Raw genomic sequence first — 545,598 nt, 5'->3', positions numbered from 1 at the left:
CAACATTTAGCAAAAACCCTAGCAAGAATTAAATTTCACAAAGACTTTGAGCTATATTTACAGATAGCTGAAACATGCGACGACTGCGTAAGCGCAATAAAACAGCTAAAAAAGTGCAAAAACTGAAAAATAAAAATTTTTTTTAAATCAAGGCAGCCGCAGCCGATGAGCATTTCCGAAAACTAATCCCAGAGAGTACACTCACCTGGCTGCTACTATACTCACATAAAGAAAGTCCCACACATGACGTCAATGACCGCAGCTGATCATTCTTACTAACGCATATACGTATATACATTACAAATGCAGCAAAAAAACATATATCCCTCATTTTTTTCCTCACTACGCTCTCGGTAAGTGTATTAAAAATGCGGAAGTGAAGAAGTCGAATAAACGCAAAAGAAGTATAGTGCAGTCGAGACTAAAATAAAGGAACTCGTTTTCGGGCTGCGAAGGGTTCTCTGGAATTTCCTGCTGCAGGCAAGAAGACGAATAAGAAAAAGAAGAGAAGAATAAGAGGATAGACCCTATTGGCATCGGAATAAGGCAAAACCTCTCCTATACGAATGAGACAGCTGATGAGCAATAAGGCAATGGGTGTAATGCGTATGTCCGCGGACGTGTGTGCAGCTGCTTCTTCTATGGAGGTGAATCTCCCCGAGAGACGTTATACCGAGGTTCACGGGCCGGTAAATCTTCTCCGGGATCGATGTTCTCTGTCTCTTTTTTTTTCCAGAAATTCACGAAAGCAGGACTTTCGCTCCGATTTATGTCCCGGCGAAGGCTGAATCATATTTAGCTAGTCACATGAGCGCGGATTTCTTTTTTGTGTGTCTTCGCTATATGACGCAGAATAATTCTGTGGTTGATTTTTTTTTGTGCTGCGATGCAGTTTACGAAAACGTGCTTTGATCGATTAAGTGTTGTGACGGATTCTGTAGAGTCGAGGAGACAGGTATTTTTTAAAATTGATTTGCATGTAAATCGCTCGAGTGTAATGAGTATCCTCTTAGAAGTTTTTTTTCTTCGGCGAATTAAATGTGTCAGCGAAGGAACTAGATTCAAGTAGTGATCATTAGGAATTATTTATAACGCGAAATGTCTCTTTAGTTTGAATTATTATAGATTTATCTCCCCTTTTTTATTTGGAAAAACATCGAGAGAAATTTAGTGCGTCAGGAGCAATGCAATTATTAATCGATGATCATTTTCTCACTAGACACAAACAAGCACAACAAAAAATTATACTTTACTGCGTTTTTTCACAGATGTAAACAATAAAAAAAACGTACAATAGACAAAACTAAGATTGTCAAAGTCGCTACTACTACACTATATATAACTGCCTTTTGCGAGTCCAAGACGAAATGACGCTAATCACAGGTGCTTTGTTTTAAAAGCCGTAAGCTGGGCTGGGTAGTGTAATAATTCGTGAGTAGCATCGGACCACCCTGTTCGTATGCAAACTAAACGTGCTTATATATACTGATCGACTGCTATTTCTTTTGCTTGCGAGTTTGATCTACTATTGTATGTTTCACTGTAGTATTTAATTTTTTATTTGGAGTATCTGCAAGTTTTGATTCTTGAAAGAATGTCAAGTGAATCTTGATGAATATTGCAACATTTATTTTGCAATTGATCATTGACAATCAAATTAGGCCTGAAACTTGCCAGGAGAAGCCACCTAGTGTTCTATAAGTCAACTATGCTTATTGGACTCGTAGCCGGTAGCCACTAGCCAGACAATCAGGTAAAAGTTGTCAAAAGAAAATTGTTGCGTGTTGATCCTGCAATTTTTCAAAATTTTAGTAATGCATCGATTAGGTAACCGCAGTTATTAATCGATTATGATTTTGACACCAGATAGAAGTGAAAATGACACAAACATGCATTTAAAATCCATTTGAAATAACATAGAAGAGTTTTTTTTTCGTAAAAAGTCAATTAGTTTAAAATATGTTAAACGAACTAAAGATTCAACCGAACACAAAATTTAATCGTTTTTTTGTACAAACGAAGGGTTCTCTGGAATTTCCTGCTGCAGGCAAGAAGACAAAAAATTAATCGTTTTTTGTACAAACATTGACTAAACAAATACACATACATTTTTGTTTAAATTGAAACAATAGCTATCAGAGCAATTTTTGTAAAATAAGCAAGTACGAATAATCTGTATGAATTTTGAAATGTTTAAAAAATATTTTATTCAATACAATCATTATTACTTGGAAAGTCGTTGCAGATCTCAAATAATTTTGGCATATAATTTTGATTAAACTAATCTATATATTTTATTTTCAATAAGACATTAATCTAATTACATTTGAGCATATATTAATCAAAGAAACTGTCTTTTACACTTCATAAAATAATTATCAGACGCATTTGTATCAAACAAATTAAATTATACATTCCATATAGAAAATACTTCAAGTCAAGATAATTATACATATGAAGTAATTAAAAATATATTCCGAATTGATTATGGTCGTTAAGATATATTTCATACGAAACCATTATGCATTAGTAGTAGAACATAGATAAAACATCAAAACCTTTGAATACATTATTATATAGAAAAAGTGAAGAATAAAGTGTTGAAAAATGAATTTAAAAAATAAATATACACTATTAAGATATTGCAGATTTTATAAAGTTGTAATAAATACAAAACTAAAAATAAAAGCCTGGAGTTAAAAAAAAAAAATATTTACCAAGCTTGTTTATCTCTTCACATTAATAAGTAATAAAAAATTGTGAATACGCCCCCGCGTGTTCGTAAAATCTCATATTGACAAAGCATCTCATATACTTTGACTATGCACATATACATCAATAATTTTTTTTATTTCATTAAGGATCTTTCACTTTTATTTCTCATGAATAATACCATGGTGAAATTTCTAACTATAGATTATATTTCAACAAGTTCATTCATTTGACAATATTACTTACTTTAATTATTCAATTAATTAATTATTTATTTATTTCATTACTTACACACGCCCGTTCGCATGTACACATACAGTCACTCGCATTTAATCCCAGGCATACTTATACGTACACGTAGAATCGCGTGCTGTACTCGGCAATCGCTCTCGCGGTCGAAACGGATGACCGGCTTTTTTTTTATTTAGAATATCCGTCGAACAACGTCTCTCCCTTTGGGTCATCAGAAAATATAAAACGAATCGTTTATTTTTTGTTTTGCTTCTTCTTCTTTATTTTTCCCGTCGCACGATCATCACTACTTTTTGTCACCGAACGTCTCGCGTATGCAGGTACAGAGTTCATACATAACTTGTAATATAATTATTTTTGCAAGCAGTATAGCTTTACAAATAATTTGATTTTTCATGAGTTTCAGAACTTATTTTGAGTTCTCCTTGCAAGGGACATGGAAAGAAGATGCTAACGCTTAATGATTACTGCTCCGTACACTGACTTAGCAACTGCTATTTACATGCAAATTCGCAATTAAAGTTTTTTTTTTATACAATTCAATAGCAAAAGTAACTAGAAGAATGTAAAATGCGTTGCCATCTTTGCTTAAGAACAAAATGTGTAATAAATATACTCAAAGCGTTTCGGCAACAAAAACTAAATTTCAATAATTTTTACTTTTACCAACTCACAGAACGTCAAAAATTTCGTATTCGAAATATTCCAATTCAGTAGAGCTTAAAATCACAGACAGCAAACAAAATATTAAGTACATCAGTACTTAGCTGCGCGAATCACAAATTCAAAATTATATTCATGTAATTTATTTAGATTCATCAAGATATGCAAGTAAGTCTATTACTCTCGAATTCATTTTTCATCTCATTGTTGAATTATAATGCAAAAGCATCAACTGTGCAATGATCAAATTTGTTTTTACACCAATCATTAATTAATAACTTAATTTTTACAGCTATTTCTTAAAGAATTGAATCATTCATCACTAATCATTTGATTTAATTATTTTACAACATAAGCTACCCGAATCTGCTAACGTAAGCATAACATAAACTACGTGTAAATGATTAATAAAGAAAAAAAAAGAATAACAATATTGCGTCCTCGTGAAACATCAAGTTTCGCATGAGAGACACGACAATGTGTACAAATTGCTTTATTTCACTTCTCTGTACGTGCATAGGCGCACACGAGTGCCATAAATAAGTCGAGATTGAAAATCACCAGACATTCGGGAAAGAATTTTGTACTTTTCTAGGATCATCCGCTCGTTACCGTGATAGAACGCGAAAGAGACTCTGCCGAAAATCGATGGTAAGATCTACTTTGAGAGAGAAAAAAGTTAGACGGCGCGCCTCGGCGAGAGGCACACAAGTGAGAATAAGTGAGAGGTAGCGAGTTGTGAGTGTGTGAGAACGCAAAGCCCATCCCGATGAACGCAGAATAATAAAGTAAATCCAGAGTTCTCAATACGCTAACGGCATAACACTTTTCTTGTATCGCACTCGCTCCCGATGTGTTAAAGAAAAATTCAAGTATGAGCATCGTGTTGGTATGTTGGTGATAAAGGATGGATAAAGACAGACAGGAGACAGTGTGTGGAAAAGAGATAGTGATGAGAAAAGGACAGAGATACCACAGGATAGGAAAGGACAAAGACGGAGACGGAGACAGAGACAAAGACAGAAAGTGGGGTACGTAGCGCTTTTATATCTTCGATCGCTTAGCTTGACGAGATTTGAGGGCGCGACGAGGCTTTTTTACGGAATCTTCTTCCAGGCAGGACGAACTCGACTTTCTTTTCGAGGAGATCAAAGGCAATGTGATTGGCGCCGCCGATAGTGGCGGTGCCATCGGCTCTACCGGCGGCGAACAACTACTGCTAGTGCAGCTAATACTGGATTGCGCTGGGTGTTTATGTGGCTGCTGTGCTGGTGGTGGTGATTGTGTGCCCAGCATTGCGTCAACTTCTCGTTCCGTAGGACTATGCACTACCATGTCAGCTATGGGAATGAAATCGAGTCCTTCGTTGACGCTCGCTTCGACGTTAGACAGTACACCCTGATTCGCCAAGGCTTGCAGATCTTCCGCCGGAACCGGTATCGATTGACCACAGCCAAAACATACCGGTATCGCTGGTGATTTTGATCGCCAATATTGCAGCTCCGTTTTGCATTTGTTTAATTCCTGTGAAAAATAAATCAAACGTGTTGATTAACTTTTTGAAAAATAAAAATATACTAGAATATTACCAAGTTTAAATATTTAACGGAAAATGCGATCCAGAACAATGCTCGAGCTCCAGCAAAGCGATACGATATTATGCCATACGAGGTCTTTGTATAAAGAGCAAATAATCACGTTTGGCAAAAATTAAATGTAATCACAACTTGTAAATATTAAATAAAGACCTCATAAACAATCCGATTTGTCTATAGTGTACCTTTGTAAATACCTGTAGAAGAGTGCTAAACTTTCTGGAGGTCTCGTCGTTCTTCTTGTCGTTGTCGTCGAGCCTCGTCGCGTACTCGAGCATCTGTTTCTGTTGCTCGGCAATCTTGGCCTTGGTATTCCTGAGCTCTCGGCGCATGAGACTGAGCTGACTATTGTAGCGCTTCATGCCCTGTTTGATCTTCCGAATGCGTTTGCGCAGCACCATGTTGGACTGGGGTGGCGTTGCCACGTTTGATTCCAGGGCCAACCCGCTACAGCTGCCACCAGGTTCGTCGTTACCAGAACGCGAAGGTGATCCCTCGCCACCACTGCCACTACCGCCACCGCGACTGCCACCGCGAGCCTTGCCTTCGGATACGCTCAGTGGTGCTGCAGCCAGGTACAGAAAATATTTATTTAAAGGCGGTGATGCTGGAATGGCCAAGTTATCTTATTATTTGTACCTAGGCTAAATTTTGACTATTGCGAACCATTTTAGAAATGTCAAGATTGATCGTAAGAAATTTCCGCAAGTGTGGCTAGTACACTTCCCATTTTGGTCCTTAAGAACTAAGTATAAAATTATACCCTCAAACTTAGATGGTAAAAATTTAGTAAACTTACACGAAAGCATAGTTCCAGCTAGGTCGAGAAATTCAGCTCCGAAATAAGGTATTTCAGGAAGTGTCGGTTCAATGGAATCTTTGAAGAACTCCATGGCCATTGTGCTTAGATCAAAGAGCTCATCTGTTACTTTGTACGGCCGTCCAAGCTTAGGCGTCACCTTGATGTAATGCAAAATACGGTATACCTCGTCCAAAATCTGAAATTTGTATAGAATTGTTAATAACGGATGAATTAAAGTATTTGATTATTTATCATAATTGTTCGTTCAAATTATAGTTTTACCCCGCCTGGAAAGAAGCAACAGTGTTTTCTCTCGATATGTTTCCCAAAGCTCATTTGTAGCAAAGTAAGTCGCATGTGCAAGGTTTCAATAATATCTGATTCACAGGCTAATGGATGATTGCGCCTCGCAGATTCTCTTCTGGGCATTTGTGCTTTTATAGCCTGAAAACGACTGAGCATCTGTGTTTGCAAACGTTGAAATGTTGAACTCAAGATTGAACCACAAACTTTGTCCATTTGGTGACATACCTACACAAACATGAAGTAGGTTATAATATCTGTATGAATTAGTAGTTAAAAAAAAACTATTATTTTGTTGTTAAATACTTACTGGACGTAAATTGGCTATTGTGTTGTAATCCATATAACCCAAAATTTTCTGTAAAATTTCCACTGGTAGATCCAGTAAATTTATGTATAAATTGCTTTCCCCTGTGGATACTGTAACACTTGCTGACAGGCCAGCTTGGTGATGACTTCTTCGTGATGAGCCCGATGGACCTGGTCCAAGCTCCACAAAGGTAGATCCATCAACATGCGTACTGCTGTTGCTCGATTGGCGTGTGGACACCATCTTGTTTTGTGCTCAGATTGTTTGATCACCTGAAATAATATTAAATACATACAATTAATAATTGCAATTAAAACCAACTAAAAGATGTCAATTCATCTTTTTTAATTATTCAAACAGTGTTGATAGAGAAAGTACAGTAGAGTGCATTGAGATCTTTTTAAAAAAGACCATAATACATATCATTTACCATTTACAATTTGCTTTGTTACTGTGTATTTTTAAATATTTGATTCCTAGGTATTGAGCATTTCAAGTTAGTGAAATTTTTTTCAAAAGTTTCAAGGATAGATTCTTATATTATAGGATGACATCTCTTAACCAACAACTCTTTTGTTTAACCTTGATTTAGTTAGATGTACATAGAATCAACTGATGTCAGGAACAACTTTGATTCTAGACTTATCAGATTCTTTGCCTTGAAATGATTTTAGCCATTTTGATCAACAAAGAGAAGATTCAGGTTTAACGACTGGTTACCCCGAACAAATAAAACCAGTAAATCTTGTGCAAAAAAGTTATTGGAGACAAGAGAAGCTTGCAAAGTAAACAATAGAGGAATTGAAACACAACAGGACACACAAAATATAGCCAATATCTGCCCTTTCGTGCAGAGAATCACTTCTCGCGACTTCGCGTACTTTCGTCGCTTTAAAAAAAAACGATAACAGGCAAAAGAGCGCCGATACCGTAGAACAGTCCAAGAGAGTAGTTCCAGGGTGAGGGGGCAGGCAGTGGGGCTACTTGGTGTACCACCGTGTAGTCGAGAGAGAAAGAGACAGAGACAACCAAAGAGCTATATACAGATATAGACAGAGCAAGTCGACAGACAGACTCAGAGGGGGGTATAAACAGGGCCGAAGTAAAAAAAAGAGAGTTCGTTAGCCGGACCGGGCCGAGAGAAGTGCAGCAGCCTGTCAGTCGATCAGGAAGCCAGCTCCGGCTGCAGGAGGCACGAGTATATACAAGCGAAACGGACGCTGCTACTGGCTCTCGATCTGGTGCTGTACTGTTGCTGCCACGGAGAGTGAGACACACACATACACACAGCGCGCACTTGCACACATATACATGCACACGTAGCTCCGTTTCTTTCGCGCAGAATTGCAGATATATATACCTACGCACGTAGAGCACGAGTTTCAGCCGAAGATGGAAAGCAAGCGAGAGAGCTGCCCTTTAAAACCCAGAGCGTAACGAGAGAATAGTTCTACGACAGGGAAGAAGCAGGGAACTCCTGGACCGATGTAAGAGAGTCAAGCGCGTCGAAGGTGCCGTATGCATCCGGGCGCTTAGAGTATAGGAGCAAGACAGAGCGAGAGTAGTGGCCATACTCAACCGACTGCGAAGCAACGAACTATCCCCCCCGGCGGCACGCACACCGACTTGCACCGAGAGAGCGCACTCGTTTTACACCTACATCACGGCCACAAGAGCCTGCTGCAACATTGCTATAACGAATCTGACGGAGACGGAGGATATACTTATTGCTGTTTGAAGCGCGAGAGAGAGAGAGAGAGGTGTACGCGTTTACAGCTAGCAACAACGGGATAAAGAGAAGAGAAGTGTATATAATTACCAAATTGCAGAGACACACACGGGCAGTTGTTGACTTCCTCCCCCGCAGCAGCAGCCTCCTCGTTTTCTCGCAGCTCACTCTCGGCGGCTATTTACTCCTCCTCGGGTTAGATCGACGTGACATGTTTGTCGGCGAAACGCAGTCTTCTCTCTCCACCTTTGCTCAACTGCCTCTAACGCTCGTTCTCTCTCTCTCTCCTCCCCTCTCTCTCTCTCTCTCTCTCTCTCTCTCTGTCTTTGTCTCGTACGCGAAAGAGACAGAGACTGTACGGCTGCAACACACACTCATACACACGCTCGTCCGTCCTTTTCCTTTCCGTATACAGCCGCTAGCTTCGAGTGCTGCACTACACCGATAGAATGCACACACCGACGTCGTAAGTATAATAGAGAGTTCGACTCGGGCTTTCGACTTCGACTGCACTGCAGCGAGGGTTGAATATTTTCTAACTGACGAAGAGATGATCTGCGCGCGCGCACGCAGTCAACAACGGACAGCTACTGCTATTACTTATATATGAGGGGCGACGTTTATAGTTACCAGCTCTCGGATTCCGGAGATTCGACTGCAGATGGCTGCACGAGAGCCGTGTTGTTGTATCTGCGGGGAAATTTGAAAATTTCCCGGTGACAGGTCGAGACTTGTGCATATCTCCAGCCGCATATACCCGCGACCTGCAGTTGCCGGCAGCGTTGGGGCAAGTTTTAAATATACTAAACTATGGCTTTTTTAATTATGTTTTTAATCTGCCAGAACAGTTGATTTTTAAATAACAAACTACGTTCAAGTTAAGATGGTAAGAAAAATTAAGATGGTCAAAGTTGCCTATACTACTCGCACAATTGTATATAGGTATACTGCGATCGATTGTTATTTGTTTCACTTTGCGAGTTTGATCTATATTTTACTAAAAACTCGTTACTTATAATTTTTATTCGGTAAATTAATCGGTTCGAAAAGATATCGAGTAAATCTTAATCAATATGTTAAAAGATTTATTTTGCAATTACAATTACTTCATTAACGATCTATTGTAATTTTTAATTAGTCTGAAATCTAAGTAAAAACCTATTTTAGAAGTATATAAGTATAATTATCGGTTGATCGCTATTCACAACTTGAATGTATATGTGCGTGATTTACCGCAAATTAACGAATAGCTTTGTCCAATTCCAATATTACTCGATCCGTCACTCGATCCCGATCATAAATTAAAATAATTGAAATAATTGAATTTTTTAGGTATAAAGAAGTTACCTTAAAGCCCGCCAAGTACACCGCGTCGCTGCAGTAGCAAAACAATAATACAGATAGTCTTATATCGCTTTGGGAATGTCTCGAAATACTTGGATCGTATCAATCTGCCTAACAGCAGTAAACACAGTCGAACAGATGGTAGCGCGATAACCAAAGTTCAGTACAGAGTTTAGATGATTTGCGCGTAGAATCGGATCATTGATGTGTAAAATAGTGGAGGGAGAGATCCATCCTCAGTGGAAGAGAGATAGAGGTAAGGATCTATCGTATATAAACGGCTCTATACGTCACATGGCGCGATCTACTCGCTCTCTCTCTCTCTCTCTCTCTCTCACTCTTTCGCGTAACTTTTATAAGTACTCATAGGCCGTGTTTATTTTTGTTCGATACACAGCTGCTGGAGAGAGACAGAACTCGAAGAGTCTAATTGTGCGCAAATGACGGAATAAAGAAATCGGATGCTATCAAACCGTTATCAACCTGTGCGCGCACTCGCTCAGCGCGCCTTTATCGTTTGAGAGGTTAACTACGACGCATGTATGCTGCTACACTCAACACTAGAACTTCTAAACTTCAAAATGGGAGATAATTCGCAGTCTGAAGCTTTTGAGGCTCGTAAGTGTAACTTGATTTCTCGTGTATTGATCAAGTCTCGTGTATAGTTTATTAATCGATCACTGTTGCTTTGGTTGCAGGGATACGAGTCAGCGGTGGAGGCAACAACGGTAGCACAGGTTCCGATGGTGATAGCAAACTAGAACCCTCTAGTCCTGTAGATAGACACACTTTTTCAAGATGCAGCAGTACTGGCTCTGTAAATACTCCGTCTTCTTCTGCTCATAATACCGGTAAGATTGTTGAACATGTGCAAAAAGAAATAAATCATTCCCAGTACACTAGTTGGTTGCAATTTTCTCATGCTGATTGATTCATTTGAGAATGCAGCTTCTAGCGTCATGTTAACTTACCAATCTCTCACATTAATTGCTATCTTATCTTAATTACCAGAGGATGAAGACAGTGACAATAAAAGTTCTACGATAAGTTATAAGGAGCGCCGCAGAGAAGCCCATACTCAAGCAGAGCAGAAGCGTAGAGATGCCATAAAGAGAGGATATGACACGCTTCAAGATCTCGTACCTTCGTGCCAACAAACCGATGCTTCCGGTTACAAATTGTCAAAGGCCACTGTTTTGCAAAAATCAATTGACTACATTCAGTTCTTGCTGCAGCAAAAGAAAAAACAGGAAGAAGAAAGAAATGCGCTTAGAAAAGAAGTCGTTGCTTTGCGCATCATGAAAACCAACTATGAGCAAATAGTTAAAGCTCATCAGACGCAGCCCGGTCACTCGGAAACTCGCGTTTCGGACGAAACTAAATTCCAAGTGGTAAGAATCCATAAATTATTTATTAACGATGAAATGACTTGTATAAATTTCTAGATGACTAATTGATTATTGTGTGCTCAGTTTCAGGCAATTATGGATCGCTTGTTCCAAACCTTTGACAGTGTGTCTGTTACAAATTTTGCTGAATTGTCAGCTTGTGTGTTTAGCTGGCTGGAAGAACACTGTAAACCACAGGTTGGTAATATTACGTGGATTAAAGTGATCAGCAATAAAAAGTTTTGCATCAATAATAATTAAATCCTTTTTTTTGTTACAGACGCTGCGCGAAGTGGTTCTCTCCGTTTTACAACAACTCAGCAATCAAATCAGCTAGTATACAATACGTTTTTTAAGTTTATAAGAATTTATTTTTTACTTCAAAGTCAGATTTCTTTTGGGAATCAGTTATAAGAGTACAAATTTAATGGGAGTTGCGTTATTAATTTTTGTTGTTTCTAGTTTATGTATAATTTGACCAGGCAACTTAGCAGATAATAGCGCGAGTTACGGTTGCAGGAATATTCCAAGCAGATTCGATACAATCAATTTATCTTTTATATTTTATAGTTGACGAATAAAATTGTGTATAATATTTTTGCATGATGCCATGAATGTAAACTATTACTTTATAATTATGCTACGTTGATTTACATCCATTTTAGGTATGTAGATATGGAAACTATAAATGTTTACAAATATTTACAAAACTTTAATAAAGTTGAAGAAAATTCCATATAACAGTGATAATTAGTTCTTCGATATTAGCTGTATACAAAATCGCGTTCTTCTGCTCTTCCCCTTTAATAATTTTTCAAATTCGTTCAAATATCAATGCATCTACTCCAACAAATACTACTTTATAAACCTCAACTCAAATGAAATCCAAGAATATGAGTGTCCAACATTTAAATCGTGCAAAAACCGCCAAACCCGTAACTCTACGAAAACGCCACCTTTCCTCCAGCATAACCGGCCGTATATAATAATCCAGTGCGCTATCATCTCACATAAGTATCGCGCACAGCATTACATACACTTTATCGCCAGCAACAGAGCGATCGAAGCGCACCATCGCCAGCGCCAATTCATATTACATCGTCATCATCATGACGCCGGGTCTTTTAGCTGGAAAACTCGCTATCGTAACGGGTAAGCATCGTAAATTCAAAATATATACAATTGCAGCTGCTTTACATCAAGTAGTAAAAAAGACGCGCGGCGCACCTGCCAGTACTACTCAAGTGGAGGTGTGTAGGGCGTAAATATACACAGAAATAGAATAATAAAGATCTTCGTTTTCGCAGGCGCGGGCAGTGGCATCGGCAGGGCAGTCTGCAGACTGTTCGCGCGCGAAGGTGCCAAGGTCATAGCCGCTGATCAAAATGTCAAGGCCGCCGAGGAAACAGCCGACACACTCGAAGGTAAGGAAGCTGTACTTTTTTACTTACTCTGTGCGATGCCCAGGCCTTTCTCGTTGGTGCTCATGTCTAAGCGAATATGTGCTAGATAAACGTATTTCGAACGTCGCTACTGCGATGCTGATGCACCTAACCTTAGACGGTTCGATAAACTACTGGGGAATAATGGGGATGAAGCTTTTTATGTGTGAGGATTTTAAGTGTCGCGTGTGATTATGTTATGTAAGATTTATCTATTTGGAACGGCGCTTCTGATGAATCTTGAGCGGATGGACGAGTGTATAGTGTGTCCGACTAAACTCGCCTGCATCTACTGAGCGCCGAAAGTCTTTTTTATAACGAGCATGAGTGAATGTATGTATATTAAGTTATCTTGAAATAATTACAACCGATGTTTCTACTGACGTATAAACAAAATTCTTATCGAATTTTAGGATCGGAACACGTGCCGGTGGAAATCGACGTGAAGAGCCCGGAGAGCATCGAGAATGCCTTCACCCACGCGAAAAAGCACTTCTTGGTACCGCCGACCATCGTCGTCAACTCGGCTGGTATCACCAGAGACAACTTTTTGCTGAAGCTCAGCGAGGAGGACTTCGATGCTGTACTCAATGTCAATCTCAAAGGGACGTTCCTCATAACGCAGTATGCTGCCAAGGTAATGATAAACTCCGGAATATCGGAGGGCGGCTCGGTGATCAACGTAGCTTCGATCATTGGAAAAACTGGAAACATCGGCCAGAGTAACTATGCGGCGTCCAAGGCTGGTGTCGAGGCTTTCACGAAAACTGCGGCGATGGAGTTTGGACAGTAGGTTTTTCATGTTTATGTATGAATAAAAGTGTAAGAAAAAAATTTGAGTACAATGAGTGATGATTTTAGGTTTGGCATTCGAGTGAACGCTGTGCTACCTGGCTTCATAGAAACACCAATGACTGACATGGTTCCTGACAAAGTGAAGCAAATGTTTGTTGAGAGGATCCCATTGAGACGTATGGGAAAACCAATCGAAGTGGCAGAATTGATTCTGTTTTTGGCCTCGGTAAAGAGCTCCTACATCAATGGGGCTTCCATCGATGTCACTGGTGGTTTGCACTAAGCGAATACTTTTTTCATTTTTGTACTTACGAACTTTTAATAAACAAATTTCTTACGTTACTTAATTATTTGTACAGTTGCTAAATAATTATATTCACTTTATAATTAGAGCACTTCTTTTGCAACTCTGTATACACATATTGTTAGCACTTCCCATCGATATTCTTCTTTTACTTTTGAAAGTATTATGACTTTATGTTGTTATATTCTTGTATCAGAAGTGCTGAGGACCTAATGATCTCAATCTTAACTTCCTCTGTTAATTCTTATTGACTTGACTTTTTTCTTTGTTCTCTTTTCTTAATTTTTTGTCTTTTAAGTAAATCATAACCCGATGGAACTTGGTTTTTATCCTATATCAAGTTTGAATTGTGACGTCCGATAAATCATCAGTATTATTAGGATCAGCTTTTGATTTCTTCGTTTTGCATGCCTAATCTTGTCATCGTCGCTGCGAATTTTATTGCCTAAGACGGACGGCACTTACCAAAATCAGTTACCCTCTTGTCCAAAGAACCGATGAAAATCCTGTTGGCTATAGCTAATAAAAGAGGTGTGCCGTGGTCGCTATTCCCAGCACGAACTTCGACACCAAGGATAATCAGTTGACTGAAAAGTTGATAAAATTAAAGGTATAATGGTCTTGTTATGAACTGGAATGGTCTAGCGAACCCTAATCATGGAGGTGAAATTCGAAACACTTTTGGAATTAGAATAACGATATATTATGTCGTCGTATATGTACGTATATTCGTTTTGGAGTCGAGGCGAAAGCGAGTCAATACCGAAAAGTAGGGATAATCTCAACGGTCCGCGTTGCGTAGGGGTCCGCAATTTCCCACTTTGGAATAACAAATGATACAAGTACATACATCGCGAGTATAGACAGTCGTCTCGAAACGTTCGTCACGACTATAGACTTTATAAAGAAGTATAGTTATTCTTCAATCCAAAAGAGTTTTATTTCACTTCCCTGAATAAGGTAGACCATTCCAGGTCGATAACAAGCCCATTTATTTATAATTTTGTTAACTTTTCCATTGATACCGGTGTATTCTTATTACAGAATATGGACCAGCGCGAAGATGACATCGCTGATGAGAACGGCAACACAGCCCTGCACTGTGCCATCAGTTGCCAGGAATTCGAAATAGCGACTCAACTGATTAGATTTGGCGTCGAGGTTTGTGCTAGGAATAACAAGCACGTCACACCTCTACTATTAGCTATAGCCAACAGGATTCCCATCGGTTGTTTGGACAAGAGGATAACTGATTTTGGTAAATGCGCTCGCTTCTCGTCATGCATTAAATCTTACAAATTTGCCATCGATGCCAGAGACGAGAAAAGACTCGTCAAGGTGTTCGCCCTAGGCAATGAGATTCTCAGCGGCGATGACAATCGTAAGCTCGTGAAGATGCTGCTGAATGCCGGGGCCGACGTCAACGCCAAGAGTCGGTACAACTGCTCGCCGATCCATTGTGCCGTCTATACAGATGATCTCGAACTCGTGAAAATTCTCTTTGATGCCGGCGCCAACATCAACACCCAGAACAAGGTAGGTGCTACGGCATTGCACGCCGCCGTCTTGTGCCGTAACGAGTCAATGGTTCGGCTACTGTTGAACATCGGCGCCAGTGTCCACGCGCCTTACAATGGACCTTGCCAGACGCCCCTGTTCTGGGCCTCGATGCTCAACTGGGACAATAGCCTCGAGGTTATTATAAGAGAACTCCTGGAGGCGGGAAGTGATTTGAGCGAGGTGTTCTTAAGCAATTTGGACCGCGATTCGAATGTGTTCCACTTGTCCGGTGATATTTGGCGAACTTCCTTCGATTTTATTTTGATGTATGGCAACATCAACTTAGTCAAACTCTGCATCGAGAAGTACAATGCGGACCTGAAGTTGAGAGGAGTGGGCATAATGGATGAAAGCGATGCTTTGAAATTCGCAGCCTACAACGAGGATATCAGCGTGATGAACCTGATGCTGGAGAAAGGAATAACCAAGTGCACTTATGGTCTGACCGCGCTGCATCTCGCAAGTCTGTGGTTTAGACCACAACACGTTCGACAGTTAATCGCCAATGGTGCCGACGTCAACGTATTGGTGCACGATGATTACGAATCGTATGCGAATTACTCGCCGTTAGCGCTTATCGTAAATAATAATACGTTAAGTAGTGACTCTACGCCAGTACATCACGAAGCGTTGGAATGCAAATTGGATCGACCTAATGCCGCGGAAGATAGGAAGAAGACGATAAAACTGCTGCTCGACTGTGGCGCCAACCGGAATCAGAAGATGAATGAGCGAACAGAAACAGATCTCGATAGAGCCATCTCGAACAGATCCATCGATGACGAGATCGACGATGCAGAATGCTTGATCATCGAGCACGCGGTCCTGGTCGAGGCGAGGACGAACGAGAAAGTGTTCGACGAGTACAACCTGAAGTCGATAAACGAAAACCCTAGGTCGAAGGAGTACTACGAGATGTGCCAAGCCGAGCTGACCGCCATGAAGAATAGCAAGATCGGGGGTACGCTCATCACGTACTTTTCCGTTCTGACGAAGCCGCTGGAAGTGGTGGCTCGTTACTTTAGAAACGATAAATTCGTCCAGGAGTTTGAGGCCAATTATCGATCAGCTTACCCTGCTTATGCTTGGCGGTTGAAGGGAAAATTCGAAGTGGCTCGCGCTAGACAGCTGAAGTTCGAGCGAGCCCTTTTTGCTTTGAATGGATTGCTGAAATTCACTGATCCGACCTTCTTTACTTTTGAGACTGTTTTAAAATATTTAACCGAAGAAGACTTCGACTCGCTTATTGATCTTATACCATACGACATTGATTAAAAAACGTGTTATTTTCATTTGTATTATATTGTAAGCGCCTTTACTTGTTTTGCTGTTTTACTGTGCCGTTTTAATTAATAAATATGCTACTGCGTTATTGATTTATAAATGAATAATAATAAAATGAGAGACTAAAATCTAAATATTTGAAGTGTTTTCAGCGATTTTTCCTCTCAAAATTATCATCTTCGGTAAGAACAGGATTATTCGCACTACCATTTTCTGTACTACCATCCGGATGGTAGAACCTATATATAGGCAACCATTTTATCAATTTTGAAGTATAAGTATTTAGAAGTACAACCTGTTGAAAATAATGACGTCATCTAATGATGTCATTTAACGTCATAAAATGACGTAATTATTTTCAACAGGACTACTAAAAATTTCTTTACAGAAAATAACGTCAGTATTTTCGATAAGGATAAGCCCACCTGCGGGAATAAACTGCGACTTTAGTCCCTTGATGCATAATTTACTATTATTCACGACATAAAGGTGTAGCCACTTCGTTCCCTTGAAAAGTGGGACTTATGTCAATACAAATAAAAATTGAATTTTTTTTAATTTTCTCAAAATTCCCGCGATTGAGAGAATAAAGTTACTCTATTCCCGCAAATGTAGGACAAAAAATATACGAGGGAATAAAAAGCTACTTTAGTCCTAGGAATAAAGTGGTTATTATAGTTAAGCCGCGAATAAACATCATTATTTCCGTTGCATATTCAATATAGATTCGCAGTGCATTTCCTTCTTAAAGTAGCCTCAATAATAATGTGTTTGAAAGTTAGCGATTCCTTATAAATTATTTATAATATTATCAGTTAAACGATAATAATCTGCTGATCGACTGAGTATTGGTAAACGTGAACGAATCATCGAGCGTCGATTCATATTTCATCACTAGTAGTTCAAACGAATCGTAGTACTCCCAATAAGACCGATAGATGGCGCACGATGTGAATAACGAAACGAATACAAAAATACGTATAGCGTGTATAAGATAGCTTCATAAATTTATTAAGAAAAAATATTAATTTACACAAGAGTCCGTAGAAAAATATTAAAAAAAAAAAAATTGAAAATAGCAATGGATAAATGCGTAATTACCATCCGCTAATACTTATACTGACAGTTAAAGATTTTCCGATTCAGTCGGCATACTAATATCTGCTGGTTGGGTTAAATCATAGAGTGTCACGATATCGGCGCTTCCTGGTTTTTGTTGATTGGCACAATCGCCTGATTTACATAAGAGACAAAAGATGCTTAAAAATTTTTTTTAAAGACAATTTTAATACTTTATCGCACAATTGCATACCTTTCTTTTTTCTGCGTTTTTTCGTTCTCGCTCTCCGCCTAAGGTTCTTTGTCGATTTGAACGGCTGAGATCGGCAGCACAAATCGCGGAATATGCAAATATAACAAGCCAATAAAGTCGTCATCATGGAGATACCACCGACCGCTAAGATGACGACTAAAAATATCGACGTGTCCTCGATAGCCATTGACCTACATACAAATCAGCTTGAATTAAACGTATACATTTATTTAAATAAAAATGAAGCCACTTTGCGCATTATTAAACACATCTCACCTTCCAATTGAACTTTTTCGAACAGTATTTCACACCAAATAACAATTCCTCTCGTCGTTGAATTTATCCATTAATTCATTGTCGAACGAACCACCTCACCAGTCAGACAGCATCATTCAAACTGACATGTTCCCACCCGCTTGTACCTAATTTTATACGCGTTCACTCCTACACCCGTTCGCTTACGATTTGCTCCGCACATTTGCGCTTTGTGTACGTTCAGGGTAACGATCAAATCCTGGCGATTACGCGAGAAGCGCGTACGCGGTATAATCTAAAAGTAGCCCCATCGCTCTTATTTTAGGATATCGCGAATAACGCACAATCTCATTTCGCATATTCTACACAAAATAGCTTATACGTTTATTACACGATTATATTAAATAAACAGCCATAACATTGCCATAAATTGTATATTGTTAATCATCGATGCGCGCGTGCGCGGTTTAGAAATTTAAGCTAGTTACTATATATACACACACCGTGGCGGCGAGTATAACGACGATGACGAATATAAATTTGTGGACCGAAAAGGGTAAGGCATATAAAATATAGGCAACAAAAGCTCTCCCTCCCCATAAAAGTCGGGGCGTTAAAACAGCGGTTTTACGGCCCGGCGCGAGGCATAAGCGCGATGTAACCGATCGTATATCGGTGAAGGAGTGCTTGTTAATGATGGTCTCACTCGCGCTCTTCTGGGCAAATTTTCAATTACCACGTCGGCGCGCCGCTCGGCCAGAAAATCGTTCAAAATGGCGCGCCAGCCTACGGTGTAGGAGGTTTGCTTTTCGTTATTAATGCCCTTGTTATATTACGTCCGATCGTTCGAAGCGTTATTTTATTTTTATTTTTAAATCGTTCGAAAATAATGGCGCGAATTTTAATTTATCGCCGAGTTCGCCGGGCAAATATAGCGGAAAAAAGAGGTATACACGCAGGTGCGGGGCTACTATATGAGAGAAGCGATTAGACGGACAAGACACCGGGCGCGAGAAGAGGATACGAGAGGATCGAGAGGAAATAAAAGAATCGGGATACTGCGATGCTGCTAACGGATATCTCGATAAGCTTCTCTCTCTCTGGCAGCTCTTATCCGAGAACTATTAGTATTTTGACCGGACTAATGTATACCTTTTTCTTCGCGCGACTGATGGGCTTTTTATCTTCGGGCCTTTAACTAGGAAGAATGTCTACAAGGTAAATCGTTTACACGTATACGTGGATGGAAGCCGCAACCGGACGGATTATCTAAATTGATACCGATGCTTGGGAGAAAAGTTCTCGACAGCCGTGAACCTGCTTCGACGCTAGTTTAATATCGGGAGAAAGTTCAGTGAGGAGAGAAAATTATTAAATTTTTTTTAACGCTTATTGATAGGACGCTGCTGCTGGTCGGTAAATCGGTAATGCAGAACTGCAGGACGCCGCAGTGGTCAGCGGTCAATTTAGCTTACGGATCTCGACCGTAAGATGGCGAGGTGCTTCCGTTCGATAAACGCGTTTGAAAATTCCGTTACTTATATTGACTGATAAAAACTAAAATTAAAAGTTATACGAAAGGATAAGGAACAGACAGACAGACAGAATAATTCATGTGTAATTGATTTAATTGTTGCTAATATATATATACATAATTTATAAAATCTCTTGCTCTACATACAAATAATACTATCTATTAAGAAATAATTAATGTCATACGTCTATAAGTACCAATTGGCTGTGTGTTTGTGTATGCGTGTGTGTCAGCTGCCCTATCTTATAGTGGTGTTCCATACGAGATGGCGCGATCGTTCTTTAAATGATAACTCAAGAGCGAAGAAAGTCACGGGTTTTAAAGTGTCTCATTCGCGCACAATGAGACGCCTCTTCGGTTTAGACTTGGGCCAAAAAAAAAAAAAAAATAGATCCGACCAAAAGGAATTTCGATTTTTCTCCTCGTTTACGACGACGCGCAAACGGAGAAAATCCGGACGAGAGTTAATTTACAATTACATTGTTGATGGCCCTAATCGTTCAAAGCTCGATGACTTTCCTGCAACGCGATTGCCATTTTTAACTGGGATGGAGAAGATAAATATGTAAAGATAGAAAGAGATAGAGAGAAGAGAGTTACATGTATATAAAATAATAACGATCACCGGCAATCATACATATAACAATGAACATTTTTTTCATTAACTTTTTCGTCTCCGGCTCATCATCAAAGTCGACTGTTTATATAAATATCAAATACATATATAAAATATATATATATTTCACTTTTTTAGACTAACCCTCGTGTGCTCGCGATACGCTTTCTACTATATATAATTCATATTTACAAAAATCCGAGCGCAGTGGGTCGATTCGATCGACCACTCTTATACGTTGCCCCCCCCCCCCCATTCGCACTTATATAATAACGTAGCGAAAAAAATCGCGCGACTATCTTTTTTTTTTCACCCCCCTACGCGCTCTTACAAAATAACAGTGAAGAGTTATAATACATGAAACCTTTGCTCGACGAGCCTCGCGTCCTTAATCCTAAACGCATGATTACGAGCTATAAATTCCAGTGTCATTTTTGTTCCGAGTATAAAATATAATAGGCGATATAATAAATAATTTTCAACTCCGACGAGAATGTATCTAATGAGGCTCGTCGAGCAATGGTTATCGAGAAATCGGTTTGGAAGGAACCACCTGCGTCCGCTCTATAATCGATTGCCACGTGCACAGATTCTTACAAAGTATTTACGTATGTTTGCCTATAAGTATAGGGGATAGTATATGTATAGCTTTAAATAATACAGTAAATTTTTCGTGTATAATTACAAAGTACGCTATATAAATCTAGGCTAAAGATAGTCAGACTCAAAATCAAGTACATAAGCAGTGGTTCGTTCCATCCGATATACGTGTGTATATGACTTGCCCTACAAATCTACAATAAATATCGTACAATTAAATCGGCGTCCTTACAATGTACACCTAACGTTAAAGAAGATACATCAGAATACGTGAGAGAAGAGAGCACTGGCCTGAAGAGTTCGATAGAAGTGCACAGTGTGCAGATATATAACGTAAAAAAAAAAGAAAAATATAGAGCTGATACTAGAAAGTGTTACAATAATCGCCATATCATATCGTCGTGCGCGTCTATGCAGTCAGTCGTAGATCATGCTCTTGGGCAGTACGTAGTCCGAGAGGCTGTAGAGGAACGAGGCGTAGGTCATGACGCCTTCGCTCGGTTCCGAGTTAACGTCCCTCAGAACCGTCGTCGTGGTCGTGGTCGTTCGACTCGAGCTGGATCCAAGGCTCCTGAGCATCTCGGCGAACCTGCCGAGGCTCGACTCTATCGACCTGAAGAGCCTGTATGGCAGGAACGACAAGTGGGCGACCCACTGGCTGTCCACAAGGGCGTAACAGCTGGCCACCACGTCGTTGACGAGCAGCGTACCCTGAGCCGTTAGGGGCGCGTAGACGCCTTCCTCGAGCACGAGCTTCGCCTCGAGCACCTCGTCATAGCGCAGCGTCTCGTTGTTGGCCTCCAGCTCCAGGCTGGACGTCACGACGTGCCTGACGAGCAACCGATCGCCCGGTTGGACTCGCGCCGCGAAGACCGCCGATTTTCCCTCGATCGGCACCAAGTGCTGGGGCGTCAGGGTGAGCACTTGTCCGGACTTTGTGCTCAGACGTATGAACTGCCGACGCTCCTCCGGCTGACGGTCGATGAACGCCAGGACCTCGCTGTAGACGATCTCGCCCGTCGAATGGTCCATCGCTGCTACCCGATCTCCTAACCTCAACTCGTCCAGTCGCCTCGTGAGACCGTCCGAGGTTCGCACCAGACTCGCTCCGGGGAAGCAACCGCCGGATTTGCCCGCCGACGATGATTCTGAAAGGTGCCGAATTTCGAGGTTAGAATTTTCGAACAACAGCTGTCGCTACCGATTTCTAGGTTAGGAAAAACGTCGCCTCGCTTACCTGACTTGACGGAACAGTGTATGTGCGACCTGGACTCGTAGTAGACCCAGTCGAATCCTGCCTCGACGGCGAGTCTCGCGAGCATGCCGTACTTGGCCCTGTCGCGGTCACTAGTCGTCACGTCGACGGCTCGGCCCTCGTAGTGCAGCGAGTCCGTCGCGTGTTTTCCCTCCTCGTCCCATCCTTCCGTCACCCTCAGTTTGACGCCCGGCCACTGGTTCATCACCGATATCGCCAGCGTGTTCAGCTTCTCCTTGCACCTCTGTGGACATAGAAAAAGTTCGTTTTTCCGTTAGTCAGCAGCTCGTATACAACATTGTCTACATGACGGATAGGATGTTCGATCGATTCATTCGTATTCAAATGAAACGCGGAAACGCTGGACATTCCAGCTGGGCGCGCGGTGCCCGCGGGGAATTCCCCGCCTATGGCTTTTTCTCTCTTTACAGGTAAAATCGAGGCGGAGCCGCGATCGCGGTGTGTGTGTGTGTGTGTGTTTATACCGATTTTCCTCGTAAACGCCGTGTTTATTATACTTGTAAATGGGGTGTGGGAAACCGAGTGACTTTTATTTCACGATTTGTCCCTCTCGACTCTTCTTCTTCTTCGTTTCTGAAGAGACAGGGAAAAGAAAAGGTCGGCTTTTGTGCGCTAGCTGCGCGGAGGTGTGCCCTGCAGTGTACGTACCAGCTACGGGGCACAGTTTAGCATATTCATTACGGGAAAATTAAGCGAAAGGCAATTTTCACGAAAATTCCAATAGCTATATATATATAAAGTAAAAAGCCGCTCTCGATTTTTCCGTGCGCGCATATATCCCATTATAAAGGGAGGCACAAGTCACTGCCACACGCAGTCATTGTGTATACACCCTTGGCTCGCTTCTTCTTCTTCTTCGAAAGTCAAAACATCGTATAGCCACAAAGAGGGCCCCGACAGCCGGTATATAGAATAAAGAGACCGCCAGCCATACACTGCCGGAACAAGGCCAATGACACGAATGACACCCCCTGAAAAAAAGCTGCTGCGGCGATACACATAACACTACAGAAAGGATTTTTCAGGAGGGCCGCGCGCGCTGCCCGCATGACGAAGCAAACGCCGGGCATTTGCGTGCCACGTTATACCTGAGCTCTCTTTCGAAAAAGCCGTTTTAAAAAGATCCACGCCGGAAAAGCCCTTGACTCGGCAGGCGTGTGTCGGCTTTCCTCAAAAGGATCTCTCTCTCTCTCTCTCGGGGGGGAAGAGGAAAACTGCATCGTCGCAGTCGTGCAGAAAAAGCGAGCTTTAACTAGATTGCCCCCGGGGATAATCGGGCTTAAGTTCGACACAACGTTTATACACACAGTCCGGGGATTCCCCTGTTTACGCGTTTGCGTATAACCGCATTGTCGCGCGCGTACACTCCGTCGAGCGTGACTCGGGGCTTCTCGCTCTTTCTTTATTATTTTTTTTTTTTTATACAGCGTTATACGAATGAATGGGAGGAAAATTTGTCTCCTCCGGCTTGGCCGTAAGTAATTGACGTCCGATCGGCCGGAAGATTTTCGGGCGTAGCTTTTTCATTGTGTCCGACTTTCTTTCAGAGGGATGTGCGTGGCTTTATAGTATAGGCGCGTAAATCCTTGTCGCGGTTGGCTTTTTAACTGCACGACTGTGGATTATTATTCGGAAAAATCGCGAGAGCGAGCGAGCCACTTACGTCGGAATAAAGAAGCCGAAAGAGAGTGAAAAGCGAGCCGGAGAAAGGCGAGAGAGCTCGAGAGAATAATGCTACGTGAGATGGCTGCAACAGCAGCAGCAGCTACCCGATGGGGAACCTCGTCTCCACCAGCGGGAGCCGAGCTCAGCGGGGACCTCTATTTACTAATATTTTGGCAGCGCACCATACGAAGGCCGAGAGAGGACGTGACAAATGGCTGTAGTAGCTGCCCGCAGCGGCTGCTCCTTCTCTTCTTTCTCTCAATGGAATGAACGTACCTCGCACGGCCTGTACAGCTCAGAAATTTTCCCGATGATACGTATATAGAGGAAAATTCACGAGAGAGAGAGAGAGAGAGAGGGGGTTACGTTGCGTACAGTATCATACACGCGGTAGAAAAGAGAGAACCGCGGAGATAGTGGGAGAGAGCAGCATCCCGATCCGGGCTCCGCCTCCTCCCCAAGTCCCTCCTCCGGTCGCTTCCCACTCTTTCTCTGATCTCGCTCCACATATACGCACCTCCGATTGCTTCATCCTCCGATACAGCGACTTTTCACCAAATTCCCTCGCGTGTATAACCGATTAGGAATGCGGTACACACACACGCGTATGCGGCTTTCCCTCTATACACACGCATACGCAGGAGAGACGAGCTGCATTAGCATATAGAGGCGCTTCGGGGAAAAAAAGGGCTGCACTGCGCAGGTGAAATCCGAGTTAATGGTCAGTGAGAGAGATGACGGGGCAGAAGAAATAACGTCGTCGCGAGTCTGTGTTTGCGGAGCTCTCAGCTCGCGCGCATAGCATAGCTTCCTCTCGAGAGCCGCATCACACGTCTTTGTGCTCTGCAGCGCGAAAAAAGCCTAGCTTCAGGTATATACATATGTGTGTGTATATATATATATATATATATAGTCGGAGAGAGACGGGCCGATACGTCCGGCGACGGCTCGGGTTACATCCTTATTATACATAGCCGCTGCATCCGTGATCCGAAAGTCTCTTCACAGATTTATTTATTATAACGATTATAACGCGATCACGAACCTCGGGATAATCGGCGCTGATCGGAGTCGACGGCCCGCGAACGACACACACGCGCGTATTGTGGGAATAATCTGGGATTATAATATACGACGATCGCGTGTCGATATTCCGAGGGAAGAATGTATCGGGTCGCGACATTCCGCGATATAACATTACAGCGAGCGCCGGATATTGTGTGTCAATTTTTGCTTCTTCTTCGTCGCTGCTGCTGCTGCTGCTGCTGCTGCTCGGTCGGTTGGAAAAAAAAAAATCGCCCCGCAGTGTGTATACACTGACGGATGCGGTTATGCTAATCCGGCGAGGAGACTTTTTGCGAAACTTTTCTCGCGATTAATTTAACGAGATCTCGGCTCTTTATCTTTATCGCTTGATTTATGCTCAATTTCTCATCTACGAAAAGAATGTACACTCGAGAGGCTTTTCCGTCTCTGGATAATCGACGTTAATAACAGCCGCTGCTGCACCGGCATAGCGTTTTTCCATTATACGCATACACTATATAGACAGCGTCTGGAAGGAGATCCGATCGGAGCAAGTGCAGCAGGAGAGAGAGAGAGAGAGAGAGAGAGAGAGAGAGATGGAACGGCCGGATAAGAAAAGGATAGCCGCCGCTCGCGCTCAGTGGGGTATCGTCTTCCAAATCGCGCCGAGGAGATCAAGGATCGGGTTATTAGGATCGAAATGAATGTAAATCCCCTTAACACGAGCCCCGCCGGCCAAAACACGGCTACTCGCTCCAACCTCTGTAATATTTTTTATTCTACAATTCAAATATTCGAATTTTCCCGCCACGTTCAAAAGCACTCCTAACAAATTACACGAGGATCGGCTATCGCGTAATTGCCGCGGGTTTAATTAATCGCGAGCGAATTATTTCCAAAGTATATGTACCTACACGCGTGTAACTATTAGTCACGAGCTGTTTGCTATTCATCGATCCGTGTACGCGTATATATAGATATATACGCGAAGCGTCATTAAGTTGTACGTATATATGCAGACGCGACGACGAGCTGCATGTTAATTAGCCTCGTTATAAGCGAGAGCGATTTTCGATGTTTGTTTATTAAATCGGCTGATTGCTCGATTTACGACTTAATTGCAGAGCTTGCGCGCAAAGTGTTGTGCCTTTCGCTCACGTATATACGAGCGACGCTAAAAATACATTCGCGAGTCATGAGTACAATACGCGTAAAGGGTTTTCCGAACGAGCTGCCGAGAAAGTCCGCTTCGAGAACCGAGTGAAAAAGCTACCAGTCATCCAGCTCGAGAAACCCAATATCCAAATATTTGACAGGGCCGGAAAAGCCTGTTAACTATTTTACGAGCCGGCGTTATTACATTTTTTTTTTTTTTCGGAAAAGCGCGCAGCTCCGCTTGTAAATCAATCGACTGAATAGCTGCAAAGTCGGAGTTTGAAAATATTTGTGCGCAACTCGATTAGACGCGCTCTCTACGGCTGCGCAGCTATTATGTCGACTTTCGGAGGACAAGCCGCATTAGCTCCCGGCGGGGGAAACTCACTGTCTGAAATATACTGCCGGGGCAGCTACTACCCGTCGTGGGCCTTTTGTCTTTTCTGTCGGCTCTAGCTCCGAGTGTTTTCCCGAAGAAGAAAAAAAAAAACGTGCAAAGGCTCTGATTTACGGCTTTGGACCCTTCTACACGGACACGCGTGTGTGTGTGTGGAATTTTTCGTCGATCGTCGTATGTATCGGTACAGTTTGCGCTCACGGCACTGAATTATGCAGCTCTCGTCAAATAAAGGGTTCGTCGGCTGTAGTTTGAAAAAAAATCGTTGCGCAAACACTGCGCTCTCGGTAGGGAGTCCGGGGGCACAAACAGAGCCGCTTTGCGACGGAAGCGGCCCGACTTCTCGACCTTCCGTAGATCGACCGCAGCGCGCGACTACTGCGAAAATGGGAAAGTGTCCGGAGGCTTCTTTAAAAGCGACGACAGCTGCCACAGGGTGGTCCCTACTGTTCTCCCTTGGCTGTTTGCAGCGAGGAATGCTTTGAGCTACGCCGCGTGACAAGGACTACTCTCGAGGCGCCTCATCCGGCTACAGTTTGCGATCGACGTCCCACTGATCGTGTGTATGAAACATCGCTACATTGTCTCATCTTATACTCCGAGCGGTAGCTCTCGCATCTTTTGTGCGTATAAACGGACAACGCGGGCGTGAAAAAATTCAAAGCCTTTCTCGGACGTTTGCGCGTCTCGTTAACGCCTAAAGCGGCTCTTCTATGGATCCGCTGTGTACTCCCCGGGGGCCTGTATTTACCCCGGGAGAAAGGCAGACTTGTGTATGTGTGTGTGTGTGTGTGTGTGTAGACTTACACACGAGGCTTTAGTCTCTGCCGCCGTGAAAATTCGAAAAACTTGATTAATCTCGCGCGTAACGAGTTTACGATATTTATCATTCGATTTATCCCAGGCGCGCTTACTCATCAATCACGGCCGAATAATACCTATCAAACGTTCACGTATATGCGCGCGAGCTCGCGCATAAAAGAAAACAAAGCGCCCCGAGAGAGGCAAAATAAGCTCGAGCGTGCAAAAGCGAAAAAAAAGAAATGGAGCGAGAAACGAAACAGCAAAAGTCACTTAACGGCGGCCGGATTGACTGTAATCGAGATTATCGCCGCCGCGTAGCGCACAAAAATCTCGCGCGTGTGTGTACGTCATTTTTACTCTCGATGTTTTGAAAGGAGAAAAAAGAACTGCAGAAGCGCTTTTATACCGATTCGCGGAAGCGTAATTGCTCGCGGTTCGCTCGATTCCGCGGAAAAAGGGGGCTCCTTGTATATACCGATCTCTCTTCGAGGTATCGGTCGCGAGCGCAAAAAGTTAAATTAATTAGTCGGAATAGCTCGTGTCGCTCTGCGAATAGAGCCATTCGGTATTGCACACACGCGTCTCGCGCTGTGTACTTTTCGAATTACGCGCGCTCGTGTTTTTCACCTCGCGGAATTCTCGTTAAAACGATCTCTCTCGCGCGCGCTGGTCGAGCGACTTTTTTTGCTTATAATTCCCGGAGCGAGAGAGACAATGCCGCGATTATCCTCGGATATTCAATAAACTTTTAACGCGCTCGCGGCTAATAGGCCTTATACTCCGAAGAGAGATCGGTATCGGATCCGGAGATCGGCCGCACGTCAAAACACACGGCGTGAGCGATCGGTTCCCCGAACGAATAGCAGCGGGCTAATACCCGTGTAGATCCACACCGAAAGAGAGAAGCTTAGGAGCTGCGGCGCGATCAGGTGTTACCGCCTCGCAGATGCTCGGGAGATCGGTATTGGCTAACGCCGCCCTGTTAATTAGCCGCACCTGCGCCCGTAGGGATACGAAAAAAGTGTGGATCGAGAGAAAGAGAGTCTGTTACTCGACACTTTACGTCCAAAGAGAGAGAGAGAGAGAGAGGAAATTAACGAGATCGGTATAAGGCAGGCTTTCACCTCGCACGGATTTTTCGATTATTCACGACGAGAGCTGTTTATACACTAATATCCCGCTAAGTACGATGCTTGAAGAATGCGCCGCGTGAATCACACAATAAAAATCCGGCACACACTGAGAGAAACAACTTTTCACACGAGCCGCTGCTGCTATTTTTCGGGCCATAAATTTCCCTAAAGACCCTGTTCCTCAACCGCCGCCGCTTGGGACCGACGACGACGCGTGTTCGTACCGAGAGGACCGAGAGAGAAAACAGACCCAGCGGGGGATATACACGATGCGTTTTGGGCCTCCTGCGTTTTAACGCTCTCTCCTGTACCGCGCGCGAATTTCAAACGCGTGTATAATACGCGGATTACGCTAACGGGATATAGATACGCGCGCTAATGGACGTCGAGGATGAGCGATTGATTTAAGCGATCCCGGAAGCCAAAACCGCCGGGGAATGTATAATTCGTGTATACGCTTAATTTATGCTATCGTACAAAGTAAAGACGATTTCCATACCGATACACACGCCCAGCGCGTCAACCCTTCCAATAACATCGAGCGCAATACACACACGCCCAGAAGTGAGAAGCTCCGCGCGCTGGCGCTAATTAGATCGAAAAAAATCGGCCGAATAGAAGACGATCGCCGCGCTATCAGCCGTCCATCTGAGTCCTGCGCCGGCGGCGGCTGAGAAAGGGAGTGTACCATCGCCGGGGCAAAAAAGAGAACACATGGCGACGGCGTCGACGAAGAGGCACAGGATTAAAAAAAGAAAAAGAAGAAGAAGAAGAAGAAAAGGACGAGCGAAGCATAGAGGAATCTCCGCTCGCGGAATACGATACAGGGCCCCGAAGCGATGTGTGCGAGTGTACCTGGGCACACACTGGTATCATCGCGCGATCCTTTCCCACGTCGCGCGCGCGCGCGTACCGGTCATCGGATCCTCGGAGCGACGTCGCGCGGAAGGAAGTGGTCTCCACGAGAGATCGCTTTACCCGGGACGGATCCGTGTCGCTCACGGGCTTCCAGATATGGATGTGTATTAATAATCGAATTTTCCATACGTTATGATACAGCACTGCTGGAGGGGGAAGAGAAAGCCTCGTCTGACCCCGGGCTGACCCCGCGCGTACGCTGCATCATGGCGGATCGGCCGACTGCTTCGTTATTACAAGCTTTTTCTCACGGAACGATAACTCCGCGAGTCGAGTTGCCCGGCGCTGTTTTGCCAGTTCTCTCCACGCAAGACTCAACAAAGCCCCGTGTCCGATGACTTTATTGAAAATTCCCCGGAGTCGCAAGCGCTACTCGATCGAATTTACGATCGAGAGAAAGACGAGTCCATTCAATCATTTTATAGACTCTCTCTCTCTCTCTCTCTCTGTGTGTATACAGTCGTAAATCCGCGGCAGTAAAACTTTGATTACGCGCTATCTATAACTCTTCGGCCTGTACAGACTCGTACAGGAGCAATTCGCACCTGATGCACGTGTTACGCAGCAGCTCCGTTTCAGCACACTGATAACGAGCAATTACGCCGATTCAGTAGCTATATCGCACTGCTGTATAAATATATCGATTACTCGAGATAGCCGCGTTAAAAATATCGCAGCAGACGCTTCGCTCAGCTTTCTCCTTAATCTATGCATTAGCACACTATCGTGTTTCCGCACCTGTTGCAGCTCGATATACGTTTCGCGACGTTTCTCGAGATCGACGGGATCAGCAGCTATAGGCGTCGTTATAACCGTATATTCGCCGTAATTGGATGAGAGCTTTAACGCGGAGAGCAAACAGCGGTTATGGCCGCCGTAAACCTAGCCACAATAAGTTAGCTTTTTTTCGTCGCTTTTTCTCCGCGCAGCGAGCGGAAACTGCGAGAAACAAGAGCCGCGAGAGCGAGCTTTTGTTCGAGTAGAAAAGTCGCTTGTCTATGTTTGCTCCGCGCGCGGCTCGGATAAGCTATCTCGCTGTGTACGCCGATTCTCGGGAGATATACTCGCGCCGAAGCTTCGATGTGTGTTTTGGTTTGTATTTTCCGCTACCGATCTCTACCGAAAAATCGGCCCCGCGGCTTATCTCGCCGACGGGCCGGCGCTACACAGCCGATAAAAGTCTAAGAGATAAGATAGAAAATGACAGAGGCACAAACCTGAGTCATGAGCCGATCGGCGCCGGTTCCCTCCTCGTCCTTGAAGATTATGTCAACGTTGTAGTTGGGCACGAGATCTCGGAACCTCTTGTCGTTCCTCGATACCCTACCCTCGCCCAGTCCACTAGCAGGCAGTGTGTTCTCGCTGACGTTCGGCACGTGCTGCTTGAACACGAGGGGCGTGAGCTTGCGGAGAATCGGCCGACGGCCGCCACCGCGACCTGGTCCGCAGGCGAGTACCGAGCTCGCGAACGCGCCGAGTAAAAGCAGCGCCCCGAGCATCGGCTGGACTATCAGCATGATTCCCTTGAGGCACTGCTCTCCGGCGTCCACCCCTCCGCACCGATTGACACGACGAGCAACAACAACAACAATAACTTGACACTTTTATCACCAAACGCTTTGGGCACAAAAACCTGGGCTACACCGGCCGAGCATGACCGACACTGCTGCAGCATAGCACTGCTAGTACTACTTCCTTATGCTTCGCTGCCTCTCGTGTACCACCTCGACTTACAGTCCGCAGCGCTCTGTAGATTAACTCTCGCGCGCACTCTCGCGCTCTTATACGGTATATCGATGCGCCGGCGACGAAGCTAAGACTGAGACAAGGTCGTCGGCCACGCGAGTGCTCCCTCGACCCCCAGACTCTCTCTCTCTCTCTCTCTCTCTCTCTCTCACTGAGCTTTGGGGGAGGGGGAGGTGCGCGAAAGCTTTTCCGGAGGTGGGAAAATGCAAAGATGGGCTTTCGCGCGGGTTGCCTCTATCCCCACCGCGAGTCTCCAACCTCGACGGGGGTGGACGAGTCGGGATTGGTCGCTGGGCGGAGCCAGGAGAAGCACAGGTGCAGCTCCGAGAGGAGGGGACCGAAGCTTCTCTTTTCTCCCCCTCTACCGCGGCAGCCGATTTTACACGTTTCTCTCGCGCTCGTCTCGCGCAGCACCAGGTGTCTTACCTATACGCATACACGCACGAGCGCGCGCGCGCGGCCGAGATCCGTTCGCCAGGGACAGCCGGACAGCACTGGTTCCTCGCCATCGCGAGCGAGCCCTGTTAAAGCCTCCCCCTCTCGATTTTTCCTGCCGCCGGCTGATAAGCTTGCACCGATAGCGCCAATTATAAGCGGGGAAGAGTCGAATTGTTCTACGAGGAGAATCCCGATCCTGTATAACGTCAAATATCCGGCCTTGAGTAGGTAGTTTTCGAAAAACGGCCGGTCAATTCGTTCCGGTGCGGAAAAATCGAAATGTAAAGCGCCGCCTTAGGCGCATTGTTACGGTGAAAGCGACTGCTCCGCTCTGCCCGATCGTGAATGGACGTGTATTCCTGTTTACACCCGCTCGTTCGGAGAGATAAAAGTGCAGCTAGCGCTTATATATAGTGTCTGTTTGCGCATACGGATCCCTGACGCAACCAGTGGGACAACTGTTGAATGCACACACGCATATATAGGGCCTGTATTCATAGGCGGCACATATGTCGAATGAATCGGTTGTATGTATGTATATATATATAAAAATCCCTGCAGTGGGTTATTCCCCTAGAGACAAGAATCTCCACCACGTCACCTTGATACACATATTCTTTTTCAATATAGGCTATATGTAACAAGGAGGGCTCGACAGAGATAAGGAGGCGCGTGCGCTCATGAGGAAGCAGTTTTCAGGCTGCAGTACACGCGCGCGGCGTCGATGAGTCTCGACACCTACGTCTCTCGCTCTCTGACGTATTATACTCGCTCTTTTCTCTCTTTTTGCGCGCCGGCTTCTCTCTCTCTCTCTCTCTCTCCCGGCGATGAATCAACGTCGCGCGATTATACATTATACGCAGCGCGCGCACGAGGGCTTTCTCCTCGTTTCCGCGAGTTTTATTATATATATATATATATATATATATATGCGCGAGGTGTGGGTGCAGTCGGGAAAAATCACTTTGAATTACTCAGCGGGGTTGAAAAATGCCCCCTTGAGAGGCGAGTAATGTAACGTTTATAATATCGCGAGAGCCGCTCGAGGTATGTAATTCGCAATGAGCATCTGAATATATGTAAGCCGGAGTTAAGAGGGCGTAATGTATCTGCGTGTCCTTATACGCGGCTGAAATTATTGGGTGGTTTATTACGCGCCGAGGGATAAGATCGCGCGATTATCGATTGTTTATTGTACGTGTTATTTTCGAAAAGGTTTTATCTTGTACAAGCGACGGATATTATGAATTTTGAGACGTATATGAGAGATTGTAATTTAATTAATAATCGATTCGATATTGCAGTGAGTCAATAAGGTTTATGTAATTAGTCGGTGGGATTAAGCTCGTTTCGGATAAACATTATCTATTGTTTTTTATTTGAAGCTTCGCTAAGAGATTGAGATCGAGAAAAATAGAATTTTGCAGAAATTTAGAAGGCAAAAGTGTACAAGAAAAATTAGCTCTGCGCATAGAAGTAGTTTTCAGAAATCTTTCTACGCACGGAGTGATGAAGCTTCCGTGAAATTCAAGATATGCGAGAATTGCGTTTGAAAATAATTTTCCTGTTCTTACAAGAATTTGGTCTTATTGCAAAAATACGTAAAAATTTGTAATATATCTCCGAATAAATAATAACAGCTAAAAGATCGCTTACATCTGCAAAAGGGGACTTTTCATCGATTTCGCAGTAGAGGATCGCTTTTACGGGAACAGTATATGACGACGACGATGACCACCGCAAAGTGCGGAAGGCTTATCTCTATACAGCGATAATCGGAGAGCGAGAATCAGCACGTCATTATCAATCAAGCACGACTGTACGTGATGCAATTTTTATGATACGTGCTTTCGAGAGATTATTTGTAATTTGTTTCCGGTATATACCTGCAGGTATATGAAATTTATGATCTGACATCGCGATGATTCCTAACTAATTAAATAGAGTATTTCGTCTGAATATATTATCGTTTCTTGAATCTTTTTTAATTTACGAGACGTTGCTTAGACGATTATATTTGAAAAGATATGCTGATGCATTAGGCTTTTTTAAATTAACTTTTATTGCGTAATTACTGCAGGGAGTATAAATGCATTTGCACTTCCCTAACGAGAAATTAATCTCGAGATATAAATCGTTCAATCTCGAATCGTCCACTCGAATTTTTCGGGAAACCCAGAACCGATAAGTGGAGTAACTAGCAGTAGATCCCAGTTCTTATCGTGCGTGGCATTCAGGAATTTTAACACCGATTTTTTTTTTGCGGAAGCAAAATGTGCATCGGCTCGGATATCTCGATTGGAGATTCCAGGCATCTTTTCTTGACTATAATGTAAATTTATCATCGAACGAATCATCGCGTGAATTTTTATTGCAGAATAAAATTCGTGCTAAACAAAAAATACTTACGTGTCTTTAGTTGCCTCGATATTCCAAGATAAAATCGCTCAAAGTTTACAAAACGATTAGATACAGTCAATAGATAGTTGGATTTTTCGCATTAGATTTCCTTAGTTCATTGACATAACTTGGCTTCTGCATGAGTCACACAACAGTGCAATAACAAAGCTCGTTTGTTTTTTTAATTTTCTCCTACATCTGAGAACTGATCGCGAAGATACGGTCTGCTGACGTTCAGCAATCGATACTTGACGGACGAGGACATTTAACAATGGAATATACGGATACACGATCTAATCGATGTTACATGTCTTTGAGTCATACCTGGCAAGAATTTTTCTCGTGTTCGACAGATGTTCAATTGAAGGATGCGAACATTTTCTTTCTATTTCGCTTGTCGAACATGCCTGCGAAATCCACACGTATTAATTATACTGCTAATTTTACATTATTTTTTAAAATTTTTTCCTCATACACAGATCAAGACAGTATCAAGGTCTCAAGTTATTATTAAACAACGTAACAGCTCGATCTCAAATTGCAATTAATCTTATCGCCGTATTTTCGAATTACGCGCTTCATTTCTAACAAATTGATTCTCGTATCTGATACTCGTGTACATATACACGGCTTAGCAGCGATTGATCGGAACATATCCCAATAAACGCATAAAAAAATTGTCATCAAAATAACACGTCCTGTCGCGCGACACCGAATTGAAATACGCCGATAATCAAAATTGATTGATTTATACGCACCTATATATAACGATAATTTCGATCGCCTGACTGTGCAGTAAATAAATAACGATCCGAGATCCGCCCGCGCAGATAATGCAACAAACAATTATATTCGTCGCGGTTATACAGCATCCCTTTTATATACGTATACCTGAACCAACAGCGATTATTATAACAAATAGCCCAACAATAAAAAAGAAAATTTTTTACCATCAAGATCTAGAGCCCTCTGCGGTCTCGGCTATAAAATAATAAAAAGAAACACGCCGCCGCGGTATACACAGAGGTATACATATATACGAGGAGAAGAGATGAGCCCAAACAGATATTATTGGACAAAAGCCCGTACAATAGGTGTCAAATACCGCAAGCAGGTATATACACTATGGAGGCTCGAAAAGTTATAAAACCTCGGCGTCCTGGCCGGAAACATCGTGGGGCGCTGATGCTGCTGCTGCCGCTGGCCGTCGAGGGAAAAATGGCCTTTAGGTACACGTAATGGTCGGGGTCAATATTTATCATTGGCCGCGTAATTTAAACGCCGAAGAGAGAGAGAGAGAGAGAGAGAAAGAGAGGAGAGAAGAGAAGACAAACAAGAGCACACACGTACGCGCCGCGTCCGCACAGTCCAGGTGAAAAAGTGAGAAAAGGACAGGACACAGCACGCTGTAAAAGCTGTGTATACCTATATATAGCTCCAAGGCCAATAGGGGGGTGATACACACACGCAGCCATATGCGATCAGCGATTATTCTCGCGATGAAATATCATATTGTTATAGAAAAATTTCGAGTTTCGTAGTGCACACAGTCGGTAAATATCAGAGAGAGAGAGAGAGAGAGAGAGAGAGAGAGAGAGAGTGCAGCAACGGCAGCAGCGGCACAAGTGGCAACAGGTTCGAGCCTAAACGTCCTTTTCACACGGCTAACAGCCACTAATGAAGCATACACGATCAATCGTATATCCGGGCCCGTAAAAAGAATGCTGAACACTCATCCTCTCAGACTCGCACACAGGGGGCCGCGCGCGCGCGCGCGCGCTCAGCTCTCGGACAATATTAATCGCGCGCTGAGGAGTATCTCTCAAAGCAGCGGGACATGGGAAAAAGTGTGTATATGTGTACGAGAGAGGTGATGGCCCAGGTAAGGCTCCGCGGCGAAATTTATGTATATGCTCTCGCGACGACCAAGAGCCGCGCGCGCGCGCGCGCTCGCGTGCGTGTGTGTATATATTATATATGTATGTATATAATGTTGAGAGAGTCTGATGCAGAGAGAGGCACACGCGGGGTGAAGGCGTCGACGCGGCCGAGGAATGCGGAGGTTCGTCCGGACGAGAGGAGAGAGAAAGAGAGAGAGAGAGAGAGAGAGAGAGAGGATGGCTGGACCAGAATTTTTCCAGTCTCTTAAATGACATCGCAAGCGAGTAGCAGCAGCGGCAGCAACGGCAGCTCTCTCGCGATGCTAAGGAGCCAAGAACAGCAGCAGCAGCAGGAGAAGGAGAGAGAGAGAGAGAGAAGCCTATGCGCGCGTGAGAGAAGGCCGACAGAGAGAGAGAGAGAGAGAAAGAGAGGAACGCGGCGGCGGCGGCGGCGGAGAGAGAAGACCATCCATCACGTAAGGCTCAAAGGCCGACTATACGGCTCGTCGATGTAAAAGCGTTGCGGCGGCGGCCGGGACACGCCAAACTCACCGGCCAAATATTGTGAAAGGTCTAGAAAAGGTAGAGAAATATAAAATAAATTTGCCTGCGCTCGCGCGCTCCTCTTCTCGAGCTAACCTGCGCGCAGAGGAAGAACGAAGAAGAAGAAGAAGAAGACGAAGAAAGAGCCTCGTATATACGTTTTACGGCGGTCCGCTCTTTGACTTCTTCTCTCTCTCAGAGAGAGAGAGAGAGAGAGAGAGAGAGAGAGAGAGAGAGAGAGAGAGAGGCGTTATATAGCGCCGAAAGTTGCGTGTACGTGGCCCTCTTTAACCACGACACGCGGGCGGCTCTTTGAACCCTCCTCTCTCCTGCTGCTTCTGCTCTTTCTTCTGTTACCGCCAACTAGCCTTTTTTAAAACGCCGCCACTGAGACGAGTCGCAAACTGCAATAGAGAAACACACTCCTAATAGCCGTATGGGTTATATTGCTGCAGCGCACACGAGCCGAATTATTGCGTCTGCGAATTTCACGCTTCGCGCGGAGAGACCGGCCAAATCAAACTATACGGAGAGAGAGAGAGAGAGAGAAGGCTCTCGAGAGAGCAAAAAGAGAAAACAATAAAGATTCTTGTTAAGCCGACGAGAGAGAGAGAGAGAGAGAGAGTCGCCGCGGCCGGCTGCCGCTGAGAAGAATCGAGAAGCGAGCGAGATATGAATATAAAAGCTACGAGAAGAGCCCGCGAGCGAGAGAGAGAGATGGAGCGATAAAGCCGGGGGAGATAAATAAAGGGGATAGTATTAGAGCATAAAAGTGTGTGCATTGTAATGTATTGTGATATTATATCGAACACGAAAGTCGTGCTGTATGTGTGTATAACAGGGGATGAAAAACTCTCTGGAGAGAGAAAGAGAGGGAACAAGTGGGAGAGAGGATCGTAAGTTAGCACTGCGAGCACGTGCGAAAGGATCGAGCGAGTGCAAAAAGCGCCGCCTCGACTGCTGTTGCTGCGGCCGCCGCTGCAGTGAGAGGAGAGACGAAAATACACCAAAGGGAGAGAGGCGGATAATGTGAAAACGACGTTGCGATGTGAACAAGAACGTAAGGCTGCCGCGCGGCGCGCGAACGCGACTAAAACGAGTATCGCCAGTGTGTGTCTGAGTATACCTGCGCCTGTGATGCGAAAGTTCAATGTGGCGAACCGTGGTGGTGGTAGCGGCTGCAGTTCCCTTTTAAGAGGATTCGAAAACCACAGTGCGCTGGGAGGTAGTTGCCGTTGTGGCGCGAGCGCCCGCTGTTTTACCGAGCGAGTCTGTCGATCCAAAGTGGAGTTCGGAGCCAAGTCGAAGATCGGGTCACCCTGTCCAAGTTGGCGAAAAATCGTCCAGTACTCTCAATAACAAAGTCTCGCCTTTCGACAGATTCGCTCGGTCGGTAAAAGCGGGGCATCTAGGACCCCTAGAAAGTGAAAAAAAAAAAGATTCTACATAACCCATTGCGATAAGCAGCTTTGATAAGAATTTAAACGAGCGCTGCGAAATAAAAAGGGCGCCAAAAGTGTAAGAAAATGAGAAGGCTAAAGCTCGAGGATGATAAAAAAAGTGTCGAAGAAGAGAGAACAAAAAAAAAAAAAACGAGCGGTAGCCAAGCAGTAAGCAGGAAAAGAGAGGAAGAAGCAAGTGGCGAAAGTATATCAGTCAAGCCGAGGTGCGGACGACTGCTGGGGCCGCGAAGAGTGGAGAAAGAGAGAGAAAAAGGGACGTGTATTACGTGCTATATGGATGTGGACCACACGTATCACGGCACGCGCGCGCTCTACCGGGGTGGCCCAGCGGCGCGCGCTTCGGCAGCGCTCGGGAGCACTCGGCACGCTCCGGAGCCTCGAGGCCACACAGCGAGCGCGCACGCGCACCGGCTTGGGTGGCATTCCCTGCCAGGACCGTCCCGTGCCGGGAGAGAGCCACTGCTTGCCGCTGCTACCACGCTCCTTCTTCTCTTCCTCCTCCTCCTCTTCTTCTTCCACCTTCTCTCACTCTTCGCGGCGCGAGAGTTTCTCACATCGAGGCTGCGAACCGGTCGCGCATCAGCCGCCGCCGCCGCCGCCGCCGCCGCCGTTGGCCAGTACGGACTCGCCTCTAATAAGCTTCCAATTTGTCAATTAGGGGGAGGCGCGAGAAAGAGCGAGACGACGAGAGACTTCCGCTCGTGTTGTATATATTTTCGCGCTAGGATTATACGATATATATTATGGCACGGCGGCGTATATTTTTTCCCGCGCGCGGCTCGTTATAATCCCTCAAATTGCGCGCCGCTCCTTTTGAGAGATATATTTCGAATTAGCAATAAACCCCAGAGCCATCACACAGGCGTCTTCCTCTCTTCGCTCTCTTCTCTCTCCGTCGATTCTTTGAGGGGGGGGGGGGCGCGAGTAGCTTCGGAGGATGCGTTCTCTCTCGCTCGCGTCTCGTCCTTTTTTGTTTACTCACCCGCCAACTGGTTTTGTATTAGTATACCGCTCTCTCTCTCTCTCTCTCTCTCTCTCTCTCTCTCTCTCTCTCTCTCTCTCTCTCTCTGGCCCTCTTCTTTCGAGGCTCTTCGCCGCTGATGCTAGTCGTCGGGAGAGACTCCTTCGGTGTTTCTGTCGTCGCACCGGCGCGCGCCCTCTCTCTCTCACTGGCAAACAAGCGTCCATTGTCTTATCCGCATCTACTCTCTCTCTCTTTCTCTTTTGGGCCAGTCTGCGCACGCGTGTGTGTGTGTGTACACACACACACGAGGCTCCTGCTCCCGCAGCGGCCGTGAGAGACTGAAAGAGAGAAGGTGCAAGAAAAAAAATGCCTCGAGTTAGCGAGCGTATACGAGCATCCGACGTTTTTCTCACGTTGCCGGCCGGCCCTCTCTCTCTCTCGAGAGAGAGAGAGCTGCACAACTCCGCTGCCGTATAATACACTCTCTCTCTCTCTCTCTCTCTCTCTCGATCTCCTCGTATTATTACTCAACACTTGCGCGCGGCTGATAAATTATTAATGCTTTTGGGCAAAAGCCCGGCGCGCTTTTTCCGAGAACGTCAAATATTGGAACAAGTTCGCGCGTCTGTGTCTTTTGAATATACCGCGCGCGGGCCGCCGACTTTCATCCGCGAACATTTGTTCGGCGGCGCAGACGAGAAATCGGGATGAAGAACGAAGAAGAAAAAAAAAAGCAGAGAGGGAACACGGCTGCCGCTGCCACTGACCTGTTAAATTATATTCATTCCGAGTCGTATATCACTAGATCACGTGATAAAAAGCGGCCAATCAACGAATCGATCAGTGATTTATAAGCCGCGCGCGGCACACGTTCGATCGCCGCGTACGATTATTCCGATTATACCAGTCGAGACCATGTAATTTTGTAATAGCTTTCGAGAGGCGCTATACAACACAGGGGATATTGTTGTATACTCCCTCGCTTGATAATTTTTTCTTAAGAATCCTCGCATTTCGCTCCGCGCGCGCTCGTAATCGTGAGAGATTTTATCTTGCGCCGAGAGCGCAGCGCCTGTTCCGGCTAATTTCCAGCCGAGTGACATCAGATTTTTTCGAAAAAAGCCTCTGTGGAATCCCTACTCTCGGCGCTTCGATGCGCCGCCGCCAAGATCCTTATCTCTCTCGGCTAAACACCCGAACTTCATCGGCTTTCAAAAGCCGCGCGACAGCTCTAGCGCGCTCGCGCGTATGAACCTTTTCTCTTTCTCACATCACGCAGCGACTCATCTCTCTCTCTCTCTCTCTCTCTCTCTCTCTCTCTCTGGGGGCCCTTCGAAAATGTGCCGTTATCGAAAAACAGTGTCGAGAGGAATCGAAAGCCTATTACTCTTTTGTTTTATTACGCTCGAAAATTGAGTGTCTTAAAGCGTCGTTAAAGGTGGGACGCCCGGGTGATGTACTTTTAGTTTTCTGAAACACTAAAATTTCGCGCCACGGCGCTGTCGAAGCGAAGCGTATGATTAGCCGCGATCTTCCCTCCGCGCAAGTTTGTTTTTATTCCGCGCGATGCTTTTCTTCTGGCCTTTAGCTCTCCTTTTGATGGTCCATAAGCGCGCGAGTTTACATCGCGATAATCGCCAGGCGCCGAGGAGAGAATCGTTATAGAGCGGATAAATAGTGTACAACAATATATTGCATTATAAATACATTGCACATTATGCGCGACTATACGGCTTCGCGCGCGCAGAGACAAAGGAATAAGGAATTCCTCCCGCGTTCAGATGCATCGCGGCTTCCTCTCTCCCTCGTGGGCAGCAGCATATCTCGGATATACGTACAGCGTGTTCGCCTCCTCTCCTGCGCAAGGGCACCGACGAACGTGTGTGTGTGCGCATCTCTCTCTCTCTCTCTCTCTCTCTCTCTCTCTCGCAGGGCAAAGTTAAGGCGAACTTGAGGCACAGAGCGGCGCGAAGGTTTATAGAAGAAGAAGAAGAAGAAGAAGAAGAGTGGGAGAAGCTCCGAAGGAACGAGAAGGTGGAAAGCAAAGGAGGTATGCGGAAAGAAAGAAGAATAAGAAAAGCGAACGAGAGAGGGAGCAAGAGAGAGAGAGAGAGAGAAAGATAGAGTGGCTGCAGAGGAGGAATAGGCCATTCCACTTATACGCTGCTCGGATTCAATTAACTCTCCACCTTCTTCTTCTTCTTCTTCTTCTTCTTCTTCTCATCTTGCGACGGAGCTGAGAGAGAGAGAGGCTCGTATATACATCTCGCGGCTCGTTTGTGCGGAGGCTGCTGCAGTAGGAGCGATCTGTCGCGCCGCGATAAAACCAGTCGTACTACTTGTGTACGGCCGACGCCGAAGTGGTAGCCGCTGCGCTCTCTCGACCTACAAAATATCGACGAGGGTGTGAGGACTTTTCGGAAAATGGCATCACAGCCTGATATTGAACTTACACACAGTCACACGTATATACATACGCAAGAGTACCTCGGTCAGGCCACCCTCTCAAAGTTTCCCACGAGAGCCGCCACCGCCGCCTTCTGGAATGTCGCTCCCTCCTCCTTGTACAACCTCCTCCTCCTCCTCCTCCTCCTCCTCCTCTTTTTCTTCTCCACCACCACCACTATACCACCTCTTCCTCCTCCTGCTGCTGCTGCTGCTGCCTCTTCGGCCTCCGAAAAGTCACCCCTCTCCTCTCTCGGCGTCGTTCATGCTCCTCTTGTTGCTCTCTCGCGTATATGTCTCGCGTGTGCGCGAAAGTAGGAGGAGGAGGAGCGATCGTCATTCGTCGCGTGAGAGACGCAGGCCGAAAAATTACAGATCGCGCAAGCGCCGAATAAGAACGGGCCCAGACGCGCATAGGGTGCGAGAGAAAGGAACAGCCTGGAAAATAGCTCGGAATTCGCGGGATTTTAATGCCGCCGCCGGCGTCTCTCTCTCTCTCTCTCTCTCTCTCTCTTTCTCGCTGCGCAGCTTCTTTTACCTTCGGGGATATACTTATGTTGCGCTTTTTACCAGGCGTCTCTATATACCCCGGGAGATGCTATGCCAGACATTCGGCCCACGATGCTCGCTCCTCTTCCCCTGTCTCTTTGTATACTATGCGGAAAGAAATTGGCAAATTCTGAGCGATGTCGTTTTTCGACTCTGGAATTCGCATTATGCTCATTGGCTCCCGCCGCTTTTTCGCTATCTCTCGCTGATCGGCTTCTTCTCCCTTTTCACTTTCGCATTTTTCATTTCGGCTGATGCTCGTTTCTTCTGCGGCTTCTGCTCAGAGACGAAAGCTCCTCCCCGGCGTGGATATGCCAGAGGAATCTTAGATATTCCGCTCGTTAATTTGCTGAAAAGCCGGCCCTTGTGCAGCGCGCTTGGAGGACGTTGCTTTTTTCCTTTTGGTCGTTTGATATTTGTGAAAGGTGTGCGCAGTGCGATGACGAAACGCTCGACGTGCTGCAGCTTGGCTGGAATTAAATTAATCTTTTATGTAAGGCTCGCGTGAATATAAACGCTTTGAAAGTGCAATTGTGCGTTGCGAGAAGCTTCGGGTGAAAAAATTGTTTGAGAAGTGCAAACAGCTTGCCTAGATCGTCGTTAAATTAATCGTTCGACTTACTTGCACAGTGACGCTTTTCTATATTGGAAATATTGAAATATCGTGTCAGCGACGGTACCTACGGAACTGAAACAGATCGCGACGTTATCGACCGAGAGTAGTACCTTCGGAGGATTCGATCATCTACAGTGGCTAAATTCGGTACCGATCGAGTGCTTGCATTGGCTGTCGATAATGTAGGTATTCACCAATGATGGCCAAGACACGTGTTTAGCATGGTACAAAAAAGATTCTAGAACAACACTCTTATGTTAAAAAACGAATAAAACACTGCTGATTTTTGTATAAAAAAACGTGTAATACTACATAAAAAATAAAGTTATCAAACTATTTTCTACAAATACAGACTAATAATTTAGACGTACGAAACTTGTTATACGAGTGCGTTAAATAGCATTTACGCGATACTCTTCACGTTAGCACTTACAAAATTTAAAAAAAATAAATGTTCGATTATAAAAAAAATTTTGATTTTCAACGAAGAACTCATTACGCTTTCTTCTTTTTCGCGCTCTTCGACGACGTGGCCTTTTTCGACTTCTCAGCTTGCTTCGCGTACTTGTCGATAAGCGAGTCGAAGAAATTATCTGCTTGAGATGCCCTAGACTTATTTTTATTGAGGATAGCGAGGGCCAGGTCGCCGTTCTTCTCGGCGTCTTCTTTCTCGATGGCTCGCATTTTTTCCAATCTTTCCGCTTCTTTGGCTTCCTTTGCCCACTGAAAATAAACAAGTTTCCAAGTGTAAATAATCGTCATCGCCAATTTGTGTATAATGCCGTATTTTTAATCTCTTGAAAAATACGCATTCTTTCGAGAATATAAAAAATTTTTTTTTTGCAAACAAATCAACAAATCGCCCACAATCCTAATTTATAACCCTTTGACAGCTAAATACAACATATTCAACCGATGGCCTATGATTTAGCGTCGCTTTGTGCATTGTTATTTTTAAACGAAAAAAGAAACGCGTAAAAGCATTATTGAATGGATGCTTTATTGTCCTATAGTAAGAATAACTTTCAGTAGCTCTTGAGTCTTCAGCGAATGCGGCTCCGTCTATATCTATCATCGAGAGTCGAACGCCCGCACGTCAAGAACTGCATCAGTGTCTTAAGCCCGTACAAGCTTCTTGAAAGCTACTGATGCGACGTATCGTCGGCACATGTGATGGGCAAGAAAAAGGGTCGTATATGAGATAAAATAGGCTCAGTTTTAATGCGTCTTTCGATTATGTTTTTATACAGCGAAATTACTCTTGAATCATGAGCCTATGATTCAAGTTGAAATAAAGTGTGTTTTTAGAATCGACAATTTTAATAATTTTTTATTTTTAAATACGCGTTCGCTATCATTTTCGCGCGAGTTATTAATAGAAGCTGAGTGAATGGCGCTTATGCAAATGGAACAAACTAAACATTAAAAAACGATATACTTGAAAAACTAAAAATAACTAAAATTAACCTAAAAAGTAATCGTTTGAAAAGAAAATCCTTGCATACAACTTTCTAAAACGGTTAATAATATCATAATCATAACACTACAGATGTCACATCATCGCAAAAATAATGAGCCAGTTAAGCAAATTATCGGTCCTGCATCTCGTTCCCCGAAGTCTCAAACAAACGCATATAAGAACCGTTTCTCCGAACCCATAAATTCAGATCTAATACGACGCAAGAGCTCCTCTAAAAAAAAACCAAAGCTTTCACACTCCTCCATCACAAAATCCTCTCGTTAAAAAGTCCATTGTTAAGTCGAGCTCAAACGGCCGAAAGCCCGCGAAATATTTCGAGACTCGTATTTGTATTATAGGTCATAGGCATATCTTTCCGAAGTCTATTTTCGCGGCGTTTGGCGAGTTCATGCGAGTGCATGTTTTCACTCGCGCAGCGGATTATTGAAGCATTAAGCATCCGCACGTCTGTTTTGCAGCGCGTCATCATCATCTCGCGGAAAGAGAAAGCTGTGCAATAAAAGAGACAAACGCGCGAGTGTAGTAAAAGTTACGAAATGGTTTTCCGAATGAAGGAGCTGGTTAAGATTTATAATTAACGAGCGGCGTTGAACAATATTTTCGTTAAAGTTAATATCGTTGCTGCTGCTGCTGCTGCTGCGGTTGCAGGTTCTTTATTTATAAATAAATCTCGTACGCAGGAATGCAAAGAGGAGAAGATTCTTGAAGCTAGTCCGTTCTTAAGTTAGCGATGATGTCTATTTTACGCGATCGAAATAGAATTTTAAAGAGAAAAAAAAACAGAATCGAAGCGAAGAAGCTCGCTAATTTCTGCTCTCGATCGGCTTTTACGACAGTGTTGAGCTATCAGGAATCTTGATCGATGTAAACACCTATATCAATTAGATCGACGAGTTTGGCGAAGATTCTGACTAAAACAGCCGGAAAATAGGAAGCTCCACTTATCGGCCTTATGCGAGTGCTAAAGCAGCGATAAAAAGAGGCCTTTTCGAGGCTAATTCCTAGAACGAGGGAAAATAGTCCAGTGGGCGCGCGCGCGCAAGAGAGAGAGAGAAGCTCGACCTCGAAAGCCCTGAAATCTCGCGTGGCGAAAATACGTGGAAGTGAAAGTAGGTGGTGGTGCTTGAGCAGCTATGCTATTTTAGCTACACCCTGACCTTGAAAATAAACAGTACAATGCGTAAACAGAAGAATTTTTCTACATGGCAGTGCTGAATCGCGCAGGCCGTGTAGGATAAAGAGCGAGGAATTCAGAGGGGAGGAAGCGATGAGAAGAAATTGATATCGACGAATCCATTTGAAACGTTTGTTTTTTCGTCGGCCTAAAACCATACGTGCCGCGATGATGATGGGAGAGGCCGGAAGGTTTCATCGTGGTTATAACAAAGAGGTGAGGGGGGGGGGGGAAGAAGGGCGCGGACAGCAGCGGCCCCCGTTAAAACAAACGGAAACGTCAAGGGAGGCAAATCGGGAGCTTGCAAGCTCTTATATACGAGCTTTCGTGCCGCTGCTCACTCCCCGGCCCCTATCTCTATTAGACGCATCGGCGCGAAACGCGAGGAGGAGCGGCCCGCGCACGTCAAGTGCAAATTCTACAGTGAGATGGCCTGGTATTTATAAATTTTTGGCAAACTCTCGGCCGAGACACTGAGTTACACAACCTATAGCTGCGCAACGTCAGTATAGGTGCCCGCCCTCTCGAGCTTTTATACGGATCACAGTAGTAGTCAATGGGGGAAAAATTCGCGCGGGGAATCATCGCAGCGTCTGCTTTTGCTCGATCTCTCGTGAGCGAATAACATACACGACTGCTGCCACGCGGTTGCATGTACTGCAACTCATTAGGAACGCTCTATTTTATGCGCGCGCGTCTAGAGTAATTTGATACAGTTGGCTTTAATTGGATTATTTTCGTTGATTCTGGAAGTTTTTTTATTTATACCTTGTTTTAAGAAACAGATACGCTCTTGTTTGCGTGATGGATACACCTACGAAACGAAGCCAAAACAGATTTCGATTACGCAGCGGTTACGGTTTTCCTGTCTACTTCTGGACTGCGGGAGCTTTGTTTGAAAATTCAAGAGCGTCAATTTGATCGTAAAAGTGAAGGTGACGTTATTTAATTTTTTTCTTTTTTTCACGTTGGAGGAAAAAAAGCATTTTTCACGTTGTACTGTTTCTAGAAATAAAAAAAAAATGTTTATCCTAGCAACATGCAAACATGGATTCGTTGAGTGGGTGACGCTTTGAAGTCCACGGTTTTGTCGCCGGTTATACAATATCGTGGCGATGCGTTTGTAATCAATCGCAAAGAAAATCATCGCGATTCGCAAAAATCGTGTGCTAAAAATAAACGTTACAAATTTTTTCTTACAAAATATCGAAAATAAAATATTGCAACTAGCCGGAAAAAACGTACTTCGCGAAAATTTTTATCAACGAAATAATTGCGCATATCGGTCACGAAACACCGTTGCACAACTGCAAGGTGAACAGCTCTAGATACAATTCAGTTTTTTTTTTTCGTTTCCAACGTCCAAGCAAACAATAAACGTACAGGAAGAAAATTTTTTTCGAATAATATTCCAGTCGTATACGGAACATTCGAAAGAGAGAAGATAAAAACTAGAAGCAGTAAAAATGGAATGTCTGGGCCTTGCCACCAGATGTTCTGCAGAGCAGTATTCTTTCAACCGAAGAAGGGACTCTTGTATTGTTCGACGTCGTAAAAGATCTAGGCTTGTATAGAGGCAAGTTGGAAACTTTCGGAGAAACGCTGTGCGTGTAGCGTTGAATCATACATTCTGAGCTTGCTTGTAACCCGACGCATTATTTACAAAATATTGTGACTTTTGAGAATGATAATTTTTTAATCATATTATAAATCAAAATTTTAATTTCAAAAGATGCGATTAATTAAATCTCGCAGAGGCGACCTTTAATCGCTTGAAAACATCGAAGTTGATTAATCGAAGCTTGTGTATGATGGACAATTAGACGCATTGCAATCACTGACTGGCTATGTGATTATCTATCCACGTTTCAATTTCGCATCGGTAGATTGAAAATGTAATCGACGTCCTTATACGTCTATTCATCACGAGAGATTTTGTGTTTCAAGAATAGAAAATATCACTACAGCCTAATTTGAATTTTCAAGCATCATTTTTAACGGTTACTATACTAGATGAAACTCATGTCTGACGCGCATATTAAACCGTGCACAGGTAAGCCCCCAAAATATCCCCAGACACACACACACGCACACACACAAGACAAAGCTCCTGCGTTACACGCTATTATCCAATAGGCTTGTATCATCTCTGTAAATACCAGCCTCACCGGAAAACTCGAGATTCCGGAAAAGCCTCATCACGTGAAAGCCGAAAGAAGTCGTAAAACACTTTCTCCCAGCGTATAACGTAAGCCTATAGTATTGCGCAAACGAGAAATGCGTCTCTTCGACCCTGAAAAAAGGGTCGACAGAGCTGACGTAGATCCAGATAGATAGCTGAACCTCAGCAGCGCAGAGCGAAAGTGACACCGCGGCTACACACACACACACATACGCGCGTAGTGTGCTGCAGGGAATGCCAATCGCAGAATCGAGGCGCGAGACTTGCGGTTCATCGTTCGAGAGTAGAGGGTGAGGCGCCGTCACTTGCATACATATCGAGAGAGCCGAGAAAGAGTAGAGGCCGAGAACGCCGCCAATCAATTGATTATGCAACAATCCGCTCGCGCGCGAATATATATATATATATATATATATATATATATATATATATATATATATATATATATATATATATATATATATATATATATATACTGCCTTAGCTGCTGCTGCTGATGCAGGAGAGGCGCGTCATCGTCGAAGAATCCGCGCGTAGCAAATTGCCTTGATTGCAGCGCACGCATACACGTTATGCGTATGCGTGCCTTGCCTTCGTCTCAGGGCATGTGTGCAGCGCGCACAACGATCTCCTTCAGCGCCGCGCGGCGTTAATGCACATTGCACCCTCGCGTGTGCAGATCTACTCGGAATATAGCGGCTCGCTTGATCGTGTATTATGCAGCTATGCGCGCGCATCTCAATCGCGAACTTGAAACTCACGCGCTTATGCATCTCGCGAGCGTATCCCATTACCCAAGCGTAAGAGCTGTTTTTTGGATTCGCGTGCTACAATGTTTTCCTGCTGACGAGACGATGTTGCGTGTGTTATAGGGAATAGGATAGCTACGGGAACTGACTTTCACATTTGGCTTCCGAAATTTTAACTCCAAATTCTAAGGGTGTGGCTGTGATTTACACCCTGGGAAGACTCTATTCGATATTTCTTGGATGTACACTGCATGCGATGTAAGACGGAGAGGGGCAGGTGGGCCAATAACTAACTATAATGGAATCGGGAAGACTTTACACTGGCACTTGTTCAAAAACGATCTACGCCTATCTTCGACTCTTCAAGTATATACCGTTATTGTGCATTTAGTTAGTGGCTATTATTACGGTACCGACGATTTATAGTCGGCTCTATGTGACGAGCTTCTTAATATGATTAACAATAGAAACCGGTTGACGAAACTCACTTGTGCTGCAGTGTCGAAGATTGAGATCATAGTCTCATTAGCATAAACTTACGTATAAGCAGCCGTGAGTTCGATACCTTTTCTCCATAGTACGTGGAATCAAAAAAAGGTCGTCATGGCAACGACCGACGTCTATTATGGTATCGACTACATTACGTGAAGCTGCACTGGGAATACCTTAGACGTGCAATTATTAAAAGCATCGATTATTGACCTCTGAACTTTGAAGCTGGCATCTACGGTTCTATCGTTATCAAAACGATGGATTTTTCCCAGTGCACATTGTGAAGTCTGAATGTTTACATAATGGTTTGTTGCAATGTAAGCTCTGTTAAAAGTGAAGATTCAAAATCAATAACAAATTTCTTAGAGAGCTAAATGAAACTGATGAATTCCGAAAACTAGCTTATACTACTAGAATCAGAATCACGTGTGTAAAGAGCAGTAAAATCGCGAAACCACGAAGTCCCGTATGTTTGTAATCCATCAATACAAGAGTAACGCACGTAAAGCTCGTTAATCTGAGTCTTAATAGTGTTTTTCTCTGCAACATTGTTCCCTACCAATAAATTCAAGTTTACACTGTTTTGCTCAGCAGTGAAATTAACGGCGTAGCGAACTTTATTGCCTTTAATATCGATCTCGCACACATTTAACCGTTTCCTGACTCACAAATCGCATTGTTTAGGCGAACGTCTCGTGCCGCAAAGGAAAAGAATGTGCCTATAATTAACTGGTGTATATACACCAATGTTTATTTAATACTTATATACAGTTATAGAGCGTTGGCTGAAATGAAACAGCAATCACGCTTTACTAGAGCTGTTTTTATCAATTCTGAACGTCGATTCATTTGCAATATCAAGATTCTAGAAAAAACAAAAGTGAACCCGAAAAAATTATATACAAATGTGGACTGGCATAGTTATAGCATAAGTGGACCAAACAGGCCCAAGAAGGCGACTACGTTCAGACATAGTGCGCTGTACAAAGCTCAAAAGAGAAAAAGATCAAGTTTCCAGAAGATGATGAACTCTATGATAGTCGTACTGTTTTACCATATCCAGGTAAAGTGTTTAAACAAGTTAACTTGTGTCAGGCGGTTTAGTGTTTTATAGGTGACACACCGCCTTATATCCATTTGTAGTACAAATTTGTAATGTGAGTAACAGGAAATTATCTATATGCCACTTATCGTCGCATGCCAGAAACTAGATAGCCGGAAAGTTCAAACAGTAGGAAAGGGCCAGTCCACAATTGTTTTGATTCGCGGCTACTATACGGCTTGAGGTTACTACGATTGATTCCGGAAGCTCTGGATATTTTTTCTCCGTGAAAACTGAATGGTAGCTATAAAAAAAGTAGCTATAGGAAGTGGGCTGTTTATACCAACTTGATCTGAAGTGGTCAGGATGTTTGTTTTTACTTCAATATACAATCGTAAATAATCTACTGCGAAATCAATTGTCAGTCAGGTAATTATAGCAATAAAAATAATTACGTGCGTTAATTATGATTGTTTATTTTTCCGCGTTTGCATAACTACAACAGCTTTAATTAATAAAGCTATGAACACCGAGTTTATGTAGGCCACGATCTGATCTTACTTGAAAATATGCTAACGTTTGATAGACGACCCATTCATAGAGTTTTGCGAAATTGTAACATTACTCATCAGCTCAATTCATAATATCACTATATGTATAAACGCATGAAATAATAAAGTTAACAGAACTCCATATGAATCCAAGAACTATTAGAATGTCATTATTAAACACTGTCAAGGTTTCGATTCTATGATTGAACAATAATCGTATGCAGCCGACTCCTATCGTTTCGTTCGTACACCATTTTAATTTGTTAATGCCGTGTCATTAACTTGCGTAAGATCACATGCATCAGCCTAAGTAATCAGAGCAGAAAGTGATTAAACTTCATTTCAATGTTGTATGCGATATTAATCGGTAAAAGCTAGGTATGGCTCTTTTTGCGTTTATCTATTAAAATGCGTGCGTCGTGTATACATAATTAGAATTTTGCTTTTTTTATTTCGATTATTTTTAAACGATGAGATATGAACAAAACGGGAGTTTATTCAATACGTTTTGTAGTTTTTGAGTTCAAATGCCAGTTCGAATCAATTTTTGAAATAATTTCAATGCATTGTTCATACATGTTTGAATATTTCTAATAGATGACAAAAAACAAAGCTTTTTATAGAAAACGTGAGAAAATAATCGAATTTTATTGCAATTTTATTCGCTTTTTGAGGAAAACTTGCTATCGTATAATGTCAAAATTCAAAATTTTGTCTTTCATCGGCTTTTTGGGTCTAAATACAAAATCTGATAGTTTTAGAGATAAAATAATAAGTGTGATTCCAACTGATTCAGCAGCCTCTGGCATTTCCAAAATGGTATATGTCAACTACTTTATCACTATTAGTTCAAAAGTTATTGGAAAAATTCAAATCTGAACAATGAATGATGACGATATGATGTTTAACACACTACTGAATTTTTCCAATAAATTTTGAACTAATAGTGATAAACTAGTTGATATATACCTTTTTGGAAATGCCAGAGGCTGCTGAATCAGTTGGAATCCCACTCATTATTTTATCTCTAGAACTATCAGATCTGTTATTTAGACCCAAAAGGCTGACGAAAGACAAAATTTTGAATTTTGACATTATATCACTGTAAAGTTACTCAGCATTAATAAAATTCATACAAGTGTGTTTTCTAATAATTTTTATCTGATTACTTCATAAAGTCTATGAAAAATCGTAAAGGGCAGCCATATGTTAACTATTAACATACAGCTATTTGACATATAACATAGCTACGTTAACTATTAACATATACGTGTTATTGGCTCAAATCAAACATGCCTATGTTAACAGTTAACAAATCTGTTTGCTGGAATGTTTCTTTTCTCTCAGTGTAATTGTAATTTACGAAAATGTTTTTCCGTTACTTTATATTCGTTACTATTGCCCTTTGTGCCAGCATTGTAGCTGTTCACTGTCGCAAGAATTCAGCTGTAAGTAAATCTTACTATTTCCATTAATTTTATTATAATTTAATAAAAAAAAACGATTTTTTTTAAATTACAAGGCATACGCTGGCTGCGAAGCTGTTCTGCTAACATTAGATTATACTTCAAAAAGTCCATCTTTTGAATCGGTTAGAGATTCATGCATTTCGCAATGTATACACGACAACTTTAGAGACAACGTGAATGTAGATCCTGCTGAAACTATTGAATGCGTGGTATGCATGCAGAACTTATATTTTTCATGAAGACGTTACTTATTTTATTTTTAATCGCACACAGAGGAAGTTAATACCAGCATAAACCCAGTAATGCTTCTGACGTCTCACTGGTTGCATCGAAAAATTGAAATTTAAGATTAAATTGCTTTAAAACACGTTAAATATTCACTTTTCATAAGTACAATTGTATGATATAGGATTAGTAACGCTAAAAACAAATAAACGTCTCTAACACAGAATGTTGAAGAAAATGCATTACTATACTGGCATCAAAAATTCATATAATAGTCACTAATCGACTAATTATCTTGCGCATGTCGTTACATTTTTCCTAGCGAAAGAATGCAAGTTAAAAAAAAACAATTGTAAAAACCTACAGCAATGGAAAATATTCCAAATGCTATCTCTACACGCACGGCATATACATCAAACTCATTTTTATTCATTACTTTTTTTGTCCGCTCACATGCAATTAGCTTCTGGCCTATCAAGGCGACATTCCGTGCAAATGTCAACCTGCTAGAAATTCAAATGAAAATCCCGTCAACAACAAAAATGTCTTAATCACCACAGCTCGTCCACTATAGAAAAATAATCGTCGCAATTTTCCCGACAACAAAGTATCGCATCATGAAATTCGTTCCGTCTTCGAGGAAAAAAAAAATTCGCCTTCGTATACGCATAGCTTCAGCGTATTATCTCTCTCGCATGCATATTCTCTCGGTTACATGGCAATGAAAGAAAAGAGCCGCGACGTAGTCTGGAGAACGCTAGCAATAAAGGACAATTAAAAAAAAAGCCGCCGTTGATTCATTACCATCTCCGTGACCGATCTCATGGTGTCTTACTACAGCCGCAGCCCTATGGAACACAAGCGAAGAACGAGTGCCTTACGGCCTTATTCCAAGAGTCGTGCATTTGTCACGAGCAGTGTTCTGTACTCCGAATTCCAGGGCGACACGACTTTTCCTACAGCAGCCACAGCATCGAGCTTGTACACACCGGACAAATGAGTCTCTCCTTCGCTCGCAATTTATCGACGCGATTTCGCAATATACCAGTAGCATAATACACACAGCTATGTATACCACAGCGCTTACGGACTTTCGAATCGCGTGGGTGTGTTTACCTGTACCAGAAGCTGCGGTAACTTTCGGCCGTTATAACTTACGTACACAGGCACACACAGACACGTGGGTGTGAACACGTTGGCTTATGAAAGCTAAATGATGGGAGAAAAATTCGTATCATCAGACAGATGCGATGCTTGGAAAACCCAGAGCGGAGAGAGTTTGTTTTATATTTAAACTTTCCTTCTCGGTTTGTGCTAGCGTCGTTGCCGCGCGAGAGGTTGACGCGCTAATAGCGATGAAAAATCTGTTTTTAACGCCTGCGTCTATTAGTTCAACGCTCACGAGACACGTTCACTGCCGACGACGACGATATAATTCTATATTAAAACGGCCGGACGAATAAACGTAAAAAAATTATTGCCCCGGCGCGGGCCACTTGTCTTTATACGAGCGACACCGATGCGTGTGTACTATTTACGTAGTCGTTCGCGGTAATTGTGCGCATAAAGGTAACTCGCTTACTTAGCTGTAAAAAGGAAAGACATGAAAATTCACTTTGACGCGTGACACACACACACACACACACACACACACACACACACACGTCGGAGTAGGAATAGTCTACGGATGACTAGGAGATAGATGCGACGATGATAATTCAATGATATACACTGTGTCCCTCCTCCTCCTTATTCCTCTCCCTAACTGTATTGCATTATTCCGTCGCGTAATATTCATTCTTTCCCGCAGCTCTGAGTCAGCGTGATCACGAGGTTTTAATGCAACGAGTGGTTTCTAAACAAATGCCCATTAGCAATGCTAACAAAATCGAGATTTTCAAGACGTTCGTTTTTTTCTTTAAAAAAAAAAAAGAGTTCAATCGTCACCTTGAGACAATAGAGATTTTCCTCACGTTACAATGGACTCTCTCGGCAGCCGATCGAGTTACAAAGTGGGCGATTATGCAGACCGGGTGTGTAAAAATCAATTACTTCTTTTCGCGTAACCTCATTGCCGATGCTTCGAACGGACTGCACTCGTTGTAATTCATCGTTCGTTCGAGCGATGCACGCATACCCAAAGAAGAGAGAGAGAGAGAACCGTTGCAGTCTCGAGATGACAATTTAAACTTATTAAGATGGGATTTAATGACTCATTTCACAAGAATCCGGCAATTACCGCGAGTTTAAGAAAAAAAAAAACCGTCACAGCGATTTTTCTCAATTCAAGCGCTGGCCCGAAGAGCATAAAACCGCGATACCCCCGAAGAAAAATCGAACACTCGAGAAGAACCTTAAATTTCAAGCCCAAGATAAACGCCCTTCCAAGCTCTCCCGCCTAGTAAACTAATCGACGCTGAGAAAAAAAAAAGAAACACATCACATTCCAGCACTTCTCGCCCGCAGCGTCGAGGGTCTATTAAGCTCGCGGCTCAATTAATCCGCACGCGCTAGCCGTATTATAATACACAGCGCGGGCATCGCATTCCAAAGCGCCGAAAAAGTTCGTACACCATCAAGGTCCGAACGGAAGCAATACACAGTGTGTATTATATTCGCGTTGGCATCAAAGAGATGAGACTCTCTTGGCGGCGAGAAGGTCGTTACGTAACGCGGGTGTATAGCGCCGTGTCGTAATGGGAGCACCGGATTATTACGCATAGGCTATATATTTCGCGCCCATCTCTCAGACTCGATCGCGTGTTCGGCTTTTATATAGGTGACTTGTGTGTTATGGGCTATATAGGAGTTTCTTTTGCTTCTGCATTGCGGCCGATTTACACTGCTGTATATATAGAGCTTTCAGAGCGGCAGGTGATTATTGAGCACTTTGGAGTATAGTGCGATGTGTATAAGCCCGGAAAATTCGAGGTCGGTTTCTAATTAGAGCCTACTAATTTGAAGCGTATAACCTTTTGACTTTATTTATTATTCGCTTTACAATGTTTCGCTGTACGAATGTGTTATATACGCGTGTGTGTAAGGCTTGCGCTGTTCGAGGGGCATGTAGAAAGTTATGTAGTTACTGACGATAATCAACAACTATCACAATAAAAAATAAACTTAACCATTTCATAAGAAATGTAATGTAGTGTAAAATAAATTAGAAATATGAGCTTTATTTTTTTAGTACAATCTCAAAAAAAAAAAAAAAACATTATATACAATACTAGATTTAGATTAAGTTTTATATTTACCATACCTATGAACAGGGAACTCGTTTGCCTCTATAGGAAGCCTTATAAAGGTATATGCATATGACTTTTAATAAATAAAATATAATAAAAATAATTTAAAAAGCAAACACGGCGCACTCGATGCCTTTCCGACGAATCACGACACCGCAGACGTGAGCTCAGGTAAGGAGCGCTAAGTGATGAAAATTTAATTAGCCGATTTATTGCGCGACTCGAGTAGAAACGATCGCGTTTTGGTCAGCCCCGCGATATGCCACACGGTGTAACTCTTTCAAGGCGTACAGACAATGAGCTATTACAAAATTAATAGGCAAATCTTCCATAGATCCTTAAGAAACCTTGTGTGTACGCGCGAACTTGAATTTCCGCGATAATCGCTCAATGAAAAACACTCATGCATTATGCGAACGGTAGATAACGTCGAGGCGCGAAATAAGCCATCGCGACGTATTATGCACCTCTACACAGCGACTTAGCACTGAGCTCTATCGATCAGAATTTGTTCTACCTACACCTCGCGTTACACCTTCCTTCCGGCCTCTACATCATTAGTATTTTAGTTTACCGCGCGTTGTCAAGGTTTCGTTATTTCCGATGAAAGCTCTGATCCGAGAAACGATTTATCACGGAGTTTCCTAATAATTGCTCTGATGCGCATTGCGATATCGAAAGTTTATACATTTGGACTTTTTCATCTTATAGTCGATCGTCTATGTGATTAAATTCAAGATCAATTTTCTCGAAATCGATGTTTTATGCCTTGAGCAATCCTCTAAGTGGTACCTTTTCTATACGGGATACTGTTACGTATGTACGCACCGCCTACGCCTTGTTTTTTTCACGGAACAGTTTCCAAACAACTTCCTGTTATTGAGGATATCAATTATTTAACGCTGAAGGAAGTGTTTTATGGCGAGAAGTTCGAGTTTTATATAGTAAACAACGCTCGTAGCACAGAGGATGGGTATAGAGTTCAAAAGCACTCGGTCACTTTTCAAGTTTAGGTTTTATTGTAAATATTTTTTTTTCGCTTTAAACAAATGATAATTTAGTTTTTTTAACATATTATCCTTAACATTTTTTTTCTCGATAAGTATTAATGCATTATTAAAAGTGAGCACAGTATGTAATGCTTGTTTTTTAAAAAAAAGTGGAGACGATAATTACTCAACTGTAGTCGTGCTCGAACGAAAACTGCATTAATACGAATTCGATATTAGTCGACGTATGAGAAGTACAGCTATGTATTACAATAATTATGACATGCATTCCACATAATCAAGAAGACATTCGCAATCGGAATCGCTCTTCCATGAATTTAAACGCAAATAACTTAATTGCCTATCGTAATGTTAGTTTTTAACGTTTGGTAGTTAATAACGAATCCGCGGGTTGTAATAAAAAAAAAACGAAGAAGATGCGAGAAGACGCAAGTAAGAATATGATCCGAGACGCGCGTCGTCTCATTTACATCGTTTGCTCCAACTAATCCGTCCCATATTTGCATGTCCGAGAAGCTCTTATATCCCATCCTTAACTACCAAACATCAAACAAATAGCAAACGTATGTATAAAGCAATAATCGTGTGCGAAGCCGAGGATGACGGAGTACATAAGTGTGTGTTTGTGTACGTGTGTACAAGAGGCATAATATCCGCGTCGATTAAATCGCAGCTTTTCGCAGCCGTCATCAATCGGTTCGCGCCCGAGTCCCCTCTTGACTCGCTTTTATACGTATCCCTCTGGTTAACGCGAATCGTCGAGGCGGTAATTACACTGTACTTTTCTTTATTGAAAAAAAGAGCACGACCGTATAAACTCGATACACTCGACGCCGTGGCTCTGTTATAAATGCCTCGCGTTTCTCGCTGCACAACGTGTACAAAAATATATATATATAGACATATACGGTGATGAGTTTTATCGTTTTACGCGCATCTTAATATTTACACTCTGCGTTTGTACACAATGTTTTTTAACAAACTAATACATTGTATGTCATATACTCGCGAAGACTTTATGCAATAGTCAGCAGAACAAGGCCACTGCTAAGATTCTGTCGAAAGATAACTTTTTTCTCGGCTGATTATTCAAAGTCTTCACAAGTATAAACACTTGCTTCTTTCGATAAAACATAATCTTTAAGTTAACGAGTGTACACTGCACTTCGAAGAGAACAAGCGTAAGGCTCCTTCGTATAACTACTCGATATTTATTAGTAAAACGTGGATAATAGTAGAGAAATTTAACACCGAATCGCTAGACACTATTTATCTTACAATGAAACGACACATAAAGCTGATGCACATACATGTTACAGTATACAAAGAGGAGATAACTTTATATATATAAGAATTCGAACGTTCGTATATTCGAGTCGCACTGGGAGCACCTTCGTATATATAGTCACAGATACACACTTCAAAGAAGAGCCAGTTTACGAGCGACGAACATCGTCATCAGTAGCAATAGCGTCGAGTCCCCGAAGATGCTCGACGCGGCGTTGGGGCACTCGGTCGTGGTGGTTACCGGTCCGGGTTGTCCGGCCAGTAGAACCTTCGCCGTCGTCGTGTTGGTCGTCATGTTGGCAACGGTACTGCTGACAGTGGTGCTGACGTTCTGCTGGACCATAGTGCTCTGGTAGTTGTTGATCTGTTGCTGGGTCACCTGGGGTGGGTAATACGGCGGCTGCATGGAGAAGCTCGAGTCCGGCGAGGACGGCTGGATGGTCTCGGGAACGTAAGGTCGTCTGGGTGGCTGCGTCGGTGGTAAAGTGGTCGGCGGTTCCGTGGGTGGACTCGTCGGTGGTACCTCGGTCCAGCGAGGTCTGGTGTAAGCCGGTGGTGTGCTGCTGGGGTAGTACTGCGGTGGTACCGGTGGTGTGTTCGCACCGAAACCGATGGCTTGCACTCGGTCTTGAACCACCGAGCTCCACTCGGGGTCGGACGGAGACTCCAGGTGACGCTCGATCAGGAACCTCTTCAAGGCGTTGGGGCAGCCGAAGTTGGGGTTTTCGTTGACGTATAGCCTCATCAGACCTTGCAGTCGGCTGATGCTCTCGATATCGAGACACTCCAGACGGTTGCCGGAGAACCTCAGGTCGGCTAGGTTTGGCGCGTTGCGGAAGACCTCGGAGTCGATGCGCTCGATGCCGTTGTTGTTCAGGTCGAGGTATGACAGGTCGCCGAGTCCTTCGAACCAAACTGCGCGAACATCCTTAATTCGGTTGTTGTCAAGCCTGAGGTGCTGGAGGTTGCTGAGTCGCCGGAAAGCTCGGTCGTCGATGTCGCTGATGGAGCAGTTGGTGCAGACTAGGACGAGCAGGTTGCGTCCAAACCTGGCGAAGGTCGACTCGGTGATGCGACCTATGGGCATGTTGCTGATCTGCAGCTCCTCGACGGTGTTTGGCACAGCGTCGAGATCGGCGATCGATCCTCCCTCGCAGACAAACTTCGGGTCGGTGCTCTGACTCTCCACCTTGACACACACGGCTCCTACTTGCGATGCGCCCAGCTGCACGAGCAGCAGCAGGGCCGCGACACACGCGTGTAGCCTCATTCTTTTTCTCTCTCTCTCTCTCTCTCTTTTACACGACGACGATGCGAGAGACGAGGACGCGCGCGTGTCGAGCGATCGGAGTCGAAGCTTGCACTGAGCTCGCGTCGGACGTTAGCTGGTTATTTATTTACTTGCTCGCCCCCACTCCACTCTAGACGCGGCTGCCGCTCGCTCTACTAGCTGCTCCCCGCGACTGGTGTGTATGCCTTCCGCGTATGCACGATCTCCTCCTACATGCTCTACACTCGATGCGGCGTTAATCGGACGATAAAAAATTGCGGCGGACCTTGTCGATTAGCGCGCGCGAAATCGCTCTCAGGGATATGGCGAGAGAGTTAACGAAAATTCGCTAATTGAATTTGGCGGCTGAAGGATGTGGATACGTCGAACGGTTGAATCTAGCCAGGCGTGCGTTTCGATCGTCTTGAAGTTTGTGTTATAGGGATGAGGAAAAATCAATGTCGGAGATGTAATGATTGAGAGGTGTTCTGGGTGTCAATGTTGCATCAGTCGCTCGTCTCGACTGATGAATATGAATGTCTTAGTCGGTAATTTGTACTCGTATAAGCGGATTCTAAATCCCGTGTTAGAGACTATAACACGAGGAGGCTTGTTTAATTTCGATTTTCCACTTAGAAAATAATCTCTCGTAATGTTTTTTTAAAACGGAAAAAATGAGAAACCTCGCGTTTATGCCGACTGCAAGGATTTTTAACGCAAATAAAAACTGAGAAATACGCTTCAGCTTTTAAATATTGTATTTTTCTGGTAAATATGAAAAATTAGTATATATTGCCAGTGCATTATTCATACTTAGAAACGCTGCTGTTAGTGATAAATTTGAATATTGTTTTGTGGGACGAGAATGTTTGAAAAGAAGGCATTCATACTTTTTCAAGATTTTTACGATCAAGATCAAATTTTAAAAGCTTACCTTGCGTTTCCTCCTCATTCTTTTCCTCTCGTCCTCCTTGGTGAAGCTTTCAAACTCTGGGACCTCACCCTTTTCGATGAGGTCGTTGATGATTTTGTGCAATCGTGGCTCCTCTTCGCAGCTTGTAAAAGGAACCGACTCTAGGATGTAATCCATGTCACCTTTACCTTGAAGCAACAAATCAGAATGGATTAGTAAATTGGCTTAGAATTTTACTTATTCACTTATTAACTTTAAAAGGGCTAGCTTACTATCCATATAAGCTCTCTTCAGATCCTTGATTTCAATCTCTGAGCCTTTGTAGTTCTTTTCGTAATTATTAATATCTTGCACCGTGATCTCCTTGAACAGTGTGCGCCAGTAGTCGGACCAGTTGCGCATGACAACTTCCTCGCTGTCCTCGTCAAACTGACCAGTCTCATCGTAAATTTTTCGCTTATCATTATCACTGAGAATAGAGTGGATCCTGCCAAGAACCTTGAATTTCTCTGTTGCTTCCTCCTTTACTGCTTCCTCCACTCGGTCGGGATGAACGAGCAGAGACAGCTTGTGGTACGCCTTTTTCACTAGAAGGAAATGAAACAAGATTATGCAATTTCATCCTCGAACAGAATTAAAAATCTTACATCCATGATTTTCAAATAATAATCGACTTTGAATTCTAGCTTTCTATGATAAACGCTAAGTCGTTTATAAACATCTATGTCTTCTAAAGCACAACGGACTTGTTGAAACAGGCACCGACTTGACAACGGAAATTTTAAATCTCGCTCCTCCCCAGGAAGACAATCAAAAAAAGGACAATCTTTTAATCGTCAATCGAAAAAATCTCAAACCACCGGAATTCCGATCCTCACGAACTGACACAACGCAGTTTCATCCAAACAACAACTTTTCTCGCGAGAGAAAAACATCCTCGCAAAAATCCAGATAGGTTATGTTCCTACGCTCACCTTGTTTCTCGTTAGCAGTCTTGTCGATATTCAGCACATCGTAGAAGTCTCTCGCGCCGAAATACTGCTCGCACAGATCCAACAGTCCCACGGCCATCGTTCAGCGAAAACTAGCGATTCTTCCGGTAAAAAAGTACCTCAAAAGGATCACTTATCTCCGAATCCAGTGCAGTAAGTACTGCACACACAGCGAAGTGTCCCGCGCGCGAAAAAAAAGTAAGCAACAAATATAAATATATCGCGGAAAGAGCGCTCGTCGCGCCTCGATATTGTTTCGGCAAGAACTGCGCGATTCGCGCCAAATTTCTCCGAGCAAAGTGTCTTGCATATATAGGTATAAGTACACAGAGGAATATAACGATGATTATCGTTCACCAATAAATCCGCGCGATTCCTATTCGCTTTTTCCGCGCGCGCACCTATATAAGTACAAACGACTCTTTCCCTTTTCCCGCCGTTGGGAATCGATACTAGTTACCGCCTTTACCGACAAGGCGGTACTGTCGCTCTCTCTTCTCGATCGCCGCATTCTCCGTCTCTCTCGCACTAGTTTAACCGCAGCGATGCCACACAGTGGATGATCTCAGTTTCGACGCTTTTCCCGAGGAATTTCAATCGAGAGCGGATAATTATTAGCCGATAAATTTCGTCGAATTAAGTACGAGCCGCGAGTGTACAGAGGAAAACAGCAAAAATCTGAGGAAGCCTGGCATCGGAGCAGCCGGTGGAGGAGGAAACTGCCACTAATACAGTAAGCTGTAAAGTCGGCCATATTGCGCGCGGCTGCGAGAGAGTAGAGCTCGCCGAAGATTCCTGCAGCGCAGCAGCTTACGCCATATTTGCCGCAGTAGCAGTTCGGAGTTGGCTCTGCAATAACCTGGAGGTAGATCCCGTTGTGAGTGACCGAGTACCGCCGCACCGAGAGTTGGTAGCGAGACGAGAGCCGCGCGGCTTTTCTCTCTCTCTCTCCAGGAGACAAGCGCCGATCAACAACAATAACAATCAGCGTCGAATTACTTTTTCTACGTAATACACGCTTGTAACAGCTCCGTTTTGAGGCGAACAAGCTAGGTATGGACTCCAAAGGGGGAATGAAGACGTACGTGCGTAGGAGAAAGGGCGACAGCCCGAGCAACGTTATCATACACCTGAACGAGCTCTGTCGGCTCTGTCTGGCCAAAGAGGAGGAGATGGTGCCGATCTACGACGAGGACGCGGTACCGCTACCGCTCAGGATCATGGCTTGCGTTAACCTCGAGGTTAGGAAATTATATCCTCTCTCCCCCTCTTTTCTCTGTTAGGTACATTCTAGAACGCGTAGAAGAGTCGCGTGTGCACACACCGCGTGTGAGCGTCGAGTCCACGGGCTCGAAAACTATAGGAACCTAGTTTATCTCATTGATTCCCTGCCGTATCGCTGTCTCTTTCTATTTACTGACGCCGCGTATCGATTACGTTCTCTGCGCTCCGATTCATGAGAGACGGACGCAGAGCCTACTGCGCAAAGCAACTACCATCCTTACCGAGTTATCGACTTTCTGCTGAACGATATGCTATACGGCGCGCGGCAGCTCCATCGAACGCTGACCCTTTGCGCGACGTTCCTCCCTATCTCTCTATGCGCCTCGATGTTGCCCGACACCAGCGGTGTATATACAGGGACCTGCAATGCTTTAAATATATGGAACATCGCAATTTTACCTTGAATCGGTCCCGCTTTTAGCTCTGTTTCAATTACAACTGGCTGCAAGCTATATATGTCTATGGAATCGTTTTATGACGATTTGAAAAACAAAACTTTAAAACCGTATTGTTGAAAGAAAAAATACTGGGGTTATTCAGCAATGTTTATTTAGAAATTTGTCATCGGCGTATACAAATTTTACTTGTACAAGCTTTCTAGTTTCAAATTTATCTGACTTACCCCTTTTTAAAAATAAAAATGTCTTGGTCATACATTCAATTGTAATTTCATTGATGTTTCATCAACAGGTATACGAAGAAGATGGACTTCCAAACATGATATGCCACCCTTGCAAGTACCAGTTGGAAAAATCCTACCAATTTAAGAAGAAATGCGAAGCAGCTGATGCAAAATTGAGAAAACACGTCAAACTTATTCAACAACTCAGCGGCCAAGAGGATGACGATACCAGAAGCCAAGATTCCCGTTCAGAAAGTGAACACACACAATCTAGTGGAAAGTCTAGAAGAGTGAAACAGTTGTTGGCTGACTTGGTATCATCAAAACCAGATGCATCTAATAGCCAAGAAGAGGGTGATCCCATTGAAGTAACGGAAGAAGAACTTGTAGGCGGTTACATATTGGGAATGGGTGCTGAAAATGCTGACTTAGAAGACAATCTTTCGGAAGATCCAGAGAATATAACTTTAGTACCAGCTGAAGAAAGGTCGGCGAAAGCCCGCTGCACAATTAGAGGAACAAGAATCAAACAAGAGCAGGAATCGGATGAAGAAGCTGATGAAATTCAGAGAACTATTGTTAATTCGGATGGTCAGAAAATGTATGTGATGGAAATTCAAAGCCCACAACAGAGCCAGCCACAAATGCAGCAAACTGTACATCCACCTATTGGTAAGAAAATTTTAAATATTCTAATTCAAAGATGTATTAGTTTGATTTTGTAATTAACAAAATTTATCTTTGATTTCAGTTGAAAGTGGAGAAGAGCTCAAGGTATTCCAGTGTGACAAATGTCCTAAGGCCTTCACACGAAGAATCATGCTCAAGAGTCATCAGTCGGTGCACAGTACTCAAAGAGGTTTCACTTGCCAAGCTTGTGAAAAATGGTTCCCAACGCGATCTGCTTTAGTAAGACACGAACGTACTCACACTGGAGAGAAGCCGTTTGGTTGCAATATTTGCCATCGCGCCTTTGCTCAAAAAGAAATTCTCCTTCGTCATTTAATGACTCACTCTGGTCAAAAGCCCTTCCAATGTCAGCATTGCGAAAAAAGTTTCACTCAGCGCGAAGCGCTCAAGGTTCACATGCGCCGCCATCAAAAACTTAATCCAAATGACATTCAACTGCATCATTGTCAGTTGTGTCCAAAAGCTTTCTGCCACGCATCAGGTCTTAGTAGGCATTTAGTCACCCATACTGGCAGAACCTACAAGTGTGTTGAATGTGATAAATCGTTTACTGATAAGAGTTCCCTTTTGAGACATAGTCGTATTCATGCGCCCAAACCAATGATGACAAATCAAATTTAATTTTATTCATGGTTTTTTTACAAATATTTATCACACTGAACTGATTATCTTATGTACAGTAGTTTAGGTCTATGAACAATCAGTTTTTCAAATCATGTACATGCATAAATTTTCAAAATCCAAACAAAATGATTGTTTCAAAGCATACGTGTTTTGGTTATTTAACATTTGAAACGATGTTACATGGAATCCATATGCTTTTAAGATATATTTTTATAACATTGATAATTGTACCATTAGAGCCAATGTATAAATTAGTTTGAGCTTTTATTTGCTTAGTACTATATATAGATCCTATTGCTATAACTTTCAGTATGAGTGATTATAATATCCTATGACGTATTGTAATGCGATTCATTTAAGAAGGATTTTTTCGTTCTGAATACAAGATTGTGTGAATTCAACTTCTTAATACACGGAAAAACTTTTGGCACTCTGGGTAGTCCGAAACTCTTGGAGTCTAAGAGATTCCACTTTTGGACCTCTGGGGCCCTCATTCTGGCATGCCAGGCCGAGACGGGCCGAGATGCAGGCTTCCCCACCACCGTTTTCTTCGCGTGCGTAAACACGCTCGCGTGTTGGGGAAATGGCTCACATTCGGGAATTGGGCGCCCCCAGGGTTACAAGTTGGAGTCTCTGTACATCCGAGAATCTCGGATGTACAGAGCTTGCAAAATAATATAGCGTAGAGTCGCAACCGCGACGTGAGGACTCCAAATAAATTATGTGTATAATTTTTAGAGCTCCCAGGGTACCTAAAGTTTTTCCGTGTAGTTGTCAACAAAGTGAATTATTGCAATGATATAACGCACAAAGCCCGCATTGTACTTTGAGTCATTAATTTTCAATTTTAACAAGATTTTATTTCAGTAGATGTTTTTTGTACTCATTTTAATATTATATATTGATAATATTAACTTTAATTTTAATTTTTTAATTCATTATTAACAATATTGATGTTTTTACTTAATTATATTAGTACTAGACAGTGTATCAAAAGTTTCAAGCCTTTGTTCTTTTGCTAACAAAAGATATCTACTTGTCTTAAAAATTAGTGACTCAAGAGTATGACACTGATTATTACTTAATACTTGTAGGTCATCTGTGGAATTTAAAGTTAAAGTCAAATAAAAGCTCAAATCTAATAGCTAATTATAAATATTTACAAAGATTTTATGAACTTTTTTGTGTGAAAATCAAATTCTTTTATTGCAATCAGTTACAATCAAACTGATAAATAGCAGTGGCATCTTTCATAATTTTGTATATTAGCGCTCTATGTAACATTATAGATACTAGAAATTAGTGTTTTGCTTAGTGGTATAGTTTTTAAGTAAAAACAAAGCTTTGTCAAATAGAGCTTATTGATTAATTTGATAGAAAATATGTGTTGGCTAGTAAAATTTGCTTTGCTAACAGTTATTTTCAATAAAAGAAATAATGATTTTCATTAAAGGCCGAGTAACGATAAAAATTCGTTATTATATTCGATGGAAATGTATTTCAGACGCTAAATGATTAATGATATTATTTCATCTTATATTCTTACATGTAGTTATATCCATTTTGTATATGTATATATATAATTATAAATATATGAACTTTACATCAAACTGGAAAATACTATATGTAGAATTTGATATAATAATAATAATAATAATAATAAGTCGACATCTTTTGAAGGTCTGAGCTATTGGAACTTTTTTCAAAACAAGCTGGAAATATAATATAGAAATATTTATGAAAGTTTTGTGTACGAATAAAAACTATTCTAAGTAAATAAATTTTGCGAACAATAGTTCTTTTTATTAAAAAATCTTGCTTTTTATTAGAGTTTTTCTTGCGTATACGATATTTGTTGCCGATCATTGTGCAGCTTTGTGCACGCTAAGCCGCAACACATAGCGAGGGCAATGTTTACCATGCCGTCGAGTCGCGTGTACCAATTTTACATTTATTTTCAAATTGATTTAAATAAGATGATACATTCGTTTATTTTTCGAATACAACGATTGAGCTGACGCGCGATAAATGCCGATAAAATACGTATATCATGCTTGTCATTTTTCAGTTTGTCTATTAAAATTGTATAGTCACTTTTGTGTATGTCGATGCTCCCTCTTACTAAGATAAAAAATAAATCGCATCAAGTATCGCGCGCAGCATAATTCTAAAAACCTACATGTGAGAAACAGAGTTACTGCTGATTACTTCGGTGTAATGGTGTTTGTTTTTCCACATACTTGTATTTTTTTTCGCTTTGGTAGGCTGGGCAGGAGGGGGCGAGGTGGAACGAGAAATGCGCAAATGCGTTGTTTTTGTTTGATTATCTTAAATCTAATAATTAAATGTCACGTTTACATAGTAACTACTAAACTGCTACCACATAACTACGGGCCGTCGCGTCCCTCGTGCCGTACCTCCTTCCACTTTCATACGCGCTAACACTTCTACATCTACTGCATGATGACAACGCGGCTCGCGTGTTTTCTTGCCAACATATATATATTATATACACACAGACTTAATTCGATTACGCAACTGAACGTTATGTACTCTTCTGTTAGGGTTTTACACATGTTTTTGCTTATTTCCATGTCAATGTTTGGAGAGGAGAATAGGAGGAATCGACGGACGATACGCGACAAAGCACCATACTTCGACTCTCGCTTCCATGCTCTTCTTTTCACTCTTTTTAGCGTGGCAGCGCGCTCAGACCGTAGTTATTTCTTGACTGGCCGCACGCATGGAGCCATTGAAATTTGTACTAAATCTTGTCTACATTTCTGTTACTAGAGACGCGACCACGTGGAAAAATACAGTGCGCCACTCTCGCGCCGAGCGAACATCGACGGGGATTTAATTCTTCTGCTGCTCGTATAACGCGTCTAAAGTGGCAGGGAGTTTTTTTCTTTTCAAGTAGGAAATTCTCGAACGACACACGAGTTTTACGCACCTGAAGAAAGATCCGAGAAAAGAAGAGAGGTGAAAGGAAAGTTCAAAGAAAACGGAATTAAACAGACGGAGAAGAGGCCTCTTAAGTTAAAAACTTTAAACGATTTAGGGCCGAGTCTCTCATCAATCAAGGTTTAGGGGCTTTGGCTGTTCCCAACTAAAGCAGTCCCTGCCAAAGTGTCCATATGTGCTGGTCTGTTGGTAAATTGGGTTCCGAAGATTAAGTTCCCTGAAAACAAAGTAACACTCGTTGTACAACCAATTTTCATAACTTCAGTGATTGAATGCAATGAGCCAAATGAAATACTCACTTTACGATCTTTCCGGGGCGAAGATCGAAGTTTTTGTTTACTACTTCCAGAAGTTGCTTCTGTGACAGTTTAGATGTACCATAATCAAATACGGTGATGGACAACGGTTCTGCTACACCAATAGCGTATGATACCTGAAAAAATTACGTTATTTTTTATATCAAGTTATTGCAAGAGAGTGAGTTTCTAAATCTCGTAGCCAAACGCGATGTTTACCTGCACCAAGCAGCGCCTGCAGAGACCAGCTTTCACTAGAGACTTGGCAACCCATCTAGCGGCATATGCTGCAGATCTGTCGACTTTGGTGAAATCCTTGCCAGAGAAGGCTCCACCTCCGTGAGCACCCCATCCTCCGTATGTGTCAACAATGATTTTACGACCAGTGAGTCCTGCGTCACTCTGAAAGATAAATAATTTTGATGAGTTTAATTGTAAATTCTTAATTTTTTAAACGTAGAAAATTTGAAAGTTGTCATTTTCAGAGATGTGTTTCACATCATGGCGATCAAGAGTAGCAAATACATACACTAGGCATCATTAAATGACAAGTTGCACGAAAATCAAACTTTTTTTTTTAATCAATAAGGGTTTACCTGTGGACCACCAATGATGAAAAGGCCGCAAGGGTTGACGTGGAAAACTGTTTTTTCATCCAAGTATCGCGCCGGAATAACTTCTTTGATGACCTTTTCCATAACTGCCTTACGCAATTCGTCAAGTGTAACTTTCTCGCTGTGTTGTAGAGACACAACAACTGTGTGTACCCTGATGGGCACACAGGCTCCATGATCCATTATGTACTCGCAAGTAACCTGCAAACAAATTTGATATTATCAGTGATGTATTTTTTATTTATTAAGTAATTAAGTATATCATTGTGACATGATTTTGTTTTGTCAAGTGTCATTCTCAGAAATGTGTTTCACATCATGGCAATCAAGAGTAGCAAATACTTACACAGAGCATCATGAAATGACACAATTTTTGTTGAAGTAATAATATAAGAGTATATACTAGTCAGTAACTTGCCTGTGTTTTGGAGTCCGGTCGGGCCCACCATAGTTCTCCGCTTCGTCTAAGTTCAGCAATTTTCTGATTTAATCTGTGAGCAAGCACCACTGTAAGTGGCATGCATTCATCCGTTTCATCAGTGGCGTAACCAAACATTAGACCCTGTTATATTGAAAAAAAATTCCATCAGTATTTCTGATAGCGTCGGTGTTTACTAAATAATTTTGCAGAGGGCAAGAGATAATTGAGAAAGAGTTAAAAAAAAGTGAAATTATCACTTTTCTGCGGGTCACATCAAGTAAAAACAAAAATATTAGAGACAAATAAGTATTGGCCCAATTCTTTGACTTTTATTTGAGTTAATTTTAGCAAGCAAAGTATCATTCTCAGAAATATAATTCTTATCACGGCTCTCAGAAGTAGCAAATAAATAATTGCATCATTGAATGAAAAGCTTTGCTTGAAAATATTGTTTTACTAAACAGACATTGACTGAGTATTTATACGAGAACAAGCATAAATTAGTCAAAGAAAAGGTTGTATTAGATTAAAAGAAGCAGAAATTAGTGCCTTACAGAGCATAGAAAATATTAGAACAAATATTGAAAGATGAAAGAATGATGAAAATAATATTGAAAAAATGACCATTGTGCGACTGTTCTACTGAATTATAGGTTCTACATTGTTTTGAAGCCTATACATATATACAGCTACATGCATTATTAGGTTTGACCACAACTACTTTCAAACATATTATACATGGTTAACTACTGATCACCATTGGTTTTGTTTTCTGTAGGTTTGGTAAAAGAAGGAGCAGATTTATATACAAGAAAACTATAAGAAAAATAATTTAGAAAATAGGTGCAAATTAGAAAATTAAGGTGCTGACAAAAATATTAAACACAAAAGAGAAACAAAAATTCTAAGAAACAAAAGTCTTTTGTGACGCCAAATAACCTGATCGCCAGCACCAACTTCTTCATCTCTACGATTCTCGTGAACTCCTGCAGCAATATTTGGTGATTGAGCATCGAGTGCCAGTAAAATGCTGCACAACTTGTAGTCAAAACCTGCAGAAATCGAGTTACATCAGCTTCAGATATTCACTTTCTGAGTCTGGCTATTTCTTCTAAATTAAGGCTGCTCAGTATTACACGTTTATAATGGTTCTGGTGATTCAATTGACAGGTACGGGTACTTATTTAGAATAATAAGAGGCATTTCCCTAAAAAACTATCCTTTCTAAAAATGGATCTTCCTGCTTTATGAACCTAGTATAAGCGCACTTTTATCCCATTTGGTGGTCATTTAAATGTTTGCATGATTAAATGTTTTATATGATATATAATTGTTTCTTATAACTCTGCTGCTCTGTGGCACAGGCTGTGAATGGGTTAAGTACCTGATCACCCGCGCCCACGTCTTGTTCATCCCTGTTGACATGTACACCATCCGCAATATTTGGAGATTGTTGCTCGATTGCCACCAAAAGGTTCAAAGTACGCCAATCAAATCCTGCTACCACGATTACAGTTTTACGTTACATGTTCTAATGACAGAATGTTTTACTTTGCCAGATTCTCATTTATTTTACACACTGGTTTTAAAGATACAGATTGCTATTAAAAATGTCCAGTTATAAATTTTGTTGATAATTGCTTTTAAGTATGTATTGAATCATTTTACAAAATTTACTTTTCATTGAAAAAAAGGGCAAATATGTTGTTACTGAGAAAAGTCTTGTTTTAATTCAAATTCAAACTTGGTCTGCATTTCTGAGGTTCATTAGTAGGATTTTTTAGTAAGAGAACCGAGAACTGTGCCTTCAAACAGAGTTTCAGTGCCGTTTATAAACATCACCTTCTATTAGACTGTGTGTGAGAACTGGAATGAAATTGTGAAACTTACCTTTGGATGAGTCATCATAGCCAATGTGGTTGACGGTGTCTCGAACAATTTTTTGATAGTCCACAACAGCTTTGGAGGTAATTTCACCGCACAGCAGTACCATGCCAGTCTTTGTCACTGTTTCTGTAAGTACATAAAAAAGACTGGGTGAAGAAGAGCTGTAAACCCATCATTGGTACGTCACAGACACAGAGCTTAAACTTACCACAGGCCACCTTTGCATCAGGGTCCTGTCTGAGATGAGCGTCCAAGATAGCATCGCTGATCTGGTCGCACATTTTGTCTGCAAAGCAAAGGGAAAAGTACACGTAAATTCATAATTGCCTAGATTCAAATCAACCTGAAATAAATCCAGGGATCGATTCAGAGCTTTGGCCGCAATCTTATCAGCCGACTAATCTGAAAATCAAGAAACTTGTGCCGAAAAGTCTTACAGCATGTTTCGCAACCGTTGATTTGAGAAGGCCAGTGTGAAATATTCCTCGGCCAAGATAAAGATCGAGCAAGCCATTCATATCAGCGCAGTGATGTATACGGCGGAGAAAGGGAACGATTCATTGGAAAAGCCCGAGAGTGTAAGTAAAAAAAATGAGCGAAATCGCCAGCGGCCAATCTATCAGAGGCGAGCGAGCACATGGCAACGCTCCCTCGCACGGCTCTCTTTCTCTCTTCCGGAGGTCACGCGATCCCGAGGCTGTTGTACTGGCCGAAAAGCGAGAAAGATAGAGAGAGAGAGAGAGAGAGAGAGAGAGAGACGAGGCTGCATCTATTTCGCGGAGTGCGCTTCTGCTACGGCTAAGTAATCCGAGCTCTGCTCTACTCGCACACAGAGCAGCAGAAAGCGTGTGCGAGATAAGTGAGTATATAAGTATATGTACATCGAAAGAGAGAGAGAGAGAAAGACACGCGCGTGCGAAGAGGAAATATGCCCTCATGGCGGCACATAAGCGGCAGCGGCGTGCGCGCGCGTGCCTTCTTTTTCTAGCGTGTGTGTGCTACACGCCGCGCGCGCGCAAGGTATTCCTTCCGTTTTCCCTTTTCTACGCTACTTCGGAGACACGACGAGGCAGCTGCTTAGGAGCAGCGTTAACTCTGGCTTCTAGAAAGTTCGCGGCCCGGTTGTCTCTTTCAGAAATAGGGGATGAAAACGATACTCTCGCAAATTCTATCGAGTCGACGACAGGGGAGTGTGTGTGTGTGTGAGAGAGAGAGAGAGAGATAGATAGATCAACTCGCGTACCTGGGTGTCCCTCGCCGACGGACTCGGAGGTGAAGAGGAAGCTCGTGTCCTGCTGTAGCTCGGGCGGCGTGTGCCCGTTGGCGTAGCCGTTCATGTGGTGCGCGTTCTCCGGCATCCTGACGTCGTCCTCTCTGTTACTCAACCGCTGCTGCTGCTGCTGCTCCAAGTTGTCCGCCTCGTTGTTCTCTACTCCTCGTCGACGCCTCTTCTTAGGTCGAGCCTCAGCTACTGCTATCTCAGCCGCCGACACCGACTCCGTTTTTTCTTCTTTATATTATATTCGGCCCGGCCGCGGTAGCACAGCAGTCCTGCCTACTGTGTATATACCTCTATCTGCAGTCACCCTCTTCGATGACTGCGCTCACTGACGAGCACTCGGTAATGTAATATAATTACTTAGCGCGCGCACACTTGCGTCCGGGGACTCGTCGAACTCTGCGATGCTCTGCAGCGGAGAGAGGACGTTCAGGATATAATATAGGCTGCGAGTTACAGAGAAAGAGAGAGAGAGAAAGAGAGAGAGAGAGAGAAAAAGAGAGAGACTCGGAACTGCTAGCTCTGGCAGGGCCAAGCGTACGGTAGCAAAGTGCGCCGCTCTCTGATGGCTCTCTCGCTTTACTTGCCTCTCCCCTCCTCTCGCGCTCCCACTGCCGCGACTACGATGCTCTCTATATAGCTATAACGTGTGCAGCACTATATGTATGCGCTCGCTCTGGCGACTCGACGGACTAGGCTCGCTCGCGCGGGATGAAAAAGAGACTCCCCGCGCGCCGGCCCCCGTTATTTATAACCTCGGTCGGTACAGCCAAACGCCTCGGACGTCTTCGCTCATCCTCGGCCGGCTTCGTACGGTCACGTGACCACTACCGCCCCTACTAGCGTTGTACGTTAGATATCATGGTCCACATGGCGGCTGCTGCTAAGCTAAAGAGAGAGAATTCTTAGCTTTATACGCGACAGACCCATGCGTTAGTGTGCGGGAGAGAGAGAGACGGACAGCGGCTTTTTTTCTCCAATGTGCGCGCCTCGTGGCGAACGCGTGCGCGTCTCTTCTTTCTCCATTTGTCGTGTGTCTCGTTCTCGGGTTTGCTGAGTCGTTAGCGAAAATTGATGAAAATGCAGAATGTTCGTATATAGGCTTCTATTTCACCGCGACTCGAAGTTTATGTTCTTTTTTTTTCAAACTCAGCTGTGGGGAGGCTCACGCGCGCGCTGATATCCGAGAGGTTAGGAACGTCCAGACGACCGAGGGAGAGTCTCTGTTTATGAATTTCATGGAATTATTACGTCAGTCCACGTACATTCGATACCTACTTCTCGTTTCGCCTGACGTCATGCCTACACACACACACACACACACACACACACACACACACGCGCGCGTATTTTACGAGACGAAAATTTCCTAAGAGAGAATAATAATTCGAAAAGGGAGTCGTCGCGCATACAGAATCGATTTTTAAAAATCCGACCGTTATCGGTCCGTTCCACGAATGTGAATCGGCAATTATACACACGAGATACGAGTGCTGCGAAGAGTTTTATAAGTATCATGGTTGTGATGCGTTTTATTATAGCTAAGTGACCGATTGCAATACACTTTATTCGATATAGCTCTATCGGATGAGATGACGAAAATGCATGTGGCATTTGAAAAAGAAAATCGATGACTCGGTCGGTTGCGCGTGTTTTCGACATTGTGTATAGCATTACGAGAGTTTTTTCCCCAGTTTCTGTGCAGCTCTCTTTTTGTATCGTGAAATTCGAGGAATATCATGGCCTTTATTGTCATGCTAACGTATATAGGCAACGTTTTGTCCTTATGGAAACGATCCTTACGTTTCTTTCACGATTGTCAAACTTTATTATAATGCGGCTCTCGCGATTGTGCTGTACTTAGTAATTCAGAAGGTTTGTTTATTTTTATCGGTCGCGCCTTTGTCGTTCTTGAATATACTGAGCGTATAATTTCAGAGATGTTATTTCCTCAATTTTTGCGGCGAAATTATAATTTGTTTGTCGTGAGATAAGAACCCGTGACATTGTTGCGATTATATCGGCAGAAAATTTCAGCATTGTGTCATCGATGATCCCTTTTAATTGTATACTGGGGGGGGATTACCTTTTTATTATATTTAAAAATAATTTCTGATACGAAGCATTTTGTTAATGAGAAAACAAAGTGTTTTAATTAAGAAGTACCGGTACACGGCTTCTTTTACAAATGCAAGTATATTTATGTAGTTTCGAACAAATTTTCCGTTTGAATTAAATTATTCAAAAACAGTGGGACCGAGAATCCATTCGGCCTTGAGGTAATCCATAAAATTAACGAGCGGCGTGACTGTCTTGAGTCACGAGAAATGCTTAAAACTTAACAAAATTTCGCAGCTCTGATGGGTAACTCCAAAAAGTGTCATTTCATCACAACTACACTTTAGCATAATCAGGCGAAAATCGTAACGACATAAGAATAAGCAATTGAAATAATAGTGCTGATGATAAAAGCTCGTTGTTTTTTTTTTGCAGAAATCCGAGTTATCATGTTATGGATTCTTAGCAATTCATGAGATTTTTGCAACATACATTTATCGCAATATTGCTCGGATACTCTGCAATTGGCATGACTTCGTGGTGTTTCTACTTATAGATCTTCTATGCTTATCGTGTGTATCCATGATTCGTGAAATTTCATCATCGACTCGCACTACTCTTTTCGGGCTTTTACATCAAATTATCGCAAAAATCATTGATCAAATTGTTTTCGTTGCAAACATTATACCTGCACATACTTAAAAAAATATCGCAATAAATCACATTTTACCTCAAAAAACGATTTTTCCAAAAAAATGCGAGTCGCGTACGCTGCAAGTTCATTCATTCATGCAAGAAAATTGCATTATCCTATATAATTAAACAATTACCATAAATAAAGATGGATTATCTGTACATGTTTAATAGTTGGAGATTCGAGTAGGAAATTGTTAGAACTTAAGTATAAATATCACTGTTTCAATCGCAATTGAATTTGAAACTTAATTAATCGCTAAATCGACTAATTCACATCCACACATTAAAAAAAAAAAAAAAAGTGCATTACCGTATTCATCAAAGCTTTTTATCCTCTACTCGTTTAATCTTTTTCCGAGCTTCTTAACAATCCTCTGCGCAAACACACGCGTCGGCGATTAAAATAGTCCATAGGCAACAATTGTCGAAAACAATAAGTCTCGGAGGAAATATTATGAGTTGCCGAGTGCGTATGACAAGTATACCAAATATGTATAATGCATGCATATACGTATAACACGCACGATTAATATAATCAAAACGCGATTATAACGTCTCCACGCACGCGCATTTTTGCAAGCAAAAACGACTAAAATAAGATGTTCTCTCTGCAGCGTTATGTTATATCGTTATCGGTACAAGGATAATGATTCGTATAATTATTTTCATTAAAACAAGCATATATTGTATATAGCGCATCAGAATCAATCCGCAGCAGCAGCAGCAGTCGACTCGGTGTTTAGCGATCGTACGACTATAGCATCATCATCTTGGCCTGCCCCACAGAGTGAGAACGACGATCCTCCAGAAGACTGCGCATGTGGGGCCTGCGCGAATCTGGGGCGAAGCGTCAAATCGCGTGTTCTCTCCTTATCAACGCCGAGTGCGAGCCCATTTATTGTTTCCACTTTCTCCTTCAGTATTTAATACACACACACACACACACATACATACATACACACGTAGCGTAGAAATGCGCTCCGGTCCACTCGAGGCTTATCGATACCCTGGTCCGATTGTCAGAGGATGAACCTCGTTGTCAGCTTATCTGCATGAGGGAACCACGTGTGTGTTCTATAAGCTAATTTCTCGGAAAAAAAAAGTTACGTATATTCTTCGGTGAGATTTCGAGTGTTTATGCGTGGAGAGAGTGAATGTTGTCGCGAGACAATATCGTTTCCTAAATCAGTCACCACATATACATAGCTTATCGAAGGTTTGGAGAAATTCGAGAGATACATATAGGGAGAAAGATCGCCAGTCATGCTTGCTAATTGGTAAGCGATACTGAACGATAACAAAGTAATAATTCAATTTCGTTCAAATATACCGAGCGAATCGGTCGAAACATTACGAAAAAAAAAAGAGACGATCGAAGCGATTACACAAAGTCATATCGAGCTTGTCTAGTACTTCCGTTTCTTTCAGCAGTACTCCAAACTCGTCGAGATATCGGTGTAGCTCGACGTGTGTTATATATAGTACAAAGAATGCGATGTAGCATGAAGATTAGACGGGGCGACACAGATTCGAAAAAACAAATTTTTACAGCTCTCGAGCAACAAAATATGATCCGATATTTTCTCGGCCCAATCGCGCACTGAATTCTTCGTGCCGATTTATCTGAGGCCGCGTATAGCTTTCGAAAGAGCTGCGCTCGCTCGCATTATTGTCAGTGAGAATGGCGTATAATACGCAAGGGAAAGGCGAGAAAGTGATAAGAGATAAGAAAATTATATACGAGAGGCTAAACCCAGCGGAGAAGAATATACATAACGTCATGCGATATTATCGAGTAGCCGGTCTTTCGATGAAAAATAAAAATCGGTATTGTGTGTATGCGCGCGAACCTGTTGATGGATCCTCCTCCTCGAGATTATTTTGAGTCTGCGCTTTGACTTAATCCGGTCACCTCGTGGCTGGATGTTTATGTGTCGAAATTAATTAATTTAAAGCACTTTGCTATATACTGTTCCTATAATTTGTTTGTTTGGATATGGAAATCGTTGGCCTGATATATTTTTTCGAATTTCATCATCATTCAGAGGTGTGATCTGTAATCACGATTAATATAAGAGCGGAAACATGTCAGAGATTATTGTTCAAGATTTTTTTTTTTTTTTTGCCAAACTTCTGCAGTCTGGGACTGCTATTTTTCTTCACCTGATATGTCACTTGCGTCATTGTCACGTGGAACAGCTGTATTTTGCTTATCATTATACATGGACACACGTGTATAACATGCATACAGTAATATAACTGAAAATAAATTAACAAGTCAGCTCCGAATATTGAGTTATATTAAAAGATTCTGCGAAGGCATTTAAATAATATACACGTGCGATATCAAGCTCGGGATTTAAAACAGAATTGTTTGTTGGCATGTGCAGAACTTTCCATACATGTGTCGTTTTGGTCTTATTTAAACAATCGCATTTTTATTGTGCTTGTATATTTAAAATTTAATCATGCAATCGATTGTTCACTATATATATATATACTGTATTTAAAATATAATATCATTGACATTTCATAAGGTCTATTACGTAGCATATATTGTATTTTAATAAAATTTGGTACACTTTTGATGTCAAGTGTGGTGAGTTATCTTTTTATAATAATAATCTGAGGAGAAGAGCCTTTTTCGACAGCCTAGAATCAGTGTGATACGAAAAAACATTGCAATATATGCTTATTGAGCGCGGTCGAATCATAACTGTTATATACTTATATGTGATAACGTGTAGCAGTATCAAATCGCTCGGCAAACTATAGTAGTCCATACAACGACAGATCAAGATAATGCACGAATCAACAAACTTAATAAAAATTCCCTCTTTTTATGTGCCAACATATCTTATTTGGTCGACTATCGTGTGGGTCATAAATTTTGAATTCATCAGCGTTTTGTTGATATCGCATCTGGGCCAGTGTCTTTGGTATATGTACATAGATCCTGATGCTTTACGATATTCTACTTTAAGTAAAGATTTACTCTTCTTTATTGATCAATATAGCATCTAATTTCTCTGTCAACCTCGCCGATATACGTGCGAAATGCTGATATCGTTATGTGTATGAATTTGTTCAATATAATATATTCATTTGTACTAAAGAGGTAGAAGAGTAATTTTCAGATTTGGAATAATTATTATATCTGCATTGACGTAAGAAAAGTTTCAAGTATTTCGATATTTTTAATGGAAAGCTTTTTTAGTGCCTTATATTCATATTGATGTCATCAATCACGTTATGCAGATCGATCAAATCCGACCGATATGATATAAATATATGTATATACAATCAGTGTAATTACTTAAGAACATAAATTATATACTTGACATCATAGAGCATACTTTTATAATATTTGTTATGCATGGAAAAAACAAACGTTTAATTTACAATTAATTAATCATTAAATTTCAGACTACTACTGTGTATGTTATACAGTACGCGAAACTCTTTTCTCTCAAACTTTCTTTTTTAATCAAAGTCATGAGCTTTTTTCTTAACAGACGTCCGTATATTGTCGTATGAATTTAGATGCCCTATAGTGATAACCCTGAAAACACTTGGCAGAATTTAGCTTTGCGTGTAGAGTTTAGGTGATAACATTAACTTTTGTTTGATGAAAGTTGAATCTTGCTTAAGCTGCAAGTATGTACATATATTATGTTCCGAAATTTGCCAACTTTGCAGTGTAATATCCGACACAATTTTTGTGTAACGGCCGTAATAAAAAAAAATATATAAAATCTTATCGCAATTGTTCGGGCTGCAGACGACGGCAATGATAGAACGTAAGCGAAGATATACCTTTTTTTCTCGTAATAATAAGGTGTAATACAACGTATAACATCGCAACTATTGTCACTATTGATCATAGTGTTCAATTGATGCAATACCTTCTAAAGCTAACGTTATTGACATAATATTATAAATTTTCTTCAGTGTACAAATAATTATTTTCTACGGGCAAAATAAAACTATTATACTGTTTTGTATAAAACGAAATTTATGAAAAATATGCAATTTTGAATTTAGAAAAACTAAGTTTACATATTTTTAACTAAGGTTTTTAATGAAAATTCACAGTGGGAACAATTGTGTAAACAGAGCCATTGTTTGACAAAAATTCTTCAAAGACAAAGATATGCCGTAGAATAACTAAATTTGACGAGATAAAATTGGGCATTAAGCAGTAGATTAATTTCTAAACTTCGCGTCGAAATTCGCAATAAAATATAGAAAACAAAAACATAAGTTTGAGCTAAAAGAAAAAAAGAACTATATATTATATCTAAACAAAGTTGATGTAATAAACATAAACCTCATTAATCAGTTATCTCATATTACTTACTCTCCGCCAGGCACTTTTACTGATTATCACGCAATACGATCGATGACGTGAGGTCGTTGAAAATTTTGCTTCCCTCTTGTGCTTTAAGAGATTACTCTTAGTTTCAGTCGAGAAAGAGATCTCTAAGAAAATAAAGAAAAAAAAATGTGACGCGTCGTGCAATTTTTTGGCTTGGAAAGCATGTAAACTTTAGCAATGGTATGCAATGCATTCAGAACAAGTTTCTCAAAAGTTTGCAGTTTTTAAGATTACTAAAGATTTTTTGTCATGCAAACTGAATAGGTATCTAAAATACACCTTTGTGATAGTGTTTTCTTCTCTATTGCTTCATTTTCAAAGTGCTTTTTCAAATTCAAATTCCATTTCCAAACAAAAGATACCGGTCCTCTCTTTAAAAAATGATGGCCTTTGTTGTGAAGTATTTAATACGTGATTCTGATTGGTTGCTGGTTGGTTGCCTAGGCAACGAGATCAGAACCGCGCTTTAAATTCATAACCCTCAAAACAGTCATAACTCATAACCCTGGTAGAAATGTTTGAGGTGTTTAAAATGAAATGTGGAAACCTTGATAACAGATAAAATATATGTAATATAACTAGCAAGAAATTTTAGTAAAAATTAATCATTACCAAGAGTGTGTAGTATTACAACATGTGTATTGAAAAGTGGCACCTAACCCTATTTAACGTAGTAATAAAGTGTGTGAATATTATTTAGTTTTTTTTTTTTGAAATGTCGGTGAGAAGTTCAATTAAAAGAATAAAGAGTTTGAAGATATACTGTGTCTTTGTGCCCAAAGTCGCCCTCGGTGAGATTTGAGAGATGAACTTAGAGAAAAGTTCAGTATCCGAGTCAGTAAGTCTATCATTATACAATGCTCTTTGAATTGTAAAAAGGCTACTAGACAACTAAAATATGACACTGCCACTTCCTATGTTACCTAGAGATATGTAACCTAGATGATTCTGATTTAACTGTTTTCTTCATATTTTCACATCCAGGCTCATGCGAATTTTTTAATCGAGCAGGTCAAATTTTACTTATAGCCAGTTACGCAGAAACTACTATCTCTAGCACATTGTATTTCTGGTTTCTAGCATATTTTTACATGGAGAAAGTGATAAATGTTTTCGCTTTTTTGTCAAGGTTTTAGGTAATTAGAATTTTGACTTTTAACAGTTGTTAGAGATTTTGAGACCGATACCTGTTTCTCCATTTTTGCATTTTTTTCTCATTCGAAAACTAACAGGTCTAGAGAGCTCATATTTTGAATATAGATTTCTTTTGTGATTGTGGAAAGATATCTGAAGTCGAATCGACCTTAACTGAAAAACTTCTGATTTCGACTCCGACACTGATGTGAATGCAAACTCATGCTATACGACTAAATAATTATCATGGGTGTTGTAGTCGAACACAAAAGTATTTCAGCATTATTAATATATTTATTAAAAAATAGTTTTGAGGGATTTAGTAACATGTTTATAAAATATTAGCAGACGTTAATGTGCCGCCCAACACTTATGGTAGATTTTCTACCAGTGTTGTTAGACAGAGATAGAATCAAGAGGGCGCGAAGCGCACCTTCATTCCTATCATATAAAATTTCCATGAAGCTGAAATAACTATAATAGCTGAAAAATCAACACGGAATTCGAAATGTTTCATCGCTGTTTAGCCTGCCTGTAACTGGCAGGGTTATCCGTGTCAAGCATAGGAACTTTTTTAAAGCGTTAGGGTCAGTCAAAAATGTACTTTTAATACATGATGAATTCAAGACAAAAACCAATTCTCCTTAAGTCAATAACTAACCCTCGCTCACTGAGCTTGAAATCAGCAAATACATAATACAAAACGGTTTTGTGGGGACTGCGAAGGAAATAAAAAATGAAGTACAATTGATCGATTTATTTGCTAATAAAACTTCGAGTATAAAAAAATAGAAAAAGTTCGCCGACCTGTACGAGCTACGCCTTAAATAAATACGCGAAAGAGTATATCGTACGAGGCAGATTTCACCGCGCAGATGTCGTTTCAAAGCGACCTTGACCCCAACGACACCCTCTTAAGAACTGAACCTCCCCTCGCAAAGTCTTATATTTGCGTACCACCGACAACAGTTTCTTCTGCGTCACATGTGCCTTTCAGCTTCTGTGCCTATGGTTCATTTTCTTTTTTAATGCTAAGTATAAGAAGAGTACGTTTTTTTGGATCTTAATAAATAATGCATTGATCGTGGAATCTGAAAAAAAGTGTAAATAGTTCGCGAGGGCTAGCAAGGTATTCAAATTTATTTCGAAAATTTCCTTAGCGATAAGACTTTTATTTTAATTTTATAAAATATATTTTGTTCCGATTTCGAAAATGTAATTATACAACATAATTTATATAAATTGATTTGGGATCGATGAATATAGGCTAATTATAGTATTGAATTTATTAAACGAATTTATTAAGATCAATATTTGCAATTTCAAGTCAGATACAATGACCTGAGTAAAAAAGTTTCAGTACTTATTTTATTTGGGCTTGGTCTTCGTCGGGCTATAAATAACTGTATATATAGGTCAGTACTTTACTTCTACAGTAAGTTGAGCCTACTACCGGATGCAATCAATCATTGATTATCAACTTATTATCAATTCTGATCATTTAATACAACCTGCTTATCGATGTGTAATACGTTCATTTAAATTTTGAAAAAGTCTATTTAAATTGAATCTCAAAATTCTAAATGGTAAAAGTCAATGTTTCTAGAAAATTTTCAATACTTTTTTTATAAAAATTAAATATATCACAAAAGTATAAATTGCATTACACAGGTCTACACACTTTTATTGTGCATCTATTATTTTAGGCTTTATTTTACCAAGTTACCGACACTATCGACCGCACCTTTCCTAATTCGTAGCTGTAAATATTTTTTATTGCAAAAAGCTTTATGCATTTCATGAAATTGATATGGATTTTCCATTGTCAGCTCCATTATTGGATGAAAAACAAAGTAACCGATTTAACAGATAAAATATTAATCCAACAATGTAGCTGTCCCAGTTATTTCGGAAAGGCGCAGTTGAGTATCAGGCTTGTACTAAACATAATATCCAAAAGATGCCATATTACAAAGCAAAATTATTTTTTCTCGAATATATATATATATATATATATATATATATATATATATAAAGTATAAGAATTATTAGTGTCGTGTCCTGCTAAAAAAGGTAAAGAGTAAATTTAATGATAAATTAATTAAACATTAATCGTTACAAATACATTTTAATGATGAATATTAATGAAAAAATAAATACCCATCAAGCTCTTAATTTATAAAAACGAATTAGGCAGCGAATCAATAAATTTTTGTCTACAAGTTAGCTTGTTCGATAGCAAACAAACTTCATCGCTCGTTCAATGATCAAATATATAAAAATGTCATTTCACCTAATTGGTATTGACTGGATCGATTTTGATGTAAGTTTATTTTAGTTGTCAGTGGTGCGTTGCAAAAGTTTGATTTTATAAACTAGTGTACACAAATGAAAAATCATGCCGACAACTAATATTCTAAACATTTCCGTCTATCTTTTGGTATTTAATATTTTTTTGGCCAGAACTTCAAAAATCACGCCAATTAATAGAATTAAAGAAATGCGTAACGAAAAAGAAATTGCGGGAATCGTGGTGAGTAGTGTTTTGAAAGATTGTTGCATAATCTATTTATCATTCGATATTTTGTTTTTTCCTTGTTAATAACTAATTTATCTTCTTTTCTAACGAATATCATCAACCAAGATGGCAATTATCAATCATTGCTTTAGTATACAATCGAGAAATATTATTTTGTACGAGAAGAAAACTCTTACCCTTTTTCCAATGCTCAATCAAACGTCATCATTGCTGATGTCGATACAAAACGACAAACGTTCCCAAAACTTACGTTCCGTCAATTCTACCATTGTGAACAATATTTACAATTACGATGACGTCGTAGTAAATAATAAAAATAGTCCAGTGAAAAGTTTTGTGATAATTGTGTCAACCAGATCCATGTTATCGCTGGCTTTGAAAAAACTGAAAGATTCAATTTGGTGGAATCACGATGTGACTCTCTTACTTGTAAACACTGAATTAAGCCTTCATGGCTGCAGCGATGCGTATGAGTTTTTACATTTGGTATGGATTTTCAATATTTTATCCGTACTTTTCGTATGCTCAAGTAACCAATACGGGGTACAACTTTACACTTTTGACCCGTTTAGTAATGTTGCTCCGTCACCATGGGATTCTGTGAAGAGTAAAAACGTTGATGAATACAATTCTTGGACGTTGTTCAGATATTCCTCGATTAAAATACCTTGTACGTATAAAGATACCATTGATTCATTGAATATTTTTACTAAATCGACAAAATTGTGTTCGCAGATATAGATTCATCGCTCTGTCAAAATCTTTACTTCGATAAAACACGAGACTTACACGGCCATGTCGTGAATTTAGGTGTATTCGTTCAATCGTCGACGCTTCCGTTCGACGATATGAAAGTTGGATTGGATCGATTTGGAGGCGTCAATGGTGAAATAGCCAAAGAAATATGGACGAAATTAAACGCCAATGCTAGCGTTAAATTTTACAAGACGATGGGCACTTTTGACGCCAAAGGCAATCCTGTAGGATTCTACGAAGATCTTCGATTACATAGAATAGACTACGCAATGAACATGATTTTCTTTCGTTACTTCTGGAAGCTTCAGACCTATCCTCACGAAAGCTCTGCGATATGCATAATATCTTACAAGGATAGATCCACTATAGGATCTCTGAGAGAACTGCTATCAACCATCACTTCAACATTTTGGATAATCGTCATCATTGGCTCTGTTATATTAAACATAGCTTTGAAATTCCTACTAAACGAGAACATAAGTTCGAGCTGTTTGGAACTGCTGAGAATGATAATCAGTGTATCCAGTTTAAAGGAACCTCAACAATACACTAGAAGATTCTTCTTCGCTTACATCATTGTCCTGACGATGATGACCAACTTTTACTTCCAGAGCAGCTTGAGCTCGATCAGCATCGCACCATCGTCCAAACCAGTCATCGACTCGGAAGAAAGTTTGCTAAAATCCGATTTGATCATTTACGGAAGGGCTAGCATGAGATCCTTCCTCAATCTATCGGATCCAAAACACAAGGAACGATACGTCAACGAGGAGTTCCCCAAATGCGCCAAACGTCTGTTACAGGGACAACGAGTGGCCTGTATTTCTGGATGCATATCATCGAGGTATAACATTTACGAGGGCGGTAGAGTTCACATATCCGAGGAGAAAAGACACACGTTCATGTCCTTCGCGGTGAGGGACAACTGGCCGCTGTACTTCAGAGTCAATCAGATTCTTCGGAGGATGAGCGAAGGGGGATTGATCGTTTTGTTTCGTCGGCGGGAAATGCGGCTGTTCAAACGACCGCCTAGATTTAGAAAATCTATAAAGAGGATTACCATGAGAGATGCGAATTTCGCGTTTTATGTTTGGAACGTAGGAGTAGTTGTATCGAGCTGTGTATTCATGTGTGAAATCTTTTTAGCTAAGATCAAAACCAAGATCTCTGTTGCTTTTTGATACTTCCGGAGCATCACTTTTGAAAAATGTTTGCTAAAATATGTACCCGCGAGATCTCCGTTGATGTAATATTTTATAAGTGATTTGAATAAAATTTTGAAGCCAACAGCTGGCGGCATCTGTGTAGACATGCTCGAAGTAATATAGAGATAACTACGTTATCGACGTTTTGTCTGCTCAACAGCTAATTTTATTATCGAGTGATGGAAGTGGAAAAAAAGGTTGTGTCTATGCGCTGGTTTTCATCATTTTTGAATAATGATTGATTTTCTTTAATTTCATGAAAAAAATCGAAAAACCGAAAAAATGGACCAAATCTATTATGTTCTTGTTATTTCAATGTCTTGAATGTGGTAAGTTGTTTTTATTGATTTTTAAGGTACACTCGCAAATTGAATATTTATTTGGCGAATTTCTCATATGGCGGTATCCAAGGCCATTTAATTCACAGAAGTGGCGCGCTATTCAAAAGAGAAGATCTATACTTAATATAAAACCAGAAAATAAACTTGTTTTCGCACAGCCTGCTGTATGTGGATTTTTTATTAATGCCCGTGTAGATGCAATTTAGTAGTAAGCTGCAAGCGAATAATTTTAAGGTTTACAACTATAATTTGTAAGTATATAGAGATCTAAAAAAAAATTAACTTTTAAAAAAGTAAAAAGTTAGGCAAGTTTGATATATTTCGCAACAAAATTACAGATTGAAAAGTACTAAGATCAATCAAACAAAGTTAAGTTTATTATATTTAATCGTGATGAAGCAAGGAACAACTCTCAAGATAATTACTACGTAACTTGCCATGCCCGTTTAATTTTGTTTATTGGTGAACAACTAAAATTTCCTTTTATGTATTAGAACGTCATACAAACACCATAAGTACAATGAAACGGGCATGGCAAGTTACGTAGTAATTATCTTGATAGTTGTTCCTTGCTTCATCACGATTAAATATAATAAACTTGACTTTGTTTGATTGATCTTAGTACTTTTCAATCTGTAATTTTGTTGCGAAATATATCAAACTTGCCTAACTTTTTACTTTTTTAAAAGTTAATTTTTTTTTAGAGATTTCAATACTTTTTAGTAAATTTTTTTGAGTATTTCATATTTGACGTCGTAGAAATAAAATATAAGCATATTTAGCACCTTTAGATCAAAGTTTTTTTGTAACATTTTTATCACTAACATGAGATCACTGATTGTTCTGATATACACCACCCTCGAATTATTTCTACGCCTAGACACCAAAGAACCACGGCGCGAACTACCCAGAACTCGTTATCGGCCACCCTGTACACCTAGACGCCGTCCTCGTATGATTTATTTACCTAAACACCAAAAACCACGGAGCGCACCACCTAGACGTCGTCATCAGCCACCCTATTTATCTAGACACCTTCGATTAAAATCTATTTAATCTGATTATAACTTTTAGTCGGTTTTAATCGGATTCAATCAGTTGTATTTTTCAACAAATATAACATTTTATTTAAAAACACAACTGTTTAAATCCGATTAAGACCGACTAAAACTTATAATCAGATTAAATAGATTTTAATCGATTAAATAGGCTTTAATTCGATAATTTCCGATTAAGAAATCCAATTAAACCCTATTATCTTTCGAATCGGATTTAATAAGTTATTTTTTAACAGGGTAGATGCCGTCCTCGTATGATTTATTTACCTAAACACCAAAAACCACGGAGCGCACCACCTAGACGTCGTCATCAGCCACCCTATTTATCTAGACACCTTCCTTGAAAGATTTTTACACCAAAACACCGAATACTACGGAGCACACATTTATAATTCAAGCAGAGTAGCAGACAATGTAGGCTCAATAGCTTGTGCGGCCAACTTCACAGTCTAACCACTCGGTCAAACTGCACGCAGCTAACTTAACGGTCTTACCACTTTTTGGGCTGAAGAAAAATTAAGCAAGTGATTTCAGCATTTTTGTTCACCTGCATACTTGTTTATTATGTTAAAGCTGGTTTATTGCTGATATTTTGGTTTAAAATCATAGTTTGGCATACCAGTATAAACATTTATCAAAATTAGCTGGGTACATGAATGATAAATAATTTATTTCCTTAATTGAAAATTCGAGATACCAATATAGAAGTAAATAGTGTCACGGGCGCCGCGGCGTCGTCTGCTTCTCAAACTCGCCTTCGTGGCGCTCCCGCGCCACTTGATTTCATTCAACTTAAATTGCATTTCCACGAATTTCATTCTCCAGTATAATTTTCTGAGAACGATCAGAGCAAGAAGCACCGCGCGCGTTAAACGCCGCCTGCGCGTATGCAGCCTTCCCAACACTCGCGTTCAACGATGAAAAGTGCAATGGGGGCTGCATCAGGCTACTTTAACGGAAATACACCTTTCGCTTTTATCTTATTTCGCAGAGATTAGAAACGTCCAACAATCAGGCACTGGACCTGAAAAAAGCTCCAGCCGTCGATCAAACTAAACGACGAAAGGATCATCGAGCGACATCGGGAGTTGCAGGACTATTATCGAAAATGCATCGATGAGATGGATATGATGAAATCGATTTCCCATCTGTGCCGAAGAAGTAGCCCGAGCTGTCGAGCGCGCGAAAAATCACTATCAACGAGGTGCTGGAACGGGAAACCCTGAACAACGATTTATTGAGTGTTAGACTTTTGCGAGACTGAAAAATGAGAAATGTTCGTTGCACCTATAGAAGAGAGATAAACTTAAACTCTGTCCTTATTTTGCGCTCTGTTGCATGATGGAGTATCTATATTTTTTCACTCAAGTTATAATTAAAATTGAATTTTTGGACAAAAACAAAAAGTGGCTTTTTGATAAAAAATCCGTTGCGTGTTCGTAGGCTTCGTTCTCAAAAATTGAAAAACGAGACGAACTTAAATAATTATTTTAGATCAGTCACCACAGAGCTTTCACGGAAGCTTACGAGCTTGCAAGCCAATCGAATAACAAAATCTCACCTTCAGTAGATCATTCGCGTACACACGTTGATTCCAGAATCCGAACATCGAACTAGCTACGCGTCGATCGCATAAACACAATAAAAGTAAAATCCTTGAAAGCTGAAATCGAATGCAACGGATCCGCACATAAAGCCCGTTCGACTTCGTCATCGCCGAGACAATAAAGGCAATTTATCCAGAAGATCGTCGTCCGGCACACTACACAACCCGCAGGACCGTGTGACTGAGTCACGATTAAGCTGTTACGGCCAACCAAAGGTACATACACGCTGTACAGTGCTGCTCGAGCCCATAGAGGAATAAGGAATTCACGTCAGTATCGAGATGCTGCGCGCATGTTAATAATGCAACCGCTCGCGTATGCGGCGGAACCCTCTCTTCGCTATATCACATGGCGTTCTACGAAAATAAAAATAAAAATGCCGCTAGATACGAGCGAGGAATAGGATTTAGAATTGTACGGAGAATGTGTATGTGTGTGAGTGTTTATGCGCGTAAGAAATTTCTTTTGTACCTCGTCGAGGACGAAGATTAAAACGTTCTATTTAAATTTTATTAATTTTCGATTTATAGTCTAGGACGTTTTATCGATTCGACGCCTAAATTTTCAAGAATCGAAAACCTTCGAGATTTCGTTGCGTTGCTTTTAAATTGCTGCAAGCATTTGAACGAGTATCGGCCGGACTACCGGAAGAAAAAAGGTTCACGAAACAGCTATTAGACACAAGGTGTCACTAATGGTGACATTTTCGGTAACGGCGTTCGTGCCTTAGCGGCTAAATTTTAGTTGAGAAGGGCCTTCGACTAGTTTTTCTTCAAGGATATGTTTTTGTTTTTAGTTTTCACTAGCATATTTCTACAAAAACCAATGTATAATGTAGACCAAAAACTATATACTTCTAGAACATTACGCGCACTGACCGTCTGATAAGACTCGCGAGTGTCCAACTTTTTTCAAATTATTATACGGAAGCACAATTTTCCCACGGATGATTCAACGGCTTTAATATTGCCGGATCATACTAAGATATCTAACGCAAAAAGCTCGGAACGTCGTCTGAATTCGCGAATTCGCTCGCGTTTCCTCGTCTTTTGTCATCTTGAACTACGTACGCTCCACCAAGTTCCTTTTTATTTTAACGTTTCTGCTTTCGCGGGTCGTACGTCGACCCCCAAGGCTGTGCGCATCGTATCTATACATCTCTGCTGCCGGTTACGTCCAAGGATTTTCTGCTCCTTCTATAACCGAGTGTACACGCACGCACACACGGCTACCGTATGTGCTTCCTCCACCTTCCTCGTTTTCATCTCTTCCCTCTTCTTCCTTTGCTCTATACGTTGTCACCGGTATTTACAAGCAATGTCCGCGCTATCTCGCGACTCAGATTGATTTTTGCCGTCGACGGTGAAACAACGAGACCAGCGAGTGTATTATTTTTTCAAATTTGTCAAGTTCATGCGGTATTACGGTTGGGGTATTTGAAATGAGAGTTGCTGGGTTTTGTGGTTGGATATGGCTGGTGATTTTAATTTTCGGTTCCTGTGTGATGATGGTCGAGAGCCAGAGGACTTTCTTGGATTCGCTGGCGAATGTCGAGCTTTTGAGAGCTTTCAGGAAGTGGACGGGAGAAGTTATCGGTGCGTCTGTTTGTGTGTATTTGTTGTGCGAGCTTTTTTTGTATAATTGTTCGTTTTTGCTTTTACAGGCAGGACAGGCAGAGAACCTAGATTATTGAGAACGGCGATGAATCAGGATCGAACGCAAAGCTACTATGGGGGACCGTTTCCTTGCAATACGTCCGGTATGCAGTATTTTTTTTTTTTGGTTTTCATTCGAATACTAGTTAAAGCAAATAATTATCAAAGAAACTGACACTTATGACAATGAAAGCAAAGGCTAAAAACACAGTCGAGGTAGTTTTTTTTCGCGGTTGCGAAACACAGTCGTTGTCCAAAGCAGATAATTGAAAAATAAGTTTGACATTCGAAGATTACTTTTGTGTGTATACTGTACATTGTATAACATATTTGAACTGTTTCAATTTTGCCAAAAACTTTTCGTCAGTCGTTTTAATTAATTATTATGCTAAAAATATTATCAGTCATACTTTATAAATTTCTTGCTGGGTGCAAGCACAAGCATAAAAATGGTTGCATGAAAATTGAAAATTATCATAATAACTTTTCTGTATCGTACGATCATGCGCGTACGAACGGAATTCACAATTAGCCGCATCGCGCACGTCATAAAAACTGATTTTGACAATTCATACGGTTTTTTTTTACATAGATCTACAAGCAAATCGTTAGCAAAAAGTAAAGGTTTTTTTAATTTTTTGCAAGTGTTTTGATTAGGACGATAAGAAGCTGTCGTTGTACATTTTTCAATTAAAAATTTCTCGGACAGGCCGTTTAAAAGTCATTGCCACCGATTAAATTTAATCGTCGTAAAGAAAATTTAATCATCATCTAACGTGAAGAAACTTATAACACAGGTATTTTTCAATTACTCGATACTTCAACTATTTTTATTACATTATAGAGACGTTCTTGAACACTAAATCCATGTTAGAATACCTTGCATCAGGAACTTTTTTTTCATAACAATCATGAAGGTGTACAGCAATGAAAATAAATTTCACGTATAATTGCTTTTTCGAAGGTAAGTGAGAAGTGACGATGAAAATATTTGTAATTGCTACTCGCTATTTTTCACGCTGAATTTAGAAAATACGCGGCCTTTGTTCGAATGATCGCAAAACGTAATACATCGATGTGGAGCAAGGATATGGCTACGCATATTAGAAAATCATGATGCAAAAACCCGTCGATTCTCATTCTCGTACAAGTTTCCAATACGACAAAAAAAAAAACGCTGACAGTCGATAACTGAATATCCCATTAACGATTGCATCTCCCACAAGGAATCAGTTGTTTTGAATAATTAATCAGCCTCCGGCGCGCCGACGAGAATAAAGAGAAAAGCCGGTATGCTTATGTGTGTAATGGAGTGTCGGCAATGCAGATTCGCTTTTCTCTGCGCAGCGAGAGAAAGTCTCGGATCGTCCGGAACTTTTGTACACCGCTACGGCAGCTCTAATGAATGGATCACGTTTTAGTCGGCGGCAGGTCAGCCGAGGTGCCCAAGTCGGTTCATCAGCTCAGGCCCGGAGACATCGACGTGATCGGCGCGATGGGCGACTCGCTGACGGCTGGACTCGGTATCTTCGCCACTAGTCTGCTGCACTTGGTCATCGAGAACAGAGGAGTCGTCGCCAGTGGCGGAGGACAAGGTACCTGGAGGGAATTTCTCACGTTGCCGAATATACTCAAGGTGAGGAGCTGTGATCTTTTTTGTAGTTTTTGGCGAATGCGAAGGTTGCAGCGTTGATTTTTTTGTTGGTCGAACAAAATTTCCATTGACTTTACATCTGATTTTGCTGACTACGTCATTTTGATCGCTGATGCATCGATTCCCAATCGAAATGCGAAAATCGGTTGGGATGGGGAATGCTGATGAGCTCGAACGGCTACAAAAGGATTTACAGTTTGTACAATAATTTAATTCTGTTCAGGTATACACTGCTGTTAAAGTTATTTTTATTTTTATTTATGCTCATACTTTGGCATAAACAAAAGTAAGATACACGCTCAAATTTAAAAAAATCGTTATAAAAATAATAAAAAAACATTAATTCATAATCAACCAAAAAAACAATTGAATTATATGTGTAAATAAAATAACGGTATAGAGGGAACGTCCATAACGTTACTGTTGTGGCGATCGCGAGAATCACGTGATCATAAAAGACACTGTGTATTGCATTAAATGCTACTTCTGGTGAAACAAGCCTCACCGTGAATGTAAATGCACATTTGAGGAAGCGTAGCATTTCCACACTTTTTTCTACAAAACAAAAGACCGGTGTTACATTTTTTTTTCAATTTATTTTTGAAGTTACATAAACAATCATGTTTCAGGAATTCAACCCAAATCTGATCGGATATGCTCTCACGGACTCGTTTACCTTTGAAAAAGCATCTCAGTTCAACGTGGCGGAAAGCGGCGCCATATCCAGGGACATGCCCTACATGGCTCAAGCTATTATCAACAGGATGAAAAGTGACCCTCGTGTCAACGTGAAAAAACATTGGAAGGTATAGTATTTTACTAATAGCTAGAAACTATGTATTAGTAAAATTATAATGAAATGTGTACTTTTTCAGATGATCACGCTGATGATCGGAGCTAACGATTTTTGCACCGAAATGTGTTATCTACCCGAGGCTTCGATGACGCTGTCGAATCACAAGAACGATTTGCTGCAAGTATTGCGATTACTCAGGGACGAGCTGCCAAGAACGTTCGTATCGATAGTTCCTCCGCCACATCTTCAGCAACTCGTCGAAATCACCGGCAGATCTAGTCTTTGCGAATTAACCGTGAATTTCGAGTGCTCTTGTTTATTTGGACTAGTTTATCGAAGCCAAAGACAAAAATATTACGATATCATGACGAGGTAAGCTGTTTTATATTCTAATCCAAATGTAGCCTCGTTTCAATACTTACATTAATTTTTCTTTCATTGCTCTTCAGTTGGCAACGTTTGGACGAAGAAATAGCCCAGTACCCCGAATTCCAACGAGACGACTTCACCGTGGTTGTGCAACCGTTGACGACTAATTTGACCTTCCCAGTGGCATCTAATGGCCTGTCCGATCTGACCTATCTCTCGACCGATTGTTTCCACGTCAGCCAGAAGGGAAACGCGAGAAGTAAGTCATACGCCGACGAAAACGTTTCACGCGAGTTACGTCCACAAAAAAGAACAAACCGGTTGAGCCTCGCGGACGCTTTTGACATGTTACGTTTGAAATTGCTTCTTTTTACGCGAAAGATTCTCGTAGAGATAAGTCGACACTCCAATGACACTGCTATATTGTATATTGTTTCAGCTGCCAATGCCTTGTGGAATAACCTGATGCAGCCGGTGGGACAGAAGTCCCGAAACTGGCCGGAAATTTTTGGGGAATTCGTTTGTCCTACCGAGCGAAGGCCGTACATTGCGACCCCCAAGAACTCGAGGAATTAATGCCGACGATTTAGATTGTAGTTGTATACGTGTAAGATAAGACTGATGTTTGGTATTATTAAGCTGAACTGCGAGCGTACGAGAGCTCGTTGCGGCATGTTCTGATTTCTAATGCTTTTATTTAAGTGTACTTAGATCTCTGTATTGTAATTTTTGTAGAAATATCTCATTACCATATACATTCGATGAATGTTTTTGATGTGTGTATTGTGTGGAACGATGTTGTATGATATAATCGAAGAACGATTGTTAGTGACAATATCTTTTTGGTATGCAATAGAAAATGATTATGAGAATGCATTAGGATTTCATAAAAGAGTTGGTAAAATTTGAGACAGGAAAGATGCTCTTGCCCAATAAACAAGAATGAAATATAAGTTCATCTCTCTTTTGCAGGTGGATACGTTAATCGTTTTAAAATTTCAACAAACAATTCTTATTTCTCAGTCTCGAAAAAGTTCAACACCTAATAAACCATCTTCTTCGCAAGCTTATCGAGCAGAATATTATAGACAGCCTCGTTCATCGAGTCGATAGTAGTTCTGCTCACGCTTGAAAACTTGGGCTATTCCTTCGGCATAGATAGTAAGTTTGGATTACGCATGAGCTTGGCAGTCTGATGCTGGCTTTTTGCGACGAATCTATACAGTTTTAGCATGGGGTGCAGGCCCACCACTGTATCCAGACTCGGCGCGCATATTGTCACGAGGGAAATGTAAAAATGAGCATGCGCCATCTATTTTCACCTGCCAGAGACACGGCCTTGGTAGAAATCGATATAAGTTTAAAGCTACAACATACCACGTATTACTAGAGATGGGCGAAAAATAGGTCCATTTTTCGACCAGCGATGAAACGCTTTTTCGGACATTTTTTACGCATTTATTGGAGTAAGAATAGAGTCATACCGTATTACAAGGATTTTTCAAGCTTGTAAAAATAGATTTCATTGTCTAAAGCAAAGCACAGGTGATAGCTAGTTGATGGCTACGAAAGTACTACGCAAAATAAGTCGGGTCAAAAAAGTGAAAAAATAAGAAAATCACGAATATCTTCGTATGTCGTGCTTGTATAACTCTAATTGACTGTTAATTGTGTAAACCGTTTGTAAATCGATTAAAATCCGTAAGCCTCTTTGAAATTAGTGTACGACACAAGGAATAATATCAATACCAAAGATTTAAGGTTATGTTCATTCCAACAAATGCTCAAGAAATGGAAGAAAAAGGGTTTCATCACAAGCTATGACTAGGCTATTTCTCATAGCCATTTCATAGTTTACAGCCCATTTTAAATTTTCGAATTTCTACCAGGGGGAGAGTTTAGGCAATAACGAGTAAGTCCAAAACTGCTTTGTTTTTGTATTTATATCGGTCTAAACGTACGCACAGGTTATGTTGTGCATTAATGCCTGATGATAAAATCTACATACCAGTACCCTGGTAGAAAATTAACGGTTGAAATTCGTTAAAAAGTTTAATTGTCCAGTTTTATCAAATTTTAATGTAAAAAAATTAATTAAAATATTGCTAATATTTTAGTGATGCGTATCTATAATACCACATCAGTATTATTATTAAGTTAAAAATTGTTTTTCCCTTTTTTTGGCATTAAAACGTATATATGTCTTATTACGAATATTTGGATTTTTTACGATTGGAACGTATTTTTCTGCAATTTTTGGATTGTAACAGTCATTTGACAAATTTCAAGCAAAAGTTTCGTTTTATCATGAGTTAATGCGTCATATTTATGCATTTATAACGGTTAAACGCTTATTTAGTTAACCACAACTTAGCTAAGTGTCTTGAAACTTAGCTTATTAATCGTTAACATTTCTACCAGGGTAACTGTTTGAATATTATAAGATACAATTTTAAATACAAAATACAAATTAAACTCGAACCGCAAACGCGCCATTTTTTACTGACTATAATCAGATATCAAATAAAACTTTTTCAAGATGGAACGATCGAAATTTTTAGGTTGGATCCTGCTACTCCCGATGCTGATCGATGATTCTTTCGTCCTTTAATTCGATCGACGGTTGCAGAGCTTTGTTATAAGCCAGTGCCTTGTGATCATTAGCCGAATTCCTGGATGTTCCCTATCTTCACTGGCGATCAATCGAAAATATTTTTAAGAACCGCTTATTTTACGAAAAATCGTACGTCATTACATTAAATTAAATATTTATTCTCTACGTTATTATAAGACCAGAACTTTTAATGAATAAAAATACTTTGTACCTTCAAGTATTGTTCATATAGTATTAATAAATACTTTTGTGTTACTTACCCAGTTAAGAAAAAAAAAACTGACCAAAAGGTAAAACGTTTTCGTAACATAAGAAAAGCCGAATGTGAATATAATTTCGACAATCTAATTTCGTGCTTTGATTTTGCAACGCAAAACCGTAAATTGTTTCGCTTGCAGCATCGCACCAAATGAAAGTTGCATCTGCATGGACACTGCTTCAAAAAAATTATCCACATACACAGTGTGGGATGCATGTGAGAATAGACTTGAAGTATAAAGTTTCTTCTCTCGGACTCTCAGTATCATCAAGGTACTGTAATGACTCGCAATCTAGAGATCAGCAAAAAATACTTTGTAGCTCTGGAAATCTTATACGCAAAGTACATCTTAAAAATACATTTTTTAATTTGTTTTTTTAATTTTATTTTAAAAATGTTATATCAATGGATCATTTAGCTCAAAAATAAAGGGAAAAAATACCGGACCTATTTATAGTAACCAAACTCTCACTTTAAAACTGTAACCGAATGCAGAGTTTACATAACGCATAATTGGCCAGTAGCTATGCAAATTTCCCAAGCCCCTCCGCTTCATCTTCGACACCTTTTGCCGCCGATAAGCCACTAAATACGCCACGACAATTAATAGCAGGCCTGTCTCAAAATAAATTCGAAAGCTGACACATTCGACGCGTTACAACAGCCGCTTCCAAAAAAATCCTTCATTTTCGCGCTGAAAAACGTTGCCAAGTATCTACAATATCGATCAGAGCGCTACAGGTCAGTCGCTGAAAAAAAAACCATCCGGAATTTCCCCTTTCGATTACACACACACGCATACACTCCCGATCATAAGTACACATACGTAACCGATACACATGTGCCGTTCGATTTTCGCCGGCGCTGCGTGTACTCTTACTCACGTATGGCTCGCAAGCTCCGCATACGAAAAATCGACGCCTGAGCGCGCGCGTCGTTCAAAAGGAAGGGATAGAGAGAGAGAGAGAGAGAGAGAGAGAGAGAGAGAGAGAGAGAGAGAGAGAGAGAGAGACGTTTTCGCGGCTGGAAGAGTCCTCCGCGTGCGCGTCCTCGTCATTCGAAAAGCGCGAGTCTCCCCGTCGCCAGCTCGGCTTACGACACACCGACTGTGTGTATATACTCGACGACGAAGCCCTTTACGCGGCTGCGGTAAAGCAAGTGTGTATCGAGGCAGTTTTTCTCACGTATACGAGATGAAGTGACGAGTGCTAGTCTACGCAGTGGATAAGGAGGCTATTATGCCCTTTTGCCCGGCGTTATTCCGGCCGGAAGGAGGCTTTGATTTTCGAAAGTCGTCCCGGCAAAGACGAGCGTTTGGAAAGTGCACTCGGGTAAGAGAGTTTTTTCATCGAGCGTGTGATTTGCATGTTAAACAATGTCACTTTTGCAACTACTCGAGGTTATTTTCACCGTATGTATACTCGAACACTTCAAAGCGATCGCAACGCGGTACATTTCCACTGGGGACCCCCGTGCTCGTGTGAGAAAAAAAAAAATTTTCACTGAGAGCTTGAGGAATTTCAATAATTCGAAGATCCTCTCAGCCGACTAACCGATAATCGCCCTTAATCATCGGTTAGTCTACTTTCGAATACTAATACACGTCGGGCGCGCTCGTCGTGTGTATTTCGCAAGAGACGTCTCCTTTTCGTCATTAATGACACGATAAGTTATTCACGGCCGTCGAAACCAAATCGAGGCACTTTCCTTTTTCTATAACTGTCATCGAACACACAGCTATATTTTCCATTATATCGCGCGTGTCACATAATAATGCAGTCGTCCACCTTCAAAACCTTGCATAAATTGTGTAACGACTCCGCGCGCAAGTTCATTACGATTCCGGTTAAAAAGAAAAAAAGAGCGCTTACAGTGGTTGCTCAAAAGAATGCCCAGCTTGCATAATGCGCGCCTCGTTTTCGACTAAGGCGATAAATCTGCGGCGAGGCTCATTTTAGCATAAACTTTCTTTTTCGCCTCTTTGAGCAGAAAAGCGTCGAGGCTCTACTTATCGACAGGGTTATGTAAAAAAGCTCGGTCAAAGCTCCGCGCGTAAATTTGAAAGGTAAGCGTAATGAAAGTGAAAGTTGAAGAAGAAGCCTCGAAGGGTTTTTCTTAAAAAAAAAAAAAAAAATTAACGCGACACACCTACCCGTTGGAGAAACGTCTGATGCAAGTATATCGCGGAAATGCCTATTGAAGAGAACATCTCTCGAAATTCGGCCGTTAATACATTACACACAGCTTCGTCTCGGAACCGGAATAAGGCGCGCGCTCGTGCTTATCACTTCGCACGCGCGTGTATGTGTAATGACTCACGTGACGGCGATGTACATATACACGAGAAGGTGTCATAATGGCCACATACGCTCACACTTTCTTCAGGCGTCAGGTGTTTTACGAGCCGATCGCTTCCTCCTTTTCCAGTGTCGGCTCTCGTCTATGTAAACAATACACGCAGACGCACATCCGAGAAGCTGCCGGCAGAGAGAAGAATATGCGCTGCTGCATCTTCGGGGAGAGATTCTGAAGTGAGAGAGACAGTCGATGCCTCAGGTCATAAGATGAGAGCTTCCTTCTTTTGCCTGGCGGTAATCAGCCTGTCGCTATGGGCCGGACCGGCAGGGGCTGCTTCCTTCACCGACATGATACGCTCGCTCTTTCAATCCGGCAAGGTAAGCAATTATTATTAACACGGCTTTGAAAGACGAAAAACTAACGATCCTTAATAGGTTAATTCGATGGGCTAATACTCGAGAGAAAAGAAAGCTCCGAATTATCGAGCGTATTCGGTTACGCTTTTTTTTCTCGTCTCAGCGACGAAACGAGTGATTAACTAGAAAAGAAAAGAAGAAGATGCTGAGGTCTACTTTTTCGACGTTGTATAAAGGATACACGACAAATTTCTGTATATTACGAGAGAGCCGCGCGAGTGCAGTGTATACACCGAAAAGAATTTTTTTTTTTGGTGTCTCTTTTTCCGAAGTAGCCGACCAACGGGTGTATTAACGTGAGAGAATATATCCAAGAGCTCTATTATGTAAATGACCCTGAGGAGAAAGTAATTTACAATAATCGAAGAGACCCACACACACACACACACACACACACATAGCTTTTGCTGGCAAGTGTTTCTCTAAAAAGATAATTTATTCAATTCGCTTGTCAGCCTTCAATACACGCGGCTTAATTTATCGCTCGTATTTATGATTAAATTCCTTCTTTCTTAATACCCAAACGTGTGTGTGTGTGTGTGTGTGTTCCATTACAATAGTGTTATAGTATAGACACGCAGTCTGCCCCTTTCCCACCTATACTATATAGCGTATAATAACATACCGGTTTTTCGATAAACGCCTCGCAACTCCTAAAAGGTTCCCGCGAGCGCATCTCTCCGCTGGAAGTGTCAATTACGTAAAGGTACATCTCGGGCTCTAATTGGTTTATATAATCGATCGATCGATCCCACCGCTCGGATGAATGAAAATACCACCGCCGGCGGTGAGTATAGAGGATTCGATAAACGCGCGCGGCTAATCGATCGGAATTTCGGCTCCGAGCCACCTGTTAGGCAGGTATATTATACACGTGTGCGCGTGTGTGTGTGTGTAGATAGAAGTGCGAATCCGCTGCTGTTATAAGTGTGTGTGTGTGAGAGAGTATGTGGCGGCGACAGTGAAAGCGTCGTTTTCGTGACCCCGGCCGCTGTAACAAGTGAACTCTCTCGATTCATCGCGGAAATAATAGATGCTGGAAGCTGCAGACTACTACTCGGTTATCCGCGCGTTTCCTTGCTTCGCGGCGTTACCTCACCGAGCTTCGATGCGATATACTCGTATGACACTTGAGATCGGCAAAATACTCGCGTTAAAAATATTACACGCGTCAATTGCCTCCGTGTGCACTTATAACGCTCGAAACGAGCCGGCAATCTCTATATCATCTTGCGCGAGGAGAGCTTGATGTGTGACGCAAGGATTTTCGCTTTGCGCGCGCGAGCGCGCGCGGCTAATTCAAGTGAGCGTCAAACGGGCTTTTAGTCCGTGTTCCGACGAGTTATGCTCGTTTCCTTACTGGGATACAAACAATTTTGCGAAAAAGTGTCCGCCGATGTTGACACGCTACGACGACTTTGATGGTTTTTCACTGAAGTGTCGAACTTTCGCTTTTAAAAAATGGCGCGAAATTCAAAAATCGACAATTTTTTAAATTCCATATGCTTACACAACACGTTGTTTATTTCAGGACGACCTGGAGGCAGAAGGCGTGTTCTACCCGAAAGTCGAGTACGCGGTGAGGAAGCAGCGGACAGTCGCGCCGCGGGTCCCCTTTCCCTGCGATCTTCGAAGCGGCAGGTGAGGTCAATGCGCATTTCACGTGAATCTTTTTTTTCTGCTCCCTTCCCTTTATAAATCGAGAGCATCGAGCGAAAATTAGCTCACGTTACTGCACTGCGGTGGGGAGACGAGGAAGGAGCCGATTTCCGAAAGCGAATCGAAAGTAGCTTCATATACTGTATGCGCCGAAAGAAATGTCTCGTCGCTCGTTCTCTTATATATATATATATACTTTTCTGCAAACATCATCTCGCGTATGTGTGTAGTTAGCTAAGCCTAATCAAGCACCGATTCGTTGCGGTAATGGCTCGAGAGTGTGTGTATCGGTAAAAAAGAAAAAGGCAGATCGATTTGCTTACGCAACCGATCGCGGAAATAAGCGCCTGATGCGTTGATGTAAATTATTCGCTCTGTTAAAAATTATATTATACGCGTTGTGTAACAATTGTAGATCGCTGATTTATGCAAAGCGATATGGACTAAATTCAATTTAGAATCTCGCAAAGACACGAAAGTGAGACATTTACAAACCGGTTTTGGCACACTTGAATATAGGGACACGCCAGGATCGAATTTTTAATTATTTCTGCACAAAAATACATAAACATATTGCATTGTTTGTCAATGGATTCATTAAAAAAATACCAACCGATATAATTGTTCGCCGAAATATTCTCTCTCACTTTCTCGCGTAAATAAATGACGCAACACACACACACACACACTCGCGACGAAAGCCATTTACGATCGCGATTTTATCGGCATCGTTAAGGATAATCAGTTTTCTCTCAATCGGCACAAAATCGCGCGCGCCAGTACAGCTATAATCGGAATAAAATACAGCCTAAACTCGACGTGGGTTCTTACGTCAGGTCAGCCGTTCCGCCGACAAGTGTGAATCAATTGAGGCCAGGTGACATCGACGTCATCGCGGGTTTGGGCGATTCTTTGGTGGCGGGTAGCGGTGCCTTGGAAGAGTTCGCCATCGGAACATTCATCGAGGCGCGAGGCGTCAGCTGGTGCATCGGAGGACAGGAGGATTGGAGGAAGTACCTCACTGTTCCAAATCTCCTCAAGGTAATTTATGATTGAGCGATTTTCAATGTGTGTCTACACTATAGTATATTGTAATAATGTTTGTGATTTTTTTAAAGGAGTACAATCCAAGACTGACAGGTTACTCTACGGGTACTGGTGAGTTCATATCGCGAAAGGCTCGCTTGAACATTGCTTACCCGGTGGCAGCGACGGAAGACGCGCTGCACCAGGCTAAGATCCTCGTGCAGAGGATGAGGAGTGATCCTGATATCGATATCGATAATCATTGGAAGGTATGATTTGTAGCAGATATAGCGAGAAGTAGCAATTTTTAATAACGATTTCTTCGTCGTTCCAGATGATAACGATACTGTTTGGTGCCAACGACATTTGCTCAGCGCAGTGCTATAGTCCAAAGGAATTTTCGCCGATTCGTTACGCTTTACATTTACGAAGAGCTCTGGACTTCCTGAGGGCGTCTTTACCTCGTACAATAGTTAATTTAATTCCAGCCATAGGTATGAATACACATGACATTTTCTAATATCACCAACGTGATGTAACTGCTAAGGTTCGTGGTCCCGCCGATTTTCAATTTGTTTTATCTTACTTTGAAATCGAGCTTATTCAAATGCGGATTTCTACTCGTTAGTCGAAACTCTGCATAGGTATAGACAGCCGCTTGCAGTTGTTGCGACGTTACCTCGTTACATTCAATCTTCTTTAAAGTTTTTACAAACGGTTCTTACATTTTAAATGCCTACGAACTTTTTCCGGCTTTTTTTCTCACTGGCACACTTTTTGTGTTCATTAGGGTGACGGTAACGAGCTACATTGTTGTGAGCGAAAAAAGACGTTGTATAATGTGAATAGCCTTATGTTGTTTGATAATTGTATTTTACAGATGTTACAGTATCTCTAAGAGTGCCAGTACGTAGTCTAATGTGCAGCATCCTGCATCCACTTTATTGCGCGTGTATGCATCGAGGAAGTCAGCCCGATATCGCAGCGTCCAAAATGTCCCACATGTACCAACAGGCTGCCGAGGCTTTGGTTGCCTCCGGAAGGTAATTTACCATCCGTCGATAAAAACGATTCCTTCATTAATAATTATGGCAAATGATACAATTAATGATAAAACTTTTCCAGATACGACACTACGGATGATTTCACGGTGGTGCTACAGCCGTTCACAAAATTGTTTAATGCGCCCAATGCAAACCCCAGAAATGCTCCGCCGATAGACGCGAGTCTGGTCACACACGACTGTTTCCACTTCAGTCAAAAAGGCCACGCACTCGGTAAGTTAGATTTCCAAGTTAACGGTGGCTGGTGAGTCAAAGTTCTGCAGAGATATTTGCGCTGCGTTGATCTGTTTGTTTGAATAACAACGGCAACAAAGTGTGCTTGCGATCGAGTTTTATCGGTTCTGGAGGGATAATAACTCTTTTTATAGACGGTCTATAGTTGCAGCAACAATTTTATATGTATATGCGTATAACGCGATAAGCGAAAATAGCTATATTTTTATCGAGTAATTATTGAGCGATAAGAAAATCTCCTTCGTGTAACTGAACGTTGCTTATATGGGTTGCTAAAGAAAATATGAGTTCTACTCTTATTAATCTAGGAAGAAAAAGGATCCATCAGCCTGGCTTGTGAAATGAGTCAAGCCATAGTAAACCTTTTTGGACTGGCTTCAGGTCTAGCATCTAGTCTCCAGCTTGCACAGATAGGTGGCGCAAAGGCACTTTCTCGTTTCTCCATTAGTATCTGCGCACGGAATGCATATATAGGGATGTTCCACCTATGCCGAAACTGCCTTGTTGGGCCTGCTGCTTGAGCCGCTCATGCTATATCACTATTTTCATTTGAGTTTTCTCTAATTCTATGAAGTCGCGTTAGGGCATGGCTTCCTTGTTTTATTAATTTGTTTCTACCTCACGTGATTTGTTACATGAATATTTTTAGTAACAGCTCTATTAACCTCTCAGTACAGATGTTTCAAACGGCTCCGCTGATAATCCGTGTTTAACAGCGAGCTTTTCTCTCAAAAAACAAATGTAAATGGATAATAGTGCGAAGATAGATTTGAGCCTAATCAGTGGATTGAGAAATCTCTTAAGAACACGACGATAACAGAGAAAACAAAGTTTAGACTGAATCTGGGTCTCTTATAGCCGGTGATAAAATTCCCCAAATCGAGGTCAAAATTCGCAAGATAAGGCGAGCTCCACGTTATGGGTCAATTCAATTTTCCTATACGATACACGTTCACCGCTGTTCCCATTTCCCTCAGAATATAAAGAAAATTCTCCCAATTCCCCTCTCAAAACAACACAAAAAAAAAAAAAATAAATTGATACAGATTCGCGTCTGTATCAAGGCACACACCAGGAAACTGATTACCATAAATAACCTGTTTTTTTTAAACCTCGACAGGTGCCAATCTCCTCTGGAACAACATGCTCGAGCCGGTAGGCAACAAGACGGAAAGGGGACTACCGCGGATTTTCGAGAGGTTCCTGTGTCCGAGCGAGAGAAGCCCCTACATATTCACCAATCGCAACACCAGGCATTTCCTTCGCACTGGGAGCCAAGAGGCGTCGCCACCGAGATAACGAATAAATAAGAGAGAGAGAATGAGGGCTCGTAAACTTTGCCGAGAGATTATCGGAACCTCGAGGTCGGCCATCGTCTGCCTGTACTGGATCTGCGACTATTGCCTCGAGTCTTATTGACGTTGCTACGCTTTTGATTTATTTCCGCTTGTTCTGATCGGCGGAGCGATCTGTAATTTCTTTTTTTATTTTGTTATATACTTGAGTATTTTTTGATAAAGATGCAGAGCTCGTGTGCTCGAAAGCCAATTGATCGGTTGTATAGTTACAAGGCCAGTTTTATGTACAGTTTTTTATGTGGGAAAGAATCGATTTTGTAGTGGTCAATGGATGAAGAAGAATTCGTGTGCATGGGACACTTGTTTCATATGCAAGTTTTAATATTTATTATATGTGTTATTACGGTATTTGTTAACTGAATAATAAAATGTAATTTGATTGAAACCTCACGAGTTCGTAATTGAAAACAGAGTGAAAATGCATCGAAAGCTTGTTAGATCCGTCGTTCAGCTGGAAGGATAAAAATCTTTGACGATGATAGGTGTATGTAAAGTAGTTTTTTTTTCGAACGCAGAGAAAATAAAAAGAGGCTGAGGTCAAGTTATCCGCGGTATGAAGAAATGTGGAATGCGCATTTTACGAACTAATCTACACGTAACGTATGACTTTGTGCGGGACGAAAAAACTTTGAGATGCGGAGAACGAATGTACACCGACGACTTACGGAGTCACGTGAATTGATAGAAATTGAAATTTCAAATCAACACAGACACGGCTGATTCCGTCAATGCATAATATGAAGTAACGCAAAACATCGTCTCGTCTCGTAATTTTTATCTCCTCTTAAAATGATGTCAAACTCGCTTCTTGCCTCGACGAACGCGAAACGTAAATTATGAATCGTGGTTTGTAAACTTAAATTTTCATGCAAAAAATAAAACAATACTTTGGTAGCAAAAGATTTGCTAAGCAGTTTTGGACTAGCCTGTCCCTCGTATAGCTTCGACTTTTGTGCTCTACATAGATGTAGTCTCTGGATAGCGAAGATAGGTGTCGCATAGGTCATTTTCATTTTTCTCATAATCAAAATCTGTGCTCAGAAGATATAAATAGCAAAACTGACTATACTTCTTATGTATGGGCTTGCTGCTCGGGCAGCTCATGCTATAACTGCTTGAGACCTTTGAATTTCCGTAATATATAATTTTCATGAATGTTTACAAAACTTATCGTGTAATCACTACAAGATTCCTCCAAGAGGAATGTTTAGGGATGCGATAATCGATCATTATCGAGATATCGCGTATATTTATAGAAATACACTCGAAGCTCTTCAACACGTAGTGTTGTATTACGCGATAAAGCAGATGTGAGATAAGATTTTCTTTCGCCTGTTTGGTTCTCAAATTCATGCACGCGACTCTGGTTATTCGATTAGGTATACACGAGATTCGATTTTATGTCATAATACAAAAAGAAGAAGCAGAAAGTCCGAATCGAAAAGCAGCTTTGGATTCGCAAAAAACTGCCATTCTGCTAATCCACAATTCGTAGACATCACACAAATCATTCGATTCGTGTGTTAGCACAGTAAATTACTTTTTATAAATTGCACTAAAAGAAAATCGGTTTTAATGCCCGTATAACTCATGAGTCGCAAACGGTTAATAAGAAATAATTTTCAGGGCCAGGAACTGAAGTCTCAATGAGTATTACACGTGAAACAATAATTTATTTCATAACGAAACGAGCTTTCTTTCGCCTCGACAACAACAACCGAGGCTTTTAAAAAAGATGATTCGCGAATCCTTGGTGTGATGGATTCTCCCTTTTCCTCGACTCTCTGATCTCTCTTCGTCGAACGATAAGATCTCGACGCTTCTGCTAATTGATAAATGTCGATTATGCATCGTCGAAATCGTCACGTATACAGAATTATCCCTCACCTTGGCGAAATCCATCTTCGAGTGTCATTGACTGCGCGAAAGGCCAAGAGTGCAAGGCGATTGATCTGTGTAATCACGGCCACGGTCGTGCAGCTTGTTCCTCTTTTTCTCGACGGCTGATGTCAGTGAAGCCGCTCGTTTGCATGCTTCCGGAGAAGCTGTCTGTTGCACAATCGGTATGCGTGTGCTAAGAGTTAGTATATAGTGTATGCACGCGTGATTATACGGCTTTTATTTTAGCTCTTTGGAATGAGTATTTACACAATTTTAATTATTGATTATGAACGATGTTGTTGAGGAGTACTTTTTATTGGAATAGGTTAATTAATTTTAATGACGTTATTTTGTTGTGAATTACAATATTGTGTCGTTGGAGTGAATTGCGATGAAAAAGGTATCTGTCGATGTCTTTAAAAGATTTGTAGAATAGTACATTGTGCAACAAGGAGAGAAAATAAATAGAAATAGCTTTTTTCCCATGTCCCATATCGTAGTTTTTTCAACGAGCGCATAAACGGTCCTTTTTTTGCTGAAAGCAGGAAAGGAATTGTACATTTTGAGTAGTGTATAACATTAATAGCAATACATTAATAATATTACATAATAAAACTCGAAAAAAAATTTTAGAGGTGATCAATTTTTTCTCCCAATTCCAGGCGTGAAAAATGACCTATTTCATGCGCGTCTTGGGAAAAATAAAAATAAAAAAAGCTCAAAATTTTGATGACAGAGGAAGATTCCTCCTATTTTCAGTCATTGATTTTTCAGAGCTTTCTCGGTGGAAAAAGAGAAAGCTAAAAATTAAGTCTAAGGTGCTGTTTTATCAAGTCATGTCTTGCACCCTAACGAGCGACGTGTCTAACTTTCAGCTGACCAAATGTCATCGTATATTCTTTCCAATTGCAATGATTTTCATATTCAAAATAGGTACTTCAAGTGTGATGCAATATTCATATGCAACAAGAAAAGTCTAGCAAATTGTATATGCATTCAGTTAAAATATCTGATGCATTTGCACTTTGTTTCATGTCGGTTATTATCACAAATAATCATTAAATCATTAAATATAATTTATACTCTGCTTAGGTAAGAATTAATTGTATATTTAGTTTAATAATTGGTTTGAGAAATACAAAGTTTATCAAGCATTACTAATTCACCGTTAGGTCTTTCTGTTCTCACAATTAAAAGAAAAACGCAGATGGCACTTTGATACTGGTAATTAAATTCAGGAAATTCACACATCTCACCTAAAAGTTGGAAATTTGGTCCGCGAATCTTAATAAAATCGATGACGCATCGAGGTATGATTCTAGAATTCTGGAATGTCCAAAGTTAAATAGAATCATAGTCATGGTACGGGAACACGTTTTGTTCGGCGAATTTACCCGTTCATTTTTTTAGCGATCATCTATCCACGTCTACATCAAACGAGTTTATTCAGCCAATAAAGGAGAAATCATACATTAAAATCTCCACTACTGGCGTGTCGATGAACTTCATCATCGGCCTTATTTAACGGACGATTTGTCTTTCTACTTTTGGCTATCAGAGATTATAAAAGAAATGGCTTCTGTGACGCTCGAAATGAAAGATTGATTAAACAGGAAATTTTTGCTATCTTAACTTTTTTTGATTAATGGAAAGCACGAACTGCTGAATTCTTATTTCTCTCTGTTTTTGAATATTCGATCACCGCAAAGATGCATCTGTATTCGGGTGTGACGTCATGTACCTAAATGTACTTTTACAGTATTATTCAATGCATATCCTAAATAAGCTAATTTTACCGTTATTTAAATTAGCCGAAACTCATAATTCTTCATAGCTTTCGTCTTGCGTTAATATTTGGACTAAACATCATACACGTTGACAACAAAACGAAAAAAATACAAGCCGAGCTATTTTCGTAACATAAACATATCAGTTATGCCGGGGTACGACTTGTTTTTTAACTCATACGATGCTAGCCTGTTTGTCATATGTTGTGCAGATGCGCTCGTGATCAGAATTCTACTCTCCCGATTAGCACCATATACTCGTAGGCTTGTTAATTCCGGTTAAACTGTTATTGAACGACGTCGAACGCTAGCTTCATATTAAGCGACTAACTGCTATAATTAGACTGTAGTCTTATTGAAAATAAAAAATAAAAACAACGCGAAAAACTACGTCATTTTACGCCATAATACGTCGAAACAGGCCCACAACAAAATATACAGGAAACCGCACACTCGCCAACGTCATCAAAAAAAGAAAAAAAAGACTGTTCCCGACCCGCGACTAATATTCTCTCACGTGTGAAATTTCTTCCAACCCATCGGCCCACCGCGACATAATTCATAAGCCTTTTTTCTCTCCAGTGGAAAGATCAATCTCCGGAGTAGTCAGCGGCAACATTAAACGATCGCGACGTGCCGATAAAAACGCTGATTTTAACATAGAATTTTAAATGACCTACAATGCCGCTTCTGCCAGTCTAGAAGAAAAAAAGACGTCCCGGCGGCACATATGCCCACAACTCTCGACCGCATCGATCGCGGAATCCTCCTACGGCCCTCTCTCTCTCTCTCTCTCTCTTTCTTTCTTTCACTGCACACACACACAGAGCAGCAAAGTTCGACGACTTTTTCCTCGATGACAACCTCACTCTTACTTATTTTCTCTTTCTTTTTTCACCGGGTAGGTATAAGCGTCTGTATAAAACGGCTGCGGCCGTCCACCTTGGCGAATTTCAGTGGAAGTTCGTCCAAGGCCAGTTGAAAGGTTTTCGGCTCTGTTGTTCGGCTTACCGTTAAAAGAAAAGAAGTCTCTCGAAGGGTCTTGAAAAATTTCGACTCCATTCATTCTTTTATTCGCGCTTGGAAAATTTCGCGGCTTTTTTCTTACCGGTTATTTCGGTACACTCACACAATAGGTGCTTATCGTTCTATATGCTTCTTTTTCTTTCGAAATCGCACAAGAGAAACGGTTTTCGCGCTTTTCACGCGGAACATATCGTTACGTAACGAGCTGATTTGAAATCGAGATGTCACATACGGAAACTTATTCTCTTATCGGCTATATTCGCGTGACCTACATCGGTTACACAGCAGAAATCGGTACGAGACGCGCGATTTTCGAGCTTTTGTACAATTTAGAGAAATAAGTTACGTGCTGCGCAGTTTTCAAAGATTTGCGTACACTCGATGCTTTACGTACACGTCGCTATTTTAAACAAACATTATGATTATATACGCTCCGATGTAAGAATTCAAAATATTTATTGGAAAATACATCGACCCATTTACAAATCGAAGCTCACTGACGACACAGTATAATTTTTCAAAAAATGCCCACGTCACGCACGTCTGGCATTACATCCAATAAACAGACAACAGATCGACAGCATCACCGCGTGTGTAATTCAGCATAAACTACAAATCGATGCGCCTATACACTTCTCGGTAACGGCGCGAACGACACTTGGAGCAAAAAAAGTCTTCGAGGAAAATTCAAATGACCAGCGTAATTCGTGACGATACCTCCGAGCCAATATATGACGCTAACGTCTCGCTCCCTCTACAGCCAAAGTTTTTTCTCGCGCATTTCACGTCAACGTCGGCCATTAATACCGTCTCAATAATAATGCAAAACATCGGCGACGACGCGTTAAGTCGAAAAGCTCGTGAACTGCTACGACGGCCGTTACGTAAGGCTGATGCGCGCATTGTGTGCCCCGATACGCATACCCACTGGTATCGCGAGCAATAGGAGCATTTATGCGCTGGCGCGACGACGCAACGCTATTGGTCGAACCGGTAAACGCTCGCGACGAGCCTGCCAACGGTGATACTTTTCCGCCCGTGTGTTGCATGTGCTTCACTTTTTTTTTCGAGGATATTGTACTTTGATGAATTTACTGGCTGATTGTATGCGTGAGCTGAATGTAGATCGGTAAGCTTGTCGCTGGAGATCGGTTTGATTAGAGACTAATTAAAGAGTCTGTCGATTATTTCGGAGCCTCGTGGCACACGATGTTTCAGAGAGTCATTGCTCGTTTTACTGGAAAACTTTGCATTTCAAATCGCTAAATTCGCGACTTTCAATTCTCCTCACACTGCAAGCGTGAATTATCGCTAACTCTCAGTGGGAAGAATTTCGAAAATCTCCTGACGTCGCATCGACTGCATCCAAACACGACTCGAGCCGTCAGCGATGATTTCAGCTTTGTTTAAATAGAGATAAACTGCACTTCGAGCAGCTATACACACTCCATACGATAACGAGTCGTCTCAGCCTATACCAAGTAGGCCGTCGACCTTAAAAATAGCGTCAGCGTGTAACGACAAAAGAAGTACCGAAAATCAAGCTCGAAAATAGAACGCGTTGCATAAACAACGAGCGAAGAAACTACGGCTGTGTTTAAAAGTCGATTCCCGCATCGGTCAGCCGAACGGTCTTATCGCGCGCATGACAATATTTCGCCTCGCGGTGGTGGCCGTTCTAATAATAGAATAAATCCTCGTGTACGCTTGTGGAATTCCTTATCAGCTGTGAGGCTACTCGGCCACTTTCTCGGATGCCAAAACAAGTCGAGTAATTATATTTGTCGCCGTATACTGGGCAGCGGCCCTGGCTTTGAACTTCATGCTGTATTATCGATCTCTTAACGATTCGTTATTGTTCAAACGATTCTCGGAAGCCGTAAAGGCGATTTAACGAGAGATTTATTAATTGGAGCAAAGTCAGTGTGACGAGGCTTTTCTGCTGCAATTGGCCGTGTCGGCAAATATTATTACAATGTCAGAAAGTTTATTAAACATATCTCGTTACGAAAGATATCGGACGATCGAAACGTTGCACCATACGCGTTATCCTTTAATAGCGAAAAATTAGACTGATTCAGTCGCGAGAAAGAGATGTAGCCTTGAATTTTAATTCAATCGAGAAGCGACTGACGCAATATATCGACATCGGCGGTCGCGCTAAGTATGTGCTCGAAAGAAAGGAATTCGTGGATTCGGAGAGTGAGGTTCGAGGTGAATAACGGAAGAATAACTGGTTCTGATTTTTGGTTAAAAAAACGTATATTGTGCATGTTCTCATTTTTGACAAAAATCGCAGGCTTATACAGCTGATACATTTCTGTGTGTAGTAACAATATACGCAGTCTGGTACTCAATAAATAAATAACGATGTGTATAGAATGGCAACTATTATACAATGGCGAAGAGTGTGTGTGTGCGACACAGTTGTAATACTGAAGATATCTGACTAGTCGATTCGGATACGTGTATACTAAACTAGAAAATGTCGCACTGTGTAATGCGTGTAACTAGCCATCGCACACGATGATCTACGATGAGAGAAGCTCTGCACTTCCTCCACATCCGCGTCGATAGTTCGAATAAGCCGTTGATGTTGAAATCGGCGAACGTCTCCGCAGAAGATTCCTCCCCTTTCTCGACGAGCTTTTCCGAAGAATAAGCCTCGACGCGTCATTATCGTCGTCGTCGACGTCGATCTGCTACAGACTCCCGACCAAGGAGAGTATAAACGATAAACAGTAGACTGAACTCTATTCCTCCACTGTCGGTGACATCGCTTCACTTCCTTCCCCATTGAAGAATACCTCGGCTGCTACCACCGAGTGATCCGGTGCTTCCTTTCGAGCTGTTACTGCCCGAACTGGATACCGATTCCGATCGGCGAATCGGCTTCTTGCTCGGATCCAAAATACGATCCAGCACCTGGCGGATCGTGCTGTGCTTGCGGTTGAACGGGTTGGTGTACATCTTCAGCTTTGTACGACACGAGCACAGACAAAAAAAAAACTTGAAGCTTTACTTTGCGTTATAGAACTCGAGGAGTCACTGACTTGCTTGCTCTGTGGCTTCTCACTCGAGAATGTCAGGCTCAGCCAAGCTCCGGCCGCTTATATCCAAGAGCGAGTCACGTGACCCACCGGTTGGATCGGTGGGAGATAAGTAAGTCGGCGGCGCGTACGAGAGAGAGAGAGAGAGAGAGAGAAGAGGGACGGTGATATGTGAATACCCCACGTGCTGCGTACACGTGTGTGGGTATATATGCGATCCCAAGAAGAAGCGCATCGACGCACGAGGAGAGAAAAAAGGAGGGCTTTTTTTGTAGTTTTATAGCCCGGATTAATTTTCGAGCATTTTTGCTCGCGGGTTTACAGGTCGGCCAGGGCGATGATTTGCAAATTCTACGCCTTTTTCTCCTGACGCAAGCGGGGATTTTTCGATAGAGCGAAAAGCCGGCAATTTTCGCGCTATCTTTGGATCTGTACGCGAGGCTGGAAAATATTTTCTCGCGATGCATCCTTTTTTTTTTTGCACAATGCTATCCGGAGTAATACGGTTGTACGATTGCGGCGCAATCGTGTAATTAGCTGGTTTTCGCGTGCTTAGGAGAGGAGAAACAGGGGTTTTCTGCGATTGTAACGCGAGCGAGGGGAAAACCTATTTCCACGAGTATTACTTGCAGAGTTGCGCAGTGGACGCGACAACCGTGTAATTTCTATGTATAGGCTTTGCACGAGCTGATGGTCGCGAGGTTTCCAGTGAATTCTGGGGGAGAATTAAACGTGCGATTTCGTCGTTTTACGCGAATGTCGAAAACGAGTCAAAAACTGGTCCTATCTGTAAAATTCATTTTTTCTCCCAGCCAAAATCGATATTGCAGCGCATAATGCCGTAATCGTCGATTAAAAAAAGCTCCATGTTTTTTTTCCCAGCATCGATACTGTCTCTCGTGCCGCATCAGAAAGATTCAACGAGGTGTGCTCGCTCACAACAAATCTTGACAAATGATGGACTATTTTTTCACGCAAACACAGACGCGCGTGAATGATGACGGTCCAGACGTCTGGTTTTCCCCGAGAGCGAACGCGATCAAGGCTGTGTCGTTGTATTCGGCGTCAGTAATCTCGCGCGGAGAAAATTTCCTCCGGATATTGTGCGAAGACGCAGGTAGAAGTTTCTTACTTGGAAAAATCGCTAATATACGCACGGCCTTGTCGCGCTTCGACTGATTAGACGTGTACTTGTATCGTGGACGTCAGTGTACACGCCTCTTTGCTATTAGACGCGTATAAGCGATAGGCGAACTTTTTTTTGTACGAGCTATTGTTTATGTTTTTGAAACTGTGTATACGTGCAATTTGTCGCAGTTCGAGGGAAAAGGAAACCGGTTTTCACTTTTCCGCATAGCCGAGAGAAAGTTTTTTGCGTAGAGACGCCTCGACCTCGCATAAAACTATCCAGAGATGCACTTCCTATAGCAGTGTCCTTTGAAATCCGCGTAAACACCATCAGCTGATGTGCTGTTTCATGAATGAAACCGTCAACAGATTTTCATCCAAATATAGATCGCTCTCTGCAATGATTTTACAAAGTCGTCGTCTGCATGACTCGCAGCGTGTATTGTTGACATCTTCCTTTGTTTCCGACGTGTGTGTGTGTGTGTCTGGAGATAAATTTGTAAACACAATATCTCGCGTGCGTAGTAACGAGTGTTTGGATAGATCCGGCTTCATTGATGGACCTACGCATGAATCAAAAGGCTCTTTTAGAAAGGTCAAGAAACTACGAAAGATTGATTTTCTACACGTTGTACACTTAACCTTAGCTGTCAGTGGAGCCGTTTCTTAATCGACGAAAGGAAAATCCTTTAATACACCAATGGAAAAATATCCACACATGTATATGCGAATCCATATAATAGCGAATCGATATCGGGTATAAACACGTGTAGAGAGAAATCGCGGGGACGGCTTTGAACTTGACTTTCAAGCCGTGGCATATCAGAAAGTTGAGGCTCATTGCGCAAGTTGTTTGCAAAAATAATAGTCGCTCGAGACATCCCTGCTCTCGAGGAGGTGTGACTAACAGTCCGAGTATTTTTAAGAGTAAGCTGTGCGTTACGGTTTCGTTAAATTTATCGAGAACAATGCGGCGCATACCGGCTCTGTAATCTTTGTTATAACACCGAATAGTTTGAAATTAGATAACGAGAGAGAGAGAGTCATTTGTGTGACTTTATAGGGCAATTAGAGGAGCAAGGCTGAGTTTCTCAATGAAATTCCGAGGAACGCAAATTACTGTCCACTAGGTGCATCCCAGGCGCTAACGCACAGCAATAAATAAATAAAAAAAACGAGACTCACACGATGGCGCGTCAAAAGAGCAGCGTCATCGAAAAAAGTGCGAAACGATCCTCTCTCTCTCTCTCTCTCTCTCTCTCGCGCTCACGTGCTTTTTCGTTGACGTCGAGAGGTTCGGCCGATTTATTAAGCCACGGCACTCTCAGCGAATTCCTCGCTTCGTGCGCGGACTGTGTGAATAACACACACGCGATGCTGAAGAAAGAAAGAGAGACATGATCATCGGAAAGAGAAAGGAACACTCGCGGGGAATCCCCCTGGTGTGTGGGTATAGGATCGGCAGGAGGAAAGGTTGTCCCAATGCCGTGGAATACCGACCGTTATAGGTGTGTACCTGTAAAGGCTGTTAGAGGCGAGGAGCCTTGAACGTGAACTCGAAGGAGAACGCGTTATCGGGTTTGGAATTGCTGAATTTTGAGAATTACTTCTGGATTATCTCTAATAGTTGTCGACGCGAACTAAATTTATAGGACAGAGAACAGGTTCTATCTTTACGGGAAATCGAATGACTTGCACTCCTCCGTTTTCCCAATTAAAAATTCATTAAATGCTAAAAATAAAATGTGTATCGTCAGCTATATTTATCGTTTCCTTCGATACAGGCGTGTCGAAATACAGTATAAACTTCGTGTCTATGCGAAATTATAACAGAATGACACTGTACCGTTAAAAAATTTCCACTCCACAGAAAGAGCGCTCGGAAACAATAGTATTATTTTCCCTATATGCATAAATAACGAGTTTCTCCGTTGAATATTCAGCAGTAAGCAGTATATACAGAAAGGAAGGCTTACATATATCCCCTTCCGAAATTTTAATCTAGTAACGTGCGTCAAACGAACCCATTACAAACGATCTCGTGCATGCAGCGCAAAGTCTCTTCTCGTTTCGCGCGCGGGTACTTTTCCCAAAACCCGTTTTCCCTCGTCGTGTCCGCGTCGTTATCTTCGTAAACACACAGAGCGATGTACCGTCAGCGGCGTGACGTGTTTTGCAATGGACGTATATCCGAAAAAAGAAACGAGCGAAGTGAGGAATACACTTCCGGCGAGTATGCGCTGGGACGAAAATAGAATCGTCGTCTTTCGGGTTATCGTATGTACATGGTACACAATAATAAAGTGCTCTCACTCGCTGCTGGGTCGGCTGACTTATTTTGCAAATGAAGAAATTTCATTAGCATATTCACGTGCGCGCACATTGTGGGTCTAACTGGAAGCTAAGGCTGGAACTTGATATGCACTCTGTAAGAGGATTCCGCGAACTTGATAACTGCTTGATAGGCGCAATTGCACGTGTAGTGTAAGTGATGAGTCTGGTGAAAAGGTGAGGATCGAGTTTTGTGAAAATTAGGCCGCGATCGGATTCGAATGAGAAACGACGATGATGCATCTGGGTGACCGTTAAGTTGCATCCACGCGATGTATGCAAATTTCGAACGAGCTACAAAATGTATTCGTATATATAGCGCGAGAGAATAATTCACGGGGATGCGTACGTAATACTGGAAGTTTTTGGGTGTTCTTCACTACTGACCTTGTTCACGTTAAACTCTGAAGCAGTGTGTGTGTGTGTGTGTGTGAGCATGAGTTTGAGGGGATGACAGTAAAGGATGTTATTCGATTTTACATAGTGTCTCTTTAACTGTATATTAAAATGCGGACGTTTTTCCTCGTTCCGTTACTAAAATTTTGAATATAATTCTGCTTACTTTCATGTGTGACAAGTGAGCGATGTTGTTTGTCTTGAGTTAAATAGCGATGACTTTATCTGGTCTAATTTTAGGATTGTGCAGGACGCTTAGCTACAGATTTAACTTTCTAATTTTTCCTTGTATTAAATTTTGACTGATTTTCAGCTTGATAATACGAATACTACTTTATTTTATAACATGTAATTCAGCGCAAGCTTAGTGATTCGAAGTTGAGATACTAACATTAGTTGATTAGAACTGATATTTGGGACTGACCGTCTAAAAGTATCATAGTAGGCCAAGCACATCTACTATTATATTCATACCTAAATAAGCAGATTACGTTTTCGTTACACTTTCTTTTACGCTGGCTGAAATTTAAATTTATGGGATTCACCTTATAAATTTTAATACGTCATTTAAAGGGGCATTTAAATGCTCACTAAACAGTAATCTGATGCTTCTAGAAGTTCTTTACACTTTTAACTAAAAAATTAGAAGCAATAAAAATTCGAACCTAACATTCATAAATAAGAAGATCGATAGTAATGGAAAGCCGTTTTGAGGCTTGCAAACGAAAGTGCCGCGCATAAATTTGCCTATACACACATCCTAAAATCGTATAGGGAAAAAGAGACTCGAAAGAAACAGAAGAGAAAGAGCAGCGAAATCGCGCGATTTCGAAAAGAAATTTCCTTTAACCCGTTCGATTTTGTATGCAAAACGAGCGACGTCTATCAACGATAGCTGTTCTTTCTTGAGATGACGTATGCCATATGCTAAATTATAAGGTAGGAAATGCCTGCGTATATAAAAACAGGTGTAGAATACACAGATCAAGATAAAAACGGCGCCATCTTTGCAAATAGCCTGCGGAAACTTCCACATTTATACTCATTACTCTTAGTTGTTTTTAATTTTAAATCCACCTTTTTTTATGTCAGCGATAATAATAAGATATCTGATTCAAACAAATTTTAGTGTCAAACAATGATATATAGAGTTTAATGAAAAATGTGGTGTCAAAATGTGTAAATTGATGACTATCCGTTTTTATAAAAGAGTGTGACGAGTTAAAAATATTGACAATTTTCAAAATTAAAAGAAAAATTCAAACTGTGGTATAAAATATTCATGTTTAATTTTTTTACGCTTTAAAACAGTAATGCTACTGCCTTTAATTAAAAACAAATGGCAAAATAAGGCAAACTTCCGAAGTTTGTTTAGTCGCAAGTGTAAAGTAGCAATAAGTTTATTTCTACAATCGCTGCCCTCTTTCTGCAACATTGTTCTCTACGTTGAAAAAATTATCTCATATGAAAAGTAGTTATTTTTGTTTATATTTTTTTAATGGCGCCATAAAAGTGTCATTCCTTTGAACATAAAATTTCAATTTGTTAAAACTTTGCTTGCATCGAGGCTTATTAATTTACACTACTTTAAAAGCGAACTTTTTGGTCTAAAAATAAATATACTATCGTTTCCAATGTATTTATCTTTTTAATTTTTGTAATCGTACATTATGATTATCGGTAAACGGCGCTTGATAGCGGCTACAGTAAATTAAAGATAAAAATTACGTTATACCCGCTGCTACCAGTTTTGTAGACTCCAATGTTACTGTAATTTTGCAATGGACTATATTACAACGTATATTACCATCATACTTCCTTTAGCACCTATAATTCCAAGTATTTTAATCCATGGTTTAAAATTATAAAATTATATTGAACTCGAGACTTTTGGTTTGATAATAATTTATCGGGGTGACAATCTAAATGCATCAAGTGCTCATAAGTATGACAAATTATTACACCAGATTTTCATCAGATAACTCATTCAATAAATCAATTTTTTCACATCAGACTGCCTTAATCGAGTGGCGCCCACTTTTAATCTTCTACAAATTCATATAATCATCAGTTAAATTGAGTAACTCTTGCTCCACGCAAGTTTATCTGAGTGTCAACTTAAGTTATACCATACTCCCTCGAATACCCACACGTGCGCACACAAAAAAAAAAAAAACTTATCGTCTGTAGTCGATATAGACATATTTAAACAATTTGAGACTACTCGTCTTTATCAAGACACGTGACACGAGAACGTTTCGAATGCTCTTCACTCTTTCTAACCGACAACTGATCGGAAAACCTTGGCCTCGCCACGCTTAGCTTCGTCGTCTTCTTTTTTTTTCGAGCGATAACCATTTTTATTAACGCTAGACTAAACTTAAATGAACCTTACTTCAGAGTACCAGCACGATAATCGCGAGTCTTGACCAAAGTTTGAGTTGTTAGATCAAAGCTGTTCTGGTACCTGTACCTGTATCTATGGTTAATAACAGTGGGCGTACTCCGAAACTCTGAGGGAAACAGAAAACACGGGTACCCGAGTTTCGGAACACACTGAGTAGACTCGAGCAGTTTTAGCATGACCGGCCCAAGAAGGCAGTTTTGCCATAGTTGATGGCACACCTCTGTATATACATTTCGAAGCACAGATCTCGATGAGGGAAATAGAAAAAGTGCCTATGCGCCACCTATCGTCGCTAGCAAGAGACGAATAGGAAATGGCCAGTCCGAAACTGTTCTTCTTTTTCTTTACTTCTAATTTATGTATTTATTTATTAAACCAAGAAAACAGCTTGCATAGTTTACATAAAAAAATATACGCATACTTGTAAACCTTGTAGAGGTAAACTCAGTTACCTGTATACAAGCTTGGTATTACAGAAAACGCAGAAATACTTAATACTAAGACTACATAATTTTACATCTTATTCACTAAAAATATAACAAATTTAACACGTTTAAACTATATGCAAAACGTAAGTTTTGGTTTTAATCCAATTCTTAATCCTACTTTTGGTTGCGGCTTTGTAAAGCTCATTTGGTAGTGAGTTACAAGTCATACATAGCATTATTATAACCCGTTTCTCCAAAACAAAGAACCAGAACAAACAAAGTATATCAACCAAAAAATTTTCTCTCACACACTTCCATCGTCGAAGACAGCTGTACACAGCATTACAAGCTCCAGACAAAATTGTGGCGCGATCCATCAATCGCGTCGCATTGTCAGTCGGAGCGACCCTCGTAAAGCGTTCATTGCTTTAATAGACCAGAGCTTGTGCGCCCGATAAAACTCGCGGACGTAGTAACAGTCCACGCGCGTGCAGTTTCATCTTTCTCGTCTCTATTATCGTCCTCGCTTCCCTCAACGCATAAGCGAGAGTAGATAATCATGCACGCGAGCGAGCAGCCGTTCGATTTGAATTGCATGACGACAGGTCGTCGGAAGATCGGCATACGCGATCGTCTGTACTGAGGCGATAAAAAAGTCCTTAATGTGCTTGCTGTGCAAAAAGCTTCGGAGACGACGTAGTGTGTGTGTGTGCGTGTGTGTGTGTGTATGTGTGTGTGTGTGTGTGAAATTGGAAAAAAATTCTTTTATCGAGGCCACAGAGTGTCTGAATCGAGAGAGAGAGAGAGAGAGAGAGAGAGAGAGAGAGAGAGAGAGAGAGATTTTAGATTTAATTGTTTTTTTATTGTTCTACATTGTGTTGTACATATACAATTATAGTATATTATAAAAAGAATAAAAATTTTGTGTAAGGGTGCTAGTGCGTGTGAAGAGTGTGAAATGGAAGAGAGAGAGAGAGAGAGAGAGAGAGAGAGGGGGAAGAAAAAAGTGTTAAAGATGTAGTTTATTGGCTATTTTTCTTTTTTTAGGAGAGACGTGTAGCTTCTGTGCGTTTGATTTAAGGTTGGGTGTAAGGGTTTTATGTATTGAGCTTTTACTGATTTATCGAGGAGACGAGCGTAACGCTTACTTATTGTTATGAAATTGAATCGGATGCAGCTTGTCTTGGTGTATAAAGCAAAGAAGAAGAGGAGCTTATAAATAACTCAAAGGTTATCATCTGATCTGTGACAAGGAATACTTTTGATCTATAGGCAAGAAATTTATTGATGAATGCTGGTAACGTATGCTGAATGTTTTAAGATTTGTAATAGATTTTATGGTCAAAGATTTATTGACTTTTTAGAAAGTTATTGTAAAAAAATTAACTGAGTGAGCTTATACACTCATACGACTGGGTATTGAGATGAGAGTCTTTTTTCGACTTGTGTCACTGACCGCTATTTATTCAAGTTCACGGTCAATTTTTAGGCCATTTACCCTCGCGAATCGCGCTCGGCCCAATCAGTTGAACCACTGATGTGACGTGCGCCGAATCAAAATTTCCCCTTGTACTCGTCGAACGAAAACGAAATTGTGATATCATTATACCACTGAATATTTGTAAAAATTTCAAGAGTACTTCTTCTTCGCCCGTTGAAATTTGTCCGTAGATCGATTAACAATAAAAAGTGGACAACAAAACTCTATTACCCACATCCGCCTTCTAAGCCAAAGTAAAAATCCTCTAAAAGAAGAACGAAAGTCCACAGGACGACTCATGAATGAAAGCGAAATTCTAAATTATATCGGAAAGAGAGAGAGAGAGAGAGAGAGAGAGAGAGAGAGAGAGAGAGAGAGAGAGAAAACGTATAGCCTTTCTCGTTACGCAAACAAAATAAAATATATATCCTCGCGCGCACGTGCAGATGGTGCGCGTTGACCTCTGCGAGAAAGCGGGCGAGTCGATTAGATCCGGAATTCGTGAATGAGCCGAGTAATTTGCGACGTCTCGTTGGGATTTCAAGGCGAAGGACGTCGCACGAGAGCCAGCTGTGTACGTATTATGTACGGGACTGCGCCACACGCGGGTCTTTAAACCAGAGAAGAGTCAGAAAAACAGATTGTTGTGCAGCATCGCAATTGGCTGTCAAAAGAGCTGTTTGATTTTTTGGAAATCCAAGTTCTATTTCCGTGAGTAAAAATTTATGTTTATCGTCTGCATTCCTAGTGCATATTTGCCCTGTGATAACCTCCAGAAAGAAAAAATATGTAACCGGCAGAGCATCTTGGAGTATCCGAGACAAGTAAAAAATCGATCGACGCTTTTAGATGCATATTAAGCGACGATTTTCTCTTCGACTTGCGGACGTGACCGAACGAAGCTAATAAAACGTACAGTATTACGATCGACTAATAAAACCTCATAACTACAGCTTCGACGGCTAATTCGAGAACAAAGAAATCGGATGGACTCTCGATAGCTAAATCTAGTCATAATGGATAATAAATTAGTTACAAATCGGTTCACGAGACCGTACACAAAACATGTAAATAATGCTGGAATCCTCAATAACAGGCTATGAAAAACTCTGATAATTATTGCTTCAAGGTTGATTCCGAGCGATTTATAGCGACATCGTGTACCAGACTTGCAACAAAATACAATCATCCTGTACCAACTCAAACAGTTCTACGAAAATGTCTAACGACTCGCTCGTCATAACCGGCCCAGCAGATCGACAACAAAACACTTTGGCTGCACACTCGAGTGTAATTAAATATACACGTAACGAATGCGCTCACGTGCATGTAAACATCATTGTCGTTATAGACTTTCCTCCGCGAGCGTCGATCGAGTGCAAAAGAGCGCGTAATTGGTTGAAGGAAAGAAATCGGCATTGAGCCTTCGAGTCATACAGCATCCATTCGAAGGCTGCAAGCGCTATTTTAGAGCACTCGATTTTCGCACTATAGAGACCGTCTACGTTGTACAGAAGCCCTACAAAGTCACGCGAACGGAAAATATCTCGGCCTCTGGCTGAGGCCAAAGTTCTGTAATGTGGCGAGAGAACCGATCCGATCTAACATCGATCTTCTGACTGTACGAGAAAAGCCTTGTGTCGTGCGCTCGTTTGTTCCGTTTCGTGTCGCACTTTTTCTCGGTCTTCAAAGCGCAGACGAGGACGAATTCCGTATAAGATCTTCTAATAAGTCCGTCTGTGGATTGGCTCGATGTTCTGAATAGAGTTTTTTTTCGGTTGTAAAGTGGAAAATTTAAAGCGTTATTTACTGTTTGAATCGTGAGAGGTTCGCGTGCTCGTGAAGTAGGCATACGAGCTGAGGAAGTAGGAAGAGCATGACTTGTGTCGATTCATGTTTTGCTCATAAAAATCATACGTTTAGAAAAAGGTCAGCTAAATGCAGAACGTCGATGCTTGTAAGATATATGGGAGGATGTATTTTTAGCGTAAACACAGGAAATGAAGCGTTTCATTATGCGGAATCATAAGCTATTGGATGTATACCTGCTTAAATAATGCTACGTTTGTTTGCTTCAGACGTACAGTGTAAAAATGTAAAGTTCGATCCTCGATGACGTACACCTATACTGTACCTACGTTATTAGCGAACAAAACATGACGATTCTTTTTTTCTTCAACATTTCCATCCGCACGTCTTAATAGCAGCGTCACTATAGCCAGTGTGTTTTCTGTTATTGTACAGATGTCAAGAAAAGCGTCAAACCCAGCATTAAGGTAATAATCTAGTCCATATGACGCACGAGGATAGTTAAGCTCGTTCGTCTCTGTTACTTCCCGTTACATCTTCGTGAGCAAGGATTTGCGTTCATTCAAAGAGCATCAGAGAGAGAGAGAGAAAGAAAAACGAAATCTAAACAAGCATTTAAGTCTATAACGCTATACTACGCGTATGTATAGATCGTCGCAACGACGTTAGAGTCTGTTTAGAGATGACGTTGCGACTTAGATGTCAATTGTCTTCGAAGCCCTGACGTATTACCTCGGCTATATACTCTGTGTAAGATATTTTTTAATAAGTCGATTGACTACTGAGTTGCAGGGTACTTGGGAAAAACAATTTTTTGCTTTAGAGCTTACAGCATTTTGGAGTCGTTTGTGTAATTGATGATGAATTTGTGTATTGTAGAACTTTTCGATAACTTATTAGTTGTAACTTGTTTATTATCAGAGTCGACTTGGTTCGCGAGATACTGAAGCTTGGGGTTGATGTCAACGGAATGGATACCCTCGACCATTCACCGGTGTATCATACGCTGTAATGCCGTACTAAGTCATCGTAGTGGGCCACAATAGTCTTGTTACCATCCTGATGCGTGAAATTTTTCACGGCGTCTTATAGGTTATGTTACTCCGTGCGACGAATTTGTATAACGAGCACATTTTCAAACTTTGGGCGCTTTAATAAAATCAAACCAAGTTAAGGGACATCGACACAGTCACGGAGATACTGAGCTAGTACGATGTCTTTCTAATAGACTTGTTGTTCACGTTGCAGGTTCCTGGTGATGATTATCAACACGAGGAATACGGAGCTGAGCAAGACCGACCAAATGCTGGACGGCTTGTATTACTTGCATATATAGGTGTGAAACATCGAATGCTCGCAGTTATAGCATGAGCGACTGAAGAAGCAGACCGACAAGGCAGTGTTTTTGTTAAGATGAGTGTGGCACGCCGCTATATCTAGACTCGGTGCGCATCTATTGATGAGGGAAATGAAAAAGTGCTCATGCGCCACCTATTGGCGTCTGCCACAGGCTCAGAGAGTTTAGGCGGTGATGAGAGGGTCCCTATATAAAAAAAGTCATGACCGGATGAAGTGAAACCAAGAATGCGTCAATATGATTGGCTCATGTAGTGCGCATGCGTCAAAAGTATCGTTAGAATTTTTTGATTTGTTTTTGATTTCTAAAATTGATTCTGATATTAAGAGTGTAATATGATACTATAATACATATCAAATTATAATTTGTGTATTTATAATACTCTGTATTGTAAATATTATTATTGTTACAAAAACCGCGCAATTTTGAAATTTATATAAGCGCGAAATGAATCATGTGTAAAGTTTGATATATTTCCGTGATAGAAAACAAATATTAAGAATATCAATGAAGCATTTATATTTCATTTAATAAGTTAATGAATTAATAATCGCAGCGCACTGCGCCAAGTCTAGTGCTTTTAAAATACAAATGTTTAGAACTTACACAAGTGAATTTCGAAAATTTGAGATTAGGTACCGCGATAATATGACGAAATACATCCCTTCTTATCACATTTCGAGTAGGACTAAGATCGAGTAACGAAGAATTGAAAAGTTTGATCGATCTAAATATGGATGAAGCAGTAGACAACAGTTGAAATTCACGACTGCATGCGAATGAAATTATTATAGCTCTTCGTGTGTTTATGCATATTAGTTACTTTTTTGTGCACGAATCATCAAACACCCCACTTTTCCTTGTTATATCATCAATATAGATGACATCCATATTATATTACACGAGGCTCATAGTGACCCAGCGAAGAAAAAACGCAATATACTTAATTAATTTGTTACTCACGTTCATCTGGTGATGGTAATGCATTGCTCTTCAAGTCTAATTCCCGTACGATGGTACTTAAAACTTCTACTATTCCCGCTGACGATAAGAGGTTATAACACCGCGCACTTGTTGTCTCGGCTCCAATGGATATTATATTCGACTGTACCTATATGCATATAGGTATGTAAACGGTGTATACATATCCTACACTTATATCTGTATGCATAACAAACATATAGATATAACATGTTCAATAAAGCCAAGCTTAGTTTCAAATCTTCTTTGTAGACGCGACGATCCGCGAGAGGGGACGTCAGGTCAGGTTAGGAGTTATGCGCCGCACTGTCATCGCGCGTTATTAAACTTGAGATTTAAAATATAAGTAACCTCGTACGCGCAGCTATGTTTTATTAGCTTGCCGCCTAGTCCATTCACCATGAAGGAATGTTGGCCCCCACGAGCAGCGAGATGTAGTCGATTGAGGCGAAAATGGTAAATATAATAATCATCAGTTTTGAAAAATCTTGTAAATTTAAAAGCTGTATTTTTTCTCCATTCGATAAATAAGTAGAGACTATTTTGCTGCACACGTACAGTAGTGTAGTCTAAAAAGGTTGGAATAAAAGTCAACAGGTCATAAAATGCCTGAATCTCAAAATATCTTCGGTATATTAATAGAGTCACCTGCTTCTGCATTCGAGTAGACTATCATCTAGCTATAAATATAATGCCTTTGCCGTAGAAAAATTGGAATATATTTGGACCCGGGCAAAGCGGCAGCTGCTTCAACGATATGGTGCTAAAATACACTGCGGCTGGTACCTTTGGCTCGCGAATGCCAGTGAGATGGATTCGTGACCGGTCTTCCTGAGCACCAGCAAAATGTGATACTAGATTTTATAGTGAAAAATTTGAAGAAAAAAAAAATCAAAGCTCTAGACATGGAGATAATGTTGAAAAAAGTGCTCGGTACAATGTTGGCCACTTGCGGCTCAAACATCTTTGGCTTTTTGGCACCATTAGTCATTCCACCGCTACACATTGCATTCATCTATTATTTTTGGCAAGATTTTGCAAGGGATGTTGATAAGCAGTATTGCTCTTGTTCCTGTTGGGATACTGTTTTCAAAGGTATGTTTGTTCATGTATCTCAAAATAATGGAAGTATTTGTAAACATTGTTTAAGCGTGCATTGCTAGAAAAATATTATTTTTTGTTGTTTTAGGCTCTTATGAATCAGGGGTCGCTTCATACAAACATATGTACTTCAATGCCACGAGTAATACTTTAAAAATCTGGGTTACCATTGTTCTTGGAGTGATAGTCTTTTATGAGACAGTGAAGCATTTGGCTTGGCTGGGATTTCAAAAACACCTGCGATGGAGAATGTTCATACTATTCATGACTGCTGTGTTCTCCCATTACTACTCATGGTGGGTGTATATCAATTATTGGAACGACGACTTCTACTCTCAGTGGTACCACCAATTCTTCTTCTCTGCAACTGAACTGATATCCACAATTCTCGTGGTTCACCTTGCCGATGATAGAAATCCGATAACTCGCAGAAAAGCTTTTGGAATTGTTAGTATTGCTCTTTTACATATCCTTGCTGGCGGATGGGATCAGTTTGTTACTAACGTTGTCAGAGGAGAGGGCTACGCTCATCAGGTAGGAAAATTAAGTTTTAAAATAAATTATTTTGAGTTGGTACAGAACTAATAGACGCATGTATCTCTTACAGGTAGTTCGTGATTTAGGTTTTATGATCCCAGATGTTCTCCATGTAATCATACCTTTGTGTTCTTTGGAGACGAAAGGTGCATACTCGTTGCCCGGAGCAGGCCTTCGTGATCCAGATCTTAGAACAGACTTAATGTATATGTTTGGTACAGTCTTTCTCGGCCTATGCTTATGCTCTATTTTATAAAAGTAGTTTCATTTACTAGTATACGCGAAAGCAAGACTGCAATTACTACAGTAAAGTAAAAAGCTTCTTCAAGAAGCAGATTAGGGGTGATAATTTCTTTTAACGAGGAAATTTGTTTCTATAATTTAGATGAGCTTTTATTAAAAAAACGGCTGCTAGGTGAGTATTAAAACCAAGGTATTTTATTAGAATTTTGAATATATTATATAAAATTTTAATGATTTTATATAAATATAATAACGTTGTTCATTAGAAAGAACGTCTTTGTAACAAGGCGCAGACTTCCTAGTAAAATCAAAAAGTTTAGATACTACAATTAGAAGTAGATGAAAGACTGAATGTTATAAGTAACTTATTGACTTGATATAATTGTAAATATTTAAAGCGAACGAAACTAGTTGAAAGTATATAATCAAAACGTCATAGTGTTGATGATTATATTCAAAGTAACTTTTGAGCTGACATGCTGTAATAAAGTTTGTAATACATATGTATAATTGTACACGGTCTAAAGTGCCTAGAGGATGCAATAAAATGCATAAGTACTTGATTGTTATTACAATGAATGTTTGTCAATGATTCGTAATGGCGATAACATCTTTTGTAAACTATTATACAACGTATGTTAAAAAAACATAAATAAATATACATGTGTATTATGTATCCAAAGTTTTTAGAGGCGTTAATCTCTCTACGCGTAGCTTTACTATATACCCTTTGCTTCACACCTGTGATGTCATTAGATTTATACAAAATTAGGTATGACATTTTTTAATCTCTTTAAGTATAGCTTACTCTTACTGGTTTAAAAAGTGAATTTGGAAATGTAAATATTTTTCGTTTCTTAGAACAAACATTTCACATAGTTGCATTTTAGAAAATTATGTTTGGAATTAAAATAGGCGCATTTATAAAGCACAAAAAACATCTTAAAAAGAAATTAACTAGAGCAATAAATACTCTTGCGATTGGCCTACTTCCAGACTTCTTAATACAGTCGCCATGCAGGAAAAAATTAATTAGAGCGTCATTTCACGATCCTCAAACTCGAGTACGTTTTCGACCTCGAAATATAATGATTGCCGCGAGTATACACTTCAATTAGAAGATAATAAATAGTTCTTGTATATAATCTACATTTTACTATATAACTATATAGTGCACCTTTTAGGAGATAATAGAAAATCTTTTATTTCGTTTTCAATTGTAAGAATTTAATTTTAAACTTTTTATTGTTCCATATTCAAAATTAACATTTTTTGGTATATTGTGATTAAATTTTTTATCTAATTTATAATCGATTACAGCATCCATCTAATTAAAACATAAGGATAGCAAAGAAGCGCATCTTTAATTTTCTCCACAGCTGATACGTAAACCTGTAAATCTCATCATCAGTGCATACAGACAGTTATTCCTTCCTCTTCTTGAAAAATTAAAAATGTCGAACCCCGCACAATCCCCTTAAAAAAAAAAGAAAATCATATCACCCATCAAATCGCGCGCAGTCGCGCATATCGCAAGCCCGCACAACAACGAAAAGATGCGCACATCAGCTCTCTCTGGTCATGGGCGTCAAGGCGCAGGCCCAAAATCGATCAGCTCGCGCGTCGCTGCATCCAACGCGGTTCGTTCTCTATACTCATCCTCGCCGCGCGAACAAAAGCCACCGAAAGCTCTGTGTGCGTGCAGTCCATTTCGGCGAAGAACAAAGAGCTTGCAAGCGTCCGCGAAAGCTCGTATCGTATCGGAATATTCAAAAGTGAGCCGCGGACATGGCCCTGGACTTCGCGGCTACCTACAAGGTTCTCGTCCTCGGCGACTCCAACGTCGGCAAAACTTGCATTGTGCATCGCTACTGCGACGAGAGATACTACGACACCTATATATCTACCATTGGTGAGCGACTTTTGTATTTTTTTTTTTCAATTTGGGCGAAGAAGATAGAGGCTGTTCAAGACGTTTTTGGAAAATTATGCACTTGACACTTTGTATCTGACATGGGGGTATCATATTTGCATATTTGAGAAAGAGAGAGATGGTATAGGGGTATACACAGTATAACGCGAGCAGCTGAGCTATGTTTGTTGACCGGAGGCTTCTTCCTTTGCGTTTTCTCGCAGGTATCGACTTCAAGCAGAAGATCATCAACCTCGACGGTACACCAATTAAGCTGCAAATCTGGTGAGACATTTTTTTTCTTCTTTTTTTTTTTTTTTTGTTCAGTGGGTATAATATGTTGTAGAGAAAACGTCGATCGGAACAGATGGAGACATGAAAAGTCAATATTGCTTCTCGCGCTCTGCGCAATGCAATTTTGCAGTTGAACGAACGATTGTTCCTGCAGTGTGTAGAGTATGTACTGTAGTAAAGATATTCTGCTGATGATTGAAATTCGTTTTTGTTTATGGTTCGCGTTTTAATATTTTGTGAAATCTGATCAAGTTGATGGATGTAGCTTTTTTCAATTTTCTATCTGCAAAACGACGTTGCCCTATTTTCGGTCAAATAAGTTATAAATTATAAGGTTCGCTGAGGCATTGCTCTAAAATTATTCCGAGTGAAATGTTGAAATAATAATGGCAACACTTGAATATTTAATCGCTTCTCTGGAATAATAAAACGATAACTATTGCAATAGCAATCGTTAAAATATTAAATTTGTAGCGGAATTTCGGTCCACTTCAATTTTAGAAAACAGCAAAACTAAAATAGCAGTATTTGTATTTTCATTTTATCCTTCAAGGGACACCGCTGGCCAAGAGAGATTCAGAACGTTGACCACAGCTTATTACCGCGGCGCCATGGGTATACTTCTTATGTACGATGTTACAAGTCTTGAAAGCTTCAATCATCTGTCCTATTGGCTACGAAATATACAAGAGGTACTTTTCAAATTAATTATCATTCAACGTTACAAACTCAGTATTCGATAAATTTAGTCAATTTTGGTAACTGGGTTTCTATAATCTATAACTTGATGCGTTTCATCTTGAAATCGACTGATTCTATTACAAGTTAATAAGATGAGTCACGAAGCGAACGATGTCAGGTTTATATAAGGAGCAAAAGCGTATTTTCCACTGACCAACAGGATATACCGACATGTGTAACGCGTTGCTAAAAATATGCATTTTTTAAAACCTATTTTAAAAATTTTAATGTAAGACCTCGATTATAATTGAATAATTATAATTGATACCGATTGAAGCTATGGTTGCGATAATTTTCACTAGAGTTATACTCAATTTTATAATCGTCTACTTTCGCCTTATACAACTTTTAATAAAATTCATGAAACTTTCAGAATGCATCCCCCGACGTGGTCAAAGTCCTCGCAGCCAACAAATGCGACGCCAGCACACAGCGAGCAGTTGACGCCGAAAGAGGACAGAAAATAGCCGAAAACTTCGATATGCCGTTTTTCGAAGTCTCCTGCAAAGAGAACATCAATATCGAAGAAGCTTTTCTAGCTCTCGCTCGAAGAATAAGAGAACAGCGAGGACGACGCGTAAGTTGTTATTATAAAGTAATTATGTAAATTAATGAAATATTCATCATAATTTTTTTTTTTTTCAGGCAAGTCTATTCGAAGCTTCGGAGAAAGAGGGCGAAAACAGCATCATCAAAGCTCTGTCGCCTTCCCAACAGGGCGACGCATGGAAATGCTCGTGTTAGTCGATCATTATCTTTCGTAACGCGCAAATTGATTAATACATTAGGAACTGATAATCGATGAAGTCTGAATCAATTTAAATGTAAGCGATAATTCTAACGTATATAGGCATTCGTTTATCGATTTCATAGAATGAACAGAGAAGCGAAGGAAACAATATATTATGATATGAAGAGAACGTGTGCAGAACTGGTCGGGAGCACCGTAACTTATATATACTCTCGTTTTATCAATGATTAAACGCACCTTTTACACTATCGCACAACGGGATGAAAAATAGGAATAAATTATAAAAGCATAAAATAAAGTGCAATAATCATGCGCACGACTCGCTTTGTATGAGCTTTATGATATGCAGTGGGCGGAGAGAGTAATGTTCTTTTACGAAACATCGTCGAACAATTGCGAAAACGTTTTTGCTTCCGCTATAGTTTTGATGAAAAGATTTTCATAGCTTGATCCAGTGCGAAAAAAAAACAAACGATTCGTCGAACGAAAATGTCAATAAGAAGCTTTGTGCTGAATGGGAAAGACTGATTTCTTGCAAAAAGATAAATTCTAAACTTCAAAGATGCTTAAAAAATTGCAGTGGCAACAACGAGCGAAGCAATTGTTATAACGAAGAAAGATAAGGGAACAGAGACAAATCCGATGAGAATCTAAATGCTGCCTGTATGTAAGATGTTTGCCAAAGGCCTAGAAACTGCGTAATTTATTTACGTGTTATTGTAATAGACGCGTATAATTGGATGTGTATATCGTAATATATGATCGCTAAAATAACTAATTGTTAAGCATCAAGCGTATTGTGATTACCGTCTGAAACGCGACATCTCGTAATCGAGGACCATTGTCCCCTTTCTTGTAAGTGTGAATAATTACGTGCGAATGTATGAGCGTTTATGATGAGTGTGTTTAACGCGTGTTTCGTTTTTGTCAACTGATATGCAACAAGAACAACAAATTTAGCCTTTATCGTGCCTACGAACACAGGAGTAAAGGGAAAGAAGAAAACAAGCATTACTTGAAAAAAATCTCTTAACTCGGCTTTACATTGGAATAATATTATAACTACGTTCATTTTTAAATAGCGATCATTATGTGTATCAGTCAATAATTTCGAGAAATCAATGCCACTTTAGAGCCTTATTTGTCTTTTCGATTGCAACAAATGAGAAACCGTGAAACAAAAAATGTGCAACGATCTTCGCAGCTTTAGGAATATATGTATCTACTACGTAATTCATTTTTTAACACATGTCGCGCCGGAACGTCGACATTGTTGCAAGCGGTTATAGGACACTGCTGAGAAAAACAACGGACTTTTCAATTCCAAAGCTGGCCTTTGGACGAATTTATTACTAAACTTTTATACAATTTCATCATTCATGCTACGATGTATGCCGTGAACTTGTACAAGATTGTACGACGTGTCGCATCCCACCATATAAGATACTCTGCATAATTCATACCCTCTGGAAGTATCTGTATAGTAAACTTAATATGTATAATAATCGAATCACGTCATTTTCGAAATAACTGTATATTACTTGAAACACGTACCCCCGGTATACCGATTAGTTTAATATTTTGTAGGGCCATTGTACAACTTTATGTATTAAAACAATAAAGATGCACACTTTTTACCCATTTTCACTGGATTGTCAATGATTTCACACTTTCACAGATATGCAAATTTACTGTTTTTTCTTTTGCTGCTTTGAGCTGTTTTTTGAGATTTTGGAGCAACCGCGCACCTCAGATCATCACTGGAGAACAGTCTTTTAGGGGCTTGATTGTTACTAGCTGTTTGCTCGGATGATACTTCATCATTACATGATTCTGTATTAACAGCTGTAACTTCTTGCTTCGTGTCCTCTTTCCTCAAACTCTTTACGGAGTCATAAAAGTTTAACGTGTCTAAAAATAAGTTCAACTTATCACCGGATCTTCTATTTCTCAATTTATTCTGGAACACATTTTCTCTGAAAGGTTCAGTGATTACGCTTTCTGTAAGGAAGTATCACAGATTATATATGCGAAAATTGAAATTAAATTATAGACGATTAAAGATTGCTATTGATATAAAACTCACTTCGCAGTAGCTCTACACCTTCTGCTTTGTATTCTGCAATTTCTTGATCCTTCTTCTTGATAATATCTAACAAACAGTTGTACCTGTGTTGCAGTTCAGAGAAAGCAAAGTAAAAATTGTCCATAAAATTGTCCATGAAGTATTCAGGACTACACCTTTTTAAATCTAGTTCAAACCTAAACCACCCATCGTCTATTTTGTTTTTCAATTGAATTTTCTCAATAGTCAAAGATACAGTATATTTTGGAATATTAGCCAAAAAGTCATCTATAATGTCTTCCACGTCTTCGAATTTAGGGTCGATTAACACAGGATTCAGTTCCTGAAGAAAAAAGGGCTTCGTATCAAGGCACTTAAGAAAAAGGAAATAATAATAAAATGAATAATTACTTCGCATCTCTTCAGGATATCATCTTTGGATAGATTGTCTTCATAAAACTCTGATGTATTTGTTAAAAGTACTCGGCGTACATCATCCTTTTTACAAACTCCTACGAGAAACTTCTTTTCAGAAATCAGCAGTTCTTTGTACTTAAAATCTTTATCGAGCACATCAGTACTCATATCTTCACTCATGTTCATTGAGCAATTTAAATCCCCCCTCCCCTTGATATTTTAAAAATAAATAAATAACCTCAAAGGCTGGATATATCGCACATATCAAACTTTTAGACTGCGATAAATCACATTTTCTATCATGAATAACACTATACGCTTTACGCACTTTTCTCGTTTTTTAATATATGTAATAACTTTTTACAAGGGAAACGGTATGCTTATAGATTGTTTTCACTGTGTCTACAGTCAGTCAGCTGCGCAAGTTGCGAACCTGTCAACATAACGACGATCTTGGAGAACTTGTATACCTATATATATAGGTCAACAACTTATAGGCTCTACGTGCTGGTCTGTATATACAGCGCGCTCAAAGTTTATTATTTGAAACACAGTACCGTTATTCGTTTAACCCTAACTAATATATACTTATATTTGCACAGATTAAGACTCTCCCCACATATCTCGGTTTCTAGAAGCTCATAAACTATAATGGTCTACATACCTGTAATCACAGCGTTCGCGAGGAGACAGTCGTCTTCAAGTCCTCAGCTCGACCACTTGGACTTCAAAAAGAATACGTGTTCACACATTGCCTCCTTCGACAGAATTAAACAAGGTTAGATATAGACCTCGCTGGCTCATTCATTTACAATTTTTCCAACTTTTCCATTGACATACCAGTATTTATTAATTACAGAGAGTTATGGCCGACGGGTACGGCAACACGACTCTTCACTATGCCATCAGTTATCAGAACTTCGAAATGGTCAAACAACTTCTCAGCCTCGGCGTCGACGTTTGTGCTGGAAATAAGGACCACGTCACACCACTGCAATTGGCTATAGCCAACAAGATCCCCATCGACTGTCTGGGCCCGAGGATATATGTTCTTCGCCAACACGACCGTTTCAGGAATTGCCTAGATTCTTACGACTGCGCCATCAAAGCCAGAGACGACAAAGTGCTCGATTACATGCAGGACTTTCGCATCAGCGACGACGACAACCGTAAGCTCGTGAAGATGCTGCTGAATGCCGGGGCTGACGTCAACTCGAAGGATCGCTACGAATGCTCGCCAATCCATTGCGCCGTCTTCACGGGAGATCTCGAACTCGTGAAGATTCTCATCGAGGCCGGCGCCGACCTCGACAGCCAGAACGATGTGGGGGCAACGGCCTTGCACGCTGCCGTCTTGTGCCGTGACGAGCCAATGGTTGAGTTGCTGTTGAACAGCGGAGCAAATGTCAGTTTTCCTCTGAATTGCCAGAATGAGACGGTCCTGTACTGGGCCTCGATGCTCAACTGGGGCAACAGTTTTGAGGTTATCATCAGAAAACTCCTGGAGGCGGGAGGTGATGTAAGCCAGTCGTTCGAGTTCAAAGACCCGGACAATTCGGAAGACTTGGAGCCAGATTCCAACATCAGCGGTTTTGAACGAACTCCCTTCGATTTCATTCTGATGTACGGCGACATCAACTTGATCAATCTCTGTATGGAGAAGTACAACGCCTACCTGGACGGGCCTGGAGGAAACATGGATGTGAGCGATGCTTTGAAATTCGCAGCCTACAACGAAGATCCGAGGGTGATGAACCTGGTACTGGATAGTGGAATCACGAATTGCAATTTCGGATTTAGCGCGCTGCATCACGCGAGTGCGTGGTTTAGGCCACAGCTCGTTAGGATGTTAATCCGTGATGGCGCCGAAGTCGACATAATGGTGGAAGATGAGGTTGAAGTGTACAAGCAGTATACCCCATTAGCGTATTGCATAGAAGCCAAAGATGAACAACAGTGGGAAAGCGAAATAGAGCGACCTAATGCCGCGGAGGATAGAAGGAAGACGATAAAACTGCTGCTCGACTGTGGCGCCAACCTGAATCAGAAGATTAACGAGAAGACAGCCCTGGAGATAGCCATCACGAGCAACGATCAGTTGATAGAAGATGCAGAACGCTTGATCATCGAGCACGCGGTCCTGGTCGAGGCGAGGACGAACAAGAAAGTGTTAGACGAGTACAACCTGAAGTTGATCGACGAAAACCCTAGGTTGAAGATGTACTACGAGAAGTGCCAATCCGAGCTGACCGCCATGAAGAAAAGCATGATCAAGGGGACGTTCATCACGTACTTTTCCGTTTTAACGAAGCCCCTGCAAGCGGTGGCTCCTTACGTTAAAAACAAGGAATCCGTCAAGAACTTCAAGGCCAATTATCGAGTGGCTTATCCTGCCTATGCATGGCGGTTGAAGGAGAAATTCGAAGCGGCCGTTGCTAGACAGCAGAAGATCCAACTAGCCCTTCCTATACTCAGCAGCATGAAGGAATTTGCCGATCGAGATTCTTTCGACAATATTTTATCGTACTTGTCCGAGGAAGACCTCGACATGCTTATTAACTGTGGTAAAACGTCAGATTGAATGGGAACCGTTCTTTCCGTTTCAATTGTTTCGCGCGCGCGTACTTTGTTTGATTTTATTCATATGTATGTGTCAGTTATATATGCGTAGCTTTTCCCGTATACCGTTTTAATGTGTGTAACGTCGACAATTTCCGTGACAGTAACTTTGTATACAGTATTTGTATATTTCACATAACAATACCCTATTGAAAAATCTCACGCCACAATCTCATCTAACCAATTTTTTGTTTTTCACGCATTTCAAACCATTTTTAAGTCAATTAGTGGTTTTTTTAAAAAATTTGAACTTTTATCACAATTTTTGACTTAGAGTCAAGTCCAATTTTTGAAAAATTAAAAATTTTTTTAAAAAAGTCACCAATTTACTGAAAATGGTTTAAAACGCGTAAAAATAAAAAAAAAAAATTGGCTCGATGAAATTTTGGCGTGAGGCCTATTTTTCGATAGAGTAGAGATGAATTTGGACGCGCGTTGCTTTTTTTGCCCGTCCATACCTGAATGTACACCTTTACACAATAGTTTTATAATGAATTTGGACGCGCGTTGCTTTTTTTGCACGTCCATACCTGAATGTACACCTTTACACAGTAGTTTTATAATGAAAGAACACAATTAAATTTTGTTTGATTCCGAACTGCTGTTTTTCAGTCAACCTATACCTCCTCGCATGTAACCCACATGCCAAAATATTATAAATAAGAGATTAAAATCAAAAGCCTTGAATAGAAAAATATTAAATTAGGTTTTAAGCTGTTAATCTAACCAAAAGGATTATGGTTGTAGTGTTAAAATGAAGGCATATGATTTACGTATAAAAACTTGTCTTTAATTCAATTGGGATTAAGAATATAAATCTTATAATAAAATTAGACTTTCGAGCTGACGGTACCGCTTTTACACCATCAAATTTAAAATATAAGGACGCCTATCTCATTGTTGTCAATTTCCAGCAGTCCGTCCTTATTATTTCCAAAATCAGTTTCATCGTTAACAAATATTTGTTTACTTCTACAACGAATACACATAAATATAGGTTTATTATTGACTTGGAATACTTAGAAGCGTGCTCTCATTTATACAAATAGCGGTGCAAGGAACCAAATCTTGCGATGGGCGATGTATAGCACGCAATTTACTGGTGAACGCTGGAAAGTTGCTATATACAAGTAGTATAAGCCCTCTTGAATTTCAAAGTCGAGAATTGCGGACCCCGGCGCAAGGCAGACCGTTGATATATTACCCCTACTTCTCGGTATCTATACAGACGCTCAGAGACCGGTACTTATAACATAAATAATACACCGTGAGGTGACAGTCGTCTTCAAGCGCTCGCCTTAACTACAGACTCCAAAAAAGAATATACACAAGTGTTTCGAATTTCGCCTCCACGATGAAGGTTTGATAGACCATTCCAGCCCTTAACAAGCCCTGCATTTATTTAGAATTTTGCCAACTTTTTGACTAATACCAGTGTATTGTTATTACAGAGAATGAGCCAGTGCAAAGATGACATCGCTGACGAGAACGGCAACACAGCCCTGCACTATGCCATCAGTTACCAGGAATTCGAAATGGCCAAAAAACTCATCAGTCTCGGCGTCGACGTTTGCGCTGCAAATAGCGACCAAGTCACACCTCTGCAATTGGCTATAGCCAACAGGATTCCCATCGGTTGTTTGGACAAGAGGACAGCCGATCTTGGTAAACGTGTTCCGCTCTTCTCGATATGCCTGGATTCTTACGACTGTGCCGTTAATGCCCGGAACGACAAAGTGCTCAAGGCCCTAGGTTGCAATAGGATCCGCAGCGACGACGACAACCGTAAGCTCGTGAAGATGCTGTTGGATGCCGGGGCCGACGTCAACGTCAAGGATCTGTTCGAATGCTCGCCGATCCATTGCGCCGTCTATACAGGAGATCTCGAACTCGTGAACATTCTTATCGATGCCGGCGCCGACGTCAACGGACATAACGATCTGGGAGTTACGGCGTTGCACTACGCTGTCTTGTGCCGCAACGTGTCAATGGTTCAGCTACTGTTGAACCGCGGCGCCCTAGCCAACGCGTCTTACAATAACGTGTGCGAGCCGCCCCTATTCTGGGCCTCGATGCTCAATTGGGACAACGGTCTCGACGTTATCATCAGAACACTTCTGGAGGCGGGAGGTGATTTGAACCAGTTCCACTCGAGCGATTTGAACTATTCGGATTCTTCCATATTTTCGGACTCCGATTTCTTGCAAACTCCCTTCCATTATATTCTGATGTACGGGGACATCGACTTGGTCAAGCTCTGCATCGAGAAGTACAATGCGGACCTGAAGTTGACGGGAGAGAACATGGACGAGAACGACGCTTTGAAATTCGCAGTCTACAACGAGGATATCAGCGTGATGAACCTGATGCTGAAGAAAGGAATAACCAAGTGCACTTATGGTCTGACCGCGCTGCATCTCGCAAGTCTGTGGTTTAGACCACAGCACGTTCAGCAGTTGATCGCCGATGGTGATGACGTCAACAGGTTGGTACGTGGTGATTACGACTTGTATAGTGATTTCACGCCATTAGCGCTGGTCGTAGATAACAACACGTTTAGTAATGGTGCAACGCAAGAACTTTACGAAGCGTTGGAATGCGAAATGGATCGACCTAATGCCGCGGAGGACAGGAGGAGGACGATAAAAGTGCTGCTCGACTGTGGCGCCAACCTGAATCAGAAGATTCACGAGAGGACAGCCCTGGAGATAGCAATCTCGAACAGACCCGCCAACAGTGAAGAGCCCGACGATGCAGAACGCTTGATCATCGAGCACACGGCCGAGGTCGAGGCTAGGACGAACGAGAAAGTGTTCGACGAGTACAACCTGAAGTTGATTAACGCAAACCCTAGGTCGAAGGCGTACTACGAGAAGTGCCAGGCCGAGCTGACGGCCATGAGGAACAGCAAGATCGAGGGTACGTCCATCACGTACTTTTCCGTTCTAACGAAACCACTGGAAGTGGTGGCTCGTAACTTTAGAAACGAGAAATTCGTTCAGGAGTTCGAGGTCAATTATCGAGAAGCTTATCCTGTCTATGCATGGCGGTTGAAGGAGAAATTCGAAGTGGCTCGCGCTAGACAGCAGAAGAACGAGCGAGCCCTTTTTGCTTTGAGTAGGATGCTAAAATTCGCCGACCCGAGCTTCTTGGCTTTTGAAACTGTTTTAAAATATTTAACCGAAGAAGACTTCGACTCACTTATTAATTCTTGCACAGTATGACATTGATTAAGAATGGCGTTATTTCTATTTGTATTATATTGTAAACGTCTAACTTAATTTTATTTTACTCTTGCGTCTACATATCTATGTTTTGCTTCACCGTCCCTTAATTTATTTAAGGTCAACCATTTTTGTATATACTCAACGTGTATATAATTCACGTAAGAATGTAAATAAATTTCACTTTTTTATTAATTCCATGATCGTCGCTTATTGGCACATCCTTACTCTATATACATTAAACAAATATTAGTTTTGCCTTGCGAATCAGGCTTTTTCATTCACTGCTGGAATTAAATAAAATTGTAAATTTTTCTGTTAATATCGATCGCGGAGTTCGATAGATCGGTCTTTTTCTAGCTTATGTATTTTATTTTTTTAATTTTATTTCATCAACAAGCTTATCAACCGTAACTTATATAATTATTGGCGCTAAAACTTATTTATCGAATGTCGGTATAAGGTAGTATACACAACAAAAGTAAAATTTTTCTGATCTCTGTACCTATACATACAGTTTAAATTTTACAAGAGTAAAGAATAATCTATTATTAAATACAGCCTTAATTTCATGTAAATTAGATTCTATTTATTTTTAATAATTAACAAATGCTTCATCAAAATATTCGAAATGCTTCTTACTCATGCACCATAATCAAAATTTAACAAAGGTTAACAATGTTTCATTCAAATGTAACAAAAAAAATCAACATTAATTCATTTCAACTACTTTTAACAAAATCTAATTTTCCACCTCAGAAGATGATACGGAAGCCGAGCACGAGCACGAAGATCGCGTACACGTGCATGACGAGCTTGAGCTAGAAGTAGTTGTGCTCATTGTGTTATTAACGATTTCTAACTGTTCCTCCAGATCCTCTTCTGATAAGCGGTCGAAATCCTTCGAATTCTCCTCACCGCGTATCTTCTTTATCAAAGAAGCTTCAGCAGCATCTGACTCGCTTGACAAATTGACCGCGTACGCGAGCAAGAAATCGTTATCGACGCTCCGTTTTCTTTTGTTATTTCGAAAACGATTTTTCAAAATCGACGGGTGACGCTTTTCCTCGACCAATTCGATCTCTTCGTCACAACTGCTGTCGCTCAATCTCGACGTTTTGAAGCAGTCGGGTATTTTCACTTTTGGAGGACTTTCGTTGTAATTGATAGTTCGAATACCATACATGTCAACAATAATCGGTTCTCTGCTCTTTTTTCCACTACCACCTGCGGATTCTTCTTTCTTGACGTCAACCACTGCGGTGCGTTTCTTCCTCGAGGTAGTTTTTTTCTCGAAAATAAGTTCCTCCTTCGTGATTTGTTTCAGACGCGGAAGGTCGTATGTACAGTTAGGCGTCGGATCGACGCGTGACTCAGAATTGCGTGAGTTGTGCCAATGGATCGAAGATTCGGATGGCCAGTCTTGAGTATCGATATCGTCGTGGATATTTTTGTTCGATTCGCGAAGTTGAATGTCCAGAACGTCATCGAAAGTATTTGAATTGCTAAGATTGTTATCATGAAATTCACTCTTTTCACTTTCTGATTTTATTAAAATTTCATCAGACTTTGTATCCAGCTGTTCTGCCGTAATACTCGAGTCGGTGCTCTCGTTTTCTTTTTCACAATCACTAGATTCAGATTCCGTTTTGATACACTTATTTTGCGAATTATTATATTCACTGCACGTAAAACTTTTATTCTGCGACGATGAGTGAGCTAGTCGGATTTTCATGTCTTCGACGGTTTCTCCAATATTCCGGTAGAGTTTCCACAAAGTTTCCATTCGACTTTTGTTATTCGTGTAATAATTCTGAACATCGAATGCTGTCTCACAATCGTCTGCTTCATCTTGCGTTTCTGACTCGAGATCCGAAACTTCAATCATTGAACCGATATCTTCTTCGGAATCTGTCTTGGATTCTAAAGCCTTCGATAATAATAAAACAAATATTAATTATATGTCAACTGTTTATGAAATTTTGCTTATTTTTTAAATTTTACTTACCCAAGATGTGAAGCAAGGATAAATGCCACTTGACAATACGTGTTCCCTCCAGGACTTGATTTCATTTCGAAGATTATCAAAGTGTGCTCCATTTGGGTGTCGTAAGGATTTATCCTCGAACCAAATGCTATCGTGATCGGGTGAGCCGAATCTGTAAAACATAAACTTTGCGTCAGTTAACGAATTTAAACAAAAATTTTATTTTTTTGTGTTTTTTTTTCAAACAAAAGATTCTCACTTACTTGGACATGGTAAAAATATTCAATCTCTAAAATTGCGGGTTGATTCAATGCATACTAAAACCGCACATGTAAGCTTCTTTCCTTTAACCTGGCGTTGAAACTAGCTCACGACGAACTGACGACTTTTGCTATACGGTACACCCCATTTATATATAAAGTAAATATACGCGCTTACCTTGTTAGCGGTTCATCGTTCGCTTATGTCTATATAGCTTCGTTTCATTGTATATCCTTGACATTGCCTTGGCGCACGTGTTTTCTTTCTTTTTCATCTTCTTCTTTCGCACATCACAACATAGTGATGTTTGAGCGATGCAAAATAATGACTTTGTATCTGATACAAATGAACGTTAAATTTTTTATTGTAACAAAATTATAGTTTAATTGAAATTTAATCCGAAATTTTTGCATACTTGTTTGGGAATATTTTTGCGAACGGCGAAGAGTTTACGGATCCAATTGAGATGCAAATTTGTAAAAATCCTCATAATAATAAATTCATGCAAATGGAAGCTGCCTTTTTCAAGTGTATTTCTAGATCTGACCGGAATGCAAATCGAATTCGTAAATATAAGACTCTATTAGGTGCACATTCTGGTTTACGGATTTTAATAATATTTACAAAAAAATATGAAAATTCAAATTTTTATTCGTCATAAATTCTTTGAAAGCAACCAATTAACTTTCTTATAATCGGCGATTTCAAAAAAATTCCAAAAACCAACGTCTCGGCCACAAAACTGCGATTAAACTAAAACAAAACATTCAAAGCCCGATCAAATATTAGATTTACGGTCAATAATAGAGACGTTCACCTCTCGGCCGTGCAAAAGTGCCTACACCTCTGCAACGCGAAAGTGAGCGCGTTCTCCATCACGGTATACCACATACACACCACTGCACCCAACCTATCCCTTCACGAGCCAGTCTCTCTCTCTCTCCAGGTATTGCACACACATACATACACACACACACACATACACCTTCCCGGCAGCGGCCTAGCTCCTATAACCGCGAAAGCCGACAGCAGCGCAGCTCTTTCTCCACGGGTATAACACACAGAGCGAGTATACCTATATATATATATATATATACCCAGAGCCGTCAGGCCCCTCCACGAGCATCGCGGCGAGAGAGATGGTGCCCACGGCAAAAGGAGCAGGCCGACCGAGAAAGGTAGTTGCTATCGGACCGCCGTTGCTGTCGCCCGTGTACGGCTTTCTCGTGTGTGTTACAATCGACAAAAGAGACCGCCTACGATTTTCCCGAAAAAACCTACCCTCTACCGATTTTCCTCGCGCATAACGATCGCATCGACCGGCTTTGGAGGACGAGCTGCTCGCGAGGAAGTGGATAACGCGGCCAAAATCTTGAGTGGGGTAAAAGAGCGAGTCGAGAAGAGAAAATCATGCTGCCGAGCGCGGAAGAGTCGCTGCGAGCCGAGACGAAAAATCGGATCACTCGGTGAGCTCGACGCCGAGGATATTGTACTCGCACCTGACTCTCGCGGACTTTGACCTCGACTCGTGTGTAAAAAGAAAAACCGCGCGCGCGCGCGCGCGTGTGTATGCGTGTGTGTGTGATTTCGTGGTGCAGAAATAATGCTTCGACTGGCGACTCACACAAGACGAGTGACGCTTTAAAATAGAAAGGTCCGGAACATTTCGAAGAAAGTGCGGTGCAGTGTGTGTGTGCGTGTGTGTGCGTGTGTGTGCAGTCGTCGATTTTCGTCCATCCGAAAGAGAAAACGCTTCTGCGCGCAAGACACGTCGTTTTATGGAGGAGCCGAGTTTTAGAAGGAGCCTCGTCAGATGCGAGGGACGATCATCGCCGTAGAATCGGCAAAGTGTGCCGCCGCCGTCGAATTTGTTGATGTCGCGGCGCTCGGCGATGACTCTCTCGACGATCGTCGCTCTTGCGGCGGCTACTTTCCTTCTGGGAGCCGTAGGTAGGTCTCTCTTTCTCTTTGCTGTTGCGCCAAGACACGCCGCGAGAGATTCTAATTACACTTGCACACAGCCGCAAGAGGATTGTGTACAATCGGCTGGATTCTTTTCTCGCTCTGATGCTCTTTTTTTCGGTTTTCGAGTTGTCGGGGAGATCGGCGAGCTAACCGATTTTACGATCGGCCGTTTGAGGCGGTATGGGAGAGATCGGCTGGGTAATGAGATTGCCTGGAATATATTTTCGCTTTAATAGAAATAACTAAAGTGTGTGGGTATAGAGCGAATGCAACTGTATTAACATTCTTCGACTGTTTAAATGAAATCGGTTACCGTTCGAATGCGGGATCGCGTGCGGCTATGGTATTATGTTATGTTCTCTTAACGGAATTTCGAAAACAGCTGAACAATTTTTTAGTTATTGTAAGATTCTGGAGTTTGTTTGAATTATTTCTGATAATACAATGAGAGAAATAAACTGTTGATGTACTGATAAAAGAAATTAATCTGTTGGGGACAGAAATTCGAAATACGCAAATCGAGACAATAAGGTTCCTACCGAAAAAAGTGATCGAGAATAAAATATCAACCGGTTAAGTATGGGTGGTTTTATTTTAATTTTTTTTTTTTGCACGTTTACTGAATTGATTTTATTGATTCTATGAGTAGTCGAAAACATAAAAAACTAAGATGTATAAGGACGACAAAATTTACAAAATATGGCCCGAATTTGGTTCGCATTCCTTCCTTTCTTTCTTCTAAAAATCTTAAAACGCGCATTTAATTAACTTGATTTAAAAAAATTGATTTCTCGCGAACTATGTAGGTTTAAAAACAAAAATTCTAAATGCAAATACGCATGGGTAAATCGAGTTTTCAATCATAAATAATTGAGAAATTCCAAGGTCACTAAAAGGTGTGATTCATTTTTTATGTAAATGCAATTCATAAGAATAGACAAGTAATCAAACTATTAGTACAAATATATTCATTTACTGAGCCTAATAAAAAAATTGTCTTAGAAAATAAAGTTTTACATCGTATTTTGGCGACAGAGGAAAACGAAATTGCGATATTTCGTTTGAAACTCAGCCTAAAGATGACTGGCGTATATGCAAATGCTTAAATTCGGTTTCGATCTTACCTCCATAAAAACCATGAGTCACGTTGTTCTATACACTTTGGTCCAACTCTCGGTATTTTACCATCCGATCACATGCCTCGTCTTGAGACGTTCGGCTGTTACTGCTGCATCAGTTGACGCTTACTTTTTTCAATTTTCATTTCCACAAAAATTTCAATAGAAGCAAAAGAGTTGCATCATAATTACAGTATACACTTCGTAAGAAGCCTCTGCACATTCCAAGCTGTAGTCCGTCTAAAACAAACAACTTCCCGTTCACACAAACGGCCATACATTTCCAGCGATTTCCTTCACAGTCGCGACAGCAACAAAAAATTCGAATCAAATGCCGTTTATGGAACCGCGAGTCTATATTGTTTCTCGCGAAACGTATAATTGCCTCAAGGAAGAAGAAGCGAACGCAGAGCCGTCGACTCCAACACACATAGCCGAGAAACGAAGCCTAGACCAGAGTGTGCCGAGTCTATAGCTATAGCTTTGGAAAATCGGGTCAGCAGACAGCGCGCAAGAAAAGTCGTGCAGTGCGAGCGCCGAGAGAGTCCGCAACCTTCACCACGAGATAGCCTTTTTCCGCGACGTATGTGTGTGTGTGCAGTGTATGTGCACATACGTATACCATGACGTCTTGTCTCCCTCCGTGTCTTGTCGACGTGTCAGGCATTTCTCTTCGGCTTATATTCCTTTGACGAGACAGCTCTGTGTGTGTGTGTGTGTGTGTGTAGCGCTGGCCGCGCAAAGAAAAGTGGATAAATAAATAAACAAAAGGAGGCTATGGCACTCGGCGACTCGACCTCCTCGTGGCTAACGGAAAAATGCTGCACCTGTTCCGTAGGGAAGCTTCGAATTGAATTATACGTGAAGATCGGATGTGCGGCTGGGCTTTTTGCGATGTGTCGCGTTTCTGAGCTAGACGTCTCGTGACCCTCTTGGGGTTTATAAGGCTTGTTGGACTGAAGAGAAGAAAGATTGAGGAAAAGGGGGTAATTATGGGATGCGGGGACGATCGTGACACCGGCGTGTTGCGGTACTTTTGATTTGATTATTGTTGGCGCTTTAGCAAGCCCTGCAGGATTCTCCATCGTTTTATATTGAACTGTACAGTTTGATTATAATTGAATTGAGTTGCAGTGTTTTGGCGTGGAAATTGTAGACTTGGTATTTTTTGCTGTGGCTGTGTCTTCGATACCAGTGTCGCAGGCTTTATGGAATTTCGGTTGAAGCTAGTTGTTTTGACTTCTGAATTTATGCGGTGTGGCTGGCATTTAAAATTACTTGAGAGATTTTAAAAGCAAAATTATTTTAATTGTACATACCTTTGATCATATTTTATGCTAGGAAGAAGTGACAGCCTTTATTTATCGATGTACGATTGGTTAATTAGTATACGTTTGGCAAAGTAAGATTATGCGTCACAAAACACACGAGTAAATATTGTTCTAATTAGAAAAAAATATATTACATTGTCAACTGCTGCCATCTCAGTTTCGTTGCCTGATTTAAATCGAACGTTACAGTGATAGATCGATACAATAACAAGTTTTATTAAACTTGAAATGTGATATTTTTTATTATTTCATATAAATATTAGAAGATTTTCAAAATAAAAATACACATACTACATTCCAAATGCATTCATAATAACGAGCTAAACTGAAATACCGAGCACAATTAAGATAAAACTAATCATTTAATGAGTTTAACACTCATCATCATAATGGCCTTAACGATTATTTCAAAAGTTTCATAAACGTAAAAGTAATCTCTTACACATCGTTGATTACGATACCTACATTATAATCAGATAACTGAATATTCTGCGCAAAAATACCTCGCGTAAAATGCAGGACGACTACTAAAATCGTATCACGCGTACATCTATTGCACAAATTTTTTGAAAACGACAGTTATAATGCAGGCGTAAGCCGAGTCGTAGCAAGTCCGGTTGGACCACTAAAAATTCCCCTCGACAACTGCGCGTATCTTTAACAATCTCAAACACCAACTTCAACCAAATCATCCAAACTACAAATATATATTTTATAACACGTACCATTCGATTACATAAACCCTTACCTTTTGTCCCACACAAAAAACAGCTTCAGTGTCAGCACATAACGGCAAATAATTAGAAACCCTCGCTCGCGCTGTCGTCGAGATCTCACTTTCTCCCGAGAGCCAGAACAATCATTAGGCGCTCTCGATCCGGACGTTATAAAAAAAAAACTCGGATTTCATATTATAACGCCTACTCCGTCGCGGACCGTCGAGGAGGAGAAAGACGTCACGGAGTTCAAGAAAAGGGAAAGAAACTCTTATACACATTCCTCCTATACACAGGCGAGTTATGACAGTTTACGTAAAGCTTTTACGTACATCCTGCCGGGAATTTTCGAGCGAGAGTCGAAAGATAAAAGAACACATCGTCGTGCAGCGTTTAAAAAGAAGGAAAAAAAAAGGGTTCGCCCGCCTGTGCGCGCATGAAAGTGAAGAGAGTCTCGACGTCGTCGTCGTCGTCGTCGTCGAGTTTCGAGGAATATTTAAGAGGTCCGTGTACGGCGCACACATGCAGATACACACCTACAAAGGTGTATATGTAACTGCGACTGCGGCCTCAGTAAAGTGAAAGTTCTCTCTTACTGGCGATCGCCACAGCGGCGGCAGCTCCTCGCTCCCGCGAGCCCAGAAAAAAAAACGAGATAACCATAACTCTCTTTCTCTTTCTCGAGCCGGAGAATATACGCGCGTGTATTTTTTTTTTTATAATATATAACGTCTATTCCTCTCCGCGACGACGACGACGAGTATCTTTAAATCGACGGTCTCACTTTCTTGGTCCTCTTCCCGGAAAGTTACTTGGACGATGATGTGGGCATCTTCTCGGGTATGAGGCGAGTGACGTCACGGCCTTGAGATGGTCAACGGTGATCGAGTGTGGAATCCGTGGCTTGTGATGTATTGTTGTGTTTGCCGGTTGGATCCTTTGAGAGGAGGACTTTCTTGGGAATAAGCGTACATTGGGTAATATGGTCGACTGCCGGATGCACTTGTATACTTGAGTTAGGGAGGATTTTTATTATATAAAGATAACATTATAAAAGTCACTACACTCATAAAAATGTCCTCTTAGGCCAAGAGGAATTATCTTAATTTAAGACCCAAAAGGAAAATCATTTTGAATACAAATTCGAATATATGCGAAGGTTTGTTAAGGAAAATAAACTCTTTTGGAGATTCTTATTATTAAATCAATTATGCATACAGTAATTGAAATTGAAAAATGAACGTTTATTAAACCATATTAAAGTACGATTATGGGCCAGTTTAGCGTTTCCTCTATTCACGGCTCATTAATATTGTATTTAGAATTTTTCCGGGGGACAAAACACGACGGTCGTTTGGCGCGAACAGTTTGGAAACGCGTTGAGTAATCTTCCCGATGGAATATCCGTAAAACCTCCGCAGCTATAGTTCGAAGAATTCTCTGTTTTAAACGAGACGAAAGCGATTGCTAAACAGCGTCGTCTATTCTACTCTACGTCTATAGACTGTGTATTTGCACGTTATTCAAAGTACCAGATAAAATACCTTACGACGAAGTATTTAGCGAAATTATGCAAATTTTAATTTAACATTGTTATAGGATTCGACGAACAGCTTATGAAAAAACCGCAACGTTGTTCCGCACATAAAACTGATTTACTTTTACATCAGAGAGTGGGCAGATCGTTATCCTTCCGAGAAAATACTTAATCTGTTGGAAACACTTTCACTTAAAATCTAGCATAGGTAAATAAAAATCCGGTTCCTGCTGGCTAGCCGCACACCCGCTGTTTTTGTTTATCTTTTTTTCTCATTTTTGTACAGTTCACTGAAATCTAGCCTCGAGATTCGAATTTGCCTTGCAAACAACGAGACGATAACGATCGAATGAACGAATTACGCTGTATAAAATGTGAAACTCGTTTCATTGTGTGCACTTGCTGTTGAGAGATGTAGATTTTCAAAAATATACCGTGTACGAACACGACTAACCGCAGCCTGCAATATGCACTTGGGAATCCCAAAGGTCGACTACTTTCTCTTTGATTGCCTGTGCACCGGCTCGATGAGTGAGACCAGCTAATCGCCTACGATCACGACTCGAAAATATGATCGAATATTTTTAAAGGCGTTAGTTGATGTTTCTAAATTAAAAAACATTTCGTTTAATTAATTTTCTCGTCGCGATCACGATATCGTTTTAAATAAATGGTTATTCACTTAAAAAATATCACGCGAAGATTGTAGAGTCGAAGAATCATTGCGAGTTGGATACGAAAACGTATAATAGTCTTACACGATCGTCGAAATATAACTGTAGAAAGCTGTACACGTGCGTAACTGTAACTCACGTACATCTCCTTATAAATCATCAGTCATGCCAATTGAAACGATAATCCGTTGAGAAACAAACTTTGTGATGCATGGAAAACACACTCCGGCATTAGATTTAATTTGATATTTATCTGCAGATTTTTTAACTCGATTATAAACCGACGCGCACTTGGCACAAGTTATTTTTTTCTCCGATATATATATATATATATATATGTATATATATATATATATATATGTATATATATATATATATATATATATAAGTTGCGGCTAACGGTGAAGCGTAATCTATGCTAATTTAATAATTTTAACGACCGCTTTTATATTATTGCATTCCGCAAATTGAAATCGCTTATCTACATAGTTAGATACAATATTAAATCAGTGTTCGATTTGAAATAGCAGAAAATTCAAAGACGTAGAGAGGGCGACGAAAAGAAGGAAAAAAGAACGACTACGTCCGAGCGGATGTTCATATACTGTTCGATGTCCGTTTGGTCGCACTTTCATTGTCCCACTTTCTCCGCGCGATGCCTCCGCGCCTTTAGTGCAATACAATTTTTCTCGCGGATGTAGCACTAGAGCCGCTCGCGCACATCGGCTTTTCCTACTTTTCATTTTCACCCATCACAGCATTTTCTCAAAAATTTACTTCAGAAAAAAAAACTTCATTCTAACGAATAATTACAAGGAATATAGCCAACTCAGCGCGTTTTCTCGACTCTCGCGCTGCGCTGCGCGCGGTCACAGTCTAGTTGCCTGAGCAGCTGAGCTCGAAGAGCAGGAAGAGCGGAGATATGCGTATCAAGGCCGATTCACGTGTTTATGCTCACGTATACTCGAAGGAGCTTTCAGCGAGCTGGAAAAAAAAATCCAGCGAGAAAATTTTTGAAACGCGTTTCGTCAGTTTCGCATGACAATATACAAAGAGAGCGAGCTTTGAATAAATAAATTCCAGCTGTGCTCAAGAGAGAGAGAAAGAGCTATGTTATTCAGAGTAATGAAGTAGCCTAACAGGTTTTACCGTTTATTTACACCCGAGCTGTTCTCCCTCACTTAAATGCAAAAGCTGCAGCAGCCTTGCAACGACACATAACAATAATACCAACCGAACACACCTCATTCTTCCAGACTGTCAATTGAGCGATAACACACCGCCCACCGTCTACTTGAATCGCAACTGGGTATTGAAGGAAACCGACCCGGTGGGCTACGTGGTGGAACGTGTCCGAGCCGAGGATAACGACCAGGGCGAGCTGATCTACGGCCTTGAGCCGAGTACTCTGAATTACAATGGCAACGCGGAACCTCAGAGACCGCTACCCTTTGCCATCAACAGTACCACCGGGGTCATCTACCTGAACGAGACTCTCAAAGGACGGGTAAGAAAGTCCTGCTGTTCACGCTTTCTCCGCTTCCGATCGGAGCTTTCTTTTTTTTTTACGTCTCTCTCGATACATAATTACGACTTTCGGCTGAGGAAATTTTCGGGCTGAGTATACCGGTCACGTAATCCACGAGACTCGTGTGGCCAAAGATTGTATAGTTGTTCGATTGTTGGAAGTATAATAATGTCGGAGTTTTATTAGCCTTGAAAATCGATTCGCGCGAATACAGTGTGTGTCGCGATTGAGTAACTTTCTGATCATAAATTCCCGAAGGCTTTGGTATTTGAAAGTCGATGTTATATTTTTTGCGAAAAGAAAAGCTTCGTGTGTTAGATTTATTCGGCTGCTGAGATATGCAGGTTTTATCGTGCGTTAATTAAAACTATTACTTACAATTAAAATAAGGGAAAATCGAGCATTAGTTTATTGTCATTTTAACTCAAAGCTTACGACGAACTGACGATAATCTAGTTGTAGTAAAAGTCGGCAGGTTAATTATTCCGAACTTATCCTTTGATCTTCTTGCAGGGAGGACAGCACATGTCGCTGTACGTCACAGTTTCTAATGGTATTGTACCAGCCAAAGCGGAAGTCTACGTGAATATTCAGAGAGCCGCAGGTTCTAAAACGGGACCGACGAGGTATATAATAAGGATTTATATATTCGTATAGTTAACTACGATTTTACCAATTAATTTATCTGTTGTTAAATTTTTTGCATGATTTACATTAAATTTATTTTTTTGAAAATTGTTGAGTTGCATAACTGTTTCCAAACTTACATCACGCTAAAAAGTTTATAATTATAACGGTGTAATTTATCGCTCTATTCTACTCTTAGTATAGCATTAAGTTTCCTCAAAACTGAGAGTCTTTAGAGCGAGTTGCGCAAGCTTCCAGCAAAACAATGTAAAAGAATCCAGTCAAGCGCTTTCTCGCAAAATCAATCCATCCCAGCGCAAACGACGCCATAAAATCGACCTAGTCAAGCAGCAAACGACTAACAATCCAAACTTTCCAGGTCGCCGTTCTCGAACCAACCAGGCAACGGAGGTCTGATCCGACCACCGATTCTGCGTCTCCCATCTCTGACGATACCACCATCCTCCAGTCAGTCCCAGCCACAGCAGCCGCCGAGTCGAACTCGACTCAAACCCGAGTTCGCTAGTTCGAGTCCAGGTACCAGCACGAGCTTGGATGACCGGCGCGACGATGCCGCTAACGATCTCGAGGCTCCGGCCCTCAGCTCGAAAGTCGAGCCGAGCGAGGCACCACCAAGTCAGGACATCACCATGACCCTCGTGCCCATAGCCGCGGTTTGCGCTCTTGTGTTCGGTCTTGGAATGGGTGTCTGGTCGCTGAGGAAACGCATCTGCGCCAGCAGGAAGTCCAAAGAGCAGAACGTGTGTATTCCAACACTTGTGTGTCCAGCAAGGTTTGCATTATTTTGATCGATCAACGACGGCTTTTTTCCAGAAGGAACATGCTTCTGTGAGCGTCTCGACCATATCGAACGACCCGTCGCTGGACCTGAAACGCTGGAGGAGTCCTAAGGTCGCGAACAATCGTTACGAGGTCTGGGACAAGGAAGCCAAACCTGGTGCGCGTATCAAGCGGGACGACAAGTGGGAGTTCCCTAGACACAGGCTAAAGGTAGAAGACATCAATATCATTCAGCTAAATTAAATACTGACCGGATCGACTTGTCAAATCACAGGTGTTCAACATACTCGGCGAGGGCTGCTTCGGCCAGGTCTGGAAGTGCGAAGCCCTCGAAATAAACGCGACTCCAGGCACGACGATCGTCGCTGTAAAGACCCTGAAGGAGAACGCCACGGAGCGCGAGAGGCTCGACTTGGCCCAGGAGCTCAAAGTGATGAAGAGCCTCGAGCCACACCCTAATGTAGTGCGACTACTCGGCTGCTGCACCGAGCGCGAGCCCATGTTCGTCATCCTCGAGTACGTCAGCGGTGGTAAGTTGCAGAGCTTCCTCAGGGCGTCCAGGGAGGAGCGAAATCAAGGAGGACCCGGACTCACTTCTCGCGACCTTACTAGCTTCGTTTATCAGGTTGGTTATTCATCCACTACCTTCGCTGTAAGCATTGTGCATGACCTCTGGTCAGAATTTTATTTTATAAAATTTGGATAATAGATCGTCAAAGTTTCGCAAAGTTAACACATGAACTATTGTTCTTACATTCATTTTTAATTTTGCCACTTTAGGTCGCGAAGGGAATGGAGTATCTCGCTTCCAAAGGGGTGATTCACAGAGACCTCGCAGCGCGAAACGTCCTGATCGACGACAACCGCGTTTGCAAAGTCGCCGATTTCGGCTTCGCTCGAGACGTGGCGGCCAATCAAATTTACGAGAGAAAATCGGAAGGACGACTGCCCATACGGTGGATGGCCCCGGAGAGCTTGTACGACAATATATTCTCGGTGAAGTCCGACATTTGGAGCTTCGGAGTTCTGATATGGGAAATCGTGACTCTCGGATCGACGCCCTATCCTGGACTTGCCGCCGCTGAGGTATAACGCGTGAATTATTTAGCTTAGTTGAGTGAAGGATTTAGTTCTCAAACGACTTTTCGAATTTTCAGGTGATGAGACGGATCAAAGAAGGCTACAGACTAGACAGGCCGGAGCACTGCAAAAGGGAACTCTACAACATAATGTACTACTGCTGGGACAAAGATCCCGCTTGCAGGCCATCCTTCACCGAACTCGTCAACCTGGCCGAGGGACTGCTGCTCGACGAAACCGACTACATCGAGCTCGATCGCTTCCCCGATCACTCTTATTATAATGTGCTTAATCTAAGCGGCGAAAAACTGTAAATACGTAAAATGACTAAATCTTTGTGAAAGGTTTTATATAGTATAGAGAACGCAAAGTCATCCGTGTAGTTATACTTATGAGGTAATTGATAAATTGATTAAGTCAAAATAATTCCAAATGTAAAATTTATGCGGCGTCGACGATTACGAATTTTATAGATAAAATTACAATATGTATTTTTGTTAGAGATAAAATATTCAAGTTGTAAATATGTACAATAGAAATATGAACGTCAATAGCTCAACGTTATTTATATTTCGTTACAATAATTTTATACTCGGAAGCTTATATGATAAATTATTATAACGGTATGCAATATTTTATAAAAATTATGTATTAAATTTGTAGCCTTTTACATACTTGTAAAATATATCTGTATTCCGAATACTGTTTTTATTTCATTTAAACACGGATGCAAAAATAGATAAGTATGATTCAGTTACTATAAAAAAATAGTGAAATCATAATTTATGCTTGGATGAGTCTGAAACTTTTGTCTTTGCAGCCCTAATGCATCACTACATCTTGTGCACTATTCGATATAGAACACACTATCTCAATAGCAAAAGTAAAAACGAAAAAATATAACTTTTGGTTTAAACTATATAATTTTACATGATTAGGGGTCCGAAACCTAACTTTTACTGTTCAACTGAACAAGTGCACGACAGAAAGCAAAATTCTCATAGCATACGCACGCTGCAAAAATCCGAAAAAAGTGAAAATTCTGGCTTTTCAGGCATTTTTTCCCATTTTTACCCTTTTTAAATTGCCCGCAACTTTTGATAGGGACGATCATTTTCAAGGATTTTTTTTTTTTGTCAAATTCAAGATCTCGAGCTCAAATTAGCTCGGGGCGCAATAAAGGCTGTATTTGGTATGCTATAATTTTCATAATATAGACAAAACTTTGTAACGAATAATATTGAAAACTGAATATTTTATTTTTATTAAAATATTCATAAGTTATAGAAAGTTTTATGTTTTGATAATATAAATGCTACACCAATTATTGGTCAGACTTCTTGATGATGCAACGTTCCTTGTTTTCTTCGAAGTAAGCCTAGTGGAAAACAAATGATATAAATTGTAATAAATAGTAATAAAACGTAAAAGAAAGTAAGAAAATGTAAGAAACTGTACCTTTTTGTTGGATTTCGGACCTTATTTCTCATACGTTTTTGTACACTTTCTTACATTTTCAGATTTGTTAACTTTTTTTTACATTTTATTACATTTTATTACATATGTTATTCTACCGCCTAATATAGTCAATATACTTTTTTAATTATTAATTTTATAATAACATGTAACAATGCATAAGAAATTGTAAGAAAAAGTTAAAGGATGTAAGCAGAAGTACGAAAATAAAAAAGTCGCCATTTTCTTATATAATATTACGCTTACAGACAATTTTTTACATTTTGTTATACTTTTTTACGTATGTTACATTTGTTGTTTCAAAGAAGAGACCCCCATGAAATCCTGGATCAATGGATTTGTAATAAATTGTAATAAAACGTAACAAAATGTAATAAAATGTAGCAAACGGTTGCAAAATTAGTTACTGGTCAGAATTCTTGATGATGCAACGTTCCTTGTTTTCTTCAAAATATGCAGCCTGAAAATAAAAAGTTATATAATTCTCAAAGCTATAGAGAATTTTATAATGCCATTAAAAAAATTGCAGTTTGAATAGAAATTTCAACCCACACTTGTAGAGACGGTTCGGGTGCAGAACATTGAATCCACATTTGTCAACGGCATCGACAAGGCACTGCTTATTAAAGTGCCTTTTTTAACAAGTTCAACGCTAGTTCCAGCCTCTGTAAAGAATTCTATGAAAACGTTTAGCAATAGTTCAATGAATTTATGTGATATTATTCCTAAATTTGAATTAAGTTCCAAATTAAATATTCAAGATTTTATAACAAGTGTTAAATTTACTATTAGTTGAAAAAAAAGAACGCTTTATAATAATTTGATAAAGCTTTTGTTCTTACTCCTCTTGGGATCTCAACTTCGAACTCGTCAAACTCAGGTTCCTCGACACTTTGGGCAGATGCAATAGCAACGAACAAGGCGATAATGCACAGAGCCAAGAAGAAGCGGGAGGCCATTTTAGAAATTGCTACTGAATTCTTTGATGAAGTCAGAAACTGTGCGCTGTTTGGAAATTTCACGTATTTATACCGAAAAATTACAACAATTTATGTTTAATTATTCGATATCGTTCAAATATTCTATAAGACGTTTTGAACTAACAGTAGTTGTAATCTATTTTTCAATGGATATGCATACATATACGTATACAAAAGCATAAATTGAAAATCTAGAATGATACGCATGGTTAATTCAATCAAGTTTGCTATAGATGCGCGCAGGTGCATTCGTCAGGTCACAAGGTGTCGCAGGTGTGCCTCTGCTTAGCTTTCGCAGGTCGTCTTCCGCTAGAGCAAGTCATTTCTTCCTGAACATTCGCGCAAAGAGGATGGCACCTCGAAACATCAAAGCTAAGTTAGATGAAAAGAAGTGTGCATTTTTTAATTCTAACAATGGAGTGCATAATGGACGCAAATTATTTCGATTCTTATCAGAAATCACCCGACAACAGATGTGGATAAAATATTCAGGTACGTTCTCGATATTGCTATTTAAAAAAAAAAGAAACTGCGCGAGTCAAGAAACTATTTTCACAGCCTATATAGGTATTATCAAGTAAATAGATTTACGTATCAAGAAATATAGATTAAGACTTTTTTAAAGCTTATCTCAATACAATTTAAAATTTAACGCTCTTTTATTTTGAGGAAACACCGATTTACCACCTTTATCCCCGAGCTATGTGCGTAAGGCAGGTTTATGCGGAGACTATTTTTCAACCGACGCCTTTACAAATTCACAAAAACAAAGATTATGCATTGGTGTCAATCCCATACTGTGGAACATCAAGGAACAATATCAAAATATAATGGAAATGCACAGATCAACTCGGAATTTTCTCAAAATCTAGGTTAATTAATATCATAAGCAAGTAAGCAAGCGTAATTCAAAACTTCAGAAACATGTTTATCAATTAAATTATGGCTTAAAAAATAGCATTCATACATAGAAAGAAATCTTACAATTACGTAAAAAAATTAAAATCCTAGAGAGTACGATAAAAAAACTGAAAGATAATTTACAAATATAAAGATAAGAACGATGTTTTAGCTGCAAAATTAGATGTCAATAATTATTTAGATTATGAAAAATGCACAAGTCCACTTTCTCGCATAATGGTACAATTACAGCTACTCAGAAAAAATGCTCCTTATTCAGACGATGAAAAAAAATTAGCAAAATTAATATTTTTTCATTCAGCGTCATGTTATTCACGTTTAAGAAAAACTGGAGTTAACTTGCCTTGCGAATCTACGGTCAGATGTTGGATATCTAAAATTTCAATAGAGCCGGGATTTTCAAACGATTTGCTTTAGTTAATTAATAAGGCGTTATCTGATTTGCCAGAAGAAGACAGGTTGTGTGTACTTAAATGGGATGAAATGTCTATTAAAGCATAGCAAAAATATAATAAAAAACTAGATTTGATTGATGGCTTAGTCGACCTGGGGGAATTCGGTAGAAGACTTGATTCCTCAAAACAAATTTTGTTGCTTTGTTTAGACAGCGTAAATGTAAAAAATCCGTGGAGGCAGATATTTGCATACTTTTTTACAGGAAGTGGTGCTTCCGCCAAGAGTTGAAAAAGTAATAATTAAAAAATGATGTTTTATTAGGAAATCTGAAAAATATACAAAAACATATTTTAATATGTTGATACGTAATAGTATTGCAAAATTAGTTACTGGTCAGAATTCTTGATGATGCAACGTTCCTTGTTTTCTTCAAAATATGCAGCCTGAAAATAAAAAGTTACATAATTCTCAAAGCTATAGAGAATTTTATAATTCCATTAAAAAAATTGCAGTTTGAATAGAAATTTCAATCCACACTTGTAGAGACGGTTCGGGTGCAGAACATTGAATCCACATTTGTCAACGGCATCAACAAGGCACTGCTTATTAAAGTGCCTTTTTTACACGCTCTTGAGTGCCTTTTTCAACAAGTTCGCTAGTTCCAGCCTCTGTAAAGAATTCCATGAAAACGTTTAGCAATAGTTCAATGAATTTATTTGAAATTATTCCTAAATTTGAATTAAGTTCCAAATTAAATATTCAAGATTTTATAACAAGTGTTGAATTTACTATTTAATTGAAAAAAAATGCTTTTATAATAATTTGATAAAGCTTTTGTTCTTACTCCTCTTGGGATCTCATCTTCGAACTCGTCAAACTCAGGTTCTTCGACACTTTGGGCAGATGTAATGGCAGCAAATAAAGCGATAACGCACAGGGCGAAGAAGAATTGGGAGGCCATTTTAGAAATTGCTACTGAATTCTTCGATGAAATCAGAAACTGTGATGTTGCTTGAAAATTTTACGTTATTTATTTATACCCGAAAATGACAATAAGCCAAATTTCATTCTTTGAAGACGTTTCAGTATTATATTCTTATGGAAGGATTATGTAAATTATTCTTCGAGATGATTTTATTCAACTACAGTTGTAATCTAGTATCTGTTGAGCAGTATACATATGTACATATGCCTAAGCTATGAATGGCTATAATGCCATATATCGATATTCTTAGGAACATTTTTAGATTTTGCTTTGAAAGATATAAAATATCATTATTCCATATGCATTGTAGTTTATACTTAACTCATCATCTATACATATCTCATTTAATCGCAATGAAACAATAATAGCCTCGTAATACGATAGCGCAACATATGGTTTACTATCTATAGGACTTTTTACATTCGAACGTAAAACTTGTTTATTTAGTTTTGTTCCTTTAGGTAATAGTCTATATTGCAAATGATGGAAACTAGAACAGATTTTTTAAAACGAAAGCTAACTGTGAAGTTAAATCAACTGTTTCTACGACAAACAGCATTGCGGAAAATGAATCAAATTAATGATTCGTTATAGATTTTGAAATAATGCTTTTGCATATGTATTTACTTAGCGAAATATAGACTGATTAAAATGTTCAGTTAAAAACGCTTCACAGAATAATCGACATAATACTTCCATAAGGATGAATATTTAAATGAGTTAAAATTTGGCTTATTGTAATTTTTAGGCACGACCGCGACACGGAAGTGCCTTATAGTTTCGTGTGCGAAAAATGTGTGAGATGCGATATCTCACGCAATTTTCGACCGATCGGGCTGAAATTTTAGGAGAAGTCTCCTTTTGCAAAAGCTAAAAAACTTTTTTTTTTTATCTTTATCCTCTACGTCGTTTTGAAATGCGGCACAATTTGTTCGATTTTTAAGCGTTTTTTTAATACAAATTTTCCTGTGATGCGATTATCTCTGAGAGACTTTAGTCAATCGGGCGCAAAATTTTTTTGGGAACTCGTCTCATAATAGTATGCTGACCGTCCTATTTTGGGCCTTATTCCTAACATATATACAAAATGCGGTCACCTTCAAAAATCGCTAAAAACGGTTTTTGGGCTGCAACTTTAAATCTAAGCATTCTACAAAAAAAAGTTAAATGGAAAAGTTGTAGATCTTTGAAAAATACAACTTTTTTCTACTGACATCAAATCATGAAAATGCTTATAACTCGAGTTTACAGCCCAAAATCGATTTTTTACAGCTAAAAACCAATTATTTGCCATAAAACATTACGGATTTACGTTTTACATGAAAATGTTAAATATAAAAGTTGTAAACATTTTCAAAATACAACCTTTTACCGTGGAAAACATTTTTTTAAACACTTTTTGACATACACAACCCTAAAAGCGATTTTTTGATACATAAATTCAATAATAACTTCGGTACAACATGCCCTATCCAACCCAATTATTTTCAGCAATTTTCCTATATTATTAAAAGCTGAAAGTTATATTTTGGCCTTTATCTCATACAAATATAGAAAATTAAACCACTTTTTTAATTAAATTATAAAAAATGCATAATTTAGGAAATACGTAATCGCCGAATACAATCCGTGTAACTTGGCATCATATAACGACGTACGCTATATTAATTAAATCCTTTAAACTGAATCAGTACAATTCACTTTCAAAATTCAAGTATATATACTGAACTAGAAAACTCAATAGAGAAAATTGCTTAGATTGAAGAAAAGCTCTAAGTAGCTTACTACATCCCTCTAAACTATGCTAAATACCTAAACAATCAATTTTCTAATATTTTAATTGAAATCCTACAAACGAAATATCATCCTTTTGTTTACTTCCTCTTGAAAACTGCGATACAAAAGTGTTGTATTATTTATCTGAAATTACAATAGAATAAAATGAAAATAAGATATATTTTAAGAATATCTACAAACAAAAATATATAATTGATACAAATATAAATAAGTTACTAATTTTGCAGTAGTTTTGATGATAGTGTTGATGACCGCCAGAAGAATACCAATCAAAACTTTGACAACAATATTGAAAAAAAAAAAAACAGGATAATACTGTATAAGCACCGACAGGCATTAAGAACGCGAAGCGCGAGCGTTTTGCGTGTCTTGCATCGCGAACCGATGCAAGGCGGCAAGCCAACGAGGCCGCAGGGCCGCGCGTGACGCGCTAGTTAGATATAAATAACGCGAAATTTTCGAGTAACATCACAGTTTCTGATTGCACCGAAAAAATCAGTAGAAATTTTTAAAATGGCTTCCCGCTTCTTCTTCACTCTTTGCGTTATCGCTTTGTTCGTTGCTATTGCATCGGCTCGAAGTGTCGAGGAATCCTAATATGATGATTCCGAGGATGACATCCCAAGAGGGGTAAGAATAAAAACGTTTTTAGAAATATCAAAATTCTATACAAAGTGTACGACAAAAATACTAACTTTCTTACGAGAAAAAGTGTTTCCATGTCTACCATTAGTTACTTTAGAAACTCTCTACATTTAATTTTAGATCTAATTGAAAAATACATCGACACACATGAAGCAAATTTTAAGCATTTTCATCGAATTTCTCACAGTCATCGAAATTTTTCGAAGCCGAAGGCCAACTCCCGCTTTTGGCAATCTCTCAACTCATCTCTGCTGGAAGCGATTTTTCTCAAAGAATGCCGTCGCGCCGTTTCCTTTCAGAAATTAAAGTGCCTGGCGTTTGTTTGTCAGCCGCTTGAGCCTGACCATCTGTCCGTGTGCCGGCACTGTTTTTCCAGCGGCAGCGGCAGCAGCAGCAGAGAAGGGAGCAAGAGAGAGAGCTCTGGAAAAAGAGAAACCTTTGACTTTGGCAAAGGGAAAACAGCGTCGAGAGAACACGCCGACTTGGGAAAATACTCGCTTGTGATGCATATATATATATATTAAAATTAGGTTTTGCTTAGCTTCGAAAAATTGCCACTCTATGGATATTAGCAGGGCTTTTTGCCGCTACGGTATCGTTGAATTGCCAATTGTCACTGCCGGCAATAAAAGCTACCGAAATGACCGCTCTCCCCGAAATTATTAGCCGCGCAAGTGCAGCAGAACGATCAAGGCCTTGCGCGCGAAGGAAGTTGCTCGTGGAGAATCCATTTTCGGAGCGTTTGGCTATTATCGAACGCGTGCGCGACGCGCGGAGGGAGAGTCGATGCGACGTATTTTCGTTGAAAATTTTCCCAATCCACGTGGTAATTTCTGTGATGTTTTTAGCCTTGTCTTCACCTTGTATGGTGACGTATCACAGTTGGTTCAAAGCTATCGTCTATATCGACTGTATCGAAAATGTGAGAATGTAATTCTGATAGTTATGCGCATGTATGTACGTGTACGTAAATATATATCTACGAAGATGAACGCCATACTTTGCGTCGGGACGCGGCGTGGATGAAACCAAAGCGTCGGCGGAAGCTTCTGGCTAGAAGCGAATGTAACAAGGGATGTGATTGGTCCGAGAGACAGCATAACCAGGATGATACTCAGGCCCACGCTGTAGTCTAAGCTAAATTGAGCAGAAAAAGAGAGGGAGAGGGGGAGAGCCAAGAGACGGATGCGACCCCCGCAAGAAGCAACAGTCAGTCTACTGAGAGTGCTGGTAGCGTGAAGACGCAGTCTGTCCCAGTGCATGCGCTGAGACGCTACCTCCCCCCGGCAGGGGAGAGTAAGGAGAGGGATCCCTGCACGGAAAGTGAAGCCACGCGTAGACGACCAAGCGACGCTGGCTTCTCGCATCGGAGCAGAGGAAGATCGCAAAGATGCCGGATCAGCTGAATTTTAAAACTAACAAGGAGACGATAAACCTGCAAAAGCCGGAGACAGCGTCAGCTAAGGTAAAATACTCAAATAACGTTTAAAATCGTAGATTATGCATCTAGGGAATAAAAGAGAAGCCCAAGCCGTATAACACGTGTTAATTGCCACACGTGCTTTGGGGCGGCTCTCGTTTCTTAAATGGCGCATATGCTATTTTTCTCTACTAGTCTAGGCGCTAAGCACTTTTCTTCTTCTATATATTTTTGCCTCTTCAACACGAATTTCGAAGGTGAAACGCCCAAAAGTGATCAGGTAATTTGTTATTGACAAATTAATTGTTAATATTCAACAAAATTATGTTATTTCAACCCAGAAAACATTTTTTTAGATTCTTTACATGATTCTAAATCGAAAATGTTCCTATACGATTTTCTGAAAAAGGCTTTGTTTTTGCGTAAAAAATTGATTAAGTTTTTAAAATTGAGAGAAAAATTACGATTTTGACCGGATTTTAGTACTCTTTTACTCGAAAAAAAAGCCTTTTTCAGAAAATCTTATAGGAACATTTTCGATTTAGAATCATGTAAAGAATCTAAAAAAATGTTTTCTGGGTTGAAAAAACATAATTTTGTTGAATATTAACAATTAATTTGTTAATAACGAATTACCTGGCTATTTTTGGGCATTTTACCCTTGAAATTCGTGTTCAGGAGGCAAAAATACATAGAAAAAACCTTGGTGATCTACAGGCCATTCAAGTCCGACGAAAAGTGCTCAGCGCCTAGACTATACGCCAGGTCGCTGCTAAAGTGCGCGCTTTACGAGTGCTGTGGAGAAAACTTCTCTTGTAAAATTTATTATTTAGACTAATCAGTATTGTCCGTTTAATTTTATAGACGCATCTCCGGCATCGATACCGGCGGCGGGAATTTTCCCACCTGGAACAGTAGCAGTAGCAGACTCCTCACAGACACCAGGGGCGACAACACTGACGCTAAGATCAACAGGGCAGAAGAACGTCTCAATCGATTCTCAAGAATAACGTCGTCGCGATCGCTTTTATTATTGCATACCCTATAAACTTGCCGCGAGAAAAAAATATTTAACTATTCAAAGCAAAAAGCTAGTCATAGTCGCTACTACAGTAGAGGATTATGCGTCGACATATTCCTATGCGGATTGTAGCAACCGCTGCGTTAGTTGTTGTGCAACTACTCAGCTTGGTCGGGCATCATTGAAACCATGAAATTCAATCACAATTAATATCACTATTTCATGGGATCACATATCAATGATAGAGGGGGCCCTTCCAAGTGAACCGAGCACAACTTCCGCAGTCAGCGTGTTGCTATCAATCTTCCTGAGAAGCGTCGGACTAGCCTGGCAGTTAAAATTTTGGAATTTTATATATATATACGAATCAAGTGTTTCTCACTTCACTCGCGAGTAAGGTTTACCAAACGCCACCTGTTGACAACAGTTTTGCGCCTCTCATGTAGATCTAGACGGCACTGCCCGAGAGAGAGGGAACTGTAGTTGACGGCTATGGATCCGCTAGGTGCGAGGAGATATAAACGAGCATCAAGTTATCACCAATTATTCCGAGAAACATTGTTCTACCGACGGCTCTAATTTTTGAATCTTTATATAAATCACCCAAGTGCGAATCTTTATCATTTCACCTTTGTATTTACATAAATGTTGGTCTACGTAACAAAATAAATCAATAAATAAATAAAAACCATTTTATATTTTTTTCATGTAATTTTGATCACCTTTATCACCTTGATTTTTTTTTATTTTCACACTTTAGTTAACGAGTCATGGTAGTTTTAAACAAAAGTACAATTCAAGTATATCCTATAATCTAATGGGTGTAATTATAGCCCAAATACTGGTGATGCGCGAGGGTCAAAGTTTTACTGTAAATTCTTCTATCTTTCAAGATGGGTTTGCGTGCCGATGCTTTGGTCCAAAAATAAGAACTGCAGTTTCGCATGTCTCATTACACACAGCGAAGAGTCGCCTCGCAATGAATCCGTTGACAATCCTCTCATCGATTTCGAGCATCGATCAATGCCAGTTTACGTTTATTCAAAGGGAGCAAATCCTCGCGCCAAAGTTATACACACCAGGATTTGCGAATAAATTCGTGAGCGTCCTGTTTGCTCGTGCATTTACGTACACTAGGCGGAGAGAGAGAGAGAGAGAGAGAGAGAGAGAGAGAGAGAGAGAGAGAGAGAGAGAAAATTTTAATAATGATCGTAACATATTCCCACTAATACAAAAAGATAATTTTAATGCGACAATGTGAATGCTAGCATTATAATCATTTATAATATTTGATGTCCTTTGACCATCCTCTTGTTCTACTAAAGTTTTCTTTAATCAGAATATTAATCTATTGAAAAGCCAGTGTAAGATAACGTTTTTCAAGTAATATGAATTTACATAAACATATTTTGCATAAAAATTACTTTAATATATAAAAAGCTTTTCTATAGTATTACAACAAAAGTTATATATCAGGTCTTATCGACATTTTTTTCAAAAAAAAAACTGTTGTGGTTGAATTATCGGTTTCTAAGACTAATGGTTTCGAGGAAATTGAAATGAATTAATGATTCATTATAGATTTTCAATTAATGCTTATGTATTTACATATAAAATAGACTGGTTGAAAACGTTTGGTTAAAAACGCCTTATAGAATAATAGACATAATACTTCCATAAGGATGAATATTTGAATGAGTTAAAATTTGGCTTATTGTCATTTTCTGATATAAATAACGTGGAATTTTCGAGTAACATCACAGTTTCTGATTGCATCGAAGAATTCAGTAGCAATTTTTAAAATGGCCTCCCGCCAATCTTCTTCTCTCTTTGCGTTATCGGCTTGTTCGTTGCTATTGCATCGGCTCGAAGTGTCGAGGAACCCTAATATGATGATTCCGAGGATGACATCCCAAGAGGGGTAAGAATAAAAACGTTTTTAGAAATATCAAAATTCTATACAAAGTACACGACAAAAATAGTATGTTTCTTACGACAAAAAGTGTTTCCATGTCTACCATTAGTTACTTTAGAAACTCTCTACATTTAATTTTAGATCTAATTGAAAAATACATCGACACACATGAAGCAAATTTTAAGCATTTTCATCGAATTTCTCACAGTCATCGAAATTTTTCGAAGCCGAAGGCCAACTCCCGCTGTTGGCAATCTCTCAACTCATCTCTGCTGGAAGCGATTTTTCTCAAAGAATGCCGTCGCGCCGTTTCCTTTCAGAAATTAAAGTGCCTGGCGTTTGTTTGTCAGCCGCTTGAGCCTGACCATCTGTCCGTGTGCCGGCACTGTTTTTCCAGCGGCAGCGGCAGCAGCAGAGAAGGGAGCAAGAGAGAGAGCTCTGGAAAAAGAGAAACCTTTGACTTTGGCAAAGGGAAAACAGCGTCGAGAGAACACGCCGACTTGGGAAAATACTCGCTTGTGATGCATATATATATATATATATATATATATTAAAATTAGGTGTTGCTTAGCTTCGAAAAATTGCCACTCTATGGAAATTAGCAGGGCTTTTTGCCGCTACGGTATCGTTGAATTGCCAATTGTCACTGCCGGCAATAAAAGCTACCGAAATGACCGCTCTCCCCGAAATTATTAGCCGCGCAAGTGCAGCAGAACGATCAAGGCCTTGCGCGCGAAGGAAGTTGCTCGTGGAGAATCCATTTTCGGAGCGTTTGGCTATTATCGAACGCGTGCGCGACGCGCGGAGGGAGAGTCGATGCGACGTATTTTCGTTGAAAATTTTCCCAATCCACGTGGTAATTTCTGTGATGTTTTTAGCCTTGTCTTCACCTTGTATAACATATGTTGACGTATCACAGTTGGTTCAAAGCTATCGTCTATATCGACTGTATCGAAAATGTGAGAATGTAATTCTGATAGTTATGCGCATGTATGTACGTGTACGTAAATATATATCTACGAAGATGAACGCCATACTTTGCGTCGGGACGCGGCGTGGATGAAACCAAAGCGTCGGCGGAAGCTTCTGGCTAGAAGCGAATGTAACAAGGGATGTGATTGGTCCGAGAGACAGCATAACCAGGATGATACTCAGGCCCACGCTGTAGTCTAAGCTAAATTGAGCAGAAAAAGAGAGGGAGAGGGGGAGAGCCAAGAGACGGATGCGACCCCCGCAAGAAGCAACAGTCAGTCTACTGAGAGTGCTGGTAGCGTGAAGACGCAGTCTGTCCCAGTGCATGCGCTGAGACGCTACCTCCCCCCGGCAGGGGAGAGTAAGGAGAGGGATCCCTGCACGGAAAGTGAAGCCACGCGTAGATGACCAAGCGACGCTGGCTTCTCGCATCGGAGCAGAGGAAGATCGCAAAGATGCCGGATCAGCTGAATTTTAAAACTAACAAGGAGACGATAAACCTGCAGAAGCCGGAGACAGCGTCAGCTAAGGTAAAATACTCAAATAACGTTTAAAATCGTAGATTATGCATCTAGGGAATAAAAGAGAAGCCCAAGCCGTATAACACGTGTTAATTGCCACACGTGCTTTGGGGCGGCTCTCGTTTCTTAAATGGCGCATATGCTATTTTTCTCTACTAGTCTAGGCGCTAAGCACTTTTCTTCTTCTATATATTTTTGCCTCTTCAACACGAATTTCGAAGGTGAAACGCCCAAAAGTGATCAGGTAATTTGTTATTGACAAATTAATTGTTAATATTCAACAAAATTATGTTATTTCAACCCAGAAAACATTTTTTTAGATTCTTTACATGATTCTAAATCGAAAATGTTCCTATACGATTTTCTGAAAAAGGCTTTGTTTTTGCGTAAAAAATTGATTAAGTTTTTAAAATTGAGAGAAAAATTACGATTTTGACCGGATTTTAGTACTCTTTTACTCGAAAAAAAAGCCTTTTTCAGAAAATCTTATAGGAACATTTTCGATTTAGAATCATGTAAAGAATCTAAAAAAATGTTTTCTGGGTTGAAATAACATAATTTTGTTGAATATTAACAATTAATTTGTTAATAACGAATTACCTGGCTATTTTTGGGCATTTTACCCTTGAAATTCGTGTTCAGGAGGCAAAAATACATAGAAAAAACCTTGGTGATCTACAGGCCATTCAAGTCCGACGAAAAGTGCTCAGCGCCTAGACTATACGCCAGGTCGCTGCTAAAGTGCGCGCTTTACGAGTGCTGTGGAGAAAACTTCTCTTGTAAAATGTATTATTTAGACTAATCAGTATTGTTCGTTTAATTTTATAGACGCATCTCCGGCATCGATACCGGCGGCGGGAATTTTCCCACCTGGAACAGTAGCAGTAGCAGACTCCTCACAGACACCAGGGGCGACAACACTGACGCTAAGATCAACAGGGCAGAAGAACGTCTCAATCGATTCTCAAGAATAACGTCGTCGCGATCGCTTTTATTATTGCATACCCTATAAACTTGCCGCGAGAAAAAAATATTTAACTATTCAAAGCAAAAAGCTAGTCATAGTCGCTACTACAGTAGAGGATTATGCGTCAACATATTCCTATGCGGATTGTAGCAACCGCTGCGTTAGTTGTTGTGCAACTACTCAGCTTGGTCGGGCATCATTGAAACCATGAAATTCAATCACAATTAATATCACTATTTCATGGGATCACATATCAATGATAGGCGGGGCCCTTCCAAGTGAACCGAGCACAACTTCCGCAGTCAGCGTGTTGCTATCAATCTTCCTGAGAAGCGTCGGACTAGCCTGGCAGTTAAAATTTTGGAATTTTATATATATATACGAATCAAGTGGTTCTCACTTCACTCGCGAGTAAGGTTTACCAAACGCCACCTGTTGACAACAGTTTTGCGCCTCTCATGTAGATCTAGACGGCACTGCCCGAGAGAGAGGGAACTGTAGTTGACGGCTATGGATCCGCTAGGTGCGAGGAGATATAAACGAGCATCAAGTTATCACCAATTATTCCGAGAAACATTGTACTACCGACGGCTGTAATTTTTGAATCTTTATATAAATCACCCAAGTGCGAATCTTTATCATTTCACCTTTGTATTTACATAAATGTTGGTCTACGTAACAAAATAAATCAATAAATAAATAAAAACCATTTTATATTTTTTTCGTGTAATTTTGATCACCTTCACCACCTTGATTTTTTTTATTTTCACACTTTAGTTAACGAGTCATGGTAGTTTTAAACAAAAGTACAATTCAAGTATATCCTAAAATCTAATGGGTGTAATTATAGCCCAAATACTGGTGATGCGCGAGGGTCAAAGTTTTACTGTAAATTCTTCTATCTTTCAAGATGGGTTTGCGTGCCGATGCTTTGGTCCAAAAATAAGAACTGCAGTTTTGCATGTCTCATTACACACAGCGAAGAGTCGCCTCGCAATGAATCCGTTGACAATCCTCTCATCGATTTCGAGCATCGATCAATGCCAGTTTACGTTTATTCAAAGGGAGCAAATCCTCGCGCCAAAGTTATACACACCAGGATTTGCGAATAAATTCGTGAGCGTCCTGTTTGCTCGTGCATTTACGTACACTCGGCGGAGAGAGAGTGAGAGAGAGAGAGAGAGAGAGAGAGAGAGAGAGAGAGAGAGAGAGAGAGAGAGAGAGAGAGAGAGAAAATTTTAATAATGATCGTAACATATTCCCACTAATACAAAAAGATAATTTTAATGCGACAATGTGAATGCTAGCATTATAATCATTTATAATATTTGATGTCCTTTGACCATCCTCTTGTTCTACTAAAGTTTTCTTTAATCAGAATATTAATCTATTGAAAAGCCAGTGTAAGATAACGTTTTTCAAGTAATATGAATTTACATAAACATATTTTGCATAAAAATTACTTTAATATATAAAAAGCTTTTCTATAGTATTACAACAAAAGTTATATATCAGGTCTTATCGACATTTTTTTCAAAAAAAAACTGTTGTGGTTGAATTATCGGTTTCTAAGACTAATGGTTTCGAGGAAATTGAAATGAATTAATGATTCATTATAGATTTTCAATTAATGCTTATGTATTTACATATAAAACAGACTGGTTGAAAACGTTTGGTTAAAAACGCCTTATAGAATAATAGACATAATACTTCCATAAGGATGAATATTTGAATGAGTTAAAATTTGGCTTATTGTCATTTTCTGATATAAATAACGTGGAATTTTCGAGTAACATCACAGTTTCTGATTGCATCGAAGAATTCAGTAGCAATTTTTAAAATGGCCTCCCGCCAATCTTCTTCTCTCTTTGCGTTATCGCCTTGTTCGTTGCTATTGCATCGGCTCGAAGTGTCGAGGAACCCTAATATGATGATTCCGAGGATGACATCCCAAGAGGGGTAAGAATAAAAACGTTTTTAGAAATATCAAAATTCTATACAAAGTACACGACAAAAATAGTAACTTTCTAACGAGAAAAAGTGTTTCCATGTCTACCATTAGTTACTTTAGAAACTCTCTACATTTAATTTTAGATCTAATTGAAAAATACATCGACACACATGAAGCAAATTTTAAGCGTTTTCATCGAATTTCTTACAGTCATCGAAATTGGCAATCAGCTTGCTGGAGAAGGTAATGAAGAGTGTGTTTAAGCATATTAATAAGGATCGTCTCGTCGATGCCGTAAGCGAATGTGGGTTCAATATTTTCCACCTAAAGCGTCTTTACAAGTGTGGGGTCAGATTTTCTATTCAAACTACAATTTTTTAATAAGCATATCGTGAGAAACTTCTGTAAATGGAAACAATTTTATTATTTGATTCCAGGCTGGTTAATTTAAAGACAACAAGGAACGTTGCATTATCAAGAAGTCTGACCATTAAGAAACCGTTAAAAAACCGCAGTTAAAACTTTTCTATTTATCAATATAATGAAGAAGAAAAATTGTGCATGATTTATCTTCACTGTTACAATAAAACTTTCAAGCTATTATAAAAATATAGGTCCATCGTTCATACAACTTTATTATTATACATCTTTATTCGTATGATATTCGTTTCCATAAATATAAACATTATTCAAAACACTGATTACAACTCGATCTAGATTTAAGTCTTGAAAAAATATCTTCGCAATGCATACACGATTTCCGCGTTTTTATATAGACCTAAAAAGCGGCGCTCAAGCGACCTTTTTTGACCGGTCTGAAAAAAGCGCTTTCTAAAAAGTTTATAAAAATGATTAAAACATGTGCTATTAACGCAAATATAAATACAGGTATATGCATTATATACGGAACTAATACTTGGAGGTACCGTGTCAAAAAAAATTCCTAATCTAACAATCATTTTATCTAATAAGAAATTTTGAAATGGAAACGGAAAAACAATTTTTAATTTTAGTTATTAAATCAATTTATTATTTGAAAATTCCCGCACCTTTAGAATCGCTATATGCTCGCGCGGCACTGGCTGATAGACACTGGGTGTATTCCGAGTCGTAGCTCGTAGCTATAGTTATAATCCGTCTGCGCGAGGCTCCGCTCAATGCGCAGAGTTATCCAGGCGTATATGTACGCGCATCATGAATTAACGTCAATATGGAACACACCCAGCAGACGACATTCTGCAAACGCAGCCACTAATCCGATTCTTCTTGGCTAATGTCGAGTGTGCGCCGGAACGAACTGTGATATACTTATCAACGGCTTTTGTAAACAATGTATTTGTAATTAAGACCAAATTGCCGAGATATTCTGCTGTGCTGTGTCAAATTTTTGTGATAATCAACAATATTACGGAAAGATCGTATCGAATACTGCCGTAAATATAGTCATGGATTCCGAAAAAAACGGAGTGCCTTATTCGCAAAGTGGCGACAAAGAGCAGGATGAGGTTAGGATTTTATTTTGTGCATTATTCGACTTTAAATTTTTAGATTTAGTTTATAATTTCGCCGAATTAATCGAATAATTATTTTGGATGTATTCTATTACAACGAAGATATAGATAAGTCAACAATAATTAAAGAATTTTGAATATCACAGATAAACAGATTTTTCTTTATTTTATTGGTTTCACGAAAATAGTTTTTCGCAAAAATTTTATGAATTTATGGAGAAGAAGTAATTGCAAAACTGAAAATTAAAAAAAAAATACTGATGCAAAACAATCCATACTTACATTTCCGCGAAAATATTTGATTGATTAGTCACTTATAGTTTTTGTGTTATCGCGAGAATATATACATATAGATATGCATGTGATGCATACATAAACACTTACGCATCAAGCAAAAATGTTTAGAATTACAATTAAAAAAAAAAAAATTATTAAACTATTAAAATAAATTTAAATTAAAACAAATATTCATAACAATCGAATGACGATAATTAAAATTTTCAGAAACTTTTGCAACCATTCACATACATTCTTCAAGTGCCTGGAAAACAAATTAGAGGAAAACTAGCCCATGCCTTCAATTACTGGTTAAAAATTCCAGTAGAAAAGCTACAGGCAGTTGGAGACATTACACAAATGCTGCATAATTCCAGTTTACTGTAAGTTTTACTCATATATAATATTAATTATATAAGACTTTTCAATAGATAATCTAAACACATGTGAAATTTTATATTACAGCATAGACGACATTCAAGACAACTCCATACTTCGTAGAGGCATTCCAGTTGCACATTCAATTTATGGAGTTGCAAGTACAATAAATGCTGCCAATTACGTACTGTTTATTGCACTAGAACGAGTAATATCTCTCAATCATCCAGAGGTTTGTTTGTCCTAATCTCATACGCGATCGCGCCGAAATTTCGGAGAAAATAATCTCAAGGCTATTTTAATATGCAGGCCACTCAAGTGTACACGGAACAACTTCTAGAGCTTCACCGAGGCCAAGGAATGGAAATATATTGGAGAGATAACTTCATTTGTCCTTCAGAAGCTGAATATAGGACTATGACTATTCGCAGTAAGTAGCGCGCGTGTATGCGGGCGTAAAACTTGATTTCGTGCACAGCGATTCTCGCACTTTTAAAATCGTGGATATAGAGTGTTTTTTTTCGGGCCGAATATAAACGAAACAAATCGAATTTCGCGCACTCGTATTTAAATGCATAAAATACGCAACTAATGCGTCAATTCTGATCACAATTTTATTTTTAGAAACGGGAGGACTATTCAACTTGGCCGTTCGTCTGATGCAACTTTTCTCAGATTGTAAAGAGGACTTCACACCATTAGCTGGGATATTAGGTTTATACTTCCAAATAAGGGACGATTATTGTAATTTATGTTTGCAAGAGGTAACATTCAGTTTTATCATATTTTGTTATACAAATATTGGAGACTGTTATAATGACAATATTATTCGCTTCAGTATACGGAAAACAAGAGTTATTGTGAAGATCTTTCCGAGGGAAAATTCAGTTTTCCGATCATTCACGCTATACAAAGCAACGCAGATGATGGCCAAGTTTTGAGTATCCTTTGCAATACAAAACATACCCAAAGAATAAACTACTCAATATTATTATAATTTTGTATTCATCAACTTTTCTTTAACAAAATAAATAGATATTTTACGACAGAGAACAAAAAACGTCGAGGTGAAAAGATACTGCGTCAATTTATTGGATAAATTTGGATCCTTTGCTTACACAAGACAAATATTGAGCGATCTTGATAAGCAAGCAAGAGAAGAAGTCGAAAGATTAGGAGGCAATCCTTACTTAATAGCTGTTCTTGACGAATTGCTTGCTTGGAAAAAAGGCCAAAATTCCTCAAGTGAAATTTAATCATGAACTGTTGAATAACAAACATACGCTGAACTCATGTTCCTAATGAAGCGTTATGTTTTTTAAAGCTAAATATTTTACGGCTTAATTGTCATGCGTTCATCAAAGTATGCAGACAAACGCTTCTTTCAGAAAGAAATAAAATTTGAAAAACTGTTGTTCATGTATCAACAATATATAAATTGAGAAAGAAAACACTTTTAATATAATTCAACAGTTATAATAATAACATTTCATAGTATTAATCTTTAAAATCGATATACGCTCTCAGCTATCACGTGTTAAACATGCACTTGTGTTTATATGACAATATTAAAGTGATTTCGCTTAACATACAAAAGACAATACGTATTTAATACAAAAAACATTTCTAATCTTATATAACATTTCTACTTAATGAATATATTAATGTTTTTTTTTAAAATACTATACTAACGTAAAACTAATAATTATTGTAGTTCTCATATAGAAATTGCTTAAACTGTTAATGATTAAGTCTCAGTATACATACATATTTGTGAATAGTTTTAATAATGGTATCAACGCTACTTAAATCACGCACGAAGTATGAATTATTTACATCATTTTATACGATTATTTAATTTACACGACCAATTAATTAATATAATCAAAATTATTGTTTTAAAGAATATTGATAATTTTATCGTGATAGATATCCTATAGGTATAATAATAATTGGCAACTATGAATGCATGATTGAAAATATAATTTTTTTAGAACCATTAAGGGCATGCCACAGTCCTGTTTTATCGACCCTAACTTAGATTCCACTTTTTGTAATGCATAAGCGTTTAAAGAAACTTTTTGCAATAAATACTTAAAATGTCCGTACATTCATATCAACATGCTTGTATATACTTGTAATTACTTTCCTTTATTATATTTTAATTCGTTTTTAATACACGCTCTTTTAAAATTAAACGCGAAAAATTTTTTCTTATATATAAAAACCTACAAGATTTTAAAATGATTCTCTCCACTATTTTTAAAATACGAATAATTTTTATTCCAACATTCGTTTTGAACGAATTCTGAACCAGATTGAAACTCCGTCTTGTATAATTTACCTTATCATATTCAATTCCCACACAAGATTCATTTCAACAAAAATCTCATAAAAATAGCCTCACTGTCCATGAGCTCTTGACGAAGGACATCCCCGTCAAATAGACTCATGTTCAGCATTTCTTGTTACAATGTACATGGTCTTTCTGACTAGAATATTCTTTGCTCGGTTTGTCTCCTTTTTGTAAGCATCCACGGTGCGTCACTGACCAGAAAATCCAAGGTGATGCCCAATCTATTACAGTTGCAATAAATTCGCTACTTTTTCTGATTTTCGACGTGCGACTCTCAAATCACTTCAGGAATATTAAAGATAAACAAATTAATGTTGTCACAGATATCAATTTATTTACAAAATTACATTATGAACAACTTCTCTTCATTGATATACACTATAATATAATATTGGAAATAGTATATATGTATAGCTATGTATTATACATATTTTTCTTACATATAACTTTCTTTTCATCGTAAAAATGTTTTCATCTCTATTTTAAATTTTATATTGCAAACAACACTATTATTCTATATTAGCATCCTCTCTCATATAAAAATCTTTATTACGCGAACAATAGTATTTTATCTGTCAAAAAAATTAACGTAATGCGTTTTTAAATCTATTTTCATAATATAAAATTTGAAATGTATTTAATAAAAGTTATCGAACACATAAATCTATAGCTGTAGTCTCCATTCGTACTATTTTATGGCCTATCCAAAAACAAATTATAAGTTTTGCATGTGATCATCTAGTTAAAATATGTTTAAGACGTTTCAAAGGGTTAAGTACCATATGGAAATTTATAATTGAAGTTGTAGAATTTACAATCCCTTGTTGTAATTAAAATTTATGATTGGCGAATAAGTAACACTAAAACTTGGCACGTATTTGATCAGCAACACCAATGATAGGCACAAAACCCAATGTCGAAGTTGGTGTAATTATTGATCCTCTCTGAAAAAAAGGATTCATTATGAAAAATATGTTTCTTCGAAGGATAATCGAATCAAAAACAAAGTTGACTAGTTTTAGTAATTAAGACGTTAGGACCCCTTTGCGCGGTTTTCAGAGGACTACCCGTCCTAGAAAGTTGTGATATTTTAGGCAATATACGAAAAAATAGCCTCATACGAGCTTTTTAGCTGATAAAATTAATTTTTTAAAACTAAGGCATGAACGATCTAACTTTCACGAAGAGAAACAAGTGACACAACCTTTTAGGAAACCGTTGATATTTGACAAGTCTGCTGCGGCTCCGGTTCGCTATCTTCGTCAGTTTCACTAGCCCAAGAGGGCTGTCGCTCTCGTCATAATTCCCCGTCACTTCCGCCGAAACCTGGTCGACTCGAGACACAGTCGTCCAACACTTCCGTCACCTGCGGCAGGGCATTCAATTATTATCATCACAATCAAAGCATAAGAAGGTTATCTATTTCTTCGATTTAAACAATAGTGAAATCAACATTTTTGCAAAATTAAAAAAAAGTTTAAAATAACTATGATATAATTATTCGTAAATACCAGGACTTCTTCAAAGTGATTGTAGCAGTCTGGATTTGTGTGTAAAAGACTTTCTCCCATTGAATGCGAGGCCTGTTGACATTCACAGGTCGAACGATAATCTAGAGCACTTATCGCTGCGTGTATCGCCGATAAAATTACCAATAGTCCAGCTGGAATCAAACAAAAATATTAAAATTTCTGTCTCTTTTTTTCTATTAGAATTCTATACAATAAGCTACTTTTCAATAAAAATTCCAATCAACTATTCGAAGCCAGAAACGACTTTAAAATAATTTATGCAACGATGTAAACTTCCTATCACAGTCAGACGTTGATCAACTGTCAACATCGAACTTCCAGTACGATGTGAAGTACTCTCTGCCTTGATGATTGTAATCGACTGCTTCATAACCAACAAACCAAAGCAAAGCTGTATAGTGAAGTAAATTCTACATCAAAGGATGAAGAAGTACACGGAGTATCTACCATCCAGCCGCTCCAATAAAAAATCGCGCCAAGCCCCAAAACATTCTGGCAACGACGTAACCGTCTCTTATCTCATCAACTGTCTAAACCTGAACAGGGGCTGACCCAAACTCGCTTACGACGAGTAACCTGACGCCTCTTCACATAGCCGTGAGCAACAAATCCCCAAAAATGGTCGAGTTACTGCTCGATCACGGGGCTGACGTTAACCCGAGATCATCCGGAAGAAGGCAAAAGACTCCTCTGTTTTTGGCCGTCGAGAAAGACTGTCTGGAGATATCCCTGTTGCTTTTGAGGAAAGGAGCTTTGGTAAGAAAGGCGAACACTCCGTTGATCAGAGCTTACGATTTGGCCAGAAAAAATCACAACGAACCACTGCGCTCGCTGTAGGCGCAGCATTTGGTGACGCAAATCCTTGGAACAACGACTCAGAGGAAGAAAAAATACGAAGGATCGCAGTTTTGAAACACAATTCTATGATTATAGCGAAGAAGTATGGACTGGGGAAAAACACTCGGATCCGGGCTTTTTAAGCTTTGAATGTAACGATGTGTACATTTAGATGTGAAGCAATTGATGTGTTAATTTGCGTATGTTATGTATGTTGTTCACTATTCTATAGAATATTGATAATAAATTGTAAAAAAAGAGAAAACTGAGAAAATTTAAAACTTTCTGAAGCACCCAATGTTGGATAAGGGCCAAATAGAACTTTATAATTATACTAATAACAATTACTCTTAATTCGCGTAATGACCAATAAAAACAGTCGTAATACTTTACACGGCACACAGCCATGCCCTGAATATATTTTATAAAGTGACTCATGCATAAATTATCAAGCCAATGTTCAATTTAGCCTTATAATTTCGCTCACGTGTAATAATTTGAATTTCAATTAGTGTTTGCATACACAATTATTTCATACGCGTAGTTTAACTTTTGGTATAGTTCCCTTGTATACTGCGAACAATCAATAATAGCCAATTATTAGTTTCGAGTTAATTACTTTGCCACTATGATTGCATGTACATAGTAAGCTATACACGTCATAAATATAGTAGGCTAATATAGCCCTCATTATGATCAGAGTGTCCCATCTATACACAAGATTAATGAGATAATCCAATTTTATTTTAAACTTTATCCACGAGCAACACTCGCCTCGTCAATCCTACACTTTCAACAGTCCTGTAAAGATATCCCTTGATAGAAAATTGGTTCTATTTCTGGGCAAAATTTCTGCTCAAATTACTGGAAATACTCTGAAACGAATTTCGGATAGTACTTTATTTTAAAAAATTTCGACCAGAAATAGGGTCAATTTCCTACCAGATATCCGGATGAAATAAAAAAGGGAAAATAGGTCGAACATTCAAAAAGCAAAACTTATATTTTCAAAAAAAAAAACAACAACATAAATACAGGGGGGAAAAAGTGCAGGCGTTATCTCCTCGCCGCTATAAAGAATATCGTGTACCGTCAAAAAAGGCGAGCCAGAGTTGGTGCGGTTTCCAGGCCAGGAGACAGGCGACCGGCAGATAAAACAAGCCTCTGCGCCAGCCACTCGTCGCAGCAAGTGTCACCGACCAGCAGCGGACTCCGAAGCTCTCCTCGTTCCTGCCAAAGACACGAGAACATTTTTACGCTCGTTGAAGCTCTCTCACACTATCCTATTGGAAAATGTATCTCTCACAACATAACACAACTGCAAAATACATTTCGATCATTCCTCATCATGGCACATCACCTTCAAGACTTTAAAGTCAGCTATACGCTAACGGTTTCTCAGAAAGGAAAGCAATGCCGCGACTGTCCTGCCGATGCAATGCCTGGGACATAATGATGAAAGGAAGCGTGATCGAGGTGTTAACTAGATTTTCTCGAGCGGCGAGAGAGTAGCTTCCGATGTAATTGTGAATTCGCGTTAATCGATTTCAGCACTTCAGCATTCGCTTCACGCCTACTACTCTATCGCGTTTCTGCGTTATAATCGAGAAAACGGGAGTTTTGGGGTGTGGATATATATTGTTGTGGGAGGGTATAGATAAGATACTTTTGAAGATTGGCGGGGAAGGTGCCCCCGAGGCTTAGGGAAAATCGGACCCGTGATTTTATTTTGATTATGCTGATAAGAATTTCGTGTACGATAACTCACCGGATGCAAACTTGGACGAACTTATCGATGACCCACTCGATTTCCAGGAATAGGGTGATGGCCGATAATACTCTGAAAAGAAAGGATTTGTGGTGAGAAATTTTAGTTGTCTGTGAATTTACGTGAAAATTCGATGAGTATTATAATTACAGAACAAATTGTTTTCTTACAAAACGTAATAGCCGAGAACGTGGCCGTGAAACGCCATGTCTACGCCAACTCCGCAGGTCACTGGAACAAGAATTGGTTACTATTTTATTATTTCAGTTTGTAACATACATTTTGCTTTTATGTCTGATATCTGATATGGTGAGGTGGCTTTGCGTCTATCTTTACACTCATTAGCCCTTCATTCGTCCTGTGTTATTCTACTCTTTTATGTTTATGCTTTACTGGAATATGGACTTATATATATATATATATATATATATATATATATATATATATATATATATATATATATATATATATATATACTTTATGGTAAGGTTTTACATTTTTTTATATAACAAAATGTATCAAATGATTTAAACTTGTTAATAAATCTCGGAACAGTATTGAAACATCAGTATAAATAAAAAATTGTATGTTGACATCAATCAATTAATATGTTAAATTCAATTCGGTTCATTTGCCACACAATTTCTCGTTTGCGGCAGCCATACACGGAAAATTGAAGGTCATTTCAATAAGTGATCGACGCTTCGAGGCAAATCGTTCGCTATATAATCAACCTGCGGAAGTCCATCGAAAAATAATTCACGAGCATCCTTATTTCCCCCCAGATTTCACTTCGTATTATACACTTTTGCAAGCTTCAGCAATATTTTCGATTAAAAAATTTTTTTGATTAAAAAAGCGCCGCGATTTCGGATGCACAACTCGGCACATAATATCAATATATTAAAAAAAAAACAAGTGACTTTTATGAAGCAATAAAAATGTATGTAATACACAGGGGAAAAAAGCGAATATCTTCTATACGACATCGCCGAAGAGAAATATCTGTCCTTTCAAGGCTTCGCATCAGCCGAGAGTGGAAATGAAGTTTTCCGAGTTTTCCCGGCGACAATTAGATTTGTCGCTCGTCGTCGCCGCGACAACGAGAGCCACACTATGTACCAAAAGATTCCAGCTCGTGAAGCTTTATGCAAATTCTGGAAAACCATCAGGACGTGTAATCGCAGTAGTAATTCCTACTACCAGCGATATTTTCTCCCGTAAGTCGAGTTTCATCTGAGTATGCCATTAGACAATTGAAATATTCATACATACGCACGTATGCACGTCGAGCTACGAAAAGGCATCTGACTATTCAGCTGCTCTTACTACTTACACGCATTCTTTCGTCGAAGCTGTGTGTACGTATTCGTACATGCCTATACATAATGAATTGTAGTCTCCTGCAATACACACACAGCTGAAAAAGTACACGTCGGATGTTCATCTCTCTGAGAGATATGCTTCAAGGGTGTACGTGTGTATATATTTTTAAAAACAGACAAAAGCAGCCGAGAGAAAGACGACGACGTCTAGTCTGGCAGAGGTGTAATGTTGCGCGCACGTGTGTGTGTGTGTATATATAGGGGGTAGATGTATTACTGTTTCATGAAGCGCACGAACTGCACTGCACTGCTGTGTCTCTCTATCTATGCGCCAATTCGCCTGGACGTAACGTATCTACGAGGCTCTAAGTTGGCGCGCGTTGCGCGGATAAAACACGCTGCCGAATGCTTCTCGCGCATGAACGCACGGCTTGAATCTTTTAGGCGAGTATAGAGGAGCCTCGAGGTTTTTCGAATGTTGAATTTTTTAAAAAAAGCTTCGAAAAATAGGATGAATGAAACTTCGTTTGGAGATTTTACGATGATAAAAATGCTGCGAGCAATAAATTGAAACGCATAAAACATTTATTTATGATAAATATACATAAACGATAATTCATTCCAATCGAAATAAATGATTGATCGTCCTACAAACGCGTTCAATTTTATTTCCTTCCCCATCACAGCAGCGTTATAAAGCCACATCTATATATCTCGCTTATTTATTTCCGATGATCGTTATATGCGCACCCACAAAGTCGAACGCGAGAAAATATAATGAGCGAGCTCTGCTGCTCGAGAAAAGTCGACTTCCTCGCGCGCAAAGAAAAGTCAATAAGCCGAAAAGCAGCGGGACACAAGTTTGCAGAGAGAGAGAGAGGGAGAGAGAGAACGAAGAAAAAAGCAAAAGTAAAAAAAGAGCCGCCGCGTCGAAAAGTGAGGTAATCTCTTGAGACTTGCGTCTTTTTAATCCCCCCCCCCCCCTACACACACACACACACACACATATAGATCGGCAGTAGTGGGCTCTCTTTTATTTGCAGTGCACTCGAGGGGCTTGACGCCGGGCCCAATAAAGCCTCGGCCGAGCATTATTATCATCATCCCCCGCGTCATCATTATTATCATTATTATTATTATCATAGACATAGCAGTTTCTTTGGCCGCAGCTTATTCCTCCTGCGGCTATGCGCTGCATGAAAGCTCCTCGTCCCTCGCCGATCTCTCGACTCTCTGTGCTCTGTTGTAATATCGACCGTGTATTCAACGGTCCGCAGCTCTTTTCGCGCTTTTTCTCGCTGCTTATCCGCCCGGCTGTCGCGAGTCCCTTTGTTTTCAGCCGTGAGACTGTCGAGCAGCTCGTGATTGTTATGTCCTCGTTGCTCGCTTGTATGGAAGTTAATGTCATGTCTGAATTCGTATATGCGCCGAATGTTTGTTTTTAAAATTTTTATACGCTCGAGTGTTCTTCGCGAAGTTTAAAGGGCCGCGGTGATGAAGAACATTATATGGGAATCGATGCGCTATAAAGTCGCGCTGATATTATATACGAGAGACCATCTTTGCTCTAGCCGTAAAGTGTTTAAGCCTTAATTAATGCCTTAGTGGGAGTAAAGCGCGTAATGACTTTTGCGCATTATATGCGCTATAGGTTTATTTTAACGTATATTATACAATTCAGTATTCGAGTTTCGTATAGAAACTAGCGCATAATTGAAAATAAACTTTCGTAATTTCATTTTCATTTTCCGAGCAAAAAAAAAAGAAATTCTTCATAATTTTCCAATCACAAGTGAAAATATCTACGACGATGGAAACCGGGACCTGTGTATTATCCAATTCGTCGCGTCGAATCGAGTCTTGTGAGAGCAAGTATATATAGGTATATATATGTACGACTATGAGAAATATCTCTGCAGCGCGAAGGAGAGAGGAAATGCGATTTAAGCCCTGACTTTTTCGACTGCGTCGTATAAATTCACCGAATTTCCCGGCGAGCCGCGGAAACGCGTGTGCCGACAAACTATCTTTCTGGATCAGTGAAGCTCCGTCGCGGGTCATTTTTCAGCGTGAAATTTTCATTTTCTTTATTCTTTTTATTCTAAAAATCGAACAAACCCAAATCGTATTGGCTTTGAAACATATATACCGGGAATATTTTCTTCGTAAATAAGTTTCAAGGCTGTACTCGATGCGACCGATTTTTTTGCCACGGGTGATGTATTATGATAATTTTTCGAAGTGAAACTTTCCACTCTTATAATTACTTTTTCTCATCGTTGTAATTATTATAGAAGAGCGAGCTGGAGGCGCTAGAGCACACTTGAATGCTTGAAAATGTGCGCGGAAAATGTCAATGCGGTCTCTGCGATTTAGTAATTATTTAGTAGTGCGACGTGCAGCGCATTTTTTTATTTTATGCTTGTGTGCGTGTATTATACTTTTTTGAAAACGGCTCATACGTGAAAATATTGCGAGAAATATTGCAAGCCACAGATGCGATAAATTACAGATAGTGAGGTCGTTGTAATCGAACCGAAGGTAGTGGGAATAATAGTTTCATGCGACGAAATGTAGATGGCGCATAGGCATTTCTCTACTTCACTCATCATTTTAACGCGGAACTTAATAACGAGTGGGGGTAAAAGTTTTGAAAAAAAAAATAGAAAAGGTGAAGTTTTTAAATGCAAAATTTTTAAACTGAGATTTTAAAATGGAAAAGTATATAAAATAAAAATGTTGAATTGAAATATTGCGAAAATTTCACCTTTCATAATAAATCAATTCATAATTTTCTCCATTACAATTTTTTTTTTAATTTTCACCCCCTCTCACCACCACAGCGTCACTATCATTACAACTAGGAAATTGTGTGATGCAATTGTATATATGAAAAAGAAATGTATGAAATACGAAGTTGTACCAAATTTTAACATCCTCAAGTTTCCCTGGTAGAAAATCACCCACTTAAAATGGCCGTAAAGGCAGAAACTGGCTAAGTAAAATGTCAAAAAAACTTGACATTTTAAATTTCCTAAAAATAGCGATGTTTTGGGAATTTTTCATGGCTGAGAATTACATTTCATGAAAATATCAATAAATCAATTAATTTTTCGGATGTAAAATACAAAATTATTAATATTTAGGCATAAGCTGAATAATTTGAATAATTCAAACATATGGTGAAGCTCGTAGGGCTTGAATGGAACAACGTCTGCGTGGCTCAGTCGGCTAAGGCTCACTGACGTACTTATTTGGCGTCGTGCAGGGTGTGGGTTCAAGTCTCCAGTCAGACAGAATTTTTTCTGATGCAAAAAATTATTCTATACTTTCCTTTAAACTAAAAACTCGAATCCAAGCCTGCTAGATACCATTTTCCAATTCTAACCTCAAACTGTGATAAACACGTGTTACCCAGCTGTGTTATTCTACCAACTATAATGGGCAGTTTGTACTTAAGAACAAGGTAAGCAGATTGGATCCAAGAACTGCCCATTAAATTGGAGAAAAAGCGTTACAGTCTGCCTAAGAAATGGCAAAGAAAACTGCCTAGTTCTTAGATTCCAATCCAAGAACTGGCCATTAAGTGGGTTACCGATAAAAACTAAAAAAATTTATAGTTATGAAATAGAAGCACGAAATGCCTGGCGCTCTTCTCATTGGTCAGATACGTATATGAATTTGGGAATTTTATCGACAGCAATCAAGACCTCACAGGCTTAAAGAAGAATAAAAGAACAGTTTTAAGGCACACGTTTATTGCATGTCATGATCATGTTCTCGAAAAATAAAAAAAAAATCTCTCACACTATAACACATGTTGCATAACTTGGAGGTCATATTATTTTTTGAATCTATATACATCACACGAACAATTTTAAATTATCGTATACTCGTACACATCGAAAATACACTATCTGCCCACACTCCATTACACCCCGAAAAATCAATGCTCAACGTACGCCAATACATATATAACGCATCATTCCCCCCTTTCTTATTATTTTCCTAATAGCATCTCCTCAATAACAACTCGCTCGTCCCTTTCTACGCTCCCTCCAGCCTCTACACTGCGTCAACACGAAAGAAAAGGAAGCTATACGCGTCATTTGCTGAATCACGCCGATATTTGCCTTGTTTTCGAGAACTGCGTATACATACTCCCCGCGGAACCGCGAGTACGCGCATCTCACTTTTAAATGAGTTTCCACTGCATATACGCCGACGAGAAAGTCGCTAAATTTCTATATGGACTGTTTGTTTTGCCGCTGCATTAATATGAAAAGTAGTGCTAGAAAAAATTAGCTTACGTATGCATGAAACGAAAGTTTGCATTAGGGGTAATGCGTCTCGAGAGACGCGAATGAAGCTCCTATTCGCTTTGTATGCAAGCTGCTGCTGCAGCTCGATGTGCTACTGAGTTATTTCAGGAGAGTAATTTTGAGATTTTTAAAGGAAAATTTGAATCTGTATAGGTGTATGTCAACTAAGTTTTGATTTGTTAGACAATTGGACTGTGTCTGTTTTCGAAGTATATTATAATATTCTCTAATTTAATCGTGGAATAATGTACCTAAAATTTTGCATACAGCATAAACACAAAATAGACACCAAGCGGAACGTGAACAAGTGGCATTCATTAGCTGGTCTCATCCTGCTATGTATTCTGGTCGAAATATATATTTCGTGAAGTAACCGCTAATTATACTGGAACACCTTGAATTCCTACGTTAATGTAATGTGCATATATTTAGTATTAAGGTTATTTTAAAATTAAAATAAAATAATTCTTGCGATTTTTGCAAATTTTCCCGATTAAAAAAAATCGAATATCTTATTATGCCCCGGGGCCACACAGAACGCACGAATATCTCACATTCTTCTCCTCCACGCTACAACGTGATAATCATCGACGTGCAACGTTTTTAATTAAAAAATTAGCCAATAATTACCATTCCCTCAATTTTATCGAGACGCAAAACATCGTGCAACTGTGCAGCAATTAAAACGATGTATTATCGATTTTAAAATATGCATAAAATAAACGTGCAATAAATAACTGAATAATCAAGCGTTGTAACAAAGAAACCGTGTGATAGTCGGATTTCTAAGTGAAGCTTCATATGCACATGGTATACAGGGCGAGTACAGATTCTTTCGCGCTTATACTGCAGCAGCGGCGCATAGGACGCTGATGGTAATCCGAAGCTCCAATAGGGCATGAAATATACGTCGCATCGTGACTAGAATAACAGCACCCAATGCTTGCATGCACAGTACCCCATCGATAAACAGCACCCGCGATGTGTAATCCATGTCCTCGCTTTATGCACTCTTACATACACCGTGTGTGTGTGTGTGGTCGCAAACTTTTTGTGTATTTTTTATTAACCTTTTGTCCCTCGATTTTTTTATCGTGAAAAACTTTTCCCTTTTTACTATTTCCGTGGCACTTCGTCACGGGATCTAAGCGCAAAAAATTTCCATGCAATATTCAGATTTTTATAGCCCCACTAACTCGGTTTATTTCTCTCCCGCGTAGATCCACTATACTGTGTCCGGAGAGGGAGAGAGAGTGAATATATAGGAGACACTAACGAAAAATAAATGCACGTACAAAGAGACTAACCGACTGCGGCGAAGACTCCGACGATCCTCGATAGAGCCGTTAAGTTCCTCTCCGCAAACTTTCCAGACATGTTGTCCAAGCCCAAATTGGCCGTTTCGTTCCTCTTGCTTTTCAAACTTTCTTCCTCTTCTATTATTCCGCGGAGTTAGGCGAACATTGCGCTACTTTTGCAATCCGCGAGCTTTTGCCGCGCGCGCTCTCTCCTTGCGTCCCCTCGTGGAAATAAAAGTTTAACGATGTGCTCTTGGCACTTCGCGAAAAAAAAAATTATCGAACTGTATGAATAAACAACGCGTGTATAAGAAAAAGCTACCGCGAAAAAATCAAAAGCTCACTCATCCGGAGCTTTCGTGCTTTATCCCGAAAAGTCCAGCAGCTAGGCACGTAATATCCTCTCGGCGTCGTCGCGGCGCACGTACTGACTAGTCGCCGCCGTCGCGTCGCCGCTCGAGGCGATAAAGCTTCGACATAGCGAAGGGAGAGCTTTTTGCGCGCGCGCGCGCGCAGCGACGTCTGACGGCGGCGACTGGCTTCGTCGCGAGCTTTCGTGGTTGTACGTGTGTGTGTGTGTGTGTACAGCAGCGGAAGAACTTGAACCGCGCGTGGATGCTTTTTAATGAGCTTTTCAAATATTCACTTTGCCGCGGCGACGTGTCACACTTGGCTCTCTCAGCGCGAAATCTCTAGCCGGGGGAGAGCTTGCGAGCTTATATTTTCTATGCACCGCTGCTATAGTATGCTTTTCTTATCGTGCGCGCGTGTGTGTATAGGGGGGCTCATTCAATTTCTCGTATAGGGGCCAGACTATTGAGCCGAGACGGTGCGGAGCTTGAAACATTCAAAACGCTTTGGCTAATAGAGCTTGCAAGCTTTCTCTCTCTCTCTCGCTTTGGTATAAGCTGGCTTGATTTTCAACGGTTTGAGCGGGAAATTTCATTTTGTCCTCACTTCTATATTGATGTTCTATGATCCTTTCTGCCCCACCTATATACCCTCTGTAGGTGTGTCGGCTTGTAGTTTTCGTCTAGGCGACATTCCTAGTCTATAGTTATCCAGGTATACAAGGTTTATAGAAGTAGCTATTGGAACTGACGATATGACCGATACTGAGAACGATGTCTCCCGTAGCTTCGAACAATTTGCAACGCGTTGGATTAAAATTCCTCTTGGCGATAAATTTGAATATTTAGAGTTTACTTCAGAGTATATAAATTTACCGGCGGTGTCTATAATTCGGCTAGTTTATTTACAAATTTATTTGAATTTTTAAAACATTCAAATTTGATAAAGTTATTACGTGTTGATGTTCCGTTATTGTCGTACCGTTGACGACGTTCTGATAACTTCCTTGCGTTATTGTAACTTCTTCAACATCAAATATCTTTCAAAAATTCAAAAAGTCCACTAAGAAAGTCGACTATTACCTACCAGAATATGCTTTCAGTAAAGCCAAAATATGCCGTAACACGCGCAGTTCGAACTCTGTAGCATCTGCAGAGAAATCGGCAAAGGAACGAGAGACAAATTCCTTTGCACGCATCTGACAATATTATACCGGGAATCCACCACCAAACCGTCCATAGGGGAAGTGTATGTAGAAAAAATTTACTCGGAAAAAATCATAGTGAAAAAATTTGGAGAGCTTCTTTGGCCTATTTTAGTACTGTGAAAGCATTGAGTAAATCTTATCCGATTTTTGTCATTCAAATTTGCTTTACATCAGCATTTTTCAGTTATTAAAATTTTGTTTGACAATTTTTGATTTCGTTGTTTATACAGAAATTTAGTAAACTATGTTTTGTATGGATAGCAAGTTTATTATTGCCCCTTGACCGGCAGCCTCATCCTCGACCCTTCCTCCGCGGATTATCTTCCCCTCATTATGGGCTGTAAAATCCGAAGAAGGTCTCCAAATTTTTTCACTGTGATTTTCCCCGGGTAAATTGTTTCTACCTACACTTCCCCTATGGGCGGTTTGGTGGTGGACACCCGGTACACTCGCAACACGTCGAGCCACGAATTCAAAAACGCAACGACATGGAATAACTTTAAATCCCTGCAATGCAGGACCTACCCTCTCTCCCTATATCTCGTCTCTCAAAATGCTACATCCGTCAATGAACAGTTCCAACGGAGCAAGAAGTCATAAATCGGCAATAAACTGAGACTCGAACCGAGCGTTAATAAGGGTCTGGAAAATTCCTAGACGCGGACCGATCGACGCTAGAATCCAGGTCAACAATACATATGTATTGCACACTGTAGTATACCGATCAGATCAGGATTTATTGGGGCGGACCGATTTTCCACCTCTACAGCCTTCCCACCACTCCCCAGGACTTATTGCGACGCTACGGAGTAGGTGGAGAAACTTTATAGAACAGCTGTACTTGGAGAGAGAAAATCTAGTCAGTGTACCTCGAGACACCTTACGAGTCAGTTCTCAGTCCTGTTGCATTTTCATTCTCATAGTGTACGTATCTCGCCCGAGCATATTGCGCTACCGATTTCCAGACCCAACGAGGCCGTGCGACGTCACAGTGATTGAAATCTTTCAGATCAAGCGCAAAACCAAGCTCCATTATGACAGGCAAAGAAAACAGCTTACCGACAAGCCACAGTCATCCAAAAACCAGCCATGCCAAACCTGTACTGTCGGAAATCCAAACACAAAAGCCTAAAGAAAATCGGAGTAAACCCGTCAGCACTTACTCGACTACACCTATCAAAAAGCAATACAACTCCAGACCGATTAATAAATCGAACAGTGCCAGGACATCAAGCGAACTCATGCCACCGCCTAAAGTGTCAGCAGTGCCAAAGTCTAGAAACGCGACTCCTGTGAAGAAGCCAGCTGGAACAAGCCAAGAAAAGAAAGAAATCGTCAAACCTCAAGAAACCAAGTCCGCAGACAAGAAGAAGAAGAAGCGATGGGTCATAAGTGACTTCAATATCGGTCGGCCTTTGGGAAAGGGCAATTACGGCAACGTTTACTTGGTGAGAGAGAAGAGATCGAAGTTCATCGTCGCGATGAAGGTAATGTACAAAGATCAAATCGTCAAGGCCAACATCGCGCATCAAGTGCGCAGAGAAGTCGAAATACAAACTCATTTGAGGTAATGCTTGATATTTTTTTTTACTTTATTTTACCAAAAGTTTGAAATGCAATGATGAACAATGGCTAAAACTACGTTTACTTCGATTTCAGACACCCAAACATTTTGAGGATGTACGGATACTTCCACGACGATACGAGGGTCTACTTGATTTTGGAGTACGCGCCAAACGGCCAACTATTCAGAGAACTGGACAATCAGCCGAACCGTCGTTTCGACGAGGCAAAGTAAGCTATAGGCAAAATTTAAGTCGTATGGCAAAAAATTTACACTGAGTTATTAACCGCTATTATTCGATGTTTCAGAGCTGCCACGTACATTTCACAACTAGCCGATGCCTTAAAGTACTGTCACGCAAGAAAAGTCATCCATCGGGACATAAAACCCGAGAATCTGCTTCTCGGAGTAAACGGCGAACTGAAGATGGCGGACTTTGGCTGGTCGGTTCATGCACCTTCTCGAAGAGACACCCTGTGCGGTACTCTCGATTACTTGTCTCCAGAAATGGTGAAAGGTCAAGCTTACGATCACAGCGTCGACTTGTGGGGACTTGGTGTTTTGGCCTATGAACTGATTGTTGGCCAGCCGCCGTTTTTGGCGGATACCTTTCACGAGAGTTGCTGCAAAATCAAGAAGGCCAGATACGAATTTCCGAACCATTTGAGCAGTGGAGCGAAGGATCTTATTTCTAAGGTATGTATTTGGTGGAAAATAAACCTTGAAATCTGAGAAGTGAGAACGTGAATGATGTTATAATGAAAGGCATTTTTTTTCTTTTGCAGTTACTCGTTGTGGAACCAGAAGATAGGCTGCCTTTGGATGATGTTTTGAATCACCCTTGGATTGTTGAAAATCGTACGACGGAACCAGCAGAGGACAGCTTTTAAGAACAAGTTAAATTGGAGAACATAACGATGATTCGTGCACTATTATATTTTCTTTTCATTAGATGATGTTGAATTCTGATCGTATTCAAAGTATTCATCGTTGTATGATTTACCATACTCAGATCGAGTGATAAAAAATTTTACGAAGCGTATAATATGCGGTATATACATATATATTAACTAATATATATGCAATCAACAAATAGGAAAAAAACAAACGAAAATATTAATTGTTGGAACTCGCATTTAATTATAATTTAACTATCATGATGTTTTACACGATGAAATGTATTTTTATTTCAAATAAATAATTCACCATTATATACAAAAAAACTTTTGTCCATAGTACATGTTTTCGTGGGCTCGAATTATCAGTGTATACCACATCAGTTTAATGTGAAAGCATGAATGTATGAATGTACATATGTACATTATGCAACAAAGGATAAAGTCTTACTGTCAATAAGAAACTAAGCATTTAAAATATGCCGCGGCAGGGACCGAGGCAGTTATTTATTTAAAATATTCGTCATTAATGATTATTCAAAAATTTTCATATTTATTCATAATTTTTCAACTTTTTAACATTTCCAAATTTTTTAATTTTTTTCGAAATGTTTTCGGATTTAGCAGGGACAAAGAACTTTATTCCCGAAAATTTAACTTATTCCCGCATTTTTCAGGAATAAAGTGAATTCACGAGAATAATAGTGCATTATGCAACAAGGGGGTAAAGTCGTTGATTACTCCCGCGGGTGAGAGTTTACTGCCCGAGGGAATAATCGACTTTCCTCTCGTGTTGCATAGAGTTCTTTATTCACGACTGAACTATGTAGCCACTTTAATTCTTGAAAGTGGGACCTACAACAGCTAAATCGAATAAATTAATACAATTTTTTAAATATTCAAACTTTTTTATAATTTTTCTACTTTTTAACATTTTTTCTATATTTCAAATTTTTTAAAAAATTTCCAAAATTTTGTGTGAATAAAGAATTTATTTCCCGTACTTTGCGGAAATAAGGAGTTTATTTCCCGCATTTTGCGGGAATAAAGAGTTTATTATTATTTGCGAGAAAAAAATATTAACTCTCTAAATCTGAAAGAGTGAAAAATGACTCTAAAGAGGGAAAAATCACTCGAATTAGAGGCAAAATTGAGTCACTCTTTGCAAAGACGACTAATCGTGCGATATTTTTCAGTAGGGAACATTCAATGATGGAGGAATACAGGAATTAACTTTACCTTAGAACAATGTATTTATTTATTTATGTATTTATTTATTTGAAATTACACGGGCTAAAACGCCCTTTACAATAAAACCGTAAAACTAAAGCGCTACAAAGAGATTAGAAATGATAAAATATGCAATAATTGACGCCTACACTGAGAAAAAAATGTTGTGCGATCAATGAAATTTTAATTGAACCAATTAAATGACAGTATCAGTATATTCTGATATAATATTTAATTGATTCAAATATGTAAAAATAACATTATTTAAATGATCAAGTGAAATATAACTTGGATTTTAATAAATATATTTTTACTTCAAACAAATATTTAATTATTTCTGAACACTCAATAATGACAGTAACTAAATATTCAATTGTTCCAATACAACAGCTCTCTTTAACTAATATTTTATATAGTTTGTTCAATTAAATATGACATCCATCAAAAAATAAGATGAATAATTTTTGGAACTCGATTAATAGTTACATACATGTAATATTTCATTGATTTAACTTATCATTTGAATAAACGTTGCTAGTGCGTAAATGTTATATTTTCTTATCTCTCAATAGGCAATAAAATATAAATCAGTAGAAACTATTATTTAATTAGATTAACGATATATACTTCGAACCAATACATATATTTGATTGGTATAAAAAAATATTTAATTGAAATACAAATAAAAAAACTCGAAACCATATTATCGCTACTATTTAAATTCTTATCGCACATCTATCTAACCCAACAGATATATTTATCGCACCTAATACCCATACGCGTACACACGCCCTTACGCTCGCAATTCGCAAATTTCACATACAAAGTATGAATTTTGATCTTCCATTGTTCGAATTAAGCATTTAATTGCAAAGGCTATTTTTTCTAACGAAATATTTAATTGAATTGAACAATTTTTGGGATATTACGCATGTTGTATTAAATTTTTATTTAATTGAATCCATTGCATTATTTTCAATGAAATTGATTTAATAATTTTTTTTCTTAGTGTACACTACAACGCAATGCACTGCCAATTGACATCGTTAAAATGCCAAAGAGAGTGCTCGGACGGACGGACGATTTAAAAGCTTGTAAAGACGGCTTATCGCGAACTAGTTGTGGAAGCGTATTTCACTGACGTTTTAGACGATTGACAGCACTGAAGAAACCCGTGTTCGACTTGCAGCCGTCCTCCTGCAAGTCGCGAAAACGACGTAATGAGTAGTTTAGCGATCTTGCCGCGAACTTGCCAGCCAGGTCATCGCAATTAATGCGACTATAAATAACCTTGTAAGCAAAAACACAATCCTGCACATAACGCAGCGATCTCACTGTAATCGTGACTGAATCGGTGAAGTGGTCTCCCCAGCTTAAGATTTTTCAAAATCAACTTCTCGCATAAACATTTCAACGCATCCAGGTAGTATTATCCGCCAGTCATACGTACCAAATCTTCGTTGCTGATGTAAGATAAAGTCTTCTCATAAAATATATCACTTGGATCAGTGAACTTCAAAATGTCGCTCAATACAGCAGTCGCATCATCCAAGAGCTTCTTACGCTCGAGATCCCTGGCGAGCTTCGCGTCCAACATGCCAAGGTACATCGGAAACATCGCCTTCTTAGCATGGAACGCTTCGACCAGTTTCTTGTTCTTCGCGTACATCTTCGTCTGCTTTGCGCTGGCGATCAGCAAGTCCAAAAATGACACGCCACTCTCGCCCAACTCTGTCCGGCTCATCGCTCGCGTCTCCTCGGTGCACCGAGAAAACCAATCCTCGTTGTAAACTTCTTTGCCCGCTAAAATGTGAAGCGCTTCCAGATGTTGACTGTCTTGTTGGCTCAGGAGCTGCAGGTTGACGCCTCTCTCGATCAGACTACTCTGAAGCGTCAAGAGCTTGGCCATGCGTTCGAACAAAATTTTCAACGGACAATCGTCCGACCGATGGACCTGATAGATGTAATAAATAAACTGCCAATACTTCGGTATCCCTCCCAGGACATTATAGAACAGCCGTGAAATGTGGCTGTCAAAGGCGCCGATACGACTGGATTCGACCCAATGGTATATGTCAGCACCGAAATCGAGCAGCAGCCTGAAGATCATCGAGCGCTTCTCGCTAACGTTCTCGCCGTACTTCGTCGCGATAAAAGCGTAGTATATCGGCGGATAGCCGAAAGTTTTATCGCTGTTGACGTCGGCGCCGAACGTCAACAGCCGGCGAACCGAGTCAACGTCGTTTAATAGACAGGCTACGTGTAACGACGAGTTCGAGTACTCGTTGCCTCGGAGCACCATCTCCAGCATGTGATTGGCCGAGCGACGATTTTCTTTCACAGCACGGAGGTAGGCTTGGTAGGCGTTCTCACCCGTCGTGTCTTTCAAACCGATGTCCTCTCCGCGTTTAAGTATGCGTACGATCGTTAACAAACCGCAGCGTCCGTTACGAACGGCCACGTGAAGCGGGCTTTCGCCGTTGGCGTTGACGACGTTGACGTCCGGAAATTTGTTGAGGAACCATTCTATGTAACCGAATTTCGATTGAGTTCGTAAATACACGTGCAATGGTGTGTCGCCTTTGGAGTTCCTGATGCACGGATCGCCTCCGCCATTGTGTAGAAGTAGACCGGTAAGCGGCTGATTGATCATTTCGCTTAGGACTGCGTAGTGGAGGGGCGTGCATCCCTCCAAGTTTCTGGCGTTGGAATCGCTGCCATATGCGAGCAACATTCTTCCGAGTCTGTAACACTTCCGTCCGTTATTTTGAATGCTCCCTAATGCGAGCCAGTGCAGCGCGGTGTTGCCGTCCTTTGGCGTCTTAGCCTTGACGTCAGCGCCGCACTGCAGAAGTATAAGGATCATTTCAGGAGGGCACGTCTCATATTGGATAGCCATATGAAGCGGTGTCTGGCCGTCGGCGTTGCTTGCGTTGATTACGGAACCATCGGCTTTCAGCAGATTTTCCACAGCACTTACGTCCCCCTCGAAGTTTCGAATAATCGAGTGTAGCGGAGTATCTTTGATCTCGTTCTCTTCGTTTTGCGCAACTTGTCCTGTCCATTGCTCAAATTTCTTGGACATATTAGATCGCACTGAAAACTGATCGAACTGCAAAACTAGAGATGCGCTCGGTAACGCCGACAAGCTTCAACTGCGACATCTGGATGCGGTGCGCAGTGTGCACCGAAAGCGTCGGATGCACAAAGTGTGCATATATATATATATATATATATATATATATATCCCATACCTCCCCCATACCTTTCCCGGCCTTGAATATTTAGACGAATCCGATAATTTATTATCGTCGGCCCCTAATAGTCCAGTAAAATGAGCCTCCCCCTCCTACTAGATTTAGGTAATTTCTTTTTTATTTATTATCTCGGAACTTTGCACTCATCAAAATCGAGTAAAAATCGATTCCAATGCAAAATTGAACGCTCTTTCGACTGGTGCAGGTTACTGTGCGTTAAGCCGTTTTCGAGATATAAGCAAAATTAATTTTTGCACACTGTTTTCGCGTAGAACCCGTTGAGCTAGGAAGCTGCAAAAAATATCAGAATCGTCTTTTTCGACCTCGATTTACCTAATAACCAAAATGCAACCATTTCTATCGCATGACGATTTCAAAGCTAATTTTACTGGATTATACGAAGCGAAAATAAAAACAAATATTATTAAGGCAAAACTAACAAAATGGCAAAATTAAATCGTTGAAAATTTGTTAAAATTTTAACATTTTAAAGATTTTTGTAGGAAATACAATTTTTTAATTTTGCTTCCTCCTAGAGGAAGCTTTGTAATAGTAAAATTTTGAGTTTCGTCAAAACTTCTAGAGAATACTTTTTGGTGTGTTAGAAGTTCAAAATCAAGTGTTTTTAGAAAATGTCCGTATGGATGTGTGTGTGTGTATGTATACCGTAATATTTTTGGAACTCCTTCGTCAATATCAGTAAAATTTGACATGCATATCTATTTTTGGATTCTGCATTTGGGAAAAACAGTTTTTTTTTATTTCCTCGACTATTTTTTATGGCCATATTTTTTGATTTTTAATCATCGTCAGCTAAAATGCATTTAAAAGAGAATGAAATTTTTTTATTCCTTATATCTCTAAAAAAATGTAGTCAAATGCTTCCAAATTTTATTTGATGGTTTACCTTAAAAAAGGTATCTGCTGCTAAAATTTCAAACGATTTCGTCAAGCGGTTCTCAAGTAAAGAGCTAAAATGTAAAAACCGATTTTTCTCAAAACTTTCCCTTTCTCTTATAGGGCTGTCGTTGCACGCCGTTAAAGTAACTCGCCTTCGGCTCGTGCTGTAAACTCTCGTTTTGAAAATGCAGTCTTTATGTACAAGTTACATAGGATATTTTTTATATCAGGAGAGCCGAAAATTCATATTGAAGTTGTGATTTTGAGGTTAGAGTGGTATAAAAAATAATTATATTATTATGCTATCCGCCAACGTGCGTAATTGACCGCTTATCGCACTCGTCAAAATAAAAAATTTCAACTTACAATTATAGGTATTTAAGCCCTGTTGTACTCCACTTCATGTCGTTACACCATAAAAATAACCGATTTCTTCAGAAAAATATATGTATGTACATACCTTTAAAACCTGTACGGTAATAATATAAGTTTTAATTTTTCGACGCTTAATTATCCTATATTTTTAACGCAATTATTGTAAATACTCAAATAAATCATAACAATGAAAATTATACCTATAATTTATGAGTCAAAAACAGATGAAATCCTAACGGATGCTCACAAATCACAACCAATAGGAGATCCGCTTTATCATCTTCTGGTATCCCTCCAGATTTGCAGTTCAGGATTGGCTAATTAGAGGCGAAAAGGGAACAGCTGAACAGGATCAAAGAGCGAGTACTGCCGAAAGTCTATACCTATATATATATATCCGAAAACAGATATGGCTGCGCCCGTGCGCCGTGTTGCAGCTGTGCTGTAGGACTAACCGGTGCGTTTCTCGATAAAAAGGACAATAAATAACGAGTATGTCGCACAGCTAAGCTGAAGAGAAAATTCGTATACTTACGCGAAAAGTCGCTCACATAGTTCAGCTGAAATCCTTCGAAACTCTGCTCGAGAATTTGACAGTTGTTCGATCTTTGATTGTTTTGACATGTTCGTCAATTTTTTAGTAATTTCTATAATAAGTTAGATAAGCAGAGCTTGCGGCAATCGCATTGATTATTATTGCACGTAAGTGTTCGCGTCGACAGTGTTCACAGCAACATGTGGTTGTTAAGAGATCAAAATGGTAAATATACTGCATGGTTATAAACATTGTAGAGATTATATACATATATTTGGATTTTGCAATATGCATTCCAGGTAAAATCAGGTACCTGAAGCCAGGCAAGACGTACAATGTCGGAAGAAAACAAGCTGACATCGTCCTGGAGAATGACTCTTCCATAAGCCGTGCTCATGCAATTTTGACTACAACGCTCAAAGAACAAACAAGGGTAAATATTTCTGCAAAATTTTGAGGCACACAGAATCGATATTGATTTGCTGTGCTATAAATCTATTTCAGACATCCGAAGTATCGTCCACGTGCGTTGTCAAAGATGCCAATTCCAAGTACGGCACTTTTATCATTCGAAACAATGTTCAAATGAAAGTTCCGGCTACTGGTTTAGAACTAGAACCTAATGACAGGGTAAAATTTGGTTTGCAACAACACATTTTTATGTGAGTCTCGTTTCTTTATTAGCCGTTGTTTCTTTTGAAAATTAGTACAAGTGTTAGTAAAAATTCTGCTCTATTTTAGCACTGAGTACATTCGCTTTGTGTCAGTGATTTCACGCTTGAACGCAGACCATAAAAAGAAACTTAAAAATATTATGGACAGCATTGGTGGAATTGTCATTGATTGTTATGATGACAATTGCACACATTTGACTGCAACGACTGCATCTTCCACAAGCAAGGTTTGTTTCGGATCTGATTATTCGTTGTTATTGTCTATGGTTATTCTTGATTATGTAACTAATGAATTTTAACTTGCAAATTAGATAATTTCAGCATTAATAGCTGGAATACCGATTGTCGATATAAATTATTGGACATCAGTTTTAAATGCTATAAATGCAGATGAAAATCTACCAAATCCTGACTCGTTTACTCTTCCACTGCAAGATAAAGGTATTAATACCCAACGAGTATCGCTGAAGCCAAATCCTATGCGCAAAACCCTTTTTCAAGGAAAAACGTTTGTATTCTTTTCTGAAAAAACGTATAAGGAGTACAAAAAAATGATAAAGGATGCAGGTGAGGATGATAAAATTACTTTTTTATTAATCATTTGTCTCTATATTTTGAAAAATCTTTTCTTTTGCAGGAGGTAAAATTGAGTTATTCAAGATAAATACTAAAAGTATTCAAGAGGATCTTTTTACTGATGATACTATTATAATGCAAATAACAACCGAGAGCGCATCAGATGAATTAGCTGCATTTGATGCAATGCTCTGTAAGTTATCCAATTTCCATATCATCTATCTAAAAGTTGTCGAGTTTTTATAACAGTTTTTTTTTTATGATATTTCAGATGATAAAATGCAAAAGAAGAAACTTAGAATGATAGCTGAAACAGAGATTCCTTTAGCTATTGTTTATGTCTCACTAAGTCAGTACTGCAACCCTAAGTTTAATTTTAAGCAACTTATGATAAGAAAAAGTTTCAAAGACACTTCTGAAGTACTCGCATTAGATACCCAAGATGTCTTGATGTCAAATCCAGGCAAAGATGGTGCAGGACAAAGTACAGCTTCTAGACAAGTATTGATTCCTGAAACTGAAGATTTTATGCTGGAGAATTTTTCTGATAATGAAAATGACAGAACAACGAATAGTAGAAATCATAACAAGCCAAAGCTAGAGGAATTAAAAGAAAAAAATGTTAACAAGAAGCTCTCAAAACTTGCATCTTCTGAAATATGTACAATGGAAATCGAAGATAATCTCTCAAACGATCCCAAGTTTAGAGATAAGAAGACTGTGGGCGAGAAATGTTCGCGTAATTTAGAAATTGTAAAAGCAAAACCAACTTTAGACGTGATCAATGATGATAATTTTGCAGTATTAGAAAAACAGAAGAAAGCAATAAAAAGAAAAGAAGATGATGATGATAGGAAGGAAAATAAATTTAGTAAATTAGGATTTAAGAAAAGTGAAAAGAAAACTTTGGACTTTGATTTAGACGAGATGGACATAGAAGTGCCAAAGGAAAAAATTAAGAAGGAAATTATATCACAAGAGAGAAATGAAGTAAAACATGACGCTAAGACGAATAACAAACTCTTCAAAAAGGTCTGCAATGCAAAGCAATAAAAATTGTCTTCAGAATTAAACAAAAAAAATGTCATTTAAAACTGTCTAATTTTTTATCAATATTTCAGATCTACACGAACATTCCAGTTACCAGGATAGCACTTTCAGACATGACTGTATGGAGGCCTAATGCTTGAATTTAAGTTTTTATCATAATATTTATTTGTTCGTTCTCAGTTCTGTTTACTGTGTTAATGTAAATAATTTAAAAACGCAAAGTACCTTTATACTTTTATAACAAAATTCAATAAAACGAGAAACTGTTGTACCCGTACAATGCATTTGTTATGATATTGTAACCTAAGATGTGCTTAGAAAGCTACAAATTCTTGTCTAGTCGAGCCAAGTATTTCAATCAACGAAAAAAAAAAGAACTTGTTCAGAAAACCAGGAATAGATCTATGATTACAAATTCATATATAATTCTTTGCTTAATATTAAAATTTAAAGTTCTGCTTTGTTTTTGTATTTGATATAATATTTAATTTTTTCTTAAAACACAAAAAGGAGAAGAATCATAGTGTAGGTTATAAAAAAATATTTATTTTTCAAAGATTGTCTCGAATACAAAATTTTTTGTATTCTATACATTTCAAATTGATCGGTTACATTGTGTCAATTATTTGTCGATGCACTAAGTAGATATTTGACGAGCATAAACTTCGATATCATTGTTATAAAGTCAAAGTTATGTCAACGAGATCAAAATTTTCAATATTAGAAATAAAAACCTTATTTCGGTTTCATGCATCGTTCGCGAGATTGTTTTTTAAAACCATGTCATGGCTGTATATGCGATATACATTTGAAAAAATCTCTCATTTCATTAATCTTAAAAAGTAGTTGATAAGAAAATAATCATCATAGTTAAAAGCGTTCTTCTCTCACAAGAAGTACAATGTAGTGGAAAGCTGCGGGTGAGCTGGTTGCTTTATTGTTTGTGAGACGAAGAAAGCTAACTTGTGGGCATATTGACACGGCGCTGGAACTCTAACCGTTCCACTGAAGTTGTAGTACATGTGGCATAGTTTGTAAGTAAGTCTTTGCATCTGATCTGCCTTGAGACCAGTACTATCCTGTAGTACATTGTAAGCCGTCGGCGCAACAGTTCCTTGACGCACAGCTTGTGAAACGATGAAGAAGTCGTACTTCAACGGATCGGTTATAACGTCGTCGATCACCGTGCCAGCCGGTGGGTTATTTTTGTTCAGGAAAAATCTCGTGTTCAGACGCTTCGTGACGATGATGAAAGCGAGCTTGATGTGCTCGGGACGGGCGTAGATCTTCGACAACGAGTCTCTGACCTGAGTTACCTCATAGTCGTAAACGAAGGGAAGCTGTCCCTCGCCAACGCCGTCTCTGTAAATGATGATCTTGCTCGGCAGTCTGTTTTTATTGACCTTGTAGAACTCCATGACGGCGTTGCCCAGAAGTTGCGCGAAGTGGTTGGACAGCTCCTCGCCTGCCGCGTGGACGCTGACTGCGCTGTAGTAACGGGCAAAGTTCTGATCCAGAGATGCCACCAGTGCTCCTGAAACGAAAAGAAAGAAGCGCGTTGTTATAACGGTCGTTGTTAATAATGTATAATGAAGTTACTCACCAAAATCGCCGTTCTTGTCGTGGCAGACGTCGAATCCGACCACCATCAGACCCGGTAGAATCTGTCCGATGTCCGTAGTCCAGGGGACACCGCCCATCTTGCAGTTCAACTGCACAGCAACTTTCGTGGCGACCGATCGGGTATTGGCCGGAGTCTTCTGAACCAACGTTCTGGACATGACCACCTGGCTTGGAATTGGCCTGTCTAAGCATAGCTTCTTCTTGATGGCTTGGTATCTCAACAGGTTGTTGTTAAAAACAACGCAGAAGATCAACTGAGGTACTGACTTGTCCGTTATGGCCGTAATGGTTTGAGCAACAGTCTCGGATTTATCGTTGTCGATCATGACGAGTCTTGGTCTGCTTATAGCAAACTTCATCTTGCTCGCGACGGTTATTATCAGTTCGATGAAAGCCTGTGCGACAAAAGCATTTTGCGTTGAACAAAATTCATTTTTTTCCTTTCTAATTCGAATTTTTAAATATCTAGCCTCCCTTACCTTAGCACTCTCGGAACTCTTATTGGGCACGATGGCTACCCAATCCTTCAAGGGTCTGCAAGACACGGGAACAGCGTCTTGAACGTCCACAGTCCAGTCGGCCTGTTTCAACAGCACCTTTTTACTTCCAAAGTAAATGGTCTCCATCGGCAAAACGCGACCGGGCAGCTCGACCAGATTCGACTCCAGATCGAAGTTCCACTCTTTGAAATCCTGAATGACCTCGGGCTTCGATCTCAAACGGTTATTGAAGGCCAGCAGACGTCTCATCCTGGCCTCCGGAGCGATTCTCGTGTGCTCCGCCAATGCCCTCATAAGTTGAAAGTTTCCTCGCATTTCATCCGTCAGTCCTGCCAAAATTAAAACTCGTTAGTTTACAATCACACAAATTAAAAAATACAAATTCTAGAAAACGGTAACTTACCGGTGCTACGGCACAGTTCGGGAATCAAATACACCAGCTCGTCATTGCCGGCTCTGCGATCGCGCGCCTTCGATCTCGAGACTAGAAGGGGCTGCTTCGGATCTCTTATCCTCACTTGATACTTCTGCTGGTAGTAGGTGGCGTACGATATGTCGGTGCCGTCGCGCAGTTTGAAAGTGCTGGAAGGGCTCTTGGTGTAATCGACGTCGTCGACTTTGTAGGTTCGATTGTTGTAATCGGTAAGGACGACGCTACCGATCACCGTGGACGAGAATTTATTCTGAAATGGGTGGAAACGGTTAAAAATGAATATCTTCGAATGCGAGGGAGAGAGTGATCGACTTAATTTCGGGCACATACCTGATATTCGCTCCTGTGTTTCTCGTGGGTGTCGCGCAAAATGTCGTAGACCGTCTGATTGCGCATGACTTTGTGCGAAATCTCCGCGCACATGAGCACGTCTCTCTCGTGCTGCCTGATCGACGTCACGTAGCCGGGCCATAGTTCTAATCTGTACTGGGTTATTTCCACCTGAACGTAAAAAAAAAAACAAAAAAACAAAAAACGACGTTAATAATCTCACATCTAGTTTGCACATTCACTAAGATCCATCGATTTTTGCCTTACCTTAGCAGCAGCGTCGAAATAGTTTCTACCGACCAATTGGAGATTCAAATTTTCCAGGCACTTCCTCACCATGATATTAAAGAACTGGAAGTAGTGGTAGTCTCCCTTGACTACGTCGCCCACTAACCGAATTTTAATACTCATCGGTTTTTTGTCCTCCTGCCTGATCGAATTCAGTTCCATAGGCTGCAGAGAAAAGAAAAACACGCATACTTAGCAAAGAATATGACCAACAGCGTAACGGGTATAGTCTGCTGGTGTAAGCGTCGATACTCACATTGGGCAACCTGTTGCTCGTGTATAAAACGGTTCCATCGAACAGATACGCTCCAAGAGCTGCCTTATGAGTACGGAGCAGCGATTTGCGCACTATGGTCCTTTCCTCGTCAGGCGCGATATCCACTCGGTACTGGTACAAACACCAATCGGTCTTGCTCTTAAGCTTGAAATAGTTAGCGTTCAGCACGACTTTTCGACCGGTAGTTCCTGAAACAGCGCAGAGAGATCGTTAGAGTTTCGTGAAAGCAATTTAACGTTGATCAAACGTGTACGAAACGATCGTATAAATACCTAGTTTGCTCGTTACGTGTAAAGGTTTGGTCTTCACTTCATTTGTCGGAGGGGCTCTGGACCTTCGTCCACCTACCGCAGCAGCCATGCTGTTATCAGCTGGTAAAAGGTTGATTATTTTATAATGTTTGTGAAAAATACAAAATCGCTCGAAACAATCTATTTGAAAACTCCGAAAATACACTTTGCGCGCAGAATCGCTTTATTATTCGACGGACTTTTCGCATCACTCGGCATCACAACATCGAAAAAAAAAATTCATCCGGTCAATAACACTCGCGAATTCAACCGGCGAACGGAGCACACGAGTGTACGTAGGGTGTATAAGACGATCGAGGTTGCGCGCACGTAAACAAAAGTCGTTATATCGACATTTTCGCGGACACTCGGACAAGGCGTGTAACACTATGATCACTTTTGAAAATTCTCGATCGCGGAGGCAATAATCATTTTACGAGTGTGTGGAAAGCGCGAAAAATCGGTAAAAGCGGAAAATTGTGTTTGTATACTTACGATCGAGAAGAACTTCACGACTCCTAAGGGCTGAAACGACTCAATGAACGGCGCGCAGCGCTGTGTTGAGAGAAAAACAGGCGAATAACAGCGAAGAGCTTGAGAGAGGGAGATGAGCTTCTCAAGCTGGCACGGCGTCGACTGACTCTGACGTTGACGCGACGTGAGCCTTTCGGGGCTGTGATCGACCCCCCCCCACTTCTTGCAGATTTCACCCTTCTCTCTCTCTCTCTCCCTTCACGCAACGATTGTCCTGCTGCCGTGCTCGGATATCAGCTCGCAACAAATGCTCTGCTTATACACTTCGCACCTGCGTGTGTGTGCGTTTGTTTCTGCTAGATTTCAAATAATCGAACGCCGCGTTCGATGTATAAATATCGTTACAGCGATGAGCTGTACTATTGCGCAATAGAAATTATACTTAGTCTCTTCCAGCGGACGATTCTTTTCAACGATCGACTGGCTATATTTATGTTTATTTGCGCGGTTTAAAGGACTGCATGCGATTTTTTTATGAGTATCAGCCTGCTTTGAAAACATGCACGGGTTTCATTTGAAAACACACGGTTCTGGTCTAACCGAGTAATCAAGATGAATCGGAAATTTCAAACACCATGTTGAAAATATATACCAGGATATCCATATGGATAATCTATATGGATTCATGTGGATTCCATATGGATTTATGTGGATTCCATGTGGATTCCATGTGGATATTCCATATGGATATCCACATGGATATCCGTCTAGTTTTTTAAAAAGTCAAGACAGTTAAAAATTTTTTATGCGCCTGTTATATATAGTTCATCTAACCATTAATGGAAGTACCATCCGGATGATAACACCTAAACTGGGGTTGTGAGCTCCCAAATATTCACTTTTTAATTATTTTATAGAAATTAAAATTTTTTGTAATGCTAAAAAAATTAAGATTTTGGAGCTCACAACTCCAGTTTAGGTGTTATCATCCGGATGGTACTTCCATTAATGGCTAGATGAACTATACATAACAGACGCTGCATTTTACTGCCTTTCGTTGCTCCGCAGCCGCTTTACACTGCATCGATGAATTATTTTAAATATCGACGTTATTTTACAAAACACACGATGGGGGGACGCTCGTGAAAGCTGAGCAGCTCGAAGAGAGTTTTTCCCCAAATTCCGAGGAAAAAAAGTGTACCTGGAACGCGCTGGAGTATAGCTTCGGAGTTAGCCGTATAAAGCACGTGTTTAGTAGAAGTTTATAAGCTCTCTCTCTCTCTCTCGAATCGCGAGGACTCTGCTTTCCATCAGAAGGATGTATGTTTGGCAGATGCTTCAAGGTCGAGTTTTCTGATCGTCGCGCGCGGATGCGATGTTTTCGTTCTTCGAATTGCACCTTTTCGGCGATCGATGAATGTCTGTGTGTCGGTGCGGGATTTTGATTTTATTCGTCTGGAGCGACGAAAATCGTCGTGTTAAAAATGAGATAGCGTAATTTAAATTATGTTTCGGATGTATTTATTTACTAGAAATTTCATTGGGGTCAAAAGCGTAAACTGCAACGATGAGCGTTATGCAATAAAATCAACATTCACATTTGCGCATCTTATTATAAGATATATATATATATATATATATATATATATATATATATATATATATATATATATATATATATATATATATATATATATATATCTAATTTCCTTACACACGATATACATCGTTTATTTTCAGAATATGATCAACGACGTACAGTTCAATGCATTATCGTTATACTTGTACTATACTCAAAAACACTCAAAATGAATCAAATTTTGAAAAATTTCGAAAGAGATTGGCTTACGACTCAAAATGCGCAACTTACCGATCAGTACTCTATATGGATGAAAACGGTTCTTTACAGGCACTTGTTAAAAAAAGTATAGTGTGCAACAAAGGGGGGAGGGTAATTTCTACCTCGGGTGAGATTTGAGCACTCGTTATAATATAATATATAATGATAATTCCATACAATCTGAACCACACCAGATATAATCAAAGCACCTCTTTACACAACAACGATCTATTGGATCGGTAATAACCTATAGGCTTACAAAGATTTTATTTTCATACTTCTTTGACATGCGTTTTATAAAAAATGCCAGTGGATACTCAACTGATACAGCGCAAATTCAACATGCTAAAATTACAGTTGGATCATATTATATCGACGGTCCCTGCGAAGAGTAGCAAGCATTTCGCCCCTTTCAAGAAGAAAAACCTTTTCCAGAATCACCCACGAAGCCCAACACGATTCGGCATTTCTCTACGAAAACTATCAGGATTGAAGAAATCTCCACGAAAATTATCACGCAAACACATATGGTATATTACTCCCCGCTGTGCGCGGCCGAAGGCGACATAATCCCTTCCAAAAAAAAAGGTTAGTCTGAGAAGGGTGAGTACTGACCTATGAGTGGCAAAAAATAATTTATACTGCTGTTGAAAATTTGGCATCGTTCAACAATGATCAGGTGATAAATAATACAAAATTTGCGAATCAAGAAACAAAATGTAAGTTTACAGAATTTGAACGCTACAAATCGGCCAATATCCAGCTTACCACTCTCCGCAAGTAAAAGCTTTATATTCTGTGGTACCGAAATAAAATCCGCGTTCAAGTGTTCAATATTGACCGATTTTTAAGATTCAAATTCGGTTTTAATAATCTTTTTTTCTTAATTGAAAATGTTATGCTAACTATTTCTCAATCATTGCTGTTTTCAAATTTTAAACAGCAATATTATTTATTTTTTACCTCTTGGGTACTTGTCTGAAACGCCCTCAGGTCAGGCCTAAGTCTTTTTTTTAATGGATTATCTCGGCTTCGGCCGAATCTTCGGCTTCGCGCGGTTGTAAAAGACCCTTTTTTCATCGTGGGTCGACGAGTCGTGCTACTTTTCGTGGATGGTTGCTGAATCGTGCTTATTTTCGGGGATTGTTATGTTCAATGCTTTCCTTCGTGGTAAGCGTCTAAACGATATAGTTGACGAATAGTATGAGATTTCATTTTCACGCGACAAAGAGCTTTACATTTCAAATCTCGCCACGAAGATTTCAACATATTTCATTTTATTTGCCACGACGACTATTGCGTTTCGGAGTCAACATGTTAAAACAGTGAATTAATGTTACATGTTAACAGTAAATTAATCAAAAGAGTTTTAAAAATATAGTCGAAGTATGTAAGAGAATTTGTGTAGACAATATCAGAGGCCACATAAATTTAAGCGTGAAGTACAATTTTACGCAAGATGAAGATAAGCTTCAGATATTGAAAAAAATTTTTGGATGGAAAGCCATAAAGCGCTACCAATTGTCTAAAGCTTACGAAGGAAAAATTCCTTTAAGCGAAAAAAAAGCAGAGACCTTCAGGCAATGATTGCAAGTGCAGTGAAGTATACCTTCTCAATTCCACGATTGTTATCACGGAATTATATAAAAATAAACAAATTAATATTATAAATTATGTTTTTTTATTTCATTGTATGCACTTTGATGTTCATAGATCTTTTCGGAATTTGAAATCTGTTGGTCTTTGTACCAAAATCTGAAATCTGTTAGTCTTCGTGGCAAAAACGTGAAATCCGTTAGTTTTCGTGACGAAAATGTGAAATCACATAGTCTTCGCGGCAACTATTGAAATTTAATGCTCTTCTCGTGGCAAAGACGTGAACTCTCATGGTTTTCGTGGCTAGAAATGAACTCTGGCAGCTTTCGCGGGGAATTTGGCATCTGATGTTTTTCGTATAGGGGCGACGATATAATGTTTCAATATTTCAATCAACTTAACGATCAACTCTTCAGATTCTAGCGCTAATCAAAAGCGTAATCAACTATCTTCCTCACAAACAGATAAGGCAAAATGCGGCCGACAGCCTCGTCGACCAGGTTTTCCTGTCTCAGCCTAGCTCGAAACTTCGCTTCGCCTCTTCGGCATACGTGGTAAATTCGCTGCTCAGATCGTACAGCTGAAACTTGGCCTCGAAGTCGGGACTCCGCATGAGCCCGGCAATCTGACGTTGGCTTTTCGCGAGCAGATCGAAGAAAGTGCAGCCCTCGGTGAACCTCGTGGATCTCATCCTGTCGATCTCTTCGAAGCAGTTGCGATAATAAATCCGCAACTTCGGATAGCGCTCGATGATCCCCTCGTCCTTCAGCTCGAGCGACGGCTTGAGAGCTTTTTTCAGGGCCAGCACTTCCCTCGTTAAAAAAAAAAAGGATTGGAGTGGGTTGTAACGGATTAGAACGTTTTCCTGGTTTCAATCCGTTTCAAACCATAACAGTAAATCAAAATGTAGTATTCAATCCGTTTCAATACGTTTTAATCCATATCAATCATATGAAACTTAGATGTTAAATCCGTTTCAATCCGTAACATACAAAAAATAAAAATAATAAACGTTACCAATCCGTATCAATCCGTTTAGGTTACCTAATCCATTCGAATCCATTTCAAGTTATAATCCGTTACGATCCGTTATATACGTCGTTATATATGATGGCATGTATAACGGATTGTAACGGATTGAATAAAATTGGATTTAATGTTATGGTTTGAAACGGATTGAATAAATTTTGATTTACTGTTATGGTTTCGTTTGAAACGGATTATTACAATAATTAAAAAGTTATAATCCGTTACAATATATATCCATTACATCCAATTCATATCGACGTATATATGGACTGTAACGGATTATAACTTTTTAAATATTGTTATAATCCGTTTCAAACCGTAACAGTAAATAACATTTATTCAATACGTTCCAATCCATATTAATGTATTTTTTACTGTAACAGTCATATGGTGTGCGTATATATATGTATGTATGTGTTCTAATTGTACTGTTATGGTTTGATACGGATGATTACAATACAATAATTAAAAAGTTATAATCCCTTACAAACCATATATATAAAAAACGAACGCGAGTTTTAATACGTTTCTGTCAGTTTGAATCCGTATAAAATAAAAACGTCCACAAACTGTAGTTTATTTTATAAATAGTTTATTGCGACTTAGAAAATGATTTTCTGTGATTTGAAAAACTTAGGAACCATAGATACGTATTTTCAATTTTACATAAATAATTTGCTATGCAAATGGATATTGTTTATAAAAATCTTCATGATCAATAGTATAAATGAATTGGAAAACAATAAGTATTTGGAACTCCAAAAATATAATCGATACAGTCTAAAAATAATAATCGATAAAACACATCCGCCATTTCAGTTAGTGCCTTTAATTTTCAAATCTGATTTAGTTCATTTTTTTTTAATTATGCAAGATTTTTAAATGTCAATTTGAAAATTAAAATTTCGTGGTACAATATATAAGACAAAAAAATAATATGGGAAATTTAAATGTTTATTTTGTCTTTTATATTGTAGCGCGAAATTTTAATTTTCAATTGACATTTAAAAAGCCCGCATAAATTTAAAATAAATCGATTGAAACGGATTTGAAACTTAAAGGCACTGATTAAAATGTATTTGAAACAAAGGTATCGGATCGGAATAAATTCAGATTGAAATGGATTCGGAGTAAATTGGAATTGGATTAAAACGTATTGAAACGTATTGAACAAACTGTTTGAAACGGATCTGAAACATTGAAAATTAAAAAAATGTACAAGATTGAAACGGATTCGAACCTTTTAAAATGATTGAAACGCATTTTTCATCACTTTCGGATTGAAACGGATCTCACTGGATTAAAAAAACGGATTGAAACGTATCTGTCCATTTTTTTCTGAGGTTCAATCCGTTCCAACCCTTTTATTTAACGAGGGTTTGATAATCAACTCGACGCCTGGACTCTCCATACGTCTAGAATAATACTCCATGGCACGGAGAGGTGTTTCGCCATAGTTGTCCTCGACAAGCACATCCGTTTACAATTGAAGCAGGCGTGGTGCAACGCGGTATAACCTTGATCACAAATTTCTTTATTAATGTTCGCGCTGCGCTGTAGCAGAGTCTCTATTATTGGCAAATTCACACATCCATTTCCTAGGCACGCTAAAAGGAGCGGAGTAAAATGATAATACGCATGCGCATTGGTATCTGCGCCGTGATCCAAAAAGAGTTTTACCTAGAAAAGAAACGTCACACTCCACAGTTTAATTTTACGTTTGGAACAATCCAAAAATAGCTATATGAAAGCAATAAATATTTATAATGAGCTTCCTAATCAACTGAAAGTATTAAATATAGAAGAATTCTCTCAAAAGAGAAAAATTATAGAATGGATTGAAAGAAACCGAATGCCACTGGTTAGAACAGGGAGCCTTGATCAGGACGTCCGCTGTGGAGGATTTTCCGAATATAGAGATTTTTCAGGTTTGCGTAATCGCGCTGGATGGTCGTGTGGTGGACCCCTTTTGTGCCCGTTCCGGGCGACCCACTGGGCCTAGAACGATCTGTTTTTTTACAAAGGATCGAATAAGAGTGGTTGGAATAGGGAGCCTCGATTAGTACGTCCGCTGTGGAGGATTTTCCAAATACCGAAATTTATCAGGTTCGCGTAATCGGGCTGCATGCGCAAGAGAACAGGGAGCCTTGACTAGGACGTCTGCTGTGGAGGATTTTCTGAATTTCGACATTTTGGCGGATCGCGAAATCGAGCTGGATGGACCCCTTTGTGCACGTTCCGTGAGATCCGCCGGGTCTAGAAAGTTGTGTTTTTTCGCAAGGAATCAAATGCCAGTGGTTAGATCAGGAAGCCTCGGTCGGGACGTCCGCTGTGGAAAATTTTGTGAATTTCGAGATTTGTCAGGTTCTCGTCTGTGTATAAATTGCATACTTTTTGAATAAAAGATCAATGAAAATCTTATGAAATATCTTTAACAATATACATGTTTACAACCATAAATCTATCCCAATGTGCTTATTGAAGATTAACTAATAATAATTGATTTTAATAATCCAAATAATAAATCTTATTATGTAATGTTCTTAATTTTAATAATTTACATAAAATTATCAGCTTAAAGAATTCGCTTCACCCTGCTTAAAATCACGGATTGAATTCGATTGAATTCGATTGAAGTTTAATCGACTTTAAACTTTTTTTAATACAACCAATCGACTCTCCATACATAGTTTTCATTTTTTTCCTCCAATGAACTCCTGGACATCGTCTACAAGAATACCGGGTTATTCGATCATCATCTTCGAGCAGAACTTAGACATACACGTTCATGGTAATAAATTATAATTTCAATTAACACTTATTTGAAAAAAGTCTCGTGTAATTAATAAGGACGATTCGAATTATCAGTCATTATGAAGTTGTGATAGCGTAGTCGGTAACTAAATTTGAGAGGAAGTGCCTTAGAATCTGACGAAAGAAGCAGCGATGTTTTCGTTCTTGATTGTGCCCATATTCTCGAATCGCACCTTTTCGCCTCAATAAATGATGTGTCGACAGAATTTTGGTTTTATTAACATGTAATATTAAAAATGAGAGCGTATTTTTAAATCATCGTCTGCACAAAGCCAGTATCAGGTGTATTTTTTTTACTAGAAATTTTATTAGGGTCAAAAGCGTAAACAATGATGAGCGTTATATGCAATAAAATCAACATTCTCATTTCTGATTCTTTTTATCATATATATCTTATTTCCTTATACGATACAGCGTTTATTTACAGAATAGGATCGACGACATACAGTTTAATCTTGTTATCGTTACTAATTGTAGTGCATCATTAAATTGTTTTTTCTTTCGGATATTAATAATAACGTTTTTTTTCTCACACTTCGACGCTTGCGACGATCGAATGCTCTGTGTGTGGAGTGTGTCAACCCTTTGTGCTCTCAAAGAAGCCAATTTTGCATTTAATCAGCCGATCGAGAGAACGAAGAATAACCGTCTGTATATATACTCAGAGCTGAATGGAGTATGAATAAACACCGTTGAAAACTACAAAAATTTTACAATAGGATTTAAGCTTGCGTTTGTAGTTTTAAGGAGAATTTTCACAAACATTCAGCAATAGTAATAATAATAATAATTTCATACAATCTGAACTACACCAGTTAGTTGATTTTTTGATATTCTGTTCGATTATCTATAGTTTTTAGTTGAAATAATCAAAGCGTCTCTTTACACAACAACGATCTTGTCACTCGGTATACAATTTTATCAATAAATCATTCGATCAGTAATGATCTACGCTTACAAAGATTTCGTTCTATGTTCTTACCCTTAGTACGTGTGTTTTATAAAAATGACAGTAAGCCGATGTCAATTCGACTGACGCAGCGTGAATTTGGCATGCTGCTATTACAGCTGCATCAGTGCGATAGTCGTCATCGACATTGACAAAATTTCGTGTAAACAATTCAAAACATCAACAAATCAACTATGTAAAGTCCTATTGGTCAACGGATTCCATCTAAATCTTTCATCATGATTGAAAAAAGGCGCTGCCTCGTCGCGAAGTCGTTCGCACGCTTATCATATACGTGTGTACATACGTATTTTTTGTTTCGTGATTTCCGCTTTCGCCTCTCCGCTTTTTTTATACCAGTAAGTGCGTGTATGACAGATAAATATATACACATATATGTAATACATATACTTATGTACTATTCGGGACAAATAAAAAGGGAAGGGGAGATGAGACAGGAGCGCGGGATGTCGGGAAACCTCTGGGTACTTACACTTAAAAAAGTAACATTGTTATATATATATATATATATATATATATATATATATATATATAATTATCGTTATCGTTAAATTATCTAAATTATCTTGCGCGTCCATGAAGGAAAAAATTCGTGGACTCTGCTCGCTCTCGTTCTCTCGATTTTTTTCTCGTGTTTCTCTGTCATTTTCTTATTCAATTGTCACCCCCGTTACATTTGGGCTACGACTCCGTCTTATAAAATATGATTTTATTACAGTTACAATTATTAATAATTATTATTACTAACCAGTATTTTTGTTATTATTAGTACTCGACTTAAAATGTAGACGGTTCTTTCTCTTTATAATGTGATGAATTTTGACTAAGTTTATAATATATCGCTCAATTTGTTCTTCCTTCTTCGCTCGAATTTCGATTAAACTATTGTCACAAGCTATCGTTGGCTACATGCTTAAAATCGGATTTGGTTTTCTGTAATATTTCGAGCAACGTTTCACTCGACGAAAGTAAGAGTGAGCCTGGAGAAGCGAAGGCTTTGCAAGTCAAAGAGCGATACACGTGTGTAAAAGGGACAGAGAGAAAGAGAAATGCGCAAGGAAACCATGCTATTAGCGAGCAATAAGGATTCGTGGTCGTGAACAAGAGACAAATGCCATGCTATGATTGATGTCTTTATAATAATAAATTAATGTATACAAGAACAAACGTAGAATAATTTACGACGCGTCGCATATACGGCTTATTATAGATCGCTTTTACCTCAATTCTGTTTGTCTTCTAATATTTTCTTAACCGTTTAACAATGATTTTGTTCAATTGTACTCGGAAAACATTACTACCCGATTCACAAAGGTGCGATGAGAGCGGTTTCCAAAAGAGAAGAGTACCACGCGACATCGTGCGCTGACTCGACAAGGACAATGGCACCGAAGTAACGAAAATTGATTATTGCAGTCGAATCGGTTCATCGATGATTCACCGCACCTATACAATTATCATTTCATTAATTTTATTTTTCTAAGTATTTTAAATGCTTTTTCCACTTGTCATGGTTAAAAGTATAAAAATGCGAGCCGTCGAAACGCATCAATCTACGTTCGAGAGGACTCGATGAGTCGAAGAAAAGAGAACACAAGCTGGCTCCTCTTCCTCCCTACTGACTTCTTGATCGAGAATAAAAATTTAACAGTACCGATCAATGCAGGATCCGAGAGAGCCTTTGTGGCTTCAGGAGGGAAGCCGAGAAGCCGGTCGACAAACAATGATTCAGCCTCAAATGATTATTGGCATTACGCAATATAGTCGATTTTCGTAAAAAAAAGTATCAAACAATGGGAAAACGATATACAGATGCAGACAAAAAAAGAGAAACTATCGAGAGGCAATCGATGGTCTTCTTATATCATGTCGATGGATATGGGATGAGAGAAGTGGACGATAATAGAGTCTAAATACATATTTGCGTGCGTTTAAGTTCGATTAAGGCGGGTTTTGTGAAAAAATTTCGTACCAAATTTCTTTGTTTTATATCATATACGTACAGTTAAATAGGTGTAAATGGCAGTTTCGGCGTGGTATACGTTCTTTAAATTATTTTTTTTTTCTTTGATCTTATTCAAACCTCTTGCTAAAGAGAGACGCGGTAAAACGCGTAAAACATTTTTTTTTTTTCGATAATGCCCTACAAACTCTATGGACAATGGCATACGTTCATATCGGGCAATAAGAAAGCATGAAACGGCGCCGTGTGTTCGCGATTAAAAGCAATGATCAAATACGGAGCAGAAAAAAGGCGGATTCCTCGTGGATTCAATTACTTTGGTCAGGTCGATCGTGCAGTTAACAAGTTGGATAACTTGTTCGCAACGCGCGGGACGAGTAATTAGATCCTCGCGAATGGCTCTTTGTGCATTGGACATGCCGTAAAGGGGAGACTCGAATGTTTACGTATAGATACGAAAAATCAACACTCCCGCAAAGTCAATAAATAATTGATAGGAGGCTTCGCGATCCGGCTGCAGAGACATCGCGCTAGGACGGATCTAGAAGAATGGAAAATTAGAGTAGGACAAGGCGTATAGAAGGGAATCAAGGGAAGGGGAGAGGAGAATATAAGAGAGCCATGATCCATCTCTCTCTCTCGTTTCTAAAAATTGCTGGCTCGTTTATATAATGTATGCGTCGTGTGCGCGCAATCTTCGCCAATCAGCACTCGAATTACATACGTATGTGATATAATATATTTATATGTATATATGTATATGGCAAAATCGTGTTTCTCAGTCAGTCGAGATTGGCGTGTGCGCGCGCGGCAACGTTTTGCACGAGTCGTTATTTTTATATATATATATTTTTTTTTTCATTCAATTCTTGCGTTCGCGTTCGCTCGATCCAGCGCGTATGCGCGCGATTTACGAACAACAAATTTTCCTCGGTTCGCACACACCCAGGCAGACGGACAGTCGGATAGACAGACAGACAGACAGACAGACAGACGAATAGACTCGCACGAACAGACAGAGCGAGGCGAAAAAGCCGAGCGTTTGCCTGAAAAAGTCAGAGAGGTGTCTGCGAGTCGTATTTCGAAAGATGCTCGGCTCGCGAGTCGAAAAGCTGTGCTTGCGGCGGCAGAGAAGGGAAGCAGCGAGCCGCGGGATAGGTAAAGCTCCTCGTGTGCTGCTGATCTGTTTACACGATGGCTCGTTTTTTCTTATTGTATTCTGAGAGCGAGCGAGCGAGAAGGAGAGTGAGAAAAGAGCAGAGCTGCATGATAGCGTGTTGATGGGGCAAATAATATGCGTGTGGTTCTATACAGAAGGGCTACGTGTGAGCGCCGCGCTTGAAAAAGTTAGTGTATCCGTGATGCGGGTCTCGCTGCCGCTGCTACTGCCTACGCGCAAGAGGGTGTTTGTGTGTGTGTGTACATGTCAGATAGAAAGATTAGTATGTGTGTGTGTGTGTGTGTATAGAGAGCGAGGCCCTCGACGGTCCGAGTCCTGCTCGAAGTCGACGGCGAAGGCCCGAGGCGCTCTCTCTCTCCGTCCTTCCGGAAATAAGCGCGAGAGTCGTGGTACAGTCGTCGAGGAAGTCGAAGTTTCGCCGACGCCGCACGATCTCTCCCGCGGAAGGAGGAGTTACAGCGCGCCACTGTACAGTATAGGGCCGTCGAGGGACTGGCAGCTGATGCCTGACTGGTGTGTCTCGTTGCTGCCGATGCTGCTGCTCATCTACGAGGTGCGAGCTGGAAAGGCTTTGACTGTTCAAGCGTAGAACTCGCGGTTGTGCTGAGGTGCTCCTGGCTTGGGATAGGCGTTTGCTGCTGGCGATCTTCGAGGCTCATCAAGGGCGTACGAGCCTTCGTCCTTCTTGCGCATCCTGTACACGATGAACATCACCACGAGGATCGCGCAGAGTAGTCCGACGACAGCTCCTCCGATCACGGCTGAAATTTGTTTAAACGTTATTGAGTTAAATTTTTTTGGAAATACCATCTACATTGATGATACGGCACGTACCTAATAGCACATTAGGCTGAGTGAATAAGGAACTCGCTTTCTCCTCGTTGTGCTCACTCATGACGTAGGTGGTCGATCCGTCGGATCCCGAATGTCCCAAGTCGTTGCGTGGAGGTTCGACTGCCTCGACTCCGCTGTCTGGTCGGTTCACTGCGTCAATGGTCGTCTAAAAACGATGATCGTTAGTTAGAATTATGCTAAATTATACGTCGTATAAAAATAACGTTTTTTTTCCAATTCAAAAAAAATACACACCTGCTTCTTGTATATCGTTTCCTCGACGACTTTAGGTTCGACGGGTTTGTTGGCGACTGGCTCGATGGTGTTGTGACCGCCGAATTCTGAAGAAAAAAACATCCACGAGTTGTGATACACGAAGAAAGACTTATCACACAATGAAAAGCAGCATAACACATACCATCGTCACCGTCCTCGTCGTCGGGGCCAAGTCCACTACCGGAAGCCTCGAGGTCGCCGCGGACTTCTCCGCCTCCGCGACCCGAGCCCTCTAGGTCCTGGTCGTCCAGGTAGATATCATCGCCGTAGGAGTTGTAGCCTGCGCCTCCCGTCGACTTGTCCTTCGAGCTCTGCTCCTTGTTTGTGTTCTGAAAAAGTCGAAGCTTCGATCAGTATACATCACAGCTGCAGCTTTTTCAGGCGAGTTTACCTGAGCGCGCGGGCGGGGCGCTCGAAAAATAGACGAAAATTCAGACGTGTTCTACTGCGCAGTTGCACGTGTGCGCGCTGTATATACAGCTACGCGGAAGGTCCTTTATTTTTTCTCTAGTACCAGCCGAAGTACGTTCCGATCGAAGTTTTATTCCCGACTGCGCGGTTCTCTCTGGACTTGGCAAACTGTGCGATAGCTTTACGTGTGTGTGTGTGTGTGTGTGTGTGTGTGTGTGTGCGCAGTTATACGCGGGGAGAGAAAAGCTCCCGTTCAAAAGTCATGCGCAGAGTCGCCGGTCTCTCTCCTGTTTTCTGGGTCATACACGCGTCAGTCATTGCGCCGAAAGTTATGCCTACATGCAAGCTCGAGAAAGAGAGACTCATCCACGTGTCTCTCTTGAATGGAGGCGTCGGCTCTCATTGTCGTTGAAGATCGAATTATCGCGGGACGCTTCTATTGAAAGCGAGAACGGCCCTCTTTTGTCCGTATAATGGTACGAACTTTCGCTTTTTTTCCCCGATTTGTTTTCTCCCGCCCAACGTCTCGCAAGCTCTATAGAGTCCTCTCCGAATTATTCAGAGCTTGCGTATGATCGATACTCGTTGTGTCTTATACTCCGCAGAACAGAGAGATAGAGAGAAAGAGAAAATCACGACGTATGCCACATAACATCTAAGGTATAGACGCATGCCAGCTGACGATGGGACACAAACACACGCACACACGCACACATCATGCGCAGCTGAGAGTAACATACACACGGAGGGTGTTTTCGGTGCATATAGAGGATATCGTTCGGGTGTGTGTGTGTTTGCATTGAGTGTACAGGGCCAGATTTTGGAGAGAAGCAACGTTACCTCGGAAGAGTACACCTCTCGCTCGTCAAATCTCTCAATAAAAGAGCTCTGGCACAGAAAGCTTGATCGCAGAGAGAAAAGCTCCTGTCCCTTGGGTTCTCCCTCCTTCGAGTAAGGATCCGAAATCCCAGTAGCAGCGGCGGCGCTACTGCCGCTCCGCCGATCGCGGATATCGACGTTTTCTCTCTCTCTCTCTCTCTCTCTCTCTCTCTCTCTCTCTCTCTCTCTCTCTCTCTCTCTCTCTCTCTCTCTACATTTTTGCGCCCGCGCACTGCCCGGCTACCAATTAACAGCCGACTATAGAGGGTCACCTGGCAGGACCCTCGACCTTGGATCTCGAGAGCCTAAGGGAATATAAGGCTACTACCGATGGATATGAATGCCGAGGCGGATAAGAAACTGTGTTATAGTGCGGCAAGACGACGACAGGCGGCGCAGAAGGACGAGTGCAGGTACACTCCCTACAGCTGCGAGAGGGTATAACAGCGCCTCCTGTAGGACGCTTTTCTTCTAATTCCGAGAAGACGCGAGCGCGTGTGTTGCTGGAATCGACAGGCGCTGGGATATCGAATTTCCCTTTGACGACGCGGTGGAATGATGAAGAGGGACTTTTGCATTGACGAGCCGATCGATAAGGGGGCGTATGATGAAAGCCCGGACTATTGGACGGCTCTCTTTTTTTTCGCGCATTCGAATATCATACCCCGCGGCCTATATTTTAGCTGCTCTCTATGCGCGAGACACAGCCGCAACACACGGCTCTTGCTGCATCAAAGAGGGAATCGATGCGGCATCGGCGTGCGCTCGCGCGACCTAATTTTTATCTTCTCTGGCTGTGCACACTATTATTATTATTATTATTATTATATTGCAGAGGGAAGAAGTAGCCTCGCGTATAGTCCGATAATTATCGAGACGCTGCAGTAGCGCACAAAGGACTATATTCTCGAGGAGAAAATTTTGGAATATTCGCTTCAATTAAGGCCGAGTGATATCGATAATGGCCTGTGCGCGGTCCTCGCCGACGTTTGATCTAGCCGCGAGTCCGCGAATGATAAGCCCCCTCGCGCGATAACGGAAGCTCTCTACCTTATCGAGCCAGTCGCGCGCGCGTCCTGCGAATCCAATGGTAAGAAGACCCCAGCGACGATCTTCTGGAAAAGTATGCAAGAGAATAGTTGTATTTTCGAGCGATTGGTTTCCGTTTGAATGAGGAAAGAGCCGCGATTATACGAATATACTTATATCGTTGGTCGGTATACCGTAAGGACATCAAAGGAGCGGGACGATAAGGAAGAAGGCGTCTATAGAGAGCTGATAGCGCTGAAAGAAGAAAAGAAGTGGACTCTCTCTGTCAGGGCGCGAGAGATCCGAGCCAGCCGTGAATCAATACAAGGGCCGGCAACCCCCAGGACGCCGCCCCCGGCGCGAGAGCTTGCGCGCGCGCGGCATTGGCATCCAAGCACCCTCTCTTCTCTCTCTATACTACTCATCGCACACGCGTGTATATATTCCATGCAGCCCTGTACACACGTATACGGATGCGCCTACTGCAAGCCCCTGGTATAGTTACACTCCAGACACACTGCGGCGCGGAGCTATAGTGCATTATTTTATCGAAAAAGGCGTATTCACGCGCTGAGCTTGCAAGCTCTCTAAGAATTACCAAGAATTCGATCTTCTTGTCCCTTCGAAGCTACAGATCAGCGAGTTTCGCGATGCATCGATTACACAAGGGGGCTCGCGAAGAACGAGGGTGCGGGGATGTATCGGCGGGTAAGAGGAGACGACGAAACGCGAAACGAAGCCCTCTCCGCTCGAAAGGGCGAAGTTGAGAAAAAAGACATTTTTTAGCAACTCGAAATAGAACAGTAATTCACGTTCCGCGACGTTGTAAAAGCCCGCATAGAGCTAATGCAATCAGAGCATCCAAGGGGGAGAGTTAGCCGGGCGGCGAGAAGAGCAGCATCGGCTTTAAAAAAAAATGGAGGCGTTGTATATGTAGTAGGAGGGGAGCGACCGATAATCCAGCCGGTGTATACGGCGTGATGTATGCGTGTGTACTCGTGACTTTTTTCCCTCCCCCGTCGGCAGCGGATTACAAGCCAGAAATAGAGACGGGGGATACACGCTTGCGCCGGCGAGAGATCCGAATACACTTGTCTCGAGGTTAGAATTTTCGGTATTTAACGTCCGAGCATTGTCGGCGCGTGCAATATACTTGGAAAAAGAGAGAGAGAGCCCTAGACCCCCGCAGCGAGTCCGAATATCCCAAAGCGCGACAGCTGCGCGGCCCTAACTCTCCGTATTGGATATAAGTATACATCAGAGCCGTGAAGAAATGGCCGACAGGCTTTTTCGAGTCTCTCTGCTCTCCCCTACTTCGAGTCAACGCCCATCAGAGAGACGACGGGAGAGAAAAACAGAGGAAGTGCGCCAAGTCTACCGCCGCTGCAACCGTGTGTGTGTGTATGTGTGTTATATACGGGAGAGGAAACCGAGAGACGATCATCAGAGGCGGAAGGAAGGGACAACGACGAAAGGAAAATATAAAAGCCACGTGTGTTTGCTTTCTTTGCGCTGGACACGCTTATAATATCGATTTTTAAGAAATTTAGGTTCAAGTATACTGTTCGAGACGCGAAAATGGTTTCGGAGATTTGAATCTCCCGCGCGCGCGAAAACTTTGCAATCCGATTCAGCCGCTCATCTCATCCCCGTAATAAGGAAATGGCTCGAGTTTTTTCTTCGAGGAGGCTTTAAGCCAATAGCTTTTTACAGAAAGCTATTACCTTCTTTTTTTTAAAAGCAAACTTAAAATCTTAAAAATCGCGCGATTGATAAAAAGCCTCGCACAGACACAACGGCTATGAAACCGCGTAAACTGAGGAGAAGAAGCTCGGCGAGGCTAAAACATTGTCGGACATGGCGCCGGGCCAGGGAAAAATCTCTCTCGAGCTCCAAAAGTCACGAGCGCCTCGTAAAGAGGGTATGCGCCACTTGATCCGTTATCCTTCTTGAATAATAAACAAGCGGCGTCGAGGAATTTTCAAAGCTGATATCTCTCCGCTCTCTCTCTCTCTCTCTCTCTCTCTCTCTCTCTCTCTCTCTCTCTCTCTCTCTCTCTCAATTAACGCCATTGTTTCCTTCGGAGCTACTACTACTTGAGAGAGAAAGCTGTCGACTGCAAGGACACTTATGCTTCCCTAGTATACACTATATTGTTGTTATTATCTTTTTGCGTCGGAATTTTATCCTCTGGAATTGCAGGGCTATATTCCTTCTTTTTACGGCCTCGATTTCGCGCATAACACTTTACGACTCGACAATTTTGCATCGTGTACGGAGGAAAATAAAAGTTTGATACGACCATCGGGAGAATAGGCGCCGATACGAGATCGATCTCGTGCGCCGATTAAATGATTAAAAAGGAGAAGTAGCTCAGGCCGGAAACTTTTTTCATTTCCAACACATCGTCCAAGCCGACTATACTTCCCTCTCCTAATCTACACCGGCTGCACTATCACAGCGAACTTTACCGCTGTAATTGCTGTACACGCGAGGCATTTCTTTTTCGACGACAGACTCACGCGGTCTAATCGTCCGATCTATAGTCTCGTTAGATCAAAGCGATGCGCGGTACTCCCCCCCCCTCCCTCCTTTCTTCATTACCCACCGAGCAGCCCTTTGACGCTCGCTTCGATAAAAGAGAGCTTTGATCTGCTTCGAGTGGCTTCTTTCATTCGTATTCCTCGTCCGTATAAACACCTCTGCAGCTTTTTCTTCAAGAAAAGAAGCTCCGAGTCATCCGGAGAATTTCGAGGAATATAATGGGCTATACTCGCGAAGAAGAAGAAGAGACATGATGAGGTATTCGGGTCAACTCTGATGCAGCCGTAGCCGTGTGATCTCGATTTCGAAGCTAAGTCGCGATAACGAGACGCTGAGCTCGTTTTATGCGCCGAACTCAATTACCACAGCGCGCGGGAGCGTTTACCTTAAGTTACGCGAGAGCTTTATTCGCCGCGAGTTTCGAAAGGCTAATATTTGTAAGAGTCGGCTTGATTCTCATCGCGCGAAAATATATGCGGATCGGTATATATTACAGAAAAAGCCTGAAAATCACGGTATATGATATACGTTTATAGGCTCTCCCCTATACGCTTCGCCTCTTTGTCTCCTTTTCGCCCTTTTTTGACTATAATACTATAGCTGCTGCGTATATAGCATTAGCCCCTCGTGCATCTGTGCAGCGTTTTCTCGCTTTGTTCGACTCACGCGCGCTTTGCTTCGTGAGTATAGAGTCGCTGTTCTACGATTTCGTGTCGTATGCGTCTTTATCAGTCCGTCGCGCGGAATTCTATTGTCTCCATTATACTCGCTCTCTCGGAACTTCCTGCGCGTCCGTACTGCTTTTCGTTCAGTTGTGTTGACATTTGTGTTTTTAGAACGCGTCCATTATTATTGTATTTAGCATGTGTGTCTCGAGGCGGTTTGATTCCCGAACGATTACGGGAATACCGAGAAAAGCGGTTTTGGCCGAGAGCCAAAAGACGAAAGTAATAAAGTATGCAATAAGCCGTGGATATGATGTTTACTCTCGTGTATAACGTTGTACAAATAATTCGGAATTTTTTTATGAAGTTAGATTTAGAACTATTTAATATCGCCGTCGAACGTTTTCTTTATTTATGCATCGAGTATATGTAATACACGTGCACTCGCGGAAAACGGAGCTATATTACGATGCGAATATTTAAAATACCAAAGGAGGCGAATAATGTCGTACACGAAATACGAAAAATTTTTATATACATCGGGAGACAAGATTTAAAAATAAATACGGATCACACGCAAAGCTTGAAGTTTTCAATAAACGCAATAAATTCAACGTAGACACCGCCGGCAATTTTTCCCCCCTTTTTCATGGCGCGAATAATCGAATCACGTACACGACACCAGACAGACAGAAAGAGAGAGAGAGAGAGAGAGAGTAGCAGCAGCACTGGCGGCGGAAAAGTGACCCGGATTCGCTGCGCTGCGAAGCGCCAGAGAGTAATGTAACGACGATACCCGCATGACGTTGCTGCAGCTATTTTGCAAATGCATATAGAAATTCGCTCTACTGGTGTTATGTACACTCTCAGTGTGTTCTATCTGATGTAATCCTTGATTTTTTCACTTTTTACAATTTTTTGTTTAAATTACACTGAGAAAATGATGTAATAATTAATATAATGCCTAGTAATGGCGGAATATACTTGCATTCTGAAGACTGTGTTAGTAGCAATTTTCATTACGAACATAATAAAATTCTTAAAAATTTGCGACAAAAATTACTAAAGTACATAGTATAGATTTGGCTTCAGTAAAATTTAATATGGAACATAATAAAAATCGTTGTCTCTAACTTATAATACCTTTTCTTCGATCATTGTCCTCAGTTAACAATAATAGAAAACGTATTAAAACTACAAGTCAATCGCAAAAAATAATGCAAAGCACCGCTAATGCATCTCGAAAAATATTCCTCTTCACAACTCCTTAGAGATCGATATCACGTCCCAGACTTGACACCTTCGACACATCCTTTCCGAGGCAACGTCGTCGCTGAATCCTGTCATCCCTTCGACACCGTTCGAATTTCAATGACCCCCCGCGAGACATCGCATTACTCATGCAAAAACTCGCGACTCGAAAATACATCATTCTTTCACTTTTCCAGCGCAGAAAACCACAAGGATCGACGCGTTATTAGTGGATCATCGACGAGGTCAGATGAAAAATGCTGCGGCGAAGGAGCTGATGGTACTTAAAAATAAAGGAAGCTGCATCGAGGAATGTATAGCTGCCTGGTACACGTATATAGCTGGAGAATTGTCCCGGAACATTTGAAATTCCCGGGCGACGGCGGGGTATGCCGCGAAAATGCTCGGCGCCGCCGAGAGGAGGCAATATAATCGAAACGATCGCCACATGCTGTAGCTCCGATCGGTATTTCAATATCCGGTATATATCCTCCTTTCTTATACCCCTTGCTCTGTAGAGGTGTGTATATATATATAGAATCTCTTAGTCTCTAATGAAAGACTGCAAGCGCGATTGCTATCCGAGGCAGCTCTTTATATCGCGTTTTATCCTCTTATCGCGCCTCCTTCGTTTTTAAGCTTTCCGTCTATTATGTATAGCCCCGAGCTTGGGCTTGATCCCTTTCTTGCTTTGCGAAACTGCGAGAGCCATGATACTCGCTCTCGTTTCGACCTATACTACTGGCCTTTCATTGGAATCCCGATATGCTACGCCCACGCGGCTCTACTCTGCTGATGAGTCGACTTTTGTCTCTCGTATGTGTAATGTGATTATTTTGTTATATACACTCGGTGTCGGGAGAGATGGATATCCATGTGTCTGAGAACTGGGGTGTAAAGAAATTTGTTCCAATATTATTCCGGAACTTTTTCAGATATTTAAATTGCTGGTATTATCGAGTAAAGTATCTGTACATCTTATCAACTTCCTTGAAGGATTTTTTTGAACATTTTCCTGTATCTTTAATGAAAGTATTTTAACGAAGATTCATGTAATAAAGTATTTTTTTTTTGTTTTTATAATACAAGCCAAAGCCCACAATGAATTATAAAAAATTTAATTAAAAACGGATGCTAACAATGAGCACTAAAAAATTTAATTTATATTCTTCTTTTCTCCCAAAAAAAAAGAAAATGTATTACCTCTATGGAGTTAATTCGAATGATCTAATTTTTGGAATAGCTTCGTTCAAAGTATAACAGCTCTTTATTTTTACCCCTGGCATATAACTCGATAACACGCAGCAATCAAGAAATTAGTACATTACTAACTCCATAACGTATAACGCAGAGCCATCAGCACTTCGATAAAATTTTTGGCACTCGATCAGAAGAGCCTCGCCTCGTTTATTCCAGGCGTAATGTCCAAGCCTGCGCGCGTTCATAAAAATTAAAACCAGCCCCTATTTTCGTCGCCTACATTATTACACGCATATGACGCGCGCGCAAAACACACACACAAGCCGATGCAGTGTAAAAGACGCGTGGAAATCTAAATCCGTAACGTCTTATTTCGGGAAAAGCTCCTCGATGCAGCGTCAGCAAGCTAATTCCGTTGCATTAAGCTGCAGAACACGAAGCCGATGTATAAATACGTCCCCGAGTTGATATTTCGGATATATCGAAAGACGCAAACACACACGAGCGTGATGAAGTATCGCAGGCTCGTCGAGCGCGCAATTGAGGAAATGATGCAGTCTCGCGCTGACCGGACAAAGTACAGAGCTGCTACTTGTCTGTCGGCCTCTCTCTCTCTCTCTCTCTCTCTCTCTCTCTCTCTCTCTCTCTCTCTCTCTCTCTCTCTCTCTCTCTCTCTCTCTGTTTTTCGTGCAACGAGTTTATGCAGCAGCAGCAGCGTACCCGCGGATTCAAGTGGCGGAAAAAGCCAAGAACTCTCTCTCCTTGCGCAAAATTTTCACGAGAGCATACTCGTGATGTCTCTGGCCCCTTCCGACTCGGCGCTCGATATATGCTAACGAGCGCAGCTACTCTTCTTTTCCTTTCATTCCTTTCCCTCTTCTCCTATCTCTCTCTCTCTTTTCTTTGCAGCGCGAAGAGTAAACTTCTTTCGCTAGTCTCTTAAGGCCAAGTCCCGCGACTCTTTTACATTTCTCTTCGATCTTTCCGTCCTCGTCGTCTCCGCCCTTCCGACCGTTCAATTTTCTTTGAACTCGAGTGGAAATGCTCGAAGCTCTGCCCCACGGGGGGATACGATGAGTATTGAACTTGGCATTCGCAATTAGACCGAAGATTCAATTACGCCCAAGTGGGCTTATATACTTATACCTATACATTCGTCGTCCTGATGATTTTGTTTGTATAACAAATTTTTATAAAAGTATAGGTATTCCTCTTCAACACAGCGAGCGGAGTAAAAAGTCTTGCACAAAGAAGGGAAAAAAAGGAGAGAGAAGAAAAGAAAACGCGTATTGTCAGCGCACAGAGCTGCCGATGGCACGTGTGCTGCGTGAGACATAGATGTATAATACGAGCTGCACACGTCCGATCATTAACCGCTGCGCGCGCAGTCTACCGGGCTCTGAACGGAGCTGAAAGGACTGAAAGTTGGTTTGTTCGTATGTATAGCTACTATACTGCAACAGCAGCGGCGGCGGCGGTGACAGGACAGCGACACAAAGAGAGAGAGAGAGAGAGAGAGAGAGAGAGAGAGAGAGAGAGAGAGAGAGAGAGAGACAGACAGTTAACTGGCGCCTGTCCCTCATGCATTAAACATCCGTCGGTGCAGCAGCAGCAGCAGCAGACACTCTCTACACGTAGCCTCCTTTTTCCAGCCGTGTGATTTGGCGAGATGTAATAACCTCTCGCTGGCGCGCGACATCTCGGAAGGATTTTCGACGATGATCGGCTTGTAAGGACTGCCGTATACTAATTGCTCTTTCCGTCGTTATGCTAGATCCAGCTCTGGTATAGTATAGACTGGAGTCGAATGCCGTAGTTTCGCCGAGAGAGATGGATCCCTTTGAAGTTCGCGACTCTATCAGCGCTTCCGACTGCACGATTGCTGCTGGTAATTCAACGACTGCTACACACGCGATGTGTACGAAGCTTTGAAGAAGACGCCGGGGCTGTTGGATACCCGTCTTTGTCTATTGTTCACTTGGAAAATACGAAAGCTTTATTGGCGCGCACATACGTATACGAGAGTGCGAGCCTACGGACTGATCGATAATATCCGTGGGGGTATGTGTGTACAGATGAACGAGTGAGTTCAGCTTTATCGAAAGCTAATGCAGAGGACTGAAGCTCGATTGTTAGATAATGTATTAGGTGTGCGTGCGATAGTAAGGCTTGGATCCTCCTCTTGTAAAAAAAGTGATGGGCTTTGTTGTGAAGCATTTAATTGAAGTCTAGTCGCCTGGTACAAGAATTTAGAAACGCGAATTTTTATACATAACCTACAAACGCTTCAAACTGTCAGTGCTCAGTAGGCAACAAAATTAAAAATTATTCTGCAAAAATATAATTGATAATACGATAAGGAGTGCGCGAAGCACACCAAGATTTCCTAGTCAAGGTGAAAATCCGATGAATCTTCTGGGATTCGTCTATTAGCACCGATTATATGATGGTATGCGAGCTTGAGAATACAAAATTGTTTACGTATAGGAAGTACGCGCTGGACGATAAGTCGGGACAAAATAGCCGTTGTCGTCGTTCAGCCCGCGAGGAGGATAAAGAGCGAAGGCCGCTTTCTTGCTTGATATCAACAGGGAGAGGAAGTATACATAGCAGCAACTTCAGCCATAAACGATTGATCGAATACAGTAGCTTGTGGACATTGCAAATGGACGAGTCTCTTATTCTTGGACACTATTCTTCAGCCTATGTGGGAATTGAATATCACATCGTTGAATAATTACTAACGCGTTCACGGAAGACCTATACTGATCAGCATAGGGTGATGGTGCTGAAACCGAGTGTTTATCTTGTTTTGTGCATCGATTCACTGATGAAGTGGATGCCAAGTGTATAGGAGATAAAATAAAGACTATAGAGACTAGAGATCTGAAAATGTTCTTGATTCAACATACCTGCACAGCCTGTGCAAAGCATTTGAATTACTAATAACGCATGACTCAATAAACTATATGCGTATGAGAACTCGATGCCAACGTGCAAAATAAATAGTTGCGATTACAATGAAAAGATGGGTCGCATTCTCGAATGAAACGATTCCGATGCTATTATTCGAATGCTACTGCGTTGTTGTCATGCGGCTCGACATGGAGGGAGATGCGCGACACTGCGTTCGACTCATTTGGACAGGAGTTTATTTTGGCACGAAGGGCAGAGTGCAGTCTTAGAACGCGATGACGACCCTTTTCTGGAAATAAGTTTGCTAAAACAGTCTGGAGCCGAACAGAAGTTTTAACTTTTTTGCAACAGCATTATTAGAAATACAATTTGCAATGACATCTCTCATCGAGTTCGGCATTAAAGCATCCCCAGTACATGCGAGAAACCGGAATTAAGCGGAATACGCTTGAGGTGTTCATTAAAAGTTGGCAGTTTTAGGCCCTTGAGTAATCAATTTCGAAATTTTCTTAATGCGTTTATAATTCACCAAACGTGGACCATCGCGGTCCACGTCGAGCAACAAAGCTGCCCTCATACGGCTGATGGAGGATTACAATAATTTCACTCTGCGAATAATTGACAACTGTATGCTGCCGTCGTTTGGACAAAAAATGCATAATCCGAGTTGAAGCATTAAAATAAAAAAAGAGATTGATGGCACAGACGTACACAGAGGGATATATAATATAACAGCGATTCGTATGCAGGGCTGACATTCCGGAAAAGAGACCGGATTAATTCGAATGTCGTTGGACATGGACACACTACTCTGCGCGCGGTTCCTCCCCCTTGTGCACTGAACATATATATAGATATCAGATGCAACACTCGCGGTTGCATGGTCGTGCCCGATTTGCATGTCAAAAAAAAAATCCGGAGCCTGCTCTCTAGTCGAGCCCGCCTTCGGCCGTCGATGTATGTTAAGTGCACTTGTGCAAATGTAGCACGTGCTTGCTTTTGATGGATTTGGTATTTGGGTTTCGCGAGAAAAAGAAACGAGAAGAAAATTTAACAACAACGTGGTGTCACCGGGATCTCGTCGACGTTTTCGCTACGATACGACCTTAAGTACACTCGTCAAAAGCATCAGCTGATTCGTTATAGTATAGTTTGATTGAAGAGTTTGTATACCTGCAACAGAAAAAAACACACAACCCATTAGTATACAGTCGATTCTATACATAAAACGCGTTTCGATTTTACGATAAAAAAAAAGGAGAGGAATATTTTCGGAGGGCCGGGGATGATCGCTGCATACACGCACACGGTATTAAAATTCGTGACGTGTATATAACATCAAAGCTGTGAGTGCGCGTGGAGGGAAACGCCGCACTATGGGCTGGGTGCATAAAAGGCTTTGCACGACGAGGTTGAAAAATTCATCCGGATGGAAAATACACGTCTGTATACGCGTTTCTTCCTACCACAACGGAAAATCTCCTGCTTCTCAAAATCCCCGTTTTTTAAAAATGATATCGTGCGCGAATAAGCGAAGCGCGCATAGTCGTTTTTACGCGTTTTATCTGCATCGTGGCTTTGAAAAATTAAAAGCTTAGATGTTACATCTGTGAATCAATCCATTATGCATTTGATCTTTTTAAAAATTGTTGTACATCTTCTGGAACATGTTGGAATCCACTTGTGGAAACTGATTTGGTTAAAAGTAAGGGGTTGAATGTTTTGGATCATTTATTCAGTGAAAAGAGGAAGTTCAATAGTTTTGCACTGGATATGTTATTTAAAAAAATCTGAATCCATTTTCAGTTCAGTATGCTTAGCTTGAGTATTACCAGATGTTTTTCTGAACATGCATGAAAGGTTTTACATTGACGAAATAATTGTTTAAAAACCAATAAAAAATCTCACTTCTAATTTTTCCATCGCACGGTATTTAACCTCAGGCTTATCCTCGCGAAACGAACATCTCCCAACATTCCCTCTCGAAAAAAGCAGCAAGCACCCTCGAGAAATAATTCGTCAACAGAACTCGCTTGACACAAGCTGCAGTGTGTGCAGTGACCTAGGTCCAATTTCGAAAATACTCCGCAACAGCATCATCTCATCTCCAACCAGTGTACTGCACCTCTCCACACAGGTCAGGGCCATCGTGTGCTATATCCACGAACACACAGCGTCGTCCCTTGCGGCAAGAGAACGGAAACGTATAAAGCAGGTCGCCGAGAGATTCAGCCGAAGCTTTTTTTTCGACGCTCGTCGATCGGTCACTGCACTTGCCGCTTCAGCACACACACATGTCTCTCGCGTCGTCACGCTTTTTTTGCACGTGCGCATTTTCTCCTCCGGCGATTCAGCACACGACACACCGGTGAATTTTTATATTCCAGAACCGATGCAGCTGCGTGCAAACAACGACTAAAAGCGATACACCGCAATGTTAACAATCGACTGTTACGCGCAATGCGCTGCGATTGCGTAAGCGGTATGTCCAGTTAGACGCGATAGTTAGCGTTGTGCTGTATAATGAAGAAAAGTTGCGAAAGCCCATAGACTTTTCAGCTCAATGGCTAAGCGAGCGACTTCCGGCCGATGTATAATACGTATATGTATACGCCTATAACATATGCGCGGGGACGTGTCAAATGGTCGCGACTCACAGATATGACCTTCGCCAGTCGTCGCGTAGTGCAGGAGAGAAAGACGGCACACAGTCCAATCACGGTAATATCCTCGGCTTAGCTATACGTTATACACCACGTCACGCGACTCTAATTCGCGCAATTTCCCAATTGGCTATCAAAGTGTACGTGTGTGTGTGCGAGTATATACATAAACTATCGTTTCCCACGCAGCCGACCTTTTTAGCACAATATTATCATACACACTGCAGTCTCGAGATTAATAGGCGGGATCAGCTGGTTACACGCTGGGGTATAAAACGGCATCAATCCTCCGCAGAATAGCTGTGCGGGCGGCAGTATACTCGCTTCGCGGCTCAGACAAATGGCTTTGGCATTGTGCATCGCACCGCGAGCGAGCTCTATTTTCAATATGCAATGTCTCGCTTCAAATTTATTAATGCGTCGCGGTCGTAATATTATATCTTCGACTTTGCGCTTGACTGAATCGCTTTTCCGCATATGCAGTAGTGAACGAAGCCTTTGAATAATCGGACTACTAAATCTCGACGACGTCATCTTTTCCGTGAAAATATAATCGATTTCGCGTGATTGAAGTATGCAATTATATTTTCAAGCCACACACACACACACACACTCGACAACGTCGAAGAGCACGAGACCGGAAATTGCAGAGGATCGACAGGGGGGAAATCGAACTTTTCGCTATATTGCGCCCGGGGACACACACGTATAGGTACGCACACTCGGAGAAACGAAAAAACTAGCCGCGGTGAAAAAAGAGGGAAAAACAAAGCATCGAGCAAATAGGCGGCCGAAGAAACGAGCCGTGATGGTATATGTGCTGGTGCTGCAGAGGAGGACAGATATGAAATCGACAGCCGTCCAACGAGTTATGCTGCAGCGTATTCCGGAAACGCGACGTACACGTTATGAATATTTTCTTTTTTTTCCTTTTTGTTTCGGAGAATTTCAAGCGTAGGATATGTTGCGTCGAAGATATAATTTAATTTCACTAGCTACTTTAGACCCGCTTCACAGGTTCTTGTCGTGTATTCTCAAATTACACTCTTTTAGGTTAGGAATTCATAAATGTAAAGATCTTGCGCGGAAAGGAACAGCTAATCGCAGTGCAGTATATTTCTCTCTTATAAAAGAGATGGCTGGATGTTGTGAAGCTATTTAAAGCTCGATTTGATTGGTTATGGCTATACATCCGGTTGAATGGCGCCAAAATTTGAAATGTTTTAGTGTGGTTTAAGTTTAATATTTTGATTTCAGTTTATTACTTTTACGACTATAATTCATAATATAATGATTGTTTAGTTCATATAAATTATTCTAGCTCATTATGTACCATATTAATATTTTCTAACCTCAAAAACTAGAATATTTCGTAATCAGCTTTGTATTGAATAACCAGAGCTCGAACAGCGCACTTCGCGCGTCCTAACTTCAAAGACGTTTAGGATTCCAGATTTATACGCATGCGCACTACATGAGCCAATCACAAAACGTCTATCTTGGCTTCACAGCATCCGGTTATGACTTTTTTATATAGGGAGGGATTTAGGACATGAAGAGATGAGGCTTCCACGGAAGATATGAAATGACGACGGGATAACTTTTTAGCCGTTTACACACACTGACACATCCTCGATCCGCTGCTGGAGATAAGGAGCGAGAAAAAAACTCGCGCGAGGAAGCTCAGTGATGCACAGTCGACTCTTTCTTTCCAAAATCGATAATCAAGCCTTTGCTGGGAAGTCCGTGTTGCATTGACAGAGGAAAAAAGTGGGGCTGGTTTGACGAGCGATTGGAAAATTTTTCGTGGAATTCGTTGTTAATAATGCATTATTGTAAGAACATACCGATGATTATTCATTATTCATTTCTTGCTGAGGTAGGATGCTTGAATATTGCTATTCTGTGCGCCTACACTAGAGATTCTTCAGTGCGTTTAAAAAAAAATTCAAAGAGGTGTAGGCGCTCGATTTGTATTCGGATGTGCACAGAAGCATACGCTGCAGCGACGCGATTAATTATGTGAACGTGACTCTCACACGAATTGCCCAATCTGCGCATATGATATTCGTCCGTTTCATATTATGTATACTTTTAAACACGTCGATTTTTAACAAACTTAACTCTCATTTTTAATAAACCGATAACAGGATTAACATCATTAGCAGCAGCTGCATCGATTATTCCATCGAATTAAACCCGCTTGCGTATAATCGCGCGATTCTCAATAACATAATAGATGCGTAGGCCACACTGGATATGCAGTTCTTACAAAGCTCTGGAATTCGTTAATCTCGGCCGGGGCTTATGCGTGCGCGAAATTGCCTAATACGCAGCCATTATTATACACGCGTACTGCGAGCGCGAATTAAGCCGAATAACACCGGCGACTGCAGCTATAATACGCACTACTGTATAATGTATACATCTATCGCAACGGCAGCTGCGTGACCTACTCCAGCGCCTTATCCTCAATTCAATTTTACCGCCTCTCCGTAAAAGCTCGTGTGATTCAAAACGTGTGGATGGACAAAGCTCCCTATTAGCCGGCGATTTTCGGCTTTAATATCTGTATCTATAAACGCCGAAAAAAATAGAGAAATTTAGGAACAGTCGCTGCAACGTTTTTATCGCAAGCTGGAATGCAGCCGAAATAAAGTTTCGAGAGCAAGAGAGAGTCTCTGCCAGCCAGACGTGGGCGTTTATCTACGCCGGAGAAAAGAGAACATCGCAAGTTACGTAAACGAGCTGTGTACGTATACTCCGAGAGAATTTAACCGTGTTTTCTCCCTTGGGTGTAATTACACTCGCTCGAAATGGGGAAAAATTATAAAGCCCGCGAATCTGGAACAGTTTTGACACAAAAGCTCGATAAAGTTCGCCGCAAATTTCGCGCTCGTTCGTCTCTCTCTTTGAAACTGTGCGCATAACGCTTTTGCAATTACAGTCGCGACCGACTAATTCTCAGACGGGGACAAATGTTCGACGACCCAAGTTTCCGCAGCTCTCCTTCACTCGAGCTTTCCATTAGTCGCGGCGCGGGAATTTTCGAATTTCGCGACCTACATTTTCCCGCTCCGAAAATTTCTTACGGCCTAGACACTCGCGCTGCGTTGGTTTATTCCATGGAACTTGTTATTCCAGTGATATACACCACGTCCCCGAATTTTCCAGTGCTGGAAGACATTAGAGCGAAGACGAGCTATTTTTCCCGCGCGCGAAAGCTTGCCAAATTGCAAGAGCCGGGAATTTTCCGGGAAGAGAAACTGGCGGAGTGTGAGATGGTAAGATTGGCAGAGGACGTGCAAATATTTGTCGAGCCTGTGTGAAGATCTCTGCGGAGCATCAGAGAGAGGGATTCCAGCGACGAACGACGACTAATCCACCTTATCTCATTCCACCGCTGTGGCAAAGCTCGCCCCTTGGCAAATTTGATTTTCGAGCGGCTATATATTCCCCTTAAATTAAAAAGCTCTTGTACTTTATCGTATATGATTATACGCGATTGTATATAAAAAGCCCTGTGTACACAATCGTCTCTAATCGATCGATCGGTTTCCGCCGTCTCTTTTCCATTAGCTTATTGCCGGATGAATAATTCATGACGGACGCATGAACTGCGCGCGACTGATTGACTGAGCATCAGCGCCGGTTTATATGCAGCCGTGTGTCAGAAGATACGCGAAGGTCAGCTGACGTAAGTTGAGATAGACTGATGCTCCTCTCGTTCCGTCGATTACTCATCGATACCATGCTAACCGCGCATTTTTCAATATCATTATCCAAACGTCACCGCCCATCAGTATATACAACGCTTATACTGTGCAAAAATGCGAACCGAGAAAATCGTCAAATTTCAAGTCGAGAATCTAGAGAGAGAGAGAGAGAGAAGAGGTGCGGCTCTCTCTCTTATATATGCAGCAAACGCAATAGGCTGACCTACCTACACATTGGCGCGCGCGAATGTCGTATATACTTATTTCCTCTCTCTCTTTCTCTCTCTCTCTCTCTATCTCTCTCTCCTCCCCCGCATAACCTGCTTTGCCGCCGTCACTTTCCTCGTTTTCCAACTTCCGGCGTTTTGAATATTCGATTTTCGCGTGTACCCAAGTGTTCTCTCTTTTTCTCGAAGGACGCGAAGAAAAATATTGAAAATTATTCGGAAACATCGAGGGATTTCGCGCAGAAGCTGCAGCAGCGTCGACAGTAGTGCGCGAAACGAGAAAAAAGAGTCGTACGAGCTATGCGGGAGAGCGAATTAAGGCCGAGAGAGAATACGAGAACGGGTTCGGGCTGTGCAGCAGCTCGTTCTATCGATCATTATTTTTCCATTGGATAGACGACTACTTTTGTGTTTTCGTGTCTAATTGGGAAAGTCCCGTAAGAAATCGCTCTTGTCTCTTATTTTTTTCTTATGCGGGGAAACGCGATATCGAGGTGGTCAAAACAAAATGATTCACGAATTTTGATACACTTCCCCCCCTGGTTCGATCGTAAACGCGAAAGCTATTGTAATATAACGCCGGTATCTATATTAATTAGCAGAAATTATTCACAGCCCCGATATTCTGTTCCCGATAAACTATACCCACACGAAAATTTAACGAGATCGAATCCGAGCCTAAATTAAATTAATATTCAACGCTGCAATACGGCGCGTATAACAGATTTAATCGCGCGAAATCGAAGATCACATAGAAAAACAGAAATAAAGTCAGTATATGGCCTCTCGTGAACTTACACACACGTAACAGCATATGTCTCGTCGATGTATATAGGCTACACACAGCAGCGGCGTATAGAGCGCGCGAAAAGTTATTTATAGGAAAATCAGCGAACCTGCACGTATACCCGCGATGGGTTTTCTCGCTGCGCGCGCACTCAAAGGAAAACTATAGTGTCTCTCTCCATATACGGCCGACTTTTGTCTCAGCTTCTCTCACTTTCAAAATAAACAATCGGACGACGATACTAGCGCTTTTCAATAATGCATATCCGTTATTTCATCGCTTACACACACACACACACACACACACACATATATATATATATATACACACACACGTAAACGCACGAAGCAATTACTTACACACGCATATACACATATACACGATGCCGTGATTGGGTTTTTCGCAGCGGCGCGCTGTGGGTAAAAGTTAGAGCGCGGCCGGCGCAGACATCGCCATAAAAGGCCCTGACGGCGGCCGGTACTTATACACGCGATTCATTAATACCGAGAGCTTTCGTGTATGTATTAAAACTCGTGTACGACAGGAAGTCGGTCGGTCTCGATATTAAATGCACATTTTTCCGCACATCTTAAAAAATCAAATACACACATGGCGTAGGTGTGTGTATGCGTGTGGGGGGAAGGATCTCGCGTTACGGAATATCCGGCGCGCGAGAGAGCTCCTCTCCGTCGTGTGTCCTATAGAAGGATGGAGGCGTGGATGTCGGCGTGGTAGGACCGGTTTTCATCCGACTCGTTCTCTCTTTCTTCCTCTCGATCTTCGCGTCAAGCTGCTGCTGCTGCTGCTGCTGCTGCTGCTAGACGAGTTGTTGCTCGCTTCCAGCTGCCAATGCTGCACTCATATATGCATTTTTCTTCCTGCACACAGAGATCGATATCGGCACATATCGCTGCGTATCTGACGCAAGTGTCTTGAGACATTTCAATGCGTGTGACATAACTATTTCCTCCTGTAATTAGCAGTCATGCCTTTCCCGTTTATCCAGTGTATAGAGGGAAAAATGCACCGGTCTCAGTAGCGGCATACTTTCGCCAAGAGAGCCCCTGCGAAGCGTCGATTAATTAAAGGCGACGCGTCGGACGGGTCGCCACGCGACATAATTAAATTCATCGGCGCCGGCCATAGAGCGCGCTATCGTCGCGCGTGCACTCGGTACGAGGACCCGGCCAATCAGTGCGTTATACACACTATTACCCTCGTCATCATCGCTGCCGACCACGTGCAAAAAGTAATCGAATCCCGGAATTTCCAGATGTCGCGTTTGTACTTACTACAAACACCTCGAGGAGAGTAGAGAGTCTCGGATGTGAGAAATAAACAAGACTATAATACGCGTATCGGGGAGAGATTACGCGTATTCGGGAGAAACGATAAGGAGGGAAGTTATACAGTGGAGGGAGGAGAAATACGAGAGCGCTCGAGAGATAGCGGTATGTGTGTACCGGAGAGAAAACATCGTAAAACTCGAGTCTGTAAACAGAAGCTGTATAGAAGAGAGAACGGAAAATCTCGTGGATATCTCCGTAATTCCTCTTCGGCCGTTATGTGCGATTCGCGAGAGATCCCCTGTGCAGCCGAATCGGCGAAACTTTATCCGGTTATTATTAACCCACTCGCTCTTCTCCAGGAGATACTGTACGATCTATACACCGGAAAATTTTGTGTTGAAAGGTGCAGTGCGACTCGGGGGATAAGGATGAAAAGATTCGAAAAGTCTCGAAGGAAGCATTTGTAAGGTAATGAGTCGACTGGTGCAGTGTATAGATATAGAGACGAAAAATTAGACGCGGAGAGCGTCGGGAATACGTAAACAAATGCTCGGCTGAAAAGAATACGTAAACAACTGCATACGCGCCGACGTCTTATCTTGCCGAAGTCTTATCGTTCTGGATTCTTATGAAACTCGCGCGACGACGGAATTGCGGTTGTTCGAGCTGCTGGTGATGGCTTGTGCGGCAAGACTCGTGTTTTGGGGCTTCTTTTTGCGTTTACGCGTATACCTGAAGCAGAATTTAAAAAAAATGGACCCCAGCGAATTGCAGCAAACCTAGATCGTATTTATTGCACCCAAAAGGACACTTCGTTAAAAAAGGAGATTCGACATTTATCACTCGCTCGATTCGTCGTAAATTTTCAAAATATCAATTTACTCAGGCACGTGGCATTGAGAGTTGCGCAACGTGAAAGAAATCCACGGCCGTTAAACTAATGGTACACTGTGTGTCTCTATATTCCTGAGAGCAAAGCAAATATATGCATAGTTTCCTTTGCCGACGTGTAAAGCCAATACTCGTACACACAGACACACAGAGAGACGTCGGGAAATTAGCGGTCGGGAAAGATAAATTTTAAAATTCCTCTACCAACATTGATTTTATCATACATCGTATGCGAAAACTTGACCGAAGAAAATAAAAACGACGGCGTTTAGGGAGACTCGCGCTTCGTTGCTTCGAGTTTGAGAGCTTCTCTTTTTGATTGGCAGGCTTCGCGAAAGTATTAAGAGAATTGAAAGTTTAGTTTGCATCGAAGATTCGACAGCTAGCAACTTTTAAGATTCTTCGAGTTTCTTCGCTAACGCGATTCTCACTGCAGTGTGAGGTCTTATTGTTTTTCATCATCTCTTACAGTGGTCTTCGGTATTATATCAAACACTCAAGCCAAACACAGGAGAAATTTACGAGCAACACGATCCAGCCGTACATTAACTCGCGCAGTTTTGGTACAGGAGGGAAAAAAGGTTGAAGGAGAGGAAATGATACAAGGGGAGGGAGAGGCAAGGTGATAGAGGGCTGGAGGAGAGCACCACAGCAATTTCTATTCTATTTCCGTCGACGCGGCAATGCCGTTCAATTATAGACTGCGATATTGAGAGAAGGCACGTTTTGCCAATAACTGGCACACACACATAGCTCTCGCTCTCGCTTTAGTGAAAAAGTGCACGAGGAGTCGAGGGATGGATAGATAGATGGAGATATATAGGGGTGACGTTCGATGTAGAGTTGGCTAGACGTGTTCTACATATATACACACACACACACATCGACCCATCCGTACACCCCTTGTCCAGCACAGCTATTGGCGAACCTGACTCGCTCCTGTCTTACAGCACATCTAGATAAGGAGCGCGAGACTAATCGATACAGCAGAGCAGCCCTTTCACCCTCCTGTCGAGCCCCTCTGGTTTCGTTGGTTTCGTCGAAAACTGATGCGTGTGTATACCCTGTACGTTAAGAAATTGCGCGTTTCTATCGCCATGTTTGAAAAAACTGGTTTGTTGCAAACATACATCATGTGTAATTTTTAGCTCTCAGCGAAGTGCATACACGTACACACGCAATATCTCCGGTCAACATTTGAATTCGTACTAGGCTGTTTGCTGCGGTTTTCGAGCCAACAATTCGAGCCCGACGAAATGAGCAGTTTATAACGGTTAGATGCACGGAGAGAGAGAGCTAAATTGAGTGTGTTTGAACGTGCCGTGATTGTTCAGGGGATGTACTTTCAATCGACCCGTATACAAACGAATCAGCTAGTGAGCACAGGCTTGTAATTGCTGGCCTTACTTTTTTCGTTATTCAAGCACCCGACGATGTATTGGACTCTGGAAGCAATGATGACGAAGTTACCAGCGAGTAACTAAATTAAAGTTGCGCAGGTTGTGTAACACAAGAGAGACGTTTGCGGCAAATTGTTCCAAAGTTATTTGCCCACCTGTAGAGACTGCTGCAACGTTGATGTCGTGTTTGTATATACTCGACTCGGGAGAAAAAAAGCGTACGTTACACACAGGAACAGCGAAGAGCAAAGACTCGAGATTATATATTTACACACACACATCTCATCAATTGTGTCCAACGTGTAGGGGCCATTCGTTACATAAAAATCACAGCTCATTGGCTTAATCGATATACAGGCATACTACATAACAGGAAATCTCCAATTTTATTAAATTCGAATATATAGCCTTTCTCGCCGCGCTGACATCGTGAACCGGTTGATGAAACAATTTATGAACGCTGCTGCTGATGCTATACCGGAGTACATAACGCGATTGATTCAATAAAAACAGTCGATGGAAAATGTGCTTGCTATATCTGTCACAGTAAAATTGACGTGATATCATAATAGGCTAGCTGCTCGCGTATGGAACATCGAGGCGTGACTCGCCTCAATTATGTATCCCGATAAGAATTCCAAATATGCGTATACAGTTCCTGGTGTCGTTACGTGAAATTGTATTGCGGCTCACGTGCAGGTGAAACTCGCCGTCCCTCTCGAGTTCTGGCATAGGTGCAGCAGCTTTCGATATTCAATTATAGCTGCTGCAGCCTAATATGCATATTCCTAATGGACTGAACAATGAGCTCTTTCTACGTCGCTCATGAAGACTCGTGAAAAAGAGTCTCTGATGTGTACATATGTGACGACACGCTCCGATGCACGACGAATATGTAATTGGCCGTTTGGGCTGTCGCGAGCATCGCGAATCGAATTTACCTTCTACAAAGGAAAGCGTGTATAGTAGAGTCTGTGTGTGCGAGGTGTCTCGAAACAAAGAAAATCATTGCGCACACGAGAAACGTGGGCCAACTTCGTAGAGGATCTTGCTTTCAGTCGCATTGCACAGGCTTGATTTCTCGGCGAAATGGCTATTATATCTTGCTTGCTGTGATCCGAGGACTTTGTTAAAGGACAAAGACCGAAAGAGTTGTAGAGACAATGGCCATCTTCCTTCTATATCCTCTGTTCCGGATGCGATAACGGTGGAATTAATTGTATCCAAGAGCGCGATTGCTGGCTTCGATGACATAAATTTTACAGCCTGCCAAATCTCGGTGTTGTATTTTTCAAGTTTCGCATCAGCTGTTGTCGACCCACTTCCTCCGCGAGCGTTACACAGAGCAGAGAACTTTGAACCGTCTAGCAAGTTTAAGGTGCTTTGCATACACTCGTTGACGCTCGGTATCGATTAATATTCATAAACGTCGCGCTGATGTGTTTTTCGCCACAGTAGGCTCTCTTGGATCTCTTCTCGTGAAAAAAGAGGTCAGAAATTCCCGAACGTACAGCGAGCTATAGCAGCTAAATACATACGACAACTGATCTTCGAGCCATTCACGGAAAAGAGAAGCATAGAGACGAGAGCCTGGCTGTGGAAATATAGGAGTCTCTTTACGGAACCCCCACGTCGCTATAAATCCAGAGAGACGAGAATTAAATCCGCACACATGTTTGAGACTGCACTCGGCCGATTCACCGGCTCGCTTCGCTTCCTTCGCTCTCGTTCGACGTTCTCTATATACAATATTCTCTCTCCGACCGACACACGCGGACACATGACTGAGCATAAACAACGCGGATCTCTATCCGTCTAGTAGCTGTCCGTCACCCTGCATCTTTGTCTGTTTTTCCTCGAGACTTGTTGGAGGCCTCACCAAATATTTGGGTTAATCTTCCACGCGATGACATTCCGTCGTGGAAACGTACAACAATCTCTCTCGTACATACACCAGAGAGCTTCGGCATTTTCGTCGATATGATTCATCCGTTCGCGCGAGCACGACTCGACGAGATAACGACTCTCCTTTTCCTGGTAAACTGCAATAAAAAATTTTTTTTTCATCGCGGCATTTAGCACGCTCGACTGCACGGAACAGACGTCGAGTGCAAACATTAAGCTACGCGCTAAACGTCGATTCGTTTGTCGCGTGAAATGTTAACGCTGTTTCTATGTAGGAGAATCCTGGTTGACATTTCAACGCAGAGGGAGGAAAAAAGCGTTTGAATAAACAGGAGCCATCGGCGCATTGCTAATTACTCGCTCTCCTTGTTTACACGTCGCTACGAATTATTCCGAGCATATGGGCGCACAGAACGATCGATCCTGTCTATTATACATACGGACATATATACGAATCTCAATTTCGTTAAAATGTTGCGTATTGACTCGTACGAATCCGACACGTTTCGGACAGGCGTTCGAAGAACATTTCAGAGGATTAACACGTGTATAGTGTATCCGTCAGGAGAATCAAGTCCATGTGTGCGTGTTATTTTTTAAAATTATCATTTCTCGTTTCCAGCTCGAAAGAGAGCCTGTATACGCGTTCTCGAGCCTTTCATCTTCCCGTCGCTCGCGTCGACGTTTACGCAACGATTTTTCTTCATCTACTGCGTGGGCGAGGCTGTGTAGCTGATGCAGAGAGAGGCGCGGCCACCTCACGCCAAAGTTCATTCTCTCTCTGTATCTTTTTCGTTTAAAAGCCTACGTGTGCACGAGAGAGGGATGAGAGAGAAAGCCGTGTCGCGGAGCGTTTTAACCGCGAAATCTAATAATCGGAGTAGAGACGCTCTCTTGTGCTGCGTCATGCATGCATACACCTATGCAAGTTCTTCTAAAGGGGTCTGAACGCTCGGGATGGAATTTCTAGGAGTCGGGAGAAGGGCCTTCGATATTTTCGGCTCTTTTATGGCTCTATGGAGATAGACATATTTTGTAGATATGTACATAACTCCACGCGAGTCTCTCGGGTTCGCCACGGAGTGAAAGGAGAATTTCGTGGTATGTGTGTGTGTGTGTGTTGCGCGCTATATCATAGGTCTCTCGCGTGATGGTTACGTCCCGCGAGAGCGAACGACCCAAAAGTCGATTTCTTCGGTGTGATGTGATCGAGGATTCGAAAAGACACTATTTCAGTCTTCTTTTCTTTCGTTCAAAACTCTGGTTGGTTTGAACGTCACCATATGCACATACGTGTGCTTTTTGTTTCGGTTTCGAGACGTGTCATTTGTCGAAGTTTGCCACACATAAAAGAGTTTGTATTCCAGTTCTGTAATTAGACATTCGCGACCGAGTTTCGGACTCCGAACGCGTTTGTCGCTTGATGAATGGCATTTAGGTTTCTGCAGAGAGAGAGAGAGAGAGAGAGAGAGAGAGAGAGAGTCACGCAAAGTCGACAAACTGCTGTTCGAAATTGCTTTTCGAGCGCTGAATTCGCGAAAGTCTAGCTTACACGCGCACACACACACGCGCGCGCAAAAGTGTGCTGTCTTTCGACTGGCTTTCGATCTCTTTGATTGCTTAGCCATGATTTAATAGGTAGAGTGCTGGTAGTGGAAACAACAATATTGCTGCGTTTTATTTAATTTCGTACTAATAGGGAACAGACATGATTTTGCTATATACATATAAATACTTATATACAGTAGAAAATAGCATAATAATACGTTATGCATCAATTTTTTGCTGATTTAGTACCTCTAGGCCCTAATATGATTAATTAAAAATTCATATGTTTAAGTAGTTTTTAAAACGGCAGCTCTCCAATATGGCGGCTTAAAGGATAAAGACCCAACCTAACGTACGAGCATTTGAGTGCATAAATTCAGTCATCAAGAATCTATTTTGAGCTCTCAATCTCGTTTAAACGTATTATGGGCAAACTGAATTTTCAAAACAATATTACTAAGGTTTTATAAATCATGTCTGTTCCCTATTAGAAATGAAAACTAATCGAATAAGGTAGTTTTGACAAAGCTGACAAACCGCTATATGTAATCAGTGTGCAAGATGATAAGATAGCCTGGAACTAAAGAGCCAGGAACTAAAAAGTTTTGTTTTGATTTGCACTTATCAAATACAGCCCTGACGATGCTAAATGGAAGATTCCACCTGATTTTTACTGGTTACGTTAAAAGCTTATAGATAAGTTGCATCCCTACTTTTTCACCATCACTAAAGATAACTCGTTCAAGAATCAAGTTTTGTATAATTTAACCTAACCGAGGGTGAATAATTCGTCGCGCTGCAGTACAATCCGTGCGTCGATTCAATTAAAACTTGCTGTTTTAGCGCTGCTGTACGGTTCGTACACTTAATGAGAACGACGAGGGAGGCAGTCCTTCGCACGATTATTTCCGCTTTTTACATTACAACGAACTAAATTCGTACAGTTTCACGCTCGACTTACTGCCGTGATTGTGTTTTGGTATGAATAAAATTATTCTGTCGGCTGGAATCGAAATATCGAAAGATATAGAGCAACAACACGACTAATTAGCGCATTCACGGTGTGGATAACTGCATACGCGAAGGGTAAGCACTTCGGCACAGTATCACATCCGACCTTGGGCCAGACCGACATATCCGCGCGCCGATAGCTAGCGAGCAGATATCCGATAATCGAAAATCTCCGTTCATCTCTTCCAATTACCCTCTTTCCGACTGTTATATCCATCGGCTATGTGCCTTCATCTCTACCTACCTATATCGATCCATCGCTCCATACCATTATACTCAAGCAAACACCTTAATTAAATTTCACATTTTCTCTCTCTCTCTCTCTCTCTCTCTCCGCAAGATTCCTTTAACGAGCATACCGCACGTCCCCTCAACAGCGCCACAACGTAAAGCTATATAGCTCTCGAGCGTAATTTTATCGGCACATCACAGCAGAATCCTAAAATAATCAGACTTTGTCGCTTATATGGGGTGGAGTGTACAGCAGCAGCGATATACACACGCTGTGCGGTTATAATCGATCGGTGTCACGCGCGCGCACCGCCTATAGCTTGCGCCGAAGGAAGAGAGACAGCTACTGGCCTGCAGTGTGTATTATGAATATAAGGCTTATACGTATAGGACACGACGCCTCTGCCGAGAGAAAATTACGCTGAGTACTACGATACCTTTCTCGCTTATGTCATATCTCTGTCGTGCTTTTGGTGTAATGATGAAGGTATATTACCACCACGAGATTACACGATAAGGAAGCTATACTACTTGAATTTCGTAGGCGAAACTACTTGGCGCGAGGTTAACGCCACCCCGTCGACGCGTATTATTTTCCGCTCTATTATAATCCGGAAGTATAGCGAAATGTGCCCGATCGATGGAATCGATTATACCTACATAAGCTCATCGGGGATGTACAATGGCACTTCAGCCTCGACATTTTTCTTCGTTTCTGTTGACAAGAGATGTCTTTGCTTTTGTGACGAAAAATTGAATATGCTTTATGAGAATGATGTATAGCCGTAATACCCGCTTTTGACACGCTGACAGAGATATTATAGGATTTATCGATTTTCATTTTCAGCTTGTGGCATATGGCCGAATGATTTTTTTTTCAGATAAGTGCATCGATGTGTAATCGCGGGAAAGCTTGCAGCTGTCGTATCGCTGATTCGGTATAACGTCTTGAATTGAAGAGAAGTACTTATACAATGTATATGGCGATTTTTATATGGAACGACATCAGATCATAGCAGTCTCGCCAACAGCTCTTCAAAAGCGTGACACAACACTTTCGCAACGCCTTAATTCGATATCTTGTTTGCGCTTCGATGAGCTCATATCGGCTAACAAATTTACTGTACGCATAAGCAATCTCCCTCCGGATCGTCTAAGACAAAACAACATTTTTCGAACATTAATTCCTTCGATATCTTCTTCAACTTCGATCAACACAGTATACCTTATGCATCAGAACATGTGGTATTTTTCGATACGTAGCAACTAACAGCAGCGCACTGAATTTCGTAAACAGAAAGAGCGATGCAAAAAGTAAATATTTAACTTCGTGTCGCGCACACACTCGTTCACACAGATAACTAATACACGCATACAGGAGAAAACACTGAAAAGGCTGCACTTGAATCAATATGATTACGATTGCGTATCGAAAAATGCAGCGCGCCGATAAAAACAATCAGAGATAATATACGGATTCCCCTATCCGTCGTCAGAAGTAAGTTATAAAACGGCGCACTCGTGCACTTAATGTAGAAAAAGAAATCTCTATACACGAGAGCGCGTACATCTGTACGTATGCACGCGTCGAGCCGATAAGGCTCGAGCAAGAAACGTTTGACAAAAAAAAAGGAGAGAAGTACAGCTGACGCTTATCTGAGAAGTGTACGAAGTTTCCAGGAACACGAAGGGGCAGAAAGTGCGAAAAAGTGTACACTCGCGCCTGCGTAAATATCGCTGACACAGTTTTACATAGCTGGGGATTATGGTATGGCTTGGAAAATAATAATGATAAAGAGAGGAAGTGAAAAGAGAAGAAAAAAAAACTGCGCGAGAGAACGTTGCAGTACACCTCGTCGAATGCTATAGAGCGCAAGCAAGAGAGAGAGAGTCAGCTTTCATTATCGATCGGCGCGAGATAAAAGGATAATAAAGATGCAAAATATAGGCACAGATAAAAATCCATGCCACCGACGTTCTCCCACGTGTACACGTACGAGTCGTGTATAATACTCACATTTATAGACGCGCATAAGTGTGTGTAGTAGACACGATCTCGCGCGGAGAAAACTGGACTCGTGTGAGTGTGGATAACGGCACAGCGATCCAGATCACGATCGCGATCTTTGGCTTGAATCGGGCGAAGTCTATAGCCTCCGCAAGACGTTGTGTTGGGTGTACGGCTTTGATGACACGAAAAATACACATGAATTAAACGCACGACGTTGGCTTGAATCAATCTTCAATTTTTTGGCTTGTCTTTGTAGAAAAGACGGGGCACTTATCAGTAAGCTAAAACTGAAAATAGATATTCAATGAATCCTGTATCTATCTGGCAATGTGTCAAAACAAGTGCACGATTATAGCCTTTTCGCCACAAAAGAGGATCTCGTAAACAGAGGTAAAGATAAACGTCAACTGAAGTATCTTTGTATCCCTGATACTTATGTAGGTAGAATCAATTTCATGGATCACGCATAATGCAGCGGAAAATAATGGTGGCGGTAACCTAGCCAAGTTTCGCCTCGACGAAATTCGAGTAGCAGTAATAATAGAGCTTCCTTTGTACAGCTTGTCGTGTAATCTTGCGGTAGCTTCATCATTACCAAAAGTGCGGCTGTAGCACTCAGCGTAAAATGTTCTCTTCGGAAGCGCAGCATCGCGTATACACAGCCTTTATATTCCTATTATATACTAGGCAACTTCAGTAGCTGTCTCTTCCTTCGGCAAAGGCTATAGACTATACAGATCGATTATGACCGAAGCGAGTGTTAGTGCTGCTATACACACCGCCATCCTATAAGCGGCATAGTCTGATGATTTTAGGATTTTAGTATGATGTGGGATAGAGTTACGCTATCGGGATCAGCACACGTCGATGCTGTTTTGAGGAAATGTGGTGCGCTCGTTAAAGGAGTCTTTTGGAAAGGATAGCAAAGAAACATGAAATTTAATCAGTGTTTGCTTAAGTAATCGCCTGGAACATATTATAATAGGTAATTGGATATATAAGAGATAAGGAAGATTTTTTATTATCATCACAGAATTGTTTCTTTTTACATACAATTGTAGCCATAAGTATGTGCTATTTTCTAGGAGTTGCAGTACGAGCAGCCTCTAAGTATAGAGCCCAGAGTTCAATTTTTCACAAAATCGATGCGTTTTATATTAAAAGAAAAAATGCGCACGACAAATAAAAAATAGATTTGAGCCCAAGTGATGAATTATTAAACAATTCCCGGGAAATGGACTATAGGCGCATTTCCCGGAAGGTAGCCTTCGCGATTCCGAATCAGCTGGTCAAAATATGCACTGAAGACTAGAACGAGTGCTCAGACCTACATCGATCACTACCGCCTACTACAATCGCTCTTGATTTTTCATAGACGAATCGTACGAGAATTAATCGCAAACGCAGCAGCTTCGCATAATCTAGCAATTTGTTTTTCACAAAGCGCGCGAGTAAACTTTTCCGTCTTCTCTCTCTCTCTCTCTCTCTCTCTCTCTCTCTCTCTCTCTCTCTCTCTCTCTACCTCTTCCGGTACAAAACACACAATGTGTATACTTCATAATAATGGCAAACGTTGAATTTCTACGGCTCGGCTATATTTTGCACATCAAAGCCAAATCTTCAACAGCCAGTCACACGTAAACTCAAAGAGATTTAATCCAACCGCGCACCACGTGAGCTCTGTAATAATGAACCGTCGCACGGACTTTGAGTGTATTATTACATTGTTCAATCGAATTTTCAAGCGTTGTGAATTCTGCAATATACTTGGCTTTTTACGTTATATACGTCAAGCTCACGTTAAACTCAATCGGTCGTCCGAAATTCGAACGCAGCTAACGTTTTTGTAACGCAGCGAAGTTTGCGATGAAAAACCGTTTGCCACAAGCAAGTTCGCAACAAACTGCAAACACCGCAAAGATCATTAGACTTGCTGTTTTTGTTGTTGAAAGCACGGGGTGTGAGCAAGCGACATTTCTCGAATTCCAGTTCGATAAGATTGTGCCTCGTAATAATAGCATTGAACGAGACCATACTCGAGATAAGATCTCACACTGACAGATCGAACACAAGCGCGTTTCCCCTTTAATTTGTTGCCCAACACTCGCTCGTCATTTCTAGGTTCACGATAATTATTTCTAAAAAAAAAAAAAATAATCTCAAACACACCGCGGGCTTTCCGAGTTTTTTCTACAAAATACAGCAGAAAGCGCAGCTGGCAGAATTCAAAGAAAACGCCGAGTCTGAAAAGAGGCAGCAGCAGCGGCGGCGGCAAAAAGATGAAAGAACACACATCGGGCAAACGAATTTGCGCGCGACGGAGTTAAAGCCGCAAAAAGTATCAATTTCAAAGTAGCAGCTAGCTCGGAGAAGCCGTCTGATGGGGAGAAGGAGCATCAAGCGCGTCGGGTATTTGCGCAAAGTATAGCACACCAGCGAGAGCCAAAATGCAGACGACAACAGTGTAAAACGCCGAGCAGAGTGTAAATGCGTGTAAGCGTATACGGGAGGAAGAGAGAGAGAGAGAGACTCGAGAAGGGCTCGCGAGATGGTCGCCCGACGAGAAGAGAAGCTGCAGAGAGGAGAAGGCTGCGAAGCAAGCAAGCAAGGGGAGAGAGAGAGCGAGTGGCGGCGGCACAGCCGCCAAGAGAGATTCCACGGCCATTGTAGATTCCAGCCGCCGTCGCCGTTCGAATTTTGGGATCGTCGCGCTCTGGCCCCCGCCTTTGATCCCGTCTCTCTCTTTCTCTCTGCATTATAGTGTATATACTTTTATACCTCTGCACCGACTCCCGGCGCTCGTAAACAATGACGCTTTTCTCCTTCCTTCCTTCCGCTTTCTCTCTCTCTCTCTCTCGCAGCGAGAGATCTTTGTGCGTCTCCGTGGAAAGAAAAAAAAATCGATAGCCCAAGCCAAGGCATTAGGAAGACCCGAAGGAGCGAACGGGACTTTGAGGTTATAAGGAATGTCCGTGAACGGAGAGAGACGAACCGCGGGATGCATACGAATGTCACGTCCCTGACGTGCCCCGCGAGCATACAACTCGGAATGGCCGCTCCGCGCGCGGAGGGTCTCGCATAACCTGCGCGATTTTTCATTATTCGCGATATTTTACGTAGCTATAGACAGCTCTCGAGATCGTAAACAAGAGTAGTTCGGAGAATGAAGGGAAAAAACGGAGGGGGGCAGATCCTGTATATATACAGCAGCTGCACACTCACCTCATTGGCGGCGCTGCACCTCGCGGAGAGCACTGCGAGGGTGGCCAGGATGGCCCAGCAGTATATCCTGGGCTGCATTGCGGCGGCGGCGGCGACGATGATACCTCACTGGCGCGTATCTCACTCCCGCACTCGTCGGCTTCTGGGCTTGTATACAGGCGCTGCTGCAGCACGTCCCAAATAAGGGCCGAATCTCTTGCGCGCAGCTATATGCCTCTCTCTCTCTCTCTCTCTCTCTCTCTTCTCGTCTGGCACTACACTTCGCTGCGCTCACTAATACCGAGTCGCGAGGTCTGCATGCCAGAGGCTCGGACGGACTGTACGTGTATACGATCGTCGAAACAAAATAACACTGTGCGTGTGTGTGTATATAGTTGTTTACTCTGCTTCGCTGCTGCAAGGCTACCTCTCGACTGCAAACTCGCGCACTCGCGAATACTTATATGCGCTCTCTGCACACACGATTCTTGCGCGCTCGAGACGACGTAGATTCGTATAACAGTAGTGTATATGCGTGTGTGTTGTATAAAAAGGAGCCGAACTGGGCTGCTTCGATGGCCGCAGGCGGCGAGGATGCAGCGGATTAACCAAGGGAGTCGTCGCTTCGACTCGCTCTCGGGCCTTTGGCTCGCTCACTGCTGCTGCTGCTGCTGCTGCTGCTGCTGCTGCTGCTGCGCTGCTGCTGATACTCCTTCTCCCCTACTATACTACTGTGAGCGGAGCGGCGCCAACACAGACGCACACGGTTTACCGAATATACTGGCGCTGATCGATGCCAGTGATGGTACGGCTAGCGCTCGGAAGAGTGCGCTCGGGGATCAAAAGGAGCCAAATTTCGAAAGGATCAAGAGGGCGACACTTATTGGAGGGTTTTGAATTTCGGCGCAAACGTGAATGCACATCACTGAAAAGCGATATATAAAACTCCAATGCACGTCTTCAATAGAGGGTCATAATAAAACGGTCAAAACTTCAAGCTTAAACGGTATCAGAAGTTGCAGGATTATCAGCGAGAATGCAAAAAAACTTAAAAAAAAAACTTATCTGCGTGTAATGGTGTAAAAACGTAAAATTCACACGGTTGCAATACCAATTAATAAAGAAATTACTTCCTAGTTTCAGAGAAATAATTTTTAAAAGACATTTTTGTGTTGTATATTAAATAACAAGACTTTATTTTTGAGAAATTTTCAATTCTTTCTTGAAAAAATCAAGCAATATTTTTTCAATCCAACAGCTGCTGATAAGGCAGTAAACGGCCAAACAAACGGTAACCGCGAAGATTCAACTTCGATAAACCATGCAAGTTCTGCTATTTATCCGTTTTTACCATTATGTTTCATCTTGGTTTCCAGGTTTTTCAGGAATCGCAAATTTTCCCGTATGTCCCGGTTGTACTCCTCTATTTTATGACGCATTTCGCGAATCACTGCTTGCATCGACTTGACATCTTGAAGAGTCTTTTCCCTTAACAATTTGTAGTGATAGTTGTCCTATTTTTTTTTCAAAAATATATAATTTTATTACCTATTTTTTGGAATACAAGGGATTACTTTAAAAAGTCGTTACTTCTTTGCAAATATCTTCAATTTGATAAGCTTTGCATTTTTTGAACAGCGGATTCTTGTGCAGTTCTCGCTTAGCACTCTGGCAAGTAAGCCTGTCACAGATAATTTTCAAGAACTGATTAGGGTACATTATTATTTTCGAAATTATACGATTATATGCTCAATCTTTAAGTTTGGGTTTGATTTATCATTTCAATATTTGTGCTTTAACCGATCTAACCTCTAAAAATGTTTTGATATCTTTTGCAAACACAAAAAATTGAATATCAGCCACATTGTCTTAGATTGATTTATTCATTTTTTTTTAAACGTTTTATAACTATAAGTAAAACTCGGATATTTCAATAATTCTCTGAATGTTTAAACCAAAAAAATTTGTTTATTTCTACTTATCGTAATAACATTTGATAGTTAAAAAAAGCACACATCGTAATACTCTACAGCTGTAAACTTATGTTTTAGCGACTTCCTTCTCTCACATGGTAGAGAACGAATGGGTGTGAACAAGTGGACGAGTGAAGCTGTTCACTTAGTACTTTCCATCTCAGCCATTCTCTTCTTGTGGCGATTGATAGCCTCTTGGTGACGTTTGATTTGTTCCTCGTGGAATGAAATCTCATCATGCAGACCCTCTCGTAACTTTGAAATTTGTTCTTTTTGCTAAAAACAGAAAAGGTCAGATTCGTGCATTAGACACACATGCTTAAAGCCCATACATAAAGACATTAGAGCAACCATTACCATATTGTAAAAATATTGATCTTCGTGGGCAGCTTCCATCTTTCCAAAGGATCCTCCAGCCTCGCGAATGCTGCCACCACCACCACCTCCCTTTCCAACTCCGCTTCCTCGTTCACCAGTCATCCTAGCTTGGCTGCAACGAACAAAGCATTACATTAATATTTGCCAACGGTGATCAACAAAAGTGCGTAATTAGCTAAAAATAACAGCTTCGCTGAATCGACGGATAACCACTGGTCTACCAGAACGTTACATAAGCCTCAAAACGTACGAATGTAGTTCAGCTAAAAAAAGGCTCAGCGAAGCTACAAGACTCTCGCGAATTAATCAATCGCTTTGCCAACGAGGCTGTTTTACATCGGGCATATCCAAGCTCCGCGATTATTCGTCCCGGAGATTCCACGTACGACGAACGATGTTGTCAAAGTCGCAAAAAGCCGGTGGAGGTCAATAACGTTCGTATATTGTTCGCGGAGTACTGTGCGGATTTAGCGTCGGATTTCAATGGTTTACCTTATAAAAGCCATGTTTCTGGAAATAATGGTCGGTATTCTCTGCATGATTAATGTATAGCTATTTGCAAAAATGAACTCAACTGAACGACGTTTTTTTCGCAAATCTACGAAATGTCGGTATGCCCAAGAGCACAGGGTATTACGTAGACGCGAAACTCGACGGTCGGATCATAACTTGTAAACATCATGCTGGAAGCGCGCCCTGCATTATACTGTCTCAGACGCGGGAAAACGATAATTTTCAAATCGACGTCGCGATAAAAGTTTATTCTTAGACAATACCTCTCGCTCCTTTCCGCAAGCTCCTTTTCGAGCGCCTGCCTCTTCATAGCCGCAATCTTCAATTCCACGAAAGCCGTTTCCTTCTGCACCCTCGCGCACTCCAACTGCACGTCCAGCAGTTCGATCTTCTTCTTCTGTTCGATTTGACTGTGATCCACAGTGGCTACTGTTGTCCGAGCTGTTATGACGGGCGGAACTTTGTGTTGGACGTTTTTGCTGAGAAGCAGACGCAGAGGAACGGCTGAGTTAATAGCTGACGGCGAGGGAGTAGTAACCTTTTTGTTTTGATTCGGAGGCGGTATGATTCGCAAGGTTCTGTTCTGTTGCATTGGTTTTGGCTTTAACGGGGATACCTGTTTTAGCAAATTTCCCCGGACGAATATCCGTGGCTGTGGCTTCGCGCTGTTCAGCACGCTTATCGATGGCGTTTCTTGAGCTCCAACTATATAACATGTGTAACAGTTCGAATCGAAGCGCGAACGTTTGTTATAGTTAAAATCTCGTTAAACTTGGGTACAAGTTCGTCAAGGCTTACCTGCTGCTGCTGTGTCTTCCTTGTCCTTCTCCGTATCCGGTAATTTCATTCGTTTAGTATCTACCAGCTCCACTTGAACGTTGGCTTGTCGCTTCTTGTTGTCGACTTTTTCTTCGGAATTCGCATCTTGCGTCATGGTATAATTGAACGACGGAATTTCGGCTTCGTTTTCAATTTTTATCTGCGGCTCTACGATTTCGATTTCTCTCGTTGGCGAGATTCGCTCCTCTGCGTCGGGCTTTTTATCCGGGATCGTTTCGTATTTAGTCACGTTAGCTTTAGGCACATTTTCTTCCGGTGTACTTTGTTCCAATACACTTTGCTCCGGTAATTCGGTAGCCTCGGTAGTTTCCACTTTTCCTTCGATACTACTGTCGTTGTCGTCAGTCTTCGGCTTGGTATCCGTACAACAGAAGTCCCAAATGTGTGTATTCAATTCGGACGGTTTTAGTTTTTCAGCTTCTTCCAACCCGCTTGTTTTGACCTGGATTCAAATTAAAAAAAAAAGTAGTCATCGACCAAAAAAGAGATCTCAAAATCATATTGTAGCAAATTACAATATGGATATTTAAAATAAATTTAAAAAATAAATAAATACCAACTTTGGCATTGTAGGTGGACACTTCTAATTTTGCAAGGGCCTTCATCCTGCCCCACTGCTCTTTGACCCTGCTGACATTTCTTTCCGTTTCGCAGGACTCGAGAAAGGTTTTGTGTATGCTCGTCCACGCTTTATTTTTATCGGCCAGTGAGGCACTTTTATTGTCAACGATATCCTTGTACTTTTTCACCAACTCGAACAGCAGAGTTTTCTCGGCTGTGGACCAATTTTGCGTTCTCTCGCGCTTCTTGTATCTGTAGTTAAACGAATTCACCACCATCGTATTTCTCCTCCTGGCCATTCTCCAATTGTTCGCTTTCGACATATCAGTCTTCCAGCCGCATGTGATTGCAGGACTTATGACGTTAAAAATCAGATATATACCTGTAATTCACAACGGATAATTAATTAATTAACGATTTAATTTCAATTGAGAAAATATTTTTGACGCGCGATCTCTTTTCACCGCGCCAAATTTAAAAGTTCGCAGTGATGTTCGCCTGCGAGGGTCAAATCAAATCCTACTGTAAACAGACCCTAATAATAAGGGTCCGTTTGCACTCGCGGCCGGCTCGACGCCAATAAGTTCCAACAACTTGTTGCTACTCGCTTTCTGCATGCTTTCAAAATGGTTATAAAATTATTTCTACCAAATAATTATCGACAAATATAATTGTTCGCTAGAAAAAAAAAATCGAGTTGCAAATTAATCGCGAAACTCTAGGTCTCTCGCGAACAATCGCTAAGCAAGCGACTAATTGACATGGAATCATAACACGTTTGAATGAAAGAACACGTATAAATCAATGCACGGCTTAATTGTAAAAGTTGTGACAGAAGCAGCAGCCATCTTTGACGAATATGCATGCATGCATGTGTATGGTATGTGTAGTGCACATAACACAATGCTAGTAAAACTGGCGGGTAAACGTACATACAAGAGCTGCAGTAGTATCGTGTGCGCTATTCGACTATACTCACGTACGTACTAGATACAATCTTGGCTAGATGTTCACTTTTAAGCTTCGTTGCTTTTAGTGTTCGCGCTATTTTGTTTTCGTCCTGCGTAAACTTTCCGAAAAGATTATTAAGGTCCGACGAGAATCAGCATCTCCGCATTTAGTACACACAGCCGGAGCAGACTAACATGTTGGAGAACGTACGACGCTACTAACTTGCGCAGTAAACCATACTCTGGCGCCCTCTTTGTTCGTAATTTCTAGGATAACCGATATATATATGTACATACGTATGCACACATATACATAGATGAGCATGCGCTTTAGGGCTATCACACGTAAAAAGGTACACCGAGGAACAGCAGCTGACAGCCAATCAGAAGCAATCTTTAAACGGACTCATTCCTTCATGTTCTCTCCCCACCACCTCAATAAGGAACAAGTCCGTTTAACGCTTACTTCTGATTGGCTGTCAGCTGCTATTCCTCGCTATTCCTTTTTACGTATGATAGCCCTTAGAACTCGAGAACTCCGGATGAAAATCTTGTATATACTTGTGTGTGTGTGTGTGTGTGTGCGTGTGTGTGTGCGCGCACTATTGTAGATAGCACTGGTTTTACATTTAAGCAAAGCTAAACGAGGAATTCACCGATAAACAAATAGTTACTGTTGATATTTATGGTAATAACGATAATAAAAGATAACTCATCATTGTTGGATTACGCTTAAACGAATAACCTTAAATTATACTTTGCAGCTATGAAACTTTCGATAAAGTTTAAATATCGAATAATTAATGTTTTATTAGGAACGATGAATCTTGTAAAATTTTTTATTCCGATCAAATTTTATTGTTTTATAATCGATAACTCAAGTTACGTCGCGCGAACAATAGTCGAGCAGATTCATTATTTCGTACCTCTACCGTGTATAATTTTTTGCTATTTAGTCACGAATGATATTTTCACGCGAGCATTTTGTAACATCGAGTTGAATTGTATTTTTGAATCCACCGCTTTTTTTACAAAGTCAAGCGGAAAATAAATCAAACGAAAATACATCAGACATTTCATACTTGAAGATTTTGCAAATTACGTAGGCATTAAAAAATCGTCACAATTTTATAAACGTGTTGTTATAAAATTCTATCATCGATAACAAAGTCGTAGTTTTGCAATTGATTAGCGTGGCAAGAAAACAAGGAAGTTCTTAGTCGGCCATTTTACATTTCTTTACTACGGGGGACTCGAAGACTTGCCGTCATGAGGTATTTGTTACTCTCGAAAATTTATTATTTTTCGTGAAAATATTGCATAAAATTGTTCGCGAAGCTTATCAGTGAATCTCTGTTACATTCAGAAATATAATAAAATATAAATTTTATACAAGTTCAATACTTGTTCTAAGATTTTACGAGAAATGTTGTGCTCTGGAACCACATGGTCACCCTAGAAAAGACAACAGTTATTTATGTGCTAAGAGTTTACGAGAGTGTTCCAGTTGCAAATAAAACAACGCGAATCTGCAATATTTTCATTATTTTATAACAAAAGATACGGTGCACAGTATTTTCGACAAACAATGGTTAACATAACCTTACTTTTGTTACAGTTCGCTAAAGTTGCAGAAGAGGCTAGCAGCCTCGGTAATGAGATGTGGCAAGAAAAAAGTCTGGTTGGACCCGAATGAAATCAACGAGATTGCTAACACCAACTCGCGTAAGTTTTATATTTTTTGTACTTTTTCAAGCTATAAACTCTGAGTTCTGAAGTGCTTTAAAGATCTCCGATATGACTATTGAATAGACACTGTTTTAGACACAATGAACGAAGTTACGGATGCAAATTAATTGTTGATTTATTTTATGTGTAGGCCAGAACATCCGTAAATTGATCAAGGATGGTTTGATCATCAAGAAGCCCGTAGCGGTGCACTCGAGAGCCCGAGTACGCAAGAACACAGAAGCCAGACGCAAGGGTCGTCACTGTGGTTTTGGTAAGAGGAAAGGTACAGCGAACGCCCGTACTCCTCAAAAAGTAAGTCAAAACTTAATTGTATTTTACGCATTAAATGTTTGGAAGTAAATCTAGATAAAATAATACAAGCTGTGATTGTACGATGATTCATTCAATAATAATCAATCTTGTTATTTCAATTTTGTCTATCATCACCCAAATAATTCTATTAAGAACTATGTAAACAGCTGATGATTATAAGAAAATAGCATGTACAATATTAATAATGAAAATTTTTGTTTTTTCAAGGATCTGTGGATTCAACGCATGAGAGTACTTCGTCGTTTACTCAAAAAGTACCGTGAGACCAAGAAAATTGATAGGCATCTTTACCACTCGCTGTACATGAAGGCTAAGGGTAACGTGTTCAAGAACAAGAGAGTCCTCATGGAGTTCATCCACAAGAAGAAGGCGGAGAAGGCTAGGGCAGAGATGTTGTCTGACCAAGCTGAAGCACGCAGGACGAAGGTCCGCGAGGCACGTAAGCGCAGGGCTGAGCGCATTGCTACCAAGAAACAGGAGCTGTTACAGTCGTATCAGCGTGAAGATGAAGCTGCGGCAGCGCAGAAAAAGTAATCTAAGCGAAATTAATTTTTATTCTATAAAATAAAAGAAAAAAGGACAGATTTCATGCTTTATTATTTTATTCCTCTATCTCAAAGAAAAGTCATAGTCAAATAATTAAAGTCAATATCAACGTATGATGATTTATTATTTTTATTAAATAAAAAAACTATCATGTTGGTGGTATACTAATATCTGAAAATAATCGTCAAAATTATTAGTTTAAAATCAATATTCTGCTGAGAGTTATTGAATATTTCCAATAAACAATTTTTTTTAACTCTATTGCTATGCATTACTGCATTCTTAAGGTTTTATCTTAATTATAGAAATTTTCCAATATTTGAAAAAAAAAAACAGTTTTATTATGTTCAGTCAGAATTTGATGGTAATGACATATATATTTATATGATAATAAGATTATAACAAGGAGAAGGTAGGTGTAATGCAATATGTAATTTTTAATTCGAAAATATACTATTGTTCTGTAATAGTACTATTGCGTTACATGCGAATAGAAAACTCTTTCCGATGACGTTTACTTTTACAATAAGTAATTCCGCTCTCACACGATGTGTGTGTGTATATATATATATATATATATAAAAGTAAATACCAGGTCAGGTTAGATCGATGTGTCAGAATATAGAGCGCGAAACCGCAAATTTTTGCGCTAGATCGTTCGAATGATGCTTCTTCGTAAATAGTGATCGCAGTTGTGTGCCTACGAATACATTTTTATTTATTATACTACTTCTGAGTGAATAAAATACCAGCGACAAGTGATAAGTTAGACAAAGTAAAAACTGTTTACGTATGACTGTAAGAGGTTAGCTGTGTGTTATACATTGCTATATATTATTGCGCGATAAAATTGCATATTAGTGATATGTATGGTAAAATTTCGTGTTATTTATTTATAATTATTTCGCATCGAAAGTTGTAGTTTCAACACACGTGATGAGTTATGCATTGAAATTTAACGAAAAGTCATAGGAAAATTAGCAAAATGATAATCAAAGTTTCAAAAATAATAAGTTGTTCTTCGGAACATCCTTCATACCCATCTTCTAACTTGTTAGAGCATCCTCCCAAATCTTCATGGCGATGCGCTAAACCTAATGAACTTATAGCCACAGTTATTTTCCAACTATTGGAGTCCTCATGTATAACTGGTCTTGAAATTGGAAATTATCGTTCCTGTATTGTAGTTGTTGAAGCATCCACTTCTGAAGAACCCGACAACTGGATACCAGTAGTAAATCATCAATTTTTGACGCACGATGAAGCAGCAAACAGCAAATTTAAAGATCAAGTACAGATATTTACAAAGCGAGAACTTAATCCAGAAACTATTAAAATGAAATTTGATCGAGTTAAAGTTACATGCATGCAATCGGCCAATCCTAGGGAACTATTTGGTTTGGAATTTATTGTGTTAAAGACTGAAGTAACTGTAGATTTAGGCCTAGATGTATTTGGTCGTTTCAAATTGAAAGAAAAAAATGACGATGAAGTGGATGAGTTTAAGGAACAATATCTTAAACTTTTTGGAAAAAAGAAGACCTACAAAGATGAATTGAAAGAAAAGATTACTGAAACTGGTTTAAGTAATTTTGCAAAAAAACAAGAACAAGACCGTGAACATAAGAAAAAACCACTTTTAGAAAAATTGGAAAGCAAGGCAAAATTGAATGCAACAGGGTCTGGTATGAATTCACCCTATGGATTTATTTACTAAATAAATTAAAAGTATTTTCTATTCATACATATACATAAAATTAAATATTTTCTAGGTATTCCAAGTTCTAGTACTGACACTTCTGGAATCACCAACAACTTACCAGATATGAAAAGGAATAAAAATGAACCACCTGTGGCACGAACTCTTTTCGGAGATGTTATACCCAGTCCAAAACCTAAAAAGAAGCCTACAGATACATCTAAAACCGACAAAGATGAAAGCATGAATCTAAAAAAACGTGTACTTAGCCCACAGCCATCCTCATCAGATGATTCGGGTCCTACAAAAAAAGCTAGATGCTCGTTATGTAATTTTAATGATGATGAATTGTGTAAGAACTGCAATTTACCCAAAGTCAAACCACTAGTTGAAAATATCAAAACGAAGCCTAGGAAAAAGACAAAGCCTAAAAAGGAATTTAATAAACTTTTTGAAGACATTTCATTCTCTCTTAGTGGATACGTCAATCCTCAGAGAGATGAAATCAGACGAAAAGCTCTTAAAATGGGAGCAAAGTATATTGCAGATCCAAATATTACAAGCAACAAGTGTACCCATTTAATTTGTGCTTTCAAGAACACTCCCAAATCTCAACAACTGAAAGGTCATTGCAAGATTGTAGGCCATAAATTTATTGAAAATTGCTTTGATAAGAAAAAAAGGTAATCTTTAAATCATTAAATTATCCACAGTTATAAACGCGTACTAAAAATTAATTTAATCAACAATTTTCTAGACTCCCATGGAGAAGGTACGCGCTTGACAGCAGAGAGCAGAGTCAGCCTGAAAGTGAAGAAGAAATTGAAGGAAGCACGTCACCGATTCGTATACCAAGTATTTATGATCAAGAAACTGATGACTCAGACTAGTAAAAAATTTCGATAAAATTTCGATTTTTGGGCAAAATGAATATTGTACATAAATTAATTAACGTTTATAATTTATAGCGATTTTTGTTTACTATTTAAAAGACAATTTTTTGTTACGAATTTTTGTAATAAATCGTTATACACATAACAATTTGCTTATAGTATTTGAACTACCGGTATCGGGTGTATTTTTATACGAGGAATTTTATTAGGATAAAAAGCATTAACAATGCAGAGCATTATGCAATAGAATCAACATTCTTATGCTGTCTCTTTTTATCTCATATATCTTATTTTCAGTCCAATCTTGTTATCGTGTTACTAATTTTAGTGCAATTATTATTAAATGGTTTTTTCTTTGGGATAATTAATGGTAATCTGATCTTTTCAATTATACGGAAAAATAAGGAATTTACAAAACAACCTAAGTCCATTTTTGTCAATGAAATATTCCAGGATGAAAAAAAAACACTTAAAAATTACTCTGTAAGTTGACAATAGCTATGTCAAGCATTCTTTTCATTTTTGGATGTCAAATTTGATACCAAAGTATCCCAACAAGATTGTATTCAAGCCAGAATATGGAAAATGTATTCCCGGCACAACGACTAAACCGAGGGTAATTTCTGCGCCATAAAAAGACAACCACCCATCTGCTGTGCCTAGTGCAACGATTTAAAAGGTATAATTCACGATGCACTAAATAAGCGCAAAATACGGAACAGACATGATTTTTAAAATAAAGTTAAGAATAAATCTTTCACAAAAGTAGAAAAGTTACGATTTTTACTGCAATATTTGTTAGGTAATATGGTTTTGAAAATTTGGTTTGCTAATGATACGTTTAAACGATTGAGAGCTCACGTGATCAATATGGCGGCGCGAAGGACGAAAATATATATAGATGTATAAACGCATGTAAATGTTAATACATAAAATAACCTTATTGTTTTGTCAAAAATCATAATAGAGTTGAGAGATAATGCTTCAAAATCAAAATAGATTCATGATGACTGTAATTCATGTACTCCAATGCCCGTACGTTAGGTGTTAGGTCTTTATCCTTTGAGCCGCCATATTGCAGAGCTACCGTTTTAAAAACTACACATAACAACATATAAATTTTTAATTAATAATATTAGGGCCTGGAGGTACTAAATCAGCAAAAAATTGATACCTAACGTATTCTTATGCTATTTCCTACTCTATATATAAGTATTTATATGTATATAGCAAAACCATGTCTGTTCCCTATTGCACTGTTATTTGTATATACCACGATCTTACGTATCAATTTAAACATTAAAATCGCAATTTCTCGAAAACTCGAAACTGTGACTTTAGTCGTTTGCTGAGAAGCCACAGAAATATATAGTGGATACAGTATTGCACTCGGTCAAAAAAACGCACTTTACGCCCTTGGAACATAATATACTATATAATGTTTCAATATTTCAATTAACCTAACGATCATATCTTCAGATTCTCGCGCTAATCAAAAGCGTAATCAACTATCTTCCTCACAAGCAGATAAGGCAAAATGCGGCCGACAGCCTCGTCGACCAGGTCGACCTGTCCCAGCCTAGCTCGAAACTTCGCTTCGCCTCTTCGGCATACGTGGTAAATTCGCTGCTCAGATCGTACAGCTGAAACTTGGCCTCGAAGTCGGGACTCCGCATGAGCCCGGCAATCTGACGCTGGCTTTTCGCGAGCAGATCGAAGAAAGTGCAGCCCTCGGTGAACCTCGTGGATCTCATCCTGTCGATCTCTTCGAAGCAGCTGCGATAATAAATCCGCAACTTCGGATAGCGCTCGATGATCCCCTCGTCCTTCAGCTCGAGCGACGGCTGGAGAGCTTTTTTCAGAGCCAGAACTTTGATAATCAACTCGACGCCTGGACTCTCCATACGTTCATGAGGGATGCAAGCGAGAGGTGTTTGGCCGTAATCGTTCTCGACTAGCACATCCGCTCCGACAGCCAAAAACAGTTTGACGACCTCTCGTTGAATATAAGAGCAGGCGTAGTGCAACGCGGTCCAACCGCCACTCCCAGTCTTTAGGGCAGTGTTCGCGCCGCGTTTGAGCAAAGTCTCTATTATTGGCAACTTCAAACGTGTAGGTTCTAACGCTAAGTGCAGCGGAGTTTTGCCACGGAGTGATTGCGCATTGACATCTGCGCCGTGATCCAAATAGAGTTTCACCTAAAAAAGAAGTTAATCCAATCACTCGGAGTTTAATCAAGTCTTACAAGTTCTAGAAATAGTACTCATACTCACCGATTCATATTTGCCCATCATGACAGCCGAGTGTAGCGGTTGGAGGTGCAAGTCGCAATAATCGTGGAGAGAGACGCCCTTCTCGATCAAGATTTTGGCCAGTTCAAGGTGTTCCACACTAGTCTCTGTCAAGCACTGCAGGACGTTTCGATCTAAGTTATCATTGGCAAAAACATCGGCTCCGTGTTTCATCAACAACGACAGCACTTTGTCTTTTTTTTTTATTTATTTATTTAAAGTCGCATCCCCCAGAGGGTATTAGCGACACCTTTACATACACTTTTTACAACGAATTTGTAGATATAATAGATTTTGATTGTTTACAGAGAGTAAAAAAAGAAAAAAGAAAAAAAATGTTTATATTTTGAGATTTAAGTCTTGTACAAATTTTACAACGTTGGCACATCCTTCAGTACTGTTCAGCAGTTTGCTTAGGCTTGGTTTGATTGTGTGTTATAAACGTTCGGTATCGTATTTTGGGCAGATCATTAAGATATGGTCGATCTTTACAGGGGTATTGCAGGTATCACATTCAGGTGGGTTCTCTTTTTTGAATAGATATTCGTGAGTTAGCACTGTGTGTCCTATTCTGATTCTGGATATTATTATCTGTTGTCTTCGTGTTAGTGCTAATAGTGGGCTTTTCGTGAAGACTTTAGGTTTTATTTGTTTTAGTTGAGTATTCTTGGCATCGTATTGCCATTGCTTGTTCCATTCTCGATTTATTTTCCTTTGGATTACTCTCTTTCCATCTTCTCGGCTGATTTTATGTGCATTTTGGTGGTGCTCTAGTTCACTGGCTAGGTTGGCTAAGTTTTGAGTTTGGTTGTATATGTTATATGGAGGGGTCGAGAAATAGATAGCTATTTTACTATCTCGTTTATTAACCAGGTTTTTTATTTGTTGAATGTGTGAATTATTTTGTTTATTGTTTATTAGATCGTTTATAAGCTGTAGTGATTGTACATAAATTATTGTTTTGATATTAGTGTCGATGCGCTCAATTGTTTGAAGTATTAGTGTAAGAAGAGCTGATTGTGTACCATACCAATTTTTAATTTTTAATAGTAGGCTTTCGCCATTAGGAAACGAGGCAGCGGCTCCAATAGCTTGTATATTGATAGATGTTGACGTATATATGTAGAGGTATTCTGCGTGATCTTGGACGAATTTCTTGTGGTCTCCTTCGACTTTTCCTATTTTGGTGGTTGCGTCTTCAGTACTGGTCCAAGGACATAATTTATTTTGTGTGGTTGTATATAGGATTTCAAGTATGTTGAGGCCCGTTGATAGAAAGGTAATATTGGATTTGATTTAAATATCTTGTTTCTTGAGCTTTCGTTGTTTAAAAGTATATAGTTCAGTAATTTGATGGCGTAGTTAGAGGTGAGCTGTTTTCTTCTTAGTCGTAGTGCTAACATTTTGCATTCGCTTAGTAAGCTGGTTGTAGGACTTGTCCTGTAAGTTCCTAACGCGATTCTCATGCTTGAATTTAGAATCACGTCTAGTTGTTTACTAACACTCTGTTTGGCTGAGTCGTACGCTACACAGCCATTGTCTATTTTTGATTGCAATAATGATTTGTATGTGTTTATTAGTACTTTCATGTCTGTTCCCCAATTTTTGGTAGACAAAACATTCTGAATGTTTCCCGGTTAAAAGACACAAATAAAATCCAATAAAAATTTTAAACTCTCTATTGGGTCTCCAATAAAAAATTTTATCGGGTTCTATCTGCCTAATTATTTTACTTGATTCTATAGAAATAATCTAATAACCAGATGAATGTGAAAAAAACTGAAGTATTCTATAAGACTTTACGTATAGAAAGTGTACTGTAAGTTATCTGATTATATTTATATATACTTTTATATTTTTATATTATTATATACGGCTTATTACTTTTTAATTTAACAAGTTTTTATAGTTTATAGATAATACATTTTTTGTATTACCATTTATAAGCTTAAACTTATAATAATTTTATAGGATTTTTTAGTACTTGAAATAATTGTTATTTATAAGGTTTTCTATGTAAACATTTTATAATTTTTTATGAGGAAAAGTACGTAAGTATATGAATGAGCAACTGTTGTAATTGACTCATACCAAATTTATCACATTAAATAGAATATATAGAATAGGAAAAATTATTTATAAATTTCTTAATAATATCTATTTTATACGCATATATAAGAAAATCCTGGTGCACAAACCGTATGATAACATAAAAATTGATATTTATAGTAGTTGATGGGGGGAACATATAAATGGAATAATTTTTTTTATAAATATAAACGTATATAAATGTATCATACTTTATAGGGAAAAATCATAGCCAATATTAAAATAAATATCGCTTATCACTCTAAGTCGGTCTCTTAAAATGTTTTTGTTTTGTGCATTAGATGTTTGCACGTCGCGCTAGCATTATTGGTATTTCCGTGGTTAGTGTATAATATTTAAATTATCCTCAAACTATATGTTTCGTAAACGAAGTAGCATCCACACTTGTTTTGGCTTTGTTTAGGGAGTGTTATATAAGCATTATATACTTCTCTGCAGATATTATCACGGTAAGTATACAATTACTTAATTATTTTTAGATTTGGATTTTAAATAGTTTAGAGGACAAAATGATTGATATTTATTAAGTTAACTAAACAAGAAAATCTATAAGTCTATAAGATTATATTAAATTGTATAGAATTTAATTAGATTATATAATAGGATAATTTTATATATTTCAGATTATGTTATTTTGTACGAATTAATTATTATTTAAAGTTTTTTTTAACTTTGCTAACATAATTAATGTTTCTTCATCACATATAGTGAGACAAATTTTATTGTATTTTATTCGATCTATTGAAAATTTATATGCCGGTCTGCGTAGTGTTAAAGGTCAAAAAATATTTACTTTTCTCTGCTGTTGGGCAAAATTTGTATCGTTGGATTTTTTGAATACTAAATTTTATATTTTATAATTTACTACAGTAATTTTTGCTAGCAAATGTTGTTTCTTATCGTTTTTATACAGTCGAGAAATTTTTGATTTATAAATATTCAAAGTACGTTGAATTATAACATATGAGTACGTATAAGTTTATAATTTATCCTATGTCATTATATACATTGTGTAGAATTTTTGTTTAAACTTTATTGTGTATCCTGTGGTTTTTACTGTTATCTTCTGCACTAAATTTTTGTTTATTAAGTTTATTTTTTTTACAAATAAAAAGTTGAATGTATTATTGCAAGCAAGAACTGAAAGTAGCTATGTTGGAAACTGCAGATAAAATCAAATAAAATATTATTTTTTAGAAAATGGAAAAGTATTTCCTGCGTTTCGGAGAATTGGACGACTGTTTGCGTCTTGTCAGAAAGGGCCGGAGTGGGAGAGTGGGGAGTGAGTATAGGTGCTATTCCTCCCTGCGATTGTAGTCTCTCGCTTAGCGCCATCACGTCACACATGCGCTCGTTAGCCGCTTGAAGTGATTTGCTTTATGTCTCTCTTGCTTGCATCGGTCACGGTCGAGTCATCACTTCATCAGTATCTCATCATCTTCCGAACGATGCAGCCACGTTTTGGTGACGAAGGAACAAACAGTGATTGTGTCAGCAGCGCAGTGTCCTGTCATCACCCTGGCGTCGTGTTTAGACTTCCTTGCAGAGGAAGTTATCTTAATCTGCCTGTCCCGTCGATTCTTCGTCAACCCAGTAAGTTTATTACATTTATTAATATCATTGCGTTATACTTTTCAAATATTTACTGCGTGTTTATGCGGGTTATTTACGTTTTGTGTTCCGCGTGCCCAATACAAAAACAAACGATCGCGTCGACCGATTCTCGGAAACGTGGATTTTTTTCGTAATTAAAAAAAAATTACTGCATTCTTGTTTCACGAAATGTGCATGCACTCGTATTTGTTTGTGGGTTACATTATGCTAGTAGTTTTTGTTCATGCAAATATGAAGAAGTTTGTTTATGGAACAAAACATAAAGCGAAATCCATTTGGCTATACTCCGCGCTGTTCCCTCCCCTCCTCATTTCCGAATGTATAACCGAACGATCGCGTCTGCCGATTCTCGGAAACTTGGAATGTTTTCGTATTTAAAAAAATGACTGCATTTTTGTTTTATGTAATGTGCGTGAACTGTAAACGCACACCGTACAGCTATTCTTTTTTTACACGATTTCATATGTGATGTACTATAAGATCGTATAATATTTTCAAAAGATTTTATGAAATTTTTACGTACACTTGCAATACTTTATTGTAATTTATTGTACAATACATTATTCTGTACCACTAACGTTTATTGTATTTTATTGTTTATAGCCGAGTTATCGGATTATGGAATTAACGACATCCTAATTCCCGAAATAACAGAGACTACAGGAACACCGACAGAAAGTGCTAGCAAAGAAGACGAAGGTGGTGATGATAAAGATGGAACAGATGATGATAAAAACGGTACAGATGATGATAAAGTCAATACAGATGAAAGTTCATCTGAAAGTGCTGAGGAGGATAATCAATCAAATCAAATATAATCAGCACGCTAAAGGACTGTAGTCTCGAAACTCGAACTCTTGTCTTTCGAATGCGCACACACGTGCAAGTGATGGTAGTAGCGAGATCTAGCGCCGTTTCATTATATATTAATGTACGATAAAATAGTGATAAATATTCATATAAGCTATTGTTCTTTACTTATTTAATCTAATAAATAAGTATTGTGTCCGTATTCTTTTTCTGTAAAAAGTTATAAAATTCTTAACTTTTGTCGAATATTAGGCCGAGTATTTTTACTTCGTTCACAGTTTTGATAATCTTTTCATTGATGTGTAGTTTTAGTTCGTGTGGTTCATTCCTGTTTTTGTCAAAAATAATTGCTTGTGTTTTATTCGTGGAGAATTTAAATCCTGTTACTTCGGCGTATTGTGATAGCTTGTTTAACGTGATTTGCATAATATTTTCGCTGGTTTTTATATTTTTGCCTTTTACGAATAATGTTACATCGTCTGCAAAGATTGTAGTCAAAACTGGAGAAGCAATGTGTTTGGAAATGCCATTTATGGCCAATAGAAATAGTGTTACGCTAATGACTGATCCTTGTGGCACACCGTTTGCTATGCAAACGGAGTCAGAATATGTGTCTATCATTATACAATGCTCTGTGAATTGTAAAAAGGCTACTAGACATGTTACCTAGAAATATGTAACCTAGATGATTCTGATTTAACTGTTTTCGTTCATATTTTCACATCCAGACTCATGCGAATTTTTTAATTGTGCAGGTAAAATTTTACTTATAGCCAGTTACGCAGAAACTACTATCTCTAGCACATTGTATTTCTGGTTTCTAGCATAGTTTTACATGGAGAAAGTGATAAATGTTTTGGCTTTTTTGTCAAGGTATTAGGTAATTAGAATTTTGACTTTTAATAGTTGTGAGAGACCGATACCTGTTTTTCCATTTTTGCATTTATTCTCATTCAAAAACTAACAGGTCTAGAGAGCTCATATTTTGCATATAGATTTCTTTTGTGATTGTGAAAAACTTCTGATTTTGACTCCTACACTGATGTGAATGCAAACTCATGCTATACGACTAAATAATTATCAAAAGTATTTCAGTTAACGTTGATTCAACTTTAAATATCTTTCCACAATCACAAAAGAAACTGTTAGTTTTCGAATGAGAAAAAATGGAGAAACAGGTATTGGTCTCAAAATCTCTCACAACTGTTAAAAGTTAAAATTCTAATTAAGGTCTTGACAAAAAAGCTAAAATACTTATCATTTTCTTCATATAAAAATAGACTGGAAACCAGAAATACAATGTGCTAGAGATGGTAGTTTCTGTGTAACTGTCTACAAGCAAAATTTGATACGCTAAATTAAAAAATTCATATGGACCTCGATGTGAAAATATGAATGAAAACAGTTAAATCAGAATCATCTAGGTTACATGTTTTCTAGGTAGCATAGTAAGTATCTGTGTAAAATTTCAGTCGTATAGCTTTTTCGTAATGCAAATAAATGGCATTTTAATGATAGACAAACCCATACTGACTCTTATACTGAACTTTTCTTGAAATTCGCTATTCAAACCAATGATGACGGCATTGAGCATTATTAATATATTTATTAAAAAATAGTTTTGAGGGATTTAGTAACATGTTACATGCTTATAAAATATTAGCAGGCGTTAGTGTGCCGCCCAACACTTATGGTAGATTTTCTATGGTTATTAGACAGAGATAGAATCAAGAGCGCTCCTTCATTCCTAGTGAAATATAATAGCCAATTGAAGCTATACTTCAACGTAAGCACCGACAACTTAACTGCGTATATATAACTAACTTTTTAAATCATTGCTTTTCATCCACTGTCGCACTGCCAGCATTCGCGTTATACATACTTTGAGTCAACTTATGGCTCTATTGAACGCAAAGATTTGTTGTGAAAATTAAACCATCATCATCAGAGGACGAATAGGATATATGTATGATTACCATTGCCTTTTTTTAGAGTAGGTTAATCATATAACCATTTGTCGAAATATTTGTGAACAATAGAAATTTAAGTCATAGATACGATTTTTCATTGTTAAATAAAAAAAAATAACGATTCAAAAATGTTAAAAATTCACAAACATCGTTTTTTATGTATCCTGCGTTGGTCAGGGCCGATTTATATAAAACAAAAGATTGTATGAGCTTTCATTTATTGTCTGGAAATTTAATTTCAATCACCCATCCAACGTAAAATTAACTAAAATTCAAACTGCAAAATTTTAAAGTAAACGCTCAACCGCGAAACGTCACGTGAGTGAAAATGGCGCAAACTTGAAAACAGATTACAGATCCAGAAAACTTGTGTTGTCATTCGAGCGAAGAAGTTCGTGCTCCAGCAGCGAAAGGATGGCGAGCGATACTGCAAATAATACTTTCGGCTTTGAATTGCTGCATAAAGTCTCTGCTGCGCAAATATCGAAAAAGGAAGATGTTCTGATTCTTCTCGTGCACTGGCACTTCGTCAAAAATGGATATAAGTGCCTGGGAATCGGCGATTCTGTGAGTATACTTCTTACGCGTCAAAAGCCGGCAAGTTTCCTATGTCGATATTTATGCACTTATTCCATCCAAAGTACGAATCTATCATTTAAAACAATATACGCGACTAAAATTGTCATTGTCAATCTATTTGACGGCCGTTGTGTACAGTCCCCTAACCTTAAAATTGTTTTTAGAACTGCAATGTCTTGCAATAACTACAGAAATTCTCTGACAGCAGGTGAGAAATTGACTCGAATGATATGTTTATTGTAGAAAACAATTGGCCCTGACGAAACTGGAACTGAACTCTTGCCAGATGGATGGAATCAGGCTCCAAATTATACGTTGCGTTATGTCAAGGAAGGAAAATTATATATTCTCATCGGAACCAAATCCGAAGCAGATTTACTATTGAATCTATTGGTGAATATTATAAAAGCTCACTTAGTCAAGTTCTCTTAGCACACGCTAATTCAATCATTATTACAGAGAATTGAGGACCACAGTGTATCAAACATACAGTTTCCTATTGATACTGTCCAAGAAATTCAAGGATCTTTGGAAACAATGATTCCTACTTATGATGCGATATTGAATCTGTTGAAAAAAGAACTCGTGGAGCCAGTTTACACAGGAACTGGTCGAGAAGTATCGACGCAAACTTCAGAATCAGAAAGGCCAGGAAGAATTAACTATGATGACCCGTTAAGAGTAGGATCATCAGGCCCAACACCGCCAAGACCTCCTGGTTCTCTTATACCTGGGTAATCTTACAGTATTTCTTCTCTTGCAGATGTCCCATGATATTGATGTCCTAGAGCGACATGATTTCTGGCGCTATTCCAACTTTTGAGACCTTCCAGTATCCTTCCAGAATCCTTTCCACATATTTTGAGTGTCATTTTGTTAGGTATTTTCAAATTTTTTGATTAATCAACAAAATTATTAGACCAAATACAATCAAAAGCTAGTGCTTTACCAAAATTCTTATCAAAGGTTTTATTGGCACTCTTCTGACTGAAATCACATGATAGTATGATATTATTTTTTTTGCAGCCGACCCCTAAGTCCTGACCGCTTTGATCATGCGCCTTATTGCGACAGATACAGACCTAATCCGCTTGAAATTGGTAGAAATGATTTAGATCCATTTAGTCGAGGTGGAAGAGGTATGATTTTTGACCCATTCGCACAACGTCGTGGGCCACAACCGCCTTTCCCAGGTCTCGGAGTTCCTGGCCGATTACCACCGTTAGTTATCTTTTTTCTTTTCTCACGGTCTTGCTTCTATTGAGTGATTTATTGATGAAAATTTACATTATATTAGTGGCGCCGTTCCACCTGGAGCAAGATTTGATCCGTTCGGTCCACCTGACGTCGATCCGCCGAATCCTAGAGGAAGGGCGCCAGATGCTGATCACATGCCTCCACCGGGGTATGACGATATGTTTATGTAAAAAATTAAGAATACAAATCGAATATATTATAAAAATCGAATATATAACTTATCTACGTAAGGAACTCTAAAAATAAGGAAACAAATATTTTAAATAAAGCATATCTTTCTATAAATGTCGTTTGATGTTCATGTTTCAAGAAAATTTTGCAAACGCATCACAAAACGACGTCCATTTATTTTTAATTAATGTCGTTTACAGTGTAACAAAAACGATGCTTTCAATTTTTTTTTCAATCGATGCGTGAACAATGGTATAGTGGTAAATCACATCAACAAATGAAAAACATGTGAATTACGTATAATGGTAAACTTGCTTTTAAACAGCAGCATGTTTTATCGTTATTTTCGTCGTTTATACTTAGTTACCCAGTCATTCATGAATGCGGAGCGAGCACAGATGCTCTTGATTTTTATTTAAGCAGCTTAAAATATGCTTTATGCAAATTCTTGTTATGTATATATATGTAAGTTCTAGATACATATTTATACATACATTCTTTATTTTGTTTTTTTCTTATCTTAAAAAGAAAGATTGAGCTTGCATCATGAAAAGAAAGCAACATAATAATTAACTGGCAGTTTGTGATTAACATTCATCGCAAACTTGTTGCAAGCATTTTAAAGAGATCCCACTTGATGTGTGATAAAATTGAATTAAGTATTTATAGTGCACGCATGGTTTCAAGACCAAATAGAGTTCGAATTAGGAGTTACTAGTTTTTTTTTCTTTATTCTTGTATAAGCAACGCGAAATCTCTCAATAAATTAGTCAAGTCCTTATAATCGCTTCTTCAAGAAACTAGCTTTTTCCTATGTAACGAAGGTAAATCGAGGAAAGGATCGAAAAATCACGTCGGTTTTATGAATTTGTACGTTGTTCTTCGGCCATTCTTGGCAAGCTATACAAGAGTTTGTAACAAGTCAAGCTGTACAAATCTGGCCAATATTTCTAGTTGGGGAAGAAAAGAAGATAATCAGTTTCTTCAGTTTCTTCGGATGCTTGAATAAAAATATATCACAGTCGAGTATTATGGTTTTGTACGACGCACTATGTGTTGTTTAATAATCCTTGAACGTGACTCGAAGAAGCGCTTGATAAAGGACTCGCTTTGATGAGAGAAAGAAAAAGAAAGAAAATGGTAACTTGGAGATTACAGTGTGAAAGAATAACAAAATCACAAGTATTCTTTTACTTTGCGTTAAAGCAAGAGACAGTTAATTCATTATACAAAATACATTCACATTGTACGCAAGTAATCATCGCAAGGACAATTGAACTAAGGTAAGAATCAATAGATACAGGGATTAACATACTTGATTTTGGATCAGGGGATCCACATGTTTCATTTCGTTTTATTATGAACGTCCCTCGTTCCATCCTCTGGTAAAAAATATTGCAGTGCTTTTTTGTTTCGTTTTAAACCTTACAAAGAAGGAGTTGTGTAGAATAGGTTTGTTATCGTTATTTTTTTGTTCATGTCTTGACATCGAATTTTGTCTGCACTTTGCGACGGCGAGGAATGTACAGTCCATTGGTGAAAGAGCACGTAAAGACGCATCATGCATTCTTCAATTTCTTTTGGCCTCGAGTTCACGGTACAAACAAAAGGTATAAGGAGGGAATACAAGCGTACGTTAAGTGAGATATCGTTACCCACTTGCGTTTTCTTATTTAATAATCGTATATACAAACGATGCAAAAGATACGTGGTCTTTTGAATTATTGCGAAATATTACACAATGGAAAACAGTCGGATGACATCAAGAAGCGCAAAACATTGGTCTGGTACATTCTTCGCATTACGCATAAGCAAGCGCAGCGATGTATTATAATTATAGTTCTAAATATTACAATCTTTCAATTATCAGAAGTGAGTTTATCATCTATTACTTTTTTTTTAATCTTTTGAACACAGTTTAGTGTGGCGCACAGCTTGAACGGCAATTTTATTAAAGCGCGACGACTGAATTGAAAACACGAACGTAGTACCCATGTTTATGCTCTTGTAATTTTATTTTCAGAAAATTTTAAAATAGGAAGATACACTATCGAAACTTTAATAAAACAACCGTTGCGCTGAGATTTTAGTGATATATAAGAACTCTGGAGTGTGAATTAGTCGCTTTTGCTTCCATTCTTTTTCTTTCTTTTTTTATCGTTCGGCTCTCACCAGTAGATCGTTCAAATTACGCGTGGTACAGGTCTAATAAGAGTTAAGAATATTCACCCACCCGAGGCGTGCCACTGGAAATGCAACTCGTGCCTATAATACAAAAATCTCTGTAGTCGCATCATGTTCATCGGGAGCTAAATATATACTGAGAACGTTCCGTCGTCTCGTTCGCAGTCGTGATGTTGAATATCGGGAGATTGCACAAACGAAGAGGAAAACAAGGCTACAAAATGAAAATTCTATGATCCTCTTCTTCGATTTATAAATACAACGAAAAAAAAACGAGAAAAATCGAGATTACACGCAAAATAATGATAGTGTCTAAACGTACGTCAATTTCATTTTCTTTTTACAATTAATTAAACAACGATAGCTTTCAAAGTATATTAGACATACTTTTTACCGCTCTCATCTTTCAAATTGTCTAGTTCAACTAATATGCAAGTCCACACGAAGCGTTGGTTCGTTTAGCTTCATGTTTGCGAAGAAAAAACATAGCAAAAAAAGTGCGCTAACTAAAAACTAGGCTAACCCAAAAGAGACGGTAGACGTAATAATTATGATTATAGTACTAATATAATATTAATAATTTACAATTGATCCGGACGCTATTTTCTTCCCCACTTTCAGAGTAAAATTTTGACGATCGTTCGATCGACGAGCTACTTTTTGACATCGGTCCAGAAGTCGTCGTTGCATTTCCATTGACAAGCTTATTTCCCTTTTGTTATCCGAATTATAAACGTTTTATACGGTGTGTCGCTGTCGTCAGACGTATGTAAATCTAGGTAATTGGGTGTTTATACCAAGTTGGTATTCGCAATGATGGAGAGATGCTTCCGGAGATAAAGAAGATTTCAAAAATCGCCTACTGGACGCAGCACGAGTTCTTCTGTCCGTTCTTGAGCTTGAGTCGAGACTTCGGACGATATTTCTCCAAATAGGCCAGCTGTTTGGCGTTGATAGCGCCTCGTCTCTTCCTGAAAGCACGACACAAGCGGTAGGATTAAATAATAATAATAAGCAGGGATACATTAATCGCGCGATTAATAGCGTGCGATTGAACTCACTCTCTGATCAGAGCCACCGCGTCCTCGTACTTGAGCCCAAGCTCGATCAGGGCCAGTGCCACGAGGACAGGTGCTCTGCCAAGTCCGGCCACGCAGTGCACTGCTACACAGCCATCCGGCGTCTCCCGGAATCGATTCTTCAGTAGCTCGAACCAGTCGTCGACCACCTGTAAATCATTTATTCGCTTGGTTATTCTGCTCGCATGTGTACGTATACAATACGCAGGAATGAATTTGGGTTGTGTAAAAATAAAATTTTGTCCGCTCAGAGATCGTATCCCTCGTCGAGACAGACAAGGAGGGAACATCTTGATCTAAGAGAAGGTCTTGCGTATTCTAGCACACTTATGACTCAAGCATCTCCTAGGAATAACAGAGATGGATCTAAGGAGCGTGCGTAATTTTTTTTTTTGCAAGGAAAAATATTGACTCTCTCCCGCGAGCGGAATCGAACTCGGTTCTTTCGGGCGCGAAGCGAGCGCTCTACCAACTGAGCCAACCAACGCGCCCGAGAGAGACACTCTCTTGTGTCCGAAGTGTTCGGTACTTTACGCATACTGTAGAGTAGAAAATTACGGGAGTAATTCTGAGAGCAGTAAAATTACTAATTTTACTATTTTCGAAATAAATATTTTACAAAATTTATACGACAAATTTAGAGTAGTTTCATAGAGCATTTTTTACAGCTGGACATGGAATTATTAATTAATTATTATAATACTTTACCCTGGATAGAATAACATTTGAAGCGTTGATTATATAGAAAATTACCTCGTTTGGCGGGAAGGTTCCATCGTCGAAAACTAGGTCAATGACATTGATACCCTCGGATTTGAGCTCCTCGACCTTGTAAGTCGGTTCGCACACCCTGACAACTTCCTTGACATTGTGCTTCTTCAGCTCCTACAAAGAAACAGCGGAATTTCCCGTTCACTCATCCGTATACGAAGTATATCAACGAAAAAAATGATATATAAGGGACAGCTCACTTGGATGAACGTATGGATGGTCTGGTCGTTGGGCCGATCCGTAATGAGGAACTTCATGTTTTTGTATTCGATCTCAGCAGGAGCTGGTCTGATATCCTTGACCCTCATGTTGCTCATTTCCTTGTGAACGACAGTTGATAGCGAGAATTCTCGCGCACACTTGTCTCTCCTTTCTCGGATTATTAGCCTGCGGAATTCTTTGGGGGGGGGGGGGGGGGGGAGATACAAGGAAACGACGAGAACAGAGAAGGAGAGAATAATAAGTCGTCGCAATGAGTCGTCGACTCTCCTTTGTGTAAATTTCTTTCTTTTTTTTTTGTTTTGTTCCAATATCGAAGGAATCGAATCTGATCCTTTGGTGCAGGCGAACAACGTAACGAAATCAACTCCCTTAGCCCATAGATGTCAGTCTTATCGGGTCGTTCCTCGTGGAGATAACAGAGATTGAAGAAGAAGAAAAAATACTCTGTATTTTTTTCACAGAGGACAGAACGGCGGGCACTTACATCTAGATCCTGGATAGGGTTTTGGGGCCGCGAAACTCGCAGAAGTGCTCGGGGACTACGTTACATCGGGCGTTCTCGATATGCACTTGTTTCCCAGTCGGGATACTCGACGAGCCGGAAGATTATCTGCAACACAAATAAGAAAGAACAAATGCATTAATTTTTTTTTTAAGAGTATAATATATAGCCATGGATAAGGTGTGCGTATAGACTTGTACATCGCGTGGCTCGAATTTCGGGCTATTTTCAATTCTCATTGCAAACGAGGGAGAAATTTTTTTTCTAAAAGCTTATGCGAACTCAAACGGTATATTAGGTTAATACATCACACCAAGGGTCCATTAACATTTGCTTTAAAAAAAACGTGTTTTACGGTTGGTCAGCGAGTATAAGAATAGACAAAATTGGCTTTTTTGATAGTAGCGCACATTTTGAACTTTCATCGCCAATGAACACTGCTAATCCAGACAACAAATAACTTATCGACCGTCGGTAAAACACGACTTTAGACTAAACCTAAACAAAATTGGAGGGCAAAAGTTCGAGTACACACAACGATGAGAGTAAAAATGGTAGGTGAGAGAAAAAGTTGACCCTATTCCTAGTTAAAATGAGTTTTATCTGAAATTACAGAAAATATTCTGAAACGAATTTTCGATGGTACTTTATTTTGAAAAATTTTGACTAGAAATAGGGTCAATTTTCTACCATGACATTAAAACAGACTATAGTCGAAACTCACCTCTATATCTGTATATTTGGCACTGGCGGCTCCTCCTCGTGTAATCGGGAGGACCGGTCAGTTCGCATAAACGCACGTGAATTTCGAGTCGTTACAACAACAACAACACACGAGCTCCGCTGCGGTCCGTCCGTCCGTAATGTATTGTAACGCAGCGGTGTACGTATATATATGTATATATATATATAGAGAGAGAGAGATGAGAGATCGCGGGCGCGAGTGTATATATATATATATATATATATATATATATAGCTTAGCGAATGATTAGCCGGAAATGATGACGACGACGACGATGATGGTGGTGGTGATGACTAGCAGGTTGATTCTCGAGATGTCGCCCCCCGCAGAGTTAGCTCGTAGGAGTGTAGCTTAAGGATGTGACATGCTTCCCCTCTCACACTCTTGTGCTCACTCTCTCTATATCCACACACGCACACACACACCCTCTCTCGATATATCTCTCTGTATATCCTCTCTCTCGCTCGCTCGCTCTCTCTCTTTTCACCTCGCGCCTCTCCTCTCTCGGGCTCGCCCTCTATTTGTGTTGAGCCTGGCAGTACTCTGCGCTGTCCAGCTGAAACTCCATGTATGTGAGGATGCACTCACCAGGAAACTGCAAGCAGAAAACAGAAATGCAGGTTAATGATTTTTTTTTTTTTTTCAACTATTTTCGCGCGGTTGAGAAAAGCCTTTCGCGAAGCATAACTATGTGTAAGGTAAAATGCCCCCAGTACTTATTGGACAGATGTTGAGACGAACAAACTTTTAACACCAACGTTTAGCTAAGACAGTTATATTTCAATTTTAAAAAATCGAACCTCAAACGTGTTTACAATAAAATTAAATTTTCAGATAGACAAAAATTTGCCCTTATAGGACTCCAGAGCAAAATTTAAAATCATCCTTTTGAATTTATTTTTGTTATGAAAGTAATCGAAGTCATAAATATATTATTCTTAATGGTATGTTTAAGTTTTGTATATTATAACAATATCAAACATTCGAGCGTCCAAGTCCAGGGCTGAATTTTCATTTTGTTCAAGTACTGGGCATTTTATCTTAGCATATCATATGCGGGGTAGACCGAGTCACGAGCTTTGCGTATATAAGTAACTTGCGTGTGTGTATGTGTGTGTGTAAAGCTCTCGGCGGCGCCGAGGCTAAAAATACGCCGGCGGCGAGCGCTCCCCCTTCTTTTTTAAAAATAAACGTTTATTGCTCGTTTTGCAGCGAGTTGAGAAAAAAAAATACAATATTTCCAGTGTGTTATTCGTTTAAATTCAGCGATGCGCATTGCACATCGCTCCGGATCGCACATGCTATAAAACGCGTCGATCAGCTGATAGCGATTGCGCAGACCTTAAACTTGCCCGCGTATCGAAAGATTAATTTCGAGGGACTACCGGGGATCCCGGTGTGCATACACTATTTCGAGAGACGACGTATACGCGTTGCTATCTTCCGGATATTTCGGGCTTGTTCGAGAGATCGGCAGACGCGTTGTTCGTCTCTGTGTTCTCGTGATCGGGAGAGAATATTTACTACAATACGCGCCTAACGTTCCCTGCCAATTTCGAAGAGATCGATCCGCGTGTCCGTCTGCGGCTGTGAATTCCTGAACATGGCTCAATAGGCGTTGACGAAAGCATCGAGCCAGAGTCTGTTGGGATTTCGAGAGGGTTTACGTCGGATGTTTTCAAATGTAACGACATGTACAACTAACACAATGTACCGCGTGAATTTCAAATTCAGCGCCCTTTCGATAAGCTGCTACCTCTTTAACGAAAAAAGGAGAAGTCGCTTTTTCTAAGAAGAAACGATAACTGATTTTAAACAGCGGGATAGTAGTTACACAAAAGAAGGATTAATTGATTCATTCGCGACACCCTGGCTTTCGTCTCTGGGTCAATGGGCCAAGCGAATAGGATACGTCATTCCTCTTCGCGACAGCGACGCATATCTGCGTCCAAAAAACAGTTTCATCAGAGAGTTTTAATGGAACCGACGGACAGGACGGAAAGTTAAAAAAAAGTAAAAAAAAAAGTAAAAAAAAATTGACAAGAGACTATTGCTAATTGAGCCAACGCGCGCGTTTATTATTACAACAAACCGCAGGTGCGTCGCACATCCTTTACATAAGTTATCCGACGCGGCTTACGTAAACCAAGAACTTAATACTCGATGCGAAATCTCAGCTGTGAAAGCTTCCGTGACCTTGAATCTCGTTATACCGATCAAGACCATAACGACGACGACGACGTTGATGATAATAAAAGGAAAATTCACGGTACAAGGCTCGGGTTTCCGCGAGCGACATTGATTTCACATTTTTCAATTTGCACACGAAAGAGATGATGCTTGCGAGACGAGGCTCTGGTGCTTTCGCGAAAAACAAGGCCGCGGCTTCCAAAGCCTCGTGCGTCATCTGCTCGCAATGCCATTAATGTCCTATACCTGATACGCCGCTATACGTGTGTGCGTAGCAGAAGCTCATCTATCATCAGCATCAAGCTTCCTCTTGTGTGTTTGTGTCGCTGTGTTTTATTCAAATTTCACATGATCTAAAAAGACACTTTTTATGTACAAGCCAAGTGCGTAAAAGAAACCGCAGGCTTGAAATCACGCTTCGCTCACTCCGCACACAAAAAAAACAAAGCCATTTTCCCAACTTTATATAATTCAACAATACAATACATCTACATACGGTTGTTATTCCCGCAGCTCTCGGACGATCGGTACACACAGCACAGCAGGTATTTCAAGCAGCTTTACAAAACTCCTCCGTCGGAAGTTGTTTTTGCGCGCTCGCGATTGTTCTTTCTCTCTCTCTCTCTCTGGGGAGTTGTGTATCGCCCTCCTCACTCACCCTTTATCCAGGGAACTAACTTTATTGAACAACTAACGACGCATATACACAACTACTCCACGAAGGTCATCATGGGTGATTTCAATGCTGACCAACTGTCCTCATCAGAAGATGCAAATTTCATCCGAGCCTTCATTGATGAAAACTCCCTTGTTTCTGTACCATACGGTGCAACTCATCACAGACAGGACTCTGACACCTGGCTTGACCTATGTTTGATTGATGAGCAGGATCGCCTGCTATCATACTGGAAGACTGACACCCCTTTCATTAACGGACATGACTTGATCACGGCCACTCTCGACGTACAGATTCCACGCCACGTACCTACTACATACACTTACAGAAACTATAAAGGAATCTGTGCTGAGAAGCTAAGGGACTTCCTTAGTACATGTGACTGGTCATCCTTCGCCACGTCATCACTAGACGAATGCATCACCATCCTTAACGCTAACATCTCGAACGCCATCAATCATCTCGCCCCATTAAAGACTGTGACACCTGGACGTAAGCGTCACCCGTGGTTTACCGCGGCTCATCGTGACCTTTTAACTGAAAGGAACAGGCTCTACAGACGTTTTCGCAGAAGTCGTTTACTGTGGGATCTATATTTTTATAGAATCGCACGGGACGACGCCCATAAACGGATTGAGGAGGCCAGGTTGAATTACTACTATTCACGCTTGTCCTCCTTGACCGACGTTGCAGAGATCTGGAGAGAGCTTGGAAATCTCGGTATTACTACTTCTAAAACACCTACACCTGCTCAGTTCTCTCCGGGTACTCTCAACGAATACTTTAGCTCCATCTCTAATGACCCTCAAGCTCCATCTGTTGAGGAGTATCTGCGAACCCTGGAGAGTCTGGACCTCCCTGAACACTTCATCTTCAGGGAAATCACAGAATCGGACGTGTCGGCTGCAGTATCACACTTCAATACCCAGGCCAGAGGAAGTGACGGCATCCCACAGGTTGTAGTTCATAAAGCACTGCCAATACTCGCCCCCTTACTCTGTCAAATTTTCAACTTGTCTCTGAGCGAGGCACGCTTTCCCTCTGCCTGGAAATCATCACTAGTAAGAGCTCTAAATAAAGTCAATTCTCCAACAGCTGTAACTGACTACCGTCCGATCTCTCTTCTCTGTTTCCTGTCCAAGGCGCTGGAGTGGCTGGTGCACAAACAAATCTCTGAATATCTCGAAACAAGGCTTTACCTTGACAACTTCCAAACTGGTTTTCGCACCGGCCACAGCACGCAGTCTGGCTTGATTAAGCTAACTGACGATGTCAGGCTTGGAATAGACAGGAAAAAGGTCACGCTGCTACTTCTTTTTGATTTTAGCAAGGCGTTTGATACTGTGTGTCACGTCAGGCTACTCGGAAAGCTATCTTCTTTCGGCTTCTCCAAGCAGGTTATCCGCTGGCTTGCATCTTACCTTTCCGGAAGAGTGCAGGCCGTCATTGGTGACAACAGCGAACTCTCAACATTCCTACCACTAAACATCGGTGTCCCACAGGGGTCAGTTTTGGGCCCCCTGTTGTTCGCGTTGTACATCAATGACATAGGTTTCTGCCTTGATTCAGATGTATCCCATCTAATCTATGCGGATGATCTGCAAATCTACTGTCAATGCCCCCTTGAGGAGCTCGACTCCTGTTCTGTCAGGATGAGTGCTAACGCCGAGAGGATAATGGGCTGGGCAGCACTAAATAGACTTAAGCTGAATGTCGGTAAAACAAAGGCGATCGTTCTGGGCTCCCCTTACTATATCAACGCTCTTCCATCTACTGCTAACACCTACATAACTATAGGGGGAGCCCGGGTCGACTACGAATCATCTGTGCGCAATCTGGGGTTGGTGCTCGATTCCAAACTCTCGTGGAAAGAGCACGTTACACAAATGTGTAAACGTGCTCACTCTCTAATGTATCGGCTCTACTTTTTTCGGAAGAGCACTAATCTCAGATTGCGCCAACATTTGGTGCAGGCACTCCTGTTTCCAATCATAGATTACTGCGCACTGGCTTACTGTGACCTGACGCAAGACCTCGACCTGAAGATACAGAGACTTGTCAACACCGGGATCAGATACATCTACGGTGTAAGAAGGGACGAGCACATCTCCCCTTATAGGCGTGAGTTGCAATGGCTTACCACCGCCGGACGTAGGAGATACTTTATGGCATGCTTCCTCAAAAAACTTTTTACTACTTCAATACCATCTTACTTGTTAGCCTATTTCGATTTTCACGTCGCGCTCAGGCCTGTGAGGGGGGAGGTGACCCCCCTGGACATCCCGCCCTTCAAGACGGAGGCGCTGAAGAACTCATTTTTCATCAGCGCGTCCTATCTCTGGAATAGCCTTCCATCTCATCTACGCAACATATCATCTATTTCACATTTCAAACAGGCGGCGAAAACACACTTCTTTAAATTAGAAAACACTTAAACATGATGTAAACTTATCATCTCATACACACACTTTCACCTCATCTCACCACATTTCATCATTCACTTTCTCACACACACACACACTTACACAACTATTACCTTTTGTGTTAACCTAGTCACACATCACTATAAGTATTTATATGTACAACATAATGTACAAAAATAAAAAATTATTAAATCTAAATCTAAATCTCTCTGTCGAACTGTTAATATGAAGAAAAAAGCTCGCGCGCTCTCGAATACCGCAAACATTCGCGAGGCGACACGCGCGCTTGCCTTAGTACTGTGTATAGTCGTACAACAAGGTCAAAAAGAATAATGAGCGCCAGCCGGTAATTCCGAGCGCGGAAACTGCGCAGACTACTTTGGCAGAGAGCCGATTGATACATCAAACGAACAGCTGTCCGCTGAGAGAGACAGCTGCTCTTTCTCTGATGATGAGGAAAGATTTCTCTCTCTCTCGACTTATCTCGATAGCAGAGCTTGCAGTTTATTGGGCTTGTCGAAAACTCGAGAAATTTACGACGGGGAGATGAGTGTTTTATACGCTAGTGTTGTGCGTGAACGATGATTCATTCATTGTGTGCTCGCGGGGGATTTTTCGAGATAACGCGCGAGAGCTCGTGTAATATATAGTAAAATTTATAACACACGTATGAGCCAAGCGCAAACATCGGCGTACATCATCAAAAGCTCAATGAACGAGTCGTTATACGGATTTTGAATTTCCCGCGCGCGCGAGCTTTCGCGTCCGAAAATAAAACCGAAGATATTTTCCCCCCTTAACGAAAGCCAAGTTGTTTACTAGCTGTCTCGAAACGGATAAATATAAATTTAAACGTAAAGCGCAGAAGGAAGCGGTGAAGAGGTTTTTATTATTGAATTATTGATTTTCGCAGTGTACGGACTAGCGTATCGGTCGTGTAATCTCGATTCTTAAAATAGAGACCCTGCCGGCGGTTTTATACATATTTATATGTCATCGACCCGCCGAGACACGAATCGAGAAAGGGAAAGTCCGGCGGTTCTTTTCGTCGGAACATCCTGGCTGTTTATAATATTTCCACTAAATAAAGCTATCTCCGAGCAACAATTTTATCACACGGTGATGTCGTCAAGGTCGATCGATCCTGGCTGTATTAATACACGAACTAATGCAAAGAAGTGCTAACGTGTGGTAAAAACAACGAGGTATAAAAATATATCGTTAGCTTTTCTCGCATCCAGATCTGACTATAGTCTCTAACCTATACACGACCAAGATATATGTTCCATTCGACTGTAGAGCCCCTCGGTAGAACCTCTTTCGAGCGAAAAAATAGGGGAAGGATAGAACTTCAGCCAGGTGCGTTACTTCGAACTACAATACAACCGAGAAATTCTTCAACGGATCAATTCTCTCCTCTCTTCGAAGCGGAAAAAAAAATTCGAAGCATCCATCGCTGTATGTAACACACATCTGGATACAACAAGCGAACTCTAAAATTAGCGTTTCGCGCTCGCTCGGCGAGATAAAAATAAGCAGCGCGCTGCGCGGCGAAAGTCTCTCTCTTTCTCATCGAAGCGGAAAAAAAATCTTGATAACGAACGCATACAAGAATTACACACACACGAGGAGAAGGAGAGACGATAACGAGAAGTTTCGAACGAGGCGTAATCCGGCGATAGCGGCTCACACACGACGGCGCTAACGAGTTCCCCGACCTTGAATAACAATTCAAAACCGTATGCGCGACGCTCTCGTGATGTGGAGAGGGGAAGGAACCTCTCTCAGCTCTCGGCTCTATTGGCTCGGGATTTTCGAGTAAAAAAGAAGAGCTTCTTGCGTAACGAGAGCAAATTGGTTCACGCTGAGCAGAGAAGAACGAGGAATAATTACCAGAATGTCATTTGAGGCAGAAGCACACACAGCGCCGCAGCAGCAACGTGCAAGCTCTCACCGATGGAACATCACGCACTCAGAGTCACATGGTATCTGCCGAGAGCACAAAGCGTCTTTCTCTTATACAAACACACAGAGACACTATTATCCAGAAGAGAGACACACAGGGCGGCGTTAAAGGGCCGACTTGACGGTCGCGCGAATCTGGGCCAGCAGTGCGTGTGTGGCGGAGAATGAAAATAGCTCTCGCTCTATCTCTTCCTCGAAAGAAAAGAGAGACGTTATATTACACGGCTGCAGCTCAACTGCTCGCGGCGACGAGACGACGACACGACGTTCCTCTCTCGGTAGCGGCGGCGTTTTTCCCCTACTCCTATGCCAAATCGCTCTCGCTCTCGCTCTCTCTCTCTCTCTCTCTCTCTCTCTCTCTCTCTCTCTCTCTCTCTCTCTCTCTCTCTCTGCCCGTGACGTCATGCCCCTCGCACACACGCACTCCCTCCGCAACAGCAGCTCTTTTTATTTCGCTTCTTTTTTTACACACACTATAGCCTCTTCGCGAAGCTTCACACGAGAGAGAAAGAGAGAGAGATCTCATTCGGAAATACCTATGCGCTCTCCGGAATTTTTGCTATTCGCGGGCGAGGATCACCTTGAGGATATCGCGACGAACCGATGTATAAACGCTCGGCTCGCGACCTTGGTTACAGAAGGAAACTTCGTTGTGCGTGTGTGTGTGAAGCTTTGCGTGAAAAAAAAAAACGATCTCGTGAACAAATTACTTACGCTTTATATTACACGTAGCTTCTTATCGCGAACTCGGCGAATCGAGAAAAAAAGGGAAAGTTCATATCGTCGGGCGTTTATTTTCGGCGGAAAATCCTGGCTGTTTACGATTTTTCCACTGAATTCTGACTATATACATCACTTCAAAGTGCTCATCGCGAAATCGGCTGCTACTGTTTCGGCGGTATTAATGAGCAAAGCCAATTAGGAGGATCAATCCGCTGTTAAATTGACCGAAAAGAACAGTGCAGTCGAATCGACGCCCCCTGTTTCGATATACAAAGTCGTAGCGACGACAACAATAATAACAATAAGCGAGGTGTACGCGTGACGTGCGTCAAAGGAAACTTGAAACGCGCTGCTGCTGCTGTAGCGGTTGCTTTAACCGATACCTATATATCAACGTCGAAACTTCCTCTTCGTTAAATGTACACCGACGAAAGCGAATAACTTTACGTATACAATAAAATCGAGTCAATGGAAAGTCGTGCATCCATTCATTCGCTCGACACGAGTACGTATAAGGTCCAGCCCGTTCACCAGTGCTCTTGAACTTTGCACGCGTGAAGAAGAAGAAGAAGAAGAAGAAAGAGACTCCGCACACTGGTCTACACCTATGCACACACACTCACACTCGGGCGGCTTTCTTTGATAAGACGCCGCTCGCGCAGACTGTATCGATCCGCCTTATCTCTTTGAACACAGACGCACGGGGGGCTTGTATAGCCTAGTTTATGCAACTTCTATAGGACTCCTTTACGCTTGAACTGACACACATTTATTTCGTGCGTAAAAGATGTTATTATGGTACCGATGAAAGTGTACGGATTTACCAATGAGTAAAGAGCCTTGTGTGTATCTGTACAAAAAGCATAATCGAACGCGAGTATTAAAAGCATCCTGATAATGCACAGGACACGACGACACGTGGCCAGCAATTTTACCGCTTGTTTGCACTCGAGAGGGAAAATCGCCACACGACCAGCAGAGTCGCGGCTGCAAGGTCGAGGGTCAAGGTTCGCCAGTATGTCGGTACACGAGAGATGGATGAGGATCGGAAGCGCACGAGCGTCTCTCCAGAGCTGTGTATATTTTTAATTTTCCACTTGATGATGAAGCTCCGTATGCTATACCTTCGTTATCGAACTTTCCAACTGGTTTTTCATCCTGATCGTATTTGATAAATTTAATTGGATTTATGAAGGATAACACAGAGCGTATATGTTTTGCGAGGGAGTTTAGAGCGACACGTGCGCGAGAGCATTATCAAATTTTAGAAACTTGGCAATCCATCAAGCTGGTCTTTTATTAGCGACGTAAAAGCGATCGAGTGAATTTATCAACCAAGAGGAAATAACAAACCTCGTTTCAGCACTCGACGTTGCTCTCGCGAATTTTCAGGCAATTACCACTTTTACGTTCGAGCTAATTTTCGTAGTTGCAGTCGGTTTTTTTTTTGCTCAACGTGTCCTTGAGAGTTAAGAGGTATGAATATACGGAAGAATCGATACACTGATCGAGATTCAAGACGAAGTTCGAAGATAAAGCAACCTCTTGGGAGGAGAACAAATTTTGCCGACTTGCCAGATGCCGTAAATAAATAATCAAACTATTTTCGAGCCACGGATTTGCATGGCTGGTGTAAAGTAAACGAGATTTCGACTGACTGCGAGCTATGAAAAAACGCGAGAATCGGTTAAGTAGCCTTCTGAAAATAACCCATTGATCGGTTCTTTTGAAAGTAAGAAGTAGCATCGTCTAATGTGTACGGAAATGTAAACTTTTCTATTATATCTATCTTATGTGCCGCACGTGATACCGACCTAAAAATTAATTTCCGATTTCAACATGCATCTCTTCACGTCGATGCAAGACAGAAATATCCACCCTTGGATCGTCTTGATTTCTAAAGTTACGTGTCTCTAAGTGCTTTTTATGAAAACGGCAGAATTGCTTTATGCGACAGTCCTCGCTGAGTGTCGTGATGCTGCTGTATGAAAAAAGCAATTAAAGGATTTAATAATAGTTTAGAGTTAATTCGAATCCTGTACCGAGAAATCGTGTTCCACCCGTATGGATCGATGCGCGCGTGTCTGCTGCACGAGGCGCGACCTAACGGCATTGAATTCTGGTCGCAGCAGCTCGAAAGGCCAAACCTGATATGATTGCACGTCGTTGCGAGGAATTGCACAAGCTTCCTGCTCTAGTCAGTCAATTACTTTTCCTCTCTCTTTCTGTCCAATCAATATGCACTTTTATCTTTATACGAGCCTACGTACAGCCTATTGTGTGCTTTACATGTCGTCGAATTCTTTTGATGGATCGAATCCGGCTTTAGGTATAACCTAGGTACATGCAACGAATCCATTTGTGATGAATCTCCAATAGAAGCCGATACGTTCAACAGCAGTTTTGGATAAATAGGTCAGTAGGTTACACCACTCTCTATCCACTAATACGCATCGTATCATCAAATACGTGTTTCACGAGATATCGAAATTTCTCTATATCGCTGTAGGGCGATACAGCAGGTGCCAAGAGTGTTTGTAGGGTAAATCCACAGAGGCTTCCGATAGGCCCCCGGACCTGTTGCACGCATATGCATATGCAGCTCTGGATCTTCGTCGCAGCTTATAGCACACAGAGCGGGGGAGTACAAAGTAAGTTCCTGCACACCCGAGAGAGCAATTCTCTCGAGATTTCGCGCGCGCACGATGCAAGTCGAAGAGTGCAACGCGCGTCGGCGGATGACGTCAGCGGACGTCGATAACGACGAATCTGCATGTGTATACATACGTATGTAGAATGTACCGCGAACGTCGATTTAACGTACGTGATGTCAGAGCGCGCGCGTGACGTCATCCGCGCCCGTGGGTCGTATAGCAACGCAGGAGCGTATCCACCCACTCGGGCTTCGGGGTGCGCTGACCTTTTTTCCTTGGAAATATCGCGAAACGCAACTGGAGCGCCATCTCTGCCCTTGTTCGACTGCGTGAAGCCTGCGGGATTTAAGTATACGGATTTCTAAGAGATGTAGCGATATTTTGTATCGTAAATAAGGTAATAACGAAGAAAAAAGAAAGCTGCGAAACTGGGACACTTCGTATGGCTTTTCGAATCAATGTTCACGTCTTCTCATTTCTCGCAAACTGTAAATCGTTCGGGTTTCTTGTATTATTGTGAAGAACACGCTTTAAAAAGTTCGCGCAATAAAGCTGATCGTTAAAGCAAACGTTCAGAACTAGTTTCCAGCTAGCAGTGCAAAACCTTTCTGACACTGAACCAAATAGGGTTCAACTTGAATTCGTTTCCGCGTTTTAGTGTAAACTTGAGAGTAACTTTATACTATCCCATAATAATGAAAGTATGCTCTTTAAAGTAGAGCGATTTTCACTGCTCTTCTTGAATTTTAAACTCTTATATTTCGTTGTTTACACGGTGTAAAATGTATTCTATGCAGAAGGCACGCAACCTTTTGTAAACCAAAATGCTTTTCAAGCTTCCCAATATAACGGAGAAATTTCGCGCGCAATTGTTTCTTTGGTGTGCGCCACAAAGAGCTGCAAATACCGCCTGGAGCGAGCAACGATTTCAACGAATAGTGTTTGATAAAACGTGGAAAAAAGTGTTATTAAAAAATATAAACTCGGTAAAATTTAAACTACTAGAACGATTTTCTCTCCGATGTATAACAATTTTTACACCTTTGTCACGCTTCCATTACGATAACTAACACTATAAAAAAAACTACTTCCTACCGTTTCTTATATCGAAGAAGAATTTTTTATCGACGATTCTTGTACAGTGTCGGAAAACAAAAGGTGCGACAGCGCAGTATATATATAGCGTCTATATGCTAAACGTGAAGTCTGCGAGAGCAGAGCCGGCTCCAAAGATCGATAGTGTTCATCTGGGTCAGTGGGCTAGGGCACGACTCTGATAAGAGGTCGTAGAGAAGAATACGGTTGAAAAGCCCTATTTTCACTATAATAGGATCCCTCACACCTCCGTTTACTCGACGTGTATTCTCGATGACCGAACTTGAACTCAAAAAGGCACTAAAGAAAAAAGGGGTATGTAGCTCGAGTAGTCGCTTTGTATACCGTCAGTAAACGTTTTTAGATTGTGATCAAGTGTAAGGAGAAATTACATAGACAATGTTGGGTGAACAAATGTTGGTGGTTTGTTTTAGTAAATAGCGAACAAACTTTTCGAACAGAGTGAATAAATTATCAGAAGAAAAAGTTGCCATGTGATTGTAAAAATAGAATTATTAATATAATATGAATGTAAATAAAAGTGGAGTTGATAATTTCATAGAACTCCAGAGTGCTTTATTTTTGTCATACAGTTCGAGAAAAAAAGGGAAAGCAGTGAAGTATTGATATCCCTACAGTCAAGAGCACGAGTTGCACTGACCCAAATGTCCAGACGCGCACAGCAACAGAGCAAACGCTGGCGCGTTAGATTCGAGTGAGTGACATCGATTATGGCTAACCTGCCCGAGATTGCCATTTCGATTCGGCTGACTCGAACGTGAACTGGTTCAAGCTGTTTTCAGCACAGCGTCATTCGAAATTTCGATTCGTCATTCAGACATACCTCTTTGAATGTGAAAATATCGCGCTGTACCATAATGCGCAAGGCTAACATTATGCATACGAGTTTTTGATGGAAAAGCAATCGCAATCATGTAAATGCGAAGCTGGAAATTTGCATTTCATAAATTGTATTTTTCATTGCAAAATGTTCTTCAGCCATTGTACGCCGATGGGAAGCTTTATGTACCGTACGATGCAGCATGAAGCATATCGTGTACACCACAAAGAGCGGATTCATGCAAAGTATTAAAGGATAAAAATATTCAACTTGCCACTCGGTACGTAAGAACTAGCTATGCATGTTTTGTATAATAATGAGTCGAGCTAGACGTTGAAAAAACAGTCGCAACTAAACGCAATAGGGAGAAACTCAGAGAACAGCCCTGTCGCGGTCAAGAAACTCCGATTCGGTGCCGAACAAAGACTAGTTCTCGAAGTATAAAAAAAAGATAGGAGGCAGGAAGAGAACTTGAGGGGAGAGGAGAAGGAGGCAAGGGATAAAAGGGCTGCAGCGAAACTCGTTCAGTGATAGGAGAAACTGGTTTGGCCTGTGTAAGAGAGTGAGGAGGAAAGAAGGTATATCGAAATTGTTCAAAAGAAGCAAGTGAAAAGAAGAGCGAGTGGTGGAGGGGAACGTGTGCGGGCATCGACCAGCCGTGAGTCCGGCGAAAAAATGCCGTCTATGGTGTCTAGACCCAGGCTGTAGCAGGTTTGCCTCGACGCCGTGTCGACGACCTTAGTTTTACTTTCTTTCGGATCCTATATACATACACTCTTCCCGATGCCAATTTTTTACCTCCGCTTTTTCGCATCTGATTCTCGACTGTTGCTGATAATGCCGCAGAGGGGAGACTCGTCCCTTGCGAGAATCCGAGCTGAGAACGTAGAGTCGCGTTACTTTCTGGAACGTTTAGGATGGATTTTAGGTAGGTAAAGGCACTGACCTTGGGCAAGATTCAATGTAAAATCTCGTTTAAGCTTAGTGGAACAAAATCAGCTAATTAGATCAAGCAGCACCAGATTTATCATTTAAAATACAGCCACATAAAGCGCTAGAAGCATAATAGTTTTTCTGACCACACAAACATTGAATATCGCATATTATAGTGTCTCGAAAGCTTTGTACACCGAAGTAACATTGAAAGAAACAACGGCCTCGACCACTCGTCACTGCCTTGCTAATTGCCTTGCTTTGGTTCCAGACTCTGGCGATGCATGAAAAGCGACACACGCCTTCGTACATGAACTCCTCCAAACGAATCCCAATTCAGATCTTATCAAGATAGCATCTTAATTGATTCCAATTCTGATTTACCTCGTTACACTGGTGATAAAAGACGATAGCTCCCTATCGATCCGACGAACACTGATCATCGACAAGTACAAACGATCGATCATTCACAGATTAATTTCGACTTTCAGAAACACCACAAGTAAGTAGAAGAATCGAAGCTAAAAAAGATCCAAGAAAACTGTGCGAGCATATCTCGCACGTGTTTAGCTATCAGACGGTGTCAGTGTCGCCGAGACGACCCCAAGCAGACCAAGGTGGTCTCTCCCCTACTCCTTCGCTCTATCGTCAGTCGTTACGCACACACAAACGGTTGTTCCAGAGATAAGACGGCACGTGGATAGACTTGCGCGATAGCCCGAGTCTCGCGCGCTACGCACCGACACAATGTTGTCACACAGTGCGTTCGGGTGGCCTCGCGCTCGAGCTTTCGTTATAACGTATACGGTACTAACTTTTTCTATATTATACACCGCATGCAGTTCGCAATCAAGCCAACACGCGTAAGTATCGCTTTACCAGACGCGACGGTCTCGGATTTCTTTAGGTGCAACGAACTAAGGCCTTGTTCGGACAATTTCTTCCCTCACACGAGGCTTTTTCTTCTTCATGATCAACTCTTTCTTTTTGCAACTTTTGTGTCAAATATAGGTGCATTTAAGCGCGCTTCATTTTAAGGTTAGTATTTTCTAATTTAGCGCCATTAAAGCAACCATACTTATGGTGAGTTTTTAGATTTCAGCTACAGCACCGCCATTAACCAATCATTCTTCTCGATTCATCAGTATTAACCAATCCATTTTCAATTTTCCACTATCACTTTTTTAAAGAGGAGAATAAAGAGGAATCCTTTATTTTAATTCTTTTCTAGACGATAAACTGCTACCTCTTACCATCAGAAGCTGATAAATACCATAAAAGGATTGCCAAGACGATTGTCAAACGTGATAAATCAATCAAAACTTCGTTCATCCCCCCACAATAAAAGAAAGCAAACACAGGAGTAACGAATGAATTGTCACGTTCATTGTCGCTGATAAACGTGTGCCAAAAACTTGTAAATCATATCACACCGCGGTATAAGTATCAGCTCTCGCGATAAAGCGCAACTCGGTACTCGACAATATATTCCATAAAGAGAGCCCGGATCTAAACTTTCATAAGCGTCTTCTCGGCCTTTGTAGTATATCAGCGCACGTGGATGAACCTTGCGCTGCTGTTACCCTTGATCTAGACTTGGCACTTGTTATAACGAATACGAGTATGCACGATCGATTCAACTCCTGCGAAGCAGCAAATTTGATTTTAATTACGAGATTCTATACTAGCGATAAATTTACGTTGATTAAATACGCCCACGCGATCGCGGCTTCGTAGAAAATGTTACACACACAAGGTTACATACCTTCAGGAGATAATCGCTAGTTAAGATGTGGTCAAAAGGTGGTCTACGTACCTGGAACAAAATCAGAGAAAGGTAATATTAGTTATAACGTTCAAAGAGATACTAGACTGGTATATAGGCGGTACATAATATTCACTCGTATGAATAGCGTAACTGGATTGTATTTGGATTACTCATAGAAGCCGAACGATTTAATTGATACTGCAAACACGCACGTTACGTCGAGAGTAATTACAGATACTAATCCAATAGAGTGTCTCTCCAGAATTGCTCATTTGGAGAAACTTTCTTCATATTTAAGGTCAAGCACGCGATACTCCAAATCGCACGAGAAAATTGATCCTATTTCTGGGCAGAATTGCTAGTCAAAATTTTTTAAAATAAAGTAATATCAGAAATTCGTTTCAGAGTATTCCCAGTAATTTCAGATAAACCTCATTTCAACAAACGTTGGCCAGAAATTCTGCCCAGAAATAGGGTCAATTTTTTACCAGGGAAAAATCAGTTATAAAATGCAATTGCCTGACGTATTGGGCGAGTAGCGTCGTAGGGATCGGAGATAAATAACGTTCGTGCAATAATTCGATGCGATCGGAGGCACAGCTTCCTGCGGGTATACGTGCACAAAGCTCGACGACAGCTTACGTAACGCAATGAAATTTACATGACAGGAAATGGTACGCAACTCGCGAGCATCGCGATATCCGACTATATAGATGTGTATGATATCGGAACCAAGCCACTGTGACGTCGATGTGTGATTTATGTGCTGAATCGCGCAGTTGTCGCATTGGGACTTTTTTATTTTTTTTTTCACATCTGCTACATTTTTTTTCTATCCTATATAAATCCGTCCTTCTGTGTTATACGAGCATCAAAGAGTATGTACACAGCCTTTTATGAAAATTGGTTGCTTTAACGACTTTCTTTGTTGACCGAGTGTGTTAATCTTGTACAAACACTTGAAATTACGCGCGGTAAATTAAAAAAGTCAAGCGCCAAAGTTTCGGCGATAAGAAAGAGAGAGACGGCGCACATAGAGAGAACAATGTTGAAAAGACGCTCACGCAGGGACAAAGGAAGAGCATATAAAGGGGAGAAGGAGCATGACGCTTGGAAAACAGATGAGGAAACAATCGGGCAGATGGCCGATCGATCGCGGCTATAGGATCGATTGTTGGCTTATGTGAGCCATTGTTTTCCTCTCATTTTCCTTTTTCTCTCTCTCTCTCTCTCTCTCTCTCTCTCTCTCTCTCTCTCTCTCTCTCTCTCTCTCTCTCTCTCTCTTGTATATGCAAAGGACTCGATGCACGATTGGCAATTGACATTCCAGAGGTGGTCTCGGTCGAGCGATGCGTTGGAAACAATTGGATTAAAGCGCAGGTTATCGATTTCTGGAAAAAAAATTAGCCAGTTGTGCCCGAAGCGTATTTTTCGCGTATGACCCGTTTAACTGCCTAAAAGGAAAGAGCCGCGTACGTAGTATGAGGGGAAAAAAAGCTCAAAGCCGTAGTATAATTACGCGAAGCCGTCGTCTGAAAGACCCTGGTGGCGTGACAAGCTCTGCACGGCGATCTGCGTGTGAGGCTATATATATATGCGTGACGCTTATATATCTTCGCGAACAAGGGCTTTGTTTCAGCATGTTCTTTTTTCTATAAAGAAACGATGCGCGATACTGCGTTTGTTTCGAATACGTTATGGAGACGTTGCGTCAAAGTTACGTTGTGTCGTGTTTTCATTAGTTCCTGTTCGTTAAATTTTGTATTGCGCGAGAGATAAGTTGTTTATTGCGAAAACATTTTTTCTTATCGTCGCAGCTTCGTTTAATAACCGCAAATGTTTACGAAAAGATCGAGTAAGAGCGCGAAGCTGTTATACTACAGCTTTGTAAGTTATAATTACACGTAGATAAGTATAGCAATGTTTTAAAACGCAAGCCTTGAATGCGGAATAAAGGTAGAATCCTGTAACGAATAACTAGGCTTTCCATATCGAAACTTTTTTTCCAAGATAATCGCAATATCTATTTATAGAATTTTTAATTACAACCCATTCGAGCACACCTTATCGCCACTCGAACTTTGAAAACGTCGATAAAATACAGCGAATGCGATGCGAATGCGAGGGGCATACAGTCGTTTAAAAAAGAGAATATAATGGCTGACAAGAATAAGATAATAGTGTGTAGCGCAGAAACGCGGTGAACGATTATGGAAAGTATAGCGAATCCTTAACAAAATGAAACTCGCGCGCGCTAACCTCGGTCTAATTTTTCCATAATTTTTTTCCGCAAATCATCCAGTGCAGTGTATTCTAACGATTTTCTTTTTAAAAAAATTCCCTGGATCGCGTATCTCGCGTAATTCATTGACATTACGCATGGAAAATAATTGTTAAGTTGGAAAGGCTTATCAATGGAAACGTCAAGACACGTGACATCATCGTTGAAAAATGAAGAGAAAACGATAAAAATATCAAGTGAAAAAACCTGCTTTTTCGTTGGCTACATGTCATTATAAGTCTGATAAATGGCAGTTAAAAATCAGCTGATGTGTCATTGCGCGCGGCATGTACTGCAAGCGGAAATTAATCGTTATATTATACGCCTATATTTGCGCTATATCTTTTGTCGTATACAGGAACAAGGATGAAACTATAGCAGTATGTTTTTGACACTGTGTACAGCCATGCTCTCCGATTCCGAGTATAAAAATTTCGCAGAATCGCGCAATAGGCGCACGCGACGGAAAAAGTGTACAACGCGCGGTTACTCGTGGCTGGGGATTGCAAACGACGGGAAATTCACAGAAAAAAGAGAGGCGTGTGGGTGTACACAAAACAGTGTTTATTTTTGAGGTTAGGAGCGAGTCTCTTGTGCAGGAGATTCGCTTGTATGAACAAAGAGAGTAAACGTTCGTTTCATCGGGATGAGCAACAAGCTGAGCTGCTCGTCGATTAGAGAAAAAAATTGGGAGTTGCCGAGCCGTGCTTATGTATATGTATATAGTGTGCTCTCCAGAGTTACTATAAGAGTATATACATGTACGAAGAGGACGTTCTCCGCCAGGGAGAAAGAAGGAGAGAGAGAGAGAGAGAGAGAGCCGCGTTGGCACACGCCTATAGGGGGCAATAACCCAAATAAGGCGGCCTCGTCTGGACTTTTGAGCGACATATCCGCGCGCAGTCCCCGATATATCCATACTCTCATCATCGCTAAAAGCGAGAAAGAAGCGACGTTATTAGCGTATATAGAAGTACAGTCGGAGAAGGAACGAAGTCGAAGAGTCGTGCGTGCGGGACAACGGGGGCAAATCTGTCGAGAGGGGAGTAGCGCGCTTGGCGTGCAGAGAGCGCGCGATCGACTTTCTAGCATGGCACGCGGAGAGCTGATGGCCTCTTTCTCTCTCTCTCTCTCTCTCTCTCTCTAACTCGCCAAGTACACTCACTATATATATATACACAAGCGAACAGAGGAAAACAAAAAATTTCGACCTACCTGACTCGCCATACACATTGAATATGGAAGAGACGTCGGGGCGTTCGGCTCTGAGGGAGAGAATGTGCTTCTGGCCACACTCGCTCTTCTGCTTCTCTCTGATGCTTCGCAGCAGGGCCTGTTTCCTCTTTCCGAGAGAACAGCCAGTCGGAACTGATGAGAGTCGCGCGGCCACACAGAGAGGATCGATGCTTTGTAATGTAATATCGGCAAAAGGCACTCGCGAGCACGACTGCACTGGACTATTGTGTGTGTGTGTGTATTTGCGTATATATATGCAGATATGCGATGCTCGGCGAGGAGAGGATTGAGATATATACTGCCTTACGGACGGACGTACGCGCGTCCTCGGTGAGTCTGCTGGGCCAACTGAGGGAGAGCCGAGAGCCCCTTTATGTCGAGTTGCGGATGACCGTATAGTGTGCCTGACTCGGACAGGCGACGCGCGAGGCGCTACTGTACTGGCCGAGCGCGCGCAATTTGACTTGTTCTATAGGCGTACGTTGGGTATATATGGAAATTCAGTGAACGGCCCTTTTTTATAGTTTCAACATCTCTTACACTTTATTTCACGCACAACTCTCTTCTCGATACAGCCAACGCTTTAATACTCGCTCTCCGTTTCTCAGCCGTGCTTCGCGTAATCATTGCGTCTCTCAAGGCATTCACATTATATTCTTTTTGTATAATATTATAATCAAACGCATCGCAAACTTTAACTAGCTCCTCTCGCGCTTTCCGTTCTCTAGAACCTAACTCTCTCTCTCTCTCTCTCTCGTTCTTGTATGTGTATGCGGTAGTATAGAGGCATTATCTTGATACGAAATAGTTTTTATACGAAAATTCCGCGTGCACTCTTTACAAAATTGCTCACTTCGAAGTGTAGCGGAGAGTCGACTGGAATTTTTGTTTTCGTATACTATGCCCAAGAAATTCTGGTGCGATTTTTTTATTTTGAGATAATCATTTCGTTAGTTAAACAAAGCTTGATTTACAATATGATTGTTAGAATCTTTATTTTTAGTATTTATCGTAGCGTTATTTGATTTGGAATAATCTAAGAAAACTGAGATAACATCTCTTTCAAAGAGTACGAATATATAAGCCGAATTATTAAACTTCAAGGTAAAACGTTAAAAAGTTCGCCGATTTAACTTGATTCGAGCTGTGCCAATCTATTATGTTTTTCCTTTAGATAAAAAAAGAGAAAATAAATAGCCAAAAAATAGTTCCTGAAATCATAAAATTTCTTTGTGTCGTAAAAACAGCATGTAATGCTCTCATAACTCCTTATTACGCTGGCAAATTTCAGGAACTTCGGAGTATATTATACGCTCAACTCGCAGATATTGCCTTCGCATAATCATCAAAGATAACATTGTGTAAGCCACAAATCCAATTACCAATAAGAGTTTCTCATACGTAACATCATTGCATCTCGTGCTTTGCTTAAACATTATGGTCCCTACAAAAAATACATTACATCTATAAGCAGTTTATACATTGTGTATATATGTACATAACATTTTCATCCTTTTATAATCTTGCTTTGCTTGCTCGCATTGATCGCAAACGTAATTTCTTTTTACAAACAATCTCATCGCTTTGCTTTCACTTGCATATCAGCCAGGGAATGTTACACACAATAACTGTATTCAAAAAACATCAGTATAACATCACACTGCACTTTTACTACCCTAAATTATCTATCGGAGTAATGCATAATTCAATATTGTGCACAACTGAAATAGTAAAATAATAGTAATGATGATAATCATAGTAATAATAGTGATAATAATTATGTATTAATATTCATAATAATAATGATAAAAAATACGCATACATCGATAGGACGTACAATAAACCGTAGCGCTAGTAAGATAAAGTAATTTTAAGAAAAATGAGAATAAAACAAGGCTTTTGAATAAACGAGTATTTAAGTAACATAGTCGATACGTTGGGTGAACTACTCGTAAGCCGAGATTCACAAATTTCTTCTACTACGAGGACCACTAGACATTATCCATCGAGTCCGAGACAGTCTCAGACACATGATACAGTAAAAATCGGAAAAACATCGATTCCCAACAACAATCTCATTATTTCGCATCTCTTTTTTACAGTATATGCATATAAATTCAGTTTATACTTTATACAACTATTTATGTACATACGCAGCATAGCTCTGGATATATAATAGATTTAGTATTTTATCAATCAACTATTTTATGTATATTGACCGTCGACAATCGTTTAAACGACGCATTAAAACATCGTGTTTTAATTCAATTTGATTAGTCGTCGTGTAATTTCCACCTATTCACAGCACACTTTTTTATATATATTTTTTCTTGTTCATATTCTATACCCTGCTTTAAATTCTATCGTCTTTTTCATAGACTTTTTCTATGCTTTAATCGAGTTTAAAAAAAAAACAAATTCAAACGATTGCATTCTTCTGCAAATTTATCTTCTGATATTGACCTTATCACATACAATTATTAACAAAATAAAATATTAAAATATTTACACTTTTCAAATATTTGATAACAAACAGCGAAGATTAGCAGAAATCACGACTAACAGAGAGAAATTGCACAAATATCGTTAAACTACGATTAAAACAAATCTTTCGTTGAAACATTTAACAGCGCCCGTTTGTAATTTTATCCATCGACGATTGAATTCAAAGAAGGCCAAGTCTCTAGCCCTAAAGCGGACTGAAAAATTATCCTAAAAATAATCGCTTATATTGCGCTAACGAGTGCTAGCTGAGAAATTGACAGTAAAAAGGCCAAGCGGCTAAGGTTCGATACTCGAAGAGGGAAAGTCCACAAGGGCTATAGTGCCGTGTACGTGTACAGTCTACTTGTTCAACGGATTCGTATCGAAGGACTATGAAAGGTTTCAGCAGTGCATGTCACAAAAATACAATATTGCCGAAAGTCGTATAATTCATAACTGTGATATTTGAACAATCGAGTGTGAAAAACAAACGGCGATAATTTTAACAATATCCAATTTCGAGTATATTTCAAGTACAAATTTAACGTGCTCTTCGATCTAGAAGCAAAGACCTTGACAACAATTAGGCTTCTAGAGTTAGAGAACAATAAAATTTTCACCTTATTTTTATCACCAGTACTTTTTTTGTATACCTGAGCAAGTTAATATAGTTTATAACACAGTGTGGCTAAAATCCGCTGTTAAGTCACGCCTATCTGTGACTAAAGTAGTCCTTTTTTGCACCGTGTGTATCACGGTGCGAATAAGGACTACTTCAACCTCACGGTGCAAATAAGGATTACTTTAGTCACGAATAGGCGAGACTTGCGGATTTTAGTAGTCTGTGCTATAAAATTTTATACGATACTCTTGATTTAAATGGTTCAGTTTTACACGGCGCTTAGCGCCCTCGCTATGCTCGGGTGCTTACTGCGCCGTGTAAAAAAGAACCATTTAAGTCACAAGTATCGTAATGTAATATTTGTTATTAAAACTCAATCAAAGTGATGTTTAGGTAGAAAACTAGTAGATTAGATCTCGCGTTTCAACGACAGCATCAAAGCTCGTTAAGCTTTTGAATATGTTACATCATTGACTTTCAGTTCGTAGTGGGATCATATTTCGTGCTTCGAAGTACTGCTGTACCTTGGATCTTTCTTAAACTCTGACACACTCTACAAGTCCCTCAGTCCTGTACAGAAGCTCGTAAATTATTTATCTTACTTCTAAACGAAGAATAACTTCATTGATAATCAATAGGAGCTTTGCATGGCTTCTTATGGATGAACTTCAAAAAATTCAGCAATCAACTGGCTTTGTTACAAAGAAAGGAAGTGTATAATGAAAATTATTTTACAAGTTGTTCTGCCCAGTTACATTATTTATCGGTATACATGTAAATTCTAGTAATTGTTATTATTATCTCGACTACGCTATATTGACTAATTTTTTTTTCATTTTTTTTTAGAAATCTACGTCTCCTGTTAAAGAAAGCAAAGAAAAGAAGAGAAGAAAAATAGTTTAGTTTTTGTTAGTTGTTTTTTTTTTTATCAAGACGTTAGTGTTGCAATGAGTCTACGAGTAATTTAAATCGTTAGCTCCGTCGTCTTAATCTATTAAACTTTACATCATATAAGTTCGTCTAGTCTTACATCTTTCATTAAGGCAGGAGTTTCTTTATCTTCAGTTATGTATTTACAGTTATGTATTGTTCATTTCGCTCCCGCAAGGCTTGACTCGCCGGAGTTTCGAGTCGGACGAGGCGAAATGTTCACTTCTCCGCGCGCATCTTACGGCGTCGGATATAGACCATTATACTACCGAGTAGTTTCTTCCCTCAACTTTCGTGAAAAACAAAACCGTATTGCCTAGTGATATATATTTTGTTTGTTCATCGTGTTGCTCGCACGCTCGTGAGGCATTTAAAGTAAATTCACCGACGTGAACTGAGGATATGTACATTATTTGTTTAAATTGATAGAGTGGACTCGCACTTACGTACAGTCAAGTGGACGTGTATGAGAATAAAAATAGAGGCGCGTCGGAGTCTCTCGAATCGTTTCACGTATAATGGAGCAGATGAAAGAAGTCAGTAACATTAAACCTTTCGGTTGAGACTATCGGCGGCGATCGAGGGCGGCTTAGTGATGACGTCGGGCTCGGGCTCAGCCAGGAGCGATTGCCTGGTGTCGGAGACGTCTGGGACGCTCTTGGAATCCTGGGAGGCGCGCGTCGTCGCTAGTGATTCGGTTTCCTCGAGATTTGTGGACTTGGTCGCCTCTGTGGGAGACGAGATTATCGACGACGGCGTAGGAACCTCGGAGTTTGGCAGATTTGTGTGTTCACCCTCGTGCGCGTGTGGATGGTGAGGTTTTTCTTCAAACACTGTGCGAGATTGAATTATTTTTATTAACACTCGTGCGACGAAAATATTATTTTATTTGATAAAACAACTCACGTTTATCGAGACTAATTATGGATCCAACGAGTTCGTTCACGGTCATTGACGGCATCTGATCCTCAAGTTGCTTTCTTCTTCTCACTAGCCACCAGTCGACGAGGAACAGGGCCAACGCCAAAATCTTTATACCACAGCACAGTCCAACGTACCTAAAAGATACACCACGTTTAATAAAATGTATTGAAAGAGAAAATTTACTCGAGTACGCACCTGTATCGAAACTGTTCGATATCGTAGAGAAGACAGCGACCACCCTTTTCGCCGCAAGTGCTCTTCCACAGCAAACACGTAGAATCGATGAGGTTTCCAAACAAAATTGGCGCGGGAATATAGCCAAACAGTCGAAATATTACGAATTGCATTCCCAAAGCAAAAGATCTTTCTTCCTCCGACACGGACCTAGGAGAATGAATGACCAGCGGTTACTTTTATACGTTGTGACGAAGAGAGCTAAGTCGGTAAGGATCATTTTTACCTTAAAACTATCATAAGAAGTGGCATCTGCGTAACTGCCACGACGAACGTCATGAAGAACAGTAAAATTAAAAATGGAAATATCGTTTTACAGGGTGATGTGCATGGACCAGCCGTAGCAACAGGCACCACTGTTACTTCAGCGAATTCGGGGGCTGCTGGCGGGACGACGGTCAAGTTGCCGTGTATACCTGAGGAAAAGCGAAATAAAATTGAAACACGATTCTCGAGCGCCATCGAGTATGTATAACAGCGAACTTACAAGCACAGTTGGTAAAGTTGGACTTGGAGCTAAAGGCAGTGCAGCCGGCATGACAGGGGCTAAAGTACGTGAGGCCGTTGTTGCCGCAAACTGGCTCGACGTCCGTCATACGGCACTCGCAACCAAAGTTGCAGGCGGCAGTGAGGTTAACCTGAAAGGGTTCGGGGCCCTTGCTGCTACTGTTGAAGTAAGGAATGGTCGTCCCGGCCATCTTGACGTTGTCGCAGCCGAGGAAGAATAGCAATCCGTAGCACACGAGGCATATGACGTTGGACACGAGGACGAACTGTACGGCGCCCTTCGGTCTAAGCTCGAGTCGCTTGAGCAGACAGCCGCCGAAAAATATTCCTATGCACGCGCCCGGAATGGCTATCGAACCGGTGAAGATCGAGGCTTGACTCTTGCCCAGGCTGAACTGCGTCTCCAGGTATTTAGGCAGGAAGACCACGAAGCCTGAGACGATCACGAGCTCCATACAGGCACCGAGACACGTTACCACGTACACCGGATTGCACACCAGTCGCCACATGCTCCGCGGAATGTCTAGAAAAGCAATTTCGGGGTTAGTTTTTTTCTTGTCTGTTTGATTTTCTTTTTATAATAATTTCGAGCTTACCCTTCACATCCTTTCCATAGCCCGTGTCGTCGGACATCTGGGACTTTTTGGGCTCCTTGCCCTGATCTTTCTCTTTGTTCGTCGGTGGCTTGCTTTTCTCGATTATCCTGATCTTTTCCTTTTCTCTTTGCAGAGTTTTCGGGAAACTGAAGAACGGGATGGCCACCAATATGAGAAGCAATCCGCAGAGCAGAAATCCGCCCCACCACATTCCGACCCACCGGTGATCTCCTGGATCTAAACGCACGCAAATATTACGTATTAGCAGATGATTTCGAGTAAAAGAGAAAAAGCTCTGTATAGAGATACTCACCGATGCTGATTATCGTGCTCGAGAACGAATCCATGTGGAACGACAGCAGATACGCGCCCAACAGAAATCCCAGAACCGGACCGAACGCGGCCATGCTGTACATGCATCCTGCAAGTAGAAGACAAAAATTAAAGAAACTGACGAAAGTCCAAAACCAAGCACTGCTAGTTATAAGTACTCGCTTACCGATATACAGTGAAGCGCTCTCGGGCCTCACGTGATCGTCTATGTACGTAGTGCCGAGCGTAAACAAAGGCGAACCTCCGCAGCCCAGCAGAAGCTGAGCTAGTACAAAGAGCATGACTGGACCAGCAGTCGACGGAGAGCCCTGTATGCAGTTGTCTCCTCTCAAATTGTTGTGTGGTGCCAGCGGCGGTGACGACAGCCCCGTCGACAGTCGGCCTGAACACAGTATTTCGTTAATATTATTCACATTCATTCCCGAGGATAAAACTTGTGTACACGATTACTCACCCAAACCCATATCTTGCTCTCGCAAGGATATTCCACGGCAGATGTTATCGGAACTGGAATTATTGGCGTTCGTAGTGAGATTCGGCTCAGCCGTGAAGTGTGGCACCATGAATATCATCGAGCCGAGTCCCATGATCACGGCGCCTAAAATCCAGAGAGGGAAACGTGAATTTGAATTTGAAACAAGTATACGAGTTTATAATAACAGGAACAAAAAAGCGTCCCTCTCTACTTACCGATGGCGATCCAGACTGGAATGTGCCTGCGACTGCCGAGATAACTAACAAAGATGACCGTGATGACATTGCCTATTTCGTAGGAGCTCGCTATGAGGCCGGACAGACTCGAGGGTATCTCGAACCTCTTCTCGATGGTCGTGATGACGGAGTTTATGTAACCCGAACTAAGGGCCTGCTGCAGCGTAACGAGGAACGACAGAAGGAACACGAACACCTGCAAACCAGAAAAAAAAACCATCAACATACTCTTCATTATACAGTTTCGAAACAAAGCTACGCGTTAGTTTATAAAAAAGAAAATCGATCGGCATTTAATCCAGCGTTAACAAGAGGTTTGCGTAACTGCCTCCTAGTTATGAATAAGCATTAGCCCACGTCGTAATCTCTATAAATATACCTGGAGCTCAGCGCGCGTGATATACCCCGTACGCTATATCCTCACCTTAATACCGGCGAACCTCTGGATAAAGGCAGGTCTGCAGGTGAGTATACCGCAGTCCTTGGAGTCCGGGTTGATAGGCGGCGTCTGGGCTCGTTCCTTTTCCGGCCTGTGTGTATGTGTCACGTACGTACAAAAGAAAAATCAGACAATTACGTTATATATCGATCGACGCAATGATATCGAGTATTCCTCTTTCCCACGCGTCGGTGACTGTGGTGTCTCGCAAGAAAAGCCAAAGTAGATCAAGGATCGCCGCCGCGCCAAGTTACACCTAACCGCGAGAAACCTCTTAAACTGCTTAGAGTCGTATTCGTGTACTCTCGTAAAAAAAAAGCTACAGGCTTTGTTCTTGACCTCTCGGCTATATACGTGCCTCGAATATATTCCGCGATTCGAGAGAAGATCGCCGAGCGATAAGACGCGTGATATTACGTTATGTACGTATGGAGCTTAGTATTCAGCGCCGCTCACTCTCCGGATACTTTCGAATCGCGAAATCTACGCGGCTCGCTTCGTTTTCTTTTCGTTACAATATATACGTGTACCGTTTTGCGGTCTCTATACACACGCCCAGCGATTGCGTGGGTGGTATAATTGAACGAGACAACGCTGGTTAATCGAACGTATAAATAAAGATGCATCAGGTGCGCTGTTTAGGATATGAAGCGCGGTGCAAGCGTGCTTGAAAAGATAAAAGTTACAAGTGCGTTTTTCCACTCGATATTGATATGAGCCATCGACGCAGTGTAATTATACGAGTACCTCGCGTGTCGAGATGACACGAGAAGAAACAATACGCGCGTCATGCATTCTTACAATTTAAGTTACATCGTGTGCCATTATTACCTGTCAACTACCATGGAAGCACTTGGATTTCTGCTGTGACACTTGATGATAAAATCTCTGAAAATGTAAAAGAAAAAGCCGGAAGCATGAGTACATGACGTGTGTGTGCGTGTGTGTGTGCGTGTGTGTGTGTGTGTCTTCCTGTGCGATGAGCGTAATCATACACGGTTTTGCTTTTATTGCGCGGTAAGCTAACGGTGCAAAAAAATAACGTATATACGCGCGGAGGTGATCCTTATCCCCGAAAAGCAACAGGTCGCGCAATTATTCAAAATAGATGAAAGTCCGTCTAATTACGGATAATCTGATTTTATGTATCGGATTCTGTCAAAGTAAACTCCCGGCGATAAATCCCACGTGAGAGCTTGATCACTTGATATTTCAGTCGAGCTACTGCTAAATCCGTGAAAAGTAACCGAATAAAACACGACTCTCAAGTTGCATAATGACTCTCTCTCTCGACGGCGCTGCAATAGCTCTAGAAAACGTCAGAAATAAAACACATGACCTAATCACCTAATTAAAGTCGGGCCTCGTATGTCTACGCGAGGGATATACAGAGAGAGAAAAAACAACTTTCACGATGAGTCGCGAATGTGCAGAAAATCGTGGACAATATTACGTAACGCATTCGGCGACGCGCCTCCAAAGTCAATCGTATATAACGTTACACGATGAAAATGAATCGGTAAGTAAGTAAGAGACGCGAGCGACCCAATTGTACTCTTACAGTGTCGTGAAATTTTCTTTGGCCTGCAAACTCTTCGCGTATACGCATGATCGAACTGTGTCAGGGTCGCTATTCGCGCTTGATTCTACAAGTCGCTTCCGACGTGAGACACTGCTTTCTATATAAACGGGAGATCCGGTATATACGCCGAAATTCGTCCGAGTCGAATCGGGATCCGGCCGCTCCCTCCTTATGACGCATCTGATATAGTCGCGTTATAACGGTTTCTCTTTCGTTTTTCCAAAATGAAAAATGCACAATCTCTTCAATCGATCGTCGCGTGCGCAGGATAATTGCGAAATTCATTTCGAGCCGATCCTTGAGAGCATTTTTCTCTAAGCGTGGGCGTACAGCGCTACGAGGCCAGCCAAATCGCTCTCTATAAACACACGGATCGCACAGTCTTGAGATCCTTTCGAAGCGTAACGCACGTTTTCGTGCGTAAAAAATTACAGACAAACAGAAGCGATCCTTTCTTTTTTTTCCCGTCCAAGGTCCCAAACGCCGTGAGAGCGATACATCGATCGTTTGCACTGTAAAAATCGGGTATGATTCAGCGCTCGCACGTGTAAGTGTGTATACACAAAGGTGAGTAAGAAGAAAAAGTGCGTCGCATGTGTGACGAGAGAGAGAGAGAGAGAGAGAGAGAGACCTGTGGTCGACGAGTCCGGAGCTGGGGTTACGACTGTGGCAGCGGATGACGGTGTCGCAGGTGAGCCTACCGCTGCTACTCGGCTGTTCGCCAGAAGAGTCATGGCCCTCGTTTTGCTCGCCGCCCGAATTGACTCCGCTCTCTGCGTACAGGCCTGTCAACGCATACATGCTCTCGTTGCGCCGGTGACCTGCGTGGTAGTTGCTGCCGGATTCCGACCTGCGGGAGAGAAATTTGCTGTTGTTAATGACAATCTCGACTTTGCTACTATACTAACGATCGATAATAATCTGCAGTTTAATTTTTTTTTTTTTTTGAGCGAGCATAAGATAAAAAAGATTGTTTAAATAGGATTTAATAGACTCTTTTATAGTTAGGACTTAAACTATGTTTGGTGGTAAGCTTTATACATCGATGGCTCTTGATAAATGTAAATAACTTGGTATACAGATTGCAGAAATTTGTTTGTCGAAATTCTTTTTATTCTCATATACGTCAATTATCAATTTTTCATTTCCTTGTTAAATTGAAGCCTCCAATAATAATATTTATAAAAGTGTCCGATAATACTCGGATAAGAATATCAATTTCAAAAGAAAAACATGCCCACCTCTTGTGGCCAAAAATGCTGTCAACAGTAGGCTTGTGTCCGCTCTCGGATCGCTTGTGTCCAAAGGGACTGGAGATACTCTCGGTGCGCCGATGCCCACTCTCGGATCTCTTGTGTCCCATGAAGCCGGCTCCGATACCAGCGCCACTGGACTCGCTTCTCCTGTGCCCGACGAACATGCTCGAGCTCGAGCCATTGCGCTTGTGGCCAACGGCCACCGGTGGCAATTGCGGCACCTGCTGCTGCTGCTGCTGCTGCTGCTGTTCGCTCGCAGCTGATGTTCCGTTGCTCGACGCCATCTCTCTGCCGAGCCTCTGTCAACTCCACTGTCCAGCTCTACTGCGGACACGCGGCTCCTCCACTGGCCTCGTTATCGAACCTGCATCGGTCCTCCGCCGCTCATTTCTGCAAGATCAATAGATGTGAGAATCGGTTATAGTCGATTCTTGAAATTATTCTGGTGTGTAGGGGATATGTGCCCAGTATGGATAATTTTATGTATCCAGCTTCCAATAACAGATAGAGCTACTTTAAGTCAGTGTTTTCGTATATATTTGTGGTCTGATGAACATACTTCGGTACAGCAAAAATTATAAGGAAAATGAGGATTGAAAATTGTTGCGAATTAACTATTGCACGGAACATCGAATCGGGACCATTCCTAATAATAGAGTGCTATTTTAGGAACGAATTCAATTAAAATTTTTTATATTTTTGTAGAAGGTAAGTAAACAGTTAAAATTATCCATACTGGCCGCATATTTTCGAGATCTCGTAAATTGCACTTTTTACGTTAACGCGGATAACTTTTTTTTACTGGCGACTTTGACTGGTGCCCGTCCATGTCCTTTTAGAAAATGGACTAGAGAACGCGTAGAAATTTCGAATCCGAATATATTCATCGCGTCGTTCACAAGTTATGCCCAAAATAGCTAAGGGTATCCGTACTGGGCACATCTCCCCTATAGGAAACTATACTCGGGTAGAGAGAGCCGTCTTGCACAAGACACACTTGCTCTCTACTGCTGCAGCGATTCAAGGCTAATTAAAGTGTCGCGCGAGTGCACAAGTGTCGTCGGTGGCAAAGGCAGTCAGCCAGATTCGCCGCTGGCTCTCCTCCTCTACTTCGCTCTTATACGGTTATCGTCACCACGACTTTCATTCATGCAGACATCCGCGCGCGCGCGCGCGCGAGGTTCGACTAAGTTTACTTTTCTTTTTTTTTTTCGACAAATAAATAAGATCGAAGAATGAATTCCGACACTCGTAACATCACACAAACAGCATATTCCACTGATAAATTTCTCGCTCGCGCGAGCGCGGGCTTCCTCGTCTATTTTCTTCAGCCTATCGACCTCGTCCGTCCTTGATTTCGCGTCCGAATGAAAAATTAAGTGCGGCTTCACTCCGGTCTATAAGCAAGTTCATAGCTGCAGTGCGGCGCTCTCTCGCAGCTCTGTTCTCTCTATATTTCTATTTTCTTTTAAATTCTTCGCGCGGACACGTGGAGAAACTGAACTATATATACAGAGTAATTATGGCCCTCCGTCTCTCGGCGTATTACGAGATCCGCAGCGTTGCAAAATAAAAGATCAAGGAAAAAAATGTCAAGTCGAGTCAAGCGCGACGAAGGAGAGCTGCTGGACCGTAACGCGTCACGTGCCAACTGCAGCAGATTCGCCGGTTGGAAAGTGTAATCGAAGAGTTGGAAACTGTGATGGATATAGTTTTGCTGTGCTGACGATCTTTGGAAGGCTGCCCACGACTCCCTTCCTTCTGCGCTTATCTCGGAAATTGCGTCAGATATAAGCGTTTTGCTGCTGCAGATTATAGACTGGCGACTCTAGCGATAGAGTTACGAGGACTGCGGGTTTTGGGTTGTTGTTGTACGGATGTGACCGTGGATATGGGGGATTCTACGGGAAAAATACACTTTTTTGGCTTAAAAAATGGCGAAAATAGATTGTTGGGGCAAATGTACATGTTTATAACAATGCAAAACCACGTTCCAACACTGGAAAAGTACCTTGAGACACTGTTTTCTCAGTCCCTGAAATTCGTAGAAATAACTAGCCATTGTTCAACGAATTGTATCCAATGCACAAGAGCACAGACAGAAATGTGTACTAGTAGGATGAAGGTACGGGATGAAAGTTCAAATATAAAAAAATGCGTTAAAAATGCTTGGAAGTATCCGATGTTTATTGATCTCAAATATAAGAATGCGTAATGTTTGGATTAATTTCATCAACGAGTGATATTTCGGTATCTAGGTTAAAACAGTTTACTACTTATTAACCAATACTTTTCGATAAAATCTCATCGACTCGAGTGAAAACGTAATAGATAAATCCTCCTTTCCATCGCGCAAGTTCCGTTACGATGCCTCTGGCTCAAATCGCAAGTGCGGTGTGATAAGATTCGACACGATTACGAGGCTTATCTCTGCGCTTGCGTATGTACATTATAAGGAAGGAAGAAATTCGCGACGAGAGGTAAGATGGAAACCGAAAGTCAATACTGATATAACCTCGTTAAACAGTAAAATTCTTACGACTCTTCACACCGAGGAAAATATATGATAACCATTACCAGAATTTTACTACAAACTCTAGCAGTAAAGGGGCCCTACAATATTTTACGGTAATTATTACTGATATAAATGTATAGAAATTTATAGTAAAAATTAGGGTTTAGTTTAGAAATCGATCGTTTTTTAAATACACCCAAATAGTTAACTATAAAAAGAATGTTCTAGTTTTAAAAATTTTCTGAAAAAAGTATAGTATAACAATTACAAAAATACTGTTACATTTACTATAAATTTTGTAATCAGCAATAATTTTAAATTACTACGGCGCATATAGCAATTTTTACTTTGTCGATTTTTCTCTCAGTATCACAGAATCATTTCGAGCTATATTACAATATCAAACTCGGAATTTCTCGAAATACAATCAGTAACCAAGCGCGTACGTCACTCAGGAATTTCCCGGGGCACAATAGCGAGGATCATCGCGAAACAAGATAAATCTCATCCACATAATATAATCTACATTCACACAGCGTAGGAGTTCGTCGTTCTCCAAGACCGACTATACACAGAGCAGCGCGACGAGGCGCAGCAGCAAACACCGTTACAAGATCTCGCTTGTAACTTTGGCCGGCGCTCGCGGGTAAGGTTGTACCGCAATTCTCTCTCCCACTCGATCTCCTCTCCGCAATCACAGACAAAACACCGAGCGTTCATTGTTTTTTCCCCGCCGTTACTTCGTCTCTTCCGCCAGTCTTTCTTTTTTCCGGACCCATATGCGCGATCAAGGCTGTTAGCCGTACATAGTAAATAAAAGAGCCTCGAGTGCATCGTATAAGAGAAAAAGAAAAACAAAGAAAACAATAGACGTTAGGAAAACGTTCGATGTGTATAGTAGTGCACTATATACATATATTTATCAGCGGGAGATGCTGCTGACCCAGTGCCCGTCTAGTCGCACGCGAACACCCGCTCAATCTTTCGGCTCTCCTCCCCCCCCCCCCTATATACATGTATAGCGGCGCAGTTATACACGGGGGAAGCACCTCGAGCCCGATCGAACCGCCGCCGTCGTGGGCATACCTATAGCCTCGAGGAGGCGATGAAACGAAATATGCTATATAGAGACGCCTGTAACACCTGTATCGAACTTTACGTGCGTGTGGATGTACAGATGTGCATAATGCAGTGTCAAGGCTCGGAACGATGCTTTGTTGCATTTGGTCGATTTTATAACAACGAAATAATGATGAATAACGCGATGATCGTCCGTGTATGCACGCGAGCTTTCGAGTAAGGTTATATTATGATAATTATATTTTTCGACTCGCGGAGTGTGTGTGTATAATACAAGCATACAACAAAAAGGAATCAGCTGTCCCTTCGGCTTTCGCACACGTAGGCGAAAACTGCGGCACAGCGCGAGGCGCTGCATTGCAGGAAATTTAATGCGGTGGAGGCTATAACGCAACTTAACCTACATACGTGCACTAGCATCACACAGCTCCTTACACCTCTGCGGCGATCCACAATGTGCGCGCACACACACACACACACACGTACGATAAACAGCTGTCTCCGTCGTCGCGTCCACTAAAAATGGACGGAGACCTTGAAACTAGGCAAACACACACTGCATGTTTTCTCTCTCGCGTTTACTTTTTTGTTTCTACTTCCGAATAGAACAGATATAGGAGTGCAGCACGTACGGGCGATGAATTATTTAATTTTTTATCCGCCGTAGCGGAGGAGCCTTGAAAAGACACCCCCTCGTATGTAAGTTTCATGCGGTAAAGAGCGATTTCCAGCTTGATAGATTGGAATTGATCTCGCTGCGGCGCTAGCTATACAGAGCCTCTCTCTCTCTCTCTAGGTAAATACCGAGGCACTGGCGAGCTTTGAATCGATATCATACGGGCCGAAATGCCACTGCTTCCGACGGGATTTTCGCTGATGTGCGTATAACCGTATGAGATGATTAACCTTGCGCTGACCTATATATAAGTACTCAAAAAAGCTCTGTCTGTATTTTTTATCCCGAAAACTTCCAGCGAGCTTTTTCCAGCTTTGGCACGGGCCAGAGATATCTCTACGAAACAGCAGTTTCCTCAAGTTGTGTGTCGTGCAGAGCGACGTGTATAGCTATACATAGTGTGTATAGCATTTTTTCCTACTTCTCCGAGAGAGTAATACTGTATGCAGCAGACGTTCCTCTTTCGTCCTCGAACTTTGCGTTATTGCGAGGGCTTTACTTTTTTTATTTTTCTGCTATATGTGGGAGAGAGATTTTTTCTTTTTTCGGAGGCTCTGCTATTTTCTTGGGGAAATCGTGGATAAAGCTTCGACTGGAGAAACGAGTGTGTGTTGACACACTGGGGAAAGAAGTGTACAAACAAAATAAAGTGGCTCTCGGTGAAACCAAAGCGTGAGTGTACGAATTAACAAACAAGTGACATATACCGGCGCGCAGCGATAAAGCAATATGCGCGAGATAACGATGCTACATGCTGTATACTCGAGAAGAAAGAAAGAAGAAAGAAATCAGCTCTTAAGTTTTTTGTATACTACAGGAGCATGTGTAAGAAACGAACCAATGACTGAGAAGGTTCTTCAAATATTTGTCCAGCTTTAACTCGGCTTTTTTCTCTTTCCGCCGCTCGAGAGAGAGAGAGAGAGAGAGAGAGAGAGAGAGCCGAGAGACGTGCGAAAATATTTTTAAAAACTCGCGCGCGAAGGTATTTCGAATGCGGAGGACGTCACTATATATAATCGTGATTCACAGCGTAAACAACGTTGTTAGAGAGCTGCTGCCGCCGAAAACCGGATGTGCGCGTCGCGCGAGCACTTGTGCGATATTTCGCGGCGCGAAAATTTCGATGACCAATATTGGACTTAGCTCTGAGCTTTGATGTCTTGCAGATGCTGTACGGATGGGAAGATACCGCGAACGTAGAAGTTTATGTCATTAATCATTATGTCGGTGAGTAAGGGGAGTTTATAAGATTTTGTTATGCTTATTTTTATTGCTATAGGTGCTTCGGAATCGAAATTTGTTTACGACTCTTAACTCTTTCTCAGTATGCGGGAGGAGAGTAAGTGTGAGAGAACGTGTTTGCGTCTGCGCAGCAGCTATATGCTTGCCTTACGCGTTGACAAAGAGTCGTAAACAACGAATTTTCAAGTGACGTGAATTCGCCAGGTGAACGGCGTCGAAGGTGGAAATAATTGTAGCTATGTAACGTAGTTATGATCACCAAATAGCAGTATAAGCTTTATATTATAATGCATATAATACTTAAAATTTTTATTGTTTAAATTATGAAATGAGCCTTCGAAACGCTTTAGAAAAAAGTTTTTAAAAAATATGTTTGAGTTCCATCGAGTACATTCGCAATAGCAAACAAAAACACCACTCAAGCGATTCAAATCCAACTACAAATACCGCCTTATATTCCCAGATATCAAAACTCGCACCTCTCTTTCAATTTAAAAAATCTCTCGAAAAGCCAACAGACTCGCAATAGCGACGAACAAAGACGAGGAAAGCAACTCCACGTGTCTCCTCCTCTTCATCCCACGCAGTCATCTAATAACGATAGTTCAGTGTCTTCACGGGGTTCAATCGTTCGAAAGACACGTCGTCGCCAGAGCACCACCACGAGAGTGCACACATCTCAGCACGTGTGGCCATTTTTAGCCTGAAAGCGACGTTTTCACGTCTCGGCACCCACACGACGTCAATCTCTCGAGTCTGTGTGTATAACTGACTCACACAACGCGCTCTATCTCATATTAGCTGCGTCGCGCTGTTTGCGCCTCGAGATAGGAAAAATATAATATACGAGCGACTCGTGCGTCGATTACGCAATTTCCGCGAGCGAACAATGCTTCGTTATGATGTCGATTTCGGTGTGTACAGTTACTTTATTAGCGCTGCGACGGTTATAAATATATACAAAAGGAAAGTCCAATTTAGGGAGCGTAAGTCGAGCGAAAGAAAGTTTACAGTTTATTGAAATTGGCTATTTGATGAGGAAAAAGGTTTGCGGAAACACGGTTTCTGAATTTTACTGCCGAGATAACCGCTCGACCGGGGCGATTCGATTAAGCCCGAAATTTCATCTCTCTTTGGACATTGATCGTCACAGTCGTCATTGGCTTCTCTGCTGTTAATTCCGACGATGATTGCTCGCCACCTTTCACCGTTGACTGACTCATTTTCTCCAACACAAAAGCTTCCTCGACAAGGCGAACCAACGACCTTTCGACGATTAACGGCCTTGCGTACAAGCAAAGTCGTGAAAAATACAAAAATAGCGTTCCGCATTCAATTAGAATGTACATACCCTCGGCGTCGTTATTCACGCAAAATTAGAGTCAGCCATCGTCCCTGTCTGTATTTATTGTTGCGGAATACGTTAAACGATGATGCGGCAAAACACTTTTTGGGGTATATATATTTAATACGTGTGCAAAGTTGAATGATGCATTGCGGAGATGAGGCCTGAAGAATGACAAAAGAAGGACTTGTATTTAGGGGGGTCGCTGCACCGAAATTCTTGGATCACGTCCAGGAAGAGTGTGGCATTGAAAAAGTTTTATATAGCGTATATAAAATATAAGGATCCGCATTGCCGATGTGTGTATTCTCTCGTATGCGGCCTAATTATTCGAATTCCGATATCGCAATTAGCCGGCGAGTCGTGACCCTACTTTCTCGATGACGTTACGTGTCACCAGTTGTAGAACTCGGTTGAAGATATGATTGTTTGATGCTTTTTATCGATTCAAGAGTCGCTCCTCGAGTCCAATTAACAGCCGAAGATTATCTTCATCGATTTACTCATCGCGAGAGATTACGAGTCCTCAAAAAATACGCACAATCCAGACCTTAACCCACATTTTGGCGTCGCATCTACAGACATCAACATCGCGTGAGTATATTAACCACATCATCAGTTGATATATATAACAGAGGAAATGAAAATGCTCCCTCTGAGCCACTAAGTAGCGTTCATAGCATCAGTAGTCAAGCCTCCTCTGGTGTTCTGTCACTGGATTCGATTACGAAGCTCGAGCACAGTGTCCGGGAGAGAAAAACAAGTCTGATGTAATTGCCATAGGGCGATCGGAGAGAGGAAATAACGGCCGGACGCGTGTAGAGAAAGCGCGAAGAAATTCGAATGCGAGAGATAGAAGAGGTGGTGATGGATTTTTGGATAACGAAAGTAAATAATGTGAGGTAACGTCTCTCTGTTCTTGTGAAATACTAACTGAATTCATATATCTGTACTTGGCGTTGCTTTGCGACACATTGCGCGGTTGAAAGTCGATATACATTTTTACAATAGCGACGATATGAATCGAGGATTATTGAAATATTGCAGTGTGTACGTTGGGATGTGCTATGCACGAAATACTAATAGCTCCTTAATCGTTTTCACTTTCACTGGATACGCTTACTTATTCACGCGTGCAGCTACTACTGCTGCGACGTATCGTGTGGCGATTAAATTATCAACAGCTGTGTGAAGTAAGAGGCGCGTATAATCATCACGGAATTGTTGATATCTTCTTCCACGTGTGCACATCTTAAATTGATAAACACTCCACGATCTCATAACGCTGCGAGGAAGTTTGACTTCTCAGAGAATACGACTAACTAAGTTCACACAGCAGCTCGCATTAACGGCATTTTTAACATAAGCTCATTACGTAAGCGGCTTGAGAAACTCGACTTGCGTAATTAATAAAAAAAAGCAGGAACGCTTGTTAACAAGGCGAGTGTAGCCGTGTATTTTTTCCACCTTTGCGGAGCTATAAGAAAACAAAAATTAATCCTACTGCGGAAATTCTCTTCTATTTATTATCCAGCAAGCTGCTGAGGTATATAGCCTACAGCACGAGGCCAAACCGCGCAGAGAAGGAGGAGGGGGGAGAGTCATACACAAATGAACGAATGAGCAGCGCAAGCGAACGAGCGATTATAATTAATTAAGCGAAACGAGGTTAGTCGACGCGTAAAAAGCGACCGAAAACAGCTGGTATAAAAATTATACATCGCCGGCTATAAATGTACGCGACGCGTAGTGAAATAATATTATAAGCAGTATAAGTCTATATACTGCTCGGTCAGCGCACCTACACTGTGTGAATCATCCGAATGAGATGTGCCGCCGCGACTGAAGAGACACATTTTTAAGAAGCAAGTCCACCGTACTTCCTCTATATTCCTCTTTTTCTTTCTTCGCGGCGACGGCTGTTCGCAGGTTTTTGACCCGGTTTTCCGTTGATTCTACGAAGGAGCTCTCTGCCGAGAGTGTCTCACACAATGCATCGACGCCTCGTGTTCTCCCTCTCTTTGGTATAGAACAGCTGTGCGCAAGAACTCTCGAATCGAAACTTTCCATACTTTTCGTTATAGCCTTAGTTTTTCGCTGATATACCAGCTGGCGATTTCAAAATTACAAGTGCCGTTACTTTTCCGGTTTTCGCGCTAGTGTTCTTTGAATTCGCGGTTTCTTCCTTGATTTTTGCTGGCTATTTCGGTCGTTTGAGAGGCGGGATGACGAGGAGAAAAAGAGTGCAGTAGTGGTGAGTAGGGTTTTTGGTATTTGGCTGCGCTGTTAGCGGTGCGCGTATAACAAAGATTTCTCGTGAAAGGCTCTGCGATGCGTCAAAGCTTTACATTCCTCCTTCTTGCTTTCCTCTCTTTACTTTTTTTTTCTCTTATCGCCCTGCGGAGACTGAATACTTATGAGTGGTTTGCTTTGCTTCATCGTGTATTAGCCGAAAGACAACGAGGTACTTTACGCGTGTATTGGCAAAATCTAGCAGTTTTATCGGTTGTTGATCTTTGAAAAGAATCAAAACTACCTAGTTTGTGATGCAACGTTTTTTCTTCAATTTCTTGAGCATTTTCTAGAATAGACCTAATGTCAAAACCATAATATTGACTTTACCTTTTGTAACTTTCTGTATTGTTCAGTGAATGCAAAGAAGTTTACAAAATTCGATTGGGTTTTAAGTCATTTGTAACTTATAGTATAGATATTAAGTAGACGTCGGCACAAAAAGGGTATTTTTTATTTCCAAACTTTTAGAAAAACAGAAAATCCGATCGAATTTCTCTTTCGTTAGAACGATTCGTTTAACTTAAACGCTACGGCGCTACAGACTCGGTTTTTCATTTACAAACTTTATTTAAAAAGTTTTATGTAATAGAAAAACAGCGTTTTAATGACGACATTCCCTAAATGATTTTCTCATTTTTTCATTTTTTTGACCGACTGCATTTTACATAGCTTTTTCGCAGCTCTTATCTAACTATTTTTTCTAGTTTTCCTTAATCTATGTTAACCAGCTTGAAAATACCTTAAAAAATAACAATTAATATCTTACGTCATGTTTGTACTAAAAAATGCTAAAAAGAAATATTTGAAAAAGCGTTTCATTCGTGGGCGAAATATGGACCTGTGTTCACCCATTTCTAGATAAATGAGGTATTTACTAGCTTTTAAGGAACCTACTTGATCAATATATTTCACCATTTTTCTACTGTACAACTTCACTTTATTGATATACTTTTTCGAATCAAGCGCTGATCGTTAAAAATAATGCAAACTATAATTGGTTCTATAGCTTTTGAAGTTGGAATATGCTGACATAAACCTGAATATGCTCACACGAAGATTTTTCTATATTCAAACCCTCAAGTTCCTTAATTATTTCTACTGCAGCGATTGCATTTTTAATTGGCTTCCCTCAACGCAGTTTTCAGGAAAGCCCTGCCTCGTACACAACATACAGGGGGAAATCTGTATAGCAGAGAGAAAAACAACAAGACGACATCATCAGGAGTGAAGGCACGTACACGTACACCACAAAGACAGCTACAAAGGAAAACACGCGGGGGAGATAGGGGCCGGGATGAAAAAAAAGGAGTTGAAAGGTTGCCTCTACTACGCGCTTATCACCACCTGAAGTACAACGTGTCCCTTATATTTATCATACCCGAAAGCTCTGCCTGCGCTTCAATTATTATTCAGCTCTCCCCCCTCGATTCGCGCGTGCTTAAGGACGAGCGCCTCGTCACGGAAATAGAAAATCGTTGCTCAACGACTGTACGCTCGCGGAAAACTCTATTTATTTATAATGCATAATTCTGGCGACATGTATAAGCTCAAGTGTGTCATGGCGGCGGCTTTAGAATTTCCACACGCGACGATCTATAAATAAAAAGAGAGGAGCTGCTTCCGAAACTTTGTCCGGCTTTAACGGCGTCTAGATCTGTGCGTGTGTACTGCGCACACAGGTGTTGTTCACCTCTCACGCTTTTGTGGACACACTTATCGCGCTGCGGTTGTTTGTTGTGCCGACGCTGTTATCTCTATCGCGGTGTTCTGCTGCAGCTCCTCTCTCTGTATTGTAAAACGTGCACTGCAGTGGTGTACACCTGACGACGACGCAGATTCAGCTCTACATGCCGTGAAGTGCAATCGAGAATCTGTGGGACGTAAATAGTCGCTGCTACTCTCGAGGCGTTCCGCGCGCGCGCAGGAAGGCCCCTCGAGACGTTAATTCGTTCGCTCTTTGTTGTTTTTCTTTTTCTTTGCTAAAGTCTCTCTCCATATACGAGGTTATGTACGCAGATACTGGGAGCCCGAACGTCGAAGAAGGAAGAAGCCAAATCGGCGTTTCTCAATCGGGCAGAGACTCGAGTACAGCCGCACCGAGGCGAAAATCGATCGAATGTATTATCGTGTATACATATACCACACTTAGTTATAGCTGAGCATAATCCCGTTAGCGCCTCTCTCGTCAACCGCAGCAGCAGCACTATTATGCTTCGAAAGTTTTTAACTGTATAAATGCCCTCTCGGCGGCGTTGCGTAACAGCCGACGACGCGATTGCAAAGTCGCCGGAATTTATAATCGCGCTCGGATCTCTGTGTAAGTATGTATAGCTGTTGTATAACGAAGAGAGACACACGTGTCGCTCGATGTGTCATCTGCCTTTCTTTTTAACCTGTGCCCAGGAATTTGAGTAAAATTGTACAAAATCGTAAGTTTAAGAAACGATTCAATAAATTTTTAACGTCACCTCAAAAGTCAGGCAGTTACAGCATGAGTGGACCAAGTACAACAGGCCTAATGAGGCTGTTTTGGCATTAGAGCTATTCACTGCTATATCTAGACTTGGCCTGCCTAATTCCGACGAGGGAAATGGAAAAGTGCCAATGCGCCACCTATCTGCGCTGGCCAGAGATACAACGGCGAGAACAGGGGCCAGTCCAAACCTGCCTTATACAGATCGAAAATGCTACCTGTAATGTGCCTATATAGCCAATTTTTATTTGCTCGTCCAAGTTTTTGCTAATTTTCTTAAAACACGGTAGAAAAGGTTCGAAAGCCACGCATTAAACAGTTTAGTTATTCTGGAGCCTCTGAAATTGTATTTTGTTTTCAGATTTTGTATAAGCTATGTATCAATTTGTAATCCATTTGTAATAAACTAAATCAATGATTATATGGCAACCGTGTTAAGAGAGAATATTGACATTTTCACGGGGCTTCTCGGTTCGTTAAAAATATACCAATAAAATTCGAGTTCGAAAAAAGTCTGATATGTATTCTACACCAAATGACAGCGCTGAATATACGGGGAATTCTCCACATCTGTTTACAAAACAAACGCTGTTATATTACAGTCGCGTAATAAGTGTTGCATATATTGATTATTGAGGTCAATCAGCTTAAACAATATTGAACCCTTACGCACCAACTAGAAAAACATACAATCCAAAGCTTCAAGCTCGAATATATAAAAACCAGGATAAAATCGACTACTGCTCACTTCTTTTCGCTACATACAGTGTATATAAACCCGCCAAAAGCGCAAGCAAAAAATCGTACCCCGCCTGCGGGCAGCAGGCGCTCAGCGGTGGTCCGCCGCGCCGGAAAAATCTCGGTGGGGTCGAAGCAGCATGTATAAGAAGCTTCAGAGGCACACGTGAGTGCAGACGTATAAAAAAAAAAGTAATGGGAGCCTCGGGACGAAAAAGGGGGGATCCAGAGAGTCAGAATAAGAAGAAGAAGCCGGCCGTGTATATCCTGCGTGTTGCTACTGGGGCCAGCCTGTGTGTACACCTACACCTTATAATATATCCCGTCATCCACCCCTACGCTCTATACGGATCGATAGTCGATGCGCGTGTGAGTTTAGTCCGGATGAAAAAAGTCCTCGACGATGCGCTCGAGAGTTCATTTTTACTCGTGCATGTGCGCGCGCGTGTGTTATACTATAGACTCTCCGCGCAGCAACAGCAACATCGCGGCCGCTTCAATGAAAGCGGAAGATTGAATGAGCGATACGTTATTACAACGTAATCGTCGCTGCCTTCTTTTCCTCTCGGATGCGCGAGTCTATATTATTATGCTCTGCTGCTTTTACTTTCGTTTCGTGTTGCACGCAGAACTAGGCGGTTGTGTTGCGCAATATGCTCTCTTTTTTCCGACTGCTGTGTGCGTGAGCTTTTTTAATATATATCTGTTCCAAACAATACGAAAATTACCGATGTCCATTAAGCGAAATAAAAGACTGGTCTTTTGAAAATTGAAAGCTAAAGCTCCCTCTTCGCAAAGCACCTGCAGTAGCCCTTTATCTATCACTTTCGCTTTGTCGGAGAAAAGAAGCTCTCCCCTGTTACAATAACGAGTTCGACTCGAGTGTAAAAAATCTCTCTCTGAGAGTAAGCTCGTGCGTCTGAAAAGAAAAAGACACACAATGGGCTCTCGGAGAAAAAACTCCCGAGATGTATACTAATATTGGCCGTGTACGTATGCGCGCACGCGCATGAGGGAGCAATTAAAGGCGACGTTTCGAGCGCGTTAGCATCGCTCATTGAATCTAATTAGACAAAAACAATATTCGTCTCTCGTTAACAAGCGGGGCTTCGACGCAAGGCCAGAACGTCTCTTACGTATACGATACTATGCAGATTTTCGATGAAAGAAAAATTATCGAAGCGCAAGTATTGCTTTAAAATCCAAGAGAGATTGTAACGTACGCACTTATCTCTCAGTGTAAACACGACGATCTGGAGTCGGTATCGTCGCGCGAAAAACAAGAAAAAAAAGTGCACCCGAGAGATTAGAAGGGAAGTGAAACACGCGTTATAGAACGTATAAGATCAATGCCAAAGAGCGAAAGGATATACTTAAGTGCGAGACGAGAGAAGTAGGGGCTGCAACGCAGCTGAGAATAAAGAGAAAGGTGAGGTCGAAACAAAGAACGCAGTGACGACGCGACGGAAAGCGCAAGGATTCTCTCCTTCGTATATTATACAGGGAAAGAAAAGCTGCGCAGAGAGAGAGAGAGAGAGAGAGAGAGAGAGAGAGAGAGAGAGAGAGTTCGGCATCGAAAAATAATTAAATGCAGACGCAGGAGATGATACACTCAGTCGGGGAGAAAATGCGCCTGGCAACGCGCGAACGTCGAATACTGCACCGATCGCCGAGTGTCGAGGAACAAAGGCAAAGGGCTGCTGGCGCCTTTGTTTTTACAAAGTTGCCGTGGAGAGAGCAACCTGTTGGCGGAGAAAACAAATAAGCGCAAAAAAGCCAAGTATATAATTTTGCGGTTACGCAGACAGACGAGCTGCGATAAGAGAGAACTCGAGCGCATACTTATTCTTTTCCTTGGGCTTTATCGTCTCCGATTGTGTTTATCGTTTTTCTCTCTGTCTCGCTATTATATACCATGTATACTACTAACGCTCGCTTGGCAGCAGCAGCGAACTGATGTCCGAGAGAGGCACTGCACATGCAGCCGAGAGCTGCTCTACGGATATGTATATAGCGTGACCGAGAAACCTACGAGCAAACGCTTGTTACAATTTCATGGAAAAATCGATGCTCTCGCGGCTCGTAGCTGTAATTACCCTCGCGAACATCAGGCGCTCCTTTCCCGTATGTTTTGTGTATATACACACGCACGCTCGCAAAAACTAACACCAGGTAGGTATATACGCGCTGGCACACGAGATAATGAACATCACTGCGAGAGAGTATATCCGAAGCAAGGACACCGTTGTCCACTCTGTAAACACCGAGAGCTGTGGACTTTCGCTCTTCGGAAAGTCACTTCTGCAGCCCGTGCAGTCGCGATTTTGAGGTTATACGCGAACTGCAGTCGGGTCCACTCACCCCAGTTCTCCGAAAAAGCGGACCTGGGCTCTCTTTCTCTCTCCCTCTCCTTCTCGACGCCGCAGAGACCGATGCAGCCTCGTGTGTCCCCCTTGGCAGGTATATTAGTAGGTACACCAGAGCCCAGGACTCCTGCTGCGAAGGCACACCGTCGTCACTCGCGCTGTTATACACACGGACCGTAGAGTCGTCGATGATATGCGCCGAGAGAAGATGATCTCGAGAGAAAAGACACACTCGCGAAAGATAATAACGGCCTGCAAGTATTCGCAGCAGTACACAGCACTGGCACACGCGTCGTGTATATATATATATATGTGTGTGTGTATAGAACTCGTTCTATCTCGCGCGCACGAATATGCACACTGTAGAAGCACTCCCTCCCTCGCTGAGTATATATATTTTCGAAACGCGAGCGCGGCTACGGGCAACGACAGCCACGGGAGCCGAGCGAGCACAAGACTGATGATGCCCGAGAACGCGCAAAATCACATGGGCAACAGTGCTATCTCTCTCTCTCTCTTCTTTCCCTCTCCCCTTTCTCGCGGCGCGACGTTGTCTCCCTCTCTCCGCTCTGGCGTCTTGCGTATCTATCTACCTACAGCTGTGTGTACAACAGCTGAGAGGGAGAGAGAGAGAGAAGTTTCGCGGCCTCGGTGACCGTCAGGCCTTGGTCTCTCCTGAGTCAGTTTGTCGGCTCGTCTTTGTGTTCGACATGTGCGGCTGAAGGAAAGTCTGACCGCGAACGAGACCGAATCGAGCAGTGTCAGCTTACGAGCTGTTGGATTTTACGCGAGAGAGAAGCGGACGGGAGATAGAGGGAGTTTCAGTCGATTACTGAACGCGCGGGAACCTTCGCCGGAGGACGGACAGCGCGCAGTTCTACTTATCCGTTATCCATGTTTGTGGAATAGGCTTCCGGAGATCGAACGGTCTTGCGTATAAGGTGCGAGTATCCAGATTTGGGGTTTCTCTTTTGCTATAATAATATTATATGGCGCGCCAAAGTCTGTGGGTAGATCTTCCCACTGATTTCTGAAAACAAAACGGGTTATTGGACTGCCCCCACCCCTCTTAATTTCGGGGTCTTGGCCGTACAGACTTCTGGCGCCACTGACCACAATAAAGAAGAAGAATTACAGCCCAGACATTTGCTGTGAGAACCTAAAATCCGGCTGTTATTATCCAGTGAGTTCGCAACCTAATATAGCCGTTGTATGAATAGGGGCGTTGTTTCATGACTCAATAACGCTGATCTTATCTGAAGTTTATGGGGCCTCGGGTCTGTACAATTCTCCAATCGAGCTAATCTTAAACTTTACCAGGATAATTGCTCTTGTTTCAAAGAAGAATGAATTTTGCTTCCAATGAAGACTACCCGATCAGTATTGGGAAATTTTATTTGTTAAATTGTTCATACGAATAGTGTTTGCATAGTGCATCTGGATTTCATTTTCAGCCGCGAAGACTAGTACACGCCATTTGCTGGTTTTAAAATTATCCACAATATTAAATTAATTTTTACAATTTAGAAAACCGCGGCTAAATTTATAGGTCTAATGTATATTGTTTTAATATATCTATATATCTGCTTACTAATGTATGAGGCGGTTTTTGATACATAATTTAATATAGGTTTTGGATGGTTCATTATCCAAAGGTTTGCAGACCCCTCATGTTTACATGTGTTCCTAACCAACCTAACCATCAAAACAACAGGCTATTCATTAGATAGGTCGCTCGCGCAATTTTCAAGAAAACGATTTTTGCATTTTAGCTCTTTAGTTGAAAACCGCTTGACGAAATCGTTTAAAATTTCAGCCGCGGATAGCTTTTTTTTGTTGTGAATCAACAAAAATTTTGAAGCATTTGACTACATTGTTCTGCAGATATAAGGAATTAGAAAATTAAAAAAAAATAAAAATTGAAACCTTGATATCTTACGAACCATAGGAGTTTCAAAGCTGTGCAATCAACTTAGCCAAAACACATAAAATATCTACTTTGTCCCGAAATCTCAAGTGCAATAAGGCCTTTTTGCGTCCGTAATCAAGGCACAAAAAAACTCATTTTTTTCAGTTTTCGATTTATTACTAAAAAAATAAGTGGTTAGATCACTCGAAATTTTAATAAGATATAGTTTAAGACGTGACCCGTCTACATAAAGTTTTCGCGAGGTTATGTGACCTTTAGTTTCTGAGATATGAATTAAAAACAATCACCTTTTTCATTTTATCTGCTGAATAAAGTGGTCGATCTCGAGCACCAAACGAGTAAAACTAGGTAATTTTATTCTCTTTTAAATGCATTATAGCTGCATTGTTTGTAACAATGGGATGATTAAAAAAAAAACGCAAAATAGTGTTTTTCAAAAATCAACAAATGGCCATAAAAAATATAGTTGAAAAAATAAAAAAAAACTATTTGTCCCGAATTCCGAATCCAAAAACATATATGCATGTCAAATTTTATTGATATTGACGGAGTAGTTCCAGAAATATTACGGTATACATACACACACACGCGCCCACACACACATCCATTCGAACATTTTCTAAAAACACTTGATTTGAATTTCTACACATCAATAAGTATTTTCTAGAAGTTTTGAAGAAACTCAAAACTTTACTATTACAAAGCTTCCTCTAGGATAAAGCAAAAACTGATTTTTGAGTCTAAATTACTTTGTCATTATTTGTTTTTGATTTATGAAGAAAAAAGTATCTTTGAGTATATTTATTCGGCTGTAGATTTGAGCAGAGAAAATTTCCTACGGCGATTTTCTCTGCTCGCAACGCTCGCTATAATCCCTAATGCTTTTAAAATAAATCCATAGGATTTTTTTCTTAATAATTTAAAAAATCGTTAATAAATTAATCGCATTATCCAAATCTATTTTTTCCACACCACCCATGAGGTAAATAGAAAGGCGCGTTTTTTTCTCTCTGTTTACAATAATATTATATGTGTTTTAACTTGATTTAAAAATTTTGTTCATGGTATTCGTATTAATCATCTCATAGAAATTCAAATAAGTATCCTGCGTATTTTATTCATAAATATTTAATATTGTCAGCATTTTTTTTAAGTTGTATGAGTAAATAAAAGTTATATAATATAAGAATTGCTTTTTTCATATAAATTTTATAAAATTCTTTGTAAACAGAGATGTGGTTTCCCCAATAGGCCTAATCCACAAAATTTGAAATATATGTATTTTTTGTAATCCTGATGAAAAATCATGAGATGTATTTAGTATAATATAATACCTGATAGAAGTCTGAATAAGCTTTCTTGTATTTCATTCTCCCTATGATCAGATGAAAATGACGAGATTATGTCCCAGATATGTTGGAGGCTGCAAAAACATAGATTAACAATTAGTAAAAGTTGTTCTTAAAGTCTAATCATGGGACATGTATTCGAATTTAAAGTAATTCAAAACGTTATCATAGGATAAAACACGAATTTTGATGATAAGAAAGAATCAAACCTGCAAGATATTAATATAAGAGCATAAATATATCTTTACGATTTCATGGTTTTTAAAACAATAAATTGAAAATTGAGTAATTTACTTTGAATGCTACTGGTGGTTCTTAATAATTATCATCTAATTCAACGCGATCTATATGATTTATAATATAAATAGAAAAAAAATCTTACCTGGAAAGCGTTTGGCTATCTGTTCACACCAAGCTTACAAAGGCTATTGCCATGCTGACGTTGAAGCAACAGTTGCCTTGAAGTTTTGGCCTTAGGTTCCATTGCTTCTGGAGCGTCTTTAGGCGACCTTTTCCTCTTGCGACTTACAGGTGCTGGAACCACGTGCTTGCTTAAGGTCTTTGCGAGCTTCTTCAGCGGCGTGAGCTTAGATCTCGACTTTAGAGTTGACCTCGAGGTGGATTTCCCTAAATCAGGGTCCAGATTCCTCGCAGCTAAAGGACGACGGCGAGATGCTAAGATTACCTCCTCACTTCGGTGAGCCAATCTCCGTTTGGTTGGACGAGGGTTCGTTCCACTATCAACGGAAGGCAACTGGGATTTTTCGTCCTCTCGTTGAGGCCCGTCAACTTTTTCTTCAATACGCAGTTCTACAGTGCCGTCACACTGATGAACCGCGTACATCTCTCCATCGACGTCATCCGGCTCCAGAAGATCCTGAAAAATGGCATTATTTAAAACACAATCCTCTTTTTCACTCACCTGAATTTGGATGGTTTCGTCCAACTGTGGAACCATCTCAATAGCGACGTTGTTCGTTGGAATTTCGAAGGTATCATCTATAAGATTAGATATATGATGAACGAAACTGGTATCACTTGCTAGGTGTTCGTCCTCTTGTACGCTGATCAACAAACCCTTTAACTCCTCATCAAAGTTCAATTCTTCACTTAGATCAAACAACTCACGCACAGAGACTAAATCACTTGAACACTGAGATGAATCCATGTTTGATACAAGCAGCAAAATGACACTTAGAACGATTCTGAGCCGTAAGTATGGTTGCTACGATCTGCACTCTGAAGACCAGTACTTATAATCTGTTACAGTCTGGGCTTATATTAGGCTCTGACGCATTCGGCCTGCCCTCTGACGGATCCAAACTGAAATAGGCTGAGTGCACGACCGCCCTTATTTACCGCCCCCGTCCCCATGTTAAATCTTACGGACGCAAAATAGTACGAGCGGTCGCCACGGGCATTTCACCGCCCCCATTCTCATAAGACCGGACGCATCCAGCGTATAAACCGAAAAATAAGAGTGCTCCACGCCTCTACCTTTATAACTGACGTCAAATTCTAGATATTTCCCGTAAATAACTAAAACTTATAGGACTTTTATACAGTTACATTATTATATTTATAAATAACAGTTTTTTTATTGAAAATTACTGAAGTTTATAGGATTTTTATATAGATGTATTGTTATAATTATAAATAATACAAATATAACGATAAGTGCGAATATTTTTTTTTAATACTGCGTGTAATGTTTAATTTCTCGTTTTTATGTAGTATTTTCTTCAAAGCATTTCGCACACGTCTCAGCTTTAGTATTAGAATCGGTTACTGACGCTGTGTAAGCACGTACACTGAGAGAAAAAAAACATTTCAGCAAACATATTTGTTAACTGTTAACATGTTCGATTTGAGCCAATAATACGTATGTTAATAGTTGACATAGCTATGTTATATGTCAAATAGCTGTATGTTAGTAGTTAACATATGGCTGCTCTTTACGATTTTTCATAGACTTTATGAAGTTATCAGATAAAAATTATTAGAAAACACACTTGTATGAATTTTATGGCCTTTTGTGTCTAAATACCAGATCTGATAGTTCTAGAGATAAAATAATGAATGTGATTCCAACTGATTCAGCAGCCTCTGGCATTTCCAAAAAGGTATATATCAACTAGTTTATCACTATTAGTTCAAAATTTATTGGAAAAATTCAGTAGTGTCTTAAACATCATATAGTCATCATTCATTTTTCAGATTTGAATTTTTCCAATAACTTTTGAACTAATAGTGATAAACTAGTTGACATATACCATTTTGGAAATACTAGAGGCTTCTGAATCAGTTGGAATTACACTTATTATTTTATCTCTAGAACTATCAGATCTTGTAGTTAGACCCAAAAAGCCGATGAAAGACAAAATTTTGATTTTTGACATTATATCATTCCAAAGGTACTTTGCATGCTTCCTTGGGTATATCCAGTTGCTTTCGTTATATTATTAATGATTTATTGATTATTCATGATGAATAAACCCTCAAGAATATTTTTTGTATGAAAGAGGATAGAACAAATATCCTGGTCAAATTTAAGACTAGCTCGATTGGAGAACTGTATAGACCTGAGGCCCCATACATTTCAGATAAGACAACGTCACCAAGTCATAAAGCAACGCCCCTATTCGTACAATGGCTGTATTGGGTTGCCGCAATTAAGGGGGGGGGGAGGTGATCCAAAGCCGCTCTATTTTCACAAATTAGTGGGAAGATCTATAGTCAGTTATTCACATACTTTAGTGTCGTATAATATTATTACAGCAAAAGAAAATCCCAAACCTGTATACTCGCAACCTTATACACATTGACCATTCATTGATTACAGATAAGATCAGCGTGACCAAGTCATAAAGCAAAGCTCCTATTTTTACAACGTCTATATTAGGTTGCGGACTCGCCGGATTATTACAGTCAGATTTTAGGTCTTTATTAAGAGGTGGGTCTTGGGTGGAGTCGTGCAGTTTTAGAACATTTACTACTTGTCGGCTCTTTTTACTGCAGAAAATTACTTGTATGTAGAGAGCCATATACGGCGACTCTTTACTGCATTATAAGTTTATTATAAAAGTAGGTGAAGTAGGTTACGTCATTGATACATCTGAAAATTATCGCCTTACTTTGAGGCGAAACTCTGAAAAATGTTCGAAACACTTTCTCCTAGAGAAAGGAATTTATTTATTTTTAAATTAAAAATGTATAGGAGTACGTAAACGTAGTTACCAATATTATATATATAGTGTATGTCTTTAATTTATTAAAAATTAATTAAACAATTTGTGTACTATTAATATTACCGATTCGTGCAAAAACATTACATAGGAATTGATATATTTTTTGATTTGTCAATTCTGTATTTTGCTTAATACTATTGTTTTAAAAGAACAAAAAAGGGCCCCTCCGGGATTTGAACCCGGGACCTCCTGCACCCAAAGCAGGAATCATACCCCTAGACCAAGAGGCCGCACGGCGTCCGGGCCGAATATGACACTTTATAAAGATAAAGTCAGATAAATCTGATCTTGCTGAGCTAAGGTATTTCAAAATGTAAATGTTTTGCCAATTGAACCATATGACCTTAAAAATCAAATGTTGTGATTTTTTATGTATTAAAGCTTCAAAAATATTAACAGTTCTAGATCAGTTTTAAAAAAATTGGCGGCAAGAGGCAGTTGGCCGTATTCAATAATTATGATCAATAATTAAATAATTATTTCATATAAAATAGTTTGAAATTTAGTCAACTTAGTAAAAAGGCTATGTTTATTCCTATACCCAACTAGTTATTTTCATGACGTTATAATTTATACTGTATGTAGTTTGGTTAAATAGAATTGTCTTGACACTTTTGCCAATGTCGATAACAAACTAGAATATTATTTAGATAAATAGCTTATAAACGTTATTACATCAGGTAAATTGTATAAAATAAGTAAAGATATCAAAAAAGGGCCCCTCCGGGATTTGAACCCGGGACCTCCTGCACCCAAAGCAGGAATCATACCCCTAGACCAAGAGGCCGTACATCATATCTATAGTAATAAGACAATGATTTTCTTCGATTATAACAATGTATTACAATGTTTACTAGGATGTGTGACAAATGATTAAATTTCAAACTCAGAATAGGATGGTATTAAAACCATATGTTTTCTGAAGAATACATATGAACGTACCTCAAAGACGAGTACAATGGATAAATAAGGTTTTGATACCATCCGCAGATAAAAAAGATTTCAACATTATCTTAAGCTGTAAAATAGTATCAGTCGATACTTTGAAATGACCAAGCTACACAAGGTACAAATGCTTTAATAAATCATCAATTAAATAATTACCGCAATTTTATTTGAATTGCTCATAAAGTAGTTGTAAATAATCACTACTATAATATTGCTATAACATGATATCTAAAATTTTAATTTTAAATTATAAATCAATTGCTTCATTGGTAAATAATAGATTAAAAAATAATTAGGCAAGAATATGAGTCTTTTAATAAAATTTATGTATTAACTGAAGTTTTGTACCATACATTTAAGATTACAGGAGAAGTATTATTTATGTATATTTTTTCTTGCTGGTATAAAATGCTTAGTTTTTATTTTCATATCGATTACGTGATATCAAAAAATGCTAAAAATTTCTCGATTTATAAAAAGTTTAGTCATTGAACATTTTTAAAAGTTTTAAAAAATCACGAAAAAGTGATAAAAAACGATGTCATTTTTAAACGATTAAATAAAATCGTTACCGAAGCCAAACTTGATTCTAATCAGAGCTTCGATTGTGTATTAATTAATCATAGAAGTAAACAAATGCGTATTTTCCTGACGTAATAAATGACGCAAATTTCAAGATACATATCTGGTTTCTGTTACTGAGTTAATAAATAGCTTAACTTTGAAAAATAATAATTTTTCATAACGTACAAGTAATAATTATGGCTATTATATATACACACTCACTATTTCTTTCTGTATGAACATTCATGCAGTGTGAAACCGGATCTATATTTAGCGAACGTTTTTCCATACATTTGGTTTTTTATTATAATATACGCATACTGTTGAAGGTTTGATTGACTTTTTTGTATTAAGGGGAGGCTGTACAGTATACAATAGAATAAACTCTTTCATCTATACTGTTTTTTAAAATTAGGCAGAACGATCTCATAGAATTATAAAAAAAAAAGATTTCATTTTACGATATCTTATACAATAAAATATTTCAAATAACTTAAAATCATATACTGTTTTTGCATACTGCAAGCCGTGTTTTGGTGCGACACTTTATTAAATATCTTATCGTATATGTTTATCTTTCTAATAAAATGGATATTTAATAACTACTACTTATATAGCGATCACTCAAATCAATGTGTTGAGTAGAACGTGTATTTGGCATATCGCATTCTTTCATTGATATGAAAATATAAGAGCTTATTATATTAGTAATACAAATATTTTTCGCAACGACTTAAAGTTACTTTGAAACTCGATAAACTTAAATAACGGAAAGAATATAACTTGGCAAAATTCGTACAAAATTCCATACGCATATTCTTAAAAAATATAACCTATCAATAAATTATTGATTTTGCTTACTTTTATAATGAAAACTTTTTTAAATTCAAAGAAGGCTCTATATGTACAAGTAAACTGCGTTACAAACGTTGCACGATTAGAAAATATTTACAATTTACAACCGCGAGAGAACACATCATGTTTCATATAAGGTATCGAAGATTCGTGTGGAAACAAAAATTGCAATGCGAAATCAGATGTCTCGTGTCAGCGTCTTGGACACACATCGGCGCTAAATTAAGTTTCGCTAAATGTAAGTAACAACCATAAAAGGCGCATCGACTTGGTCTCGTCGATAAAACTTTTATGAAATACAACGATGCATTATGACTAAAAACTCAGAGAATTCGACTGATTGCTGTTCTCTTGCGTCGGCACATCGGCTGCGGTCATCAGTGTCGCGACGGGTTCGGGCTCGGGTTCGGGATTTATTCTTCGGCCCCCTGGGGGAACGTAGCACCACCAAGCCAAGAAGAAGAATAGCAGCGACGCGGCTTTTCCTACGAACGCCAGACCGAACATGTATCTGGAAGAGGAAGAGAGCGTTTTTTAAAAAAGTATTCATATACTAGAGCGTAAATTAAAACTAAAATTGTGAGTGTGTAATATGCACCTGCTCATGTAGTAGTTATCGTAGACAAGGCAGGCGCCTCTACCGTCGCAGGTCTCGTGCCAGAGAATACAGGTGTCATCGATGAGGGCACCGAAGATCATCGGAGCAGGAATCGTGCCGAGGATTCGAACCTTGATCCATTGAATACCCAGAGCAAAGGATCGCTGATCATCGCGAACGACGCGCAATGTGCCCGACAACGCTGGCATGGTGCAAAGGAACGTTATCAGCATGTTGCAGAAGGCCAGGCCGATGAACGGCCAGAGGTAATTACACTTGCTCCCGCAGGTCGTGTTTATGGCTTGGTAGGGGATGGCCTCGTCGCCGTAGGCCTCACCGGTGAGCTGCATCAGCGGCGCCTGTATGCAGCTGCAGTTTCTGTACACCTGTGCGAAATTCATTCGTTAATGCATCAATTCATTCGTTTGCAGTTTCATCGCGTAGGTCGTTCAGGTTTACCTTGACGTCGTGCAGAGAAACCTCCTCGAAGCAACCTGCGTGACAGGGCGAGTAGTAGGTGACGCCATCGGCACCACAGATCGGATTAAAATTAGACGTGGAACAGCCGCAGCCGGAGTTGCAGGCGCCTTCCAAGCTCGTTGGTTTTCTGCGAATTTCGTACTTCAACCTGATGTCAAGAGGGCATACCCTAGGTTTGACTCACCCTTTCTCGTTGATGTAAGGTACAGTGAGGCCGGCAAAATCCAAATTTGGACAGCTCAGGATGAAGCAGAGGGTGAACGCGATACAGGCTCCGGTTGCGATGATGCAGAACTTGAGGATTCCAGAGCAAGGCAGGTTCCAGTGTTTTATCAGGTAGCCTCCCAGGAAGGTTCCTCCGCCTCCGGCGGGAACTGTTACCAAACCTGGAATAATCGACGAGATTCTAGGTATGTAGGGTAGCTTGCGCTTAGTCGCGCATTCGGTGCAGATTCTCACCCATGAGCAGAGCAGCTAAGCTGGCGCTGACGCTAAATTGATTTTCTATTAATTTCGGAAGGAAAGCCGCAAATCCGGATATGAGTAAGCCCTCGCTTGCACCGGCGAGATTCAGCATGAAAAAGGCTGGATTGGCTAGTAGCTCGCCGAGCGCTCGGGGTAATTGGCGGATTTTTGAAAAGGCCTCCCCGGTGCCACCTCCTGTCGATGACGGCTTTTCGTGGGCTTCCGATACTTTTTCCTTCGCCAGCTCTTCCGATCCTGGTTTGTGAGATATATTCGTATCGATTAACCGATTAAAATTCATCGTTGATTCAGCGTGAAAATTCGCTGCTCATAGCGTAACAGGGGAGAACACGGGCTACGGAAAAGGGATCAGGCTGAAACTTTGCAGAGCGTGTTCTTGTACAGCGAAATATGAAATTACGCGCAGGAGTTTCGTCCCGTGAGCCCTATAATCAAAATTTTAGTCGGATAAAGCTATAATTGGACTTTATCGGAAGCTTTTACTCTAGCGAGTATATTTCTCACGGAGTGTATTCTACGATTATTATCGACAATCAACTTTTCTGCAAAGTTTCAAAGCAATCTATGAAATTTCATTGTTTCAAAAAATTATGTAGAAAAGCACGGGAATAAAATTAGCCGCTGCACCAGAGACATATAGAGTGCGTAATAAATATAAGGATTCACCTGGTAAAACTGCTGGGAAGGCTAAAAGCGGCAAGGCAATTACGAAGCAAATTACAGCAGCTGCGAGAAAACCAACCCACCAAGCTCCTATCCACACGTTACTGTCGGGCGTTAATCCAAGTCTGCAATTTAAAAGTTTTCCTCGACTATACACACAAACACACATCCCTTGTATTTTTCCATCGAATTTCAAAGATATATGCAACATAAAAATATAGTACATGTACATGAGACTCTGGTCGTCGTTGCATCTCCGGCCGCTGTTCATCGGATGACGAAGACGAAGCGAAGAGGACCGAGGGCTTGAGAGGTCAATTTTCCTCGTCGCTCGCTGCTCGTCGTCTCCGAAAACGTTTCCCCGAGAAAGGCTGATTGATCGTTCGGAAATAGCTGACTAACCGAGTCTAAGCGCGTTTGTCGCATTTACGCGAGAACCTTATATACACTCCCCTTTTCGATATACGCTTTTCACTCGCTCGTGTAGTATATATACATACATGTGCAAGACGATCGGAAAACGAAATATCCGATAGTACAAAGAAAAAAAAGAAAGAAAGTTACGTACAGCTTTCTCTCTCTGGCAAATGAACGATAAATTCCCCGGGGAATTTAATAAAGTTTCTAACAAGAGCCGCGCGCGCGCGCGCGCGCACGTCGCGGACAATAAATCATCGAGCCACCGCACACTGCACCTGTGTTATATATCGACTCGCGGCAGCGCTTATACGAGCCTTATGAGCTGCAAACTCATATTCTCACGATAAGCCGAGCGCGTCTGCATACAGACAGTTGCAACGCGTCAAAAACGACGTTTTACCCCCACAAGGGAGTATATCGCTGCTGCAGTGCGCACATAATGGCCTGCGCTATTAATCTCGGGCCGCGTTATACATGTTACTCGCTAATGGCGTCGTGTTTCTTTTTTTTTCTCTTTATTATTTCTTTTTTCACTGCTTCCCTTCTCTCGAGTATACGCACAGAGGCGGCAATCGAATCGGAAAAGCCTTCGAAGAGAAATCGAAATCTACTCGAGGATTCCGGCGCGATAATGAAATCCGAATGGACTGCCGCTGGGAAAATTGAATCTCCGACGAGTTTGTGAATCACACGGGGAAAAAAAGGTACTATTTCACACACGTCGCGTATACGTATGCGACAAAAAAAAGGGTAGTTTATATCGCTCAGGTGTGTTTACTCTGGGCGGCGCGTCGCGTCGGAGAGAAATGAATTTATTGGCGCGATTGTCGTGTAGGTACGCCCTGTATATAAGGATGAAATTTACGGCGACGCGCGCGAGGGGAGAGCGCGAAAAGGGGAGTAGATTCCAGCATTCGTATTACGCGGCCAACAATAGCTAATGAAGCGTAATGTATAGGGTATATGTATTGTCTGGTATACTCACGATCCGGGATCAACTTTGAGGAAATCCGTGTAGAGCTTCAGCAGTTCGCCGCCGATTACGTAGCCGCAAGCCGGCCCGATCACCGCCATCGTGTAGTAAATGCCTGTTGAACAAGGCCGCTTGTTAAGGGGGCTCCTGGAAACTGTTTTATCGACTGCACGCACGAGGTGAACGAATTCACTGATATAGGAGGGTATTTTGCGCACTTGAACTTTATTATGCGAATGAGTTATGAAGTTTAGTATGGAAAATTCAAACTCGGTATAGCAATAGATGATATCGAATGAAAAGTGGCTTTGCGTTTTCTCGTGAAATAAACCGTAGAGATAGTTTTCCCCCAGTAAGCAATGCACGGTCGATAAAACAGTACATCGAAGAAACGCACACGACCCCCCTAAAACTCATACAATCTTAAACAGGCATTTATCTTACCCAGATAGACGGATGACATCTTCTTAGAGACGTTCTCATCGAGATACGTGACACCGAGGGTGTAAAACGGCGCAGCACCTGCCCCGTGTAACAGTTGGGCCATCAGGAACATGGCCAAGTAAAGTCCACTGTAGGGTTCGAGATCCCCCTCCTGCTTGCCACTCGAACACGAGGCCTGAACGACACAGATAAATTGAATCGAACCTCCAATTTTTCCCACTATCTATATAGTACACATAGTGTGTATAGTCACCTACCGACGAAGTATTCGTCCGGCTGCAAGTGTTCTCCAGCTGAGTGCCTCCCCTGTAGGGGCCGGCCAGATAGTGCGGCGAGGCGAACAGCAGACTGCCCAGACCCAGCACTAATACGCCGACTCCGATGTACCTGAAATTTCGCGTTTTCATCGTTACAAAAATAAACGTTCGAAAAATTATAAATAACACCGCACCAACCTGGGCTTGCTCGACTTGGACCGACCGCCCATGTAGCTGACCGGGACCAGCAGGAGGAAACTAGCGATGTCGTATCCTCCGGCGATCAATCCCGTCTGCGACGATCTAAATCCGAACCTCCTCTCTATCGTCGTGATGACGACGTTGATGAATCCGTTAACCACCATTCCTGCAACGGATTTCCATCTCGTGAAAAATAACAAAGCGGAGATTTTCCAAAACCATCGTTCGCAGCTGTGTAATCAGGCTCGCCGTATAATATCGACGAGACGTGCTCATTAGCATGAGAAGAGAGTGAGAGAGAAAACAAAGTTATTATGCTCAGCTGCACGGAGGCACCTTATCTTCGTGAGTGTACTTAATACGTGAATGTATTATCTAATATAATAATACGTTTTCACGCCCGATGCATTATCCGATCTATTGTTCGACGATTCCGTTTGATTCTTCCTTCTGACAGTCGACAGACAGAGGACAAAACACACAGGGCGTATTTTTCTCGAATTTAATGTCGCTCCTATTCTCCGCGCTCTGGTCTAACGTACGAGGGAGCCCGGCTCATTGTCGTCGTTTCTCTTTCTCCGAATGACCCTTTCAATTTTTTTTCTTCTTGTACACTATATTACTCGTCTTTTCTGCTCCCCTTTCACGTACGTAACTTCGACCTGTGCTTCCCTGCTCTTTTAATGCGTATAATTTTTTAGATTTTCCGGTAGTACACACCGAAACACGCTACTTACGTGTACTATGTAATAACATCGAGTTTAAAGAGAGAGAAATTCGATTACCCGCTTTATCGCCTTTACTCGGCTCTACGCATCTATTTAGCCGCTACGGAGCAAACCCAAGAGAGAGAGAGAGAGAGGGCCGAAGCTGATTAAAAGTTGGAAGGGCATCTCGCACAGGAAAAAGTTAATTATTCGCGACGGGAGTCTCTCTGCGCTGCATCGGCCGGAAGCTTAATCGAATTGTCAAGATATTGAAGATGACGGATACCGGGTTCTCTCTCTCTCTCTCTCTCTCTCTCTCTCTCTCATGACACGTCAAGAGCTCTGCGCTCCCGCCTTATTCGACTTGTCCGAATCGCGTAACGTAATACCACCACCGCGCGCGTATACGTCTCCCTCCACCTCTCGCGTGTGAAAATTCGATTTCCGCTTATCGTCAGTCAGCGAAATTGCATTTCAGCGCTCGCGTCGGATCATAATTATAAAATCGAGTTATCCGCGCATAATACCTTGCATAGCTCCGGCCCAGCAGAGCCAGAATAGGGCCCACTTGGCGGTACGGAATTTTTGCAGATAAGTCGGTCGAAACCAGAACCAGCCGCACTTGAGTCTCTCCCCGGTGACGCTCTCCTGCGGCTCCTGCATGACTTCCGGTTTTACTTCCGGTTTTTCGACCAACTCTTCCGGTAGACTGCCGTGGATGTCCGAGACGCCGGACTGGAAACGGTAAACATGCTGCGGCTATTATGATTTCGGGAGATTATACACTTGGGAGAGGAGATCAGTGATTTGAGCGAGGTTATAATGGGGGATTATCGATTACTGCACGACGACGAGGAAAACAACCTGAACGTTCACGCGAATTGAGTTGAATGTATGCGTGACTGTGTGTGTGTGTGTGTGTGTGTGTGTGTGTGTACTGTAGGCGCGTTCGATGATCAAGGGATATTATGCGCGATTGTGTGTATTGTTTCTATAAGTGCGAATGATTGCAGTTGTTACTTAAGCGAGGATAAACGCGGAAGTCTGGGATTAATGTGTTGTTTTTTTTTGCTCTACGACGTATACACTTGGCTCTACAGGTGAGCATCGAGATGTTTTTATCCGTGAGGAGTACGCTTGATTTTATTATTAATTATCGTATGTTATAAAGCACCTACGATTACCTATGTTTTTTTTTGTCACATCGTTTTTTATGTTAAGCTGTCTATATTTTGACAAATGTGTGTATGAAAGCTTGATATAATTTGAAAAAATTCTCGGAGTATAAAAAATATTTTAATACGAATTGCAAAAAGAATCATTATGCGCAATTATTAACTAGAAACTTTGCTCGATTAGAGACTGAAAATTACACAAAAAAAGGTACATTAATAAGCAGAATGCGTCTTCCATTCTTTTTAGTAGAAGCAAAAAATGTTGAATAAAAATTGCAAATTAATATTCCCTCTTATACGATAAGTATTTTTGAAGAAATTTTAAAACATTCACAACGAAACTTACACCAAACGAAAACTTGTCACGCATGATGAATATCCGAGCAAAATTCACCTCCACCACAACCTATATCCTCGCACTTTCTATCATCCACCAATACAAAATCACTCGATCATTTCGATCGCCCCCGCGTATAAAAAAAAACACCAATCCACTCTACGAGTACGTATAAAAGTAAAAAAAAAAAAAATTTCGCATCAGCTGCGCGAGCTTACAGTAGCGCGTGTCGCGCGCGACTGATCCTCTCCGCAGCAGCAGCCGGCGAGGATCTCCCGAGTAAACAGGCAAGGGAGGGAGACACGTCGACGCAGACCATTGCGCGTGTATATCTATAGGTATACAGGGTGTAGACCGACCGCAGACTCCCCGCGCTCGTGTTTGAACAGAGCGCGGTGTACGTTTTGTGCGTCCGATTTTTTTTTTTTTTCGTCCGCGATAACCCTTTTTTCTCCTATTGGCGACGTGTATCGCGCAGCCTAGTTTTTTGTAAGCCACATAATTATAAGTCGCATTGGTGCTTGTTACGTCTTTTATTTTTGGTACATTGATTTGAGGTGGTGGAAAAATTCAGAAGAAGATTTTTATCGGTTTTCTCTTCGGGTTTGAATATAGGAAGGAATCAATGTCCCATTGTGCAACGCGTCGTTGTATATCGACGAGTGCATTTGTCACAATCTTAATTAGTCGCTCGTCAGTTCACGCTGGACCGGACAGCTTCGCGCGTTTCTGCACTTGACGTACTCGGCCGTCGCTGTATATAATACTGTCCCTGTTGTACACTATGTCCAAACTCGAGTGGGCTAAATTGTTTTGCGATCGAATTGAAATTTCGTTTTATTTAAAACGTTAGTAGAAATTTAGAACATCATCAATAAAAAATGATAACTGGTTGCCAAAATTAGAAGTACCGCCCGGATGGCAAGTGTTCTATATATTTAATAATTTTTATCCCATATTATATTTCAAAGTTTTATAAACGTTCTAATCACGTTTTAAAAAAGTAATTCAAACGTTACTTTTTGACCGTTTATCAAACGTTTTTCAACTTTTCATTCAAACGTTTAATAAAAAAAAAAACGTAATCAGTGAATAATTTTTTTTTTTGTAATGTTCAAATAACTGTAGTTTACTTCAGTCCAATGCTAGAAACACTTCGCTAAAAATCACGCAGTGGTGCAGTAGATCCTTGTACTAAATGTAGATTTATAAGGCTGTTTGCAGCATATGCAGAGGGTGATGAGATTTTAATTGCTACAGACAAAAGAACATAAGCTGCTATCAAAAGCTCCATGTCGATATCACGACACGTGTCAGCTTTGTGTACCCACGTACTACACTGAAAATACATGCGGGACGAAGTACACCACCCCCTGTTTCTCAGCAGCACTCGAACAAGATCCTCCGTTCATCTTTTAAATTATTCTCGAGCTTTTTATAACCTGACCATATATCCATATATCTTATGCCTCTACTATGATATCTCGTCGAGATCGAAAATCTCACGTCGATATAAATTCGACTGCAGCAGCGTAATTATCTTCTCGACGTGCAAAATAAAGCTGACCGTTCCATCGCACACAAGGGAGTTATAGTACATATATATATATATGTGTATAGGAGCCATTTACGCGGCTAATCTCTGATGCGAGCGTGCCTAAACGAAACCCACGAGACTTTGCGTTTCTGTCGAAAAAATTGCTGCACTTATACTGGCTATATGTATGCGGCTCTCTCACAATGCCATGTCGGCGCCTTTGTGATGATGCTGCGCTCTTTGTGAAAGACACGCGTTCTTTTGAAGCTGTGTGTACTGATCCTCGGGCTGAGCTTCGAGTCACATAGGATAGAAGCACAGGGTGCAGTGTCTTCCTCGTAACGCGACTTTCTTTTGATTGTATATTTTTGAGCTAAAAAGTGGATGTGTTGGAATTGAATGTGGTCTCGTCTTTTTTGTCAAATTGCAATCGATGTTATTCGTTTGTTTTTGTGCGTATATTTCAACACAGCTGACGGATAATTTATATATACAAGTGTGCTCTTTAATTATAACGTATTAGCTTGGATTTATGATTTTATTTTGTGAACAGTGACTTTCAGCATCTCCGCTCATTATACTGCGCTTCAAAGAATCCTCAATACCTCCAGCCCTTCCCTATATACGATCCATCGTCTTGGTTCCCCAGCGCGCAGAGTATGCGCCTATATCATCGCCCTATCGTGAATTTTCTAGAAAAGCGTCCACCTTATCTCCCTCATCGTTTTCCGCGGCTTATTTGCAAACAACCAAAAAGCGGTGGGGGTCTAATAGACAGCTCACTATAAATTCGAATATGTGACTTTCTAATGTATATTGTACGACTTATTATTTATCGAATTTCATATTTTCTTAAAAATTTAATTAGAATAAACTGACTCATTGTCAAAGTATAGAAATCGATTTATTCCAATGTCGTAGTTTCGAATGACGATTTAATTGACGTTATTTTCATTATACTTACAGAAATCGTTAAAAACTATGGACGAATTTTCAAAAGTGCAAACGTATTCATATATTATAAAATACTACTTAGATTGTACGAAAATATAAGTACGACTTTTACAAATTTCGAAAGTATAATTTTACATATTTTGATGTTGCAAGACTGCAAAAATCAAATTAACTTATTCGAATATTTGAACATGTAAGGTTTTAGAATAATAAGATAGCAATGTATTCGTAATCACTTGACGAGAAAAAACTCGGATTTCTTCTATTCGTAATGTCCAATCGTTTTTTCCTTAGTCCAAGCCATGGTATTTCTAATTAACTAGCAAAGATTGATTGTTTATCGATAAGATTGACATCTAAATATTTCTTTTTCGTTCAACCGAATCGAAGCTCATATATATATATGTATATACTTCACCTCGTCATCTCTAGTCCCATCAGCGTTTTCAAACGCGGCGTTTTCGAATCCGTTCATCATCCTCGTGCCTGAAATTAAAAAAAAATCACATGATCAGCTCCAGCGTATCTAAAAATACACGTGAATAACAATCCCCTCTACTGCATCATATACGTATACACAGTAATATAGATGATGGAATAAACGAGTCTTGCCCGCATCAACGATCCAAGCCTGCGCGCAAGTGACAAAAAAAAATATATATATATATATATGTATCAAGACAAGATGATGCCCGAGGTGCGAATGAATCATAATGCTTCCTGCTGACGGCGCATAACAGGATAATAGCCGTCGCGAATGCATTATTACACGTATACACGCGCGAGATCGTGGCCCTGCGTGTAAGTATTGGTATATATATATATATATATAATACTCTCGCGTCGTCGTCTCGGCAAACAACGAATGACATATATACAATACATGTATAACACTGCAGGAGAGTCTTAATGCCTTAAAAATCGTCGCGACGATCAGTCTTGCTTATATAAAATCCGTGCCCCCTATATGTATACGTGTAGTCCTCAGAAAGCATCCGAAAAGAAAAAGACATTCTGCCTCATCATCCTCGCTTAATATTACGTAAAGTCCTCTCTCTGCGTCTCGCGCGCGCTTCGTTCCAACATTACACTTTTTAAAGCAAAGTGCACAGCATATAGCACTGCCCGCGAGGCTCTCGCTTACTCTTTGAATTATAACGCTTGCCGCCGCAGCGCGACATAATTAAACTTGCCGTATCTAATTTGTTATATACGTGTGTATATATATATATATATATATATATATATATATATATATATATATATATATATACATATAGCTAGAGATAAGCCGGGCGTTTTCGGGCTCGCGCACTTTAATTAGCAAAATATATCCCCGAGCGGGTATACAACTTTTCTCCCATAGATATGATACATGCGCCGAGTTTCCACCGGTATGGAGTTTCGTCGTTTGAACGGGGCTGCGCAGTCTAATACACCTCGATATATGTACTGTTCGTAAATTTAATTTTACTAACAGTATGATGTATACTGCATTCACGGATTCCAGTTTTTGAAAGATTCGGCTCACCTGTCATTCTATCGCGGAGAGCACTTATGTTTCAGCCGAAAGTAGAGCCGATACAGGGTCGCGTATCCACTTCGAGATCGATCTCCTCTCGAGTCTACACCGGAGCATAATTCGCGCCAGAAGCGTCGGATATCGAATCGACAGGATTATTCGAGATGCCGAGGAGCATCGAGCTCCTGATCGCAACTGACTGTGTAGTGCGTATATAAGTACTGTACTGGCTCTGGGCTCGCAAGAGTGTATAGAACACTACTATAGCGCACTCGCTTGGAGTCGAGCATTACTTGCTTTCTCGCGAGCTTCGCCATCCGTGTCAACTGCCGAGTAGTACCTACGACTGTCGAAAGTTGGCTTTGATTGTAGATTCGCTTGGCTTTTCGTGCGTGAAATTCTTTTTTTTTCTTTTCGTTTAATTGCTGCGTGGATTACTGTTACACTGATATGGGTTGAAATGGAATTCTTTGATTTTTTGGGATTGAATAAGCAGGATTTTAAAAATCAGCGTATTTCTTTTGTGCAGATACGTGATTTTATTATTAGGAGTTTGATTGGTCGTATAGTGAACTTTGATGTGTTTTACTGTACAAACAACATTCGTATTACTTACAGTAATAACAGTGGGAATTGAACATTTACGGTTCAAGCGGTCTTGACATACCTATACGGAGTTGTAATTAGATCACGATGTTGGAACTTCGTGGCCTTACCCAATCAGCGTGAAAGTATAATTGAGAGTTACAAGTGAACATACAATTGCTGAATCAAGATCAAGTTTTCCGCGCGTAACGCGTCGATGTCCAACGATTTAGACAAATATTCGAATGAACATCAAGAATATACTCTTTTATATAGGCAGTATTCGTGTTCGTGCATTCTTTAGGTTTAATTTCGTATATTTGTACAGTTGGAGGCGAGACTTCGTTGTGTACTCAATACGAATGGGCCGCTAGTTCGAAAAGCAGATAGCATCTATGTTGTGCTACGAGAATGTGATCAAAATTTTATAATACAAATTCGGTTTTTTAATATTACTACCTATAAATATCCAAGTGATAAAATATATCGGTTGTCAATTTTAAAAGAGTCCATGTGTGTTATACACGTACACGTTTCATCGGTATTATATTCCACAGTATTTATATAGTCATGTAATATACTATATAGATCTCATTACAACGTTACGCACATCTTGAAATGTATTCGTATTCGTATCAAACTCAGGATACGAGCTATAGGCATCGTGTATCCGTCGAGCAATTCAGTGGCCCAAGGCTTCGTTCACGGAAAGTAGAAGTAGATCAGGTATCCAGCGAACAGTGCGAGGATGAGCAGCTAGGTCGCAACCTGGAACCAGTCGAGTCACCTCCAGATGAGGCAGGTACTGTCCTTGCTCGCGGTGACGATAGTGTCGCCGCTGTAGGAAAACGCGCAGCTGAAGACGTCATCCGTGTGACCCGCTAGTGTCTGGACGCACTGACCGGACTCCACGGACCACAACCTGGCGCTTCGGTCCAGTGACGCCGTCAGCAGTTGCCTACCGCTCGGACTGAAACACACTGAATTCGCCGCTCGTTGACAGAGTTTCATACAACTATATACGTCACACCCAACCTTTGGAAACCTCTTCCTGATGTGCCTCCATCTTGGCCACCTGCGGGAATTCTCCGCTGGCGAGGTCCCAGACTCTGGCGGTGGTGTCGCTGCTGGCGGTCGCTAGTTTATTCCCCTTGCTGTCGAACGCCAAGTCCAAAACCTCGTCCTCGTGACCGGTCAGGCTCGCCAGGCACGAGTCCGTCATTCGCCTGTCCCAGATTCTCGCGGTTTTGTCCAGAGAACAGCTGGCTATGAGACTCTCGTCGAAGTTGTACAGGCAGTTCGAGATCTCCTCTTGGTGGCCCAGCAGGACGCTCGTTCGTCTGAAGAGATCGTCGCAAGGTATATGTCATATTGTTTCACGGAAGAAAATTGTCCAACGCTCGAACTCACTGGTAAGTTCTCGTGTCCCAGAGACTGACGCTCCTGTCGAAAGATCCCGTGACGATCTCGTTGCCGTCGCTGCTGTAGTGCAGCGCGATCACCTCCGCGCTGTGGCCCTTCAACGTGCCCAACTCCTGACCTGTACTTTTCAACGACGTGATCGATGTAATTCGAAATTCGACAGTTGTATAACGAAGAAAAGTTTGCTTACCAGAGGATATGTGAAAGATCCTGGCGGTCGCGTCCATCGAACCGGTGGCGACTTTGCTCTGCGTTGGTGAGAAACGCGCGACCACGACTTCCGCGTCGTGGCCCCAGAGACTGACGAGGCAGTGGCCAGTTCGAGAGCACCATACCCGGGCCGACTTGTCGAACGATCCGGTCACGATTTTGTCGCTGCGCTCGGGAAGGACCTTTTTACCTTTAATTCTATTTTAGAGAATATTGAAGGATAATATGAACGAGCGACTTACGAGGCTGGCTTGTTGAAGGACACGGCGTATACTACGTTCTTATGGCCTTCGAGAGTAAGGAGCTCCGCTCCACTCTCAATGTCCCAAACCTTACAAGTTCGGTCATAGCTGCCCGTCAGGCATCTGGAATAGTTGCAAATCACACGTTATTAAGTATTACAGACTTGACGTTTTAAAATGAAATCCCTATTGAAAAACCTCAGATGAGAATCAGATGAGAATCAAAAGGGATTTTGGCGCAATTTTCAGATGAGAATCATGTGAGTCTTATATGTTTCTCACTTGATTCTCATATTCTCATATGACGATAGCCAAATGTTATTTTGTTAAAATATAATTGAGATTTATTTCTTACTAACCTTACAAATCCTCACAAATTCCTTACAAATCTAAATCAAGATTTATAACATTCGACTTCGGTAAGGTAAGAATCAAATAAGAATCAGATGAGAATCAGATGAGAATCAAATGAGACTGACTTGACTCTCATCTGAAAATCGCGCCAAAATCACATCTGATTCTTATCTGAGGTTTTTCAGTAGGAGATGCATTTTCGGGCTTTTTCGAGAATCTTGTTTATTTTCGATCAATACGTATACACGCTCAATTATAAGCTGTGAGGACAAATTTGAGTACATACTGAAATAATCTTTTGGTACTATGAGATCAGAATGGGATCGACACGTATACGGCTCATCGGCTAAAATCGAGAGTACCTTTTACCTAGTTTATCGAAAGCTATGTTAGTGATGGGTAAGAGATGAGTCTTGAGGGTCTTGCACTTGTAGAATCGCTTCTCGTCCTCGCCTGCGTCGCAGACCTTCGCTTGGAGCTTCTGCAGCGTCTCGACCAGCTGATCCATAACTCCATCGGTTATCACGGGCTCGGCAGCCTTGATGCTTTCTGCCAAGCCTCGGATGTCCGTCCTGAACAGACACATAGTTAATATCGATTGCAAATACTCAAAAACTTCTTTGTTATATATTTTATACTTTGCTTTGAATTATACAGGACTTGAATATATGTGTATAATGTACATATAGAACAGTAGCTTAGCGTGTCCCGAACAGATTTGGCGTGATTCGTATGTTTTACGTTCGGATTTATCGATTATTTTATACCTGTCAAGGCTATGACATTCACATATCTTATATATGGGTAATGTACATACTATTTGTTATAAAAACTGAATAAGAAGTAAGATGTGAAAATTAATGTATCCTTTATACTTACTTCGCCGACAAGTCGAGAAGATCTATCATCTTCGTCTTGACATCGCCGCCCTGCGTATACTCCAGAGCGATTCCTAAGCGCAAATTAAAATATTATCACATTGACGCATCACAAGCGACAAACTTCAATAATATGTTATTAAAAAAAATAGTCCAAACCAAACTCACCAGGTGGAAAATATCGGAGCAAAAATTTCAACAGCTTCATCTTGCGCTGCAGAGTCAAGGGTGTCTTGTAAAATGTCCCAAAAGCTCGCTTCAAGCTCTAGGTCGTATGAGAGGCGCGCGGCAAATAATGTGAGTCTACGTGCTATCCCTTCGCTGCTCCGCTGCTCGACGTCGTCAGGCAGCGCGCTTGATCAATTTCGTTCTCGCTGATCCGAAGATTCGAATCCCCATGTGCACGTCGAGGCCGATGGGGAATACTTATTGTATTTCGGGCGCGACGCGCCGCTGTGAGGTGTGTTGAATAAATTATAATATGTATAAGCACCTGATTATTTGAATTTCATCACGCTGATGATTGACCGATCGATATAAGTATTGTTGTCTTGAAGTATTTGGTTGGAATGAATTTTACCTCTGAAAAAACATTCTATAGTGCATGATTTGTGCAAACTTCAGCCAATTTTCGTCAAAGTCTGCAGGAACTTTGCTGCAATAAATTTTATGTTTTTAGTACGCAGTTTCGCAAAAATAAAATTATGTTCGATGAGATTTCGAATGTGAGTACACTGCGCAACAAAGAAGAAACAAAGAAATTATAAACTATTTCTAGATAGGATTGATGTGATAAATAAAGCGCGAGTCTGAAATGCTTTACTTTCCGCGTTACGTATACGCCGTATTTTGTCCACACTGCAAGAATAAAAACGTTGGATCCACTGACTTCAGTAAGATTAACCTATGCCAAGACAAATGGCAATATTACATGTTGCATTTATAGCGTGTAAAGCTGTTTTATAGCGTTATCCTTATATTATATTATTAAAATAAAAATTAAAAATTTTTTTAAATGTTTCGCCTGGGATCGTATAGTTCAGCTGTTCACCGCGAGAGGTCGGGGCAAGTGTCAGATCTCAATATTATATATAGAGTGAGGGGAGAGAAGTCGCGACGGCCCGACGGGGCCCGACGAGACTTTAAAGCTTCTGCAGTGCATCCGATGCGCACCCGCACCGCGCATATTTTTCTCTGCTCGAGTATAGTCGAGTAGATAAGACTGCTGAAGTTTTCAGCGCCCGCAAAGTTTATTTTCTCAGTGCAACGGGGGCATAAAGGGGCCTTTTTATGTATTAAAGCTGAGCAATAATCTAGTTGAAAATGTTTGTTTTCTTATAAAAGAGGATGGAAGAGGGAGCGTGAGAAAGACCTGGTATGTTATTGGGCCTTAGGAGGCCAGAGAGGGAGAGAGAGGGGGTACGCGGCATTTGTGATTGGGTCCTTCAGACTCGAGCTTCGTTCGAGGCTGAGACAATAGTTCGACATACAGAGGGAAAGGCGGAGGGAACAAGAGCAGGTATAGGAGAGGGACGCGCGCAAAGCTGCAGTTAAAAGACAGAACCGATGGCGGCCTGACGACGCATCAGTTCGGTTCTATACTTATTAGTATGTGCTGTGCGAGATTTGGGGTTCAAGAACCATAGAGGTATAACTACTGTAGTAATTAAAAAAATAACAGTAGTAATAATTCTATGATAAGGACAGAAGCCATGACGTGCCCCGGCGATACTCCGCTACACACGCTGATTCGGAGCTTCGAAGGTGTCGAATATTTCGTCGAGAATTTATTGGAAAACGGTGCCAGCGATATCAACGTCCGCAACTCGGAAGGTGAGACGCCTCTGCTCCTGGCTATCCAGAATGATAAATGCTCCCCTGGGTTAATAAATTTACTTCTGCGTCACGGAGCTGATGTCAGAGCCGCATCGTCTCGAGACGGCAACACCGCACTGCACCGGGTGGCAACAGTGCTCAGCCGCATGGAAAATATCGGGACGTGGTGGACTATCGCGGTTACTCTACATAGACGCGGTAGCGACGCCAATGCTAGAAATTTGCAAGGTTGTACACCTCTTCACTTAGCGGTCGAATCCAAGCACATTTTCCGGCCAATCGTCAACCTACTTTTGGAACACAAGAGCGATGTCAACGCCAGAAATTCGAAAGGCGATACTCCGCTTCACTTGTACATGCGAAGCGATACGGTCCGTAGCTTCAATAAGAGAAGGTTCCTGGATAAAGCCAGAGCCTCCGACTTCCTCGTGAACGACGTCAACGCCAACGGCGAGACCCCTCTTCAGTTGGCTGCCCGCAGTAAGCTCTGCGATGTCGCTTTGATCAAAAAGTTTCTGGAGCTCGGGGCCGATGTGAGCCTCACCGACGCGACGGGTGAGAACGCCTACCAGGCCTATTGCCGCGCCATCGCGGATAACGAAGATAAGGAGGATCGCAGAAAAAAGGACATTTTGTTATCGCAGAAGCTTCTCCAAGGGAATCTGCAACAGCTCGTCAACTCCTCCTTACACGTAGCCTGTCTATTCCACAACGTCGACGCAGTCCACAGGTTGCTGAGGCTGGGCGCGGACGTCAACAGCGTGGATCCGTTCGACTACGCGCCGCTCTACTACGCTGGCGTCGCGAGGTTTGAGGGTGACCTTGAAAATGAGTGCGCGACCATCAGGCTGATGCTCGATTACGGCGCCGATATCAACCAGCCCCACACACCAGCACGTCCCGACAACAACGTCAGCCATAGCATGACCACTTTCCTAGAAGAAGTGATAGTGTGGGGGTCGTTGATATGGCGCAGAAGACCTGGCAATCATGCAAGCAATCTCTATTTGGACGCGCGCAATACTTTTGTCCAGCACGCGGCCAAACTGTTGGCGCTGCAGGAAAGCCAAGCCGAGCGTGGCGTTGACGTGCAGCTGCTGAACAAGTTTAACCACCGGCTTTTGAAGACGTACGATTTGGGCAAAACAGGATACAACGACTGGCTCTCTCGCTGCTTCGACGAGTTGAGGACGATGAGCCAGACCAAGATAGGCGAGAGCAGGGTGTTCTTCTACGATGTTCTGGTCGCCAGCGCGAATGAGGCGCTGATTTACTCGAAGAACAAGAATCTGATCGAGGCGTTTCAGGCCGAAAAGACCGCGTTTCCGTTGTACCAGGGAATGATGGAGGCGAAGATCGAGAGGGGCATCGAGCGTCGAAAGCTCATCGAAAGAGCGACTGTTTTGTTGATGAGCGACATCCTGGTACAATTTGATCTTCTGAGCGACGATTGCTACGAGAACATTTTATCTTATTGTAGTAACGAAGATTTGATACGTTTAATTGGATGATGAAAATCATGAATGTATGAAACCATACCTGTTCACTTATACGCTTTTGTTTTTTGTACATCAATTAAAGGCGTCGAATAAACGATAATATTCAGATAAAATAAATCGCTCTAATTTTTATACCTATTCTACTCTACACATCGATTCGATTCCTTTTACCATCGCTTTACATTGTCTACTTTCCTTCAGATTCAAATTGCAGTTGGTAATATTTTGATCGGAAAAAAGCTTATTTCATTCTTCTTACCCCCCCCCCCTCAATGGGCTGTGACGTCGGAACTCTTTTTTAAACGGTCGCGCCTCGCGGTTACTATGGAAATAGTCATATCAGCTGTTGCTTTCATTCGATGTATACATGACGCTTTAACATAACCTCTTGCTTTGTTTTGTTAATATACGGCACCTAAATTAAAATGTCAACGGACTCGGATAGGTATATTTTTGAAGCCGAATGGTACGACAAGGTTGCGTATACGTTGAGAAAATTTTATTTATATTATTTTCCATCAGACAACAGTGTTGAACTTGTGAGTTACGTTTTTTTTTCTTCATGAAATAGGTCTTTTCAATTTTATAACAATAAATAATTAGTCACAACGATTTGTTTCAGTTTGACTTAAAAACAAGAAAAACTTTTCTTAGGCGTACAAAATGCGAGGGAGTGGAAGCAAAGGACTTTTATGTTGGAGCGATTGTAACTATATTTTCACGAAGTATAAAGATTATTAATTTTGCTGACCAAGCAACAAAAGACAAATTGTCGTATCAAATAATCAGGTACGTTGTCCTGTAAACCTTGAACATGATCAAATTTAACGGATCGTACATTAACCAAATATGTTTCCACAAGAGCTTTTATAATAGTAAAGTCAGATGCAGTGGACAAATTGAGCGATATTTTGAATCATGTCAACAATCATGATTTTCACATATCAAATATAAAATTGGCCAAAATCAATCATGAGGATGCCATACAAATTTTCAAATCTACAATTGGCAAATCACCGTTTGTAAAATTTGTGTATTAAAATAATTTACCATCAAAGCATGACCAAATTTTAATTGAAATTTGTTCTAGTGATATAGTTGAGTCCATGACTTCTGGACCAGTGATTGCATTAGAATTATTGAGTAAAGATGGCTCGTCTAAATGGTGCAAATTATCAGCTGCTTTTAGAAAAAGTGCTTTACTCGATGGTGTCTACATTCCGGATAATAAAGATGTAATAAAAAGGACTTCAAGTACCAAAATTACATGAATTCTTCAAGAAAATGATTAATATATACGTATTGATTGCAGGACATTCTTCCCTACTTTTTTCCATCAGAAAAAAATAAGAGTAAAATTAAAAATTCAGCAAAATTGCAACACTGTACATGTTGTATTATAAAACCACACGCAGTCCAGTCTAGATTGATAGCTCCAATAATTAATGACATACGAAAGGCTAATTTTGTTATATCAGCAATCCAGCAATTCCATATTGATCCTGTAAATGCTGAAGAATTTTTGGAAGTATACAAAGGTGTTCTTCCTGATTATGCAGTAAGTCTTTTTATTATTTAAAATTAATATTTCTCAGAATATCTTTTGATGATAAGTGTATAACAATTTTCAACATTTGTAGGCAATGGTGAGTGAGTTGCAATCAGGACCATGTATAGTAATGGAGATAACACATAAGGATGAAAATTTTGATGTTGTTAACGAATTTAGAAAACTTTGTGGACCAATGGATCCTGTAATAATTTTATCAATATATTCATCTCTTCAATATCGCAAGATAATTTGATATTCAAATTTTTTATTTTTATGTAGAAAATGGCTAAACAGCTGCATCCAAATACGTTAAGAGCAAAGTATGGGAAAACTAGGATTCAGAATGCTGTTCATTGTTCTGATTTACCAGAAGATGGATTGTTAGAGGTGAACCTTTACTATCAATAATGATGAACGTTTAAGGAGAAATATTAACAATTTTTACTTGAATTTCTTATTCGTTATTTGTTTCAGGTGGAATATTTTTTCAAAATTTTAGATAATTAAGTGGTTTTCATTTTGTATTAATGTACAAATCCAAGTCTGTTTAAAGTATAAATAAAAAATGCATGGCATAATTTTGTAAGAAAATTTGCGCTTGTATAAAGTTAATTATAAGATGTAAAATGTAATAAATATAAATTGAAAAGAAAATTCTGTTAATACTTCAAAATGTTTCATAATTCATACTACGATTCAGCCTTGCAATTAAATTGTTAAATATTTCATAAAGTTTGGTTTACGCGTCGTCATTAATATTTGAAATAAACTGTTACCAATATAAGTAGAATACTTATATATACCAACTGAAGAATGGCGATGTTGGTATTTTCATCAGCTGGATCAATCATTAAAGTAATATAATGTACTTTTAGAGGAATTGTTGCAGTTTTGTCGCATTTTTTCAAGTAACACAGGTAATTTAATAATCTTTTTTATTAAATTTTTCCATTTTGAAGAAATCTGATTTTACTGTCCATAAAGAATTTGACAAAAGTAACATAATTTAAGGTTAGAATGCAATAACGTATGGAATTATTTTTAATAACAATTTGAATGATTTATAATTCTTATGTACTACACACAAATTCAAAATTACATTTACTGATTGACAAAATTAATTTTATTTTTTTTCATAAAAAAAATATTATGATGCAATAATATAACCTCAAATTAAAGAAATCTTTGAAAGATAATTAGTCACATAACATCTGTTATTCCAAAAAATATTTTTCTACCACCTATAAGACGTTTAAAAATGTCTGAATTTTCATAGCTGGACACTGTTTATGTCCGAGCGTTGTGCGACTCTTGAAAGTGAGACGATGGAACAGCAGGTATATAACACTGCAATTGATTCAATACTTGAAAAGGGGTCTTATGAAGACTTTCTACTTAATAACTTTCTGTATGATCCCTTAAGTTTTATCCTACTTTTCAGCAGTACGACTTTCTTAACTTATTAAGTTTCATTTTTTATCAGCTGTATTTATGTTTTAATTATGTTACTTGCATAATTTTATTTTTTAAATACTTAGCTTGGATTCTGTTTTCATTTTTAAGTGTTTTAATTATTGCTTTACTTATAATTGCTACTAATATGCTGTTGTTATAATTTAAAAGAATTTGTCGCATGATGTAAATAAAGTTGCAGTATTAAATTCATTTTACTATACATTTTACATCACATCATATATCGATGTTTGTACAACAATATCTCAATATAATATTTTTTGAATTGGTAAAAGTTTTTTGGCATGGTGTGTTAATTTCATTTGTTACTCATTTAATGTGTCATTTTTAAACATAAATATATAAATTTCTCACCTCTGACTAAAATGAATTTGATTTTCTAGTCTGCAGAAGAAGTCAAATCCAAAGTAAGTCGCTCTGCAGCAAGACATTTACGCCGAAAAAGACTTGTTGCAGCTCGTCGAGAAGCTGAGAAAAATTTGCAGTCTGAAATTAATGTCTGTGAAGTTGAGCAAAGAGCTCCAGTGGAGGAAAGTGCAGTGAATAAAGGTGTTACCTTACTGAAGTATGTTGACCATGAAAATGTTAAAACAAAACATTCGGAAAATGTTACGCTCTTTCTGTTGAATACAAATAATGTTTGCAAACTTAGCAAAAATAATGATGTGTTTGGATTGAGTAAAAACACCTTGGTAGAAGATAACAAAAGTTCAGTTGGAAAAACCAAAAAAGAAAAAAAAAAATTTAATTCAGCTATCTTGAATTCTAACATAAACACATATAGTCCTGTAAGTATAGAATCATCCAAATCAAATATGGATTCTCAAGAGAAGTCACGAGAGCAAATTAAGGCTGAAAGAGAAGCAAAAAAGGCAGCAAAGGCTGCTGCAAAAGGAAAGGGAAAAGTACAAGATAAGCCCAAACCTGAATCATTATCACAATCTAATAAAACTGAAACACCTAAAACTCAAGAAAAAGAAAATGCTGGTCATGTTAGTTCAAAAAGTGAAATCAGTTCTACTAGTACTCCTGTTCCAGTAAAACAAACTATAGCACCAAAAGAACAGAAATTAGAAGACAAAAAGATGAATGATGAGTCAAAAGCTGAAGAAAAAAGTAAAGCAGAGTTACGAGCTGAAAGAAGAGCTAAGCAAGAGGCTCAAAGAGCTGCAAAACAAGCATTGGTGAATGACAAGAAAAAAGTGATTAAACCTGAAAAGGTGACTTCCAAGGAAAAATCTTCTGCACCTGTAAGCAAAGAAGAACCAGTGAAAAAACTTATAGTAAAATCTGAGGTGAAAGATAATCTTCATGAAGTGAACTTATTTAAACACTTGTACATAAACAGAAAAAATATTTCTCAGCTTATCAATAGCAGTAATGTAAAAATGCATCCTGCTATTTTAAGATTAGGCATACAATATGCTGAAAAAGTTATTGTTGGTAGCAATGCAAGATGTGTTGCACTACTTGCAGCAGTGAAGCAATTAATCAAAGACTACGAACGTCCTTCACAAGCTGATTTTACCAGAGGACTTGAAACTAGTCTCCAAGAATCTATAAATTACCTCAACTTTTGTAGACCATCTGCGGTTTCTATGCAAAATGCCTTAAAACATTTGAAATGGCAAATGTCCACATTACCTTCAACCATACCTGATCAAGAAGTATGTAGTCATTTTGATTGTTCTTTTCTGATACCTATACATTTTCTTAATTTTGATTGTACAAACTAATAATTTTTCTACATTGCAGGCGAAAACTAAATTAGCAAATGCAATCGATACATACATTCAAGAGCAGATACTACTTGCTGACAAAGCAATATCAAATGCAATTCAAAAGAAGATATTGAATGGAGACGTCATATTAACGTATGGATTGTAAGTGCAATCGTTTTTACAATTGCAAGAGAAAGCAGTGGATAAAAATGATAAAGACTCAATAATTCTGTTGTTGCAGCTCTTCGTTGATTCACAAAATACTTTGCGATGCTTACACAGCTGGGAAAAAATTTCGAGTTGTTGTTGTTGATGGTAGACCATGGTTAGAAGGCAAAGAGCTCTTGAGGAGATTGGTCAAACATGGAGTCGACTGTTCGTATATTTTAATAAACGCGCTCAGCTTTATTATGCCCCAGGTGAAGATGTCAATTAATCATCAAGCTTAACGATTCCAAAGCTCCAAGAGAAATTACTAATCAAATTTATTGTACACAAATATGCAGGTGAGCAAGGTCTTCTTGGGTGCCCACGCAATTCTGGCTAACGGCGCAGTTATGTCTAGAGTTGGAACCGCACAAGTTGCTCTGATAGCAAAAGCCTTCAATGTTCCTGTTCTTGTGGCTTGTGAAACGCATAAGTCCTGTGAACGTGTTCAAACGGACTCGATCGTGTACAATGAAATTGGTATGTGACATTCGATTCTTTTTAAGTACATCTTCTTGATAAGTTTCATTGCTTATAAAACTCACGTTTCAGGCGATCCCGATCAACTCGTAAAGAACACGTCGAACGGCTCTAAAAAATCCTCTTTATCAAATTGGAAAAGTCGAAAAACGTTGAACTTGTTGAACATAACGTACGACGTAACACCCGCAGATCTAGTGACTGCGGTAGTGACTGAATTGGCAATTCTACCTTGCACAAGTGTGCCAGTAATTCTCCGAATAAAACCATCCGAAATGTGAAGGCTACTTGAGCGCCCAACATTATGACTATTGAAGAAGGAAATCGGTTATACAGCTTTCGAAATAAATAAGTTTTTTAATAACATTCTTTGTAAGATATATTTATACATATGACGCACAGTTGTATAATAATATATACGTGTATATTATAATAAAAAAAAGTGTGAGAATGCGATACAACGGTACTTTTGCACAAAGAACGTTAGGGTAAGAGTTTATTGAATGAAGATTCGAATATTTACAGATGAGAGTCGCTGCGCGCACATAGTTCAAGGCTTGGGCAGTTTGTAGAGACCTCCGGAAAAGAGGAGTTGGTGCTCCCTGACCTTCTTGTCGAGGAAGAGCCTGAGCTCGGGCAATCCGCACTTGACGGCACCTGAGCCCTGCGAGGCGAACATCTTGAGCATCTGATGTATTCGCTCGAGAGGCATGGAATCAAGATTGGTCAACATGCCAACGATGTAAGACCAAAAGACCTGAAGCTCCTCCTCGCGCTGATCGCTCGCCGATGCCATGGCACTCTCTAGCTCCTCGTCCTCCAGCATCTCGCTGACGACGCCTGACTGGTTGGCCTTGGAGGAACCGGCACCGAGTTCCTCTTGCAGAGTGAAAGTGTCGCGCGACGTCTCGACGAGTAGCGCCTGCGAGACCCAGTAACTGATCTTGCGCCTCAGCACCGTCGTCGGGACGTGCATGACCTCGCTCAGCTGGTCCAGACTCCACTCGCTCTTCTCCTGGAAGTGCAGGATGATCGTCGCGTGGATCGGCGAGACGTTGAAGTTAAGTTTCCGGTCGCGGGTCTCTATGTCGAGGTTGACGTTGCCCAGGTGCGACTTCCAGCAGAGCGTGCGGTTGCCCTTGAGCGTCTCGAAGGCTTTGACGTACCTGTCCAGCTGCTCTTCCACCAGCTGAGGCAGCTCGAGCTTCCAGTCCTCCTTGAAAGGCGGCCAAAACTGGGCGGAGAGGATGAGCGCCGAGGTCGCAAAGTTCGCTTCGTGCGCGGCGTAGTGCGCGTCCAGCTGGACGTTGCCGTCGATGCGCTTCGAGTCGCCGATGTCTTTGATCATGACCTCGCAGTGGTGTAGCTGGTGTTCGCCGAAGCGTCGCTTGAGCAGTTCCAGTTGCCGGATTTCGCGCTCCGTCTGATAGTTTAGCTGTGAGAGCAGCCGGTCGGCAAGCAGAGTTCGGTACTCGTTGACGAAGAGGTCCTGGCTACCGTAGACGTTGACGAGCATGGAGATGATGTCCGAGACCCTTCGGCGGGCCTGGGTGTTGGAGCTGCCGTTGCTGCCGCCACTGCTCGTGGTGCCGGGGTCGGCGTCGACCGGGTCGGGTTGCCAGTTCTCCCAGTCGTCCTTGTCGTCCTGCGGCGAGGCGCCGTCCTCGACGTCCAGATGTATGGAGTCTCCGCCCTTGGCCAACTCGTCCGCGAGGTCACTCGTGCTCGACTCGTCCAGGAGTCCGCTGACAACGCAGCGGACCGTGTCCTCTCGTCCGCGCAGGTACACCTTGATCGGCTCGGTGATCATCTCCAGCAGCACCCCGGTTGGGTCGAGCTGCCTCAGCACCTTAATAGCTGCGATGTACGCGGTCAGGATGTCCGGAGTGCTGACGCCCGGGTGCAGTAGTCTGCTCTTCAAAGCATCCTGCAGCGAGCGGATGAGGTACTTGCGAAGGTCCGTTCGCTCTAGACAAATGCGCAGGTCGTCGACAGCCGCTCGAGACTCCGGGTACTCGATGATTATGTTGAACAGCTGCTCGATTCTCACCCTCGTGTAGGTCTCGTAGAGAAAGTAGCTGAGCTTCTGCTTGAAGGTGTTTATGGCGTTGCGAACCTTGTAGTCCAGAGATATCGACCTCGACGATCCCCCGGAGTAGATTCTGATGAGCCAGTTCATCACGACCGTTTCAAGCCAGTTCTCTAATGGCTCCAGTTGCGACGAATCGAATGTGCGGTTGCAGACCCGGTTAACGTGACTTTCGATGCGGATGTGTATCAAGCAAGTTAGTATGCTGCCGACGAGTCTTTCGAGCAGACCTAGTTCTATGAGCTTCTTGTTCGTCTCGTGAAACACATCGACGATTACTTGACACTGGCAATTGTTCTGTTCCTGCTCGCAGCCATCGCACATTACCATTGAATTGTTGCGCGACTCGTTTGATGATGATTCAGCTGTTGCTGCTGCCGATGCCTCAATGTTGCAGAATACATTGAACGCAGTTTTGTAAAAGTATTCGATGATGATTGTATGGTACAAGGGGATTTGACTGAGCAATGTACCTCTTATTATGAGCTTGAAGTAATCTAGTATATTAACCTGACTGTAAATGCAGTAATCATGTTTGCAAGATCCAGCCAATTCAAGCTTCTTCAACATCGGCAACAGCTTGCTTGAATCTGCGTATAATTCATTCACTGAGGTTGTAAAGTTTTGAAATCCTTGCTTCTCATCGGTCTCACTAGCATCTACAAATTTGGACCAAAATTTCGGAGCAACAGTTGTTCTCATGTATTCCTCAACTTTTGGTATTACAAGACTTTGAACGCAAAAGTTCATCGGGAGCATCTTGAAGCTTTCCTCCGTAGCTTCCAAATCATTGTTCGGTACATCAGTCTCGATCTTATTTATCAAAATTGGAAAATTGTACTTCAGCCAACCCTCTAAAACCTTTGAATCAGCTGAAGTGGTAGATGTTGACGATACATCCATTTTAAAGCTCGTTTGATAGCCAATTATTCGTCACCTGTAACCAATTTTTTTTTATCTAATAATTATAGATGTATTTTATTAGTTTCGAATTTAAAAAATCAAAAATTTATGTTTACTTACAACTTCATGCCGGCAATTGCAGATGTGAGTATACGAAGATGTATGACGGAATAAAATAAGGTTAGTTTAGCGTCTATCAGCTGACTGACGCCAAACCACGTGACGCTACAGCTGCTAATATAAATATATACATATACGCGACTAGACTAGCAGACCTAGAGCAGACCCTCCTCCGCGATTGTCAAATTATATACTCGTTAAACACTGCAGCTCCAACTGCGCGGCACATTATATTGTATACATAACAAATCCAAAGTTGAATAGCCAGTAAAAAGAAACCATGAATAACACAATAACAAAATGCAATCCAGCCATGGTAAATAAGTGATATTTTTTCGTTGTACAATAACATTTCAAAAGTTTAGAGCTTGAAATAAAACATTAGTATTGATTCACAGGTTAGACATGTACTTTCTGCATCAAGAAATATTTCAACAACTTGTGTAACAAAAAACAAGGAACCAGTAGATGATACGTCCGATCATAATGTACCACCCTTCATTGAAAAAGGCGAAAGTACATCAATTAAGAGAGCTAGGTAAAGATTTTTTCAATTTTTATTTTTGGAAAATTTGACAGTTTTTCTAATTGTTTGTCATTTTTTGAAGACTACTTTATCAATCACGTAAGCGTGGTATGTTGGAAAATGGACTGCTTCTGAGTACGTTTGCTAAGAAATATTTGGATGATTTTAATGACAAACATCTACACCAATATGATCGATTGATCAACCTACCATCAAATGATTGGGATATTTATTACTGGGCTGCGGGAGTGAAACCAGTTCCAGCTGAATTCAAAAACGAAGTGATGGATTTGCTACAAAAACACATCAAAAATGAGAATCGAGAATCTCGTATCGTGCAACCAGATTTACATTGAGTATTATGTATACTATAATTTAAAGAATGTGATAAAAAGTCATGTGTATTTTTCGAATAGTGCTCACAAAAAAATTGTATAATTCACTTACTCATAAAAATAGATCTTGGATGTAAAAATAAAAAGCAAAAATTTTATTTAAAAAATACTTTATTCATTTCTTATATGTGCAATTTTGAATATGTTACTTTAGCATTATTGACAGTTATTTACACTTTTATGAAATTAAAAATGAATGGATGAAAAATTATTTAAACTGTATAGTATAAAAATCGCGTGATAAAATATTTAGAAATTCTTTCAACAAACATGCTGATTCCATTTACTTAATAGTATAATATCATGAGCATAATATCTATTGTTATTACATAATCTTATGTAAGAAATCTAATTTCTTATCTGATAAAAACGTTATTTACAATATTTACGAATAAATAACTAATTTACAAAGTATAAATAAAGATAAGGTTTATGATTGTGTAAAAATGTTAAGCAAGTATTCAATAAAATATGAGAATACTATAACAGTGAAACGTAACGGTGAGGATGATTGAGATACTGTTTCGATTGAGAAAATTCAACCAGTCCTGGACCTTTTGTACTTCTTGATGATGCACCTCTACCTCTCCCCCTAGTGGAAGTAGTTTTACCTCTGGTACTTTTATTTTTACCCCGGCTAGATCAAATAAATATAATCATTATTTTAAACAGATTAACAGAACAAGAAACATACTAAAAAAATGTTAAATACAAGTTCAGATGAAAAGAGTTTTTGTAAATTTAATCTTTTTAAAGAGTTGTATTGAATTATTTAAATATAGAAAATTAATAAAGGTTTTTTTAAAAAGCAATCATACTGTTAATTTTATAAAGTTCTTTTCATCGAAATCGCATCATAGTATCTAACTGTATGAACCTTGATTTTGTACTTCCAGAACGTCTAAATCTTTTAGTTGTACCACGAGATCTACCTCCTCTTCCTCTTTTTCGCTTAACACCTTGACCCCTTACACTACTAACACATTCCATCCAGTCGTCATCTTCTAAACTTCTGTTATAATCTGCCGTAACCGAAGCCATTGCAGCAGCTTTTGTTTCCTCATGTACTTTCAGTAACTCTAAGTAAAATAAAACAATAATCACTTATCAATTAATGTTCTAAATTTGAATTTTTCTTAAAGAAAAAAAATCTACAAACCGTCTTTTTGAGCAGCGTATTTTTGCGTTATATCGAGTAAAGCTTTTCCGTATTTATCATAATTAGCTTTTGTAACATGAGGTATTTGTAACATTTCGTTCTCATCTTTTGGCAGTTGTTGACTCATTACACGAAGAGCAACCATATTCATAATTGAATTAGCTGATACATCTAATGCGCCAGCTATACCATTGACGATTTCTGCAAGTTCTGTATAACAATTTTGCTGCAACTCTTTTAGAGCTTTGTCATCAGGCACTGAGACATTAGAAACCGTTGCCACTGCAGCTGATTTACTGGTGGTGCTTCTTGTTTGCAAATGTAACTAGAATAAAAAAAGTGTATGATTTTTAATGATTTGTAAGCAAATAATGAATTAAAATATATATATATTTTGAAATAAAAATATACCTTTATAGAATTAGTAGTCATCAACTCTTTAGCATTAGCTCCAAGTCTGAGATAAGCACAAGTTATCTCATTATTGATGTACATACTTTCCCCAAGATAACCTTCAATCACTAGTTTATGCAGTAATCTTTCTATGTCGTGCTTCAACCATGATTTTCCTTTGCCATAATAGGGATGTGTGTCATGACCTAGCAATAAAAAAAGTTTGTAATACTTTGTTCATAAAATATAATGTTATTGCATACCTGACTCTCTTATTCTTTTGAGATCACTTCCTTTATAAACTTCAACAATTTGTAAAACAGTAACCCGGCCATTATTCTTGGTGAAATCTCGAACCAACGTAACAAGAGATTTTGCATCTTCAGTTACGTCCAAGACATTAAACTGTCCCTGTAGCATTAAAAGTAAAATATTTGGTTTAAATTTTTAAACACTGACTGTAGAATGTCATTTTTGTATCCATACCTGATTTCTACAATTATCGCAAGCTGTTTGCTTATTAGCAATACAAATTTCTCGATCAAACAATTCACCAAAATAATTTAATTGTAATGCTCTACGACAATCCGTCGTATTTTCGCAAAAAGTCACCATTTTGAAGAGATTATCCATGTGAGTTTTTTGCGCCGTTTTATTAGACGCCACATCCATTTCTATCATTTTTCTGTGCCGATACATATCAGCGTAATTGTAAAACAATATACATTCAGCATTTTCAGAATCGCGTCCAGCTCGCCCACTCTCTTGGTAGTATCCTTCAATGGATTTTGGTAGAGATGCATGAATGACGAACCTCACGTTTGGTTTGTCTATTCCCATTCCAAAAGCAATAGTAGCACACACGACTTTGATCTGTAAAAGAAGATGAATTTAGATACTTTACATTGTTTTCAATTACAAACATTTAAGAAAAAATCAATTTACTTGTTCTGATATCCAGCGACCTTGAATGTCAGACCGTTGTTTATCTGAAAGTCCTGCATGGTAGCCCATTGCTTTGATACCATTGATTTTCATCTGTTCAGCGTATGTATCACAGTCATTACGAGACAAGCAATACACAATGCCACAGTCATCTTTGAATTTGGCTTTGATCAACCCAATTACTTCATCAGAAGCATTTTTTCCTTTCTTGCTTATAACACTATATCGTAAATTAGGTCTGTTGAAACTCGACATAAACCTAAAAAAACGTGTATTTTTTTTTGTTAATTATTCCATGATAGCACTTGAAAGTCATGAATTTCATGTATGTGTGGCGAACCATTTAGGAGATTGCATGCCCAGCTGATGAAGGATATCAGTCCTAACTCGTGGAGTGGCTGTAGCTGTTAATGCCATTGTTGGTACATTGGGATATTTCACTCGCAATACTTGTAATTTCTTATAATCTGGTCGAAAATCATGCCCCCATTGACTAACACAGTGAGCCTCATCAATAACAAACCTACCCAGCAGGCCTCGTTCATAAAGAGCTGTAAGAGCATTGCATAGTTTTTGGGATGCAGAAAGCTTTTCTGGAGTAACATACAAAAGTTTTAACACGGGATCTTTCTTTGACATCTCTCTGTATATCGCGTCTGTTTGAGAATCGGTTTGATCTCCAGACATATGAGCAGCTGGAATCTGTAATAATCATTAAAATTAGCGAAATCCAGCAGTTTAATGCAGAATTTAAATAAATCAAAATAAGAAATGCTTTTACATCTAATGATATTAATTTTTGTGTTTGATCCAATATGAGACTTTTTAGAGGTGATACAACTATCGTTATTCCTGGTGTAAGTAAAGCTGGCAATTGATAGCATAAAGATTTTCCACCACCAGTAGGCATCAAAATGAAGCAATCAAATCCTAACAAAGCTGCATTAATGGCTTGAAGTTGATTTGGTCTAAAATTAAACAATCCAAATTTTTGCCTAAAAAACTGAAACAACAAAGTTACAATTAAAATTTGTATAAACTAGTTTAAAGTACTTAAGTTAAAAAATAATTACACTCATCATTTGTCGTGAATGAGGATACGAGGTACCATCAAAATCTCCTGTCAATCCATCATTACGAATATTTCCAATAAATTTTGTTGCTGGTTTATTTTCAACTTCAGATTTAGTTTTTGGGATCAAACTTTTATTACTGAAATCAGACTTTACTTGAGAATAATCTGTAGATATACTAGGACTCGTAGGATTAGCTATTACATCTATTTCATTCCTATCAATTCTTGGTCGATTTTGTGATAAGTCTGAACTTGGTGTATGACTATATTTACAAGGAGTTGTAAATTCCAGATCTGTAATAAAAATTTACATTGAAAAATTGTCTATCTATCTATAAATCTAGCATATGTCGAAAAAATAAATAAGTTCTAACAAACCAAAAGTTTCATTCTGTGAGTATTCAGCTTCTACAGGACTTGTATTCTTGATGGGTTGAAGTTTTTTCCTCAGACTTGCTGTATGCAAGGTATCAGTCTTTTCAGTTGTTGAACTATCTGCTGACATCTCAGATTCTGATAAATTTAATTTACTGTTAACACAATTATTACTAATATTATCGTGAATAGTATTATCAGCATCAGTTTTATTCCGATGATTTTTCTCCATCATTTCTTCTAATTTTTTAGACATTTCAGGTGATAAAGTTGCTTTTACAGGCACTTTCAATTGAAACAAACTCTTGCGTTTTGTTTGAATAGGTGTAGTACACCCATTGGTATCAATCGAGGTTCTTGATCTGCTGTCAGTTGATGATAGCGGAGTTTTACACTGTTGTATATTGCTTTCAGATTTATGTGTATTTTTTGCCTGACTTTCCAAACAGTTACTATTATTGACCAAGTTTCTTGAAACTACTGTTTTTTCCTCCTCACTCCCGGCATTACGGTTTGATTCTAATTTATTTTCTGATCCATTGGAATCCTTTTCTTCCAAGTCATGAAGCATAAGTATTCTTTTTTCTGTATGTCTAATTTTAGCCTTTACTCTTTGGTGAAGTATCTTTAACTTTTGAAATGATTCTGGATCAAATTGAGGGAACTTTGATAACACTGCAACAGGAATATTGTTCATAGCTTCGTAGAACTTTTCTAAAATCTCTATTTGTTTATCCTTCAGCTTGGTTTGATCTTGCTTCAATTTTTCTTGAGATGTCTGGAATGAGAAATGAACAATCCCATACAATCAAAATTCAAACTTTACTTAGCAATCATTTTTCACAACTTACCGTAACACTGATGCTTGAGGAAATGATTGGTTCAGCTTTTGTTGATTCGATCCATTTATCCAAGTTTTTATCAAAGCCCAGCGGTTTTAAGCTTAATTTGTAATCAGGTCCTACCCAGCCTTTAGCTGGTGATGAAGTTTTGTCGAGAGTGGCATTATTGTCAACATGATTTAGCGTCGAATTTTTAGGGGCTGTAGAATCTGCGTCATCGTCATCCGAATCACTTATTATACGCCTTTTCAAATACTTCATTGCTATTTTGGATCGTGATTTTTCAGGACTAACGAGATCATCTTTAGGCATTGTCTTGAAGACTCTTTTATGCGCTGTAGATGATTCTTCGTTGTTCATTGTATGTACTTTTCTTTTGAATTCGTTAATTTAGCACAAAATTGAATGAAAATAATTAGGTACATATCTCAAGGTAAATAACTAAATTTCGAAATGCAATATTACATCACATGTAATCTCAAAAACTATTGAACTTATTCTTAAACTGATTAATAAGTATACCTACTGCGGTTGTTTACACCACTTTACAGCTCTTGGCGATCGAGGCGTATTTGAGGTTAAGCAAACACAAACTCCCCGACTAGAATCAATCCTACGGGTAAGATCAGGGCCGGATCAGGAGAGTTAGGGTACTGATCCGGGCCAAGCTAGGAATCGGGTATGGGCCGTAGCACGGGTGTAATGATGCGCAAATCCGGCCCGAGAAAAAACGAATATGAAGAGAAAAAAATTGACAAATCAGACAATGTTACGGGCTTTATCATGCATAGTTTACCCTACCTGAAGTTTACTTGTATAGACTACTACAGTACCGGATCCGGGCCGGATAAAATCCTGAAGTATACTAAATCATCATCTTACTCTAATATAATAAATGCCAAATAATGTTGTACAAACGTTAAACTATTTATTTGTTAATTTATTAAGTACGTCATGAGCAATTTATAGAACATAAATTACATTAAAACGTATATGTAACTGAAATATACATATAAAAAAAGTCAAATTTTAATTATTAATATTTTAAACGTCATTGCCATCACTATCTTGATCCCGAGTTCTTTTTCTGCTGTCACGACCTCGATCCCAATCAGCTGCATTGTTTATAACAGTTCCAATCAGTCCCAGTAAATCAGCATTTGTCACTGTTTGTCCCTTCTTAATATATGCATTCTAAATTGTATCTGAAAAATATTATACTTATTTATGAAAAATATTTTTATATAAATACATGAGTCAAAAATAATTTTTTTATTTCCTTTCTTGCCAAACAAGCAGTCGTAAAACTTAAAATCTTTAAAAACGTAATTGTCCTTACTTTTTTTTAGCAGTAAATTTTCTAACAAGATCTTTAGAAAAGAAAGTTTTGAAAATAGGAGTTATAACTTTGGCAGCTACATTTTTCTCTTGAGTATTTATATTGCAGCCAAAATAAGTTTTCTGAAATGAATAAAAATAGATTTTATTTTTGAAATTTTTTTTTTCTTTGTGTAATTTAACATCTATAGTTCTTCTAAGATTTGTAGCAATACCTATGTAAACAAATTTGGCTTCATCTTCCGGATCATTTTCTTTAAAATTCTTAATTTCAAATAGTTTTTTTTGACCTGTTTTTAAAAATGTTTTTGCACATGCAGGAAGTTCAGAATGATACGGTTTCAATGTTTTCAATAAAGCATCTAGATGAGTATTAGGAATGGTAAACGTAAAAAACCATTTCTTCAAGTCTTTTACAAAATCTGTCTAAATAAATTGTTCAGCTGCATCTAAATAATCCTCATCACTATCACCAGAATCAGTCTCTTCATCCGATGAAAATCTTTTAAGATTTGCCTATTCTACTAATTCATCATTATTATACTTCTTTGCTATAACCAATATGGCCGTCGAAGCGCACTACGGTGCGCATGCGTCTCGCGTTTAAACTGAAATGAGCAGGAATTAATTATATCGGGCAGACGCATAATGGCGTCAGCTGATAAGGATATACATTCTAGCAGACATATGCGTATAGCGTAGCAGACTACATCAATGCGCGGAAATTGTGCGCAGAAATGTCGAATTTTCTTGACCCACGTAAAAGGGGGCGCGTATATTTTGGATGATGCCATTTTTAATTATAATGAAAAAAAGTTTAGTTAGCGAGTGAAATGACGTCTGAAAAGCATCTTGTATTGAAAATGATTATTTTCAAGTGATACGATAAAAATGAAAAAGAAGAAAGGGTTTCAAGGAGCACAAAATTTATATAACTGTTTCTTTTGATAGGTTATATTCAAGCCAGTGAATTGTTTTGACCAATTATAATTACAGTTGAAAGTCATAAATACAAGGAAAATAAGCTCTGTTAATAATTTTTGTTTAATCCCTTGATTGTTTCATATTATAATTTATTTGTTAACTGTAAGTTACCAAGATGTACAGAGCAAATGTAAGTTTTTATTTAACAAAAATGAAGAACACCTGCGATTGTATTTATTTTGAGAAAAGACATTGATTGTGCAATACTTTTCCAGCAGAATGGACATCCCCACAGAAGCAACACTGCAACTGGTCAAGGAGCAATGTATAGAAATCGTGCCAACAGTAGATATTATCAGCGTCATCGACAAGATCAGGAGTCAAACTCTGTCCAAGCAACCGTTATGGAACAGTTCAAAGAATCTTGGCTGACAGCGATCATTGGCCTAATATTATTTGCCACAGGAATGTGTCTCTTTGTATGGAATGAGGTAGGAAATATATTTTATAATTTTGCACTCTTCACAAAAAGTTACTAAGTATCAGTTAAAAATTACAGGGCAGAGCTGTCAAAATGGCATACTCACTGGATGAGGCTTTGAACAATGTTGCTGTTATTCAGAATTCTTTGAAACCAGTGCCAGAATTGGAAGGCCGCTTAGTATATTTGTCTGGACCTTTGAAAGTTTCAGAACCTCTGACAGAACCTGATTATGGAGTTATGGTTGCTAGTGTCAAATTGAGACGACGAGCTCAAATGTATCAATGGATAGAGATAGAAGAAGAAAGAAGGTATGAATCTACTGTTTAAAACATACTATTTAATAATACAGTGATCTACTCATTATAAATTATTTTTCCAATGCTGTACATTTCAGCTATCCTGGTTCACTAGAGCAAGATAAACACTACTACTACACAACCGAATGGAAGGATAAACTTATTGATTCCAATGATTTCTATATCAAGTTTGGTCATGAAAATCCCACAGAAATGCCTGTTAAAAGTCAAACTCAAATATCCGAGGATGTTAGAATAGGAAATTTTGCACTTGGAATGGAGCTGAAGAAAAAATTCAATGATTTTGTTGAAGTTACAAGTGATGAGAGACCCGAAAGAAGAGATATCAAAATGCATTCTGGTCTCTACTATCATAGCTCTGATCTTTGGGAACCTAAAGTAGGAGACATTCGTGTACAACTTTCATACGCTGGCAAAGGTGGAGACGTTTACTCAGTTGTTGGAAAACTAGTCAACGGGGTTGTAGAACCATACATCACTACACATGGACAAGAGATTCTATTACAGAGAAAACATGCAGTTTCGGTTGATCAAATGTTTCATCTTGAACATGTTGATAACTACTGGAGAACATGGACTATCAGGTACAATGAGTCATATTAATTGAAATAATTCAAAAGTATTCAAAATAATAATTAATCATTTTTCTTAGGGGACTAGGTTGGTTAGTGATGTTCTTGGCAGCAACCTGTTTGGCTAACATTTTGAAAACGATTATTTTGAACTCAAACGTTTTGTGCGGAATAATTGCAATAGAATCTCTTACGATGTCAGTATCGATGTCCATAAGTTTGCTGGTAATTGGTTTTGCTTGGGTATGGTACAGACCAGTCATAGGTTTGGGTTTGGCATTGGCATCAATTTTGCCATTCATGTATTCGACTTATGGATCTAGTTCATCAGCTATTCCACCACAACAGCAAAGAGAAAATTACCGACGATTATAAGACTTTTAAATACATTTTTATATGTGTTAGCACTTCTAAAAGAAGTTTAATAAGACATTTGTAATAATGTAAACTATGTATATTTTTATTTATTCATTTGTTAATCATTTTAAAACATGATACTTAATTATTTGTACATTTATTTATTTTTATTCATGTTGTGTGTATATTTATTAAGCTATGAAAAATTTTAATGAGATTCAAGGGTCTTTATTAACGTGAACAGATAACTTTTATCATATAAAAGTTTTGAAAATATGTTGCAAAATGATCCTACAGAACTTACTTTTATACGAATGATCTTTATTCAAAAAAGATACGTGTAAATACTTTAATAAAACATGCTTTAATAAGACCAATGAATGCATGGTTTAAAAAGCAAGCGTAAGAGTTTATAACTTTTTATAATCTAAAAATCCACCTCATTCTAACGGAATCTTGAAGAAAAATATAATCCAACATATTAATAAAAGCATAAATCATGAAATGTATGGGGTTTAATAAAAGAATGCCAACTGTAATATATTTGTTTTTAACTGTTTATTGTTTGTGATACAAACTGACACGTTCGTTCCTTTATTTTTAACGAGGCAACAAAAAATGACTCATTATTTTCATTGGAATACGTTGCCCCGTTCCTCCTCGAGTGAATATTACTTTTCCTAAATATCCTGCACGTATTTATGTATATTGGGTGTGAACTTACATCGTTCGCACAGTTTTTCTATTCACACGCAGGCTCGCGCTTTTTGTAAGGAGTAAAATATAATGATGGCTTTTTTCCTCTCATCGGATACGATTTGTTGCAATTATTTGATTAAAAAAATACTCCGCAATACCAACTTCAAGAATATTGGCATTGGCATTAATAAATAATGAATTAATTTTAACGAACTTGCTGAAATGAATTTTTTTTGTTAGCTGCATAAATGACATCGTTATTTTTCAACAAGCTAACATAAATGGTCTTTCATTTAAAATGAATTATTAGTGCTACGTCTATAGACAAACCCAGTGACAAATCGTATCCTTATTTATAGGAGAGACTTTTACAGTAATATCACAAAGCGATATTTGGAAAAAAGAAATGTTCATCGAATGGCTATCCGCAGTAAAACTTAAAAATTACATATAAAAAACTTGTGAAGATAAGGAAAGAAAAAAATCATAGCAATATCAGCATATAGCTTACTAGAGACAAGAAAACCCTAGTTAGAAAATTAGTAAGTAATATAATGAAGCAAATATAAAAAGTTTTCTCATTTAGTGCATAGCAAATACAGCACTGATTAATAGTTAGAACGATTCTTTTTTTAAAGGTAGGCCTATACTGTGAAGTTTATTCATATTTTTATGATTTATTTGTAATGAAATTTTTACACAACTAAAATGCTTAATATGATACTTTAACTAATACTTCATTAAGTTTTGTTAAGTATTGAGAGGATTATTCGAAAAAAAGCAAATCATTTACGAGCATGAATAACGAGATAAGAACTAGAAGTAAGTGTTGTATAATTAGTTTATATTTGAGAGACTCAAATGTAGATTATTCAAGTATGGCTCTACCTTAGCTTAAAAAAAAAGATTAGAAAGATATATCAAATAATATAGGGATAGCAAAATTGTTTTCATTGCATGTTCTTTGAATAAGATATATTTCACTGGATTGGTTTGAATTAGATTGGTTATATACGTGTGTTTATATATATGCAATAAGAATAATGAATATAAGATAGTATTATTAAATCGATGTCGTCGGTACGATTTTTTTCTTATGCTTCACAGTAAAAGCACATAACAAAACACACATTATTCAGATATACAACGCAAATTACTTAAAATATAACATTTAGATTTTTGTGACGATTTAGGAATGGTTTTACGATATTTTTGTGTGCGCTATATCTTTTTCTTTTGTAAGCATGGAAATTAAAGTTATCAATCGAAAAATGTCTGAGTACTTTTGACTGTAGAATTCGTACTCTTATATTTCTTGATAACTTCTTTCACGCAGTTAATTTAAAATAATAGAAATCATCTACGATTTCCTGATAAACGCCGAATAACCATTTGTCATACTCATCAATGTCTCCTTTCGTTTTGCTTTTAAGGAGCAAATTGTATCGACATCTAAGATTTAATTTCCTAGTATAAAAAGTTAATGTATAAATCGCGAATCAGCAAGTAGCATGCTAAATTAAATGAAAATTACACAAAATGAATCTTTATTCGGCATTTATCAGACTTTTATGCGAATTATAACATTTATTTGCTTGTAAAAATGATTTTTGCATATTACCAAAATTTCAGTAACTTGTGTACCGACGCTCGAAGTCGCCTACATTCATTATTGTACATATTTTCTTAAGGATTTTTTCTGTTTCTCTTCTTCACTCTTTATTCGGGCAATAGATCAAAATTCGCTTGACGTTGTCTCAGAATTGTCTTGCGACGTTGTAATATAACTTTTTAAACGCTTGCGGCGTCGCGCTAAATCCTAACACAACGGGGAAGAATTTCAAGATATTGGCCCAAAAGTGGTTCATTATTACAAGTCTAATAGAAAACCTTCCCCTTTGAAATTTTCCGATCGATCGAGCCACCAACTGTGTTCGATACGATTTCGTGCAAGTGGCTCGAGAAAATTTCAAACGGCTTGTTATTTCGCGTGTTTTTTTCTCTTTACGTTCTAATACCCCTCATGGCATTAACATGAATATAATCCCAGAATGCTTCTAGGCCCCGAGAAAAAGCAAATTGGGACAGAAAAATTATCGTACATCGAATTACCTATTTTTTAATATTTTTTCCAAGTTTATGCTTTTTTTTAAATACATTTTTTCTTTCTCTTTTTTTAAATATACGCTTGCTCCAGCAATACTCGCAACTTTCACAATTCTCGTTCGCAGAACGAGACTCAAAGTAAATGTCAAGAGAAAGCAAAATCAATCAATAATTACTACGGATTCTACGATTAGGTAATTGGACATAGCTTATGTTACATTCATGACAATGACAGAGTCAAGGTATCGGTTAATTAACTCATTAAGGGGTTGAGATATGGCCGCATTTTATCCAAATTGCGAATTTGTTCGTCTTTGTGACATGTATCCGAAATAATAAAAAAAAATTGATGTGATCACAAGCAAGAAAAAAATATTCTTCAAGAGTGATCATCGTCGAAAATAAATTTTCGCTAGTAGATTCACTTCGCAGTTTGATCAAGTTAAGCCCTCGTTACTCGTTTACATCTCACGCTTCCTTTACAAAAAATATGCAAAAGTTTATCTCTTTTTTTTCTCGCATCAAGCCAGAAATTCTGCGAAGTGAGCCTACGTATTCAAGCTAATCCATGCACAATGAGCGTCTTTTACTTTTCCGTATGTTTGATTAAAATAAAATGAAAAAAATTAAAGATAGTTTAACGTATTGAGTGTTGATAAATGTTAGCAGTACAATATTGTTTTAACGATTTGCCGTCATCAAATTTAGCATTGATCAACTCTCAAACTAAAACAATTGATTATAAACGCGTTCAGTGAAACACATCTTAAATCGATGATTTTAACGAAAAAAATTTACAATTTACTGGAATAACATTATTATACAGTAAAGTAAACGATCTAAAGCATAACGTTGACATCGCATAATTTAGGTAAGTGATAAGTTACTTTCAAATTTGTCAATGCTTTAATTTGTTGATTTAAACAGATCGTTATAATTGTTAAATAAACTGCCGACCATTTTGTCGCAATGAAAAACAATGACTTTCTCACTTACAGGTAAAATAAACAACGACAGCAACATCATTCCAGTAAAATTCGCATAAGTATAATCCAAAAGAACATGATCACGTTATCGATTTACGTTGCACATCACTGAATGCGTTTAAAGCTAAAAAAACGATACTAAAAGTAAATGATATAGGAGAAAGCTTTTACAGTACGCGCGGGGAAACTGTAGTTAAAAAAGAAAGAAAGAGGAAGGGTGTCCTGTTCTTTTTCACTTGTCCATCGCGCCGTTAATCACGTTGTTAGTCTTAACCTGCTGGCCATAGACGTGCATGCTGCCAGCGTCGTTGGCATTGGCGCTAGACTTATCTTTCTTGGCACCAGAGTTGGTAACACTGTCGAGGCCGAGCTTGCTAAGGGTGCGCAGGGCTGTGAGAGCCGCCTGATCACGACTCGCGCTTTTAGTGGGCCCATGCCCGTGACACACCTGGGGCGGATCCGTGCTCAGTGACACGAGCGACAGGTATTCCTTGTAGGTACCCTAGAGAAACGAGCGGAATAAGGAGCATGATTAGCTACAAAGTTTTTCAATCGATTCTCTCGGAGAAATATTTTTTTTTTTATCTATTTTATTAAGGCAGGAGGAGCATAGGTTAAGCGAGGGCGATTTTCAATGTTACGAAAGTTGCGATAAACAGGATATCATATTTGAAATAACAACTAAAACACTGCAGTGTAGACCGTCAAATGAAGACTAGATTCTATAGCATGAAGTGTAATCAATACCTTTGGAAAATCGCTGAATTGTACTTCAAAATTTAGCAGTTGAGCGAGATATTTAAGCTGATCCTTCGGAGATACACCAGTCGACTGAGGAGGCTGCTGGCCGCGCAATTCCTCAGCGACAACTTGAACGCTTGGTCCACTGATAACCTTGGAATCGGTGCCGTTATCCACCAGGAGAAGACCAGGAACTAATTGGCGTCCAATAGATCCTATAATAGCATGGAAAACAAATCAATAAGAATTCACGCACAACTGCCATTTCAGAATAATTCCATTCGATTGCGAACTACTGTACCTCCTTGAGGGTGGGTGTGCGTTGTTTCGTTACTTGTGTCAACCTCGACAAACGTGACCTTTCGCTTGCCCTCACCTACACCTTCCTTGTTTTCTGCACCGTTGCCACCCCCGATGCCACTGCTACTGGTCTTTATGGACGGCTTGGCAGGTTGAGGCTGGGGCTTGCTGTATCCCAATGTCGCAAGCAGTGCCTCGGCTGCAGCTCTCTTTGCTAAATTATCGTAAAAAAATAAATAAATAAACAAATTCAATACTTTATTTTCTAAATCAATACGCAGAGAAAAAAATGATGACTCTTTGTCTACCTAGTTTTTTGTTAGGTCCGGTGCCTTGAGCCGAATGTTGGCCAACCGATACTTCCATAACGAATTCGCGTCGTCGTGGCGCGCCTTTCTCTTCAACGAGATTGTAGACGGGCTCACGTTCTCTCTTGGCTTGTTGAATTTGAACAAGACGCGAAATCGGGTTCACTTCTTCCGAGCTATCAGCTTCGGTACGTGGCTCCTGGTACACCTTGATCAGGTTTCGGGACTTCTTCTTAGTCGCTGGTGGTTTTCGCTTTAAACGCAAAGTGCGGTTCTGTATCGGTGCAGCGACCAGAGGCAGCCGCTTTAGTTCTTCCAGCATCAGTTCAGCGGCACGCTTCTTCGACACCTTTTTCGAGGATCCCTCACCAAGAGTGACCTTATCACCGACGGTACATCTTGTCATGAAAGTTCTGATGTGCGGCTTGCCAGTTTCGGAGACGACGTCAAAACTAACTGAGAGGCCGCGTTTCAGTGCGGTCTCATGCACTAGGGAAACGGGGCTTTTTAGCTCAGCATTGGGATCGTCGATACCGGCGCCCGTGCCGTTACCTGCGCCATTCTCCGTCGTTATGGTCGAGCTCGCCAATTCCTCCGGCAGGGGCAACTGACGCAACTGCTCAAGTGCGCGACTCGCTGCATCATGACGCGCAGCCTGTCCAGTTACGCCTCGACCAATAAATTCTCTCTCACCAACCTGTAAGGTGTTATAAAATGTATTACTTTTACTTAAATAATTATAAAAACTCGCAAACGTTTGGTACCTTCAACGTAACGAGATATATTCCTTGAGGCTCGGGGTTGAAGCCGCGGTTATAAGCGGGATATCGAGGATTAAACATACGCGGAAAGTTGCTATAGCCGTGTGCGACGAACTGTTGCGGTGCAGTAGCTGCTGCTGGGGGTGCATGTCTAAATGTATACACCGTTGGCTCGCCTCTCTTCATCGCGAGAGCATTAAGCTCCACCGTTGGGGGCAAGTGTCCTCCTGAAAAAAGAATCGGCGTCTTAAAAAAGTTCTACAATCGAAGATTTGAATCTGGAGAAGCGGTGCTTACCAGAACCAGCCGGACACTTGCCGGGTATCCTCATGGCTCTGGTGGGTTTTGGTGGCGGCTTCCTGTACCAGGTTTTGGTGAGGGCGTCGCTGGCAGCGCTGTGCTGGGCTTTCTTGATGCTCGGCCCCTCGGCCACGTACTCTTCTTCGCCGAGCATCAGAGTGACAGTGAAGCGCTTCTTGTGCGCGGGCCCCTGTTCGTTTGTCAGTCTGTATTGGTGCTGGATTTTGTTGAACCTGGCGAGCTCGTTCACCAGGCACATCGGCGTTTTTTCTCGGGTGTTTGCCAAGTTGGCATTGGTCGAGTTGGCCTGGCCCTGTTGCTGGCTACCTGAGCCGTCGTCCTTTGACTCGCCTGAAAATATCGTCGCGAATTTTACTAGTCTTTTCTTAATCAAACATTATATTGATATTCCAGCTCCAGACTCACCAGTATCCTCAGTAGCATTCTTCTTTTGTTCAATATTTTGTTGCTGCTGCTGTTGCAAAGAATGGTGGTTCGGATTCTGGAGGGTCATAGGCATAGCATTTGCCTGATCTTTCAAGCCAACGTTAACCAACGCCAACGTGCCTGTAATAATAATCAATCAATATTAATAATTTCATACAAATTAAAAAACGTAAATTGTTGATGATTACATAAGTCATTTTTGAGCAATGATTTAATTGAGTTAAAAAATTATTTAATGAGTTAAATAGTGTTGTGTAAAGTGCATACCATACAAGCATTGTTATAATTAACATCGAAACATTCAATATTCTCAGGTTGCCATACAAATGCAGTTCACACACTCTCTTTTATTTATTCCTTACACATCGTAATTTTTGATTTGTTTTTATCATTGACAATTTTTACTTATTGGAATAAAAAATTTACTTCGGATTAATTTATTTCTTTTCAATATTATGTAATATTAATGGTTTGCAAGAAAATAAAAATAAAACAAAATAAAGTTCCGGATGGCAGCTGCATATCAGAATTAAAATAAATATCATTATTTACGTCATAGTCCTTTCAACAAAAACAGACCTTCTATGCACCCACTTGGTCCAAAAAAAAGTTCCAAGCTATCAATACTATCTAGTAGCGATGGTCGGTGAACTTTAGCATCACAGGATAGAAGAAGACAGGCCAATATAACCACAGTTAAAATATGTCGACTCTCTAACAAAAAATAAACACAAGAGTGGTGACTGTGCTTTTAACACTACATAGTTTGTCCTTTTAAAATTAAAAATAAAATGTTCTGACAAAAAGTAGACTGAAAACTGGGATTAAAAACAGACATGTTATTAAGACAAATTGGTGGCTTGACAATAATACATTCTTTGAATAATTAAGTGTCCTAGAACTTTATTCCATTGCTAATAAACTATTATTCTAAACATCTCATCACAAATTTTTGAAATACATCTATAAATCTTTTTAGTTAATGCACTGCTAAAAAATGTTTACATAACGGAGAAAGAGAAAGCTGATGTCGTTACAGTGGTATATTACAGTAGTCAACTGTATGCAAAAACAATCCGGGATTTTATTGCGAAAGAAAATGAAGCTAATAATAACACTTGGTAATAACGGTAAGCTGAAAGTGAATGTTTTTATAATTTATTTCTAAATGAAAATCAGACTTTAATGTCCCAACACCTTAGTAAGAAAAGAAACCACATTATCTTATCCAATAAATAACAGCAATCACCTATTAGATAATTAAAAATTTAATAGATTACTTAAGAAAAATTGTATAGTATTACAGTATGTTAAAATCCGTAAAAAAGAACAGAGTCATCTGTCTTTAAGGATGCAGTAGTAGAGAATAGCTAAAAAATATTTCCCAGCTTATTTATTCCTCTTTCTCAAACTCACTAGTAGTTTTTTTAAAAACAAAAAAAACAACTACTTAAAAAAGCAACGCATTACATTAGCAGTCCATAATTGCTAAATATTGTAAATGGACAAACTCATGCAGCAGAGGATAAACTTATGCATAGTATACGGCGATTGTTTAATGTCGATTAAAATAATGTGCAAGCGTGGATGATGAAATCATTGGAGAGCTAACTTACCGTTGGGATTCGGAGAGTTCATACCCATCAACATTCGTGGGGTGGACATGGTCATGGGGTGTTGCTGCTGCATATGACGAAAATGCTGCTGATGAGCCATGGTCAACAACTGTTGATGGTGATGATGCGAATGCGCATGCGGATGTTGCACAGGCTGGTGTGTCGGGGCCATCGAAGCCTGTTGCATTGGACGCATTACCTTTTACTGGAAGCACACAAATTCCTGACCATTGACAAAGACATCCACAAGTAGAGAAAGAAAGAAAGAAAGAAAAGCGCTGCAGTTCTCAGTACGTGTATACACAAGTTGAGGAGTCAGTACATTCCACGCGCGACGATAATCGCGAGTGACATCAGTCCCGGCTCGGATAAAAAAGTCGTTTCTCGAGTACTGCATCGCGTCGATATCGGAGCCGGTAAGCGTACTTGCTCTCCTCTCACGCGAGTACATACGGTTGTAGGTACCTACTATTAACCTATAAAATCTCGTCCCCAACATATACGACGTCCTGCGAAAAGATACTAGCCATATACAGGAGTAAACTCACCCAGAGGGACGTCTCTCTCCTGTGCTCCTCTACTCGACGAGGAGTCTCTGCAACGTCGACGGCGGCGAGTCTCTCCTCTCCGGCGGATCAGCGGTGCGAGAGAAGAGAGCAGCTATAGCGCGGGTACAAGTGTATAGGTTCCCCGTCTATAGGTGTATATAGCGCGCCGACGATTTGATCGAGGAGAGAGAGAGTAAGAGAGCCGGCTATGCAGCAACGGGTAGGTATCTTAGACGACGAGGTCGTGTGTCGTCAAGTGCAGCTGACGATGCGCCGATGATGATTGTTGATGTCCCTCCGATGATGCGCGACTCGAATCCTCCCAGGAACGGCGATTGGCAAACAGTAAAGAAAAAGAGCGAGTGGCTCGGCGCGGCGAGTAAGAAGGAGAGAGCGAGAGCGCTTCCCTTCGCGTGTCGACTAAAATGCGGCCATTTTTCCCTGGCTGGCTCGCTATGCGGCGCCGCGGCGCTCAGTCTCGCCGCCGCACCGCACCGCACCGTCGCTCGCTCGATCGAGTGTATATATGTATATATACATACATGTAAACGTATTGTATAGGATAGGGCCCGGTGGTGGAGACGGAGTCCGGCGTTCTCGCGCTCGCACACGGTGTGCAATGCCGGTATACGTATATATATATAATATATATATATATATATATATATATATATATATATATATATATATATATATATATATATATATATATATATATATATATACGTGTGCATTACTGATTACATATGCGCGGTTCTCGCTCTGGATCGGAGCTTTTTCGCGATTCGCAGACATTTCAGCTTATGATGATTGTCACGTATGACATGGTGCCAGGCGTATATATAGCGCACTTTTTTTAACTCGAACATTCTAGGAAACGTTTTTTTCAAATAATTTCATTCATACCCACACTCTTTGCACACTCGTACATCGCTCGCTATTGTTTATCTTCGTACACTGAGTGCGCGTAAATACATCTATTTTTAACCCAAACGTGCATGATATAATAACGTATATAGCATAATCGCGTCTGCGAAACTCTTCGCGTCATTCAGACGACTGTACTTTCTCTTTTCTCTCTCTTTTCAGCATCTCACTGTATACCTATATACGTCATGTGCATTGTTCCGTATCTCCTAAGTATACACTGGCAATTAGCATTTAGGATGCAGCGTCGCGCGCACAGAGAGTCGTATAACTTGCAGGTTTTACAGGTTTACCGGCAAAAAAGTGTCGTCGCCGGCGCGAGCGCTCTCCGCAACGCGCGACGTCACATCAGTCATCATCTCTCTCTCTCTCTCTCTCTCTCTCTCTCTCTCTCTCTCTCTCTCTCTCTCTCTCTTTCTCTGCGGTTTTATCAGAGAGTACGCTTATAATATACTTACTTTTCGCTCATTTATTTCCTCTCGTTTTATCTCTTCCCCCCTCCTCTCTCTCTCGGCGAGTTCTCTGTTGGTCGTTCGCCTTCTCGCAGAGTCGTCTCTCGCGGTTTACTGCTATAGCTAGTCTCTCAGTCAGTACTCAGTATCGCCGGCGCCGCCCGCACACGAGCTCTCAGAGTGTCTCTCAGTCGCGCGATGGCTTTCGTCGAGTACAGTAGTGCTTGTTACAATACTGGCGAACGCATGTGTTGTTGTGCTTGAGTGTTATTTTTTTCTCTCTTCGTATCCAGTCCAGTGTGCGCGGATCGCTCTCGAGGATGGCGCAGCAGAGGAAGCCCAGTCCTAGACTCTCGGCGAATATCTTCAGTGGGCTGTTCTTCTGGTGAGCGTGAACGGCGATTTTGCTTTTTTCCAGGAATAACGCGTGTATCGTGTGAGTCACCTTCCGATCTAGAGAGAGAGAGAGAGAGAGAGAGAGTCTGTTTACCTTCTCTCTTTCGCGCGTATACAGTGCGAGCCAGTGAACTCTTTCTCTCTCTTTCTCTCTCTCTCTCTCTCTCTCTCTCTCTCTCTCTCTCGCATCAGTATATAGCGGCCGGTTTTTATCGCGCGTGTGTGTGTGTGTGAAAATTTACATTCCACCAGTGCAATTTTCTTCTTTTTTTCTAGTTAATGAGAGATCAATTGCTCTCCCGGTGGTATATAGGCTTGATTCGTTATCGCGTTATCGGTATACAATTGGAGGAGAATCAGGGAGGCTATTTTAGCTCGTTTATTATATTATGTAAGTTATTGACCTTATGCCATTGAAATCGTCGCCGCTGGATGTGTCTCGGTTTTTATAAATATATACTGCACAGTATTTACTTTGTCTGATGGGCTCTCGTGCATCAGTGTGTTGCTTAAGTAAACAACGTCGCCGCTTTGTCATATCTGCATAGTGTCTTTGTGTGTTTCAACGCGCGAATACCTCTCTCGCTGACAGATTTATGCGATTTTGATGTAATTAAAAAAAAAATGTTTCCACGCTTATGACGAGATTCGCGACGTGGAACATATATTTATGGGCCGGTTTTTCAAACAAGCAATGCGCTTTAGTTGGGGAAATTTAAATCTTCTAAAATACCGTTACAAATAAAGAACGAAATTTAATAATTATAATCTGACAAGACGTGATTTTTATGATAAAATATCTAGAATATCACACACTGTACAATTAGCGATACGATCTATCGTCGTCCTCTCTGACAAATTTTGCGGAATAGCAATTCATATCTTATCTCGATAAAAATCGTGTTACGTAACCAGCCGCTTTTTTTATACAAAAAAAAAGAATGTTGAAATTGACACTCAAAAGGTTATTAAATTTGAATTTCAATTCTAGACCATATCCGACAATTATAAAGCGAGAACACGTGCGTGGGATCTTGTATTACAAAAAGCTAGTTATCAAAACGATGAATTATAACAGCCTTTGTCCCTCAAGTGATAGATTACACAGTATAGAATAATAGTCGGCGAAGACAAATTCTCGACGCGACACTTGAAAGAGCCGAGAGCACATATCGGTCAATATAACGCTGTATGTAATTGTATTTGAAAAAATTAGATCGATTACGTTTTAGCATATAGCAGCATCGTAACGCGTGACATCGTATTTTTTATCAAAGAAACATGGATGCATCTCTCGGAAGCTTTTAGGACGAATTGCTAACCGCTGACGCGCGCGGAGGAAGTGGGGAATTTACGTTTCAAGCGAATCAACGCTGATGATCGTTTTCGACGAAGCTTTTGTCCGACGAATGAGCTTTACTTTCTATATATCGTATATATTTTGCGATTAAACAATAATCGTTCTTTTTTTTTACACAGGTGGCTGAAACCGCTGTTCTGCCAAGGCAAGTCTCGCGACCTGACGAGCGACGATCTTCACGATGCGCTTCCGACCGACGTCAGCGAGCAACTTGGAGGCCGTTTGGAAAAGTAAAAATATTCAAGTTCAATGTAAAAGCTCTCCTCGCGCGAATCGTCAGTGATAATCAATCTCTCGTCTGATGATTTCAGGTACTGGAAGAACGAGGTGGAGAACGCGCGCCAAAGCGACAAGAAGCCCAAGCTCGTTAACGCGATAAGGAAAGCCTTTGGATGGTCGTACTTTTATTATGCAGGACACATGCTCGTCTTGAATTGTCTCAGGTATGAGCTTTTGAATTTACGACGAGCCGCTGAAAGGTACGCGTAATGTTTGTGTATTAACTAACCGAAAATCGCATCAGGGTACTGCAGCCGTTCACCTTGGGTCTGCTGATCGAGTACTTCGAGCCTGGCTCTCGTACGGCCAAGAGTCATGCATACGTCTACGCCAGCAGCCTCGTCCTCCTGACGTTCCTTCACAGTCTGCTGAAACATCACATCGACCTGGCCACGCTCGAGATCGGTATGCGTCTGAGAATTGCTTGCTCCTCCCTCATCTATCGTAAGGTACTGAATACAGTTGCATTTCTCAGCGTATTATAAAAGAGGCGCATCAGACTCTGTTCTTTACACGCACGCATTCCTACAGGTGGTGCGTCTGTCGAACAGTTCGGTGAGCGCCAACACCGGCGGTCGGCTGATCAACTTGCTGTCGAACGACGTCGCGAGATTCGACCCGCTGTTCATGTACTTACACTACATCTGGATCACTCCACTCCAGGGTGCCGTTCTTGCCTACCTCATATGGCGCAATGTCCAGCTGGCTTCGCTCGCTGGAGTTCTTCTCATGGCTCTCGAGACCATCCCGGTACAAGGTGTGTACAAACTGTGAATACTCGCTGCTTTTGCAAGTCCAATTAACGTTTCGTAGTTTCTGGAGCGTCGCTGCTTTTTCCTCATGAATTTGCATAAATTGGAGCCTCCATGCGTTGTATACAAAACACCGACGGTAAAAGCGCGCTGATAAGCGATGTTGTAACGATGTTTGTGTTTCATCTTTGAGTTTGTAAATAGTAGCGAGGAATTTCTCTGTTATTTCTGCGTGATTTTGTTATTTGTAATTTATTTATAATGCCTTATCGAAAAATCTTATCTTTACGAGCCGTCTGGCCCTGTTTGTTACCGGATGTCTAATCGCGCTTGAAAAGTAATCGTATCGCGATGTTATAATTCATGATTTTGGAGTATTTTCGATAAAACACAAGTCAGGCTTTGCAAAAAATTAGCACTGCGTAGGTCAAAGAGACAATCTGATGGTCATATCTTGAATGTAAAGATAAATTCGACCCCCTGTTGAGTACAGCGATCGAAAACTTCTACGTGAACAGACAGCATTTTTGACGAAATCCCATGTAATGTTTCAGTGTACATCGGTAAGATAACGTCGAGGCTGCGGGGGAAAATTGCAACGAGGACAGACGAGAGAGTTCGGCTGATGGGCGAAATAATTAACGGAATTCATGTTATCAAAATGTACACCTGGGAGAAACCGTTTGAGAACCTCGTATCGCTCGCTAGAAGGTGAGGTAAATATCGTAAAATGTAAGCGCGATATGTCGGTTTTTATTTCTTGTGTCGTTGTATGTTCTGAAATTTCGATAATTTTATACTTGGTAGAACAAACAATAGTTTGAGTGATACACAATATTCGCAATTTATAGAAGTGCCTTAATTTTTCTCATCTATGTAGGTACGAAATTGACGTGATCACCTGGATGTCTTACCTTAGAGGTGTAAACATTTCCTCAAATGCATTTGTGGACCGCACTTGCCTGTACTTTACGCTAATGGCTTATGTTCTTGCGGGTAACGTAATATCAGCCAATAAAGTCTTCTCAATGGTTCAATACTTTACGATTTTGCAAAATCTGCTAGTTTACAATTACCCGCGGGCTATTTTCAATGTTGCGGAGGCTCAAGTCTCTGTCAAACGTATCGAGGTAAATTATTTGGATTTAAGAATTGAAATAATTACAAAGCTCGTAGATAACAATTCTGACATTTTTTTTCATGTAGAAATTTCTAATGCTACAAGAGATTAAAATAAAAGCGCCATTGTTATCAATAGAAGATAATGGCAGTATATCATTAAAAAGTGTGACGGCATCTTGGTCACCGAATTCTATCGTAAACACGCTGCATGATATCACTATGTACATAACTCCGAAAAAACTTCATGCCATCGTTGGGCCCATTGGTTCGGGAAAGGTATGAAAATTTTATTCTATTTTTTGTATTACTTTAGATTTGCTTTCTTTTGTTTTAAAACAATATAAGACTTGCTTTTTTCAACAACTCCACATTGCCGTTACTTAGTACACTTAAAATGACATCATTACAGTGACTTTTGTCCAACGCCCTTATCGCAGTAACTTTTCAACTTTCTCTTTTACAGACTTCACTGCTGCAACTGATTCTGGGTGAACTGCGTCCCTCCACTGGTGACATAAAGATCAATGGCACAATCTCATATGCATCGCAACGTCCCTGGCTCTTCCCAGGCACCATTCGCGAAAACGTGCTTTTTGACCAGTCCTATGACGAAGAGCGCTACCAGCAGGTGATTCGAGTTTGCTCGCTCGAGCAAGACTTGGAACAGTTGGCCCAGGCCGATCGCACCCAGGTCGGTGAGAGAGGTACGAACCTCAGCGGCGGACAATGCACGAGAATTAATCTTGCTAGGTAGATAACTGTCCTTATCACCTACTTTTGTCTATTATATTCTCTTTTTTTTACGAGTAGCGTCGCCCCTTATCTTTGTGACTACGAACTATTGTGTTATAGCTTGCTGTTTGAATTTGTGACTTGGGAAGATAAACTGTCATTTAGCTTTTTTGAAAATGATAAATTCTCAATTCTTTTGTACTAAATTTACAGCTTATTTCGTGGAGCATAACTATTCATGACTATATTGCGTGCTTGTTTTGTTACTATGCAACAGGTGCATACAAAGTAGCACAAAAATATATTTAAAACTTTCCAGCGTCTCAAGCTAAAAGTAGTTTTGTATGTTTTGCAGAGCCGTTTACCGAGACGCCGACATCTACATTCTCGACGATCCGCTATCCGCCGTCGACGCGAATGTCTGCAAATGTTTGTTTAATGACTGCATTAACGGCTATCTAAAAGATAAAACTAGGATATTTGTGACGCATCAGGTTCAATGTTTAAAAGAAGCTGACACGATTTTTCTCTTGAATAACGTGAGTTGCTGATCAAATGTACAGCAAAAATAAAAAATCGACGATAAATAATAAACTTTCTTTTTCTTCTAGGGTAAATTAGATTTTCGAGGAAAGTTTGCTGATTTTTCGAAAAGAGATCTGCAGTTCTTAAATGTTTGTACAGAAGAAGAAGAAGAAGAAGAAAGATATAATGAAGAATTAAAAGAAAATTCAAGAGAAACAATAGAAAATATAAATAATGTACATAACAATAAAAACCAAGATAATATTATACCCAAAGATGCGAAGGATGACGATAACGCTGAAAATGAGCCACAGGAAACGGAAGAACTCATAGCTAAGGGAAAGATGCAAATGTCGATATTCACTAGATATTTTCACTCCGGAAATTCTTACTTTTTTCTTGTATTGATAATTCTGCTATTTGTACTTGCCCAAACTATTAGAAGTGGCTCAGACTATTTCTTGGCATATTGGTGAGTTGAATAGTTTATATTTGAATCGGTAAATAATTAAATAATTGAATTTTTTGAATTGAAATAATTTTTGTTACAAATTCAGGACTCGTCAAGAAGAGTATAGATGGAATACTGTCGAAGGAACAACGTCAAATTTCACAGCTGAACGTTCAGTGTTGAATTTCACGGAAAGTAAATCCTCTACTTTCGTACCGAGTACGACAGAAAGTTCTGTATTTACTATACCTACAACTGAAAGTGTACTTGACACAACACTACGGGACCTAATATCTAGTACAACTACCATTTTATCGAATACAATACAAAATGTATCAACTACGACTGAAAGTATATCTGGTACAGTACAAGACTTGATAACAACTGTAACAGAGAATCCATTCTTCAGTACATCGCAAAGCTCGGTAGCTAGCACAACTGTAAGCTCAACAACTACCGTGAGAAATTTAGCAACGAATACAACTGACAACACTTTGTTGAAAACAAGCATGATTGCAAATTCAACTGCCAGTACGCCAAGTACTCAAACCTATTTATCAGTGAATACGACAACTTCGTCAAGTATTGTGCCACAAAATCTACTTTTAAGTGTAACAGAAAAACTGGTGTCAAATTTAATGTTAAATAGCACGTTAGAATCAAAACCGGAAGTCAGCACAAGTACAGAACTTTCAAACTATTTGAGTGTAGATAAAGCTTTGATAATTTACGGCTGCATACTATTGGGATGTGTCATTACTGCAGTATGCAAGAGTCTATTGTTCTATAAAATTTGCATGAACTCAAGTACAAACATTCACAACCAAATGTTTTCCTGCGTCTTAAGAGCTCCGATGCGATTCTTCGATAAGCAAACTTCTGGTAAGAAAATCTATTACATTACAAAAAAAGATAAAATACTTGAATCATTTCTATATGAGTGAAAAAATAAGATATATTGTGTCAAAATTAACAACTATAATTAAGTGCGTTTTAGTATACATATGCTTAGCTTTGTTTCAGGACAAATTCTCAATCGCTTCTCGAAGGATACAGGAGCGATGGACGAAATTCTACCCGCCACAATGTACGAGTCGATCGAAGTTTTCTCCATTATTTTGGGAGTTCTCATCCAAGTTCTCATCATCAACTGGTATTCTGTTTTACCGATGATCTTCACCGGCTTTCTATTTTGGAAGATACGAACATTTTACGTACCGACGGCTTACGGAATCAAGCGATTAGAAGGCGCAGGTAAATATCATAGAAAATAATTTATTCAATGATTTGCACAATATTTGTAATTAGATAATATTTGTTAAAATTTAACAGCAAAAAGCCCAGTATTATCGCATGTGACAGCCTCCTTGGACGGCTTGGTAACGATACGTGCAAGCCGAAGCCAAACGATGGTATGCCGACGCTTTGACGCCCGTCAGGATGAACATACGCGAGCTCACTTTCTTAACATCGCTGTAGCATCTGCTTTTGGCCTCTGGCTTGATCTCGTCACCGTCATACTTGTTGGATTCGTCACAATCGGTTGTCTGTTGGCCGATGAAACCAAAACTTTTGCGGGTAGCGTTGGATTGGCTATTACTCAGGTATATTGATTAAAAGATTCAAAGATACTTTAATTATTAAAAAGAGCGATTTCATAATCGAACTTGCTTTTGTTTATTATTTTCGCAGATTCTCATGCTGTGTGGTATGCTACAACGCGGCATCAGGCAGACAGCAGAAACAGTTACTCAAATGACGAGTGTCGAGCGAATACTCCAATTTACGCAGTTAGAGCAGGAAGAAACGAGACCCGAAGCAAGCGTGCCAATAAAACCACCAAGCGGGTGGCCGAGTCGAGGTAAAATAGAGTTTAAAAAATTCTGCCTACGCTACGGTCGAAACGAAGAGCCAGTGCTGAGAAACGTAAATCTGATCATCGAACCCGGCACTAAGGTAAATAATGAATCTGTAGTGTATGCAAATTTTAATTATAACGTGCGATTATCAATAACACGAATTTTCCATACTTTTTAGATTGGTATTGTCGGACGCACCGGAGCAGGAAAATCGTCGTTGATTTCTGCACTGTTCCGTCTGGCTCGTACTGAAGGTCAAATACTCATTGACGAATTCGACACCAATAACTTAGGCTTACACGCACTGCGCAAGCGAATCGCGATTATACCCCAGGAGCCGGTACTGTTCTCAACGTCGCTCCGCGACAACCTCGATCCGTTCCACGAATTCGAAGATACGAGTCTCTGGGCTGCTCTTGAGGACGTCGAACTTCATAAAGCGTTCGTACCTCTCGATCATCCTATCGAATGTGGCGGTCGAAATCTTAGGTAAAAATTATCTTCGATTATAAGCGGATAGAATAAATTTAAATGTTAATTGTAAAACTTGTGTGTTAATTGTAAATCCGTTTCTAGTGCCGGTCAACGCCAGCTGCTGTGTCTTGCTCGAGCAATTGTCAAGAAGACGCGCATTTTAGTTCTCGACGAAGCGACGGCCAACGTCGATCCGGCCACCGATGCGCTCATTCGCAAGACGATACGCAGCAAATTCCAAGAATGCACAGTACTGACGGTGGCACACAGACTTGAATCCGTGATCGACAGCGACAAGATCCTCGTCGTGGAGAACGGCGAGATCGTGGAATTTGATCACCCGCATCTTCTATTGCAGATCGAGAACGGCTGTTTTGCCAAGATGGTCAGGCAGAGCGGCGATGCAATGCACGAGCATTTGCGTAAAGTCTCTGAGGAGGTAAATTTGAAAGATTTCTTACTATTGCAGAATCATGCCATATTTCACGATAAATATCATTGCAATTCGTTACAGGCATACAATGTTATAAGGCTGAATAACCAAGTATCAACGACTGAGGACGATGTAGCGGACGAGCGAACAAATAGAAACGGAGTTGTAAAAAGTAACGATTCCGCCGATGCCACAGAGAATTCGTCGGAGAAGCCATAAACCGACAATATATTTTTATCCAGATTATAAGGATCACAAACGCGAATGTGATTATATTTTTCATATACGATAGTTGTTCGAGCGTTTATTTTTCTATAAATGCGACCTATATTCATAAACTCCAGTTCAAAACATAATCGCGGATAAGACTACGCCTCGAAGCTTGTGATTAATAATTACTATATATACATACATTACACATTTTTACTGAAGTTTATACTGTGTATTAAGATTAAGACTACATTGCGACTTGATGATAACGACTCTGCGTTAAGAATGAATGACTCAATAAATATAGATTACAATATAAAACTGTTCCCAAAGTGTTCTCGTTATTTATCACATTTTTCCCGCCGTTGAATGAAACAATGTCTATACATAATCTGTATTGATCTACGGGTGCAGTAAAATAATAAGGTATGCCGTCTTCGCTCGACGCAGGTAGAAAAGGTGCAAATCTCCAGACGGACATGCAACGACCGGAAAAACTATCGGTCCTCCGATAATCCTCTCTAATCTCCCCCGTTTATGATGGTCTGCTTATACCTATATACTTCATAGTTTGCTTTATTGCCTTTGTGAATACATAATATTCGTGCAATAATGCAATCATACGAATCTGCTACGCCTTTTTCGCCAAAATCGAAATTCGATATTCAAATTCACTTGTCAACGACCGTTGCTCAATTTTTCGAAGAATTCCAGTGAATTTTACTCGTGAAGTTGCCGTCGTCACCAGATCTAGTTACGAAACCTAGCATTTTTTTCTCTAGTGCGTTGTCGCCCCGAACGATTCTAGCGATTCTCACCAGATCCCGCGAAACAAAAACGGCGGGCCGCGAGCGCGAGTGCCGGCGATTTTTCCTCGCAAGCTCAGTCCTGTCGGGTCCCGGCGCTTCGAGTCGCAACGTCTATTTCCGTCGTTTCTGTCGGAATCGTATCCTGGAATTTTTCGCATCTTCATCGATAATAATGTTCCATCCTATTCTAATATGGATATTAGCTGGTGCCGGATTTGTTTAGTCTAGTTTAAGATTTTTTGGTTTACGTATAAACAAGTGGAGAAGAGAAAAGCGGCTTCGATATGGGTTTTTACCGAAGAAGTTGGGGCTGGAGTAGCAGAGGCGGCGGTAAATCAAAGGCAACAAAGAAGAAGCCGACCGTTAGTGATTTGTTGGAGCCCACCACATCCAGGACGAGAATCACCAGGTCCAATTCCGGGTTGAGCCAGCCGGGCACTTCCACGAGGGTCACCAGGACGAACTCGGCACTGCAGAGGTAAATATTAGGATTTTTGTTTTCTTTGTTGCTGCGCGGCCTGGCAGCGCCTCCGCGGGTTTTCTTTGGCGAAACGAAATACCTTTCGTCATTGAAACTCGAACTTTTGTGGTCTGTTTATGATTAGTCATTTCTGGCTAGAAAGGATTCATGTTCTGAACTTTTATATTTTTCTGGCAAAGGACTGTTTACAATCATTTTGGGTAGGTTGACATTTTAGTTCGAAAGAATGTCCTGCTAGTGGTTTTGCATTTGTATTTGGGAGATTTCATTTTTCTTAAATTCTTAAGTTTTTGTTCGAAAGATAGGATTATGAATGTTCTGCTAGTTGTTTTGCTCTATTTTTAAAAGCAAAAATTTCTTAGATTGCAGCGTGTACAAGAGATTTGTTCTGAAAGTGAGTCAGAAAATGATCACACAGACATCAGCGATGATGAGGATTCTTCAGAGTATGCTAGTGATGCTGACTATACTGACAGCGAGGATGCTCCTCAAGAGCATTTGGTTAACGTTGACACCAACGATGATAATCATTCTCAAGAATGTTCGATCATTGCTGCTGGTGACGATGCTTCTTCAAATGAGCCTGCCAGTGTATTCTCTAATTCAAATGAGAAGCAGAAAACTCCTGCTGAACATGACGACAGTGGCACTTGTTTTAAGTCTCCTTTTTCCATACAAAGGTCATCTTCACTTAAAATGGATGAGGATTTTGATATTGACGCATTTATTAGGTAAAATATAATTATTCAATGTTAACTTGTCTCTTTTTCCAAAATTTAGTAATATTGATCTACTAAATGCGTTTATAAAACTAAAATATCAATATGAAAGTCTTAAAAAAATTTTTTTACATTTATAGCAATGCCAATAAACCTGAAGAAGTCACAACCAATATGAGTGAGAGTGGTATTGGTAAAGAAATCTCGGATGAAGACTTCTTAGACATGTTTCCAAAAGTTGATTTAAACAAGATGAATCAAGTTGAGAAACCAAAAGCAACTCCAAAATGCAAGCCACTAAAAGGCAAGAAAATTTCGATTGCTGAATGTGCGATTGGAAATTCTAGTAGTTCTAAAGTAGAGAGTAACATGGATACTCCTAGCACTTCAAAAGGCTTCTAATTTTTCAATTCTAATATTCTATTTATATAGATTCTTACATTACTTTTTTTTTATAGCTAATTTAGGACCGTTGAGACGTCGTTTAGTCAAAATTGCCGCCCAAAATCGTTCAATTGCTGAATATGCAATGCCCACATCTAGTATCCCTGTGGAGAGTGACATGGTTACTCCAAGCACATCAAAAGGTGAGTCTTGCTAACTTGTTTATTTTATAGTTCTGCTCGAAGGCGCGTGTACGCAGAAATTTTTTATTCTTGTCAATTGTTACATTATTCATAGGTAACAGAGGATCAAATAGTTTAGCGGTAAAACGACGTCTAAGCGATGAATTGTCCTTTGACAATGATGATATTGAGAACAAATATCCGAAGCAACCTAAATTAGGTAATATTTATTGGCTATGATTTTTTAGAAAATTTTTCCAAGAAATAATTTTTAGTAGATTAATTTTTTTTAGAAACGATTCCGAAAATTGAGAAAGATTTTGATATTAAATTGCGAAGTCCATTGAAAAATAAAGATCTAAATACAGAAGATGACGAAACTGACGAAGAAATGCTGGAGAATCTAAAGGATTATGAGTTTCCAAATTTGGCAGAAGACATCAATTTTGATGTCAGTGCAATTCCCAGTGATGTCCATACAACTTTTCGAGGAAATGTGGGGGAAAAGCGTATGGAAACGTTTCTTAGAGAGCGTTTCTTAACGAATGAATGCGTACAGAAGCTTCATCATTCTCTCACAAACATCCCTGTAGATGCTATCGAGAGAAACCCTTGTGGATTGCTGGTGCCACTGATGCCTCATCAAAGGCACGCGTTAAAATGGATGCGATGGAGAGAGGAACGACAGCCTAAGGGCGGAATCTTGGGTATTTTTAATTTACGTTTTTCATTGTTTTCAATATTTTCTTCAAGTATTTATAAACAAAATCAAATATTTTACAGCTGATGACATGGGACTGGGAAAAACTATCCAAATGATTTCTTTAATTTTGGCGGCCAAAAATGACCGAAAAGCAAAAGCCCGAGCTGACGGTGATTTAGACGCCGACACAGATGATGAACTTGATGAGGACTGGGGTCATGAACCGGATGATGAATCCCGTGAGAGTAAGGGAATTTTTTTATATGTATATATATTTTCGTATTAATTATATTCTTACTCAAGTACTAAAAAAAATATCTGTTCCACAGTTATAGATGGTAGAACGTTGGTGGTTTGTCCAGCATCTGTGCTTAGGCAGTGGGAAAGGGAGGTTCATACAAAATGTCGTAGAGGAATTCTACGAGTATTTGTTTACCATGGGCCAAACAGAAGGATAAGCGTTAAACAGTTGGCAAAGTACGACATAGTTCTCACAACATACCACCTTATTCAACAGGAACGGGAATTACATATAGCCCCATCAAGCAAAAAGAGCTCAAAAATATTTAAGGTAGTTACATTTATTTATTAAAAATGATGTCATTTGAATTGAATGAATATTTTACTATGTGTTATGTAATGTAGATCAAATGGGAACGAGTGATTTTGGATGAAGCTCATTACATCCGAAATTATCAAGGAAAAATTAGCATTTCCTCGTGCGAACTGTCAGCGAAAATCAAATGGGCACTTACTGGAACGCCGATACAAAATCGGAAATTGGATTTTTATGCACTATTAAAATTTCTTAAGTGTCATCCTTTCGATGATATACAACTTTGGCGAAGATGGGTAAGTCCAGATACAGAGGAAGCTACTCACCGCCTGCAAGTTATTACGACAACGCTGATGCTCAGGCGTACAAAGACCGAGTTAATAGCTAAAGGAGCTATACAGTCGTTGCCCGAAAGAAGGTTCGATTTAATCGAAGTAGATTTAGATTCAGAGGAAAAAGTAGTGTATCAGAAACTACTTTTATACTCACAAACTTTTTTCAACGAGTTCTTGGAACAAAGAAAAGACCGAGAACATAAAAAAACATTTGGTTGTCACAGGCGAAGGAACATTGTGCAACAAGGTAAATTTTTTTTACAACTGCAAAATATGCATGTGTGATTTAAGTCTATACTAATCTATTTTTATTTATTTTTGCAGAAGTTCCAGACAGAATTACCAGATTAATGTTGGTTTTGATGAAACATCATGATGAAATCGACAATTATTATATTTTAGTTTTGATATTAAGGCTTCGTCAAATGTGTTGCCATCCGTCATTGATAAAATCAATGCTCGACAATCCTGATGTTGATCTTGGATCAACCGAAAATCTTATAGAGAATAAGAACTGCAGAGAAGAAATCCTAAAAGAGCTGGACAAATTGACATCTGATGATGAAGACGAAATCGACGAGGAAATGGTTCGAGGAGTAATGTCTCGGACCAATCGTGTTTTTGATAAAGACAGACGAAGTTCGAAGGTAATGTCGACCTTTATAAGTTTTATTCAAATAATTAAATATATTGTTACTCAAATGCAATTATTTTTCTTCAGGTTAGAGCAGTTCTAGATGTTGTTAATAGTGTTTTAGAAAAAGGAGAGAAGGTTATCATAGTGTCGCAATGGACCAAATTCCTAGATATCATTGCAAGTAACCTGTGTCTTATGGAAGGTGCCTATTTCGAAATGTTCACTGGTAAAGTGGCCGTAAAAAATAGACAGGTATACTATCACTATAAATAAAATGTTTTATTTTTTGTTTTGTTTTTAAATCAAAATATTAATAATTATTGGTTGCAGGAAATAGTTGATAGGCTGAACGACAGTGATAACAAACTAAATGTCTTACTTTTATCTCTGACTGCTGGCGGAGTAGGTCTGAATTTAGTTGGAGCAAACAATTTACTCTTGATTGATCTGCACTGGAATCCACAATTGGAAACTCAAGCTATGGACAGACTTTACAGATTTGGTCAAGAAAATAATGTCCATATCTACAAGTAATTTTCTTTAATATTATAAACCATATAATTATCTTATAAAATCCATTACTTATCTTTTTTTTCTTGATCGAATAAAATTTTATATTACAGATTCGTATGCAGAGATACAATCGAAGAAAAAGTAAAAAAACTTCAAGATATGAAGTTGGCAATCGCAAATAATGTTTTGTCCGGATCTATCAGCAATAGATTAACAATCGAAGACCTTAAGTTATTGTTTTCATAAATTGCGTTATTATAACATTTGTTTGTCGAGATGTAAATGTAAATACGTTCATGTATCGTTAGCGTATATATTATTATAACCATGTTTTGTTAGCGTTTGTGTATATTTATTACACTGCCAGTCTCCATTTAGAAACAGAGTTGTATCTATAGTAAAAACGTATTCTTGTTACGTCTAGAATTTTTATGACACATGATATATAAAATTCTATGTTGTATTTATTTCAACATTTGTGCTTGAATGTAGTTTTACTCGAATGAAATCTGGATTTTTAATTTATTTTATCAAGTAAAACTTGATTTATACAACAATTCTAGTTTAAAGTATTCGCGGTGATTCAGGTCATCAACAGTCACTATACGCAAGAGCATGCGACAAACAGACGAACAGACTTTTGATAGACATTACCTCTTCTGCTTTCCACGTACTGACTTTATGTTTTATATTCCAGTGTCGGATATCTCCGGCACTGTTCGCACAAGGAATTCGTTACTTTTAACATCGGGACTAATATATAAATTTATACTCCAGTAGTTCAATTTTCATCTTTTTTTCCTTCAAAAAATGAACATTTTTAACAAGTTATTCTTTTGGTAAGAATTTACATTTGACTTTTCACCAATAATAAAACTTATAATTTATGAAATAAATGTTTTTATGCATGCGTATAATGTACTACTTTGGTTTGTACGGTTTGTTGGTTTCTTTAGTAAATGGTTCAATAATTATTGCGAGAAAAATTGTGTCAAGTATTATAAATTTAGGTTTAGCTTTCTGTTAATTTTATGTACGTGTGCGCGGAGTTATATATAGTTCGCTGTGCCGACGATAAACTCGCGGGATCCCCCTCGTTCTTTACTTTCAAGAACCGCTGTGCGCGGGATAACCAAACTAGTACAAGTTGAATCTTTTGTAACGTGTTTTTCGTTATTCAACGATTTATCAACAGGTGGTTGAAACCAATATTCTTTCGCGAGAAACACAAAAGTCTGGATGTAGATGATTTGCACAACGTTTTACCAGAATTCTCCAGTAAATCACTTGGGGATCGATTGGAAAGGTAAAGAAAAGTTTAATAATAATGATAAACAAGTTTAGCAGCATAAAAAGACATTTTTTTTGCCAGCGCATGGTTTGAAGAATTAAAAAACCATAAATTTACAAACCGAAAGCCTAGTTTATTCCAAGCTTTGTGTAAAACTTTTGGCGGACTATTTTGGTACTACAGTATTCACGTTTTCATCATATGTGTGATTTTAAGGTAACACGACGTTTTTCACATAAAAAAATTGAACAAGACTTAAAATCAGTTTGATTAAATTATATAAGTACTCAAATTTTCAGAGGTCTTTTGCCTTTTACTCTCGGACTTTTAATCTGGCACTTTGATTCTCGCTCGGATTCCACGACTCAAGATGCTTGTCTTTGTGCTGTTGCTCTTCTGGCAATGATAGTGCTCCAAGCAATGGTAGGACATCATTCAGTAGCAGGTAGAAAAGAAGTAGGAATGAGAATTTCGATAGCTATCTCGTCATTGGTGCATAGAAAGGTAAATTACGTCGCACTGCAGGTGCAATATTTTTTACGGGGATTTGATGACTGTTTTTTTAGATCCTTCGTCTTTCAATTTCATCGTCGAACGAGTTTAACACTGGAAGCATTATAAACATATTATCCAACGATGTGGCAAAATTCGAAGACGTCTGCATGTTCTGGCACTATGTTTGGGTCTTGCCAATTCAAGGTATTGTAATGGCTTATTTCATTTGGAACAACGTAGGCGTGTCTTCTTTGGCTGGTATATTTTTTCTCGTCATCCAGACCGTTCCCGTTCAAAGTAAGAGCTTAGTAAATAATAAATAAATAATTTAATTGATCTTATCAAAGTGCTGTATTTAAATTTTATTTACACAAATATTTAATTTCAGAACATTTGGCCAAAGTAACAGCAAAGATTAGGGCGAAAGTTGCGAGTAAGACCGACGAAAGAGTTCGCTTGATGAGTGAGATAGTGCGAGGGATTCGTGTGATAAAAATGTACACCTGGGAGAAACCCTTTGAAAATCTAGTATTCCTTGCAAGAAGGTAAATGAAAACAACAGATCTTGTAGTCTAATATTCAAAGCAAGCGTCAAATTCATGTGCCGTTTATTATAGATATGAAGTGGATGCTATCGCTGTGAAATCTTACATGCGGGGAGTCAGCGCGGCGACATCCGTCTTCGCTGAGAGCACGAGTATGTTCTTCATCATAATGACTTATGTTCTGCTTGGCAATGCTCTGGAGGCCAGTGTGGTGTACTCAGTGGCTCAGTACTTTAGTATGATTAAGGTCATGATTACTGTTTTTTATCCACGAGCTCTTTCCTCAGCTGCCGAGGCTCGAGTTTCCCTCAAGCGTATCGAGGTAAGGAAGCGAAGAATTGAAAATCGTTATTTTTGTTGTTCATTGTATTTTGTTATTATTTTTTATAGGATTTTTTATTTTTGGATGAGGTTGATTCGAAGATGAATCTCGAGGATGTTAAAAAGAGAAAAGGCAGTGCCCGCATTATTATTGAAGATCTGAGCGCTTCTTGGTCGAGAAGCACGACTGAGCAAGTTTTACAAAATATCAATTTGAAAATCTCAGCTGGTGAGCTGTGCATTTTAGCTGGTCCGACAGGCTCAGGAAAAGTACGCGAACACGTATCAATAAAATGAAAAGCAATCAATAACAGAGTTTAATTCACACTTTTGATTTACAGTCAACGCTTTTAAAAACTATCCTTGGAGAACTGCAGGTAAATTCTGGACAGATTAAGGTAGACGGCCAAGTCTCATACGCTTCCCAAGAACCCTGGCTATTTGCCGGAACCGTAAAGAACAACATATTGTTTGGTCAAGATTATGACAAAGAGAAATATGATCGAGTCGTGAGCGCTTGTGCCTTGAAAAATGATTTCGAGTCGCTACTGAATGGAGATGAAACGTACGTTGGTGATCGAGGCGCTATGCTCAGTGGTGGTCAGTGTGCGAGGGTTAACTTGGCGAGGTATTATTTTTAAATTTTTAAATGATTTGATGAAAAAAATGGCTTCCGCGATTGATACAATGACTTGGTTTCTTTCCTTTAGAGCAATTTATAGAGATGCGGATATATACTTGATTGACGATGCACTGGCAGCAGTCGATAGTAAAGTGGGCAAATTTGTATTCGATAATTGCATCAATGGATTGCTAAAGGAAAAAATTAAAATTCTGATAACTCACAATTTTCAGTACTTTCAAGAAGCCGATCAGATTATCGTTATAAACGATGTAAGTAGTTTCTGCATCAATTTATTATAAAAATATGCAGTTTTTGAATGAACAAGACTAACACAGATAACGACTCATCTGTCATAGGGTCAAATAGATTACTCGGGTACTTTTTCTCATCTTATCGATTACCGCTTACTTGAGCTACCTCAACATACATCAAGTCCTGTAGTAAATAAAACACCGCTAAAAGATGAAAGCTCAATTCAAAACGGACTCGAATTAAAATTCACTGAAAATAAATCAACGAAGGTGATGATTGATGAGAAAGACAAGCTTTTGAAAAGCAAACAATTATCTACTAGTTCTATGTGCTGGAGATATTTCAGAGCTGGAGGCTCGATTTTTGCGTTGCTCTGTTTGGTACTGAACTTCGTTTTGGCACAAGCTTCCGTCACTGGATGTGATTATTGGTTGGCTCATTGGTACGTTTTCGTCATAATATACTTTATAAATAGCTTTCTTATATATTTACACTAATTTGTTGACGTCATTACAGGATTAAGCAAGAGGAGAGTCAAGTTAAAACTCATACAAATAATAGTAGTGTTTCAATTGAACTAAGATTTGCTCTTTACGTTTTCGCGGGTTTACTGCTAGCTAGTGTCATCATGTGGACTGCAAGCAGTCTTTTCTATTACAAAATCTGTATGACTGCAAGTAGAAAATTACATAATCAAATGTTTTCGTGTCTTTTAAAGTCCCCTATGCGCTTTTATGAAATCAACCCTTCGGGTGAGTCATAATACAACTAACGAATATAATTTTATAGTGTGTTACTAATAATTAATAATTGCTCATCATGCAACTGGTTGATTACAGGAAGAATTCTGAACAGATTCTCAAAAGATATTGGACTGGTTGACGAAACTTTGCCGACCACGACACTCGATGCATTGCAAGTGCTGTTAAAAATAATTGGTGTGAGCATCCAGGTTTTAATTATAAACTGGTGGTCAATAGTTCCCATGATCATAATGAGCACCAGTTGTTGGAAATTGAAAAATGTGTACTTGCCGACCGCTCAAAATATAAAACGTTTAGAGAGCAAAGGTATTTTTTTAAACAGTGATTCTCGTTCATGCTTTGATATTGTTTTTAAATAAATTTAATTTTACAGCAAAAAGTCCAGTGTATTCTCATGTCAATTCAACTATGTCTGGTCTTGCTACAATTCGCTCAGCAGAAGCTCAAGAAAAATTGAAAGCAGAATTCGATTCATTGCAGAACGTCCACACGTCTGCTCACTATCTCAATATAGTGTCATCGTCAGCTTTTGGTTTTTATATTGATATTTTGTCTGTTAGTCTGTTAGCATTCGTCGTTTTTTGTTTTATAATTCTCAAAGACAGTAATACTTTTGCTGGAATAGTAGGACTGGCGATAACTCAGATTCTCATGCTGTACGGATCGGTTCAATACGGTCTTCGACAAACGACTGAGATGATGACGCAAATGATAAGTGTAGAGAGAATTTTTCAGTTCACAAGTTTGGAGCAGGAAGGTCCATTTGTAACTAATGATTATAACACATTATCAAAGAATTGGCCGCAGAACGGTCAAATTAAGTTTGATCATTTATCTTTGAAATACTCAGATGAAGATGAACTAGTTTTGAAAGATATAAATCTGAGCGTTAGGCCAGGAGAGAAGGTAAGATACAAGATGAATTTTAATGAAGTTGTAAACCTGATGTATTAATAAATTATTGATTATTCTTAGATTGGAGTCGTCGGTCGAACTGGAACAGGAAAGTCATCTCTTATTTCTGCATTATTTCGACTAGTAAATTCAGATGGTTCTATATTTATAGACGATATTGATATTAAAAAGATCGGACTTCACGATCTTCGTAGTAGAATATCTATCATACCTCAAGATCCTGTGCTATTTACTGCCACATTGAGGACTAATCTTGATCCGGCGCAGAAGTATAATGATGACGTTATTTGGCAAGCATTAGAAGATGTAGAATTAAAGAGTAAATTTAATACCTTAGATCATCAAATCGAAAATGGAGGCAACAATCTCAGTACTGGACAAAAACAACTTTTGTGTCTAGCTAGAGTCATCATGGCAAAAAATAAAATTTTAATCCTTGATGAAGCTACAGCTAATGTTGATCTAAGTACCGATGAAATAATTCAGAAAACTATAAGAATGAGATTTTCAAATTGTACCATTATAACTATTGCACATAGACTGAATACAATTTTAGACAGTGATAAAATCTTGGTGATACACCAAGGTGAAGCAGTTGAATTTAACACTCCACAAAATTTATTGCAACTAAAAGATGGATATTTTTCTAATATGATGAACTGTATTCTGTGATATTTGTAAGATTTTTAGTTTTATATAATATGTAATGGTACGATAATAATTAAGTAAAAAAATACATGACATTATTACATAAATAGTATTAAATTTTATTTACCTTGACAGTTCTTGTAGAACTGAACGATGAAAAAATATAAATATTGACTAAACTTATCAAGTTGATATTATTTAATGCATAATTTAAACATTAGTTTTCACAACAATTTCTTGCATGAGTTGTCCTACAATAAAGGCCACCTTATAAATTTAACAATATTTTTATGTACACATTCATTCAAGACCCTAAGTTTGAACAGTTTTCTATTTACACTGATTTATATTGATCATATCAACTGCACATCTCCAGTTTTAACTAAATGGGCAATAGCACTGTATTGTATAATGTGTTGTGAACCCTCTTCAAAATCAACTTCTATATCATTGCCTGGGATCAAAATTCCCAAAGCAGCTTTATTTGCGCTGACAAAAACATGTTTATTCATATTTGGCTTGGATGCCATTTTATTCAGTTCAAATTCTTTGATTCTTGGAGGTATATATTGTAAGGCAACAGCAGTGAACAAATTCTCAACGCTAGATATATACTCTCTAGCAAATTTAGCTTCAGCAGTTGTCATAAAATGTTCATTCACATCACGTTTAGCATCCTCTGATAATAAGTGAATGGCATATTCTTCTATTTTTTCAAGCCTTTTTCTAAGGTAACTTGATATCACAAATCTTATTCTACTTAATTCCATCGTATGAATATTTAGACGAATGTCTCCTTTTTTCAATCTAAAAATAATAAAATGATTTTATATATTTAGATCAATAATGGGCTATTCAGTACTAAATAAAGTAATTTACTTTTTTAAATTATTTTCCATGTGCACTATGTGTTCCAGCATGGTCTCGACAAGTGGCAATTGATGGGGCAAGAGTTCCGGAGCAAATTTTTCATTGAGCCAAGCATTTTCAAGTGCTTGTATCGCTTGTGCAGCTGTCATCTCTTCATCGTCACTTTCTTCTATCTCAGGCTCATCGATATGAATATTTTCAATATTATCTGTGTTTTCTTCAGTGACATCATTTTCTGTTTCGAAGTTTTCCATGTCTTCTGTATCCATTTTTTCAGCTATGTTAATGTAGTATTAAATTTGGAGAAAATCTATATGCGAATGTAACAATAAAATGTAAATAAAAGAACATTATTTAGATGTGACGGTTTTTTAAATTTCACTATCAGGTTAAAGAGGTTATATATTTGAGAGAACATGTAAGTGGTTTGAATAAATATTTTGTTATTCAAATTGACGCGCAACTATTACTGTTATATTATAATGACAAATAATTACCTTATTAATATGTTTATTTAATTGTATTTTCACTCATCGGTATAAATATTTTCATATATATATATATATATCAATGTATACTTTCAGGAAAACAACACCGCGAAGACCGCGGGAGAAAATATGGAGTTTTTGCGCGCCGATATATTGGACGCATGCGCGTAGACAAGTCACGTGGTACTTGATGCGAATATAATAATCATAGTAGGTTTTGAAATATAAGAAAGAAAGATGAGTTGTTCATTGTATGAACGGCCCAAGGAGCGCAGGCCAAACAAGGCATATTGCTCAAATAAATACTTGTTCAATACAGTGCATTTCTATAAGAATCTATAAAGAATGAAAGTCAATAAGTTAGAAAAAAACTTATAACCGTTTTAAAAAGCATACAAACGTAAAAAATTACACGATAAGAAAGCATAATTACCAATGAAATATTTTTTTGCACAAATACTTTATTATACAATAATTAACTGACGTAATTGTTCGAATAAGAATGAATTATCAGGCAAGAAAAAATGCACCTGCCTCACTCTTGTTAAACAAGTTAATTATGATCTTACGAAATCTTTGATTTCATAGACCCTAGCGTTTTAATATTGTAACTGTTGTCGAGCGTTCCAATACATTAATAACGATGCAAAAGCAGTAAATATATAACGTATATAGTACGAGTTATGATCTAAAATTTCAATAAGTACATACTTCGCACCCTCAAGTTCGTTCGCATTCTTTGTTATTAGCCAATGAATGGAACGAGAAAAGCCGCAGGAAAATCACTCAACATTCAATAAAAAATTTTCTCACCACAATTGCAAATACATTGCTTCACTAAGAGAGATATGCAGTGTAATTTCATACTTGCATTAGTATCTTCAAACTAAGAATAATTTAGGATTTCAGATAGAATTTCGGATACAGTAATAGCTCGTAGTAAGAAAAGTTGAATATACTTAAAACTTAATTATAGCAATAGAGATTCAAGCAAAGATTCCATCTGATTGATGTAAATTGATATCTTGAGCAATCTCCCTAATTGTTCTGAGATAGAGTGATGTATCTAGTATGCGTTATTTTCAATACTTGTCTTATTAAATATTAATACAAATGTATCAAGCTTTGTTTGAAAATTGACGAAAAACTATAAAAAGTCGTTTTTTTTTATTTTTAGTCTTAAGCTTAGTAAATGTATTAAAAATTATATGAAAAGCAGTTGACTGTTTTGCTGACCAGCGACAATACTTCATAAAAGGCTTAAAATAGTTACTGCAGATCTCTCAAGACTTTTTTTTAAATTTAACTAGTTGTCTGACAACAATTCGCCTTGATATATCAATAATAGTAATTCATTTGTAGTAATATAGGCATATACAATTTATCCTTCTGGGTTTATTAATTTAGTCGATATTTTATCTAGTAGCTAGCCTCGGCACTATATTTAGAATTATTGCGAAAATGACTTTCCAAAAAAGAGGCTTACTATTTAAAAAAGAACGTGTCTCATGTAAAGATTTACCAAATTGTTATATACTAACTATTGGAATCTTTTTTCTCTCTCAGTTTGGTTGGAGTGCAGTATTCGATTTTTAATTTTCACTATTTGTCGAAGCACTGCTAGTAAAGCAAAACCTAGTCTGTTTTCCCCGTCCTAATGCAGCATGTTCCTTCAGAGCATTTCAATTTTTTTTTGTTTTTTCTTTCTGAAGAAGCTTAAGCTTTGTGATTGCCAATTACTAATGCGAAGCAACTTCAATGCGATTCTTCTTGAATCCATAGATCATATCACTTTGTTGCACATTTTTTGGAGAAAAATGTATGTATCTCTGGTGTATGGCTGACTAGAACTTGGTTCCCTTTAATCCTTTTTCTTTTCAGTACGACTGGAAATGTTATTGGTTCCATTTGATGCATCTGTGGTAGGTGTTGTTGTCAGTCTATTTTTTGCTTGCTGACGAAGTTGAGCTCTTTTTAGGCTTGTCATTAATTGACTTGATTGGTACAGCCAGCTTGCCTGGGTTAAAAAATTTAAAATTTACTTGCTGAGAAAAAATCTATGAAAAATCCAAATCAACTTAAATTATTTAACTTACCACCATTATCATGCAGTTCATTAAAATTGGTACAGAAAATACAATTGATATAAATAACCCTTTGGAGTCAAAATATTGTTGTCTCGAGAAAACCCTGAAAATATTGAGGTGTCATTAAAATCTTGGCTTGACAAATTAATGATTTTTAAACTTACATCCAGTTTGTGGCAGCTACTTCATTGATACTCTCAGAGAAATAAACCAACAACACTGAAACGAAAACAAAGATTATGAAGTTTATTGAACTGGCTTGAATTGTCAAGTAAAAATTTTATGTATGTACTTACAGAGAACAAGGAACAACAAAATCTGGAAGTTTGCGTGATTCCTCGTCATCAGTGCTGTCATTGTGACAGCTATGTGAAATGTCAACAGCAACGCTAGCCATGGGTCCCTCCAGTCAATCTGAAATAACCATGGTCAGGTAAGAATTGTTATTATCCTTTTGATATTTATAAGTATATTGTAGCGAGCATTTAATTATTTCTACTGAATTTGTTATCTAGAGAATTGCGAAACTTTTAAGAGTCATGATGCAAACTTTGACTGTTTTGGCTACAACTGTCAGTTCCCCTTATCTTTTGAATTGTTATCAACAGCTTTGTAGAGACATCGAACCATATCAATGAAAAGCCCCTATCAAAATCACCTGATTCATTGAATAATAAATCATTGTTAAAGCAGTGTAACCGAATGAAAAAATGCAGAACCAATAGGAAATCAGACCAGGAAAATATTCTGTGCAGTCGATTATATATTCCAGTTTATATAAAGCAAGCATATTTATAAGGTTTCCTTTGAAAAACTACAAAATACATGGCTACACTCTCTAGCCTGCAGTGCACACAAACTATACTATACGCCGTGACTATTCAGATGGATCAATTAAAACAATCCACTAGACACAGTCATGAGTATTCAACAATTTCAGACTTTCTTATCTACAAACCACATCAATACAGAGCACAATAATTCTGCACTAATCTGCCACATAATTAGCTGCAAATATTGCACGTAGAAAAATGAATAAGTAGCAAAAATCGACTCCCTAAAAAAAAGCCTCAAGCCCTGACGTATATCACTGCATTTATCAGGAAACTTTTAATTTCACTTGACGTTATGATAACGCTATATAGTATACACACACGGAACGAGTCCTTAACCTAAAAACCGCACCAAGGTCCAATATTTACTCGCGAGAACTTCCCGCACCGGCACCGGAAAAACTACAAATTATCGAATCCCTAATGAACAAGAAACTCACACTCTGCAGGAAGGGCCAGACCCCGTCGATGGTGTCGGTCGCGACGAACTGCCGATCCGACATGTCGCATCAATTAAATCTCACTATATGTATATGTAAACCGTCGCACGAAAACTGCAGCTGTCTCGTTAATCTCGTTATATTTAATATAGGTATCCCAACACAGGCACGTATGTACAACACTATCTTCCGTCTCGCTCCGGTCTACTATACTGCAGTCTCTGCAGCCGCGGCGAACAACGCCAAGTATACAAGAACGCGATTCGCGAACACGATGCGGTCATTCGAATGTATATATGCTTATAGCCGTTCCTTTTTTTTCCTCTTTGCAGTTCACGCCTTCTTGTGTTTACGTGCGCGGTGGTGTCGCCAGCGCGGGACTGAACGCGACGCTTTTTGCGGGTGATGCGATGTTATTTTTTTCTTGACGCGGCCGACACTATTATTAAGTATACTTATATATATGAGTATGCAGAAAAAGTCAGTTCACTTGTACGTGCGCGGGCGGTGCGCGGCGCGCGGCGCGTCGACTGTGCGACAGAGACGAAGATGTGTACGATGTATACACCTATATGTGTACATGTAGGATGAGCAGTTATAATGACAGCTATAACCATCAGACAGTCAGATGAGAGAAAAAGTGGTGAGTATACGCGGTTTCATATAATATATACGTAATTGAGCCATTCGACGAGAAGCCGGACACTTTACGGTCGAGGTTTTGTATGTCTGAATGTTCTCTTTTTGGCAGATTTTCGCATTTTTCACGAATTTTAACCTATTTTAATTTGCTCGTCAATTTCGATAGGGATGGACATTTTGTCTATTTCATTTGAAAGTACAATAAAAAAAAAAACATTCTGATGAAGAAAGTGTTTAGTCCTATATATGATACATATGTATACCCATATTTACATAAGTGTCAGTATGTACATACATGTTTTAATCATTTTTACAAATTTTTCTAAAAGTGGGCTTAAAAAAATATTTCTTTTGCCTGCTTTTTCAGGCTGGTGAAAAAAAGTTAACTTTAGAGCCACTTTTTAGGTCTAAAGTGATCATTTTTAGACCGGTCTAAAAAAATAAATATACTATTTACACTGCAGGATCCCGTTGACGAATACTATCGAGCTCACTTCCGCATACAATTAGTGATAAAAACACATTGATTGTAATTTTTCGAGAGTCAGAAAAGAAGCTAATTTTCTAGAGGTTGCCCTGGTAGAAACGGTATCCGAGTTATTTGGAAATTCTGAGGTTGTTAATCGCAGAACTTGGTAGTTTTCTTTGTCAGTTTTTGTTACAAGATGTAACGCTTTTCAAAAACAGCTTGATCTAAGAACTGTCAAAGAACTAGGATAAAAAGCGTTACATCTTGTAACAAGACCTGACAAAGAAAACTATTCTTAGCTTTTTCACCATTTTAAATCGGCCAATTTCTACATGGAAGCAAAGAGAATGTATATTTAACATTGGTAGTATTATATAGATATAAAAGGTCCTTTAATTGATTTCATATCCTCGCGCTAATTGAAAATGTGATGAACTAAATTTCTTATTAATAAATAGGGTAAAGTGCCATACAAGGCCTCGTCAATCATGCTTTCCTGCTCAAGCTGAGCTTTATAGTTATTTTCTGCAAGTCTAAACTTTTCTCTTAATTCTCTGATATAAGTAGGAAATTCACTCAGATCGTACTGCTCAAAATAATTTTTGAAGTTTATATTCCGCATGAGCGTGGTAATTTGACTATGGCTTTTTGTGAGAAGCTCAAAGAACGGGCAAGTCCTGATGAACCTCGTGGATATCATCCTTTCTATCTCTTCAAGGCAGTCGTTATAATAGCTTCTTAAGCTAAAGTAGTCATTGATTATTATCAGGTCTTTCATATCTATCGACGGATCGCAAACTTTTTTCAGGGCCAGCATCCTTATCATCATTTTGACGCTTGAATTGTCCATAACGTCTTCGATGCGCAGGAGAGCGAGGGGCATGCAGCCATTGTCATCCTCGGCAATCAGATCCGCCCCGGCAGACACGAGTAGCTCTATATTCCATGGCCGAAAAAAGCGGCAGGCAAAGTGCAACGCGTACTACCGTCATTCCTAGTTTTTAGAGCTATGTTGGCGCCGTACTTCAGTAAAGCTTCCAGTGTCGAGTTAAAGCTTTTGGCTGCGAGGTGCAGCACGAATTCACCAGTTTTCGTAGTTAATGCATTTGCATTTGCGCCGTACTCTAAGTAGAGTTGAGTCTGGAAAAGAAACAGCACAGATCGGTAAATTTAGATTGGCTTACATGAGTACAATTAGAGTTCAATTAAATCTTTATATAAGTAACTTTATTCCCTCGTTTGCTGGAATTAAGTGCTTTGTTCCCACAAATGCAGGAAAAAAATGTTTAATTTTAAAAACTTGAAAATTTTGAGAATTTTGTTAATAAAGTTTTTTATGCAACACAGGACTAGAGTCGTTGAATATTTCTGCGGGTAGGTTTACTGCACCCGCGAGAATAATCAACGACTTCAGTCCCTTGTTGCATAATGTACTATTACTTACCAATTCATTTTTTCCGAACAAGACGGCCATGTTTATTGGCTGGTCCGGGTGTATATCGTGGTCGTCGAGAGAGACGCCGCAACACCCCGTACAAGCTCCGCAAAAAATTTATAAAAATTAAATACTAAATTATATGAAACAACATTTTAGATTATACAAGAGCATCTTATGCTCCCCCACTCCCAATACGAAGCTACGCGCCACAACTGACAGCTGAGTTCAAAGCGCCACGAGCCAGCCAGCGGCAACAGCAGCAAGCAGCAAGAAAGCGGGGAGAGGGCGCAACACGCGGCTATATCTATATAGACCGAGCGGCGAGCGCAGTGGCGCCATTATAATAAGAGTAGGAGTAGAGAGCGAGCGGCGGCGCGGCGTGCGCATTATATTATAAGTGTGCAAATGATTTTTGTATATATGTGTGAATGAGTGTGTGCAAGTACGAATGTGAGAGTTTTCCCGGCGGCTCGATCCCCACTCTCTCCGTGGCCTATAAAAAGACCCGCACAACCCGTACTAGCTCACTAGCCGAAGCGCAACTTAAGCGCCAGCGCAACTAATGCGCCTAGAAAATTACGCCTTGAGCAGGCCAAAGGCTTAGAATATTTTCAAATATTTCTTGAACTTATACAATTTTTGTATCTCAAATACTTATAAATTTGTCGGGTCAACACTAATAACGCAACTAACGCGTATCAGTCTAGAACTTAGAATTATTTCGAATCGTTTACATACTTAGAAAAATCGTGATCCAAAGCCAATAACGCAAAAGTTAAGCGTATTGTCTTACAAATATATTGTATAACTAAAGCGAACATACAAAAATTTCTGTTATAAAGAATATTAGCAATTTAGGCAATATTCTATCTAAAAAGAATATTGATTGAATATATTTTGTTATTGAAAAGAAATAACATACTATTATTATTGAAATGACTTTCCACTACCTCGTATCCCGGACCTCTCTTATATTATAAAAATACATCAATATAAAATCAAATCTTTATTTGTGATCTGCTGTCAAATTTCAGACGCAGATCAGTAAATGATCATTGCTCTTCTCAAAAATTAAAATCTACGCGCACAAGACCAAGAAGAGTCGTGACCGTTTCAACGCCCTTCTCAATCAAGGTTTTTGCTAGCTCGATGGCATGTTCCTCAGGGGCCGCTATTGGCAAGAAGTGCAACGCATTTGCGCCGTGCTTAATTTCGCATAATCATAAACCCCGTAATTCATTAACAAGGGTATCAGTTCGTTGGCTTTGCGGCTCTGGGCTGCGACAAGCAATGGTTTTGTTCCCAAATTATCCGCTATGTAAGAGGCTTCTCTTTGAAGCAGCATTTCTGTTACTCGGCCATCCCTCACCGCATAATGCAGGACGGTTTGTCCTTCGAAATCTCGTGCATAGTGATGAGTGTGAACTGTGTGATGCGCTGCTCCGACAAGGAGCGCATTTTAAGCAACACGTAAAGGATTGTCGCTGTTATCTGCGCATGCGTCGGAGCAGCAGTGTAATAGTGGTGGGGGTGGATGTGTGACGGCAGGCCCAGCCCGTGGATAAGAGAACTGCAACAGATAACTTGCCGGACGTAGGCAAGTTACCGACCGAGTGGCGCTAGTAGCCAAATGTAAATAGTCTACCTATGTGCGGGTAGATGGCGTACGCGCATGTAACACAGGAGAGAGGGAGCAACTCGGGTATATAAGGAGCCCCGGAGTCAGCAGCGAGCATTAATGATCTGGCTCTCAACTCAGTAACGTGCGAATGGTAGTACTCGCTGCTTGCTCCGGTCTCCACCATACTTAGTAGTCCATGAGCCCCAGGCTCTCGAAGAGTATGTGCGCAGTCCACTCCATCTCCTGTAGGCTGAGATCCAGAATCGCCAACAAATATTTATTAAGAGAATAAATGAATAACTCTTTGCAAAATATAAATAATTTTGACCCTTTATTAGAACATCCTCTCTCATTCCCCCATCAGTTGTGTCATCGGTGCAGGATGTTAGTACCCTGTTCTTAGGTGTCTCATCTGGTAGTGGATTCATGGTGAGATGGTAGTACCTCACACATCAGTTTAATAGCTGCGTGGTTTACCTAAGCGTGTGGGGCGTGCGTAGTGGATAGACCCTACTCACCTCCTTCAACACGCGAGCAGCTCTCCTCTAGTGGGTCTTCTACTTCAGAGCATAGGGAAAGCTTTTGTCCACTCAACAGATATTACGGGTGGATCAGAGTTCGTCATCGTTCTTCGTATGTGCTTGTCTCCTGATTTACTAATCTCGGGTCACGAATTCCTCGCGTTCGCGCTCTAACCCTTCGCGGACCGTTTCAGATAGGTCTAGACGGAGGAGTTTAAAATTTACAGAGTATACTTTGTAAATATGTCTAATTAAATAAATACTATACATACAAATGGCGTGCAATATTTTATAACAGCGCCTGCCTTCAATCCGCCAAAACACGCTTATCCATGGTGTGAGCAGTTCTTTCTTGCACCGAGAGGTTAACACCCGAGTGTAGGATTGCGTCTAGAAATGGCCGTATTCGAAAGGGCTGGCGCTAATGTCAATTTTAACACATAGTCTTATGGAGAAATAAACCATTTATGACCACGACAGCCACTCGAACTTCGGGGACGCCACAGTCTATGCTCACAGAAAGTCAATGGACTTTTGATTCCTCGGATAGTTGCCTGCGTACGTATTGAAGCTGGACTCGCGACAGGCTAGCCTCGTCTCGTGGCCCCGAGTGAATTCGAAGTCGAACGATGGCTCGTCGGCTTGACACGTCACCTCCGCAGAGGATCTTCTGTTTCGGTTAAGGAAGAACTCGGAACTGACACGAGTCACCCTGACGAAGGTATCCTTTACGAGGCTGCGACTGGACTTCTTCTTTTTGGCAGATGTTGAATCCTGCCTGCGGTATTGGTCCATGATCTTCTCCTCGAGCCTCTCCTTCTGGCGCTTGAGATTCACCTGGTCAGTGTATTGCGCTCTTCCTCGTAGAAGTTCTCGCAGGCCTCGTGAGCCTGCATGGTCAGCTGGTGAATCTGCTTCAAGAGCTCGGTGTCCGCTCGACGGCCAAGTTTGCCTTCTTGATTTTGCTCAGCTCGATTTCCAGTTCGACGATCCTCTGGCTCTTGTTGCGCAGCTCCGAATTTTATCGGACTACGGTAAGAGCACTCCTCCTCGAGGATCTTGGTTTTCGTCTCGAGGTTTTTGATCAATTTTTGTCCTCCGCCAGGCGAGTCACCAGTTGATTCTTGTCCTGCAGCAGCTGCTGGAAGGCCACTTTGACCTGATCCAGGTCACTAGCGAGCTTCTATCTGTTCTTGAGAAGGATCTCCTTCTCGGCCTTCAATCTCTGCTTCTCTCCGTAGGGCAGCTGGTACTTCTTCTCTAGCTCACTGCACCTCCTGTCGCTTTTGCGCATCTGTTCGCGCAAGCTTTTATTCTCTTTCTGGACGTCCACGAGTTTGGTCGACTCCTCGTGAATAGAGCTCTCCTTGACCTTGATGGAGTCCAGGAGACTCGATAAATGTTGGTTCTCAAGCTCGAGCTTGAGCATCTGGGACTTGGTACTATTGTTCAGCTGCTCGAACAGACTATTGTCCATGTCGATCGGCGAGGGCTCGTAGGTGTCGATAATAAACCCGCTGTCCAGGGTTTCCTTGGTACTAGCCTTGACGAGTTGCTCGAGCTGAGAATTTTCTTCGCAAAGCTCGCGGTATTTCTCGCGACTGATCGCGCTCTCCTCCTCCATCTGCTGCTTCAGTTGGAAGATATGCTGCTTCAGCTCTGTGACTTGGCCGGCTTTCAGCTTGTAAGTTTCAAGCTGCTCGTTGAGGCTTTTTTTGTTCTCAACGAGCAGTTGGTACTTTTCGTGGATCTCCTTCAGACTACTCTTGTAAAAGTCCACTTTGATGAACTTCTCCTTGTACCGGGCGATTTCCTGCTCCAATCTGTTAGCGCACTCGGTTTTTTCGTGCGCTACGTCACGCACCTCGTCGCGGTATTTTTTGGCGCGTCTTAACTCTGACGCTGAAATTTTAATCGTTGCCAACATTAGTAATTACATAGTCGTGAATCATCAAATAAGTTTGATAAGTAACGTATGATTAGAAACTCACCTAATCTTTCCTTCTCATTCTGCACCTTCGCAATTTCACAATGGGTCTCTCGCAAGTCCTCGTCTCTCTTCCTACTGTTTTCTAAGCCTAATCCTCATCTCTGCTAACAGCTCAGCGTCTTTCCACTGAGACTCTATTCGATTTCATCGACGAGTTGAGGATATTCGTAGTACTTCGCTGCAATTCAGCGCCTCGTCCGAACTCATCTGCATCGTTTGGTTCAACAAGATCGCGTCCTTGTTGACTCCGGCCCTGTTCATGCTTTTCACTTTGATTTTGTAATAGTCCCTCACTCGACAGAGGCTACGAACGATCTCGAAAATTTTGGTAGCAGAGTTGATATCGCCTGCCGGGTCTTGAAGCATCTCTTGGCTGAGCACTATTTCAGGAGCCTGAAGGTCTTGTCTTATGCACTCGGCGATTGCGATTTTGGTTTTCTCTTCCAACTTTTTGATGCTTTCGATGAAGTGCTCTTTCTTGGGACAGTTGACGGCGCAGCCCAACAGAAGTTTGAGCAGAAACTGGACTTCCGAGACGTGAAGGTAAGGTTCTCGGGCGAAACGTGACACGTTAGGAAAGCGGATTACGGCGTGGTTGAGTTCCTCCTAGTAAAAGAGACGGATGTTGCTGAGGATTTTCTTGAGGTTGCGAGCCCGAAGAGAGTCGTCGGCGACCGGTGAAATGACATTGCTCTCCAGACAGTGAAGGTCCCTGTGGAAATAACGAATGTTCGTTTAGATTTTGTTTCTAGGCCTTGCATTTGAATAGCGTTATAATTTAAAAGCGTGTTCAAATTCAGTTAAACTTACATTTGAAGAAAAATATGATGAATTAAAACGCCGTCGATCACCTCTTCGTAAGTGAGCTTCTCAGCATTCAGCGACGGATCCAGGCAACTTGAAAACTGTAAACGAAAAATAGAATGTGGTTTTGATTTGGTTAAATTATTCACACCGAAATCAATAATAAAACAAATTTCGCACTTCAATTTAATGCACGTTTGTAGTGAAAACGATAAAAATATGATATTTCAGATGCTTACCCAAGCGACTAGTTGTCCGTCTAAGAACTTTTCAATCTCCGAGACGCGCATATCGTTTGCCATTAAACTATGCACAAAAATTCTAACTTTAAAACTCCAAGCACCAACACTTATGCGAAACTGAAGCGATCTAATGTAGTCCACCTTTCGGCGTCGACGTTCAGATTAGTTCTGGCCAGCTCTCGACTAGCTCATGCGCCTGTGCCACAATTAAGGAACAAACCCACACCTCCATCCCCTTACCCCTATCCCCCTTCTAAAATTTCGCAATTCAGTCAGCACATACCCAATGTACTTGCTTAGTCGCCCGTATTCTAGGTACAATAAATTTAGTCTGCTCGGTCCAATTACCGGGAACTGGGAATCATACTTTTGCTGATGGGTGGAGTGTCTATAAAATTTGTCTCTTTACCTGCTTATAGATATTTTGTATTTTAGATGGTATATATACAATAGTCCATGGCTCAAAAAAATCAAATCCGAACCAAAAGGGACTTAACCCATTAACGTCCAAAACAAAGAAATCGTAACTCTGTTTTCAACCGTAAATCTATCACATATTCCACGGATATATACAAAGCAAACATACTTTTTCTGAAGTATTTTTTTCTCTACTTTCCATTTCTGGTATCAGAATTGCGTATTTTTCACTCAAAAATCCAATATGGCGACGTTTAAAAGAAAAAATGCAAAATTTCGATACTTTTTTTTTTTAAATCCAATTTCTTGTTGTGTTAACGTTGAGGACGGAACTTTATTTTTCAACTATGAGTGCATAAATGAGTTGTACTTTAAATTCAGTTTGGTCCCGAATCCAGAAATTCAATATGGCGGCTAGAAAATGGTGCCTGAAGCGCAAAATTTTGCCCAAACTTTCACGAATTTTTTTCACGAATATAATGCATTCGACGAAAAAATCAATAAGAATGAAACGTGCTTAGAATCAATCAAGGAATATGTCTAAATTTTTTCACTGAGTTTTGAGCAACTTTTTTATTTTTGCCAATTGGCAATTTATGACAAATTGGAAAATTTCATCGAATCGTCTCGAAAAAATTCAGATATACTTCTTGGTCAATTCTAAGTACTTTTTATTCTCTAACTTTTTCTTATATAACGCTTTGTTTTTGAGTAAAAAATCAAAAACCTTAAAATTCTTAAGATTTTTTGAAATTCAAAAAAAAAATCAAAAACTTTAAAATGTTTTGTTTCATATGCACTTTTTGGTCAATTATGAGCAAATTTACTTCAAATTTGTGCCCGAGTATCTGTCACATTCCAGATGATATGATTTTCGCATTGAAAAATTCTCATTTCTTAGCCGTTGATGTACAACGTTTCCCGACACTTACCGCGTGGAGGTGAATGAGTCAAAGCATCTTGTCTTTTTTTTATCTTTTTATTTATTTTTTTTTCGCTTTTTATTAGGGTTTTATTTATGTTTTTGATTTTTTATAGTTTTATAATTTTTATTTTTTTTTAGGAACTGTTATGATTTTCATAAAACACGTTTTACAATAAAAATTATTGCATTTTTTGCAAAATTTGTTTGTCCTAATGACACATGGCTTGCAACAGCAGAGCTTCTGTTGTTTAAGGGATACTGTTTCATGAACAATGCCATCAACTTTAGGTCTAGTCAGATAGTATTTCACAATATCCATCAGAAATTGTTTTGAACTTTTTTTGTGACTTGGATTAGCACAATTATAAAGTACTACTGCATTGGTGACAGCGGCCTGAAGTAATCTAATAAAAACCACCCACGTCCACTTTTTTGATCGAATGCATGGCATAACATCATTGCAATGGCCATCATGAACATCAACCCCTCCCATAAACCTATTATAAAGATGAAATGCATTAGGAAAAGGTATGTCTATTTTTGATTTTACTTCTTTGGAATATCTTTTCGAGGGTAACAGTGGTGTTACTCCAGATGCTGTAGAAATTATTGAAATCGGTTTAGAATCAATAATAGTAATTAAATTCATTCCGCTCTTCTGATCGTGCTTTGTGGCGTATGTGCCTCTTGTTGATTTTTTATCAATATAATTTTTTTCTTTTATCCTATTTTCTCTAATAGTACCAGTGGAACGTAAACCCATTTTTCTTAAATGTACAAAAAGGTCTAAGCTTGTGAAGTAATTGTCCATGTATAGATGGTAAAGGCCTACTTTACGAAAAGTTAGCGTTGAAAAAAAATTGTCAAGTAAGTTCATTACTACCCGAGTTCCTAAAGCACATTTGGCTAATTTATCCCCAATAGTTGAATTCTTCCCACAGTATAGATCAAAATCTAATAAAAATCCATCTAATGTACATACACCCCAAAATTTCAGACCGAATCTAATTGGTTTGCCGCGAATAAACTGTTTCATACTAGTTCTAGCGTAGCATTTGGCCATCATTTCATCTACAGATATCGCGGTTTGAAAGTACCCGAACAATTTTATGTTTCTACGAAACAGATTCATGACTTGACGAACTCGCCAAGCTTTATCATTGCAATCTTCATCCCCTGGTTTTGATAATTTCAACTTAGATTTTATATTTTCAAATGTACGGCGTCCCATAGCCGATTTCACTACATCACTAGATAAAAAGGGATCATTAGACCAATAATCTCTTTGACTTTTCCTTTTATTGAATGCTGAGAAAAGTATTATTCCTATAAATATATTCAAATCTGACATTGTTAGACTGCAATTATTCATCTTAGTTGATTCTATAATATAATTTTTAATTTCTTTGCAAAAAAATGTCTCAAATAGGTCAACTGGACTCATATTTTTAATGTCTTTCTTATGACTATCAGATAATAATATTTCATTTTCAACTTTGCAGGAATAACTTTTTTCTCCGTCGATCCATTTATAAATATATTCATTTTCCAATTTAGATTGATCATTCGTATAATTATTAGAAGTTTCTGCGTATGTACTCAGTAATAAGTTATCAATACATTCAGAACTAGAATCTTCGTCACTCTGACCAGAACTGCCCGAATCATCTGGATTAGGTACCAAAATATTATGATCATCGTTATCATCAGAATAATCTTCTTCAGACTCTGATTGAGATCTTACATTTCTCCGGCGTTTTGGAGCCATTACAATTTTAAAACTTGAAAAGCTAAATACACAAGTAAAATATTAACGCTAATATTTAGAACACTAACAGTATAGTAGACAAAGAGTGAAAAAACTAAAGATTCTTCAAAATCGATTTATGAACATTCAATGATGATTCACTATTTTGAAATTCAGATAAAAACATTACAAAAGCTTTTGGCAAAATTCGGCAAATTGAATATAGTAATTAAATTCAGACTTTTTCGATTGAGAATTCAATATAGTTTATGAAACAATTCCAAAAGTTGCATAACTCAAATTTTTTAAGGTTTTTGATTTTTTACTCAAAAACAAAGTGTTATATAAGAAAAAGTTAGAGAATAAAAAGTACTTAGAATTGACCAAGAAGTATATCTGAATTTTTTCGAGACGATTCGATGAATTTTTCCAATTTGTCATAAATTGCCAATTGGCAAAAATAAAACAGTTGCTCAAAACTCAATGAAAATCCTGCCTGCGGTATTGGTCCATGATCTTCTCCTCGAGCCTCTCCTTCTGGCGCTTGAGATTCACCTGGTCAGTGTATTGCGCTCTTCCTCGTAGAAGTTCTCGCAGGCCTCGTGAGCCTGCATGGTCAGCTGGTGAATCTGCTTCAAGAGCTCGGTGTCCGCTCGAGGGTCCTACTGGTTTGAAAGGCGCAAAAAGGCTAAATTAGATAGCTTACAAAATAGAAGCGATAGGACCGTAGAAGAGTATTCTAACGTAAGGAAACGGACGAGCGCGATCTACAGAAATAAGAAGCGGGAGTATAAAAAGAATCTTATTAGTATAATACTTCTTCTTGGCAGATATTGAATCCTGCCTGCGGTATTGGTCCATGATCTTCTCCTCGATCCTCTCCTTCTGGCGCCTGAGATTCACCTGGTCAGTGTTGTTAAGGATAAAATTGGTCCAAGGATCTCGGCAATAACTTGAAGTCGAACACAATTTGAATATTATAGGTTAAATCTTTATTTAGGAATATAATCACAAATGAGTAGCGGCCTGTATCACGACCAACTACTCGCACCAAGGGTCAGAGTGCATCTGACTGCTGTCGATCCTTCGTCGATCTGGATCGCCACTGCCCCCCACCTATGCTAATTGCCGCCTAATACGCCGCTGATGGCTGCCGGGGCGTCGCGGAGAGAAAGAGAGAGAGAGAGAGAAACCAAACTTATCGCGCGCGAACCTTTAAATCGTACGCATGACATCTTACACATAAAGGGCCGTCGCCACGTCGCCTCGCTCCTCAGCCGAGAACGTGCCACGGCCCGCCTTTCGGCTTCCCCGTGCAACGTGGGACCCTCAAAGCAATGGAGCAAGCTCCCTTTGGGGTCGAAACAGCCTCGGGGCGCCAAAGCACCCCTAGCTGGGGGCCAGAAGCCACAGAACTCCCAAAATTGGTTCTGCGCTATGGGAGCTCGGCCAACGCGCGCGCCCGCCTTTATCGACATTCACTGTACATTGCGCACTATCCCGTTCTCTCTCTGTCTGTCCGCTCCCCCCGCCGCATCTCCAAGGTACATATCTATATTCTATCCGTAACAAGTGTATTGCGCTCTTCCTCGTAGAAGTTCTCGCAGGCTTCGTGAGCCTGCATGGTCAGCTGGTGAATCTGCTTCAAGAGCTCGGTGTCCGCTCGAGGGTCCTACTGGTTTGAAAGGCGCAAAAAGGCTAAATTAGATAGCTTACAAAATAGAAGCGATAGGACCGTAGAAGAGTATTCTAACGTAAGGAAACGGACGAGCGCGATCTACAGAAATAAGAAGCGGGAGTATAAAAAGAATCTTATTAGGAGAATAGAAACTAACAGTAAGGAAAATAACCCCCGCGAAATGTACAGAGGGATTAACGCCATCAGAAAGGGTTTTAGGAGTAGAGCGCAATTGATGAAGGATGAAAACGGGGACCTCGTAACAAATGACAACGAATTACTGTCGCTGTGGAAAAATTATTTCGATAAATTATTAAACGTGCACGAAAATAGCGAAATTCACACTGCTGAACCCCACGTGGAGGAACCGAGCTACCAAGAAGTAGAGGCCGCGATTAAAAAACTAAAAAACAACAAAGCCGCGGGAAATGACTTTATACCAGCTGAGTTACTCAAATATGGGAGCGTCGAGCTCACTTTCAAAATCTATAAACTAGTATGTGCCATCTGGAAAAATGAAACAATACCCGAAAATTGGAAGGAATCTATCATTATACCGATTTTTAAAAAGGGCGATAAGACAGACTGCAATAACTATAGGGGTATTTCACTTTTAGCAACGTGCTACAAAGTTCTGTCAAACATAATACAAGCTAGACTCACTCCATTCGCGGAAGATATAGTAGGAGATGATCAGTGCGGATTTCGGCGCAACAGATCGACGAGCGATCAAATGTTTACCATAAGACAGTTGTTAGAGAAAAAGTGGGAATTTTGCAAAACCATACACCAACTATTTATAGATTTTAAAAAAGCGTACGACTCTATTAAGCGAAGCAAAATGTATCAAATTCTAGTACTTCTCGGTGTACCGAAAAAACTCGTGAGATTAATTCAAATATGTCTGAACGGAAGCACGGGAAAGGTCCGAGTAGGCGGTAATGTATCAGAACCCTTCATGATACGCGATGGTTTAAAATAAGGGGATGGACTCTCTACGGTGCTGTTCAACTTAACGTTAGAGTATGCCGTTAGAAAAATGCAGGTTAGCCAGATGGGCGCAACGCTTAATGAAACAACGCAGATACTAGGCTACGCAGATGATTTGGATATACTGGGGGATTGTAGGGAAACGGTAGCAAGAAACGCGGAAATCCTCATAAAAGCGGTGGAGTATACAGGGTTAGAAGTGAGTGAATCAAAAACAAAGTACATGATTGTGGATAAGCTAGGCATCTGCAGAGGGGAGGAAGATCTCAGAGTTGGGAATTTTACTTTTGAAAAGGTTAGCGAATTCAGGTATCTGGGTACGACCATAAATGATAGAAACGAGATTAATGTCGAAATAAATAAGAGACTCCATTCGGGTAATGCTTGCTTCTACGCCGTGAGTAATTTACTTAAGTCGAGGCTGTTGTCTAAAAACGTTAAAATAAGAATATACAGGACAATAATACTGCCGGTGGTTCTGTACGGGTGCGAAACGTGGGCTCTCACTAAGCAGGCGGACAATCGTTTTAGGGTATTTGAAAATAAAGTCTTGCGAAAAATATACGGGCCGAAGAAAGATGAGGAAACCGGGGAATGGAGGAGACTACACAATGATGAGTTACACAATCTGTACGCGTCACCAAATATTAACAGAATAATAAAATCGCGCAGATTGGGATGGGCAGGGCACGTAGCGAGAATGGGAGACGACCGTACGGCAGCGCGTGTCATGAAGGGCAGGCCGATGGTAACGCGACCTCTAGGTAGACCTAGACGTAGATGGGAGGACAACGTAAAAGCGGATCTAGTAGAAATAGGACGGGTAGGTGTCGATTGGAGAGGTGCATCTGGGGTGGGGTTGACACAAGATAGGGCAGCGTGGAAGGCTTGCGTAGATGAGGCGATGAACTTTCGAGTTCCAAATGCCATGTAAAAAAAAAATATATATATATACAATAGTCCTGGCACCACTGCATTGTAGCCATAAGTCATAGAGGTTCGAGGATCCGCCAAAGTGATTTTATTGTATTTTTACCTCCATAAAAAGAATCCGCAAGATGTTTTGCACTAAATTAGTGCAATTAGTTATAAACAAATTTATCAATGACTACCAGAATTTCACTTTTTTATTGTGAGGTAAGCGTCGATGCAAATTTTGATAGTATTATATTGCCAAATAAGTAACAAAATATATTCAGAATAGAAATTAACAAAAATAAATAATATCATGCATAAACAATTGAAATATTAAATAATTTTTCTCGTTTTTTTAAAGATTTTATAAAATTGTTGTGCTTATGGAAAAAGAGAGAACGAAATATAACAAAGTTGATGTTTAAAACATTATCTATTATCAAATTTTTTTAATAACTAAACAAATTAAAATTTCTTTTTCAATATTTTACTTCTCATGTTGGTATACGTCCATGCTTTCAGTAGTTGCTTTATCAAATATTTTCTTATGCTATTATATACGACAAAAGTAGTATGCCCCTTCCCTGGTAGAAAGTTAACGAGTCAAAACCGCTAAGATCTTAAGACTTAGTTAACTCATTTAGCTAAAATTTAACTAAAAATTAAAATAAAACTTTGCCAAGAAATCGCTTAGTAGTCAAAATGTCGTTATCAGAAATATTACAACAAATATAGGGCTCAAATTAATAAATGGGTTACGTGCGTATAACTACGCATAATTTTATAAAGTTATATTGCAATTTTTTACCTTTGAATAAAATTGTAACAAATATAATGAAGCCACAATACCGAATAGTTACCAGAAAATAGGAATACAGAAATAGGATAATACGAAGAGGTGATCGACGGCGTTTTAATTCATCATATTTTTCTTCAAATGTAAGTTTAACTGAATTTGAACACGCTTTTAAATTATAACGCTATTCAAATGCAAGGCCTAGAAACAAAATCTAAACGAACATTCGTTATTTCCACAGGGACCTTCACTATCTGGAGTGCGATGTCATTTCACCGGCCGCCGACGCGTCTCTTCGTGCTTGCAACCTCAAGAAAATCCTCAGCAACATCCGTCTCTTTTACTAGGAGGAACTCAACCACGCCGTAATCCGCTTTCCTAACGTGTCACGTTTCGCCCGAGAACCTTACCTTCACGTCTCGGAAGTCCAGCTTCTGATCAAACTTCTGTTGGGCTGCGCTGTCAACTGTCCCAAGAATGAGTACTTCATTGAAAGCATCAAAAAGTTGGAAGAGAAAACCAAAATCGCAATCGCCGAGTGCATAAGACAAGACCTTCAGGCTTCTGGAATAGTGCTCAGCCAAGAGATGCTGCAGAAGGAGATGTAAAAAAATAGATCGAGAGGTTCCTCTCGATTTCCGATTCTCAAATTATTTTAGGCTCGTTCTACCTTATAGGGAGCGAAAATAGATTAATTTATACATGTATTATGACTAGGGACTCTTGCTCTACATCTTGTCTGACGCTCGGAAAACCCTATTTTCGGTCCACTTTATAGGCGCCGAAAATGGTCTTTTTTATGCACGTGTTATAAAAAAGTCTTTTCCTCCCAAGGGAGTAGTTTTTTCCTCACTCTGCAGCCTATCTAATGGATGTGTGTGTGTCTATATAATTATTTTCAAAATTTTGAAAATCATCATAGCTCGTATTTTTTTATAACGACGGCCATTTTCGACCATTTTTAAAATTTTAAGATCTCAGGCTAAGCTGTCCGGTAATGCCGGAAAAAATAATGTTTGCTCGGCCAGGCAACAAATTACCCGGGGCGCAATAAAGGCTGTTTCTGGAATTATGACTTATTGTATTTGTTATAATTTTATTCAAAACATTATTTAAATATTTAAAATTTAATTAATTTTATAATTCATAATTTAATTCTGCACTACTGACCAGTGATTTTATGCAATTAATTATTTTTAAAGTTGTGAAAAATATTCAACTATTTTTAACTGAAAATTAACTAATTTTAGCTAAGCTGCCATCTGCAACAGCATGAGACGTAAACGATTTTTTAGCTAAATCGTAAGCGATAATTTAGGTTATTGGCTTAAATAAGCGAAATTTTAGCTAAATAACCGTTCACATTTCTACCAGGGTTGAGCCTGCATAGTCATTTACACGTACTATTATGCTGCTATGTCGTACGCTGAAAGGTGGATACGATGCAACTGCAGTTATTTAACAAAGACTTAAGTATTATACGTCAGAAAAAAATCAAGAATATGAGGATGTTTGCCAGTATGCGTTAGCACTGTCATGGCCGCCGTAGCTGTTAGGCTGCGTCCAGAAATGACCGTATATGTTAGTACCTATACAATTAGACAGTGGCGTTTTCGGCAGTGCTGCCAATATAATTCAGCTTTCGCTAGTAGGCTGCACCTTACCTCAAAAGCCAAAATACATTGGCAGCACTGTAGATAACGCTACTGTCTACGCAGGTGCTAGCGTACGGTCAATTCTGGACGCAGCCTAATACATGTTATATACATAGATGTGCTAGCTAGTCTGCCGTGTACTCATGCGTCTAGCGCAAGGAGATCGTTATTTAAACTAACCTAATTTTTCGCACAATTACTGCGACTTTTGCAAAACCCAAGGCATTTTTATAATCCGCAATTAAATTACGTTTTATGCTACTCTTATGCCAATATACAGTTTTTTAAAAATACAAATAGGTAACCTGATATTCTATGTAGCGAATACCTAGAAATAACCTGTACATTGGCATAAGAGTAGCACCAAATGTTTGCAATTTAATTGTGGATTATAAAAATGCCTTGGGTTTTTCAAAATTCGCAGTAATTGTGCGAAAAATTATGTTGGTTTAAATAGCGACCCTCCTCCACGCATAATACGCTAGGCATATTATTTTATAGGTGCGGCAGCCATGACAGTGCTAACGCGTACTAGCGCCCTCTGGCTCAAAGTTGCAGGGCAAACATGCTCATTGACGTGTTGTGTTCTGAAACATTAAAAACAGAATAAATTCTATAATATTCAATTTATTTATTAATTGACTTACTGATGTTTTCGTTATTGAAATAATTGTGGAAAATTCCCAAATTTGTGTATAAATAATTTGTATCATTCCTAAGAAAAATTATTGAAAAATTACCATACTAATGTTATACATTTTTTAGTGTTCTTAACAATAAATTAATAATTCAATTATTTATATTTTTTACATTATTTATTTTTCTTAATTATATATTATAAATGTATTTTGTTACTTATTTAGCATTATAATACTATACAAAATTGCATGGACGCTCTTTTCACTTTAAAAGAGTGAAATTACGGTAATTATTCATAAATTTGTTTATAACTTGTTATTATACCAATTTAGCACAAAACGCGGCCACTTATGAACAGCGCCAGGACTAGGAATTAAGTATATGAATGGTATAAGTATGCTATTCAGAAGTATGCCGATTTTCGAGGTCTGGTATCTAGTGATATGTATCGGACCATAGCTGGGACTGTCTTGAAATCCACTGTACGAGATTTTGCATGTTTTTTAGTCCTTTAAGAAGTAGCATGTATGTAAACCTCGTTTACTAAATCGACTAACTTACTATCATATTATATTGTATATATTTCTATATATAACTTTTAATATTAGCCAGGTATAATAACCGAATTGAATGTAAGCCAGAAACGATTTCTGCCATGAGTGAATGTCCAGCGCCTAAAATTCGCGTCGTAGAAATTTTGGCACCGAGTCATTTAACAAGATATTATATTTTTGTTATAAAAACCATTGTGCAAAGTTTTATCTTAACCTATTCGTCAGAATTCCGCATTCAGAATTTCAGTTAGTATTTTTTTTATCGAAACATTATTCAATCGACTGAAAACTTTTAGACCACATTACCATCACACTTATGTAAACATTCCAGAAAAAAAAAATTATGTTGATTTGGATTATTTCTGCAATTGATGCGTAGAAGATTAACTTTAATGATAAAATTCGATCTTATCGAATATAATTAATTGCTTTTTAAGTACGTACATACTTACTTTAATATAAGTGCTTTTTATGTACATATTTACTGATGCTTTCAATTCATCTTTTACTTCAAATGAAGAAATGTGGTCACTACAAAATAATTTCTGTCGCGAACACATGATAACTTCCATGTGTAGGAATAACAATGGAATTTTACTGAAATTTGCTCAGCCTTTCCAAAGGGAAAGATAAACACGTTTCAGTTGATGTATACCGTTTGAGACGTTCCAATTTTTTTCTGCTTTCAATTTTTTCTATAATGCATATATAATTATAATTATAACTTTTTTCATGACAAAGAAGTAGTAGACTTTCATTACTATAATTTTCATTTTATTCCCCGAAAAGATTAAATTGACTACTTAAATAGTTACTTGTAAATCAAATTAAGGTATTGCAATAGTTACTTGTAAATAAATTTAAGGTATTGCAAAAATTAAGATTATTATTCTATTTACGCAGGAATTATTAATTGAACCTGTTTGAACCAGCCACAATTGGATTTTGGTAAAACCAAGTCATTTAGATTAATCGATGAATGCGTGGGGAACGAGTTATTTACAAAGCTGACGTGATATTTGATATTTAATGTATAGCTATTACACCAAACAGCGTCAGATATGTCTTTCGCTACTACGTCAGAAATATTCGCATAGATTTTTTTACAACTGCGTTATTGTAAATAGAAGCTATGTCTAGCTTGTTCAGCGGTGTTTCATACATGAAAGTGTCTAGCAACAATGACTGTCGATGCCTTCATCATGCAAATGAAAAATCGTCACTCCGACACTACATAGTCGATAGATTAGCTACTACTAGGTATTTCAACTATTCGGATCAACTGCTACTTATCTATTGATCTATGTGAACTTTTTCCCTACGGCGTAAAATCACTTACGATATTCAATGAACAAAGCAAATAGTTAAAAGGGCGTATAAGCAACTGCGCTTATGTTATCTGAATAAAGCAAACAGATTACAACTGTAACGTCGTCAAAACAGCTTTGGGAGGCCATACGTCGAATGTGTACCGTTGAAAAATTTTTTGTATCACCACTATTAATATTTTGGTAAACGACAAAATACAAATTACATTTTAAAAGACATTGCAATTATTTTCTGTACGAAAATTAATACAAATCCTTGGAACCATCCTACCAAACTAAATTATAATATCTGGGCTTCTGCAGACTAACTATGTTGTTTGAATAAAGGGGCGGAGGGGGGGGGGTCCAATAGATAGACTTGGACTTCATCATTTATTGCTTAGTTGAAAAAGTACGTAGCCAATTATCTGAATACATATAGCGGAATAAGTAATATAGCTTTGCACAGTATTTTTTTCTTTAATCAAGAATATCTGAAAACGCAGTTTTAAAGAAATGTGCATAATATTTAATAGGTTTTCGGTACAAGTGAAAATTGTAATAAATATACGTGCAATTTTTCGAAGAACTAGAATGATTCGATATTTTTCAATATTTGCAGATACATGAAGTTTCTATGTTGTATTTGCACTTAGTTACAACAATGGCATTCAACTACAGAACATCATCTAAAAATGAGTCACAATTGGCGGGTTTTTTGCTTAAACGTCACTCGGCGTCCAACTGTGTAAATTGCTAGGCTTAAAACGTACGATTTTCTCTTCATTCATTAACTGAATTTTAATTGATGAAAGTAGATATTTGCATACATTCTTCACAGAGTGTACATACGTCATGCGAATAACAAGATTTACGTTGCGGACTGAGTATCATATCTCCCATTAAAATAAAAGATAAACTAACAAACCGCTGATGAAAACAAGTTCGTGCATTAATAATTTGATAAAAACTATATTTTAATTCGTTATACTGCTAATTTTACAAACAAATTTATCATTTTTTGCAAGTTTGATTGTTCGATTATATTTTCACAGATTTTGAATACGCAGTGTTGAGTATGGAATGTATGAATAGACAGACCTACGGTTAATATAAACAATAACTTTTATCAATATCTTGAATCAAACTTTCCTCAATATATTATACCGATATAGGATTAGCCGCGCATTATCGAGAAGTATCAGCCTCTAGGATAACCTTCAACCGCATTTCGGCGTATCGGCTATCCAGCTGTTTAAATTCGACACGCGCTTAGCGAAAAAAAAAGAAAATATTACCTTTTATTCAAAAAGTCGTCACGGTGTCATACATCAAACAATGTAAGCACTGCTTTCTTGACATAACTAGCAAAAACGCGTATATAATGGAGCCACAAGAACAGTCGTCAGATTAATACGAATTCCACCGTTCATCTGGCACGACTAATTTACAAGGTGAGTTCGTTGGATCGGTGTAGCATCACCTTTTATCGATAACATTTTTTTCTTCAATTCAATAAGTTTCCATTCAATCCATTCTAGATGCGCGCAATCGCCATAGTCCTGGCAGCTCTGCTGGCCATGGCCACAGCCTCGAGCGACAGTAAGTGGACCACGATTTTCTCCTCGACAATGTGAAATTCACTCGATGGTTACAACGATATTCTTTCTTCCGCAGAAAAGGTCGTCTGCTACTTCGGCAGCTGGGCGGTCTACCGACCAGGAAACGGTCAGATCGACATCTCCGACATCGATCCTACCCTCTGTACCCACTTGATCTACTCCTTCGTCGGTCTCGGCGAAGACGGCAGTGTCAATAACCTCGACGCCTGGAACGACCTTCCCAGTGGCAAGGACAGCTTCGGCCGCTTCAATGCTCTGCGTCAAAACAGTCCAGACACCAAGACCATGGTTGCCATCGGTGGTTGGAAGGAGGGCTCTGCCAAATACTCTAGGGTCGCCGCTAACCCCAACCTCCGCAAGAGGTTCGTCGAGAATGTCGTGGCTTTCGTCAAGAAGTACAACTTCGACGGATTCGACGTCGACTGGGAATACCCAGCCCAGAGGGATGGATCACCAGCTGACAAGCAGAACTACGTTCAGCTGCTCAAGGAGCTCAGACAGAGGTTCGACCAGGAAGGTCTGATCCTCAGTGCTGCCGTTGGTGCTGCTGAAGGCTCCGCCAGTCAGTCTTATGACATCGCTGGAATTTCCAAGCACCTGGACTTCATTAACCTCATGGCCTACGACCTCCACGGTTCCTGGGACCACAAGACCGGCATCAATGCTCCGACCTACGGCAGCGACACGCTTAACATCGTAAGTAAAGATTCGACGATTGTTTTCTCACCGAATATACACCGATCGACAGCGCAATTCTGTGTCATGGATAGAACTAGCATTAATAAGCATATCTTCTCCAGCAAGCTGTGATCAACTACTGGCTGCAGCAAGGCGCCCCGTCAGAGAAGCTCGTTCTGGGTGTTCCATTTTACGGTCGCGGCTTCACTCTGGCCAACTCTCATATGAACGGAATTGGCGCCCCCACCAATGGCCCATCCCGTGCTGGACCCTACACCCAGGAGCCCGGTATGCTGGGCTACAACGAGATCTGCGAGAAGTTCCTCAACGAGAACTGGCACGTCGAGTACGACCAGGAGCAGCAAGTGCCCTACGCCGTCAGCGAGAACCAGTGGGTCGGCTACGACGACGAACGGTATATATTATATGCAACACCGCGCTATTATTTATTCGTATTCTGAATGACTAAGGTTTCGGTCTTCACAGCTCCCTGACCGAGAAAGCTGGTCTGGTGAACAAGCTCAACCTCGGCGGTATGATGGCCTGGTCCATCGAGACCGACGACTTCAAGGGTGTCTGCGGTGAGAAGTTCCCTCTCCTCAAAACCATCAACTACGCTCTTCGTAACGGTGTCGTCTCCTCGCCCAAGCAAGCCCTGAAACAACAACAGGAACCACAGGAACCTACTTACCAGGAACCCGAGCAGCCCAGCTACCAGGAGCCCAGCTACCAGGAGCCCAGCTACCAGGAGCCCAGCTACCAGGAGCCAAGCTACCAGGAGCCCAGATACCAGGAGCCTGAGCAGCCAGCCCAGCAGCCGAACCCCACCGGTGTCTGCAAGACCGAGGGATACGCCCGCGATCCTCAGCAGTGCAACGTCTTCTACTACTGCCAGGCCTTCAATGGCGAGTTCATCACCAGCCAGTTCGTCTGCCCCGGACAGCTGGTCTTCGACCTCAAGACCAACGTCTGCAACTACAAGAAGTTCGTTTCCTGCTTCTAGGATTGAGGATAATGAATAATTTTCATTTCAATGACATATGATAATTAATTGATTAATTTTTGTTTTTAATAAAGTACTTTTATATTTAACAAAATTTGTTTGTTGCTTACTGCGAAGACGATTTTTGTAGTTTCTGTTGTATGACAAAATTATCACAAGAAGATGTGTTCAGTTTTCATTGAAGAGCAGAGATCTAATTATTCGAGCGATTATTTTAGAATCATAGCTCGTGAAAAATTAGGCTTATCTGTTGAAGTTTGTCAAATAATACGGAATATCGGAAGACTTGATACGTGGAAAAGATAATTAGATTCTGAATATTAAATTTTCTCCTATCGCCTTGAGATAAAGTAAAAAGCAAATTATGGGCACATTTATGGCGTATTTTGTTAATTTGCTTGAACGAATAAATAGGTATTATCGTGTTATTTATATAAAATATAATGCGTTGATAAAAAGAAATATCAACATAACATAAGTATATAACTATTTAAAATATGACTAAACTTGAAAACAGTACGTAGATAAAATGTATAAATCCTAATTTGCACTTGAAAATTTTAATGATTTTAACATTTTTATTAATTTTGGAAAATTCTAAAAAATTTTTTGAATGCTGGAAATCAAATGTACTGGCTCTGCCGCGGGAGTGCAAAATATATTAGTCTTCGTCGCGAGAAATGCAAAAGTACTAGTTTTTGCTGCGAGTACTGCAAATGTATGTAGTTTTCGTTTAGAGCGACGATAAAATTTTAAAACTAAAGCAGAAGAAAAGAGCTTTAGTTTTAACCCCGCGATGGTTGAAATTGATCGCTCGGAGCAAGAGTTACAAGGATTCTAAAAACAGGAAAAATACCTGGTTTTCGTTAAAAATCGAAAAATTGGCGATTTTCAAGCCTAAACAACTTCTGACCGTAGACAACCATTTTTAATCTACCGGACCTTAAATTAATTCTTATATCTGATATACTTCAAGCCTATTAATACACATGTTTGGATTGTGCCTCCAGACAAAAAGTTGGTTTTCGTTTAATTTTATAGTATATATAATTTTATAATACATATAATTTTTCCCGTGTTAAATTCCCATAAGAGAATTTAAACCGCCCCGGAAAAAATTTCGCAAGCGAACGGCGATGCAAGAACCAAGAAAAGTTGGTGTGGTAGGCGCGCTCTCAATTTGAAATTTTCAATTTTTAGTACCCGAGTTGTTTCCACTCGGTCGTGGATTTGCGCATGTTTTTCAACTTATAATTTTTGCTGGATAACAATTAATCATAGAAGATGAGCTAAGAGTACTCGAGTTTGAAAATTTTGCTGCCTTAAACCTCAGATTTTCTGTAAAGTATCACGAACTTTGTTTTCTCAGACTCCCAAGGCTCACCTTTTTATTGCACATCGACTAAATGAGTTTACATTGACAGTAAAAACGTGATTCTCTGTAATTTCAACACTGATGTTTGTTACCTAAAAGTATATAGGATCATGAAATTAACTACTTTAATTACGCTTTGATTGATTCCAATTGACAAAAAAAGCATAATTAAAAAGTACATAGCAATTCTTATTTGTTATGGTCCTAACTAATATTTTATCGAGCATGAGCTTGTAGTTCTAGCCATACGCAAGACACACACATACACAACTTCTTCGATTAGATAAATTTTACATGTATAGAACCGTACGTAACTGATAGTCAATTTATCACAAAGCATTTTTAAAATTACCCTCTTCAAGAAAGCAACAACTGACATATCCCATTTTTTTAACACTACTTTGCAAATATTCACATTCTATTACAACTGTTCGTTTCTAGTCCTTCTCAAAAAAGTGTCGTCCGCAAAAATCATGCAGATTTCTCGTGAAATTGTCGAGCACCAGATTTCGATATTAAGTTACTTTACCTTCCATATCAATACCCGGAAAAAATAACTTGTCTACACCTATATCTCACCGGAACATACTGCGCAATAGATTTCCATCCGCTCTACTGTCGAAAAATTAATTCGTCCGATCTTCGATAAATTTCAACTAGGTATTTTTTTCCACGATGTAAGTAAATATAAACTCGCTCGGGTGTGTTAACAAGATGAAAACCTTGTATAATCTTCATTGTTTATCTCCGTCGTCGCGCGAAATTCGTGAATGAAATGAACTCGAGCATATCCGATTACCACGTTACATTGACTCCAGCTGTTTGTCGCGTAAATCATTCACTCATCTCTCCACCCACGTAATAATGTACTGCGAGATCGAGCTTTGGGAGCCCGTAATACGTCAATCGTTCGGCCAGCTGTTCAAATTCGACGCGGAGATCGATGGCGCACGCGTCAAATTGATCTGACAATTGCTCTTGATTGATTTACTATCCGGATCTGCCAAGCGTAATAACCCCCGTTTTTCTGTTGTTTAATTTCAACGAAAACGAGGTGTATAAAATCTCGTGGCGGTATCCACGATCATCACACACTCTCGAATAGCCTCGTCCATAGCAGAACGACGAGTCGAAGGTAAGTTTTATTGATAAAGTCATCTTTTTTCCACCGAGTCGTAGATGAAAAATCGAGTACACAGATAGCGTAGAGTTAACGGGACTGATTAGGCTTTCGCAAAGTCGCGATATCGGTGCACGACTCTTTCAGTAACGTTGTTCCGGGCATAGTCGAAGGATCTATGATTAAACAGTCACACGTTTCTACTTGCAGATGCGCGCAGTCACACTGGTCTTCGCTGGCCTCTTGGCCCTGGCCACAGCTTCGAGCGACAGTAAGTGATCTTTATTACATACGCATTACTCATCGGATCAATCCTCTAATGGTCATTTTTTCCCGCAGAGAAAGTCGTCTGCTACTTCGGTAGCTGGGCCGTCTACCGTCCCGGCAATGGCAAGTTCGACATCTCCTACATCGACCCCAGCCTTTGCACCCACTTGATCTACACCTTTGTCGGTATCAGCGAGAGCGGCGACGTCAAGGTCTTGGACGCTTGGCAAGACCTTCCCGACAACTGGGGCAAGGACGGTTTCGGCCGCTTCAACGGCCTGCGCGAGATCAGCCCCCAGACGAAGACTCTGGTGGCTATCGGTGGCTGGAACGAGGGCTCGGCCAAGTACTCCAAGGTCGTGTCTGACCCCAACCTTCGCAAGAGGTTCGTCGACAACGTCGTCGCCTTCGTGAAGAAGCACAACTTCGACGGTTTCGACGTCGACTGGGAATACCCCAACCAGAGAGGTGGAGCACCCGCCGACAAGAAGAACTACGTTCTCTTGCTGAAGGAACTCAGGGAGAAGTTCGATAAGGATGGCCTGATCCTCAGCGCTGCCGTCGGCGCCGCCGAGGTCTCCGCCAGCCAGTCTTACATCATCTCCGAGATGTCCAAGTACCTGCACTTCATCAACCTCATGGCTTACGATCTCCATGGTATCTGGGACAAGAAGACCGGTATCAACGCTCCGCTTTACGCCGGATCGTGGGAGAGTGGAAACGAACGAGGTCTCAATGTCGTAAGTGTATTGTCTGGATTATCTCTAGTAAAAAGCGGTTATCCGCTTGATGATGCGCGTGTTTGTTGATAAGTGCAGGCGGTGAGTTATTTTCGAAACAGGAATTGACGCAGCTCTGCTGAAAACAATAGCTCGTCATAGATAACGTAATCGCTGATTATCGATTTTTTTTTGCGCAGAACGCCTCAATCCACTACTGGTTGGACCAAGGCGCCCCGGCTGAGAAGCTCGTCGTGGGAGTTCCCTTCTACGGAAGGGGCTTCACCCTGGCCGACCCGAAGAACAATGGAATCGGTGCCCCAGCCAACCAGCCCGCCACTGCTGGTCCCTACACCCGCGAGCCTGGTATGCTCGGCTACAACGAGATCTGCGAGAGCATCAAGAAAGGTGGATGGCAGGTCAACTTCCAGGAGGAACAGCGCGTCCCCTACGCCGTCAAGGGCAACCAGTGGGTCGGCTACGACGACCAGAAGTAAGTGTACCCTAATTCCAACCTTTATGCAAGATACGATTATGACTGACGTCTCGATTCGCTTCTTCCATCGTCAGATCTCTCACCGAGAAGGCCAACTACGTCAACTCCCTGGGACTCGGCGGTATGATGGTCTGGTCCGTCGAGACCGACGACTTCAAGGGTGTCTGTGGTGAGAAGTACCCCCTTCTCAAGACCATCAACCACGCTCTTCGCAACGGCGCCGCTCCACTGCCCACTCGTCCACCACCAAAGACCACCAAGGCTCCGACCACCGAAGCCACCAACGAGCCCAGCCAGCCCGAGCAGACACCAACCCCAACTGGCATCTGCAAAGCCCCGGGGTACGTTCGTGACCCCAAGCAGTGCAGCGTCTTCTACTACTGCCAGCCCAACGGTAAAGAGTACATCATCAACAAATTCAACTGCCCAGATCCACTAGTCTTCGATCCCAGCACGAACGGCTGCAACTACGCCTCCAGTGTTCAATGCTGAGACGGTTGCGGATCGGCAGGCGCACCGACTTCTCATTATGACGATGTTAGATCAAATGTGTATAGATCGACGAGTTATTGTTTGACTTTTGTTAGTTTTTTTTTTGTTAATTATTAATAAAGTTACGTTTCATAACTGTTGTTTAATTATACGACGCTGTTTGTGCATTATTGCGACTTGCGCTTGATCCCTCGATGATAATCCGTCGTTATGTGCGCTCCGAACAGTTATAACATCAGATAAGCGGGCGATATTGCACTAAAGAGGTGCGACGCGAGAAATTTGGATTATTTTTCGATGCACGCGATGACTAGCTGTTTTTGTAGCTGGACTCGTTGCCAATTTATTATTACGCGAAAATTGGATTGTCATTTTTGCCGATTAAATAATTAATCGAAACTGCAACGATTGAAAGCTCGCGATATGATTGACGATCGGAACTTTATAATTGATGAGTTGGGTTTCTTCTTTTACCAATTACAATCTATTTTTAAAAATTTAAGAAGCCTGAGATTCAACTTCACAGTGATCGATACGCCGCACAGCGATTGTATTCAAAAGATAAACGCGACTGACATTACGTAATACGAAATAGTACATTACGATACGTGTGACTTAAATGGTTCTTTTTTACACGGCACAGTTAGCACCCGAGCGTCGCGAGGGCGCTAAGTGCCGTTTAAAACTGAACCATTTAAGTCAAGAGTATCGTATAAAATTTTATAGCACAGACTTCTAAAGTCCGCAAGTCTCGCATATTCGTGACTTAACAGCGGATTTTAGCCACACTGTGCTATAAAAAGCTTCTACCGCCAGTTTTTCTTACCCGACTCACGGGTAGTTCGAAGTTTGGATTAAAAAATCTCACACTCGAATTACAGAATCGCAATAATTAACTCAGTCGGCACAGCAGCAGATTATTCTTGTTGCAAATATTTCAAGTTCGAAAATCGCGCACGACTCCGATAATTCATATCAAGCTGATTTCGAGTTAATTTTCGAAGTCGTAAATTACCGTTAACAGTCTTGTTTTCAACGCGCTAATCCGCCGAATTTTTTTCGTCGCAATCGATGCAGCACACAGTATAGGCGCAAGATTCGGCTGTCCGGTCGCTTTGAAAAGTTTCGAAGAAAGGAAATGCCCAATCACGCCGCGATGAGATAATCAGACTCGACTCTCTTTCTTTTTTTTTGTTTCTCGACGGCGACACCGCAACGACGACGTCTCGTTTAAATACAAACACGAGCCGTGTATGTGTCCGACAAAATTTCCGCGTTTGAAGTCTTGGCCACTGTACACACGAAAACCTGATAACTGAGTAGCTCAGTTTTCCTATTTACTTGTATATTTAATAAACAAGATTGTTTGGAGTATCAATTGTGTATCGCCGAGTGAAAAGAAAAAAAAGTAGTATAAAGTGACTCACAAAGAGATGATCAGAGTCAAATTTCACGACAATTCCGAATGAATAATTCGTCGGAGAATATACAAACGATGACACTTATTCGACAAAGAAGATCGAGTGTTTTCGACGATTCTTACAAAGTCAGTTATGCGACATTCGATTAGGATAATATGCGTCCAATGAAAAAATAGGGAAAGTTTATAGCGAGAGCGCATATAATCGGCAATTTATAAAGAGATAAAGAAAAAGAGTGCCAACGAACGAAAAGCTCGCGAGGAACATAAACAACGATGATAAAAGCGAGTGTAGGAGACAAGAGAATTGCGCGAGATAATAAACAGCTATAATGCGGCAAATATTATTACGCGCAGCAATTAAGGTTCTTACCGGCGTGTTGTTGCCCGAGTGTCTTTAATACCGGGTGTATAAATGTCTCCATATTGGCGTTTGATCGTTTTCATTGTCAAGAGCTTTTTGCACTCGCGAGCAAAAAGCTGTTTGTAATACGATTGAATATTAGCGATAAAACGTGTCGTCCACTTTTTTCTACTCGGTACGGCTCTTCTCGCAATGATTTATCTATGTGTTTTCTGAAAATGACGCTACAGTGTATATATTCATAGTATAAAAGCTTTCGTTTGACATTGTTGTTCGGCGAATTATTTCGATAAGGCGTACATAAACTTTCGTTTTCGTCGATCTGATTGATAATCCTAAGCGAATACAAAGTTCGCCGAGATAAGGCGAGAAATCGCGAAACAATGGATCCAAATCGCGATTCAAGAATGATTCATAATCCGTCATTTTTACACACTCTGCGCAGTGCTGTTTGGCACGTGTGTGGAATTTTATAAAAATAGGAGAATAAGCGATAGACTATCTCTAGTGTCTCAATTATATTATCAAATTAGATTTATCGCACTTTCGAGAGCCTGGAATAAAGACACCTGTCGATGGATGTAGTAAATCAATGTCAGCGATTACGCAGTATTATACGACAAAGAGGAAAGTGAGACGAAAGATTTTTCATTCAGAGTATACAAGACAAAGCCTCACTCTGCAAACGAACAATGATGATTGTCACATGCAAACGACAGCTGCATAAGCTCGCTTTCCATCTTTTTCAATACTTTGTCGTATATTAAAAAAGACGTTCTCTAATCAAATCAAGAAAAATCCTTCGCTTTTTTCTTTCCACGACTGTATAATATATGCAGATGCTACGTTTGCTTTTTCGAGCGTCATCAGCGTCATCGAGCGCCAATAAGAAAATCAATCACAAAAAGGCTTTTGAATTAATCTCATCGATGGGTAACTATTATTCTTGTCTAATCAAATCAACGCTTTGCGTATACACATTTCGAGTGACATAAGTGTGTCCGAAAATCCAAAGGAGAAAAGGCTAAAACTAACAGAAGTGAATAGCGTATTTTTCTTACACGTTCAAGGCAGCCGATCAAAGGTGATCTTCGAAAACTGAAACGTCATTCATCATTAGCCTTTCCTTGCGCCTATGGAGAGATCGCGTGATCCCATCGTCAAAAAAGTTCTTCTCGTTATAAGCAAATTGTTACTCTTGTATTACTCTGAATTGCGCTTACTCTAATTTTAGTTTTGCGACTAACAACTAGACTTTTGTTTGCATCGGTATATGTCGATATACTCGAAATCGAGAACGAGGAAGTCGTGTGTGCCGTTTTTTCCAAAAGCCCGAAACTCGCGACCTTCTGATAAGTTTCGTAGCTATATATTTAATTGACGCTCGTTCCGGAAGCGATAGAACTTAATTCACAACAATAAATCTATCATGTACTACCGGTCATAACCGGTCTCTGGGTACCGCCGGGATAGAATATTTTAATAATAATCCAAGCACACACGCACACACACACACACACCAGTCAAAAAACATAACAGCACACGCACACAGGTGAGTATAACGTCTATGATGTAAGTCTTTCGAAATGAGGAGCAAAGGTGCTCGACATCACCAAAACACGCGCATTTGAATAATTTTATTCGCCGCTCTGGGAGACTATAAAGCCGGACGATTTCGCTTCGCAGCCGAGGAAAACTCCAGTCGCTGCGCTACCACTATAGAGACTATATATACACAGACAAAGCTCGAAGGCAAAAAGAAAAAAAGAACTCGCACAACGCCGCATCCCCCTTAGTGTATATTGCCCGTCCGTATAAACATAAGAGAAGAGATCGGCAGCGCAAAGTGCTGTATCGTTATCGGTCTCTTCGTGCGCCGTGGCCTTTATCTGTCACGGCTTCGGATAAAAAAAAGTGACGCGTTCGAGTGTGTGCTACACGCGAGCAACGATTGGACTTTGGAATCGGAGTAAGAGAGAGAGAGAGAGAGAGAGAGAGAGAGAGAGAGAGAGAGAGAGAGAGAGAGAGAGAGAGAGAGAGAGAGAGAGAGAGAGAGAGAGAGAGAGAGAGAGAGAGAGAGAGAGAGAGAGAGAGAGAGAGAGAGAGAGAGAGAGAAGAAGAAGATTACGGATCGGTAGCTGCTCATCGAAGATGACGAGTAAGTTGGGGAGGAGGAGGAGGACGAAGGAAGAGTCGAGGAGTCGTGCCGCGGACACCAGAAGCACTGGCGACTCTCGAGCTGCGAGGATCGTCGAGAAGACACTTTGCTAAGCTGGTCCAGTGTTTAGTTGGGATTTTTTTTCGTTCGTTGAGTGAAGCTTGCAGAGATGGCTGAGTTTCAGCTGAACGAAGGGCCCCTCGATGCCGAGAGCAAGGCGCTCGCCGTCAAGGAGCTCAGGGAGACAGAGGAGAACGTGAAGAACGGCATCGAGAAGCTCAGGAAGCTGCTGGAAGGTGTGTAATGAGTTTGGTTTTATTTTTCAATTTTGAGCTTGCGATCGACACTCGAATTCGTGGAGACGATAAAATGTGTTTGTTACACTGAGAAAAATTTGACAGTAAAAATTACTATCTCGGATGATAATTTGGTCACAGACTCGGATGCTAGTAATTTTTACTATTTTTTATAGTAAAATTTACTATAAGAGATATTAATTTTTAGTATCTGAGATACTACTAAAAAAACCGCTGCCAATTCATTGGCACGTAGCTTCCTCCAACTAAATTTATAGTTCCATTAGATAACATATTATTTAAATATACAATGTTAATGCTTTTTTAAATATTTTCAATCTCGATTATTTTGCTGAAGGAGCAATTAAAAAATAATACACAATATTGTGGGTCTGAATAAGTTGGAATTGAGTACAGGGCAACTACAAAAGAAAAGTTTTATTTATATTTCAATTGTATTATTAATATTTTATAATATCTCAATGTTTGTGATTAATATGTTGCGTCAGATATCTCTGAGACGTAAATTTTCGATCACAAATGGTACAAACAACCACAAGTAGCAACGTGCCGTTTCATTGATCCACTCCTTATATATTTTTTACACTTTTCGAACCTCATCCTTTTAGAAGAGTGCACATCTTGCTCATGTTTATATAGACTACGCACTTGTTTATCACATGTTCTGCATGTTTGTTTCTCATTGTTATGAAACTTTATGTGACGACTCAAATTGCTTTTTTTCCGCTTAATTTTCCGCGAAATTCATGTGTTTCTTATTTCAAAAACCCAACGACTCATTCCCATTCCTCTTTAATTATACATAATCATATTGATAAACTTTCAATAATAAAATAGTGTATTATGTACAACAAAGATTATAAACCAAACAGAAATTTATATTTTATTATTTTTCTAATAAAAAAAAAACAAGTGAATGTCTTGAGACTTTATTTTTTTACTCTACACCACTTCTTTTAGAACGTTGATTCACCATTTGCATTATTCATACACAGTGTCGTATATCAGAACTCCGAATACCAAATCAATCAAATTATCAGGTTCCAAATCTTGTGGATCTGAAATGGATGAAATCGTCGTAAAAGTCTAAAATTATAATTAAAAAATTTTATATGTATTGTTTTAATAAACATACAATATATGTTAATGCAATATAATTTGAATTCAATATATTTCCAAAAAGTATTTTTACTGCGTTTAAGCAAGCCATCTGCGCAAAGATTGGCAGTACTCATGTACTATATGTCATACTGATATATATATATATATATATATATATATATATATATATATATATATATCATTTTAACATAAATTAATAGGGACATTTAACGACGTGCACCGACACCCCTATAAGAGGAAGAAAAAGTTTTAAGAAAAATCAGTTTTTACTTTTAGCTCTTTACTTGAGAACTGCTCGACGAAATCGTTTAAAATTTTAGCAGCAAATAGCTTTTTTTATGGTTAATCACCAAATAAAATTTTGAAGCATTTGACTGCATTGTTTTAGACATGCAAATTTACAAAAAAAAAATTGAAACCTTGATATCTTAAGAACCATAGGGGTTTGAAAGCTGCGCAATGAACTTAGCCAAGACACATAAAATATCTACTTTTTCCCAAAATCTCAAGTGCAATAAAGCCTTTTTACTTCCATAATCGAGGCACAAAAAAATTCATTTTTTCCAGTTTTCGATTTTTTACTGAAAAAATAAGTAGTCAAATCACTTGAAATTTTAATGGGATATAGTTTGACATGTGACCCATCGACATGATTTTTTTTCGTGAGGTTATGATGTTTAGTTTCAGAGATACGAATTAAAAAAAAATTACCTTTTCATTTTATCTGCCGAACAAAGCGGTCGATCCCGAGGATCAAACGGGGAAAAGTAGGTAATTTTATTCTCTTTCAAATGCATATTAGCTGAATTGTTTGTAACGATGGGATGATTGAAAAAAACGCAAAATAGTGTTTTTCAAAAATCAAAAATTGGCCATAAAAAAAAATAGTTAGAAAAATAAAAAATAAATGTTTTTCGCGAATTCAGAATCCAAAAATATACATGCATGTCAAATTTTATTGATATTCACCGAAATATTACGGTATACATACACACACATCCATGCACACATACATGCATACGGACATTTTCTAAAAACACGTGATTTGAACTTCTAACACACCAAAAAGTATTTTCTAGAAGTTTTGACGAAACTCAAAATTTTACTATTACAAAGCTTCCTCTAGAAGGAAGCAATAGTAAAAATTACTAGCATCCGAGTCTGTAACCAAATTATTATCCGAGATAGTAATTTTTCTTAGTGTATAAATTCGCGTAATGGGCGATAACGAGAGATGATCGGTATATTTTTGTTAACCGTCGCTGCATTATCAATGTCAATGAGCTTGTTTTTATCGACGTCGAGACAAGTGAAATGTGATAATTAGCCAATTTCTGAATAAAAAACATCGTAATCTGTGCATGCACGATGTATGTGTGTGTTCGGTATTATGTCCATACGAGAAAATTCGTTCTTTCAATAACACGTGCTCGATTCAAATTAGTGCAAATTCGAGGTTCTCTTTGTACAAAGTGAATTCATAATTTTAAATCCTCTTATAAATTAGGCCGAATCGCAGGTCGCGTTGCCTCACACGTATTTTTCGGACTTATCTCTCGATTCCAGAGTGTTTTTTTTATCGATTCGGCATTGATAACCAAATATGTAATAGCCGATGTTATCGTCGACTCGTTGATTCGTTCCTAATCATTTGGCACATTTCGCTTCGTTTCGAGATATCGTCAAAAATTGAGAAAAAATTTCAAATCTTCGCTGCGAAAAACATCCTCTTTATACGCGATAACGCTAATTAATTAACTTCGCTGTCGGCGATCAGCGCAAGTGCACTCGAGAAACAAAAGGCCCAACATTATGACTAACCGCGAGCGAAACAAAGCGAAAGAAAGAAAAAGCTCGAAGATTTTCCACTGCAGGCGCCCATCCCTCTATCTCTTTAAATTACGTACAGGCATTATTTGCTTTCTCGAAGCACATATTACTGTACATAATAATCTCTGAGTGTACAGATTACGAACTTGACGTCCGTGTGCACACGAAGGCCGAGATGCCAGAGAGCTTGGGGTCAGGGAATTGATAATCGGAAATCTCGGGCCCGCTTTACTTATCTGTCGATTTTTCTCGCGATGTGTGTACGCGTGTGCTTGAACCGACGAGCGTTATTTGACTGATAAGCCGGTAAAAGCTGAGATTTTGGCTTTGATGCAACACACTATTGTTCGTAGTTAATTTTTTGATATAGTTTTATTTATAGACTCCTATAGTTATAGTCGTCGGAGACTCGATTCCTGTTTTATATTTCGAGAAGATTGTTTACTCATGAATTTTTAATGGCGAACGAAGAAGACGTAAACAGCAACTGTCGATTTAAATAATAAAAAAAAACAAAGAGAGAAACCCCACCTCTCGCGCAAATACGTGCGCTGTGCGCGAGAGGTGAAAACGCGCGCTTTTTTTCCCTCGGCGTTGTAAAAATGACGGAGGAGCAAAAATCGAGGCGTTTTTTCGGCCGAAATCCGCATTGAAAGAGCTAGCCCAAGGCTAAAAAATGCCAAGTATACACACCTGCAATTAAACGTCGTGATGGATAATTAGTATTGGTGTCACTTGGTCATCGGCAGTTTTTGTTTCGCACGAGTACGAGGTACTATATAGAGATGAACAAAAACAAATTTACGGACGACAATCGAATAACGTTTACGCGCGTCCGTACCCGTGTAACATATGCTAAAACCTGCGATCGAAGGTATTCGCGCGATGCGCTCTTTTTTTTCTCTTGGCCACTTTGCGACCTACACCGACGAGGTCGTGACTTTGCAGTCGATAACGCGCGTCGCGTACTTTTATTTTTACATATTTCGCCAACTTTTGCTCTATCTTAACTGACGGAATTTTTCAGAGGACAAAACCCTGTACTTCCGAACAGACGACGATTTCCTGATGATCTTCCTGAGGCCGTGCAAGTTCTACCCGGAATCGGCTCACGCCCTGATGCTGCGAATCGCCGAGTTCAAGCAGAAGAACGCCTCGCTACTGGACAACTTGATGCCTGAAGACGAGAAAGCCGCCTTCCTGGAAAACAACGTCGTGAACGTTCTGAAGAACCGGGACCACAAAAGGAGACGCGTCCTCGTCGTCAACGCCGGCAAGTCCTGGGACCCGGCGAGAGTCAATGCCGATCAGATGTTCCGCATATTCTACCTCATCCACGAGGCTGCCATACTCGAACCCGAGACCCAGGTGTGTTGCAATTTTTCATTTCTTACGAGAAAATCGGCTTACCGATTTCTTAACGATCTCGTTGTTTTTCCTTCTCGCAGGTGCACGGTGTCGTGGTGATAATGGACTTCGAGGGTCTCTCGATGAAACAAGTCTTAGGTCTGACACCGTCCTTCAGTATGAGACTCCTTAGTTTTATTCAAGACGCGATGCCGCTTCGTCTCAAGGAGGTAACATTCTGATTTCCGTAGATACGCGATCGGCAGTAGTAGGATTCCAAGAATAGCCAGTAATCTACATCACACACTGTCACCTTACAGGTCCACATGGTGAAAGAGCCGTTCCTCTTCAACATGGTCTGGCAGATGTTCAAGCCCTTCGTGAGGGAGAAGCTGAAGAAGCGCATGTTCTTCCACGGCTCGAAAATGTCCTCGCTGCACAAGCACATGCTGCCGTCTCACTTGCCCAAGAATTACGGCGGTCAATTGCCCGAGATCGACTACACCGGCGCTGATTGGTATCCCGTCATCACCAAGTACGAGGATCACATTAAACGTGAGTCCGCAGATTTCTACCTTACCGACGATCGCTGCTGTACCACCGCGGCATTTACGATCGTTTCTGCGAAAGTATGTCAATAGCGAAGGCGATTAAAAACGAGATTTACAGTCGACGGTTCGAGGTGAAGCGGGATGATTCGAGCTTTGGTTTTAAAGAGACGCCGATCGGCGCAGAAACAAAAACCGGCTAGAACAATGACCGTGACGCCGACGATGCAAAACGACGCGCTGACTCGACTCAACATAACGTATTTGAATGGCATAACACGCTCGTCGCGAGTTGCGTGATGCGCATTGTTAAATAATCACCTTGTGCTTCGTTACACATTTATTTGTTTACCATAGCGCGATACCAATTTTCAGAAAAGCCGCCGCTCGGTGCATAATTGCGACATTACGAACGCTCGCAACATTGCGTAATTAATACAGTAGGATTACCCGCGCGAGAAATCACAGAAATCACAAGTTTTTCCGGCTATACCGGTCATTTTGAAAGTGTATCTTTTAGTAACTCGAACTTTCGGCGAACTTCCGCGATCGGCTTCTTCTTTCGAGATTCAAATGCGCCGAACGCTTCTAAATATGAATGAGTGTTGCGGCGCAGTCGAGTCGTTCAACTTTAGTTTATTTATAAAGCCTCGTAACCGACGGATCGTTAACCCCAGGTTAAGATCGTTATGAAGCCGATCTTCTTGATTAGGCTTAATTCGCGCGGTTAAATGAGATAATCTTGCAGCGAGGCGAGTACGAGAACGCGATGAACGATGGAAATTATTTCAAAACGTGGAAAATCGCTTCATTCATAACCGGTCGCATACGTGCGTGAAAGCGGGAGCTACGGAGATGCGGAGTAAAAACGAAAGTCTTTATGCCTCCAAACGGAGACGAGTTTCTCGGTTGTGTCAGCGAGCCTCGCGTAAAAAGAAAAGAAAGGAACATAATGTGTCCAAAGGTCGCGGTGGACATGGCGGAAGTTGTATATCTATTTCTCGAAAACAACGTGGGAAAGTATACAAAACCCACGGTAAATTCATATTGTCCGAGAAGAAGCGTTAAACCGGCCCGATTAATAGTCGCGACTGCGCCGGCGCGAAAAATCGCTTCGCTCTTGGCATTTTCTGCGCCGCCTTGGCCGCGCTCTCTTCGAGGCCTTTCGTCAGCGACGGCTCTCTTGGGCAACTATATACGCTATATATACATATGTATATGTGTATTGGGCTTTCGTCATCGCATTCTACCGGTGATGTGGACTGCGTCGTGCTGCTGTATATAGGCGAACTCTATGCTAATTTATTTTTTTTTTGAGGGTACACGTAGTGGCTTGCATTACTTAGCTTGTGATAGTGTGTGTTTTTCTAACTTTGCTTTTGTTTTCACATTGCAGAGATGAATTCGTACGGATTCAGGAAGGACGAATAGACTGACTGAGCTGGCAATCATGATTCCATCCATCCACGATAGAGTATAATGTATCGATGCGACAGCTGCTGTTCGCGATTATTTTTTTTTTTTTATAAATTACGAAGATAATGATGTATAGTTTTAGTAAAGTCGACGAGGCGCTCGATATGGTCGCCGTCGTTCTCTGTTTTATCTCTCTTGTTATGAATGAATGTGTTAATAAAAAATAAACACTTTGATTGATAAATACGTGATTCGTCAATTATTGTACAAAATTTCTGGAACACGTCGCATCTGAGGACTGCATATCGGCGTTATAGCGACCGGCTTCGATTGTAATTTCAAATAAGAGCAGAGAGCAAGCATAAGAGACGAACTACTTGTTGACTCTAGACCTCACTTAAAATTCTCCCTGCACGCGCAGCCCGAAAACAAACGTTCGCTTGTTTCCGCTTGTAAGTCGATGGTATGTATGTATAAAGTGCAGGAGAAAAAAAAAACGCGGGAATGTATGGTTGTACGCAAGGTTTGCCTCTAGGGAATGTAAGTTTTGTGACGGACGGAAGATAGCTAATGACGTGGGAATTAATCAAGGGGCTATCAGTGCACTACTTCCTGCTGCCTATCAGGCGTCGACTTACGATTGAAGTGGAGAAGATTCGCGTTTGGAATTTTGTACGAAATCATCGCGTTTTTTGCGGATTTGGATTTTACTGAGTGTGCAGAATAGCAATTTCGTTTGTACAGTAAAAAAAAAGAGTTTTGAACTGGCCCTTATCTCGCAACTCGCAACTGAAATTCTCCGTGTCTCTGGTGAGAGAAGATAGATGGCGCATGAGCGTTTTTTTGTTTCTCTCATCCGAATTGGCGAACTTAAGGGGATGTGGGAGCTGAAAACACTGTTTTTCTGTTCCATATTACTTTTTGAATAAAGCTTGCAACAAAAAACCAAGACCAGAGCGCCATAGTGTTAAGTTTAGTGAATCATTCTACCGAAAAAAAAACCGAATACCAATTGGACTTTTGCTTTTTGTAAAAGTTGTGAAATACGAGCGGGTGTTTACGCGTGTTTATGCGATTACAGCGTCAACCTCAAACACCAATTTTACTTATTAACTTTTTTTAATTTGAAACTTCATCAATATAATGAGCAGAACGCCATAGGTTTGATATAAGTAAAGGCTAATCGTTAGTATTAATCATCGATTTTAATTGTTGTTTTCCGTATTGAATTTTATCGACTTCTATCGATTCTATCGATTTTAATCGACTTCTAATACAAAAGAGGGATTAAGATATAGCTTCGAATTCGATTAAAAATCCAATTGTTTCCTATCGAGTATTTTGTGCAGGGTATAAGGTGATACTTATTAAATATTTGTGTCTTAAGTATATGGCTTAGCCATGGTATTCGACATAAAATTTTCAGCTGTAGCTAATTGTATGCATTTTACAGTATAAATTCAGTACACCTATATCACGCTTCTAAATAATTAAACGCAATAATTTTCAAAGAGTCGCAATACCACGTATTTTCTATTATTTCTCACTGCACGTATAACATTACAATAAATAGCTCGACACCTACTCGACTCGAATCAATGAGCTAGTGCACAATCATATCTCGAGAAATAAATAACAGTATCTACAATACTTCATACTGGAAAAGTACCTCTGACAATTTATTAATAACGTCCTTGCATCTATCATTGTAGTTAATACAATCTTCACATCAATTTTTTCACTCAAACTCACAAACTATAGTAAGTATATTAAATTCAACAGGTACGCATCTTTATTAATTAAAATTTTTTACTGCGAAAAGTGACTTTCAATCTTAAAAATAATTTTCCGATCTTTCATCAAAATTCCATCTCTATATACAATCCTCGCCTATAATCTCCCTCCACGAGACCATCGAGCAAAGCGGCGTATCGTTGCAGCGCGGGATAGTCGTTGCGCTCGCCATAACACAGCAGCAGCAGCAGTATATAGCGGACGATGATGGCAAAAAAAAGGTGGGGAACTGCGCTGAAGCGAACGTTCGCCCGGAATATCCAACGGCGGACAGTCTTCCACGCGAGGTCCGCGGCACCGGTTTCTCTCTTTCTCTCACTCACAGCTGCAGAGTATACACACATCGGTCCGATTCTTTCTCCTACAGTACCTTCATTTTATACAGCACACATACCCGCTTCTCTTTGTGTCGTGCACCGCTTTGATAGTGTTTTTCTAAATCTAATTCCTGTGCGATTGTTCTTCTTCCGAATTTATAATCGTAGGGAGTAATCGCTCGCTGGTGATGTATATAGTGTGACACATTGTGATTATAGTGCGTTGCTGCAGCAGTGCTATATCTATTTTTAATCGATGCTCTTATTGTCGGCTGGAAAATTATTTTCGGACACGAGTTTGTTTAACTTTGAATATATGTTGTTTACGCGTATAGGATCCGGATGCGCTGTCGAGTCTCTCTTTTACTTCTCCCGAGTTTGGCTTCTTTTATCGCTGAATCGCGCGGAGAATCTCGTATACAGTTATTCCCATGAGTCGACCTGTCGCTCTCCGTCGTTATTGCTCGCTGTTCCGCGCAGCGATCGTCACTCTGCGTTTATCGCTAATTTTTACTGATCTGGTCTTTTATTTTCGCGGTGAAAATTCAACGCTATTTACGCAATCGCGGCCAATAAATCTGCTCCGAAATTTTATGCCGATCGATGATAATTTATTCAAAGCTCTGTGCCCGCTCTACATTCCGCGATAATTCAAAGGTGATGAATTGATGCATTCGCGTCGGTTCTTCCCATACTGCTATCCGTTTGAAAAGTAATAATCGTTTCGACCATGACCTGGTGTAATCGAACCATAAGTGAAAGTGACGATCGGAAGGTGAACGAATGCATTCGAGACCCTTTAAAAAAAATCGAAGGCCTCGATGACTTCACATCCTCTATTTCGATGATAAAAAATTTGTCGTAAACGCTGAGCGCTGAAAACTGAGCAGTCGAGACACGCGACGCGTATGTGTATCGTGTAAAAATATGCACCGGTTAATTCAGCGGTCGCACACTTTCCAAGTTAAATTTCGTAGTTCCCTAGCCGTTTCCCGATTTCGCAAGAATTTCGATTCGCCAGCACTTTTCCACTTTACCGAGAACGCGCGCACACACTCGTGTTATACCTGTTCTTTTTTATTTCGAGATCCGGCCCCAGGATAAACGAGCTCGGTGAATTTTTTTCCTACTCACCTGATTTCCCCGTACACGTAAAATCTCGATCGTCACGCTATCTTATCGTTCATATTACAGGATAAGGGCCCAGATATACCCACCCGATACAACAATCAGTACCAGCATCGAAATTCTCATTCCAATCTCTTTCTCTTTTCCACCTACACAGGGCCCAACGACAGCTCAGCCGTAAGAGACCCCCAGACCAGTGCACCATGAGCCAGGACACGTTGGTCGAGGCGACGAAGCAGCTGACGCTAGCCGCGAAGCTCAACTTGGCTCCGAAGCTCTACATCGGCAAGTCGGAGTTCACCTTCGACCCGAATCCACTGGACGAGGAATGGCAGGCCAGGGCAGCCAAGGAACTGCGCGAGACGCCTGAGAACGTCGAGGAGGCTCTCAATACTCTTCGGGAACTGCTGAAAGGTCGGTGCGCTCGGATTATTGCGTTTTTCTCTCGCTTCGACGGATAATTCAATCGGAAAACCTGTTGTGCGGGGATACTTGTGATTGTCTCTCGGGGTTTTATTTAAATTTCGAAAATTCCTCGTAATCGTGATCGAAAACCTGCAGAATCTTCGTCGATTTTATTTCAAACTCGCGCCCACTGACCCACAATCGACAGTGAAATTGAATGCGTTCACGTGCCGCTTGTTTGGCCTTTCTGCCGACGGCGGCTTATTGTGCATAGCTCCGTTACATAATCCAAGTTTTATTTGAGTGTAACTTTTACTTTTCGTTTTTTACAGCTGACGCGCTGATTTTTTGTCTCACAACGTCAGCGCTCGTAATTTTCTATCGAAAGTCAATATTGAGACAGTATGACGAACCGCGTGTGTATACACGTGACGCTGTGCTTATTGAAAAAAAAAATAAATAAATAAAACGCGGTCTTTGAAAAACGTGGTGCTTTCCTCGAAATTTTTCCGTCACGAGCCGCGCAGAAATTCAAATGCGGTCTTAACACTTTGGCCTTAACCGCAAAGCTCGCTCTCTCGCACGATTTGAATTCAGCTGAAATAGTCGGAGAGACTAGACAACAACGCACACGAGGGGACGGAAGCAGACATAGTGTGTATCGCGCAAATGAAGGAAAAAAAATGCGACGATTTATTACGTAAAAGTATTTTTCGAATTCGCCGCCGTTGCATTATATTCGATTTATCGTTTTTGTTCGCATGGCGCGTTTTTCGAGCGGTGATTGAATTACGAAATGCGATAATCGTTAACATCCATATCTGTTGGTTTTATTGCGCATTGCGCCGCGGAACCGCAAGTCACCGAAATGCGGACTATTGTTACGTGGCTGCTTTCATAGGTACATAAAGTTTTTTTGGACTTTTTCGTCCGCACATCATAGTAGAGGTCGAATATCAATAGTGCCAAAACGAATCATAGGAATTTTTCGAGAACGAGTTTTAACGATGCTAATTCTGGATGAGCGACTCCTCGCCGTTCGCGCGCGTGTATATATTATGAACTATTCAACAGGTTTGCGCATAATGCCAGGCAGTTCGAAAAATAGAAATGAAAACATACTCTTGTCTCGCTGATTTAAATTTATAATTTTATTCTCGCGCCGTTACACGTACACTTTCTCTCCGGACATTAGATGACGTTATGTACCACATTGCCTGACTTTTATGAGCATCGTGTGGAAGATGCCGAGCTTTCTTTATTTTTTTTTAAATTTGTACACCCAAAATCGGCTTTGGTGGAATTACAACCCACGCAAAAATTGCAGTAGAAACACACAGACAGATAGAGAGAATCTAACGACGTTTTCTCATTTCAGGTGAGCCAGACCTCAACGTGCCCCTCGACAGAGAGTACCTCCAGAAATTCCTGCGGCCGTGCAAGTGGTACGCGGAAAGTACCTTCGAATTGGTGAGTTATTAGAAACTCTCGGTTCTTGCGAAAGAGATGATTTTTCCTTTCTTTCTCGTCTCTCGCGTTGCGCAGAGATGATCGTTATCGTTGTACATCGAGAGGATTGTAACGAGATTACGTTTTCGAGAGGGAAAAGGCTGTTATGTAAACTGATGCGCTTCGTTGGAATAATAAGATTATACGAAATTTATGCATTTTTTTCATGTGGCTTGATTTGCTATCGATGAATTTGTATTAATAAATATTTCGTAGAAGTGTATCGTACGACAACGTCACATCAATCAAAGCCGATTACGCGTCGTTATACGCATCGTAATTGAAACAGCGCCGACGATGCACATGGCAGATACGTGACTCGGTTGCATCGAATACACGCCCCGTTTTCAACTTCTAATCTTCAAATGTATCGCCTACCAATAGATGAAGCGCTTCTACAAATACCGTCAATCTCACCCGAAGTACTGCGAAAACCTGGTCCCCAGGAACGAAAGAACTGTACTGATGTCCGGTACCCTTACGCCCCTGCCAAAACGTACCGAAGACGGAGTTCGCGTTATCCTCGTGGAAGGTGGCAAGAAGTGGAAGCCCAAGGAGCTCACCCTCGACCAGATGTTCCGAGGAGTTATTCTCTTCCTCGAAGCTGCAATTGCTGAGCCTAAATCGCAGGTGATTTATCGTTAGTTATAACGTAAATATTTATATTGAATATTATAATTTTAAATCGCCAACTTTACTCTACAGGTCGCTGGAGTTCGAGTCATCATCGACATGGACGGTCTCACCCTGACTCACGTGACGTACTTCACCCCAAGCTTCGCAGCTGCGGTAGTCGAATTCGTACAGAGGTGTTTGCCCTGTCGTCTCAAGGGCGTCCACATAATAAACCAGCCCTTCATTTTCAACATGGTCTTCGCTTTCTTCAAACCTTTCCTGCAGGTTCGATTCATTTTTACAGGAATAATAGACATTCCAATGATCGGGACTAAACGAAGCTCTTTTTACAGGAAAAACTGCGAAAGAGGATACACTTCCACGGAACCGACAGAAACTCGCTGAAGAAGTACATAGACGCCAAGGCTTTGCCGAAACAATACGGCGGCGAATGTGACTTCCCCGATGAGCCGATCGGCGAACCTTTCGTCAAGTACTTGGATATTTTCCAGGAAGATTTTCTCGGTAAGTTGCTTGTATTTAGAATTTAGTGGATTTGGTAGATTGTGAATATAATTGACTTTATTTTTGTCCATTTTAGCATCCAGCAAATACGGTTACCCCAGTAAAGCACAGAAGTAATGAACGTATAATTGCTAGAAGATTTCCAGCTAAAGTTGTTGCCGTTGTATACTGTTGATGATATGCAAATTTTTTAAATAAAAATGAAACAGGGTGAATGTGACTGAAGAGGATAGCAGAATTGAATGACGAATGCGTGTATTTTATGAAGAAATATGAAGAAGTCAACGATTCTTTTTCTGATTTTATTATATATTGCCACGCGGCTCTTAAGTTGCGAATCGCGTGGTATTTTTAAACATTCCATTTTAACGGATGAAGTACAATTAGAATGTAAACAAGGAAACGAAGCGTTTGTATAATTTTTAACGTCTAGAGAAAAATGTATATTTGTTCAAAAATTATATTTTGTATTACTGTTACTTTGACAGCTGAATAAAAACTGTATTTTGTAAATTTTATGAGTATATTGGACTGGTCTGATGCTACCTGAGCGAAGTTATCAAAATTAAATTATATTAGAATGATATTAAAGGAAAAACTGAATTGCAAGCAAAATCATAAAATTCTCAAAAGTTGTCAATTGAGATTGACTGATAAATCTTGATTATTTTTTAAACGTGCTCTAAGGGAGAAGTCCACTGATTTTTTGCCAAAAACTCGAAATTTATAATTATTTTAATAAATTTTAATTGCTTATAGTTGTATGAATATTTTGAGACCAACTTGATGTAAAAACTCAAAGGTTTGCAAATGTTATAGACAAAACATTTTATACACGTATTCTTTGGAACATTTAGAAAAGAAGTTTGAAGTTTTGGTTGAGGCACTTGTTCTAGAAAAATTTGTTGTTTAATAAATTCTTGATTGACTACAGATCGTCGCCCCCTACGAAGAGTATCACTGTTCAAATTTTCCAGTGAAAAGTAGCACAATTCAGATTTACAGCGAAAACGTTTTTTCTGGAAAATTTGAACAGTGCTACTCTTTGTAGGGAGCGACGACTGATGTACAATGAGAGTTCTACACTGACAGAAATATCCTTTTGACCCAAAAGGAAATAATCTTGAATGTCAAATAGAAAAATTGTTTTTGAATCACGATATTCCTCATCATTTAAATAAATTCTGTTTACTTTAACTAGAATCATTTTGCTTCAAACTTTTTATATAAAAATAGGTATTCCAATAGAATATAGAAATTAAAATAAAAAATCCTTCAAAAGAATCATTTCTCTCAGTGTAGTAATAAAAAATAGTAAACCTTGATTTTTTGATTGTTAGGTAATAAATTGAGTTTTAATAAACAAAAAAGGCTCAAAATCGGTATGAAACTTTTTTTTCTCTACAATTGAGGTCCTAAAATTTGAACGCGTATGGAGCAATGGAAAAAAATTGTAAATCAGTTGAGACTTCCTAAAAAATGAAAGACCCTTAATTTCTTCGTCAAAAGATAAATATTCAAATCCATCAATGGCTTTCATAAACTATTTAAACAATTCGCGATCGTAATAAATATAAAATTCGAAATCTTTGAAGATAGGAAACGTACATATTTTTCAATTTTCAGTCATACACTATTATGACTTACAGACCACACAAAGCCAATCCTCGAGTGATGGCAACCAGACATACGATACTGCACGAATAAAAGTTTGTCACTCGATTCTAGAAAGTTGGTAATGTAGAGAACGTCGATACTGAGCTAAATTAATAGCTTATTTCTTACTGCTCGTAAGACAAAGAACATTTTTTGTCCGTTCTGTCATTTGCGCGTTTTTTTTTGCTGCACGCATATGCTAATTCAAAATTAGAATGATTAACTACTTCAAAATTTTTAAGCACATGGCATAATTACTTTTGTTATAAGAAGCTGCAGAATAATTTCTAGCGATTTGCATTTTTGCGGTTTTTCAATATTAAAATGCTAAAAATATGAGTATTAGCATTTTCGAATTATAGTTTTTAATTGTACGAAAAAATCGTTAATACATATAGAAAGAACTATAAAAATTATAGTACGCTATATCCAAATTTTTTTCTAGAAAATGTACCCAAATCGGTAGAAAGACAAGACGGTATTAATTTCAGAACACGTAAAATACACGTAAAATTTCGCATTTATATTCCCGCATTTCCATTACTCCGCACCGCCTCCGCAACTCCAAGTATTGACACTCAAAATTTCAAATGAATATGCAAACCGATTTCGCGTAGTACAGTTGACCTCTCTCAAAAAAATTAACCTTCGAGAAAATCGTAATTTTCCACTGCTAATAAATTCACACCAAATTTCACCGCACACACGGTGACCTCTCACGCGATTCCTTTATTCGCGCATTAGCGCGGCTCTGCTCCTGAATAAATTATAAACACGAGAGACAGACCGAAATTCGAAGTGCGCATTAACGGGACCGTATAAGCGAGCGATTTTATAGTCGAGCGTTTCGATGCTACACGTCGTTCGCGCGCTTAGTCCTGTTCCGACCCTTAGATGGATCGGCTCGTCACAGCGGCTCCTTGGAAAGTTTTCATGGAGATTCGGATACGTTTTGTGTATCAGCCTGGAATATTCGATTGACGCGACGGCAGCGGTAGAGACGTGTAAGTTATTCCGTACTATAATATTATAATACCGATTTTGATTTCGAATTAAAATGCGAATCGCGCAAAGTGTATACAAAGCGCATAGTGATGGATGATCCCGAGGAAGAAAAAAACTTCAACGATCTTATCACATTGTTCCTAAACGGCACCTGACTCTCACCGAAATCCAAGGCTATAGGCATACAGACAGCACAAAACAAAAACCCCACTAAAACACACACGTAACACACTGGGAGAGAGAAACGATCGGTTGCTTCGTTCGATCTCTCGCACAACCGCCACTGCACAGTCCAAGGAGACGTCGCATGCGATGGTGCGTCCACGGCGCGTTATTTGAATTTCTTCATTGCCGACCGACTACACACACTCTATACACTCCGTTTATTGTAATTGCGGACTGTGTGTCGCGCGCGCGCGTGTGCGTGTGTAGATCTCTTGTGCTCCGCACGTAACGCTCGCACAGCTCGTGTGTGACGAAAAGTGGGAAAAACGCTTGCAGCGGTCGCAAGCTGCAGCGGCGGCGCTTAATCGCTCTTCTGCTGCATCTCGAGCGGGCAGTCTTCTCGGCGCACGAGAGTCGCCGGGATCTCGAGACTCTGGAGACGGAAGAATTAAGGTAGTTTTTTTGTTGGTTCACTGTGTGCTGTTGTTGTGTGCATTGGATCGGTATCGACGTGTAGATCGATTGTTTTTTAGAGAGAGTTGCTCGCGGTACAGTTGCTCATCGACTGTGACACTATACGCGTGTGTGTACACGGTAAAATTACACTTTGCCGTTTCAATTGCAGTTTTCTCGGAAAAGGCCTATAGTTAATTGCCTCTTATGCTTGACTTGTTAATGGGACTTTTAGAGGTTTGATTAGAGGTGCGCTGATGTGATGTCACTTGTTTCTTTAAAGAAAAATATTCTATTCTCTGGAACTGTTGTATTATGTGGTTGCGAGAATTGCAAAAATGCGGATAAGTGTAGCGGAAAAGTGACGGTTTCGGTATACACATCGCGATGAGTATTTGCCAATCGGAATTTCTAAGGCAATCGTTGATGACTACTGTACTGCGCTGCGCGGATGGAAAGTGATCTAATAGCAGAAGTATTTTTCTATATATTTTGTTTTTGAGGTCAAGCTTTGCTTGAGCTTCAGCTCGACACTTTTCGGCGGACGGAGATAATGCTGTTTATGCATCTCGGCTTATCGCGACGTTCCGTTGATAGCCTCGCGGAGAAAAACATCGAGTATACGGAAATCGTAATCTTTGATAATAATTTTTAGAAGCTATATTCGATCTAGATATATTCGAGGAAATTAATAAAAAAATACTATATCGATAAGATAAGGGAAACGACGTCCGATAAGAGAACGTCGAATATAATAATGCTTAATGTTTTGATCGTTGAGTAGCAAAAAAGAGACAATAATGTATCGGGAGTCGAAAATCCCATTAAACTTTGATCGAGGCTGAAATTTTCAGCCAAATAACTGGTTATGATAATAGAGTGCATAGTTTTGATAGCCGGCAAAAAATTTAGATTTATACGTCAGACGGCTGTCGACGTCGAGTCGCGTGATTTCAGCTCGTTTCGTGTTTCTAATCACGAGTAATAGAAATTACCAGAATGTATATTTTTTTTCAAAGATCCCACACTGGAAATTTTTACATCCCGACGTTTACTTTCGTTCACTTTTTTTTGCCTGTCCGATATTTTTTGTGATCCAGTCCAACTGGTTTATTTCACTCGCGTTACAATCAATTTCCATCGACGCTTCAGCTCTATAGAGTAATATTCTCGTTTCAGGTTGTCGATCAAAATAAACGGCCAAAATGTCGGAGTTCAACAACAAAAGCGACACCCAAATGCTGGTGGAAAAACTGGCCTACAAGCTCCAGACGGGGCCGAAGCTGATGATCGGCGACTGCGAGATGACGCTGGACATCGATCCTCTGGACGAGTACCACATTAAAAAAGCCGAGAAGGAGCTGCGAGAAACGCCTGAAATGGTTCAGGAATCCATTAAAATCCTCTGTGATATGCTTGGAGGTCAGCTTTTTTTGTCTCACTTCACTCTATCCGCGAGTTACAAATCAATTTAAACGAGAAACCATCGTTTCATCTAATAAGCCGACATTTTTCCTCGTCGATCGTGTCTATGGACAAAAATGAGACACTTTTTTACAACACATTATTCACATGCATGCCATGACTCAGAACATGCAAATGTCTCTTATTACAAAAAAAGCCTCTTGTTTTGTTCCACGCACGCGCGAGAACCACTATTTAAACAAAATCCTGTGTCAATGTTATACCTATCACAGCATGGAAAAAAGTGAAAATCAATATTCTGATTATCATCGCGTGTTCGCCACGATTAAATCGTGTAAACAATCTACTTGTGGATTAAAATTAAAGTGTATCAATAATTTTTTTAATTTTTTTTAACAGAAGAGGAAGGTTTATACGTGCCATTGGATGAAGAGTTCCTAAAGCGGTTCCTGCGGCCATGCAAATTCTACCCGAGAAGCGCTTTCAAGCTGGTACGTCGAATAAACAATGTATACAGATCGCCGGTGTATTGATTAGTTTTAATAGCGTATAGAGGATGCAACGATAATTTTAATCATTCTTGCGTAACAGTACGCCGATATATGCAAACTTAAAAGGCCAGCGTAAAAACGTATAACGTTTTTTTTCTCGTCTCTCGGCTACGTCAGCTCGGAAATACACGTATAATCTCGACTATGTGTAACATTAGTTGTGCAAAAGTAATCGGTGCATTACACAGCCTGTAATAACGTTGTCGCGATCGAGTCGCGTGATTCTAATAAGCTTCTTTAAAAAAAAGAGAGCAGACCGTTTTGCAATTGATTAAACGATTAGCTCGATCATTAATCTAATTAGGCATACGCGTCAGTTTAAAGAAAATACTAAAAAATAATTACATTTCAGATTAAGCGCTTCTACGAGTACCGGTTGAAACATCCCGAGTTCTACGAGGGTCTGCTACCGAGCAACGAACGTGCCATCTTCACATCGGGTATCCTGACGCCTCTGCCGCGCCGCTGCAGCGATGGCGTCAGGGTCGTCGTGATCGAGGCCGGACGCAAATGGAATCCCAAGCAGGTGTCGCTCAACCAGATCTTCCGGGGGGTCATCCTCAACCTCGAGGTCGCCATTGTCGAGCCGAAGACCCAGGTGTGTATCGATTAGCTTCATTTTGCAATCGGAAGGCGTTATTTATGCGAAAATTCAAGGTCTCCGGAGTTCGAGTGATCATTGACATGGAAGGCCTGTCCCTGGGCCAGGTGACTTACTTCACGCCGGGCTTTGCCTCGGCGATCATCGAGTTCGTCCAGAGGAGTCTACCCTGTCGACTTAAGGGTGTCCACATAGTCAACCAATCGTTCATCTTTGACATGGTCTTCGCCTTCTTTAAACCGTTTTTGCACGTGAGTCCGATAACCAACTTTTCACACTTAAGACTGCTCCACACCTCGAGTAGAAAACGTTTTTTGTTTATTATAATTAATTGATGAACTTATCACCATAAATCAAGTTTCAGCACTTGTAATAAGTATTAACGAATGTTTTAAAAAAAATTAGGCATATTAAGATTAAATAATAACGACGTATTTCGTCGGACAAAGTGAAATTGTAGTTAGCAAAGTAGCCATTGCTTCTTAAAATTTGTCCGACGAAATAAAATGTTAATTTCAACTTTTATCTTATAAACTTAATTTTGTAATACTCTTTGGTACCTACTATACATGCTGAAACTCAGTAATACCCACTTTTCGATTGTTAAGTTTGTTTAAATCATTAATGATTATTGAGGTGTAACGTGGGGGCGCTGCTAAACATTCTGACTTCAGGTATAAAGTTGGAGCACACTTAATTAAATTCCAAAAGTGCGTATTTTTATCGAAGACAATTATTCGTTAAGGGCAAACTGAAGGACCGGATATTCTTCCACGGCGGCGACAGACCCTCGATGCTGAACTACATGGACGCTAAGATGTTACCGAAAAAGTACGGCGGCGAATTCGATTTTCCGGACAAGCCGATCGGCGATCCGATCTACGAGTATTCCTGCGGATACGAGGAGTACTTCGATGGTAACGTAAATTTACATTCTGTTGATAAACATTTGATTTGTGTCCTAAAGACTATATAACGTATGAATACACTTTGCAGAGTGCAATCGGTACGGTTACATGAACGAGGTCTAATGAGTAGGTGAGGAAAATAGTACAAACTGGCTCGTGATAAATGAAGCTCTGCGCGTCACGCTTATAGTCAATTTCATCCAGCGAGAGGTGCACCGATGAAGCTCTGTATACCAAGATTTTAGCGTTAAGAGAGATTTTACCAATAAACGTTTATATTATGTATGTATTTTACTGTGTATGGGTTCTGACATAGACAATATGTACACCATGTAGTTGGAGAATTTTGTTGAAAGTATACTTCGATACCGCATTTATTTATAGCTCTGATGGGGATTACGTAAGCTGAACCTGATATAGTTTGAGTTATATTGTTGTTACCTTTGTACGAGACATGTATATGTGTTGTAATATTTATGTACATGCATGCGCGAGATACACGGGGTTTTTTTTCTAAGGATAGAGTAATGTGTAACATTTTTAAGACGAAATAATAAAAGTGTTTAGATTGTTTGAAAAAAATTGGCCTTTCTTTGTGTGCATTATATATATATATATATATATATATATATATATATATATATTTACCATATAACTTTGACAGCTGAAAAAGTTTATATAAATATACGTCGATAAAAAATGCTCTGCGACGCACGTTTTAATTGACACCAAGGGCTGCGTTCTCTTAGTAACCATCACGCAAGATCATATCGTATATCTTATATATTGCATGTCCTCTTCTCGAGTGTAAATACACTTCATTCTCGCCTCACGTATAGACGATTTCATCATCTCCAACGACGACAACGTTTCTATACAGCTTTATTATTATCGCAGACACATAATCAGAGAGAAAAGAATGTAAATATCAAGAAAAAATACTCGTTTTTGCAGTTTGCATGATCATCTTTCTTTTTTTTTTCATCACTAATATACAATTCACGTTTATTAAAGCGCGTATAAAAACTCGGCTACATATCGTTCGTAATAATTATCCTTACGTAGTGTACAACCTTACCTAATTTACACAGTAATTAAAATTAGATAATAATTCATTAACAATAATAATAATAATAATAACCGTTCCTTTACAGCGTGTCGATAAGTACGAGCTCTTCCTTATCTCGGGTCGAGCTTTCGTACGTATCGATGGGTGTAATCGTTAAAAAAACTTAGTCGCTATAAGAAGCTAAGTTCTCTCTCACTTTGATGCGCGTTAATTTTTCCTTTTGTTCCATTGTCCTTCGAAACACCGAGAGTTTTTTTTTTTAACCGTTAAGTAGACGCGGCCGATCAACGGCAACGCGGAGATATGTTTTTTTATTTTTTATATTTCGCGCGCAAAAACGCTCGGGAATACTTTTGCGTAGTGTCGACGACGAGGATGGCCCAGCGGCGAACGCTTCGCTCGATCTCGATCGGCTTCTACTTCTTGGGGTAGCCGTAAGAGTTGATCGCTGCAAGTGAGGAAAAGAGTTGGGATTAGCGTTTGATTTTTGATGATCGAGAAAAAGTTGATGTTAATCGTTGTGTATTTACCGTCGAATTCCTTGTCGCACATCATGAGGAGCTCCAGCCACTGTTTACCGGTCACCCTTGGGATTTGCAGGTTGCCTCCGTAGCACTCGGGTAGGCTCTTGGGCGAGATGTACTTGTGGAGCGATTTGCGGTCCTTTCCGTGGAAGATGATCTGGAAGGAGTTTTTAAATGTCAGTATTTTTGCTTATCCGCTGCTGCATTGTGACAAAGAGCAGATTGCAACGCGGCTCTGATGACAGTTCGGCGTATTCACCTCGACTATAAAACGTTACTCATATCATAGATAGTACGTAATCTGAATGCGACTCACTCTGCTCTTGAGCTTCTCCCTGAGGAAAGGCTTGAAGAGAGCGAAGACCATGTTGAAGATATAGGGCTGGTTGACGATGTGGATGTTCTTGATCCTGAGGGGAACAGCGTCCTGGAGCCAGTCAACTATCCTCTTGGCGAACGGGGGCGTGAACTGCATCGTCTGCTGGAGCGACAGGCCGTCCATGTCGAAGATGACTATGGCACCGGCGATCTGGGACGTAGGCTCCAGCATCGCTGCCTCGAGGTACAGCACGCAGCCCTTGAAACGAATATCGATTTTTTTATACACATACCGATCTTCGAGGACTTATAGATACTTTTGTAATGACAATACCTTGAAGACCTCATCGAGGGTGACCTCATTGTGCTTCCACTTCTTTCCGAGCTCGATTATGAGGATCCGCCTGCCGTGCTGGTCGCGGTTCGGCAAGACCGTGAGGATGTTGTGGGCGAAGATGTTGCCCTCATTGCTGGGCTTCAGGCTCTCGTAGACGTTCGAGTGCTTTTGCTTGAAGCTGTAGTAGTTCCTCACGAGCTTCAGCGCCGAGTCGGGGTAGTACTTGCAGGGCCGGAGGAACCTTACGAGCCAGGCGTCGTTCTCCAGGGGACACTTGAGATCGGGTTCGGCTGAAATAGGGGGGATCGGTTAGATGACCGATCTTCTCGAATCATCGTCGTTGTGATGGTACTTTACCTTTGAGGAGTTCTCTGAGTTCGGTGACACCCTGTTTGACGATGTCGGGTGTCTCACGGAGCTCCTTCTTGGCCACTTCCTGGATCTCGACGCTGGGGTTACCGAGCTCGAACTCCAGGGTGAAGTCGCCCAGCTTGATCGACGGCAGTTGGTCCATGTCGGTCAACATTGTTTCTGCGGGGGAATAAGGATTATCTTTAGTGCACGAGGCGTTTTGTTAACCGATCTCGGCTTTTATCGGTTCTGCAGATAATAAACAATCGTTTCGAGAGTATCGGCGATTGGCGGATAACGATTTAATTAGGCGCTATCGATAAAAACGATCGTAATCATGTTTTCGTGTAAATACGCAAAAAAATCAAACTCCCTTCAACCCGAGCAACACCTTTCATCCAATGAAGGTATATCTCCAAACAATGATTTACGAGGTCACACACACACACACACACACACACGCGCACACACACACATACATACGCACAGAAACAATCACGTGTCGCCGCAGATAACACAAGCAGGGCTACATACAGTCGCGCGCGAATATAGGCGACAACAAGTGGCCGGTCGAGGCTTGCGTCACATATCGTTGGGAGATTTTAATAGCCGTCATTAAGGAATCCTCGTCTGCGAGTGCGTGTATAATATTAGCGGTGCCGGACGCGATCGCGGATGTCGAAGGTCTTTTCCTGAGTTCTGCTTGTATTTTTCGTACATCGGGAAGTGTGTTCCTCACCAGATCGGTATCTCGTCCTTTCGGACGACGAGATGAGCAGCTCTGACGTAAGTCGAAATTGTGTACTTGTATAAATAATGCCTTTGAAAAAAAAATCGATGAATTATTGGTATAGTGATTGATCGAGATAATTTTTCAGTCGCTCATCAATAATTCATCGCGTATAAGGCGATTCGAAATGGCCGATGATATCGAATTTGCGAAAAAGTGCGCGGACAAAACGATGCAGTGAAATTCCTGAATATTTCATTGATCGTACACGTGTGTCGAGAATATTTTATCGAACATTTCACTGTATACAACGTAGTGACGCAGGTCCCGAAAATTTTTTTTAAATTCGCACGCCATTGCGACAATACCGTCTTCGATTTGCCTTGAAAGCTTCTAAAATCTCCTACATTATATTGACGTATTCGCGAGCGCGCGAGATTCGAAAAAAAGTCCCAGTAAAAAGCTTCTATCTCTCTAATGAAAAAAGGAAACACGAACCGACAGTTCATGAGAATTCAAAGACGTATTACGCACAGCTAATTTTACCTGCTTATCATCCGACGACGAAGAGACTAGTGTTGAGTTTTTTTTTTGTTCGTGTCCAGACACCCTCGAATCCGGAGGCAAACTAGTACGAGCAGAGCCGCGAGAGGACGTTTTTATCGTATTCTATTTTCTCTCCTCTTCCAGCGATGCACTGGCCACACGATAAAACGAAAGCGCGGCTGTATACTCGACGCTGTTTGATAACGAAATCGTGCACACATGGACGAGTGCAATATGAAGCTTCGGTTCTGTTACTATGAGTTTGGCTAAAAATCTGGTTCATGACGGATAAATTTTCCGAACGATAAGCAAGTTTAAGAATTTCGGGGCGACGAAGACGCGATTGAATCTTATTGTTAGGATTGGTGTTATTGTGTCGAATGTGTAGATAAGAGAAGCTCGTTGTGGTTGATCTTGTCGAATGTTTTCATCGAGTGTGTGTGTGTCTGGAAAAATGGTCGTTGCGAGCCAGAAGTCAAGCGTCGATGACATTTAGAGTTATCGGCAAAAAACAAGGCAATAAATAAAGAATCGATGAATATTTTGTTAAATAATTATTGGATGGACCGTATGGAGTGTGGTATCGATTTTGGTGAAGAAACTTATAATGATTGGTAAATACGTTGTAAGATTTAAACACAGCGACGCGTGAATCATTTCGATGCTTGTTTATGCAGACACTTCGATACTCGAAATAAAAACCAGCTGATGCATATGAAAATCAATATTATTGTGAAATTTCTAACGACTAGGCAACGCACATAGCAAATATTTACTATCTTTCTAGCGTTTTCTGACCTCTAAAACGTCGATCACAATCATCAGAAAATTACCGAGTAAATAAACAAATGCAAATAAGTCTCGTGGGATCAAGGCCGACTCTCAATAATTTTATCGCGTTATTCAAACACAGAGAGTAAGTACTAAGACGAGCGATAAAATACTAGGAAAATTTAATAATCCGCTAGGCCGATCAACATCTCTTTTTGCGACACCTTCTTACACACGCGGGATGTCATCTTGCACAGCTTCAGGTAAATCGTGACTCTAAGGAAGCATAAAACGACTTCGCGGTTTTCATGTAAATCACTCTTACAACTTATGCAAGACAAAAAGACTTCGACAGAAATGACGTTAGCGCGAGTTAGCTGAAATGAGCGCAATTTAATAACAAAGTAATTTCTTCTGCTTAACACGTGGTGAACAAATTCACTCCTTCAAAGCAGTCCGGCATTGTTTTTCAATGTTTACTCGAGAAATGGCACGAGCGGCGAGTCTTGAAAAAATAAATCTCCCTCTTTCGCGATAAAGATGAGCTTTTGCGGTGTATAGATATAGTAAAAATAAACGTTTTCAATGGGCCACTCATAATGTCGCACACGTGATTGCTTTACGAACGGCTCTTTTAAACACGATGCGCACAAGCACTACGCTGGGAATATAAATCGCGGAGTATTTAATAGTACATTTTCGCTGGTGTTGCTGCTCTCATCCACTAACATTATTGATTTTAATCGCCGATGAAAAAGATCACGATGTTACTTCGTGTGAACATCGAATGCGACGTTGATTTTTATTTTTGGAAGACTGTATACAGCGTTTGTTCGATTAATCGGTAATTTTTTTGCTATGAATTAACAGTCATTGATATTCGCTTTTTTTGCAAAGTATTCAAATCGGTATATACCGGTGTTTCCTTATACCGATCAAAACAGCGACTCGGAGACGAAACTGTTGAACCTTGAATCAATTACTCACTCGACCGCAGCGGTGGTAAGAGAGAAAAAAGTAATTTACAAGATAAGTGTTCATAAAAAAATATCGAAATCTGCATTAATCGCGCGACTATACAAACCAGTGTTTTATAACTCGAAACGAGCGCAATAAAAATCGTTATTACAGCCGATTTCGAAATTCCCGCGCAAATGTCACAACGACTACGTGACACACAATAGCGTAGGGCGATAGAGCATGTGTGTATGTACGCTTTGGAAATTGGAAAAGCAGACGCAGTGTGTGTTTCTCAATGCCTTATACGCGTATAAAAATTCCCGGCACACGTGTACAAGCTCGTTTTGCTAAATTTATATAGAAAATTAATGACCGGCGAGCATCCGAGCGTGAGCAAATAAATGGCTTGTTCTACGCCACTTGTATACTTGTAAAGCGGTGGTATACTTTGTAACAAGTTTCTTTACGCGGGTTAGAGAAATCATTTTCTTTTTTAAATTTCGTTCCTTTTCATGAGAGCCTAATCGTTGATTTGAATTGAAACTGATATCGTTGTTGAGAAAGGACGATTCCATGTTCGAGTAATCGAATAAAATTGAGACGATATATTTAGGAAAAAACAAATTTTTTAGTACGTTCAGCCATTAACAAAAGCAGGTTATTTTTATCGTAAAAAGCGTTCAATCGATTAGTCGAGCAAAAACTTTGAATTCAAGGCAAGCGCGTATACGCATTCGCAGCATCGCTACGTTTTTTTTGTCCTCACCGTCAGCTCTATACTCTATACCTTCTTCTAATCTATTTTAATTTATGCGTTATAATGCGCGAACGTTGCGCAAATTTATGGGATATTCAACGCTTTTCGAGCCGTGGAATAATTTCACGAGATTTACTAGTTTATTCCTCTGCAGCGATAGCTCAGCTGTATATACTGTACATTAACTGGATTACACGCGAGATGATGATAATACGAGTAATGGATCTACACTTTTTTATTCTACACTAACGTGCGCGACTGAAAAAAGAGTAATCAATCAAGGATTATATTTTCGTGTTTTTACAATTCCAACATAACGTGTTATGAAAATTAGATTAGGGTTGTTGCATAATGCCTCAGATATTTTTGTATTTTTCCTCGATCGTATAATCGTTGTTCTCTATTTTATTAATCGATGCGTAAAAATAGTCTTCGATAAAGATCGAACGTGTGTGTAATGAAAATACTGATTAGGATGCTTATTGCTTATCGAACGAGCAGTTCGTATCAGGAAATAATTAAGAATCCTCTGCAACACTTTACGCGATGTGCACTTTTTTTCGACAATCACAACTTACATCTATTTTGCACCGAAAAAATCATCGATCATTAGCCAACTTTACACTGCACGATTCCAGTAAATATAGGTCGAATTGGCGGAGATCAAAATAATTGAATCGATGTTGCTATATTTCATGTATAATTACGGATACATCTATGGATTTCACGCTTCATCGTATCTCAAATAAGACATAACTCGGCGTATATGGCATTTTCGATTTATATCTTTCCTCACTTTCTCGCATAACCGCAGGCTATATACATCGCGGGAATGTCGGAATTGTTCTGCTTCGGGTATTCCTTCAGTGCGAGATATTTACTTCGGAATTCAAAACACTGTACGCGTACAGTTTTCTTATTGCACACCCTCGAGGTATATAATCAATGCATAATTTTTCTGTTCTTGTAATCCTAATCAACGTCGATATTATAACTTGTATATATGTTTGCTACGAAATCAATATTTCGAGAGAAAGAAGCAGCTACTTTATTTGACCTGACGTTGACTCATCTCCGTGCAGTCGTGTCGCCTTTAGAAAAAAAGCAGAAGAAGACGAGAAGCCGATATGAAGCCGCAAGGCGGGGACGTTTTCCGCGATGGATTTCCCGACGGGGCCGACATTTTTCCGCTCTTTTCACCGGCGTATTTTTCTTTTCTTCGGGGAAAATATATAGTAAACATGAGCAGAATTTTACTACAAACTGTAGCGGTATAGGGACACGACAGTATTTTATAGAAATTATTCGATGATTTAGTTTAGAAATCGATTTTTTTTTTACTAAATCCGAATAGCACGTAAAGTATAAAAAGATCTATCACAACCTGACTAAGAGGGCCGAAAAATGTTGTAATCACTATTAAATTTTGAATTACTATAGTGTACAGAATCTCTACTTTGTCGATTTTTCTCAGTAAGTCGTCCGCGAGATTGAAAACATCGAGTGTCTTGAATATTCGCACGCTTGCGTTGTAAAATTAATCGCTATTTAACTAACTTTTTCGTCGCTTCCAAGTTTTTTTTACCAACGAAACCTTGAAGTCGCTACTCTTTTCAGCGACTTTCATCGTCGCTGCGTATAATGTGTCACTCCTTTGAAGGAAGCGTTTGTTAGTCAGGCGATACTTCAACGAGTGCAATTATTACGCCGACTACCGTTTGATAACAGTGGCAGGAGACAATAGTTTCGATGACTAATGCGCGCGATGATAATTTCGTTTTAAATATACATCCCGGGCCTATGTCATTAGAGATAAGGATATTCCTCGAGACGGTGATTGAAGTTTTTGTCCTCTGGTGTGGAATTCGAATAATTTCGCCCGTAGACGACCTTCCCACGCATTTGAATATTTTAAGGCGAAAAATTTGCGAGAGAAAAAAAATGAAGGATACGCGCCACCTTTTTTATCCGGGGATTCCCAGTTCCGCGTTTTCGAAGTTGAAACGCGCGAGCGCTTGGATTTCAAATATTGTGTTAAAACAGACGTTTGCAGACTTTAAATACTTCAAACAGTCTCTCGAATCCAAAGCACATAAACTGCCTGGCGTGTTGACTTACGAAAGAATGAATGGCTCTTCGCGGAGTGTATATACTCTGCCATGATTTTGTCATTCTAATCCTGCCCGCTTTGATAAATTCGAGTGTTTCAACGGCCGAAGCACCGTAAAACGCACTGTTTGCTTACCGATTGTAAAACGATTAAAATATCCTTCCTTAAAACGTTACTGAACTAGAACTTGAAAGTGAAATCGAGTCGATGAACACGATCGATTGTTTGTACACACAATAACATCGTCCATACGCAAGTCCACCGCATACAATCTGCGCATATCAATCGTCGAGATGGAGAGGCAGAAAAAAAGTTACTCACTCAAGTCTTTGGTTTCCATGGTCACGACGCTGTGTACTGGCCGTACTAGTGTCGAGAAGAGCAGAACCGCTACTGACGCCGAGGAATAAAGGAAGACACGATGTGCAGCCGAGCGATGCGTCTATACACGTGGCTCCGACTTGTGTGAGTGGAGCAAGTGTGTGTGTGTATAGGATATACGGTATACTACTGCGCTCTGGGTAAAACGTCGAGAGATTATTGTAGACAATGCGAGGACTCTCGCGTAATTTGTGGACGTGCGTTATGTGTTTGGATTTTGGAGTTAGTTGTGAAATTCGATTATATTTTTTTATAATTCTGATTCGATCGTACTGTGCGAAAAATTCAAATTTCACTCTACAGATCCTTGACCCACATAGAGCCTCTGACGGCCGAACACGATCTCTTTGGTATTCCGCAGGAGATTCTCTTACAAAGCAAATTACGAACAACAATTAATCTATATCCACACAACGATCCCTGCGACACAAGAGCAGCTCCAAAATCCAAACTAAAAAAAACACACGTGCACTGCTACGTACTCGTCGCACTTACTTCCTCCTCTCCGCAAAATCACAAACACGAGAGAGCTGAAATGGACGTGAGAGAAACCGAAAATATACTGCGAGCGAATGCACTGTGTTGTGGCACAGAGCGAGTCGCCGGCCGAAATGCTGAGTTGGGTCCGCGTGGGACTTGGCTTTTATATGGGCATTCGGTGTGAGCGAGCTGCGCGCGCAAGGCACCGATTTTTATATATACCTGTCTATCGCTGTGCGTGATGTCCCCCGGCAGCAGCTGCCGGGAGATACTCTCTCAGCTGTTCGCTGCGGAAAAGCCAAGGATGACGGAGAGGCTGCTCGACGACTTTTGTGCTATAATATACCGAGAGATCATGATGCCTTGTATGCTCTCTGCGGTGAGGAAAAGTACCGGCGAGATGGATTCGGTTGGAATTTTTTGGAGGATACGATGACGATCCTTGATTTTTTTTTTGCTTTAGAGGAGAGAAGAAGAAACGTTTGATAGAGACCGACTGCAGCCCTTAGTAACGACGCACTAGAGGCGTTGGATCAAAGAACTCACTCGAGGAGGACCGCACGCGAGTGGGTTTGTTTCTTTTTTTAAACCTGTTTAAGGCTTTTGGCATTCGGTGCAGCAGCGCTCGGAGGATCTTCTCCTCTGCTTGACCTTTTCAAAGCAACGATATTATTTATCCATAAGTGAAAATTCATGGCCTTTCAAAGAAGCTATTATTGTAACGATTCATACATACGTTTATGAAATATTTCTCGAGCCATTCGTTATTCCGGTTGGACGAAAGGTCGGAAAGGTTTCGAAGCGTGTGTCGAATGGCACATGATGTTCATTACGCGCATGAGAATGTAAATGGGGCCGGAGAGAAAGTGGGAATTACTGCAAGTGCCCGATTAAACAAAGCCTTTACGATCTTATAATAACGCGTACATTGTTATTTTCTAACTCGATATTAAAGTATTGTAAAACGTTTTTTTTTACGGACAGCCAGAGACTTTTTCTCTAGGACACGAGAACGAGCACTTGTGAAAATAATAGTCTTGTTAAACGAGTTTTAATGCGTCCACTCGGAACCGCTTTGATTTAATGAAGTCCTCAGTATGCGTCGCGAGAGAACTTTTGGTAAACTATACCATTGTATTGTTTAATCTGCTTAATTCAGCTTCTTCTTCTTCATTATTTTTTTTACTAGAAAAAATAAGGACGCTGCTATAATAAGTGAAAAATGTCTGGGTTACGAATGTCGAGAAAAATACTTTTTTTTTTCGTAACAGGCTAATCTGCAATTACTTGGCGCACAAGCAAAATGCGCGGCTCGCTGTCTTTTCCATTGTCATCCGTCTTCATCCTGTCACACGTGACTCTAGCGCTGGTCTAGAGATAGCAAACGATACACAGGGATTTTATATTTTATCGCGAATCTTCTGACCCACTATCGCCAGCGTCAGTCACAAATTCGTTAATACCTCGTCGTCAAATATTCATAAACGACTGAATTTTTCGCAGACGTGCCATAAAATCCATCAAAGAGAGAAAGACACACACGCGCTTTTCCGTTTTTCTCCGAAAAGCTGTAAATACGTACACGACACCGCATGTAGATTATATGCGCATTTTTTTTCAGAAGTTATATACACTCGTTTTTACCACATTTTTTTGTTCACGCAAACCCTGGCCTCTTCCGTAATACACATGCTCGTCGTTATCGAACGAGAGATACTACACGTATTTTACATTAGCCGACACATTGTTTTATTCATCGATATCGCGCCTGCCTACAAACAGTCGTTTACCTCGTCGTTCTTTCTCCACATTTCTCTCGTCCGGTGCAGCGACTCTGACGTGCTCTTGGAGCTCGTTCGTGACTTTATGCGAAAACGATCCCGAGACGGACGTTCCGTTATCGAAACAATGTTAACAACAATATCCGAGACTCGACTCTGCTTTAAGTGAAATAGGGAACTATCGAACTATATTCCTTCTCTACGAGCTTTATACCGAATCTCAAAACACCTGTTAACAATCGGTGAAATTAGTGTTTTCTGATGCTTCTGGTGTTTGAAATGGGGGGGGGGGGGGAATTGTAACACATACACAGAGTTTATTTTATGCGCCGGAAAAGATTTTTCCGAAAAGCTGCGCCCTGTGTGTGCGTTTATTTTAATTAAGCGTCATCCGGCACGACTACAGTAGACTTTTAACAAAATTTCCCGCGAAAGCTTCGCGTAATTAATTAAACGCGAGAGCAGCGGCTGTCCTTTGACGTTTTCGCTGGTGCTGTATTCTATACAAGAGCGAAAATTATTTTCTGGAATTACAGTCATTTCGAAAATTTTGTATCAAAACAAGGCCCCACACGAATTCGGAAAATAAAGCGGAAAGTATATGATTATGACGTAAATGACGCACATGCGCTTGATAAAACACGGCACGTATACGTGTATAAGAGGCTCATCCACTCAATCAGTGGCTTACGTGGATCATGTATGAAAACGAGACTTTTTCCAGCTGTCGAGACTTTTAATGAAAATTTAAATCACTCGGCCGATATAATTCAGCGGGAGAGCATAAAAACCGGCGGCTCGTATTTTTCTAGATTTTTTTGAAAATTTACGAGCGTCGCTCATTAATAAAAAAAAGTCGGAGGAAAAACAAAGCGTATAATGGGTTTTCGCGTCGAATGTAACGATAGGCTCGAAAATCACGTGCTGTTATGTGAATCGAGGGTATTTTTAGAAGTGCATCATTCGCGTAACCTGAACAACGCCGTGAAATTACAGTGCTTATTATACGTCGACGAACGTACATCTCGTCCCTTGAAATTCAAGTTCAACGTTCGGTAAACCCACGTTGCGTGTGTAGCTTCCGAATTTCATGGCAAATAGCGATATCAATACAACACCATCACAATAATCAAAACCATAAATGAAAATACCACGTACAGCAACTGACGTGTCTCTTCATCGGGATCGTGCGCGAGCAGTCAAATTTTAATTAATCGAGGTCGGAAAGAAATCGGTCATTTGCGATGTAAATCCACACGCGATCATCTGTGTGTGCGTGTGTCTGTGACTTAAGGCTTATGCAAGGCCGTCTCGATCGTCGAGCTGACCATTCAAGAAGATGTCTCGTAGAGAGAAAAAGGAGAAGAAGCTCGAGTTGTATACTTCTTTGGGCATCTGTCTTTTGGATGACTTGCAGGAAAAAAAAAGAAAAACACGTCTGCCGCAGTAACTCGACGGCGAGTTTTGATTAATGTCCTGAGAGCTGAGCGCATTGTTTATTTCTCTATTTTTGCGGCGGGTGTCCTTTCTTCCTTCGGTCGCGGTCGTGACGTTCTAATTAAGTGTTGTGTACATACGTATGCTGTGCACTATGATATCTATTTTTAAAATTGTTTATGTTTACGTCGTTATCGTTATGCAAGGCTAAGTGTGCTATCTACAGCTGAACGCGGCTAATATTTTAACAACATAGTTTATAAAATTAAAACAAGTTCGTCAAAAGCGATTGTGCAGCAACAATTGTCAGTATAGTTGAACAAGACACAGACACACATCAAAAGCCACTACTCAACGCATCGTAGATCAAAACGAGCAATAAAATTCAATACATTCACCTTTCCGGACACCAGTAGTATCATTGTCGTTCAATCCCGGCGAATGGAACGATTCAACGAGGTATTCACGCGCACAAAACTCCATCCTGAGGCTGCTCGTCGACTCAAAAGCTTCTGCTATAATTCCGCGCAGCGCGCGGCGAGAGAGACCCTCGCTAACTATCATACGTGCCGCGAACAAAACGGTATAAACAAACCGAGAAGCATCACTAATTGCCGTACGAGCCTCGTCGCTGCTGCTATTATTGTTTTCTCTCCTATACACACATACCCCGCAAGTATAGCGTCGCTCTACTGTTTACAAGCGCCTGACATAACCTCACTTTCTCGCTACGCTTCTCTACACATTACTTCTTCTTCTGCTACATTGTCGTGTCGTATCCTCTTTCTTTCCGCGAAATGCACATCACTGTATACGTCCGAGAAATCGAGCAGATCTAGCAGACGATGCGACGAGGAGATAAAGAGAGAGAATAACAGGTGACGCGTGGGTGGAGCTGATGCGCTTTGCGCTGATCGAAAGCGTGCCAGTATTATACATGGAAGGCTGCGGCGTCTTGCGCGCGCGCCGATCGAAGTGACTTGCACTACATGTATATAGTGGGCTTTGCGTGTAAGCTTGTGCCAGAAATCGAAAGCGCCAAATGTGGGGATTGCACTATATAAGTAAGTGTGTATAGTTGCAGGCGATGAATTATTCATCGCGAGTGTAGGTGAATTTTTTCACTGCGTGTTTTAATGCAAATTTCGTTATATTGACCAATGCCGATGCTTAATTTGGTTTATTTTCTAGAATACAATTTTGTAGAACATTTCTACAAAACGATCCCATAAACCGGCGATCCATTCAAACCTCAATTTAAACCGCCGGCAGTAACACACTCCCAATTATATTCAGTCCGGCACATACGTGTGCAGCTTATACTGCATTATACGCGAGCGGCGCACGTTATCGCCTAGGCTGCGTGAGTCGCGTATGTAAACTATGAAAACTACCGCTTACCGATTTTTTATACCGATAACCATCGTTAGAAACGACCGATCGCGATGAAAAACAGCCTACAAAAATTTATTTCCTCGTTATAATCGAATACATTAGTGTACATCAGCACCGCGTGTCTCGAGCTCGATGAATAAACAGCCTCGCAAAAACCGATCTCTCGATTAATATCCACTCGTCAGCGCTCGAGGCTTCTCTCTCTAAAAGTCAGACTCACCGTTTCTCCAGCTTTCCGGCGCAGACGATAACTCGTGTCACGGGCTTCTACCGTGCTTCTGAAAAACACGCGCGGCTTCACACAGCACTACTCGCACACTCTGATGGGTAAAGTCCGATCGACGAAAGTAACGCGGCGACACTGACGCCCGATTGTATCGATGTCGTTCGATTCGGCATTACAAAGGCTCTGCACGCGCCGCTCGCCCCGTATACGTCTCTCTCTCTCTCTCTCTCTCTCTCTCTCTCTCTCTCTCTCTCTCTCTCTCTCTCTCTCTCTCTCTCGATGTGTGCACGAGGCGTTTCTGTGTGAGTGTGCGTGGCTCTGTCGTTCGCTCGGCAAAGCGTACTGAGGGATTTGTCGAGCGGTATAAACAGACGGGACTGCTATACGGTGTGCCTTTTGGTGCATCGCGTTATTCTTGTTTGGATGGACACGTACGCGCCGGTTTATTCCGCGGGTTTGGATGAGCTTCTTATTTAAGCGATGACGCGATGACGATGAGCTATGCGCGTTTGGTGACGTAGAAGCGGGCGGGTTCAGGGAATTTGAGAGATTGGGTTAATGTACGGCTGGACGGCTTCGGCTGTTTCTACTGTTTCTACTGTGAAGCTTTTAACGCTGTATATTTAATTTCTGTTTCTTCATCTTCTTTTTCGACTCGCGAATGTGGAAACGAAGGCGTCGCAAACTCTCGGAGTCATAATTGCGCGAATGGCGCGTGAGTAAAAGCTCCGGTGTGTGCGTTCCGTCTATTCTCTCGGGCTCTTCGGCTGCAGTGTGTTTACAAACGGACTTGCGAACTCGCGCTTGATGCAATTACGGCGCAAAGTTTCGTGAGAGAGAGAGAGAGAGAGAGAGAGAGAGAGAGAGAGAGAGAAAGAGAGAGCTGCTATTGAATTGGGTTGATGAGCAAAGGATGTCAGACTTTTTGAAGCTGAAGGTTGAACGATGTGACCTTTTTTTGTGTGCAGTGTATGCTAATATAGAAAATAAGAAGTTTTCAACTGGGAATCGGTATTTGTAAAGCCTTGATGCATCGGGAACGAAAATTATTCTTAATTTTGAGACACGAGGTCAATTTACGCGACAAGGTTGGCGAACTTTATCAGGCGTGAATTTCAGTTGTTACTTTCACCGAATATCCCAGACGTACACGGTCATGAAAAAAAACTTTAATGTCACACTTGATTCGAGTTAATTATGCTTGCATTCGTTCTATTTTTACTGCCGATCTGAAGCACTTAACGACATCCTTGTAAGAATTTATGTCGTAGGAAAAAATATCTTTTTTACGTGCGTTGTATGAAAAGTATCGTATGGGCTACTACGAAAATAAATAACTCATTGCTTCTATTTTTCAATATTAATTTTCAATATTATAATCAATATACTGCACGTTTCATTACACTTGTTACCATACGCTGCACTTATTCTCTGGATTCATTTTGCACCCAATTTCACACTGAAAATCTCTGGCGAATTCTTCCATGTTAGAAAAAGTTACTGACACGCGAGATATATTCGGGCTGTGAACGCCGTCTTGAACCAATATTCGAAGTACATCGTCTTTAACTTTGGCGCACCAGACGTTGGCTGCACTGATCCAAAACATTTGTTGCGAAGTGTAGTCGAGATTTGGCAGACAGGGTTCCTTCACGTTACTTCTGTTTACCCATTGTTGGTAAGCGTTGTCTGCGATATTTTCAGTGATGGATTTATCTCCTCTCACCTATTTTTAGAAAATTACAAATGTAAAAGTAATTTTTTATCTTAAGGATAGTAAATTTTCTAAAATTTACCTTACTCCAACTTGCTCGACGGTGTAGTTGTTGTATTGTTCGATCATACATTGAGCCTTTTCGTTGAATTTATTTTTAGTTTTCTCATCCCACCAGTCAACAATATTTCCTTCTTTGTTGTAATTCGATCCCACAAGATCAAATCCATGAATAATCTCGTGACCTATCACGTATCCCGTTGAACCGTAGTTACGTACTTTGGTAGGTCTGATTGGAAAAAGTGTCCCCGCAGAATACCAGCCGGTAAACTTTTAAAACAGAGACAATCAGTATTGTATACGTATACTTTATAGATTTTTTTCAGATTAAATATATTTTTCGCTTACTTATTTTATTTCTGGAAAAGGCATACTAAGCATTTATTACTGCCACATTTGCTTCTTCTATCCAACCAGACCCTCCAGTAGATATTCTTAATCGTCTATAATTATCTTTCAGAACAAATCTATTAATCGTCAAGTAATCTCCGAGAAAGCTTCCAGGATGAATTTCCACATCTGCATAATATGCGTCGATTAATTCGTCGTCTAATAATTCATCCGGGTAAGCAATTAAAGCGTCCATTGCATCAAGTTTGTCCAAAGCTGCTTTTCTTGTCGTTTCGTCCATCCAAGACAACTGTAACATCGCATTTTTTTTAAAGAAATGAGACAATGGTGTACTTTGCAAAGTTGATTCATCAAATTACTTATATTTTTTATCGATGCTCTGGTTTGTGATTTAAGATCGCTTACCAGTTCAGAGACCTTATCTTTTACGTTTTTGTCAAAGTTTCTAACATACATGGAACTCACGGCAAGTGGTAAACTTTCCCGTACTTTATTTACACACCAAGTGTTTCTATTCGGTTTTTTATCTATTCCTGCTGCAATCTTGTTGAATAAAAGCTTCCTATCATCGAAGGCTTCTGGCATATAATCAATCAGGTCAACAATCACTTGCCAAAGTTGAAAATTGGCGAGAGTTTTTTTCGGTGTAGTTTCGAGCAATTGTTCCAACCGACATACGTAATTTGGATCATTCAATTCAACAATGTCGTTAGGGTACACAGATTCGTTGCTTGGATTTAATACTGAATTTATAATTTTTAACCAATTGATTTTATCATACTTTTGAGATAAATCTTTTACCGACATACGATTGTCGGTAGGTTTAAGCTTCAGCAAATCAGCAACAGGCGTTTTAATCTGTAAATAATAAAAATCGTAGTCGTACTATTTACTTATATAATATAGAATTGTCAATCCTTACGTCGCAGTTTTCGTACCTTATACAATTTGATTTCCAAGTCCAAAACTTTTTTCATTTCTTTCTGCGCTACATCTTTATTCGCATCAACTAGTGCTGCAACATCAACCATTAAACTTTCATAGTTTTCAATTAACGCACCATCGTCAGCAAAATAGCTGTCTGCTACATTAAGTTGAGCAATATCGATCTGTCAAAAACAATAGCGATGCAATCAATATTTCATTAAATGAAGATTTTTTATATTATTTACTATTTACAAGTTTGTTTTCGATGAATCTGCCGAGTCACCGCCAATCCATAACATGCTTGGAAATTTGTTTTCTAAGTCTAATGAACTGACTTTTGCTATAGTATGTTCCCAACTGTATTTATCACCTGTCCAACTAGTTTGCAAAACTGGCCAACCTCCTAAATTTTCCAGTATATCAAGAACTGGTTGTGTCCCCATAGCCTCAATGGTATCTGCAATGTGAATTAGTCTTAGTTTAGAATAGAATGATCTTGGCTTGGCCATCGGTCTTCCCGAGGCAAGTCTTAGTTTAACTTATAATATAAATAATTAAAATTAAATTGACTACATCTAGTACTTACCTTTCTCTAAGCAATTTGATAATGAATTTTCAGTCTTTTAACGGTTTTTGAATCGCTTGGCGCAATTTTTTTCTTAAGTAAATTGATTATTTTTGTTTCTAATTCCTTATCCATTATTGTCAGAATTGTTATGCCAGCAGCATTTTCAGGTATTTCAATATTTTTTACAAAGTTTCTGCAGGCGAACTCGAAAAAGTTATCGCAGGGATTTGCTGCACGGTTTATGTTTTTTGAAAGAAATTCCGCTGTAAATTTATTAAATATTTTTGTTTTGTTCAATGATATCGATATAAATTTAACAACTTAGTAAAGAAATTATTAATTAACCTTCATTACGGCAACCAGAAGAATTACACACACCATTACACTTGTCATTGGCAGGTTTACTCTCAACTGAAAGTTATTTTATTACAAATAGGTATATGAATCTTTTTGCAATAAATTAATAGATGAATTATATGAGTCGTACACATTAGCATAAGAGATATAAAAATATGGATTTTGAGATTGTTCAATTTATAAATAAAATATATCATACCATATTGTAGAAATATTAATAAGAACGCTATTCGTATAGATCCTCGCAATGCTCTGTGTAAACATAAACATACTTTTTAATATGATATTTATATTGAACCGAGAAGTAATGAGAACTCATTACTAAATAAATATTTATGACATATTGAATGATCTTAATTCACCTCATTTTATTACACTGAAAAAGCTCCGTTGCGTAAAAGTACGATGTCGTAGTAAAAATACTAAAACTTACTTTAAAACAATATTTTTAGGTTTAAAGCTTATTTTGTACTGTTGCTCATTGGCTTTTAAGAATCATATATGTACTTAGACAATATACTGTTTTCCAGACATTTTTTTCTTGCGATATGTTTACAATATTTTATTGATACTTCCGCGAGTAGACTTCAACATAAAAAAGCATAGTTAAGGAAATAGAATATGCCAGAGACATTCCGGTGATTTTTTTAGTTCTTTGTCAGACTTCTACTGTCACACGAGTCAAAGTATTATTTTTATTTTATAATGAAATATAATTAGTGTAATCGTAATACTCTGAATACAAAAATGATGACCTATTTTTTTTAAATAAGTGTCTTCAATACATGTCAGATTGATATATTAAAACAGATTGTGACAGTTGTATCACTTCAAACAATTGAAAAAATGTTGTTTATCATACTATTGCTGTTATTAGTTGCTTTTTGTATTGATTTCGCCTAGGAGAAGTAATAAAAATAGTTTTTCAAACATTATACAACATTAAGTGTATAAAGACCATAGTACACAAGTACGAATACAACGTTTGAAAATGTTCCAATAATTTTACGTAACTTTGCAAACTATTGGGACGCAAAGGACATGATCAGCGATAGTGACTTATGCATATGTATACACATCTTTTATTATTCTTGTTCTAATTATAATTCAAAGTGTGAATTACATAAAATAACTTTTTACCCAGTTATCAAGTAGTAGTAACAATATTCGAATCATAACAATAGCTCATAATAATTCTTAGTATTTTTATTAGATAAAGCATTATTTGAATATTACAAAGCTCCCTTTAGCGGAAAGCAGAAAAAAGAGAAAGGTAAATCACTGAATGGAATCAGTTGCTGATCTTGAGTAGAGCATTCCTGATGTCCTATACAGAACCGGCCACGGACGACAGGTTTTTCGATCCGGATCGAAGTATCTCTTTTCTCAAAACGTCTCTGACGACGGAATTGCATCATCAGGCAACGTCGTTCTCTTGATGCAAAACTGCTGAGGTTGAATGTTAATGTCGTTTTTTGGAAAAAAATCTCTCGTGGTCTGCGGTTTTTCTTAGCACACTATAATGGAGTTATTTTAAAATCGCAAGTTTTTTTCCAGCGTAGATAAAAATAAATTAGTCACTTGTCGAGATTTCGCTAAACGATGTAGTAAACTCGATTGAATAGAGACTTGCTTTGCACACGAAATTTTATTATTTTTTTATTTCATATGTTTCCAATAAGAAAACCGGTTTTTATGCTTCCTCATGTTAAAAGGACACTGCCAAATATCATGGCAATAAATGCAAAAAAAAACGAACTGCTAAAGGTATAAACACCAAATCTCCATATAGAATTTCTCTTGTAGTGCATTTAATGGTTATAAAATCGTACATATAACATATAAAATACAGTTACAATTGTTAACTTTTCCAACTTGCAAGAATAATCATGTAAAAAAACTAACTCGTTGCTTTCTTATTTTTTATTCGTGCTTTATTTATTTATTTACATATTATTATAATAATATTGAATTTTTCTTAATCATACTATACGTTTTATTCTGCTTATTACCATACGCTACACCTATTCGTTGGATTCATTTTGGATCCAACTTTGCATTGAAAATCTCTGGCGAATTCTTTCATATTAGAAAAAGTAATCGATACACGCGCTATATTGGGACTGTGAACGTCGTTTTGAACCATTCTTTGAAGTACGTCGTCTTTAACTTTGGTGCACCAGACGTTTACCGCACTGATCCAAAACATTTGTTGTGGAGTGTAGTCGAGATTTGGCAGACAGGGTTCTTTTACGTTACTGTTTTTTACCCATTGCTGGTAAGCATAGTAAGCAGATTTTATACCGCCGTTGTCCGCGATATTTTCCGTGATGCATTTATCTCCTCTCGCCTATTTTGCAATAGAAAAAGTATAAAATTATTCGTTTTTTACAGATCCATTGTAAATTTGTACTTTAAAAAACAATCTTTGCCAAATGTTACCTTTTCTCCAACTTGCTCGACGGGGTAGTTGTTGTATTGTTCAATCATACATTGGGCATTTTCGTTAAACTTATTCTTAGTTTTCTCTTCCCACCATTCTACAATATTGCCGCCTTCGTCGTAATTCGATCCTACGGAATCGAATCCGTGAATAATCTCATGAACAATCACGTATCCCGTTGAGCCGTAAGTTACGTACTTCGGTAGGTCTGATTGGAAAAAGTGTCCCCGTAGAATACTAGCAGGTAAAACTGTAAAAAGAAAAACAGTTGGATTATGCTCATATAAACGTATATAAACTGGTGTATCTATCACTTACTTATATTGTTTTTGGAAAAGGCATAATAAGCATTTATTACTGCGACATTTGCTTCTTTTGTCCAATCATTGTCTCCAGTAGATTTCTTCAACTGTTCATAATGATCTTTTAGAAGGAATTTATTAATTGTCAAGTAATCCCCAATAAAGCTTCCAGGATGAATTTCTAGATCTGCATAATATTCGTCAATTTTTCTATCGTCTGAGTAAGCAATTAAAGCGTCCATTGCATCAAGCTTTTCCAAAGCTGCTTTTCTAGTTGTTTTATGCATCCAAGGTAACTGTAGCGTGATATATTTGTTAAATGAATAATACTATCGTACACTTTGCACAGTTGATTGATTGAATTACTTGCATTTTGTATTGTTGTTATAGTTTGTGATTTGAGATCGCTTACCAATTCAGAGACCTCATTTTTTACATTTTTGTCAAAGTTTCTAACAAACATGGAACTTACGGCAACTGGCAAGGTTTCCCGTACTTTTTTAACGCACCAAGTATTTCTATTAGATCTTTTATCTATTCCTTCTGCGATCTTGTCGAATAAAAATTTCTATCATCGAATGCTTGTGGCATGTAATCAAACAGGTTAGCGATAACTTGCCAAAGTTGAAAATTTGCGAGAGACTTCTTCGATTTAGTTTCAAGCAATCGTTCTAACTGAGATACATAATTTGGATCGTTCAATTCAACAATATCGTTAGGATTCATAGATACATTGCTTGCATGTAATACTGAATTGATAATATTTAACCAGTCAATTCTAGGATACTTTTGAGATAATTGTTTTACTGGCATCCTACTATCTGTTGGTTTTAGTTTTTGTAAATCAAAAAGAGACGTCTTGATCTGTGAATATTTCAAAATTAGTTTATACTTATTAACTGTTTTATTTCATCATGCTTTCTGAAAATTGTAATATTAAATATTATAGCTGTATGCGTAACTTAAACAATTTCTTTTCCAAGTCCAAACATTCTTTCATTTCTTTTTGTACTACATTCCTATTCCCACCAAGCAGTACAGCAATGTCAACCAACTTTCATCACTTTGAAGTAAAGTACCATCATCCAAAAAGTAACTATCTGTTACGGTGAGTTGGGCAATATTGATCTAATAAAAAGAATAATAATTGAATAGTATTTTATTTTTAAAAAAAGCTATATTCAGATTTATTACTCACAATCAAGTTTTTTTTTTTTTGACGAATCGACCGAGTCATCGCGAACAGATAACATGACTGGACATTTTTTTTCTAAGCCTAATGAACTAATTTTAGCAATAGTTTCTTCCTAACTATATTTATTACCTATCCAATCAGTTTGCAAAACTGGCCAACCTCCTAAATTTGTCAGTATATCAAGAACTGGTTTTGTTCCCATAGCCTCAGTGGTATCTGCAATGCGAATTAGTCTCTGACTAAATCTAGTACTTACCTTTCTCTAAGCAATTTGATAATGAATTTTCAGTCTTTTAACGGTTTTTGAATCGCTTAGCGCAATTTTTTTCTTAAGTAAATTGATTATTTTTGTTTCTAATTAGCAGCATTTTCAGGTATTTCAATATTTTTTACAAAGTTTCTGCAGGCGAACTCGAAAAGTTATCGCAGGGATTTGCTGGAGGGTTTATGGTTTTTAAAAGAAATTCCGCTGTAAATTTATTAAATATTTTTGTTTTGTTCAATGATATCGATATAAATTTAACAACTTAGTAAAGAAATTATTAATTAACCTTCATTACGGCAACCAGAAGAATTACACACACCATTACACTTGTCATTGGTAGGTTTACTCTCAGCTGAAAACGAAATAGTTGTGAAATCGTAAATTCCCTTGCAATTAGAAAGATAGATACATTACAGGAGTCTTACAAATAGTGTATTTTGTGAGGAATAAAATACATTATTGTAATTGTTCAATTAATACATACCGTATTGTAGAAATATTAGTAAAGACGCTGCCAGTATAGGTCCATTTGTAAATGACCTGTAAATGAAAAAATATGAAATGATTTAAAATAAAAAAAATGAAAAAAATTAATGAACATAGTGATAAAGAATTTTAATTATTTCATCGATCTTCTTGAACATGTTTGAGTATTATTATTGTTATGTGAATACTTCCATACATTTTTATTATATTTCCATGAAAAGAAGTAAAAGTAATTTACCACATTTTACTTCTCTGCAAAGGTATCATTGCTTCCCTTATTTTTAATAACAAATTATAATATTATTACTTAAAAAGAACGATATCAATCTTAATTATTTGAATTACTCAGAACGATGTTAGTAGATTTTAACTTAGCTTTGAAATGTTACACATTGGTTCCAACTAGTGTATATATATGTATATACTATTTTTTAGACATTATTTGTTTGTTGCAACATTTTACAGACTATACTAATACTTCAGAGATCGAGCAGTTATCATAACAAAAATTCAAATAGATAAGGAAATACATTGTGATAGGGTTTTCGGCGGATGTTATTAGATTTGTAACTGTTTCGTGTGCGAGATAGCACAAATCTGTATTGGTCAAGTAAACAAAATATATATTTTTGAATTATGTACATCATAATCTGAAAAAAATTAATGACCAATATAGAGTTGCGTCTTTTTATTGGTATTCTATTACACATAAGATATATTATTTTTATTTTTTAATGTATTACAACAAAATTAATAGTCTGTTTAATATTCAAGTTTATACATACCTAAAAAAACGTCGGATATTGTTTGTTTTATTTCAAACTTTACTTAATCTAGAATATCTTCGATTCTGCTAATGAAAGACAGGTGTATATAATATGTACATACATCGGGCACATGCATCAATAAATAGCTGTATAATACGTACTGATACGTATCCATGTAAGCACATCGTAATATTTCCGGAACTACTTACGTCATCGATATCAACAAAATTCGTTTTTGTTTTTTTTTTCATTTCGGATTCGGGAAATTTTTATATTCAATCGATGTTTTTCTTTGGCTTACAAAACAACACAGATGAGGTGCGGAAAACGAAATCTAAAAAAAATTTTTGAAATTCTGGGACCCCCATAAAAAATGCATTTTTCTGTACTTTGTCATACAGATACTTATTTATTTTATGTAGCCGTGTAATAAGAAAACTGTTTTCTACATGCATCCTTTAGAACTCTACCAATCACTGGGTTTATTACCAAACTTGTATATGAAACTTCCAGATAAATTAAACGGCTATAAACTCGGTATACATAATAAATTAAATATGTATATTGTTACGATTATTAACTCCTAGCAGTGAAAGGAACTTCCTACTCATATAGGAAAGTTTCGGCTTATACATTCACACGTCCAATCAAAACCCAAAATGCGCTAATTTACGTAACGACTTCATCAATCGCGTGATATAATAAACATTAATTCTTCCTCATAGTTTTTTAAATTCCATAATTTAATTACCGTTACCAACACACGTGCTTTCATTTTCCGCCTCACACATGAGCGACTGCACATCGTGTGCAAAAAGAGGGCTGCTTTATTCCGACTCTCTCTCTCTCTCTCTGTCTGTCTCTCTCTCTCTCTCTCTCTCTCTCTCTCTCTGTCTCTCTCTCTCTCTCTCTGTCTCTCTCTCTCTCTCTGTCTCTCTCTCTCTCTCTCTCTCTCTCTCTCTCTCTCAAAAATAAAGAGCCAGAGTAGACTCACAAAGCGAGTAGTAATCTTACGCGAATAAACGAGAGAAATGAATTTTCCCTTTTTTTTCCTCTTCTCGTCCGGGTGAAACTTTTTTAATCTGTTGCTCGAGGGGATGAAAAAATTTGCAGAAGCGCTACTCCTGATTCCTTGAGCGTGCGACATTAATTAAAACGAGTCACGCGTAGGAGTGTTGGCGAATCGTTTGTTTTGAAGAAGATTCTTCTCGAACGTTTTCAGCTAATGTAAATCGAATTCATTATAATATATTCCTCGTTATTGCATTATCCTATAAGCTGACGATTTGCGTGTCACGAATCGATCATCGATCCAAGGCATCAACCAAAACTTTCCTAACAAAGTCCCCAACAACTCTATACTGAGACATTACGACGTATGCGCTCATACAGGCACTAAATCAAAATCCACGCTGGTCGCAGCCTTGAGATGAAAATTATACGGCTGTCAAAAATCATCCACCAATGACGCGAGGACTACTCTCTTATTCTTATTTTTCCACATACTCGGCTTCTTACACGCACAGGAGAGATTAATGATCAGGGATATATCCAATGGATTCGCGCATAATAACAACGTCGTGAGTGAGAGAGAGAAGGTGAATGGAAACTTTGTGGCTTTCAACGGTGAGTGTTTTTTTTGTGATGATATGCCAGAAAGGCGTAAAAAGGGTCGTTATGACGTTTGATTGTTTTTCGGAAAAAAAAAACAGATCTGACGTCGGTATTGTTCACGGATCGTTGCGCAACGAGTTTGGTAATGGTTGGATACACCGTTGTTGGTTTTACGGCTTTGCAAAAGGTTTTTGTCTGTTGAATCATACTGTTTATTTACTTATATAAAAATTCTGGATATTTTAAAAACAAGCAAACGTGGATTTAGATAGTGTAGCTATATTTACAAACAAAACCTGCATAACAGATCGGTAATTAAAATCAAGTACAGCAACCGTTAATGAATTTTACGATTTCCGTGTCATAAAGGAACTAGTTTTTCGAGGTAGGGCAAAAAGTTAACAAACTCACCTTTTTACGAGAATATCACCTCACGATTCACTTTGCTTCCCATAATTCTTGTCATTTGTGCGGGGAATTAGGTGAAACGTGTTTTAATTAATGTAGCGTCATGCGTAGCATTTAGGCCATGGTCCTGTAAAGAAAAAACGTGTTCAACCTTTGCGTTTATTTACATCTCGAGATTATCACATGGATTATTTTTCCCTCAAGTACAATGTCAGGACAAAGTAAAGCATAACTTTTTTGCCGGTCACTCTCAATGAAATTCTTACTTTTCCTCGGATCTATATAAGCTGCACTTCTTCTTTTTACTGTGCTTTGCTTCTGACTAGAAGAGGCTGAATATTTATGTATGCATGTATGACAATATTTCTGGAGTTATCTAGTCAATATAAAAGAGATTTTTTTATTATATTACGAACCTTTTTTCCTACGGATTGTTTTTCAAAAATGGTTCATGTAAATTGCTTTCAGAAGCATGAAAATTAATATTTATTGGCGAATCTTTAAATTTCTATATTTGAGAAATATATTTTCTCGACTACTATGAATTAATTGGTAGGAAGCTATATATGTGCTAATAAATTCAGTTTTTTGTTGTCATGATAGTAAGTAGTCATCCTTGATTGAACCCCTGGAGTTAGACAACTGTGTATACGCAATGTGTAGAGAGAAGAAGTCTTCCAGGAGATACTGTTTCAAGTGTTACTGTCTCAGTGAAATGATATTAAATCTTTTCAAATCTATCTTTTAAGACATAATTGAAAACTATCATAATTCTGACATAGAATCAATTTCGATTTACATTATTCTGGACAGGCCTGGTTTCGTCCAGCTTAAAACTACCTTTCCAAGTCTCTAACCAAGAAAGATAGGTGGCATCTGCTTGACCAGTTAATGCTATAACTGCCTTCTAATCTTGTATATTCGGATAAAGTCGAATCCACTTAAATTTCTTCGTCCTAAATGTATATTTTCTATTAATGATTACTAACTATTATGATGATTCGAATACAAGGTAATGGACCATCCACATCGACAGCCAAAACAAGTAAACGTCGTTTATTCCTATCAAAAATCACTTCTGTCAACGTCCTCAAACAACTGAAATATCAAAATACTCCGCATATTCGAGTCAATCGAATGACATAAACGCACCACGAACGTGGCGCCTGCTGCGAAATGAAACGTTTAAGGGCCACGACAAAATTGATACGTACAAGAACGTATATCGCGTGGACAGCGTGTAAACTCAGATGCATGACAGCTCAGCATGAAAGTTTGATGAAACGCCGTTTCAACCTGTTAATAATCGGAAAATTTATCCGGTAATAGCCGTGATCTATGATAATTTATGAAATTCGCATTTCAACGTCTGTATACTCGGATAATGGGTATCATTATAAAATACCACTTTGTTTTACAGCACAATATTAATTGATCGGGTTGCCCAAACGATGGTGTAACTTTCCCTCGACGCCATACACACACAAACACACGTACCCACATAAGTGTACAAAATCACATTGAATAACGCGCCGAAGTTAAACTTTCATATCAAGAACGAAGCGAAAAGAGATTCGCAATTAATTGAAGAAGGAAGTGCATCGCACTCTGCATAGTTATCGTTTTTTTGCACGTTTACGAAACAGATACCTCTATACATAAAGTAGAAGTTTTAATCAAACATTTTTTCACGCCATTATATTCTTCTTACGATAAAATTCTCGGCAATTTTTATTCCCGAAGTGCATTATACAAACCAGTTTTTTGGAAAAAAACGTTAAACCGCGAGAGTTTGAAATTAATCGGGAGCAAATCGATCCCCGGAACTTTCCAATCGTTATTCATGTCCGGTCACTAGGACATTTATTTTACGTAACGACGATCGAGCAGCGAAAAGATCCTTGATCGTTCAGTATAAATATAAGTGCAAAATACTCGAAGGAAATGTCAGATGGCTCGAATTACGCAACGCGCACACTCTCCACAAAATCAAAGGATAACCGGTCCCGCCTTGTGTGCGCTGATATTGAAAAATCGGCGAATCGGCGAAAATAAGGAGAACCTTGAATAAGTATACCTTCGAACATATTATGCAGAGCGTCTTTGAGTTGTGTCGGTACATTTTGAGTGACTCATAAAACGAGACACGCTGAAATAGACCAGTGTATAATCTAAAACACGGTAATTTTCGAACGAGCGACGTAAATTGCGTTACATGAATCAGCAATGTCTAATAAATCTCAATAGACGTCCATAGTGACAAAAAAGGAGAAGAAAAGCCCGGGAAGTTGTAAAATCGATCGCACCACGAAATCGGCGTCGAATCGATTTTACCTATAAGAGCGGAGAACAGCACCAGCTATTTATAAAATGGGCAGGCAGCGTGCGATCACGATAGCCATTAAATAATCACGAGAGCTCTCGTACAGATGTGTTATATAAGTTACATTAACCCCGCTTGCGCTTGCGCGCGGAAAACGAGCATTAAGTAACGCGTGAACTTTCGTCCCGCAGTCGTACCAACACTATGGTGTAGACACAAAGAGAGACTTTTGGTCGTCGGATCGTCATCATAATCGGAGAACACAAAGAACCGACGTGGTCCCGAGAGTGTAGGTATGTATATAGTCGATCACGGAAGTTACACGTACGCATACACATGCTGGATCAAGGAAATCGGCAAGCGGTTTATTGCGCAAACGCGAAACGAGAATGTTATTACAAGGAGACTGGCTTCACCCGCGGCGTTATGTGTGTGTGCATGGGAGATCGATGCGGTCTAGCACTTTCGAGTTTGACGGGGATTTTAAAGATGCGTCGCGCTGGATGCTTTGATCATTCCCTTGCTTCTGGAGGAGGAATGATTCTGTGATTTTTGAGTACTGAATCTTCGTTTGCTTTCACCTGGGGAAAACTTTTTTATTGTAACAATTTTAACTTTGTGGAAGCAGAAGTTTGGATTACACTTTTTTAAAACATGTGTATGATAATAATGTTTTAAAAAAAATTTAGGGTAATGAACTGTGAAAAATAAATGAAATTGAAAAATCAAAAACTGATGATTTATGTTAAATGATTACACTTAAATGTAGATTTCTTATTTTTCTACTATGTAGTACTATATATTATTATACATTCATCTCGACTAGCCATTTCCTATCTAAGCTGAAGAACAGAGTTGACAGCTCGTGAAACTATGCAGACATCAGAAGAAAACGCGAGGTAACGGCGAAGTAGGAAGTAAATTTCTCGGTGTTCCCGGGGACAATTTTACAGGCAATCTTTGATTTTCATCGGCCCAACTACTGGCTGACGACGCTGGCCTAAGGTAATGGGCTGACTATAGTAGACTTGCGTCGATCGCGATTTCACTCTTACTCTCGTTCGAGTTCGAATCGACGCAGGAAGATGTGGTTTTGCTCTCGCGCATATGTAACGGTTTCTTGCGCCGAAAATCGTTTCGTCACTTCAATCGGTATTGGCGTAAACAACGCGTTGATTAACCTGTACTCGGAGTTTATTCACAAGATGATGTAGTACGAGTGAAACGACATTTGAAAAATTACGAGACAACCGGCTTGCATAAGCCTGCTTCATATCGATCTCTTCCGAGAAACCGATTGTTTAAGTTTAGGCAGTAAATCGTCATCGGGACTAATGGATCGACGCGGCCGTTGATAGCTTCTCGCGATACACGATCGATCACACCATTATTTCGCGAATAAGAAGTAGCTCAGCCATGCGTAGCACAAACGATAAAATTTTATTTTCAATCCAAACGCCGTAAAGTATTGTCCCCTACTCTCGTTGTCGAAACATCTCTCGAGAAGCGTCGAAAGGGAAGGAGAGAATTTCTCAAGCGCTGCTGTCCCTGCAGCGATGCGGTAACGCCGTCACAGCGTATACAGCACTGTGCAGACTCGCGCGCGGAAAAAAAGCCGGCCGCGGATGTAGGAGGGCCGGCTCTGGAGAGGTGATTGTACGCCGCAGCTGCAGCAACTTTCCCAGCAGTGTGGCGCGGATTACGAATGCAGAGAGAAGAGTAGCAACGGCGTTTCGCCGCGTGCAGTGCCAGTGTTTCCGCGCTAGCTCGACCGTCAGCATCGGGAACCTCTCGCTCTTTCTCTCTCTGCTCTGAAGACATTTTATAATAACGCGTTGTGTGTTCTTTTTCTTCTTCGCGAGGAGGAAAGCTGCTCTCTGCTAACTCTGGGCCATTGTCTCGCAGGAGGTGAGTGCGTTGAGTTGATGCATTGTTGTCGTTGGGAAAACTAGGGAAAGGAAAGTGAGACGTTTCGTGGGAGTATAGAGTCAATGTGAATTTTAGGGAAATTTTCCGTGTTTGCGTTGGAAAATCGAAGAGCGAGTTTTTAGCCGATTGTACAAAAGGATGAACTAGACTGCAAAGGTGACGCGTATACGTGTATACCTGAATACCCGGTTTGTCCAGTTCGGGTTTTAATAAGTCGATGTAAAAATGAAGTTGCATTAATTCCGAGTTCCAGTCAATTATTTCCTCAATAAATTAATCCTGGCCGATCGTATTCTCATAACGAGTATATTGTATAGAAGTCAAAACTTCAGCGAGTTTCCAAGCGTTTCTAAAATTTCATCGGGTCTTATTATGGTAGCAAACAATTTAGCGGACGTAAAACGTCGAGCGGAACAGCTCATGTACGGGAGAGTCCCGTTCTAAAGATCGCCGTAAAAACGTTGCTTCTCGGCTGCTTAATGGCTTTATCTCTCAGCGGAGACGTATTAGCATACAAAAGCGCAACTGTAACGGTTCGCTGATTTTGGCTGTTCCAGTTTTGACGCTGATATTATAGTGTATACGGTTTGCGAATCGGGATTAAACATAATATGACGTGAATAACAATAACAATTAAACAATGGGATTGTACGAAATCGCGCTTTTGTTGAAGCTTCTTCGGCGTTAGGAATTTAAGCGTCATGTATACCGAAGTATTTAGCGAATGAGGCAAATCGTATCGATCTTTGCGCAGATGGTTAGTTAGGTCCCTTTCGGAATTTATGTGCCGTAATGGATATGCATCTATATATATAGTAAACGAGGAAAACCGTGTACCAATCATCTTTACGAAGACGGTATTTGCTTAAGCGTAATAGATGTATGTTTTAGATTTTGCTGTGTAGGATGTATTATGGAACACCCAAAAATATCCTCTCTGGATTAATTAATGAGAATCCTTTTGCCTCAAAATTTTTCTAAAAAAAAAATGTTGATGCAAAAGGATTCCTATTGAATCAAAAGGAATCCATTTGAATCAAGTGGAATCCCTTTACTTCAAAATGATTTTAATTTTGGGTCCTAAATTAAGATTATTTCCTCTTGATCCAAGAGGACATTTTTTTTGGGTGAATGAGTTTACTTCGAGTTTGGACGTTTGGACTAAAAATAAATGTACGAGCCGGAATTCACTCGATCAATTATTGCTAGTCTTAACGCTGAACTTACAATTTTCTTACAATAGGTATTATAGTATGGTTTTTTCAATTATACAAAACAATTTTGGACTATATAGCCCATTCCCTCGCGGCTAGAACTTTTCGGTTCTCTACTTTCCGACTAGTGAAGATAGGTGGCACATAGGCTTATTTTCATTAACCTCAACAGTATCTGCTAACGCAGTGCATATATACAGCGATATGTCCCCTATATCAAAACTGCCTTGTGGGGCCTACTGCTTGGACCGCTCATGCTCATAATCCAGGCACCCAATCTGTTTCATAAAATATAAGTAAATTAATTAAGTAAATCACAGCGATTTCAATCGTGACCTTTTCGAATTTCCAACTTTTTCACGCTTTCCTATTACACATCAGCAATATATGAGGAAATGTTCAATAAATTTCATTTTCATCTATTTCTCTCACGGCCTATTAAAAAATCCTCACAAAACAAATGAGATTCTCCGCAGAGCAAAGATTCCTTTGTTGTGCTACTCTCCCCGAGTCAAACTCCGGCGGCGACATTATGTAAGGTGAACGGCCTGAGCGCAAAGCAGTTATAATAAGTTTATAGTGTCGCCATCTAGTTATGAAATATACAGCCATCCCAGCAGCAGACTTGAGAAAGAGTCGCTTTTATTTAAGCAGCTCTTCTAAGCTTGTACACCTCTAAGTAAATCATGGCGCGTAATTTCGCGTTAATTCCATTTCGCCTCGATTAAATTAAAAAACAAATAAAAAATGACTACTTTACGAGAAGAATGACGATTTATTTCAATCTACTCACGTCCAAAACCTGTTAAAAAATACGAGTGTCTATTTACATTGCAAATATACTCGCGAGGCGTCTTGCCGTACTTGCCTGGATCTACTGAAAACTAGCTTTTCCAGCATCGTCCCATCGACACGTGTGTGGCGCGTCCCAGGTGCCATGAGGCGCCTCGCTGCGTATTTACGCTGAAAAATAATAAATTTACAGATTCGGGGGCTCGAGAAAAGAATGCTGCACCGCCGTCGCGCCAAAAATAAAACGTCGTGAAAGCGCAGACGAGCGCGCGCGGTATTATCGGCGCTGTAACCTTCGGAATCGAAAGTGTGCAGAAACCAGTTCCACGTGACACTTGAAAAACCTTCCGAATCAACAAATCGAACCGCTGGCGTTGAAGCAACAAACCATCCTCGCTTATACTTCAGCTACATTGTCCATCATAAAGCCGTCGTTCCGAAGAAGGTCTCGATCAACAAGCATCGCGCGACTTCCGCAGAATTTTCCTCTCGCTTTCGAAGCCCTCACCCCCTCTCTCTCTCTCTCTCTCTCTGTTTACGCGCATGTATCTACTCTTCAGTTTTCGGCTCCGCATCAAGTTCGCTGCCAAGGCCAGCGAGACCTTACACTACTACTGTATCGGGAGAGCAACCGGTTCTCCGCGATAAAATTCGTTGTTAGTCTCTCTTTTCGCGCTCTCCAAGAGAGAGAGAGAGAGAGAGAGGACGTGTATAGGGCGAAGGAAAAACAAAACGACGAGTATAGACGGCGCACAGCGAGCGGAGGTGTGTACGTATCCGTGAGAAGCAGGAGCTCTGGAAATTCTCCGCGGCGAGTCTCAGTCGCGTTTTAGTTGTTTTCCAGTGCTGCACGCGTACGGAGGCTCGTCTTATTATCTCTTATTATATACAATTGCGGGGGTGTTGGGATTTCGACGCTGTTTTGGACTGGTATGGAGAGGTTGTTCCTCGCGGTTGGACTGTGTAATTTTTGGTGAGGATTTGTGGAGAACACTGTGGTTTGGCGGAGAGAATTAGAGAAGAAAAATGCTGGCTTACATTTCGACGTTCGCGGGATCGCCGGTGAGTGCAGTTGGTTGAAGTTTTATTGTGGGTACTGCAGCTGCACGACCTGTAGTCGAGAAAATTACTGGTATCGGAAAGAAGCGGTGGATCGATAAGGATCGGTAGATTATCGTGGTTTATTTGAGGGTTTTGTAGTTTTCGGAGAGCTTCTGTTTCAGTAGATGATAATGCATCGATTGAAATAAATAATAATTAGTACAGTTCAATCTATAAAAAACTAAAGCATAGATAACATTTAATCAACGCGGTTATTTAGGTCAATCGTTTGAATTTAAAATTCGTTTAAATTGATTTTTTCGACTATACGTCTATAAACATTTTCGATTAAAATTCTCAGCTCATGGTACAACAAATCATTTCATTTACAAACGAGACCGCACCTATAGAGCACACATCTTCGTAATAAAATCAACGAACAGTAATCCAATAAAATTCATTTAAAATATAAGCATTTAAAAATCGCAATATTTCGAAAATTCGAGCAGCTCAAAGGGCTTGCGGCCAGTGGATAAGCGCGTCGCGCAATGCAATAGCTGCCGCCTGTACCGCAGCCCGACCCTGACCACCTTTCGCAATTATAATACGCGACTCGTCGCCGCACATCCGTCACTGCACAGATCTCCAATCATACCGTGAACGAATCGTCCTTTTTATTTCTCTCCTTCGACGATTTCTCGATACAATAGGAAGAGTTTGATAGGAAGCGACGGAACGACTGTGTCAAGATCAAAAAATCACTTTCACTGTCGGCGACTTCAGCTGCAGCGATGCAACCGCGAATTTGCGAAACAGCCTTGTTCGACACTAAGCGCATTCGATTTTCCATTTTTTCTCTCTCGTAGCTCGTTGCAGTCTCCCATCTGAATATTTAATGACGTTTCCGCAATGATAATACAATGGAATTATATGCATATGACGAAAAAGAAGCATCCTCTTATATGGCAATAATAAATTTCACATTTTTTCTCCCCCGACGACGATGACAACGGCAATACACCTTAATTACATGCGATTACACGAATGTGGATGATGCGCCTTTATCGGCGTTGCTCAATCGCGGACTGTCTCCTATTTCGTTATAATTACGCGCGACAAGCTCTGCACACACAATCTGTGCACGTATTTACAGCCATCATTTATTATTTCGCAATTATTAATATTCCACGGGGAAAGTCCCTTTTCCGATGCAGTGTCTTACACTACACTCTTAAGCTGCTTTTACGATCATCGCGAATTCTTTTTTTTTCGTTGTTGCACAATAATAATAATCGAGTGACGAAACGCTGAAAATGGGTCGAATCTTTTTTTTCACTCCCGATCGATTATTGAATTCGAGATGAGCCGCGTACCCGTGTTTATTTTCCACCTGCCAATCTACACACACACACAAAAAAGAGATTCTATTCGCGTAACAAAACGACGCATAATCAAGCATTTATAGCTACCTGAAAAAAATTTTCGTTATATTTCCTGCTCGGCTCTCGGTGTCGAAGCTCCTTTAATCCTCCTAACTAACTAGCCTCGACTTACGCCGCTGCATTCGCGGCCTCGCAGTCCTCTCTCTCTCTCTCTCTCTCTCTCTCTCTCTCTCTCTCTCTCTCTCTCTCTCTCTCTCTCTCTCTCTCTCTCTCTCTCTTTCTTACTTCGTCGGCCTTTAGCAGTAAGAGGCAGCTGCAGCAGCAGCAGCAGCTCTAGGCACGAAAGATATTTCGTAGCAGTCAGTTGCATCACCGACTCCCGGCTCGCTGCATTTGCTCGCGTGTGCTGTATACGTGCAATTCGATATCTATATGTGTTTATTAATCCTTTCTGCTTCCTTGGGAGGAACAATATAACGGGGACTTTGTTAGAGAGTGAAACTCTGTGCCTTTTTGCGTGTGTTTATAGAGTCGATCGTTTTCTGGTTTATTGGATTTACGCTGCGCTTGAGGTTCTTTTTCTATTAGTAGTGAGCTGTTGCTCGAAGGAATTCTTGGGCCTTTTTTGCAGGTGTGGTGTCGTTGGCTTCAGGAGAATCACCAGCTTTGGTTGTTTATAAAAAAAATGATAGTTGCCACGCACTATAATCTGCAACAAACGTTTGAGAAAATATAGGGAAAGAGAATTTCAAGCTGAGCAATTAGAATAATACATAAAAATACCTGTGCCTACAGCTGGTGAAAAGAGCATGTAAAGAGCCGCGACAAAGAACGAGAGAGAAGGAAAAACTGTATTAATTTTGTAACAGAAAAAGAGTTGCGTGAAAGTGAAGAAATTATACCGGCGTGAATGCGAATGTCCTAACGCAATATCCTATAACCCATGTCCAAGCTCGAGAATGGAGTTTTTCACGGAGCGGTCGAGATCAACTACTGGGTATAATACATGCATTGAATAACTCTTTTTCGATTATTTAAAAAATATTATAAAGTTTAAAGAAAAAAGCGATTTCGCTCGTCATAATAGCGCGTATAGAATAATTAAGGTGACTTTTACTTTTAACCCGCGCGCGAGCGTAAAAAAGGCATAGTTTTTTTTTTGTTCATGCCTATGGACGTATAGATATTGCGTATACGGGTTAATAGAAGCTGTATATTCATTAGTATCGCGCTGCAATGATGCAAACTGCGAATTATAATGAGGTTTGATAGAGAAATGTTTGAAGTGAGGTAGTGAATATTGAAACGTAATTATATAGTCGAGATTAAAATATATTGTAATCAATCGGTCGTAGAACAAAGCTGTCTTGGTTCGGCCCTTCCTCCATAGGTGGCGCATCGACAATTTACTACGTTTTCTTCATCAAAATTGACGAGCTCAGTGCATATGTACCAGAACTCCTTTTAGTTAGGCATAAAAATACGATAATTATATACACTTATAAGGATGTATACATCTCTCGCTGCGAATTCGGCGTATTCTGTATACCAAAGCAAATATATACATACCACTTCAAGGCATTTCCCGTAATCCTTGAATCACATATCTCGAAAATGTGTTCTCCGCTGAAAAGGTGACTGGTGAACTTGAAACTTGAACTGAATTTTAATTATGATAATGGAGACTGTCTGCTCCTCCGCGGAGTGTCAACTTTAACAGGATTGAGTACTGCGAATTAGCATAATTTAGAGCTTCTCGTATAATTAACACGTTGGACCAAACAAGTTTTCAGAAAATAATTTTTTTTTTTTAATAAAATACGAGAGTAGAATTACACGATTATGCAATAGTAAATATTTTTGCAAACCGAACGGTCGTTTATTTGCACCAGTAACAATCGAATCATCGATTCCCAAAATAGTTCCACATTATTATTGTACAATCAATTCTCAATCCAAAATCATCTTTTCCAGCAGGAGAAGTCCCTCGAGGGTAAGGATGCGCCAGGCTCAGCCGGTGATCGGTTAGCCAGCTCATCATCAGCAGCAGCAGTAGTAACAACAACCAGCAACAGCGACAGCAATAAGTCCCGGGAACGCGCCGACAGCGGCTGCTGCGAGGACGTCGGCGCCGCCCAAGTCGACGACATGCCTGAGCCCAAGGAGCTGTTGTCGGCCCAGCCCGACGACGAGGAGCTGGCCCTAGACCTCGACTTCATCCCCGACGAAGCCCTCGAGTACGCCAGGCGCGAGCTCGGCGAGACTGACGAGGTCAAGTGCCAGACCATCCACGAGCTGCGCGAAATGATATACGGTAATTTCTCACCTCATGTTTTTTGTTTGTTTATGCACACGTGTCGTTCTTAATTAGACGTTTCTTTCTTTTTTTTTTGTTATGCTTGTATCACGTCTGTATGTGTAATTAAAAAGGCGTAAGGTGGACTGTTGTTTGGAAGATGATAGTATCGTATCGAGAAAATGCTGTGAGATTCAATTAGAGTCTTGTTCCATTATGTGCAGGAGAAGTGCCGGCGTGACTCATTATACACACAAACACAGTCACGCGGGACGTGATTAAAACTCGTAATTTTCGAGCGAAGCCTCGTATACTTTACTCCATCCGCTCGTTTTGTTATGACAATGAAGGAGATGATTAGCCTGAATAAAAAACCTGATTCAGCCTTGACATAGCGCATGGCTATACGTATGTACACGAGCGAAGTAAAGGCTGGACTTCACTATTCGTTGATTGAAAATTCCACGTGCGCCGACTGGATCGTTAATTTGCCAGGGCTATTTATAAGAAAAATTTCTTCTTATACCCGGCGCATCGGGAATTATATAAGGATTGATTAAACACGAGCAACTTTGTGTATGTACGTATGCGGCGGGAAGCTGTTATTTATTACTCCATCAATTCATGAGCCGGTGCAAATGGTCGTATCGTAAAATTCATGATGCTGTGAGTGATAGCCCAAGCTGTGACTGACAGGGATTCAGACTCGTAACGCGAGAGAATTATTTCCGCTCGACTGGAAATGTTATTCGCAGTTGGCAGAGACTCTCTCTGTGTGTTCTGTGTGAAGGAAGTTATTTTAACACGTTTTCCTTGCAGTTTTCGAGAGAAAAACGTTGATTATTCAACGTTAAGTAGAGGAGCTCATAGATGACACTTTTCTACGCATAGATGTTTCAACTAAAATCCACACAGCTACTATGTGTTCCTTCAGGCTATTCTGAAAAACATAAAAAAAATTCATACATCTCCATTGATTTTGAAAAGTTTACCTTGATATATTGCTGAGTCTTCTTTGTGACACCCCTCCCTTGTATACGACATCCTTTCTTGTAAGCGACATCCCGACCACCTTACAACAGGTATATAATGTCGCAATTTCCACCTCACAGTCAATCCAAAGTTAGCTTTCGAAGAGTGCCGAGCATTTCGAGAAAGCTGCCAACATGGACTCCTTCAGGCAACTGATGATCGCCATGGGCGTTCACCACCAAGGCGTCGACTTCATTCGCGAACTACCCGTCGAACTGTCCCAAATCATCCTCTCTAAACTGGACACCAAATCCCTGCTGAATGCTGCTCAAGTCTCCCGAAAATGGCTGGCCATTTCCAAATCCACGTCTTCCTCGAGACAGCGCGTTCGCCGCCACATTCGTCGACGAAACCAAAAGCTTGCTCAGGTTCTTCCTCCACCACCCAGCAAGCAATCCACTACCAGAATACTATCTAAACCCATGATAATCATCCCTCAAACCAAAATCCCATATGCTACTATCTCTGCTACCGCTCAACCAATTAAATGTAAACATCCAACATTAAAATTCACACAACCCAGAAAAGTACTTCGACTGTAAGCAGCTGAAATAAAATGTGCTATATTGACTATCGCCTAATATATAATTGTGTTATAGAAATCTTAGCATATTGTAAATTATTTTTGCGGAATATTATTTTTTTTATTTTTAGCATGCATGCTCTATCAGTTTCTTAATAAGCTATGAAGATTAAAATAAAGTTTCGCATCTTGTTAAGTAGAAATGTGGCATTTATTCTTTTGGAAAAATTATAGATGGTCCACCTAATTATAATAAGGTTAAATATAAGAAAATTATTTTCTTCATCTTATTATTGTTATTTCTCACATCACAGCCAAGACTGCCGTATGTCGCCGCTCTTACTATAAACTTGCGTGCTGGTAAAATTGAGATAAATGTACATGATACGATGTCCAGCATAAAATATTATAAAACATTTTCGTATTGAAAGCAAAACTGCTTTGGCCCGGCCTTGTATCCCTATGCTTGAAGTCTCAGCAAACATTCATAGATGGCGCACGGGCACTTTCTATTCCCCTCATCGTTTCCAGCGCTCAGAATGTGCATACACATGTGTTATCCCTATACCCAAACTGTCTTGTTGGATTTGCTCGTTGGGCCGGTTATGCTATAATGTACAGTATTTAAAAAGTTGTTTTACCATACCATTGGATTCTCGGCTAATAAATTAAAATTTAAAAACAAAGCTTCGTCATCCATGACTTACCAAAGAAAAAAGGACAAAAATCAATTTCCTCATTCACTGGCCAAGTACCGTCATCAATAAAGACAAGCCACGTAAATTCAACAAAATCTCGTTTTTAATGCATCCTGATCACCGACAGGGATTCTCCGCTACATCAGAGCCACGGCAAACCGGACGTTCTTTTTCGCTTATTTGTCGCAGTCGAATGGAAAATTGCTGCAGCCGACGCTTTTCGGGGACAAGAACGACGGCTATTCGTTTCGCGCGATCCTTTTTCGCGACGGACAAGGACATTGACATTTCGCTCCCCGTCGCGAGAAAGAGACTCGAGAGTCCCAGCCTAGAAAACCACTCGTTTCGCAATCTGAGCTTAACTCGTTTAACAGCAACTGATTGTGCCTTTCCTCCTCTTAGCAGCCAATTGAATCATGCCGCGCGGCTGACGTATGGTCGAGCTTTCTGCTTCATTTTCGAAGTTCTGTAATTTTTTTCGTCGTTGCATTCGAAGCCTTGACATTAACTCGTAGTCGATTTCAATAATTCGATAATAAGCTCGATATTAATAGCAGAAATTGATTGTTTTATTACAGAGCGAGGCGAGTGCATGCCGCACCGAATGGACGACGATTTCCTCTTGCGATTCCTTCGTGCTCGTAATTTCAATGTCAATCGCGCCCATCGATTGGTAAGTATATTTATAAAATTCACTCATTCCTACGCCACTGTACCACCAGCAAATCGTCGATTCCTCAGAAGAAAAATAATAAAATCCGCGCCGATCACTCGCATAAATCAGAGTCACGCGCCTGTAAAACTATCTACACATCGAGCGCGCGTGCAGCAAAGCGTGCGCTCGCCGAAGAAAAATCCCGCCGTTGCGGCATTGTGTCAAGGTGAGCACCGATCGTTCCTGCACCGGCGAGTCGGCTGACTAACCGCGACGAGAATTGCCTATATATATTGTACGTGCGTGAGTATGTATCCGCGAGCTTGATTCCGAAGCTCCGATAATGGCATACTGGATGTGCTCTTCTCAGCCCTGCACACATGACAAATTAATGATTAACGGTGGATGCGCGTGTTTCGCGGAAAAGTGTCGAAAAAAATTCAATCAATCTCTCGATGCTCGATGAAAAATTGGCCAATCCCGTCGTCGCGAAAAACTCGTCAAACTCGCCATTACTCACTTTTAAAATTTGCATACAGTGGACGCAATGATCGGCTCGCGGTATTATAAACGTGAATCGATCCCGAATATGATTCCTCCCACATCACTGCTGTGTGTGCGGGGCGGTCTCGCCGGAATTAATTAGAGTCGTTGCGGTGCATCGCGTTTTACCTTCCATTTTCACGGGAAGTGGACTGTTGCGCGCGGATTTGATTGGCTCGTTGTATTCGTTTCCCTTTTCGATCCGCTACTGTGTTGATTATTTACTAAAAAGCTGTAACGGTTTATTATGGTTATACATAAGAAAATAAAAAATAACGTCGGGTAGCTCCAAGGGTGGATTAGGCCGGACGCGAAATTGGAGGTCGGCTTAAGCAGGTTTTCCATAAATTAATAATTCAAGCAATTTGCCGTTGTAAGAGAAAGCTCTTCATTGCTTAGGGACTATCTGATGAGTTACGAGAGTAAGGCGTACGAGGATAGCAGTGGCGTGATGCTCGTCGGTTTAATGGAAGCATCCTTCCCGAGTTGCTTTACGAGAGATGGCCGAATTTCGAAATACATCGCGGCTCTGATCGCGAATTAATGAGCAGCCGAACGACGTGCATTCCATATACATTATAGTAGGCTCTAACAATAAGACGCTGATGATGAAGAAACGATTGATAGTATAAGCGACTGGAGGTAAAATTAGATTTTGAATATGGACGCGTTCGCGATTAGACAGCGGCGACAGATGCGTTGCCTCACGTTATGACAGCGGCCATTAGGCAATTAGCGGTTAAAGGATGTGTCGTCGCTAAATATGCATCTCTACAGGCGGCGAGTTTTTCGATTAATTAAACGTCGTCTCTGATGAAATTTTGTAAAATCTCTCAAACTCGATAAAAGTCATACACGCATTGATAAATCGTAGAAATAATATACTCTCGTTGCTTAGTCTCTCTCGCCTTATATTCGGGAAGAGCTGATGCTACAGCGTGAAACGATCGGCTGATCCGATAATTTATTCGAGGAGAGAAAGAGCCGGGGGATAGAGACGTATATACGCGAACTAAAGGGCTGCAACCTACTTCCAGACTATACCCGTAGCAGAGCCTGTCTGTGTGTATAGCGAGTCCACAAGCGTTTGCGTTTGCGATGAAGCTTGCATTTATTTGCGAGTCTACTCGACACCGCTATTTTTTATAGATCAATTTCGGCTGTTGTGCCCCTTGCTTTGCTTTACGATGATACGGCTTCGTTACTCGCTCGATGTAATTTTGGATATTTCGAAGCAGCCGAGCACCGACGAGGAATGGAGATATCTCTTCTTAAAGCCGAGCTTTCGGTATATGGACTGCGGGTGAAGTGAAGCGTATGCCCGTGTGCTCTCTCCCGTTCGATCTGATTTCGCCGAGAGATTTATGTCTCGGTGACCGCGTAAAATGGGCTACGTTGGATGGATTCTCGACGACGTAATTAGTTTTTTTTTCGCAGAATATTGTGGTTGAAGTGCGTTTAACAATGAAAAAATACGAGCTTTTGTTAGTAAATAATTAAGAATGAAGGGAGAAGGGTTTCAATTATTTTGAAACGGCGAAACGCTACACGCGAGATGTTTTATGTTGGAGGGTTAGAAAAGCGTCGCGGTTGAAAAATTCACGAGGCTTTTTTTCACGCAGGATATCAAGCCTGTCCTCTTGAAAATTCTCGGGCCTGTATCTACATTCGCTGAATTTTTCACTCGTTCGCGGCTCCCCTTGAATAAAGAAAGCAAGACGTACAGGGGTTATTCCTGAGAAGAGAGAGAGAGTGAAAAAATAATCAATTTGCAGATCGTCCGCTACTACACCTTCAAAGAGGAGCACCCGGAGATTCACCAGGACGTCAACCCGGTAGAGATGAGGCACATCGGCGACGACGATATAATGACCGTGCCGGCTTACCGAACACCTTGCGGTCGTCGCATGATGATCTATCGGATGGGCAATTGGGATCCTCGCAAGTACTCCGTTGAGGAGATCTTCAAGGCGACGGTCATCATACTCGAGCTGGGCCTCCTAGAACCTCGGGCTCAGATACTCGGAGGCATCGTCATCTTCGACCTCGAGGGCATCACCATGACTCATGCTTGGACGATAACTCCCCAGGTAAGCGAAGATCAAATTTGGATAAAATATTTTCAAAGTTTGATCTTACACTAATACGCTATTACGAACGTGTCAACAGGTCGCCAGCATGGTGTTATCCCTGATGGTGGCAGCCTTCCCGATGACGACCCACGCGATCCACATCCTGCACCAGTCCTGGATCTTCGACACGATGTTCGCGGTGTTCAAGCCGCTTATCGACTCCAAGATGAACGCCAAGATCTTCTTCCATGGCTCGGACATGGAGAGCCTCCACAGGCACGTGCCCCCCGAGTACCTGCCCAAGAAGTACGGCGGCACGCGCGAGGAGTTACCCTACTACAGGTGGATCGAGTCCCTCGGCAAGGATCCACGTGTCGTCAAGGAGATGAAGGGCCTCGGCTACGTCATTCCCGACGAGATCTGCAAGAACGACAAGGACGACTGATGACCCCCCTACACTTCACCGATTGTCTCTCCCTCTCGCTTTTCTTATTCTCTCACTCCACTTCCTTATCTCGCCTCGTTGTCTGTCCGCGGGATGATGCTGAGCTTTTTTCCCTTTTTTTCTCTCTTCCTTCCGATGTCCGTCGTTGGGGGGAGGAAATTGAAATCCAAGTGCGCTGATTGTCCACGGCGAATTTTTCGTGTTTTACCGTAGTGCGGAGGAGACTATGGACGATCGGGATTGTAACGAAATTACGAGGTTTTTTTCTTCTTCTTCTCTTCATTCTCGCGTCGGGAGTGTGATATGTGCCGGAATGTTTAGTAATTTTATTTAGATTAACTTTAGAATATTATATACTGTTACACTACTGTTTTGTATATTTCATTATACTCTTCTAACTCGGATGACACACACGATCGTAGTGCATAAATCGTTTGTATTTTCAACTTTACTGTAGAGCAACATTTGATACACGTATGTATAGGAATTTAAGACGGAACTAAAATTTGAATATTTTTATATTACTAATATACATTTATACATATTTTGTCGTACTAATATAATAAGCTCAAGTTTTGATATACGCATATACACATTTGAAATTCTAGTCCAAAGCTCACAGAAATGTACAGCCGTTGTCTTTCAACGCTTATTCGAAACGACTAAATTGTTTATACAACTAACGCGATATAACACACAACGTTCACTCACGTAAATAACATATGTACATTGTAAGTTGGAAGATGTATGTTTTTAATAATTTTGTATACCCAGACAAAATAAACGATAAACATTTTCAAAACAGCCACACACGCACTGTCTCCTCTCATTCCAATACATCAGTGCGGAGCCTTTGATTTACGTCCTCCTCAGTCCTGTAATCAATAAACTACACCGCAGCGTTATAAGCATCTAAAATTGACTATTTCATCTAAAATTAGGGTGCGTCTACCCCTCGTCGCGCCCGAGTGAATAATCAAGTGAAAGAACTCGCCCCTCTCTCTACGGAATCGGATTTCCCGAGCAAATATTAATATACATTTTCATCGATCTTTCGGCCCTGCTACTCTAAAATGAATTACACGCACTACTATTATGATTCGGCGATGTTTGTTTTTCTTCGAAATATTGTTCCACTGCAGCAGTAGACTCTCGTCGCCCGCATAGACGAAGCAATTTATCGCGGCCGATAATTGACTATCGGAAAACGTTCCGTCACACCGATCGTCGAAACGGACACACACACACACACGGCGCACACGTGGAAATTTGCATGGAAAGTGTGTCGTCTACCTTTTTAATTCTTCCATCGGCTGAGTCGATTGTTTCTCTGCAATTTTCTGAGGATACCCCATCGGTATCTTCGCTAAGGACTGTTGCTATATTGATGCGCTTTATCGGCGCTGTAACTCTTTCGCCGCGCATAAATTACGCTCATCGACGCATATAAGTCACGACTGACGTTCCACAGTCAGGTAGTAAAGGAAAATTTTTACGCGTTGTAGTCTGCAAAACTCGATACATCTCCTTTATCTCCCTCTTTCTTTTTTTTCCTTCCCGGGCCCGAAGCTTGTTTCGCGGAATTTTATCAGTTTCACCCCCTCTTTCCGCGCTGTAAGGCTCTCTCTCTCTCTCTCTCTCTCTCTCTCTCTCGCGTATAAAAAGGTGATGGAACGTCGGCGCAACGAGTTGGAGTATGGGTGGAATTTATTCCTTGTGCCGAAAAACCATCCGCGGAAGATTTTAATCAAGACCGAGAGCAAACACAATAGCGCCGATGGAACGGGTTTAAAAAAAGAAGCATTTGAACCGACATCTTTTGTATAACGAGATTATGAGGATGGCAGAGGCGGCTAATATTCGAAAATGTTTATACTCCTCACATACACACTCGAGCGAGAGAAGACGGCAACGATCTTCACCCCCCGCCTCGGCTCCGATGAGGGAAATAACGGAAACTCGAGAGCAGAGCGCGCAATTAGTCAGCCCTCGTTGAGCACGAGCGTTTAAAGCATCGGCGCTTATTTCTTTCTGTAAACACACCGGCTAAATTGTCCTCTCTCTCTCTCTCTCTCTCTCTCTCTCTCTCTCTCTCTCTCTCTCTCACTCTCTCTCTCTCTCCCTCTCTCTCTCTCTCTCTCTCTTTCGATCGATCGACTCTACGTACACACACGCGCGCGTCTACAATTCTCATCAAAACTCTCGCGGCGACAGAGAGAAAAAAAGTCGAGTTTGTACACACTGATAATCGGACATATGGCACTTTCGCGGAACCGAAAGATAAGTGCGCGCGATTTTTCGTTTTTTATCCGTCTGCAGGGGTTTCACTCTTGGCGAGTTTTGAATATTTACCGGATTACCAGCTGAATCGCTGCGATTACGGAAGGAAGTGTAACGATTACAGCTGTTTAACCGCCGTCACCCCCCAGCTGTGTGCAATAAAAGCTCGAGTGAACGAAGGTCGCGAGTAGCGCGGATCATCGCACGGTCAGACGGAAGAGTCGAACGCCCACCAGGGGATGAACTGACGAGGCTTCTGTTTTTTTTTTTTTTTTGAAAAATTTGCATGTGGTATTTTAGCTCGGTTGATTTATACTCTCGTCCTCGATCGAGCTCGAGCTTGATTTCAAATTGGGAAGATCGAGCTTTTTCGTGCCAATTTTTCCTTCGAGCTAAATCACGCTACTCTTGAATTAAAAAAAAAAAAATTATATGCACCTGCATGAATCGAAAAAATCAAAAGCCTCAAGGAAGCATCGGACGCAGGACACCAGCAGCTCGAGTATAAGCAGCATCAGCACCAGAGAAGCGTATACACTCCGAGCGCGTGCGCGCGCAGCTCGTCCAAGGGGGGTCTCCGTCTATCGACCGGCGATGTAGGAAGCATCGCGCAGGTCTGCAGCGGCGCTCGCCGCTCGAGAGAACAGTTACCCGGCCAGTCCCCCGCGCGCGGGCGGTGTGCTTGCTCGTGTTTTCTCTCTCTCGGGCAGCTCCGAATCCGACAGTGCTGTGATCGTTCCGGGGTGTCACTCTTGAGATCAATCGCATCCACACGTGCTCCCATGGTGTCTCTGCACACTCGAGGATGACGAAAGCTCCCGTCGCGTGACGCAGTAAGAGGTATCAGGATGCGGAGGAGCAGCAGGAGTAGCCCCTGGCGAACGTAGTGCAGCCGCGTACAGTAGAACGTATCAGCGCTAGAGAGAGAGAGAGAGAGAGAGAGAGAGAGAGAGAGAGAGAGAGAGAGAGAGTTTAAGGATAGCTAGAGTGTGCTGTGTGCCGCAAGTGCGTCAAGATGTCGATGTCTCGCGGCGAGACGTCGAACGAGGAGTCCTACCTGAACAGCGGCCGGCCGTCGAACCTCCTGAAGACGAGCTTTTCGAGTAGCAAGCTCGAGCGTCTCTATCGCTCGTCGTCGCTTCAGCAGCGCCGAGGTGGCCTCCAGTGTTTCCTCATCTCGGCTGTGCTTTACGACTTCTACAGTTTCGGGCTTACGGACGCGGAACTGCCCGCGCGCGGCCTCACGGCCGTCTTCCTCGGACTGAATCTCGGTTTGCTGGCCTGGGCGGAAAGGGGGACAAGGGCGAGGGACGCGTTATGGTCAGTGGTACCGCACGTGGCCTGGCAGATTTCCATAGCGCAGCTACTCGCCCCGCTGTTCCTCAAGTCCGCCGAGGTCACACCCCGAGACAGTCTTGGCTGGCTGCTGCTCCTGCTCTATCTGCATTTTGCCACTCTGCCGCTGAGGTTCTCCCTATGCGCGCTTCTGGCAGTTGGAACCGCGGCGACTTACATGGTATCCGTTTACGGACTGTCCAAGGCTCCGGTACCGCTTGAGGTTCTGGTGAGTATATTCGGTTTTTTTTTTTCATTTCTCTACGGAGGCCTCGAAGATCTCGGCCTCGATCGGAGACGATGATTAATGATCGTACACACACACGCTAATTCCAAAGCTGTCGGTGTACGTTAGTGACACTCGAGTAAGAGTCCAGTCAACGCGCGGTTGGGGAAAAAAACGAAGAAGCCACGTGCTCTGTCGCTCTCTGGCTTTTCACACTCGATCCTTGGGCATTTACATCGTTGAAATACCAGCTTTCCCGATGCAGACCTGTGGCTCGCTTATTTACTCGCGATTTGCAGCTCGATAAGGATTGCGCATAGCGTGTATTTTGTCCGCGCTAGATGACGGTCTATTTTTGGATTTAACGCTGATGCACTTGCGAAAGTTTCCTCGCAAGCGCAAGAGAGAGAGAGAGAGAGAGAGAGAGAGAGAGAGAGAGAGAGGAAATTAAAACGGACACTGTTTCTAACGAGCTTCAGACTCTATTAACGCTTAAGCTTGCAGGAGCTTTTTTCTCCTACACAGAGCGGTGTTTTGGAACAATCGATTCGAAAGTAATTTTTCTACGACCGACCCACTTCGCTCTTTCGTGTCGCGCTTTGATAATGTTCATCTCGACGCTGTGCAAACACGCTATACGTTTTTCATGCGCGGCGATAAAAATTATATCGCGAGAGAGAGAGAGAGAGAGAGAAAGAGAGAGAGAGAGAGATAGAAAGAGAGAGAGAGAGAGAGAACTAAACTTTCCCCTTGAATTCCCACTTCTCCGTTGACACACTTTTTTCGAGTATCAAACGTACGAGGAATTCCTTTCTCGCGGTGAAATATTTTCAGACTTTCAAATGGTTCATTTAATTTTCAAATCGCCGCGCGAGTGCATACACGATAAAAGCTCCGAAGTTTTGATTGCGAAAAAGCGTTTAAAGAAAGTTTCTTCTTTCGATCGAAAAACAAATATCCTCTCCTCGATGCGATACTTGATCGAGATCAAAATTCAAAAATTCCCCGACAAAACGACGAGCGCGAGATAACGGCTATCTCTCCGTCTCTCGATGACGCACCTGACGTCAAGTCTCCGGCTCTCGTATTTTTACCCCGTCGGCTCTAATTATACCGCGACAAATACGTAATTATAAACCCACGCCTGCACCTCTCGAAAAGAGAAAGAGAAAGAGAGGAGAAAAATTGTCCCCGCGCACACAACAAAGCTCTCTCGGATCGATACAGTACGAGCTTGCACAAAAAAAAGCTCGAGATAAGCTCCCGGCGCGATAAGGCGGCGATAAGGGGATATTGCAGCAGAAGCCAGAGAGAAAGCGCACTTAATTATGCAAGCGATCTCGCGCTAATTGCTCGATAGACGCACTTCTGAGAGGGACCCCGCAATTATCCGCACTCGATGCTACTCTGTGCCCCGGAGAACGACCTACATTCTGCGCGTGTACACCTGAATATCGCGATTAATTTTAATCCGAGGAAGTTCCGCGCGATTGAATTTCGTTTTGGTTTTCAAACTTGATACTGCGGGTTGCGGCTTTTTTAAAATACATCAAGCTCCGAGCTTCCGTCCGCGCCTCAAAGAGATAAACGTCGGCCGTTTAATTAGATCCGAACTCGCCCGTTCGTTACACTCCGGATATGCACAGTCCAACCGCAGGTTATAAATAGCTATTTATACCATCGGGACTTACAATTTTAGACGCTAATTAACCCGTTGCGCCTACGCAAATCAACGAATCGTCAAACCTTACAGATCTTGACGGTGACGCTGTCACTATGCGCCGCGGCCTTAGGCGCCTCGAGCTACTCGCTGGCCGAGTTCCAGCAGCGTCGAGCTTTCCTCGAGACGAAGCAGAGCCTCGAGGTGCAGCTGATAATCGAGGAACAGTCGGCCGAGCAGGAGCGACTATTGCTCAGTGTCTTACCTGAACACGTGGCCGTGAAGATGCGACAGGATTTGGGAGCTTCGCTCGACACGCAGTTTAAGAAGATCTACATGTCGAGGCACGAGAACGTCTCGATACTCTACGCCGACATCGTCGGCTTCACGGCCATATCGTCGACCTACTCAGCCAGCGATCTCGTCAAGATACTCAACGAGCTTTTCGCCAGGTTCGACCAGCTCAGCGAGAGGTGAGCCGCATAGACTTCCTGTATTCTTAATTGCCTACGTGGGGATTTTAAAGCGGGTACACAACGCAGGGGGTTACACACCCCTTTTTTTTGATGACTCGCGATAAAAGTGTACTTATTGTGAGCTATTTTTAGACGGGGGTGGAGGTTATGATGAATTCCAGTCATTCCACTCGGTTAATCTTTCCGCATTATCTTGCGAGGGGGTAAATATGTAGGGCAGAGCTTTCGCTTAAAGCGAATTTTGATCGCTGGTATTGAAGTGCGTACACCGATTTTTTTTTTAAAGAGATGGAAAAAAATAGGTAAAGGACGTGTGAGCGATGCTCGTCGGCTCCGTTGTTTGAAGAGCGTTTGCAAATGTCACCTAATTCCCGGGCGCTTCGGCCGTCAGAGAAAAAGATAGAGACGAACGACCCTCGTGAGTACTTATAGACCTCCGTTTTGTGCTTCGTCCGTTATTATCTTTCACCGTATATTGTATAGTCGTTCTTTCGACGCTGAATATCTTTTGAAGACTAATTTCGAAAATCAATCTTCGACGAAATTTTTCAATAAAAAAAAAGATAGTCTCTCCTCACGGCTCTCGATGGCAAATACGTGACCGACGGCGGCTATTTACAATCGACCGCTCACATCCGCTGGAAGTTCAGAACCTCCGGTGCTCGTAACACACACAGAAGACCGAAAGAGAGTTTTCGGATCACACGTTGATGTATACACACGTATACACAGTCCAGCGGCGCTTATGACGCATGAAATGCGCGGCTAACGATCGATGAACCGCCCAGCGCGTTGCACATCGTCGCCGCGAATAATGAAGACCAGAGAGGCGAAAAATAGATCTCGGCTCTACTCAATGGTCGAGCTTTCTCTCAATGATACTCCTACGCTATACACGAGTGTGCGTATCCGCGCTGATCAATTCCTGGCGCGGGGGTATATTTTTAGTGTCCTGTAATTTGACTCGCGCTGATTGAGTCTTCTTCGAGGGACACGCTTTTATATACGTCGTGTGTATCGATTTTGATTATTTTCGGCGCTTCAACACGCGGAGTTTAATTAGGTGAAGCTCGGATTTTGAAGCTGCTAGAGCTTGCAGAAATAGCCGAGGCTGAAGAGGAAATAAAAAGTTGTGTGTGTACACAGCAGCAGCGGCAGTCACTAATCAGAGCGGGAAAAAGCTCCCTAAACACAGAGTAAGGCAGAGAGAGAAATTTGTCCCATTCAGCGGGACGTTTGAAAGAGCGAATCACGCGCCGGATAAAAGAGGCCCATCGTCGGGCTCTTCCGCTTCGGCACAAGCGTATAAAAAAGCTCGTCGCGTATTAAGTTTCTCTCCGTCCTATCCCCTGCGCGCAACGATCGATACGCTCTCTGCAGACGTGGTACGCATGAAAAGTAGTGGTAGCGACTAGAGGAAAAACCACCCCCTGCGTGTGTACACTGATGACTGGGAAACTTTTCGGATGCGACGTTCGTCATCCCCCACGTGTGTGTGATTCTTCTCCGGAAGACGAGTGATAAATTACGTTGCCGAGCTTTTTTATATTGATATTAGGACGTTTCTCGCTGAAAATTATCGCGACTTTTTTTCGTGAAATTTATGCTCGCGCTTAGGTGTACAACGTTTGTGATCCAGTTCGCTGGAGAAAGTTTTTATCGGTTGATGTGCGGAGGAGAGGATTTATGAGAGTTTTCTGCGATTTTATCGGACGATTGTCAAAATTTGATAAAAGTATAAAAATAAATAAAAATAGTAGTCGGACGGAATTTATCGCCTCGCGTTGCGATGACGAGGAAGGGAACGTGTAGGTGATATAGTAGGCCGCCGCAATAATTAGGAAATACGAGCGCGTATACGTCACTTAGCGCCGAGACACGATATGAAATTAGTCTCGATCCCGGGGCCGAGTGAGGGACATTGAAAATGACAGTATCTCACGAGTGTACGATACACTTGTCGTTGCCGGGGCGCGTCGCCCGGTTAATTTAGATGTTGAATTAGACGCTGTATCGTATTAGTGGTAGAGTCGACATTGAGATAACGAAATCTATGTAGATGTGCATCGGGCTGATGTCGTTGCTTTTATATACACCTGACAACACGTCAACACTGCGGTTTGAGTAATTAACGAAAGAAATTAATCGGACGGAGGATAGAGGAAATCGATGTTGTGTGCGTGGTAGTTCCAAAATTATGTATCGTTCGTTCTTCTTCTCAAAGCACTCATAAAGAAAATCTAAACAATCATCATACCTACAGTACATCGGGTTCAGTTATAGCACAAGCGGCCCGAACATCAGCAGACCCAACAGGGCATGTTTTGGCGGCCTATATCTATATATAGACTTGGCGAGCAGATTTGAGATAAGGGAAACAGGAAAGCGTCTGTGCGCCATCTGTCTTCGTTAGCTGGAAACTATATGTATAGGTAGTCGGAAAGTTAAGGCGGCGGGGGAAAAAGCAGAGCAGTCCAAAACCATTTTATTTTACGGCTGTAATACTCCTACTTAATATATGGCTAAAAAAGTTTTTCCTCAAAACTATTTATTTATTTTATTTATTTATTTTTATTTATTTATTTAGCCAGAAAATTTACACTAGTGAATTACAGTAGTGACTTACACTCCGCAATGCACCAGTAAATCCCGCAGAGGTACTCGCAGGTACCTGTTGGCAGGACTGGCCACTCTTATCTACTAAAACTTAATACTAATTACAATTCCTTAATTATAACACTATTCCCATTACAAGAGATCCTTTTACAATTTAATTTTTAAATAGAACCTAAATATTCATCCCTAGTATTTTAGCATATCATTCATTCATCCTAATCCATTCCTTTATTTTACTTTTCGCTGTTTCATATTTGTTTAAAGTCTTTAGCTCGTTTGGAAGATCATTGAATACACCAACAGCCTTTATATAGCTGTTTTTTTGGCTTACAGTTTTAGTTCTTTGTGGTATCTGTATCAACTTTTTCCTTGTTACGCTATTCGATGTCAAGAACCTGTTTTTCATATCATTATAGTGGAACACTATGGATTCAAACGCAAACAATTGTCTTAAGTTTAGAGGTTTGTTATGAGTCATGAATTTGTTGTTACTTATTATTTTTAGCAATCTACTTTGTAAATTTTGTAATATGTTCAAGTTGTTATTATACGCTCCCCCCCATGCTATTATTCCATAATTTATAACACTGTGAAAGAATGCATAGTATATCATTAATAATGTATGTGTTTCCATGAATGTTCTTAGCTTATAAAATACAAACACTAAATATTTAGTTTTATTTATTAAATATTCTATATGTTGTTTCCATTTCATGTTAAAATCGAAGATTATACCCAAGTATTTACAGTGTTCCACCCTTTTCAAGACCTATGGCTTCAAGAATTAAAAAAAAAACTCTTTTTACGTAAACTTACAGGTACGAGCAGCTGCGCATAAAGATCCTGGGCGACTGTTACTACTGCATAAGCGGAGCACCAAAGGAACGTCCGGATCACGCGGTCCTCTGTATCCACATGGGCCTGTCTATGGTCGAGGCTATCAAGTACGTCCAGCAGACGACTAATAGTCCGGTCGACATGCGCGTCGGCATACACACAGGCGCCGTCCTTGCAGGTGTACTGGGACAGCGACAGTGGCAGTTCGACGTCTACAGCAAGGACGTTGAGCTGGCTAATAAGATGGAGAGTAGCGGGAGAGCCGGGTAAGTTAGATATGCGATGTTCGGATCAGAAAGAACTTACGTTTTATATTAGTATTAAATTTTGATGTCGTTTTATCGACCTTTGATCTTGTAGTATCAAACTTTGATATTATAGTATCATCTTTTGTTGATGTTATATGGTATCAAATTTTGATCATATGGTACTAAATTTTGGTTTAACAGTATCAAGTTTTGATCTTCTAGTATCCAATTTTGATTTTACAGTATCAAATTCTGATCTAATAGTATCAAACTTTGATCTTACACTACACCAAACTTTGACAGCACCAGCTTTCATAAATAAGCCAAGCACGCGTGTATTCTTTCTCAAAAATTAAGTACAAAGTATTTCAGTGCTATAGCTCCTCGAAAATCGGTCGTCAGCGGCAATTTCAGATGCACGAAATGTCCAATAATCAACTCGTTAACAAACTTAACTTTGTTCTCTCGAAACTCGATACACACTTAAATACGTTTCTTCCAAAACTCTCTAAAAAGCCTTCAAACTCATCGTCATCGTCGCAACTTCAATTAAGAAATAATAACGCAAGCGAAGGACACTCCGCAACATAAAGAAGCGAAACGTATGGCAGTATGAATAAACATAATGAGCCGGAAAAAGCCCTCATCACGAGCGAAAATTATACGATCCATCCAATATCACTCGACCTCAACGGTCGCCCCTCTCGACCACACGGTTCCCCTCAATTTACCCACAGCATCCTAGCGACAAAGTAAACAAAACTAGCCCGAGTAACACAGAACTAGAGTCGGACTCTCGCTCGCGTGTGTATATATATATATATATATATATATATATATATATATACATATATATATATATATATATATATATATATATATATATATATATATATATATATATATATATATATATATATATATATATAATATATATATATATATATATATATATATATATATATATATCACAAGCGACACGACTAAGAACAACGCCATATACGTGTCATCACAGGAGGAGGCCAGCGGCACAAGTGGCCGAGAGATAAGGCAGTGCGCGCGGCTGCCGTGGACAAGTGGACGGTAGCTGCTGGACTCGAGGGTTATATATACGTATATCTATGTGCTACCGCTCTTTCTCTTTATTTTCTGGCAATTTTTCGGCTCGCTTATTCCGCTCCGATTCTCAAGCTTTTTACGTTTCTTTAATTAAAAATCACTGTACATTCCACCTTCTCGATTTCATTACAAATCACGCACTGCAGCGAAATAACTTTTCGTTTTGCAAGATCTAGCCGCGCGATCTATATATATGAAATGGCAGCCCGACTCGACTTGCAAAGCCATAATTTAAAATTATAATAAACACACTTCGCGCGGAATATTTAATCCTAGAGCGAAACGCGAGTTGATGCGTTTATAAATATAAGCAGCCATACAAGCCCATATGAATTTCCATCGCATACACACATACAGACGATAGAGCGGTTAATCCGTTGATTCTTTCGCTGTTGATTTTTGCAGTTCCGCCGATGCGGAAACGATTTGTTTCACGTTGTCGTGTGTATATGCATAGCAACGATCGATACACACTCGTAAGCTTTTATCGAGCCTTTGTACGGCGACGAAACGCTGTTTGCCCTTTATCTGCCATCGGAATTTCACATCCAGTGTATTTTCACGCATTTTTTCTCGAAGCTTATAACGAGTCCAAAAGCGAATTTCTATAAACGCATACAGCGTTAAAATAAAGCATATAGCGACGACGTTTACCGTTTGACGGGAATGAAAAATACGAACCGAGAGCGAGGCAAAGTGCAAATTACGGAAAAAGTGGATAACCCCTGGGGGGTGAGCGAGCTGTGGATTTCACACCGTCACGCTCAGGAATTTTGACGAGGAAGAAAAGCGACTGGTCGACTAAATAACGACGTTAAAAGTCGGCCCCTCTCCGGCAAACTGCCAAATCTCCAGGCGCTTTTTATACACACTGTGCTCGAATTGGAAAAACTTCTTCGTTATATAATAATAAACCGAATTTTGTTTTTAAAAAATTGCGATAGTATAACGTGTGTCAGAGTTATTATATCTGCTTCGAAAGGATAATAATCGCGAGTCGTAAAGTAGCCGAGTCTCGAAAGGCGATAATGCGAGAAGAAGGGAATCGGCACTTGGTCCCTCTCTCGCGCGGCGAAATTGCCTGATTTATATACGCCTCGTTGCGCAAAAGTTTCACGCTCCACCCGCGACGGCCCTTATATTTATCGCTGTAGTTCCCTCGACCCGACAACGAACGCCGCGGTGCGAGAGATGGTGTATGTAAGTGTGGGCTATTAAAAGAAGGTGTAAATGGGCTTTATTGTAATTGGACTATACGCGTCATTGTTTATATACTTAAATTAGATCCGTTGAAAACTTAACGATTCCGACAGTACGTCGTTAATTTCCCGTTTATACACCATAAACATAAAAATTACGTCAGGAACGATTATTCATCAGGCTGAAGTCACGCGATGAAATTTCCCCAAATACACAATAAAGCCACTTTGACTCGTAATTCATTAGCTCCGCGTAAAAGCACACGCAAGGAAAACTGAACGAGGGGTGATCTTGTCTATATACAGGCGAGTTCACATCTCGAACGTGACGCTGAGCTTCTTGAGCGGCGAGTTCGAGGTCGAACCCGCGTACGGCGAGCAGAGGGAGGAGGCGCTGCAGAAGGCTGGGATCACCACGTACTTCATAGTGAAGGCGCTGAAACCGTTCAAGCCTGCGCTGACCAAGAGCTTGGCGTCGCTGGCCGATGCTGAGTTCTCGCAGAGGGCCATAAGCAGTGCCGATGCCCAGACCAAGGAGGATTCCGAGGACTTTAGGCAACGACTTCGCAAGGAACTCGATAGTCGAGGTAGGGTATATTGGTATATAGAGCTATATTGTGTTGGGGGTGTTGATGGGCGGAATCGGAGAATAACGAGATGAAATTTATGAAATATTTGAACGTTTATTTTTATCTAACCAATGCTTGGTACGTTCTTAGAATGGTCTAAAAACCACTTTTTGTAAAAAAAGGTAAAAACAAAGAGCTTCATGTTGTCGGTGATGCAACTGTTGCTGAGGTTGAATTCCACTTTGTTATATACTGTTCAAAACGTTGGAATACTCCTTCGATAAGCGTTTTTTTTGTGAATAATTTTATTGTCGCTTTTTCACGCGACCGTTTGATTAATTACATGTAATGACGAAATGCCAAGCGTGCAAAAAAGCTGAGAACACAACGATAGACGAATGGAAATAGCAATTGTTTGAAAAATCGCAATAAAAGTGAAGAAAGTAGCCTCGATTTTTACATGCGGATTATCACCAGAATATGATTAATTGCGAGAACACTTTTTTCGATTAAATGGCTACAATCATCAATATTACTAGCGACATTACCCACAACGGTACAGATTGAGATTTTCCGATGTTTTGAATTAGAATATCATTGAATTTGATTAAATTTATGCCATATTCCATTTTCAAAAAATAATTCTCTATAGCATGTTTCGATTCAATATTTTCTTTCCGAATAAAAATTATATTAATTATATATTATAAGCAATAACTTATGTTTATTTGGACGTTTTCAATTCAATTGAGAATATAATGAATAATACTACTGATATATCTGAGAGAAAAACTAAATTTATCAAAATAAAGATGACAATATAAACAAACAACAAGTAGAATCATTAGTACGTAATATTTAGACTCGCTCAAAGTCAATTATTCTCCCTAAAAATCAACAGTAGGCGGCGGAGCAGAGCTGAAGGGTCACGCGTCCTGGATCACGCTGGCCTTCAAGGACGCCCAGCTGGAGAAGGGCTTCCACAGCGCGGAAGAGGCGTTCTCCCCGTTGTCCCTCTTGGGAGGTCCTCTGGTGATGGTATGCGCGTCTCCGGTCTGGCGACTACAACCCTGGGGTCCGTTCACCTGGGGCGGCGCCGGTGTCGTCACGCTCTTCGGTATCGTACTCGCAGGGGCCACGTGTCTTGGCAGCGCTGTTCGCGCCCGATGGCTCAGGCGCACGCTCGCCCTTCTCATGATATTCTCCATGAGCGTCTTTCTTCTCCTGGATATGGTGAGATTTTTCTGTTTTTATTTTTCGCGGTCTTTTGCAGGAACTTAAAGATTAGATTATTATTAGAAATTCAATTGAGTTAATTTGTCTTCGAAACCCGTTTATAGATAAGTTTCAACATTAAAACATTAATGTTTCGAAAACACGAGTCACAGTATGCAGCTTACTTTGAATTTTGTTGTCGAAATAAAAATATTTTTGACTTAACGAGAATTCATTAATTAATGCTGTAATGCGTTAATCAGATCTGGCCCATAATTGCATTGGGGCTTGTATGCTCCGAAAATAAACGAAAACTGCATCAGTATTCGATCAATCCACAGTTCGCCGACACATAATCACATAATTTCACGCTTTCGTGAGTTTCAACGAAGCAGAAAATGATCATCTCGTTTGTTGCTAATTTCAAACGAATTAAACATCAAATCCCTTTTTATTTCTCAAAAGCTTGAAAATTGGAAAATAATAATAACGTACGACGATACAATCGATTCTCTCCACCTTCCAGTAGATACAGCAGCGTATGGTCAGACATCCACATATCCACCCCAACAGTCGAAAAATCTCCCCCTCCAAGTTCGAATCAAAAATCCCCTTCTCTCCACAGGCCAACTGCGGTATAATCGACCTGGAGCCAGCAACGAACGTCTCGATGAGTTGGTCACCCCGCTGTCCTTACCCCTCGTACTACTCGTACATCGGCGTACTGGCCCTCGTGGTAATCTCGATGCCAGCCTACATCTGCTACCTCGGCAAAGCCTTCCTCATGTTTATGCTGGCTGGAGCTCAGTGCACAATCAACGTCCTCTTCCTCGGGCCGACTCTCGACCACGAGCACATGGCCACCACGTCGCCAGGACAAAAGGTCCTTCCTCTCAAGTACTCGCTCTCGGCTACGCTTCTGACCATCGCCATAGCCCTCGTCGTCGTCGCCCGATACGTGAGTCATTATCCTTATTTATTTATTTATTAATACCAGAAAGTATAGTTACATATAGAGAATAAACAATATTACCTGTTGACGGGGCTGGTTACAAAAGAAACTAACGTACTAACTCAGAACTAAATAATTTGCATTATAAAGTAAACAATAAACGTAACGATTTCACAGCCGTGGAAATTTCGGTCTATATTTGTATTTTATATTATATTCTTTATATTTTTGATTCTAATAATTTTCATATTATTCGGTAGCCTGTTTAAGAGTCTTATAGTTACTATGTTTTGAACTTGGTTCTGAAATTATCGTAGTGGTAGCATAGAGATTCTTTTGCAAATAATTGATTGATATTAAGCAAATTTGTTTTTACTTATGATTTTCAAGAGCCTCTTTTGGAGGTTCATTATTAGACCTCCCCATGCAAATCATACCATATTCAATTACACTGTCGAAGAGTTCAAAATAAATCAGTTTCAATTGTTTGTACACATTTGTTGTTGTGTATAATTTTATTCAATAAGAAGCCGACGTGCGTCATCGAAGTAGACTAATTATAATTTCGAGTCGCGGTTTATAAAACAGTCCATTATTAGACGACTGTGTGAAAAAATATCGCGGTTCGATTTCAGGACATTCCATCGTCGACGAACAAAAAAAAAGGGAGAAGAACGACTACGAGTAAATATTGAAAACGCGTTACTCGCGCGCAAGCGGATATCGCTGGTAAAAATACACCGGCTATTTGCGACTCGCCAGTACTTTTAATATCCTTTCGCATAACGTCTAGCGCATCGTCGAGTGACCGTCGCTTCGGGCCGTTTACCTTCAACTCTCGGAATTTTTATTTCTCTCTCGTGTTATAGTTCCTCTATTACGTACACACACTACTCGTGTCGAGTTTACGGTAATGAACTTCAACTCAAGCTGTGAGATGATCGAAGTAACAATGACGGCAGAGGAAAATTCGAATAACTCGCGGTGACCTACATACGAGCAACAAGTATATACTGTGTGCACAGATCACGCGGATGAGTCGATTTTCCCGCGAAAAGGGAAAATAATTAATAGTAATCGAATGATCGAAGGATAGCGAATCTCCGATAACGCGATAAGCAAAAGCGAAAGGAAAGAACGAGCCTCGACAAATCGAGCTGCCGCTGCAATGGTAGCAGTTCTCTATCCTCCCGACTCGACCCAATTCCAAATGTGACCGGGAGTAGAAGAGAGGGAATTCGCGAGATTGGGTCCTGATTAATTTAACGGATAAACGGCAGCCACGCCGTAGACCGAAAAATATGTGTGTCGAGAGAGAGAGGGCATGTAATGACTCATTTCCCTGCGTAATCCTCTCCGTATATAAACGCGTGGGTGGGGTTTGGAAAAACCGGAAATTGACATACACGATTCCGCCGACTCTCCTCTTTTCTCTTATCGACTGCCCGAAAAAAAAATTGATCCACATGCGGTGAATTACGTCGAGTTCCCTGGATCGACCCCATTTCCAACGAGGTCAGCCCTCGAAAAATAAAAAAAAAAATAAAAATTCCAGACAGAGAAGGCGAGGCGAGTGCTGTACCTGCGGGGTCGCGAGGTCGAAGCCCAGAGGGAACGAGCAGCCGACATGAAGCGGCGCAACGGCGCCCTGATCTACAACATCCTGCCGCCCCACGTGGCGGCCTACTTCCTCTCGAACACCCGGCACCACGACGACCTCTACAGCCAGAGCTACGCCGAGGTCGGCGTCTTGTTCGCCAGTATGCCCAACTTTGCTGATTTCTACAGCGAGGAGAGCATCAACAACCAGGGACTCGAGTGCCTCAGGTTCCTCAACGAGGTCATCTCCGATTTCGATGCGGTGAGTGATAAATTGCCATGGGTTGTCATTTTGCGAACTCTCGCTAAACGCTCGCCCCTCCGCAGATCCTCGATCAGGACAAGTACAAAGACATCATAAAGATCAAGACGATAGGCTCGACGTACATGGCGGCCTCTGGTATAACCGAGTCAGAGGAGAGGGCTAACGAGCCTCAGTGGCAGCATCTCTCGAGGCTCGTCGAGTTCTCCCTCGACATGAAGAACGCCCTGTCCATCATCAACGAGCAGAGCTTCAACCACTTCGTTCTAAAAATGGGCATCAATCACGGGCCCGTCACTGCTGGGGTCATCGGGGCCAGGAAGCCTCACTACGACATCTGGGGTAACACGGTCAATGTGGCCTCGAGGATGGAGAGCACCGGCAAAGTTGGATGCTTGCAGGTATTCTACTTTGTTTTATTATTATAGACGTTGATGAGGATAATAAGCTCCCGAGATGTATACAGGGGCAATAGTCATACGATGCTGGTGTATTTAGTAGGGTATTTACGTAAGCTCCTCGTTGGAACTGAAAACTTCTGCCAAGCCTGCGTTTGACATCTTTCCTTGAGAGAATTAAGATATCGATTTCGTGTGTAGGGTGACGCTTAACAAGAGCAGAGCCGGACGACGTGTGTGTATTAGAGTGTCCTATATCCTATTGTTTAGTGGTCAATAAAATTGGGGAAGCTGATCTTTGACACTATTATTTCTAGTAGTTTTCGTGCCAAGGGCGTGAAGTTGAATTTTACGCCCGAACATTGCTTTTAGTACTACTAAAAGGCTTTAAAGTAATTTTAATTGTAAACTTAATTTGGTTTATGATGTGTTTCAGGGTGTAAGGTTCAACTTTACGTACACTGGGCATAAAGTCTCGCTTTAAGCCCGACTTTCAGCTTTGCACCTATTGTGCGGAAAATTAAACTTTACGCCCAAAAAATATGAAGAAAACTACTTAATACAATTAATTGTATTATTTTCTAACGAATAAAATCCACCCCAGGTAACGGACGAGACGCGAAAGATCCTGGAGCCCTTCGGCTACGGTTTCGAGCAGCGGGGCATGGTCTTCGTCAAGGGCAAAGGTCAACTACTAACCCACTACCTGATCAAGAAAGACGGCGTCCCGCTGAACCTCGACAGCGATTTACCGATCGAACCGGCACATCCGATCATCTATCAGTAAGAAGAACAACTGTATCCGCATCGAAGACAGGTGCAACCGAGAACAAAGAAACTGACGTCCTCCGCAAAAGGCGCTAAGACAGAACGAGAGAGACATTGAAAATCTCGAGGACAAAAAGCTGCTGCTGCTGGGGAGTGAGCGAGCGCGATTAAAGTCTCGGGGCGGTACTTTAAAAGTATGAGAAAAGGCTGCTCCGCATAGATGCCGATGCTGCGCATTATGTATGCACACGACATACACACACACGTACACATGATCCCGGCCGGCAACGAACTGAAAAAAGGAGCTTCGATCGCGCGGCCACATTGTCGTCGTCTAAAAATAACGAAAACAGCCGCTTATGCAGCGTATAACACACACACACACAACAGATAACACGGACACGAGAACGAGAGCTGTTTCTTCCTTATACCCGAGAGTCGCGTGAGGTTGTTTATTATAGCGACATGCCGGTCTAAAAAAGCTCGTTTACTCACACGCGTATCACCGAGAGGGTTAACGATAAAAAGTCGTGCGGATCGAGATCTGCTGCTTCTGTCTCTTTATTGGGACGAGGAGAGATGTATTTCAACGACGAAAACAGGTTGTAATGTTGCTGCTGCAAGCTCAAGTTATTAACGTCGTCTTTTATCGAGGATATAAATATTGCAAAAATATACAAATATACGTACTTTGAGCGATGAGGTGGATACAAGGCTTTATTAAAAAAAAAATAACAATAAAAATTACACTATTATATTACATACTGTCGAAAATGGTAATATGCTTCTGCTATTTGGGCTGCGGAATATGGTCCTTCGTGATTTTCTTTGGATACTATATGATGTAGAGCTTATAGATGTTTTGGCCGACTTTAGGTAACGCAACGAGTCACACATCAGACTTCGCCTATATCTAATGTCTTTCGAATACTCAAAAGTGCGTGTGACTAAAAATAAACGTGGTAAACGGATAATCAAATTATTTTCTAAATAATTCAATTCTCGTAGATTATACTAGGCAAGTATTAGAAAATTCTCGTGTATCGGTGTGTGTATTTCCGAAAGTTGTTCAAATTAAGCATCCGCAAACGTTTTGTAAATCGTATCTCTCATAGATTTAATCGAAAAATAGACACTTAAAGCAATAGCTTTCATTCGTTCGATGATTTTTTTTCTAATAAATTTCCGCAGCCTAAAGCCTTGCTGTCGATCATTGTGTTCACTCGAGAGTAAAATAAATCCGCGTCTTCGTCCGAGGCTGAGTCTATGAAATCTAATCACACTTTTGCTAAACAAAAAGGAAAAGTGGTCCTCGGATGTCGAACGCACAGATATATGCGACGTTATATAGCGTTAATATGTAACTAAGAGTTCACGAGACATTTCTTAAGTCTGTGATAACTTCGTCGCGAGTAGCGTATATTATTATAACGATTTTGATGTACACTTGTTTAATCTAGAGCGTCGTGTAAGGATGTCTTAGGAGGAAAAAGAGGACGAGTTTCGCAACGAGTGTCAAAGTGTTCGAACTGCTGCTTCGATGTTTTCCAATGAAATATCATAATCAGTCCTCTCGTGAGTTATAATTACTTATTCAGCTCAAGATAATAGCGTTATATCCGTCCATAAGATAGCAATAGTAAAGTATAATTTTGTAATGTATCGTATCACACAAAGATGCCAAAATTTTAGACAGCCTCCATTTCGCACAAGTATGTAATCAGCAGTTCAAACATTTACTAAGACACCACATTGATATCCTGTAAAAGGTTTTTCAAAATTTAACAATTACACCTCTGGAGAAAGCCTAAAGATAAGAAAGGCCACGAGAGTGTCAGTAGGTCGTGCATCAAGATGATAATAATTGTCGCAACCGAATAGTCGTGTTAATGAGAATTTCCAGCGGTTAACCCAGTTGCAGAATGGCACCGCAGTGAGTCCTAAAAAGCAACAGCCTTAGCTCAGTTTCAGACTTAATGGATTGTTGGGAATTCAAATTACACGAGAGTATAAGAGCACGGGACATCGGGCGAAATTTATTAAGCCATTTTCCAATTTCAAATTTTACGGTACACGTGTTCGTAAACGCGGTGCCATCTAATGTGGGTCTCCAGCTGTTGAAGGAAGTTTCGTTGACGCCACACTCGACGTCGTGGAAATGGAGATTGATCAAAGTTATAATGTACGTGACGCGTATAATGAAAATTGACTATTCGACTCTCTTGAAGTGAAAAAAAGAGACGCGATACAAAGAGAGCTGAGACGGCGCAATAGGAATTAAGGTTAAGTACGCGATGCAGAAAGAGACGGAATGTTTGTAGCTTGTAAAAAGTTAGGATGTGAAAGTGTAGCAGGCGAATGAGGTCAGATTGTAGCTCTCAAAGAGTAGCATTTGTGAAAATCGGGCGTACGCGGGATGAAAAGAACGACGACAAAGAGAAGAAAAAGAAAAACATTGAGATGCGAGAGAAGAGATATTTAGTCACGTTCGCGTTTTCGAATAAGTAGAGGAGTTTACGATTACATTTTTATTTTTAACCATGAATTTCGATTAGTTTTTATTTATGCGAAGATGTATTTTTGTAAGGAAATATTTTTTGTTTTATTTCATCGATGATCTCATTTTAAAATATACTTTTTTAATTTACGACTGAGTTTGACGTTTGTAGTAGCAGAAAGTTAAGGAAAATCGAAAGAAGATGAAAAGTGTACAACCCTATTTTGAGAATGATCAACTTTCATTCGTGAAAAGCCTCCTTCGTCTAGTCATAGGCAGCACAAATATACTGTATAAATATATTTTAAAAGTATAAAATTCGTCTGTAGAAAATGACGTATTAGTGTGTACCAACGAGTTAAAAAAATCCAGACAACTATTCTAAACACTTTTTTTATATTCCAGCAGCTAATTGGTGCTGGTATGTAACTGTTCCTGACTTAACGAAAACAGTTCCAGAAATACGACAAAAACAACAAGAATGATTTCACTTCATTTTCACAAATCTATACGTATAATAATCTAAAACATTTTATTTACAATTTCGTCGATTATTAAACAAAAAACAAACTAGAACGAACAATAATGAAACCCGAAACACGGTATAGTAGTAAAAATTAAGGATTTAAACAAAAAGCAGAGGAAAATCTTAGCGCACGAGGATACAAAGACTAAACGTGTACAAAGAGACCAAAACAAAAGAGCTGAGCCGAAGGAAAGAATCGTAGTCGCCTTTTTACGGACGAGTGAAAAGGAGAAAGAAAAAAAGAAGTTGTATAGTTCAAACGAAAGAAAAACAGGCTGAGATGGCAGATTGTAGCGTAGCACGAAAACTCGATTAAGTGAAAAAGTAAATAATGAAAACAGGAGGATAATGGGGAACAAAGAAAGTGAGTAGTAGACAAAGTGAAATTCGACGAAAGGTGCAGAAACGTAGTGGAAATTAAGAAAATGAAGCAAAAAAAAATCACTCTTAGCACTTAAGTAAAGTGTATAGCGAAACAAGGTAAAAAAAGAGACACACCGAAGAAGCACAAAAGGACTAACTGAGTATATTCTGCTGTGAATGTGTACAAGGGTATATTACGTAGCACAAAGGAAGGAAGAAATACGATTCACGATATATCAATAGACCAGAGCACAAATACATGAACGCCATGGACAAATATTATAAAATTATTATAAACTCGAACAACTATATGAATGTGAAAAATTTTTCATTTTCAAATCAGTCCCGATCTGCTGTATCTAGAAACTATGTACCATCTACATTTGGATGTAATAAGATTCACTAAATGATTAAATAGTAATTTTCCGTGGAGCCGATTTTCAATTCATACGCGGTATATAAAGAAAGACTTGAAAGGCACACATACTCATAGCGATAAAATAAAACTAAATTGAGAAAGTCCGGGCTATACCTTTACGACTCGACGGTCGCCGACATACAAGTTATTTTTTTACGTAGGTAAATCTGAGCAAAGTTATCACAGACATTCTTCGTTAGTATATAAAGTAGACATTTCGCAGGAGGGAAGACAAACATTCGTCATATTACCAAAAAGAATCGTGTAAAGAAAAGGATGTAATTCACGTATACAGTGTACGGCCTAATCGAGAAGCGCAAACGAAAGCGAAACTCTCGTGAAGCGTTTTGACCGAGACTTATAAAAGAACAGAAAGAGAGAATGTATGAAATTATCCCTCCTTAAAAATGGTATGACATAACTCTCGCACTCTTCCACTATCGCGATTAGCTTTGTCGAAAAACTTTGCGTTAAAACGTACTTATAGTTGTTTTCTTTTTGACATATAACTGCGTTTTTTGCGTTTACTTTATTGTAGTATAAATATTTTATATGCAGTACATGATTTTCGTGTAAAACAACAACAAAAGAAAAAACTGTGATAGTTTTGTATTTAAATTGTCGAAAGTGTATGTATGAGCTATATATTGGTAATTGTTATAAATAGTACAAAAGCTTGCGTTTAGTGTTTTTTGCGCGAAGGTAAAAAGGATTATTACGTTTCAAAATTGAATGTATATTTGGAATATATTATATCATTTCGAATCTTTGTTTCTATGTAGAATATAGTTATAATTAAACATTATCGAATGGAACAAAAAAATACAAATTCTATCTTTCCAGAAAAAAAATGTATCTTTTAGGACTATTCTTAGAAAGTATAAATATTAAAGAAGTAAATATAAAAAATTATATAAATATATGGACTTAGGTAGTTAGTTTGAAATTTTACACTAGAATTTCCAGGAAATTCAATGGAATGGATATGTACCTATAGCTTAAGTAGGTATGATACTTATAAGTATTACGTTTTAAATATAATTTAGTATAGCATGTAGCAACGATTCCTATTATAATTTCCGAAGAATGTGTGTATATATATTCAATATTCAGAAGTGAGTTAGAATCAAACTCTTCTTACTTATGTATTCCTGATTTCTATTGTAGCATTGGAATCTAGAAAGATTACAATCCATACCTTTTTTTATGGTCATTTGTTTAAATATATTGCATCATATGATTTCATCGATCGACAAAGCTAGTCACGACACTTTCGGATCTTTGTAAATTAGCAATAAACAGAGACGTTGTACATGTAAATATAACTAAGGCTAAACCGAGAATAATGATAATTATATATCACTTCGACGAGAGGCAAGGGAAAACAGAATACCAAATAAAATTTAAAATTATATAAAGTAATAACACAGTATAAATAACATATACAGGCTTCGAGTTTCCAAGCTCGAGTTTAAATATGTGTGGTATGGATATATAAGAGAAATGAAGAAAAAAGGAAACGTTAGAAGCGCGCGAAAGTTTGAAAATAATAAATAAATTAATATAAAAAAATAAAAAATAGACCTTAAAGAATTAAATTGAAAAAAAAATACAAATCAATATAATTCTGTCACAAAACACAAGTGTCGTCGATTCGCGCGCTGCGATGAGAAATATCACTGTAGATATCTTAGCACTTATAAAAAATGTATGTAAATGTATAGGTATATTATATATATTTATATATATATATACATGGTCTTGAGAGGGAACACAGGTTGTAACTTAATTTATCGCTGCGAATGAAAGGGACGATAGTGAGGAACGCAAGCGAAAGATATATATATATATACGTAGGTGGGGGATGAAACAGAAGAAACCCCAAACAATTGCACGTCGAACGGATATAATTAATTAAAAGTATATATATATATATATATATATATATATATATATATATAAATATATAAATATATGATGATGATGATGATGATGATGACGAGCGACGTACACGTACGTGCAAGAATTTGTTGGTGATTCCTTATTAAGAACGTCCTTTTTTCCTGATCTCTGCAACTTCTTCGAACAATCAATTGTATTTGTGCAAATTGATTTTTTTATTCATTGTTAATTTTGAAATATTAGTTAATAAAACCAATTTTCAATGGCACTTACTCTGTGTTTTGTTTTTCTCGTGACTTTCACGTCAATTCCTCAAGCCTGCAGGACATGCGTGATTGAAGAAAACGATTTATCTTTTTTTTTCAAAGATTTATTAATTATTATGATTTCTGTTTTTTAAAAATATCATTTTTTCGTAAAAGTGCAGCTTTGAAAGTGCATGTTTACAAAAATATCGGGGCAGACGAGAACAAAATGGCTAATGTTTTTTACATATTATATTTTATGAAACTTTTTTAATATATTCATCATTGTTATATATGTTTCATAAAAAAAGAACAATTTATACAGACGATTATACTGACATACTATCTATGTATCGCTTTGCGCATGCCATGAGCTTAAAAATATAAGCAATTTTGTTTACATATTTTGCGGAGATATACATATTATATATGCGTGATTGAAGAAAACGATTTATCTTTTTTTTTTTAAAGATTTATTATTTATTATTATATCGAACCATTCGAAAAATTTCTGAGAAAAAAGGAATTACGTTTTTATCATTTGTTCGTGTAGATTATATTTTCTTCATTACCGACACGTGAGAAAGAATTCGAATGATTTTCTTCTAAGATTTTGAATTTTATATTATAATATATTTCCTTAAAATTCTATGCAAAAATACAAGTCAATAAACACTCGGCGATACGGGCAGTCGACCAACGCGGTACGTATACACACACACACACAATACCTGCTGCTACGCATACGCTCGTGCAAGTGCATGGAGATGACGGCCGAGCTGGGCATATTGCGAAGGCTGCGCAGTATGAATCATAGTTTGATCTTTTTGGACATGGCGCAGCACACTTCACACAAGAGATCGTAAGGCAGCGACTTGAAGTTCCGTCCGTTAGCAACGTCGTTCGCATACGCTAATATAAACTCGATTGATTTCTTCTTCAGCACATACATCCGATGAACGTCGGCAAGTACGACGTACTCGATGACATTGTCGACGTTCAAATTCTTGCACATCGTATCCTCGCACATGACCATCAGTTTCTCCAGTGCGTACTTGTCAGCTGCGGCCAAAAGTTCACCAGCGAGATCATCCATATTTTTCACCTTTCCTACGTAGATGAAACGTATCATCTCCAGCAGCACGTCGTACCTGATGTCTTCGATTTCTACGCTGCTGTCTTGCTTCTCCAGCATCTCGGCTTCGAACATTGCAGCGAAAACCAAACTGCTCTTGGCGAGTATGCACTTGTGGACCTTCAAGACTCTACCTTCAGTAATGAGGGTTACGTCGCTGAATTTATTCTCGTTGATGAGACACTCGTACTTGTCGATCTCTTCCAGTCGACCGACGACGCCTTGCCACATTTCCTCACGATTCTTGTGCTTGTCCGAACGTTTCTTCATCTCTTCAGGCGTGAGCTGAGTTATTTTGCACATGATGATCATCTTGTCGTCATCGAGAATACCGTTAGCTGGGTCTATGATGAAATCTAGCAGTCCATATTTTTTATATTCGTGCAAGTAACAGCCTTTGATGAAGGGTCTCCCTTCAGCTGTGTGACTCACCACCGCTTCACCCTTGTTGTTGAGGATTTGAAGAGTAACCGTGCCCTCGATCTTCCCGTGAACGGGTAGCACAAGCGAAAAGATATCTCTGGACTCTTCGTTTTCACCTTTTGGATAAAGTTTCAGCGTACATTGGATGTCCTTCATTCCGAAAAATGGTGGTGAATACAGGGCTTCTCCGACGTGCCTGCAGCTTGTACTGAAGTCATTGATGACCCACTTAAACTTGTATGAAGCGACACTGATGTTGCCGTTAACGTTGAAAGACATGTTTTTTTATAGTGTCGTACTTCTTTGGTTTGGCGATTACCTGTTCTTCGAAATTGAAGGGAGCTTGCTTTCAGTTGAAGTACTTTGAAACCGGCACTACAGTGTGAGCGATATGTGAAGATTACTTGTGTTACGTAGGCAAGAGGATAACAGGCACGGCCATTACTTTTATTTAGTGCAACCGCGAGAAAGAGCAGTTGCTCGCTTCGTAGGTTGACGCCTACTGACGTGCAGAAATGAAGCTTCGAGAAGCTGCAGTTCGCCGGATGCGCGTTATCGCAAGGCGATAACGCGACTCTAACGACCAAGGCTCAGGATTCTGCAAATTCACGAGTCGGAGCCAGCGTTGTTATGTCGAGCAGTGCGACGCTTGCACCTTCAGCACTGCACGTGTGGTTCCCCATCGTGGTATATTCGTGAAGCCTGACATTAAGAAGCGTAGATTTAAATTCTATCGATGAAAGCGATTTTTAATGAGTACATTCGGTACTTTCGTGAGGCAGTTAGTCTCGCGTTGTAAGTGTGTGCAGTGCACCCTGGCTTGACTCGTTAGATTCCTGCATTATCTAATTTCACTATTACGTGGGGTGACTTAGGGCATTGGACGAATAGTGTTTCCGTTCGCGCAGTTGTGAAAGCCCATGAGTTTGTTTCATGTGACCTAACCCAATATACGTGTCTTGTATTTGTATGATTTCAATATTACAATCAATTAGATTTGACGTTTTGCGTTGCGTGGCGAACTTTATTTCACAACCTGCATTATTCCTCATTTCGCGCACAGGTTCTACAAGTTTGCAAATTAGAAGATTAAACTTTTTATTAGTTTGCAAATTAGAAGGTTAAACTTTTTCCTTTTGTCTAATTTCTTAAACAGAAATGGGATATATTTGTTCTTATCTTCACTAATCGCAAAATAATGATACTCCGGCCAAATATAGGCAAAAGTCTGATTTGATAGAAAACAGTTTTGTTTGACCGATATAAGTGCTGAAGCATTTATATAATATGAAAAGTTGTAAATCAAGAAGAGGAATTCCAATATAGTATATGAGTTTATTTTCGGCAAAGAATATTGCTATATTTGATATTTCTGCAATTTTTAGAGGTGATGTATTCGCATCTCCTGGAAATATTGCACTACCAACACTATCCGTGACCAATTTGGCTGATTTCGTGAATAGGTTTATTGAAACAAAATGAGGACGCATTGATCCCTGTGTTTTCTCATTAATCTAAACTACTTAGCCTTAAAAAGGATGAAAAAATACGCAAAAATAGGTAAGTCTATACATCCGCCAGTTGCTGCTAAGAGTCGAAATATCGCTTCGTATCGGACCTCGAAAATCGCTGAATTCTGGGTGTCACTTATCGGGCGTTCTCGGTACGTTTGCACGTTTTCTCGTTAATTTAACAAACATAAGCTTAAAGAGGGCAAAAAACACGCAAAATCAGTTAGGTCTGTACCACCGCTAGTTGATGCTAAGGGACGAACCATCGGTTCGAACAGGAGGCTGTAATTCGGGTGTTTCCTGGTGTTCACTTATCGGGCGTTCTTGATGCCTTGGCACGTTTTTTCGTTATTCTAGCCTACATAGGTTTGAAGAGGACAAAAAAATACGCAAAACCAGGTGGGCGAGAAGTTCGGGCAGTTGCTGCTAAGGGTTGAAGCATCGGCTTGAACCAGCGGCTGTAATTTGTGTGATTATTGGGGTTCACTTATTGGGCGTTCTTGGTACCTTGGCACGTTTTCTCGTGAATCTTACCTACAAAATACGCAAAAATATGTAGGCCAGAACTTTGGGCAGTTGCTGCAGGCACCGCAGGACCCGGAGTAATGGGTCACCGAGCATGATTGCATTATAGTACGTGACAATCATAGTATTAAACATGTACTGAATTATGCCATTATCTAAGAACTTTATTGCTTTCAGTATAGTATCAGATTTGAATTACTAATCAGTTGATTGGAACTTATTGTGTAGGGTTATTCCCAGGATCTCTAATTTCTTGTCTATCGCTGAATTTGATCTCTACCAGCTCTGTTTGATCCGCAAGGAGTTTGGCTACTTCATTGGTGTTATTGCATGTGATCTAAATTAAGTTATGCAAGTATTTTTTAGTATTTTCATACAGTGTACCAAACAGTGTTGATTGTTCATTTTGAAATATTAGTTAATAAAACCAATTTTCAATGGCACTTACTCTGTGTTTTGTTTTTCTTGTTACTTTCACGTCAATACCTTAAGCCTGCAGGACATGCGTGATTGAAGAAAACGATTTATCTTTTTTTTTCAAAGATTTATTAATTATTATGATTTCTGTTTTTTAAAAATATCATTTTTTCGTAAAAGTGCAGCTTTGAAAGTGCATGTTTACAAAAATATCGGGGCAGACGAGAACAAAATGGCTAATGTTTTTTACATATTATATTTTATGAAACTTTTTTAATATATTCATCATTGTTATATATGTTTCATAAAAAAAGAACAATTTATACAGACGATTATACTGACATACTATCTATGTATCGCTTTGCGCATGCCATGAGCTTAAAAATATAAGCAATTTTGTTTACATATTTTGCGGAGATATACATATTATATTTCATTTTGTATAATACTTTGAAGGAGGTATTTTTCTATACTTGGATATACGTTTTCTATATTTTATTTTATTATACGATCGGTTATAGATAGCAATAATTAACTGTGCTTTGGTTTAGGAAAAGTTAATTTGATTTACACAACGTTGTCTTTTTGTAATATCGAACCAGTCAATACATTTCTGAGAAAAAATGTATTACATTTTTATCTCTTGTTCATGTAGATTGTATTTTCTTCTTTATCGACACGTGAGAAAGAATTGGAATAATTTTCTTCGAAGATTTCGATTTTTATTTTATATTATATTTTCTCAAAATTCTATGCAATCATAAATACATGAAAGAAATCAGTAAAAAATAATATATTTGAATTGATAATCATTTATTATTAACTCCACATTATTCTTCAACAATGTATTTGGTTTCTATTACGATGTTTATCAAAGTTCATCAGAAACTAAGTAGTAGAAAAAGTTGCTTACGACGAGCCTTCAAATATCCTTTGTATAAATTATTGACTCAACGTTTATAAACCTTCAAATCAAATACTCTCAATTTGAAACTACAAGTTGTCGAAAGCTCTTTATATACAAATAACACGCTTATTACTACATTAATATTCCACATTTTAATCTCAATTACATAATTTTCACAATATCGATTAACTCGAATACGTCAGCTTTATACTTGTACGCAATAAGGTGTGCGGCTGTAGTTAGTAATATAAATAACGACAAATTGATCTGCTTGAAATACGAGGACAGACGCGATTAGCAGAAAAGTAGATGAGTTTTCGTGCAGTCAGACAGAACGCGCAAAGAGACTTTTCGCGCGACAAAAGGCACACGGCAAGGTAAAGAGAATTAGCCTGGCAGAACTTCTAGCCTCGTTTTCTACTACTTGTGTGTATTACACTGTATCGTACCGAGTGTCACTTTCGTGAATTACTAGTCGCTCGAATCGCATTTAGCGACGTTGACGTCGTACTTACGTTTTCGTTACAAAAAACTACTCGCGCGCGATGTACATGAAAGGAAGGTCGCAGTGTATTTACGCTTTCGTTTGTATTGTTTTTCGTATTTTGCTCGCTTGGCTCGTGTGTTTATAGGTTCTACGAAATTTGAGTATTTTTCGAAGGTACTTCTGATCAGAATTAGATTTTTGCTTGTATCAGTTTGTTGAATGAAAAAGTACGGACAGTATTTTAAGATCGTTTAAATGAGACTAGAGTTTTTCTACTGAGTGTTTTGTTTGTTTTTAAAAATAAATTAGTTTCGTGTGCTCTCAACATTTTTTAGAGATTCTTAATTCTCTAGTGTTATAATGTCATACTTATATGATTACTCATTACATGAATGCCCTTAAATATTTTGTTCAATAATGTTACTTTGTCTTATAAAATACCTCGAATAAATTTATTTGACTTACATTTATATAAAATACAACACTAGCGATGTTAGTTTAATGCAGACATATTTTTCAAGCAAATGCGAACTACATTCACCATACATCATCGCACGATCTTTCAATGGTCACTGTGGTTAATTAATTTTAACTTCTTTTATGGAAACAATATTCTTTTTAAGTTAAAATTTCGTCAGACAAGCACTAAGAAACTCTCTAATCTTTTGTTTATTACGATTCAATAAAATATGTTATTTACGATGTTTAAAAATATTTAACTGTTAAAACAGCATTTTAAAAAGCTTTACCATTTTTCGAAAAATCGGTTTACATTGACGATTTGGTATAATATATTTTACTCATAGATTATAGATATATCTGTATTAACTTTTAATCTTATAGACTAACATCTATATTATATAATCACAATTAAAATTGAGCAACGCAAAACATCGCCGTCATCGGCGATTAATCGTACGACATATTTACATTCGTCGTGTACAGGTAATCGTTACAAAAAAGGATTGTTATGGTAAAATTATTTTCGTGTGATTAAAAAATTCCACACACGTTATATCCTTGCTTTGGATAAAATATTAAGCAGTATTTGACACTGTAAAATTTTGTTCATCTTCCAACAAATGCGTGATTGTATTAACTTTTCCAAGAGACTTGTTGTTTCGTTTGATTAATAATTGAAACGATCGATTGATTTTTAGATATACATGGCTCAGTTTGGGGATTGTATACAACGTATTTCGTTAATTGGAAGCGAGTTTTGCGTACAAAAACGTCTTCGCATCAGTTGAAAATTAGTCTGCTACAAATAATTGTTGATTGATTTCATGCAAATTATAGGAATAAAACTTTATCAGAGTCATGATATCTTTATGCATTTATTATGATAAACACTCGAACCTGTTTTAAAATTGCTTCACCCCTAATGTAATATCGAAAAGCTATTTTCTTTTACCATTTTTTATCCTTACTAAAGCTTGATTATTATTAACCCATCTCTCAATACTACAGATCAGCTACACAAAGTCAGCACACATTAGAGCCAAGTCCTTTCCAACAAAATAATAAGCAACTCATGAATTAGGATCATCAAAGACGCCATAATCGCTGGCACCCGGGACATCACCACCGACGACCTCCTGCTGAAGTCGTCCAGCGGTGACGCCCGTAGGCGCCAGCAGCCATCCTCACGTCCTCACGAACTTGTACACCACACCGAAGACCAGAACACTGACCAACACCAGGACCAGAGCCGTAACGACTTTGGCGAACGCGTTCATACCGCTCTCGCCGTGTTGCTGTGGTCTTCTGGTCCCCGACTGGACACCCGACTGTTTCGAGGCTAAGCCTCGAGCCAAAGCTGGGAAGGCCAGACTCTGGGTAAAGGTCAGCTTGTGCAGCGACTCCGACAGGGAGTACGGACCCACCGAGCCACGGGCTGCTGCTCGGAGAAGGGCGTACTCCAGATCCAGGGCGTCGAACATGCTGTACCTGGTGGGACAGAGGATGAACGTGTTAGTAACGACACACACGCGCATCGCATATTCTATTATGGCGCATCATGTGCGTTCGTACAATAAGGTCACTTTCAACTATAAATAGCGAGTGTCGTGCAAGCTATCGCTTTATAATACCGTGTATGTATTACATTATCATAATATCCAATCATTGATTAATCTATAACCCTCCCTCTATGCAAACTCTAACTTTATACACATATTTACCCGTAAACGCTTAATTACACCCGCTTTTAATAACCGTAAATTAAAATCTCCTGCCGATCGCGAGCTTTTGTCCCTCACGCAGACAGACACGCGTCGGAGAAATATGTGTCAATTCGTAAAATAGGCGAATCCTTTGTTGAAGAGAACAAAGCCGGGTAGAGACTTAAGATGTTTTCATTGCGGCTGCGCAGCATCGCAGGAGAGAAATCAAGCCGTCTATGAGAAAAACTTTCATTCACGTCTCCTCCGAGATGTGGAGGGAATACCGATAGTGGAAAATTCACGGACTGATGAGCTTGAGAGAGATAACGTCATCGTCAGTGTGCAGCACGCGCAAAAGCGTCGCCGCATCGTTACGTCACGGGATCGAGGTATTTATTAATCAAAACGATACACGCGCACAGGCGGCCGAAGCGTTAATTAACCGCGTAATCTATATAACGACGCGAAAGAGTGTTTAATTAGACGGTGCTGTATACGCAGTCGTAATTGCGAAGCCCTCAACTTGACTCTCTTCCGTGAACGTATCTGGTTTCCGTATTAAAACATTCAATATAACCATTTCCCCTTGGTATTCAGCCCATATCCATTTTGACTTTAACAATCCGGTTTTACAGCCGACGAGTATCGCAGCCTCGTGCGTGTATAACGACCGACATCCCTCAAAGATGTTATCCCCCACGGCTATATATGCGAATAACTTGCCCAGGGCGTCAATAAACACTCGGCGATACGGGCAGTCGACCAACGAGACATGTACACACACAAACACAATACCTGCTGCTACGCCTACGTTCGTGCGAGTGCATGGAGGTGACGGCCGAGCTGGGCATACTGCGAAGGCTGCTGGTCGTCGAGCTGGACGGGCTGGGCGGTTGCTGCTGTTGTCTGCCGTTGTTGTTACCGGTTAACTCCTGGTCCTCATCTATGGAGGTTCGATCCGGCGAGATGTAGCCTTTGCCGGACTTCTCGTGATGGTGGTGGTGATGGTGGTGGAGGTGGAGTCGCGCGTGGTCCGGATGCAGAAGACTGGGTCGCCGGGATTGCTGGGGCGTCGTGGCTGGACTGCTGCTGCTGTTGGCTGCGCAGGTCGGCGATGGCGAGGCCTTGACGAGATCGGAACCGAGGCGCTGATGGTCAGTTTTGGTTTTTCGCGGGCGATGGGGCAGGCGGGGTTGTAGATAGAGGCGCAAGTGGATAGTGGGATGATGAGAGAGAGAGAGAGAGAGAGAGAGAGAGAGAGAGAGAAAGAGACAAAGAGATGTAGAGACAGTTAAAAGATGCCGTTATGGATGGTAGTTACGGTCGTGGCTGGATGTCAGAGACGGTTTTATTCAAGGGTTTGAATATGTTTTTATGGAAAATTTAATAAACGTGCTTCGCCTCGGACATTCAGCCGTTTTGATTACACAAAAATGAAGAATCGAAAATAATCTTAAGAATTTTTAGATTTCAGGCAGTCGAGTATTAAACATTTTTTTGTCTGAAAAATATATAATTTAATCGCATTGTAAATATATAGAAGAAGAAAGATATTTTTCTTTTTTTAGGTAAAACATATAGGTATAGATATAATAAGAAACTACTTGTGTTGATATTGCTTGTAAAATTTAATATTAATTTTTGTATATTACAAAATTCGAAATTTCATGTGTACATTGACATTGACATAAGTCGTAGAAAAATCCTAAAACAGTAAGAACCATAGAAGGTTGTAATAAATGATTTCCAAAATTTAAAAAAAATGTATATAGGTATAATAAAACCCACCTAATTCTGCGAGCAATGATACAAATGCAACATGGATGATAAATTTGATTAAAAACTACTGAAACTCCGATAAAAAATGATATAAAAGACATAATTGCGGAAGCGATGTTCATTCTTAAATAAATGTATAACTGCAGCAATGACAGTACAAGAGCTTAGTGACCGTGACATTGTTAAAATGAGCTAAATTCTCATCGATATGGAAACTTTCGATTGATCAAAACTATATCGCTATCTGAAGACCAATTTTTATAAAATAATTGCTGATAAAGTATAACGGTATCAGTAATAAAACAGCTGATTCTATCCACGTTCTATCAATTAAAATCCAATAAGAAAAAAATAGTCGCAACCAATCAATGGATGAATCATAGCTTGAGCTTTTTGGACATTGCGCAGCACACTTCGCACAAGAGATCGTAAGGCAGCGATTTGAAGTTCCGTCCGTTAGTAACGTCGTTCGCGTGCGCTAATATATACTCGATTGATTTCTTCTTCAACACATCCATCCGGTGAATGTCGGCAAGTACGACGGACTCGATGACATTATCGGCGTTCAAATTCTTGCACATCGTCTCCTCGCACATGACCATCAGTTTTTCCAGTGCGTACTTGTCAGCTGCGGCCAAAAGTTCACCAGCGAGATCATCCATATTTTTCACCTTTCCCACGTACATGAAACGTATCATCTCCAGGAGCACGTCGTACCTGATGTCTTCGATTTCTACGCTGCTGTCTTGCTTCTCCAGCATCTCGGCTTCGAACATTGCAGCGAAAACCAAACTGCTCTTGGCGAGTATGCACTTGTGGACCTTCAAGGCTCGACCTTCGGAGATAAGGGTTACGTCGCTGAATTTATTCTCGTTGATGAGACACTCGTACTTGTCGATCTCTTCCAGTCGACCGACGACGCCTTGCCACATTTCCTCGTGATTCTTGTTCTTATCCGAACGTTTCTTCATCTCTTTAGGCGAGAGCTTAGTAATTTTGCACGCGATGGTCATTTTGTCATCGTTAAGAATATCGTTGGCTGGGTCTATGATGAAATCTCGTAGTCCATATTTTTTATATTCGTACAAGTAACTACCGTTAATGAAGGCTCTCCCTTCAGCTATGTGACTTACCATCGCTTCGCCCTTGTTATTGAGGATTTGAAGAATAACCGTGCCCTCGATCTTCGCGTGAACAGATAGTACAAGCGAAAAGAGATCTCTGGACTCTTCGTTTTCACCTTTTGGATAAAGTTTCAGCGTACATTGGATGTCCTTCATTCCGAAAAATGGTGGTGAATGCAGGGCTTCTCCGACGTGCCTGCAGCTTGTACTGAAGTCATTGATGACCCACTTGAACTTGTGTGAAGCGACACTGATGTCCCCGTTGACGTTAAAAGCCATGTTTTTTACAGTGTCTTTAGTTTTTAGATTCTCGATTACTAGTTCTTCAGAATTGAAGAGAGTTTGCTTTCAGTTGAAGTACTTTTAAACCAGCAGTACAGCGTGATCGAGATGTGAAGATTACTTGGAAACTACTACGCGGATCAGCATTGCTTGTCTAAAAAAACCGGTCAGAACTTACAGATGGTGCGTAGCGATAGAGGGGGTAGCAATGATAACGATTATCTGATAAACCGGATCAGGCGCGATTGTAGAATTATCAGACGTAGCATCATTTTCTAATTTTATCTTTCCTGTATTTACCATCTAAATAAAACCAGACAAACCCAACAGCACTAATCATGGCTTAATCTTCTTCGACATGGCGCAACATATTTCGCACAGAAGCTCAGATGGCAAAGCCTTGAAGTCCGGTTTATTGGTCACTTCATCTGCGTGAGCGACGATGAACTCGATGGATCTCTTCTTTAACTCATCCATGCGGTGTCTGTTTGCGAACTTGATGCATTCAATGACGCTGTCGACGTTGAAATTTTTGCACATCGCCTCCTTGCACATATCCATCAGTCCGTGCAGTGCGTATGTATCAGCTGCGGCGTAGAGTTCGTTGGCGAGTGAGTAGATATTGTTGACTCTCCCGATGTAAACAAAACGAATCAGTTCCACGAGGACGTCATATCTGATATCTCCGATCTCCACACTTGTCTCCTGAGATTTCTCGGCTTTGAACATGTCCGCGAAGACCGAACTGCTCTTTGCGAGTATGCATCTGTGCACCTTCAAGGCTCTTCCTTCCGAGATAAGCGATACGTCGCTGAATTCGACGTCGTTGATAAGAGCCTCGTACTTGTTAATCTCTTTGAATCGCTGCTGACTGTCTTCGTCCTTGACTACGTCTATCTCTCCCATGTGCCCGGTTATGGCACACGTGATGAGCATTTTGTTACCCGTTAGGATACCGTTGGCTGGATCTATGACGAAATCTCGTAGGGCCAATTTTTCGGTTCCAAAATCGCTCTGACTGGCGAACGTTTGCATAGTATTGGTGGTATGGTGCGCCGCGACTTTGCCCTCTGCATCGAGGATTTGAAAAATAACCTGTGCTCGAATGTACTCGCGAATGTGTAGGTAGAGAGACAAGTAGTCTTTGGAAGCTTCGTTTCTGCCATTAGGGTATAACTTTAAGTGGATTGGGGTATCATCACTTGTCTTCAACTCCGGAGAACGAAGGTAATCCGCGATCGAGACTTTCTTGCAGGTCATTTGAAAATTGTTGATCTTCCAGACGAATTTCAGCAGATCGAACGTCACTTCACCGGTAACAATCGAGGGCATAATTTTTATGTAAAAAGCACTAATGGTATAACGACTATTTACAAATCACAACGTGTCAAAAGTTTGAAATCAAAAACGTCCCTGTTTGTCTTGAAGTCCAGCGCGGAACAAACAAAAGAAACGACAGGTCAGAGATTTTTTCGGCACGAGTGAAGGAGAGCGAAGATAACGGTTATCTGATAATCCGTGTGGAACAGCAATCTTTACTTTATTATTATCGATTACTTCAATGGCAGATTGGTTTGATAAATATATTTGAGTGCAAAAGCAGATACACGTTATTATTTGCACCGTCCAAACTGTGCTTCTATATATCTCATTATATGACAAAATATCAACACTTTTCCTTGAAATAAAAAGGAAATAAAACCTCTGTACTCCAGGCACGATTCGACGAGGTTAGCGAAAAAGGAAACTCGAATTAAAACGAGTCGATCCCGGCATTGCGGAGAGAAAGTTAAAAAGAAGAAATAGAAGTAGGGGATGAAAAGAGAGCATCGACGTTGTCGTCGCCGCAGCGTCACCTCGATCTTTTCGCGAGAGAAAAGCGTGTCAAGGTCGGGCACGCGTGCGCCGATGCCGATATGCCGATGCGCTGTGCGTGATAAATAGGGCCGCTGGCAAGGTGTGTTGTACCGGAAAAGTAAAAAAAAAGAACGCGAGACATTCGAACGGAAAGTTGAGTAATGAGCGTTGAGCTGGATTTACGGCAAATTTTGTTTAGAGTTTTGCGATAGCTTTGCAAGTTTGTTGGTGAGTTTTGCGGAACTAGTGCTGTTCTTGATCTTCGTGATTTATGCGAGTCTGTGAGCTTGCAGTGAAAATTTTTAATCAGAAATGCAAAACACACTCGAGAAGTTGAATAATTCGAGGAAGAGTTAGCGGAGTTCGTGTCTGATTTAATTGAATTTGCCGCAAACGTAGTGGGAAGCGAATTATACGTTTGGTGGTTATAGTCTGGTGTATATAAGGCCGAACAATAATCGGCTTATGGTAATCTCTGCTTATCCTGATAATTCGGCTCAATAATATAACCGACTATGTGCAATATCATTCGGCGAAGGATGTTTTCCCCTCGTCGGGTAGTAGCATGAGGCGAAAACTCTTCGAAGTTTTGAAGGTTTCTCGGCCTCGACGAGGATGAATTAGCATCTCGCGGGAGTACATAGGGGAGGGAAACAGCTAATGGGAAGGAGGATATAGGATGTAAGCCAAAGTTGATGATTTTGGAGTAACGCTTCGAGAAAGTTGTCCTTATATGTATCGGGAAGCTTTTACGTTTCAGGCGTTCTCGTATAGCTATAGTACGTTTATATATAGAGTCAGAGATAATTATTATAAAATTATTATTTTGTCGCTAGCGTGATAAATGTTATCGACGTCATCAACCTTCGAGCGTCTTGCAGAAACAAACATTTATTATCGAGAAGATAATGTTCCAACAGTGAACGGTCCTTTTGGCTACATAATTTAGTACACATGACTATTGTAATCGCCTTCGATTGGATAGAAATCTAAAATCGATAATGCATAAATAAGCAATAGCTACTATTCGCTCGATGTGTGAACTATAGCTTTATTAATCGCATTAGAAATGTTTGCATGAATAAACTCAGTTAAAGAGAATATATATAGAATATAGAGAGAATATATTAGAATAAATGAATAATAAATTATCCTTCAAAGGCACACTTATTATCTTAATAATTCAAGCAGACATAGCTGACCCTGTAAAAGTATCCCAGCAAACTAAAAACACGAAGAGTCAGAGGATGGTTTCACCCAAGTAGCATGACGCAAAAACCCTTTAAAGTTTCGAAGGTTTCTTCCTCTCGACAAGGATGAGAATTAGCATCCCGCGGGAGCAGAAGAGAGAAACTACAAGCTGCATCAGAAGAAGGGTGTAATATTATTCAATATAAGTAGTCAAGATCAGGTTTGTAAAATAAGAAACACATTTAGAGATAGTACATATTTTTATTGCAGTCGAAGCAAATTAGTGGAGAATGATATAATCAAAGCAATTAATCATTTGAATCGACTGGCAGGAGCTGCATACGCAGTTTTTCGGTGCAGTAAAATGCCAATATTTTTATCGCAGCCGTTTAGTAGATAAGCTTATTCTGTTAAATGTTTACATATTTTTTTTAGTCTCAGTTTTATTTAAAAAATAATGATAAAGCAGTACTGCATTGCACAACTAAGTAGAAGGACTCTGCTTTTCCTCAGTGTTTTCCCGATCATCACACGTCAGTCACATTGTCAGCGGATTGATTTAATGAAATGTGTTGATAATAAAAAATGTTATTGTTTAAAACAATTAAAAAGTTAATTATACTACGCGTTTGTTAAATTATTTTGGCTTTATCAGGCGTAGATTTTCTCTATCGAAGAGTTTTTCCCTATATACGCCACAGGCGCGGAAACTTTGACAAATGCCAATACATAGATAAGGTAACATTACTTAGAAGTAGTGATCAGATCTAGATCTCTGGAGTGCGATAGTTTGAAGATTTTCAGAGTAGTGCTAGGTTCGAACATTTTTATATGTAGTATCGCCTAAAAAAGATGTGAATGACTGTATGGACTAGTGCAAACAAATATATAACAATGATGCGTACCAGCATATCTCACAAAGTCACTTTTTACATAAATATCATTGAATCGTTGATATTTCTATCGCCAAGTATTAGTTTATGTTTGAGAAGTATAAACTATCAAATATTAAAAAAGAAGGGATAAATTCTGTCGTTTTCGTCGTTATAGGCAAATTCGTACGGCTTACGATGTAAAAATGTTACAATATTTTTAAAAGAAATATATTTATTCAGAAGAAAATAACATAATTAATTGATCGATTGACACAAAGTTATTTGTCGAAAATACTCATAAATACACAAAAACAATCATATCCACCAACGCATACTCCAGACATCTCTGGATCTTTCTCAGTGCATAATTCGGCGCACGTTCGAAGTGTGCATTCACCTTTTGATAGGCTTCGGAATTAAAGTCAACAATTAAACAATTTCAAATCAAACGATAGTATATTTGCATTGCAAGAAAATGAATCAGTAACGAAGAAGATCAACAGCAGACAGAGTAAAATCCTCATCTTTTTAGAAAAGTTCTCCAACGATGTGATGCTGAGAAACTTTGAATTATGACTACTAGTAGCATAAAACTGCAGCACAATATACAGCTTTTGGTGAGATGTCTGCATCGGCAATATTCTTGTCGCAACAGCTAGATAAGCTCTCAAAAATATTTACGTTCTTCTCTTACCCCTAAAAAACTCGTAGTATATCAAGGGAACATTTCTAGCAGAACAACGTTAGTTTTACCTAGACCAAAGCAATTGATTAACCTGCAATAATTGCCGATATTACCAACCGAACAAAATAAGTACGTGTTTCAAAAACAGTTTTTTGAGTGACTAGATTGGGACTTTAACAACTTTGTGAAATGTGTATAGTAAAAATAATAATTATTCATAAACGTTTAATCCCATCATCGTAATTCCAAACTCTAATACGGCACGAAAGAGAAAATAAAAATGCCAACTTGACTTGCTTCATAGGGTTTTCCTGATCATTTCAAAATTGTTTATCTCCTCGCCAGACGGGAACTATCGCAACATGATTTTTCGCAAATTTTTGCGAATAGAATATCGCCGACACGATGGATATAAAGAAACTGATTTGACGTTATTTAATGCTAGTACGCACTGATTACAGTTTCGAAAAAGTCGGTGTTTTCTGCTAAATTCATTTGACAAAATGAAGATTTTACTATTTCTTCTGCTGATTTCGGTTGCCTATTCTTTGGCTGACATTATTGATGGTAAGTTTTTTATATACAACTGATCAATCTATGTAGTTTCTTTTTATGGTTGTATCGCAGTTTTAGATTTTTATGATTATATATAAACTACTAACGGTTCAGCACTAAATTTTGATTGTATAAAAGCATTGAGGGATTCAAAATTATTGATTAATTAATGTATTAGATTACTAATACTCGAAACTTTTGATTTCAGAGCATTTTCTAATCGAAGGCGACTGCAACTTAGAGACATGTACTGATTTGTGTAGCCACATATATCTTGATATGGTTGGATACTGCGTTCTCGGTAACAAATGTTCTTGCTTGATAAATCAAAAAATGCCTCTTCGCTTTCCTAAAATACAATAAGGTCTAACTTAAATGTATCCAAATATCTAACATCCACTCAGACTCGGAATAAACTGTGCAACTTCTAAATGTGTTTTCTTATTTTACAAACCCGATGGTACTCTCCAAAAATAAAAGTATGACTGCAAGCAAATTCTTGAAACATCATCTTTGGCATCAACTTGGGCTATCATCAAGCCCGTCGCTTCTCTCCCTGTAAAACGATAATCCACCCCCGACGACACTTATTAAATTTCAAAACTTCGATGAGATTTCTCGACATGCCGATGAGGGAGAAAACATCATTCGACTTCGCTGTATCGCGTAGTAATTTCTGGGGGTGAGAAACTGTATGGCGTGTTTTGATTGAGTCCTTAGAATTGAGGAGCAACATCTATATCTTTATTGCAAATCTGCAATGTCTCCTTCAAAAGTTATATAGTAATAATAAAGAAATTACATATATTTTTTTCTTTCATACGTGAGGAATGCCTTGCACAAAAAATAATAAAATTAATTCAAATTGGTGAATTGAACGATTTGATAAGAACATCAAATAATTGATTTAATAAAAATTAGCGAGTCCCTCATGCAAAAAAAAGCAGCGTTTTGCTTGAAGAGATATTTCTTTTATTTAGTTAGAAGCTACTGATACATTGTTTATATCATTACACTGCAAGATTATTTTCCATCGTCATAATCAGTATCAATAACGTAGTTGACCATGCAAGCACATTCTTGTCCAAGACAAAGTCCAAACAGTGTAGGATCCTTGTTTAAACACAGATTTTCGCACATTTCCTGGTTACAGTCACCGCCAACAGTATAGTATTCTAAGAACATTTATTGCAATTATGGCACCAATTTTGTTTATATTGATTCACTATTATAGCACATTATTCTTACCAATATCAGCGACCGCGGAGGCAATGAAGAACGACAAAAAACAGAGTATAACCCTCATGGTTATAGAATAACGAGAACTTGGATTTACTGCTGTTGTGACTCTTGCAAAAATTCTGACTAACGAGCAAGAAATTTGAGGCTTTTTATACGATTATTCACGCGATACCACTACGTTATTTTAATCGCGCGGCTAATAAGTATGTTTTACGTTGATTAGGTAACAATTAATTTTGTACGTTTATGTAAGCTTTATTGACGTAAGTGTGAGTAACTTTAGCAGCTTCTGCAAATAACATAATTTTAAAATCAGAGTCAACTATGGTTTCAAATATAAGTATTATTATACTTATATTTGAATTTTTAAGATAAAAATCGATGATTCTATCTGTGCACTGCACCTGAAGTAGTCGATCGGGACATGGGAAACTCATTTCTATTATTATACATGGAATGCTTAGTTAAAATATCTTCAATACATTATTCATATCGTTATTATACAGTTATTTCCCATCATCGATATAAAAAACGTGGTTGACCAAGCAATAACATTCGTTGTTTCCAATAACACAAATTCCAAAAAATTTTGGGTCCTTTTTCAAGCACAGCTCGGTACATGTGTCCTGGTTACAGTTTTACCATCAATAGGGTAAACCTCTAAAAACAATCATTGAAATTATGGTATCGATTTTTTTCTTGTAAACTCACGAATTTGACACGTTACTCTCACCAATATCAGCGAAAGCGTAGGCAACAAATAACAACAATAAACAAAGAAGTATCCTCATGATTGTAGAATATCGAGAACTTATAGACTTGTTGCTGTTGTGAAACGTGTAAATATTCTGACTGCCGAGTAGGAAATACGAGGCTTTTTATATACGATTTACGCGTTAAACTACACTTATCTTAATTGTGCGGATAACACGTTGGTTTAGCATTTAACGTGTATACGTGTGCGTTAGCTTTTTTAACATAAATATAATTAATTCTAACAGCTTCTGCAAATAACTGCTGTTATTTTTTATAAGTAATATGGTGAAAAACAATTCAACTCTCAAATATTTACGATTATCATTCATTAAATTCATCATAAAATTTTTGAGATGAAAATATTGAAATTGTACAGCTGTATTAATTTATAGCATAATTATTTGGTCCCTACACCGAAAACTTTATAATTGTTTTGATAATAAGCATTCATTATTAAAATTTAAATTATTATTGGATATTGATTATAGACATTGGTGCTGCAGCCTGATTAATACTTATCCAGAGTTAAGTTTAGGTCGGCCTAACAAAAGTGTTTGAAAATAAAAATGTTTGTTGTATAATGCTTCGAATTTGGATTTTAAAAACTTGAGATTTCAACAACTGTACAGTGACGTAAAAGAAACGAGGATGAATTAATGCAATTTTCAGAGAATAATACTTATCATCACATGAGCAGTAAATCTCAACGACATTAGAGAAGTTTTGCGGTTAGAAAAAATAAATCAGGTCTAGTATAAAAGATGTTTTTATTGGAATCGATGTATGTTTGAAAACAATTCAGACTGATTTTGAATTCTCAGCAGAATCCATGCAATGGCACTTATTCTCTTCAACGCAGATTCCATACTTTTTCGTGGAATCGATTTTTGTTGTGCAAAATTCCGTACAGGTCACACTATTGCATTCGCCACCGGTCAAATCTAAAAATAACAAAATACACGTCACAATACCGACGATCTTTTCATCAGAAAAAACAATTCAACCTACCGTGATGGGCAACGACGTATACTACGAAAAGTAAGAGGATACACAGGAGGAACTTCATTTTCGATGTGGAGCACAATTGCAACTGAGAAACTATCGGACGACTCTTGTAAAAACTAACGGAGATACCGGGCTATTTATGCCTTTGATAAATCATGCATCATGTATCTTCTGATACGAGAGCATGGATTATCTAAAATCGTGTCAAATAATATGTTGTTTTCTCTTAATATAGTTAGACTTTTCCGTTCTCAGAATTGTCATAATGGAAGCTGCGTTTCTTATAAAAAAACGCAAGATATCAACACAAGTAGTTTCGCAACTGTTTACAAAACAATGTAATTTTACCATATAAAATATTCAAAGATACACATAAATTGCAACGCATGCCTGATATAGCATTAGACTTTACTCAGCTAAATAATCTACAGGGTGATATTGAATTTTCTCGATCGAGTACCTGGATGGATTCGATGCCGCTGTCGTTGACGTTGTCCTGAACGTCGGGGAAGACGAAGGCCTGGCCATCGGCTTCCCCTCTGGGTGAGTCGCTGGGCCATACCTGGAGTAGTGGTAGTCCTCCGCGGGGCTCGGTGCACACCTCCGTCACAATCACGGGGTGGTTGGCTTGGCCTGTCGCACCGAGGCACAGACGGCCCAGCTCTCTTAGTGGTTTCTAAAAATAGTCGTGTGCTAGAATTAATTATTTGCTATTTTTAATAGTGCGCGCATGGACTTTTAATGATGTGCTTTGATAAAAAAAGAACATGCATTCATTTTCATTTAAATAAACGATATTTATGTCCATTTCGAATTCCTGGAAGTCTTTTCCAAGTAATGCTACATTTTTTATTTTCCATCTTCCTCGTACAGTTTTGCCTTTTGCGATTTTAAAATACTCGCAGCTCGCCCATTTATTATTATTATTTGTGCTTTTATCGATATACGATCATATTTATACCATTATCAGCTTATTTCCAGATTATTTTCACGCTTTATAATTTTACAAAGTAATAATACCGTCTACTATCCACGATCCTTTTAGATATATCTAACAATAACAATGACAACAACAAAAAACAACGATAGCAAATCAGCTTCATAAAAAATGGTTATTATTGAATAAACGATATTCAGCGTGGCTTTCGCCTAGATCCAAGGTCAAGCTAAATGCGCCATTCAAGAGGGCTCAGGGAGTAAATCTGCGGTATGAAAACGAGGGATATATCGCGCATACGTATGGCCCCTTCTCGGATAATAAAAAGCTATTTGAGGTTAGCCCTGACATTTCGGCGCGGCGTAAGCTCTTCGAAAATTCGACGTTAATCCTCTGAATAAGCTAAGAACCTTCGGAGTTTCGTCACTGGCGTGGAAATTTTATTAAATTTTGTTTTTTTCTCTCCGCTTACATTCATCATCGTTGCGCTGCATAAAGCGCACTTTTTTATCAAATTATACATATTCATGCGCGACGACTGATACAAAATTCCGGTGAAGCACAGGCAGAAACATCTCTCTCTGCAAAATGCTAATGTAATCAAGTCGCACTAAATCTCGGAGATATATCAAACGAGCTTTTGAGTACTTGTATAACGTTTCCGCCTCATAAATCCCGACGTTCGCTATCAACAAAACTTGCGAACTCGCATTCCTGCGCAGTGTCCCTTGAAAATCGAGCCGAAAAAAAATAAAATTCATCATCCCCCGGAGGCGTAATGGACTCGAACAATACACAACGGGGCACATCACCTGTTGGTCCGACACATACACACACGCACACACAAGTGCGACCTCGCGAGAGCTTCCGAAGGAGCGACTTTGAACCTTCTATTCCATATCGATCGATGCGGGGATGAGACGCTCTCCTCTGGGAGCTTGTATCCATATCGTGTACAGGGGCTGTGCGGAGAGTATAAGCCGCGAGATATATAAATCCGGCGCGCACTCGGCCGCAAGCGCGTGACCGGAAAACCGATTTTAAATGCGCGAGCCGCGAGTGCTACTACTTGTCTCTTTCGATGTTGCTTTTTGCGCGACGAAGAACAGACGGCTTTACGACTATTTTCGAGAAAAGGCCTTTGTGCCGAGTATAAGAGTTGTCTTTTTTCGATATTGTTTATACTTGTGGCTTTATCGCTCCGTTCTTGATCGGATGAAGACACTCCGATGACATTACCGTCCACGAAGTTTCCCGCGAAGTCGGTATTTTCCTTAAAATTTTCCGACACACCCGCGACGCGTGACGGGAAATCTAATTCCACGAATATACACCGGATTACTCGAGACGTCTCGTTATATTTTCTCCGGAGAGAAGCACTTGTCCCTGACGATGTCTCGCGTTCCACTGCACCTCGTCGTTTCATCGGCTCTTTATGGCTTTTATTCGACTCGACCCGCTCGCTCTTCCGGTCATGCAAATCTCGCTCGATCGATTCGAGCTGTGCATTCGAATTCGGTATAGAATGACTATATGACGCTCTGAAAAATGGATATCTCGCCTTTTCTTGCTGTAAACCGTATTTTCCAAAGCTCGATATTCCAGAGTGCTGTAGACGTGTCCTGCAGCATTCAATTTCGATGGTAAATGCGAGATACAACGTTTCGGTTGTATCGGAGACACGGTTCCAAAAGTCAGTTTTAAAGGAAAGTAATCGTATACCCGCGCTGAATAATAAAGTCCTGGAGACCCGGTCGTTAATTACGCCAAGTTTGCGGTGGCAGGAGAGATCGTAACGTGCCCAAGCTTGACATTGATATCGCCTTTCTCGTGGCCGAGAAAATTGCAGCTTCGAAATCGATAGGTATATTCGACGCTGTTTTGCATGCGAAATTGCTATTCCACTCTTTTGCTTCCTTCTCTAGGGGAAGAGCATTGTGTATTGTGGTAATATTTTATGTTGTGTAAAAACAAGCGAAAAATGTATGTTTGGACGTCCTAATCTTCTGTGTGTGTTTATGTAAATATGTTATCAATTAAAAGATTAAAATGATATAAATTAGTCTAGTTCTTTTATTAAAGTTTAAGTGCCCACTGTAGGAGACGTGCGAATGAATATGAAAAAAAAAGTTGAATCCACATACTCATAAGAGATTCAGGCAGTTATAACTTGAGCGTAAAAAGAGGGTATAGGCATGACGAAATTCTGATTATATACACAATTTGCGCAGAAATTAATTGTGATGCGAGAAATGAAAAAACATCTTTGCGACAACTATTTTCGCTGTAGGCAGATGTCGAAAAATTGGAGCAGAAAACCATTTGAAAAATTCTTGGTTAATGCATTGTACACTGACACAGAAATGCCCTTTTGAACCAAAATCGGTTTAGAATCACAATATTCCTCATCATTCGAATGGATGCTATTTACTTTAGTTATATACTTTATTGATATAGAAATTAAAAAGAAAATCCATTTGGTAAAAGTTTCGATTTAAAACGATCATTTCTCTCAATGTAATGGCTCCATATAATTATAATATATAATCAAACCAAATGTAACATCTATATCCAATGAGCCTTTAAAATTTTTCGACTGAGCAGATTTTAGTTATTGGAACGCAAAAATTCAATTTGAAGAAAGCTGAATTGGCAGCGGTTTTTACTCTTTCCACCCTCTGTATACGTATATAGCCGAAGCAATAATTCTACTGTGCGATAGTCGATCTCTCAGACCCTCGAAATAATGGCCTACTGATAAGAAATTCGATAATAACGAGTGTTTTTTTTTCAACTACGAGCCATAAAGTTAAACGGATATTCATGCTAATGTCTCAGGTGCTTAAAGAGCTACTGAACTTCGGTTCGCAAAAATAAACGTTTCCCTCGAATTCACGACAGCTATAAAATCCGAAATTTGACAAAAGGGCATATACATCCTCAAAATTTGCATCCCAGTAAGCTCCTCCCATTAACAGCCCTTGCAAGCTCGAAGATCCGAAGCGAGCAGCGCATAAAAGACGCCGCAACGTCGAAACTTTGCATCTCCGTGTAGTTTTTGCTATTATACCAATCGCAGTGGAAAACTCGCCCAACTTCCAGAATTTATATCTCTGCCTGTGGGAAAGCTCAAAAAGAGAGATAATGACCGTCGTAAATTAATTCTCCCACCATCGCTTTATAATACTATCCCCATTAAAAGAAAAAACACCGATGCTGTAATCTCGTCGCCCGTCTAATGCAGCGCATACACACACATATATTGATTTCCTCCGCTCAGCTCTCATCGGAGGAAATCCCCGAAATTGCTTTCGCGTAATACGTATACGCAAAGCACACGATGCGATATCCAGAGAGACTAGTGTGTATCAAAGGCTATGCTTCATCGTGCAAGATCATGCCTTTGGCTCTGGGTGTACAACGTACAGCTAGTTCTAGGGATATAAATCAGTTCGAGCTTGAAGGACATGGGAGAGAAACGCTGTACTACTCAAGGAAATCAGTATATCTTTTTGCGCCAGCCAATCCGAGATATCGTTTATTCTCGGCTGCACAGCTTCTTTTGTCAGCTCTACGTACTTCGACAGATTCATAGAAACTCGAAGCATGACGGATCGTGGATGTGTATCGAGGCGATCGGGATTAATAATGTGATGGATATAAGGAAAACACTGGGTAATCTACTCGGCAGTAATCCAAGTTTCTATGCAAATTCGAGACTGTTTTTCGGTGATATTTAAGGGTGATAATAGTTATACTTTTCTTGTTACACTTCCGTTAGTTCCGCCGGAAAGGCGTTTGTCTTCCGAGCAAACATTATTAATTCCTGGAACACGAGAATACATCCGCCAACTTTTTCTGCGCGCATTTGTACGATAGCGCGCGACCGGCATAAGAATTTTTCAATATAAAGCCTGAATTATATAAAAAGAAGAGACGTCCCTTACATGCTCAACTTCTGCCAAAGAGACGTGTACACGCATACGCCAGGAGATGAACGGAATTCGCGAAAAGAAGAGGGAGACAAGAAAGAGAAATTGAAAATGCCAGAATAAGCGGGAGTAGTAAAAATGTAAATATAGTCGAGGGAGGATAAAGTTGCGTGAAAAATGTGAGAAGCCGAGAGGGATGAAAAGTTTGTCTCTTGGAGTGTCCGCAAGGCTACGCGATGTAATTGAAATTTTAATAAATCGCGCGCTGTGAATCCAGCTGCTACGATGGTGTTTTCTTTTTTTATTATTCATGCGGATCTATCTCAATATTTTGCGAAGTGTACTCGAAAGATGCAGAAAAGACTGTGAGAAATAGAGAGGTAACGAGAAACGTTAATTAAACAAACTTTGAAAGCTCACTGGAAACGGAAATTATAAATGGCCACTTACCGATCTTCGTGCGAAAAATGCGATTAGAATTTGTGTTTTTGCTCGAAGGAGCTTTAACGGCGAGACGGTCTTTTTTGAAATAAAAAGCAGGCTTTTATGATTAATAAGTTCGTCCCGGCTAGAAGCTCTTACTCTTAAACGCGTAAATACGTGTCTCGAGTCTTGAATTTTTTTCGCTTGAAAGAAAATTAATTGTTTTTTCGTCTGCGCGAATTTGCATAGGTTCGTAAATCACTTTCGGAATTAATGGTAGGTAGTCGCAAAGTGCTTTTTTCGAACAAAAAGAATACTAGCTAGATCATCGACGAAATTCCAATGAATTCTCGCGATTCTCTCCAGGGAATCAAAAACCAATGGGAGCTTTGATTTAATATCGGCGAAATTAGAGCTGCAGCTCGAAATCTTGAAATTCCTCGAATATCTCAATTCTCTTTCGGTGTTTTCACAATGCGTCAATCAAACGATTCTCGGAAATTCCACGTGTGCGTAGATACACCGAAAAAACAATAAATAATCCAACGATCTTTACTACCGCCAGTTGGCACGACTTTCATCCGATAACGTTCCTCGAAATTTGCATAGAAAAATAAGCTTTAATTTCAATCCACCCCTTAACAAACTTTTTCTCAGCCCAACGAACGATCAGATAAAAAAAAATCCCACAGCTCAGCGAGCTTCAACCGATGAAAAACTCACGCCATCGTCGCTCGGCCCTCGAAACATTGACCTAAGCGGGATATTCTCTCGCCTTCGCCGCGAAAAATCTCACGACATTGACTTCGAGTCACGCGATGACACGCCCCCCCCCCCCTTTTCTGATAAGGGCGTCGAGATTAAAGCCATCGCGCGCAAGTCGCGTGTTAAAAATTCGATGCCGATTCTCAGGGCTGATCCGCGGAAAAGTTGGGGATTCGATTACGGACTGGAAGTTTGGAAGATCGGTTTTTAGATAGGAAGCACTGAATCTACGGTCTAATTGATTTGTGGGTGGTTTGTGACGTTGGGTATTGTTCGCCCCCGGCGTGGGGTGGACTCGATTAACGCGGAAATTAGATATTTGTTGCGTGTTTATTAATAGCTGGATTATATAACATTGTACTGTTCAATTATTCGAAATAATGCATAATAAACTGAATGTAAACTAATCCATTACGTTCTAAAAATAGCCATCGCGCGGTTTTCATTAATATTTTTCGAATAAAGTTCAAGGCTCCGCGACCTAAAAGTAGACTCGGAATCTCAATCGGAGGAGGTATAAGAGAACGATTGAAGCGCGATAAAAAAGGGCATCAGAATTTACCAGCTCTGTCCGCCGCTGTATAGCTTGTATAAAGCGATAAAAAAAGCACGCCACGTGAAATTCGTATACGCAACTAGGAACTACAGCGTAATCACATTATTCCGGAGCTCGAAGCAAACACAGAGATAAAAGTCAGCCCCGACAACGATTTCATTAATTCACTCACCAAACGATCTACCCTATAATCCTAACGAAATATCTTCCGATAAAAGGTTGACGCACTTCCGCTCGAATTTTCGTTTTGAAAAATTCCCCATATTTATATAGACGCTTATGATCGTCCTTGGCCGCGTCTATTCACCGTATGGAGGGCTATCGCTGCTCTTGATGTACATTTTATTGCGAGATGCACACGTCGATAAGATAACGAGCCAGTAGAAACGGTCGGGTTCGGTCAGACACGACCTTGTGCCTATACACGCCTGAAATTGAACCTCGAGTAAACTCGTACGTAAGCAGGTCTCTTAATCGTATTTTCAATTAATCGTCGAGCTATAAGACTATGTATAGGTAAACGGTACAACGACGAAAAATAACACCTGTTCCACAGAGCTTTCAAGCAGTCAAAGCTCACGGCACACAGAAAGAGACGGAATCGAACGTCGCCCGGATCAATTCGCCAGCGTTGAGGGCCGAGTGCTGTTTAACGAGCGACTGCACATGTGCCCTTGTTTTTTTTCTCCCCCCTGAACCGAAAGCACTACTCGTCAGCTTTTACGCGGCTGATTAATTTGAAAGAAGTATTCGAAACGCTGAGCAAGAAAAATATTCCGTGAGAACTGTTTCAAAGCTTTCTCTCTCTTAATTTAGTCGTTAAAGAGTGTATAGTTCGGCAAAGCGTAGCTAATGATTACTCGAGAGCGGCCGCGACGTTTTACGGGTCAAACGACTTGTACTATACATCCGAGCAATTATATTCGTAGAGTTTCTCTCTGCTTTCCTTTTTCGCCTCTTCGTACACGCACTTGTTATATAAAATTAAGCTCGTGCTCGGAGCATGATTAAATTAAAAAAAGCTCTACTTATTCACCGCCTTCGGCTGCGCACTTTACCACCACGAAAAACTCCTCACTTGTCGCACTTTTCACACAAAAAAAAGAATAAAAACCAAAGAAAAAGCACACCGGCACCTGTTACTTATTTAGCGTATCTATACCTGCATGCTTCCGCAGGCCTGGGCCGCATGGCAGAGACGCTACTCGCTCTCCGCGCTACGTGTGTACACGGCTGTAGATACTGTATAAATATATCCTCTTTGGCACGGGGTTAGACAGGGATAGAAATAGAGGGAGAGAGGTACTCGCGCGCGCTCTTGCGACCCGCGATGAACTGCCGCGAGTGAGCTTGCAAGCTCGCAAGCTCGATCTCGCGCGCGCACCATGAGGCGCAGCCCCTCTACTCTCTTCGTGCCGCTGGATGTGCTACTGCTTGCGGCTGCTCTCTCCCTCCGATACGCGCGCGAATTCTTTGCTCTTCTATGAGCTTCTGTTCTTCCTTTGTACCAGCGTCGTGCTGAAGCTTCCATCGTATTACATTCTCGCGTGTTACGCAACTCGTAGATAGATCAACAGCTGTGCTGCTATAATCGAAAAGGATCAAGCTCGAGAGAGAGAAAAAAAGCTCCGAAGGATGAGTATAACTTTACACACGCATTCCATTCGCTCATACATACCAGTCCTAAGCCTCTGCACAGACGCTTGAGCGCGCGGGGGTGTAGACGCGGTAATCCATCGGCGAAACAGGCAGTAATCCCCGAAAAAGGACTAGCCGCGAGCGTTGATGGCAGTGTTTATTCCCCCGTGAATATCTCGGAGGGGATTAGGCAGTCCGACGCGGGCTGATTGACCGTGAACGTGTGCTGCTGCTGGAGCTTGTTGTGACGCCGCTTTGTGTTAGACCAGCTCGTCGGGCCAAGGTGATGAGGTAATATAGCCGTTTGAGGCTCGTCTTCTCATTCTCTTTCGTAATTTTTTTTTATTTCAGGGGTAACGGAGCGGAAGGGCCGACGATGATGAGGTTGTAAAACGTGGAGCTTGCGGTAATTGGCCTGTGCTTTCTTTCGAGCTTCGGTTATACGGTATTTTTACGGAGCCGCTGTGTGCTCGATGGTACGTGACGATTCGATTACACCGACTCGCGGTTCGTTGAAAAATTTAATTAGTTTCTCTGTGCAAACGGGAAACGCTTTGCATTCGACTACCACCTTCAAAGATTAAATTACAAGTCTCGCGCGTTTGCTTACAAAGTCTGCGCGCGAGGCCGCCTTGTGGTAGCTCACGACTGTTTAATTAATTTCAGAAAATTTAACGTCGATCAAAGGAAGCTTCTTTTTTCGTTTCTCCCGGAAGAATATCGTTATACGCGTTGCACTGCGGAGAAAACGAAATCCCCGATTCAACAGGCTATACGGGACAAAACTGCAATGCGACGCGTATATAACGTTACGCAGAAAAAGGAGGAGAAATCGTTCTTTATACGGTGTATGTACAACGGAATCCGAGTTTGCTAAGGCTCTTATACGAGCCGGTGTGTGTGTGTGTATGTGTGTTTGTGTGTAAAGCCGAGGAAAAAGGACATATCCGCGCGTAGCCGAGATAAGGAAAGCTCCTTCGCGGGAGCTGAGAAATGAGAAATATCATCGTTGTGTGAGGAAAAGAAAAGAGAGACAATGCCGGAAAGAATCCGGGATGCGGAAGAGGACGAGGAACGAGATAAGGAGCTGAATTTTTTTAATGATGTTTCTTTCTGCGTGGGCGTTGCAGGAAAATAACGATACACGCTTTTAATTCCTATCGAGCTGGGGCTTTCGATTAAATGTAAGTCGGCCGCAATATCCTGGATTTCGGGCATCAAAGGTATAATACACCCGCAACTATATAATACCATCATTACTCACAACGAAATCGCTATATACACTTCAGGAAGATTAAGATCGAATGAAATTCACGTCCATTAGTCGAAACGCCTCGTAAGTACAGGCTTTATTCGAAAACTTTCGCGAGCGGAAAATTGTCACATTATAAGCGCCCTCAGGTCACTCTCTCGAGCGGCGACTTTCTCAAGTACGTAATATGCAAAATTACTGTACGCGTCGAGAGAGACTTTTGAGAAAATCCGCGACTGGATTATTTAAAAGCTACTCCCCCGTGAATATTCAAGAGCCGTTATAAGCGTGTGTGTGTGTGTGTGTGTGTGTAGAATATAATCGAAATTATACCGGCGCGTTTCGTCATGGTAACACGCGGCCGATTTCGCTGCTCTATTTCCAGTGTTGTAAGCACACGTGCGCACTTAAAATAACATCCGGAAAGAGATGATGCTCTCGAAATGGAAAAATCGATCGCAGCCTATAATAACGGGTATATAAGCCGGGCATATACAAATGTGCTTATACGAGCGTATAATTGAGTTTTCTTCGTCGAGAGCTATGAAGAATAAGCAAGCGACGATCGAAGGAAATAAAGAACGTACCGCATTGCGAGAAAGCTCGCCGAGGGCGCGACGCCGGCGCGAGAACAGCCCCGTAGGTCAAGGTCGCGGCGGCGGCGGCCTCCCTGGTGGCCTTGAGCTGCAGCGCGAGTATACTCGAGGCGGGCTTTAGTCCACGGACGAAGCAGCCGCGAGATCCCCACACCTGACCGATCGATGTATATGGATATATACATATCTATAATGCTGGACGCTATAAGCGCCCGGAGCTTTTCACCTGATGCTTTTTGCCCCCGAGCAGCTGATGTCTGCTTGCGAATATTTTATGTGATTTTTGTAACCGTATTTACACGAGTTGTGAGCTTTAGTGATAAGTTTGTTGAGGATTGTAGAGCTTTTGCACGAAATTTTGCGCTGATCCGGGAACTGATTTTCAACTGTACACGGGAACCGATAGAGTTAAAAGTTTCTCGCGTGTAACTGCTCTCCGATACAGTTGCATAACTGAATAAATCAGGGAGAATTAAAGAATTAACGAATTAACGTATCGCCCGAAAATTTCCACAGGCGCAAAAGGTCTGTAACTCAGGATAACTGTCGAAGCTAATTAGAACACATCAGGGATTTAAAAAACAGCCTCGTAATTAGCCTAATTAGCAGCGACTTTCGCTTTGTTATAATATTCTGCACAGCGCGACTATAGTCGAAATAGAAGAAGTCGGGTGTATTGTGGCGTAATAGTTTGGGGAATATATATTATAACTCGGCGAGAGAATATAATATATGCATGTGCTATAAGCTTTGGGGGTTGAAGTTGGGAATTTCAGCGGGATAACGTATTTGATGGAGTTTGTCGGCAATTTCTCCGGTTTGATATGTACGACGTACTCGGGGATATAAAATCACATGAGATACGCGAAACCGAGTATACTTCCGTCGGTTCATCAAATTGAATGGTTTTATGAAAGTTATAGGGCACATTCGACGAATGATATAGATTATGGTAACGAAACGCGTAAAATTAAAGTGGATCCATCTGCGAAACACAAGATGAGACGTTATGGCGAAATAAATTGAATAAGTTAAAGTAAACTGAAATTTTCGGTGTAAATAAATCGAAGATGGAATGTGGTCCGGATCATACGCTATTAAAATGAATTCACAACTAATAAGATCAAATTTTGAGCTTTAAATCATTAGTTCTGATCATTTGTTACACGTAAACCTACATGTTGGACCCCTTACTCGCATGTGACACCCCTTCCTTGTAATCAACACCCCTCCCTTCGTAAGCGATACCCCGACCACCTTACAGCGGGTATATAATGTCGTAATGTCCCCCTCGCAGTCAATCCAAGGTTAGCTTTCGAAGAGTGCCGAGCATTCCGAGAAACCTGCCAACATGGACTCCTTCAGACAACTCATGATCGCCATGGGCGTTCACCACCAAGGCGTCGACTTCATTCGCGAACTACCCGTCGAACTGTCCCAAATAATCCTCTCCAAATTGGACACCAAATCCCTGCTCAATGCTGCCCAAGTCTCCCGAAAATGGCTGGCCATTTCCAAATCCACGTCTTCCTCGAGACAGCGTGTTCGCCGCCACATTCGTCGACGAAACCAAAAGCTTGCTCAGGTTCTTCCTCCACCACCCAGCAAGCAATTCACTACCAGAATAATGTCTAAACCCATGATAATCATCCCTCAAACAAAAATTCCATACCCTGCTCTTTCGAGCATTACACCTCTCAAACATTCTACTTTGAAATTCACACAGTCCAGAAAAGTACTAAGACTGTAGAAAAAGGAAAAAAAATGAAGAGCAGGCGATATTGACTGTTGCCTGAAATAAAAATGCTATTATAGCGCTAAGCATTGATTGGAATTTGAAAACAAAGACAACTTCATCAGATTTCAACATACATCTACATCACAAAAGCAGTTATAGCATGAGTGGCCCAAAAATGCTGCTGTGCTGGCATATAGTTGTATATATTCATTCAATGCGCAGATTCTTATGGTGGCAATGCGCCACCTATCGTGCTATAGGCTAAGCTTATAGAACGCAATTACTTAGATTTCTTGCAAACTTTTAAATAAATTTTACTTTCATTTCTAAAAAATATTATTTTTTAATTAACCCCCCATTACAAAACACAAGTGCTTCTCCAACATCAACAGTTCACCCAAATAACTCGCGGTTTGCTTATTCTCGAGTAAAAAACGTCCCGCATCCTCTGTCTCCTCTAAAATTGAAAGCGTCCCCCTCTGGTCTACTGCATACATACGCACGTACATGCACATCTCTCTCTCTCTCTCTCTCTCTCTCTCTCTCTCTCTCTCTCTCTCTCTCTCTCTCTCTCGTGCTGGTATTTATCCAGCTCACTTTCTCGGACGCGGTCTCGCGCGGTTTCCGGCAAAGTTATGGACCGCAAGCGAGTCTTGTAAAATATGGAGGCGCATCAGCCCTGTTTGCTAACTGACGCCGTTGGATAATCAAGTTTAGTCCAGCTTTATGGAAGCGAGGCTTCGATGCGGTAGCGTTAAAAAACGCCTGCATTTTTTCCGTATAATTCGTTTAAAGGGGTATTCAATTTCGAGGACGAGTCGTGGAAGCTTCAACGACTAGTTTGGTGGTGATGAAGAGAGGCTGGATAATATAAATTTGTGTTAACCCGAGCGTGTGTTCTTGAAGTGAAAGAAAAAAATAACGAATCGATATTGCGATATCTCGATCGCATTTTTTAAGCTCTTTACGATCGTGTTACAATGCGTCGCGTGATCGGCGTATCGTGTGAGGTTCAGTCGTTAGTCCCAACTATAAAAGCGGAGAAAAGTTGGGCTCTATATTTAGAATCATTGATAAAAGAAACGAATGAATAAAACACTCGAAGCGACATTAGCATCGATTGAGCGAGAAATTGATCCGCGCTTGCAGTCGCCTATTTTTAGAAGATCGAGCTATAAAAATGGTGTCACCTCGAGCCTTTCTCTCGCTCTTTTGCTCTGCAACAGCGAAAATCGATATCTTTTTATATAACGTATTTACGTACGACGATTTTCCGAACGTGGTTGTTGGAGGATCCGTGACGTAATGGAGGTGACTTACGCAAAGGAGCATCGAACGGAAGTCCTGTCGTGGTGCCGGATATCGCTGGGGACGTTATTTGTGTATAATGTTGGGAAGTGATCGAGTGTATACTGGTGATCCCAAGGTAGATCGTTAAGCAGTCGAACTTGCGACGAGTTAAACTTGGGATGTCTCGTTTTCAAAGAGTGACTCAATTATGACTCGAATTGAGTGATTTTTCACTCTTTAGATTTAGAAAGTAAGTTTGTGAATTTTTTGTGCGATTTTTGAAACCATATATTTAGACGAGTTGTAGACTTTGGTGACAAGTTTGTTGGGGATTATAGAGCTTTTACACGGCCGAGGACCAAGCAAAAATATTACTGATTAATCGTCGCGATAAACGAATCATCGCTCGGATACCGAATCGATTCTGTCAAACCGACGAGCTCCGAAAGAAGAAAAATCCATCGAAGCTTCCACCACTTAATAGCCCGCACTGTGAGAGCCAACAAAGAAGCCCATTGTTTTGGCTTCTCTCTCTCGCTCTCGTGAAAAGAGCCTCGGGATAAATCGGATTATCACATACAGCGAAGGGGCGCGAGACAGAAGTTTCCCGGGCGCAAATTGCTCCCGGGAAATTTCATCCCCCGAAAAAAGTCCCGTTGAATTATTCCCGAGCTTGCAGTGTGCTTGCACTACCCCATGCGAGATAATTTGCAAAACAGCAGCTATACCTACGTTGCTTCCTCGGAAACTTCAAATCGTTGCGAAATTTTCGAACCTAAAAATAAAGCTCCCCTGGAAATTGCCTTTGCCGCATCCCTGTAAATCTTCCAGCCTCCTTCCCCGCATAGGCGCGTTATTTATTATTTCGATACAGAGCCTAGAGAGCTAGAAGCAACGCGGCAGTGACATTAACCTTGACTGCAACGTCCGCAGTTACATAGACTGCGGCAAGGCCTGAACTTTACCCACTTTCAATTTCGCGCCTCTTCGTAAATTACTTTTGTCCGCAGCTCGTTAGACGCGTTACTCTTCTCGATTTTTCATGTTGGTGAATAAAGAGAGCTGCTGTGTCTGTTGCCGAGACGGAGATTTATTTGTGCCTGGAAATAGCGTTTTTTTTCAAGTCCGGCCGAGCAGACGAATATCGATGAAATTAAGGCTGCGTGTATGAATTATGGCTTATTAATCTCGGCCATTGTCTGTGTACTGAGAGTAGATTTTCGCCGCATCGATATTCCATGAAAAATTGACCGGCCGTTTCAACTGCTATTAAATTAAGCCGATCGAAGAGCGTTAACGTCTTTGCTTAACTTTCGGAAAACCGTCGCCTCAAAAAGAAATCGAAGCGTCAGCGTATCGGTAAAAGTGTATGAATATTCAAAACGATGCTGCGCCGTTGAGATAAGGCACAAAAGCTTCTCAGCCTGAAACTTGAGCTTGCGGACGAATAAAAGTGAAAACAATCGTAAAACAAATAATACGAATTAAAAGCACCTCGCATATACGGTGCATCATTTACGCATGTATGCACACGTTTAAACGATATACATCCGAAAATAGCCTCGTATATCTCGTCAATGTTACATCCTTAATTTTACATAGAAAACGTCGAATCCACTCAGGGCAAACTCTTCCAAGTCGAATCGAAGCGCAGCCAATCCATTAGGCCCCGGTACGCAACTGATTGATCGAACGAAGAGTAGACACGTTGACGAGGTATAAGAGTGTCTCCCTTTGACGTGCATTGTGTGCGCGATGCATTGATCGACAACCTCCGTAACTCTGTTCCATAACGACAGCTTTGTGTGCGTAATTACGGAAGACTCGTGTACTGCACTGAGAGAATTAAAAATATATCCAGCTTTTTCCGTATAAAATATAATGCCTCGTTGCACACCTACGCGTGACAGTGCTTTGTTACTGTCGCTCCAGCCCTCGCTCTCATGTGTGTCGGAGGGTAAAAAGCTCGCAGCTTTTGTTCTCGTATTTTATTCGCTAATTTTTGTATATACGAAAACGTCGATACTATCAGCCGCAATGTATATCCTGTCCTTCACCCCCTGCGGCCTCCCGATCTCTCCATTTTTTGCCGTCTCACCCCCTCGATCACTGTTATACAGGCGAAAAATAAACGCACATGCGCGAGCTTTTCATTCCATCATTTCTATACAAGCGCAGTGGGCTATACACGAAAAAAAGATATGTTTTTTTTTCTTTACGCAGGGCGATAATCGAGAGCTTTAAAAATGCATCGGGTTGCGGGAGAGTGCAGTACGCCGAGCGGAAATAATCCGGCGCTATCGAGCGCGCGCGCGCGACCTCCGGGCTGCTGCAGCATCAGCCGGGATATAGCAGCAGCTGTGTGAGCTGTTGTGTGTTGGGAGACGCAACAGATAATGACGCGAGACAGTGCGTCGGCGCATGCGCGGGTGCGACGCGATGCTGTATCTCTTTGTTATTAAAAGCTCCGGGGGTGAAATATTGATTTTAAGGATTGTTAATGACTGTGCATCGCTGCGTGCTTTTTATGCATTTTGCTGCAGCGAGCTTGCGACAGTGTAAGGGTTTTGAATAAAAGAGAGAGGAGCTTTCACGTTAATCGGCTTCTTTCGATGTAAAGTTCGCGTAAGTGTCGGGATGAAGTCGAATTCGAATTCAGCGCGTTTGGAGCTTCCGGAGTTGAACTTAACCTTCCCTCGTTTTCTTGCTCTGTGTCGCTCTCTCGTGTAATCGATACGACGGATCTTAGCTTCGGAGCTTTCTCGGCTTGAGCTTTTAAATTTTCCTCTTTCAAAATCGTTTGATTACCGCAAAGAAGCACAGCCGTAAGTGCAGAACCTTGTCCAATCCATAAACAATGCCGCAGCCGGTACGTGTGTCGCCGGTTAATAAAATCAGCACATATCTCGTGAATTCAACCCCGTCTCTATACATATACATACACATGCATATATCTACAGGTTCTCTTTCTCGGCACGACTTTTACGATTCGATTCCGCGCAGCTTAACGACGCGCCCGTTCTCGTCCTCCTCGTAAACGGCGGCGCATATAAGCTCTCGCTTCAAAATTACCCAGATTTTACGCCCCCCGAGTCGCGCTTCGTTTTACCGCGCGGCTGTAATAATCGAACTGCCAATTATATATTATACGCTGCAGTGGCTCGCTCGTGTGCGCGCGCGGGTATGTGAAAAATTCAAGGCGCTTAGGGAATTCCTAATGCTGTGAGATTTACGGCTGGTACTTTTCTCCTATTTCGTTGAAGAAAAGAGAATGACTTTTTCGAGGGTGAAAATTTGAGTTATGCCATTATCTCGTGTGATATTGCGCTACGCGCTGCAGTTTCCATCTGTTGTGTAACGGGCAAAACGCGGAGGATAATGACTTCCGGACTGTTGAGCACGTACCGGCCGCAGTCGAGTGTGCGAGAGACGGCCGTTTAAAGTTTAGAGCACGCAGAGAGAGACGAAAGAGAGTAGGTGGTTGCAATGCGCACAGAGCTGTGGTTCAACAAAAGACGCGATGCTGTATACGCGCGTATGACACAGAAATGAACTGTTCTTTCTTATTCGGTCAATTTTTTTATGCGCTGGAAATTCTGATTGTCGTGTAGGCGCCTGAATAATTTAAAAGCTATAAGTAAGTTAAATCATTGCTCGCAATAATAAATATCTCTGTTTGACAGTCTTA

The 545,598-nt window shown here is 40.2% G+C and overlaps 64 protein-coding genes, 4 long non-coding RNA genes and 2 other non-coding genes across 164 annotated transcripts; 37 read left to right on the top strand and 33 right to left on the bottom strand.

Moving 5' to 3' along the window:
* Window positions 1–2,898: 2,898 nt before the first annotated feature.
* Window positions 2,899–12,714, bottom strand: LOC100121814 (F-box only protein 28). Of its 17 annotated transcripts, none has more exons than XM_032599399.1 (6): window positions 12,550–12,673; window positions 6,638–6,909; window positions 6,307–6,555; window positions 6,022–6,220; window positions 5,408–5,787; window positions 2,899–5,151 (listed from the first exon to the last, which is right to left on the bottom strand). In XM_032599399.1, exons 2-6 carry the CDS (start codon window positions 6,878–6,880, stop codon window positions 4,672–4,674), a joined length of 1,551 nt encoding a protein of 516 aa, XP_032455290.1. In that variant the 5' UTR covers window positions 6,881–6,909; window positions 12,550–12,673; the 3' UTR covers window positions 2,899–4,671. The 17 variants fall into 17 exon arrangements, with proteins under 17 accessions (XP_032455290.1, XP_032455291.1, XP_008210024.1 ...); XM_032599400.1 differs by lacking the exon at window positions 12,550–12,673 and adding an exon at window positions 8,457–8,961 and having other exon boundaries at window positions 5,420–5,787; XM_008211802.4 differs by lacking the exon at window positions 12,550–12,673 and adding an exon at window positions 8,457–8,955.
* LOC100120813 (max-like protein X) lies at window positions 8,859–11,839 on the top strand. Its single transcript, XM_001601305.6, has 7 exons — window positions 8,859–9,153; window positions 9,699–9,966; window positions 10,108–10,328; window positions 10,409–10,561; window positions 10,722–11,101; window positions 11,183–11,296; window positions 11,379–11,839. The coding sequence occupies exons 3-7, from the start codon at window positions 10,253–10,255 to the stop codon at window positions 11,433–11,435; spliced, it is 780 nt and encodes a 259-aa protein (XP_001601355.2). The 5' UTR covers window positions 8,859–9,153; window positions 9,699–9,966; window positions 10,108–10,252; the 3' UTR covers window positions 11,436–11,839.
* Window positions 9,769–13,682, top strand: LOC100121832 (estradiol 17-beta-dehydrogenase 8). The gene is made up of 9 exons (XM_032599417.1): window positions 9,769–9,966; window positions 10,108–10,328; window positions 10,409–10,561; window positions 10,722–11,101; window positions 11,183–11,296; window positions 11,379–12,250; window positions 12,406–12,522; window positions 12,954–13,329; window positions 13,402–13,682. The coding sequence occupies exons 6-9, from the start codon at window positions 12,208–12,210 to the stop codon at window positions 13,616–13,618; spliced, it is 753 nt and encodes a 250-aa protein (XP_032455308.1). The 5' UTR covers window positions 9,769–9,966; window positions 10,108–10,328; window positions 10,409–10,561; window positions 10,722–11,101; window positions 11,183–11,296; window positions 11,379–12,207; the 3' UTR covers window positions 13,619–13,682.
* A 769-nt stretch (window positions 13,683–14,451) lies between these two features.
* Window positions 14,452–16,617, top strand: LOC100679708 (putative ankyrin repeat protein RF_0381). Of its 2 annotated transcripts, none has more exons than XM_003427209.4 (2): window positions 14,452–14,599; window positions 14,684–16,617. In XM_003427209.4, the coding sequence occupies exon 2, from the start codon at window positions 14,687–14,689 to the stop codon at window positions 16,472–16,474; it is 1,788 nt and encodes a 595-aa protein (XP_003427257.1). In that variant the 5' UTR covers window positions 14,452–14,599; window positions 14,684–14,686; the 3' UTR covers window positions 16,475–16,617. The 2 variants fall into 2 exon arrangements, with proteins under 2 accessions (XP_003427257.1, XP_008210032.1); XM_008211810.3 differs by having other exon boundaries at window positions 14,457–14,613.
* A 678-nt stretch (window positions 16,618–17,295) lies between these two features.
* Window positions 17,296–18,471, bottom strand: LOC103316705. 2 transcript variants are annotated; one of them, XM_016988348.3, is made up of 3 exons: window positions 18,072–18,471; window positions 17,796–17,986; window positions 17,296–17,716 (listed from the first exon to the last, which is right to left on the bottom strand). In XM_016988348.3, exons 2-3 carry the CDS (start codon window positions 17,980–17,982, stop codon window positions 17,610–17,612), a joined length of 294 nt encoding a protein of 97 aa, XP_016843837.1. In that variant the 5' UTR covers window positions 17,983–17,986; window positions 18,072–18,471; the 3' UTR covers window positions 17,296–17,609. The 2 variants fall into 2 exon arrangements, with proteins under 2 accessions (XP_016843837.1, XP_008210033.1); XM_008211811.4 differs by having other exon boundaries at window positions 17,465–17,716; window positions 17,796–18,001; window positions 18,072–18,199.
* Window positions 18,472–19,660: 1,189 nt separating this feature from the next.
* Window positions 19,661–31,340, bottom strand: LOC100121866 (sonic hedgehog protein). The gene is made up of 3 exons (XM_001605425.5): window positions 30,392–31,340; window positions 22,038–22,299; window positions 19,661–21,948 (listed from the first exon to the last, which is right to left on the bottom strand). Exons 1-3 carry the CDS (start codon window positions 30,689–30,691, stop codon window positions 21,218–21,220), a joined length of 1,293 nt encoding a protein of 430 aa, XP_001605475.3. The 5' UTR covers window positions 30,692–31,340; the 3' UTR covers window positions 19,661–21,217.
* Window positions 31,341–42,501: 11,161 nt separating this feature from the next.
* LOC100120832 (dnaJ homolog subfamily C member 9) lies at window positions 42,502–60,675 on the bottom strand. The gene is made up of 4 exons (XM_001601536.6): window positions 60,285–60,675; window positions 59,583–59,897; window positions 59,332–59,498; window positions 42,502–42,941 (listed from the first exon to the last, which is right to left on the bottom strand). Exons 1-4 carry the CDS (start codon window positions 60,379–60,381, stop codon window positions 42,714–42,716), a joined length of 807 nt encoding a protein of 268 aa, XP_001601586.1. The 5' UTR covers window positions 60,382–60,675; the 3' UTR covers window positions 42,502–42,713.
* Window positions 55,827–58,912, bottom strand: LOC103316706 (leucine-rich repeat extensin-like protein 6). The gene has a single exon (XM_008211812.4). The coding sequence runs from the start codon at window positions 58,395–58,397 to the stop codon at window positions 57,261–57,263; it is 1,137 nt and encodes a 378-aa protein (XP_008210034.1). The 5' UTR covers window positions 58,398–58,912; the 3' UTR covers window positions 55,827–57,260.
* A 149-nt stretch (window positions 60,676–60,824) lies between the features above and the next one.
* Window positions 60,825–65,303, top strand: LOC100678397 (zinc finger protein with KRAB and SCAN domains 8). The gene is made up of 3 exons (XM_003427224.5): window positions 60,825–61,543; window positions 62,277–62,880; window positions 62,960–65,303. The coding sequence occupies exons 1-3, from the start codon at window positions 61,358–61,360 to the stop codon at window positions 63,517–63,519; spliced, it is 1,350 nt and encodes a 449-aa protein (XP_003427272.1). The 5' UTR covers window positions 60,825–61,357; the 3' UTR covers window positions 63,520–65,303.
* On the bottom strand, window positions 65,300–71,710 carry LOC100121895 (S-adenosylmethionine synthase). Of its 5 annotated transcripts, none has more exons than XM_032599393.1 (10): window positions 71,571–71,710; window positions 70,948–71,392; window positions 69,913–69,990; window positions 69,708–69,830; window positions 69,202–69,317; window positions 67,815–67,958; window positions 67,379–67,597; window positions 67,002–67,184; window positions 66,786–66,919; window positions 65,300–66,703 (listed from the first exon to the last, which is right to left on the bottom strand). In XM_032599393.1, exons 2-10 carry the CDS (start codon window positions 71,060–71,062, stop codon window positions 66,598–66,600), a joined length of 1,218 nt encoding a protein of 405 aa, XP_032455284.1. In that variant the 5' UTR covers window positions 71,063–71,392; window positions 71,571–71,710; the 3' UTR covers window positions 65,300–66,597. The 5 variants fall into 5 exon arrangements, with proteins under 5 accessions (XP_032455284.1, XP_032455286.1, XP_032455285.1 ...); XM_032599395.1 differs by having other exon boundaries at window positions 69,202–69,314; window positions 71,571–71,709; XM_032599394.1 differs by lacking the exon at window positions 69,202–69,317 and adding an exon at window positions 68,757–68,869 and having other exon boundaries at window positions 71,571–71,709.
* A 10,529-nt stretch (window positions 71,711–82,239) lies between these two features.
* On the top strand, window positions 82,240–83,959 carry LOC116417448. Its single transcript, XM_031930578.1, has 3 exons — window positions 82,240–82,274; window positions 82,361–82,458; window positions 82,524–83,959. The coding sequence occupies exons 1-3, from the start codon at window positions 82,240–82,242 to the stop codon at window positions 83,723–83,725; spliced, it is 1,335 nt and encodes a 444-aa protein (XP_031786438.1). The 3' UTR covers window positions 83,726–83,959.
* Window positions 83,960–88,020: 4,061 nt separating this feature from the next.
* On the top strand, window positions 88,021–92,182 carry LOC100121929 (phospholipase B1, membrane-associated). The gene is made up of 7 exons (XM_008211959.4): window positions 88,021–88,350; window positions 88,419–88,514; window positions 89,832–90,046; window positions 90,694–90,870; window positions 90,940–91,232; window positions 91,310–91,488; window positions 91,669–92,182. The coding sequence occupies exons 1-7, from the start codon at window positions 88,197–88,199 to the stop codon at window positions 91,803–91,805; spliced, it is 1,251 nt and encodes a 416-aa protein (XP_008210181.2). The 5' UTR covers window positions 88,021–88,196; the 3' UTR covers window positions 91,806–92,182.
* A 2,524-nt stretch (window positions 92,183–94,706) lies between these two features.
* On the top strand, window positions 94,707–102,542 carry LOC100121946 (phospholipase B1, membrane-associated). Its single transcript, XM_008211819.3, has 9 exons — window positions 94,707–95,433; window positions 96,530–96,777; window positions 98,348–98,457; window positions 99,312–99,516; window positions 99,594–99,770; window positions 99,836–99,995; window positions 100,382–100,544; window positions 100,627–100,778; window positions 101,920–102,542. The coding sequence occupies exons 2-9, from the start codon at window positions 96,667–96,669 to the stop codon at window positions 102,096–102,098; spliced, it is 1,257 nt and encodes a 418-aa protein (XP_008210041.1). The 5' UTR covers window positions 94,707–95,433; window positions 96,530–96,666; the 3' UTR covers window positions 102,099–102,542.
* A 19,840-nt stretch (window positions 102,543–122,382) lies between these two features.
* On the top strand, window positions 122,383–124,784 carry LOC100121962. Of its 2 annotated transcripts, XM_016988408.3 has the most exons (5): window positions 122,471–122,674; window positions 122,925–123,313; window positions 123,408–123,853; window positions 123,927–124,071; window positions 124,242–124,781. In XM_016988408.3, the coding sequence occupies exons 2-5, from the start codon at window positions 123,124–123,126 to the stop codon at window positions 124,280–124,282; spliced, it is 822 nt and encodes a 273-aa protein (XP_016843897.1). In that variant the 5' UTR covers window positions 122,471–122,674; window positions 122,925–123,123; the 3' UTR covers window positions 124,283–124,781. The 2 variants fall into 2 exon arrangements, with proteins under 2 accessions (XP_008210039.1, XP_016843897.1); XM_008211817.4 differs by having other exon boundaries at window positions 122,383–122,674; window positions 123,927–124,784.
* Window positions 124,785–124,901: 117 nt separating this feature from the next.
* LOC100121982 (ras-related protein Rab-8A) lies at window positions 124,902–129,444 on the top strand. The gene is made up of 5 exons (XM_001605534.6): window positions 124,902–126,011; window positions 126,236–126,296; window positions 126,859–126,997; window positions 127,420–127,623; window positions 127,692–129,444. Exons 1-5 carry the CDS (start codon window positions 125,888–125,890, stop codon window positions 127,788–127,790), a joined length of 627 nt encoding a protein of 208 aa, XP_001605584.2. The 5' UTR covers window positions 124,902–125,887; the 3' UTR covers window positions 127,791–129,444.
* LOC100678613 lies at window positions 129,112–131,028 on the bottom strand. The gene is made up of 4 exons (XM_008211815.2): window positions 130,944–131,028; window positions 130,274–130,712; window positions 129,884–130,205; window positions 129,112–129,798 (listed from the first exon to the last, which is right to left on the bottom strand). The coding sequence occupies exons 2-4, from the start codon at window positions 130,463–130,465 to the stop codon at window positions 129,470–129,472; spliced, it is 843 nt and encodes a 280-aa protein (XP_008210037.1). The 5' UTR covers window positions 130,466–130,712; window positions 130,944–131,028; the 3' UTR covers window positions 129,112–129,469.
* On the top strand, window positions 130,923–133,496 carry LOC100678574 (serine/threonine-protein phosphatase 6 regulatory ankyrin repeat subunit C-like). 2 transcript variants are annotated; one of them, XM_003427227.4, is made up of 2 exons: window positions 130,923–131,057; window positions 131,139–133,496. In XM_003427227.4, the coding sequence occupies exon 2, from the start codon at window positions 131,145–131,147 to the stop codon at window positions 132,858–132,860; it is 1,716 nt and encodes a 571-aa protein (XP_003427275.1). In that variant the 5' UTR covers window positions 130,923–131,057; window positions 131,139–131,144; the 3' UTR covers window positions 132,861–133,496. The 2 variants fall into 2 exon arrangements, with proteins under 2 accessions (XP_003427275.1, XP_008210036.1); XM_008211814.3 differs by having other exon boundaries at window positions 130,932–131,057; window positions 131,123–133,496.
* A 608-nt stretch (window positions 133,497–134,104) lies between these two features.
* On the top strand, window positions 134,105–136,317 carry LOC100679868 (putative ankyrin repeat protein RF_0381). The gene is made up of 2 exons (XM_003427210.4): window positions 134,105–134,258; window positions 134,350–136,317. Exons 1-2 carry the CDS (start codon window positions 134,253–134,255, stop codon window positions 136,120–136,122), a joined length of 1,779 nt encoding a protein of 592 aa, XP_003427258.1. The 5' UTR covers window positions 134,105–134,252; the 3' UTR covers window positions 136,123–136,317.
* A 169-nt stretch (window positions 136,318–136,486) lies between these two features.
* LOC100678644 (dentin sialophosphoprotein-like) lies at window positions 136,487–138,527 on the bottom strand. The gene is made up of 3 exons (XM_003427229.4): window positions 138,373–138,527; window positions 138,131–138,281; window positions 136,487–138,052 (listed from the first exon to the last, which is right to left on the bottom strand). Exons 1-3 carry the CDS (start codon window positions 138,378–138,380, stop codon window positions 136,865–136,867), a joined length of 1,347 nt encoding a protein of 448 aa, XP_003427277.1. The 5' UTR covers window positions 138,381–138,527; the 3' UTR covers window positions 136,487–136,864.
* Window positions 138,528–139,541: 1,014 nt separating this feature from the next.
* Window positions 139,542–150,447, top strand: LOC100122026 (tyrosine kinase receptor Cad96Ca). Of its 2 annotated transcripts, none has more exons than XM_016988445.2 (8): window positions 139,542–140,320; window positions 146,968–147,218; window positions 147,753–147,865; window positions 148,246–148,627; window positions 148,704–148,877; window positions 148,942–149,292; window positions 149,448–149,753; window positions 149,825–150,447. In XM_016988445.2, exons 1-8 carry the CDS (start codon window positions 140,245–140,247, stop codon window positions 150,059–150,061), a joined length of 1,890 nt encoding a protein of 629 aa, XP_016843934.1. In that variant the 5' UTR covers window positions 139,542–140,244; the 3' UTR covers window positions 150,062–150,447. The 2 variants fall into 2 exon arrangements, with proteins under 2 accessions (XP_016843934.1, XP_008210042.1); XM_008211820.3 differs by having other exon boundaries at window positions 139,543–140,320; window positions 148,701–148,877.
* Window positions 150,448–158,151: 7,704 nt separating this feature from the next.
* On the top strand, window positions 158,152–160,086 carry LOC116417423. Its single transcript, XR_004227685.1, has 2 exons — window positions 158,152–158,412; window positions 159,232–160,086. It is a non-coding gene; the product is annotated as an uncharacterized LOC116417423 (long non-coding RNA).
* A 6,859-nt stretch (window positions 160,087–166,945) lies between these two features.
* On the top strand, window positions 166,946–170,007 carry LOC100122074 (geranylgeranyl pyrophosphate synthase). The gene is made up of 7 exons (XM_001605629.6): window positions 166,946–167,219; window positions 167,730–167,884; window positions 167,967–168,111; window positions 168,189–168,309; window positions 168,504–168,643; window positions 168,718–168,820; window positions 168,915–170,007. The coding sequence occupies exons 1-7, from the start codon at window positions 167,160–167,162 to the stop codon at window positions 169,133–169,135; spliced, it is 945 nt and encodes a 314-aa protein (XP_001605679.1). The 5' UTR covers window positions 166,946–167,159; the 3' UTR covers window positions 169,136–170,007.
* Window positions 170,008–171,006: 999 nt separating this feature from the next.
* LOC100679964 lies at window positions 171,007–181,783 on the bottom strand. 2 transcript variants are annotated; one of them, XM_003427211.5, is made up of 7 exons: window positions 181,327–181,783; window positions 174,543–174,603; window positions 174,373–174,444; window positions 173,695–173,834; window positions 171,747–171,898; window positions 171,440–171,601; window positions 171,007–171,179 (listed from the first exon to the last, which is right to left on the bottom strand). In XM_003427211.5, the coding sequence occupies exons 1-6, from the start codon at window positions 181,394–181,396 to the stop codon at window positions 171,533–171,535; spliced, it is 564 nt and encodes a 187-aa protein (XP_003427259.1). In that variant the 5' UTR covers window positions 181,397–181,783; the 3' UTR covers window positions 171,007–171,179; window positions 171,440–171,532. The 2 variants fall into 2 exon arrangements, with proteins under 2 accessions (XP_003427259.1, XP_016843919.1); XM_016988430.2 differs by having other exon boundaries at window positions 181,315–181,760.
* A 1,939-nt stretch (window positions 181,784–183,722) lies between these two features.
* On the top strand, window positions 183,723–185,662 carry LOC100122106 (aurora kinase C-like). The gene is made up of 4 exons (XM_016988429.2): window positions 183,723–184,442; window positions 184,535–184,669; window positions 184,748–185,135; window positions 185,225–185,662. The coding sequence occupies exons 1-4, from the start codon at window positions 183,910–183,912 to the stop codon at window positions 185,327–185,329; spliced, it is 1,161 nt and encodes a 386-aa protein (XP_016843918.1). The 5' UTR covers window positions 183,723–183,909; the 3' UTR covers window positions 185,330–185,662.
* Window positions 185,663–191,484: 5,822 nt separating this feature from the next.
* Window positions 191,485–194,212, top strand: LOC100679508 (nibrin). The gene is made up of 8 exons (XM_003427172.5): window positions 191,485–191,857; window positions 191,932–192,065; window positions 192,137–192,294; window positions 192,374–192,533; window positions 192,618–192,873; window positions 192,944–193,075; window positions 193,154–193,914; window positions 194,004–194,212. Exons 1-8 carry the CDS (start codon window positions 191,833–191,835, stop codon window positions 194,070–194,072), a joined length of 1,695 nt encoding a protein of 564 aa, XP_003427220.1. The 5' UTR covers window positions 191,485–191,832; the 3' UTR covers window positions 194,073–194,212.
* Window positions 194,213–194,458: 246 nt separating this feature from the next.
* Window positions 194,459–198,328, bottom strand: LOC100122122 (piwi-like protein Siwi). Its single transcript, XM_001605669.5, has 9 exons — window positions 198,169–198,328; window positions 197,656–197,754; window positions 197,363–197,571; window positions 197,086–197,271; window positions 196,819–196,989; window positions 196,459–196,738; window positions 196,035–196,384; window positions 195,536–195,950; window positions 194,459–195,466 (listed from the first exon to the last, which is right to left on the bottom strand). The coding sequence occupies exons 2-9, from the start codon at window positions 197,741–197,743 to the stop codon at window positions 194,820–194,822; spliced, it is 2,346 nt and encodes a 781-aa protein (XP_001605719.1). The 5' UTR covers window positions 197,744–197,754; window positions 198,169–198,328; the 3' UTR covers window positions 194,459–194,819.
* A 7,458-nt stretch (window positions 198,329–205,786) lies between these two features.
* LOC100122149 (syndecan) lies at window positions 205,787–243,569 on the bottom strand. 2 transcript variants are annotated; one of them, XM_001605701.5, is made up of 5 exons: window positions 242,446–243,569; window positions 210,792–210,978; window positions 210,629–210,714; window positions 210,374–210,539; window positions 205,787–210,300 (listed from the first exon to the last, which is right to left on the bottom strand). In XM_001605701.5, the coding sequence occupies exons 1-5, from the start codon at window positions 242,521–242,523 to the stop codon at window positions 210,119–210,121; spliced, it is 699 nt and encodes a 232-aa protein (XP_001605751.1). In that variant the 5' UTR covers window positions 242,524–243,569; the 3' UTR covers window positions 205,787–210,118. The 2 variants fall into 2 exon arrangements, with proteins under 2 accessions (XP_001605751.1, XP_032454815.1); XM_032598924.1 differs by lacking the exon at window positions 242,446–243,569 and adding an exon at window positions 211,041–211,218.
* On the top strand, window positions 220,087–221,513 carry LOC103316707. Its single transcript, XR_004344831.1, has 3 exons — window positions 220,087–220,299; window positions 220,403–221,023; window positions 221,116–221,513. It is a non-coding gene; the product is annotated as an uncharacterized LOC103316707 (long non-coding RNA).
* A 19-nt stretch (window positions 243,570–243,588) lies between the features above and the next one.
* LOC116738558 lies at window positions 243,589–244,279 on the bottom strand. The gene is made up of 2 exons (XM_032598925.1): window positions 244,015–244,279; window positions 243,589–243,938 (listed from the first exon to the last, which is right to left on the bottom strand). The coding sequence occupies exons 1-2, from the start codon at window positions 244,141–244,143 to the stop codon at window positions 243,762–243,764; spliced, it is 306 nt and encodes a 101-aa protein (XP_032454816.1). The 5' UTR covers window positions 244,144–244,279; the 3' UTR covers window positions 243,589–243,761.
* A 93-nt stretch (window positions 244,280–244,372) lies between these two features.
* Window positions 244,373–247,876, bottom strand: LOC100122175. 4 transcript variants are annotated; one of them, XM_031930601.2, is made up of 6 exons: window positions 247,677–247,876; window positions 246,689–247,071; window positions 246,087–246,570; window positions 245,552–245,993; window positions 244,755–244,887; window positions 244,373–244,673 (listed from the first exon to the last, which is right to left on the bottom strand). In XM_031930601.2, exons 2-6 carry the CDS (start codon window positions 247,010–247,012, stop codon window positions 244,539–244,541), a joined length of 1,518 nt encoding a protein of 505 aa, XP_031786461.1. In that variant the 5' UTR covers window positions 247,013–247,071; window positions 247,677–247,876; the 3' UTR covers window positions 244,373–244,538. The 4 variants fall into 4 exon arrangements, with proteins under 4 accessions (XP_031786461.1, XP_031786462.1, XP_031786460.1 ...); XM_031930602.2 differs by having other exon boundaries at window positions 247,673–247,866; XM_031930600.2 differs by having other exon boundaries at window positions 247,669–247,854.
* LOC100122206 (60S ribosomal protein L19) lies at window positions 247,599–250,287 on the top strand. Of its 2 annotated transcripts, none has more exons than XM_001602767.6 (5): window positions 247,599–247,668; window positions 248,816–248,913; window positions 249,258–249,364; window positions 249,519–249,682; window positions 249,911–250,287. In XM_001602767.6, exons 2-5 carry the CDS (start codon window positions 248,909–248,911, stop codon window positions 250,235–250,237), a joined length of 603 nt encoding a protein of 200 aa, XP_001602817.1. In that variant the 5' UTR covers window positions 247,599–247,668; window positions 248,816–248,908; the 3' UTR covers window positions 250,238–250,287. The 2 variants fall into 2 exon arrangements, with proteins under 2 accessions (XP_001602817.1, XP_032454814.1); XM_032598923.1 differs by having other exon boundaries at window positions 247,603–247,668; window positions 248,832–248,913.
* Window positions 250,288–250,806: 519 nt separating this feature from the next.
* LOC100122220 (DNA repair protein XRCC1) lies at window positions 250,807–252,989 on the top strand. Of its 2 annotated transcripts, XM_008211827.2 has the most exons (4): window positions 250,837–251,054; window positions 251,437–251,934; window positions 252,022–252,631; window positions 252,706–252,989. In XM_008211827.2, exons 1-4 carry the CDS (start codon window positions 251,042–251,044, stop codon window positions 252,836–252,838), a joined length of 1,254 nt encoding a protein of 417 aa, XP_008210049.1. In that variant the 5' UTR covers window positions 250,837–251,041; the 3' UTR covers window positions 252,839–252,989. The 2 variants fall into 2 exon arrangements, with proteins under 2 accessions (XP_001605823.1, XP_008210049.1); XM_001605773.6 differs by having other exon boundaries at window positions 250,807–251,934.
* Window positions 252,990–253,317: 328 nt separating this feature from the next.
* LOC103316720 (putative ankyrin repeat protein RF_0381) lies at window positions 253,318–256,939 on the bottom strand. The gene is made up of 2 exons (XM_008211960.3): window positions 255,115–256,939; window positions 253,318–255,039 (listed from the first exon to the last, which is right to left on the bottom strand). The coding sequence occupies exons 1-2, from the start codon at window positions 255,304–255,306 to the stop codon at window positions 254,359–254,361; spliced, it is 873 nt and encodes a 290-aa protein (XP_008210182.1). The 5' UTR covers window positions 255,307–256,939; the 3' UTR covers window positions 253,318–254,358.
* A 1,653-nt stretch (window positions 256,940–258,592) lies between these two features.
* LOC100122261 (proteasome inhibitor PI31 subunit) lies at window positions 258,593–265,246 on the top strand. Of its 2 annotated transcripts, none has more exons than XM_016988404.3 (6): window positions 258,593–258,834; window positions 259,459–262,202; window positions 262,458–262,607; window positions 262,674–262,948; window positions 263,319–263,435; window positions 263,512–263,756. In XM_016988404.3, exons 2-6 carry the CDS (start codon window positions 262,050–262,052, stop codon window positions 263,639–263,641), a joined length of 825 nt encoding a protein of 274 aa, XP_016843893.1. In that variant the 5' UTR covers window positions 258,593–258,834; window positions 259,459–262,049; the 3' UTR covers window positions 263,642–263,756. The 2 variants fall into 2 exon arrangements, with proteins under 2 accessions (XP_016843893.1, XP_001602913.1); XM_001602863.6 differs by having other exon boundaries at window positions 258,598–258,834; window positions 263,241–263,435; window positions 263,512–265,246.
* Window positions 263,747–288,295, bottom strand: LOC100122275 (protein tyrosine phosphatase type IVA 1). Of its 15 annotated transcripts, none has more exons than XM_032598910.1 (7): window positions 287,910–288,295; window positions 269,125–269,740; window positions 268,383–268,508; window positions 267,877–268,301; window positions 267,659–267,790; window positions 266,888–267,054; window positions 263,747–266,797 (listed from the first exon to the last, which is right to left on the bottom strand). In XM_032598910.1, exons 4-7 carry the CDS (start codon window positions 267,991–267,993, stop codon window positions 266,686–266,688), a joined length of 528 nt encoding a protein of 175 aa, XP_032454801.1. In that variant the 5' UTR covers window positions 267,994–268,301; window positions 268,383–268,508; window positions 269,125–269,740; window positions 287,910–288,295; the 3' UTR covers window positions 263,747–266,685. The 15 variants fall into 15 exon arrangements, with proteins under 15 accessions (XP_032454801.1, XP_032454806.1, XP_032454807.1 ...); XM_032598915.1 differs by having other exon boundaries at window positions 269,633–269,740; XM_032598916.1 differs by lacking the exon at window positions 287,910–288,295 and adding an exon at window positions 276,328–276,689.
* Window positions 288,296–288,444: 149 nt separating this feature from the next.
* On the bottom strand, window positions 288,445–313,740 carry LOC100122291 (solute carrier organic anion transporter family member 3A1). 2 transcript variants are annotated; one of them, XM_001605846.5, is made up of 15 exons: window positions 313,274–313,740; window positions 298,534–298,938; window positions 297,924–298,142; window positions 296,542–296,598; window positions 295,696–295,801; window positions 295,251–295,467; window positions 295,015–295,158; window positions 294,727–294,942; window positions 294,541–294,648; window positions 294,228–294,464; window positions 293,612–294,154; window positions 293,351–293,540; window positions 293,086–293,274; window positions 292,873–293,024; window positions 288,445–292,799 (listed from the first exon to the last, which is right to left on the bottom strand). In XM_001605846.5, exons 2-15 carry the CDS (start codon window positions 298,830–298,832, stop codon window positions 292,513–292,515), a joined length of 2,964 nt encoding a protein of 987 aa, XP_001605896.2. In that variant the 5' UTR covers window positions 298,833–298,938; window positions 313,274–313,740; the 3' UTR covers window positions 288,445–292,512. The 2 variants fall into 2 exon arrangements, with proteins under 2 accessions (XP_001605896.2, XP_031786228.1); XM_031930368.2 differs by lacking the exon at window positions 296,542–296,598 and having other exon boundaries at window positions 313,274–313,737.
* Window positions 307,298–310,595, top strand: LOC116417413. The gene is made up of 2 exons (XR_004227674.1): window positions 307,298–307,660; window positions 308,840–310,595. It is a non-coding gene; the product is annotated as an uncharacterized LOC116417413 (long non-coding RNA).
* Window positions 313,741–319,963: 6,223 nt separating the features above from the next.
* On the bottom strand, window positions 319,964–320,035 carry TRNAP-UGG. The gene has a single exon. It is a non-coding gene; the product is annotated as a tRNA-Pro (tRNA).
* A 485-nt stretch (window positions 320,036–320,520) lies between these two features.
* Window positions 320,521–320,592, bottom strand: TRNAP-UGG. The gene has a single exon. It is a non-coding gene; the product is annotated as a tRNA-Pro (tRNA).
* A 949-nt stretch (window positions 320,593–321,541) lies between these two features.
* LOC100122313 (solute carrier organic anion transporter family member 4A1) lies at window positions 321,542–333,153 on the bottom strand. 7 transcript variants are annotated; one of them, XM_031930357.2, is made up of 14 exons: window positions 332,936–333,153; window positions 331,823–331,890; window positions 327,929–328,136; window positions 326,692–326,860; window positions 326,494–326,623; window positions 326,237–326,411; window positions 325,805–325,907; window positions 324,624–324,770; window positions 324,403–324,548; window positions 323,710–323,970; window positions 323,435–323,636; window positions 323,230–323,377; window positions 322,771–323,156; window positions 321,542–322,683 (listed from the first exon to the last, which is right to left on the bottom strand). In XM_031930357.2, the coding sequence occupies exons 1-14, from the start codon at window positions 332,940–332,942 to the stop codon at window positions 322,488–322,490; spliced, it is 2,346 nt and encodes a 781-aa protein (XP_031786217.1). In that variant the 5' UTR covers window positions 332,943–333,153; the 3' UTR covers window positions 321,542–322,487. The 7 variants fall into 7 exon arrangements, with proteins under 7 accessions (XP_031786217.1, XP_031786219.1, XP_031786218.1 ...); XM_031930359.2 differs by having other exon boundaries at window positions 324,403–324,524; XM_031930358.2 differs by having other exon boundaries at window positions 324,630–324,770.
* A 288-nt stretch (window positions 333,154–333,441) lies between these two features.
* On the bottom strand, window positions 333,442–337,255 carry LOC100122326 (dynein assembly factor with WDR repeat domains 1). Its single transcript, XM_031930367.2, has 8 exons — window positions 336,786–337,255; window positions 336,619–336,691; window positions 336,102–336,311; window positions 335,386–335,508; window positions 335,124–335,308; window positions 334,922–335,051; window positions 334,547–334,851; window positions 333,442–334,491 (listed from the first exon to the last, which is right to left on the bottom strand). Exons 1-8 carry the CDS (start codon window positions 336,823–336,825, stop codon window positions 334,295–334,297), a joined length of 1,263 nt encoding a protein of 420 aa, XP_031786227.1. The 5' UTR covers window positions 336,826–337,255; the 3' UTR covers window positions 333,442–334,294.
* Window positions 337,256–338,329: 1,074 nt separating this feature from the next.
* Window positions 338,330–339,964, top strand: LOC103316722 (serine/threonine-protein phosphatase 6 regulatory ankyrin repeat subunit A-like). Its single transcript, XM_031930577.1, has one exon. The coding sequence runs from the start codon at window positions 338,330–338,332 to the stop codon at window positions 339,962–339,964; it is 1,635 nt and encodes a 544-aa protein (XP_031786437.1).
* Window positions 339,965–340,274: 310 nt separating this feature from the next.
* LOC100122356 (nucleoside diphosphate kinase 7) lies at window positions 340,275–342,177 on the top strand. Its single transcript, XM_001605911.5, has 8 exons — window positions 340,275–340,491; window positions 340,575–340,741; window positions 340,815–340,970; window positions 341,043–341,187; window positions 341,265–341,510; window positions 341,593–341,706; window positions 341,784–341,891; window positions 341,979–342,177. The coding sequence occupies exons 1-8, from the start codon at window positions 340,378–340,380 to the stop codon at window positions 342,009–342,011; spliced, it is 1,083 nt and encodes a 360-aa protein (XP_001605961.1). The 5' UTR covers window positions 340,275–340,377; the 3' UTR covers window positions 342,012–342,177.
* A 118-nt stretch (window positions 342,178–342,295) lies between these two features.
* On the top strand, window positions 342,296–345,841 carry LOC100122371 (translation initiation factor eIF-2B subunit delta). Of its 3 annotated transcripts, none has more exons than XM_008211844.4 (7): window positions 342,296–342,421; window positions 342,781–342,841; window positions 343,361–344,644; window positions 344,733–344,860; window positions 344,940–345,117; window positions 345,205–345,385; window positions 345,458–345,841. In XM_008211844.4, exons 2-7 carry the CDS (start codon window positions 342,794–342,796, stop codon window positions 345,664–345,666), a joined length of 2,028 nt encoding a protein of 675 aa, XP_008210066.1. In that variant the 5' UTR covers window positions 342,296–342,421; window positions 342,781–342,793; the 3' UTR covers window positions 345,667–345,841. The 3 variants fall into 3 exon arrangements, with proteins under 3 accessions (XP_008210066.1, XP_008210067.1, XP_032454794.1); XM_032598903.1 differs by having other exon boundaries at window positions 342,305–342,421; window positions 342,781–342,912; window positions 345,458–345,827; XM_008211845.4 differs by lacking the exon at window positions 342,781–342,841 and having other exon boundaries at window positions 345,458–345,839.
* LOC100122387 (anaphase-promoting complex subunit 2) lies at window positions 345,821–348,590 on the bottom strand. Its single transcript, XM_001605944.6, has 2 exons — window positions 348,498–348,590; window positions 345,821–348,411 (listed from the first exon to the last, which is right to left on the bottom strand). The coding sequence occupies exon 2, from the start codon at window positions 348,375–348,377 to the stop codon at window positions 345,936–345,938; it is 2,442 nt and encodes an 813-aa protein (XP_001605994.1). The 5' UTR covers window positions 348,378–348,411; window positions 348,498–348,590; the 3' UTR covers window positions 345,821–345,935.
* Window positions 348,566–349,525, top strand: LOC100120858 (succinate dehydrogenase assembly factor 2, mitochondrial). The gene is made up of 3 exons (XM_001603434.6): window positions 348,566–348,813; window positions 348,896–349,035; window positions 349,106–349,525. Exons 1-3 carry the CDS (start codon window positions 348,778–348,780, stop codon window positions 349,377–349,379), a joined length of 450 nt encoding a protein of 149 aa, XP_001603484.1. The 5' UTR covers window positions 348,566–348,777; the 3' UTR covers window positions 349,380–349,525.
* On the bottom strand, window positions 349,512–356,159 carry LOC100122402 (Bloom syndrome protein homolog). 3 transcript variants are annotated; one of them, XM_008211848.4, is made up of 15 exons: window positions 355,761–356,159; window positions 355,547–355,668; window positions 354,730–355,412; window positions 354,217–354,580; window positions 353,369–354,143; window positions 352,989–353,284; window positions 352,697–352,918; window positions 352,256–352,617; window positions 351,916–352,174; window positions 351,457–351,843; window positions 351,234–351,381; window positions 350,989–351,176; window positions 350,578–350,902; window positions 350,296–350,497; window positions 349,518–350,055 (listed from the first exon to the last, which is right to left on the bottom strand). In XM_008211848.4, the coding sequence occupies exons 4-15, from the start codon at window positions 354,565–354,567 to the stop codon at window positions 349,899–349,901; spliced, it is 3,672 nt and encodes a 1,223-aa protein (XP_008210070.1). In that variant the 5' UTR covers window positions 354,568–354,580; window positions 354,730–355,412; window positions 355,547–355,668; window positions 355,761–356,159; the 3' UTR covers window positions 349,518–349,898. The 3 variants fall into 3 exon arrangements, with proteins under 3 accessions (XP_016843857.1, XP_008210070.1, XP_016843858.1); XM_016988369.3 differs by having other exon boundaries at window positions 354,734–355,412; XM_016988368.3 differs by having other exon boundaries at window positions 349,512–350,055; window positions 354,217–355,412.
* Window positions 356,160–356,180: 21 nt separating this feature from the next.
* LOC100122417 (transmembrane protein 43 homolog) lies at window positions 356,181–358,738 on the top strand. Of its 2 annotated transcripts, none has more exons than XM_001605974.4 (5): window positions 356,181–356,659; window positions 356,745–356,960; window positions 357,029–357,261; window positions 357,348–357,854; window positions 357,923–358,738. In XM_001605974.4, the coding sequence occupies exons 1-5, from the start codon at window positions 356,645–356,647 to the stop codon at window positions 358,215–358,217; spliced, it is 1,266 nt and encodes a 421-aa protein (XP_001606024.1). In that variant the 5' UTR covers window positions 356,181–356,644; the 3' UTR covers window positions 358,218–358,738. The 2 variants fall into 2 exon arrangements, with proteins under 2 accessions (XP_001606024.1, XP_016843862.1); XM_016988373.3 differs by having other exon boundaries at window positions 356,229–356,659; window positions 356,748–356,960; window positions 357,923–358,657.
* Window positions 358,739–358,740: 2 nt separating this feature from the next.
* LOC100122430 (double-stranded RNA-binding protein Staufen homolog 2) lies at window positions 358,741–368,492 on the bottom strand. Of its 3 annotated transcripts, none has more exons than XM_031930355.1 (10): window positions 368,397–368,492; window positions 366,464–366,668; window positions 365,427–365,561; window positions 364,827–364,967; window positions 364,398–364,751; window positions 364,104–364,327; window positions 363,340–364,036; window positions 363,033–363,245; window positions 362,738–362,946; window positions 358,741–362,492 (listed from the first exon to the last, which is right to left on the bottom strand). In XM_031930355.1, exons 2-10 carry the CDS (start codon window positions 366,657–366,659, stop codon window positions 362,223–362,225), a joined length of 2,439 nt encoding a protein of 812 aa, XP_031786215.1. In that variant the 5' UTR covers window positions 366,660–366,668; window positions 368,397–368,492; the 3' UTR covers window positions 358,741–362,222. The 3 variants fall into 3 exon arrangements, with proteins under 3 accessions (XP_031786215.1, XP_031786214.1, XP_031786216.1); XM_031930354.1 differs by lacking the exon at window positions 368,397–368,492 and adding an exon at window positions 367,012–367,502; XM_031930356.2 differs by lacking the exons at window positions 365,427–365,561; window positions 368,397–368,492 and adding an exon at window positions 367,012–367,515.
* LOC100122441 (multidrug resistance-associated protein 4) lies at window positions 368,484–377,206 on the top strand. Of its 2 annotated transcripts, none has more exons than XM_001605996.6 (18): window positions 368,484–368,775; window positions 370,266–370,376; window positions 370,458–370,589; window positions 370,670–370,874; window positions 370,957–371,182; window positions 371,732–371,888; window positions 372,058–372,307; window positions 372,384–372,575; window positions 372,763–373,049; window positions 373,387–373,570; window positions 373,643–374,028; window positions 374,114–374,889; window positions 375,031–375,261; window positions 375,340–375,611; window positions 375,700–375,963; window positions 376,045–376,355; window positions 376,443–376,779; window positions 376,855–377,206. In XM_001605996.6, the coding sequence occupies exons 1-18, from the start codon at window positions 368,711–368,713 to the stop codon at window positions 376,990–376,992; spliced, it is 4,524 nt and encodes a 1,507-aa protein (XP_001606046.3). In that variant the 5' UTR covers window positions 368,484–368,710; the 3' UTR covers window positions 376,993–377,206. The 2 variants fall into 2 exon arrangements, with proteins under 2 accessions (XP_001606046.3, XP_016843859.2); XM_016988370.3 differs by lacking the exon at window positions 368,484–368,775 and adding an exon at window positions 368,808–368,826.
* Window positions 377,207–377,791: 585 nt separating this feature from the next.
* On the top strand, window positions 377,792–382,810 carry LOC100122455 (transcription termination factor 2-like). Of its 2 annotated transcripts, none has more exons than XM_008211853.3 (13): window positions 377,792–378,270; window positions 378,636–378,953; window positions 379,133–379,296; window positions 379,451–379,579; window positions 379,674–379,778; window positions 379,852–380,265; window positions 380,342–380,506; window positions 380,591–380,832; window positions 380,907–381,399; window positions 381,477–381,799; window positions 381,874–382,041; window positions 382,120–382,319; window positions 382,413–382,810. In XM_008211853.3, the coding sequence occupies exons 1-13, from the start codon at window positions 378,077–378,079 to the stop codon at window positions 382,546–382,548; spliced, it is 3,051 nt and encodes a 1,016-aa protein (XP_008210075.1). In that variant the 5' UTR covers window positions 377,792–378,076; the 3' UTR covers window positions 382,549–382,810. The 2 variants fall into 2 exon arrangements, with proteins under 2 accessions (XP_008210075.1, XP_008210074.1); XM_008211852.4 differs by having other exon boundaries at window positions 377,794–378,270; window positions 378,636–379,004.
* A 147-nt stretch (window positions 382,811–382,957) lies between these two features.
* On the top strand, window positions 382,958–388,267 carry LOC100122468 (multidrug resistance-associated protein 4). 2 transcript variants are annotated; one of them, XM_008211856.3, is made up of 15 exons: window positions 382,958–383,141; window positions 383,498–383,608; window positions 383,675–383,809; window positions 383,893–384,097; window positions 384,160–384,385; window positions 384,477–384,633; window positions 384,706–384,955; window positions 385,024–385,224; window positions 385,296–385,582; window positions 385,665–385,848; window positions 385,936–386,273; window positions 386,348–386,583; window positions 386,671–386,901; window positions 386,969–387,501; window positions 387,571–388,267. In XM_008211856.3, the coding sequence occupies exons 1-15, from the start codon at window positions 383,113–383,115 to the stop codon at window positions 388,180–388,182; spliced, it is 3,735 nt and encodes a 1,244-aa protein (XP_008210078.1). In that variant the 5' UTR covers window positions 382,958–383,112; the 3' UTR covers window positions 388,183–388,267. The 2 variants fall into 2 exon arrangements, with proteins under 2 accessions (XP_008210078.1, XP_016843863.1); XM_016988374.3 differs by having other exon boundaries at window positions 385,045–385,224; window positions 387,571–388,259.
* LOC100122478 (DNA replication complex GINS protein SLD5) lies at window positions 388,257–389,696 on the bottom strand. The gene is made up of 3 exons (XM_001606034.6): window positions 389,526–389,696; window positions 389,038–389,338; window positions 388,257–388,965 (listed from the first exon to the last, which is right to left on the bottom strand). Exons 2-3 carry the CDS (start codon window positions 389,295–389,297, stop codon window positions 388,512–388,514), a joined length of 714 nt encoding a protein of 237 aa, XP_001606084.1. The 5' UTR covers window positions 389,298–389,338; window positions 389,526–389,696; the 3' UTR covers window positions 388,257–388,511.
* A 261-nt stretch (window positions 389,697–389,957) lies between these two features.
* On the bottom strand, window positions 389,958–393,415 carry LOC100122490 (transmembrane protein 18). 2 transcript variants are annotated; one of them, XM_031930366.2, is made up of 5 exons: window positions 392,877–393,415; window positions 391,900–392,017; window positions 391,768–391,822; window positions 391,613–391,706; window positions 389,958–391,533 (listed from the first exon to the last, which is right to left on the bottom strand). In XM_031930366.2, the coding sequence occupies exons 1-5, from the start codon at window positions 392,937–392,939 to the stop codon at window positions 391,378–391,380; spliced, it is 486 nt and encodes a 161-aa protein (XP_031786226.1). In that variant the 5' UTR covers window positions 392,940–393,415; the 3' UTR covers window positions 389,958–391,377. The 2 variants fall into 2 exon arrangements, with proteins under 2 accessions (XP_031786226.1, XP_031786225.1); XM_031930365.1 differs by lacking the exon at window positions 392,877–393,415 and adding an exon at window positions 392,262–392,300.
* Window positions 393,346–420,149, top strand: LOC100122559 (chitotriosidase-1). 3 transcript variants are annotated; one of them, XM_008211857.4, is made up of 5 exons: window positions 393,346–393,519; window positions 418,235–418,295; window positions 418,364–419,031; window positions 419,211–419,503; window positions 419,581–420,149. In XM_008211857.4, the coding sequence occupies exons 1-5, from the start codon at window positions 393,505–393,507 to the stop codon at window positions 419,996–419,998; spliced, it is 1,455 nt and encodes a 484-aa protein (XP_008210079.1). In that variant the 5' UTR covers window positions 393,346–393,504; the 3' UTR covers window positions 419,999–420,149. The 3 variants fall into 3 exon arrangements, with proteins under 3 accessions (XP_008210079.1, XP_001606170.2, XP_032454796.1); XM_001606120.6 differs by lacking the exon at window positions 393,346–393,519 and adding an exon at window positions 417,295–418,039; XM_032598905.1 differs by lacking the exon at window positions 393,346–393,519 and adding an exon at window positions 417,348–417,581.
* On the top strand, window positions 393,432–415,623 carry LOC100122549 (probable chitinase 2). Of its 2 annotated transcripts, none has more exons than XM_008211860.3 (6): window positions 393,432–393,519; window positions 413,402–413,680; window positions 413,768–413,828; window positions 413,904–414,544; window positions 414,649–414,941; window positions 415,013–415,623. In XM_008211860.3, exons 3-6 carry the CDS (start codon window positions 413,768–413,770, stop codon window positions 415,527–415,529), a joined length of 1,512 nt encoding a protein of 503 aa, XP_008210082.1. In that variant the 5' UTR covers window positions 393,432–393,519; window positions 413,402–413,680; the 3' UTR covers window positions 415,530–415,623. The 2 variants fall into 2 exon arrangements, with proteins under 2 accessions (XP_008210082.1, XP_032454795.1); XM_032598904.1 differs by having other exon boundaries at window positions 393,433–393,519; window positions 413,282–413,680.
* A 1,984-nt stretch (window positions 420,150–422,133) lies between the features above and the next one.
* Window positions 422,134–430,766, top strand: LOC100122571 (clavesin-1). The gene is made up of 5 exons (XM_031930364.2): window positions 422,134–424,236; window positions 428,237–428,577; window positions 428,658–428,786; window positions 428,877–429,111; window positions 430,501–430,766. The coding sequence occupies exons 1-5, from the start codon at window positions 424,110–424,112 to the stop codon at window positions 430,533–430,535; spliced, it is 867 nt and encodes a 288-aa protein (XP_031786224.1). The 5' UTR covers window positions 422,134–424,109; the 3' UTR covers window positions 430,536–430,766.
* LOC116417412 lies at window positions 425,171–428,125 on the bottom strand. The gene is made up of 2 exons (XR_004227673.1): window positions 427,903–428,125; window positions 425,171–425,315 (listed from the first exon to the last, which is right to left on the bottom strand). It is a non-coding gene; the product is annotated as an uncharacterized LOC116417412 (long non-coding RNA).
* Window positions 430,767–431,337: 571 nt separating the features above from the next.
* Window positions 431,338–437,329, top strand: LOC100122597 (alpha-tocopherol transfer protein). 7 transcript variants are annotated; one of them, XM_016988426.3, is made up of 7 exons: window positions 431,338–432,535; window positions 433,917–434,173; window positions 435,543–435,634; window positions 436,058–436,303; window positions 436,379–436,573; window positions 436,642–436,813; window positions 436,890–437,329. In XM_016988426.3, exons 1-7 carry the CDS (start codon window positions 432,519–432,521, stop codon window positions 436,928–436,930), a joined length of 1,020 nt encoding a protein of 339 aa, XP_016843915.1. In that variant the 5' UTR covers window positions 431,338–432,518; the 3' UTR covers window positions 436,931–437,329. The 7 variants fall into 7 exon arrangements, with proteins under 7 accessions (XP_016843915.1, XP_032454797.1, XP_003427225.1 ...); XM_032598906.1 differs by having other exon boundaries at window positions 432,504–432,680; XM_003427177.5 differs by lacking the exon at window positions 431,338–432,535 and adding an exon at window positions 432,538–432,660.
* A 2,009-nt stretch (window positions 437,330–439,338) lies between these two features.
* LOC100122607 (alpha-tocopherol transfer protein-like) lies at window positions 439,339–444,159 on the top strand. Of its 3 annotated transcripts, none has more exons than XM_003427179.4 (7): window positions 439,339–439,473; window positions 441,272–441,514; window positions 441,917–442,008; window positions 442,421–442,666; window positions 442,726–442,920; window positions 443,415–443,586; window positions 443,666–444,159. In XM_003427179.4, the coding sequence occupies exons 2-7, from the start codon at window positions 441,298–441,300 to the stop codon at window positions 443,698–443,700; spliced, it is 957 nt and encodes a 318-aa protein (XP_003427227.1). In that variant the 5' UTR covers window positions 439,339–439,473; window positions 441,272–441,297; the 3' UTR covers window positions 443,701–444,159. The 3 variants fall into 3 exon arrangements, with proteins under 3 accessions (XP_003427227.1, XP_003427226.1, XP_032454792.1); XM_003427178.5 differs by lacking the exon at window positions 439,339–439,473 and adding an exon at window positions 439,751–440,092; XM_032598901.1 differs by lacking the exon at window positions 439,339–439,473 and adding an exon at window positions 439,767–440,341.
* A 363-nt stretch (window positions 444,160–444,522) lies between these two features.
* On the bottom strand, window positions 444,523–458,085 carry LOC100120907 (clavesin-2). 5 transcript variants are annotated; one of them, XM_003427180.5, is made up of 7 exons: window positions 452,927–454,767; window positions 452,372–452,567; window positions 446,183–446,356; window positions 445,823–446,115; window positions 445,487–445,747; window positions 445,177–445,327; window positions 444,523–445,094 (listed from the first exon to the last, which is right to left on the bottom strand). In XM_003427180.5, exons 2-7 carry the CDS (start codon window positions 452,388–452,390, stop codon window positions 445,063–445,065), a joined length of 930 nt encoding a protein of 309 aa, XP_003427228.1. In that variant the 5' UTR covers window positions 452,391–452,567; window positions 452,927–454,767; the 3' UTR covers window positions 444,523–445,062. The 5 variants fall into 5 exon arrangements, with proteins under 5 accessions (XP_003427228.1, XP_003427229.1, XP_003427230.3 ...); XM_003427181.5 differs by lacking the exons at window positions 452,372–452,567; window positions 452,927–454,767 and adding an exon at window positions 457,745–458,085; XM_003427182.5 differs by lacking the exons at window positions 452,372–452,567; window positions 452,927–454,767 and adding an exon at window positions 456,528–457,068.
* Window positions 446,691–486,964, top strand: LOC100122632 (alpha-tocopherol transfer protein). Of its 12 annotated transcripts, none has more exons than XM_008211869.4 (6): window positions 478,169–478,460; window positions 478,684–478,885; window positions 479,863–480,202; window positions 483,016–483,110; window positions 485,411–485,725; window positions 485,805–486,964. In XM_008211869.4, the coding sequence occupies exons 2-6, from the start codon at window positions 478,832–478,834 to the stop codon at window positions 486,150–486,152; spliced, it is 1,152 nt and encodes a 383-aa protein (XP_008210091.1). In that variant the 5' UTR covers window positions 478,169–478,460; window positions 478,684–478,831; the 3' UTR covers window positions 486,153–486,964. The 12 variants fall into 12 exon arrangements, with proteins under 12 accessions (XP_031786611.1, XP_031786612.1, XP_032454790.1 ...); XM_008211871.4 differs by having other exon boundaries at window positions 478,195–478,460; window positions 479,866–480,202; window positions 485,805–486,956; XM_032598896.1 differs by having other exon boundaries at window positions 478,260–478,519; window positions 485,805–486,956.
* Window positions 459,076–460,712, bottom strand: LOC107981779 (neprilysin-2-like). Its single transcript, XM_031930755.1, has 3 exons — window positions 459,873–460,712; window positions 459,547–459,794; window positions 459,076–459,476 (listed from the first exon to the last, which is right to left on the bottom strand). Exons 2-3 carry the CDS (start codon window positions 459,595–459,597, stop codon window positions 459,159–459,161), a joined length of 369 nt encoding a protein of 122 aa, XP_031786615.1. The 5' UTR covers window positions 459,598–459,794; window positions 459,873–460,712; the 3' UTR covers window positions 459,076–459,158.
* LOC100680301 (neprilysin-2) lies at window positions 463,716–465,393 on the bottom strand. The gene is made up of 3 exons (XM_031930754.1): window positions 464,489–465,393; window positions 464,170–464,420; window positions 463,716–464,077 (listed from the first exon to the last, which is right to left on the bottom strand). Exons 1-3 carry the CDS (start codon window positions 464,757–464,759, stop codon window positions 463,736–463,738), a joined length of 864 nt encoding a protein of 287 aa, XP_031786614.1. The 5' UTR covers window positions 464,760–465,393; the 3' UTR covers window positions 463,716–463,735.
* Window positions 486,965–489,058: 2,094 nt separating the features above from the next.
* LOC100122644 (adenylate cyclase type 3) lies at window positions 489,059–507,044 on the top strand. Of its 2 annotated transcripts, none has more exons than XM_008211875.4 (9): window positions 489,059–489,996; window positions 491,747–492,126; window positions 495,564–495,848; window positions 498,455–498,735; window positions 499,622–499,950; window positions 500,558–500,890; window positions 502,440–502,745; window positions 502,811–503,146; window positions 503,748–506,352. In XM_008211875.4, exons 1-9 carry the CDS (start codon window positions 489,448–489,450, stop codon window positions 503,928–503,930), a joined length of 2,982 nt encoding a protein of 993 aa, XP_008210097.1. In that variant the 5' UTR covers window positions 489,059–489,447; the 3' UTR covers window positions 503,931–506,352. The 2 variants fall into 2 exon arrangements, with proteins under 2 accessions (XP_008210097.1, XP_016843920.1); XM_016988431.3 differs by having other exon boundaries at window positions 489,091–489,996; window positions 499,619–499,950; window positions 503,748–507,044.
* A 3,629-nt stretch (window positions 507,045–510,673) lies between these two features.
* Window positions 510,674–511,699, bottom strand: LOC103316710 (speckle-type POZ protein-like). Its single transcript, XM_031930576.1, has one exon. The coding sequence runs from the start codon at window positions 511,697–511,699 to the stop codon at window positions 510,674–510,676; it is 1,026 nt and encodes a 341-aa protein (XP_031786436.1).
* Window positions 511,700–513,985: 2,286 nt separating this feature from the next.
* LOC100122666 lies at window positions 513,986–536,731 on the bottom strand. Of its 2 annotated transcripts, none has more exons than XM_008211879.4 (4): window positions 536,559–536,731; window positions 529,244–529,459; window positions 518,228–518,556; window positions 513,986–517,217 (listed from the first exon to the last, which is right to left on the bottom strand). In XM_008211879.4, exons 1-4 carry the CDS (start codon window positions 536,562–536,564, stop codon window positions 516,914–516,916), a joined length of 855 nt encoding a protein of 284 aa, XP_008210101.1. In that variant the 5' UTR covers window positions 536,565–536,731; the 3' UTR covers window positions 513,986–516,913. The 2 variants fall into 2 exon arrangements, with proteins under 2 accessions (XP_008210101.1, XP_016843917.1); XM_016988428.3 differs by having other exon boundaries at window positions 514,111–517,217; window positions 518,228–518,580.
* Window positions 519,042–520,746, bottom strand: LOC100122678 (speckle-type POZ protein B-like). Of its 2 annotated transcripts, none has more exons than XM_032598894.1 (2): window positions 519,221–520,746; window positions 519,042–519,137 (listed from the first exon to the last, which is right to left on the bottom strand). In XM_032598894.1, the coding sequence occupies exon 1, from the start codon at window positions 520,612–520,614 to the stop codon at window positions 519,589–519,591; it is 1,026 nt and encodes a 341-aa protein (XP_032454785.1). In that variant the 5' UTR covers window positions 520,615–520,746; the 3' UTR covers window positions 519,042–519,137; window positions 519,221–519,588. The 2 variants fall into 2 exon arrangements, with proteins under 2 accessions (XP_032454785.1, XP_008210100.1); XM_008211878.3 differs by lacking the exon at window positions 519,042–519,137 and having other exon boundaries at window positions 519,821–519,839; window positions 519,929–520,746.
* LOC107981789 (speckle-type POZ protein B-like) lies at window positions 520,643–521,975 on the bottom strand. Its single transcript, XM_016988427.3, has 2 exons — window positions 520,918–521,975; window positions 520,643–520,771 (listed from the first exon to the last, which is right to left on the bottom strand). The coding sequence occupies exon 1, from the start codon at window positions 521,947–521,949 to the stop codon at window positions 520,954–520,956; it is 996 nt and encodes a 331-aa protein (XP_016843916.1). The 5' UTR covers window positions 521,950–521,975; the 3' UTR covers window positions 520,643–520,771; window positions 520,918–520,953.
* Window positions 536,732–539,215: 2,484 nt separating the features above from the next.
* Window positions 539,216–540,920, top strand: LOC116417469 (probable E3 ubiquitin ligase complex SCF subunit sconB). Its single transcript, XM_031930856.1, has one exon. The coding sequence runs from the start codon at window positions 540,234–540,236 to the stop codon at window positions 540,630–540,632; it is 399 nt and encodes a 132-aa protein (XP_031786716.1). The 5' UTR covers window positions 539,216–540,233; the 3' UTR covers window positions 540,633–540,920.
* The last annotated feature ends 4,678 nt before the right edge of the window (window positions 540,921–545,598 follow it).

The sequence above is a fragment of the Nasonia vitripennis genome, chromosome 4, assembly GCF_009193385.2.
Source record: "Nasonia vitripennis strain AsymCx chromosome 4, Nvit_psr_1.1, whole genome shotgun sequence".
Classification (NCBI taxonomy): domain Eukaryota; kingdom Metazoa; phylum Arthropoda; class Insecta; order Hymenoptera; family Pteromalidae; genus Nasonia; species Nasonia vitripennis.
Note: the sequence above shows the minus strand (reverse complement) of the source record. Positions and strands in the feature narration are given on the sequence as shown.

Excerpts from the sequence above, each read along its gene's own strand:
- LOC103316706 (XM_008211812.4), bottom strand. The coding sequence starts at position 58,397 with ATGAGGCTACACGCGTGTGTCGCGGCCCTGCTGCTGCTCGTGCAGCTG.
- LOC100122571 (XM_031930364.2), top strand. The coding sequence starts at position 424,110 with ATGGCTGAGTTTCAGCTGAACGAAGGGCCCCTCGATGCCGAGAGCAAG. Across the intron at positions 428,787-428,876 it reads TGCCGCTTCGTCTCAAGGAG|GTCCACATGGTGAAAGAGCC; the intron begins GTAACATTCTGA and ends GTCACCTTACAG. Across the intron at positions 429,112-430,500 it reads GTACGAGGATCACATTAAAC|AGATGAATTCGTACGGATTC; the intron begins GTGAGTCCGCAG and ends TTCACATTGCAG.
- LOC107981789 (XM_016988427.3), bottom strand. The coding sequence starts at position 521,949 with ATGCCCTCGATTGTTACCGGTGAAGTGACGTTCGATCTGCTGAAATTC.
- LOC100121814 (XM_031930537.1), bottom strand. The coding sequence starts at position 6,880 with ATGGTGTCCACACGCCAATCGAGCAACAGCAGTACGCATGTTGATGGA. Across the intron at positions 6,556-6,637 it reads CAATAGCCAATTTACGTCCA|GTATGTCACCAAATGGACAA; the intron begins GTAAGTATTTAA and ends ATGTTTGTGTAG. Across the intron at positions 6,221-6,306 it reads GTTGCTTCTTTCCAGGCGGG|ATTTTGGACGAGGTATACCG; the intron begins GTAAAACTATAA and ends TACAAATTTCAG.
- LOC100678574 (XM_003427227.4), top strand. The coding sequence starts at position 131,145 with ATGGCCGACGGGTACGGCAACACGACTCTTCACTATGCCATCAGTTAT.
- LOC100678613 (XM_008211815.2), bottom strand. The coding sequence starts at position 130,465 with ATGAACATGAGTGAAGATATGAGTACTGATGTGCTCGATAAAGATTTT. Across the intron at positions 130,206-130,273 it reads ATATCCTGAAGAGATGCGAA|GAACTGAATCCTGTGTTAAT; the intron begins GTAATTATTCAT and ends TTTTTTCTTCAG. Across the intron at positions 129,799-129,883 it reads AGGTGTAGAGCTACTGCGAA|AAAGCGTAATCACTGAACCT; the intron begins GTGAGTTTTATA and ends ACTTCCTTACAG.
- LOC100678644 (XM_003427229.4), bottom strand. Across the intron at positions 138,053-138,130 it reads ATCCTTGCTTCACATCTTGG|GCTTTAGAATCCAAGACAGA; the intron begins GTAAGTAAAATT and ends TTATTATCGAAG.
- LOC100122559 (XM_008211857.4), top strand. Across the intron at positions 418,296-418,363 it reads GGCCACAGCTTCGAGCGACA|AGAAAGTCGTCTGCTACTTC; the intron begins GTAAGTGATCTT and ends TTTTTCCCGCAG. Across the intron at positions 419,504-419,580 it reads GTCGGCTACGACGACCAGAA|ATCTCTCACCGAGAAGGCCA; the intron begins GTAAGTGTACCC and ends TTCCATCGTCAG.
- LOC100122326 (XM_031930367.2), bottom strand. The coding sequence starts at position 336,825 with ATGAAGCTGTTGAAATTTTTGCTCCGATATTTTCCACCTG. Across the intron at positions 336,692-336,785 it reads GCTCCGATATTTTCCACCTG|GAATCGCTCTGGAGTATACG; the intron begins GTGAGTTTGGTT and ends ATTTGCGCTTAG. Across the intron at positions 334,852-334,921 it reads TGGGACACGAGAACTTACCA|ACGAACGAGCGTCCTGCTGG; the intron begins GTGAGTTCGAGC and ends CGATCTCTTCAG.
- LOC100122490 (XM_031930366.2), bottom strand. The coding sequence starts at position 392,939 with ATGTCGGATCGGCAGTTCGTCGCGACCGACACCATCGACGGGGTCTGG. Across the intron at positions 391,823-391,899 it reads TTTGTTGTTCCTTGTTCTCT|TGTTGTTGGTTTATTTCTCT; the intron begins GTAAGTACATAC and ends TTTTCGTTTCAG. Across the intron at positions 391,707-391,767 it reads GTAGCTGCCACAAACTGGAT|GGTTTTCTCGAGACAACAAT; the intron begins GTAAGTTTAAAA and ends CAATATTTTCAG.
- LOC103316722 (XM_031930577.1), top strand. The coding sequence starts at position 338,330 with ATGACGTGCCCCGGCGATACTCCGCTACACACGCTGATTCGGAGCTTC.
- LOC100122597 (XM_031930363.2), top strand. The coding sequence starts at position 433,300 with ATGCATTCGCGTCGGTTCTTCCCATACTGCTATCCGTTTGAAAA. Across the intron at positions 435,635-436,057 it reads CGGAAAGTACCTTCGAATTG|ATGAAGCGCTTCTACAAATA; the intron begins GTGAGTTATTAG and ends GCCTACCAATAG. Across the intron at positions 436,304-436,378 it reads TTGCTGAGCCTAAATCGCAG|GTCGCTGGAGTTCGAGTCAT; the intron begins GTGATTTATCGT and ends TTTACTCTACAG.
- LOC100122387 (XM_001605944.6), bottom strand. The coding sequence starts at position 348,377 with ATGGATGTATCGTCAACATCTACCACTTCAGCTGATTCAAAGGTTTTA.
- LOC100122106 (XM_016988429.2), top strand. The coding sequence starts at position 183,910 with ATGACAGGCAAAGAAAACAGCTTACCGACAAGCCACAGTCATCCAAAA. Across the intron at positions 184,443-184,534 it reads GAAATACAAACTCATTTGAG|ACACCCAAACATTTTGAGGA; the intron begins GTAATGCTTGAT and ends CTTCGATTTCAG. Across the intron at positions 184,670-184,747 it reads CGTCGTTTCGACGAGGCAAA|AGCTGCCACGTACATTTCAC; the intron begins GTAAGCTATAGG and ends TCGATGTTTCAG.
- LOC100121895 (XM_032599393.1), bottom strand. The coding sequence starts at position 71,062 with ATGCCGGAGAACGCGCACCACATGAACGGCTACGCCAACGGGCACACG. Across the intron at positions 69,831-69,912 it reads TGATGCAAAGGTGGCCTGTG|AAACAGTGACAAAGACTGGC; the intron begins GTAAGTTTAAGC and ends ATGTACTTACAG. Across the intron at positions 69,318-69,707 it reads CTATGATGACTCATCCAAAG|CAGGATTTGATTGGCGTACT; the intron begins GTAAGTTTCACA and ends TAATCGTGGTAG.
- LOC103316705 (XM_016988348.3), bottom strand. The coding sequence starts at position 17,982 with ATGGCTATCGAGGACACGTCGATATTTTTAGTCGTCATCTTAGCGGTC. Across the intron at positions 17,717-17,795 it reads AAAACGCAGAAAAAAGAAAG|GCGATTGTGCCAATCAACAA; the intron begins GTATGCAATTGT and ends TATGTAAATCAG.
- LOC107981779 (XM_031930755.1), bottom strand. The coding sequence starts at position 459,597 with ATGTATGATCGAACAATACAACAACTACACCGTCGAGCAAGTTGGAGT. Across the intron at positions 459,477-459,546 it reads GTCGAGCAAGTTGGAGTAAG|GTGAGAGGAGATAAATCCAT; the intron begins GTAAATTTTAGA and ends TTCTAAAAATAG.
- LOC100122275 (XM_016988407.2), bottom strand. The coding sequence starts at position 267,993 with ATGAGCAACATGAGGGTCAAGGATATCAGACCAGCTCCTGCTGAGATC. Across the intron at positions 267,055-267,658 it reads GAACCTTCCCGCCAAACGAG|GTGGTCGACGACTGGTTCGA; the intron begins GTAATTTTCTAT and ends AATGATTTACAG. Across the intron at positions 266,798-266,887 it reads GCGGTGGCTCTGATCAGAGA|GAAGAGACGAGGCGCTATCA; the intron begins GTGAGTTCAATC and ends TCGTGCTTTCAG.
- LOC100121832 (XM_032599417.1), top strand. The coding sequence starts at position 12,208 with ATGACGCCGGGTCTTTTAGCTGGAAAACTCGCTATCGTAACGG. Across the intron at positions 12,523-12,953 it reads AACAGCCGACACACTCGAAG|GATCGGAACACGTGCCGGTG; the intron begins GTAAGGAAGCTG and ends ATCGAATTTTAG. Across the intron at positions 13,330-13,401 it reads GCGGCGATGGAGTTTGGACA|GTTTGGCATTCGAGTGAACG; the intron begins GTAGGTTTTTCA and ends TGATGATTTTAG.
- LOC100120858 (XM_001603434.6), top strand. The coding sequence starts at position 348,778 with ATGAATAACACAATAACAAAATGCAATCCAGCCATG. Across the intron at positions 348,814-348,895 it reads CAAAATGCAATCCAGCCATG|GTTAGACATGTACTTTCTGC; the intron begins GTAAATAAGTGA and ends ATTGATTCACAG. Across the intron at positions 349,036-349,105 it reads ACATCAATTAAGAGAGCTAG|ACTACTTTATCAATCACGTA; the intron begins GTAAAGATTTTT and ends CATTTTTTGAAG.
- LOC100122632 (XM_008211869.4), top strand. The coding sequence starts at position 478,832 with ATGTCCAAGCTCGAGAATGGAGTTTTTCACGGAGCGGTCGAGATCAAC. Across the intron at positions 478,886-479,862 it reads CGGTCGAGATCAACTACTGG|CAGGAGAAGTCCCTCGAGGG; the intron begins GTATAATACATG and ends CATCTTTTCCAG. Across the intron at positions 485,726-485,804 it reads CTTGGACGATAACTCCCCAG|GTCGCCAGCATGGTGTTATC; the intron begins GTAAGCGAAGAT and ends ACGTGTCAACAG.
- LOC100120832 (XM_001601536.6), bottom strand. The coding sequence starts at position 60,381 with ATGGCCGTGGGACTGTTGGATCTGTGCGAGCAGTATTTCGGCGCGAGA. Across the intron at positions 59,898-60,284 it reads GACTGCTAACGAGAAACAAG|TGAAAAAGGCGTACCACAAG; the intron begins GTGAGCGTAGGA and ends ATTTCCTTCTAG. Across the intron at positions 42,942-59,331 it reads GAATGAGGAGGAAACGCAAG|TGGGCAAAGGAAGCCAAAGA; the intron begins GTAAGCTTTTAA and ends GTTTATTTTCAG.
- LOC100678397 (XM_003427224.5), top strand. The coding sequence starts at position 61,358 with ATGGACTCCAAAGGGGGAATGAAGACGTACGTGCGTAGGAGAAAGGGC. Across the intron at positions 61,544-62,276 it reads TGGCTTGCGTTAACCTCGAG|GTATACGAAGAAGATGGACT; the intron begins GTTAGGAAATTA and ends TTTCATCAACAG. Across the intron at positions 62,881-62,959 it reads AACTGTACATCCACCTATTG|TTGAAAGTGGAGAAGAGCTC; the intron begins GTAAGAAAATTT and ends CTTTGATTTCAG.
- LOC100120907 (XM_003427182.5), bottom strand. The coding sequence starts at position 456,693 with ATGATAGTTAGCGAGGGTCTCTCTCGCCGCGCGCTGCGCGGAATTATA. Across the intron at positions 445,328-445,486 it reads GGGAGAAGCTCAAGAGCAGA|ATCATCTTCCACGGAAAGGA; the intron begins GTGAGTCGCATT and ends AACTCCTTCCAG. Across the intron at positions 445,095-445,176 it reads GTGCGACAAGGAATTCGACG|CGATCAACTCTTACGGCTAC; the intron begins GTAAATACACAA and ends CCTCACTTGCAG.
- LOC116738558 (XM_032598925.1), bottom strand. The coding sequence starts at position 244,143 with ATGTACCCTAATCAGTTCTTGAAAATTATCTGTGACAGGCTTACTTGC. Across the intron at positions 243,939-244,014 it reads TTGAAGATATTTGCAAAGAA|GACAACTATCACTACAAATT; the intron begins GTAACGACTTTT and ends AAAAAAAAATAG.
- LOC100122455 (XM_008211852.4), top strand. The coding sequence starts at position 378,077 with ATGGGTTTTTACCGAAGAAGTTGGGGCTGGAGTAGCAGAGGCGGCGGT. Across the intron at positions 379,580-379,673 it reads TACTCCAAGCACATCAAAAG|GTAACAGAGGATCAAATAGT; the intron begins GTGAGTCTTGCT and ends CATTATTCATAG. Across the intron at positions 381,800-381,873 it reads AAGACAGACGAAGTTCGAAG|GTTAGAGCAGTTCTAGATGT; the intron begins GTAATGTCGACC and ends ATTTTTCTTCAG.
- LOC100122549 (XM_008211860.3), top strand. The coding sequence starts at position 413,768 with ATGCGCGCAATCGCCATAGTCCTGGCAGCTCTGCTGGCCATGGCCACA. Across the intron at positions 414,545-414,648 it reads GCAGCGACACGCTTAACATC|CAAGCTGTGATCAACTACTG; the intron begins GTAAGTAAAGAT and ends TATCTTCTCCAG. Across the intron at positions 414,942-415,012 it reads GTCGGCTACGACGACGAACG|CTCCCTGACCGAGAAAGCTG; the intron begins GTATATATTATA and ends CGGTCTTCACAG.
- LOC103316710 (XM_031930576.1), bottom strand. The coding sequence starts at position 511,699 with ATGTCTTTCAACGTTAACGGCAACATCAGTGTCGCTTCATACAAGTTT.
- LOC100122371 (XM_008211844.4), top strand. The coding sequence starts at position 342,794 with ATGTCCGAGCGTTGTGCGACTCTTGAAAGTGAGACGATGGAACAGCAG. Across the intron at positions 344,645-344,732 it reads CAACCATACCTGATCAAGAA|GCGAAAACTAAATTAGCAAA; the intron begins GTATGTAGTCAT and ends TCTACATTGCAG. Across the intron at positions 344,861-344,939 it reads GTCATATTAACGTATGGATT|CTCTTCGTTGATTCACAAAA; the intron begins GTAAGTGCAATC and ends CTGTTGTTGCAG.
- LOC100122175 (XM_031930601.2), bottom strand. The coding sequence starts at position 247,012 with ATGTCGAAAGCGAACAATTGGAGAATGGCCAGGAGGAGAAATACGATG. Across the intron at positions 244,888-245,551 it reads CTTGCGGAAAGGAGCGAGAG|CCAAGCTAGGATGACTGGTG; the intron begins GTATTGTCTAAG and ends TGTTCGTTGCAG. Across the intron at positions 244,674-244,754 it reads ATCAATATTTTTACAATATG|CAAAAAGAACAAATTTCAAA; the intron begins GTAATGGTTGCT and ends TTCTGTTTTTAG.
- LOC100122026 (XM_008211820.3), top strand. The coding sequence starts at position 140,245 with ATGTCGCGGCGCTCGGCGATGACTCTCTCGACGATCGTCGCTCTTGCG. Across the intron at positions 140,321-146,967 it reads TTTCCTTCTGGGAGCCGTAG|ACTGTCAATTGAGCGATAAC; the intron begins GTAGGTCTCTCT and ends TCATTCTTCCAG. Across the intron at positions 148,878-148,941 it reads TCCCTAGACACAGGCTAAAG|GTGTTCAACATACTCGGCGA; the intron begins GTAGAAGACATC and ends GTCAAATCACAG.
- LOC103316720 (XM_008211960.3), bottom strand. The coding sequence starts at position 255,306 with ATGAAACACGGAGCCGATGTTTTTGCCAATGATAACTTAGATCGAAAC. Across the intron at positions 255,040-255,114 it reads TGATGGGCAAATATGAATCG|GTGAAACTCTATTTGGATCA; the intron begins GTGAGTATGAGT and ends CTTCTTTTTTAG.
- LOC100122313 (XM_031930357.2), bottom strand. Across the intron at positions 326,412-326,493 it reads GCCGGACGAATACTTCGTCG|GCCTCGTGTTCGAGTGGCAA; the intron begins GTAGGTGACTAT and ends TGTGTCGTTCAG. Across the intron at positions 322,684-322,770 it reads GATAACTACTACATGAGCAG|ATACATGTTCGGTCTGGCGT; the intron begins GTGCATATTACA and ends TTCCTCTTCCAG.
- LOC100122430 (XM_031930355.1), bottom strand. The coding sequence starts at position 366,659 with ATGCGTCCAATGCAACAGGCTTCGATGGCCCCGACACACCAGCCTGTG. Across the intron at positions 364,968-365,426 it reads ACCAAGTGGGTGCATAGAAG|GCACGTTGGCGTTGGTTAAC; the intron begins GTCTGTTTTTGT and ends TTATTATTACAG. Across the intron at positions 364,037-364,103 it reads TATATCTCGTTACGTTGAAG|GTTGGTGAGAGAGAATTTAT; the intron begins GTACCAAACGTT and ends AACACCTTACAG.
- LOC100121929 (XM_008211959.4), top strand. The coding sequence starts at position 88,197 with ATGAGAGTTGCTGGGTTTTGTGGTTGGATATGGCTGGTGATTTTAATT. Across the intron at positions 88,515-89,831 it reads GTTTCCTTGCAATACGTCCG|TCGGCGGCAGGTCAGCCGAG; the intron begins GTATGCAGTATT and ends ATCACGTTTTAG. Across the intron at positions 90,047-90,693 it reads CGTTGCCGAATATACTCAAG|GAATTCAACCCAAATCTGAT; the intron begins GTGAGGAGCTGT and ends ATCATGTTTCAG.
- LOC100122356 (XM_001605911.5), top strand. The coding sequence starts at position 340,378 with ATGTCAACGGACTCGGATAGGTATATTTTTGAAGCCGAATGGTACGAC. Across the intron at positions 340,742-340,814 it reads TTGTCGTATCAAATAATCAG|AGCTTTTATAATAGTAAAGT; the intron begins GTACGTTGTCCT and ends TGTTTCCACAAG. Across the intron at positions 340,971-341,042 it reads TCTACAATTGGCAAATCACC|TGATATAGTTGAGTCCATGA; the intron begins GTTTGTAAAATT and ends AATTTGTTCTAG.
- LOC100121946 (XM_008211819.3), top strand. The coding sequence starts at position 96,667 with ATGAGAGCTTCCTTCTTTTGCCTGGCGGTAATCAGCCTGTCGCTATGG. Across the intron at positions 98,458-99,311 it reads TGCGATCTTCGAAGCGGCAG|GTCAGCCGTTCCGCCGACAA; the intron begins GTGAGGTCAATG and ends TTCTTACGTCAG. Across the intron at positions 100,545-100,626 it reads GCTTTGGTTGCCTCCGGAAG|ATACGACACTACGGATGATT; the intron begins GTAATTTACCAT and ends AAACTTTTCCAG.
- LOC100122478 (XM_001606034.6), bottom strand. The coding sequence starts at position 389,297 with ATGGATACAGAAGACATGGAAAACTTCGAAACAGAAAATGATGTCACT. Across the intron at positions 388,966-389,037 it reads ATGGAAAATAATTTAAAAAA|ATTGAAAAAAGGAGACATTC; the intron begins GTAAATTACTTT and ends TATTATTTTTAG.
- LOC100122261 (XM_001602863.6), top strand. The coding sequence starts at position 262,050 with ATGGCGAGCGATACTGCAAATAATACTTTCGGCTTTGAATTGCTGCAT. Across the intron at positions 262,203-262,457 it reads GCCTGGGAATCGGCGATTCT|AAAACAATTGGCCCTGACGA; the intron begins GTGAGTATACTT and ends TGTTTATTGTAG. Across the intron at positions 262,949-263,240 it reads CCTGGTTCTCTTATACCTGG|CCGACCCCTAAGTCCTGACC; the intron begins GTAATCTTACAG and ends TTTTTTTTGCAG.
- LOC100122291 (XM_001605846.5), bottom strand. The coding sequence starts at position 298,832 with ATGGCGTCGAGCAACGGAACATCAGCTGCGAGCGAACAGCAGCAGCAG. Across the intron at positions 293,025-293,085 it reads ATCGAACAGTTTCGATACAG|GTACGTTGGACTGTGCTGTG; the intron begins GTGCGTACTCGA and ends TGTATCTTTTAG. Across the intron at positions 292,800-292,872 it reads CATAATTAGTCTCGATAAAC|TGTTTGAAGAAAAACCTCAC; the intron begins GTGAGTTGTTTT and ends AATCTCGCACAG.
- LOC100122220 (XM_001605773.6), top strand. The coding sequence starts at position 251,235 with ATGATAATCAAAGTTTCAAAAATAATAAGTTGTTCTTCGGAACATCCT. Across the intron at positions 251,935-252,021 it reads ATTGAATGCAACAGGGTCTG|GTATTCCAAGTTCTAGTACT; the intron begins GTATGAATTCAC and ends AATATTTTCTAG. Across the intron at positions 252,632-252,705 it reads TGCTTTGATAAGAAAAAAAG|ACTCCCATGGAGAAGGTACG; the intron begins GTAATCTTTAAA and ends ACAATTTTCTAG.
- LOC100122122 (XM_001605669.5), bottom strand. The coding sequence starts at position 197,743 with ATGGCTGCTGCGGTAGGTGGACGAAGGTCCAGAGCCCCTCCGACAAAT. Across the intron at positions 196,990-197,085 it reads ATTTCGACGCTGCTGCTAAG|GTGGAAATAACCCAGTACAG; the intron begins GTAAGGCAAAAA and ends TTTTACGTTCAG. Across the intron at positions 196,385-196,458 it reads CGAACTGTGCCGTAGCACCG|GACTGACGGATGAAATGCGA; the intron begins GTAAGTTACCGT and ends TAATTTTGGCAG.
- LOC116417469 (XM_031930856.1), top strand. The coding sequence starts at position 540,234 with ATGGACTCCTTCAGACAACTCATGATCGCCATGGGCGTTCACCACCAA.
- LOC100122402 (XM_016988368.3), bottom strand. The coding sequence starts at position 354,567 with ATGAACAACGAAGAATCATCTACAGCGCATAAAAGAGTCTTCAAGACA. Across the intron at positions 350,498-350,577 it reads ATACGCTGCTCAAAAAGACG|AGTTACTGAAAGTACATGAG; the intron begins GTTTGTAGATTT and ends TATTTTACTTAG. Across the intron at positions 350,056-350,295 it reads TCTGGAAGTACAAAATCAAG|CCGGGGTAAAAATAAAAGTA; the intron begins GTTCATACAGTT and ends TATTTGATCTAG.
- LOC100122206 (XM_001602767.6), top strand. Across the intron at positions 249,365-249,518 it reads GATTGCTAACACCAACTCGC|GCCAGAACATCCGTAAATTG; the intron begins GTAAGTTTTATA and ends TTTTATGTGTAG. Across the intron at positions 249,683-249,910 it reads ACGCCCGTACTCCTCAAAAA|GATCTGTGGATTCAACGCAT; the intron begins GTAAGTCAAAAC and ends TGTTTTTTCAAG.
- LOC100679508 (XM_003427172.5), top strand. The coding sequence starts at position 191,833 with ATGTGGTTGTTAAGAGATCAAAATG. Across the intron at positions 191,858-191,931 it reads GTTGTTAAGAGATCAAAATG|GTAAAATCAGGTACCTGAAG; the intron begins GTAAATATACTG and ends TATGCATTCCAG. Across the intron at positions 192,874-192,943 it reads AAAAATGATAAAGGATGCAG|GAGGTAAAATTGAGTTATTC; the intron begins GTGAGGATGATA and ends TTTCTTTTGCAG.
- LOC100122678 (XM_032598894.1), bottom strand. The coding sequence starts at position 520,614 with ATGGCTTTTAACGTCAACGGGGACATCAGTGTCGCTTCACACAAGTTC.
- LOC100121982 (XM_001605534.6), top strand. The coding sequence starts at position 125,888 with ATGGCCCTGGACTTCGCGGCTACCTACAAGGTTCTCGTCCTCGGCGAC. Across the intron at positions 126,297-126,858 it reads CCAATTAAGCTGCAAATCTG|GGACACCGCTGGCCAAGAGA; the intron begins GTGAGACATTTT and ends TTATCCTTCAAG. Across the intron at positions 126,998-127,419 it reads GGCTACGAAATATACAAGAG|AATGCATCCCCCGACGTGGT; the intron begins GTACTTTTCAAA and ends TGAAACTTTCAG.
- LOC100680301 (XM_031930754.1), bottom strand. The coding sequence starts at position 464,759 with ATGCATAAAACAACTAGAAAAGCAGCTTTGGAAAAGCTTGATGCAATG. Across the intron at positions 464,421-464,488 it reads CTTTTCCAAAAACAATATAA|TTTTACCTGCTAGTATTCTA; the intron begins GTAAGTGATAGA and ends TTCTTTTTACAG. Across the intron at positions 464,078-464,169 it reads TCGAGCAAGTTGGAGAAAAG|GCGAGAGGAGATAAATGCAT; the intron begins GTAACATTTGGC and ends ATTGCAAAATAG.
- LOC100122644 (XM_016988431.3), top strand. The coding sequence starts at position 489,448 with ATGTCGATGTCTCGCGGCGAGACGTCGAACGAGGAGTCCTACCTGAAC. Across the intron at positions 489,997-491,746 it reads CGGTACCGCTTGAGGTTCTG|ATCTTGACGGTGACGCTGTC; the intron begins GTGAGTATATTC and ends CAAACCTTACAG. Across the intron at positions 492,127-495,563 it reads TTCGACCAGCTCAGCGAGAG|GTACGAGCAGCTGCGCATAA; the intron begins GTGAGCCGCATA and ends GTAAACTTACAG.
- LOC100122149 (XM_001605701.5), bottom strand. The coding sequence starts at position 242,523 with ATGCAGCCCAGGATATACTGCTGGGCCATCCTGGCCACCCTCGCAGTG. Across the intron at positions 210,979-242,445 it reads GGTGCAGCGCCGCCAATGAG|AACACAAACAAGGAGCAGAG; the intron begins GTGAGTGTGCAG and ends CGACTTTTTCAG. Across the intron at positions 210,301-210,373 it reads TCAGCCTAATGTGCTATTAG|CCGTGATCGGAGGAGCTGTC; the intron begins GTACGTGCCGTA and ends AACAAATTTCAG.
- LOC100122074 (XM_001605629.6), top strand. The coding sequence starts at position 167,160 with ATGGATTCCGAAAAAAACGGAGTGCCTTATTCGCAAAGTGGCGACAAA. Across the intron at positions 168,644-168,717 it reads GTAATTTATGTTTGCAAGAG|TATACGGAAAACAAGAGTTA; the intron begins GTAACATTCAGT and ends TATTCGCTTCAG. Across the intron at positions 168,821-168,914 it reads AGATGATGGCCAAGTTTTGA|ATATTTTACGACAGAGAACA; the intron begins GTATCCTTTGCA and ends CAAAATAAATAG.
- LOC100121866 (XM_001605425.5), bottom strand. The coding sequence starts at position 30,691 with ATGCTGATAGTCCAGCCGATGCTCGGGGCGCTGCTTTTACTCGGCGCG. Across the intron at positions 22,300-30,391 it reads CCGATCGGCTCATGACTCAG|AGGTGCAAGGAGAAGCTGAA; the intron begins GTTTGTGCCTCT and ends CTATGTCCACAG. Across the intron at positions 21,949-22,037 it reads ACACTGTTCCGTCAAGTCAG|AATCATCGTCGGCGGGCAAA; the intron begins GTAAGCGAGGCG and ends GGCACCTTTCAG.
- LOC100122468 (XM_008211856.3), top strand. The coding sequence starts at position 383,113 with ATGAACATTTTTAACAAGTTATTCTTTTG. Across the intron at positions 384,098-384,159 it reads CGTCATTGGTGCATAGAAAG|ATCCTTCGTCTTTCAATTTC; the intron begins GTAAATTACGTC and ends CTGTTTTTTTAG. Across the intron at positions 385,583-385,664 it reads GCGAGGGTTAACTTGGCGAG|AGCAATTTATAGAGATGCGG; the intron begins GTATTATTTTTA and ends TCTTTCCTTTAG.
- LOC100679964 (XM_003427211.5), bottom strand. The coding sequence starts at position 181,396 with ATGTCTGGAAAGTTTGCGGAGAGGAACTTAACGGCTCTATCGAGGATC. Across the intron at positions 174,604-181,326 it reads CGGAGTCTTCGCCGCAGTCG|TGACCTGCGGAGTTGGCGTA; the intron begins GTTAGTCTCTTT and ends TTCTTGTTCCAG. Across the intron at positions 171,602-171,746 it reads ATCACTTTGAAGAAGTCCTG|GTGACGGAAGTGTTGGACGA; the intron begins GTATTTACGAAT and ends GCCCTGCCGCAG.
- LOC100122666 (XM_016988428.3), bottom strand. Across the intron at positions 518,581-529,243 it reads GCGGCATCGAATCCATCCAG|CGCCTCGGTTCCGATCTCGT; the intron begins GTACTCGATCGA and ends ACTGACCATCAG. Across the intron at positions 517,218-518,227 it reads GAACGTAGGCGTAGCAGCAG|GTACAGCATGTTCGACGCCC; the intron begins GTATTGTGTTTG and ends CTGTCCCACCAG.
- LOC100122607 (XM_003427179.4), top strand. The coding sequence starts at position 441,298 with ATGTCGGAGTTCAACAACAAAAGCGACACCCAAATGCTGGTGGAAAAA. Across the intron at positions 441,515-441,916 it reads CCTCTGTGATATGCTTGGAG|AAGAGGAAGGTTTATACGTG; the intron begins GTCAGCTTTTTT and ends TTTTTTTAACAG. Across the intron at positions 442,667-442,725 it reads TTGTCGAGCCGAAGACCCAG|GTCTCCGGAGTTCGAGTGAT; the intron begins GTGTGTATCGAT and ends CGAAAATTCAAG.
- LOC100122417 (XM_001605974.4), top strand. Across the intron at positions 357,262-357,347 it reads GAGATAGAAGAAGAAAGAAG|CTATCCTGGTTCACTAGAGC; the intron begins GTATGAATCTAC and ends TGTACATTTCAG. Across the intron at positions 357,855-357,922 it reads TGGAGAACATGGACTATCAG|GGGACTAGGTTGGTTAGTGA; the intron begins GTACAATGAGTC and ends CATTTTTCTTAG.
- LOC100679708 (XM_003427209.4), top strand. The coding sequence starts at position 14,687 with ATGGACCAGCGCGAAGATGACATCGCTGATGAGAACGGCAACACAGCC.
- LOC100121962 (XM_008211817.4), top strand. The coding sequence starts at position 123,124 with ATGGAGATAATGTTGAAAAAAGTGCTCGGTACAATGTTGGCCACTTGC. Across the intron at positions 123,314-123,407 it reads TTGGGATACTGTTTTCAAAG|GCTCTTATGAATCAGGGGTC; the intron begins GTATGTTTGTTC and ends TTGTTGTTTTAG. Across the intron at positions 123,854-123,926 it reads GAGAGGGCTACGCTCATCAG|GTAGTTCGTGATTTAGGTTT; the intron begins GTAGGAAAATTA and ends TATCTCTTACAG.
- LOC100120813 (XM_001601305.6), top strand. The coding sequence starts at position 10,253 with ATGCTGCTACACTCAACACTAGAACTTCTAAACTTCAAAATGGGAGAT. Across the intron at positions 10,562-10,721 it reads TTCTTCTGCTCATAATACCG|AGGATGAAGACAGTGACAAT; the intron begins GTAAGATTGTTG and ends CTTAATTACCAG. Across the intron at positions 11,297-11,378 it reads AAGAACACTGTAAACCACAG|ACGCTGCGCGAAGTGGTTCT; the intron begins GTTGGTAATATT and ends TTTTTGTTACAG.
- LOC116417448 (XM_031930578.1), top strand. The coding sequence starts at position 82,240 with ATGGCTGCAGCGATGCGTATGAGTTTTTACATTTG. Across the intron at positions 82,275-82,360 it reads CGTATGAGTTTTTACATTTG|TAATGTTGCTCCGTCACCAT; the intron begins GTATGGATTTTC and ends TGACCCGTTTAG. Across the intron at positions 82,459-82,523 it reads TTCCTCGATTAAAATACCTT|ATATAGATTCATCGCTCTGT; the intron begins GTACGTATAAAG and ends TTGTGTTCGCAG.
- LOC100122441 (XM_001605996.6), top strand. The coding sequence starts at position 368,711 with ATGGCGCAGCAGAGGAAGCCCAGTCCTAGACTCTCGGCGAATATCTTC. Across the intron at positions 370,875-370,956 it reads CCTCCCTCATCTATCGTAAG|GTGGTGCGTCTGTCGAACAG; the intron begins GTACTGAATACA and ends GCATTCCTACAG. Across the intron at positions 374,029-374,113 it reads GACTATTTCTTGGCATATTG|GACTCGTCAAGAAGAGTATA; the intron begins GTGAGTTGAATA and ends TTACAAATTCAG.